General features: G+C 37.1%; 2 protein-coding genes, 3 long non-coding RNA genes, 1 other non-coding gene and 1 pseudogene across 11 annotated transcripts, besides 7 other annotated features; 3 read left to right on the top strand and 4 right to left on the bottom strand.

Annotated features, from left to right (window-relative positions):
* Window positions 1-13,634: 13,634 nt before the first annotated feature.
* On the bottom strand, window positions 13,635-92,588 carry LOC102723879 (uncharacterized). 2 transcript variants are annotated; one of them, XR_428991.3, is made up of 4 exons: window positions 92,463-92,588; window positions 35,712-35,783; window positions 33,455-33,546; window positions 13,635-13,926 (listed from the first exon to the last, which is right to left on the bottom strand). It is a non-coding gene; the product is annotated as an uncharacterized LOC102723879 (long non-coding RNA). The 2 variants fall into 2 exon arrangements; XR_001748077.2 differs by lacking the exons at window positions 13,635-13,926; window positions 33,455-33,546 and adding an exon at window positions 34,813-35,162.
* Window positions 33,218-34,417: an enhancer, noted in NCBI's record as "BRD4-independent group 4 enhancer chr11:104208910-104210109 (GRCh37/hg19 assembly coordinates)". NCBI's record gives its function as "activates an origin of replication core promoter dependent on BRD2, P300/CBP, MED14 and CDK7 cofactors, and independent of BRD4, by STARR-seq in HCT116 cells {active_cell/tissue: HCT116}" and the evidence as "EXISTENCE:reporter gene assay evidence [ECO:0000049][PMID:35650434]".
* RNA5SP348 (RNA, 5S ribosomal pseudogene 348) lies at window positions 119,984-120,020 on the bottom strand (annotated as a pseudogene).
* PDGFD (platelet derived growth factor D) lies at window positions 208,452-465,410 on the top strand. 2 transcript variants are annotated; one of them, NM_033135.4, is made up of 7 exons: window positions 208,452-208,795; window positions 372,362-372,548; window positions 376,354-376,534; window positions 424,875-424,937; window positions 428,949-429,147; window positions 445,473-445,687; window positions 462,780-465,410. In NM_033135.4, exons 1-7 carry the CDS (start codon window positions 208,672-208,674, stop codon window positions 462,903-462,905), a joined length of 1,095 nt encoding a protein of 364 aa, NP_149126.1. In that variant the 5' UTR covers window positions 208,452-208,671; the 3' UTR covers window positions 462,906-465,410. The 2 variants fall into 2 exon arrangements, with proteins under 2 accessions (NP_149126.1, NP_079484.1); NM_025208.5 differs by having other exon boundaries at window positions 372,344-372,548.
* Window positions 333,403-335,959, bottom strand: DDI1 (DDI proteasomal shuttling factor 1). The gene has a single exon (NM_001001711.3). The coding sequence runs from the start codon at window positions 335,774-335,776 to the stop codon at window positions 334,586-334,588; it is 1,191 nt and encodes a 396-aa protein (NP_001001711.1). The 5' UTR covers window positions 335,777-335,959; the 3' UTR covers window positions 333,403-334,585.
* Window positions 388,249-388,442: a silencer, noted in NCBI's record as "fragment chr11:103854885-103855078 (GRCh37/hg19 assembly coordinates)". NCBI's record gives its function as "represses an EF-1alpha promoter that drives an FKBP-Casp9 reporter gene in an ReSE screen in phorbol 12-myristate 13-acetate-treated (for megakaryocytic differentiation) K562 erythroleukemia cells {active_cell/tissue: K562(+PMA)}" and the evidence as "EXISTENCE:reporter gene assay evidence [ECO:0000049][PMID:32094911]".
* A 318-nt stretch (window positions 465,411-465,728) lies between the features above and the next one.
* PDGFDDN (PDGFD downstream neighbor) lies at window positions 465,729-511,291 on the top strand. 2 transcript variants are annotated; one of them, XR_947960.3, is made up of 4 exons: window positions 465,729-467,919; window positions 477,330-477,375; window positions 478,646-478,724; window positions 507,304-507,560. It is a non-coding gene; the product is annotated as a PDGFD downstream neighbor (long non-coding RNA). The 2 variants fall into 2 exon arrangements; XR_001748348.2 differs by lacking the exon at window positions 465,729-467,919 and adding an exon at window positions 509,929-511,291 and having other exon boundaries at window positions 472,187-478,724; window positions 507,304-507,797.
* Window positions 467,869-468,038: an enhancer, noted in NCBI's record as "active region_5456". NCBI's record gives its function as "activates an Ori minimal core promoter by ATAC-STARR-seq in GM12878 lymphoblastoid cells {active_cell/tissue: GM12878}" and the evidence as "EXISTENCE:reporter gene assay evidence [ECO:0000049][PMID:35858748]".
* Window positions 468,459-468,548: an enhancer, noted in NCBI's record as "active region_5455". NCBI's record gives its function as "activates an Ori minimal core promoter by ATAC-STARR-seq in GM12878 lymphoblastoid cells {active_cell/tissue: GM12878}" and the evidence as "EXISTENCE:reporter gene assay evidence [ECO:0000049][PMID:35858748]".
* Window positions 474,064-474,323: an enhancer, noted in NCBI's record as "active region_5454". NCBI's record gives its function as "activates an Ori minimal core promoter by ATAC-STARR-seq in GM12878 lymphoblastoid cells {active_cell/tissue: GM12878}" and the evidence as "EXISTENCE:reporter gene assay evidence [ECO:0000049][PMID:35858748]".
* Window positions 481,251-481,451: a silencer, noted in NCBI's record as "peak1441 fragment used in MPRA reporter construct". NCBI's record gives its function as "represses an SCP1 promoter by STARR-seq MPRAs in K562 erythroleukemia cells {active_cell/tissue: K562}" and the evidence as "EXISTENCE:reporter gene assay evidence [ECO:0000049][PMID:32103011]".
* Window positions 511,292-522,618: 11,327 nt separating the features above from the next.
* On the bottom strand, window positions 522,619-522,693 carry MIR4693 (microRNA 4693). The gene has a single exon (NR_039842.1). It is a non-coding gene; the product is annotated as a microRNA 4693 (primary transcript).
* Window positions 522,694-523,047: 354 nt separating this feature from the next.
* On the top strand, window positions 523,048-533,796 carry LOC102723862 (uncharacterized). Of its 3 annotated transcripts, XR_001748346.2 has the most exons (4): window positions 523,048-523,185; window positions 524,472-524,655; window positions 528,073-528,147; window positions 528,670-533,796. It is a non-coding gene; the product is annotated as an uncharacterized LOC102723862 (long non-coding RNA). The 3 variants fall into 3 exon arrangements; XR_001748345.2 differs by lacking the exon at window positions 528,073-528,147; XR_001748344.2 differs by having other exon boundaries at window positions 528,073-533,796.
* Window positions 561,531-561,731: a silencer, noted in NCBI's record as "peak1439 fragment used in MPRA reporter construct". NCBI's record gives its function as "represses an SCP1 promoter by STARR-seq MPRAs in K562 erythroleukemia cells {active_cell/tissue: K562}" and the evidence as "EXISTENCE:reporter gene assay evidence [ECO:0000049][PMID:32103011]".

Raw genomic sequence — 576,716 nt, 5'->3', positions numbered from 1 at the left:
TTTTCTGATGTGTTTCTCGTGTTCTTTCTATTTTATTCTCTGTTTCTATCTGAAGTGATGTTTTTTATTTTATATCTGCTTTCTTGTGTTCTACCATCTCATGTGGATTTGTGAATTGTAAATTAATTAATTAATCAATTAATTTGAGACAGTCTTACTCTGTTCCCCAGACTGGAATGTTGTGGCATGATCCCAGATTACTGCAGCCTCTGCCTACCAGGTTCAAGTAACTTTCATGCCTCAGCCTCCTGACTAGCTGGTATTACAGGCACACAGCCAGACACCCAGCTAATTTTTGTATTTTTAGCAGAGATGGGGTTTCACCATGTTGGCCAGGCTGGTTTCAAACTCCTGACCTCAAATGATCTGCCTGCCTCGGCCTCCGAAAGTGCTGGAATTACAGGCATGAGCTACCATGCCGGGCTGAGTTTATTCTGAAATAACAGTCATACTCTTGAGCATATCTTTATGAGTGGTAGGTATATTTATTGCTAGGTATACTCTTATTTTCTTGTTTTCTTATAATAATTTGTACAGAATTTAACCCTGATGCATTTTTGTTCATTTTTATATGGTACAGTTTTTTTCAAACTTTAGAAAAATGTGGGGTTTAGAGAAGCTTTTCTAACTTTATAGAACTTTTTTTTATGTAGTGTTTAGAAATGTGGGGACTTTGTGAGCATTCTAAACTCTGTTTCACTTCCATCTCCACTTTTGTTTTTTCTCCTTTTTTTTTTTTTGAACAGTTTCTCCTATCTCCTTTATCCCTAGCTTGCTAAATTTTGAAGCTGCTTCCAATAGTTTTTCCTGAGAGTTAGGGAAACCAAAGGAAAAAAAAGTCAGTTTTGAAGTTTCACAAAAGCTGTTAGACTTCCCTGTTCTCATCATGCCTTCTTACAGTCAGCCCCTTGCACTCTGTTGTTACTGGAGTGGGGAAGGTTCCTCCCAATACTTGCTGTTTTCAAATTAACCTGAAGCTCTTTCCAGATGTCACTGTTTTGGAATTCTCCTATTCTCAGGTCCATCAGCCTACTTGGTTGGTTTCCAGTTTTCTTCCATATAGATGTTAATAACATTCAGCCCTTTCGATTGAGAGCCTGCTTGGTTTTTGATACCTTGCCCCCTAGTTATATTGTGTATAATCTCTGTGGAGTTTTGGTTTTGTTAACTAGCCCCTCAGTCTGGAGATTTAAAGAGACTCCAAAGCTATGCTGCCACCACTGCCACTTTTTCAGAATTGATCAGCACTGGATCTTTACCTTATATACTCTTGCAATTCTTCTGGTAATTATTTTTTGTACCAGATCATCTACTAATGTTTGGTTGTGAATAATGTGATGTGATTATTTATTTTCCCATGCTAACAGGTAATAACTTAGGTCATAACCCCAAACATCAAGTTAAACAGAATTGACACTGTAGCATATGCAACATTAGATAGAAAATGGTTAAAATAGGGAAAACATTTCTTAAGAGCAGTTTAGTAGGAATTTAAATCTAAATTGTATTTTTAGAACATTTTTGCAAATGTAATTGGACATATACACAGAGATCGGTGAATTTTCAGCAGTGTTCAGAATAGATAAATATTAGAAGCAAGCTAAATGTTTATCAATAGGAGATTAGTGAAAGCATATCATGCAACCATTTAAAATGACTCCACATAGCTATACTCAATACTTAAGGGAAAAGTTCTGCAATTATTCTTTTCCAGACTTGTTAAAACACAAGGATATTTTATAGGAAATACGTATATATGCAGGTATTAGTCTGTTTTCATACTGCTATAAATAAATGCCCAAGAGTGAGAATTCATAAAAGAAAGAAGTTTAATTGACTCACAGTTCTGCATGGCTGAGGAGGCCTCAGGAAACTTGCAATCATTGCAGAGGAGGAAGCATGCCTTATATGGTGGTAGTCGAGAGCGTGAACAAGGAGGAACTGACACCTGTAAAACCATCAGATCTCATGAGATCTCACTCACTATCACAAGAACAACAGAAGGGGATCCACACCTGTGATCCAATCATCTCCCACCAGGTCCCTCCCTCCACACATAGGGATTATGGGGATTATAGTTCAATATAGGCAGTTCAATACAGTTCAATTTGGGCAGGGACACAGAGCCAAACCATATCGAAACAAATATATACATATACATATACATATACATATACATATACATATACATATACATATACATATACATATACATAGAAAGGTATCATTGACTTCTGGTGACGTAATTTCTATTGATAAAAAATATTTTTGTATGGCTTTATTTTTCTACATGATAGTGCATCACTTTTATATGCAAGAGAAGTATAAAGCTCCTTTCATTAGGAGGTGGGGAAGAAAAAGAGCATTGGAATTCAACAGATCTCATAACAAATACAATCATCTTCATTATTTGCAGGCTCCACATTTGCAAATTTGCCTACTTGCTGAAATTTATTTGTAACCTCAAAATCAATATGCACTTCACTTTTGCAATCACTCACAGGCATGAGCAGAGTGGTGAAAAATTTGAGTTCTCTGAACAGCATGTTTCCAGCTGAATTCAAACAAGGCAGCACTCTGCCTTCCTGTTTCATCTCTCATACTGTAAACATGTGTCCATTTTGTGGTCTATTTATGCCATGTTTTTTGCATTTCGTGCTTCTTGTTGATGACTTGGCTGCTTAAAACGGGCCCTGATTATAGTGCTGAAGTGCTATCTAGTGTTCCTCAGTGCGAGAAGACTGTCATGTGCCTTACGGAGAAAATAGATGTGTTAGATATGTTTTTTGCAGGCATAAATCATAGTGCCTGCTGTGAGTTCAATATTAATGAATCAAAAATATATATTAAATGAGGTATCTTTAACTAGAAACACACAAAACATAAGGTGATTGATCAATTGACAAAAACGTTAGAACCAGAAACCTAACCCTCTATTTCTTCTAGGAGCAATGGTTCTGTATTTGCTACTTCAGTGTTTATGAAGACTTTATGTGTAGTGCTCAGCCTTGTTTTGCCCCAGTTTTCAAATTTGAGATTTTAGATGTCTTTTTTGGATGACTTCAATATGTTCTTCAGAAATGCTTGCTATTTGCTTTGTTTGTCAACACTGGAAGGTTTGTGCATTTTATCTGTAATATTTTCTTAGAGAATGGGCTTTTATTTTAAAATATTTCCCATTGATGCTCAGGCTACAAAATCTCCTTGGGACAAAAGCATGATGTCATGTAAACCTTTCTTTATGTGACCTTCCAGTGTTAGCCATGCTTAAAATTTTACTTGGTTGAAACTGCTAAAGAAGAATGTCTGGTTAGGTACCTCATTTCCTTACGTAGGAAGCTGCATTGGTCAGATCCTGCTGCTATAACAAAATACCATAAATTGGACAGCTTATAAACAACATAAATTTATTTATTGTAGTTCTTGTGTCTGGAAAGTGCAAGATCAAGGTGCCCAAAGATTCATTGTCTGGAGAGAGCTTGCTTTCTGGTTCATAGATGGCAGCTTCTCTATATGTCCTCACGTGGAAAAAGGGGGTGAGGATCTCTGTAGAATCTCTTTTATAAGGGCACTAATCTCATTAGTGAAGGTTCCAGCCCCATGAACTAATACCTCCCATGGACCCCAGCTTTTAATACTATCATCACATTGGGGGTTAGCATTTCAAAATGTGAATTTGGGGGATGGGCTGTAGAAGCATTCAGACTACTGCACAGCATAAGACAAATATTATAAATGTTGCTTTTTAAATTTAGAAGTAGAGGAAATATGCTTGAGCTACTCAAGACCAATATAATAATAGTTCACAATTACATTATTTTGGGAAACAGTATCTGATTCATTTATTGTAGAATTTTGAAATGCTAAAAGCTAAAAAGTTATTAACTAAGCTATTAGGATTAGTATTAATTAGATATTTAGAGTGTAGTAACCTCTTTGGTAAGTTCTATGTGTTTCTAAAAGAGATATAGTACATAATTGTGATTACGCCAGATTTTTAAGCTTTGTCCTTGACATATGAGTGGGATTTAGATATTCAGATATGATCAAATAGGCATGCCAGATGAGGAAGAATCCACAGGAAAAGTCAAAAGAAGGAAAATAATCATGTTGTATGTTGGAAATAGTGAGATGTTCTACCTGACTAAAGCTGCATTTCATAGAATAATAGGAAATTATTAATGCACTTGAATATAGGATTCCAGAAATGTTTGTATCCTTGACACCTAATTGCTCAACAGTATCAGTTGAGTTAAAGTGATCTAAGAGATATGTTCATCCTAATCATTCATTTTGCAAAGAAGGAAACTTAAGCCTGGATAAGTCAGGTTACTTCTGCAAATCCCACTTGAAACAAATTGCACACACTCACCAATATCTCCTAATTCCTGTTCCAGTGCAATATCCAATACTAAAATGTTCCAGAAGGTATAAGTCATTTAATGTTCACCCACCCAAAATCCACTAGAGGCTTATTATAAAGATTCTGTTGAAGGCAATACAAACACAGAAAAACTGAAATCTCCTTAGAATACCTTGTAAAAAAGGAAGGGAACCATTTCAAATGAAGGGGATATGACTGATTTAGTCTTCCATAAAATCCATAGTACAAAGAGGCTGAGATTTTTTAAGACTATGGGTTCAGGCTCCAATAGCAGCTTTTCTCCAAAGGAAAACAGGTGAAACACCACAGCTCAACTAGTGTATGCTAAGTGGTGGGATGACTCGTCAAAGATGTCCAGATTTACTGAACATTTTCTGCCCTTAGAACAATATTGGTATTGGTAATGCCTATCAGTATCGAGGGGAAAGGTCATTCACTGTAAACCTTTACTTCCATGTCTTCTCAAGGAAATCAAAGTGTATCAATACAAAGTGGAAAATGCCCTTCCATCATCAGCTAATTGTTCTATACCCTTCCAGACATCCAACTCTTTCTAAACAGTGGAATGTGGCAAATGCAATAGTTTTCAGATCTTTGGCATGTTTACTGTGAGTGTTAAGCTGATCATCTGAATTTCTCATTTCACAACCATGTGTTTTGTTTTTTCAAAATGTAGAAAACAGGTTTTATAGTACCCATTTTTCTCAAGGTAAATCTCATGGTACTATTTTTATTTCAAATCAATATCTCCTTTACGTTTGTTGTATTACTATTGTTTGTTTATAGCTTTCCCTATTTTACCCTGACACCTATACTAAAAAGAATTAACCTGTGTGGCACACTGAAACCTGAAGCAAACTCCAGATTCCATTGCCTTCTAAATAGTTAATTCTGAGTTAAGTTTTGACCCTGTTGCTCTGATTTTACAGTATCCACAGTGCCTAGTACCAGTAGGTACTCAGAATATTTGAGGAACGAATTACTATCATGTCCTTAGACGTAAAGCACAAAGAATTCCTAGTAAAGGATGGAGCTGTAATTGCAAAGAGAAAAATAATAACAATGACATCTTTCATGTGTAGGTCACAAGAGAACTAGCTCGCTGTGTGCACTAAATATTTTTCTAGCTGTGTTTTTTATAGATTTTCCAGAGACCCCATCAGCCGGGAAAGCAGGTGTTTTACAGGTCCAAAGAAGTTCATAAACTGACTTAGAGTTGCATATTCAGTAAACAAGTGTTCAAACTCCTGACTTCAAGTCCATTGCTCTCTACAAGTCCACTATAACAGGCTACGCTCAATTGTTATGGGCGTCACAGACTGCAACAATTTGTTAAATACTTCAGGATTTTGTCTTTAACATAAATAATTGATATGAAATCTAGTAGCATTGGTATTTTGAGCATTTGACTGGTAACCTACTTGAGGAAGACAGTCATTGTGAGAGGTGACAACGTGCTAGCAACCCTCGCTCGCTCTCCTCGCTCTCAGGGCCTCCTCAGCCTCGGCGTCCGCTCTGGTCTCGCTTGAGCAGCCCTTCAGCCCGCCGCTGCGCTGTGGGCGCCCCTCTCTGGGGCTGGCCGAGGCCGGAGCCCGCTCCCTCTCCTCGCGGGGAGGTGCGGAGGGAGAGGCTCCTGCAGAAGCGGGGCCTGCGCGCGGCCGGAGCGCCAGCGCGGGTTCCGGGTGGGTGCGAGCTCCGCGGGCCCCGCACTGGGCGTGGCCTGCCGGAGCCTGCTGGGCTTGATCAGGGGATGAGCTCCCGCTGGGCTGCCTGACTGCCTGTGGCGAGTGCCAGTGAGAGGTGAAGCTGGCTGGGCTTCTGGGACGGGTGGGGACTTGAAGAACTTTTCCCTCTAGCTAAAGGATTGTAAAGGCACCAATCAGCACTCTGTCTAGCTAAAGGTTTGTAAACGCACCAATCAGGGCTCTGTGTGTAGCTAATCGGGTAGGGGACTTGGAGAACTTTTCTGTCTAGCTAAAGGATTGTAAATGCACCAATTAGTGCTCTGTGTCTAGCTAAAGGTTTGTAAAGGCACCAATCAGCACTGTCAAAACGGACCAATCAGCACTCTGTAAAACGGACCAATCAGCTCTCTGTAAAATGAGCCAATCAGCTCTCTGTAAAATGGACCAATCGGCAGGATGTGGGTGGGGCTAGATAAGGGAATAAAAGCAGCCCACCCAAGCTAGCAGCAGCAACCCGCTAGGGCCCTTTTCCATAGTGTGGGAGCTTTGATCTTTCACTCTTCACAGTAAATCTTGTTGCTGCTTGTTCTGTGGGTCTGGCAGCCTTTATGAGCTGTAAACACTCACCACTGAGGTCTGCAGCTTCACTCCTGAGGCCAGCAAGACCACAAACCGACTGGAGGAATGAACAACTCCAGATATGCCATCCTAAGACCTGTAACACTCACCGCGAAGGTCTGCAACTTCACTCCTGGAGTCAGCAAGACCACAAACCTACCAGAGGAAGAAACTCCAGACACACCTCAACATCTGAAGGAATGAACAACTTCAGATGCGCCGCTTTTAAGAACTATAATGCTCACCACGAAGGTCTGTTGCGTCATTCTTGAAGTCAGTGAGACCAAGAACCCACCAATTCCGGACACGTTGGAAGTTCTAAAAAGTTTTAATAGAAAGTATTAACAGATTTATCTAAATATGTGTCATGTGTCAAAAAAATTGTGACATATGTTAGTGGCTGTTTTTGTTTATGTCCCTCAAGAAGAAATCCCATCCACTGTGTACTTAAAATACGCAAATTTTCAGTTATAAAATTTTTAGTCAGACCACATGACACAGGAGGGCAATGTTATATAAAACACCTGCAGAGCAGACTAGCCTTCCTTGTTCCTTGTTATAGAAAATATACCTGCCAGAAACTAAAATAGCAGCTTAAATATGATAAATTCATAGAAAATTTTGAAAACCATGCAAGAACTCTCCTCTGTTTTTATTTTCCTAAACTTATAATCAGGCATCATATTTGTCTTGCTATTTCAGAGATGTACATCCTCTTCCAAAACTGCATAGGGGACAGATGCTCTGCAGTGAGCAAATATCAAGGAAATAATGAATTGGAAGTGACAAATGCCTTCAGCCAAAAGTCCAAAGGGAATCATCATCTTGAAATCATACATAGCAGAAGGAGCCAAGGAATGAATGAAATGGCAGAAGTGTCCCTGTTAATCCAAAAATTAAGCTCAGAGGTTGTGTTAGGCTAAGCTAATCGAACCAATCATGGTCTTTCATTTTGAATTAAAGCCTATTCATAAATAGAGGACATGCTGGAATATTCTCAACTGGATTAGGGGACACAAGACAGCTGAATCAGCAGCATGATCAAGAAATATTAGAGTAATGGGGATTTATTGAGCAAGGTAAGTAGATGTGGCTCTGTCTCTGTAAGACTTTACAAATGAGGACTGACAGCACTGATCTGGGAAAACTTGTCAAAAACAGAAGATTGATGGGGTGGCATTATGCTAAGAGCAGTTTAGACAGTACTGTGTGTAAATGGAGCTTCTACCTTCTGGAAACTTAGAATCCAAGAAATATAAAAAATAGAAAAAGGCAACAGTCATCATCATCATCACTTGTGCCATTTCTTGAGCTGTTTGATGGTGCTAAGTAATAGGGCAGGAGCTTTACATGCATTGTCTCCTTCAACCCTCACAACAGCTCTAAAAGTTTTCTTCTCCATTTTACCATTGGAGAATCCAAGGCTTAGCGATCTCTTGCTCTAGGTGTGTAGTCAATAATGGGTGGATTCAAAAAGATCTCACTTCAAAGCCTGTGAGGTATTCGTGTATGTTACTGCCTCCTGAATAAGTCACAAATATATTGGATTATTAATAAAAGAACAAAATTACTAATCCCAGACAGAACTGGATAGTGATAACAATGTGTTGCCTAAATCACAAAACAAGAAGAAAAAATCAGCCCATTTATTAATAAAATTGCTATTTATGATTGCACAGAGAGGGGGTATCTAGCATATGCATTGACCCTAATTATAATTGCTATTGTGTGAAAACACTGAATGTGTCTAAGTTGCTACTTTGAGAAATGTAAAATAAAAATGCAACTCTATTCTCTCTCAATGTCAGATACCAATGACTGCAGTGAACAAAATAGGTTTTAATATAATCAACCAGTGTTTAATAAATAATTAGGGATGTTAAGATAACCTTAACTAATGAATTTCCTATTAATGTCTCTTTACTTATTAAACCCCATAGCCTTTAGCCAGTAATAGAAATACCAAATCTAAATTAAGGGCAGGCATAACTTATTCAGACTTTTTCAAATGAATGTGTTATATACCCTCAAGAAGAATCTAGAAGTTTCTGAATACACACAAAGACAAAGCAGGAATTCTCAAATAATCATGAATGAAAAAAGGATAACAATTTTTCAGTCAAATCACCTAAATAAACTACACTGCTCTATAGAACAGTATACATTAGGGCCAGATCAATCTTTAAGAAGGAGAAGATGAGAATAGGAAATAGTAACACATATTTATTGTTTATTGCAGCTAACATTTTTTCATTGTAATTTCTCTTTTAAGACTGTTAGAGTAGGTAAAATTAGCTAATTTCATTAATGAAGAAATTGAGCCATAGAGGAGCTAAGTGATTTCGCAAAAATCAGAAAGTCATGAATGGTAGTCCTCATGTTGTAGTGTTTTTGTTTTTGTTTTTATTTAGAGTTTGATGCCTTAAAAGTGAGAGAGGAGGAGAAAGTTTAAGTAAACAGCTACTACAGTTCCATTTTTAGCCTGAATTGGACTGTCTTTCAGTTGAAATTATGGAAATTAAAAAGGGGAGTCAAAATGGGTAGATTTACTGGAGGGCTTCTGTTTGGGGCCAAATATTTCTATGACAGCCACATGAGGCTGCTGCCATTCCTTGCTCCATCACTGGTATTAGAGTAACATTTTGCACAAAAATTGGTTACTGTTTCCCCAGACTCCTGTATTTTTTTTTTCAAGTGCCAAAAGCCATTGTAGGAAAGAATTTAAAACTCTTTTTTAATAGAAATGAGTGGCCATCAGCCAAAAGTCTAAATGAAATTGTCATGTAGAAACTCTGAACAGCAGCATGAATACGCAGTCAAGTTTTATGCAGGGAACAAAAAGGGCTGATGGTGTAACATGGTCAATAAAATTAACAACAACACACATCCAGAGACCAAAAATGTTTCTCATCTGATCTATGCAATAATTTAAATGTACAGCATTCAACTATAAAAACTGAATCTATTTTCACTTAGGATGTAGAAAACTGCAAAAAATTTTCAATCAAAAAACAAGACAGATAACCTACAAAACCATAATTTTTTAGAGCATATCAGATAGTTCAGATCATAAGGCAACCAGGAAAACTGAGATCAATGAGTTGGTAAACCTCCTAGGAGAACAGGATACGTAAACTGTTACATCTTTGGCATAGCATGGAAGTAACTGGCCACCACAGAAGCAGCTGAGAAAAAAGGCTGAAATGTAAACACCTTCTTAAAGTCTTAATATAGAGTGCTTCTGGAGAAAAGGCAGGTAACTTTTCAACACCCTAGACATGCTGATTTCAAGAAGTTGTTTGGTACTGGAGGAGGAACAAGAAATTCTATCCTGACACAGCCATCTGCTGCTGGGGTTGGGGTAGGAAACTCCTTCTAGGTTATTGTCCTAAAACAAGGCGCATTTTTGCTGCAAATGGGGGAGAAACAGGACTCTCATTTACCCTAGTCTCCTGAGATACAAAGTTTAGGTTTGTTGCCCTTTAAGAGGAACAGGAAATTTGTTTACTTTCTGGACTCTAGGTTGAGTAGGAAGAGAGGTTACTTGCATTTGAGAAAGGGCAGAAATGCTTAAAAAATAAAAATAAAAAAAAGGCTGTCTCTACATTTCACATGAAAACTGCCCACTCAGGACTAAGGCAAGAAGAGAATAAACAAGAAGCATCTTTATCCTCACCATGAGACTTCAACTGATATGAAGCAAGAGCAATATATCACAGGGGAAGGGTGAGAACATGGCACAGGCATGAAGAATTCAATGAAACATAAAAGCAAAACAGGAACACTAGGAGAAGCTCTCCAGCATCCCACACCTCACGGTAAGCACAAGGTAAGCACTAAATCACCACTGGAGATATTTGAAGCCTGTGATGTGCTCAATTTGACAGTGAAAGCAATCACAAGGCCAAATATAGTTCAAATTACAGAAAATATTTACTCAATCTCTCAACATAAGTCTGGGAGAAGAAGAAACATGTGCTTTTCCAGGAAAAGATGGTATTGACTTCAGCCTCTATTATTTTTACATGCAGTGTCCAGCATTCAATTGAAAACCAGAAGACACAGGAAACACATGGAAAAAAAATGCCCCATCATCAAGAAGTAAAGTAGTCATTAAATCAGATGGTCCAAATGTTGAAATGGTCAGATAGGTAGTTTAAATAACTAAGGTTAATATGTTAAAGGATCTCGTGGAAAAGGTAAACAACGTGCACGAATATATAGAGGACTTCATCAGAGAGATGCAAACAAACAAACAAAAAAAGAAACAAATTGAATTATTAGACATGAAAACACAATATCAAAAGAAACCAATGTCTGTGATGTGATTATCCACAAACTGAACACATGAGAATAAAGAATTCACAAGCATTAAGATGGATCAGTAGGTATTATTCAAACTAACACCAAAAGAAAAAAAAAAAAGCAGACGAGAGTATCAGAGGCCTTGGGACAAGATCAGTCTAATATATGTATACTTGCCATAGAAAAGGAAGAAGCTCCAGATGGACACAATAAATATTTGAATAGATAACATCCTAACATTTCCAAATTTCATTTAAGGTAACACCAAAGATCCAAGTAGCTTAGATAATGCCAAGCAGGATAAATACAAAGAAAAACTAGGTGCATCATACTTAGACCGTTAAAAGAAAAAGAAAAACTATTGAAGGCAGAAGGAGTACAAAGAAATATTACATAAAGGAAATCAATGGTAAGAATTTTAGCTGACTTCTCATCAAAAAGCAATGAAATCAAGAAGTCAATGGAATGGCATCTTGGATGTGTTGAAATTTTGTAAAAAGAATATTAGTGTTCTACTAGTAAAAAATATCCTTCAAAAATCAACATGACATATAAACACCTACAGAAATATAAATACAAAATAAATTCATATCCAGCAAAGTCACAAGACAAGAAATGCTAAAAGAAATTCTCTAGGTTAAAGCAAAATGTAATCATAAAAAGTCCTTTTATTTTCAATCTGTTCATATCTATATAATTAATAGATGAGTCTTACTTAAAAAAAAAACTATGGTTGGATTGCACACATTTTTTATCCAGGTTAACAGTCTTTGCCTTTAAATTGAGACTTTATTTCAGTTATGTTTAACTGAAATATTGATATATTTGAAATAAAGCCTTGACTTTTAATTTCCATTATGCTATCTTCTTTTTGTTTGTGTTATTTTCATCCCTTTATGTAGATGAAGCATTTTTTTAACTTTTTATATTGAAATAATTACACATTTACAGGAGGCTGCAAAAATAGGACAGAGAGGTGACACATATCCTTTATGCAGATTCCCTCAATTTTTATTACATCTTACATTACTGTAGTACAACATCAAAACTCAGAAGTTAACATTAGTATGATGTAGGTATATATTTCTATGTCATTTACAGTTGTGTAATAATTACTACAATCAAAGATACAGAACCATTCCATCACCACAAAGATCTTCCTCATACTACTCCCTTAAAGTCACACTCATTTCTATCCCTTCTATTATCCCTAATCCTTGGTGGCTATTAATCTGTATTTTATGTATATTATTTTGTCATTTTTGAGAATGTAATATAAATAGCATATAACCTTTAGAAATTGGCTTTTTCACTCAGCCCAATACATTTAAGATCCATCCAAGTTGTTGTAGTTTATTCCTTTCTACTACTGAGTAGTATTCTATGGTATGAATATACCATATTTTATTTAATTATTCACACTTTGAATGATATCCAGATTGTTTTCAGTTTTGGGCGGTAACAAAGCTACTGTGAGCAATCATGTACAGGTTTTCGTGTGGATATAAGTTTTCATTCTCCTGGAATAAATGTAGTACAATTGCTGGGTTGTATAAGAGTATGTTTAATTTTTAATAAATTGATAAGCTGTATTACTTTACATTTGAACCTATAAAATATGAGAGATCCAGTTTATAAACATCTTCACTCAAATTTGCTAGTCACTACTTTTTAAGTTTTAGCTATTCTAATAGTTGTGTAATGATATCTCATAATGGACTTAATTTTTAATTCCCTATTGGTTAGTGATGTTGAACACCTTTTCATATGCTTATTGGTAATCTCTATATCCTCTTCAGTGAAATATCTTAACTTATTTTGTCCGTTTTCTAATTAGATATTTCTGTTTTTCCATTGTTGACTTTTGAGATGACTTTACTGTATAAAGGTCAAAAACAGGCAATATTGCTTAGAAATACATGTGGGTAGTAAAATTTTAAAATAATGCAAGGAAATGATTTTCATGCAATTCAGGATACTTGCTAATGCTAAAGGGGAGAGATAAAGTTGTGATGAGGATGGCGCAAGCAAAGGCTCCTTGGTTGCAATCAGGGTTCTCTTTCTTGACCTAGCTGTGCTTTTTCTTGACACTGGTATTGACTTTTTTATCACTGTTTGTTAAACTTATCCTCATGTTGTGTGCTCTTTCCTTTAATGTCTATTGTGAGTTACAGTATTTTTTTTAATAATAACAAAAAATACTAGGACTCTGGAGCATTTACTAATTATCAGACATTGTCCCAAATACTTTCTTGAATTCACTGTGCCATTTAAACCTACCATCCCTATCAGTGATCCCAAGAAGTAGCTACTATTATTATTCTATTTTATGGATAAAGAGGCTGAGGTTCAGAATGTCTAATTTCTTTGAGGTAGCATGGCCAGTAAATGTCATAACTCAAATAAGCAACTCCTCCTGTCTGACTCCAATGGTTACGTTCTTACTCATTATGCAAAAATAACCATTTTATTTATTAGAACAATAATAGCCAGTGTTTATTATTTCAGCTCTGATTGTTATTGAAGATTTGAAACATATAAAAATTGAGAAAATAACTCATTAATAGAAAGCCACAAAAGCTATGGTAATGCTATTTTTGAGATAGAATATTTTTATTTTAATAATTAGTGATTATATGAACTCTAGCTCTTACAATTAATTATACAGGAAAGTGATCATTCCACTACCCTATGTTGCATCTACTGAATGAATTAAGACACATATACATGCCATTTTCTATTATAGTAAAAATTAAATATCAGTTTCTTTTGTAACCACTTTACTCAGAATTGATGGCATGGGTATCATTAGATTTGAGAACCCCATGATGATGCCTATGGACAGTACAGCTCATTAGCAAAAAGTCTCTAACCAACCTCTAATAAACTATACTCCTGTTGATCTGTGGCTGCTTTGTTCTTCAGGCTTCTCTCCTAGGAATTTAGAAAGAGATATGTATCAGTTCATATTTATTAGCTCAATGACTATAGAACTCTGACTTGCTTCAGGCCATGCAGTAGTTATAGAAATACAGAGAAAAATGAAACTTTACTCCTACCTTCACGGCCTAGTGGAAGAACAGATTATTTAAGGTATATCCATAATGAAATGTGAGAAGTATGATGAACAAGCTGTGCACGGAGTGTTATAATAACCCAGACAACTCCTAACCCAGGCTTGAGATGCCATAGACATATTCCAAGGTAATGCTTATCATTTAAGTATAAATAACTTTATTAGTATGTGTATTTTTTGTGTAGAAGTTTTACAGATACAGCAAGAAAGGAAATTCCACATTGAGAAAAAAATATAAATAAAGATATGAAATTGAATGAAAATATGGAAAAAGCAAGTACCCAGTAACAAAACTACAGTAGTAGCCAGGGGCCAGATAGTGGAAGAACTTGTATTCCTTATTAAAGGCATTGGACTTAAACCAATTGCTATTTGATGGGATATTATTAATTAATTTATTTAATTTCAGGTTTAAAGAGATTTAGACTTTCCCTCCAAAACATGGGAGAATTTGTCTCTTTTGGAATATTTTGTATATGGATTTATCACAGAGTAGCATTTCATGAAATAGATGCACCACGATTTGTTATACATTTATCTGTTACTGGGCATTTGATTTATTTCCATATTTGGCTATTAGAAATAAAGCTACTCTTCCTAAAAATATGTTTGCATAAATTATATTGTTAAGTAATACAGAGGTTCAAAGTGAACAGAAATTCAGATTTGTAACCTCTATATAAAATTCAGATTATAGAAGAGGAAAAATGGCAAGTTTAAAACTTATAAAGTATAATAAAGTACATAATTATAATTAAATTTATTTATTAAACTGATATTGATCAAGACTAGTGTATGTCAAGTGCTGGGAGAGGTATTGGGTTTGCCATGGTGAATGAAATAGGCATGATCCAACTCTCATGGAGCTTATAGTTCAGTGTGAATAAATTCAAATATTGAAACAAAAAACAAAGCAAACGTCAAATGCTAAAACTTTTATTAAAGCTCCTCTGTCACGAATTAAGGTATCTCAATGGTTAGAACAGTGCATGGGTGTTTCCAAATATCTTTGAAATCCATCCCTCATTCTATTCATCTATCCTTACAATGCCTTACTCTAGGGACTCCTTATGTGGGAACTGCGTCTCTGATTTTACATTCAAAGATAAACTAGCAGATGGGACAATACTCCGTAATGCTGGAGCTACACACTAAAGAAATAAGACTTTTTATGTGGATTTACATTTATTTTGGAAATCAGAAAATTAGCAAGCATATTTGCAGAGTTATTTCATTTAAAAATTTACAAATGTATACTTTGAATTTCAGATAAAGGGGACTTTTTAAAGTAAGAAAATGTTTACATCGGACATAATTAATATGTAAATATATCAAATTTCTTAAACCAGTATACCATCAGTGAAGGCAAGTAGACTTGAAAATGACAAATTAATGATTAGCTATCATCAGGTTACTTTCTCTTTTTTAGGTATTAAGGGACAAGTTTTAGATATATAATCTGATTTTATGCACAAAACCCTATCAGGTAAATATTATCCCATATATGTTGCCAACAGGAAAGCTCAGGCTTAGTTTTGTACAAGGACACAACAGGTAAGTGATGGTGCTGGAATTTGAACCCAGTTTCAAAATGGTTCTCATTTCCTATTTTTATGCGTTAGTTTGCCTCTTATTCCTTCTTAGAAAGAGCAGATGATCTTTTTTTCAGATGTGTTTCTTCTAAGTAACTGGAAAGGACAAGTAATCTAAAACTATTATTTTTACATCTGGATATTATAATACGGAATTAGAAAGGGCCAAAGCCAGCATTAGAGAATATATGGCTTGCTCAGAATTTATTCATTTTAACATCTAGAGGAAAATGGAATAAAACCTTCCAGTGGCAACATTTAACTTCTGTGTTTCTACAAATTTGCATGCAAAGCATATTAATTATGCAATTATTCTAAAAAGCATGCATTAACAATTACTTGGTATCTTATAAAGGTTTGAAATGAAAATAAAAGCACCATAATAAACAAAAACATAAGAAACTTGGAGATTTTTATCATCATTATGAAAACAAAACCCTAAGTCACAGATGCATATTATTATTAAACCGTAAACTGAGTTTACAAAATTTCAAGTAGGCTAGAAATTTCTCTTATAACAACCTATAGCAAATAAGACAAACTTTAAATTCATGTCTTTACCTTTGGTTCCCACCCATCCAGGTGTCCATCAATAGAGCAAAGGGGTCATTCTGGAGAAAGCAAATGCTTCCCCCAGTCTTCAAGCAATGGTATAAGGGTTCTGCCCAGGAGAAGGCAGGCCATTAGGGCACAATTCCACAGCTCTATCTGAGGGGATGAACTTTATTTGGTACAGAGAGTGGAGAACTCCATGCTTAAAGGTTTTGTCCAAAACAATGAAGATCTCAGTGGTGAGCAAGTAAGAGAAGGCTGATAGCTCCATGATACAAGAAAAATGACGGAGTAGCCAGAAGTTTCATAGCAAGAACCAAGAAAAGAAACAGCTAAGAAGAGCCCTCCTGAGATCACCATCACTCTTTGGGTCAGGAAGTCTGTGTGCATGTACTAGGTTACCTCCATTCAGGAGAAATCAGAGCTGGATACAGGGATGAACTGCAAGCATTCCCCAGTCTACACACAGACCCATCAACACAGGGCGAACCGTCACTGGCACAAGCAGCTTAAACAAAACTGATAAATCACACTCATCCCTCACAGTCTGGAAGGCTATGTACATTTCCAAAGTAGTGTCCTCTCATGAATAAATAGAGAATCTCCCAACTAGTAATCATCAGTAACAGAAAGTGAGGCAAAAATACATAAACTCCCTGAAGTGTGCTAGGAAGCTTTAAAACAGACACACACACACACACACACACACACACACACACTCCTAACTTTTGACCAATATGTGGCATGCCCAGGGGCAAAACCTAGGTGGCCAGATGGAAACCTAAAACTGAGGGAAAACAAATCTGAACAAGATCATCATAAGCTACATATTGCTGTGGAAATAAACTGCATGATTAGCTCAGCCAAGTCACTGAACAAATAAGCAAATATCCAAGCAAACAGCAACCACAACAACTCTGGGGGTGGGGAAGGGGTTGAAAAATCAGGATCCAGAGATTCTACAGCATATCATTCAGTTTTCCACAAAAAATATATGAGCCATACAAAGAAACAGGAAACTATTATCTATACACAGAAAATAAGCAGGTAGTAGAAGTCGCCTTTGAAGGGACCCAAAGGATAAGCTTAGAAGATAAACGTGTGAAAGCAGCTATTATAAATATGTTTAAGGAACAAAGGAAACTATGGTTAAATACCTAAAGGAAGGTCTGATGACAATGTTTTATCACACAGAGAATACAAATAAACACATGTAGGCTGGGCGCGGTGGCTCACGCCTGTAATCCCAGCACTTTGGGAGGACGAGAGGGATGGATTGCCTGAGGTCAGGAGTTTGAGACCAGCCTGGCCAAAATGGTGAAACCCTGTCTCTATTAAAACTACAAAAATTAGCCAGGTGTGGTGGCGCATGCCTGTAGTCCCAGCTACTTGGGAGGCTGAGGCAGGAGAATCACTTGAACCCAGGAGACAGAGGTTGCAGTGAACCATTGCTCTTCAGCCTGGCGACAGAACAAGACTCTGTCTCCCGGCACCCCCTGCCAAAAAGACATGTAAATTATAAGAAAAACCCAAGTTGAAATGCTGGATCTGGAAGTATGATAACCCAAATGAAAATCTCACTAGAGAGGTTTGACAGCAGATTTGTGCTAGCAAAAGGTAGAACCAGTAAACCTGAAGACAGATCAATGGAAATTATGTACTAAGCATAGAAAGCATAAAGGATGAAGATATATGAACAGATACTCAAGAGAAATATGAGTTGCTATTAAGCTAACCCATATATGTGTAATGGGAGTATCAGAGAAGGACAGAGAATGAGAAAGGAACAGAAGAAATGCTTAAATAAGTGATGGTTAAAATTTCCCAAAGTTGATGAAAAACTTTGATCTGCACATGCAAGAAGCCAGAGGAACTCAAAGTAGGATAGACACAAGGAGATTCACAGACACTTCGTAGATGAAATGTTGATATCCAGAGATGAAGAGGAAATCTTAAAAGTAGCAAGAGAAAAAAAAATTACTCATCAAGTATAAAGGAACCCCAATAAGATAAGCAGCTGACCTCTAGCCAGAAAAAAAAATGTAGGCCAGAAGGCAGTGGAAGAACATACTCAAGATGCTTAAAGTAAAAACTGTCCACCAGAATCTTATACCCAGCAAAACTACCTTTCAAAAGTGAAAGCAAAATAATGACATTCCTAGATAAACAAAAACAGAGAATGTATTGGTAGCCCTTCTAATTTCCAAAAAATACTAATGAAAGTTCTTTAGGCTGAAAGCAATGACACTGAAAGTAACTTGAATCCACATGGAAAAAAAAAAAGAATACAAATAATGGTAATTTATGTAAGTAATTACAAAAATCAATATAAAGGAATATTTCTTCTTCCTATCTTATTTCAGAAGTCCAATGTGCTATCCATTGCATGACAGAGCCAGACCCTATCTTATTTTAAAAGGAATTGTGTAAAACAATATGTATGTACTTGTATTATTGGGCCTATAACAGATAGAAAAGTTATATACTTGATGGTAACAAAACAAAAGAGCTGGGTGGGAGCAAAACTTTTTTGGAAAAAGGAAATGGCACAAGATGATAATTATTATACACAAGCCAAAATTAAGAAAACTATAAATGGAAAATAAGGTTGATATAAAAAAAACTCTGTAAATATGGTCTTTCTCTATTTTTTCTCTGAGCTTTTTAAAAAGAGATTATATCAAATAAATAAATAACGTATCATTGATTAAATAACATACATATGTATAACAATATTAACATAAAAAAGAATTGCAGGAAGGGAGCAACATAGGATTAAACTTTTATTTTAATTGGAACTAAGGGAATGCAAAATCTGAAGCCAATTGTGATATTGTGAGACCTCTAGATCAACCACCTAGAAGTAACTAAAAAATATATAATTAAAAGTATCAAAAGAATAGATAGAAAATATTCATTTAATAGAGAATAAGAAAATGGAAGTGAAATAAAGAACAAAAACGAGATATGAAGAAAGCAAAGTAAAAGGCAGATGCAAATCCAGTAACATCAATAATGGCATCAAGAGCAAATGGACTAAACAATCTTCACATATGGGGATGATGATCATATTAGTTTAAAAATACAAAATCCAAAGTTTTTTTTTTTTGCCCGGCTAGAGTGCAGTGGCACAATCATGGCCCACTTTAACCTCAAACTCTTGGGATCAAGCAATGCAATCCTCCCATCCCAGCCTCCTGAGTAGCCAGAACTACAGGTGTGTACCACTAGGCCTGGCTACATTTTCTTTTAAATTTTTTATAGCGACAAGGTCTCACTATGTTGCCCAGGTTGGTCTTGAATGCCTGGCCTCAAATCATCATTCTGCCTTGGCCTCCCAAAGTGCTGGGATTTTAGTCATGAGCTACTGCACCTGGCTCAAAAATGCATTCTTAAGCCAATAATCCAATAATAAAAATTCTCTTATGTAATCTAGCTCTTCCCAAACGTGAATTATTCTGAGATGAGTAGGAAAATTAATTAAAACCAGTATTCCTTTAACTGAGATTTCTGTATCCATTTTACTGAAACTTCTACAGCCATGACACATTGAATTTATATTGTAACATATAAAGCAAACGTTGTGTCTATAAAACATGAAAAAATTATTGCAGGGGAGTTTTTTGTAACGTCAGCTTTAGTTTATGGCTAATAAGATCAGCTAAACAATGTTCTATTGTCTACACTTAACTGAGTAATTTTGGACTGAATGCTATAAAAAAAAGTTGGCAATTTGATTAATTGATTCACCTGACTTTGTGTAACCATAGCCTTTATAATTCCAAAATGCAGTAAAAACATTTTATTTGTGTTTCAGAATAGTCAACACTCGATGAAAAAATACATTCCTTAAAATTAACCTGTAAATATTTTGTCTAATTAGAAGCAATTTAAGAAGGATGATTCAAATATTTCCAAAAGAAGGTTAATATTGAATATTTTCCTTATCTTTAGAATTTTCACATTATTTCAAGTATGTACATTCAAGGTCCATTTAAGTGTTCTATTGTACAAGTTTGAGTTTCATGTAATGTCTGCACTTCCCTAAGCAAAATAACAATTTGAATACTATGGAAAGTACAGTCATGCATCATTGAATAAGGATACGTTCTGAGAAATACACAGTTGGGCGATTTCATCACTGTGTAAACATCATAGAGTGTTTTACACAATCCTAGATGTTATCTCCTACTACACACCTAGGCTATAAGGTATAGCCTATTCCTCCTAAACTACAAACCTGTACACCATGTTCTGTACTGGATACTACAGGCAATCGTAACACAGTGGTAAGTATTTGCGTATCTAAACTAGAAAAGGTACAGTAAAAACATGGTAATATAATCTTATGGGACCAATGTTTTCTACACAATCCATCATTAACTGAAACATTTTTATGCAGTGCATGAATCTATTTGAGATTTTTTATATTATTATACATATTTTATCCTAATATATGTTCATACAAAATTTCATTTAAATTTTACGATCATTGCATTCTCTGTGGTCAGAAATAATGGTATAGGCAAATGAATAATTCTTTGCTTTCTTATGTATATGCCTTTAATCATAGAAATGGTTTGGTTTTGATTACTTCAAAATTAATTCATTGTTTTCCTAGGTCACATCTTTATGTGAGTGAATGATGAGTGAGTAAATGAGCAAATAAATTCTTGTGTCCATTTTTTTTCCAGTAGGATCTAAACAGAAATGAAGCCTACCAAACACAGAAACATTTTTTATATGCATGTCACAGGGCTTTAATTTTGAACTTTGTTTTGAAATGAAAGAATTCCTATTACATGGAAATTATGTCAATACAAGTTTTTAAATATCATTAATAAGCACTTAATGTTGCTCTTAGATGAATTTTATGCATTTAGTAGTATGTATGATTCCTTGAGACAAAATGAAAAGATAGGTAATTCCCAGAAAGCACCCTAAAGCTGAAGCCATTACAAAACTACAGATTTCTTATTAAAAGGAATATGCATTATTTTGTAATTCAGTAAATATATATTGGTTACCTAAAATGCAGCATTATAGTAAAGGCTAATAATAAAACAATATAAAATATAGACATCACTCCAGTTCTCAGATACCTTACAGATTAATACATCACTAGATTAGAATCCGTAAGACTTTCAGAGATATGGATAGAAAACAAAATGACTTAGATTTTGGAAAGTATATCATAACATAAAAAAGTGTAATGCTTGATTCCTTCAATGTAATATCGTAATACACATTTATTATAAAGATGCTGATGTAGACCAAGTCATTTCTACCTCTTCTTATTAAAATCATTTGAGTCTATTTTACATTTTTTTGAAATCTCCTGTGATCTCAAATTTCAACCCTTGCAGACAAATTTGATTTTGTAAGTAATTAACAAACTGTAGAATTATAAGAATATTTTTAGCTATAATAGCAAAGTAAAGCATATTTAAGTTTGAATTGGTTGAAAGAAAAAAATTCTAACAATCCACAACTTCTGTCTCTTTCCAGAAAGAAGTTAACAGTATCCCTGATGCATTTACTCCACAGTCTCTACCTCAGTTTAGGAATTTTTGTTTTTTCTTCAGTTCATTGTCCTCTTCTAAAGTATAAGTTTCAGTGGTTTTATAAGTAAACTGCTTAATAATTGCTTAATCCTTCCATAGATCAGTTTCCTCATCTGTAAGATGTGGATCATAAATGTGCCCACATCACTAGGTTTTTGTTGGAATTAAATAAAAACTGTATATAAACCATTAAAATAGAGTGCCACCAGTTCAATCACAGGCTAATTCATATACTTTAGCTTTAAGAGTCCAGTTTTCCTCATACACTCAAAAAACTGTCTCTTATCATTGATTCTGTCTTCCACATAATGTGTTATCTTTCTCAAGATAATGATCTTTGTCAAGATAATTTTTATCAGGCTGCAGATATACCCTGCCAGGTGAAAAAAAATAATACTTCATGTCTGTTCTGAGATAACGATTCATTTCTCTGTGCCTTTCCATAGCAAAGTACTCACCACAGTAATTTTATCTCTGTTTCTTATTTCCCAGTGTTTTTCATTTTCCTCCAACTAAGTTTCTATTCTCACAACTAAGTAAAACTGTACAAATCCAAGTCATCTATAACTTCCACATTGTCAAACCCACGTGACTCTGTACATGCCTTTTCTAACTCTGTAAAGTACTTATGAACATCTGCGGTCCCTTTCCTTGGGTCTTCTAGTCAATCATCAGCAAGATCCCTTATATTCTCAGTCTCTTCTCTACAATTTCATTCATCTTAGTGGATTAATTCAACCCCATCTGTCACCTGATGGTTCTCCTTCCTTAGGGTCTCTCATATATTGACTGTTTGCTTTCCCACACCCCACATACCTCTGGTCCTCAGTTAGGGTAGGTTTCCCTTTGTTCTGGATTGGCATGGCCAAAGAATGCATCCTTTTACCCTTGAACCTGTAGATGGTTAAGGGTGCCCTTCTGTCCTCCCTAAATACTTCCAGTTTGAATCACCTGTCATGAGACTAACCCTCCTTAGTTGAGTCATCTACTGATCCTGGGGGCAACTGTCCCTCTTTTCTTGAAGATTTTACATCAAGATTCAATGTTATTTTCTACAATATAACTGTTATTTTATTTTTTTAATGATTTCACTGTGTACATAAAAAAATCCTTACAACACCATGGCTATTTTTCCTATGTGATACCAATTTCATTGAACAGAGCAGTTTTTGAAGAAGCATACTCTGGGAAGCTGTGGTCTGGAGCTTAGGAGAGGCTTTAGAAAGAAAATAATTTATATCTGGGCCTTAAAGATGAAAGTGAGATTTAGCAAAACAAAAGGGGATAAAGTGTAGGGAAATTGAAGGAGACAATGTGGCTGAGAAAATATATGTAAAAATTTCTTTCCTAAATAGACCTCAAAAGTATATTATTTCTCTACTTAAGTTGTCTTCCCTCCCCTCTCTGTACATGAAATTCCTTCACAACTTTTAGGGCTTGGAACAGAACTTAAGACTTTTGTACCAACATTCCCCAACCACCTTAACAAAAACCAAGCAGCCTGCATTTAAATTCTGACTGCGCTATCATCAGGATTATTTATTAAACACTTCTCATATGTGAACTTTTTTACATTTTTGTTTGTGCCTTCACATAACTTCCTCAGTGCGAAGAATATGCTGTGTTTGCCGAGGGAAGGAAGGATGATGTCTAACACATCTTTTATACCTCTCCTTTCAATAAAAGCTAATGTCAGGATAATGTATAAAGCAAATTTTAAAAGAAGTGGAATATCTTTATGAAAAACTTTTACAAATACATGTACATATATCATTGACAGTATGCTTCTCACAACAGTAGGCATAGAGTTTGTCATAGGTCACACAGAGTCACACAATCACAAGTGAAAGACACCTTCAAGTTATTCCCTTTCTTTGAGCAAATGAGAATACAGAGGCCAAGAGACAGTAAATGGTATATCCCTATTACAGAGCCACAAGTCTGGAACTGAAATTTAGGTCTTTTACTTCCTTAGTTATTATACTTTCTACTACACCATTCTGCTCCACAACCATTACAATAATCACTGGCATTATTATTATACCTTATTAAGGATATGTAAAACCAAATATGTTTTATTAGAACCCTCAAATCTATTCACATGAGTATAGACATCACTGTTGCTACTCATTTTACATTCTTTCCTGCTCACAAATTAATGGGTCCTTCAAGATGCATTGCCTTCCCTAAAACAGTGTTCACATTTTTCAGTGCTCACATCTGTTTGCTGGAAAATTCCAAACACTCATTAGGCAAATGATTGCTTGTATTAGTAAAAAAATTTACTGGAAGATATTATAATCCCAAGAATAAAATGAAGCCATGAGCAACACAGCTTGATGACCCAAGCTTTAGAAGCACTATAATTTCTCTGAAAATACAATTAGAGTTAGGCAATATGTAGCATGTTATTGCAATAAAAATAAATTAATAAGTTATGCCATAATTTCTTTTGTTCACATTATGTTTTTATTTTCTGTATGTTGTCCTAGGTTCTAAACTGCATTCTTTGAAAGAAACGGTGTTGTCACCTTGCTAATATCCTTGGACATTCAAATGCTGAACTAAAGCTGCTTTCATAGACACTTAGCTACCACCAATCCTGGGTCATATATTACTGATAACATTGATGAGGTTTATGGCTACATCTGGTAGATTTGCCACACATTTTGTAGTGCCTTTGCTGTGCACTCAGCATGTAACAAAGGTGAGAGACATTCTGTATTAGTCCGTTCTCATACTGCTAATAAAGACATATCCCAGACTGGGAATTTATAAAGGAAAGAGGTTTAATTGACTCACAGTTCTTCGGGGCTAGGGAGGCCTCAGGAAACTTACAATTATGGTGGAATCAGAAGCAAACACATGTTTCTCAGGGCGGGAGGAAGGGGAAGTGCCAAGCAAAGGAGAGAAGATCCCCTTAAAAAACCATCAGATCTATGAGAACTCACTCAGTCTCAGGAGAACAGCATGGGTGCAGTGGCCGCCATGATTCAATTACCTACCATTGGGTCCCTCTCATGACACATGGGGATTATGGGAACTACAAGATGAGGTCTGGTGGTGGGGACACAGACAAACCATATCACATTCTGTGCTCTGTAGTTGCTTACCAAGTGTCTTAGTCTGATTCTGCTGCTATAGCAAAAGGCCGTAAACTGGGCAGTTTATAAACAACAGAAATTTGTTTCACACAATTCTAGAGGTTGAGAAGGTCAAGATCAAGGCACCAGCAGGTTCAATGTCTGGTGAGCTCTGCTTTCTGGTTCATAGACAATGCCTTCCTTCTTGCTCTGTCCTCATTTGGTGGAAGAAACTAGCCAGCTCTTATAATATGGTGAGATTGCATAGGCAGTAATCCCGATCATGAGGGCTTCACCCTCACGATCTAATCACTTTCCAAAGATCTCACCTTCTAATACCATCACCTGGAAAGTTAAGATTTCAACTTATGCATTTAGGCCAGTGGGGAAACACAAACATTCATACCCTAGGATCGAGCTTATAATTATAGAAGTAAAATTCCCTTAACCTGACCTACACTTAACAAGCTAAGTCTCTTTTCTCTGAAAACATAACTATTGATGTTTGTAACATAGTGAAAAGATGTGGTTATTAACAGAAATCTTGCTCTTCAAATTGTGATCCAAGGATCTGCAGCAGCAGCCACAACTGAAAGCTTGTTAAAAATGCCGACGTTCAGGCCACAAATCTAGGCCTACTAAATCAGAATGTGAATTTTATCTCTTATGCACGTTAAAATTTGAGAAGCAATACTCTAGTATACCCAATCACTTCTGTTCTTTCTACCTGGGATATATGCTTACCACGTGTCAGTTGCATTTGTTCCTATATGCACAACTCTTTAAAATAGCCTGTGTGTTGTTGTAATGAAAAAATGATGACATGAATCCAGAAAGAAAGGTAGTTATCATTTTTATCATTTTCGCGTGCTAAGTTACATACTTTGCCAAGATTCCGTAAAAGTAAATCATGGCTATAATGGACATTGAATTAGTTAGGCAGAACAACTATTAATATTTAAAAAGGGTGGAAATTGTAAAAATCCAGAGTGATTCCGAATTTGGATCGCTTCATATGTGGCTTTAAGTCTCCACGTTAATTTAAATATATCAAAATAGGACATGCTAGATGTTGCAGAAAACACAGCGTAGAACTTGTTGATCTATGTAAAAACATTTGTGAACAAAGTGCATCTCTATGGTTTGAGTAAAAACAATAGATGGGGCCAGATCTCAGAGGCTCTTCAGGAAACAAACAGTCAAACATTATTCCAATCTTGCTTATATAATTTTGTATACAGAGATAAGTAAACTATTGCTAAGTGGGAATATGAAACTCAAGAAACATAGTATGGACTAATAGAAAGGGTATAAGTTCAGTTTTGTGTAATTCATTCATTCAACAAATATGTCCAGAAAATCTGCCAGACATAATAGTTGCTGAACATACAATGTGAACAAGACAGACATGATCTGTCTTCACAGAGGTTCCCTCTGGCAGGGAGATATAACCCTCTAAATTGCTTGCTTTTATGAAAGCTCAGGTTTCTCCTCCAGAGAGACAATCTTATCTACTTCATAGAGTTTTGCTGAAGGTTAAGTGGGATTATGTTGTATCTAGAAGTTCAATAAATCTAATCTCCCTCTTTACCTTTGTTCAATATATAATAGAAATCATTGGAGTTTCTTGAGCAGAGGACTTCCATGAATCAGAGGTTCTTTTAAGAAAATCAATTTAGCTTGTAGAACAATTAGTTTAGGTGGGAAGGAATGCATGGTGTTCTTTACTGGGGAGATATGAGAGACAATTTACAGTAAGAACTCACTTTTCCTGGCTGAGGAAGCTTCCCAGCTAACCTTTGGAGTTCCTCCTGAAGCACTAGCTTCTCTTTCCACTCCCACCAGCTCCACTTCTCCAATCACTTGAGTAGTTTTATTCTTGAGATGCAAGCAAAAAGCAAATAACCTCTCTGGAATATTTCTTGTTCCTAAAAAGCCATACATGTCATTTTTATGTGATTTTAGAGAAATATTTTTAAAATAAAATTATAGGAATATAGTCCAATAATTGGTAGCCACACCTTCTAAACAAAGCTTCCTGTTTCCCAGAAAATTTCTAACCCACATTAGTACTTAACGCATCCAATACTCTCAACGCCACTATCTCCCACCTTGCCCTCCACCACATGCTCCCATATCCTCTTATGATTCGCAGCTTTCTAGATTCTCTTCCATTTGGTCTCTCACCTACTTCTCATTTCTTCCCAAGGCTTCTTTTAATTCAACAAATTTTATTCAGTATTTGTAATAATCATTCCTGTTTTATAAATAGTTAATAGAAAGGGAAGATATTTGTATCAATTAAATCAAGTTCTCTATTTCTCTGCCATGATATATAAATTATAAAGACCTAAAATGTTTCTTTTGCCTTACAAATCTACTTCTCTTTTAAATATAGATTTGATAGCAGAGGGCACACCAATAAACACACAAGCACAAATGTAACATCACTTTAGAGACTTTATCTTCAAAATCATTACTAAATTTATTATGTTTTATAGAATTACATCTAAAACTTAGCTTGGCTGGGCACACTGGCTCATGCCTGTAATCCCAGCACTTTGGGATGCCAAGGCAGGAGGATTGCTTGAGTCCAGGAGCTCAAGACCAGTCTGGGCAGCATAGCCAGAATTTGTATTTACAAGTAACAAAAAAATTATCCAGGCATGGTGGCACACACCTGTGCTCCCAGCTACTCAGAAGACTGAGGTAAGAGGATCACTTGGGCCTGGGAGATCGAGGCTGCAGTGAGCCATGATTGTGCCATTACACTTCAGCCTGGGCAATAGAGTGAGGCCCCATCTCAAAAAAATTTTTTTAATAAGTAAAAACTTTTAAAAAAATAAAAATTAGTTTAATGTCATTCAGTTGGAAGAGTATGGGCTTTAGAGTGAGGAAGATGTAAATTGGAAACGATGCTCTGACACTTACCAGTTCTGCAATCTCAGGCACATTACCTAGTTACTGACCTTCACTTTCTTCATTTTCAAAGAAAGTTTTTCCAATAGTATAGACTTGTAATGAAAATTAGATGTAATACCTAAAATGCCATATAATAAATACAAAAGTGTGTGTTTTAGTTGAAAGGGAATGTTAATTATTTGCAAAAGGTTGAGTAGGACTTCTTTTCTGAAGACAATTAATTTTTGTCCATTGCATGGTATTCTGTTCTAGTATTTAAATTTGTGTAACTTACATATATATTGACCAAAGCTTTGCACTTGTTGCCAGAATCAATGAATTTTCCATGTATTAAGAAATACTTATTCTATCTGTACATAAAATGATTCAATGTGACCACTGATAAATTCTGCACATTTATACACAAAATACTGAAAACGTATTTTCTTTTCAAATTCTCACTGTTGTCCAATGATTTCGGAACTACTTCAGAATGATAACTTATGTGACAGTTCTGAGATTTTTAAGGAATTCATAAAATATATAATAAACCTTTGTGTCTCTCAAGTTTTTTTAATCCTAGAAAGACTGAGTTCAACTTATATCTGTGATTCAAAATGTCATGCTTACTTATGCTGTGCTTATAATTTTGTGAACCTTGAGACCACACTGCCCTCATACATTCTTTGAACACAGTCATTTCTTGAAACTTCCATTTTGTCTCAGGGTTCATCCAAGTAACTGCTTATTCTGTTCTCCCCTTTCAGAGAAGATTTTAATATTTCCCTCCAATTCTGAAGTGGTCAGAAGGACCAGAGAATGGATCAATTCAAAAGCAGCATTCTCCTAGGAGTATATTAATTATGATTAACAAGTCAAATTATATTGCTCCAGGTGCTGCACTGAAGAAGAAAAACAGTGCTCTAGGAGTGTGCCTGTCTGACAGGTGTGGATGTGACTCCAGTCCTAACAAGAATACAACAGGAACCAGGAAAGAAAATCACTTAAGTGGTAAAAAATACAGCAAAATTGCAATACCAGTGGCTACCACAGAGGTCTCTGAGAATTAAGTGTGTAATTTCAGGCACAGTATGGGTCCAACTAAACAACACTTACTTTTGTGATTGTATTGCTTCTTTTTAACTGTTAACCATTTAAAATCCTCATTTCTCCCCCTTTAATCTTAACATGTTTGGAGAAGAGAGAAAAGGTTAATTTGCATTTTTCCACACACGGTCAGGGACCCAGTACATTTCCACTGTGCCTCTCTACTTCTTCATTTATTCATGTTTTCTCCCTTTATTCATTTATAAAATATTTGAACACCTGTTAAATAGTTACCACTGTGCCTATTGCCATCTGCCACATCATAAAATAGAGACATTTTTCTCCAGTATATTGCCTGAACAGTAGCTAAATGACATAGTAGTTTCCTGAGAGGATAAGCCCATTGTCCACTTCACTTGTGAACACAAACCCAACTCCAGACAGAGTTTACCTTAGAGTGAATACAATCTAATGAATCCATAAGCAAATGTATTTGCTGGAGAGAACTTGTAATCTCTTATCCCAGAAAAGCCAGAAGCAATTGCTACATGGATGGGATTTGGCATAATGTTGTGCCAGAGGACACAGGAAATATTACTGCCTTAAAGTTTTCTGTAGACCCCAGGGTAGGTTTAATTTTGACAAGACTGCCCAAAAAGATAATGAAAGGTTTTTTCTACTTATATATTAAGTATTCAGATGGTTAGAATAATAAATATATCACAAATTATATATATACTACAGGTTATAAAATGACCATTTAATGACAATTTTTGCATTCGGTGGCAAATATAAAACACCTTTAAAGAATAGTAGTATTACTAAATGAGCTAAATGTCTACCATAAAGGCTTTGCGAAAATATTATACAAGGCCAGACCACTCTTACAAATAATTTAATCAATAAATATGATCAAAACCAACTAGTTCTGATTTAAATGATAACTTCATAACAATTATTTTCCAATTAAAAAATTTATAATTGAAATGAAGAATCAAATCTGCTCAAGTATAACACGAGTCCTTATGCTAAATAAAATTAACTTCATAAAACAAATCCCAAGCCATGACATTTTCTAGGATTTATTTAAGAAGTAATGCTAAACTCCCACTTGCTCCTGTATTTTTTTATTTTGTTATTAATACGGCTCAATTAAAACCTGTAGAAATTTTAAAATTAAACTCTACATTTGAGTCTGTACGTGTCACTTATTCATTCCTCACTTGATAGCAAATCATTCAAGTGAAAATACACCAGCAAAATCCTGAGCAATTTGAATGCAAATTAAATCAATACAATAACTTAGAAGAATTTGCCATTGTAAAGCATGCAAGTTCAGGCAGCTGCTCAGGATCCTTATTTTGTTTAGTTAATCTCTATTAGTATAACTATATTTAAGGCATTAATTGCAAACTCCATTTTTAAGTGTGATAAAGCCCAGAGCAATCAGAATTATAACCAAAAGGTGACTGTATTCAGGAAGCTAAAGAATAGATGCAGTTCCCATTCTAAACTAAGTCAAAATAACATACCTTGTCACATGAAAATCATAAAGTTAACTGCAGAAATCAATAAAAAAAGTTGCTTTCTCTTCCCATCATTTGTTCATACAACTAACAATGATTATGATTGTAGTTGAAAAAGTTATAGTGTAGATGTAAAATTTTTTTCAGAATATTCTGATGAATAATTCCAAAAGATAAGGTGTTACTCCATGAGTTTCTCTTTAGTTTCTGAGGTAAGCTTTCTCTACTATGAAAACGAACACCAACAAAGAAGCAGCACTGTAGTATCAAGTTCCAAACATGAGACAGGAATTAAAATGTGTTTTGAAGCCAATTTTAGTCACCTCCACATTTTAATATAAAACATTTTTAAAGAAAAGCAGTACAACTAAGTAAGTTACATGTTTACCGTAAAAGCTTTGGGAAAATATACAAACCCAGATCACTGTTGTAAATAATTTAATCAGTACATATTATTGAGCACTTGCATTTCACCAGGCTATTGGGCCAGGCAGGATTTGGGGGTACAGAGATGAATAAAGCATTCTGTAGTGTGGTGGGAGTGGGGCCCCTTATGTAAACAAAGACGAACTGCACAGTGTGGCTGGAGACCTATACAGGCATATATAATGTCTTGGGAACAAACAGGAGAAAGCTCCTAATTGTACCTAAAACAAGGTCAAGGCCCTCACAAAAGTGAAAAGACTTGAGCTGAGACAAGGAGAGAACAAGAAGACTCTCATACTTGCTTCAAAATTATAAAGACTCTGGATACATGGCAAAGCCTCCCAAAGCCCAGAGCCACCAGTGAGGGAGGAGTGACCTGAGAAAGGTTAGAGCATCTCAGTAAAGTTGAATTGGTCACCTATGCTGGTGACTGACTTACAAGTAGTCCAGGTGAAGCTGCATGATTTACCTGCAGGTTTAATCTACTGGTTAGAAATCTTTGGTGAACCCTCTGGTAATCTCCTAGACATGAGCAGCATGTCCATTTGCTATCAGCTTAACACATGGAAGAGTTGTTATTGTGCAGGTTCATATCCACTTAGCAGTGGGTTTGTACCTGGTAACAATCAAAATTAACAAAATGTGTCCTGGATTCCTATCTACCTCCCAACCTGTTGCTCCCAAGACATTACATATGCCTGTATAGGTCATCAGCCACACTGTGAAGTTATTCCCAACCTGGTTGGGAGATAGATAGGATTAATACTCTTTCTCTATGTGCCAATATTGCTCCTCAAACCATGCATTTTCCCTACTTCTGAATCACTATTTCTCCTTCCACTTCTCATGGCCTTAGCAATCCTGTAAAACTCCAGAAAGTGTGAAATAAAATGGTCCTTGCTATAGTTTTTATTTTTTTTTTCTCCGTGAGATTGCAGAAAAGAAAGACAAGTCATCAAAACCAAGGCCAGAGAACAAGTTAAAATGCTCTTGGAGAATTGACTTTCAGGACAGAGGAAATTAGATTTATTTGGCAAAACTGAGCCAAGGCAGGAGCCAAAGTCAGATGGATTAGGGTAATGAAAGCCAAAGACAGACAGTACTGATAGAAAGGAATTTAATCAGGAGAAAGAGCCCACGTGTGTGTAAGGTTGGATCTAGAGACTAAATCATGACCTTTTTAAAAGCAGAGAATCTGTCCCAATCTCCTCCTTAATACACAGAGGTAAGATACTGAGTTTTGAATGTATACAGTCATTCTAGTTTCTTCTGGCTATTCTAATAAACTGCTAATAGTGGATATTTTCCTTTGAAATAAATATATGTTCAAACCTCCTACATCATTTCAGTAATTTCTGGCACCAAGGTAAGCAGATGATGAAGAAAATTTTTGGTAAACAAGACTGCTTCTCTTCCTTAAAAATCACATCTATGATATAGGTATCCACGTCCATAGGTTGAGTAACCCAAGTCAGACACCCCTGTACTATTCAATCCATGTAGGTTGAGATGGGAGGGGTCAAGAGGAGAGTATGTAGTAAATGTGATACAATGTTAATTTAAAACCACACTAAATAAATTGATTTACTAATATAAGAACTAGAAATTCACATAAACCACATGAGAATTGTCTTTTCTCCTGGTTCTTTTTTCACCTGACCAAGGGCTGCTTTATTCCCTAAATGACACTCAGTTAATAATGAACATCAGAAGTTGTTTGAAAAAATGATCCTACTTACATAAATGATAAGCAAATTAATCTATTCAGCTGTATGATTCCACCTACATAAACTGCTGGCTCCAGATAAACAAAATACAAAATACAATCATCATCCCTTTGTGTCCGGAATTGGATCCTTCCGGTGGGTTCTTGGCCTCGCTGACTTCAAGAATGAAGCCATGGACCCTCGTGGTGAGTGTTACAGTTCAAGACGATGTGTCCCAGAGTTTGTTCCTTCAGATGTTCAGATGTGTCCCGCATTTCTTCCTTCCGGTGGGTTTGTGGTCTCGCTTGACTTCAGGAGTAAAGCCGCAGACCTTCGCAGTGAGTGTTACAGCTCTTAAAGGTGGCACATCTGGAGTTGTCTGTTCCTCCTGGTGGGTTCGTGGTCTGGCTGACTTCAGGAGTGAGGCCGCAGACCTTCACAGTGAGTGTTACAGCTCTTAAAGGTGGCGCCTCTGGAGTTGTCTGTTCCTCCCGGGTGGGTTTGTGGTCTCACTGACTTCAGTAATGAAGCTACAGACCCTAGCAGTGAGTGTTACAGCTCATAAAGGTAGTGCAGATCCAAAGAGTGAGCAGCAGCAAGATTTATTATGAAAAACGAAAGAACAAAACCGCCACACCCTGAAAGACTACCCAAGGGAGATGCGCTGCTGATTCAGGTGGCCAGCTTTTATTCCCTTATTTGGCCCCATCCACATCCTGCTGATTGGTCTGTTTTACAGAGCACTGATTGGTCTATTTTACAGAGTGCTGATTGGTCCGTTTTTACAGAGTGCTGATTGGTGTGTTTACAAACCTTTAGCTAGACACAGCACGCTGATTGGTGCATTTTTACAGAGTGCTAATTGGTGCATTTATAAATGTTTAGCTAGACACAGAGGGCTGATTGGTATGTTTACAATCCTTTAGCCAGACAAAAAAGTTCTCCAAGTTCCCCAGCGACCCAGAAGCCCAGCCGGGTTCACCTCTCACCTTTAATGTTTCATCTGATTGCATGTCCAAAATAATGTGTTCCTTTGAAACAACACATTTCAAGAGCAAGCAATAATCCAAAACTGTTATATCTGATAAAATCAAAACAGAAACAAAAAAGAACATCATTATTACTAGTCTACTCTGTAAATGTACTTTTCATTTTTATTTTATTTTTATTTATTTATTTATTTTTGAGACAGAGTCTTGCTCAGTTGCCCAGGCTGGAGTGCAATGGCATGATCTCAGCTCACTGCAACCTCCGCCTCCTGGGTTCATGCCATTCTCCTGCCTCAGCCTCCCGAGTAGCTAGGACTACAGACGCCTGCCACGATGCCCGGGTAATTTTTTTTTTTTTTTGTATTTTTAGTAGAGATGGGGTTTCACCAAGTTAGTCAGGATGGTCTCGATCTCCTGACCTCGTGGTCCACCCACCTCAGCCTCCCAAAGTGCTAGGATTACAGGTGTGAGCCACTGCACCCAGCCTGTACTTTTTTATTTAAACGAGGAATGCATGCACAACTTATATATCACAGAACATGCCCTGTGCAATAGCTTCAACTCCTGAAATATGCTCTCAACTCCTGAAATATGCTCTCTTTGGGTCCTTAGAAGTGGCTTATCAGAAAGTATTAGGATGAGAAATGGCACTTACCCACTAATATGTTAGTTTGGTTCAGACATAGTACATTTCAGGAGTTTAGACTTGTCCCAAACTCGATGAGAAAGGCAAGCCCTGGACAAGTCCTGTTGTACCTTCTTTCTATGTTACATCATAACCACAAACATTTTCACACACAATATTTTTACACAGAAAAAGATAAAAGTCAACATTTTAGAGTGCTTATTGTGTTTGTGGAAGGTAGAAAAGTATCACCATCAAATTGTACAGTTTTTTCTTTTTGGAAGTTATTACCTCAGCCCAGCAAAAATTTTACTTTCTCCCACCCAATTACTTCCCCAAGTCACTGCCAAACTCCTGGATACCACAGAAAGAAAGTCTTCCATTGCTCTGAACTGCAGAGCCAACCAAACAGGCCCTTCTTCTGTTTCCCCTCGATTCATATCTGATAATAGGTCATTTTACCCACTTGAAACTAATCAGGACCTTGAGCCAAATTATGACCTAGGAGGAAATCACAATGAAGATGGATACAAGGGGAGAAATAGGCAAGGGAGTCCCTTATAAACATTTAGGGCTAGCCTCATGGTAATCCACAGGAAGCCTGTCTGAAAAGCTGTGATTCCAGAACAATATCCCTGAGTGAAACAGAAGCAGATTTCTTCCCACTATGCCCGGTGTAATGAAGAAAAGTAAGACTTTAACAGCAGGACTTTCAAACAGTAGGTGCTTTTATTTCTTCATTGAGCTATGTTTCTACTCAGAACCTGTTAAAGAAGTTCTATTTTTTTCAGCACTCTGACCAAAAAAATGGGTTTTTTTACATTAAGCTCTCTGTGTCCCACCTTTTCCCAAAGTGATTCATTAAATTTACAAGATACATGGCATTTTGTGGAAATTTGTCATGGGACTGGCTGGTCTGTTCCTGAGTAGTAGGAGGTAAAGTGACACTACTAATACAAAGACAAGTCTGTCCAGGCAGAGAAGCCACCAAGGAGGGAGAGGCGGTTGGAGAAAGTCTACATTTCCAAGGGATACAGAGATTCTGGGTGACACCGGGTTATCCAAGGACAGCATGATTCATGACTGGCGGGGAAATAAAAATAGACATTGGGTCACAGATTTCTGCTTTTGTTCCTGAGTATGTAGGCATTAAATCAGATCATTCAATAATTACTATTCAGTCAAATAAGACTCAGCATCTCTAACTGATTCATTTTTTCTTTCTGTACCAGATAATTATTTCCTTCTCTACCTTTCTTTTGGATATAGGTTACGTGATAGTGTCCCCAATTTAATTACCTAAAGAACAGAAAAAATAAAACCCCCATTGAGAGCAAAATATGAAATAAAGTCTGCATTTAAAAACATCTAGGGATACACAGTACCAAAGCTTAATGTCTTCCAGCCCTGCACCATAATACAAAGATTCAGGTTTTGTGGGGCTGATTTTCCAGTTGCAGTGGAGTTTTAGAAAAAATAAATAAAATCACAAAAAATGAAGTATAAACATAAATGTACATTTAGAAAAGAAAATAAATTACTGATTTTTAAAAGCCAACAGATATATCATCATACATATTAGGAAATAACATAGTATTTGTATTAATTGCCTGATTACTTTTCATAATATACCTTTGTTTCTACAGTCTTCTGGCTGAATTCTCTTGATCTTCTCTTCATGTAGCAATGACATTGTAACATTTTCTACAGGGAAAGTAGAAAGATAATTCAGGGTTTTCTCTAGTTTGTTTTCAATTATTGATAATTTAGAAAGTTAATATGAAATTAAGGCTTACATGAGAGTAATTCAAAAGCATTTTAAGTTCCTTCTATGTTGTATTGAATTATACAATACGTAATCAAATTACTCTTACACTACATACATTGATTTATTGATGAGTATGTGTAGTTTTCTTACTAGAACTCTTGCTTCTTCAGATAATTTAAGTTTATTGATGGTGATTTGCATGCTCCCATTGACTAGAAGTACCAGATTTCATCAGAAAAAAAAAGTGTCAATGTGTCAAATATGCTAAGATGCAATTCAATGTGATTGAAAAAATAAAATTAGCAGATTCACATGAAGGTACACCAGATATTTAGAAAATTGCTACCAGTTTGTACCCTACAAACATAATTCTGAATTGTGTTTTAAAAACTGCCCATTAAAAAGCATGTTAAATTTATAATTTTAATACTTCTATGTCAAGTACATGACTCAAAGTAGAAAATTTTTAGTATTAGTAGTTGTCAATGAAAATTAAACTCTTCACTTATATTTTACACATCTGATGACTGGCAAAAATTTCCTTAGGCAGCTTCCAGCACACAAATGTTTAATCCTAGTTTGTCTCCCACTGCCTATAAACTTCTGGTACCGAGTGTCATGCAACATATTCATGTCCTGATACAGCGCCTGACCCTTCACTTTCTTGTGATGAAAACAGATGTAGCATCAGGGTGGAAGGTCTTCCTACAACAGAAAACCTATTAACAAATAGATTTACCATTTCTACTGGTCTTCATTTTTCGTATGTAGATGCAAATTTCCATCTGATATATTTTCTTTCTTCCTAAAGAATTTCTCTTAACATTTCTCATAGTGCAAATTTGCTGCTGCTATTACCTTTGGATCTCTGAAAATGTCTTTATTTTACCTTTATTTTTAAAAGATATGTTTACTGGATAAAAAGTTCTGGGTTGAGAGGGTTTTATTTCCCTCCCTCTTTCAGCATGAGTTCTAGTTTGTATTGTTCATACTCCACTTATATTTTACCCATTTGAGGATTGGGAGAATTTTCCATAGGCCAGCATCTGGAACATGTTTCAAAAACTTTTTTCCCTGCTGCCACCTCTACACTTCTGGTATGAGTGTTTATTATTATTCTTATTTGTATATATCTATACACTATGCAATGCCTTCTTGCTTCTAACTGCTTTTAGGATTTTCTCTTAGTCACTGGTTTAGAGTAATTTGTTAATGATGTCCTTCATTTTTCTTGTGCTCAGGCTTCTTTGCCCTACTGTGAAATTATACTGTGAATCAAATTTATAAATTATTTAGCTATTATTTCTTCATCTATTTTCTTCTGGGCTTATTCTTCACAGACTTCAGTGGTATACATTAGGCTGCTTGAGGTTGTCCTGCAGCTCAATGAGGTATTGTCCTTTTTTATTTTTTTCTGATTTTCTGTTTTAATTTGAATCATATCAGTTGTTAAGCCTTGACACTCACTAATCTGTTGACTGTTTTAAAAATCATCCAGGACTCTCTTTAACACATTCATGTTTTCTTCTAACTTCTTGAATAGCTGGAATATATTTATAATTGTTTTAATATGCCTGTCAACTAATTATTTTATCTGTGTTATTTCTTGATTTCCGTATTATTTACATATTTTTCTATCTTTTTGCATGCCTAGTATTTTTTAATTGGATGCCAGATATTATTAATTTTACCTTATTGGATCCTGAACAATTTCTGTATTTCTTTAAATATTCTTGAGTAGTTTTGTTATGGAATACAATTAAGTTATGTGGAAACCCTTTGATTTTTCAAGAATTTCTTTCAAAACTTGTTAGGCTAAACCACAACAGCCTTTATCCCAAGGCTAATTTTGCTGCATTACTGAGACCTTTTAATTACACTACTCAATGCCCTGTATGTTAAAAGTTTTTTTTGTTTGTTTTCACTTTGTGATGGGAACGCAAACTACTCCTGTCCTTGTGTGAGCTCCAGGGATTGTTCCACTTATTTTTCAGGTTGCTGTTTCTCAACCCTTGGGTGGTCACTACTCTTTATCTAACACTTGCTGATTGATACTCAGCTGAAGACTTTGCAGATCTCAAAGTCCTCTCCTACCTATGCAGCTCTTACCAATTCTCTTCCTATGTTCTCTCTGAGCTGTTTTCCACTCAGGCATAATGCTGACCTTTATTTGCATTATCCCTCCTTGTACAGCAGTCTGGAAACTCTCCCCAGTATTAACCTTGGTAATTGTAGTGCTTACCTTGTTTCTTTTCCTTCTATCAAGAATCATTATCCTGCCTGTTGTACAGTCTCTGAAAATTGTTGTTTGATATATTTTGTCTGGCTTATTATTTGGTTATGCCAGAAGGATAAGTCTGGTCTTTGTGATATGGTTTAGCCTTGCGTCCCCACCCAAATCTCATCTTGAATTGTAAACCCCATGTGTTGAGGGAGGAACCTGGTGGGAGGTGATTGGATCATGGGAGAGGTTTACCCCCTGCTGTTTTCATGATAGTGAGTTCTCATGAGATCTGGTGGTTTTATAATTGTTTGGCAAGTTCCTCCTTCACTCGCTTCTCTCTCCTGCCACCAGGGGGACCTGCCTGCTTCCACTTCCGCCATGATTGTTAGTTCCCAGAGGCCTCCTCAGCCATGCAGAACTGTGAGTCAACTAACCTCTTTCCTTTATAAATTAAGATACTATCCAGTCTGGGGAAGTATCTTTATAAACATGTGAGAATGGATGAATACACCTTGTAACTCTGTCATGGCCGGTAATAGAAGTCCATTAAGTATAACTTAATTAAATGTAGATATTCAGTATTAACCACATTAAAATACCTCAACTAAACCAAACCTGAGTGTATTCCAAATTCAGCTTCCAGTAGCTGGATCTCAATATGCTCACAGCCACTTCAAGGTGACCTGATGTTGACAAAGTATAACACAAAGGCAGTCAAGGTGGAAATACATTTTGGCACTTCCCTGATGGCTTCCAGGGAATTCTGATTTTCTTTTTTTAACCATCATCTTTTCCTTTGAGATGGAGTCTCACTCTGTCACCCAGGTTGGAGCGCAGTGGCACAATCTTGGCTCACTGCAACCTCTGCCTCCTGGGTTCCAATGATTCTTCTGTCTCAGCCTCCCGGGTAGCTGGGACTACAGGCACGCACCACCATGCCCAGCTAATTTTGTATTTTTAGTAGAGACGGGGTTTCACCATGTTGGCCAGGCTGGTCTCGAACTCCTGACCTCATGTGATCCACCTGCCTCAGCTTCCCAAAGTGCTGGGATTACAGGCATGAGCCACCGCACCTGGCCCATCATCTTTTATTTCTGTATGTGATGTGTATAAGTCTTGTACTGCCTGGAATTTTACAGCTAAAACATATATCTTAATGGGTTAACAGAACACAGAATTTTTACACATAGGTTATAAGAATCATTTTTTTCATAAATAAAGAAAGAGCAGCCACCTATATTTACCCTCCCTTGTCATCTTGATCAACATCCCAACCCTGGTCTAATTTTCAGCTACATCTTCTGAGAATATATTCACCCCTGTGGCGTAACTTCTATGGAACATTGTGACTGGAACCATTCCATAGCAGGTACCCCTTTTTTCTTTAAAATTTTTTTTCCTTTAAAAAGTGTTTCCTTTTTCTTTCATTTTCTTTAGTACTTGGAAGTTTACAACCACACCACAATTTAGTCAAAAGTAGAAAATTAGGCCAGGTGTAGTGGCTCACACCTATAATCCCAGCACTTTGAGAGGCCGAGGAGGAAGGCTCACTTGATTCCAGTAGTTTGAGAACAGCCTGGGCAACACAGTGAGACCCTATCTCTACAAAAAATATATTTTAAAAAATTAGCTGGGCATGATGGCACATGACTGTAGTCTCAGCCACTCGGGGGGCTGAAATGATGACACCACTGCATTTCAGCCTGGATGACAGAGCAAGATGTTGTCAAAAAAAAAAAAAAAAAGAGGTAGGCCATCAGTCATTAATTTTTTCAAGGACAGCTTCCAGTAGAAACAAAGATATATAACACACCCACCCCACGCCAACCCAACAATACTTATCCTTGAAGTATTTCAAGCCAACGAGTGAATAGTTCCACTACAAGGGCTTTGCATTTTCAGGGTATAAAATAAAGACCTACATGACTTCTTGTGTGTATTCCTAAGGAGGAGCAGAAGACAGTGTATCTGGATTTTAGAGGTAGCAGATAATAGAGGCAAGGCTCACATGGCTTTCTTGGGACCAGAAGTGGCATTCAACACTAAAATAAGTGAGTGTGAATTACTATAATTTTAGGAAATCAAGCATGCAACACATCTGGCCACACTTAAAGTGAGAGGATGGGCTCATCTACCCTGAAACAACTGGTCCCTGGGAGGGAAGCTTGACCAGCGGCAAAGCCGCACAACAATGGGCATGCATCATCTGTCAGCCTAGGGGGCGCTAGGCTTCAACAGCTCTCCTCTGCTCAAGGAAAGAGCCAGTAATGTGAACGTAGTTAGACCCTGGTTCTTCATAGTCTGAATAAGATTCTGAGTCCCTGAAGAAAAGGAGAAGACCCTCAAAAAGATAGTGCTGAATTTCCTGCTGCTGGAAAATGTGACCAGTTCTAGTAATACAGAAATAAATGTACTTCTGTGAAAAGTTAAGCTGCTCATTCTGTTACCATTTTATAATTAACATTGTCAATGAGATTCACCCAAAAGAATATCTTAATCAATTCTTAAATTTGGAAATTAATAAATACAAGTTTTATTCCAAATTCCACATATGGAGAAAATGCAGTATGCATGTTTTTTTGTTTGTTTTGCTTTTTAAAACTTTATTTCATTGTAACTATGCTTACAGAAATATACTCATATTGGCTAATAGAATGCAAGTTTAACTTATCCTACACAATTTGGACCAAAAACTTGATTTGAAAAAAAGGATTGCAATGTGTTTTTTTGTTTGTTTGTTTTTAATCTATTACAAATCCATAAAAGATCCTACATCAAATTCTGCTAAAGAAAGCAGCAAGAACTTTGAGAAATTTACCTTTGGTTTGCCTCAGACAAATAACATTTATTGCACTGCATAAGTTTATAAAATTGGGGCAACAAAACATTGTTGTAGAAGGGCGTGAACCCGGGAGGTGGAGATTGCAGTGAGTGGAGATCTTGCCACTGCGTTCCAGCCTGGGCAACAGAGCGAGACTCCATCTCAAAACAAAACAAAACAAAACAAAACAAAACAAAACAAAAACATTGTTGTAATATTTTTCAATGCCAGTTTAGAAAGTTCAATAACTAATGGATATGGAAGGGGCTGGGAGGGAGGCTATGTAAACATGCGAAATCGTAAAAGCTATTTGATTTAGTTAATATTGTATGTAGACTGTAAATCTACAAAAACCAGGATTCAGATAATCTCTTCAATCTCAATTGACACTATTTGTTCACTTCACCTGCTGAGGGCAACCAGAAAACTGGGCACATTAGCTATAAGTTTTTCTGACTTACATCAATAAATAAATAAATAAATAAGTAAATAATAAGTTTCTTCCTCAGCTTTTCAATGCAAGAATGAGAGTATACTACAGACAAGGTATTTTTTCCATTGTGAACATTCATAGGGTGACATGCAATGAAGTCTACTTGGGTTTTAATTTGTATCAACACTCATAGGCAAAATAGCCTCCAAAGTTAATGACCACATGACTTTAGGAGTGGCTCAAAAATAAAATGGCACTTCTTACAAGACGAGAGCAAAACATCCAGCCATAGTTATAAGCCTTATCAAAAAAATGCAGCCCCTTGTGAATTACACCTCAATAAAAAAGTAGCCCCAAAATAAGACACAGGTCTGAAAAAAGAAGAAAAATTATAACTTAAAGTATCTTGAAAACCAATGTGAATATAGGTTGGAAAGATAGTTAAGAGATTAATTTTCATAAGACTACTCAAGATAAAGGCTTGTAATGTAATCTAGTAGTTAAAGTTTATCACCGGTTACTAAACATCAGTTTACAAATAACATGTTCATTTTTTGTTCTTTTATCAAAAGGGAAAATTCTAGCTTTAATCCTATTGCACTTTTCTATAGATGTAATTTATCCATAAAAGGCATTACATATACATTACACGACATAATTAATAGTATGTATTAATATTCTAATACCACCCTGTTCCTCCTTAATAAAGGACTTGTGAAAGCCCTTAGGCAGTATAAATCAAACCTTAATTTACCCTAAATTATTCCTTAGTTTGGTTTAAAAACATTTATTCAGTGCTTACTATGTACAGGTACTATGCTTAACAGCATTATTACAAAGCTAAATAAGGTTTAATCTCTCTCCTCATGAAGTTACAGTCTATTCTTGTTTCATTTAAATAATTAATGCATGTAAAATATTTAGATATGCTTGGCTCATAATAAGTACTTAAGTATCTGTAGGCATTAGCAATGATAGCAGTCATAGTCATAATAGCAATAATGGTAATTGTATTGCATTGCTCAAGTTCTACTGATCTCTTCTTTGCTACTTTTGACCCAGCTGACTGCACTGGGATTGATGTCTTCCATTAGCCAGGGTTCAAAACAGTAACTGTAGATTTTTTCAATCTCCATCTAAAATGAATCAAAGCTTCTTTTAACTTTGATTATTTATTAATATTTGCCCTAAGATTTGTTTCTTTTGAAACATCCTTCAAAATATCTGCTTTTAATCACTCATTACCCTAGAAATGGATTCCTTTTACACATTCAGATCTCAACTACTTACTCAGTTTTATTATGTTATTCAAGTTTTTTTCTCATATTCATTTTCAATTTGGTAAGAATAATAAATTCCTGAATCTGGTCTGAGGAGAAAGAAATTCCTGAATTTCCCTCCTGAAGGAAACAGTAAAAAATACAATATAACTGAAACATGCGCCAATAGATTGCTGCAGCTTAAAGGTACTACAGTATTTAGCAAGTACTAGTAGTTTTGCTGTCTTTTCTTCCTGACACAAAAAACCAGAGCTCTGAGGCTTTCCTGATCACTAGGTCATGAATGTCTACAGTAGTCTAGTTTCTCTTTTTTTCTTCCAGCTCTTTCTCATTTTCTACTACATCCCTTGACTCTTGAGGATTTATGAGCTAAAGAAACCTGTAGCTCTTTCTTGACAGAGTTTTTTATTTGTAATTCTTCACTACTGTTCTGAGGCATAGAACAGTACACACTCAAGTTTCATTCCAGGACATCGGAACCTTCACACTGAAGCCCACCAGATGTTCTGTTGCCTTGGAGAGCTAGATCATGTTTCATATTTTTAAAGATCTTTTTTATCTTATGCCCACTGTTTCATATAGAGGCCTAAATATAATTTTTAAAAGGATAAACGGAAAGTCTTTTTCAAAATTCCTTAGTAAGTTAGAACCATTATTTATGAACCTTCAATGACCTAACACTGACTGATATTCAGAGACTAAAAAGTTGTATTACTTTAGCCAAAATCTAGCTATCCCTTATGATTTGAATCTGCATACTCCTGAATTTGGATAGAGTAAGCTTAGATTGTGAAAAAGACTGTATTTCCCCATGTGTTTACTCCTCTGTTTCAGAAAGCCAGATATAAAAATATTAAAAGTTCTTTTTCTCCAAAAGACCTTAAATAAAGAATATCTAAAATTCCCAGACTCTGAGATTAGATAGAAAGGGACGTTTTTATCTTTGTAGGGTGAGAAATCAGGAGAGAAGTAATCTAAATTTTCTACTCACTCTCTGATTTTCTAACATTATGTTCAGATGCTGATGTTAAAATTAAAGTTATAAATTGTAGCACAGCATGACCATTTGCCAAATGTAATATTTTTACTTAACCGAAAGGTAGATTTCAAGTTTCCTTTTAATCATACTTTCCCATGGGCATTAAAATATATGACTTGATTTACACAGCTTTGCAAAAATATCTGTTGGCATAATGGCGTAAATCTGCTGCTGTCAGAGTTGATAAGAGAATGCACCATCTCAAGAATGAGTAAATCTACTGATTGGGTTGAACATGCAGCCTGCAGATGTGAGATGTCATTGCACACCCAGGCGATGCTATTTTCTTTGTCTCATCACCAGCTGGCAAAAGATACTTGAACAACTGACAAGAGAGACAAACTGCAGGTGCTCTAGACAAAGAAATCTATCTTTGCATTTTTCCAAGAGTAACCATTAAGGAAGAATCTTCGTCAGATGATGAGATAGGTATAATTCAATGTACATTAATGAACATTTTGTCAAAAGAAAAAGAAAAAAACGCCTTTCTGCCATAGTGTCCTTTATACATATTCCTCTGCCCCACTCACATTGTCATTCATTTTACTATCAGGTTCATCTCATGGGAACACTGGTGTGTACATATCCTTCCTCACAGAACACTTCATGGAGACGGGGCTTCCTGGCTCTACCACCAAGCCCTGGCTGTGTTTCTGGCCTTAAGCCTACTCCTCATTCTCTACGTTTCATGCATCTCACTCACCAGATCCTATCTTCCCTCTCTCCAGCTTGCTCACCCCAACACATCTACACTATGTCTTTGACAAAGATCTAAAATCCATTAATGCTTCTCTTCTTTACTATCCCACATCCTGCTGTCCTCGTTTCTGCTCTTATCCAGCTTAGGTTCCTCTCTGTTCTGTTAAATTAACGTGGCAAACGCCCAACTTCTGGTTAAAGCCAACTCTCTATTTAATACATGTTTGCTCCAGGGCAGCAAACACATTGCAGAAAAACACATAATCATGCTGATTGGTCTCACTGCAAATATGAACCCTGCATGAGACTGGGTGCATACCAAATGGGCCTTTAGTCATCATGCTGGTTGTCCAGTCACTTTTTCACCCTCCAGATGACAACTAAATACCTTCTCAGGCTTCCAACCACTTTCTAAATCTCCTCCCTCAGCCTCACTCTCAGATGATAATCATGTTTGTTATTTTTCTGAGAAAATATTAACAATCAAAAGAGAAATCTAACAAGTTCCCCATAAACACATACCTACCACCACCATTTATAATTCCCCTGTATTTTCCCCTTCTCCTGTTGATAAGCACTACTCCATTTTCCAATCCAATGCCAAGTACCATATGTGTGCAATGGGTCTAAGACATCACTTCTCCCATAGTCAAGACGATCACTCCAATAATTCCACTCCTCTCTTCTGTGTATCCAATTTCTTATTCTCTCTCTATTGCATTATTCTCATCCATGTATGAACATACTGGTATTACTTCTATCTTGAAAATTAAAATTACACAGAAAACATATTTTTGACTTTGTTTTCCTGGTAGCAACCACTCCTCTTCCTGATTCCCATATACAGCAAATGAGAAGTATCCTTGAAAGAGAAGTGGGTATTGAATTCTACATTTCCTATCTTCTCATCCTCTTTTGGATCCATTCCAATTCTGTTATCATTATCTTACTCTACAAATCAGTTTTTATCTTAGTCATCGAAGATCTCCACATTGTCCAATCAATTAATCAAGTGACTATATTAATCATATTTAATCTCTGAGCAAGTTCTCAAATTTATAACTTCAGCCTGGATTTTCTGATTTTCAAACACATATACCCCAAATTTATTTGCCATCTTTACTTGAATATCTGAGAAGCAACTCATACTCTGTAGGTAAAAAACTGAAGTAGTGATTGCACAGTATCCTACTCCACTTTGCTCCTCCTCCCCCCGCCCCCCCCAACAAAAACCCTATTCTTTAAAGAGTCTTTTCCATCAGGATAAATGAAAATTGCATTTACAGATATTCAGGACAGAATCCTGAGTCCTTTATGACTTCTGTCTTTCTATTCTACACTGCATCTAATCCATTCATAAATCACATCTTCTCTATTTTCAAAGTATATTTACTTCTTACCACCTACACTACTAACACCCTGGTCTAACCCACCAATGATTTATCACTAAGATTATTACAATGGCCTCCTAACTAGTGCCTCTGCTTCCTTCCCTGCCTTCCTACAGTATATTTTATAAAGCAGTCAAATTACACACACAGTTTACTCAGTATTAAACCCAATGGCCTCACCATGACCTATGAAGTCTTATATTCTTTCCCCTCGCGACTTCTCTGACCTCCTATAAAACCACCCCCGCCTTACCTACACTGGACTTCTTACTTTTTCTTAAACTTTACACCCCTCTTCCCCAGGGCATTAGTACTTGAGGCCTTCTTTAACTTAGCACATCTTTCCTCAGCAATGCACATAGCCCACTTCCCCTCCTTCCTTCAGGCCTTGGCTCAAATATCACTTTATCGTAGTGGCCTTCCCTGATCATCCTATACAAAATAGCAACACCACCCCCTGAAGTCTGCCCCCTGGAACTTTCATTTCCTACTTAGTCCCCTTTATTCCATTTAATTATTCTTCCAAGTCATTATATGTATGCATAGGAGAGAGAGAGAGAGAGATTAGTATTTCTCTATTATCTATATCCACATAACAAATTATGTCAAAATTTACCATCTTAAAATAACAATTATCTCACAGTTTATATGGGTAGGAATGCAGGTGTTGCTTTCAGGGGTTCTCACAAGGCTGTAGTCAAAGTACTAGCCAGGGCTATAGTCATCTCAAGACTTACCTGGGAGGAGCCACTCCAAGCTCACTCACTTGACTGTTGGCTGACCTCAGGTTCACTGCCAGTTTAATGCCCCATGGATCTCTCTATAGGGCAGCTCCCCACATGGCGGGTGGCTTCCATCTCAGTGAGCAAGAAAGAGAGCAAGACACAGCAAGAAAGATGGAAGACACAGGCTTTGGGGCACCAGATTATTATTTTTTTTCCAGCCAAGTCACTTGGTCCTTATAAATGCAGTTTTTCTGAATTAGTATTAACTTGAATTTTGGTTTATTGTAGGCTCAAACCTTCCTATTTTTTTTAACTTCTATTTTAGGTTCGGGGTGCATGAGAAGGTTTGTTGCATGGGTGAACTCCTGTCACAGGGGTTTGTTGTGCAGGTTATTTCATCAACCAGGTATTAAGCCTACTACCCAATAGTTATCTTTTTTGCTCTTGTCCCTCCTCCCACTCTCCATCCTCAAGTGGACCCCAGTGTCTGCCGTTCCTTTCTTTATGTTCATGTGTTCTCATCATTTAGCTCCCTCTTATATGTGAAAACACGCAGTATTTGGTTTTCTGTTTCTGCATGAGTTTGCTAAGGATAATAGCTTCCAGTATCATCCATGTTCCCACAAAAGACATGGTCTCATTCTTTTTTATGGCTGCATAGTATTCTGTGGTGTATGTGTACCACATATTCTTTATCCAGTCTGTCATTTATGGGCATTTAGGTTGATTCCAGGTCTTTGCTACTGTGAGTAGTGCTGTAGTGAGCATTCTTGTGCATGTATCTTTATGGTAGAATGATTTATGTTCCTCTGGGTATATACCTAGTAATGGGATTGCTGAGTCAAATTGTAGTTCTCCTTTTTGCCCTTTGAGGAGTCGCCATACTGCCTTCCACAATGGTTGAATTAATTTACACTCTCACCAACAGTGTATAAGTGTTCCCTTTTTCACAACCTTGCCAGCATCTGTTATTTTTTGACTTCTTAATAATAGACATTCTGACTGGTGTGAGATGGCATCTCATGGTGGTTTTCATTTGCATTTCTCTAATGATAAGTGATAGTAAGCTTTATTCATATGCTTGATGGCCACATGTATGTCTCTTTTGAAAAGTGTCTGTTCACATCCCCTGCTCACTTTTTAATGGGGTTGTTTTTCTCTTGTAAATTTAAGTTCCTTATAGATGTTGGATGTAAGACCTCTGCCAGATGCATAGTTTGCAAATATTTTCTCCCATTTTGTAGGCTGTCTGTTTACTTTGTTGATAGTTTCTTTTGCTGTGCAGAAGCTCTTAAGTTTCATTACATCCCACTTGTCAATTTTTGCTTTTGTTGAGATTGCTTTTGTTGTCTTTGTCATGAAATCTTTGCCCATTCCTATGTCCAGGATGGTATTGATTAGGTTGCCTTCCAGGGTCTTTATAGTTCTGGTTTTACATTTAAGTCTTTAATCCATCTTGAGTTGATTTTTTGTATATGATTACCTAATTTCTAAAGTGGCATCCCATTATGTTTGCCATATTCTGTCATTAGAAGCAAATCACTAAGTCCCACCCACTCTCAATGGGGAGGGGATTCCAGGAGGTAAGAATCATTGGACACCATCTTTTAGGCTGCCTACCACTTCCTCCTACTAGCATATAAGCTTGATGGAGACAGAGACTTTATTGTGTTCACTTCCATATTCCAGAGCGTAGAACAATGCCTGACCACAGAGTAGTCACTCAATATTTATCTGTTAATCATATGAGCTAACATTTCTATCCCATTGCTTTCTTGCCTAGGACTCCTGTCCCCATTAAAATGAGAGGATGCTTTCTGTGGTGTATTAGATTTAGTATTTTATTCAGAATTAGACCTCCTAAGGAGAATTTTCTCTTTTCAACCTTAGCATGTTAAGGCTCTGTCTTCCATTCAGAGCTCATGTTAGATGGTACCACTGCTACCTCCACCTCCTCGATGCCCCTACTACCTTCTCCACCTTCTATGAACTCATGCAGTACCTGTGCTATATAGCCTCATGATCGCTTATCTGTATGTCTGATCTCCTACAAACCAATAACTCATTGAAACCAAATACCATGTGTTCAACAAATGTAAGTCCAGCCAAGTTGGAGCAGGGCCTGTTTATATAGAGTAGTCATAGAGTACCTGGCAGAGTACTTGCATACTGTAGGTACTTGACAAACATTAGTGGTAAATAAGTTGGTAGGTTTCACTTTTTTGCCATTCCTAGTTCTTTATAAATTTTTGGTAAATACTTGTTAACTAACTGAATTCAAGCCCTGAAATCATTTATAACCAATGAATGGCATGGCATGAGCCCCTGTTACATCTTTCAACTGAAAGGTTGGTCAGAGAGAAAGCGGGAAATATAGGGTGGAAGAAAGATCCAGACTAGAAATCATCTAACTTGGACAATACAAACCTTGGGCCTCAATTTTCCCGATTATGACCATGAGGAGGTGAGCAGGGTTGGTGTAAAATATGAGTTAATTTCCTTTAATGGTCTGAAACCTCAAGTCTTTAAAGGCGGGCTTATTTGGAGTGTCTCCTACTCAAAGCATCTGAAACTGCCTGGATTCACATTAGCCTTAAATTTCATCTTCAAGTTCCTAGGCACAGCAACAAGAAGGGCCCAAGCCAGACTAATCCAAGCTGCTCATTAAATACATCTACAGCAACAAATTACCCAAAGCCCCATGTTTTCACCCAGTATTGATTTATGTAGAAAAAGTAATCCAAGCTCTGGAGTCCTCCTAGTCATAGCAATTATTATTATTATTATTTTGTCAACAAGAACACCCCTTAGAGCAGAAAATTCAAGACTCTTCATGTAAGCCAGAAATACAGGAATGATTTTCCTAGTTCCATGAGATTTGCTAGAAGATGGCAGTAAAAGGTAGATGCTTGTGATTATATGGCAATAATTTGTATTAAATCAAGCCAAGGATTTTATGAAGATATAATATCCAGTCCTGTCACAGCTGCCATATTGTCATGGTGACCTAAACATAGCCAAAAATCATCAAAATTATCCACATATCATACATATTCCCTTGGCTCACCTACACTAGTACAACAAAGTTGCTGCCCATCACCCCCAGAGCTCCATAAGTCTTCTTTGCCTGCCTTGGTAAAGAAGAATCAACATCACACTCGGATTGGGGTCACCTCAGATTTGGTGTGAATCCAAATTTGCAATCCATCTAGCTTAGCACATGTGCTTCAGCAGCCTGGCAGAGAAAACACAATTGGAGTCGTGTTTTACTGTCTCACTGGATATAAGCAGATTACTTTCCAGGGGGAAAGTTTTCAGGCTATTTAGGACATTCAGATTGTAGTAAACATGTAATACTGGGCTCTGAATCAAACCGGAGTTAAAACAGACTTTTGAACATTATTCTAGTTCCCGTTAAAAGTTAAGCAGGTGAGTCTTGCACCTAAAATCATCATATGGCATTTTAGTATCTTCATGTTTCCAAGGTCAATAGGCAGCCCCTTATGGTGCCTTGGAGTGAGAGAGGGAGAGAAAGAGAGAGAGAGAGAGAGAGTGTGTGTGTGTGTGTATATCCTCACGTGTGCACACAGGCACACAGGCATGCATACCTTAAAACAGCAAGCTACATTTGCATCGAGGGATCCATCTGCTCCAACTACAATAAACAATCTACATAGGCTTAAAACATATGGATGGCAGGGTTGATGTGACTTAAGGGCAAAGCATTTGCCCAGAGTTCTGCATTCTTTGATCAACACATTTCAGAGCTTGCTTCATTGTCCTCAAGGGTCCACTCAGATCGTTTCCACTGGCAAGTCACAGAAGGAAATCCTTATGTAAATATTGATAGGATCCCATTGCCTTTCTGTTCACATGCTGTGCACTTTACCTGGATTTTCTGCTTGTTTGCTTGCTTGTTTTCTTAGTGCCTAGAATAGAGAAAATATATTCCAGAGTTCTGTTTTTGTTTTCTGGATGACCACCTACATCCTAGTGAGAGCCGTGGTCACGAAGGGGAATAATTATTTAAACTTCATCTGACTATGCTGGAATCCTTGTCCAATACCAAAGAAGCTCAAAGGAACTGCTTAGCACAAAGCTGTGATCTGCACAAGTCAGGCCACTATGTGAGGGCAGCCATTTGGGGAAATGAGAACTTTTATCTTTATAAAAGATTTTGAGTGTTTCTTCCTCTTGTCCTCAATTTGTGTTGCCCTTTTTTTAAAAAAATAAAAATTTTGGAATGCTACTTTACCTGTCTCCATGTTCCAACTCAGCCTTCTCCTATTTCTATTTGTCAGAACAAGGTCATTTATTAGGTAAGTAAGTATTAGAACTTACTTCATAGCACTAGTTACTTTTTACAGAAAACCTCAAGAAAGATAATTTAATAAATTCCTCTATTTATGAAGTTCAGGACCCATCAGGTCTGTGTGAAGAAGAGAATTCTGGGTGGCAACATAGTCTCTGAATTCTTTCTCTTAGACCACATCTCCCCAGAGATGAATGTATTATGTTTAAGACATGTTCTCTTTTTATGTATTAGATAAAATATATTTAAACCACCTTCTGGAGAATGTTTAGACTCTTGAAAAGTCACATATAGTGGTAATGGAAAAATAATTTCTAGAAATAATTAGTAGTACAAGAAATAGACAATTATAAAAATTATTTTTATTATCAATTTATTATTTATTATTGAATAAAAAGAGTAAATCAACATCTCCCTTTCCCAACTTTTTGGTGTAAGTAGAAAAAAAAAACCCACCAGAGTTGGATACACAGTTTAAGAGCTGAGTTATCCCTAGAAGAGATCTGAATAGATCAGAAAAACAGGCCTAGAGTTTTAAAACTCTGATTTTAAATGCCAGAGTCCTATCAAAAATAGTAAGTGGAATGCGACTGGTTCCTCACTTAAGATTTCATGACTTAAGGAAAAAGCAAAATCACCTTGACTCACTGTTAAACATGCTTGAACAGATTCATGCTAACCTGACCTTGTCTAGTTGGGTCTTTCCAGCCAAACCAAGCTATCTAAACTACAGCTAGAGTGCTCCAGAAGAAGAAATGAGCCATGGGGTAGAAAGCTTATCAGTTCTTGTCTTATGTTAATAATAATATATTTTATATGCAGCTGACATATGATGTAAATGTATGTATTTTGATATATTGCTAGAGTGATTAGTATGACAAAATGCAGAACTAATACCTAAGCAATCATCCCACAAATTGAAGACAGTGAAATATCCTTACAAATGTTAAGAATGGCTTCAAGAAAGACATAAATTACAATCCAGCATGTGCCACAAATATCACTTATTTGTTCTTAGAATGAGCCTTGGGTATGGGGGATAGGAATATTCTAGAAAAACTGTCTTATCTAATATTATTATTTATAAAATAATGAATGATCCATGGGGGCAGAGGTTTTGCCTGTTTTTTTCCCCCTTTTTTCTCTGCTAAATATGTAATGATGTATGTGTGGTGGTGCTTGATGGTAAAGTTCCTACACATGTAGGTTCTGAAGTGGACATAATAGGTCCTCCCACCTAGCTATTGACATGCTCTCCCTGCTCTTATTCTCACTCCACAACCAACCATCTAGCCCTCAACCAACACAAGTGGAATTTCTTTCAAAGTAAATTCATTCTACTACCTAGGAGCCCTTTATGACCCAGCCCTGCCTCCCACATGATTTCCCTCTGACCATCCCTCCACCCTCTATGGCAGCTGGCTGCACCAGCCCTCATTGTGATACTGAACAGAGCCATGTGCATTTTTGTCTTTGGGTCTCTGCACCAGCATTTCCCTCTGCTTGGAATGTTCTGCCTGATTCATGTGGTTGGCCTTCTGCTTATTCAAATCTCAAATAAATGTCTTTAAATAAACATAGGAACCATAGTAGCAGTCAACACTTTTACAGCATCTACCACATGCCTGGCACCATCCTAAATGCTTTACATACATGAACTCATTTAATATGTTTAGCAAACCTACAAGTAGATTGTCATCAACCACATTTTACAGATGAAGAAACTAAAGCACAGAGAGGCTAAGAAAACTGCCCAAGGTCAGACCCTATAAAGTAATGGAGATGATTTGACTTCATGTCTGAAGTCCATTATTTTAACCACTTCTCCATTCTGCCTCTCAGAAAATCACCACCCAGTTACCCTGTATCATATCATCCTATTTTAATATTCTTGATAGCACCTATTACTACCTGATAATTTTCATATCTATTATTTGTCTATATATCTATTTCTGTACTTTTTCATATTGTCTGTCTTCCTTTCCTAAACTGTAACTTCTCTGAGGGCAAGGTGCAGCTTTGGCTTGCTTAGTGCAGAGGATCTGGCTTCTAAAGCAGGGCCTGGCACGAAGGAAGCACCCACCAAACATTTGCTGAAGGATTAATTAGTGAACTAACTGCTGTGTGCCTGACTGCTTGTTGGCTCCAGGCTCCGGGGTGTTGAATTGAACCTGGCCATTCACCCCAGGGGGGTTCAGAGTCCTCATCCATTAGTTCACCTCCCTGGGACCAAGCCCGATGATTCACCCTGGCCCAGCTGATGAGAGATTGACATCAGAATGACAATTTATTAATTCACTGTGAAGAATGTTCCTGTCAGCCAGAAAGCACTTTCACCACCTGTTAGGGAAGCCTCGGTGGGAAAGCAAATTAAGATTAGAAGGTTGCTCAGCAAATATAAAACCAAAGCAAAGGGAATTTGAAGACTTCACAAGACATTTTAATCAAGCAAAGGTGGCTCGGCAAATCCCTCTTCCCAACCGCCAGGCAATTCTCACAAGTAGGCCAGATTGTTCACTCAACAGGCACTGGCATCCTTTCACAACGACTGTACATTCGCACTCCCCAACTCTCTAGAAATCTTCCTTCTCCCATTGATCTCAAGACTCCTTTGTATTTGCCTTTTCCTGTTCCTTCAGATCAGGAGAAGAAAATCATTTAAAATGTCCTTTCCAGGAGGCACCACCTTAGCCCTGTAAGGGTTCTTGCACTGTATCTTTTGTCTGGTGACCTCTTATGTGACTCGGTTGCAAAATGACTGAACTCAGAGTCTCAAGATATAATCTACTTGGCTCAGACTAGTTCATGAATTGGTTGTTTTGAGATAAGATTTCTATATCTGGTCTAATTTTTGATGTGGGGTCAGAGTGTAGAGGGAGACAAGGAGTTGTACAAACAAGTCAGCTGAGGGGAGAGAGGCAGTTTCTCTTGGGAAAGGATGTATGCAGGGAAACAATAATGACCATATCTAAGGCACAACTAAATATGCCTGCCTTAGTCTTAGATTGTGCAATTCGTTTCCACTGTCCACTTCCAAATAAAATACTGCCTTTGGATTTATTGTAACATTATGGCTTATACTTATAACTATTTATAGTGACAGTACAGCATAGTGAGCAAGAGGACATACTATGAAATAACACAGACTATATTTTATTTAACCCAATATTTACTATATTAATTTGCTAAGTCTCATTTCCCTCATAATTATAGCACCAACTTCACAAGCATTGTCATGAGTATTCAGTGAAATAATGCTCACGAAGTCCTTAGCACAGTGCCCGGCACTTATTAAACAGATGTAAAATATGAGATATTAATAATTATTATTATTTAGCTAATGACAAAAGGATTTGGCTATGTCTAAGTAGTACAAATGCTTCCAAATACAGAATAGTATAAAATGGTTCCTATAATTTGAAAGAAAAATAAGTTCTAAAAAGGATCTTATAGATAAAACGCCATTTAAATATAGCCAGGGTAGAGTCTCCTTGTAAATCTGCCTCCTACGCGATGAGAGATGTTGTCCATACCTCCAGCCAAGTGCGTTGCTAGCACACCAGGTGCCTGGACAATCACGTGCCAAGGTTAATTCAGAATCTCTTAGGAAATAAATAAAAATAAAATGTCTATAATCAATTATGACTAACAAACACTACAAATCCCTTCTGGGAAGTCGCAACGCGCATTACCATATTAAGGGTAGTAGAAAAAATCTCTTTAAAGAATCAGATTGAATTTGCTTTATTTACCTGTCTTATTTGACAACAAACAGAAGCCCTCCTATACACACCTATTTTTTCAATTTTATGTCTATTATCTCCCAAAAATAATATTTGGAGGATGTTTTATAAACATTGCTTTAGGGAGAGATTCTAGGGTATTTGGTCACTTTATTTCCACTTTCGAATATGTACAGAAACTGAAAAATTCCCCTACAGATGACCTGACAAATACAATGATTTCTGACTTTTAAATTTTACCTTCAACCTCAAGGCTATCACCATTGTAGTAAGTGGAATAATGACTCCTCTCCCACAACAAAAGATTTTCATGCAACAGTCACCAAAACCTGTGATTATGTTGCTTTACCTGGAAACGGAACTTTGCAGATATGATTAAGGATAAGGACTTTGGGAAGGGGAGATTATCCCAGATTATTTAGGTGGACCCTATCTAAGTACACGCAACCTTAAAAGTGAAGGACCTTTCCCAGCTGGAATGATTATAACTTGACCATGAAAGAATGATCAGAAAGATGCCACATAGCAAGGACTTGGCCTCCTTTGCTGGCCTGGTAGATGAAGGAAGGGGCCATGAGCCAAAGAATGCAGTACTTTTAGAAGGTGGAAACAGCCCTCTGCTTACAGCCAACAAGAACACGGAGACCTAGATCCTATTACTGCAAGGAACTGAATTCTGCCAATAAATGGAATTAGCAAAGAAACAGATCCTCCTCCAGGACCTATAGAAAGCAATGCAGCCTAAAGACACCTAAATTTTAGCCTAGTGAGACCTGCGTCAAACTTCATCTACGGAACTGTAAAATAACAAAGTTGGACTGTTTTATGCCTCTTAGTTTGTAATAATTTATTAGAGGAGAGACAGGAAATGAGTACAATCATCTTCACAAATAACAGTTTTGAGCACTTAATCTGTGCCAGACTCTTCTCTGTCTGCATGCATGCATGCATGTATCAGCCCATTCAATCCTCATAACTACCCAAAGAGGTAGATGCTATTAAAATCCCTATTTTTGGAGTAAAGACTGAAGCACAGAGAGATTAAGGAAGTTGCTCAGGGTCACGTCGTTACTAAGTGACAGAGCGGGAATTCAAATGCAGGCCAGATCTCTAGACTCCAGACTCTGATTCATGAGGAACACCTGCTCAGGGAGGCTCACATTCTAGAAAAAATTTAATAGTCTGGTCTTCCTCAGATATAATTGACTCTTTCACTAAAGTTAAGTTATAAATCTCTAATTTATCTCTATATTTAATTTAGACCCAAAATTTTCTGCTTTTCAGATGATGCAAATTATGAAACCAAACTGATCATGAATTGTACTAATTTTATTAGCCTAATTTTAATTTTACACACAAACAAATTCATGCATCCAATTAATCATAATCCCAGATCTTGGAGAAATATTCTTCACACTGTTTTAAAATTCTCATCTATTACTGGCAAAATACTGAACTCCTGAGTTTTCTACTTATATATGTCTCTATTTTTAACCCAGGTAACTTACTAATTAATTAAATGTGCGGCTGCTATATGCTCAGTATTTTGAGTAAAGTAAGGGGAATATAAAAGAAGTTTGTAAGGAATAGTCTTGACTCTCACACTCTATAAGGGTTTAAGAAGAAGAGACACACATCAGAATCAATTTTTGTAAAATTCTCGACTTAGAGAAATACCCCCACCACCATCCCAGGAACACGAACACTTGAATATTCAATACTTTAGAGTTGAACTAACTAGAATTCGATCCACTTATTACAATCTTTCCTGTATTTTTTTCTCTACATTTGAAGTAAGTTAAATAAATTTTCTATCAATCAAGACTGAAAGACAGAGATACAGTACATGGTTGAACACCTACACACAGAAATACACACACAGGCACATAATACAGCACATATATAGACTCCGCTTCTCCAACCTCACTTCACAAACATAGGCCCTCTCAACCCCTTCAGTAAGGGGTCAAAACCTATTTCAAACACTTTTAACACATGGGTCCTTCTAAACATCTAAGACGGCAAGTCCTGCAATGCCTTTTAAGATTGGCCCTTTGGCTGGGTGCAGTGGCTCCTGCCTGTAATCCCAGCACGTTGGGAGACCGAGGCAAGCGGATCACTTGAGGCCAGTAGTTCAGGACCAGCCTGGACAACATGGTGAAACCCTCATCTCTACTAAAAATGCAAAAATTTGCTGGGCATGGTGGTGTATGCCAGTAGTCCCAGCTACTTGCTACTGGGGAGGCTGAGGTAGGAGAATCACTTGAACCCAGGAGGCAGAGGTTTCAGTGAGCCGCGATGGTGCCACTGCACTTCCAGCTGGGCAACAGAGGGAGACTCCGGCTCAGAAAAAAAAAAAAAAAAAAAAAGACTGGCCCTTTGTAACCCTGAAAAACATCTTTAAATAAACATTGTAAAATGTCTCAGAAAAACATGAGGAAAACAGAATAACCCTGAAAAACATCTTTACATAAACATTGTAAAATGTCTCAGAAAAACATGAAGAGCAAGAGTAACACGGATGCCCACTGGGTTGTCTCTCTTTCCCTTTGAGAAGACAGCAGCCAAGAGTTCACCACGCTGGCAGAGTATCTAGTCTTTCTGTATTTCTTGCAGCTTCCCTCTCTTGAGCCATAGGTCTAAGTTTTCCCCTCCAGGCATCACCATCAACAGTTCCCCTCATGTGGAATTCTAATATACGAGAGTTAATTAACTAGAGACCTTCTCCACAGAGAGTTCAAGAGTAGGTGGAAAAGTCTATATTCCCAAGACTGAGCAGGTATAGGCAAAATTTATTTTCTAAAGGATTAAGATTTGCAATAAAGAAGAAAGAAAAATTAGTTTCTAACTAACGCAAACTTGTTTTGAATATCAAAACAGAAGACACATGAAGACTTGGGACCCTCATATAGGGAGTTCCTCTGAGGATACTTATTTGATTCCTAGTCTAGCTCCTCTAAATTCAAGTTCACATGCCATTTTCCTAATCCATTCAGGTCTTATGCAAAGTCTTTACCTCTGAGAAAAAATCTGTTTATCTCAGAGAAAAAAAATGCTTCTCTCCCTGTATACTTTCCTCTTTCCCTTAACAGATTACCAAAGTCTACATCTTACAAATTTGAGTCGCTTTCCAAGGCTTTGGCAGGGTGCACATTGATTTCTTACCACCCAAGCCCTGCAACGTAAGAGAAAGGTGGGGAAGAGGTGGTACAAAATAAGCCCTGCTTCTTGGTGTGATATGAAATGAGATGCCCCAGTCCAGATTCTCTCTTTGACATTTCCATAAGTGGGAACACTAAACTTGCTGGTTTCTTTAAATAATATTTTTTCTTCCCCTTTTCCTATTGACAGCCTGAAAACCCAGGTAGTTGGATGAAGAAAGGTGCTATTAGCCAGGTACCTGCAACTCCCTCATCTATTCTCCCACACCTCACCCTCTTTTCTTGAGTAGAATCATTGAGACACCATCGAGGTACTGTTAGGTAAAGTTATCTTCGTTTCATTCCTGCTCCATCCAAATATTTGGGATTCATAAATAGCTGTATTTTTATGTAAGTGAGAACTTAGAAAAATATTATCTAAATGATGATATTTGTTCAACTCAAATCTTTTTCCACCGAGGGTAAAGATCATAGCTTCTATTATGCAGACATGCCTTGTTCTCTCTTTGACAACTTTCCTCCAAATACTTTCTAATATCTGTTTATTGTTTCAAACTCTATTGCAGAATGGTAGCCAGTCCCACCTTTCTCTGGAATTAAGAGCCTTTTCAGTTGCTAGCTTTAACTTGCTTGCTTATGATTGGAGGCACAAGTTTAGCTCATGCTTGCAATAAACAATAAATAAAGGCCTGTTGTCATTATGAGAGGCAGCCTTCTAGTTGAACAAAACTATACATGAGAACCACACAAAGGCATTTGGAATCTTGGAAATCAGAATTCAAATGTCATGATCTCAGGATTATTTTCAAACTACCCTTTCTTGGCTCAGGAATAAAAACAGTGGTATGAAAGGTACAGGGTCAGGAGACACTGGCACCGATACACAAGATGGAACCCATGATAGTTATTCTGTATAGTATTTCCGTTTGAACTTGTTTCTTTAGAGTTAAATGTAGTATCTTTTCTTTCTAGGTAACATTAGGATACTTTTTTTTATCATTAACAAACCTATAAAAAGAAGACATACATTGTGTCTACAGAAAAATAGTCAAAAGCCAAGATCTGTAGCCTAATAGAAAGCTCCAGAACCTATAACTGAATATGCACCCTCTCAAAGGGGCTTGCTCCTTTCTCTACTCGAATTTCTGACATCCTTTTTACAGATGCATTGTGTTTTGTTTTCTGTATCTTTTTTTAACTGCCATCTATGTTTTATTTTTATTTATTTTTAGCTTTTAGGTTCAGGGGTATGTGTGAAGTTTTATTATATAAGTAAACTTGTGTCATGGGGGTTTGTTGCATAGATTATTTTATCACCCAGGTATTAAGCCTGCTACCCAGTAGTTATTTGTTCTGCTCTTCTCTCTTTTCCCACCTCCCACACTCAATGTCTGTTGTTCCCTTCTTTGTGTTCATGCATTCTCCTCATTCAGCTCCCACTTATAAAAGTGAGGACATGTGGTATTTGGTTTTCTGTTCCTGTATTAGTTTGCTAAGGATAATAGCCTCCAGCTCCATCCACGTTTTGGAAACAGACATAATCTCATTGTTTTTATGGCTGCATAGTATTCCATGTGTATTTGTACCACATTTTCTTTATCCAGTCTGTCATTGATGGACATTTATGTTGATTTCATGTCTTGCTATTGTGAATAGTGCTGCAATGAACATTCACATGCATGTGTCTTTATGGTAGAATGATGAGAGCTTCTTTTCATGTGCTTGTTGGCCATATGATGCATCGTTTTAAGAGCTCCTTCTTTCTTTTTTTTTCTTCAGGAACTCGTATTGGCTTATTTACAAAACAAACTCTAATCTAACTGTATATTGTGCTGTTAAAGGCAGCCAGTTGATTTATAAAATAAAACCTGAACAGATATTGCACAGAATCTTGATGGAGGGGTGACCCTTACTTCTATTTGGCACCATAAACTGTAATGGTGTTTCTCAACTTTTTTAATTTAGTTTTTCTCATGATTACTAAAGTATTTTTACAAATTATTTTTGTGTGTGATTGATTACACAGCAATTATTTTTGATAATTTTCTTACTAAATTATAATTTTTGGGCTACTTTTTAAAGAAATTCCTGGAAAAGATAGTAGTAATTTAAAGATAATGAATATTTTCCAGCTTTTAAATTTGCAACAATAATTTTAGATTTATAGAAGAGCTACAGAGGTAGTATAGAGAGTTTGAATGATGATGCAGGTGACCCTAATAATAACATCTTATATAACCACAGCACAATTGCCAAAACAAATTAACATTGGTACATTACTATGAGTTAAACTAGACTCTGGCTTTTACTGTTTTTTTCATTAATATTCTTCTTCCACTCTAGGATCTAATCCAGAATCCTCAATGTGATATAATCGTGCATCCTTTGTAATTCTCCCATCTGTGACAGTTTCTCAGTCTTTCTTTCTCATTCATAACCTTAAGACTTTTAAAGGAGTACTAGTTAATTATTTTGTAAAAGGCCCCTTATATTGGGTTTGTCTGATGTTCTCTTATAATTAGATTTAGGCTATGCGTTACTGTAAAAAATATCACAGAAGTGAAATACTTCTCTTAATGCAACTTCCTTTGTAGGTACAAGATGTTGGTATATCATATTCTGCTTATGTTAAACTTGATCACTTGGTTAAGGTAGTGTATGCCATATTTGTTCAATGTAAAGTTACTATATTTTACCTTATAATTAATAAATATTTATTTTGAGGAAAACATGATGGATCTATGCAAGTATATACTTTATCCTTACACTTTTGTATATGAATTTTAGCATCCATTTGTGGATCTTGCCTGCTGCAATAATTAGCATGATGTTCAAGTGAAGATTTTCTATTTCCTTTATTCTATCTACATTTATTAATTTTTTTCTGTGAGAAAAAATGTGTCTTCTTGCAATTCATTTATTTATTTACTTATTTTTATATTCATTTGGACTCAAGGATATTTATATTATTATCTGGGTTTTAATCCAAAAGTATTATTTATTTTATTGAACAAATTTTTTCAACTTTGGAAATTAGGCACTGCTTTTGTGCCCTTTCACCATATCCACATCTTTTTTTATGTTTTTGTTCAAGTATGGCCTCATATTCTTGCATCTGAAGACTCTCTCGAATTCTTTTAATTGCTTAGGTGTAGTTAATTTAGAGACATATTAGTTCGTTTATCCATTAACCAATTGAATGAGACCTTAGTTGTTCTGAATGGTACCTACTTATTTGGTGTTATGAAGAAAATTGCTATAAATATTTAAAATAGGTTTAATGCAAATCTGTATTAATTTCCCTTGGGTAAATACATACTGGTGGGACTACTGGGACATATGGTAGGTACATGTCTTAATTGTATAAGAAATTGTTAAGCTGTTTTCCAAAAAATACCCATTTGCTTTTTCTACTAGCAAAGGATGAGTATTTAAGTAGCTTCACATACTTGCTAGCACTTGAAATTGTAAAGTTTTTTTGCTCCATTTTTACTCATAATTAGCCATTTTGAAAGGTATATAGTGGAATCTCACTGTGATTCTAATTTTCAATTCCCTAGTGACTAATAATGCTGAGGACATTTTTATATAATTACTTGCCATTCATACAACTTATTTAGTAAAATGTCTATCTTTGCTCATTTGTATCATTATAATGTCGGTTTTATCATGAAAAATATTCCTTATATATTCTGGAAACAAATTCTTTGTGGAAAATATAATCTGTATATACCTCTGGCGCATCTTTTATTATCATCTTAATAGTGCCTTTAACAAAGCAAACATTTTTAGTTTCTATAAAGTCTAATTTATCAATGCTTTTAGCATTGTATCTAAAAACTTTCTCCACCCAACGTAGCACATTTTCCGCTGTTTTTTTTTTTTTCCTCACAAGTTTTACAGCTTAACATTTTACATTTAAGTCTAGGATCCATCGTGAGTTAATTTCTACGTAAGATGTGAAGTAGGGGACAAGGTTCATGTTTTTGCAAATAGAGGAATTGTTCCCGCACAATTTTTGAAAAGACGATCCTTTCTCTATTTAATTGCCTTGACAACTTTATCAAAAATAAATTGATCAGATTTGTGTAAGTCAATTTCCAAAACCTATGTACATTTCATTCACCTATATGTCTAATCTTTTCACCAATACAACAGTGTCTTAATTATGAGCCTTATAAAAAGGTTCAAAATCTGGTAGAATTGGTCCTGTAATTTTGTGGGGGTTTTTTCTCGTAACTATTTAAGCTATTCTACTACCTTTAACTTTCCATGTATGTTTTAGGTTCAGTTTATCATATTAACAAGAAAGCATGCTGGAATTTTGATTGAGATTGACTTGAATCTATTGATCAAATTTGGAAGAATTGATATCTTAAAACTATTGCCTACCAATCAAAAAACACATATATTTCCCATTATATAATTTTTAATTTCTTGCATCAGAGCTTTCTTTCAACATGTAGTTCTTGCACATATTTTGTTAAGTTTAAACCAAAATATTTCTGTTTAATAGTATTTTTAAAAATTTGAAATTCTAATTGTTCATCGGTATTTTGTATAAATATATTTGATTTTTTACATGTCAACCTTTCATCCTGAAACCTTGCTGAACTCTATTACTAGACATACGAACTTCTAATAGCTGCTGAATAACGTAAAGTGTCCCTCCATGCATTTCTTTAACTCTAAACTACAAATATTGTTATGTTGTATTTTCATTATTGTTGAAATATTTTTAAATTTTTTCCTTAAGACTTTCTATTAGACCATTTAATTACTTAGGAGTGCATGCTTAATTTCCAAATATTTGGAGATTTCCCAGATATTTTTCTGCTAAAAATTTCCAGTTTAATTCTCATATTGTTTGGGAACATACTTAGTATTATTTCTATTTTTTTAATATGTTAATTTGTGTTTTTTTATTTATTTATTTTTTTTATTTTATTTTTTTTTTTTAATTTTTTTTTTTTTTTGAGACGGAGTCTCGCTCTGTCGCCCAGGCTGGAGTGCAGTGGCGGGATCTCCGCTCACTGCAAGCTCCGCCTCCCGGGTTCACGCCATTCTCCTGCCTCAGCCTCCCAAGTAGCTGGGACTACAGGCGCCCGCCACTACGCCCGGCTAATTTTTTGTATTTTTAGTAGAGACGGGGTTTCACCGTTTTAGCCAGGATGGTCTCGATCTCCTGACCTCGTGATCCGCCCGCCTCGGCCTCCCAAAGTGCTGGGATTACAAGCGTGAGCCACCGCGCCCGGCCGTGTTTTTTTATTTTTATGGCCTACAAAATGGCCTATCTCAGTGAATCTTCCATGTGAAGAGCAGAATATGTATTCTGCTGTTGTTGGGTACAAAGTGTTCTTTAAATGTCAATTTGTTAAAGTGGTTGATCGTGTTGTTCAGATCTTCTATAACCTTACTGATTTTCATTCTCCTTAGTATATTGATTATTAATAGTAGGAGAAGAGTCTCTATACTTTTGGATTTGTTGATTCTCCTTTCCACTTTTTGCTTTGTGTATTTTGAAGCTCTGTTGTTCGGTTCATACACATTTAGGACTATTAAGCCTTCTTGGAGAACTGACACCTTCATTATCATGTATTATCCTTTTTTACCTCTGATAACATTTGTATTAGTCAGAGTTCTGTAGGAGGACAGAACTAACAAGATAGATGTATATATAAAGGAGAGTTTATTAAGGACTATTAACTCACATGATCACAAGGTGCCACAATAAGCTGTCTGCAAGCTGAGAAGCAAGGAAGCCAGTCTGAGTCACAAAGTTGAAGAACTTGGAGTCTGATGTTCCAGGGCAGGAAGCGTCCAATACAGGAGAAAGATGTAGGCTAGGAGGCTAAGCCAGTCTAGCCTTTTCACGTTTTTCTGCCTGCTTTGTATCCTGGCTGTGCTGGCAGCTGATTAGATGGTGCTTACCCAGAATAAGGGTGGGTCTGCCTTTCCCAGCCCACTAACTCAAATGCTAATCTCCTTTGGCAACACCCTCACAGACACACTTAGGATCAATACTTTGCATCCTTCAGTCCAATCAAGTTGACACTCAGTATTAACCATCACAAAATTCCTAGTTCAGAAGTCTTTGTCTGATATGACTATATGACTTTGGCTTTTATTGGTTAGTGGTTGCATGGTACATGTTTTTTATATCTTGTTACTTTTAACTTATATATGTATTTATATTTAAAGTGGACTTTGTATAGATAACACGTCACTGGGTCTTGCTTTCTGTTCAGTAACAGTCTCTGTTTTTAACTGAATGCTTAGATCATTCACAAGGTTAGCCTACACATCTTGCACATAATTTGTTAGATTATGCACATAATATGTTAGAATACTACACTGAAGTATTTCATTTGTTTTGCTGTTATTGTAAATGAAAGTTTTTTTAATTTGAAATTCCAATTGTTCTTACTGGTTTTGTATATACCATGTAAGGTAGTGCTCACAGATACTTTTTTTTTTCTTTCATTTTTATCAAGTTGTTCGGCCTATGACCTTAGATCTCTGGTGGATTTAAAAATACTCATGAATTTGTAGTTTCTTTTGCTTTCTTGTCTCTTAGGTTTTGCTTTTTTATTTGAAGGGTGAGTGTATTTATTTGCTAGAGCTGCCATACAAAATATCACAGACTGAGTGGCTTAAACAACCGAAATGTATTTTCTCACAAATCTGTAGGTGGGAACTCTAAGGTCTAGGTGTGGGCAGGCCTCTTTGGGGGCCTCTCTTGTTGGCTTGCAGATGGTGACCTTCTCCTTGTGTCCTTACGTGGCTTTTTCTCTGTGCGCTCACTTTTCTGGTATCTCTGGGCAGGCTCACTTTTCTGGTGGTCTCTCTATGCACCCAAATTTCTTCTTCTTATAAGACCAGTGAGACTGGATTAGGGCCCACCTGTACAAACTCATTTTAACTTAATCACATCTTTAAAGGCCTTATCTCCAAATCCAGTCACATTTTGAGGTAGTGGGGATGAGGAAATTAACATGTAAATTTGAGGAGGACTGAATTTAGCTTAAACCAGTAGGAATGAGCCTCCTTCCAGATTCTACATCTCTAAGCAAAAATTGAATGCAGATTATGAATTATTTTAATGTTCTTGACACAGGCAACCAAATTTCTATTTAAAAATTCTGTATGCATTTTACTTCCATTACCAGCATAAACCAGTGTCCACTTATCTTATTTCCTATCATCAAATATATATAACATTTGTGCGTTTTCATTTCATGTCCTTAGAAGTGAAGAAAAAAATCACTCAGAATGCTGAATATATTAGGTAGCTTAAAATAATTCAAGCCTGGTTCATGCATGTAAGTAAAAGAGAAAAAGAGACATTTTATAGTTTTATTACACTTATGGGAGTAAGCCAAATTATTTCCTTAGTCTCACTAGTTAAATACAGCACATTTTTATTGCAAAGAGAATGTTAATATTTTTATGGAGCAAATTTAGAAACAAATACCAATGGGACATGAAATACTCTGTGGCTTTTCTTACAAGATTCTACACTGAATTGGACAAAGATATCTCCTTTAGGTAGTAAACATAGTTCCAGAGACTGTTTTTTATCTTCATTTTTCAGAATAATTTGATTTATCACCAGTCACATTTAGAGAACCATTTAAGAAGACTTTATAACTTGATTAAATCTGATTGTATCCTCATTTATCCTTGTACTTGTACCAAGGCAATTCCAAATTTATCAGACAGGAGGTTAATCACAGTGACTCATGGCAGTTTGTGGGGCAGGGCAGGGGGCAATATCATACAGCCACTTTAGTTTAAATTTTCCATAAGTTAATTCAATCATGAAAGAGTTATAAAACTTCAGGAATCCACAAGAAAACATTGAGAACATTTGTATGTTCACTAGCAATTTGATTCAGCAAGAAATTGCCAGAGAGGGAGAGAGAGGGAGCGAGGAAGTGAGGGACTAGGGACGGAGGGAGGGAGGGAGAGAGAGAGAGAATGAAAAAGGGGAAAATAAACCAAAGAAGCCACAGATGCTAAATGAATGCTCATAATAAAAATGTTAGAGTTAGAGACACCCCCAACCCCCCACCCCACACACAAAAAGCCAGAAGAGAATTCTTTAGGTTGACAAGTTTGAGAGTGAAGGAGGGTAATTAGGGAATTTCTGAGAAATTGAGAAAGGAATGGATAATGAAAGGTTTCTAGAACTTTTACTAATAGTGGTTAATTAAATCTCCTCTGATATTCTACAGGCGACTTTTACTACAGCTTTCCACTACTATTCAATTATTTGTATTTGCTTGACTTGTATTTACTGAAGTATAGGTGCGAGCAGAAAGTAAACCATGAGGCTGTTTGATTTTAAACCAGTTATTGTATGCATATTATTACATTTTTATCTTCTTACATGATTTTCTTATTGTTTTATGGAAACAAACCATTCTGCAGCAACACCAATGTTGTAAACTTCTTGAGCAAAGGAATTGTAATCTCTTTAGTGTCTGGTATAAAATCAAGAACAAATAATATCTCCCTAAAATATACTATATTAAATTGAACCAGCCGCTGATTCAAAATTCTGGGATATCAGGTAGCCTCCCAGGCCATGTTTTAGGATCTTAAATTGTTACAGATTCGTTTAACTTTGTTTCCTGAAAATATAACCAAAATTATTTGAACCAAACAAGGGTCTTCTATGTTTTATCTTTATTATATAATTATGGGGTTATTTATTTTAAAAAAAACCCATGCAAACATGTGTTTATTACACGTGACTGCATTTGGTTGTTACCACATGTTGTGAAACAGGCTGAAGTTTGGAAGGTATTATTTCCATTTTACAGTAAGACAAATAAGGTTCTAAAAGCAACGTTACTTGTTACTAGTGACAGGGCATAGCTGGGTTAACACCCAGGTATTTGCACGCAAGCCTATTTATTCCTAAAGCAGCATACTGCTTAAGTTTTTAATAATAAATTATAATCACTCTAGCTTTTTTGAAATTAAGAATCTAATATAGAATAAAATGTTTTATTAATGCATATATTGGAAAACAGTTTTAGATAATTTGAAACAATAGGCTAACAATATATTAGACATTAAATTAACTTCATTTTCAACATCATACATATAAAAATTATTATGTAACTTATTTAATTAGCCCATTGAATGTTAGAATTTAGCCCCACTCTTAGCAAAAACTAATATATAAACATGTGCCCATGAATAGTGGTATTAAAAATAACCCAAAAACAAAATAGATTTCTGAGCAAAATCAAATTCTACCCAATAATTTTTAAAGAATTATTGATGTAAAGCTTATAAGTAATGTTTAGCCTTAGTTCAAAATTAATGTTTCCTGGTGAAAAGATTACAGCGTCAATAATCTAGGACAAGAAGATGATGGGAAAGAAGTTCTGCAACCAGCTCCCTTAAAAGACAGCTCAGAGTTCACCATCAATAAAAAATGAGCTCATTCTTCAGCAAGTACAGTTTCACAGTCACATGTTCTGGGCTCTCATTTGTTGCAAGATGTAAAAAATATTTTATTCCTTTATCCTGGGAGCTTCATTGTCATTTTCTTTTTCTGGTTTCTTTGACACAACTCTAAGCCCAAAAGAGAATTGCCATACACACACACAAAGCCTTCCTTCACTAGATCATCATTACCATCAGTTTTAACTGAAAATAAGGTTTAAGTTTAAAATATATACACTATTTTTTCAACTCCCCAGTAGAGTCTGTCAAGGTCAGAACTGGCCAAACATTACAGTGGCCTCATTGTCTAATTGATGCCTGCAGGAATCTTTGCACGAAGTGGATGAGGGGATAATCATTGGTTACAATTTATAATACTCCATGGTCATATTTTATTAGTTTAATGGGCCTTTTCCAGGGTTTTCTTGGGATTTCTATATTTAAAGAGAAGACAGAGAAAAAGAAAAAATAATGAAAAAAAGGAGAAGGAGGAGAGGAGAAGGGAAAAGAGAAAGGTATTTTTGGCTTCCCAAATATAATTCAATCTTTCAGGCCATCATAGGACTAGATTTTCTTAATTAATGTTAGAATAGATAGGAGCTACAGCAATACACTCAGGAAACTTCACTTTCTTATTGCTTATTTTGAGCTCTGCAGTGGAATTCGAGTTAATTCAAAATTCACACCTGGCTTTGTTTTCCACTGCACTTTCTTAGGCTGGACTATCAGAATAATTGCTTCTTTTCTCCACCTCAGGTTAATATTATAGATCTGTTTTAAGGTCCTAGAGAGAATCTGACAGAATGAGAAAGCAATTATACTCTACCCAATTTCATGTTCCCCAGCAAATAGGTGTCCTTATGAGCCTTAAAGCAGGAAAAAAAGAGAATGAAGAATTCGCATGACAACTTACAATCCCCAGTGGCAAACCACAAAGTGAGATTATTACACTGGAAAGAAAGCATAGGCTACTCTTGGGAACATAAACTTTTTACCACTTCTAAGTTCTGAGAATTCAGGAGTAACCTTCATGAACACCGCTGAGTGCCCTAATGGGAATTTTATTTGATGGGAATGCTTGGAAGCCACTATGAGACTCTGTCAAAAACAGACTGATTCACAGTAAGAGGAGGATGAAAACTTTGCAAATTGAAGAATATTTGTTTTCTTTTTGTCCTTGTTCTATACTCAGCCTCTTTTGGGCTAGAAGAGTGTCACAGGCAAGGGGTGCAAAGATAAGAAAGACTCACGTGCATTCCCCTCCCCGCCCCCAGTGTGCTGAAAGTCTAGTAAGGGAAACATCCAGATGGCAATATGATATGATATATGCTTTGGTAGGGCTAAACAGTGTGTTACAGGTACGCTAAGAGGGATATGTCAGAGCCATTGAGAGAAAAGAGAGGTTTCCAGGTGGAGTTTACACCTAAGCCAAGTCCTAATAATTCAATATATCAGGCAAATGAGGGAGAGAAGGGTGTTCCAGGCATAGGAGCAATAAGAAAAGCCAGAAATATGCAAGAGAACATGTATTTTCTTGAAGAACCATCATTTATTGCTTCCCTTTTAATTTTTTAAAGATAAAATAAAAGGACTTTTTCAGCAGGAGAGCCTATCAGATGTTAAAATCATCTTAAAGTTAACCCTGCACATTCTGAGAGACAGAAGGGTTTGATGGGGAGAACCTGAGTGAGGTGGCTAAGCCTGCTGATAATAATAATAGTAAACTGCAAGTAATAGCTTGCATGCAATGAGTGCTTACTCCACTGTTGTTCAAATGCCTGAGAAATATTAAAATGAGCTGCTGAAATGAGCTTCAGTATCACCAGAGCATAGAGACCAAGTGCATAGAGTGGTATGGGATGAGGTTGAAATGTAGTGAGGTGTCAGATCAAGCAGAAACTTTATCTCATGGACAATGTGAAGCCATTAAAGGGGAGGATGGATAGACTTTAACTTCCAAATGACTATGACTGTGTGAGGCCATTTGGGTCACGGGAGGATGACAACAGCATGACAAACGTTTACCGACAGTTTACTATGTGCTGGATAATAAGAATAATAACTACAACTAACTTGCTGAGTGTTACCTACATGCCAGGCACTATTACATGCCCATTATATATGTTATTCCATTTAATCTTTTTCAAACTCCTTATAAAGTATACTATAATTATTTGATTTTACAGAAGAGGAAACAGAGGCACAAATAGGCTCAGCAAATTGTCAAGGTCAGATCAATTGCCCAGTTGTGGAACCTGGATATAAACTTAGATTTTCTGACTTCTGAGTACCTGTTATTATTCTCCATTCTGGTTATGTTTTATTTTGTTAGTTTTTAAGATGGTTGAGGCTTGACTTACCCAAATAATAAGGAACAAGGAAGTAATGTGAATATGATGACCACACTGAAAAAAGACAAAGTATCAATAGTACAATATTGCCTAGAAATAAGGAAGCATGGGGCTGGGCGCGGTGGCTCACGCCTGTAATCCCAGCACTTTCGGAGGCCTAGGTGGGCAGATTACCTGAGGTCAGGAGTCGAGACCAGCCTGGCCAACATGGTGAAACCCTGTCTCTAATAAAAATACAAAAATTAGCCGGACATGGTGGCGGGCGCCTGTAATCCCAGCTACTTGGCATGCTGAGGCAGGAAAATCACTTGAACCTGGGAGGCAGAGGTTGCAGTGAGCTGAGATCAAGCCACTATACTCCAGCTGGGAGACAGAGTGAGACTCTGTCTAACTAACTAACTAACTAACTAAATAAATAAATAAATAAAATAAAATAAAATAAGGAAGCATGGTTTATAAGTAGAAGGACTAAAGATGGATAGTAAGAAGCAGTTGTGCCTGGGTTCACTGTGGAAGATTTGCAACTGATGGCTCCCATTTTTTAAGGAAAATGTATGCTGACAAATGGTCAGTGTTTGGAAGAAAGTTCTAGAGATTTTGCCGTTGCTGTAAAATGTGAAGGGTGATGACTAGAGCAACATCAACAATTTTTTTTTTTTTTTTTTTTTAAGATGCAGTCTCACTCTTGTCGCCCAGGCTGGAGTGCAATGATGTGATCTCGGCTCACTGCAGCCTCCCCCTCCCAGGTTTAAGTGATTCTCCTGCCTCAGCCTCCCGAGTAGCTGGGATTACGGGCACTTGCCACCATGCCTGGCTAATTTTTGTATTTTTAGTAGAGACGGGGTTTCACCATGTTACCCAGTATGGTCCCGAACTCCTGATCTCAGGTGATCTGCTTGCCTCAGCCTCCCAACATAAGCAATTTTTTTGCCAATGGTAAGAGCTTGTTTGCAGTTGAAGATGATAAATTTAGGAAAGGAGTAATATAGATAAAACAGCCCAATGTTCATGAAGGATAACTGCACACAGAAATCACGGTTGAAGACCTAAGGGGAAATGACATGAGTTAGGAAATGTGGGCATCTCAGACTGTGAGTTAGAAAAATTCCAGGAAAGGAATGTCTTTTTTTGATAAAGGAGCACCTTTTCTCTAGGTCAGCAGAATTCCATGTGAATTCCTGCACTGTCATTCTCTCCACCCAAAGTCCAGAGGGAAGGGAAGAATGAGTGCTGCTATTTTAGAAGATACATTAAGTTTTTCACTGTCAGAAATAAAAGGACAAGCTAGAAAATTAAGGCTTAAAAATATTACCCTGTAGTATTACAAATTCTAGTGGAAAAATGTGTTCCCAACGCACCTTGAAAATTAGATTATGCTTATTTTTTTCTTACTCAAAACAACCTTACCATAATTGAAAATATGTGCTATACCTGAGGATTAAATAAAATAAAGGACAATTAATTATTTAAAAATATAAAGCATTGCACAGTTATAAAGTGATTATCACTATTATGTTAAGTTCTATTGTCTCTTTCTCTTATTAAAACACAAATAGATTAACAATTCTGAACTTGTCTTTAATCCTTCACTCTTCTGAGGGAGGCTTAAAAAGTCTAGTGTATTTTGATCATAATTTTGTTAAAAAAACATGCTGTTTATTCATTAGAGTGGTTAATTTTATATCATCCATGATACTTGGAGTCTATGGTGAAAAATGAAAACTCTAATTTCATAGCATATTTAGAAAAGATAAATTTAATAAGCTCAAAACTCATTAATAGAACACAACTCATCATGACTGTTATGACTATATTGAACCCATCACTGTCTACATGGTATCTCAAATAGCAAAAATAGATTTTTTTCAAACTGTGAACCCACAGAACAGAGGCTTGCCTTTTACCTTTAAAAAGACCTAACCCTGTGTCTTCTTTTCACTGGTAGTAATAAAAGGAATATAATTAACTCATGATATTTTACATTGTTATCTGGTTGGAACATAAATTCTACTAACAAATAGAAAATAATTTCAAAATAAAAATATCAACTACAGTCATGTGTCACTTAATGATGGGGCTACATTCTGGTAAATGCATTATTAGATAATTAAATCATTGTGTTAACATCATAAAGTGTACTTACACAAACCTAGATGGTGTTGCCTACTACATACCTAGGCTACATGGTATAACCTATTGCTCCTAGGCAACCAACATAGACAGCATGTTACTGTACTGAATACTGTAGGTAATTGTAACATAATGGTAAGTATTCATGTATCTAACATAGAAAAGGTAAACTATAGTAATATGCTCGTATGGGACTACTGTCAAATATGCAGTTTGTCAGCAATGAAATGTCTTTATGCAACACATGACTGTATTATAGTGGGATGAATAATGCCAGGTCCCCCAAAAATATTAAATCCTAATGATCAGGACCTACAAAAATGATACCTTATATGGCAAAAGAAACTTTGTAGCTGTGATTAAGTATTTTGAGATGGGGAAGGGAGGTTAGTCTGGATTTTCTACGTTGGCCTAATGATATAATCACAAGGGATTTTTATAAAAAGGAGACAAAGTCAAAGGCAGGGAAGGCAAAATGAAAGTCGAAGTAATGGGAAAGAAGGAAAGAGATGTGAAGCTGCTATGTTGCTGGCTTTGAAGATGAAGGAAGGGACTGTGAGCCAAGGGATGTCGCTGGTCTCTAGAAGGTGGAAATGACAAGGCAATGGATTCTTTCCTAGGACCTCCAAGGGGAATCAGCCCTGCTAACACCACATCTTTAGACTAGTGAGAATAATTTTAAACTTCTAACCTTCAGAACTGTAATTAAATTTTAAAAAAGTAAATAAGTCTGCATTGCTATAAGCCACTAAGAATGTGATAATTTGTTAGAGCAACAATAGAAGACTAATACAACTACCCTTTCATGTTGTACTCACCATCCGTATTCAGATCTGGGAAAAAATACCTAGGATCTACTTGGAGGAAAGAATCTTCCTTCCTCAGAGGAGAATAGATGGACTAGTACACAACAGTGAAATAAATTTGAGTGCCATAGCCCCATGGTGGTGTGATATGTACAAAGGAGTATAACATAGCAGCGATGGTTATACAGGCTCCCAAGTACACTGATCTGATCTTTACAAATCATATGAATATATTAAATTATGGCATGTGTCCCAAAACTCTGGATATCTATTATGCATCAATAAAAAGAAGGGAGGAAAGGGAAAAAAGGAAAAACAGAAAAGTAGCCTCTTAAATACCCTCATGTATCCTCTTCTAAAGTCTTCTGAGACCAAATATATTATCAAACTTTAGATGACATTTTTTCATATTGTATGATTTTTATAAATTAACTTACATTAAAGCAAAGCTGATGCTAAGGCTTTAAGTCTCACTGGCATAGCCTCTGCCTCCCGCCACCTACCAGCCTTTCTGCCCCTTAACTTGATTATAAATGCCTTGGTCAAGTGTGCCTTGCCTAGCACACATCTGTAGTGCAGTGGAACTGATTTGGGTATTAAAAATTCGTTCACTGTGGAAGGCAGTGTGGTGATTCCTCAAGGATCTAGAACCAGAAATACCATTTGACCCAGCAATCCCTTTACTAGGTACATGCCCAAAAGATTATAAATCATTCTACTATAAAGTCACATGTACACGTATGTTTATTGCAGCACCGTTCACAATAGCAAAATCTTGGAACCAACCCAAATGCCCATCAATGATAGACTGGATTAAGAAAATGTGGCACATATACACTACGGAATGCTAAGCAGCCATAAAAAAGGATGAGTTCATGCCCTTTGCAGGGACATGGATGAAGCTGGAATCCATCAGTCTCAGCAAAGGAACACAGGAACAGAAAACCAAACACTGCATGTTCTCACTCATAAGTGGGAGTTGAACAATGAGAACACCTGGACACAAGGAGGGGAACATCACACACCGGAGTCTGTCAGTGGGTGGGGGACTAGGGGAGGGATGGCATTAGGAGAAATACCTAATGTAGATGACGGGTTGATAGGTGCAGCAAACCACCATCGCATGTGTATACCTATGTAACAAACCTGCACGTTCTGCACATGTACCCCAGAATTTAAAGTATAATTTAAAAAATCTGATATCAAGCCATAGCTCTATTGCTACCTTTGAACAATTGTATTGATTCATCTGAGTTTCACTTTCCATTATCTCCAGAACAAGAGTGATAATGCCTACTTCAGAGATATATAAAAATTAAATGAGTTTATAGGTGATTGAATAACATGTAATCATTGTACTTAACAACATAATAATGCAATTTACATAATGATATAAATTTATCCACCTTTCATGCATTACATTACATGTCATTCCATCATCATAACGCCTCTGAAATGTCACTAAACAAATTGGACTGCTTTCTCAACTTAGCAGTTAAATAAACTAAAGTTCAAATGAATACTTTGTTCGAGAGCTAATAAATTGCAAAGTCCGGACTTGAATTAATATCTTCTCATTCCAAATACTAGGATCTCTGCCACTCAGGGCTGAGATAGACCCTTTCTTCTCCAAATAGGAAGAAGAGCAGAAAATCTTTCTAAAATATAGCATGCTCTGTGATGTTACAACCACATTCATAAGTTGAGACTAACATACCAGATCTGCAGTCACCACCGTCCTGAACAGTGGACATTTCAGGGAGGAGCAGGGAAACAAATAGAACATGAGATATAGGATTAGAAGTGCCTAGCATCAAGCCTAGCATAATAAGGTTTCTGTGATGGAAGAAGCTCGATTCAACGTAGAAATAAATGAAGATGCGCCCCCTACAATGTATCTGTTCCATTGAAGCCCCTGCCCTGGAAAGCAGCTCACTGTCCTATTTCCACAACCATGTTTGCTTCCACAATATTTTTAGTACCTCTAGGTTTTAATTTGGAATGGATTTTTAATTTAGTTTAACTAGGTTTTGAACACCTAATTAATACTTCAAGCACTTCTGTTTGGATCAGAATAAAGATCCCTACTAATAATATTTAATGAATATTTATGTCAATATTTCAAAAACGAGCTAGCAGGTTTACATAAATATTTGAGATGGCATCATTATTTTAACAAATGTGAATGGAGGCTGAAGAAGTAATACTATTTCCCAGCAGGTAGTTCTATCTAATAATGTGGATGGTAAATAGAATCCATTTGGAAAAATAAGGTTTCATGCTCTTTCTAATACAATTTCCACTTTTTGCTACTTTATCAGAGATTGGAGCCACCTAAACAAAAAACAAATTGCACCATTCATCGGATCTTTCTCTTTACTGTTCTCTCTTTTTTTATTTTTATAGATGTACAGCAGGTATCAGGGTCAGACGTGCATTTTTAAAACACTTATTAAGATGGAAACTGGCTGCTTTTTGACCTGCCTAATGCCTAACAATGCTGTCATTATCATTACTATAATCAAAAAGATTTCTCATTATTTAATATTCAGACATCATTATACCAAGTTCCGGAAATAAGAAAAAATAAGGGACCTAGTTTTTATTTACGTCCTCTCAACTAGTGTATATTCTCCATGAGAGTGAGAACTGCGCTTTACTCATTTATGTGTCTATTTTCACATTCTTCTGTCAGATTCAGACTAATCACTCTGGATTTTTTTTCCAGGAACAGATCTACAAAATTAAAATGATAATTGTAATGACCTTCTGGCAGATATTCCACTAGTGCCCATCATTATCATTATAACGGTTGTTTATTGCCAGCATCTATTCATCAAGGTCAATGTTCATGATGGATAAGTTGTTAAATATTTTAAATATCACTTCAACCTACTTCAAAAAACAGTGTTGTAAAAATTCAGTGGTGTAATGCATGTAAAACACAGAAAAGTCTTAGTATATGTTAATGGCAATGATGGTGCAGATGATGGGGATGGCGATGATTAAGCTGAGAAAAATGAACATGAAAGGAGAAATTACTAATCAAGTATGTTAATAACTAGATGAATAAGACAGTAACATTTTAGAAATTTAGAAAAGAGAGAAATTTGTGGAAACTGTTCTGAACTAAGAAATACTTATGGCCAGGAAAGGTAGCTCATGCCTGTAATCCCAGTACCTTAGGAGGCTGAGGTGGGTGGATCACCTGAGGTCAGGAGCTCAAGACCAGCCTGGCCAACATGATGAAACCCAATCTCTACTAAAAACACAAAAATTAGCCGGGCATGATGGCGGGTGCCTGTAATCTCAGCTACTTGGTAGGCTAGGCATGAGAATCACTTGAACCCAGGAGGTAAAGGTTGCAGTGAGTCAAGATTGCACCAGTGCACTCCAGCCTGGGTGACAGAGCGAGACTCTGTCTCAACAACAACAACAACAACAAAACATATGTGAGGCCAGGCTCAGTGGCTCACACCTGTAATCCCAGCACTTTGGGAAGCCAAGGCAGGCAGATCACCTGGGGTCAGGAGTTCGAGACCAGCCTGGCCAACATGGTGAAACTCTGTCTCTACTAAAAACACAAAAAAATTAGCCGGGAGTGATGGCACATGTCTGTTGCCCAGCTACTTGGGAGGCTGAGGCAGCAGAATTGCTTGAATCCAAGAGGCAGAAGTTGCAGTGAGCTGCGCCTGCCACTACACTCCCGCCTGGGCGACAGAGCAAGACTCTGTCTCAAGAAAAGATAAATAAAATAAAATAAAATACATGTGTGAGATAAACTTCATTCAGGAATGAGTTCTAGCACTGTTGGCCATGAGTTCAATATTAATACATCAATAATATATGTATATGTATATATATATATACACACACACACACGGTAAAGTACCTTTAAACATAAACACACATAAAATTATATATTTATTATTTGATGAACATGTTATGACTAGAGGCTTGCAGGACCCTAATGTTGTATTTCCCCTAGGATCAATAGTTTAGTATTCACTAATTCAATGTTTGCAGTGAGTTTATAGGATATAACTACCACAAATAATGATAATGAGAATCAATAGATAGATAGGTACCTAGATAGATAGATAGATAGATAGATAGATAGATAGATAGATAGATAGATAGATTGATTAGGTAAGGACAGATAGATACATAGATAGCTACATACATAAATACATAGATAGATAGATAGATAGATAGATAGATAGATAGATAGATAGGACAGACAGACAGATGTGGAAAGATAGAGATATTGAGTGATTTTTCCAAAGCAATCTGGGAAGAGGAGAAGGGAAGAAGATGTGCACTGAGAGAAGAAATGCCTCAGATATATCCTGAGTCTGGAGTAAGACCTGGCTTAGAATCCTGGTTTATATGTCAGATAAGAAATGCTGTTTATAGAGAACGAGTACATATATGTCTTTTACTATTGTAGCTTCTGAAAACATCAGTTTCCTCATTGAACACGTATTTATATAATACTGAACAGTATTTATATAATACTGATGAAGATGCATACTATAAAATCAAATTATTAAGATAAAATTTAAACTGTTCCGAACTTCCCTAGAATATAAACTATTATCCTCAAGGTATTAGTAAGCATATAATTGAAGAAAGCCACACTTTTAAACCTGCATTTAGGATCACTTGGGAGAAGAGCTATGGTTGATTAATGCTGTCTGCCAGGAGCATCGTTACAGGAAGTAGGATGCTGGCTACAGTCTCCTGTGTGATTGCCTACTGACTAATGTAGATATTAAGTCGGTCCAAAAATAATTGCAAAACCACAATTACTTTTGCACCAACCTAATATATATACTTCTAATATTATGTCCTTTGATCATGTGTGGAGAGAATTACAAGTCATTTAGCTTTGGAAATACTAAAATTAATTTTAATCCAGAAGTTTTCCAACTATTAGTTTCCAACTTAAAGTGTGTTGACAACATGGGACCAGAACCCACCTGGGAAGCTGGCATAGCCTCCATATAGCAAACCAAATGATTATACAGACACAAGTAGGATTTACAAATTAAGCACAACGTAACAAGAAGGAGGAAAGTAGACATCTAGGGAGCTGCTGCTATGTGTCAATTTGACTGTTATTTCATTGTGCAGTTTTGGGAATCTGTGTTTATGAGGTGAGACCCCAAAGCAGCTGGCTGAGATATGGGACTAATTAGGCTAAGCAGTAGGAATGACAAAAACAAAATCAGTACCCAGGCCCCAGGCTCTGTTCTGAGCCTCTGGGAATAGTTCCTGTCCTAGCAGGGGACTTTTTTAGGGATCAGTAGTTACCTGGTCAAAGCTAAAAGGTGGAACAGAGGTAATTTTACCATGACACTAACTGAGCTTTTGCTTCAGGAACCCTCACTTTCATGATTTTTCTTTCAATGCCCTTGGAGAGCCCAAGCAAGGTGTTCACATTGTCATGTTGTTTAGTGAAATTTGCCAGAGTAAGATGTTTCTGCAGATGGGACCACTATCTCTTTGTAATGCCCCTTCCTCTTTATAAGTCACTCATATCCAATGGCTTTGGAGTAACTGTGAGTAATTTTGTAACCCTGCCAAAAGGAAGTTAAGTTAGGTATACATTTAATTAGGATTTAGTGAGAGGAGTATGCAGTTTTCAGTCTCTACCCTGAAGTGGTTCATAGCCGGATGTAGGTTTGGCTTCTTGAAATATTCTTATCATTGCAGGCCAGTGTATTTGAAATTCTGACACAAAGATAAATGGCCAGAGACTATATCTGAATAAATGTTTTTAAAACTTGACAATAATCCTAAATATGTATATTACTAATAAGCCATGAAGAAATAAATGTTTCCAAATGATTAATAATAAACACAGATTTCACTCAATTATGGAAAGACTGAATTCTCTATTATCTACAGAAATGGTATCACAATATTATTGTGAATAGTTATTCAAAAAATATAGAGCCAAATAATGTACAAAAAAAATTTGTTGTCAAAATTTCCTGTCAGGTAGTTAACTAGTATAACAATAATTTCATTAGACTTGAATTGTGTGGTTTGTGGCTTTTATCAGCTTTGTAAGCTTGTAATTTTGTATTTATTTTTCATGCTAAATATTTCATTCCATGCCTCAATAAGACAAAGGTAGGATGGGAGCAGGTTGCTTCTAGATCTGGCTGTAAATAAGCTTGGTCTGAGTGATCAATGAAACTTGCAGTGAATCTAGCTTCAAGGAGCTGGGAAATGTAGGAACAGGAGAAACAGAAAAAGAATAAAGCAGTGCCCGGCCAAGCAAACCAGAAGAAATATGCCTCAGGGTAATACTATTTGAGGCATTATTCAGGCATAATTAGAAGGCAATATGTCACTCCTCAATTTATTTATGCGTCTATTTAGTGGAAGAAAATGTTATTGCTTATAACTTTGTTTCCTAGTAAATTAGAGTCTTAGAACAATAGAAAGCATAACTTCTTAAAGATCAAATACTTCAAGAACTTTTTGAAATGAGTAAACTAAGGCCTACGACTTCAAATTAATATTCTGAGTTTGCTTAGGAGCAGAATGCACTATTTAACTGTTTTTTTTTAATGTGAATCTTCTACAAATTGATGTTTTATGAAAGCTGCCTGGGAAATGAATTTATACCAGTGAAAGCACTTCATATTAATCAAGGGACTCAAGACATAGCAAGAAAACAGTAGCATTTTATTTTTAAGTGGATGCAAAAAGCTTCCTAAGTCCCTCTCAGCATCAGATTACAAGAGAACATGATGTAATAGTCTGTACATATAATCTTTATCATGAGGAACTAAAGATGAGCTAAAACCCAAAGAAAGCCCTTAAAAAATTTCTACCTTAATTTTGAGGGATCAAAATAATTATATAATCAATGATTATATCAATTATTTTACAGATCTGCATTAACTTCAGTAAAGCAAAATGCTCACCCCATTTTCTTAAAGTCACTTAATATTTTACTTGGGTAGTAGCTACTCACAGGCATGAAATCTAATATTTCAATGTAAAATCTGGAAAATGTCTTTGTATTTTTGGCAAGGCTTCATAATTCAGGAATTAACTCATAGTTGTCAAGATATCACTGCTGCAATGGCCCAAATATTCAGATCAACCATTTTGTGGTTTTTCCCCTTTCATCCTAACAGTCTGACTGTGCCAGAAAATTGCACTCTTATTTATTGATTAAATTCTATGTACCAAGTACAGTGCTACATTTAATATTCACAATCTCATATAATTTCTTCCAGGTATTATTTTCTCAATTTTACAGGTGAGAACACAGCTTCATAAAGATTAAATAACCAGGCCAAGGTCACATAGACAATATCTATCAGGGCCAGGGTAGGGGATAAAGCTTGCTCTTTTCCAAAACCTACTTTGTATGGCAGCAGCAATGAAATGGCTACCTCTTTGTCCTCAAAGGGTGACTGAATGAAGAGGAGCTGGGCTTGAGCCTGAGTTAGGCTTCTCACTAGACATTAACATAGCCTCTTAGAGAATCACTGTGACTTTTGATAGAAAAAATATATATATAAGTTAACTGGAGCAGAGATAATCCTCATAACTAGACAAAAAATGACTAGACAAAAAATGACTATCAATTGAATCACATTCATGCAGATAACTTGATTTAAACATTCCCCATACAAGAGAACTGGCCATCTTGTGCAAGGTCAAAGACACTCTGTGAGAATGATTCCCAAAGCTAAATCTCTAATCCTGGTGTCTCTCCTAAATTTTAGAATCTTGTTGTTATACCTTTTTCTAGATATTTGCATCTAGATAGTCTATCTTTAAGAGAATATATTAATTCATATTTAAATGTATTCAGTTAATATTGTTTCAAGTCCTAGCCATAGAAACCTGTGTATGCCTCATTGTACTGGAAGGCTTGGGAATGTAAGCAAGCAAACAACCATAAATGTGATGTTCATGAAGATATTGAGCTCCTTAAAAATGGATCTTATCATGACTTTTCTATTTTTTGTTAGTAAAATATGCATGTATTCTTTGATACGGATTTTACATTTCACCGTCAAAGCAGACTTCCCTCTTGTAGCAGATTGCATTGTCTGAAGATGGCAGTGATGTAATCTTTCATTCTCTATGTTCTTTCATAATTTTGTCACACTCCTAGAGTCTAATTTCCCTCCCTTTGAATCAGGAAATGTTTGGGATTCACTTGTAATCAACAGAATGCAGCAAAAGTTACACTAGACAATATCTTAAGCTAGATTAGAAAGGTTGACACAGATTCCATTTTACTCACTAAAACCCTTTTTCTGGAGCCCTGAGCCATGATATAAACATTCAACTGCTCTGAAGCTGTCATTCTATGAAGTTGCCCAATCTACCCTGTACAGATAGACTACGTGCTGAATCCCTAAGGCCATAAGGAGAAAGGGAGTGAGAGAGAGAGGGAGAGAGAGAGGTCCAGCTGGTCCTGCTCCCCACAGTTCAGCTCCCACTACCTCCTGGCAGCAATCCGAGTAGATCCCAGCTAGAACCACCCAAGCAAGCCTTTCCAAATTCCCGATTCGCATAAACTATGAAAGATAATAAAATGATTTTTGTTTTGAGTCACTACATTTTGGGATAATATGTTATGCAACAATAGTAACCAGAACACCTGGTGATTGATTGCTGCTGATGCCCATTAGTTAGCCTTCATGTCTCCAGGCTCTCTCACTTCCAGTATACATACTACCCACCACCTACACTTATCCTGTCCATTTCCAGAAATTTTCCATGACTCAAATTATTGAAAAGTTAATAAGAGAACTCCTTATACTACCAATTTATGTCAATCCTAATCTGGATCTATCTTTTTTCCATTTCTTGTACACAGGCCTGCTAGAGACCCAAGTTGAAATAAAACTTTTGCCTTACACTTTGGAGACTTTCTCTTCAATGTGAATTTACCGGGGTGTTTCCTTTGTTCTAGGACAGTGTTCCTCCCATATCTTTTCCTACATATATACACATTCTACCCACCCATTCTGGTCCAGCTTGAATTTCACCTTTTAAACGAAAGCTTTTGTAATTCCTTCAAAAAGAAAGGATCCTCTCCAAAACTCGGCATATACATCTCTTTTTGTGCTGTCATATTTTCATGTAACTGTGCACACATTTCTTCTATCTGTGAAATTTTAAGCTCCTTGACATCAAAGTTTTCATATTTTTCCTTTTGACCTTTTTGAATCTGTATAGATTCAGATCTTCCCAAGTTTGAAATTCAGTTTATGTTTCTACAAAGAATACATTACTACAATATGTTCATTTATAATCTTTCCTGTTCCTAAATAGAATTGAGGCAGTTTTAAAAGATGCATGCAAGGTAATAAGATAAATATATTTAAAATAAGTACGTAACAAACCTGCACGTTGTGCACATGTACCCTAAAACTTAAAGTATAATAAAAAAAAGATTAATGTGTCAGGGTAACTTAAAATACTCTGGGAACAGGAAGTAAGCTACAAAACTTGGAGTAAACATCTTTAAAATTTTTAATTAATATAAATCATTATCAAAATTTATATATAGCTTTGCTAAGGGCAACAATTTCAAAACTTTAAGATTACTAGAATCTACCCTAAAAAAAAAATAAAAAAAATTAAGTAAGAAAATGAAGCAAAGGTCAATTAAGAATTTTAAGAATGTAAAATGGAAATACAGTAGGAAGAATTCCACAGTGGCTCCAAGATTGTCAGCCCCTGGAGTACATACCTTCTCCCATATGTGGCAGACTAACGCTGAAGGCGCTGCTCTGAAGGGACTTTTTTCTGGCATAATCAAAGCTCCTAACCAGCTGATTTAACTTGGGAAGATTATATTGGACAAGCCTGACCTAATCAGGTGATTCCTTAGAAGAAAAGAGAAAGATCAGATGCAGCAAAGATTCTCCTACTGGCTGAAATAGCAAACAACCATGTTGTGTAAACTGTCTACGAAGAGAACCATGTGCCAAAGGAACTCCAGGTGGCCTATAGAAGTTGAGGACCTCAGTCCTACAACCACGGGGAATAAATCCTGTGGACAACCTGAATGAGCTTGGAAGTGGATTCGTCCTCAGGAAAGCCTCCAGATGAGAATGCAGCCTGGCTGCCAGCTTCGTTACAGCTAGTGAGACCCTGAGCAGTAGAAACAGGTAAGCCATGTCTAGACTTATGACCCACAGAAACTATGAAATAATAAATGTGTGTCTGTCTAAGCCACTAAATGTGGTAATTTGTTACATGATGATAGATAACTACCATAGAAACCAAGAGTGAGATTAGTGCCCAAATATCATGCCATGAAGTCCCACCGAGGTAGGCCAGACAAATTTGGACCTAAGTTTCCAAAAGGCAATGTTAAGCGGGTGAGACAATTGAGATTTTAGACCCGGAAGGTTCGTGAAATTATTTTAGAACTATGGAAAATACTATTCTCATTTGCAGTTGCGGGGGTAAGAACCTGCTAGAGGTTTCCACACCCTAAGGATCTTTACCTTAGGATATCTCTCAAGACTCTACCTTCAGACTCCCCTCTCAGCCCCTTGCCCGTCCTCTGTCTCAGATTCTGTGCTTTGGATTTGGTCCCAGCTCTATAATTTTCCCCCATCCCTCTCTAACCCATTTCATCTTCACCTTTTAGTTCTCCCTAACTCCTAGGCCAGAGGCTTCATCTTCCATTGGGTACAGTATAGCTTTGCCTTGGTCAAAACTCAGCCCTCATTTTACGAGTCCCTGCCCAGATCTGCCCTCCCAGACAGCAAGGCTGGTATAGCTAAGGTCCCTGATTTGGCCCTTTTATTTCTTCCATAATAGGTATATCCTTTTCTGATAGCATACATTGTGTTAACATGAGAACAAAAATGACAATGCTGATTGAATTCAGTACCAATCTGTGCAGATGTTCAGACACTTCCCTATGGGGCTAGAGTTTTATAGTCAGGATCGAAAGGGTCCCTCCAGGCCTTGTCCTGGCCTTCATTTAAGCTGATTCTGCTTCATGTTGAATTGGATGGTCACTTTATGATGGAATCAAATGGCTTCTTTAAAAACTGAACAGGTGCTATATTACAAGCCAGCAGAAACCATTCCCATGAATTGTGGTAATAGGCAAGCTGCAATGTCACTCCAAAATCAGTAATATAACAAGGTTTGCAGAGAAATCAAGCTCTGCTTGTCCCCTAAAACTAGATGAAGTGGGAATAGGAAAAGGAAATTAGTCTGTACATTTTCTACTCCCATTAGTCTAGGGACTACCTCTATGCCCGGGAATAGATTGGACTTTAAGGTCAAAGTAGCCAATTAGTTGGTGTACTTTAGAACAATGTGCATTTATTGGAATATAAACATTGTTTACAAAGTTTTTCTTTTTCTATAGTCCCCATGGGCAGGAACTCCTAAAATAAGGGCTGAGTTTTGACCATTTTGGCAGAACCCAAATCAGAACATATTGCCATGAACAACATTTACATTTTGGCAACCGTTACACTCTTCTTACGCTATTATTTCTAATATAATTGTAAATGTCTGTTTTTATCTTTGTGAAGCAAGTTATTAGTGCCGACTCCTCATAGTCTTCCTGAGTTATTCCCACTCCTCTTCACGGGCAGCAAAGCCCCAGCTAGCTAAAAGTAATCAATTAGCATGTTTTATTTATTTAAATTCATAGCAGCATATAAATATGTATCACTGTGGTTGTAAGCCCTCAAGATGTAAAAGGAGTCAACAGTCCTGCCCACAATGAGCTTACAGTATAGTGGAGAGGACAACTAAAAATGCTAGTATGGCAAATGCTTTTAGTGCTGGTTCCCATTCCTGAATAAGTTACAACCACCTATGGAGCTTCTAAATAATATTCTTGCTCTGTTCCTACTCCTCAGAGTCTGTCTGGGGTGGAAGACAAACATTGGAAGTGTTTTAAAGTTCCCCAGAAGATTTTAATGCGTAGCCAAGGGCTGGAAACCACTACCTTAAAGGATACATTTGCCAGGTGCTCTAATAGTAAGCTACTAACGTTTCCTGTTGAAGATAAATAATATTGTTAGAACTTGAGTTTAAATTTAAAGGATGCATAAAGCTTCTCTAGGTAAGAAAGTGGGCAGAGGAGGTTTGGAAGGCTTTTGAAGCAGGGTTAGCCTGCAGGGTAAAATGTGGTTGATGCTAACTTCTTACTATCTCCCTAACATATCCGTGTATATTAATCTCCACTGCCTCCACCTGAATGCAGACCACCTTTCCTCTTTACCTTGCAAGAATCGACCAGTTTTCTACTTCATTTCTGCTTAAGCACTCTTTCCCTCTTTAAACCCATTGCTCCCACTATAGTGAAAAAGATTGTCTTATAACAGAAATCAGTTGCCTTCCTCTGATTCAGATCTTTCAGTGGCTTCATAATGATCCTAAAGTCCAAAATATTTAACCTAACAGATAAGACTCTATATAATTTAGCCCTGAACTTCCTCCAGCCTCACCTTAAGCTTCCTTTGCAGACTCAGTCTTGTTTATGCCAGCTTTGCTCCCGTCCCTGTGTAAACTAACCTTCCTCCTTTCCCATTGGCTTTGCAGAGATGATTACTCCTCTTAGCACACTATCCCAATGCTGCCTCTCAGTCCACCCTATGACCTAGAAAATTCTACTCATGCTTAGGTCTCAAATACCCCTTCCACATAGGTTTCCCCAATGTCTCTTCCAATTAAGTTGGGGGTTCTGGTTATACGTCTCCATGGCCAGCGCTCCTCTCCTTTTTAACCTGCATCTTCAGGAATCAGATGCATCTGTCTTGCCAGATTATAACCTTTGTGAGGACAGAGAGGATTAATTTCCAATTTCTTTGTGTATCATTAATCTTTTGTACAGTGCCTGGTACTTTGTAGATGATTGGCAAATAATAGTTGAATAAGTTGACTGAATGAATATCACACACTCAAAAAGGACAATCTAACCTACTTTACCTCTCCAATAGTTTGTATTTCCACATAGATTGAAATTTGGGCATGATATGTGGCTAGAATGTAGGATGAAGCTTTACCTATCCACACAGCTTTCTTCTTCTTCCTTTGCTTCCTCTTTCTCTCTTTTCTATTTGTTCTCGAGAGTTTAGCTTTTTGTACCAATATCTGCATTTAAGCAGAGGAACTAATAGATAATCTTTATTCACAAGAATATTATTTTAATATATTATTTCAATTATTAGAAAGGGAAGGAGAAGCTGAATATTTTATAGGTAGCTACAATATTCCTAGGGTGTACAGTTAATCATTTAATATTTATTCTTTCACAATAATTTTCCCATTTTTCAGATGAAGGAACTGAGACTATGAAAGATCATTACTTCCCCAAAGTCTCACAACTAATAATAGAACTACCAGAGTAATGACCAAGAACTACATAACTCCGCATCTCCTGCTTTGTCCACTACTCCATCAGATTTGTAACAAAGAGGTAAGTCATTTTCAATGCACCTTCAACCCACTCACATGAGCAGCAATCCGAGGTGTCTTAATTTTATATTGTTTCTTGCATGGTCGATTTCAGGGGTATGTAATATGTTTCTGTTAATTATATCTACAAGGAAAAAAGATTATGCACATTATCAATTCCTGTCTCTTGTCTCATAACCTTTTTAAAATTGCATTCATTCATCCATTCAATAAACGTCTGGTGCTGGAAATAAACCTTTGAATTGCTTTCAGAAAATTAATATTATTAATCATGAAGACATTTTCCTAAGATTTTGAATTTGGTTATACTTCATTTCTTTCTGAGCTTTGGAATTAAATTCCATTATGCAATACCTAGAATACAGTTGTGTAATTCTTGCATGTGGATAAAATGGAACAGACCAAGCCAGCATCTGGGCTGTGGGGAATGGAGAAGTAAGCTTAAAAAGTGTACCCTGATTCTCAAAGTAGATAAACTATACCAGACTACATCACAATGGTCATTATAGGCTAAGTGCAAACTCTTTTAATACTAGTCTAATTAAACCCATATGTTCCCAGATAGTAACACAGAAAAACTGATCTAACATTAATTCCGTGTACATCCACACATTTTAAAGACCATTGATTGTTCTAGCAACTCTGTAGTTTTCAAATCCAAACAATCACTGCCAAGACCAACCTAGGACTAATTCCAGTTGACCTCTTCCTTCTTTTTTCTCTTTCCTCACAAACCATATAAGTGAGTTTAATTATTAGTTAGTTCTTATGTTTATTGCCAAATTGTATTGCTTATTATATCTTACCATGACAAAGCTTTAACTAAAAAAGAAAGGCTACAAAGACAAATATCTTTGAAAGACAATAACTAACTAGACAATTCTTTCTAAAATTACTGTGTTCAACTGTTATTATCTAGGCTCAAACCAGAACAGGGTGTCACCTATGTGAATCTGCAGAAATTGCTCAAGCAAACAAAGTATTTCTTTAGGGTAGCTGTTGGCAACATAGCCAAAGAGCGAATCTTGATTTAGAAGAAATGGGGAATAAAAGTCAATTTTATAAAATTGATAACGTAGGTTAAAAGAAGCAATAGGAAGGGTAAAAAAATAAGAAATTAAAGGGGCTGGAAGTGCAAGATAAGTCAGGGAAAGTGGTTCAAGATATAAATTGTGAACAATTTGATTGCTTTAAAACTTCCTTTTGCACTTCTACTATTAGCCATGATGAAGTAACTGTTCCTCCGACTATAAACAATTATACTAACGGACCAAGTATATAAAGTAAATATTTTCAGATGTTTTACAGCATAGAGTGCAGAATGGTAATCTTAGAAAGAAGTGGGGGGAAAAGAAAATCAAAGTAAGTTCCATGATCGCTCCTGCTTTTTGTCTGGAACCACTTTCCACACTAATATCTATGGAAGGATAGTTTAAATATAATGTAGTGGTCTCATTGACCTCATACAACAGAAATGAGAGTTTTCGGATCTTGGAGGGCCTAGAATTTATGGGGCAGAGTACCAGAGAGAAGAGAGCTGTGTAGAAAATGAGTTGCGGGAATCTTCACAGGATGTCTCCTTGAGTTTTTAGTCAAACACTAAAATATACATCCTAAAAGAAAGACTTAAGAATAAGCAAAAAACAACTACCTGAAAAAGAACACAAAAGACAATATAAGATTCTACAAAAGTTTGCACAGATCAGGCAGATGTTTGTGTCCTAAACAGTCAGAAGAGGCTTTATTGAACAATCCAAGCATTTAGTAAAAACCACAAAAAGCACCGTTGGAAGAATGTCTAATTTAGACTTATGGCAAATCTGACCGTAGATCTATTCTATCACAGGTAAAAAAAATAGCCTCAGAAAGATTCAGTTTGTCTTCAAGTAAATTATCTGCCTATCTGATCTTAACATCCTTGTTTAAAAATCCAAAAATAGAAGTAAGGCAGCTTTTAAAAGATTTGTTGCAATATAGGAAGATAAGTGTATTTAAAATAAGTGAGAAAAAATTGGATATATACATATTAACTTTAATTTCTCACAGCATATAGAAAAAGTAATTTAAAATGGATCCTAGATCTAAATGTAAAACTTAAAATTATTAAAATTCTAGAATAAAATATAGGAGGAATCTTTGTGACCTTGGGTTAAACAAAGATTTCTTAACTATAACAGCAAAATCATTATCAGTAAGACAAAAACAATAGATAAATTATGGTTAATTAAAATTAGAAACTGCTATTCTTCAAAGACACTGCTAATAAGCAAGACATAGAACATATTCAAAAGTATCTGATATACAATGTGTATCTAGAATACATAAAACTCAAATAATTCAATACAAATAGGCAAAATGACAACCCTATGCTCACAAAGTTCATAATTTTGATAAAGTAGAACAATTCCTTGAAAGACACCAACTGCCAAAACTCTCACAAGAAGAAACAGACAATCCAAATAGCCCTATATATATTAAGTAGAGTCTATAGTATAACCTTTTGAAACAGAAAGCACCAACCCCAGATGGGTTCACTGTTGAATACTACCAAATATTTAAGGAAAAAAATGTGCTAATTCTCTACAATCTCAGAGATTTGAAGCAAAGGGGATAATTCTTAGTCCTATGAGAAATACTTCCTCATCATATGCAGCCAGCATTACTCAAACCTAAGCAAAGATATTACAAGAAAATGAAACTGCAAACTAATACCTCTCATAAACATAGATGCAAAACCCTTCAACAAAATATTAGCAAATGAAATCAAACAATCTTTGCAAAGAATTATACATGATGACCAAATGGGAATTATCCCAGTTATACAAGGCTAGTTCAACACCAGAAAGTCAATTATGTAATCCATCACATCAACAGCTCACAGAAGAAAAACTGCACGATCATGTCAAAGCATTTGAGACCATACAACACCCACTCATGATTTAAAAAAAAATAGAACTCAAGATAAACTAGGAATAAAACTAGGAATAAAAACCTCAACTTGATAAAGAATAGCTACAAAAACCTGCAGTAAAAATTATACATAATGATGAGAAATTTCACTTTCCCACTAAAATTAAGAATACGGAAAATGTCTCCTCTTACTAATGCTCTTCAAAATTGTTCTAGAAGGCATATCTAATACAAAAGGACAAGAAAGCAGAATAAAAGGTATACATATTGAGAAGGAAGAAACACTGATGATGAAAGAAATCAAATAACTACATTAACATAAAGCTATCCCATGTTCATGGGAAGGAAAGCTCAATACTGTCAAGATATCAGTTCTTATCAACATTATCTATATTTTCAATGAAATCCCAATCAAAATTTCAGCAAGTTATTATAATTTGTGGGTTTTGACAAACTAATTCTAAACTTTACGGAGAGACAAAAGATTGAGAATAGTCAGCACAATATTCAAGCAGAAGAATAAACATGGAGGATGACACTGCCTAACTTCATGTATTTAATTAACATGAGTACTATAGCCATTGTGAAAAACGATATGAAGGTTCTTCAAAAAACTAAAAGGAGAACTAGCATGTCATCCAGGAATTCCACTTCTGGGTGTATGTCCAAAGGAATTGAAATCATAATGTCAAAGGGCTATGTTTACTCCCATGTTCATTGTAGCATTATTCACAAGAGCCAAGATGTGGAATCAACCTAAATGTTTATAACAGATGAAATGATTTTAAAATGTGGTATATATACACACACAATGGAAATCTTTTCAATCTTGGAGAAAGAATGAAATATTGTCCTTTGAAACAACATGGATGAACCTGCTGGACAGTATGGTAAATGAAATAAGCCAAGCACAGAAAGACAAATACCTCATGATTTCACTTAAATTTAGAATCTAACAAAGTTGAACCAGTAGATGTAGAGAGCAGAATAATGGTTACCAGAGGATGGCAGGGGTAATGGAGGGAATAAGGAGGTGTTGGTCAAAGGGTACAAAGTTTCAGATTTACAGAGTAAGTAAGTTTTGAGATCTATTGATAGCAGGGTGGCTAAAGTCAATAACAATGTATTATATATTTCAAAATAGCAAAGAGTAAATTTCAAAATGTCTCATCAGAAAATGATATGTAAGCAAGGTGGTAGATATGTTAATTAACTTGACTTAATTATTCTACATTGCATACATTTATCAAAAAATCACATTGTATCTCATAAATGTATACAATTAAAATTTCTCAATTAAAACATTTAAAAAAGCTTTTTTAAAAAAATTAGTGTTTGCTAAGAATTAGGGGAAGGGAAGGATGAATAGGCAGAGCACAAAGGATTTTTGTAGTAGGGCAACTACTCTGTATGATACTATAATGGTGGATACATAGCATAAGTTTGTACAATCCCATATAGTGTACAACTCCAAGAGTGAACCCTAATATCAACTATGGACTTTGGTAATTATGATGTGTCAATTGTAATCTCATCAATTGTAAGAACGTACCACTCTGGTGGAGGATGTTGATAATGGAGGAGGCTGTGCATGTGTAGGGCAGATGATATGTGGGAACTGTGTACGTTTGCTGTGAATCTAAAATTGCTCTAAAAAGTAAGGTTCTTTAAAAAAAAACCAGCTGACTCATGCAGGGGCTAAACTCCCTCCCTCACAAAATGGGCAGAAGATGTGAATAAGCACTTCACCAAAAAGTCTAGAGAGGCTGCAAATAAGCAAAAGAAAAGATGCTCACCATCATCTGGGAAATGTAAATTCAAGCCATAAGCTAATACACCACCACACAACCATAATCCTGAGGCTAAAATGGAAAAGACTCCTCACACCAAGTGTCAACAAGGATGTAGAACATCAGTAATTCGCACATACTAGTTGGAAAATTAAGTTGTATAACCACTTCAGAAAACCATTTGGCATTTTCTTATCATCTTAAATATATATCTAGCATATTGATTTCATGTACCATGTGTTCTAGCCAGTCCACTTCAAGATCTTTATTCAAAATAAAAGCACATGCCCATTCAAAGACTTGTGTACATATTTTTATAACAGCTTTATTTGTCATAACCAAATACTGGAAACAACCCAAATATATATCCACAGGTGAATGGATAAATAAATTGCGGTATAACCATACATTGGAATACTATTCAGCAATAAAGGGAATCTATTGTTCATGCTACAATATGGATGATCTCAAAATAACTATAATGAGTAAGAGAAGCCAGACAAAAAGTAGTGCATTCTGTATAATAACATTGATATGAAATTCTAAAAAATGCAAAGTAATCTCAAATTACAGAAAATATATCACTATTTGCCTAGTGATTCAGGAGACATTAACTTTGAAATCGATGCATATTTTCATTGTTTTTATTTTAGTGAAGACTTACAGCTGTGCACATATTTAAAACTTAACCAAATTCAACATTTCTATTATCTGCATTGTATCATATGTTAACTGGACTTCAATAAAGCCATTAAAAATAAACCAAAAATAATGTGTTCTATAATATAAATAAATTAGAAATAAGAGTAATATATATAACTTTAAATAATAAATATTATTATCCAATTTAAAATATTGTTCTAATTTCCATCGTGATTTTTAAATTAACCCATGGAATTTTGAAGGCTTAAGTTTAATTCTTTAAAGTCAAGTTTAAAGAATTCCTTAAACTGAAGCCTTTAAAAATTTATTTAAACGTGACTTTAAAGAATTAAACTCAAGCCTTTGAAAATCCATGGGTTTATTTAAAGATCACCATGGAAATTAGAACAATATTTTAAATTGAATAATAATGAGTATACAACATATCCAAATCATTTGCAGCAATAGCAGTGCTTAGAAGAGAAGTTGTAGCATTATGCTTGTTATGAGTTGAGTTGCTTCCCCAACAGATTCACATGTTGACATACTAAACCTCAGTACTCAGGGTGCGACCTTATTTGAAAATAGGGCCCTGCAGATGTAATCAGTTAATAGATGTAACCAGTTAATAGACTGGAACAGATTGGGTTCTTGTTTATTATAACTGGTATTCTTATAATAAAAAGTGGAAATTTGGACACAGGCACATTCATAGGAAGAATGCCATGTGAACATGAAGAGACATTAGGGTGATACCGCTATGAAGTAAATAATGCCGTAGATTCCCAGCAAACTACTAGAAGCTAGGAGGGAGACAGAATAGACTTTAACTCAAAGCCCTCAGAAAAAAACTAACCCTGCCAGACCTCAAACTTCTAGCCTCCAGAACCAATTGTGACACAATAAGTTTCTGTTGTTTAACATACCTGCTTGTGAAATTTTGTTAGGGTAGGCCTAGTAAACTATTTAGTAGAATTCTTATTTTAGAAAAAAAGGAATTATATAAAAGGTTTAATATAAATCATCTAAGCTTCTGCTTTAAGAAGCTATAAAAAGAACAAATTTTATAAAACAGTAGGTAGAATAAAGGAGATAATAGAGATAATAGTGGCAATTAATTAACTAGAAAATTGGTAAACAATTGAGAAAATCAATGAAATCTACACAAATGAAATCAAACAAAATCTAGACTGAACAAATAAAGAAATAGAGAAATACCAATACACCAATAGAGAAATATACCTTACCCATGGCTTGTAATATCCAATATTATTCCAAAGTTAATTCCAAATCAATATGCAGACAAAGTAATTACAATAAAAATCTCAGCAAGTTTCTTTGTTTCAATATGGAAAAACAAACTGCCTAGAACAGCCACAACAGTCTGCAAAAGAAAAAAGAAAAAAAAAAGAGAATACCACATGATCTTACTTATATGTGGAATCTTAATTTTAAAAAGTTTGGGTATCATAGAAGCAGAGAGTAGAAGAGTGGTTACCACAGACTAGGAAGGGAGGAGAGAGGAGAGGATGGGGAAGGGTTGGTCAATGGGTACAAAGTTACAATCAAACAGGAAGAATAAGTTCTGGAATCCTATTGCACAATAGGATGACAGATAGTTAACAACAAGATATTGCACATTACAAGATAGATAAATGAGAGGCTTTTGAATGTTCTTTCCACCAAAAATAAAAAGATAAAGACATGAGGTGAGGATAGCTAACTACCATGACTTGATTATTGCACAACATATATGAATATATATGTAAATATATATGTACAACATATAAATATATATATACACAATGATCAAGATATATATATATATATATATATATATATATATATATATATATATATATATATAAAATTAGTCTGTTTTCACACTGCTGATAAAGACATATTCGAGACTGGGAAGAAAAAGAGGTATAATGGACTTAAAGTTCCACATGGCTGGGGAGGCCTCACGATCATGGCGGAAGACAAGGAGGAGCAAGTCACGTCTTACATGACTGGTGGCAGGCAAAGAGAGAGAGAGTTTGGTCAGGGAAACTCCAGTTTTTAAAACCATCAGATCTCAATACTCATTCACTGTCATGAGAACAGCGGAGGAAAGACCCACCGCCATAATTCAATCACCTTTCACTGGATTCCTCTCATGACAGGTGGGAATTGTGGGAGTTAGAATTCTAGGTGAGATTTGGGTGTGGACACAACCAAACCATATCATTCCACCCCTGGCCCCTCCCAAAGCTCAGGTCCTCACATTTTAAAACCATTCACGTCTTCCCAACAGTCCCCCAGAGTCTTAATTCATTTCAGCATTAACTCAAAAGTCTACAGTCCAATGTCTTATCTGAGACAAAGCAAGTCCTTTATACCTATGAAAGGATTTGCTTAAGATAGTCATGCTTCAGTAGGTATTTAGTAAATGAATGAATGAGAACTGAGGCAGTATGATTTGGAGGCTCTTTCCTCTTCTGAGACCATTGTATATGTATTACTAGATGAGGTAGATAGTTTTTCCATTCTGTTATTGGTTTTGTCCCTCTGATTTTTTTAACCAAATCATTCTTTTAAAAATTGAAATTCTTTGTTAAGCATTTTTAAAAAGAAATTTTAAATCCCATAGACTAAAAGAAGAATGTATATAAAAAATTATTTGTTAGGGAGTTTTTTTTCACCGTGATGGGCATGTTCATGTTGAAAATACTCCATGAATATGGAACTGCTTGCAGTTTTACACTACAGGGGAAAAACATTTTCTAGATTCCATAATTCTTTCACTAATATCTTCCAGTTAACATAACCTCCCACTTACCGTCTGTCCACATACTCTATTTCCAGTTTTTATCTCAAAGTACAGTTTGCTGATTTCTATTAAAATTCATAGATTCATAAACTGGTCCTGGGAGAAATCATTTGGTTCAACTGAAACCAAGCAGAGATGATGCCTACAAGACTGTGAAAGTCAAAATGGAAATAGGCTTGTGATCTGCTCGACCTTTGATACATTTGTGCCCTTCACCCAGACTAAATAACAGACCAGCTTCATTTCAAACTGAGATAAAATTTCCAAGCGTTGTGACTAATTATTTCATCCCAGTAAATTCTGATTGACAGGGTATATGTAATATATATTCACATATACTATGTATGTTGTGATTGATTAGAAAATGGAAAATTAATTAAAAACTATTTTCTAAATGTAGTTTTCCTACCCGAGAAAGTTTTTTTTAAATGGGTCATATAGGGGCCGGGCATGGTGACTCACATCAGTAATTCCAGCCCGTTGGGAGGCCGAGGTGGGCGGATCACGAAGTCAGGAGATCCTGGTTCATACGGTGAAACCCTGTCCTACTGAAAACACAAAAAATTAGCCGTGCATGGTGGCGGGCGCCTGTAGTCCCAGCTACTCCGGAGGCTGAGGCAGGAAAATGGCGTGAACCCAGGAGGCGGAGCTTGCAGTGAGCCGAGGTTGCACCACTGCACTCTAGCCTGGGCAACAGAGCGAGACTCTGTCTCAAATAAAAAAATAAAATAAAATAAAGTCATATAGATGGAAAAAAATTAATAAAAATTGTCTTTAATATAAAAAGTGTATGAACTATTAAGCTAGTCAATGTTTTTTTCCATAAATAGAAGTGAGCCCAAAAGGTAAAGTTAGTGGCTCAGATTTGTGTAAGAAGCTATTGGAAGAGCAAGATTTGAATCCTAGTTACCTTGGTCTCCTGGTTCTTTCAGGTATATACACATATCTCAATGAACTTTATTATATATTAATTTGTTTATGACCTTATAATTTCAAAACAAGTCATGGTCTTTTAGTCTATTTAAAATAAAATGAATAGAAATAGAGATATGATAAACTGTGTGCAAAGATAGGTTTCTATATCCCTGAAACATATCATCATACCACCTAATTTGCTTATAGTTTCAAACTCTTAAAAGTTCTATGAAATCTGATCTCACATTTCATCTCGTCAACAACCTTATAATATATTATCACATAACATATATGAAAGGATACATTGGATGGAATTTGCCAGCACAGCTGCTTCTATTGGGCCAGCAGAAGGAAGCACTGTGTCATTGGTTGTGGTGGTAGTTGGGGATGTAGGCAGTGGATGAGGGAGCTCTGTGCTTGGACCTGGTCTGTTGTCAACCTAAGCAATAACATAATTCTTCTGAACTTCCATCCTTCTCGTATGTTAAAAGCAGAAGATACTGATACCAATAATCTTACAGGGTTTTGGTAAAGATTAAATAAGTTACTACACGTAAAGAAATATGTAAACAAAACCTACCCTATAATATTTATCACATTTATTTTAGTACACTTAACATTTCCATTGATACAGAGAATATATTTTTTTATTAACAAGACTACTGATAAAAAAATTTAAAAACTAAAAATAATGTTGATTGAAAAAAAAGCTTTAGATAAGGGAATAAATAGCTAAACACATAGAAAGGAAATCATTTCCTTTAGTTCAGTATAATCCCTCTGGGCTCTGCATTTACCAGTTTTCCCCCACTAAGGGTTAAAATGACAAGGTAATCCACTAGCTCCCCTAACACATCCTATATTTCGTCTGCAGTGTTCCCTTGACTTGTCTGATTATAAGAATATAGATTGTTTTTTTCAGTGGACGTGAGGTACGGCCAGTGAACCTATATTTTTAACAAACTTTCCAGTTGTTATTTATAATCTAAAAAGTTTCAGAACACTGCCTGAAGCAACAAGCAAATCTAGATAGTTCCTCTGAGAGAGGAAAGCATAGCCATACACAGCTAACTCTAAGAGACAGGCAGCTTCCCATGCTGGAGTTTAAGATGTGAGATTCAAGTTCACAGCTGCCATCCTGCTGCTTTATCATTAGTATTTCCCAAGTTTCTGCTGCCCAATTAAAGATAGATCACCACATTGTCCCTTGAAAAGCAAAATAGCCAAATATCTGCATAGCTCTTAAACACTTTTTTAAAACTGAGATCATGAAAACATGTAAAAATATACAAGAGGTAGGTAACAAAAAGAAATGGATGCCCACTTAATACTGTTAATTTAAATAAGTGAAGAACCAGAAAATCCCTTAGTCACAATGGACGTCTCTTCTGTTGAATGATAACAAATGTCTTCTTCCTAAGATGACCTGGCAAGGGGGAGTGATGCCATCCCATCCAGGAAACTGTGATTGCGTAAGGCTAGGTTCCTGAAACAAGCTGAATCAAGCAGCATTTACCTTAGGTTTTTGACTGTGAGAGCAAGGAAAGTTGTTGTCAGTGTCTGCTGAAGGGAAAAATTAATAGATGTGAGTCTGGAACTCCCACTTGCCATATGTGGATGCCATTATACAGAGGGGGAAAAAAAAGGAATGTTTCAAGAGAGAGCAGAAGATAAGAAATTGAAGGAGAGTATCTTGGAGTTTTTTCCCACCCTCTTCCCATTCATATCCCAGACCTGGCTAAAGCTATAATTTTCCTGCATCTTTCTGGAGTGGGCAAAAAACAAAACAAAAACACTATGTCTTTTTCCCTAGTTATATATCTGTCATATGCAACTGGAAGGACACTGATTGGTACAATAAATTGTCACACATTTCAGATGTAAAAACAAGTAGCTCCTAAATAATCGCTCTCAGAATTTGGAACTTTTTCAACAACAAAAAAGGATTTTTAGGGGCAAAATAGAGTACTTTTTCACTAGTGATATCTCATGAATGCCAATTTCAGAAAAAATAAAATATTTTCTCTTAATTTGAAGAAATATAAAGTTGAAATTACTTGAGTAGCACCTATTGCTCTGACTGGCATTTTTCAATATTGCTACTGCACATGCATGCTATCGCAAACTCAGGTCAGTAATAAAAAAATTATTTGGAAGATGTTATATCCTGAAGAAAATGTCAGATCATTCTCATCTTTGTAATTTCATATATGCTTTTAATCTTCGACATGACTGCAAAAATATTTTCCATCCATAATCATTCAGGACAGCCTTTCTGAAGAGATATATTTTGTACAGAATTTAAAACAAAGCCCAGGGATTTTTTGTTCAGATGACCTGGGAATGCACATAGGATTCATACCAGGTTTTATCTTTATTTCAGGAAACGTTCATCATTTAAAGATATTTAGAAGTTTGCAAATGGGCTCTTCCTGAGTGAAAATTTTTGCTGCCTTGGAAGAAGTTTTTTCAATATAAAACTATTAAATAAAATTCAGTCTCTTAATTAAATTTGCTAAAAGGAACATATAAACAACATATGTCCATTGTGTTGGTCTACATAGTATCTATTAGAAAAAAAAAAGAAAGAAAAATGACATTAATCTTTCCTGTTTTTATGATCCATTTGCTACATTTTGAGACATGTCCTGTTATGTCTATTGTCTTAAACAGTCATCTTTGATTCTCCTATTTGTGATTGTTGGTAGAAAAAAGCATAGGAGTTTTTCTCATTACAGATAGGAATTAGGAGTTTCAACTCAAATCTGAGATATGCATTGTCTACATGGAAGAAGAAAAATGGAGAAAATACACAGGTTGTGGTTGGTTTATTATTATTTTTTCCTGATAAATTACTATGGCAGAAAGCAGGCACATAAAGAAACTCTGTATCATGAAGGTTTGCTTTGACCTTCAGCATTTACTATTCAAGAAGGGGCGCTAGAAGATATAGACACCTGCAACCAAGATATTACAAGCCATGGGAGCAGAGTTAGTTGGAACAAATGAAAAAACTTATTTGTAATACATTCAGTTCCCTGGAGAAATTTTAAGAATGCATAATATACAACATTAGCATCTAGAAATTCTTGGTGATGCATAGTTAGAGTTAACAAATAAATTAGTAAAAACCTAAAAATTAACTCTTCTCTAGGCTATTTCAAATAATGATAGTAAAATGAGCTTCCTTGAACACTACGTGGAACTCATCTATTGATTTTACTTTAAGTTAGGCTGAATTTAATATAAAGTTGTACTGAACAATAAGGCCTAATGATTTTCATGCACTTAAAATGTCCTAGGCAATAATCTCAGGGCTTAATTGGTATTAATTTATTTAATTCTCTAAACAACCTCATGAAGAAAATGGGGCATAGAGATTTAAGCAGCTTGGGCAATGTCATATAGCTAGTTGTAGTGTAGCACAACCAAGACAACAGCACAGCAATCTGGATTCGGAGCTCACGCTTGTTAATTTACTTATACCCACCTGGAAGAAAAAGATATAAGACCACTTAGGAAGACATATATAACACACAAAGATAATGTGAATTCAAGTAGATGAAATGTCAATTTCCAGTAACAATGGGCTAGACACTTTGTATTAAACTCTGACTGAGAGCAACTAGTAAAACTGGGGAAAAATTTTTAAATCATCAGTAGGAAGGCAGCAAAATGCCAATAATGTGGTGCACAATTATTTGGCCAGTATCTGAGGAAAAAAATAAGCTCAGAGATGTAAACTAACTATGAGTTTTGCCTTTTCTAGAAGGACTGCCTGAAACTCTGAGAGACTGACAGCCTTGAGCTCAGGACAGGAATTAGAGTCCATGGCATATCAAGTGTAGTGGGTATTGGAGAACATTATTGGTTAGAACCAGAAGGGTGGCACCCACAGACTAAGGGTGAAGTGAAAGGAGGCAGCCGGTTGAAATAATTAATTGGGAGGCCATTAAACAGAGGCAGCTCCAGTGCCCTGGTTTCCTGCATAAGCAAACTGAGATCCAACTCGGTATAAACAGTCACATTCTAGGTAAGCAAAACTTCATCTTAACCCATCAGAAACTGCCAACCAACCTCTAACTAGGAACTTTTTACTAGGATCATTCAAATAAAGTGTTTCAATAATTAAGTGGCAGGCCATTAGGCTAAGACAGCTCCTGTGCCATGGGTTCCACCACAAGCAAAGAAAAACTCAATTCGATGTAAACAGTAAAAGGAAACTGAAGCTTAACCAACCACAGTCAACTGGCCTTTAGTTATATAACTAGGAACTTTTCATTAGATCATACCCAAATAAGGAAAATGCCTCGCTGTAGCTAGTCAAGTAATTTCTTTACTTTGCTTCTGTGTTCAGCCTATCAGACCCTGCTGCTCATGCTGCTACAGCAGAGCTCTCTGAACCTCTTCTGGTTCTGAGTGCTGTCTGATTCATGAACTGTTCTTTGTTCAAATAAACTCTGCTAAATTTAATTTGCTTAAAATTTTTAAAGCTACTTTAACCAAAAAAATATTTTCTTTGCCTTGCTTTCACATTCACTTTATATAAGCTTTCTCATTGTGTCTCTTTGGTGGAGTTCTGAACTGTTTCCGGTCTGGAGCTGTTTGCAGAATATATAAAGAATTGTTACAACTCAGTAACTTTTAAGCAACTCAATTTAAAAATGAGGCAAAGATTTGAATAGATATTTCAACAAAGAAGATATTTAAATAACTAATAGGCTCGGCCCAGTGGCTCACGCCTGTAATCCCAGCACTTTGGGAGGCCAGGGCTGGCGGCTCACAAAGTCAAGAGATCGAGAAAATCCTGGCCAAAATGGTGAAACCCTGACTCTACTAAAAATACAAAACTTAGCTGGGCATGGTGGCGGGTGCCTGTAATCCCAGCTACTCAAAAGGCAGAGGCAGGAGAATCGCTTGAACCCAGGAGGTGGAGGTTGCAGTGAGCCAAGATCCTGTCAATGCACTCTGACCTGGCGACAGAGAGAGACTCCGTCTCAATCAATCAATCAATAAAAAACACATGCAAATTTGCTCAACACATAAAAACTTTTGCATTTACATTGACAGAAATGCATTTACATTGTATTTACATTGACAGAAATGCCACAATGACTTACCACTTTACACTCACTAAGGTGGATATAATAAAAAAGATAGTTGATAACAAGAGTTGGTGACGATGTGGAGAAATTAAGAGCCTTCATACATTACTGGTTAGAATGTAAAATGCTGTGACCCCTTCGGAAAACAGTCTGGCAGTTCCACAAAAGGTTAAAGATAAAATTACCATATGAGTCAACAATTTTGTGCCAGGAGAAATAAAAATATATGTTCACACAAAAACTGTACATGAATGGCAGAGCAGCATTATTTATAATAGCCAAAAGGCCAATGCAACACAATATCCAACAGATGAATGGGTAAACAAAATATGCAGTGGAATAGAAGTTTGCATACTAATATATGCTATAACATGGATGAATTTCTAAAAGCAGTTACAAAAGACCATACATATATTATCACATTTATATGAAATGGCCATGGTTATTGAATCTGTACGGAGAAAATAGATTAGGGCTGCATAGGCTTGGAGGTTGGGGAAAAAATTGAGAGTGAGAACTAAGGAGTATAAGGTTTCCTTGAGGATTAATAAAATGTTCTAAAATTAGATTATGATGATAGTCATATACTATATAAATATGCTAAATAAACATTGAATTGTACACTTTAAACGAAAACTTTAAGTCATGCAAATGATAATCTCAATTCAAAAAAAAGACGAAATTATACAACTGATAAGCTAAAATTAAATTTTTAATTGAAAATGTTCCACAAAGGAACATCAGGTCTTAATGGCTTTACTGGTGGTGAATTATACCCAATGTTTAAGGAAGAAATAATGTCAATCCTACCTAAATCCTTTCAGAAAACATAGGAAAAGAAATGTGGAAGCTAATCCTTTCAGTATTTCTTAGTGAAGGGTCCCAGCCTTCTGAGCAACAGAATTTGACAATGTACAAAGACTGAGAATACCTACTTTTGTTCCCCAGACATATTAGTTCTTCACATTTTGAAAGTATTAAACCCACAGAAAAGATTTACATTTCAGAGAGGAAAGAGGCACTGGGTTATTTGTTTACATTACAGAGAGCGGTAAACTTGGGACCTCCTTCTTATTCATTTCTCAGAGATTTGTTTACATTATGAAGATTCATTTTCTCTACTTTCTCTAGGTTTGTCTTGTGTCTTAGGAGACACAGGTGGTAACTGGGCTGTTTGTAGTCTATATAAATTCTCAGATTCATAATTTATGAGCTCTTCTCTTGTAGTGCAAATATTCCTTTTCTGTACATGCAGCCCCAATTATCTGTTGTAAATAATAGATTGGTCCTTATCCGGAAACCTCACTTTGCTTTCAGGACAGTATAAATATCTATAGATGTTAAATATTTACTGAGAATGCTTTCTGAATCATTTTGTGATGCAAGCATTACTCTGATACCAAAACAAAGACATTATAAGAAAACTACAGATCAATATCTTCCATTGAATAATGAACACAAACACAACAATTTTTTTAAATGTAAGATGATCATTTTCAACTATATATGACAAGAATGCACCATGAACAAATACTGTCTTTTCCAATAATGCAAGTTCATTTTAACCTTAAAAACTCAATGTACTTCAAGCCAGGTGCAGTGGCTCATGCCTGTAACCCTAGCACCTTGGGAGGCCGAGGCAGGTGGATTGCCTGAGGTCAGGAGTTTGAGACCAGCCTGGAAAGTATAGTGAAACCTCGTCTTTACTAAAAATACAAAAAATTAGCTGGGCGTGGTGGTGGGTGCCTGTAATCCCAGCTACTCAGGAGGCTGAGGCAAGAGAATGGCTTGAACCCGGGAGGCAGAGGTTGCAGTGAGCTGAGATTGTGCCATTGCACTCCAGCCTGGGCAACAAGCATGAAGCTCCATCTCAAAAAAAAAAAAAAAAAAAATCAATGTACTTTAGCATATTAGCTAAATAAAGCATAAAACACATACAATCATCTCAATAGGTGAACATTTGACAAAAATAAATTTGACAAAAATCAAGACATGCACATTAAAACTATAAAACATGACCAAGAGAAATGATTAAAGACAAGTAAATTGAGAGCTGTATTATATTCACGGATTGGAAGGCTCAGTACCATTAACATGTCAATTTTCCACATAACAATTCATAGATTGAACTCAATTACAATCAAGATACCAGCCATGTTGTCATAAAAACTGATAAGCTGATTGTAAAATGTATATAAACATGCAAAGAACATGGAATGGCCAAATAATTTTGACTAAGTCAAACAAAGTTAGGGAAGATACACTAACATATTTTAAGATTTACTAATCAAGACAGTGTGATATTAGCAAAAGAACAGGCATAAATATCAGTGCAATGCAATACAGAGGCCTATACTAATCACAGTTACAGGGTCAACTGATTTTTTAAAGATGCCAACGTATTTCAATAGTGAATGAACACTTTTTTTAAAACAAATTCTGCTAAACTAATTATTAATATGAAGAAAATAAGCCTCAAATCTTGTTTCACATCATATACCCAAAAACCAAACTGAAATACATCCTAGACCTAATGTACAAGCTGAAACTATGAAACTTCCAGACAACATATAGACAAAAATCTTTTGAACTTGAGATAGGAAACATTTTTATAGATAGCACATCAAATGTAGAAACCATAAGTTAAAAAAAAAGGCGAAAGAGACTTTTATCTTAATTTTATTTCTGTTTGAAGATACCTTTATGAAAAGGAAAAGCCAAGCCCCAATACAGAAAGTATTTGTAGTACATATTGACTGGAAGATGACAAAGACTCCAATTAAAATATTGGTAAAAATTCAGGCAGACACTTTACAAAAGAAGATAAAATATGAAGAGTCAGGACATGCAAAAGATATTCAATATCATTAGTCATTTGAGAAATCCAAATTAAAATTATGAGATACTACTACATGTTTAGTGGCTAAAATAACATAGTAAAGACTGATAATACTACACGGTAATAGGATGCAAAAGAACCAACACTCTCGTACGTCACTGCTGCGAAGGTAAAAGTGCACAACCCATTTGGAAAAATCTTTGACAGTTTATTATACATGTAAACATACACTGACCACACAGCCTATCCATTTCATTTCCATGCTATTATCTAACAGGAATGACAACTTATGTGCATGGGAAGATGGGCCTACTTGTAGAAACTTTATTCATAATAGCCAATAACTAGAAATATCCTAAATGTTCAACAACAGATGAATGAATTTTTGAACAAATTATAGTATATCCATAACATACGCCTCCAATAAAAGAATGAATTACTATATATGTAACACAATGAATGAATATAAAAAACACTATTTAAATGTTTTTCCATTTGTTTGTGTTATCTCTTATTTCCTTGAGCAGTGGATTCTAGTTCTTCTTAAAGAGGTCCTTCACATCCCTTGTAAGTTGTAATCCTAGGTATGTTATTCTTTTTGTAGAAATTGTGAATTGGAATTCACTCATGATTTGGCTCTCTGTTTGTCTATCATTGGTGTATAGCAATGCTTGTGATTTTGCACATTGATTTTGTATCCTGAGACTTTGCTGAAATTGTTTATCAGCTTAAGGAGATTTCGGGCTGAGACGATGGGGTTTTCTAAATATACAACCATGTCATCTGCAAACAGAGATAATTTGACTTTCTCTCTTCCTATTTGAATATCCTTCATTTCTTTCTCTTGCCTGATTGCCCTGGCCAGAACTCCCAATACTATGTTGAATAGGAGTGGTGAGAGAGTGCATCCCTGCCTTGTGCTGGTTTTCAAAGGGAATGCTTCCAGCTTTGGCCCATTCAGTAAGATATTGGCTGTGGGTTTGTCATAAATAGCTCTTCCTATATTTTAAGATATGTTCCATCAATACCTAGTTTATTGAGAGTTTTTTGCATGAAGTGGTGTTGAATTTTATCAAAGGACTTTTCTGCAACTATTGAGATAATCGTGTGGTTTTTTTCATTGGTCCTGTTTATGTAATGGATTATGTTTCTTGATTTGCGTATGTTGAACCAGCCTTGCATCCCAGGGATGGAGCCAACTTGATCGTGGTGGATAAGCTTTTTGATGTGCTGCTGGATTCGGTTTGCCAGTATTTTATTGAGGGTTTTCACATTGATGTTCATCAGGGATATTGGCCTGAAATTTTTTGTTGTCGTTGTGTCTCTGCCAGGTTTTGGTATGAGGATGATGCTGACATCATAAAATGAGTTACGGAGGATTCCCTCTTTTTTCTATTGTTTGCAATAGTTTCAGAAGGAATGGTACCAGCTCTTCTTCGTATCTCTGGCAGAATTTGGCTGTGAATCCGTCTGGTCCTGGGATTTTTTTTTTTTTTGATTGGTAGGCTATTAATTACTGCCGCAATTACAGAACTTGTTATTGGCATGGATAGGAAAACTCAATATCTTGAAAATGGCCATATTGCCCAAAGGGATTTATAGATTCAATGCTATCCTCATCAAGCTACCACTGACTTTCTTCACAGAATTAGAAAAAAACTACTTTAAATTTCATATGGAACCAGAAAAAAAGCCCATATAGCCAAGACAATCCTAAGCAAACAGAACAAAGCTGGAGGCATCCCGCTACCTGAATTCAAACTATACTACAAGCCTACAGTAACCAAAACAGCATGGTACTGGTACAAAAACAGATATATAGACCAATAGAACAGAACAGAGACTTCAGAAGTAATACTATACATCTACAGCCATCTGATCTTTGACAAACCTGAAAAAAACAAGCAATAGGGAAAGGATTCCCTACCTAATAAATGGTGGGAAAACTAGCTAGCCATATGCAGAAAGCTGAAACTGGACCCCTTCCTTACACCTTATACAAAAATTAACTCAAGATGAATTAAAGACTTAAACTAAGACCTAAAACCATAAAAACCCTAGAAGAAAACCTAGGCAATACCATGCAGGACATAGGCATGAGCAAAGACTTCATGACTAAAACACCAAAGGCAATGGCAACAAAAGCCAAAATCGATCAATGGGACCTAATTAAACTAAAGAGCTTCTGCATAGCAAAAGAAACTATCATCAGAGTGAACAGGCAACCTACAGAATGGGAGAAAATTTTTGAAATCTATCCATCTGACAGAGTGCTAATATACAGAATCTACAAGGAACTTAACAAATTCTCAAGAAAAAAACAACCCCATCAAAAAGTGGGTGAAGGATATGAACAGATACTTCTAAAATAAGACATTTATGTAGCCAAAAAACATGTGAAGAAAAGCTCATCATCACTGGTCATTAGAGCAATGCAAATCAAAACCACAACAAGATACCATCTCATGCCAGTTAGAATGGTGATTATTAAAAAGTCAGGAAACAACAGATGCTAGAGAGGATGTGGAGAAATAGGAATGCTTTTTCACTGTTGGTGGGAGTATAAATTAGTTCAACCATTGTGGAAGACAGTTCTAGATCCTCAAGGATCTAGAATGAGAAATACCATTTGACTCAGCAATCCCATTACTAGGAATATACCCAAAGGATTTTAAATCATTCTACTATAAAGATATATACACACGTATGTTTATTGCAGCACTATGCACAATAGCAAAGACTTGGAACCAACTCAAATGGCCATCAATGATAGACTGGATTAAGAAAATGTGGCACAGATACACCATGGAATACTATGCAGCCATAAAAAATGTTGAATTCATGTCCTTTGCAGGGACATGGATGAAGCTGGAAACCATAATTCTCAGCAAACTACATAGGAATAGAAAACCAAACACCACATGTTCTCACTCGTAAGTGGGAGTTGAACAATGAGAACACATGGACACAGGGAGGGGAACATCACACAACAGGTCCTGTCAGGGATCAGGGGCTAGGGGAGGGATAGCATTAAGAGAAATACCTAATGTAGATGACAGGTTGGTGGGTGCAGCAAACCACCATGGGACGTGTATACCTATGTAAGAAACCTGCATGTTCTGCACATGTATCCCAGAAGTTAAAGTATAATAATAATTTTAAAAAAACACTGTTTGAGCAAAAGAAGCCAGGAACAAAAGTTGACATAATATGTTACTCTATTTACATGAAACTCAATTTGAATTCTAGTCTACAGACTAGAAAAGCATATCAGTGGTCGTCTGGGTCCAGAAATTTGTGGTGGGGATAGAATGTAAAGGAGTACAAGAGAAAATCACATGATTGTAGGTGTGCCGCCTTATTTCTGGGTTATCTATTCTGTTTCATTGGTCTATGTGTCTGTTTTTGTACTAGTGCCATGCTGTTTTGGTTATTGTATCCCTGTAGTATAGTTTGAAGTCAAGTGGCATGATGCCTTCAGCTTTGCTTTTTTGCTTGGGATTTCCTTGGCTATTCGGTCTGCTTTTTTGTTCCATATGAATTTTAAAATAGTTTTTTTTGTAGTTCTGTGAAGACTCTAAATGGTAGTTTAATAGGAATTGCATTAAATATTTAAAGTGCTTTGGCCATTGTAGCCATTTTTATGATATTGATTCTTCCTATCCATGAGCATGGAATGTTTTTCCATTTGTTTGTGTTATCTCTGATTTCTTAGAGCAGTGTTTTGTACTTCTTATAGAGATCTTTCACTCTCTGCAGAGCTGTATTCCTATATATTTTATCATTTTTAAGGCAATTATGAATGGGATTACATTCCTGATTTAACTCTTGGCTTGCCTCTTGTTGGCATATTGGAATACTAATGATTTTTGCACAATGATTTTGTATCCTGAGACTTGGCTTAAGTTGTTTATAAGTTTAAGGAGTTTTTGGGCTGAGACTGCAGTTTTCTAAGTATCTGACAAAGGTCTAACATCCAGCATCTATAAGGAACTTAAATAAATTAACAAGAAAAAAACAATGCCATTAAAAATGGGCAAAGGACCTGAGAAGATACTTTCCAAAAGAAGACATACATGTGGCCAACAGTCATATGAAAAAAAGCTAAACATCACTGATTATTAGAGAAACACAAATCAAAATCACAATGAGATATCATCTCACACCAGTCAGAATGGCTATTAGTAAAAAGTCAAAAAATAACAGATGCTGGCGAGGTTGTGGAGAAAAAGGAATGCTTATACACTGTTGGTGGGAGTGTAAGTTAGTTCAATCACGTGGAAGATAGTGTGGTGATTCTTCAAAGATTTGGAACCAGAAATACCATTCAACCCAGCAATCTCATTACTGGGCATATATCCAAAGGGATATAAATCATTATATTATAAAGTCACATGCACACTTGTGCTCATTGCAGCACTATTCACAATAGCAGACATGGAATCAACCTCAGTGTCCATCAGTGATACACTAGATAAAGAAAATGTGGTACATATACTACATGAAATACTCTGCAGCCATAAAAACCAATGGGATAATGTCTTGCAGGTACATGAATGGAGCTGGTGGCCATTATCCTCAGCAAACTAACACAGAAACAGGAGAACAAATACCACATAGTCTTAGTTATAAGTGGGAGCTAAACAATGAGAATACATGGACACATAAAGGAAAACAAAACACACGGGGGCCTCTTGGAGGGTGAAGGTTGGAGGGTGGAGGGTGGGAGGAGGGAGAGGATCAGGAGAAATAACTAATGGGTACTAGGCTTAAACCCGGGGTGACGAAACAATCTGTGCATCAAACTCCCAAGACACAAGTTTACCTATATAGCACACGTGCACAGATACCCTTGAACTTAAAAGTGTTTTTTTCTTAAAGGAATACAAAAGAATTTTATGAGGTCATGTAAAGCTATAAATTGTGAAAAATGAGACTCTGAGAGCCTGGGTTGGTTTGAATAGAAATATATAATGGACACTGTATAAGAAACAAATGAGAATTTTGGAGCTGATTTGGGAGAACTGTTAATGAGAGAGGCAGGGAAGAAGGAAGAGTGTGGAGGGGAGGAATATGAGTTGCAAAACATAGGGAACGATTATGATCAAATTTGTCTAAGAGTTAAGTTGTTTGCCTTCCCGTGAGATAAAACTCCATCATGCCAAATTTTCATAAAGTCTAGGACATACAAATGGCTTGTATGAAATTCCATTCCATACCTGAATCCATGAGAAGCTAAAAGAAGGGAATTCTTTGGAAGTTAAAAACTACCGATGGTAGCAGTGCTGTAGAAACAGGTTCTTGAAGTGAAAATAACCAAGAGAATTTAAATCACTGGGAATTTAGAAAAAGAGGCATGAGAAAAATGGCAAGCCTGAGCTGTTCACTGGGTCACAGATTTACTTTCCACAGTAACCAGCATGGCATCTTGAACATCAGAGATACTCAAAAATATGTGCTGAATAAATTGATAAATTAAAAATGTGATGTCTATAGGGTTTAAAGCATTAAGCAAAATTTTTGCAACTGTCAAAAATATTCCTATTAATTCTTCATTGATTGCTCTCTATATCATATTGTGTTGAATTATTAATTTAAAATGTCTGCATTTTTTCCATTCTATGCAGCTTTGGTTTGTTTGAACAATTTATTCCTTCATTATATAATGCAGAACTGATTTAGTGAAAAATTGATTATCTACCTTTGGTGAGGTGGCATCCTTGTCATTCTCCTGCTTTCAGACATGAAGCTATACTCTTCTCTCAGTGTAAAAATGTCATGTTTAACATCAATACATTGCATGACAGATTATGGTAAGAAGTTAAGTCAGTGCTTATTTTAAGAGATCACAACCTTAAGGTTAATTGTGCATCTTGCATCTAATCTAATATCAATTTATCAATGGATAATTAGGAGCATGGGAAGGTGAAGAACTTTTGCTTTATAGTCCTTTTGAGCCAGGATGAAGGAAAAATAATTCCTCAGTTTCCCACAATCCCACACCCTGGAGATAGGGATTACAGCTCCAATTTTTAGTCAGTTAGATTAGTTGGTGATTTCAGATCACCACCCAATGAACTGATTCTTATTGGCATAAAAACTGAAAAAACAACTGGTAAATGTTGAGCAGTTAGGTGGGTAGATCTTGTAAAGCCACTGAGTGGTCAGGATTATTACATACAATTTTAGTAGCTTATTCTGACTTAAAAGAAGAACTTGATAATCAAAGTGCTTTTTAAAATTAGTATAGGTTTTAGGGAGTAGCTGATGCTGAGAACATGTGCACTTCAATTGAACAAGTTGTAATATAGAAAGAAGTGCTCGTTACTTTCATAGAAATAGGAATTTGTACTCATTTAGTAAAGAAGCTAAAAAGAAAAAGTGAAGCAGTGACTCCCGTTGAGAAATCAATGCTAGCAAACATTAATTCACACCTGTTAACTGGAGTGCATTGGCCTGGAGACAGCACCAGGTGTGCCTTTACTCACTGCTTGAAGTAATTGAAATAAATTGCTCTGTATCCTTAAGCACTTTGGGCTTAAATTGACCCATTGAAAATCATTTTATTTTTTCATTTTTTCCTTCATTTTGTAAAGTCTGCACATTTTCAGTAATAGAGTACTTTTCCACAAGATATTGAAATACGAGAACTGAACGGTTGCTTGTAGTATTTATGAAGCTATTTTGTTGAAAGAAAATCAAGTTGAACAACTAAATCTGTGTCTCCATAGGAGCTTATTTGATTATATCAGAGTCAGAATTCTAAATTGTGAGGCAATGAGAAAATTAATTTGCATTTATCTTCAGAGAAGTCTGACTTAATGCCGTAGAATCTGAGTAGTAAATATGATAGCTAAGAAATTAATTACTTGGTTCCTGGGAGACCGTTTTAACACTATTGTATAATACTGGAAGATATTCAATAATGTCTGTTAGTTTGAAATGGAGTAAAATATAACATAGCATTGGAATAGGGAAAAAAATGAGAGATTTAGAGATGGATCTAAAAGTAAAAGCAGTAAGAAAAATAAATGAATCAAAATTGAAGAGATGATTTAATATTTTATTACTGATTAAACACATCTTTTATTTTGGGCCCTATAGTAACTAAGTAGAAAAACAAATGTCCTTGCTACTATCACATCAATATTATTCTTGAGTATCCAAGTGGTGAATGTGTATAGATGAGTGGCTTTTAATATTTAATTCAGCCTGAAATACGTCATTTTGGTTAAATATGCTTTGGAACCCGGCTTATTCAGTTAAACCAGCCATGTTTCTAAAGGAAGATAATTGTTAAAATTTCATTTTACAGAAAAAAGTTAAAAATTACTATTTTGAGTTTGCTAAAATCTTATTCTATTCCTGTGTACTGTGTTTTAAAAGAAAACATATAAACTTTTGTAGATATACGTTATTTCCTTTGAATAACATTAATATCAATCCAAATTATATCAAAACAAGAGTCATGAACATTTGTCACACCAATTAAATACTAATTTATAGGGTCTTCATTCAAATGGTGATCTAGGCATTTAACATATCATTTCTTTTACATTTTCTGTTGAGTTATAATTGCAGAAAATGAAAAGTTATGAATATAATAGTGATTCTATATGTTATCTATATACACACTTTTAATGAATGATTTGCACAGATTTTTTATTATTTTCTTTTTGTCTAAGATATGTTTTGTTTATATATATAGGAATATAATTTCATGTCAGTTGAATCTACTAATAAAATTGAGATTTGTGCACTTTATTTCATTTTTCTAGTAATTTATTTTTATTGCATTTAACAAAAGCATCAGTTAGAGAGGGGCTGAAGAAGAACAAAATGGTCATTCATTACAGATCTTTGAGGAGCAATACTGTAATCTACTGAAATGTAGAACCACAAGTCAATAATAAAGAAGCAAACCACCTAATTAAAAAATGGGCAAAGGACTTGAACTGACATTTCTCTGAAAAATATATACAAATGGCAAATAAACACATAAAAACATGGTCAATATAACTAGTCATTAGGGAAATGCCAATCAAAATCACAATGATATACCAATCCACATCCATTAAAATGGCTGTCATTTAAAAAATGGAAATTAACAAATGTTGGCAAGAGTATGAAGCAATCACAACTCTTGTGCATTGTTCGTTGAAATGTAAAAGGACCCAGCCACTGTGGAAGTTAAACAGTTTGGCAGTTTCTCAAAAAAATTAAACATCGAATCACAATACCTGTCATAATTTCACTTTTAAGTATACTACATACTTAAAATAATTGAAAGCAGGGACTCAAACAGACACATGTACATCCATGTTCATAGAAGCATTATTCACAACAGCTAAAAGTTGTAAATAACAGAAACGTCTGTCAACAGATGAATGAATAAAATATTATGTATATACATTTGTTTGTTTTATATATATACATTTCATATATACAATGTATATATACATGTAAATGTATGAAATGGATTATTACCCAACCTTAAAAATAGATTAAATTCTAATCCATACACAATATGGATGAGCTTTGAAAACCTGGTAACCGAAATAAGCTGGAAACAAAAGGCAAACATTGTATGATTCCACTTAGAAATACCAAGAATAGACAAATTTATAAAAATGTAAAGTAGAATAGAATTTACCAGGAGCTGGAAAAAGGAGAGAATGGGGAATGATTGTTTAAATGAACAAATTTCCTATTTAAGATAATTAAAAGTTCTGGAAATGGGTAGTGGTAATGGTTGTACAACAACATGAATCTACTTAATGCCACCTAGCTGTATGCTGAGAATTGTTAAAAATGATCCATTTTGTGCTATATATATTTACCACATTGAAACAAAACTAAGAAGTTTTTAATAAATCATATATGTTTATGATTTCTTATTTTAAAGAAAAATTTTAAATAATAGAACAAACTTTGATCTCAATTAAATCGTATAAAAAGGCTTCTACATACAAATGCCACTACTGAAAACTACTGTGTCCAGAAGTCAAGGAAATGAGTAAGAATTCAGAGGAAATTCTGTTCAAAGACAAAAGAATAGCTCTAGTTGGAAAGTCCCTCAGGCTAGGGACCAAAACGTTACCAAAAAGTGATGTGCCATAAATTTGGTTAATAACTACCACTATGTTTTCAGATCTTTTTGATGGGTCTGATCCAGTTTCTTGCTCAAAATAAGCTAATCTATTATAATCAAATCTCCTGACTTCTTTTTGTTCAATTATTTCTTCCTGTGTTCTTACGAAACTTCATTTTATCTATTAATTTTGGACAGAACATTTTTGGGAGGGATGTTCTTAGGAAAGAAAATGGTCATGTTGTTTACTACCACTGATCCCTTTCTTATTAAAAAAAAACAAGAAAAAACTCTAATTTTGTTAGTAATAGCAGCACAGTCATCTGAAATCTCACATTCGTAGCCTCTCTTGTGTAGAGAAATATCTATGTGACACAGTCTAGCCAGTAAGATAGGTGGGAGGATTTCTGAGGAAACACAGTTTTCCTAATATAAGACCATCCCTTCCTCCTTGTGACTTTTCTATCTTTTCTCTAAATAGATGGTGGTAACAAGATTGGAAATAACTGCCATCTTGTTGTCATTAGGTGATCATGAGAATAAATCCACACACCAAAGAGAGCAGAAAAGAGAGACGGAGCCTGAAAAATGTTTGAAACTGCAGCACCAGTGCTCCAGGATTGCTACAGTGACCTTAAACTGCCTAACCCTGGACTTCTTGTTATAGGAGAAACAACAAAACTTATTTTATTAAGTCTCATAGTCAAAACTCCATAGCTTGTAGTTGAAATCAATCCTAAAGCAGTTTGGGATCCTTTAAATTACATTTTTAAATTCTACTAGAGTTGTGGCAGCTTTTAAAAAGTCCAACATAGATCAAGCAAAGGAATTGTAAAATAATGCCTCCGGTGAAAGGTCAAAGCAAAAATAATTCTCAAGACTTTAAAAATGCACTTAAAGGACTCAATAATTTTGTAAGATTCTCTTAAGGAAGATACGGTTAATAACACCAAAACAAACAAACAAATAAAAGGTGGACAAATAATGGTATTCATGGCAGGATGGGACAGGAAGATAAAATCTCTTGAATTACAAGTCACATGTGTCTGGCCAATAACACGCATGCAACAAAGGCACTGCCCTCTTTGTCTGTGTTGCTGGCCCTGCAACTCCTCCCATCTCTGAACACTCGAGATCTGATTAGAAGCCTTCATTATTGGCTTTCATTCAGTTTCCTTATCTGGGAAGCATCATCCAAATATTCCCAAGTGAAAAGGAAGACTCAAGTTGACAGTGGACACTAGTTCATGACAGCATGCCCGTATGATGAGTGATTTCCTAAAAAGAAAAATACAAAACAAAAAAAAAAACAGTGATGGAATATGCACTGGAATTCTCTTTGGAATATTGCCCACCACCTTTTCTCTGCTGTACAGGCCAATCTTTTACTACCTCCACAACAGAGACCCATTTAAGGAAACTGGAAACATGGACCAAAAGAAACTTATGCCACATTTTAATCGAGTAAATGTTACACACACACACACACACACACACACACACACACACAGAGAGAGAGAGAGAGAGAATGAATGAGAGTGAGAGAGCGCTCACTGGTCTAGGGTAAGTCCTTAGAACAGAGCTACCTCTAGTTAACCCATAGACTTTACTTTTACTCATAGAGTTAGCTAACAGGGCAAACTCCAGGAAACTCAAATATTTTAAACAATGCAATAGTTTACTCTGTTATCTATTCCCAACAATTAGTGTCACTATACTGACCTGAAGATAATTGGCTGTAATTTCATGTCTCCCATCATAATCAGGGATGTTTCTTTGATCTGTATAAAGGTATACTGTCAGTCATAATTCCAGGGCCACATCAAGTACCCCATAGGACACCATGTTCATCATGTTCAGAATGATTGGGAAGGAATTTTTGGTGTTTTCTCTAAATTATCTGAAGCCTGGATGATGAAGGACAAACTATATTGAGTAAAACACTGATTCATCGCTCTGCATCCACTGAGGTTGCATTTTCAAGCACTTTCAAGATATAATTAGCAATGAGTTTGCCCACGAGGCATTTTTTTCTTTAATTTCTGGCAAGTGTCCTCTGGGTAAGGTGACCATGCTATTACTTGAACTCAATTTCCTGATGAATGCCCTCTGCTGTAACGTTTCTGAGAATCAGACATCAGCTCATAAGGTGCCCAGCTACCTGGGGGGATAGTGGGATCTTTTGGACATACTGGATTATTTTACATTCGGAGCCACTCCCTCACTCTGTGTGTGTGTGTGTGTGTGTGTGTGTGTGTGTGTGTGTGTGTGTGTTTTCTTAGTTGAAAGGTTGAAAGAGCATGAGAAAAAGACAGAGAATGTTCTCCAAACAATCCAACTATTTAAAAAATAAAGTTGCCCAGGCGGACACAAACTGCTCTCCGGAGTCAGAAAAAAAAAAAAAAAGTGATTTGAGCACAAAGCTTACTTCTCCCTCTGCAGACAGCTCCTTTCTAAATCCAGTATTATATCTCCCACTGGAATTCTTGCATTAGCCATTTTCACATCAAAATATTTATTACCAAGCACCTTCTGTCCCTGAACATACCCGTATCACTCCTATCTTAAAAATATCTTCCTAGAAATTGCAAATGATGCAATATTTTGCTCTGTCCCCCTACATTTCATGCCCAGAATTATTAAAAGATCATGCTCTTCTCCCAGCCTTTGATTCCTCACCATCCAATTAAAACATAATCCCTTGCAGTCTGGTTTCCACCTCCACAATTGCTAAAACTGCATTTTCAAATATCAGGGAATGAAACAGCTGGTCCTATGTCTCAACACAAATCCCTCTCCTCCCTCATCTTCATTAACTTCGCACTGTCCATGCCTCCTACTCCAAGACTACTGATCTCGCTGTCCTTTCCAGCTCTGCTGCCCCCTCTGTATCTCTAAATATATTCATTCTCAAAGTTTGATGATTGCCCTTCTCCTCTTTTTTACAGTTTTCATTTGACAGTTTCACAGCCTATGGGGATTGTAGTCAATTCCTTCGTACTAAAGACTCCTAAATCCATTCCTCTAGCCTTACCCCTCCCCAAACCCCGGATAGACATTTTCAGCTCCCTGAAACAATCTCTACAACGGGTATTTCCAATGAAATGTGAGCAAAAATATCACATCAACTCCTCTCTCTCAGTCTCCTCCTCGGCTCCTCAAATAGATGTTTTTTGTTTTGTTTTGTTTTTTGACTTCTGGTTAATGAAGTTTAGTTTGCTCTTAATTATGCAGCTCAAAATATTGCAGGTAAATCTCAGGGATTTTGCTTCTCATGTGTCTATTGGAGGGTCTCTTCAGCCCCACTGTTACACACACATGCACACACACCCATCAGACCCCTCAACTCACACCTAGGGCACTCTCTCAATGCTCCAATATAGTGACACCATTACTTGATTGCCTTTCTGAAAGAGTAGATCTAGCCATGTTTGTACACCTGTTCACAAACTCCTCAATCCGTATTTTGACTCCAAGTCACCTATATGTCTTTGTCTTATCTTCCTGATACCTACTGTAAGTTTCAAATAAAGTGTACCAATTTCTATTCCTTGAATATGGCCTAGATATCTCTTCTTTAATCCCTTTGTTTAATTCTGTTTATTCTGCCTATAATTTTATCCAAACTCCACCTATCGGAGCGTATTCACCCATCAAGGTCCATCTCAAAGGCCATAAGCTCCCTGAAGCTTTTCCTGATTTCTGCACAGTCATTATGCCTTCTCTCAGCTCTCTGTGCCTTTTTGCTTCCACTATCTTAAGCATATTGGTATTTTTTTAATTTGTCACTTGTTTTTGTTTGACTTTCTTCAATCTACAAATAACTTTTCATAAATTGCCTCATCTTCATTTAGTGTAAAGGATATAGGAGTGGAGTCATGAAGAACTGTGTTTTAATATCTTCTTCCCCACCTAGTGGTTGTGTGAATAAGTTGAGATGAGAAAATCCTCCGTAAAGTGGAGCACCCAGATCAAATTCAGGTTTCATGGATCTTCATACAGTTCTGATTCCATCCCACCCCAATGCTACATCTCACTCCCTCTCCCTACTGCAGAGTCTATCACAGAAGCATGCAATACAATAGAAACCCACCGGAATTTAAAGTGAAAACAAAAATTGATTTCAATGTTGGAAAGCAGATACCTTAAATGAAGCTCTGTAAACATCCCTTTGCAGTTAGACAGGCTTGAGAACTTGGGATATGCTACTAGATAGTTTGTATAGTCTCCTTGTCCCATTTAAAATTCATTTTAAAATATATTTAAATATGAATATTGTTCAACCAAGACTACACTTTCTACACAGAGTCCTATCCCATTCCCATCTCCCGCTCACTCTGGTTTACACCCAACCTCCTTTAGCCATTTAAATTATCTGCAATGCCGCCAAAACTCCGTATAGGTTTTTAATCTTTGGTCTGTGTCTATATTTAAGGAAAAGAAAAAAATCAAGAAGAGTTCCAGAATACTAATTAAGTAAAATAAAATCTTCAATTAGTTAAAAAGAGAGAAATAAACAAGAATCACAGTTTCAAATAATTTTTCCATTCCTTAGAAGACAAAATTTGAGAACTCAAAAATATTAGTGTTCAAGCCTCAGTGGCCCCTTGTTCATAAAGAACTTTCTTTCTTCCTCATTTATACTCTAATAATGCTTTGTATGTCTCTTTAAGAGGAAAAAATATCACCTAACCTCTGAGCTTCAGTTTCCTTATCTATAAGTAATTTTAGTAATTTTACCTACCTTACTGGATTTTCAAGACTAAAGGAGATATGTAAATAAAATGCTTAGCATAATGGCTGACACATACTTGAAGGAGTTGTGTATTACTTAAAAGTCTACTTTTCTTGCTTTTCCAATAGACAACAAACTCCTTGAGCACAAAGTCTTTTTTATGAGCTTGTTATACTGCTCAGTACCTAGCACTGTCTCTTGCACATAATATGTTCTCCATGAACAGTTTTTTATTTATTAATTAACTCGTGGGGATGAGGAGGAAATAATACGTCAGAAATATGTAGAGAGTTTCTGAAAATTCATAGGCTAATTCCCAACCCCAGATATGATGGTTCAGTCAGTCTGGGTTAAAATTTGGACACATTTGTTAATGCAGATATTCCTCAGATGATAATTACAACTATCATTGTTTGAGAACTATTGGTCTAAGTCAACTGGTCTGATTCTCAAGCAAAACCATCTTTGATTCTAATCCATATATCTCTACTTCTTACCTCATTCCGTTCGTTTTTGGGTCTTTATACCATACCTCACTCTTAATTGGATTCTGCATGCAATGATCAAATAACCTGCTGTTCATTTACATTTGGATTATTGTTTGCACAGATTACACATTGGTGTATCACCTTTTGGATTGTTCTCTGCATGTTGGGTCCAATGATATATTTTTTTTATCTATAGTGTAGCATCCCTACCATAGTAAGTGCTCTTGGGGATGTAACTAATTACTTCTCACATTACTCCCTGGCAACACAACAAAATAACTTATGCCTAAGGATACATCCATGAGGCACACTTCTCCAAGAACAGCCAAGAGCATATTCTATTAAATCTCATTGAATATCAGAGATTAAAATTACTTTTTAAAAACTTATTGATGATTCCATGTAACCTAATTATTTCCTAAGAGTATTAACCAAGAGATAGAAGTTAAACAATGTTTAATATAAAGAAATATTTACAATATAAGTGAATTACCTACTGGGGTGGGGGGAATAGCATTCAGAACTCTGAAGAACAGGAAAGCAAGAAATAAAGGGAGCAGTCGCACCTCGAGGACCAAAGCAGAGTGTTCAATGAAGTCGCCAATCTGGAAGAGCCCAGACATTGTTGGAAAGGATGTAGGTGTAGGCCTTGGATGACAGGGACTTCTGTGGAGGTGCTGCGTGGTGGACCTCGCTGGAATCTATCCTCCCGGGTCTGAGAAGTCTTCCACTGGAAGGTGCCAGCCTGCCCTCCGGGAGTCAGCTAGTAATGAGCACACCCCAAACCAGGAAGAGCCCCTCTCTCCTCCAGTGTCCTTCCAGCGCCCTCTATTGGTGAAGCCGGACAATGAAGGGTGACTATGGAGCTGAGAGGCCTGGGCTGTTACTGATGCACTAAGCAACTGAAATTCCGAATGTACTTATGTACTTGCTTGAGATTAAAGACTGAGTTAGTGACAGAGCAGGGACAAAAACTGCTCCCAGTCCGAAAACCCTTTGCATTATATCATTGTGGTTAGATAATCCTGGAGTTGATTTTGAAGAAGAGAGGGGCTGGGAAACATTCCAGGAAGAGTGCCTCATATGTTCCAAGCTCTTACAATCTCAATATAGCCTTCATAATAGGTCTTATTCTTTTTTAACTCTTTGTTGTTGTATAGACAATGCAATTGAAACTCAGAGAAGTGAAGTCACTTGATGGTCATATAGGAAATATGTGACAGTCAGGATTTGCTCTCTGGTCTGACCTCAAAGTTCATAATCTTTTGATTATACTGCATTACAGAAAAAAGTGCACTAGACTGTGATGGGAAAAAACATTGAATTTATGTTTTTAGTTGTGACAGATTACTTTTGCACTTTAGTCATCCAGTTCAAATGAGTTAATTAGTTTTTCAGGTCTCTGAATGAGAGAAAACAACATCGCAGTCCACAAAGGCATGGCAAAGCAGTGTTAAAAATGTGGAAGCACATCAAATACAAAATCCATAGAATTATATGAAGAAATAGGTTTTTCAGCAAGTGAAGTATCTTAGTTTATCATGAACCAAATTGTCTAATTTGCATCTGTGACTTTTTTAAAACATTATAGCTCGCAGTGAATAATTAATTGATTTTAAGTCAGTTTGGTTCAGTTGGAGGCTACTCTAACTTAGCATGAATATAAAAATATACACATTTTAAATAATACATTTGCAAGAAATAACTGGTTCCAAAAACCTCTACCTAGTATTGAATAATTCTGGCAAGATACTTTGATATTGTTTTTTATTGAGACAGAAATTATTTCCAACATAGGTAAAAGAAAGTTTATGTGTTATTGGTCAAAAGCTGCCATTGAACTTATTGCTCTAAGTATTTTTTCATAATTTAAAATTGATAATGTAGGCATTGGTTATTTCAGTAAAATGGGTTATCAAAGGCTTAGTTTGACTAGAAGGTTAAAAGGAGCTAAAATCTAGAACTTGCTGTTAGTCGTATACCAAATGCTAAGCACTCCTTTGCAAATGCAGGGACCAGGTAGTAACCATAGTTTCCATTGTAAAGCCTGGACATAGACTGACAGCATCAAAACTTATCATTTGTATCATCTGTGAAGACAGCACCATCACAAAACTAAACCACATGGGTTTCAAATTACTTCAGCAAGGCACATGGTAGTAGTGGATTGTGTATCTTAAACTATCTCTGAGATTTACTTTACACATACATGTAAAGGACCTTGGCCTATTAAATAAGACTATTTCTTAAAATAGAGTGACAGTCCCAATTCTCTTCAAATTTCTGAGTACTCAAATACAAGAAGACAAAAATACACTCATGCTTTAAGGTACTGAAGATGCCTAGAATCCCATCAAGCTCTCAGTGAGGACCAGCTCTCATTGATTTCTCTCTCTTTCTCTGAATTCTCAAACTAAAATTACAGTACTTAAATTATGCAATTTTATATTGCTTGCTACAATTTATTTTGTCTCACCCATGCATTCAAAATCAGAACATAAAAGATAAAATACTTTTTAGTCTGTATATCCCTACAACTGTCTTGAACCCAGAGAAGGCTCTCAATAAATATCAGTAATGTGTCGTTTGCCTCTTTTAGGGGATGAGAGTATATGTGTACTCACAGACTACAATTATAAGTCACTATATGTGTTCATTCATTTATTTTATAACTCATATTAATTTATGGCACCTGCCCTAATGGAGCTGTATGCTGACAGATTATGGTAAGTGTGATGAAAAAGTCGAAGTTTCCCATCCAAGTACTAACCAGGCCCAACCCTGCTTAGCTTCCGAGATCAAACGAGATCGGGTGCAAGCCCGCATCGCCAAGTCAATCCTAAGCCAAAAGAACAAAGCTGGAGGCATCACACTACCTGACTTCAAACTATACTACAAGGCTACAGTAACCAAAACAGCATGGTACTGGTACCAAAACAGAGATATAGATCAATGGAACAGAACAGAGCCCTCAGAAATAACGCCGCATATCTACAACTATCTGATCTTTGACAAACCTGAGAAAAACAAGCAATGCGGAAAGGATTCCCTATTTAATAAATGGTGCTGGGAAAACTGGCTAGCCATATGTAGAAAGCTGAAACTGGATCCCTTCCTTACACCTTATACAAAAATCAATTCAAGATGGATTAAAGACTTAAACGTTAGACCTAAAACCATAAAAACCCTAGAAGAAAACCTAGGCATTACCATTCAGGACATAGGCATGGGCAAGGACTTCATGTCTAAAACACCAAAAGCAATGGCAACAAAAGCCAAAATTGACAAATGGGATCTAATTCAACTAAATAGCTTCTGCACAGCAAAAGAAACTACCATCAGAGTGAACAGGCAACCCACAAAATGGGAGAAAATCTTCGCAACCTACTCATCTGACAAAGGGCTAATATCCAGAATCTACAATGAACTCAAACAAATTTACAAGAAAAAAACAAACAACCCCATCAAAAAGTGGGTGAAGGGCATGAACATACACTTCTCAAAAGAAGACATTTATGCAGCCAAAAAACACATGAAAAAATGCTCACCATCGCTGGCCATCAGAGAAATGCAAATCAAAACCACAATGAGATATCATCTCACACCAGTTAGAATGGCAATCATTAAAAAGTCAGGAAACAACAGGTGCTGGAGAGGATGTGGAGAAATAGGAACACTTTTACACTATTGGTGAGGCTGTAAACTAGTTCAACCATTGTGGAAGTCAGTGTGGCGATTCCTCAGGGATCTAGAACTAGAAATACCATTTGACCCAGCCATCCCATTACTGGGTATATACCCAAAGGACTATAAATCATGCTGCTATAAAGACACATGCACACGTATGTTTATTGTGGCACTATTCACAATAGCAAAGACTTGGAACCAACCCAAATGTCCAACAATGATAGACTGGATTAAGAAAATGTGGCACATATACACCATGGAATACTATGCAGCCATAAAAAATGATGAGTTCGTGTCCTTTGTAGGGACATGGATGAAATTGGAAATCATCATTTTCAGTAAACTATCGCAAGAACAAAAAACCAAACACTGCATATTCTCACTCATAGGTGGGAATTGAACAATGAGAACACATGGACACAGGAAGGGGAACATCACACTCTGGGGACTGTTGTGGGGTGGAGGGAGGGTGGAGGGATAGCATTAGGAGATATACCTAATGCTAGATGACAAGTTAGTGGGTGCAGCACACCAGCATGGCACATGTAAACATATGTAACAAACCTGCACGTTATGCACATGTACCCTAAAACTTAAAGTATAATAATAAATAAAAAAAAAAAGAAAAAGTCGAAGTTAATGAGAGAAGGCTACTGGGGAAAGCCTTTTGGGATAGTGCCATTGGGAAAGCCCTCTAAGGGAGAAGACATTTGAACCCAAAGCTAAAGGAAGAGAATGAGCAAAGCAATCATGTAAAAAGCTAAGAGAAGAAAACTCCAGGAACAGGGAAGAGTGCAAAGGTCAGAAAGTAGATGAGCTTACCTAGCAAAACTTTTTTTAAAACGTAAATAAAAATACATAACTTGAAAAATCAAGGGAATCTTGGTGAACACAGATAATGTAAGTAATCTAGTCAGAAATAAATGGTTGATGTTTTACTTTTTCTCATATTATTTAAGATTGAAGTGCCAGGATACCCACAAAAATCTTCAGTAAAAATAATTATTTTGATCAAATATCATCTCATGTTCAATCTTTGCTATTTGCTTATAGTTGCTATGTTATGGATAGAATTCAGACATTCCTGATTTCAAGGATATTGTCATATATCCCTCATTTGTGTTTGGAGTATGTAGATTTCTTTAAGAGGAGGCATGTTTATTTTGAGTTAAATAAGTGAGTCATTTTAAGTGTGTCCCTCTTTAATAGATAGGTAATAGTCAACAAGCCTTTCTGAAGGACATAATGCATGCAAATGTTGTTACTAATTTATACCAACCATGTAATTTCAAATAAATGACACAAACAAAAAGAAATAAGACATTCCACCAGTCAAATCTTTTTCCTTATTTTATAGTCAATTTCTTGTTAGCTATAACTCAAAATACAGTTCCTAAAGGGCTTATAAACAAATTAAACTGTGCTTATCATTATTTAACTTGACTTTTTTTTAAAGCCTAATTGCATCATGTAAAAACAAATCAATTTTTCACTCTGCTCAAGTTAAATTAACTTTGCTTGACTGGTTATATTTTCAGAAAGGCAAAACAAAGTTGAAAATTGTTGCTGTGGTGATGAGAAAACCTCCTAATTTGTTTTGTCAGAGCTTTTACATTGTGTTAAAAGTAAGTATAGTAATTAGCCTTCATTTCTCTAGCAATTATTGCCAATTTCCTGTACAATTCCATTTCAATATCTGATGCTATAATAATGCCAATTTAAAAAATTAAATCTTAAAAATGGAAAATGAATTATCAAATATAGAATTCACGGTGAAGGAAATAAGGCCTCCATTAAATAATAAGTAGCTTTGTGCCCTTTGTCTAAAAATGCCTCAAAAATAACTGAGTTCATTCGAATTTATATTATCAGTATTAAATACAATAATGTTTCATAATAATCTACATAGAGCTTCTATATTCAATACTTTATTTCACCCACACAAGAATTCTGAAAGATAATTTGTATTGTTTTAATTTCACAGAAGTTAATATGAATAAACAAGATAAATACCCAGGTTCCTGTTTTTTATTGTTTTAGTTTTATTTTATTTTTAATTAAGAACTAATAATTATATTTATGTATGGAGTACAGTGTGTTGTTTTGATACACGTATACATTGCAAACTGATAAAATCAGGCTAATTAAAATATCTATCACCTCAAATACTTATAAATTGTTTGTGGTGAGAATATTTTAAATCCATTCTTTTAGCTCTTTTGAAATATAAAATATATTAAGTATAGTCACCGTGCTTTGCAATATATCACCAGAAGATATTCCTCCTGTCTAATGAAAACCGTCTCCATGGACCAATATCTTCTCTTTCCAGTCCACCCTACTCCACCCCACCCAGCCTCCAGTAACCACCATTCTGTTCTCTGCTTTTATGAGTTTTACTTTTTTAGATTCCGCCTAACTTAGGCTCTTTAACACATGTTCCTCCATGATCTTTTCCACATCCTTCAGTTACATTTTTATGAAGATGATCTTTCAAAAGTGTTGATCTGATAGAAGAATTTATTTTGAAAATCAAGATTCTCGCACATTATTTTATAACTGGTAAATAAACTAAATACAAAATTTAAGCTATATATAGAGAGAGATTTTAATTAAATCATCTAAAAACACTTACTGAGATTGGTACCGGGATATGGTATTAAAAGATATAATTCCTCTTCCCAACAATATAGTTTGCAGTAGAAACAATTAAATAAATAGTGGCATTACAGAGATAAAAGCAGTGATACTTGTATGCCAAGTTGTGGTAGAAACAAATAAATAGTTGCGGTAGAAACAATTAAATAAATAGTGGCATTACAGAGATAAATGCAGTGATACTTGTATGCCAAGACACTATAGGACTATTAATTAGGGTTGTCCAATTCAGGATCTGGGACAGATGTGATAACTTCTTCCTTAACAGGTTGATACTAAGGCACAATCTTGAATAACTTAGTAGTTATCCAAGTAGAGACAAGAAAAAGGAACTTCTGAAATGGTATCGGAAGAGTAAAAACAAAAAGGCATGCAATTTTGTAGTTTGTTGTCATGTCTAAATGTATTTGAAATGCCTGGAACATAAAACTCAAGAGAGGATTTGGCAGGAGCAGGGCAAGAGGCCATTGAGGCCAGGTCATTAGGTTCAATGCACTAGGCTGAGATTGTATCTTCTCGTCATCCCTAATGGGTTTGTTTATGATTAAACACCATATATTAGGGTGGTACAAAAGTAATTGTGGTTTTTGTCATAACTTTTAATAGTTTACGTATTTGAGAGTGACATTTTATTTTTAATTGGCTACTGATGTACTTTACAGAAGTATTGATTGTATGGATTTAATTTACAAAAGATTTATTTCTACATTGTACAATTCTAAACAACCAAGCAATTTAAAACAATGGAAGGAAAACCCTTCTCTACATTTTCATTTTGCAGTAGTAAATGTTAAGTTACATGTTCTTAATTTTTCCTACACGTGTGTTTGAGTGAAAGTCTGTATATGTATCTCTCTATCAATCATTAAAATAAATGGGATAATTCTTACTTTTGATATTACAAATTTTTTGACCTAATTTATTGTCAGTTTTTTGACCTATAAATTTTTATTTCAATTTGCTGTAATGTATCCAAAAAGTGGTGTAAGTTGCCTACTGCCACATTATTTTAAGCTCAGAGATAAGAAACACGGAAATGAGGTCAAGCATCTGAAAGACTGCTGTGCAAATCATTCACTTTCTTTTTATTTCAATTTTCTAATTTATTGTAGATGTTTTTCACTCTTTCTAGTTTCTTCTCTTTAAAGGGTGCTAGTGTTAGATTATGTGACTATATTATGAGGATTTGTTCAACCCCTAAAATAAACATTTTGATTGTTTCCACCATCGCTATTATAAAAGTATTTTAATAGACATCCACAAGCATTGATATACATCTGTGTGTGTAAGTTTTACATAGAGTAAATTCGTAGCTTTGGCAATGCCAAGTTAAAATTCCTACCCGTTTTCAGTTTCGATTGAAATATTGTCTAATTGCTCTCTAATTATTTGTGTGAATTTTCACTCTGTGATGTCATTTCAGATTACAAGTAAAACTGTTCCCATCTAGTTCTGTCCAAAGATCAATATGCCATAATAAATATAACAAGATGCCATTTTTATAGCACTTTTGTGCTTACAGATGTTTTTACACATATTAATAGTATATTATAATATTAGAGTCAAACAAAAATATCCTGAAAGATGAGAAAAATTATTTGTGGGCTTTTGTTTTTTTTGTTTAACAGAGAATAAAACTAACTCTTCTCAACTAAAGCCAAGCTCCAGCTATAAATTCCATAACACTACTTCCATCACGCTATCTCGAATACAAATGTAAATAGACACACTATGGGTTGTTCACATTTCTTCTGCTCTCTTTCAGTCCCACTGAAAAACTGTGGTGAATCATTGTTTAAAAGCAACTCTGTCCATATAGACCCTAAATGTTAATGTATTATGAAAGAATAAACTAGTTTTAAATATCAGCCTTTTGGAGATACAAAAAAATATTCTCATCTTGAAGCAGTAGTTATAAAACCTCATGCACCATTTTTTTAATTGAAAGATGACTATTTCTATTTGAATTTGAAGCAGTAGTTATAAAACTTCTTGAACTTTTTAAATTGAAAGATGACTATTTCTATTTGAATTTACTATTTATTAATATATGAGATGATTGGAGAGAAAGCTTTACAATAAATGTATTTAGCTAAAGCAATTTTTCTTTCAATTAGCTATAATGTATCTAAAAAGTAGTGTAAGTTTCCTACTGCCATGTTACTATAACCTCAGAGATAAGAAACATGGAAATGAGGTGAAGCATCGGAAAGACTGCCCTGCAAATGATTCATTTTCTTTCCGTGAATGAAGCCACAGAGTTGTCAATGAAAGTAGAGGTCAGACCTAGTAAGCAGTTAAAGGTGTGAAAGTGATAATAAGTTAATGTACCTGGCAATGGTGTCATTAAATCAAGTCAGAGTTGCCGTCCAAGCTACCAAGGAATTAAAGGATCTGAAGGATTTCTTCCAACAGTTTCCTGACTCTAATAGTTGGAGGTCAGTGAGGGAAATAAAGAAGTAGAGAGAGATCTGAAGGCAGAAAGAGGTGTTGAAAGTCTAGATTAGCAGTTCAAAGGAAACTCTCCAAGGATAAAAGCAGTTCAAAGAAAATTCTCCAAGGATAAAAGCAGTTCAAAGGAAATTCTCCAAGGATAAAACTCCACTCTCAGAGTAAAAATGGAAGAGTGGGTCAGGAATCACTCACAGGCCAGGAGAAGACTTTCAGTGCAGTTTTCTTAGTGTCTGAAACAAATAGAGGAAACTAGGGTGTGATACCAAAGGGAGCAAGGCAAGGACTGAACTCAAGAAACAATGCCGAGAGACTAGATACATGTCCAAAAATTCATATAAAGCATAGCAAGATTGATGCAAGTCTAGGTGCAGATGGGAAAGTGAGGAGATAGAACAGGAAGTCTTCTAAGAGTTGCCCTGGGAATAAGTCTGAATGTACTCAAATTGACTTACACAAACTGGGTCTCATTACTTGAAATTCAGATTACAGGTCTTGCCTTTGTTTTCCTAGAGCAAAATATCTCTAGAACATCTATAGGAGCCTTTGGGAAGGCCTCTAATCCTAGGAAGTTGAGATTGAAATTTAACACAATTCAGGATCCAATACATGAAAAGTAAGGATTAAAGGAAAAGCTTAATGTTAGGTATTAAACACATACTAGGTATATAAAACTTATAGTAGTTTTACACTATCAGATTGCATCTTTGTCTTTATTCTAAGGATCGGTTGTTTCTCACACTCTCTTTACTTTTTGAGTTTTCTAAATTTTCCACAAAGAACAATAAACATGCATAACTTTTGTAACAAGGATAGTTATAAATATTTTGAAATAAACTTTGTTGAGGTATAATGTCCATACAATAAAATGCAACAAATTTCTATGAACATCAATAAGTTTTGATGAGTTTATTGCACCCTTGTGACCACTACCACACTTCCAGTATAGAATAGTTGTATCAACCCCTAAAGTCCCCTAGTGTGTCTTCCAGAACAATAACCTTCCACCCTCGACTGCAAGCAACCACCAATTTACTTTTGTCACTAGTGATTAGACTGCCCTATTCTAGAGCTTTTAGATAAATGGAATCATACAACCTAACCATACGTATCCTTTTGTTTCTGTCTCTGTTTTGTTTTGTTTTGTTCTTTCTTTGTGCTCAATATAATGTTTGTAACGTTCATTCATATTGCAAGTAGAAGTAGTTCATTTCTTCTTATTGTTGGATAGTATTCCATTGAGTGAATAAGCCATAATATGTTTATCCAGTCACATGTCGATTGGCATTAGGATTATTCTCAATTTGATACAATTGAGAATGAAGCTGCTTTAAAAATTTATTTGCAAGTCTTTATGTGGACATGTTGTTTTAATAATTTCAGTCTTAAAAATACTAAAGACTGGAAATCTGTTATAATATATATGTATGTTTATAAGAAACTGATAAACTACTATCCCATTTTATATTCTCCTCAGCAGCATATGAGTATTGCAGTTGTAACACATGCTTGACAAACTTAGTATTTCAATATTATCAATGTTTACTATTCTTATGGGTGAGTAATGGTGTATTATTTTTGACAATTTTATTTAATGACTAATGATATTCGGCTTCTGTTCATGTGCTTATTATTCCTTTGTATATCTGATATTTTATTTTGCGATGTGTCTAAAAATCTTGCGTACCTTTCTTAAATTGCATTGTTTAAATATTAAGTTGCAACTTTAAAAAAAATATTATGGCTACAAGCTCTTTGTCACATACTACAAGTTTTTTCTTCCAGTGTGTGATTTGCCTTATTATTTTCGTAACAGTGCCTTTGGAAGAACAGAGGTTTTTAATTTTGAGGATGCCCAATTAATTTTCACATACAGACAGTGCTCTCATAATTCTGTGTAATAAATTTTTGCTAAATATGTCAAAGGAACAGAGAATTGTCAATCTCTGTTAGCAAAGTGATTTTCCTAAGTACATTCCTTCTTGCCACCAATGGAGAAATTCACAAAGGGATAGATCCTTCGGATTGGGTAGCTGTCTATGTATTCTCATTTTTTCAATGCAGTTCAAACTTGTTATTCCACCATAATTATTAATACTTTTTTAACTCTTTCAGGGATCCTGCTTTAAAGAGTAAAATATAGGTCACTACACAATCCTCCCCAGCTTTTTTGCCCTTGATATGTCTTGCAATGGTGCTATCATATCAAATATCCAAAATATGTTGAATAGCATCTAAAGATATGAACATGGATTTTTTTGGAGGGTAGACAGTCTTAACTTTTGCAATATGGAACAAAATATATAAAGGATAGCATGCATTTAATTTTAATGTTTTTTTAAAGGAGTGTATTGGAATATTCTGGGATACTTATCAGAGACTTTCTTGATGCTAATTTAAAGTCAGCCTAGCTATGTGTGTACTTGGAAGGATAAGAAAGAGAGAATTTGAAAAGACTGTGTGATAAGGTGAATAATGGCCCCAAAGATACCCAAGTCCTAATCCTGGGAAACTGTGAATGTTACTTATACAGCCACAGAGATTTTGCAGATGTGATTAAGTTAAGGATCTTGAGATGGGGGTATTATTATCAAGGAATATTTATGGCAATCCTTGATGTAATCACAGTGTGATAAAAGAAAGTCAGAAATTTGATTACAGGCAAGAAAGCAGGAGATGCAAGAAAGGTAGCCAGGGTTAGAGTGATGCCCGGAAAGGGTCCCAGGTCAAGGAATGTAGGTGGCCACCAGAAGCTAGAAAAGGTAAGGAAATGGATTGTCCCCTGGAGCCTCCAGAAGAAAGCAACCCTGTTGACACCTTGACTTTGGCCCATTGAAAGTGATCTTGGACTTCTGGCATCCAGAACCAAAAGATAATTAATTCGTGCTGTTTTAAGAAATGAAATTGGTGGCAATTTTTAGAGCAGTCATAGGAAAGAAATACACCACTTTCTTACTTGAAGTATATATTTTAAACATGTTATATCAACCAATTCTCACTGGAACTCTATGAAGTAAATGGGATTACTTCTTATTAATGAGGAGACAGATGTTCAGAAGTAAAAATGACACAGTTCATGAGCCTCAGCACTTATTATTTGTCACACCTTGGGCTTCAATAATAAAGAAAGGTGCAAAAAACACTGAAACCAAAAGGACTAGAAATATACCAGAAGTCAAAATCAAGCAGGCCTATTGTAAAATGCTTACACAGATATGAGATATAGTTCTAAAGCTCAATGTGTAGATGAGAACAAGCTTTGAGTGGGAACTATTAGGGACTTCTTTAATAAACAGTTTTGAAAGCAAGTGAACAGAAATGCATGATGTAATAATTAATAAAGATGCTTTGGCTAGAATGTATAATCACAGAATATCAGCCATTTACTTTTGAACAGGAAAGCTTCATTACTTTAGTTATAAACTTCTACCCAAAAAATACAGCATTTTGGATTATATAAGAATAATTGAATTTCAGAAGTGGGTCTTCTTCTATGTGAAGCTTTTATTAACATCAGCAGTAAAATTATGAGTTTTTTTGATAACAAAATTAAATGTGTCATGTATTGCATTTAGAACATAAAATCAACACATTTCCATAAAAAATATTTTAAATCATATTTGATACTTCAAATCGTGCCTGAAAATGTGTACAAGTTAAAAATATGAAGAAATTCTGACATATATGTGACAATCAGCTATCTTATTAATAGTCATGTCCTGTGTATATAACAGAATAACTGTAACTTCATAGCGTCAGGCACATGAAAGGAGGAAATTATTTACTGAAATACCAGGAAATTTGTGAGGCACCAAATAAACCTTTGGAGGTTTGACCCATAATGTTTCTAAAAGTAATATGTCATAAGTAGTAATGGAATTGATTTCCAATTATTGACAAGCCATTTACAAGAGGCAGCAAAATGTACTAATTGAAGGCATGAACGTGGAATCTTGTGTCCACTGTATATATGTGATGATGACTCTGGATGCATGTGGCACACAGCTTATGCCGCTGCAGATGGTAGCTCTGCCTGGTTCCTCATGAGCAAAGTAATGAAGCTCTCTGTCTCGGCTTCCTCTGCAAAATGGAGATAAAAATAACCCCTCTACCATGAGGTTGTAATTAAGAATAAATGACTTAGGTATGTGAGGCACTCAAAACACTACCTGGGACAGAGTAAGCACCGTGTGTTTCTATAAACATAGAAGTGCAGATATCTCTTTAATATAATGATTTTATTTTCTTTGGATATATACTCAGTAATCGTTTTTAATTATGGATTTCTCTAATACTCAAAATGAAAACTCACAAAATGTTAATTTACATATACCTGGAGTTACGCAACTATAATTTCTTTATGACACTTTCGGTATTTATGTGGTGGGGGTGAAAATGATTTGTTTTTCTTCTCTCCCAAGGGTGTAAGATGGAAAGACAGTATTCTTCATCTAGAAATTACACTCCCTTCTTCTTTTGTCTTTGAATGTCCACACCAGGCTCAGCTAGAGGTCAATGTGCTATCCATTGCACCACAAAGCCGTTACCTTTTGTCTTATCAACAGCAACTCTCTGCTTTAGGAAGATATTGTCAGATGAAATGAGTGTTTCAAATAAAATGAGCATGGTTCTTTTCACACCTAAATAACATATTTCCATACTAATCAAGACTACATAAATTCATTGGTCTGAGAATGAAATATGAGATTTGTAGAATTCAAATAAATATTCCTACAAAATGCTAAAAATGTTAATTTATTGAAGGTCATTTTCAAGGCACAGACTTTACTAAAACCAAAAGCTAATAACTTTAGGAATAAAATTATGACATAATATAATTGATGAATTGTTCACTTCTGTTGCTGAACTCAATCAAACATTTTTCTTTCAGATTGTAAGTCAGTAGTCTAATTTTCTCATGGAATATACCTCTTGCAGTCCAAAATCTATTTCCTGAAGGAATGAAGAAAAAGTCATATTAATACTATGAATGTATTATATGTGAAAATGCCTTTATAAGGAAGAGAAAATGTGAAACAGGAGAATACTCACAGAAATGAAAGGAATAGTTGAAGCTGTTTGGGCCCTACATTCCCAACTAACCAATCTCCTCTGATGCATGAATTTTGATATATGAGAGAAACAAGAAAGCCCACTTGGCATTTTACCTTCTGACTGGTACACATGGCATGCCCATTACTCTAAGCCTGCCATCCTTCACTAGCTTAATGATATATTGGCTCTAAGAGTAGAAAGTATATCATTTGAATGTTATAGCTTTGTCTCAGGAGCAAATACAGAGAATACCAAGAACACTTCAGCAGGCATTATTGTTTAAATTTTGGGCAACACATTTAAAAGGGCAAGCGAGATTACATTTAAGAACAATGTTAAGTATGCTCTAAGCAAAAATAAAATTTTCACTATAAATTCTTAAGGTACAAAATAGTCTGTTCATATTTGGGTCTTCTAAAAACTTTTCTAAGGAGAGTTTTTTAAAAAATGAATTCGAAAAAGGCACCACAATATTTACAGTTTTATGAATTTGCCACCGAAAACATCAGGTTTAAGTACCTTCTCAGTTGATTCAATTACAAAACCAAACATTTTTCTGTTTTGCTTTATTTCTAAAGAAACTACAGTACATACTATAAACCTTAATGAAAGGGCAAGAATTGGGAGTCCCCGGCCTCAACTAAAAATGAAGCATCAACAATATAAGCTGTCAACCCAATTTTCTACTGCAATCAGGGAAATGAAGAAAAAGATTCAGTAAATTAAGCTCTCCTAATCAAATTGCTAAAAATGTGTAGGTTTACTGAAACTCAAAGATGTTTGTCTGCCTTTTCAAAACACTAACAATCTAAATGTGGGATGCCAAAGGAATTGTATTAGTCAAGGTTCTCCTGAAAAATAGAACCAATAGGATATATATATATATAGCGTGTTTATGTATATATATACATGTGATATTTTTCCTTCTGTTTCTGGCTTCATATAACATAATGTCCTCCATACATACATATATACATATATATATATACACACACACACACATATATGAGAGAGAGAGAGGGGGAGAGAGAGAGAGAGAGGTTTGGGAGTTGGTTCACATGATTATGAATGATTATAGAGGCTGACAAGTTCTACAACAACAACAACAACAGTGTGAGACTCTACCAAGAAAAAAAAAAGAAAGAAAGAATAAAAGAGAAAGGAGAGAGAGAGAGGGAGATGGAAAATATCATCTGAAAGCTGGAGAACCAGAGAAGCTCATGGTGTAATTCAGTGTGAGTCAATGGCCTGAGAAGCTGAGGTAGGTGAAGGGATGCTGGTGTTAAGTCCGAGTCCAAAGGCCAAAAAACCAGGACCTCCAGAGCCTGAGGAGAGAAGACGGATGCTCCAGTTCAAGGGGAGTAAATTTGGCCTTCTTCCACCTTTTTGTTAGATTTAGGCCCTCAATGTATTGAATGGTGCTCACCCAATGTCATCACCATTGGAAGATGCCAGGTGAAAGTGATCTTTTTTATTCAGTATACTGATTCAAATGCTAATCTCTTCCAGGAATTCCTTCAAAGACGCACCCAGAAATAATGTTTACCACGTGTCTGGCCATCCCTTAGCCCAGTCAAGTTGACGTATAAGATTAACTATCACAAGAATTATACAATTTTTCTTTCTTATTGTTTTAAACATCATCAAAAATGAAAAAGAAATTATGGATAAGTCAAGGCACATTTTGAGTCACGCTAAATGCCTAATGTGTCTATGTTCAAGATCAAAATATTTTGATAAACTTTTCAAAATATAAAGGAGTCTAATAAACTTGGGATAAAATATATTTTATTCACTTTAATCCTTTGTCTTAGAAAAAAACTGCTTTCACAACAGAAAAAATAGATAAATTGAACTATATCAGAAAATGTTTTAATTATGCATCAAAAATTGGGCACACTATCAATAAAGTGAAGAGGCAACCCAGTGAATGGGAGAAAATATTTGTAAATCATATGTCTGCTAAGAGGTTAATATGCAGAATGTTTAAAGAAGTACTGGCGGGGCACGGTGGCTCATGCCTATAATCCTAGCACTTTGGGAGTCCAAGGCGGGCAGATTGCCTGTGCTCAGGAGTTAGAGACCAGCCTAGGCAACACGGTGAAAACCCATGTCTACTAAAATACAAAAGAAATTAGCCGGGCACGGTGGTGTGCGCCTGTAGTCCCAGCTACTCGGGAGGCTGAGGCAGGAGAATTGCTTGAACTCAGGGGGCGGAGGTTGCAGTGAGCCAAGATCACGCCAGTGCACTCTAGCCTGGGCAACAGAGTGAGACTCTGTCAAGAAAGAAAAAAAGAAAGAAATCGAGAGAGAGAGCGGAAGGAAAGAAGGAGGGAGAGAGGGGAGGAGGGAGGAAGGAAGGAAGGAAGGAAGGAAGGAAGGAAGGAAGGAAGGAAGGAAGTCCCACAACTTGATAACAAAGAAAAACCCCAACCACCTAATTAAAAATGGGCAAAGAACTTGAGTAAATATTATTCAAATAAAAAAGATATCAAAGGCCAAAAAGCACATGAAAAGGTGTTCAACATCACTAATCATTAGGAAAATGCAAATCAAAACCATAATGATATACTACTTCATACCCATTAGGATGGCTATTACAAAAAGAAAAAGAAAATACCCAGGTGTGGTAACACGACCTGTAGGCCCAGCTACTCAAGAGGCTAAGACAGGAGAATCACATGAGTTCAAGTCCAGGCTAAGCAATATAGAGAGATCTCATCTCTAAAATATATATATGGAGAGAAAATGATACATGTTGAGAAGAATGGGGAGAAATTAGAACACATGTGCACTGTCAGAAGAATATAAAGTAGTGTAGCCACTATGGAAAACAGTATAGAGTTTCCTCAATAAATTAAAATTCCTTGTTGGGGTTTATACCCAAAAGTGTTGAAAGCAAGGACTCAAACAGACATTTGTGCAACTGATGACAAAGTTAATGTGCACTAGTACTATAGATGCTCAAGAAGTCAAGACTATCAATAATGTTGATAGCAGCATTATTCACAATAGCCAAAAGGTAGAAGCAACTTAAATGTCCATCAACAGATGAACAGATAAATAAGATGCAGGAAATACATACAATGGAATATTATTCAGCCTTTAAAACAAATAAAATTTGGATACATTCTATTCATATAACAACATGGATAAAATTTCAAGACATCATGCTAAGTTAAATAGACCAGTCATGAAAGAACTAAGGCTGTAATATTCCATTTATATGTGGTACCTAGATTAGTCAAATTCATAGAAACAGAAAGTAGAATGGTGATTGCCTGGGACTGGGAAAGAGGGAAATTCAGTTATTCATAGATTTAGAGTTTCAGTTTTCCAAGATAAAAAAGTTCTAGAGACTTTTCATGGTGATGGTTGCACAATAATGTGAATGAAATCAATGCTACTGAACTGTAAATTTAAAAATAGTTAAAATTGTAAGCTTCATGCTTTATATATATAATATAATCACAGTTAAAATATATTCTGCATTCTTGCTTTAGTAATATGGCAGATTTTGTTGTTTGGATTAAATTTTCTTTTTAATCAACAAAAAGTGCTGAATTAAAAAAAATTCATATGAAAAACATCACAGAATTGATCTTACGTACATTTATTCTCTCGGTGAGAGGGTTACACACAGCCCTGCTGTCTTGATGATAGGCAAATTCATGTGACTCTATATGGGCAATAAAAGATGAACAGAAAGATGAGATAGGGATCTCACCTATCCCTCTTTAATAGGAATGCCAGTTTCCATATAGCATTTACTTGTTAAGTCTGCATATCAGAGTAAAGACGACTATAGTTTCACAGTTCCTGGCATATAATGTAAATGAGAAACAAGTTCGTACTGATGTAAAATAGGGATGTTTGTTTTATCTATTATTTTGAGATAAACTAGTAAAAGCTGACTTGATGGCCTCATTTGACACTGGGAGCAGAGTCCAAATGTCAGAGCCTGTTTTCAGTGTGAGATTTCTAATAAAATAACCTCTCCATTTAAATCTTGGACTCCCACAAGATGAACCCTCAATGTGAGGATAAGCCAGAAGCAAACTACCTGCCCCCAACTCCATCTCCTGCAAACCTCACCACTGAGCACAGCAAGACATCAAAAATGAAAATAAACAAATAAATAAAACCTATGTTACCTATCTGGATCCGAAAACCTTTTGGCTTATAAAGGTTCTAAATTGATACTACCTACTAGATGTCTAGCAGAAGCAAAAGCACATTATCTCTGGAGGAATCCACTTTGATTGTAAACCTGAAACAAACCAAAGTTAATATTAAAAGGAAAATGATAAACTCATAGTCAAAGTTAAGTAAACATACAAGAAAGAAGGATGCCATGCTCAACAACTGGAAGAAAGGAGAGACAGCAGAAACAGATTTGAAAGGTTTCAATACTAAAATGCAACAGGATCATATTAAAACAAAAAAGATTACTATGTAAAATATGCAAAAGATAAGCCCCAAAGTATGCACAGAAAATAAAAAATTATATCTTAAAAACTAATATGTATATATGTGTATGTGTGTGTATTCATTTCTGATCAAGATGGAGAAACAGGACTTAGATTTACAACACTGCATGAAATAACTAAAAAATGAAATAAAATATGTGGAATAATTCCACTCAAGACATTGGACATCATGTGAAGAATAATCTCTCTGGGTCAGGAAGCAAATGAGGTGAACCTTATGATAACTAGATTGTCCCCTTTAAGTGTTCAGATGAGTACTGTATATGTAATGAAAGTACCTGAGGTCTGAGACAGAACCATCCAAAAAATATAAATGACATATGCCTGAAAAACACAGAGCTGGATATAATGCTTTCTTCCAACAGAGTAGGAAATCTCATAATTCAGAGAACAGTTGCAATAGTAAAAAATGTCTCACCTCAGTAATAATACTAATAATAAGAATTAGCTCACGCCTGTAATCCCAGCACTTTGGGAGGCCAAGGCGGACGGATCACGAGGTCAGGAGATCGAGACCATCCCAGCTAAAACGGTGAAACCCCGTCTCTACTAAAAATACAAAAAATTAGCCGGGCATAGTGGCAGGCGCCTGTAGTCCCAGCTACTTGGGAGGCTGAGGCAGGAGAATGGCGTGAACCCGGGAGGCGGAGCTTGCAGTGAGCCGAGATCCCGCCACTGCACTCCAGCCTGGGCGACAGAGCGAGACTCCGTCTCAAAAAAAAAAAAAAAAAAAAAAAAAAAGAATTAGCCCTAGCCTAAGCACAGGTCTGGTCTTACCTAAGAAAGTTCAAAAGACAAAAAAACGAACAAAAAAACAAACAAACAAAAAACCTCTTTACAACCAATTTGACCATGTCCAGAAATAATATCTCGATAATATTTACAGGAGTGTAATAATTCTAGCACATAGCGAGGTAAAATTCATAACATCTAGCATTCAATAAAAATTACCAAGAAGACATATAAGTAAGAAAATACAGCCCACGATGAGGAGAAAAATAACAAGATTTAATTAGTAGACAAAGAGACTAAAACGATGACTACAACTGTATGTTTAATATTCAAAAAAGTAGAAGGAATATTACACATGTTAATCAAGACATGAAGGAATAAAAAGCCCCAAAGTAAACTTCTAGAGCTAAAGATAGAGTATCGGAAATGAAAAAATGCACTGGATGATATTAAAGGCAGGTTATAGATTGTGAAAGAAAAGATTAACGTATTTGAAAAGCTAACAATAGAAAGCACTCAAAAGAAAAACAGGGACTGAGAAAGACACATGAAAAAAAAAACAGAAAAGACTTTCATGAACTTTGGGACAACTTCAACTTACAGTTAGAATCCCTCAAGGCTGGGCAGTGTGTAGAAGTGGAAAAGATCAAAACATTAAATAAATAATAATCAAATATTTTCTAAATTTGAGGAAAATTATAAACGCATGGATCCATAAATCTTGACAAACCCTAGCCAAGAAATATAAAGAAAACAACACCAAGGCATATGCTAATCACATTGCTTAAAACCAGTGTTGAAGAGAACGTCTTAAAAGCAGCCAGGGGTAGAAGACGTTACATAGACAGGTGCAAAGATAAGGTTGAAAAGCAAACTTCTCATTCAAAGTAATGCAGCCTTGAAAACACTGAAACAATATTTTAAAGTATTAAAAAATTGTCAACCTAAAATTGTTTACAGTTTGAAATATCTTTCAAAATAAAAGCAAAATAAATGTTTAGACATATGAAAGTTGGAAATATTTATCACCAGCAGAAATTGATATCTGTTACAAAACCTCCTCAGGCAGAAAAAAAAATACTAAATAGAAATTTGAATTTTCACACCAGAAATGCTAACTGCATATGTAAATATGAATATTTTTTACTTAAATCTCTTGAAATATAATTTATTTTAAATCAAAATGATGACAATATATTGTGGAATTTGTAATACAATAAATATATACAATAAATGCTAAAGCAACCACTGAAAACACAGCAAAGAGTTGAACTCTAGTGATCCAAGAGAGGAAACAAGAAGAGGAAATAACATAAAGAGTAAATGGGACAAATGAAAAACAAATAATAAGATGATTTAAATACAATTATATAAATGATCATATTAATTGTAAATGGTATAAGCATCCTAATTAAAAGACAGAGATAGATTAAATTTAAAAAGCAATGAATTAATCTATGTTGGCTACAAGAAATCTATTTTAAATATAAAGGCACAAACATGTTAAAAAGCCTAAGGAAGGAAAAATACATCCCACGCTGATGTTAATAAACATAAAGAGCTGGTGGCTATATTAAGATCAAACAAAATAGATCTCACTGCAAACAATACTACTATGGATAAAGATTTTTACTTCAGAGTGATGAATGGGTCAATGAATTAAGAGGACATAACAATCCTAAATATTTATGCACCTAAAAACACAGCTTCAAAATATCTGAAGCATAAACTGATAGAAGTTTATATAATTGTGGATATGAACATATACACAATCATAAATAAAAATTTCAACTCATCTTTCTAAATAAATAATAAAACAAGTGGAGATAAAAATATGAGTGGAGATATAGAAGGTTTGAGCAACACTGTCAGTTAACTGGACCTCACTGATATTTATATAGCACTTCATCTAACAACAGCAGAATATACCTAAATTTATATAAATAAATATATAAATTGAACGTATTGTGGGTCAAAGCACAATTCTCAAGAAATCTGTAAAAAATAGAATCATACAGAATGTTTTATCTGACCATAATCAAGTTATATTAAAAATTAACAGAAGGTTCTCTTGAAAATTTCCAAATATTTTGATGCCAAATAACACACTACTAAATAAAGAAGAAATCAGAAGATAAGTTAGAAAGTATTTTGTACTTAATGAGCATAGCAATACAACATCTGAAATTTGTGGTATGTAGCTAAAGCAGTCTTGGAGGAAAAAAAATCTATAGCAATTAATACCTACGTTATAAAAGAAGAAAATTCTCAAATGAATGGCCTCAGCTTTTCACTTATGAAACTAAAAAATAAGAGAATAATAAACCTTGAGTAAGTCAAACAAAGAAAATAATGCAGCTCAAAGTAAAAATCTATAAAATAGGAAACAGAAAATTAACAGAAAAATCAATGAAGTTAAAAATGTTAACTTTCAGAAGATCAATAAAATTGATAAAGCTCTAGTCAAAAAAGAAGATACAAATTACTGAGGTCAAGAATGGAGTGAAAACTGATGGTAGTGCAAGGAAATATAGACATATACACAGTTATAATTGGATATTTCAATCCCACTTTCCCATAATTGATAGAACAGAGGAACAAAATCAGAAAGGATATAAGTGACATTATTACACTTTCCACAGGCTTTCAAAGAACAATTAGGGAATGTTATGAACAATGTGTTCCAATAAACTTGACAACTTGTATCAAATGCACACATTTCTTGGACAAAACTTATTAAAGAAGAAAAGGGTAACCTGAATAGCCTTATTAAAGAAATTGAATTTGTAGTTAATGATGTTCCTACAAAAACAAAACAAAAGAAAACAAATAAACAAAGCCCTTCAGGCCCAGAGATCTTCACTGCCAATTATATCAAGAATTTGAGTAAAAAATAATACCAACTTTTACAAACTTTCAGAAAAACAAAACAAAGGAATACTTTTCACCTAATTTTACAAGGCCAGTGTTACTCTGATACCAAAACCAGGCAAAAGCATTACAAGAAACTACAGACCAATATTTCCCATGAACACACATAAAAATGTTTTAAAATGTGAGCAAGTAGAATGTAACAGCATATTCAAAGACAATATGTCATGTTCTAGTAGAATTTATCCCAGAAATTCAAGATTGTTTTAACATTCGAAATGAATCAATGTAATTAATTATTAATGGACTGAAAAAAGAAAAACATACAATTATATTTATAGATTCAGAAGAATAATTGGAAAAACATCCAACATCAATCCTAATAAAAACTCTCAGAAAACTACAGATAGCTGGAAGCTGGAAACTTCCTCAATCGGATAAAGGGAATCTATAGAAATCAACAGCTAATATAATACTTAGTGGTAAAAGACCAGGTGCTTCCCTCCAAAAGTCAGGAACAAGGCAGCAATGTCCACTCTCTCTATTTCTATTCAACATTGTACTGGAGGTTCTTTTCAGTGCAAAAACATAACAAAGAGAAATAAAATGAATGGAGACTGGAAAAGAAGAAACAACATTTGCTATTCATAGATATGATTGTCTACTGGGAAAAACCTATGGAATCAACTGAAATGCTAATTGAACTAACAAATGAGTTGAGCAAGTTTGCATGATACAAAATCAATGTATAAAAATCAACTGTATTTCTATATTCTAGCAATGAACAATCCAAAATTAATATTAAAATATCTTTCACAATAGCATCAACCTTATGGAGCTAAATCTGATACAATGTGTATATGACCTGTACACTGAAAAACTACAATCCACAAATAATAATGAGAAAATTTTAACATATACTAGCAAATAAAAGTTGACAACCAAAATATCAATAAGGGTATAGATTTAAGTCACCCAATTAGTAAATGAGACTCCTCATGGTCATACATAGAACACTGCATTCAACAACTGCAGAACAGATTTTTTTTCAAACACATCTAGAACATTCGTAAAATGTATTAGTCCACATACTAGTCAATACGGCAAGTCTCAATACTTTTTTTATTATATTTGTGCTATTTGTAAATTTATGTTGTTATACAGGTATCACTATCATCCCACTGTGTTTTGTAATTAATACAATATTTTTTCCTAAAACAATATTTTTAAAGGAAAAAGCTTGATATTTTAGTATGTTTAGCTGCACACTTGCCACTCCCTGCTTTTTTAATAAGGGGTCTGACATCTTTATTATGCACCGGTCCCGCAAGATATATGGCCAGTCCTGCTCTCAGGGCTGTTTCTCAGCTGGCCTTAGGATTCACAATAGCCAAGACTTGGAACCAACCCAAATGTCCAGCAATGATAGACTGGATTAAGAAAATGTGGCACATATACACCATGGAATACCATAAAAAATGATGAGTTCATATCCTTTGTAGGAACATGGATGAAGCTGGAAACCATCATTCTCAGCAAACTATCGCAAGGACAAAAAACCAAACACCGCATGTTCTCATAGGTGGGAATTGAATAATGAGAACACTTGGACACAGGAAGGGGAACATCGCAAGTCTCAATACATTTAAAGGAATTGAAACTATTCAGAGGACCTACTCTGACCACAATATAATTAAGCTAGAAATTGAATAACAAGATTCTAACTAGAGAAACACCCAAATTATCTGTAGTCAAGGACATGCATTGGAAAATACATTGAAATAACAAAAACAAAAACATTACCTAACAATCATTATTATTTATTCTTCATCGATCTGTCTGTCCTGTGTTTCAACTTCTACTAGGCGGTGTTTTAGAACTTGCTTTTCCAAGAAAATCAAGAAAACAAGATGTGTGGAGCATAGTTACTTGAAGGTGCAATCTGCAGAAGAATAGTTCTTCCTGCTGCATACCTGCCCTTGTTCTGGTTCCTGTTCTATTTCTTACCCTGGATCTCTAGGCTCCTATGTAGTCTATGAACATCTTCATGTACTGCTGATAAATTTCTTTTTAAAATTAGCTACTGTTTGTTTTCGAGGCTTCACACCAAAGATGTCTAACTAACACAATGTATATGTCTTATTTGTACATCTAAGGATAGCAATTATTCTTGACAAGCCTTCCTCTCTTTGTTCTAATAACTCTGTCTCTGGTTACTAGTTTTTCTATTGTTGAATGAATTGCATCTATTTCATGATTTTTCCTTAAGTAATTAATTACTGAATCTTAGGATGCTCTATTCTTTAAAGGAGGAGTTATCTGTTTACTACAGATTGCCTCCAGTTAGTGTGTAGAAGGGTTAGAATTTGAAACCACACTGATGCCACTAGATCATCTTCCAGCCCTTAGGATTCCTCATTCTTCTCAGGGACAATGCTCACTTTTTCTCTGTGATGGTAAATCTCTCGACAGCCCATCATTTGACTCAAGCATAGTTGAGTGGTGGGGGATGGATGATTAGTTGGTAATATGGATAAATATATTAAAAGGCCAAATATTACTACCTTCTCTGAAATGAATTTTTCAAACTTACCCCTAGACCCTTCCTCTCCTTTGTATTCTTTGTCTCTGAACTTGGCTCACCCTCAAAACCTTCTCTGGCCTTTTTCAAGAATTCACTATCAAAATGTATGCTCTGTCAATCTCACACCATCTGCTTAGCCTTTCAGAAATTTCTCAAATATTATTGATGATCTGATTTACTTGTGCTTCCACATTAATATAGATTAATTATATTTTAAAGTACCTTCCCTGTCATTTCTAAGATAGCAAGGCAGTAGGTGCAAGTGTGCTCAGTCCACATACATGAATGATAGGTTGAAGCAATATCTAGGCCAAGAGTCGTAAGAGTCAATGAAATACTGGTCTGGAGAAATGCCTGAGATAGATGTAGAAATTTTGGTATTATAAACATGTAAATGGAAGTTAAACAATGGGAATGCATTTGAGAGATTATATAGAGTAGACAATGCTAGGTATTGAACTTAAACATTAATTTTTAATGTATGGCTAAAGGGAGGGAAAGAGTTGAAAATGTAAAAGAAACACACTAAGGAAGAGCACTTCTAGGAAACAGAGAAATTTTAAAACTTTCCTGTGCCTGTTAACTTCCAGATGATTTAATCCCACTTCAATATGTATCTATTAAAAGAGAAGTTTATTTATCTCCAATATTTATCATGTATCTGTAAACTAATTTTGGATTTTTTATTTTCAGGTAATAGGCCTATTTGCGTGGACCAGAACAACGTACTGTTTTATTGATTAGATGGTCAATAATGATGGTGGTAATCAATGGGCATGATGCTGGCAAATTCTTAGCATCTATTTTGACTAGTATTTCTAATTCGTTGCTCTCTACCTGCAGAATGCACTCAGCTGGAATATGAATTTTCAGAAGTGAGTAGTAAATCAGACTTGCATTTTATATGTAACATCGAAAGTATTTAAAATTTTAGCCCAGATTTTAAAAAGTTGTTCACGTTAGTTTTTACAAATGACCATGCTGGATTTTGCAGAACCACCATATATTACCAACATCTCTTCTGCTAACTTTGTTGGTAAAGTTGCATTTTGAGAAGCTCAGTACTGAACAACATATAAAAGCTCCCCATTATACACAGAGCACATCATGTGCATGAGTATTCAAAAGTGATTTGATTCAAAATATGAGAAGAGTGAAGCATAACAAATACTGGCATTGATTTGTTTATATTGGAGGCTACCTTGAGAGCTCACTGTGCCTAACCGCTACATTTTGTTGTTGATGCTCAGCTCACTAAGAAATCAGCAGCTCTCCTATACTTCATATTAGATTTCCTATGCTATATAGTTGTGACTTTAAACTTCTTCTGCCTTACATGAAAGACATTTATTAGTTGCCTATTGTATACTCAGCACTATGCAGATTCCTTGTGATACAGAAGTCAAACCTTTGTACTGACATTTGTTCTAAATCCACTTCTCTTTCCTCTCTGTTTCCAAGGCATACAAATCTAATTTTAAAAGTAATTCAGGCAAAAAAATTTTAAACGTAACTAGGGTAAAAATATTTCCATGACAACTTCCTTATCAGGATTTATGTGTGAATTACTCAGACAATAGTATCTATATCAAAATAAGTTTTAAATATAGAAAATTCCCAATATGCAAATGGACTTTTCTCAGGTTTATATACATGAATGTTATATTGACCTTGGAAGACCTTTCTCCATAGAAACAATGGTGCAAATAATAGTAACCCCTTAAGATTGTCTAACATGCTTCAGTTTCCAAAGTAGCTTCACAACTGTTTATTCACCCATCTTGGAAAGAACCCTTTAGGAGTTTATGTAGGTACTGTGGTTTCCTTATATCTGTGATCAAATCCAGGCTCAAAGATAATGTAACTTGTCCAGGGTAATGTGTGCAGGACAGTTCTCCAGGTAGCCTTGGACCAACCCAATTCTCCCATTCTTGCTTGTCGTTCTCCAGAATGACTGTAGAAAGTACTAAGAATAGCCGGGCACGGTGGCTCACCCCTGTAATCCCAGCACTTTGGGAAGCCGAGGCGGGCGGATCATGAGGTCAGGAGATCAAGACCATCCTGGCTAACACGCTGAAAACCCGTCTCTACTAAAAATACAAAAAATTAGCCGGGCGTGGTGGCGGGCGCCTGTAGTCCCAGCTACTCAGGAGGCTGAGGCAGGAGAATGGCGTGAACCTGGGAGGCGGAGCTTGCAGTGAGCCAAGATCGCACCACTGCACTCCAGCCTGGGCGACAGAGCGAGACTCCGTCTGAGAAAAAAAACAAAAGAAAGAAAGAAAGTACTAAGAACACAACATCCAAAGATAGGAAGAGACTGGCCAGCAAAGCCCTGGCTTCTGTTTGTTTTTCCCCTAGAAATAGGATGTTCGTCAGTGCTTTAGCCCAGCATGTCTTCTTCCCCTATAGTATAAAACCCAATGTAGGCATCTTTCCAGGGACCCTCAGCTGTGGTGCAAATGAGAAACACACAGTTGGGACTTCATCCATGCTGGTAAGCTTTTCTGAGGTTCGAGGGACCAGCTAGCAATGAATAGTAGGCTTCTATTGTTCCTTATTGGCAATCTGTAATTCATAAACCTGCTTCATGTAAATTCTTGCATTGGGTGTTCTATCTCACCATATTTGGATAAGTTGGTAGCCGGTGCAAAGGAGTGGCCCCATTTTGAAGCAGTAATAGGCAGCATTGAAGTTAGGCCTCGCGATTTTTGGCTGCTACAGCAATACTAATTCCACTACAATATGTTATATTATAAATATGATTAAGTTACTTAATATCTCCAAGGCTCTTTTAGCAAGTATTGAATATTTTCCTTGAAAGATGTAAGAAATTATTCTAATTCTGGTAACTAAATTAAACAAAACAAAACAGATCAAATAAGATGTTTGATATCTATTTCTAAAGAGAATGCTTAGAGAAGAGTATGCTGGATAGGATAAAGATGAGGAAAGTAATGATGATTTGCAGATTCTGTAGGGGTCTTCAGAGAATTTTCAAGGAATTTGTGAAATGGTAATATGGGAGTGTGGCTATATTTCCTTTATATGAATGTGACTTCTAAATATGAAGTTATTCTTTTATTTTCCTTATTATCAACATATATAAATTATAATGGTGACATATTTTATAAATCTAGAAGAGAGATGGAAAAAATAAGGGAACAAAATGGAGAGAGAATTTTTAAGGCTATTAGCTATTATGAAAGACTTGAAAGAGAAAGGCAGAAAAGAAATATGTTTTAAAAGGAGCTTGATGGTGTGAATTGAACTGAAATGTGAGGAAAGAAAATAATGATGAAAAGAGGGGATCATGAGGTGTGCAAGGTAACTGAGAAGATGAATAAAGAAGATATGGACCCCATTCTCTTCTTTTCTGGAAAGGCCTTGAAAAAACTCAGAAGACATATGTAGTAGCATGCAGGCCCTATGATGGCCCCAGTGATCTCCACCTTCTGCTTCTTGCCCTTATGTGATCTCCTTTCATTGAGTGTGGACTGGTTTTAGTGAGTTGTATTTAGTGAAAATAATGGGGCAGAGGGAAAGGGATGTCACTTGTGAGATTAGATTACAAAAAGTCTTTAGTTTCCATCTCTAGCACTTTCCCCTGATCTTTCATGGTGTGGGCAGTTCTTTCTCACGCATTCTCTCTCTCTCTGTCTCTCTCTTTCTCTCTCTCCCTTCCTCCCCCTCACTCCCCCCACCCCTGCCATCCACCCCACCTCACCTCTAATTTCCTCTTTCTTTCTCTCTGCCTTATTATTGCCTAGGGAAATCAAGCAGACATGTTGTGCTTGATCCTCTGTAGATGCCAACATTGCAGAAACTAAGGCCATAAGTCCAGCAGTCCACAAGAAATTGAATCCTTTGAATAATCATATAAGCATATCATTCAGTCCCAATTGACTCTTCAGATGACTGGACTCCTGGCCTGCATTACTATTCTAAATTGAAATTAATAGATAATAACCCATCTGCACAAAAAATTTCAAAAATTTATTAATGAAATGCTCTAATTATAAAGGAGAATAAAAGGGAATATTTTAATATAATGTAATATGATTTCAATATGTAAATATTCTTGCATAACTACACTTGAAGACAGATTGAAGCAGTCTAATGCTTGAATCTATTTGTGACTTCAAAATCAGACTGCTACAGTTGTTTTGCATTTTCAAATACCATACACAACATTTCTATTGTGATGTGATTTTGTGATTTTCCAAAATGACAAACAACTCTTGTTGCAATAAGACAAAACACCAATTTCCCTTCAAATATTGAGTAATGACAACTCTAGGATACAGTTATGGCAGCATATTGATTTTTTAAAAAATTTTATATGTAGGTTATTATTTATTAATTTCAGAATTGTAAAGCCGGCATAGAAAGTAATTATTATAAAAGAAGGGCACTAAGTCTAATAGGCTAGCCTAGAGAAAAATCTAAAATACAGAAAGAATGTTGAATCAACTTGGTGGGTGTTAAAGTATCAGCTCAGCAATTCAATATGAAAACATCAATATCTAACTGTATATAATTTAAGGAATTACTGGCCAGTAATCTATGTTTCTTCTTAACATAAACTTTGTAACCTTCACCTTGCAAGATATTGATTCCTTGTAATCTTTAACACAATAACCCCAATTATTGTTCTTCAACACCTTTCTGTATTACTCTGTCGTTAGTCAAGCTCTACTTCATTTAATAATACATTTTAATTCTGCTGTCTTTTTCTATATGTCAACCAGATGATTTATCAATCCAGATCCTTGCTAGAAAGAAGCTATATGACATTAATCCTTTAGAAATTCTGGAATATTTCTAATGTGCACCAAATATGAGCTGAGCATTAATTTTTTAATCATCTTTGAATAAGCAATGAGGAATATACTAGGATTAGAGTTGTCATAATGGGGTTGGTTTTGTTATAGTTGTATAAACTTCGGTGCTTTAATGTATTCATTGCTCTTCATTCAGTTTTTACTTTATAATTATTGATGGATTATGAATGTTACTATCTAGAGATGCTACACAATACAAAGCAGCAGAGCTATATAAATGTCTCCTGATAATCCAGTAGGCATTAGTGGATTAAGCAATTACTAAATACCATAACTAAAATGTAAGATGAACTTTTGCCTGTATTAGCAGGAGCAAAAAGGCAGGAAGGAAGGAGAAATGAAGGAAAATTAGGAAGAGAAAAAGATGTGGTATTTAATGCAAGGGCAATTGCTTTGAAAGCTTGATGACTCTGGTGGTTTTCAACTGGTCAATAGTGCTGAATAAGAAATACCCTAAGGTCATTTTCAGAAAAGCCTCCTAGTTTGCATTGCGTTGATATAAAACTCCATAACTCAAACCTGTAAAACTATACCCTGCGTTCAAAGGCAGAAAAAATCAAACCCATCCTTATTATGCACCGTTGACTTTCCGAGGTGCATAATAAGGAAATAACACCTTGCATTCTCTTTTGCTGTCAGGCTATGTTGGCTTGTCTGCAGCCCTTATGAAAGATAAAAATATTCAACTTGTCTTACCACCTTGTGCTAATGCTCCACATGCTCACAAGTCATTAAGATTTTATTTTCTTTCAGTTATCATCACAGTCAGTGTGGTATTCATGGAACTCTTTGTGTGATTTTCACACCTACTTATAGTTGTGAAACTGGTCACAGAATATGTCTCAACAGTTCATTTGCACATCCCTAGCTGAACCCCAATTTTAGCCTCCAAAGAAATTGTCATAAACTGTCCTCAGGATCTCACGCTATTCTTTCTCTTCCCAGTTTCAGCAAATGACTTGCTTTATTCATTTAAAAAACAGCAGCAACTGAATAGAAAGGTCCTCAACTTCCCTCCTCTACCTAAAAGTATAACTTTAGTTTTATCTATCTTTACCACCTTCCTTCCAATCTCAGTAAAGAAATAGTTTTACTCTGTTCTAAGGTTAAGCCTTCTCTATCTGTATAATCTTCAATTTATTCACCGTCTTCTGTAAAATTGTTTCTTAATTTTTTCTCACTCTAATTTATGCAATTTATCCCTCCCAGTTTCTTTTACTTCTTAGTCTACAAACACACACTCAAAATTCCCACCTACACACAAATTTCTTCACTCCAGCCTCCTCAAGCTACTCTTCTATCTCTACAATTTCCACCATTATTCATGTTTTAAAAAAATAGTAAGTCACTGTCTCCACTTAGTTTCTTCAATCCACTCAAATTTGTTTTGTTTTTTTTTTTGTTTCTAACAAAATTATTCCCAAACTTTACCATGCTCAATTAATTGCTTAACACTGTCATTCGCTAACACATTCTTCAGGTCTCATGCTTAGTATATGCTCAATAAAAATTTTATGGAATAAAGTAAAAATACTTGCAAATTTCTTGTTAAGCCAGTCAAAGATTTTGATAATCAGTCCCAAATATTTTTTCTAGTTCCATCTCTTGCTATTTCAAATGCTGTGTCTTCTATTTCAAATTGAGTATAGTCTGAGGTCTGAATCAGTCTTCACTGATTTGTTTTTGGAAGAATTTTCTTTTTCTTTTTGCCTATTAAGTCCTATGCAAAGGAATTAGAGAATAATAGCTAAGAACTTGGCATGAGATTTCACATCTCTTGAATTAAATTTTTACTGAGCAACGTATCATCTGTATTAATTGTCATTACCTACATATTTTTCAAGGATCATTTGAAATGTCCTCTATCATTATCACTACTAGGAGTGTGGAGGAGGAACACTCCTCTCTTAACGCTACCTAGAAACCCAGAAACTTTTGTCCCTCTTTGTCCTCATTAGATTGAAAATTTCTCTATGGCTAGAACTGTGTCCCACTGTTCTTGTTCTTCTCCCAACCTCTCCCATAGCCTCAAAGACAATACCTTCTATCTGAAAGTCACCGTGGTCTTCCTAAAGAGGGGCAAATTTGCCATTAGCCCTGTAAATGGAAGCTGGGAGAGATATCGGGAGATAGAGGTTGGTATGGCTCCCTCCAGTTTAAGAAAGACAAACAAAGAAAAAATGTAAGCCATTTCCTGAACAAAAAATCTTAATTTAGAAAATCAAAATTTTTCTTTAAACATATACTGTGATGGGTGAACTGTACCAAAATAAGTATATACCACCCTTGAGTGGGGAAGGATGGCATTAGCACCTTTTATCTGATGATGTAGTCAGAGTGTGAAGAAAGTCTAAAAATTCAAGTCTTCTACTCCAAGATGTTCACTGAAAAGCAAACTTGCGTACCTCTACAATACTTGGTTGCCACATCTCCTGACTTACACTGAGAAATAGGAGACAAGGAGATAAGGCAAAAATGAGTGAAGAGCCAGAGGGGTCGCTGAGTGAGGGGTGTTCATATAAGCAAGGAGATTGGTGGGTCAAACAGTCCATGGCATATAGTCACATATGACAATTTAAAAATGACAGTAGCTATTACTACCCTGGTAGTCTCTCAAGATAGTGATTGAGAGCTAGGGGACTGATCAAAGATGCAGTATATTTAAGAAGATGTGAATCAAATATCTAAGCAATCAGTCCAAATTGGCTTAATGTGAAGGTCTTTGGTACATACAATTAAAAGATTCAAGAGAGGAAACAAGGGAAGAACAAAGACCAAAATCTCAAAGTTGAGCTTGAGAAGTAGTGTCTACAGAATTACCCTAAGGTAACCAAACGGTAGCTGCCTTGACATTGTATGTGGTTCTTGTGGCTGGTGCCTGGGTTGTGTGAAGGAATTGACCTGTGCCTCTAAAATTAACTCCACCCAGCAAAACTATCCCCAGATTTTGTAGGAATTTCTACCTCAGAGTAGAAATGCATCGTTGTGTCTGAACTTCATCCTGGAATTTGCTTTAGTTTCTGGAAAAGAAAATAACTGGCAGAGCCTCAGTTTTGCTCTTTCGTGTATCTAATATTTAATTTAATACTTAAAATACTCCTCAAAGTAGAGAAATAAAGAAGGCAAAAATTATAGCTTTGGAAGGAGGAGGTATGAGTAAAGACAGTGAAGTTTGTCACTTTAATTTGAAGAATGGAAGCAGGGAATGTTTCTGGAAACAATAGGAACATAGCAAAAGAAATGGTTTGAATTGAGAGTTGGAGCCCTAGCAATGGCTAACAAAAGCTGGACACTCGTGAAGTATAAACAGAGGTTGAGGTGAGGTTCTACCTATGACACTGGAGGCCAGTAGTGAGCCGTGTCCTCCTGCAATCACATGCCAACATGACGTACGGTCTGGCAAGTTTTTGGTTGTGGTTGGGTTGTGTGCTATATCTCATCTGAGAGACCATTCAAATTGTTAAGCAAGTGGAAATGAGTGTTTAGGAGTTCTGGTTCTATGAGTAACACTGGACTTTGAATCCTGGATCTGCATTCTTTTGAGTGTAAGATATAAAAGAAGTTAAGAAGTATGATTTTGGAGAAATGTGTAACAGTGATGGATGGTACACATTAATTAACGTCTGGGAGCCAAGACACCCTAATGTTGGACCTTTCTAACTGAGCCAACTCAGAGAAGAGGAGAGTTCCTTCTGCTCATTCCTAAAGTGACTGTCATTTTCTGACCACTTCAGTAATATTATTAAATCTAAAGAGTTGAGTAGTCTCAGAGTAATTGAGGCCATAGGCAGCTTCACAGTCTTAGAAGGCTGAAGCCAACAGCATGAAACAGCTTTGACAATTTCATGATGGCTTGAAAGACATGACTTGAAGAATTTATAAACAATTGTCAAGGAAACAAAGTATTAGCAAACGAAAGTCCTATTAACTGCTTATTTGACTTTGTTTTTAATCAAAGTTGAAGAATATCTGAATTGCTTACATGATCAAGTTTAGTCTTTGTAATAACTCTATGAAGTATATAATATAGTCTCGATGGCATAGAAAATTAAGGATGAAAATAGTGAAAGAAACATACCCATAATCACAAAACTTGTAAAACAAGAGCAAGGTTTTAGACTGAACTTTTTTTTCTCTATGTCTGCCATTCTGTCTCTCACCTACTGTTGGGTTGATAGAGCTATCACATGCACATGAAGCTAAAAAAACTGCATTTCTTTGAAAATGTCCTTTTGCCCAGCCATTTCCTGAGCCTTCTCAGTCTTATCCAGCAAGCTGCATTGAGATATCTAACTCTGCTGCAATTTTCAGCAATTTGCATGTTCTATGACTGTTTGGTGAGATAGTCTGGAAGTCATGCCCAGATGACATCTCTGCTGTTTAACAGGAAATATTGTCTCTCTTTTAACTTTGTATGTCTTCAGCCAAATAGTTTTACTTCTCCAAATTTAACTGAACAACAAGGCAATCATTAGCTACAAAGATGCATGCTATCTAAACTTGTTTTGTTTTTGCTTCTGTTTTCTTAAATCAACCTAAAACAATTAATCTCTGTTGGACAATGCCTTTGCCCTTTGAAAATTTGCTCTTTCTTTCTTTTTTTTTTTTTTTTTTGAGATGGAGTCTCGCTCTGTCGCCCAGGCTGGAGTGCAGTGGCGCGATCTCGGCTCATTGCAAGCTCCACCTCCTGGGTTCACGCCATTCTCCTGCCTCAGCCTCCTGAGTAACTGGGACTACAGGCGCCCGCCACTACGCCCGGCTTATTTTTTTTGTTTTTTTGTATTTTTAGTAGAGACGGGTTTCAGTGTGTTAGCCAGGATGGTCTCCATCTCCTGACCTCGTGATCCGCCCGCCTCGGCCTCCCAAAGTGCTGGGATTACAGGTGTGAGCCTGTAATTCGGCCACACCCGGCCGAAAATTTGCTCTTTCTTAAGCATCACAATGGCTTAAAAAAGGGAATGATGTGTTGCCCCTGCTGCCCACCCAAAAATTTTAAAAAAAGCACTTTGGGTCCTTGATACGGTTTGGATTTGTGTCCCTACCCAAATCTCATGTCGAATTGTATTCCCCAGTGTTGGAAGAGGGGCCTGGGGGGAGGGGATTGGATCACTGGGGTGGACTTCCCTCTTGCTATTCTCATAAGAGTGAGTTCTCATGAGATCTGGTTGTTTAAAAGTGTGTAGCACCTCACCCTTCTCTTTCTTCCTCATTCTTTGGCCATGTAAGATGCGCCTGCTTCCCCTTCACCTTATGCCATAATTTTAAGTTTTCTGAGGCCTCCCCAGCCATCCTTCTGGTACAGCCTGTGGAACTATGAGTCAATTAAACCACTTATCTTTGTAAATCACCCAGTGTTTTAGTCAGGGTTCTCTAGAAGGACAGAACTAATAGGATAGATACATATACAAAAGGGAGTTCATTAGGAGAATTGACTCTCACAATCACGAAGTCCAATAGGCTGTCTGCAAGCTGAGGAGCCAGGAAGCCAGTCTGAGTTCCAAAACCACAAAAGGAGGGAAACCAATAGTGCAGCCTTCAGTTTGTGGCTGAAGGTCTGAGAGCCCCTGGCAAATCACTGGTATAAATGCAAGAGTCCAAAATCTGAAGAACCTGGAGTCTGATGTCCCAGGGCAGGAAACATCTAGCATGGGAGAAAGACGGAGTCCAGAAGACTTAGCCAGTCTAGTTTTCCACCTTCTTCTACCTGCTTTTATTCTGGCCATGCTGGCAGCTGATTAGATTGTACCCACTCAGATTAAGGGTGGGTTTGCCTTTCCCAGTACACTGACTAAAATGTTAATCTCTTTTGGCGACACCCTCAAAGACACACCCAGGAACAATACTGTGTATCCTTCAATCCAATCAAGTTGACAAGCAATATTAACCATCACAGCCAGTCTCTGGTAGTTCTTTATAGCAGCGTGAGAATAGACTAATGCAGCACTCATTCCAGATATCTCATTTTCCCCACAGTTCCCTACTTTGAGGTATGCTATGTAATCATCTTACTTGAGTAGCTAAATTGAGCCAGAAGCTCTTTCAGGCACATTTGGGTGGATGGTAGCATGCATTAGAAAAATATGCATGCCTCATAGTTAGACTTTATTTTGAATCCCAATCTTCACTCTTTATGGTAGTGTGACCTGAAGCAAGTCAAAACCTCTAGAAATTCCAGTTTCTTTATTTGTATAATGTCTCCTATGAGAGGGGCAGAGGAGATGGCCAAATAGAAGCTTCCACCAATTGTCTCCCCAACATGAACAACAAATTTGACAACTGTCTACACATAAAAGCACCTTCATAAGAACCAAAACAGCTGAGAAAATGTAGCCCCAGTTTTACCTTCATATTGCTGAAAAGGGCACTGAAGAGGGTAGGAAAAACAGTCTTGAATCACTGATATCACTTCTCCCCCATCTCCTGGCAGTGACTGGGTGGTATGAAAAGAGATTCTGAGGGTTTGGAGGAGGGAGAACACAATGCCTGTGGACTGTGCATTGAACTCAGGGCAGCCCTGTAACAGCGGAAAGAAAAACCTGGCTGAACTCGGCCAATGCCTGTCCACGAGGGAGCATTTAGACCAGCCACAGCCAAAGGGGAATGGCTCATCCCAGCAATCAGATCTTGAGCTTTGGCAAGCCTTGACACCATGAGCTAAAGTGCTCTGGAGTTGTAAATAAACTTGAAAGGGAGTCTAGGCTACAAGGACTGCAACTCATAGGCAAGCCCTAGAGCTGTACTCAGCTGGGAGCCAGTGGACTTGGCAAGCATATGACCTAATGAGACATCAGCTGGAGTTGCTAAAGGAGTGCCTGCACCACCCCTCCTCACACCCCAGTTAGTACAGTTCACAGCAATGAAAGCGACTCCTTCTTCTGCTTGAGGAGAGGAGAGAGAACAGTAAAGAGGACTTTGTCTTTCATCTTGGATACAAGCTCAGCCACAATAGCATAGAACACAGGGCAGAGTCACGAGGCCCCCATTCCAGGCCCCAGTTCCCAGACAACATTTCTAGACACACATGGGGTGAGAAGGAAACTCCTTGCCTTGAAGGGAAAGATCCAATCCTGGCAGAATTCATCACCTGCTGACTGAAGAGCCCATGGGCTCTGAATAATCAGCATTGATATCCCAATAATACCTTGTGGGCCTTCAGTGAGACTCTGAGACATACTGGCTTCAGGTGAGACCCAGCACAGTTCCAGATGTGGCTATGGGGCGAGATTCCTTCTGCTTTAGAAAAGCACAGGGAAAAGTAAAGGGGACTTTGTCTTGCACTTTAGGTACCAGTTCAGTCACAGTGGTGTAGAGAACCAAGTAGCCTCTTGGGGACCTGGATTTCAGGCCTCAACACTTGGAAGGCATTTCTGGACCTGCCTTGGGCCAAAGGGGGGCCCACTACCCTGAAGAATGTGTCCCAGGCCCAGCATTCTTCACTACAATCTAACTGAAGAACCCTCATGCCTATGTGAACTTCAGTGATAGCCTGACAGTACTCCCCAATGGCCTGTGGGGGTGTTGGCCCAGGGGATGGTTTCTCTGCTTGTGGGAAGGGGACAGAAGAGCAGGAAGGACTTTGTATTGTGGTTTGAGTGTTAGCTTAGCCAGAGTAGTATAGAATACTAGGTAGGTTTCTTAAGTTTTTGATTCCAGTCCCTCCCCCAGATGACATCTTTGCCCAGAGCCTGGGGGAAATCACCACCCTGAAGGGAAGAACATAAGCCTGGCTCGCTTCACCACCTGCTTATTGTAGAGCCCTAGGGCCATCAGTGAACATACATGGTAACCAGGTAGTGGTCACAGCAGGTCTTGGGTGAGAAATAGTGCTGTGCTGGGTTCAGGAATGACCCAGCACTGTCCCAGTGGTGGTGGCCACAGGGAGGTTTGTGTCACCCAATCCCTACTCCACGTGGCTCAGAACAGAGAGAGGGACTTCGTTTGGGAGAAAGTGAGGGAACAGAACAAGAGTTTCTGTCTGGTAATTCAAGAATTCTCCTAGATCTTAGCCAAAACCACCAAGACTCCTCTATGAGTCTTCATGAACCACGGACTTACTAAGGTTGAGGTTTCCCCTAATGCAGATATGGATTAGATCACAACATCCAAATACCTTCAAATACCTAAAGAGCCTTCAAAGAAATATGGGTACAAAAAGCCCATACTAAGAACAGTATAATAAATACCTAATTCCTCAAAGCTCAGAAGCTGATGAATATCCACAAGCAACAAGACCATCCGGGAAAACATGACTGATAAAACTATCTCAACAAGGCCTCAGCGACCAATCCTGGAGAAACAGAGATATGTGACCTTTCAGATGGAGAATTAAAATAGCTGTTTTGAGGAAACACAATGAAATTCAAGATAAGACAGAGAAGTAATTCAGAAATCTATCAAATAAATTTAACTAAGAGATTGAAATAATTAGAAAGGATTAAGCAGAAATTCTAGAGTGGAAATGCAATTGACATAATGAAGAATCCATTGAGTCTTTTAATAGCAGAATTGATCACACAGAAAAAAAGAGTTAGTGAGCTTGAAGACAGGCTATTTGAAAATACACAGTCAGAGAAGACAAAAGGAAAAAGAATAGAAAACAATGAAGCATGTCTACAAGATCTAGAAAACAGACTCAAAGGGGCAAATCTAAGAGTTATTGGCATTAAAGATGAGATGCATAAAGAAATAGGGGTAGAGAGTTTATTCAAAAAGATAGTAACAGAGAACTCTCCAACATAGAGAAAAATATTAATATTCAAGTACAAGAAGGTTATAGAACACAAAGCAGATTTAACCCAAATAAAACCACCTCAAGACATATAATAATTAAACTCACAAATGCCAAGGACAAAGAAAGAATCCTAAAAGCAGCAAGAAAATGGAAACAAATAACACAATGGAGCTCCAATACGTCTGGCAGTAGACTCTTCAGTGGAAATCTTACAGGCCAGGAGAAAGTGGCATGACATATGTAAAGTGCAGAAGGAAAACAAATTTACCCTAGCAGAGTATATCTGCCTAACATATCCTTTAAACATGAAGGGGACATAAAGACTTTCCAAGAAAAGCAAAAGCTGAGGGTTTTATCAACATCAGACCTATCTTACAAGTAATGCTAAAGAGAGTTATTCAATCTAAAATAAAAGATTGTTAATGAACAATAAAAAATCATCTGAAGGTACAAAACTCACTGGCAATAATAAATACAGAGACAAGCAGAATATTATAACACTGTAATGTGATATGTAAACTACTCATATCTTAAGTAGAAAGACAAAAAATGGACCAATCAAAAATAACTACAACAACTTTTTAAGATGTAGACAGTGCAAGAATATAGAAATAGAAACAACAAAAACTTAAAAAGCAGGAAAATGAAGTTAAGGTGTAGAAGTTTTATTAGTCTTCTTTTTGCTTGTTTGTTAGTTTGTTTAGGCAATCAGTGTTAAGTTGTCATCACTTCAAAATAATGGGTTATGAGATAGTATTTGCAAGCATCATGGTAAGCTCAAATAAAAAAATATAACAGATACACAAAAAATACAGAAAAAGAAATTAAAACATATCAACAGAGAATATCACCTTCATTATAAAGAAGACAGGATGAAAAGAAAGACCACAGAACAACCAGAAAACAAATAACAAAATGGCAGAAATAAATCCTTACTTATCTGTAATAACATTCAATGTAAATTGATTAATCTCTGTAATCAAAAGACACAGAGTGGCTGAATGGATTTAAAAACAACCCAATGATCTGTTGCCTACAAGATACACACTTCACCTATAAAGATATACATACTGAAAATAAAGGGATGCAAAAATATATTCCATGCCAATGGAAACCAAAAAAGAGCAGAAATAGCTATATTTATGTCAGATAAAATAGATTTCAAGACAAAAACTATAAGGAGAGACAAACAAGGTCAGTATATAATGATAAAGGGATCAATTCAGCAAGAGGATATAACAATGGTAAAAATATACATACCCAACACTTGAGCACCCAGATATATAAAACGAATGTTATTAGAGCTAAAGAAAGAGATAAACCTCAGTACAATAATAGGTGGAGACTTTGACATCCACTTTCAGCATTGGACAGGGCATCCAGACAGAAAATTAACAATGAAATATTGGACTTAATCTGGAGTATAGACCAAATGGACCTAATAGTTACTTACAGAACATTTCATCCAATGTCTGAAAACATACACATTTTTCTCCTTAGCACATGGATCATTCTCAAGGATAGAACATCTGTTAGGTCACAAAACAAGCCTTTAAATGCTCCAAAAAATTAAATAATATCAAGCATCTTCTCTGACCACAATGAAATAAAATTAGAAATCAATAACAAGAGAAATTTTGGAAATTATACAAACACATGAAAATTAAATGATATGCTCCTGAATGACCAGAGAGTCAATGAATAAGAAGTAAATTGAAAAATTTATTGAAACAAATGATAGGGGAACTACAACATATCAAAAGCTATGAAATACTATGAAAGCAGTACTAAGAGGAACGTTTATCACTAAAAGTTGCTACATCATAAGAAAAATTCTCAATAAAAAACCTAAAAAAGCATCTTAAAGAACTAGAAAAGCAAGAACAAACCAAATCCAAAATTAGGAGAAGAAAAGAAATAATAAAGATCAAAGCAGAAATGATTTCTATCAAGTATTTAAAGAAGAACTAATACCAATCCTTCTGAAATTATTCCAAAAAAGTAGAGGGGGAGGGAATACTTCCAAACTCACCTTACAAGGCCAGTATTACCTGATACCTAAACCAGAATAAGGCACATCAAAAAAAAAAAAAAAAAAGAAAGAAAGGAAAGCAAAGAAAACGACAGGCCAATATCACTGACAAATATTGATGCAAAAATCCTCAACAAAATATTAGCAAACTGAATTCATCAACATATTATAAAGATCTTTCATCATGACCAAATGGGATTTACTCCAAATGGCAAGGACAGTTCAACATACACAAATCAGCAATGTGGTATATCCTCTCAGCGATATAAAAGACAAAAAAAAAACATATTATCATTTCCACTGATGCTAAAGAAGCATTGGATGAAAGCCAACATCCCTTCACAATAAAAACCCTAAGAAAACTGGGTATATGCCTGTAGTCTCAGCACTTTGGGAGGCTGAAGTGAGAGGACTGCTTGAGCACAGGAGGTTGAGACCAGCCTGGGCAACATGGCAAGACCCAGTTTCTACCAAAAAATTAAAAATAAAAATAAATTAGCTGGACATGGTAGCCCGTGCCTGTGGTCTCAGCCACTCAGCAGTTGGAGGTGGCATGATCACCTGAGCGTGGAAGGTTGAGGCTGCAGTGAGCCATGACGAACCACTGCACTTGGGCCTGGCTGACAGAGAAAGATCCTGTCTCAAAATAACAAAAAATGAGTACAAAGGGAACATACCCCAGCATAATAAAAACCATATATGACAGACCTGAAGTTAGTATCAAAAGACTGGGGAAAACCTGAAAGCCTTTTCTGTAAGTTCTAGAACACAATAAGGATGCCCATTTTCACCACTGTTATTTAACAGAGTACTGGAAGTCCTAGATACAACAATCAGACAAGAGAAAGATATGAAGGGCATCCAAATTGGAAAGAAAGACATCAAGTTATTGTTGTTTACAGATAATATAATTTATATTTGGGAAAAACTAAAGACTCCACCAAAAAAACTATTAGAATTGATAAATGGATTCAATAAAATTGCAGGATATAAAATCAACATTCAAATAGATCCCATTTGTCTATTTTGGCTTTTGTAGCCATTGCTTTGGTGTTTTAGTCATGAAGTCTTTGCCCATGCCTATGCCCTAAATGGTATTGGCTAGGTTTTCTTCTAGGGTTTTTATGGTTTTAGGTCATACATTTATGTCTTTAATCCATCTAGAGTTAATTTTTGTATAAGGTGTAAGGAAGAGATCCAGTTTCAGCTTTCTGCATATGGCTAGCCAGTTTTCCCAGCACCATTTATTAAATAGGGAATCCTTTCCCCATTGCTTGTTTTTGTCAGGTTTGTCAAAGATCAGATGGTTGCAGATGTGTGGTGTTATTTCTGAGACCTCTGTTCTGTTCCATTGGTCTATATATCTGTTTTGGTACCAGTACCAAGCTGTTTTGGTTACTGTAGCCTTGTACTATAGTTTGAAGTCAGGTAGTGTGATGCCTCCAGCTTTGTTTTTCTTGCCCACGATTGTCTTGGTTTTGAGGGCTCATTTTTGGTTCCATATGTAATTTATAGTAGTTTTTTCCAATTCTGTGAAGAAAGTCAGTGGTAGCTTGATGGGGATAGCATTGAATCCATAAATTACTTTGGGCAGTATTGCCATTTTCATGATATTGATTCTTCCTATCCATGAGCATGGAATGTTCTTCCACTTGTTTGTGTCCTCTTTTATTTCCTTGAGTAGTAGTTTGTAGTTCTCCTTGAAGAGGTCCTTCACATCCCTTGTAAGTTGGTTTCCTATATATTTTATTCTCTTTGTAGCAATTGTGGATGGGAGTTCACTCATGATTTGGCTCTCTGTTTGTCTGGTATTGGCATATAGGAATGTTTGTGATTTTTGCACATTGATTTTGTATCCTGAGACTTTGCTGAAGTTGCTTATCAGCTTAAGGAGTTTTTGGGCTGAGACGATGGGGTTTTCTAAATATACAATCATGTCATCTGCAAACAGAGACAATTTGACTTCCTCTTTTCCTAATTGAATACCCTTTATTTCTTTCTCTTGCCTGATTGCCCTGGCCAAAACTTCCAATACTATGTTGAATAGGAGTGGTGAGAAACGGCATCCTTGTCTTGTACCTGTTTTCAAAGGGAATGCTTCCAATTTTTGCCCATTCAGTATGATATTGCCTGTGGGTTTGTCATAAATAGCTCTTATTATTTCAGATACATTCCATCAATACCTAGTTTACTGAGGTTTTAGCATGAAGGGCTGTTGAATTTTGTCAAAGGTCTTTTCTGCATCTATTGAGAAAATCATGTGGTTTTTGTTGTTGGTTCTGTTTATGTGATGGATTACATTTATTGATTTGCATATGTTGAACCAGCCTTGCATCCCAGGGATGAAGCCAACTTGATTGTGGTGGGTAAGTTTTGGACGTGCTGCTGGATTCAATTTGCCAGTGTTTCATTGAGGATTTTCGTGTTGATGTTCATCAGGGATATTGGCCTAAAATTTTCTTTTCTTTTTTTTTTTTTGTTTTTGAGACAGAGTCTCGCTCTGTCACCCAGGCTGGAGTGCAGTGGCGCGATTTCTGCTCACTGCAAGCTCCACCTCCCGGGTTCACGCCATTCTTCTTCCTCAGCCTCCCGAGTAGCTGGGACTACAGGCGCCCGCCACCATGCCCGGCTAATTTTTTTTTCTTTTTTGTATTTTTAGTAGAGACGGGGTTTTGCCATGTTAGCCAGGATGGCCTCGATCTCCTAACCTCGTAATCCACCCGCCTTGGCCTCCCAAAGTGCTGGGATTACAGGCGTGAGCCACCATGCCCGGCCTAAAATTTTCTTTTGTGTGTGTGTCTCTGCCAAGTTTTTGTATCAAGATGATGCTGTCCTCATAAAATGAGTTAGGAAGGATTCCCTCTTTTTCTATTAATTGGAATAGTTTCAGAGGAATGGTACCAGCTCCTCTTTGTACCTTTGGTAGAATTCAGCTCTGAATCCGTCTGGTCTTGGACATTTTTTGGTTGGTAGGCTATTAATTATTGCCTCAATTTCAGAACCTGTTATCGGTCTATTCAGAGATTCGACTTTTCTTCCTGGTTTAGTCTTGGGAGGGTGTATGTGTCCAGGAATTTATTCATTTCTTCTAGATTTTCTAGTTTATTTGCATAGAGATGTTTATAGTATTCTCTGATGGTAGTTTGTATTTCTGTGGGATCAGTGGTGACATCCCGTTTATCATTTTTTATTGCGTTTATTTGATTCTTGTCTCTTTTCTTCTTTATTAGTCTGGCTAGCAGTCTATCGATTTTCCTGATCTTTTCAAGAAACCAGCTCCCGGATTCGTTGATTTTTTGAAAGGTTTTTTTGTGTCTCTATCTCCTTCAGTTCTGCTCTGATCTTAGTTATTTCTTGTCTTCTGCTAGCTTTTGATTTGTTTGCTCTTACTTCTCTAGTTCTTTTAATTGCGATGTTAGGGTGTCAATTTTAGATCTTTCCTGCTTTCTCTTGTGGGCATTTAGTGCTATAAATTTCCCTCTACACATTACTTTAAATGTGTCCCAGAGATTCTGGTATGTTGTGTCTTTGTTCTCATTGATTTCAAAGAACATCTTTATTTCTGCCTTCATTTCGTTATGTACCCAGTAGTCATTCAGGAGCAGGTTGTTCAGTTTCCATGTAGTTGTGCAGTTTTGAGTGTAACACAAGAAGAGAAAATCAAACACTGCATGTTCTCACACATAAGTGGGAATTGAACAATGAGAACACATAGACACAGGGAGGGGATCATCACACACCAGGGCCTGTCAGGGGGCTCGGGGCTCGGGGAGGGATAGTATTAGGAGAAATACTTAGTGTAAATGACGAGTTGATGGTTGCAGCAAACCAACACAGCACATGTATACCTGTGTAACAAACCTGCACACTGTGCTCATGTACCCCAGAACTTAACATATAATAAAAAAGTCAACATTCAAAAATCAGTAGCATTTCTGTATCCAGCAATAGATATAGAACAAACTGAAAAAGAAATAAAAAAGTAATCCCATTTACAATAGCCAAAAATAAAATTAAATAGCTAGGAATCAACTCAACCAAAGAAGTGAAAGATCTCTATAATGATAACTATAAAGCACCGATGAAAGAAATTGAAGAGGACACACAAAAGTGGAGATACTTTATGTTCATGGATTGGAAGAATCAATATTATTAAAATGTCCATACCTCCCAAAGCAATCTACAGATTCAATGAAATCTCTATCAAAATACCAATGACATTCTTCACAGAAATAGAAAAAAAAATCCTAAATGTATATGGAACCACAAAAGACCCAGAATAGCCAAAGCTATCCTGAGCAAAAAGAACAAAACTGGAGGAAACACATTACCTGACTTCAAATTATACTATTGAGCTATAATAACCAAAACAGCATGGTACTGGAATAAAAACAGATACATAGACCAATGGAACAGAATAGAGAACCCAGTAACAAATCCACACACCTAGAGTGAACTCATTTTTGACAAAGTTTCCAAGAAAATACACTGACTAAAAGGTAGTCTCTTCAATAAATAATGGTGCTGGGAAAACTAGATATCCATATGCAGAAGGATGAAACTAGAGCCCTATCTCTTGCCATACACAAAAATCAAATTAAAATGGATTAAAGACATCTAAGACCTCAAACTACAAAACTACTATCAGAAAACGTCCTGGAAAATTTCCAGGACATTGGAGTAGGTAAAGATTTATTAAGTAATACCCCACAAGTTCAGGCATCAAAGTAAAAACAAACAAATGGGTTCCCATCAAGTTAAAAAGCTTCTGCACAGCAAAGGAAACAATCAACAAAGTGAAGAGACAACCGATAAAATAGGAGGAAATGATCACAAACTACTCATCTGACAAGGGATTAATAATTAGAACATATAAGGAGTTCAAACAACTCTATAGAAAAATATCTAATAATGTGATTAAAAATTGGCAAAACATCTGAGTAGACATTTATTAAAAGAAGGCATGCAAATGGCAAAACCGGTTTGTGAAAAAGTCCTCAACATCACACTGATCTTCAGAGAAAGGCAAATCAAAACTACAAAGAGATGTCATCTCACCCAAATTAAAATGGATTATATCCACAAGACAGGCAGTAACAAACACTGATGAGGATGTGGAGAAAGGAAACTCGTGGACACTGTTGGTGGGAATGGAAATTAGTACAACCACTATGGAGAACAGTTTGGAGGTTTCTCAGAAAAGTAAAAATAAAGCTATCATATGAACCAGCAGTCCCACTACTAGGTATATACCCCAAAGAAAGGAAATCAATATATTGAAAAGGTATCTGCACTCCCATGTTTGTTGTAGCACTATTCACAATAGCCAAGATTTGGAAGCAACCTAAGCATCCATCAATAGATGTATGGATAAAGAAAATGTGGTACTTATACACAGTGGAGTACTATTTAACCATAAAAAGAATGAGGTTCTGTCATTTGCAAAAACATGGATGGAACTGGAGGTCATTCTATTAAGTGAAATAAGCAAGACACATAAAAACAAACCTCACATGTTCTCACTTATTTATGGCAGCTAAAATTTAAAACAAATGAACTCAGGGATATAGAGAGTAGAAATATGGTTAGCAGAGACTGTGAAGGTTAGTGGGAGGGTTTGGAGGAGGTGGGGATGGTAAAAGGGTACCAAAAAATAGGAAAAATGGATAAGACCTAGTATTTGAGAACACAATAGGGTAAATGTATTCAATAATATTTTAATCATTCATTTTAAAATAACTAAAAGAACATAATTGGATTTTTTGTAACGCAAAAGATAAATGCTTGAGTTGATATATACCCCATTTACCCTGATGTTATGACACATTACATTTCTGTATCAAAATATCTCATGTGTCTCATAAATATATACAATGATTATATACCCACAGAAATTAAAAATTAAAAAAAACATTTTAAAGTTTAAAAAATTAAAAAATAGCCCCTACTACTAACATGAAATTCTAAAGACAAAATATTCTGTAGAGAAGGTAATGCATTAATTCGTATCATCTATTGACACCTTAATTAGAATCTCCAAACTTTTCTGGTTGGATAAATAAGCTGAAAGTTTTTTCCTAAACAATAAATCCCATTGTACATATTTTGAGAGAAGGGAGGGTAGAGAGAACTCTACTTTAGGGACATTGCTGAAGAACTGCTCTGTGAGGGGTGGGCTTTTGGAGGGGCCTTGAGCAGCAGAGAGGCATCATCAAGCCCCAGCAAGAGGTAAGGGGAGGGCCTAGCAGAAAACAAACAAACAAACAAACAAAAAAACAAGTGTCCTAAAAAGTGTAGAGAGGTATGGGTGAGTAGTAGTATTTTTTTCTGCTAAGGGCACAAAAAATGCTCTTTAGAATAATAGCAGGTTAAATATTAATGTGTTTACCCATTGTATATCTCCTGCAGTGGACCATAACCTACATGATTGACACAGTTTTCATTCACCTCTATGTCTTTCACATCTACCACAGACCTGGAACTTAGTAGGTACTTATTAAATATTTACTATATTAATAAATAAACAACAAGCTTCTATTAATTAGGCACTAATGAGTACCTAACTCTGTGTTAACCTGTGTATCCATAGTCCCATTTAATCTTTACAACTACCCTTTAATGCAGGCACTGTCTTTGTTTATAAACAAAGAAACTGAGGCAAAAGGAGTTTAAAACTTTTACCAAGGTCACATAGCTAATAAGCAAATAAATCAAGATTTAAACCCAGGTCTATCCAGCTCTAATCCATTCTTTTTCCATTATACCTTACTGAACAAATAGCTACATGATGCCTCCATAGCAGACATTACTGTTCATATCCCCCTCAGAATTCACCTCTAAAGGATGAAGCCTTCCTACTGCAATTACTTAAGGACTATTCCTATTTTTATGGCTGAGAGAGCATGCTTGGCTTGCATATAAGCCAGAAGTGCCAGAAAATTGTTGTCCTACAAACAGTCATCAAATCAATGACAGTCGGAGTGTTAGAGAAAAAAAAAATGCCAACTTTTTCATCGTTTGGTTGGGTAACCCTGAGGCATGGTCTGTCCTATCTCCCATAAGTCCTCAGTAGACTTGAGCCCAGTTGTCCACAGGGGCCACCCACTAGATAACATCCACTTTACTGACCTTGTGCCATTCTCTGATTTACTTGCCCACTACGCTTTTGGTACTTTCAGAAATCACCTTCCAAATAAACTACTTATACCCAAACCATTTTCTCAGGGTCTTCTTTTAGAGAACTGAAATTAAGACAGTCTCTCTCAGTGATCCCTGGGACTCCTCATGGTTTTAGCTCTGGAACAGGCTCTTGGGGACAGCTGAGCTTAGGTTACTGGGAATCAAAGAAATGAGAAAGGATTAATGACCTGGCACCACTCTGCCACACCTCATTGGGATATGCACATTTCTTTATCAGTCTCAGTCTGAATATATCCTCACTTATACACAAAGGCTTTTTAATACTTCGGGCGTTTTCAAGACCCATCCATGTCAGGATGCTTTAATAGTATCCAACGGGAGGCAAAGGTATAATTTCTCTTAAGGATTTTAAAATTCTATTTTGTAATAGTAATAAAATATGCTGAGAGAATATTTCTAAGAACTGACTGACTTTGAACACTGTCTGGCAATATGTAGAGCTTATAACGATCACCTAAAAATGCACTCTGTATCAATTCCTTTTGCTTATAGACTTCGCCACAAAATATGATATTTTTATTCACATTTACAACATTATTGAGGTTTCCAGAGTGTTTTATATTCAGCCATTTCATTAACATCTATCTTTCTTGAACTTTATTATTGATCCATAAGTAAGTAATTCTACCTTTCAGCAGAGTTTATAGATCAGCCAGAGAAATAAACTCAGGAGTATAATCAGGGTACATTCAGTTTAATTTTCTACTGAGGTTTGGGAAATTAAACCATACCCTATTAGTTCCATTTTCCCAACGAAATTTTTTTGAAGAAACTTGGTTGACAGACAACCAATGTTAAAATAGATTATCTAAGAACCAGACTGATGTAGAAGGAAATTTTAACATGAATAGGAAGAAAACAAATACAAGTGTGGGCTTGTGAGTAACCCGGGACAAGAACATTTAATCAGAGTGCAGTCGCAGATTTTCATTCCGTCAGAGCCACAAGTCTGCTTGCTCACCCCTGATTTCAGGGCCTGACTCAGTGCCAGGCCCAGAAGGGGTACTAAAGTATTTGTTAAACTAATTAATAAGTGACAAGAAAATGTGTGTGTGTGTGTGTGTTATTTAAAAACATTGGCCCATTTTTAAAGGTGTTCATGGTATACTAGAAAATGAGTGTGTTTTATTTAAAAACATGGGCCCATTTTTAAAGGCATCCATGGTAAAGCAGAAGCTCAGAGAGGAAAGAAACTCCGTTTGTTAATGTCAGGCTACTTATGTTTTATTTCTGCAAAGGTTTCAAGAAATAACATACCTCTCTTGTGAAAAGCAAATGTTTTCCCTAATTTCAGCAAAAGACTTTCATAAGGAAAAATAGCAATAAGTGGCCCAATCATCATTCAATGACTGCCCTTTAGATGAAGGCTAGCTCCCAGCACACTAAAAGGAATATCTCCAATAAAATTAAACTCAGGCTTCTGGAGCAATTGCCTTGAACCATTTTTCTTTACCCTATCCTTGCTTTTGTGCCCCATTCCTTCCTATTCGGCTTTTAATCTTCTTGAGTGTCTACTAAGTTCTGGAAGAGATTCACCTGAGATTTTTAATACCCATTAATGCACAAAATGCAGCCTAAATCAAAGAGCATGATACTCCAATTAAACAGAATGTATTAACTAATGAGGGGAAAAAACGATCTATGCCAGGTCATTTTGCTTCAGTGGTAGACTCTTAAGTTCTTTTAAGTTCTTGTGCTTTCTTGATGTGGAAATATTTAAGTGGATTTACCCTGTCCACAATAGTTTCACCTCAATAGAAAACTGTATCACTAGGGAACATTCTAATTTGTTTTATTATTATATTTTTCTATTTTTCAATACAGTTGTTCACAGTTATTTTGAATTTCTCCATGAACTTCAACAATAAATTATTCTCAGTATCTTTCCTGCTTTTGTAAAGCAGGAGAGACTGCTGTGAAGAAGTAGGACCTTTTTAAACCAAACCACCCAAACAAATGACACAGAGAAGTGTTGACATGAGCTCAGTGCTGAGTGCATAATACACATTTAATATATAATTTGAATTAAATTGAATTAATTTATTTGAAGTGCTGTCCTCTGGTTTTGCATTTTTCCTCACTTCTTTGACTTAAAAGATAATAACTTGTAGATTTCTATTCAGCCAAATAATTTATATATGCCTGTTCTTCCTGGAAAAAAAATGTTTTGACATTCTCTGCTACTTACATGGGCTCATTTTGCATATATGCCTTTTGATCATTTTTTTAAAGGAACACCATTTAGAAATAAATTTTCTCTTGTTTAATCCCAACACAAAGATTGTTAGAGCTTATGATCCAAATATAAACAATGGTAGAGTCTTTTGAATGTTTTATACCAGTTGTCCATTATTAAAGAGTTATGCAGCACTAAAAATAATTAGGATGCAAAATCAAAATAGCTTTGCATGCGTTATTGGTGTCTGGTATTTCTCATTGTTATTATGAGTAACACAGATGGAACAAACAATATTGTTGCTTTCATGCTAGCTATTTATTTATTTATTTATTATTATTTTGTTTTGAGACAGGGTCTCACTCTGTCTCCCAGACTAGATAGCAGTGGTGTGATCATAGCTCACTGAAGTTTAAATTTCCCCAGCTTAAGCTATCCTCCCACCTCAGCCTCCCTAGTAGCTGGGACCATAGAAATGAGTCACCATGCCTGGCTAATTGCTTTTTTTAAAAAATTATTTATTTATTTTTTTAATAGAGTCTGGGTCTCACTGTGTTGCCCAGGTTGGTCTCGAACTCCTGGGCTCAAGCAATCCTCCTGCCTTGGGCTCCCAAAGTGGTAAGATTATAGACATGAGCCACCGTGCCCAGCCTCATGCTATTTATTTTTATTCATGCATCTTATATTTTAGCTTGCTCCTTTCTAAGACCAAGGGATAACTATTAAGAGAGTAGAATATATTTCTCTGATGTATGGATTGATTACCACATCTAATAGTAATCAAATGTGATATGTAATTCCCATTTGCTAGAAGTTAAAATGCACAAATACCCTTCCATAGGCAATGTATATATAGAAAATATGAATCAAATTATTGTAAATACAGTGGTTCACCAATGTTTATGCTACAACTGCTGAGGATTTTCATGACCCTGACATGCCCCATTTCATTACGATAAAACTCAAACTAAATAATTTAACATAGGAAAGAATACAGAAGGAGGATCAGAAGGGAGAAGGAAGTAGTAGGTTAATATCTTTCCACTAGCCTGTAGTTCATTGCTGCTATTGTCGAGAGCTCTTCAAGGCAGACATTAGGGATCTTCTGATGTTATGCAAGGGCAACGTTTTGCCATCTTCTTCAAATTGGAGAGATGCTGGTCAGAAAAATAAAGCCATTATTAATGAATGAATAACTAGATTTTTCCTATTTAGTACATACCCAGAATTGTAGCACATTTTTCTACCGAAATCAATCTAATTTCTAGCCCATTGATGTTGAAATATATCTGATACTCATCTCTACCTCATTCACTCAGTTAGATGTCTCAGTAACGTTAGATGCCCAAAACATGTGCTGACTTTTCTCTTTTCTTGTCCATATTTTTCACTATATTTTAAACCCTGAGGCTCAAATCTGTGTCTTGTTCACTATTTTATCATTCTCTAAGATCTCTGAAGTTCTAAATTTCTATACTTCTAGAATGAATACATTTAAGATACCCTGTGTGTTCTTACAAAGAATAAAATGACAGAATTTTACCTGCATGAAGACCTAATAACCTGTGAATAACCTCATCCTAGAACTTATTGAGATGTTATCAAAGAATAATTATTTTATATTAAACATAGTATTGCATTAGCGATAGTCATAAAAATAATCAGACTTCAGTCCAAGTCATTACCTAAAAAATTTATCTACTTAAGTGGTCTTCAATTATCCTATTAGAAAATAACAGCATTTTGTGGTAACCCATTTATATCCTTAAACACATAATTTTTCCTATATTTAGGTATGGAATATGAATATGTTGGTATTATATATTCATTAATACTTTATTAAAATAATTTGGGGGTGTAAAATATTGTTTTCTAGGAATTAAAAACAAAACACTTTTACCAGGTCTTTATTTTCCTTCAGCCTTGAATTTCACATGAATTTTTAAATTATTTATTTATTTATTGTTTTGAGACAGGATCTCACTCTGTGGCCCAGGCTGGAGTACAGTGGCACCATCTAAGCTCACTGCAACCTCCACCTCCTGGGTTCAAGCTGTTCTCCTGCCTCAGCCTCCTGAGCAGCTGGGACTACAGGTGTGTACCACCATGCCCGGCTAATTTTTGAATTTTTCATGGAAACAGGGTTTCACCATGTTGGCCAGGTTGGTCTCAAACTCTTTACCTCAGGTGATCTGCCCACCTCAACCTCACAAGTTGCTGGGGTTACAGGCATGAGCCACCGCTCCCAGCCAAATTTCACATGAAATTAAGATTGACCTCACTGCACTCATACGTAAACAGTTGTTAGCTCAGTTAAATATAATTGCAGTGCAAACATGGGCCAGTATTTCCTTCATTAACTCTGAATTCCTCTTTCACACGGAAATACTGATGTCTTCATGATTATTCTAACTGCTCAGACTCTTAAAATATGTTCCCAAGGAAACATTTTATTTTTTCGTTTTCTATAACTTTTCTTTCCTTAACTGTATTGTCTCTAAAGCCACTTAAGCTTCTTCAGAAATTGATTGGAAATGGTAGAACCCTGACTGGGCTGTTTGAAATCAGTTTGCCACATAGAGCAATCTGATTGCATGATACCCAGCAGAGTGGAACCCGAGGAAATGGCAAAACAGAATTGCTCACCAAATGCCCTTCCTTTGCACACTGGCCCAGGATGCTCCATCCCAAGCCAAGGTCTTCCTCTTAGTATGATCACCATGACTTAGTCTCTTTTCCTCTTATAGCTCCTTATTAGTGTTCTCTGTAAGTATTGATCAGTCCTCTATTTGCAATACTGTTATTTTACGCTCAGAAAAGCAAAGTGCTAGTATCGTACAACCTCTTCCTTCATGGATCTATGGACTTGTTCCACCTGTCATTTGTCTAGGGGTCCACTGCTGTCATGTTTCTAGGTGTGTACAGTGGGCCCCTTCCCTCAGACCTCAGGTTTCACCTTGCTGAGATTGCTGTGTTCCAGAGCTTCATGCAATTGCTGCTGTGGAATTTTGCCAGAATATTGCACTTTGTACCCAACCAGGCCAGCAATTTGTTGATGAGATTTTAAACTTCTTCCCAATTGTCCATTGCCCTAAAGACTGTCTGTTTAATTCTGCTGCTCAAGAGATGCTGAATCCAGATAGAGCAGCTATGGCAGGTCATCAAAGTCTTGTTTCCATAAGGGAGGCTGGGCACCATTAGCACTAAACCTGAAGATGGACTGAGGCAAATGAGTGGAGCTTTGAATAGTGTTTTCAGTCTTATGAGACATGGCATAATGTCGTGGATCTGAGCATTGTCTTTTGATGGACCTAGATTTGGAGTCCAGTTTAATCTTTTGATAATTGTGTGACTAAGGCAAAGACATTTAATCTGCCTGAGGCTTAATGTTCTTCTTTGTAAAATGAAACAAATAGCAGTATTTACTTCACCTGGCTGAGATGAGGATTAAATATGTTAAGTCATGGATGTCAGGTTTGCTATAGAGTGCCTGGCACATAGAAAATACTGCGAAGGTAGCTATTATGATTACCTGGAGGTGAAACATGTTCCAGCTATAAGCTCTGTGTGGAATGCCGCACAATTACACCAATTCAGTGCTCCAGTTCACTGCTGCAGGTAGGGCTAACTATACAGTACAAAAGCAAATAGAAGACTGCCTTGTCTTAAAGGATAAATGCAATACTGAAGGACAGTCAAAAATGAAAAGAAGGGCAAGAATCCAAAATTGGAAAACAACTCACTGCAAGATAATTATTAGGTTATGGTAAGCAACTCAAAATGAAGCAAACCTAGACTTATCAATTGACAAGTTGGGAGAGATGGAGCAGGCTTTTCTTAATTCTGAACATATCGTGTTTTGGAGGATGGCCATTTTGTAATCACAGTCCGTTTTCTTGAAGTGCCAAACTTTCCAAGAGACTGTCATTCACCATGGACTTATTAATCAAGTAAAGGCACTGTGCCCGTGAGGAAAAACTGCATTTTGAGTAACACATTTTTGTTAGAGTTATACACAGTTACACTTTAATTCTGTGCTTTTTTACCTTCTTGCCTTTGCTCATGTAAGTGCTTTAGAAAGAAACATATTTTCACTTATTTTTGAATACACAATCTTTCACATGCTTCAGGGTCCATATACAATGTCTTGCCCTTCATGAAGTCCCTGGTTCCTTGCAATTCTCCAGTTGATGTAATCTCTCCCTTCTCTGTTCTCCCATAGCACTTAATCTGCTGGTGCCTTATGATACATAACACTTTTGACTTTATAGACCACTAATTCACATACTTGCTTTCACTCTGTCATCATGTCACTTGACCAGTCTTTTTTCCCCATGTTACATTCAATGCCAAGTCTCCAAACTCTTAGAAAAATGCTTTGAATACTGTAGAGGCTCAATAAATGTTTGTTGAATGCATGAATTTACTAGATTTCAGATCCTTTAGCTTCCATTTTCCATTAAGGAAGAGGTTATGCTAATTTTATCAATGGCAGGACCTACTACAATGTAGCACACAAAGTAGGTGATCAATAGATATTTCCTTGGTGAATAAATGGGTGGTACATTCAATGTCCCATAATGGGATTTCAGTTAAACAAAGCTTCATTTAGGTTTGGACAGAAGAACATGAAGCAGCTACATGACACATCTTGGCAGGCTTTTAAGAATTTGGAGGACCTGATGGAAGCACTGAAGTGCAAAAGTCACACAACAGCACTGAAATATAATGAAATGTGTAATAAAAATGCTTCTTTCTTAATTCAGCAACACTTTATTTTGCCCCACTGCTCATTAGGCATTTACTTCTTAATAAACTTTAATTTGTGTGCATATTAATTATGAAATTTTAAATGAAAGTGATTATTCAAAATCCTATTACATTTTATATGCTTTAAAATGCACTATAAAAGTTTACAAGTCAGTGGCTATCTCAGATTACATATGTGAGATGTTTGCAAGTCAGACAGAATTACATAAAGCTTTTGACACCTGGTCCTTCAAACATTTAAAAGCAATATATAGCATAACAAATGTGACATATATGTACAATAAAACTGTAATTTACTGTAGTGCTCTAAAAGTGACCTTGTCTCATTAACTGAATCATATGGGTAACTGGGAATTAAGTATATAATATGTTTTTTTCCTAGATTCATTGACTGTTACAATTATAACTTACTCTATCAAAAGCCACCTAACTCGTCCACTGACCTTCCACTCTTGCCCGTCTACCATCTATATTGCCTTGCAGTATCCAGTGATCCCTGTGAGATACAAGCAGATAAGGTTGCTTCCAAATACATTAGAGTTAAAATTTAAAGTTTTTATCATGGGGAACAACCACATGTGAGAACTATAACTGCAGGTTATGCTAAGTGGTTCTCAGCCTTTGCTGCCTATTGTAATTACCTAGGGAGCATCAAACCATTCTGATGCTTGGATCCCCCTCCCAGAGTTCCTGATTTAATTGGTCTGAGTTGGTGCCCATGCATGACCTGGGCATCTCCCAATAGCTCCCCAGGTGGTACTAATGTGCGGCCATGTTGAGAACCACTGTGCTAAAGAGTTTGGCTCTTAATCTGAGTGGAAATGAGTAACCACTCATGGGTTTTAAACAGCAAAGCAAAGCAAATTGACCCCTTATATAGAATTTTTATTGAAAAAAGGAAAAGTGACGAGCTCACCATATCATTTATTAATCCTCAAAATTTCAATCCCTTTTAATAAAGAATAGTATCTCATCTAGAATAGAAGCAACATTTGTGCCCCTATGTGGTTTAACTAAGTTATTTAATAAATATTTATCAATCATGACTACATCCATGTCACCAATACACAACAGCACTTTGCTAAGTACAAATTATTCATTCATTTATTCAGCAGCATTGGCTGTTTTTATTATATGCCAGGCACTATCCCAGGTGTAAAAGAGATGAAAATGAACAATCATATTTCTACTTCTCAAAGATGTTAACCCTTCATCAGGAGGACAGACAAATGCATGGTTAACTCAATGATAAAATTAAAAATTCTATAGAAGTGAAGATAAGGGAAAAGTAATCTGCTGTTAGGGGCAAGAAGAGGGTGAGCAATAGAAGCTTCAGAGTAGAAGTGCTATTTGCCTTAGTCCTTAAAAGATGGTTGTGTATTGACCAAGAAGAGATGAGAGAAAGAGTCTAATTTGAGGAAATGGCAATGCAAAGGCCTGGAGGAAGCATGAGAGGGCATGGTCTGCTGAAGATATGATGAAGAATTCAGGATATAGAGTGCAGGGTATGCGGGAAGGGATGGCACCTGATTAAAAAAAATAGGAAAGTAATTTCTATTATCTCAATCTCTTTGGAATTTTAATTTCTTTCACTAGTCTCTTGATATTTAGAGAAAGAAAACAGTTTCTGCATGGTAATATTTAAAATCTAGAAATTAAAATTTAAGAGTTAAGCTCTTTGAGTACAAAGTAGAATGACTCAGAGCAGCAGCTCAAATGCCAGCCTATGGCTTCTATTTCCCTATGGGTTAGCAGTAAATCCAGATGGCAGCACATGTAGATAAAAGTCATTTGCAATGTACATGAGGAACACCCAAAATACCAACCTGCCCTAATATACCCTGCATTGGCTTAAAATTCCTTTCTAATCTGGAGTCAATAGAATACTTCCTGTGAGCCAAATTTGGCCCAGTGCCTGTTTTGAAAATACAATTTCATGGGAACGCAGCCATTCTCATTCATTTACATATTGTCTATGGATGCTTTCATGCTACAATGGTAGAGTTGAATATCTGTGACAGAGACCATATGGGCTACAAACCTAAAATATTTACTCTCTGGTTCTTTATAGAAAAAAATTGCCAACCACTGATCTAGCATGTGAGTAGAGTTTTCCTCTATAAAGGCTCAATTTTTTAACCTGAGAGGGCTAACACATTAAGCCACTGTCACTGCTTAATATGTCAGCACACAATTTAGCATGGCTACTAAGAGCACAAGCTCTGCAGCCTTCTAGGTTGTAATCCCAGCTCTGCCACTTGCCAGTTGTGCAAGTAATTTAGGAACGTTCATAAATTTTGCTAAGCCCTAGAGAAGGCCACAGAACTCAGTTGTGAAGACCAACTATTGCACAACACCAGGGGCAAAATGCATTACATAGTCTATATGAATAATGACCATGAAATTATGCAACATGCAACCTTCGTGTCCCAATGTGGTTTACACATCTGTTAAGTAAAGCCAGTGATACCCTCTTTCTCATAGAAGGGTTAAAAAGAGCTAATTAGGTAATATGATAAAGCAATTATCACAGGGGCTAGCACAGATTATGCACTCAGTAAATAAAGTTACTGTGGCAGATTGCTACTTGTCTCCCAAAATTATATTCTTATTTTCTGATTTTCTAATGGAGTTTTAATTGAACACAAACCATCTGGTTAGAGTCTATATTTGCTAGTTTTCTTTACAGATGGGTGTGGCTACGTAATTAAATTTGGGAAAAATAATATGACTAGAAGGGAAAATACAACTTCCACATCAGCTATGACTAAAGATCACTCATTTATTCTGGAGTTTGTTTTTATCTCCTTCTCATGGAGTATGCCAGAAGATATAGCTGATAACTGACATTGACTGCACATGAAGACAACACCCTATGGAGATGAAGAATCAAAAAGATGGAATGAATCTGGGTCCATGAATGATCTCAGGAGGAGAACTTCCATGACAAACTACAAAACACACTTTTATATGAGAGAAAAATAAACACCCATCTTATTTAAGCCACAGTATTCTGACAGCTTTATTGATGCCAAATTGACATACAATAACCTAGATGTATTTAAACTGTAAAATTTATCATGTTTTGACTTAGGTATATGCCTATGAAAACATCACCATAATCACAATAATGAATATATTCACGATCCCTAAAAGCTTCCTTGTACCCCTTGGGAATCACATCCTTCTGTCTCTCCTCTTAGCCCCCAATCACCAGACAGCTACTATATTGTTTAATATAGTCTTTTGGTCAGAGTACCTTACCTTCCTTTAAATGAATGCATTCTTCGTAATTACCGTGAGTTTACTGTTGCTTATGGAAATTTTTTACAAATGGTCCAGATGATGGGTATGTTTTTAATGTGTGGGGAGGGTGGGAGGAGAAACACATGAAATGTGAGGCCCAAAATAGATTAAAGCAGTGTTTTGGGGTGAGTGGCTTAAACCATCAGGAGCAGCTACTTGCTTGATTGTAATAATTGAGGGCAAGGCCAATGTCTCATTCCTCTCTGAATCCCTGGCACCTATAACAGCCTCCTACCTTCAGTGGGCACTCAACGCATGCCAAATGGGTGAATGGAGGAAGGTACCATAGCATGAAAAGAGAGGGGAAAAAAGTCAGCAATTAAAGTTATTTCATAATTATTCACTGAGCTTGACATGACTGTCAATGCATTAGGAGACCAAGATCAACAGCAGATTTTAGACAATTTTACTTTAAAGCAACTGAAGCAACAAAGACGTTTAGGTAAAGCAATTTTGAGGAAAACATCTTTGATCTTCCAAAATACTTGGCAAAGGAGAACAAAAGTAAGAAAATACTCAATGTTATAAAATCCCTCAAGAGAAAACATTTTTATTTGACATTTATGAGTTATCTCTGGTTATATCTTTTTCAACTCCTGATCTAAGCCCAAGAGCAAATAACAAAACAGAATGAGAAAGAATGAGCAGAATGTGTACTATGCCAAAGTAGAGGGAAAGGGCGAGAAAGTGGATGAACAGAATAGGAACTGCAAAAAAGAAAAACAAAAACAAAACCTCACCAACCTGATCCACAGTGAGCCTAGACCCCTGTAATTTATTTTTCCTTTGGATGCTTGTTATGAGCTCAATGTGCATTTACTCATCACTCAACCAACCAGGAAGTATGCTAGAAATTGGAGGTAAAATGGTAAATATGGCAACTATCAATGCCAATCTTAATAGGAGAAGATAGTCGTGTAAACACATACATAAAAGTTACAAATAAAGGAACCACACATTCCAATTTTCTCAGGACAATTCCAATTTAAACTTATGGGATTAATGTAATTTTTGCTAGCATACTTTCACTTTCTAAAGTGCCCCAGGTTGGATGATAAATATGGTGTTATGATAGAAATCTTAATGGGAGTTCAAAGAACAAAGAAGTTAAGTCTACCTGAAGATGTCAGGAAATATTTCACATGGAGGAAATATTTAAAATGAATACAAAATTTAGGTAGATATGATCTACGAAAGTAAGGGCAGAGCTGGGCACTCCAGGCAGAGGGAGCAATGTGGGCTGAGTTTCAGGTTCGTGATCAAGCATAGAACTTTCAGAGGAAAAAAATAGGCTGGTAAAGACAGAGAAGGCTTATAGAGAATGGAAAATATTTTGCATTAAAATTTATAAACAGTGGAAGAGAATAGATTAAGAATGCATACAATATTTCTGAGAATACAGGTAAGTTGGTGACCACAGCTTACTAATAGGGTCCACTCTTCCAACTGATGATTAATGTAATGACATCTATGAGATCAGGCATAGGAACAAGACATGGCTGGTGATATTGATTCAACTTTTTGTAAAATGATGTAACTAAAGGAGAATGGACAAAATGTTGAATACGTGTAGTGGCAAGAGATCTTTTAATATAATAAAGTATTTCTTCCAAGTCATGTAAACAGGGAAGTGGAATCAAGCTGCATGGGGGAAAGAAGTGTAGGAAAAAATAAAAAGAATAAGAAACAAAATGATTAGATTAATGGATCTCAAATTATATTGAGCATAAGAATCACCTACTCTGTTCATTAAAAATAATAAACTGGTGTTTCACTCCTAGAATTCTGATGTAGAAAATCTGGTATGAGTTGCAAGAATCATCTCTAAGGAATAGGTTTGGTTGAAGTGAAGAATAGGGGTCCAGAGAGTCTTCAAATTCACTACAAATAAATTTTCTATGCTTTGAAAATATGCTTTCATCAACTACTTTTCTTACTGGAAGAGATTTGGTTCATTTTTTTTAATTTCTTCCTTTTCTCAATCACTTGCTCATTCAAAAACATAGATTCCAAAGTGCTGAATTCACTCACTGTCCTTAGCAAGTTGCTTAATTCATTTCTGTATTAATCACCTGTAAAATGGGGATAAAAATGCCTATGTTGTAGGGATGTTGCATCTGTAAAATGCAACATTTTTTCATCTATAAAATGGAGATCTGTTTTTTTTTTTTTTTTTTAAATTTATTTTTTTATTGATAATTCTTGGGTGTTTCTCACAGAGGGGGATTTGGCAGGGTCATGGGACAATAGTGGAGGGAAGGTCAGCAGATAAACAAGTGAACAAAGGTCTCTGGTTTTCCTAGGCAGAGGACCCTGCGGCCTTCCGCAGTGTTTGTGTCCCTGATTACTTGAGATTAGGGATTGGTGATGACTCTTAAGGAGCATGCTGCCTTCAAGCATCTGTTTAACAAAGCACATCTTGCACCGCCCTTAATCCATTTAACCCTGAGTGGACACAGCACATGTTTCAGAGAGCACAGGGTTGGGGGTAAGGTCACAGATCAACAGGATCCCAAGGCAGAAGAATTTTTCTTAGTGCAGAACAAAATGAAAAGTCTCCCATGTCTACTTCTTTCTACACAGACACGGCAACCATCCGATTTCTCAATCTTTTCCCCACCTTTCCCGCCTTTCTATTCCACAAAGCCGCCATTGTCATCCTGGCCCGTTCTCAATGAGCTGTTGGGCACACCTCCCAGACCGGGTGGTGGCCGGGCAGAGGGGCTCCTCACTTCCCAGTAGGGGCGGCCGGGCAGAGGCGCCCCTCACCTCCCGGACGGGGCGGCTGGCCGGGCAGGGGGCTGACCCCCCCACCTCCCTCCCGGTCGGGGCGGCTGGCCGGGCAGAGGGGCTCCTCACTTCCCAGTAGGGGCGGCCGGGCAGAGGCGCCCCTCACCTCCCGGACGGGGCGGCTGGCCAGGCGGGGGGGCTGACCCCCCCCACCTCCCTCCCGGACGGGGCGGCTGGCCGGGCAGAGGGGCTCCTCACTTCCCAGTAGGGGCGGCCGGGCAGAGGCGCCCCTCACCTCCCGGACGGGGCGGCTGGCCGGGCGGGGGGCTGACCCCCCCACCTCCCTCCCGGACCGGGCGGCTGGCCGGGTGGGGGGGCTGACCCCCCCATCTCCCTCCCGGACGGGGTGGCTGGCCGGGCTGAGGGGCTCCTCACTTCCCAGTAGGGGCGGCCGGGCAGAGGCGCCCCTCACCTCCCGGACGGGGCGGCTGGCCGGGCGGGGGGCTGACCCCCCCACCTCCCTCCCGGACCGGGCGGCTGGCCGGGTGCGGGGGCTGACCCCCCCATCTCCCTCCCGGACGGGGTGGCTGCCGGGCGGAGACGCTCCTCACTTCCCAGATGGGGTGGCTGCCGGGCGGAGAGGCTCCTCACTTCTCAGACGGGGCAGCTGCCGGGCGGAGGGGCTCCTCACTTCTCAGACGGGGTGGTTGCCAGGCAGAGGGTCTCCTCACTTCTCAGATAGGGCGGCCGGGCAGAGACGCTCCTCACCTCCCAGACGGGGTCTCGGCCGGGCAGAGGCGCTCCTCACATCCCAGATGGGGCGGCGGGGCAGAGGTGCTCCCCACATCTCAGACGATGGGCGGCCGGGCAGAGACGCTCCTCACTTCCTAGATGTGATGGCGGCTGGGAAGAGGCGCTCCTCACTTCCTAGATGGGATGGCGGCCGGGCGGAGACGCTCCTCACTTTCCAGTCTGGGCAGCCAGGCAGAGGGGCTCCTCACATCCCAGACGATGGGTGGCCAGGCAGAGACACTCCTCACTTCCCAGACGGGGTGGCGGCCGGGCAGAGGCTGCAATCTCGGCACTTTGGGAGGCCAAGGCAGGCGGCTGGGAGGTGTAGGTTGTAGTGAGCTGAGATCACGCCACTGCACTCCAGCCTGGGCACCATTGAGCACTGAGTGAACGAGACTCCGTCTGCAATCCCGGCACCTCGGGAGGCCAAGGCTGGCGGATCACTCGCGGTTAGGGGCTGGAGACCGCCTGGCCAACACAGCGAAACCCCGGGAGATCTGTTTTATCATCTGTAAAACGGGAATAAAAATGCCTGTGTTTTAGGGATGTTGCATTTAATTATATAATACATGCAAGGGACCTGAGATAGAAACTGAAATATAACAGTCACTTGAAAAATAATACTGGTTATTTTTGTTCATTGTGTGTTATCTTACTACAAATCAATCCTTGTAAGACTCCAGAAGAAAGCTCTTCAAATGGATTTAATCATAGGGGCCTCTAAGTACCTGGGGAAGACTCCAGATGATCACAGATCCTTCAGATACCCAGTAAGAATGGGAAAGAACAGGTGATTTAAGTCCTTACAGATAATTCTACAATTGTAAGGAGAGCAAAATGCTAAACTCACAGTGACCTAGATTAGTGTAGAATCATATACTATTTACATTGGAAGGTTTATAAGAGGTTATCTAGTCCAAATATATTATTTATTTATTAGGAAACTGATATGAAAGAAGGTTATATATTTTACCCCAAGTTACAGAGAAAATGGTAGAAATTAACCTAGTGTCTAGAAGTTTGTATTGTCAAGTCAGAGGTGTTTCTACTGCTCCTGTCCCTTTGATTGTTACTTATATATTCACTCATTTCTTTCTTTCAATAAAAAATTATGAATTTTATTGCATAACTAATATGTGTCAGACATTATTTAAGATATTATAAACTAATATCTAATCTTAAACATCTAATACTTTAGCTAATAATCTAATAATAATAGCTACATTTGTTGAGATTTTATAATACGTGAAATACTATTTTAAAGGCTTTGCCTTTGTTAACTCATTAGTCTCCACAATTCTATGAGGTTATTTGTTGCCTCCATTTTGCAGATAAGGAAACTGAAGCACAGAGAAATTAAATAACTTTCCCAGGATTATATGGCTGCAAAGTGGTAAAACTGGGATGAATCCTATCTTGCACTCATAATTATTATATTGTACTTACCTCTCAGAGAAGGGAAACAAGCAACAAAGTAGACAAGCAAATAATAAAATTAATACAAATGACAATGCTATAATTGAAATAGCATAACATTCAAAGATAATAGTGAAGAGAATGATTAGAATCTATTCTGATGCTAGTGGGGAATTTCTCTTCATTGCAACGTAAGACCAAAGGGACTGGAAGCAGCTAAATAAAGAGGCCAGGAATAATGTTCACACTCATGTGAGAAGGCTCAGGTGTGTAAGAGCTTGGCATGTTCATGAAAAGAAATGGAAGCCAGTGTGACTAGAGTTTGAGAGCAAAGAAAAGAACAAAAAAGGAGAGAAAGGCGGGTCCAGATGTTGCAATGTCCTGGGCTACATTAAAACATTTCAATTTCATTAAAAGAAGGGAAGACACTGAAGCATTTTTCTGAGACCATGATTTCTATGCTTTTTACATCTTCAGTCTTTTTCATCCTTGTGCAACATACATGTTAGATAGTGAATAAAAGTTAGAGTCAAATGGACTGTTTTTAACATTACCAATAGAGAAGGCATTTTTCACTTAATTGGGTCTTTATTGTTACACAGGGGGCACATGCCATGCAGAAATAATAAAGAGTAATATAGAGGTAAGCTAAACAGGTCCAGAATTGTGTCAGGTTTCTGCCAATAAAAATGTTGTTCTACCATTCACATCACCACCTCACATTTTTGAATAACTAACAATGATGCTATTTAAAATCAAAAGGTCAGCCATAGGTCCATACTTTTGGAAATCCCTAGCCTAAATGAAATAAAACATTCATCTATAATTTTTTTCTCAGCCCATACATTCCCTGTTTATTTTACAGAAATGAAGCTTTTCTGCTTTTAAGAGAAATATACTCTCGGCCAGGCACAATAGCTCACACTTATAATCCCAATACTTTGAGAGAATTAGGCAAGAAGATAGCTTGAGTCCAGGAGTTGGAGACCAGCCTTGGCAACAAAGCAAGACCATACCTCTATTTTTGTTAAAAAAAAAAAAAAAAAAAGAGGGAGAGAAATACACTATAGAAAAAAATGTATTTCTTCAGTAATCCATCTCAAGCAAATAATATATGCTAGGGCAAAACAAAAATAGATTCACCTCTGACATACAGAATTATTGAAAGCAGAAGAGAGATGAAATGGAAGGAAAATGTTTCCAGAATTCCTTTCTTGCTTTTAATAGAATAAAACATAAGTAACAGTATCAGACCAGAACAGAGTCTGGGAGTGGGATGAAGAAGGATAAAAATGAAAAATTTGACTCTTCAAGCTTTACTTCCAAGGTGGCCAACAAGTCATGCAAAGGAAGCTATGAGACCCTGATAGGAGTAGAAGAATATAGCTCCTGTTGCCTTCTTGTACCTTACAGAGGAGCATCCCAAGCTGAATGGCTATGGCAGCCATCACAGAGTGGAGAGCCACCATGCTAAAGCCACATGAAATCCTGAGCTCTCAGCCCTATACACCCCCAAGTCACAATAGCACCAGAAACATTTTTTAAAGAATATGTAAGACCACATTTTTTTGGTTTCAGCGAGTCTTGTTGCCATTGGCTGAATATTTAAGTTATGAGTCAAATTTTTTGCTCTGCTGGGATTAGGGCAACCTCTCTTTCTCTAGGTCCTCCCTGCAAAATCTAGGAGTTTTACTTATGTCCATCTACGCGCTTTCCATGGCCAGCCAGGCATAGCCACCCCAGTAACCCAACCCAAGTTAAAACAGTGAAAAGTTACTAACACCTGGCACTGTATTTTCTATTGCTTATGGAAGTAATACTTTGAACTGATAAGTAAAAGCATGAAGTGTGAATTTGCATTTGCCAAGTCCCATATCCTGAATTACATTTTTAAATATACCACTTAATGCATCTCAAAATATAGGGAAAGAAATAGCGTTAGGACAGAGTTGTTATAGCATCTCGTACTAGCTAGAAAAAAATGCTAGCTGAAAAGTGTTCTCACAATCATTTTATAAGAATGTCTGACCAATTTCAGAAATGAAGCCATGTTTCTATGGAAACAAGATTAAATCTATGCTAACTAACCAAAGCACTGTGTCACACTTACCTGATCTCACTGACCTGGCAAGGAACACTTGCCTTTGAGAGCACAAAGTGCTAGATTAGAGGAGACATCATCCTTTCCTTCTTTTTCTTTCTTTCTTTCTTTCTTTCTTTCTTTCTTTCTTTCTTTCTTTCTTTCTTTCTTTCTTTCTTTCCTTCCTTCCTTCCTTTCTTTCTTTCTTTCTTTCTTTCTTTCTTTCTTTCTTTCTTTCTTTCTTTTTCTTTCTCTCTCTTTCTTTCCTTCCTTCCTTCCTTCCTTCTTGTTAGATGTTCTTTTTCTTGTAGAACAATGTGAGAACAATTGCATTAGCTTTGGAAAGTGAACTCAAGCTATATATTTTAAATCCCTTCTGTTGAACAACACAAGATTAAATGCTACAATAAATGAGTTTACAGTAAGACATGAATTTAATTGTAGTGTTAGTTCCTTCTAGTGATTTTAAGATAACTGGTCATCCATTATAGATGATCTCCATACAAAAGCATTGGAATTGGACTAGACAGATAGTCTCCTTCACCATTGTTCCTCTTTCTACATCCTGAAAGGGAGTGAGAGTATTTAATATTTCAGTAGTGCTTTATAGTTTACAAAGTGCTTACATACACACTAAATTATTTGACACAACATTTTAAAAACACAGAAACAGGCTTAGAATGGTTAACTGACTTGTTCAACAGCATCCCTGCTAACAAGTTAAAAGACAAAGCTCAAATCTAGAGGTTATTTCTACAATCCCAATTATGGGTCTCCAGCTACATGTATGACATGGAAGAATGCTCCGTGCATTCTATGGCCTGAGTGCAGACTGCCAAACTTTAATGAATACAGTCCCTGGCATTATTTTCTCATAGTAATGATAATACACCTTATCAAATAAATATTTAATCTCATACTGCATGGAATGTCTTCACATAATGTATTTATCCATCAATGCATGTAACATATATCATCATGTTTTTCCAAACTAACATGCATATGAAAAAGTTTTATCTAATTTTTTTGTGTGCTGACATTTATTGATCTAAGAATTATGTTATTTGTAAATCTCAGCAACTGCTGTGATGTCATATACCCAACTCAGCATCATTCTCAAAGCAAACTTGGGGAAAATGTAGTTTATCACTCCTTCCAAAACTGTGTTTATGGATATATATTAGCCTATATCATCAATGGCTATATGAAATAGAACATGAATTTAATGTATGTTTTCTATTATGAAATGGAATGTAAAGAAATGGCATAGTTGCCATAGATGCACTTTTGGGTGCATAAGTTTAAAAATTTTTAGAAATGCCATTCATTCCCTGTTGTTACCTTATGTTTCTGAAATAGTCCCAGCCTATTGTATCAGCTGAGCAGAAATTATACCAAATATCCTCACCACGTCTCCTCCATCTCCCTTCACTCCATCCCCTACCCTAAGTATTTCTGCTGCAGCTGATTGGGTAAACAATAAGTAGTTCTGATCTACAAAGATTAGCTCTATTCTATAGCTTGTGAGACTGAACTTACAAGATGAGGTGAACCAATCAGACTGTCACTTAGCAATATGAACCATGTAATAACATGGAAAGAGATCTAGTCAATGATGAGCACTTTCTCTGAAAAGTTTATAGAACTGGTCTATCGAGGCAGTGAAAAAGCCCCAAGCCTTTGAAGTTATACAAGATAAGAATCTCACAGAGAAGTAGTTGTGAGATAGATGAGCAGAGAGCTGAAAACCAGGCAAAAGCAGGATATTGAAGTCCTTTGCCTTCAAGAGACAAGCAGCCTCTGTCCTTCACTTCCCAGGTCCTGGAATCTACCTTAGGGAGGCCTGACCTCATTTCACTCCTGATCTTGAATAGATATGAAGCTCTCCATTGACTCCTTACAATAAGTTTCCCTTTTCAGGAGTAAGCTTGAATGAGCCACTGTTTCTTGCAACTGAAAAAAAAAATTCTAACTAGAACAGGAATGATTACCTTATATTTTAGTAGCTGAGTGTTCCTGTGTGTGTGTGTTGATGGGGGTACCCTCAGGTTATCTATTACATCTATAAAAACATAGAACAAACAGTTTTGAATTTTTATTAAAAGTTCATCAGAATTTCAAAGGAGGAGAGAGAGACATTCAGAAAGAAAGTAGGAGAGGCCTTTGATGGTCTATTAGAATATAATGATCAGCAATTTATATGATATCAAAAAATGACAATCATGCCATCTATATATACAATAATAAAGAAACACAATGCTCTAAAATTGCTATGGTTTGAATGTTTTTGTCTCCTCCAAAACTCATGTAGAAACTTGATCACCAATGGATCAGTATTGGGAGGTGGGTGCCTTGAATGCTGCATCTTGCAAGGGGAGGAATCCTGTTCTTCACATGGCAGAAGAGTAGCAGGAAGTGAATTTTAAAGGCTTTTTAAAATAGTGGCATTAATGTATTCAAAAAAGCAGAGCCCTCATATACCAAACACCTCCCCATCAGGCCCCACTGTTAGTATGCATGCTGAGCTTACAAACAGGTAGAAAGCAGCACCAAATCTGAATAAGAACCTAAATGACGACAAATAAATAATATCAACATGAGCAAGAAAACTGGACTGAAGGTTTTAGATTTCAAATAAAAATCCTCAAAATTTTCCTTCTATAAAGCTATTTGTGGAAGAATGGTTATCTGGGAGTTGCTCAGAGGAAGGTATTTATATTTATACCAGGAATCATTTCATAAATTTTAGGACTCTTCTTATATTTGGCACTTCTAGTGCTATCAATTCCACTCTTCACCTTCACAATTGTCATGAATGAATCACTTTACCCAGTAGTGGCCATACTGAAGAGTTCTTAGTTATATCAGCTCAGAATGAAATGAAGAAATGTCTGAGAGCCATTCACCTGTTAAAAAGACAAATTCTGTTAAGAAATGCCTTGATCAACTGTGGTTGTAATTGTTATTTACTGGGACCTTAATGGCAAGAAGTATTTCATACATTTCCCAATGACAGTCTTCTCACACGTGCTTTCACTGGCTATTTGTTGATTATGCAACCCAGAATCCATTCATCACAATTTCTCTCTGCTTTTAAAGAAATTTTAGGAAATAGAATGAAATCACAGGAAAAAAGCTTGTCAAAATATTTTCCCAATACACTTTTGATAATCAATATAGATACTGTGTACTTAATATTTTTATAATTTATAATGGATTTTGAACTTATCAAAAGCATGACACATGGTAGTATTACTAACCCCCAAAAGATGCATTTGTTTTTATGATTTGATATGGAACAAACGTCTCTAAAATAAACAGCAATTGCCAAGCTTCATGCTTAGCAACTTAATAGTAAACTCTGAAAGACCACAGAATTACCTCAGGGTAAAATATCAGTGCTGCTTATGCAAAATACAGACATGGAAGTCTATTAGAAAGCATTATGAGGTGCACAGCTTTGAAGCTAATACATTTTTTTCTCTCCACTGAGAAACTACAATTTTAAAGATGAAGCTTGTAGTTTGGAGGCCCTGAGTTAGACATAAATAATTTATATTCATCTAAGTTGAATGCCCGACTCTACCATGCTAAGTGCTACAATTATCAGGACCAGACAAGTGCTTCATTTTCATTTTCTTGGGTAATTTTTTTTTTGTGGGTGAATCTATCTGTAGATATTTCTGCATGATTGCTTACAATAGGCTTGCTCATTCTCCACTTAAATTTGCTAAAAGAAGTCAGCTTAATTATTTTGCTATAAGGAAATTTATATTAGTAATGAATTGTGTTAGTGTGTTTTATGATTGTTTTATCCTTAGTAGACTGCAGGGAGGATACATCAGGTCATAAGGAAATTCTATTTTCCATAGTTAAGTACCTTTAGTTCCCTTGGTCCATCTCATACTCAATGATAATTGTATTTGCCTGACCACTAGAACATTTCTTTTGAGAAGAAATATTAGCATAACAAAATTGTTTTGAGGGAAACAGCATGGCAATAGATGCACAGCAAAAGTCAAAGATTCTACTTTTCAGATTAAAACTTTGTGAGACCTGAATGTTGCTTTCTAATATTCCTCATTTGGAGCTACATTTCTCCTTTTGTCAAACATAAAATAGTATGAAAAATTTGCAGAAGGAAAAATTACTACATCTAGCAGTTATTTTTTTCCCTCGGTATTTCTTACTTACATATTCAGAGGAATTCTTTTGTCCTTCAATGGCATCCAATTGTCCAAAAGGGGGTAGGGAAATAATTTTGCTAGAACACCATAGTCTCTCAGGTTTTGAAAGCATTTAGACTACATAGTGGAGGCATAATTTTTAGGATACTGAGAGCAAATCCAGGAACGACTACACCTTTAATTTCTTTATTGTTAGCTTCAGGTGCAAAGGGCTGATGAACTCACATTTGACAGTTCATGATACTAACACCACCTTCTTTGGAAGTCTTTTTGTGTTTTTATTTTATTTTAATGCCTTCTATATTTTCTATGTTTATTTCATAATGTCCCCAGTTCCCCACAGGAAGTGGAGAAGAATAATCAAACATTTAAACCCTTAAACTTCTGAAGATCTTGAATCTGTGAAGGGGAAAATGTAGGGAAAGAGAGGGAGGATAATTACTTAAGAGGAAAAAGAATCATCTAATTAACCAAGTTTTAATTTATGGAAGATTTTTGATATGTGATTATAATAGCTACCACTTAAAATTTATCTGCCATGTATTATCTGCTATCATTTCACACTATTCATGGCAAAAAAAAAACTCATAGTCATCCTCGATTTATCTTTCTTTTAACTCTCATGTACATTTTAATGGCAATAGCTTCAAAACATATTCCTGCCTCTGTTCAGTGTTTCTAGTCCCCACTGCTACTCTCCTGCTCCAAAACAATATTTCCTTTCACATGGACTGTAGGAGCAGTCTCCTTTCTCATTTCTCTGTTTCCATACTTAAAATATACTTGTAATATATTGGCCTTTTCCTTCCAACCAGTCTTTGTTTGACTGTTGCCTCTTTCTGGGAAACCCTTTTGATTGTCAATTGTTTTATTCCTTTACATCACTCAGTTCTCAGCTCAAGAATCATCTCCTTGAAGATAATTTTTAATACCACTCTATGGAAAATAGCCTGTCTTTATTTGTTTGGGCTGCTATCACTAAATATCATACACTGGGTAGCTTATAAACTACAAAAATGTATTTATCACAGTTCTGAAATTTAAATTCCAGAATCTAAAATTCATGATTAAGGCACCAACAGATTCAGTGCCTGTTGAAGGAGCATTTCCTGGTTCACAGAAGGTAACTTCTCACTGTGTCCTCACATAGTGGAAGGGGCAAGGGATCATCGTCCAACCTCTTTTATGAGGGCACTAATCCCTTATAAAAGAGCCTAAACACCTCCAAAGGCCCCATCTTACTAGTAACACACTGGGGCTTAGGATTTCAAGATATGAATTTTGAGGGAGGGGGGCACGCAAACATACACACAATAGCATAACCCTACTCTACCCCAAGGCTTTCTCCAGTTTATTATTTGGTTTATTTTTAAATTGTTAATTGCTAATGGAAAGTTTCTTATTTATTCATTTATTTGCTTATTTTGCTTATATCTCTCCTTTCCCTAATCCCTAATAGAAAGTAAACTCCATGAAAGACATGAATGTTGTTTGTTGTTTTTGGAACTCTCTCCCAAATACACAATATGACCACCAGTGGTCACGTTATAGATAACTAATGAATACTTGCTAAATGAATAAAAACACCAGGTGTATTATTAGGTGATATACATCTATTCAAGGAGTAAGTATACCATAATGTCATAATTCCTTTTTTCTAGTTTAGGAAACTGAAAGCTGGGAGAGATTAGATAATTTGCTCAAGATCGCATGAGTAATAAAGTGCATCCATGATTTAAATCCTCATTTGTTCTGATTCCAAAGCCCTTGGCCTTTTTATTGAGTCCTGAATTTCTAAAGGTGACTTCATTTAATTGGCACAACATCCCTATGCAGTATCATCCTCTCCATTTTTTATAGACAAGAAAGCTTAGGCTCAGAGCAATCAATTTTTTTTTACCCCAAGTCACAGGTGGATTATGCTAGCATCAGAATTAGAAATCCACGTTATCTGACTTAATCACATGCTCTTCTATCTATCATGCCATCTCATCTTTCCTGTCACAGAACTAAAGTAAAAGCATTATATTATAAAACTTTAAGAACAAAATCTATTAAAGGTAAGCTATTAAAGGTGCTTATCTTTGTACTTACCTTTAAACAGGTATTAGGCATTAAATGTCTGCATTTGATATGCAGTACAAATGTTGATAACTGCCCTCTAAAAACCTCATCATCACCTCTTTATAAAACAAGTGGTGCTGTAATAGATCTTTTAGGGCAGTCCATGTTTGCAGGGTTACAGTTTCAGTCGTCTAGTTGGTGTGCCCACCCAGATTTGAACTTGGCAATAAAATCAGCATTTGGTTATAATTTTGTGGCATAGACTATTACCACTGGATGAAACACATGTTTTCCTCTTCATGGGTACACAGTTGGAAGACTAACATCATTTGTTGGCTCTATCTCATTATGTGTGGCCAGACTGAATTCCAGAATATGGAATATGAGAGGAAGTGGTAAGCACCTCTTCAAAGACTGGTCCAGGAAAACCTTCAGAGATCATTTTCCTTCCGACTGGATGAAATGGAAATGATCCCCCAGGTCACCTTGGAAGTGTCCATAAACCTGTACTCCAACACAGCACGGAGTAAGGCATCCTGCCAACCTGTTCTCTGGAGTAATACTGTGAGCTGAGAAAGAAATAGACCACTCAAGTCTGTTCTGCTACAATTTCTACAATGAATTAACTCATACAAGGTTGCTAAACAGGGGAATGATTTAGAATAATGTAGAGTGGTGTGCCTTTGTATCTGATATTTCCCAGCACATTAATGTTTTATGCCACAAATTAACAGCAGCAGAGCACCAACTCTCCTGATACAGCTTAACAGGATGAGTCATGGATGAATACAGAATTGTAACTTCCCATTCACTTCAGGTTTGTTCTGAGTTTGGTCACTTGCTCTGCATCACAAACTTTGGGTGGTCTTCTCTGGTGGCTGTGGTTGCAATAACTCTGAAAATCAATCATTCTTTGTACCCTTTCCATCAGGCTTATTCTACTACTTTTTCAAAAAGGTAGCTTCCAAGTAATTCTTACTTATTAGGAATTTAATGTGTATTTTCCAAGAGACTTTATTTTCTAGAGCAGTTTTAGATTCACAGCAAAATTGAGCAGAGAGTACAGAAACTTCTTATATACAACCTGACTTCACATCTGTATACGCGTCCCAACTATTGATACTCCCTATCACAGTGGCACGTTTGTTACAATCTATGAAGCTGCATTGACACATCATCATCACTCAAAGTTCATAGTTTGCATTAGGGTTCTGTCTTGGGTTCACTTTGTGGCTTTTGGCAAACATATAATGACATGTTTCAAACCTTATAGTATCATACAGAATAATTTCACTACCACAAAAATCCTCTGTTCTCTGCCTATTCATCCATCTTGCCCCTGTAACACCCAGAAATCACTGATATTTCTACTGTTTATTCCAGAGTTCTGCCTTCTCCAGAATGTCATATAGTTGGAAACATGTCTTTTTCAATGTATTAGTATTTTTTTCTTGTTTTTTAGTGTTCTGGTTACAAAATTCCACAGATTAGGAGGGGTCTGTCCCAATTCTGTTTTTTTCCCCAGTGGTCTTATTATTTTTAATGTGCAATTTTATAGAATGGGTTTTTATAATAGATATGTTTAGTCTTTACGAAAACACCTTAATTGAGTTTGAGCCATTATACATCTTTACATCTCAATGTTTCAAGAGTTAGCTTAAGCTAGTTTATACAGATCATTAACTAAAACCACTTTTACCCAAAGAATAAGGAAATTTTGAAGCAGTATTATTAGAAGCAGTGTAGCATAGTAGTTGTATGACCTTGAACAAGTCTCTAAATCTTCATTACTGTATCTGTCAAATAGATGTAAGAGGTTTCTTAAGTATTCAACAAAACAAGCTGTGAAATACACCTGGCTCAGTGTTGGTACACAGTAGTCACTCAACATTTCTACCGCAGTTTTTATCAGTGGCATTGAGATACTAGAATTCTGCCACTTCCTAGCTGGACAGCCTTAGGAATGTTTCTAACCTCTTAAAGTATCAGTTTCTTCATTTGTAACATAGAATTAATATTTTCATTGTTCCTGGGAGAACTAAGGGAGATACTACATGCGAAACTATTGACATGTACTGGATCACATTTAAGTCGAAAAAAAAATGGTATCCAAACACTGTTGTAGAAACAGTACCCACATTTTAAAAAATAGGTTTTCAGTGCTTTTTGAGTTACATCTTATAGATAACAACTGTCCTTGCATACATATCAGAATGGTTCCAGGGATAATCAATGAGAAGAAAGTGAGTCTGTAATCAGGGATAGACATGCCAAGCTTCAGAAAAAGAAACTTTTCAACTATAGTATTGTCCCCTAATTTACTCAGGGACATGTGCAGAGTAAATAACTCTAAGTTGGTAAATAATTTATTAAAATTATTTCTGGATTTTATTGTATTCAGTTTAAAGAACAGAGATAAGACAAATGACATACATCAAAATAAATCCCAGAATTTGAACATCAAAATAAATCCCAGAATTTGAGAATTAAGCAATAAAAACAAAGCAACTTGAAGAAACAACATGTGAATATTGATCAGTTATTGGTCTGCAGAAAGACTTTTTGAACATAATATTGTAGAAGAGAACCATAAAATAAAGTTGAACAAACATGACTTGCTGAAAATTTTAAACTTTTACTCAAATATTTCATTTCCTGTTCATCCCCCTAAAAGACAAACAACTGACTAATTCAATTAGGAAAAATATGGGTAGTATATATAGTAGCCAAAAATAAATAAGATTAATGGTGTTATTCTACTGGAATCTTTTCGATAAGAAAAAGAGAGATATCCAAATAAAAAGACTGGTAAAGGTGAAATTCAGATAATTCACTGCACAAATATTAAGCACCCAGTATATGCTAGATGGCATTCTAAGTGGTGAGAGTTAATACTGAAATAAATAAGATAGTCGTGTCCCCTCCTTTCAGGAAGCTTCTATTCTCATGAGGAGACAATTAAAAAAGCAAACAGGAGGAAATTACATAAATAAATTATATAATCTTAGGTGACAAACAAATGTTATGGGAAAGTAGGGGAGGTGGTTATAGAATAATGGAAGAAGAGGCTATTTAGGATGAGGAAGCCATATAGAAAGATTCTCTGAGGAGGCAGCATTTGGACAGAACAGAATGGAATGTGAAAGTGAGCCTTGCTAAGATTTGAAAGCAAGGATACATGACAGGTAGAGAAAAACCAACAGCATGATCAAGATCCTGAGGTGAAACCAAAGTTAGCATAGCCTAGGAACAGCAAGAACCATGTGGCTGGAGTAGAGTAATGTCAGAAAGATGGTTGGAAAGGAAGAAGGACCTGATCATATAGGGCTAGAAGGCAACGAGGCAATACATATATTTTTAAAATGACCTCACCTCATAAATAATAACATACATGCAGATTAAAAACATAATGAGAAATCATTTTACCTATTAAAATGGCAAGGATTGAATGATAACGCATATTGTTGGAAAGAATGAGTGACTGATATTTTCAAATCTCCTAGTAGAAATGAAAATGGGAACCACATTACTGGGGAGCAATTTGATAACTGCATCTAGAGGTTTAACACATATTTATATTTGACCATGGAATTTCAATTCTGGAAATTTATGTTGACAAAATTGAATAAATGTAGATATGTACACAGATATTCATATGTCCATACATTATCACTGAAAATAATACAACATTAAAATAAATGAAATGTACAATCATAGATTATGGCATTAGCATGGTACCACAACAATAAAGAACGATAAGCAGCAATAAAATGATGCTTTCACAGAATTTTTAATGAGACACAAAATACCCAAGATAATATGTTGAGGGATAAAAAGCAGGATATAAAAAACACAACCTTCATTTTATTTTAAAAACAATGAAAAAAATCAAGCAAGTAAGAACATTAGAATGGAAGTAATGATAATTACTGGAATGAAAAATTGTGTGTGATTTTAACTTTCCTCTTTTATATGCTCTGTGCTTTCCAATTTTTGTCCGATGATATTGTATCTGTTTTATAATCAGAAAAACACACAAATGTTGTTAAGAGAAGAAAGTTTACATCCAAAAACTTACTGCTTTAAAATATATACAATATGTATAATGGGTTATACTCACATTGATTTGTATGTTCAGCTTGTTTGACTGTAGACAGAATTAAGGTAAGAAAGATGCAGTAGTTCTCTGAATGTAGTTTTGAAAAAATCATCACAGTTTTCTAACATCATTTCAATAATTATGGATTGTTACATTGGGTAAGGACTATAGAGAGCACTTAGTCAAAATACTTTGTTTTATGGATAAGGAAACTGAGACCTAAGAAAGATATGTGGTCTGCCAAGAACCCAACAATGAGTCTATGGTGAGAAATGGACTACAACTTCTTTTCTTTCTTCTCAGCCGATTTGCCAGTATTACAGAACACCTCCTCCAACCAAACAGCAACATGACCTACATTCTGAGTAAAAGGGATATGTCAGAAGAAGAATAAATGACTGGGAGAAACTTCTAGTGTGTAGGAAGAAATTGGCCCCTAGTGAAGGAGAAATGAGAATAGCAAAAAGACCATCAATTAGCAATCTGACCATCTTTGGACAGAACTAAGTGCCAAGATGAAAGAAAAAAAGAAAAGAATCATTAAGAGTCGAGACATGCAGGCTAGAGGAGCAGCCCCACAGAGCATCTAGTTTTATGTGAACAAATTCAACCAGAGCATGTACTTGCAGGGGCATAACATTTAGATTAGTGTAAAAGTATTTGCACTTTTGGCAAAAACCTCACTAACCTAATAGAAACCATTTATTCATTGGATAAAGAGTACTCAGTGATCTAGAACCTAGAGTGGTAGAGGTCAGATAAGATGTTACAGGTGTTAAGGTGGAGAAAGTGCATCACTAAGGATATTGCATTTCTAATTTCCCACTGGTTTTGTATACTGAAATTCCTTGTGCAACCATAGGCTGTTTTTGTACCTTACAAATCTTTAGATTGATAGTTTACCATCATTATTTCCGCTATCAATCTAAAAATCTTTGATAGTTCATCATCATTATCATTAGGCTTCATAGATATTTCCTACATGCTTGATATATTAGTTTCTCAGTGATATAACACATAGAATTGTAATGCGAGATCTATAGTACAATTTAGCAATTCTAGTATTAACACTGAATTCCAAGGCAGTTTGGATGGTACAATGAAGAAAAACATAGAAACTACCATTTAATATAGAAAATTTAATCTTATCACTTACTTACCTTGGACAAATTAGCTTCAGCTTCTTCATCTATGAAACAGGGAATAACATCCACCTAATAGAATTGAGGGGATAAAATGAGATAGGGACAGCATTTGAAATAAGAAGGTACAAGGTAAATATTAAAGACTCTGTATTCCTTACTTCTGAATGTGTACATTGCTTCCCTCATTTATCCCTTCCATTCTTTCCAAATGTAGTTAGAGTTCATTGAACTAGAACCCACTTATGGTTTTAATGTCCCTTCTGCAGAGCTGCAGTTTCATGTACCTTCAGTACTTGTTGACCAACTGTACACAGTGGAGATCTCTCACAACCTAAAGATGAAGGTGAAAGCTCATGCTGATGTGAGAACAACTGAAATTGCCCATGAAGCATTGGAATGGATTTCCACAAGCCTGACATGAAATCCTACCATAGATTTCTGCAGCTCTCAGTTCTAGATCAGAATTGTGTGTATGTGTATGTGTGGTCTGGTTACATAAAGAAAGGGGGATTCTTTTTGACATGCAAACTCACTGAATCAGTGGAATAATGAGCAATGTAATGATGGGTCCTACTGCACTTATTGACTAAGTGTGCCTTAGAGGCAGAGGCAAACCCACGGGAAGCCTTGCAAATTTCAATTTTCCATTCCTCCCCCACTGAGCATGCAAGTGAAATGGAAAAATAAATGTCAATTTGAGCTTTCTAATATATTTGGGGGAAAGGGAAATTAAGTTTGAGTGTAAAGTAATTCATTCCTTTTCTGCATGGCTATAATCTAATCATTTATTTGATGAAAATACAGATGATGAGAGTGGGAACCACAAACTGCTGACCCTATTCCATGTTTACAACCTGCAGTTACACACTTACGTTATCACTCGTTTATTCTTAGAAATCTATTTCCCTGTTTTACTTTTTTTTAAACATTAGTCATGTACATAAGAATCACCTGTGGAGCTTTCTAAATATACAAATTCCTGGGTCTGTCATAAACAACTGTGATTCAGGAATCTGCATGTTTTAACAAACATCTCAATTGCTTCTGATACAAATGGCCAGGACTAGGACATTTTGAGAAAACACTACAGGTGTCCTGTTTTTTTCTTTCTTGCTACTTCTTTCTAGTGAAGACTTCATCCAAGTTTGTCATCTTTCTCTTTATTGTTTTCCACTGAAAATATACTTTAATTTTCTTCAATTTGTAAAATGATCTCAGCTACATGTCTCAGCTATCTCTTTCCTCTGGCATTTCACTTTTCTTATTCACATGGTTAATATGAAACATCTTCACTTGGCTTTCAGAACACATACTTCCCTGCTTTTCCTCTCACGTTTCAGGCCATTTCTTCACCATAGGCTCTGTTGGTTGCTGTTGATCTCCTTCAGACTCTCCATGTTAATATGCACAGGGCTCTGTCCTTGTATATTTTCTCTTTTCTGTCAAAAATCACTTTCTAAGTGATGTTCTCTGTCTCATGACCTGTATATCCAACTGCCTTCTTGACATCTCCACATGGATGTCTAAAAGGCATTTCAAACTTTTCAGGCAACAAACTGTGAACCTGATAACCCTCTAAACCTAATTCTCCTTCAGTCTCCTCCATCCTTCCAGTTGTTTAGACCAAGATCCTTAGAATTATCTTTACCTTCCCTTTTTCTTATAGACTGTATCCAATACATTAAGAAATTCTAGTGACTGCACTTACAATTTTATTTATAATCCGAACCCATTTTATGTGTCCCAACTCTGCCACTCAGTTCCAAGTCATTACCATTTCTCACATGCATGATTTAAAGCTTCTACACTGATCATCTTCCTTGCTCTCATCCTCCCTTTCTGAGCTATGCTTGTTGAAGTAGCTGTTAAAATAAAAGAACATGTCACTCCTCAAAACCCAATGACTTCTCATCTCATTCAGAGCAAAACTCAAAGTCCGCAGCACGTGCCTCAATGTCCTACAATAATCTAACCACTAGTTGCCTCTCTATCATCCTGCTACTGCCCCACTTATTCCTTCTGCTGTAGCCACACTGATCTCCTCACCGTTCCTGGAACATGGTGGAATACTCCCACCACAGGGCCTTTGCAAATGCATTTTCCTCTGCCCATAATGTTCTTCTCTCAGATATTGGCATGGCTTACTCCTCCACATCCTTCAGCTTTTACTTAAAAGTCACTCTCGGGGAACATTTTTCTGGCCAACCTGTCTAAAATCTTAACATGCCCTTCCCCACCCTTAGCTATTAGCACTTCATAATTCATAATCCCTTCTCTGCTTCATTTTTTTAGCCTTAGCCCTTATTTTAACTGCCAGATATTCTACCTTTGTCGCCCGTATTTGAATGCTAGTTCCATAGGTGTTTTGTTTGATACTGTATCCCTAGCATCTAGAAGAGTACCTGACACATAGCAGGCATTCAAGACATGCTAGTTATTTAATGAGTGTATTTTTAATTCCTGGGGTCCCGCAATCCTCTCAATTTACTTCTAATATTTTCTGCAGTTATCTCCTTCACATTTTCCAACCTCTTTTTTTGCTCACATGAACATGTGTCAGTTTTATGTGACCAAATAAAGTGTTCTGTTTTTACCTTAATATTGTATTTACTGTTACTCAGGAGGTTGAGGCAGGAGAATCGCTTGAACCCAGGAGGAGGAGGTTGCGGTGAACCAAGATTGTGCCATGATTGCACTCCAGCCTGGGCAACAAGAGCAAAACTCTGTCTCAAAAAAAAAATGTATTTACTGTTAACAACTTTTACTATTAAAATGGTAGCCTTCACTTTTTTTAGTGCTTCCTGTGTGACAATTACACTCACAACCAACCTCTAATATAATGTTATTTCCCCATTTTATAGATTAGGAAAGTTATCTTTGAATAAGCTACCTGAGGTCATGTTTAGTGACCATCTTTTGGTTCTGCTTGGTTTGTCCCCAAAGCTGACAAGCTTCATCCATCAATCATGTTCTGCCCTATTATACCAATACCATACCACATGCAATTAATTGCTGCATCTTTGAAACACTTTCATATCCTAATTATGACACATTGTCCTCCCAACATTTACTTCATATGCATCCACCTTTGTTCTTTCATTTAATAGTAGTATCATAAAACCCATCTTGTATTTGCACTTCTCTTAACACTTTGTCGATAAGACTTTATTTACATAGTTTTTATGTCATTTGACTTCAAAAATCTCTCCCTCTCTTTCTCTTGCTTTATATATTTCCCTCCCCTAGATCTCTCAACAGTTAAACAAACATAAAATTTCAATCCCACTTAAAAAATGTGTCATATAAGCTAATGTTAATACTTATAGCCAATGTCAGCATAAAATTTGGATAACTCATTGTTTCAAATGAATTTTTGGCTCATTAATCTGGTGAGGTTATTTGCATAGTGAAAAAAGGGATTCACATATGTGCCAAGAATTTCCCCATAATTTTTTGTTGGGTACATGTATTTATTAGAATGATACAATAGAGGTAAAATTTTAAGGACAGGCAAATTTTAAAGGACACTGACATCTGCTTTTTTTTTTTTTTTTTTTTTTAGATGGAGTCTTGCTCTGTCGTCCAGGCTGGAGTGCAGTGATGCGATCTTGGTTCACTGCAACCTCCGCCTCTCAGGTACAAACGATTCTCCTGTCTCAGCCTCTCGAGTAGCTGGGATTCCAGTCACGCGCCACCACGCCCGGCTAATTTTTGTATTTTTAGTAGAGATGGTGTTAGGCTGTGTTGGCCAGGCTGGTCTTGAACTCCTGACCTCAGGTGATCTGCCCACCTCGGCCTCCCAAAGCTGGGATTACACGTGTGAGCCACCGTGCCCAGCCTCTGCATTTTTAATATGATATCTTTCTCCCATTTTTAATCATAAAGACTAAAGATAAGCTACCTGACATTAACAGAAAAAACCGACAGAAAAGTGAAAAAATCATGATAATTTAATATTTTACAAATTAATCATTTTCTTCTTACTGAGATTGAGTGCAGAAGTGGCTCATGAGGAGGTAGTAGCACCTCCACATAACAAAATTCTAATCCTCAATAAATATTATAATGCTCATGATTCTCAAAATAAATGTCCTTCCTTCATAATTCATCAACAAATCTTGTGAGGTTATGTTCTGTAAATCTCTACTTTCTTTAGAGGCAGCTTGAGCTTCACAGTGTTCTCTCTGCATTTTTATTAGAAAAGAGGGGAGGGAGAGAGACTGGATTATGAAGGCATTTATGCTAATTCATTACCTTCCCTACAGATGAAGATAGATTTTATAGTCATATTTCACTGAAGTATAACTTCCTTAATATATGGTAGGATTCTTATTTTTAATCACTCCCTATGAAAAGAAAAAAAGGTTAAAGCTGCTGATTTATAAAAGAGAAAAATGTATAATAAATTAAAAGGAATATATATTCTTGAGTTTATAATTTTTTATGCTATGGAATAGCAAATCTAGTGAACTATAACACAACCAACAACCAGTGATGAGGAAGAACAAAAGAAATGAAAAATATGCAGGCAGCTTCAGTCAATGAATACTCCAACGTAGACAAAAATCTCATCACAGATGTTATAAAAGTCATGCATCAGATTTTCAACCAACAGCTGATCAGATAATTTCCAATTCTTACAGCAATAATTCTTTAATGTATTTTTCTCAACTTTATTTTTCTCACTATCATCACTAGCATGTGTCAACCAACATACTGAAAAAAAATCAATTAGATTACAAGTGGTTAAGGCAAAGTATATTTTAGTCACTTTATAAACATCTTTCAATCTGTTCAAGTTTTTTATGACTTCATTAGTTTGAAAACACATCTATCTCATAGAAAATAAAAACTATTGAGTATAAATAGGTTATTGAATTCCTTTGAGAAATATGATACAAGTATAGATATTTTAGAAGTCTAGCATCCATTAGGCAATTAAAATGGTTTTACATAGTTAACATGCAGTCTTAAGATATGTCATTAGTTTGTGTACCCCTGAGAAAGAAAAAGAAGCTTTCAAACTAGTCAAAGGTTTGTTATCTTTAGAAATGTTGTGCTTATTCAAAGAAGTCTTTCATATTTATTTATATGTACTTTTAAAAAATCACCCTTATGCATAAATAAAAATGAAAATATGATACGGTTTGGCTCTGTGTTCCCACTCAAATCTCACCTTGAATTGTAATAATCCCCACATGTCAGGGGAGGGAACTACAGTGGAAGGTAATATAATCATGGGGGCAGGTTTTTCCCAGGTTGTTCTCCTGATAGTGAATAAGTCTCACAAGATCTGATGGTTTTATAAAGGGGAGTTCCCCTGAACATGCTCTCTTGCCTGCCGCCATGTAAAGCATGACTTTGCTCCTCATTCACCTTCCGCCATGACTGTGAGGCCTCCAAGCCATGTGGAACTGTGAATCAATTCAACCTCTTTCCTTTATAAATTACCCAGCCTCAGGTATGTCTTTATTAGCAATGTGAGGACAGACTAATGCAATATATTGGCTTAAGTATTAGTGAAACTTCTTCTCATTCAGAATCTAACTCTCCTGAATCATGTTTGGGTTGAGAATCATTGAATTCCATGTTTTTCCATATAATGTTATTTTCCGGTCCATTGAAAGTGTTGATAATGCTGTACAGCATTTATTTTTAAAATGCTCCACTATTATCTTTGAAGTTTTCTCCTTATCCATTAACAATCATCCCGTCTGTTTTGATACGTGGGCTTTCTTTATCATACCTGAGGCATCAAGTGATGTTAACTATGTTATGACTGCCACTTGGCCAAAAGGGTTTGACAGATGCAATCAACTATAAAATTTACACTGATTTCAGAGCTGTTTACAATTAGAAAACAACTGCATCTTAGAATTGATTATATATGGCATACTATTTGCCAAATACACTCGAGACAATTTCTATACAAAAAGTTTATTTTTACATGTAGTCCACATTATCTTGTAGTGTTTCAGTATTCTCACCTCCCTCGCTTTTCTGGTAGTCTTCTTAAATATAAGGTTTAGTTTTTCAGTGCACCCCTCCAAATACTGGCCATAGAATTCTATTTACAAATGAGTCCAAATTGGATGTCTTTCTAATTCATAATTTCTGAAGTTAATGTCTAATATATTGGGGAAATGTTGAATTAAGCAAAGTTAGCAGGATTCTTTAATACAACTTTCTCAGATTCTTTAATATATTGATGTACATTGTGATGGTTGAACAGTGGCAAATTATGTAGCAATTCTGAAAATTATTTGTCATACAAACTTTTTAAACACGATATGTTAAGAGACTTGTGTTTTGAGGAACATCTTTTTGAAAACGACTTTTACAGTTTTGAAAAAGACTTTTACATATATTTTACACATGATTTCTTTTTAATTTCTTGTGTTTGCGCTATGGCATTCTAAATTTCTGGAAACTTAGAGTCAAATAAAATTTCAATACAGGTAATTCCATATTTATACAGGATTAACAGAAAAAGAGATGGTCATAATGTTAATTTTTAAGACAATGAAATAACATGTAAGAACAAACATATTTGCCCTTGATTATACAGTGTAGTTACTACATTTCTATCACATACATTTGTTGGTGTTGTGAAATGACCTAAACCAATGTGACCATGAGGCAAATGCTAGGCTTTGGGGGTAAATATTGGTAATTTCTGACAGTCAAGGTAGATTATGGCTAAATGTTCTCTCTCCCAAAACTTTACTACCAGTTGTTACATTACAATGAGAGCACATATGCCACACATATAAATATTATTAGTAAACAAGGATAAAAGAATCAATGGTTCTTACAGCTGCTCTGGCACCTGGGAGCAAGTTTAAGTCTGCTTAGGCACTTGAACCAGCACCTGGCATGATAGGTTCATGGTGAGGTGAACATGGTGGTATCCTGGCAGTAGGACCAGGTGGCTTTCTAAGTGGGTTGAGAGACAAGGTATTCTGTGAAGTGAGGGATACAGGTCCAACTGGGCTCCACACCAAGGGCATCCAACTGTTGACTGTGTTGATTCCTATACCTCATGCAGCCAATAGCAGCAAGCTTGACTTCTTACCAACCACATATATTAACACCATTCATTACACTGATGAACAATCACATCTAGTATTGCTTATATAAATTAACAGTCATCTTGTATATATTTAGATAAAGATATATGAAGTACTAAGCACTCAACTCCTAGAGTGTTGATTTTGAACCAAGTTTTTTTTTTAACACATTTTATATTGGATCTAACTTATACACACACACATCTATGTCACATTCTTAACATTCAAGTATTTTTAAAGTGAATGTCCATTTTGACAATGTAAAACTTTGCCATATTAAACAGAATACAGCCAAAGGAATTTTAAATGTATGGTAATTTGGCACAATGATTACAGGTTTCAATTAGTAGAAAATTCTATAAATATCCATGAGTCCAAAAGAGATATATGAGGCTGTTTATAAGATACACACACACACACACACACACACACACGTATATATAGATGTAACTGTTTACATGCCATATATATATCTATATCTATATATAATACAAGGATGTTTTAAGCCTTAAATAATCCTCAAATTACCATGTTGAATTTTTGGTTCCTCTTTTTTTCTGCATTTAAAAAAAATCCTCCCTTACTCTAAATTCTCCCTTATTATTCTTTATGCTCCACCCTCTAGTTTACTACTTACTGGAGAAACCAGCTATTAAAGTTGATTAAAATTATGTACAAAATGACAAAGCTGACTCTGAATTAGGGCTTAAAGGTTTTCCACAGAATGAAGTATACAGACTTTCCACAATGATCTTTGGAACATCTAGTTTGGCTGCTCAGAAAATGCTCCTCAGTTTTGCTATAGTCCTTTGGATTGCTGAATAAGTTATTTTCGAGACAATATTTTTAAAATTATACCAGATTTCATCAGACTTAGTTTTTTCATTTTTCTGTAGTTACGTTAAATCTCAAAAATCGTACAACTTTCCTGAGATTTTTAAAATCAATATTCTGTTAGAAAAACAATTATAACTTTACTGCATTAGGTAAAATTATACTTACTGTTATAACACTGTTGAAGATGTTGGCCATATTAACAGAATAATAATTCATATATTTTTCTATTCTCAATATAAAATCATCCTTGTATATGCTGCGGACCATATTAAGAATGTTGCCAGGCTGTAATAAATTCTTACTACACTTCTAATAACTAAAACGCTTGAAAAGAATCTGAAATAGAACTACTCCAAATTCCCGGTTGTATTGTATATGATATGATTATTGTTCAAAAACTAAATCTTGGGGAGATACGGTTATAGAATCACAAAATCCTACAATTGGCAAAAACTTTTATGGCCTTCCAAAACTTCCCCTCAATAAACGTACTTCATTTTCAAAACTCCTGATATTTATGCCATTCCCAATGTAATGCTTTTAATAGTTAAAGAATATCCTCTGTCTTAAGACACAATTTATTTCATTGTTAAACTGCTCAATTCGTTTTTTTATAGAGTCTATTAATTTGAATATGTCTTCTAATAAATCCCTTCCATTAGTTCCATATACATTATAGAGGAGGAACAGTTTATTTATTCTTCCATATGATAGATCTTCATATTTTCAAGTATTTAAAGATAATTTCTATGTCTCTTTGTACCCGTTACCCCCACCCCAAATCTCCTACTCCCACTCATCTCAAACCTCTATCTTCATAGTTCGTAAGATATGGTTTCCACATAGATAATTCACTATTCTTATAGCTTTAACGTATGTATATTAGTGTTTCTACATCTTTCTTTCTGTAGGGCACCTAAACATATTTAAAAGATGAGCCATTTAAGAAACTATAGTTTAAGAAACTAAGACAGAAATTTTACCCTCATTACTTTGAAATAATCTGCTTCTTTTCTATGGTTTTCCACATCCTTTCTTTGTTATTTTTAATTGTTTTCTACTTTGTCCAGTCCTTTCTTGAGATCTCATCTCATTGATTGTTCCACATGAAATCATAAGCTTGCTTATTTCTTTCATTCTTTCTGAGAGGTTTAGCGTTTCCTGCCTCCGAAATGGCCAAAAAACCAGTTCGAATTGGAGGTGGCTCTTCATAGCTTTGAAACTGCTCTATGCTCAAACATAAAAAGTATAATCATGAAACTTATGTCGTGATCTTTCAAAGATACCACATTATTTTACACTTCAGGGTTATTTTAATTAGTCAATCAGTATGTGATGCTGAAAAATACTCAGAAGATTATGCTGATGTGACTAGTCAATGTTGTCTAGTCTTGATCAGAATCTCCCTTTTGGGGCAAGTTTAAAATTTTCAAATGAGAGACTTTCACAGTCTACTCAGGAAACAAATTGTTCGTGGCACACACACACATACACACACACACACACACCTCACAGAGTAATTAGAGTTGGTATGAAATGATGTAATTTATTTCTATCACAAGTTAGCTTATTAAAAGTAAACTGCATTATTCATTTGACACAACACATTCAATATTATTTTTCTCTTCCATAGTGCAATTTGTTTTGTTTTCATAGACTGGATATAAGGAGGGAAGTACTGAATGATAACAAAGACTTTAGAACACAAAAGATGGCCTCAACCCCAATCAATTAAAAGCAATTTTTTATGAAGGAAAATACATATCAGAAGAGTAAAATTAGTGGTAGAGAAAAAAGAATCAGATAATTATTAAAGTTTAAATATTCCCTCAAGTTTTAAATATTATCTTACAAATAAGACAATAAATTCAACATTGGCTCCACTCCAAAGGAGAATAAGTGTGTAATGTAGAATTTCAAGGGACATAAATATAAGAAAAGATTTTCTTTATAGAATTAAAATTCTCACACATAGAAAGGAACATCTAAAGACTCAAAAAACAATTTCTTGCTTAAAAAACAGCAAAGTAAGAGGAGAACTTGAAGTGTGAGAGTAACTGGATATAAGCCAATCTCATAAAGAGTGCAGAATTCTAAAGGAGACTGGCAGACATCCCAGATCAATTAAGGAAGAAATCCTGCAGAATAGGCACATATCCATCTTTGAAACTTTAAGTTTAGATAATGCAGCTCAAAGATGGGTAAATGGAAATAAAAAATGCAACTAAGCTGAAGAAAAATTATAGATATACAGATTTTTTTTCATGCCAAACTTATAACTAAGTAACTCATCCTGTTAAACTGAATTACTAATTAATTCCATGAAGTGAAGGAAAACTAATGCTTGACAGAACAGATTATCTGACTGACAAATTGGACCTATTTCTTGTCAAAAGGTCAACCTGATAGCCTCAACTACAACCAATATTTAATGATTAAATCTAGAAGTTACTGCTCAAAATGTGTCAGCACTGTAACTGGATAAATTGTATTTAACATTGCTATATAGGATGCTAGAAATATGTGGTGGTTGTATATATACATTAATGAAATATACTATGTATATAAGCCACAGAGAGTAATATAAAGTGAAAACACCTGGACTTATGATTGTATTGACATGCCCTATGGTACTGTTCTTCAAGTTAAGACTCGGAAATAGAAATAGGCCTGCATTTGAGTCTATCAAGCAGGAAGAAACATCACTACTAATTGTCTTGTATTTTTATGGTAGACATTTAGTGTGTGCCACTAAAATTACAGTTTTAAAGAAAAATATCTAATAATAAGAAACTCAGTGTCATGGCCTGTTGAGGAAAGGCAATACTCAGGTCATGGATTTCTTCACCAATAATTAGGAAGAGTCAATTAATGCTGCTTTGAAATAAATAATAAGTTTCAGTACCCCCAAAAGACTTAATTTCAGAGTCATTTTCTGCCTCTTTACACACAGAGAATGTAATGCTTTTAAGAAAAGATCTTACAAAGTATTTTAGAACTGTTTTATGATTAATAATAATAATAAAAGGACAAATGTGATACATGTCGCAAAAAAAGTCAGTTAAAACACAAAAGAGTTTTACAAAAGGGTAACTTTGTTCATAGAAAAGCATTGGGTGGCTTGGATAAGGGTATGCTACTTACAGATGACTCAATGTAGTTTAATAATGTATTTTACACATGCTTGTTACAAAACATTCTGTAACTATGCTGTTATTGTAGGCTGTTAAAGTCATTTGGCACTATTGAGAAAAATTAACATAGTTTGTCATTTTATGAATATTTAATTTCATTCTTTAGCACCCAGTATATTTATACATTATCTTCTTTAATGTTGAAAATAAGCAAAATTTAATCCAGATCTTCCTAGCCAAATCATTGGTCAAAATCATTTTACTAATTATCTTAAATCATCAATGTTGTCTTTTTTCTAAACTTACATCATAATTTTAATCAACTGTATTTCATTTATTTAGTTAATTCTGCCACAAAAAAGTTCTCATCTAGATTTTTATACATTTGAATAATTGATTCTTTAAAAGAAAATACAAGCTTGAAAGCAAAAGTAACTATTAATATTAGATGGAAAACTAACATTTTGGCTTCATTTAGGTATATATTAGTTAATAACATTTCAAAACATCACCTTATTAAAATTTGTAGAAACATTTAATTCTCATATATAACCAAACTTTCTAACAACTATTTGAAATGTACTTGAGCATGACAAGCTACACGTTTATCACATGGTAAAAAATTATGAGTGAAATCAAGATTTATATAAAACAAAATAGTCAGAATTCTGAAAGAATTATTGAAGGTGATCTAGCATAACACTCCCATTTTACAAGGAGGTATTAAAGTCCCATGAAAGTTCAATATTTACTAAGCTCAACAGTCTACTGGTAGAGCAAAAATTAGAATGTCATTTCATAGTGCTTTGTTCTCTCTGAGATCTAGTGAGTGCAGGATGAACAACAGAGGAATGTCCTTTTTGAATGGAGTAGCCGTCAAAAAATAACTACTATTGTCAAAATAAAGTTACAAGTTAAAGACTGGTAGAAGTTTAGTTAAAAAAATAGCACTGGGGTGAGCCACTTGCAGAGATGAGAAGACTACAAACATCATGCCACATTTCATTTCTTTTCCACTGGGGCTTTCATTGAGTAGTGAAACAAGCCAAGGATATTTGAAAATGTAATGGAAAACACTACTCTTGTGTCCTATTAATGAAATGAAAACAGCACATGATAAAAACAGTGTCACATACTAATCTACTCTTTATCAAGTCCTCATTACCAGAATATTTGTTCGAAATAAATGCCATTATACACGGACCTATTAAAAGTTGATCTCATGTTTTTAAAAATTCTTCTACGCAATAGATTTACTTTTGTTTTAGTTATATGAATGTCATTGAACAATGGCTAAATATAGAATAATTGACTTATGTTAGTCTGAATAGTAATAAATATTTATAAATCTGACTTCATTTTGTTGGCTCATGTTCTTCTAACTGACCTATAAGCATTCAAAATGTAGTGGTAAATTCACTATTTTGGTGAGTCTGAGATACATGTAAAAAATAAATTGAAACAATCTTCTATCTTTGTACCAGACCTTTCTCACTAAAAGAATATTTTTATTAAATAATATTCTGTGTACAATGATACCTCAGTTGATATGATCAAACTAATTAGTAAGAATTAATTATTAGATATTTTAAAACCAGGTCCAGAATAATTGGTTGGGTTCAGGTGCCTAATTTGTGTTTTATTGTTGATTTTGGATATTTACTGACATTAAAGATCAAGAACATGTTGATTATATGTGATATCCCTTACTATTCTTACCTAAAATATTTGAAATTATGAATTCACAATGCCTTGGGAGCTCAAAGTATTAGTATCTTGGAAAACACTACATTGAATATTTAAAATTCATTATTTTATATAAGATATTAAGACACAATTTTAGCATTTTGATACTTGTAATAAGTCAGTATCTTGATACATGTCATAATTACATAATTATAAGTCATTTGCAAATTTTCTCCGTTTTTCTATAGTCTCATATCAGAAGCTAAGTATGAAATTGAATGAGCATTTCCAACCACTTCTAAAAAACGATATCACATATTTCAATTAGTCCCTACTCCTATCCCATCTATCTCTACCCCTTTTCACTTATTAACACAGTTACATACTTACTTGTTTATGTTCCCTTTCCTCTATTATAATGTAAACTCAAAGAGATTAGGAACTTTATTTCTTGTTCACAATTTAATCCCCAAGATTTTTAGACCAGGGCATAACACAAGGGGAAAAACTAATGCTTAATTAATACCTGTTGAATGAATAAATGATCCTTAGTGTCTCTCCCAGGGTTTCACTATATCCTGAAACAATGTAATTAGATCTTTTTTTCCAGGGGCTTTCAAACTTTTTTGATCATGCCCCAAAGAAATAACTATTATATTGTAGTGTTCGTGTATCTGAAACAAAATATTCATAAAACAATATTATTATCTCCAATGAACCCTGATAATTAAATTTCTAAACTATTGTATTCCAATCCATTTATTTAAACAATTATTCTGGTATTGAAGTTGATTTCATGGCCCACAAACCTAAATTTTGTAAAATACCATTTTAAGCCAAAAAGCCAATAGAGATGAAACATGTTGATCTTTGACTATGTTGAAGGGACACATGAACCCTCGTCCTTGTTGGATGGTATAATAACTTGACAAGGCTACCTTTTCCAGAACTTCCTGCCCTTCTCAGCCACTTAAAGTTCCCTATGTATGGATATCACTTACCATATGCCAGACTTTCAGGAGCTGGAAGGCCTGAAAAAGACTGAAAATTTTCTCTTCTAGATCTCATCAGCGGAAAATTGAGAAATCATATAAATTTGGATTTGGATTCAGCTACAAACAAAACAATATGCTAAACATTTTTTCACATCATTCTCACCACAACCATACAAATTAACAATTGCTACTCTTGCAAATAAATAAACTGAGTTTCGAAAGATCAGATGATTTGCTCAAGGGGACAAAGCCAGTGAGCAGCGAGTCTGGACTCATTCCTTTTCCAAATACAGTCCCCTCCCATGGGCAGACAGACACACGATGTAAACCAGAGGCAGCCCCTTTCAACTGCTGAGCTTCCAGACGCAGAGTAGGGAGAATCCCAAAAGCCTCAACGACCCATGCCTCTTCCTATGGACTGTGAAGGCAAGTGAGCACAGTGTTCTGCAACTTCTTCCCCTTGCTCAGTCTGTTCCTGCTCAACCCCACTCTGTCCTGTTGCCCTTTCCTGTGGAAGGGCTGGAGCTAGTGCATATAAAAACGCTCGTGAAGACTTCTTGCCCTTATTGTACACTGCACCACATGGCCCATCACGTCTACAGCCCTGTGTGATAGGTGGTTCATCTTGCTGCACCCTAGAAAAGGCATTTTGGTGTCCAATACTCTCTGGTACCAGGATGCCCTGACTCATCCTGGAGTTCGCGAAAAGTGAAAGCTACGCCATCCCTCCATCAGTCTCGACCTTTTCTCGGGCATTTTTGATAGATGGAGGGACTCAAGAGTAGCTTTCTCTGGGTGATATACTTTTATTTTTATTTTATTCCCTGAAAAGGTACCCTTGACTCACCCAAAGGTCACACTGATGGGAGCTCAAAGAAAAGCTCGGAATTAAGCTCCTTTGTGATTGTATTTTTTCACTATAAACAGTGAAATTTTAACTAAGTAGAGTCTCATTTTGGTTATTGTAAAATAAACACTCCCAACTCCAGTCCCTGTCCCCACATCCCACCACCATCAAGGCGGAGAGCTGTGGCTTGTGGGTGGATGTGCCAGTCACCTCTGAAGAAGTGCTGGGATTCTACCCTCTCCCACTTCCTCCTGGCGAGTTTGTTTCCTGAGCCCTTACAGGTCCAACCAGGAGGGTAAAGCCCAGGGCGGTGGGAAGAGTCCCGGCCGGCGATTAAACTGGGCATGCTCAGTGGCAGAGCAGGTTTAGGCCCGGCCTGGGAAACTGGGGAGCTGAGGTGCTCGCGCCGCCGCTCTGAGCCCGAGTGCGCGCCTCTCAGGGGCCGCGGCCGGGGCTGGAGAACGCTGCTGCTCCGCTCGCCTGCCCCGCTAGATTCGGCGCTGCCCGCCCCCTGCAGCCTGTGCTGCAGCTGCCGGCCACCGGAGGGGGCGAACAAACAAACGTCAACCTGTTGTTTGTCCCGTCACCATTTATCAGCTCAGCACCACAAGGAAGTGCGGCACCCACACGCGCTCGGAAAGTTCAGCATGCAGGAAGTTTGGGGAGAGCTCGGCGATTAGCACAGCGACCCGGGCCAGCGCAGGGCGAGCGCAGGCGGCGAGAGCGCAGGGCGGCGCGGCGTCGGTCCCGGGAGCAGAACCCGGCTTTTTCTTGGAGCGACGCTGTCTCTAGTCGCTGATCCCAAATGCACCGGCTCATCTTTGTCTACACTCTAATCTGCGCAAACTTTTGCAGCTGTCGGGACACTTCTGCAACCCCGCAGAGCGCATCCATCAAAGCTTTGCGCAACGCCAACCTCAGGCGAGATGGTAAGAGACTCATTTTATTTTTTAACTGAAAAAAAAATCATGTTTGCTATTGTTATTGTTCTTTCTATGTTTTTCCCCTTTCTTTTTGAATCTTGAATGTGAACTCGGGCTGAATGCATTGTTTGGGGAGGGAGGTCTCCTGCCTGTATCCAGTCCTGAGAGAGCTCCATTTCCGGAATGGGACTGAGAGGTGTGGGACGCGTGCTGATGGGGATAGGATAAGCCAGGTGGCTCACCTTGCTGCACCCTAGAGAAGTCATTTTGGTGTCCAAGCCTCTGGTACCAGGATGCGGTGCCTCATCCCGGAGTTGGCGAAAGTTGCAAGCTGCGCCGCCCCTTGGTCAGACTCAACCTTTCTTAGGCAATTTTGATAGGTGGAAGGAGTCAAGAGTAGCTTTCCCTGGGTGATAGACGTTTATTTAAATTTTATTTATTTATTTATTTATTTTTACGAGTGAGAGGAGAAATCGTGCGTTTCAATCTAGCAGTTATATCTGGAACAGTGACAATTTACTATTTATTTTCGGGAAATGGCAGTGTGCAGCCTATTGCCCTTTAGGTCCCCTAAGTGACTTTCCTATTGAAGTTCACCCTGACTCAGAAGCTCAGAGTGTAGGAGACCAAGGCTTCTGGGGTTTCATCAGTACCACAGGGGCACCAGGCTTCTGCTGCTAGTTTCCTTGCAGAAGCGGCTTCCAATTATCTACAAGGAGCACAGCTCCTGAAACAGCTGTCCTAAGCAAGGTCCCAAGCCAGCTTGTTTGTTTTCCTTTACTCTAGAGGACACCTGGGTCACTGGTTCCAGAGACCCTAAGCTGAGTTTATTTACTTTCTGGGGCCTCCACCTAAAACTGTAGCTGATGTTCCCAGCAAATTTTAGCTGTTCTGCCATGTACCTGAACTGACCCATAGGCTTTTGGATCTTGTTTTTTCCTACATCAGTATCTTTCTCTCCTGCTTGCTTAAAGTACTAACACATCTCCCAAGGAGACCATCAAGCAATTGTTGATGGCTTCACAGTTTCAGCTGACAGTATTTGACTGTCTTGGTAAATTCCTATTAGCCATCTTATCAGTTTCTTTCTTGGTATGTCCTTAATTTGGAATTTACTAAATGACTTTTGGACTTTGCAGGGAAACCAAAATTTCATTATGTTATCTGATGATGAGTAGACTATGGATATCAGTGTACTCGTCACCTGAAGTGGTGTAGATTTGTAGCAGGGGAAGCCACAGAGTCATCTTACTTTTTCATAGCGTTTTTATGTAAAAGATTCCAGCCGTGCATTTTTGGTAACTCTCTGTCTTAGTTAAAAGCACGTAATTTATTTATTTATTTATTTTTTTACTACACTTAAGGATTAGGCCCAACACCAAACTGTGTGGTTTTTTGTCTTTACTCTTTAATGTTTCCACTAGGGACAGATCTTGTAGGTTTGTTATTAGTTGCACTTTATATGTCCTTTTAGCTACATAGAGTAAAATTCCACTTGTAATTTGCATGACTTCATAGCCATAATTTTGTAATCCTCACCCTCCCAAGTATCAGTTACAAGAAGTCAAGGACAGAAAATGAAAAGCATGTAACCATTGCCCATTAACCCAAGATTCTGACTAAAACCAAGTTATGTAGCTCAGCAGGTTTTTTTTTTTTTGAAAGAGAATAATCTCATTTTAGTTTCCATTGTTAAAACTCTATACATCTCCATACATCTGTTCAGTCTATATGGGAAATGCTATGTTTCATGAAAGCTTTAAAAACTACCCTGGATTTCTCATTTCTTCATATTTCAGTTAAAACTGTTTTGCAGTTACTTTAACAGTACACACACACACACACACACACACACACACTCTCTTTGATTAGTTCTGATTGCTCAATACTTTCCTCAATGTCAATGTCATCTTACAAGCAAGACTAGGAAGGAGAAAAACGTAGTTACACATTAAAATTTGTTTTATATAGAGTAAAAAATGTTAATATTCATAATGGATTGTTAGTTTAGAAAATTTTCAAATGGCAGCTTTTTCCTAAATGAGCATGCATTCTTCAAGTGGGGCAATATTGTCCCCAATGGGGTGCAATTAGATCTTAGAGGGTGAACACAATCTTAGATATTGCAACGGTCTGTGTTCCTTCAAAGGGCTAGCAGATATAAATAGATATACATTTCTGTGGTATTACCATTCACAAGGAGGGAGAGTGATCAGAAAAGAAGTCTAAAAAGAGTCTTTAAGGGATGGAGGTTAGCAATAGTGAAAAAATGGTTGAGAAACATTGGCATAGAGTTTTGGTGAAAGAGTAAGAATAATGGGGCTATGAAAAATTCTAGACAACACTTGGGAAATCTTAATGGCCATAGCTGACAGAGAGAAAGTATAACTTATTAAATTAAAACCTTGTTCTGATTCCAGACATTGTCAACCTGCTCTCCCAAATTTTTCTAATGACTCATTGAAGACGACAATATTCTTGCTCATTTGACTATCAGATTAAGACATGATAAAAGCTTGAGGAGGACATGAACATGGAATATAATCAGGAGAAAAATAGAAAATGAAAGTTTCTAAACATTAATTTAGGGTCTTTAGAAGACCTGGCTCTCAGATTGCAAATTATAGGAAATCACAACAAAAAATTAGAAGTGACCTTTGAATAGGAGTTTTAGAAACCATTACCTGATGATAGACATACTTGAAGGCTTTTCATTTGTTCCTGCTGGACTTGTTAGTTGCTGCTTAATGTTGGGATGAAGAAAGGAGCAAAAAAGCCGGGTGTCCTGTTCAGGGCATGAGGTGTGTTTTATCCTGTCCAGCCTAATACAGTAAAACCCCACAACTTCTTGATATACTATGCCTAATAGCTCCAGATACCTGGAGTAGCTAAGAAATGATGTGGAAATACATAATGTTAGGGTTGTCGAATGATAGTCTGCTTCTACCCATTATAAGAAGCTGATCTGCTGCTGTGTCCTGGCCTTCCGGAACTCTCCATCATAGGGTATTCTTGTTCTGAAGGTATATCTGCAGAGCCTTTCTACCTGTAGAATGGCTAAATGTGGCCCAATGAAGGAGGGTAGTTGAATTTGTTGCCCGTCTCCAGGAGAACATGAGGCTCTATAACTAAGAAAGATTAAACTATAATAATTTACAGTACTTAATAGAATGTTTACATTTCCTTATATCGTATTTATTATTCTCGCTCAAACTGATTTACTTTTGATACCCATTTCTGCCTCTAGTCACAAAGAAAATCTTAATTTAGCAGTAGCATCTATGTATTCTAATTTTAGTGCCTACACAGTTGGTGCTTTTGTAATAATAACTGGCCAAAACTAAGTGTTGCTCAGTGTGCAGATTAAGAAGTGTAAAGGTAGCAATTAACTGCAATATTACTTACTTATTTTAAAATCTAACTAGATGGAACTTCCTGCCTAGGGGCTTTAGAATACAGATGCATTCTTCATTTCATTTTCTTGACCTTTTGTTGCGTGTAGAAAGTACAGGTGTTGGTGGTAAACAATTCTGAAATTAGTTCTCTTTGGTTAGTATAATAGTATTGAATCATCTGTTACATTATCATTATCTAGTGATAGGCCTGCAGTTCTAGTAATTGTGCTGCCTTAGATTTTAAAGTAGTGAAGCTTGTTTCTTAATGTGGTTTCTATTGTCATCGTTGATGATAGCACACTGACTTAAGTACAAAGATCAGAGCTTAAAGGGAAGGCAACACAACAGAGAACAATGTCAATAAATTATTTTTAAAGAGTCTGAAAGCAAAGAATCTCTTCTGTGTATTTTTTGTTCAGCTCTAAGGATATTAAAGTCTATAATCTTGTAAAGCATAGTGGTGATTACATATTTTAAATGTAACCTGGCATTGACTTGCCACCATGGATAATATCATTTTATAGAAACTTTTTTAAAGAGCAGGGTTTAGCCAGGTGTCTGTGTACTATGTAGTGGAGGATGCTACTAGGTTGTGAGTGACATTAATGACCATAATGAGTTTATTAAATGACAGTGATTTTTGCTACAGGATTTTCCCTTTCAGTGAATGAAAGCAAAACTGTATTGTTTCAGAACAAAAGAGTCAAACAATGGAGCCCAGCCCACAGAGTCACTGATCTCTAATAATAAGCATAGTTATTATTACTAGTAATATAAACTAGTAATAAGCATAAGCTTGATGTCACGCAGAACTCTGAGCATATGTGGTCTCACAGCCCTATCACTCTAAGAGTCTAGAAGGATATGCATATTTCTGTCTCTGTCCTTAAGAGCTGAGTCATAATGTAAATTATCTTCCTTCTGGAAATTACTCTTGAACTTTCTATGTTGAAGTCAGGTTAGTGTAAAAAGGCAGTTCTGGAACACCTTAATAAAATCCTTCCCTTTATTAAAATAGGAAAATCTTTTAGATGGATGAACCAGGTGTAGAATGTGTCTACCTCATCTGCGCCATGCCATTCAGGGAATACATTGATCTTTCTAAAAGGATTAAGATGACTTGAGAGTGAAGGTGAGTTAGTGTCTGAGCTACCTAGCCTCTTTCAAGGCTCTCTCTTTTCAGATCATTCTTTACTTGATCTTAACTGCCTTCTAAAGATGAAAGGTAGCAGACAAATAGTTTTTTTTTTTTTTTTTTTTTGAGATGGAGTCTGCCTCTTGTCACCCAGGCTAGCGTGCAGTGGCATGATCTCGGCTCACTGCAACCTCCGCCTCCCAGGTTCAAGCGATTCTCCTGCCTCAGCCTCCCGAGTAGCTGGGACTACAGGCGCCTACCACCGCCTCGGGCTAATTTTTGTAATTTTAGTGGAGACGGGGTTTCACCATCTTGGTAAGGCTGGTCTTGAACTCCTGACCTCGTGATCCACCCGCCTCGGTCTCCCAAAGTGCTGGGATTACAGGCTTGAGCCACCGCGCCCTGCCAAATAGTTCTTTATCATAACTTCTACTGCTAACCCCTGCTATAACTATTATTCATGTATTCAATGAAGGCTGAAGTGCTGTGGCGAGATCTCGGCTAACTGAAAGCTCCACCTCCCGGTTCACGCCATTCTCCTTCCTGAGCCTCCTGAGTAGCTGGGACCACAGGCGCCTGCCACCATGACCGGTTAATTTTTTTGTGTTTTTAGTAGAGACGGGGTTTCACCGTGTTAGCCAGGATGGTCTTGATCTCCTGACCTCGTGATCCGCTGGCCTCGGTCTCCCAAAGTGCTGGGATTACAGGCGTAAGCCAGTGCGCCCGGCCTTCGGTGATTATTTCTAACATCCCTAATGCCTCCTGTATATTGTGCTAAGTAACTGAGCATCTGGCACAATATGAATGAAACACACATGGTTCCTGACCTCTTGGAATGTATTGCCTAGTGGACAATATAGACAAACAATTGTCAGTTCCATTGTATTGTACATATCTTTCAGATGCATTCTGGAGAGTACCAGGATTCTCCAGAAGTGCCTTGGAGGTCAGTGCACAGCTACCAAGGAGGCTGAACACGTGTAGCTTCAGCTTCTCCACCCCTTCTTCAACAGAATAGCTCCACATGTATTATCACACTTCTTCTTCACATATGTGTGTTCATCATAAGAGTTTTACTTGAGAAAATGTATTTTGCAATTTAAGTGTGAAGTTCTAAAGAGTGTGATATGCGCTTTAATGGAGGAAATGCACTTGAGAGATAGGAATACACAAAGAGCACCTAATATAGACTTGAGGAATTGGGAAAGGCTTCCTAGAGGAAGTGGTGTCTGAACTGAGGCTGAAGTGTGTGCTGCTTTGCCTGTAAATGTAAGGCAAACATGATTTGAAGCCTTATGTGTTAGGACTCTTTAAAAAGAGTGTCATTTTATTATTTAGTTTTAACTGACAAATAAAGATTGTATAAATTTATCCTGTAGAGCATGTTGTTTTGAAATATCTATGCAGTATCCAATGACTGAATCAAGCTAATGACCATATGCATTACCTCATATATTTATCATATTTTTGTGATGATAACACTTAACACTTAAAGTCTGCTTCCTTATCAATTTTCAAGAAGACAATACATTGTGATTATTATAGTAATCATATTGTATATATTAGGATTCTTCATTTTTAAAATGTTAAAATCCAGCATGCCTTCTCCGGACTGAAGGAGTTCAGGGATGATTACTGGGTGGAAGCTGTGAGCAGGGGTTGACCGTGCTGCCTTGATTCTGGACAAGTCATTTCAGACATTGGGTGCAGTGAGAGGGAGAAGGGGGATAGAACAGCACTTGCCAAGATTTCCAGGTGTGAATATAGGTAAACAAGTGTCCACCAGTGAAAGGCATGGGGAGTAATGTTAAGGGAGCTTGGCCATTATGCTGAGAGCTGTGGTAAGCCATTGAAAGGTGTAATTTAGACAGAGACGTGGCCCATTCTGTGTTTGACTGCTGGGTGGAGTGTTCCTGAATAGTCCGCAAGGCCGAGGCTGTGATCAGGGCCAGTCTTCCTATATCCCTGCTGCCTGTGGCACATGAATACAGATGGAATCATTTCATTTTTAATATGATAGTGGGGGACATGAATGACTTTCTTAAACCCAAATCCCCAAATCCTTGGTGCCCTCATGATATCCCTGAGGTACCCCCCTCGCCCTGGTTGTCGCTCTGCGCTCAGCACAGCAGATATTATTTTGTAACTGTATCTGAGGTCTCAATAAGGTAATGTGAATTATGCAGGTAACCTGTCTAGTGTTTGACAACACTTTAAGTTTTTTCAAATAGCTACATTTCAGAATTAATGCAATTTAAAAGGGAGCATTTTTACACTTCTATGTGAGGGATGGTTTCAGCAAAAAGCTACAGGGGGTAATATATAGTATTACAGCAAAAAGGAAAGAATCCAAGACCAGAGGTGCAGCAGAAATGTTCTGCCTCCTCATACAGTATTTCAGAACCAAATGTAAATCAAAACTAAAGGCGGAAGCCCACAGGACAGCAAAGGGCACAAGTACACATACAGGAAGAAATAGTTTCTTCTGATGAGCCTTTTTTCTAGAGCAAGAATAAAGCATGCTTTGTTTCTTATAACTGTTGATAATGCACATGATAATATGTCTTTTCCTTCATCTTCCCTCTGGTATGCTGACATCTCTATATTAGCTTTAATATTGACAGATTAATACTGTGTGTTTTTTTGATTTGTGGGGTGTGCAGTTTAGTGGTTTTTATACAATTAGGAGGTGGAGAGGTCTGTGGAAGCATCATAGCCCAGGCATGGGAGCTGTCTTTCATTATGAGAAGTCATCTTTTCTCAGATTTTAGATTTTTTCCTTGAGCACTTTTTTGTAGAGTGTGTTCATGAAGACAGTTTTGGATGCAGTGCTTTGTCTATAAAAGTAAGCCAAACACGATTTGAAGCCTTATATGTTAGGATTCATTTTTAAAATTTTATTTTATTTTATTTTATCTATTTTTTGAGACAGAGTCTTGCTGTAGCTCCCAAGCTGGAGTTCAGTGGCATAATCAAGGCTTACTGCAGCTTCAACCTCCTGTGCTCACGCAATCCCACCACCTCACCCTTCCACAAGTAGCTGGGACGGCAGGCACATGCCACCATGCCTGGTCATATCTTATTATTAATTTATTTTTAATTGACAAATAAAAATTGTATATATATATCATGTACAACATGTTTTGAAATATGTATACAGTGTTGACTAAATCAAACTAATTAACATGCATTACCTCACATACTTACCTTTTTTGTGTGATGATAACTCTTAAAATCTACTGTTAGCAATTTTCAAGAATATAGTACATTGTTATTAACTGCAGTCCCTATGTTGTATATATTAGGATCCTGAATATTTAAGATTTGAAATGTAGCATGCCTTCTTTGGACTGAAGAGCTCAGAGATGTTGCTGGGTGTGAGCTGTGAAGCAGGGGTTGAATGTGCTGTGTTGGTTCTGAAAAAGTCTTTTCAGACCCAATCTGAGAAGATGCTGATAAGTCCTGCATTTCATTGAAACATTTAATAAGCAATGTAGCAACCACCTGCTTTTACAAAATGTAGCTGTTTAGCAGACTCAGCTGTGGAAAATGCAACCAAATGAACTAACCAATATGCAACAAATCCACTTAAAAGCTAAAATCAGTGTCACAGAATGTGTAAATGAGTTCATAAGGATCGTATGGTAGACACTAAAAGCCCATTTGTCTTTACTTTCCATATAATTACATCACCCTGGTTTATGTGGTTCTCATATCCACAGCAGAAGAGGAGTAGGGTATTAGAATAGATAAGAGAACTGGTTTGAGTTATTCACACTATTAGCACTGAGAAATGACAGCTAGTAGTTTTCCTGCCTCCTCTTATATTTCCAGGTCTTGAAAAGCATTCATGAGACCTAAGCAAGCCCAGCTGGCTGAGGCTTCTTATTAAATAAGGTGAAAATAGCTCCAATCTGTCTCCGTATATTGCCGGGGAATAACTATATTATAGCCCAGTAAAGTTATTGATTTTAAAAATAATGACCTTGAGCCATAAAGGAAAGTTCAGATTATATGTCTGATAGGTTTACCAGGTTCATAAACTGTAAATGGTATTGCCTTAAGTATGTATGTATTTCAACCAGAAATTGACAGCATTTACTACAGAAACCTTGAAGAAAATAATGGTTGTAGCCTGGATGACAATAAAGTATTATTATCATTCTTCTACTGATAACTGATAGATTTGTGTTAGTCAAGAGGGAGGTGAACAGGGATTTTATTGGCGCTTTGGATTAGACTCTGTTGGGTTCAGAATCCTTAATAACTTGGATGAAAACATAGAAAACACATCTATCAAACTTGCATATTTTCACTGCAAAGAATAGTTAATAGCTTGGAGCAGATGCAGAGGTTGGCAGACTTTTTTTGTAAAGGGCCAAATAGTAAATATTGTAGACTTTTCAGGCCATATGGTCTCTGTTACAACTACTCAACTCTACCATTATAGCATAAAAGCAGCCATAGAAACTGCAAAGTTAGACTCTGTTCTGGTCAGTCTGTGTCTGAATATGTTGTGCTCTTGGTACCTCTTTTTTGCACAATTCCACCTTTTTATAATTCCTTTAACCTAATTCCATAGCGTTTACTACTCTTCTATCTTTAAACTTTTCCTTCTTGTTGGCTCCATTCCCTCAGCCAACAGGTATGTTCTAGTTTCTTTGCACTGTCCCACAATACGCAAAAGTTGTTTTACTGTTTCTCTTCACTTTACCATCACAACTCAATGTCTCTTCCTCCTCTCCTCCCCTGTACCCATTGTGATTTGAAATCATCCCCACTGCTCCACGGAAACGCTCTGGGTGAAGTCACTGTGATTTATTGTTTCTTCAGGGATTAGCCCTTCTCTTCTTGAAGAATTCTCTTCCTTTGCCTTGACGCTGCCCATCGTTTGTCTTAACTACTCCTAAATGACAAATTTCAAATGGTGATAGAAATAAAGCCAAAACTAACGCAGGACACGTTTTAGGTTATTTGAAGAAGCAATATTAGAGAAAGCCTTAAAAAGCATGTTTTGTGTTTTACTCTTTCTCTGTTACCATGATGAATGATGAAGAAAGAAGGAAAAATTTTAGAATGTAATGGGGGATGGTGTTAATAGGAAAAGAAAGAACATTCAAAGATAAAACCAGTGTCATATTGTACCCTATCAATTTATACAACTATTAACATAACATTTTTGAGGATAAAACATATTTTTAAAATAAAGGGGTATTTATCACTATAAAATATGACATTGAACACATACATAGGTTTGTTTCCCTTATATTGTTGGATACCCTTTGTTTATTGTTTCCTCGACTGTCTCCTTGGCTGGGTCTTCCTGTCTGCCCTATAAATACTGGCACATTTTCTAGGGTTCAGACCTCAGATTTCTCTTCTCACTTTTCTCACTGCTTCTCTCTGGAGGATCGATCTTTATCTAGTGTCAATTGGTACTTGTGTGCAAATGACCCCCAAAAATATATTTTTAGCTTCTACCTTGTTACTGAGCCTTACCTGTCTTTTTATTTTGCTATTTGAGGTATACAATGAGTAATCACACTGGTAATTAAACTCTCCAACTCAGTAAATAATCATGTGAAGTAATTAGTTTGTAACATATTGGGTTATTCATCCAATGGTGAATTCCTTAATCATATTAATCCTTTTTGTTTTTGTTCTTCCAGACACATCACAATTGTTTTTGAATGAACTGTTGAGTCAATGTAAAGATCCTATATCACATTTTAGATAGAGGAATTGCACCACTCTGTGTAGCCTTCCCTGACTCCCAACCCTCCTCAGTTAAATTTTGCTACTCCTTTATTTATCCTGTATTTCTATCATAAGCCCTGCAATGTTACTCATTTATTTACATATCTGACATCTGCAGATATAGATTTACTAACTGTATTTAATACAGCTGAACATCCTCACTGTCCATTTCATTGGCTGGCACATTGGAGAAGCTCAATGAGGTCTGATGAATCTGTAAATCATCCAGTGAGTGTCCTTTTTAATGACAGATCTTTAGGCCACATGAGCCCTCTCACTGTCAGATTTTAAGCAAATGAGAGAGAGAGAGTGTTTAAATTCAGAATCTGGAGTGGCTGTCAGGTTTCTGCTTTAATTGTGTGGGTGGTTGCTGTATTGTTGAACAAGATAGGAAGTAACACAGGAAGAGCAGATAAGAGAAGGTCATAAAGATAGAAACTTAATTTGTGAACACTTTAAGCTTTAGGAGCTTGTGCAACATTGATGTGGAGAAACCTAGAGGCAGGAAGGTAAGATAGAAACATATTTGCCTGAAATGCATGCACAGTGAACTTGAAGTAAATGACTATATATTATAAAGTTTTTAAAATAATTAACATTTATGATTATGGGTGCATGATAATGTCTGATATTTCCTAAGTGCTTTTAACGTGGTTAAGTGCTTTAATATCTATTATGAACAGTGGTGTGAGTGAAGAATAGGTTATATGTTTCCAAAAGACTTTGTTGAAAACCCCAAATTACATATACTTTTAGACTGCCACCTTGGACATAGCATATTTTGGGTTAATTTTGGAGAATTATCAGTGAAATATGGAGAATTTTCAATTGTCTTTTAAAAAAAGCCAAACCAAAAACAAAAACAAAAAACACTAACCAGATAACACTGACTAGAATGAATCCTTTTTGTCATACCTTTCCAATATTAGTATTTGAGTACATTTACATAAAATTCCTGCTACTTAATAAAAGGGTTCAAAAAAGAGGTAAAAATAAATTAAGGATGAGGAAACAAGTCTTAAGAGTCAGTCTAGAAGATAGATGATAGAACACTAACAAAAAATTAATGCATCTTTGGTTTATAAATTTATAGAGAAATATGTTTACACTACATGTTATTTTACTGATGATAAAATAAGAATTGCTACTGAACAGGATATAAAAGTACATTTGCTGTAATAGAAATTTCATCAACAAAGTTTCTAAATATGTAATTAAAGGATTTGTAAACATTTGTTAATTAAAAAACAAGCTAGAATGAAGTGAGAGCAACTTGGAATTTAAGTACAGTATATGTTGGGATTATTTAAATACATCAGGAAGAACCACTGTGGCCTTATAGTTTTTATTCTTTAGTTTACTACTTTTCACCAAACCCAACTACAAAAAACATAACCACTTGTTAAGCAGAGACTACATGCAGTGCTCTGGATGAGGCACCATGGAGCAGAAATAGTCAAACCTAAGGCACAGTCTCTGCTCTGTTAAAACTTAACTTTGGCTGAAGAGAGAAAACACATATGTGAATAAACATAGGGCAAGGCAGTGCCATGTGAGTGCCACCGTTATGTGACCTGGGATTTTTTTTTTTTAAGATTCTCAACTTCGAGATTCCGTCTTGATGATCAAACTATAGCCACAAATTATCTATCCTAATATTTGGTTCAATAGAAAAAAATCTGTATTGGTCGAGTTGCTGTTGAGCACAATATTATTTGAAAATGAAAGGCCAACCCCTTATAATTAAGTTATTAAAACTTGAGCAGAAAAGCAACTTTTAATTTTAGGACCAGAAGTCTTACTTTCTTGATTGTTTTCTTTTGTGTGTTCGAATTTTAGGATACGTATTTCTGAACATAAAAGCAAATTTGTAGACTCAGTTACCCAGTATGCCTTAATTTTTTAATGTGTGATGTGCGAAATAATTATTTGACCACTGGATGGCAGTAAACAAAGACAACTTTGAGCATGATGTATTATTTTCCCTCTCTCTTTGTTGGGAATGTAAATTAAACTAACGAAGTCTCATATTTTCCACATACATTTTTTGAAAAATCTAAGAACAATGGGAACCTATCATTAATATACAACAATTCTATTCTGTATTATATCAATAAATTTTAAATATACTTAAAATATGTTGAAATAATTCAGATAACTGTTTTACTACTTTGTACTATTTACGCATCCAGCTTGCATGCGTGTGTAAAGTTCATGAAAATCCAATTTAGAAATATTGATTGATTGAAAATAATTTTTTGAACAAAATATGGATACAGGACCAGTTAGTTGGCCACTCTGACTTGCAGGACATTCCTAAAGATAAGAAAGAAGGAAAAGAGAAAAAGAAAGAAAAGAAAGGGAGAGTAAGAGGAGAAGAGAGAGAGAGAGCGAGCTTTCTATCAGTGTGGTAAACAGTAATCAATGATGGGTGTGCAACAGCTACATCATTGCTGCACATATAAAAATTGGGATGTATTCATCCAACTTTAATAAAAATTGCAAAATGTTATATAAAATGACCATTTTTAATTAATGCTTCAGATTAGAAAATCGTGTGTTGGGGTTTGTCCTATGGCTGAATAATGACCCCAATGGTATCATGTCCTAATTCTGGAAACTTTAAATGTTACTTTATATGCAAGAGACTTTGCAGATATGATTTACTTAAGGATCTTGAGATGGGAGATTTTCCTGAATTATTTGGGTAGGCCCTAAATGCAGTCACAAGTGTCCTTATAAGAGAGATGCCGAGGGAGATTTGACAAAGGCAGAAGAGATGGCTATGTGACCACAGAGGCAGAGATTTGAGTAATGCATCCACAAGCCAAGGAATGCCAGCAGCAAACAGGAGCTGGAAGAGGAAAGGTATGGGCTTTTCCCTGGAGCCTCCAGAGGGAGTATGGCCCTGCCAACACCTTAATTTGGGTCCATTGAAATTGAGTTCAGACTTCCAGTCTCCAGAACTGTAAGATAATAATGTGTGTTGTTTTAAGCCTGTAAATTTGGTGCAATTTGTTACAGCCGCTACAGGAAACTAATAGAGGGTCTTTGATATAAATAAGGAATAGTTGAACTGCATAGTTTGTTCAGCCCAGTTTCCCAACCATTATAAAGTTCATTGGCCAGTAAATCTATATTGACAGTTTAATGGTGCATTTAAATCTCTGCTTCTGAGAATTTCTTAGACTGGCCTCACTTCTGCCCTAATTCCGTGTCCGAAAGATTGAGATTTTTGGCTTGAAATCTTATGGACTTTTCAGATAAGATTAAATTGAGGATGATAAGGGCAGTGTCCTATTTCATTATATTATAAAATTATTCTTTAAAATTTTCATTAACCTCATGTGTCATTTATTCATTTGTTGGCTCATATGTTTTTTCATTTTTAATTCCATAAAAATTTGTTGCAAGTCCGCTGCATATCTGCTCCTATACAAGGTTCTGAGGTCAAAGTGTTGAAAGTGATGTGATAATTACATGATGATAGCTGCCATTCACAGAGCACTTACTAGTCTCAGCATTACATTAGGTATGTTGATGTCATGTGATATATGTAAGTACAATGACCACAGTATATATTAAGTGATGGGAACAGAAGATATATACAGCAGGTCCTAGAATAAAGTCATTTTTTCACCATCATTTCATTGTAACATTGATGAGAAAAAAAAAATCAATTTCCGGCCAGGGCCACTGTCCAGTGTGAAGTTTATGGGTTTTCTCTGGATACTCCGGCTGGGTCCTGCCTTGTGCCCTGAGCTACTGGAATATACTATGGCCACCTGAGACCCTGGAACTGGAATAAACGGGTTGAAATTGGGATGAATAAATGAATGCATATTATTGTAAAATACAAATTCATCAAGTGTAAAATAATCATACAAGTGCACTACAACAAATGGAGCAGGAGGGAAGCACTCCATGAGCCTGCCATATTTGTTCTTGTTTGAGCTGTGTGATGGTAGGGGCTGCTCCTTCCAATGTTCACTTTGCAAACATTTATTCCTTGACTTAACCTACCACTACTAACACTGCCATCATTCACTGATTCACCGAACTTGGGTATATAATTATCTCACTTGTTTTTATTCATTTTCTTCTTGAATGTATGTATAGCTCACATTTATTTCAGTGTTGAATATTAGAACTGTTTTGGTCTTTATTTAGAAGTTTGGTGATGTTTTTGTGACCAGAATTACGCCACAGGAATTTAATTCTTGTTTATACCAACTAACCTATAATAAAGTTGGTTTCTCTATACATCCTTTCACTTAAAGTTGCAATTTCCAATAACCTATAGATGACATTAAGTGAGAACTTACTGTACCTAGATGAGGTATTTGCAAATTTTAAGATTGCTGGAAATTTGGAGTTTAGGACAGACTCAGAGAATTCTAGGTGAATTTCTGAGCCCAAGGTTCTTAGCTGAAATTGAACCAAACTCTTGCCACTTTAAACCATCATTGTCCAAAAGACATGTAATATAAGACAATGTTATTTAAAGATTTTTAGTAACCACATAAAAAAGTAAAAATAAATACATGAAGTTATTTTGGTACATATACACCATGGAATGCTATGGAGCCATAAAAAAACAAGATCATGTCCTTTGCAGAGACGTGGGTAAAGCTGGAGGCCATTATCCTTAGCAAACTAACAGAAACAGAAAACCAAATACAATATGTTCTTACTTATAAGTGTAAGCTAAGTTATGAGAACACATGGACACGTATTGGGGAACAACACACACTGGGGCCTTTCAGAGGATGAAGGGTGGGAGGAGGGAGAGGATCAGGAAAAATAAATAATGGGTACAAGGCTTAATACGTAGGTAATGAAATAATCTGTACAACAAACCCCCATGACACAAGTTTACCTGTGTAACAAACCTGAACTTGTACCCCTGAGCTTAAAATAAAAGTTAAAAATGTAATAATATATTTTATTTAACTCATTATGTATGTAAATATTTCAATGTTTCATTTTTTTAATTATTGCAATTTCTTTTAAATTTTTATAATACTAAATCTTCAAAATCTTATATGAATTTTATACTTACAATACATCCTATTTCAGAGTAGTCACATTTCAAAGCTTTGATAGCCACATGTGGCTAATTGTTGCCAATTTGGACAGTATAGCTCTAGGATGTTAAGATCATTTATTTGGAACAACACATATTATCATTGGTCTATTTCCAACATAAAAAATTAATTTATGAGAGCTGTTTTTGTATCTCATCGTTTCAGTGTGTTGAAATCGACTGAGTCACTTTTTAAGGAGCTGAATAACTCAGCATGGGCAAGTTTTATGTGTTTTATATTTTATTATTATATCAACACTGGTACAGTTGATGTTGCTAGTTATTTTCATGTATTCTGTTAAAAAAACTTATAGTCATCTAATAAACTAACAGTAAACCATGCTACTCAGTTTTTATGCCAGGTGCAAAATTTCTGATGTTTGAAAAGTTTCTAATAAAAACAGCAGCTGGCACTTCATTTCTCTGCCATGAATGGGAAAAACTGTGTTTAATCAGCATTGATACTTCTTTTCATTTATGAGTTAATTTGCATTAGGCAATGATAATATTCTCATTTATCACTTCACCATTTTTTAAAATTACTCTTTCTGGCTGATTTTAAAAGATTTGTGAATAAGAGAACCCCGCCATATGTTTGGAGGATTTAACCTATTATTTGTATTTGTAATGTGTATTTGATACAGATTTTGTATCAGGTCTGTATTTTGTCTAATTTGTATTTGTATTATTTTGTATAATCTGTATTTGATACAGATTTTTACTATGTCACCCATATCTCCTTGGAGTTAGTGGCCTTAGATTTGGAGCCATTGGACAGCATATATTTGGAGCATGACTTTTTAGGACAATAAAATATTATGAAAACTCCTTTTGCATTAAAAAATTTCAGTCCTGCCACTGACTATGTGGCCTAGAATTTAAATGTGATTAATAAAAAATATTACAGCAATATAAATCATTCTTACTTTTGTTAAATGAGTATCTCTACCAAGCTATTGGTGGATCATTGTTGACATGACCATTAATTTGCATATAATTTGATCAAGAAAATATATTCTATCAAGTAAAATGGCTTGTAAGGGTATCCTATGTTTCCTTACCTGACTTTGGAAATACCTTATTGGATTGTGTTCCCATGACAGGCTCATATATAATGATGCCCTGTAAAACTTTCATTGCTGCAAAATTTATTTCTTCTATTTGTGGAGAACTCGACCTAAGTTGTCCATTTTGATATCTTATGCTGTGAAAAACCAAGCACAGTGTACTTAGTTTTCAAAACAAGCACACAAGATTGGAAAGGCTTGTTCTAAGCAAGAAACAACTTCGCAAGATCAGAATCTCTTCAACAACCTTATATGTGTCAAGTCACAGTGTGACTCTGGTGTTATTGAAAACATTTTATTCAGAGGGCACTTTTCATTTTTCAACAAAGAAGTGGTTTTTAAAACAACTATTTTTTTTTTTTTTTTTAGTATGCCCCGGTGCCTGGTGTGTACCAAGCTCACTTATTTCTACCTGAAATTATATCATTTATTTTCATTTGTTTATGTTCTGTCTTCCTTCAAGAATATAAGCTCTGTAAGGATAAAGATTTTGTCTGTTTTATTCCCTACTGTATCCTTTTTTATGTCTCTTTTATTCCCCTCTGGCTCCTGGAATAGTACCTGATATATAGAGGTACTCAGTAAATATTTGCAGAATGATTGAATGAACTCCAGCCAAGTACAATTCAGATGAAGCTCCAACTCATAGCAGGAGGAAAACGTCTGGGTAGCAGATGGGGACTAACTTTGATGCTAATGAGGCTTACGCTTCAGGCCCATCCCCTTGATTGGCCCCTTTCAAGGTCCTGTTGCCTAATTTTATATGCATAACTTGATGTTCTTTATCTTAAGAGGGCATCCCACATCATACAAGTGTTAGACTACAAAAATCTGGATCATTCCCTGGAATTGAGATCCCTATCTTGACATATGAGGTTTGCTCTGAAGAAATGTGGAAACAAGTGAAACTATCAGATGAAAAATTTAGTGCAGCGGGAGCTCCAGTACCCTAAGAGCAGGATTAACCACATTGTCTAGTCTAATATGAAACATCCTGACTGATGTCCATGGCAATTGTGTTGCTTTTGTGTTACTTCCCTGGAACACACTTCTTTTCTCACCATTGAGATATATATATTCCAAAGGTGTGTTGTATTTGTTCCCAAACGTATGTCTTCCAGTCCTACATGTTAATGTAATTACATAATTTAATTAAATGTTGTGTGACACAGCCAAACATGAATACAAAAAAGAGAGTTGTGTCTGTAAATAGTTAATTCAGTGTTTGTCGAAACTTTAATGGTGAGTGCTCAAAAATAAAGTTGTGGAGTTTATTAGTTTGCTTGGGCTGCCATACCAAAATGCCACAGACTGAATGTCTTAAATAACAGACTTTATTTCTCATAGTCCTGGAGGCTGGAAGGTCCAAATTCAAGGTGTTGGCAAATTTGATTTCTGGTGAGACTTCTCTTCCTGGCTGATAGATGGTCGCCATCTTACTGTGTCTTCACATGTTCTTTCCTCCTTGCGTATGTGGAAGGAAAGAGATCTCTGGTATATCTTCATCTTCTTAAAAGAACACGTGTCCTATACTATTAGAGCCCTATCCCTGTGATCTCATTTAGCCTTAATTATCTCTCTGAAGGCCCTATTTCTAAATACAAGCACACTCGGGGGTCAGGACTTCAACAGATACATTTTGGGAAGATACACTTCAGTTCATTACAGTTTGATATAAGTGAGAAAACTGAACTATTTCACAAAGAATGAAAATAAAATAAGTCTAAAAGGCCTAAAGAGCTCCCTATATAAATTGCTTCACATATATCTTTAAGGTTTTCTCTACTTTCAAGAAAGATAAATTGGAAATTATAGATAAATTATGGATGTAACTTATGCAAGAATGATTACAAAATTTTATCAGTATGAGACATACTTAAAGACTTGCAGTTCATCAGAAATTGGCTATAGAAATGCATATTTACATGTGTTAAACTTAAATAAAAATCTAAAACCCTACATTAACTGGCATAATCAATCCAGTACTGTTTCAACTATGTCACATAATAGGCTTTCAAATGTGTGTAAGTAAACAAATAATGTATTAAAGAGATGCATGTATTGCATGACGTAACATAGCATTCGGTTTATACCAACACTGGTTAATGACATTCATTAATTTGAAAAGAAAATCTAGCCTGATGAGAGACATATGGAATAATGATTAAGGGTAACAAGACCTCAGCTGAAATCCAGCCCCTACCACTTGCTCGCTATGTATTTGTAGGGATTACTCAACCCCTCTCAGTACTCAGAGATTAAATAACAATAACAATAACACCACTTATTATAAAGTAAATGTGAATATTAAATAGTTATTTAGCACAATATCAGGGAAATGGCACTGAATAAATGGTAAGGCAAGCAGGGTATTTTCACTTTTCCACATTTTTTCAGAGTATACTTTAAATAGTAAAAGTTGTATCTTACTACAAGTAGTAGTAACACCTGTGTCTACAATATGTTAATACAGTGATTTCACTAAATTTTAGCTCTGGAAGGCTTCTTAGAGGTAGGTTAGGCCATCTTCTTGCTTTATGGTTGACAAAACCATGGCAGAGAAAGGTGCAGTAACTTCCCTGAAGTCATACAGTGGATCACTGGCAGGGTCAGGATTTAAATAAAAATTTCTGATCTATCATCTGCTGCTTTTTACAAAGTATTGCAGATACCTTTTGTCTATTTTTAGGTAAGACAATTGCCAGCTTCAGTAAGATTGGTGATAAAGAGTTAAAATGGCTTCATCAACATTGAATTGGTTGTATCATAAATCTGCTTGCTTTTTCTCTGCCAAGTTGTGTTCAGTTTGGCCTTTTTGTTTGTTTGTTTTGTTTTGTTGGGTTTTTTTTTTTTTTTTTTTTTGGTGACGGAGTTTTGCTCTTATTGCCCAGGCTAAAGTGCAGTGGCGCAATCTCAGCTCACTGCAACTTCTGCCGCCTGGGTTCAAGCGATTCTCCTGCCTCAGCCTCCCGAGTAGCTGGGATTACAGGCGTGTGCCACCGTGCCTGGCTAATTTTTGTATTTTTAGTAAGACAGGGTTTCACCATGTTGACCAAGCTAGTCTCTAACTCCTAACCTCAAGTGACCCACCCACTTCGGCCTCTGGACTTTTTAAATGGTAAATATAATGGCTGTAATTGTTTCAGCATTTGGAATAAAAAATGTTGATAAGAATTGAGATTCTGAGGTTTTTCCTTTTCTTGTTGTTGCTTTTTATTTTATTTATAGTCTTAACCTCCAGTGTTCCACTTGATGGAGTACCTTCAAGTCACAGTTGTAGATCAAGCAAGTTTTCAGCCTGTTCACTGGAGGTTTGACTTTTTAGCAATCTGCTGCCTATAAAAACATGAATCTAAATAAAGTTGGAAGCCAAGATGAGATGACATCCATTCCTGACTTGCCAATCGAAGCTTTCTTTAATGTCTAAAAGCAATATGTATGCAAATAACAAACCAGTTTTAAGAAAAAGGATAGAAATTTAAGCTGCCTTAAATAATCTTAACTGCGTTTGAAAAGTAGACAAATTGGTTTTATAATATAACTAAGGAAAAGAGATGTAAATCCTTTCCTGGTTTTTAAGCAGTGCTTTGGAAGTGAGTTTCACTTGATTCATCTGTATTTTACTGAATACTCACTATATGCCAGGCACTTTGGCAGCTAGATGTATACTAGTAAAACGCATGATTCTCCACCCTAATGTAGCCATTTGGTCCAGAGACTCTCAAGGCTAGTAGATTATATGCACCAGAGTAAGTGTTGTGAGAACAGGGCCATACGAGCACCTAGGTGGTGCTTCTATCCCAGAACTGGGGAAGGACTAAGGCTTCCCCAAAGAGCTTGGGTTACCCTAAAATATAAATGGTACCTCCAAGGATGCTTAAACCAGACCTTCGGCTGCCAGGTTTTATGTTGTCATGGAGGCCAAAATCCAATAAGAATTCCAAGAAGTAAAGAGTTTCTGCTTTACTCTGCAAGCATTTGCTCAAGATCCCTTTCTAATTTTTTTGATCCCCTCTAGCATATTCAGAAATGAGTAGGCTGGACATAGATATTAGACAGCAGTTTTATTATAAATCTTACTACCTAATCAATGATTTTCTAAAGCAGGCCCAGCAGACAGTTTCTTATAGAGAGGTCTTCCTTATGCTAAAGAGGAAGTTATGCCTTCCTATTAAAATTAAACAAACAAAAAACATTTAAAAACACAGCAGACCTTTTAAGATCGCATGCTCAATAAAGAAAATTTTTTCATACAGAATATTAACGACAATATCCTATTGTTATGTTCTGAAAATACACACTGTAAGGAAAACCTGCATAGCTCCCTAAAAATAACCAGGCCTCCATTTTTCAGTGAGCTGTGGGAGCAGTACCATAGAGTACATCTCAGAGGCATGGTGCTTTCAGAGAGCAGCTCTGTTCCCTGGAGCATTCCCTGTAGTTACAGGAATGATTTACTCGCCTCACTCAGACACCCTGAATGCAGGCGGCTTTGAAACCTTCGCGGACATGCACTACCACAGCCTACATCATTGCCCCTGGAGGCATCGTAACATTTAATCCCACAGAGGGCTTTGGCCATATCAGAATGAACAGTCTGCATTTTCGAGAAGATTTTAGCACAGCAACATCACTTCCTGGAAACCCTCTCCCTTGTTCTAATCACAAAGAAATTATTAGGGCCTTCGGTTTTTCTATAGCACAGTCAATCACATCTCCAATTCTCATTTAGCCAAATCAAGAATTTGGAAACTTAGAGATAAGAGAACTCAGAGAAGACTTGTAATAAAATCATTGGTTTACTTGTTAAATATTATTGAGCATCTGTTGTTAGTAAGGCAGTATGCTAGGTAGATAAGGTGGAAATTTTAAAAAATCTATTAGATCATCTCTAATAGATATGTGTACATATACTATATATATACACACACACATTCCTGTACATATATATGTTAAATATTATGTATCCAGGCATTTGTATTTGTGTGTGAGTATATGTTATATAAATATGTGTGTATATATGTACACCACGCACACATATTCATATAAACATATATTTACTTTTATAAATACATGTTTGTGTGTGTATATGTATAAATACACACACACATATTTATATAGCATATATTCACACATGAATACATATACCCAGATTCATGATAATATTTAACATATGTATGTACAGGCATGCAAACATGTACACACATATGTTCAGGTGTATTGTTTGTTATGTGTATTATAAGGATGTGTATGTGATATATATGTATGTATTATCATTAATATGGCAGTATTAATATGGTAAGTGTGAAAACAAGATGCTGAAATAATTCCATTAGGGAACTTCACCAACCCCAAGACAATAAGGCATCCTTTGGTGCAATTGGAAATGGAATTCAAGCCAGGCTATAAAGATGGTATATTAGTTTCTTTGAGTTCTGGATTAAATTGCACAACTGTGGTGGCTTAATACAACAGAAATTTATTTTCTTAAATTTCTGAAGATAAAAATGTCGAAATAGGGGTATCAGTAAGGCCACACACCTTCTGGAGGGCGTAGGGGAGGCCTGTTACCTGCTCTTGGCTGCGGACATTCTTTGGCTGCATCACTCCAGTTTCTGCCTTCATGGTCACATTGCCTTCTCCTCTTTTGTGTGTGTTAAATGCTCCCTAGCTTCACTCATATAGGGACATGTGAGATTGCATTTAGGGCTCACATGGATAATACATAAGCTCTTCCTCACAAGACCTTGAACTCAGCCACATTTTTTTTGGTTCAGTGCAGTGGCATGTGCCTGTGGTCTCAGATACTCAGGAGGCTGAGGCAAGAGGATTTCTTGAGCTAAGGAGTTCAAATTTACAGTGAGCTAATAAGTGGAAACTTAGAGATAAGAGAACTCACTTAAGAGATTTCACCACTGCACTCCTGCCTGGGTGACAGGGCAAGATCCTGACTCTAAAAAAAAAAAAAAATTAAATTAAATCTCTGTATCGTTCCAATTTTAGTATATGTGCTGCCGAAGCAAGCACAAAAAAAATTAAATCTCATCTTTTGCCATCTAAGATATGTTCACAAGTTCTAGAGATTAGAATGTAGACATCTTTTTTTGTGGAGTATGGGTACCGTTCAACCTACAACAAATGAAAACCTTTTAAAAAGCTGAATCTGGGGAGTATATTACAGGTTTTTTAACTACGTTGGTTTTAGTTTCTTAGAAACTAGGCTAAACAGAAATGTAAGGCAGGAAAGAGAAGGCATGTTAGGTAGCAGACTAGGAGACCTGTCATCAGTGAGCACCGTAAATTGTGTTTGGAGAAGAAGAGAGATAGAAGCTAGCAAAGATAGGATGGTCCAGACCATGTAGGCCCTTTGCTGCTGGGCAGCAACATTAAATGAATTGGAGAACCAGTGAAAATCAGATAGCAAATCTATTAACATAGCCAAGGTAAGACCTCACAAAAGCTTACATATAGCTATTAGCTGTGAGAGTAGATAGCAAGGGAGATATTTCAGCAGTAAAATTGATAAACAATTGACTGGCTTTATATCCTAATGAAGAAAAGTCTAAATGTGTGGATAACTAGGAAAAGGTTAGGACATTAGCAATAGGGAGATAGTAAAATAGAAATGATTGTTGTGTTTGGATATGTTGCTTCAGTTGCCAGGATAATGTTCAGGGGGGGATATAGTTAGAAATGTCTAGTTGGTCTTTGGGGAGAGTTTGGCATTGGAGTGATCTACATTGAAGGGTGAGGTTCCCAGAGGGAGAAAGAGAAGGGGAAAAAGAAAATCTCTCTTTTCCTGAAGGAAAGTTGGGGGACTCTTTCCATTAGAGGTTAGGTGAAAGAAAAAAAGAACATTCCTGTTTCCCTGTGTTTAAAAGAGTGCACCTTTTGAACATGTTTTAACAGAGGATTGTTGATGGCCACAGAGGATTGTTGGATTTACGGGTTTTTCATGCACTAAGTAATTGCATGTGAGCTCAATCTCTTTAACTTGTCTCTGCTGGAATGTTTATGTGTGAATCTGCTGTTTCTTTGCATTTTGTGCTAAAGTAATTTTTCTTTAATTAGGACCTTATTAAAGCAACATGGTTATATTTGCTCTTTGTTTTATGGTAATGACTGATCAACAAAATGCTAATTGGCATTATAATTTTGTGCTATATTTGTTCTGATATTCAAATGGTTTAATTAGGATTTAATTTGCACACTTGCCTGAATAGTTCTCTATACTGGTATTTCCTTTGGTTTTTCTCGTTCAGACAGACAAGTTATTTATTTATTTATTTATTTTTTTTTTTTTGAGACGGAGTCTCGCTCTGTCGCCCAGGCCAGACTGCGGACTGCAGTGGCGCAATCTCGGCTCACTGCAAGCTCCACTTCCTGGGTTCACGCCATTCTCCTGCCTCAGCCTCCCGAGTAGCTGGGACTACAGGCGCCCGCCACCGCGCCCGGCTAATTTTTTGTATTTTTTTTTTTTTTTTTTTTTTTTTTTTAGTAGAGACGGGGTTTCACCTTGTTAGCCAGGATGGTCTCGATCTCCTGACCTCATGATCCACCCGCCTCGGCCTCCCAAAGTGCTGGGATTACAGGCGTGAGCCACCGCGCCCGGCCGTTATTTATTAAGACATGACAAGAACCCAAGGTGTTGTCACTGTCTGCAGTGTTAATGCTGGTTTCTAGGGAAGAGTTTTCTTTATGAATCAGGGAAATATGCAGTTGATTCCAATGATGTTGTGAGTAAAGTCTTTGTTGTTTAAAGTAAAAAATCACTGGGTTACCCTGCATCTACTTGAAAGCAGTAGCTACTACACGTAACTTTTGTGTTAGTCTTTAGTCTTTAGTGTTTGTGATCGGATTGTTGTCCCAGAAGCCTATTTCTAGTTCAGTTTGGATCCATGTAAGCCTGTTCTTTCACCGTTTATCAGATAGTTAATTTGTACTGGGGCAGTTAGTGCTCAGCTTTTCCCATTAACTGTCTGTTATCTTTACTCATTTTACTTTTCAGCTGTTTCATTAGAAGTTATATCCCCGGCAGCCTCCATGTATTATGCTCTGAGGAAGCTCTCAGGATGCTGAGAGGATGCAGTGTGAAGCATCAGATTCCTGCATTAGGAATCAGTTGTTCTACAATTCCTTACCAGCTTTCTTACTCCATAATGCCTCTGAGTTATCTGTAAATTGGAAATAATACAATTCTACATTATTGCTAGATCAGATAAATGAATTATCAAATGGGAAGATGTGTGTGTAAAAGGACTCTGAAAAAATTCAAAGCACCATAAACCGTATAATATTTACTGTACCCAGCCAGGCATGGTGGCGCATGCCTGTAATCCCAGTACTTTGGGATTCTGAGGCAGGCGGATCACCTGAGGTCAGGAGTTCGAGACCAGCTTGGCCAACATGACCAAAACCCGTCTCTACTAAAAATACAAAAATTAGCTGGACGTGGTGACTTGTGCCTGTAGTCCCATCTTCTGGGGAGACTGAGGCAGGAGAGTTGCGTGAACCTGGGAGGTGGAGGTTTCAGTGAACCAAGATCATGCCTCTGCACTCCAGCCTGGGCAACAGAATGAGACTCCATCTCAAAAAAAATGAGACTCCATACTGTACCCTATGTTTAATACTGTAAGTATAAAGTCATTTTATTTGGAGTTGATATATTTGGACCACAAAGAAGGGAAGTCAGATGAACTGAAGATGTGCATCTGAAACCATATCATGTTTATTAATCACCTGGGGATCCTGTTAAAATGCAGACACCTGCAGAGTCAGGCCATCCAAGATGGGCCTGAGATTGTGCATCTAACAGCTCCCAGGTTGTGTCCATGCTACAGGTTTGTGGACCACCGTTTTAAAGAGCTTGTGCTTTGCTATAATACACATAGGGCTAGGAGGAAACATAAGCCTTTATTTAACTGAATGGAGAATCATACATTTTCAAAACTGGGAAACAAAATTAATCTAACCAGGGAGGTTGCTGTTTAATGAGCTATATAGTGAAATCTTTTGTGATGCCAATTTTTGTCTAGAATAACTGCTTTGTAAATGTGGATTTCCTCTTTGGGTTTTCATAAAAGTGAGTTTTTTAATGTAAAAAAATTAATGTATAATTTAGAATGTGTTGTCATTTTTTCTCTATTTAATAAGTATGTAATTTAGGGAGAATATTTATCATTTCATTCCTTTGTTTAATTCATAGAATTATTACAGCACATTAGCTATCACAACTTATGGATTTACATCATTTGTTTATAATAAAAAAGTGTTCAGAAAATATTCGTCTTCATAACATAGGTCAAGTTATGGGGTGCAAGTGTTGGCTAAAAGTGGAGGATACAAGATGAGCAGGTATGTTTTCTGCTTTCAATAACTCATTTTCTGCTGCAGAGATAGCCTTGTAAGCAAGCAATGGAAAACTCTGACATTTCTCTGCAAAGCTACTGCATTACATATAAGGGTGTGTCTGGGAGGGTACCAGGTGCCTGTCAGCAAAAGTTGCAAAAACAGCTTGATCTGGGTATTAAGTGGGCCTGTTGGGAAAGGCAGGAGTGTCAAATGTCGGACAGAACTCCAGACAGAGAAATCCAGATATCCAGTAGGTTAGAATGTAAAAAAAAAAAAAAAAAAAAAAAAAAGTGGTGATCTATATCACTATAGAATAATTTTAGATACAATGGAAGTTTATAATCATCAGATAATTTGTTATGTGCAAGTCAAATGCCACTATCAGTCTCTTCAATAGGGTGGTCTGTGGCAAAGTGAGATCTATCAACTCGACCGTAACATTGTAAAGTATGGAATACTAAAGAGACTCAGTACTTTTTGGATCACTGTAAAATTTACCAAATATCTTTTACATTTTTTATTCTAGAAACAATACGATAAATTTTCTATTCGTAGGCATACTTGTGATTTCAGCTTTGGTCAATATATCCCAGTTCCCATGAAGGTTTTTTGTGTGCCAGTCATTCTACTTTATTCCATTTTTTTTTTTCTGTTTAAGTCTCTGTTTCTCATAGATTGAATGTATGTTGATAAGCTCCGGAAGAGCAAGGATTGAATCTCTCTTGTTTATGCTCATCAGGAGATGCCATAACATTTTATTTATTTAGGATACAGCTCTGTATTGGCCCATATCAAACAAAGGATCTTCTTTTGTTACTGAAATTCTAAACAACAGAAAGATTTAAAAATGGACTTATTATTGACAATACTGTTAGTATTATTCAGGCCATGTGGTATCACAAACCTAGTGTTCAGTAGACCCAAGCTTGGGAAATACTGGTTTTGTGGAACAAACAATGGACCAGGAAGGAGGGGCTCTGGATTGTTTCCTGAGCACAGTCACTGATAAGCCATTTCACCTCCAGCTTATTTTTTCCATGTACAAAATGAGGACATTGGACTAGTTACATTCTAAAGACCCTTCTAGCTCTAAAATCCTATGATGTATGATAGTAAAATGTGACTGTAAAATGTTCAAGGGAGTTGACCCAAATGTTTGATTATTTCTTAAAAGCATCTAGTCTAGCAGACAGGACAAATTCTTCATAAAATATAAAAGTGATGACAGATTGGTATGGTGCAAGGCGATCATGCCTGGTAGAGTGTGTTGACTTAGATTTAGTATGGAATAATCATGCTTTCCATGTTATTTACTATTGGAAAGGTGTATTTGTGAAAAGTTACATCCAAGCTAAATCTCATTCACACTTCATTGATGTTGTAATTTATAAAATGTTTATTTTTCCAGAGCAATACGTGCGTATAGTTAGAAAAATCAAGCAGAAATCCCTCAGGATTTGTAATATTGAAGAGTGGTCCTTCTAATCTGTTTTTATGCACAAGTCCCAATCCCCAGAAGAGTTTCACTTATTTTCTTTAATTGGCATTTGTTTTGTTATTTCTTGGCATATACTATTGTTTTTAGATTTGTCAACTTTAGACATTACTTATTATCTTTTTACACTGGGAGATGAGGATTGCTGGGTTTTTTGAGGAAAGGAAGGTAAACACTCTTGTTCAATCTGTCATGTTTAACTGGAAGCCTGTGAATGTGATTTTAGAAATACTTTGTTTCTTTAGAATGTTTATAGGACAGTAGCTAGAGCATTCAGTCATATATAGCCTTGACTCTCTTGCCTGTCTAGTCTCTAAGGATTAAGTCATAGACACAATATTATGTCTTTTCCTGTGTACAAGCAAGCTGAGTGGTGCCCAATGGCCTCCTTTTTCAGATTTCAAAGCTGGGGTTTACAGAGTTGCCCCTGTGTGGAATCCCTGTGCTAGGAATGCTCCTCTCTCCCTCCTCATCCCATCTCACCTGTTCCCTGGAGGTCCCTCCTTTCTCCTTCCAGACTCCAATCCGATGTCATCTTCTTTGAGAATCCTTCCCAGGCTTCCAGAGAGTTAATGGTTCCACTTCTGTCTTTCCAAAGCTCTTGGAGCTGGTGTGTAATATATTTTATCATTAGCTCTCCACCCATTCCTAGACCTCTCTCATGAGCTCAGACCCTTACATTCAGTCCCCTTATAGACACCTCAGCTCATAGCTGTCTTTCAGGCATCTCAGATTCATTAAGTGCAGGACCAAACCCATCCCAGTGTTTTCTAAAGTAGCTTTGACTTTGGCACTCTATCTTGGTGAATGGCACCCATATGAACTGAGATTTCCCACCCTCCGTTATCCTCTAATCCACCATCCTCCACACTGCAAGGAGTAGGTAGAAATTTGATCAGATACCTTCTCTTCTTAAAATTCTTCAATACCACCAAATAGCCTTCTGAGTAATGCTGATGATCTGACTTCTTCAACCCCTCCAAGCCTCATTTCACCCAGTCTTTCCACAAACTTATACCTTAAGCTTCTGGCGTGCTAAGTCACATAGAATTTATGGAAAATAGCATGTTCTCTTATTTCTGGAATTTCATACATATTGCACCATTTTGGACTACTCTCTTCTCCCTGCCACACAAACAGTCAATTCTATCTGTTAGTTCCTCCTCATCTTTCACCATCTCATCTTGAAAGCCTTTCTATGTTCCCTTAGTATTGAGATAGGTGCCCCTGCATTTGGCTGCCCCAGGCCTTTTGGCTTACTTTCCACATAACAGCCAATACCAGGTGCTGTAATAGCCACTGAAAGGGTAACCACTATCTATTTAGAACTTATTTTGTGCCAGAAACTGTGTTAAATGTTAAATGTTAAATGTTATTATATTAACACCATCTAAGTGTGATTGTCTATTTAATATAACAGATATCTTAGTCAGTTTGCCTGCCTTCCACCCATGGTTATTCTCAGAGGGACTAACTGTAGCCCCTACTGAGAGGGCAGTGGATGCCCTGCTCCTCCCCACTGGCCTCAGGGCACTGGACAAGGGCAGACACATGACTCAGCCTTGGTTAGCCAGATTTCCTGTGATAAGTAGCTGGAATTTGAACTCGGAGAGTCAGTGAGGTAGGAAGTCATGAAAGCTAAGCTGAGAATAGCTACATTCCAGTTTGTGCCTTCAGAAGGAAGAGGCAGTCAGAAAGGAGACTGCAGATGTGCAGCCCAGGGTTTTTCAGGAGGGTAGACCTCTGCTTCAGAGTTTGAGGTGTAGGCTTCAGCCCCTCCTGAGACCTGAATAAACATACTGCCTCAACTTCCAGGAGACATCTTCGTGTTCTTAACTGAAATACTGACTTTGCACTTCTTGAAGATACAGTGTGTGTAGGATCTCAGAGCTTAGCACATGACCTGACACATTGGAAGTGCTTAATAAATAAATGAATGAGTGAGTGCATGAGTGGATGAATCAGTCTGTCCTATGGACTGGGTACCACCATCTGATGCTCAAAGCCAGGTAAGACTCTTCATACCCAGTTGTTTCTGAAGCTGTATGACTTGAATTAATTAAGCTTTTTTTTTGAGGTTTATTCTCCCAGTTTGGAATTCCATTTTGTATATGTGATCAATTTTCTAATCCAACACAATAATTTCCTTTAATAGTATACTTAGGATATTTTAACTGTGATTAATGGGAAGTACTTTTCTAGAGACACTTAGCAGCTGGAAAAAATTAAGGCTAGTGTTTAATGTGAGTATTCCATTAATACTGCTGAGTTTTCAGCAGTTATGTGGTATATAGTACTCCAAAGATGGCATTGCACTTGTGTGAGTATACATTTATATCTGTGTTTGTGACCCCTAAATATTTGGTAATATACACACAGCTGGGTTCATACTTGAAAAGGGTGATGGAAATATAACTTTTCAAAAATATAGTTTATATTTTCATGCTTCCTACTTTATTATTGGCTGATAGGAATGATTAATGCTACTAAAATGCATGTAGTTGTGAGATTCATTCAGAGAAACAAGGAGATTGCACAAGTGTCTGTCTTGACATGGGTCCATATCAGCAATTAAGAGATGTTCTTTCTGTTGGCTGCTAGGTATCTTCTTTTTTACCATATCATGTCCCTGGTAAATGATATGCATGAACCCTGTATACAGAATACACCAGGACTCAGGGCTCTGCCACATAATAGCACGTTACAGAGCCTCTTCGAGCCTCAGTTTTCTTGTTATTGTTTTAATTGATAGACTGGAACTTATAAAATACTCTTGCCCTCACGAGCCTTGTCTATTACATTATATGACACATAGCAGCATTTCAGTAAACGTTAGTGACTGTTATTTGTTTAATTCAAGGAGAACTAGTTGCTGTGAATTAAAAATTGGATGGCACAGTGAAACATGTCAATAAGATCCTAAGGGAGGATAGTATTTGCAGAGAACTAGAGCATTTGTCACATACTGCCATACTTGAATATGGAGGGGCATCTTCATCTCTTGTGCTAGACAACTCCAAGTGTGTAAATATGGCTGGATATCTTCATTGTATTCTCCTTAGTTTAGAAGCTGGAAATATAATGAGAGCTTTAAAACTCTGCTTGTCACTGTAACTTTTTAAAAACAGCCCAAAAGATGTTCAGCTACAGAAGTTCCCACAGCATTTAAAAACTGCTTTAACTTATAAAAATCATGCCAAACTCTTCTTGATGAAAATTGTTCCTAATTTTAAATTTGTTATTTGTGATTTCTAAAGACTCAGTATATTAATCGAAAGTAGGAAAGATGACATTGTTGCATGCCATTTTATTGGATGCTGGCAGTCATTTAATCTTCCACTTGTTTAACAAATATTTGAGTACCAAAGTACTGTGCTACTTACCATAGGAAGTTAATATTCATTTAATCCTCATAACTAATTCTAGCCTATGAGGTGTAACAGAAGTGACATTGGTCAACTCTGGCCTGAGGCAGTTAAGAGTCAGTATGCCTCTTCCTGTGACAACCTTACAGTTCAAATGATGAAGAGGGTCTCTGATTTTTATGTAAGCAAGAAACACACTTTGAGTTAAACTGCTGAGATATCAAGATTATTTTGTTACTGCAGCATAACCTATCCTATCCTAACTAATACAGTCACTGCACAATATATTTTGCAGTCAAATTGTTCATTTGTTATATTCTCAGAACATTATGAAAAGGTGGGTTTAGTATTAAGGAGGTTGATTTATTTTGAAAAATCAACTAATTGTACTCATAATCTCCATTTCCTGTCCCACAGTGAATTCTGGGTTAGATGAGAAAAGGATAATGGTATTAATGAGAACATCAATATTCAGCATAAATAATTATGTGAAATAATGATATAAAGATGTATATTATCTGTAGTATCTAGCTCATTAGTCTACTTCCTTTCTAGAATGGCTTTATAAGCCTCTCTTACTCATGTTATGGAGCATGAAGAACACAAGTAACTTGAAAAGATAATGCAAGTAGTAGATGCCAGGAAGAAATCACTGTGAAAGAAGAGCCCCCACTTAAAGAGGTTGCAAAAAAGTTTACAGGAAACCCAAAGAGAGGTCATTAAGAATTTTGTTTCCAACTATAGAGAAGTAGGTAATTATCTTGTTACATCTCTGTACAGAGCAGAAAAAAAAGAAAAAATAATTTTTATAGTAATATCTGGAATTCATATAGGTATGCACATGTCAAGGCTGTGCTACTTGTGCAAATTTTTAAAAATATGCAAGGTTTCAGGTGACTTTTATTAGAACTTTTATCTATTCAGTATAGTTTTACCTAGATAAGTATAAGGAGGTAACTTAAAGAGAGAGTATCAAGGAAAACAATGAGAAACTGACCTTGGAATGAGTGATATGAATTTCATACAATTAAATAAAAAGAGAGAGTTTTATCTAACACTATCTGAATTTCTGATACTTACCTGTTTTTTGGCATGCTCACCATGTCAGAAGGTACGTAAATCTCAAGATTTCCTGAGCCTGAAGGGGATAGTGTTTTTTTTGTTTTGTTTTGTTTTGTTTTGTTTTTTAACAGATCTTCTCTGAACATACATCCAAAGATTCATCTGGTGCCACTTGTCAGTTTTATCTCTTCTTTACCAGACTTCTGCAAATGAGAATTTCAGCCTAGAGATTATCTTATCGAAAGGTAGATAGATCACCAAGCATCCCCTTTTTTTTTTTTTTTTTTTTTTTTTTACAGTTCATTGCCATTTAGGATACTTAAAGGAAAACTCTGGGACAGTGTCTCTGTCTAAGGAGATTAGATAGCATTTCTTCTCATTGGTGGCAGCAAATCTTCAAGGTACAATTGCTAGACCAGAAATGCCACTCTTTGTAAGTTGACAGAGACATTGCATCCTGAATGGTAAAGCACCGGATTTAAGAGAGAACACTTATCATTCTTTTAATGAATACGTTTTGGAATACTTATTATGGTGTAGACTCTAAGGATATGTAGGCAAAGTCTCTCTTCTCATAGATCTTCTATTTTAGTGATGGAGGAGCTATGGGGGAAATAGTAAACAAATAAAAAGTTAGCTTATTTAACTGATACTAAGATACACATTTGTTTTTCACATTTTAGAAATTTTGAAGTCAGATGCTGGTAACAATTAATGATGTCTTTCTCACCACTGGCAAGGCAGCAGGAGTATTGTAGCTGTCATTTCCAAACTTCAAAGAGGGCCATATTGTTGCCATTTCAGTTAAGTTACATGCACTATTAGTATTACACAAGTCTGATTGCCATTTAAAATATTTTGAAAAGATTGCACTTTGATTTGACATTAAAACAAGAAGTTATTGTTGCTGCAGAAAGGACAGAAACAGAGCAGTGAGACCTAAATTTGATATTTACAAAACTAATATTGTTTTGAAGGAAAGACTGACTACAACTTCATGTTTTATTGCAAAACAATGAACAATATATTTTCTTATTTATGTTTGTACAAGGTGACATATGATAAAAATCATTGTCTACATAAATCCAAAAGAGCACTTATAATTAAGTGTATAATCAGAATTCAAAATGATAAGCAAATATTGTGTCAGTTTAATTGGCAGCATTTAGCTTTCTTAGAATACACAAGATAATGTGCATCTTATAATTGATGGCCTTTTTGATTCAATGAAATATAATTAATAAACCAAAAGTATCAGAAGGTTAGAAGGTCTGTAAAAAGAATAAAACATGATGAAGTGATAGGTAATAGCTGTAGCCAGGGGAGGGGAGGAACTTTAGACAGGTGGTCTAAGAAGGTCTCTCTGAGGATGTTGGAGCCAAAGCTTGAATGACAAAAATGAGCCATGCTCTAAGAAGGGTATTCAAGAAGAAGAGCAAAGTCAAAGTCCTTGAAGGTGAACACACATGGTTTATTCGAACAGAAAGAAGGCTAGTATAGTTGAGTATAGGGAAGACTGATGTAAGGACATTTCATCTTCTGTTGTGTCTTAGCAGCCAGAGGCATTAATTTATGTTGCTCAGATACTGCCCTTTCCAGAGCTAATATCTCTCTAGCCATTTGGAGAAAAGTGGGTTAATCTCTTGCCCACCTGGAGTTATTTCTGCTGCTTCTGTGCACCACTGTCAGCACTGCTGCAGCCACTGTTCATTCACTTTGAGGCACATCACCACCTAGAGAACCAAACATCTCATTACAATGTCCCTGCTCTTCCTTGGGGCCAGTGCCTCCTGAACGCCTCATCTCACAAGAAACTGTGGTTGCATTAGACTTCACTTGAAGTTTTGGTAGAGAAAAGGGGGGGATTACAAATGACCTTAGAATGTAGAGGGTTATTCTGCCTCATCATATACCCCTTGTATTCTTCCATCTGCTTGAATTTCTGCAGATTGCAGCCTCCTATTGTGCTACTTGGCCCTTAGTTCTTTCTCTCCACTTTCTTATTCTCTATCTTTCATGCTCTGTCAACCCCCTTTAATTCCCTATGCTGAGTGGTTTACCTATTTCTTTCTTGTTAGCTCCTTTTTTTTTTTTTTCAGAGGTCTTGTTGCCCAGGTTGGAGTGCATTGGTGCAATCTTGGCTCACTGCACCCTCTGCCTCCTTGGTTCAACCGATTCTCCTGCCTCAGCCTTCCAAGTAGCTGGGATTACAGGCATGCGCCACCATGCCTGGCTAATTTTTTTGTATTTAATAGAAGCACGGTTTCACCATGTTGGCCAGGCTAGTCTTGAACTCCTGACCTCAGGTGATCCACCCACCTCAGCCTCCCAAAGTGCTGGGATTACAGGCGTGAGCCACTGCACCCAGCCTGTTATCTCCTTTTAACTCTTGACTTCGTGTTTCACGCTCTACCTCCAAAACACTGATTACAGTATTTAACTTGAAGTTTCTTCTTTAGGAGGATCTCAGGTGGCAACTTCTAAGATGGCAATTTTTGCACCCTGCTGCTTTAAGGAAGCATCTGATGCTGGTGCACAATGCTCCCTGCAACCATTATAGCAAGGTGGTATACTACGATGTTTTCCTTCTCCTCTGTGTTACAAATGAAAAAGAGAACCTGCTCCTGGAGACATGACTGGAAAAGCATGTATTTATTTCTGTGTGTCTGCTCATGATTCAAGATGATCACAGGAGGAAACGTTGCAGGTTAAGGGAAAGTTGACAAGAAGTGCTGTTAAATCTTTATGCGGCTGTTATGTGTCAGTGCTTCCTCATCATTAAACCACTCTCCAGGGTGCCTAAATAGCTGCCACACAGTGCTACCTGCAAAGATAAAAAAGGTTGAAGTTGCTGAAAGGAAAAAAGAAAAAAAAAAAAGATGATGACAGTGACAGAGTGGGATGTTAGTTCCTGGGTAAATATAAAGCTCCAGTTTGAGGCAGAGCTCTGTATTATGCTCTGTCAGGTTCCTTACAATTTGCTGTGTCTCTTATATTTTTAAAATTCTATGTGCGTTTCCAGTTTATTTCAAAATGTTCAATATATAACTGCAGAACATGTGCGATGTTTACTATAAGGCCGGTGGTCACAGCCTTAATTTGGAAACTCTGCTCTATCACTGGATGTACGGAGTTTGCATTTCTAGGTCACCATGAGGATAATTTAATTTCTGAATTCAATATTGTAATTAAGAATTATGAGCAGCAATAATAATGGTAACAGCAAAAATAACAATCACTGCCATTTATTGGGCATTTTTATGTGTTGGACAATGCCAAGAACTTCATGTGCATTATCAATGTGCATTATTTCATTTAATCCTCACAGTAAATCTTCCAGGTAGGTATGATTCTTGCCCTCATTTTAAAGGTCAATAAGTTGACACTTATTGAGGTAAAATAAATTTCCCAAGTAAGAGGCCAGAATTCCAAACCAGAGTTTTCTCATTCCAGAACCAATTCTATACTGCTTCTTCTGAATCAGTATTTTTTATAGCGAATATATTTTATTCATTGTTTTTGACAGACTTGCAAAGGAAAGCAGAAATACACACGCAATCATGCATGGAGCCATCTATTTGTGCCAGCCTTTTTATGTGTCTAGAGGGTCTCAGCTGGGGATGCCACTGTAGTCTAGAGATGTTTGAAAGCAAAATCGGTGTTTTGTTTGCTGTGATGAATGGAGGGTACCACTAGCATTTAGTAGAGATGAACCAAGGAGTAGGTGGAGCTGTGTTTGGGCACAAATTTCAAAGTATACTATGCAGCATTTTTGATAGATTAATCAATTTTTATGCACACCAGCTTTTAATCTTTCATTTTTCTTATTCAAGGTGGCATATCCTTTACTAAGGTATGACTCACCTATTCCACATTTTTTTCAATGGGCACAGGTAATGTCCCTTTATACTCGTCTCTCCTTCTCAGGTGGTCCAGGGTAGATTTAACACTTAATCAGATGTAGTAGACAGAAACTGGGGCTGGGTGGGTGGGGAAGCTGGGATGCTGCAGAGCTTTAACAGCAGCCCTGTGTGTTGCCATGTTTGTGCTAATTCTTCTGGATTAGTTCCTGATCATGACTCATTGACCCATGGGAATTCCTATGACCCAAGCTGGGCCAATCACTTTCTCCTCAGTATTTGTAACAGGAATGGAGAGAGGCAAAGAGATGAAATGTATTAGAACACTAAATACCAATACTAACGCTAATAGCTAAATAACTAAATGGCAGTGCTGTCAGCTAAGAGAAGTTCCATACATTTCTGTGCTGATGTTCTCAGAGATGCCCTGGGTGTTACCTTACTTATCATTCATCTTAGCATTGGTTGGTTGTTCCTATTCATCTTTATTTTTTGAGCTTTGTGTCCTTCACACACACACATGCACACACACACACGTATTCATACCACTGTTTAGCACATACATAAACACACATTTTGAATAAGTCGTAATAATTTTCATTGCTTGCAAAACCAACAAATGAAACCTTGGCTTGTATGCATTGAATCAGGACTGGATGTGATGGTAAAGGCTATTCTTTGCAGTTACCTCTGCATAGATAGTTTAAAATGTAATACATGTGTGATGTTAATGCTTGTTCAAACCAGGTTCGAATCCAGATTTCCCCACAGCACAATTCCCTTCAAAAAGTGAATCTGGCTTCATCACTTTTTCCCCTTGTGTCTATAATAGTGGTTTTCTGACTTGTTGCATATTAGAATCACCTGGAAACTTTCAAAACTCTCTAAGTCCTGATCACACCTCCTACTAATTATAATAATCAGAAGGTCGATGGGTGGGATCTAGGCATCAACATCTCAAAAGATGTCCAGGCAATTCCAATGTGCAGCAAAATGTGGGAATCATTCACTGAAAAGACAACTGGCTTCATTGCCTGGCCTCCAGCTCCCACTTCAGCCTCAAATCTTGCCACTTCCTACCTCACACTTTAAGTTCTTATTTGATGTTTTTCTACCTTTGTTTAGTTTTTCTCTTTGAAGAGCTCTTTTTGTGGAGTAAAACAGGAAAAAGCCGAGCTAGTGTGGGTATGGGCACGGGATTCGTGCTGCTAGAGGGCCTTGTATCCCTGAAGGTCTTTCTGAACTCCCCTTCTACCCTCAAAAAACTTCATAGAGGAGAGGTTAAAACTCTGCTGCTGTATCACCAAGGCTTCCTGTGCAGTTGTGAGAGCTCATGTAATTTTTTACTCTGAGGGTATCATCGCTTGTAAAGGATTTTTTTTTCTAAATTGGAGTGCTTTCCATCTATTCCTGTATTAACTATTTTTACTTGCATTGAGGTATATGCTGCTATATAGGAAAGAAAGGGGCAAAGTTGTAAATGATGCTTGAGGATGAGCACATCTCTCAACCTCTGCTAGCAGAGAACTGTACAATGATTGATGTGAGCATGTCAGTTATATAGCACCTGTCACATTATGTAGATATGCTCTACATATATGTTCCTCTCTTACTAGACCTTAATCTCCTTAAGAACAGAAATAGCATCCTAATTATGTTTATTTCTTTAGCGTCTAGCATAATGCCTAGCACATAGTAAGTCATCAACAAAGATTGTTTTTCTCCTTAAAAACTGTTAAAACAATTGGAATTTGTTTGGGTGTAAAAAGACCCGATGAATAGTGTATATCTTCCCCACCTTGTACAAACAAAAGGACAAGATAAACTGGTAAAACTGATACTGATGATGTCTTTTAGAAGTGAGGTTTCTTACTGCTTATGGGGTCCCAGTATTAGATCCTAGCCCTGTTGGACTGGAGGAGGGCGTCCCTGTGTCCTGCTCCACTGAAATCCAGGCAGGGAGGAGCACAGGAGAGTTTGTGCCTCCAGCTTACAGGCTGCTCTGTCCCAAGTGCAAGGGCAGTAAGGACTATGCATGGCCAGATTTTTATTCCAAATTCATTGCGTGTAGACTAAGTTTCTCTTTTGTGGGAATGAGTAAAGGAGCAGTGATAGGCTAAGGATATGAGGCTAGTGGAGTTCTCTCCACATGAAAGGAAATGTCAGGAGTGGCAGGAAAGGATTTCCCCTCTCCTTCCCCGCTACTGTGACCACATTGGTTGCTCTGCATTGCTGCAACCTTAACCTAAGAGCTGTGCTCTTTATTGCATGATATGTATGAGGTTACAAATGCTTGTTCTATGTAACGATGTCACTGTTATTCTAGTTTTCTGAATTGAATATCTGGTACCATAAATGTGCAGTGACACCATTACTGTTGGTCATAGTATGAACAACTTTATCCATTGCCTACCTTCAGCATCAGGAGTGGTCATGCCGTGCATTTGCTAATAAAATTATAGGAAGTTTGATATTTTGCAAATAAAGTTATGAGGATATTTTGTCCTCTAAAAAAGTCATTGGTAAATACACAGTAAAGTAATAGCATGTAATTTGATTCCTAAAATGTTCCCAGTAGTGGGACATTCTGGAGAGCCTATAAACAAGAAACATCTTGGGATAGTGTCATGTGGTTTTATTTGAACCTAGGTCTGAGTACATATAATACATAACTGCTATTTTCAAGTAAATATGTCCCTGACAATTTTCATATGAACCGTTTAAAAATCTGAAATTGAAATCTCTCACAAGCATTTTCGTTAAGGTAGAAATTCTCTCAGTATGATGTAGTAATAATAATAATAAACAGAAATAGACAGAAAAAAGGTGCATGAGTCCTTTTTTTAATTATTTGAAGCCCTTTATATGTATTGTTTCTTTTGATCCACAAACCAACCCTTTGAAATATATATTTAGCCCTATTATCAGATAAAGATACTTAAATTTAGAGAGGTTAAGTAATATACTCAAGGTCAAATAGCTGGTAAGCAGGAAATTCAGACTCCAGAGCATGTGCTGCTTGACCTCTGAGCCATGCTGTGAAGGAGACACATTTTCTAACCATCAGTGAGGCTCATTACTAACATATTACTTTCATATCAGTCTTTCTCTTCCATTATGACTTAATGCAATAAGCTACTAAGTGTCGGCTATTCCTGAAACTTAACAAGAGTGCCCAAGGGAGAAGTTGAAATTCTTTAGTCAACACAAAAAGCTTAATTATAAAGATGGGCATTATCAGAGTCCTCCTTTGTTGTAGCAGTTTTAACAGTAAAAGGAGATAATTCTGAATATTATTGTCTGTGACTCACCTGACGTAAAAGAAATACTAGCTAAATGATCATTTTTTTTATATTCTTCTTGAATAGTCACAAAAGTTATTTTACTGACTTGTCTGGACTCTTTAAATTTCTTTATCTTAAATCTTTTAATAATTTCTGTGAACAGGGAAGCCTGCATGTGGAGTGCAGCTTTGCTGGAGAAGGAAACCCTCATTTTTTTAGTGCCTTTAGGAAACAGTAGGGTTTAGACTAGAGGCAATATTTTAAAAAGCTCATTAAATTATTAAAACAATCACATTTGCTTGTCAAAACTTTGCTTCACCATAAACTAGTAAAAAGCATCTAAACTTTTTCTAGACACTTGGATAAGGAAAATAAGTTTTATGAATCCATCCTGAAAAAATGAGAAATGAATGTGAACATGACTAATTTAATGAATATCAGCATTTATAATATTTACACGTGGTGAAGATGAGGGCCTTAAATGTCTGTTCGTTTTGTACTTTACAGGAATATCTTCTGAGACCACTCTAATGGAAGTTGATACAGGACTTCCAGTAAAAGGGAATTCACCACCATATTATACAGCCCGTTCACAGTTAGTGGCTCAATATTAAGAAAGTCCTTTTATGCCTTAAATGGAGTATACCTCCTAGAAATGCCCACGAATTGCTCTGACTTTTATTTCTACAGTGCATATGCAGCCTTTCCTCCCTCTTATCTGGCTTGGTAAATTTAAAGTCACTTTTCTTCAGAATTCTGTTTAGGACCTTTCTCTTTCCACTCTGTACATTTTCTTAGGGGTGATCTCATTTGTACTCATCCTTGCAATTACCATCTGTATGTTATTGATTGTTCCTCCTCAGCTGGACTTTTACATCGATATCTCACTGCTTATTAGACATCTCACTTCCATATTTCACCAATATCATATATATTTCTTCATATATATAAACTCAGTATGACCAAAAATAATCACTTTTTCCTGTTAAATGTGCTCTTCCTTCTGTGTTTCATACCTTTGTGAATTAACTACAGAAGTACTGAGATAGTTGGGCCTTTGCCAGTTAGAAGCAAGTTTTTTATTATTTTCCTCAATTAGCTAGAGTCAGCACCCAATGACTACAACAGATACTAAAACAGAAAAAAGAAGTAAGTGGTATTAAAGAAATTTAAAATCCCATGAAGAATATAACACAAAGGAATACAGGTATGTCCAGAACAAAGGACATTTGAAAAATCTTTCAAAGTCTGCATTAAAATTGTAAGCCTTGCTAACAAGTAATTTATTTTTCCTTTGAATTCATGAATTCAGAATAAAGGCAAAAGAATGCCACTTTAAACATATTTAATTGGCTAAACTCATGGCTTCAGGATATTATTGACTCATCGTTTACTATGTTTAAAAATTGATCAAATACTTATTAATAATAGATGCCTGTACTCATTATTTAACATTCAGTAGGCAACTATAGTTTTTGTCTTCATAGACTAATAAAGCAGTGGTGTGAGAAATTAACTAGATATTTCAAGAACTTTTTCCTTGAATTGTCTAGACAATTGCCCTGCTACGCTGTTTGCTTTTCATATGCAAACCAGGAAATAGAATGTATTATTTTCTTTTTTAAAGGCTCTGTTATAGAAAAAAAAGAAAAATGACATTATTGTTTAAAAGCAGCTTCCTGGCTAATAATAAAGACCTAAGCATTACTTCCCAATTATCAAATAACTTCTGTTATGGTCGAAGCTTTTAAAATGCTATGCTGCTGGTCTCTTATTTTAATTTTGTGTTTGCTGTTGGTTTTGATTTTTTTGAAACAGAAGTGGATTATTTCTCAGATAGGATACTATATTTTCACTACCATGGAAATTCCTAGGAAAACATTCTTTCTTTAAAAGGAGAGGAAAAACAAACTCCCCAGTGGTTTTAATTCTTGGGATTAACATTAGTAGGGACAAAAATGTAAATACAGCTGTGTGTAGTGAATAGGAGATCCAGGGTCCTCCATCAATAATCCTCGTCCTTACATGTCTAGGACCTAGTAATTTTTTTTTTCTGATATAAAATTTCTTTCTATCTATCTTTTTGTTTCCTATTCCCTTTATACATAGAGAGTCATCAGGATCAACACAAGTTGTACAAATCCAAAACTGGTAGTCCAAAAACTGAAGTTAAAGGCATGTGTATTTTCCTTTCACAAGACTTTTGATTACCTGAAGAAAATTTAAAAAAAAATTGTTTGTATTATAAGTTGTATTTTCAGTATTACATAATGAAGTGGCCTCATTGTCTGGGGTTATACCCGAGGTTCCTTTTCTCATGGTCTAGGAAGTTAAGGACATGGACACATAAAGAGTGAGGTTAAGAGCAGAAGTTTAATAGGTGAAAGAAAGAGGATAGCTCTCTGCTGGAGAGAGGGGTCCCAGAGAAATGGGTTGCTGGTTCTGCTGTGAAATGCAAGGGGGTTTATAGATGCCTGGTGAGGAGGCAGTGTCTGATTTGCATAGGGTTCAAAAGATTGGTTGGACCAGGTGTGCCATTTGCATAAGTTGCATAAAGAAAAGCTGGTTAGGACTAAGTGTGCCATTTGCACAAATTTCTGGCCTCCCCAACCCTAATCTTTTATTATGCAGATGAGTTCTCTGCCTGACCTGCACCATGTTGCTTATTCCTTTACTATAACAAAAAAAAAGAGGAAAAATGGAGCCTTCATGTTAGATATGTCTGGCCCCAAGGTAGCCCTTTTCTGTTGGCACAGCTGCCAGCATTCCCCTGTGCAAGCTTCCAGCTTGCTTGTCTATGTTTACAGTTTGATTTTTCAGGCTGCTCTTTGTTAGAAAAAAATAATTTCTTGGGGCTGCTTTTTGTTAAAAGGGAAACTCTGCTAAGGACTCTTTTACCCTCACTATCTGCCTAAATAATTGCTTTCTACCTCTTGTATCAATAAGACCAGTATAAAAACACTTGGATATCCCTAGGTTTGCTACTATATTATCATCAGATGTGTCTAATTTCATGGGTATCAGTTTCAACTATGAAATTAGATAATATTCCTCCAAAAAGGATTTTTTGAAGAATGAAATGAATAATGTATGTGAAAAATCTAGATTAATATTTGGTACATATTTGGAGCTCAAAATAAGTTTGAAATGATTATGAGTCTCACGTTTCTCATCCATAAAATAATGAAACTGTATCAGTGCTACTCCAGGTATAATTTGCAAACCAGTGATGCACCGTAAACTAACTGGTCCTTAATGAATTAAGTACAGAAATTGAGAGTGTGTACACACATTTTACACAATTTGCAAGATTAACTTTATGTCTATTTAATCTAAAAATTAAAAACTGGAACTTGTATTCTTGTAGGTTTTTCTTTTTTATTATTTCATTTTGTAGTAATTCATTTTTTACTATGTTCCACAAAATTGTTGGACTATAGTACGTTGAAAATTTAGAAAGAAAAAGCTGATTTTTCACTAACTAAAAGGTAGTTTAGTATCACTGGACCAGTTGACCTCTATGATATTCTTTCTAGTTCTAAATGTCTGTAATTCTGGATAAACGATACACTTCTTTTTTTCTGAGCACGGTGAAATGTATTCACAGCAAATACAGATGTTCTTAGTGAAAATTACTTCACGAATTAAAATTCCAAATATGTACCCCTTAATATTTATTCACAGTGACACCTGGATTAGAAAGGACATTATAGGTGTCTGAAGAAAAGAATAATGTGTCTCCATTGTTGATAATCAAATTAAACTTTCAATTTGTTCTTTAAAATCTAATTCGTTTGGATTCAAAGATCTGTTTTTAATGAAAAGCAGTGGGAGACTACAAAACAGTGGTGACATGTGCTGTCACTCTGTATCTTCAATTGCTTTTGTTGGATTAAATAGGAAATCATTTACTTCTCAGAAACACTGCTTCCTGTCATTTAAATGTCCTGCCATGGGAGGTCAGGTTAGTCAATGCAGTTTTATTGTGGGCCTGCTACGTAAAAGACTCTGTTTTACATTTGAGCTGTGGAGGAGAACAAAGCCAAATATTAATTATTGCATTCAAAGGACTTCTGATCTACTTTGGGAGTAGGGCATGTACAAAGGGGGAAAAAATCACAGTAGTAGGCTCCTTGTGACAGGATAGTGGGAAAAAAATCACAATAGTTGGCTCCTTGTGACAGGATAGTGGGAAAAACCTAAGGAGTTCAGAAGTACCATTTCAAGAGGAATGGAGGGCCCCCTGCAGGGATGACTCTTTACTGAGAGAAATAATTAATAAAGAAACAGAATGGGAAGATATTGTGCCATATGGAGAGAAGAATACCATCAAATTCTCGAGATAGTAAACATACACAAAATGATCTTTGCAGATAGTTTGATGGCTGCCAAGGTTTGTTGGGGAAATATTAAAAGATAATATTGAATAACAAAAAGGATAAATGATCGAAGGCCGTTGGTGCCAGGTCAAGAATTTGAACTTATGCTATTCTGTAATAGGGTCACACTAAAGATTTTTAAACTAGGAATGACAATTTTAAACTAGGAATTTAAGTAGGATTAACTAGGAATTTTAAACTAGGATTTTAAACTAAGAATGACAAATAAAAATATACTTTTTGGAAATGTTAATCCAGTGGCATGGTAAACAAAAATTAGACTGAAAGGATAATTGGAAACCAGATAGATGCCAATTGCAACAATTTAGCCATCAAGTAATGAAAGCCTTTGATTGGGATGATGATAGTGGCAATGTAAGGGGCAATGCTATACCTTCTGAAAAAATAATCAATGCAATTTAAGGATGGCTTTGGAAGAAAAACTGAAAGAAAGTGCTATAAGTCAGCCTTGACTTTCCACAACTAGAAAAGAAATGGTCTGAAAAATCATAGGACATATATATGTTCCAGTTCTCAGAAGGAATTTTTATATATAATAGATAATATTAATATATTAATTTAATTAATAATTATGATACTATGTAATATAAATATATAATAACTTATATATTATATAATTTAATTATATAATATATAATAATTGCTTATATATTATATAATTATGTACTATATAATAATTGATTATATATATAATATAATTATATAATATATAATAATTGATTATATAGTACATAATTATTTATATTATATATAATATATAATTTCTTATATATTATATTTTATCATATATTATATATAAATATATAATATATATTTCTATTATATTTATATATTATATTATAATATTAATAGATATTATATATTATATATCGATATATATATCGATATATAATTATATATATCTATTAATATATTATATATTAATATAATACATAATATATTATATTAATATATTATATATTATATCAATATATTATATTAATATATTATATATTATATCAATATATTATATTATATATTATATCAATATATTATATTAATATATTATATATTATATCAATATATTATATTATATATTATATCAATATATTATATATTATATCAATATATTATATCAATATATTATATATTATATCAATATATTATATTATATATTATATCATATTATATATTATATCAATATATTATATCAATATATTATATATTATATCAATATATTATATATTATATCAATATATTATATCAATATATTATATATTATATCAATATATTATATTAATATATTATATATTATATCAATATATTATATTAATATATTATATATTATATCAATATATTATATTAATATATTATATATTATATCAATATATTATATTAATATATTATATGTTATATCAATATATTATATTAATATATTATATATTATATCAATATATTATATTAATATATTATATATTATATCAATATATTATATATTATACCAATATATTATATTAATATATCAATATATTATATATTATATCGATATATTATATAATATATTATATTATTTTATTATATTAATAAATTATATTATTTTATTATATTGTTTTATTATGATATATTATTATAATATATATTATAATAATATATTATGTATATAATATACTTAATATTATACATAATAATATATATGTATATTAATATATAATATATTATAATATATAATATATTATATATTAATATTTATAATATATAATATATTATATATTAATATTTATAATATATAATATATTATATATTAATATTTATAATATATACTATATAATAATATATATTAATATATTAATAACATAATAATATATAAATTAAGGAGATGGTGAGGAGGTGAGTATAGCATTAAATACTATACCATAGCAAGTTAGCAATGGGATATCAATGATTAGACACTTGCTTACTAAAATGAAGAGCAAGGCAAGGATGTCCCCTCTCACTACTCCTTTTTAACATGGGACTGGAAGTCCTGGCTAATGCCATTGGACAAGAAAATGAAACAAAATTGTACTGATTGGGAAGTGTCTAAGTTTAGGTTACAAGATAACATAAACTGAATGACTTAAACAATAGTTAGTTATTTCTCACAGCTGTATGCTGGGAAGTCGAAGATGAACTTGCTAGGTTGATTAGGTTTCTTGTGAGAGTCCACTTTCTGGTTTGTAGATGGCCATCTTCTCATTGTATCCTCACATAGCCTAGAGTAGAGAGGAGAAGCAAGCTCCCTTGTGTCTCTTCTTATAAGGGGACTAATTCCATTCATGAGGGCTCCACTCTCATGATCTAATTACCTCTCAAAGACTCCATCTACAAATGCCATTATACTGAGGATTAGGCTTCATAATCCAACTTGGAAGGGGCACAAACATTCAGTCCATAGCAGGAAGAAATACAATTTTCTTTGTTCACAGATGACATGATTATCTATGTAGAAAATCTGAAAGAATGGACAAAAACACTCTTGGAATTAATAAATGGTTATAGTAAGGTTGTAGGATACAATCTTAATATACAAAATTTAGTCACTTTACAATAAACCAGCAATGAACAAGTGGAACTTAAAACTAAAAATATTCTCTTTGCTTAGTCTTGCTTTGGCTCTGCAGGCTCTTTTTTGGTTCCATATGAATTTTAGGATTGTTTTTTCTACTTCTGTGAAGAATGATGGTGGTATTTTGATGAGAATTGTGTTGAATTTGTAGATTGCTTTTGGCAATATGGCCATTTTCACAGTATTGATTGTACGCATCCATGAACATGGGATGTGTTTCCATTTGTTTGTGTCATCTATAGTTTCTTTTAGCAGTGTTTTGTGGTTTTCCTTGTAGAGGTCTTTCATCTCCTTGGTTAGATATATTCCTAAGTATTCTATTTATTTTGCAGTTATTTTAAAAGGGGTTGAGTTCTTGATTTGGTTCTCTGCTTGGTCGCTTTTTGGTGTATAGAAGAGCTACTAATTTGTGTACATTAATTTTGTGTCTGGAAACTTTGCTGAATTATTTTATCAGTTCTAGGAACTTTCTGGAGGAATCTTTATGGTTTTCTACATAAGCAATCATATCATCAGCAAACAGTGACAGTTCAACTTCCTCTTTACCAATTTGAATGCCCTTTATTTCTTTCTCTTGTCTGATTGCTGTGGCTAGGACTTCCAGTACTATGTTGAAGAGAAGTGGTGAGGGTGGGCATCCTTGTCTTGTTCCAGTTCTCAGAGGGAATGCTTTCAACTTTTCTTCATTCAGTATTGTTTTGACTGTGGGTTTGTCATAAATAGCATTTATTACATTGAGGTATGTCCCTTGTATGTCGATTTTGCTGAGAGTTTTAATCATAAAGGGATGGTGGATTTTGTCAAATGCTTTTTCTCTGTCTATTGAGATGATCATTTGATTTTTGTTTTTAATTCTGTTTATGTGGTGTATCACATTGATTGACTTGCATATGTTAAACCATCCCTGCATCCCTGGTATGAAACCTACTTGATCCTCATGGATTATTATATTGGTCCGTTTGCACACTGCTAATAAAGACATACTCGAGACTGGGAAGAAAAAGAGGTTTAATTGAACTTACAGCTCCACATGGCTGGGGAGGCCTCAGAATCATGGAGGGTGGTGAAAGGCACTTCTTACATGGCAGCAGCAAGAGAAAATGAGGAAGAAACAAAAGCAGAAACCCCTGATAAACCCATCAGATCTTGTGAGACTTATTCACTATCATGAAAATGCCACGGGAAAGACCGGCCCCTATGATTCAATTACCTCCCCCTGGGTCCCTCCCACAATGCATGGGAATTCTAGAAGTTGAGATTTGGGTGGGGCCACAGCCAAACTATATCAGTGATCTTTTTGATGTGTTGTCTGATTTAGTTAACTAGTATTTTGTTAAGGATTTTTGCATCTATGTTCATCAGGGATATTGGTCTGTAGTTTTCTTTTTTTGTTATGTCCTTTCTTGGTTTTGGTATTAGGGTAATACTGGCTTCATAGAATGACTTAGGGAGGATTTCCTCTTTCTCTGTCTTGTGGAATAGTGTCAATCAAATTTGGAGGCATCACATTACGTGATTTCAAACTATACTATAAAGCCATAGTCACCAAAACAGCGTGGTACTGGTATAAAAATAGGCACATAGACCAATGGAACAGAATAGAGAACCCAGAAATAAACCCAAATACTTACAGTCAACTGATCTTCGACAAAGCAAACAAAAGCATAAGGTGGAAAAGGACACCCTATTCAACAAATTGTTCTGAGATAATTGGCAGGCCACATGTGGTAGAATAAAACTGGATTCTTATCTCTCACTTTATACAAAAATAAACTCAGAATGTATCAAGGGCTTAAATCTAAGACCTGAAACTATAAAAATTCTAGAAGATAACATTGGAAAACCCTTCTAGATGTTGGCTTAGCCAAGATTTCATGTCCAAGAACCCAAAAGCAATTGCAATAAAAACAAAGATAAGTAGCTGGGACTTAATTAAACTAAAGAGCATGACAAAAGGAACAGTCAGCAGAGCAAGCAGACAACCCACAGAGTGAGAGAAAACCTTCACAATCTATACATCTGACATAGGACTAATATCCAGAATCTACAACAAACTCAAACAAATTAGCAAGAAAAAAAACCAACAATCCCATCAAAAAGTGGGCTAAGGACATGAATAGACAGTTCTCAAAAGAAGATATACAAATGGCCAACAAACAAATGAAAAAATGCTCAACATCACTAATGATCAGGGAAATGCAAATAAAAACCACAGTGTGATACCAGCTTACTACCACAAGAATGGGCATAATAAAAAAATCAAAAATAATAGGTGTTGGTGTGGATGCGGTGGACAGGGAACACTTCTACACTGCTAGTGGGAATGTAAACCACTACAACCACTGTGGAAAACAGTGTGGAGGTTTCTTAAAGAACTAAAAGTAGAACTACCATTTGATCCAGCAATCCCACTACTGGGTATCTACACAAAGGAAAAGAAGTCATTATATGAAAAAGATGCTTGCGCACACATGTTTATACCAGCACAATTAGCAATTGCAAAATCATGTAACAAACCCAAATGTCCATCAATTATATATAGTATATAAATTAATGCTATTACTTATTAATAATATTAATTCATTCCTTTTTATAGATGAGTATTCCATCATATATGTGTATATTTATATACACATATATGACTATATATAGTAGTATTCCATCATATATAGTCATATATATATGTATATACATACATATATATATATATGATAGAATGCTACTCATCCATAATAAGGAATGAATTAATGGCATTCATGGTGAGCTGGATGAGATTGGAGACTATTACTCTAAGTGAAGTTACTCAGGAATGGAAAAGCAAACATTGTATGTAATCACTCATAAGTGGGAGCTAAGCTATGATGATGTAAAGCATAAGAATGACACAGTGGACTTTGGGGTCTCAGGGAAGAGGGTGGGGAGGGGGTGTGGGATAAAAGACTACAAATTAGGTGCAGTGTATACTGCTCGGGTGAGGGGAACACCAATATCTCACAAATCACCACTAAAGAACTTACTCATTTAACCAAACACCACCTATTCCCCAACAACCTATGGAAATAAAAAATTTGAAAAAACAAAAAAAAAAACCTAAAAATGTTATGATTTAAATTAGCACTTCCCAAAATGAAATACTTAAGTATACATCTAATGAAATATGTACGGGGTCTATATGAGGAAAACAACAAAACTCTGATGAAAGAAATCAAAGAACTTAATAAATGGAGAGATATTCTATGGTCATGTATAGGAAGATTCAATATTGTCAATATATTAGTTCTTTCCAACTTGATTCATAGATTCAAGTGGTAATCCCAATCAAAATCCCAACAAGTTATTTTTGGACATCAGCAAACTGATTCTAAAGTTTATATGGAGAGATAAATGACCGTGAAGAGATAATACAATATTAAAGGATGTGAAAACAAAGTTGGAGGACTGACACTACCCAACTTAAAGACTACCTATAAAACTATAGTAATCAAGATGGTGTGGTATTGTTAAAACAATATACCAATAGATCAGTGGAACGGAATAGAGAGCACAGAAATAGACCCATATAATTATAGTCAAGTGATTTATAACAGATCAAAGACAACCTAATGGAGAGAAGAGAGTCTTTTCTATACATGGTGCTAGAACAAGTAGGCATCCACATGCAGAAAAAAAAATGAATCTACACAGAGACTTCACACCTTTCACAAAAATTAACTCAAAATGGATCACAGACCTAAATGTAAAATGCAAAATTCTAAAATTCCTAGAAGATAATATAGGAGAAAATCTAGATGACCTCAGATGTGGCAATGACTTTTTAGATGTAATACCAAAGGCATGATCTTAGAAAGAATTAATAAGCTATACTTTATTAAAATTAAAAATTTTCTACTTTGTAAAAGACACCATAAAGAGAATGCAAAGACAAATCACACACTGGGAGAAGATATTTGTAAAATATCTATCTGTTAAAGCACTGTTATTAAAATATGCAAAGAACTCTTAACACTCAAAAATAAGAAAACAAATTAAAAGTTGGGCCAAAACCTTAACAGACACCTCACCAAAGAAGATATACAGATGGAAAATAAGCATATGAAATCATGTCATCAAGGAAATTCAGATTAAAACAGAAGTGAGATACCGCTACATACCTATTAGAATGGCCAAAATCCAGAGCAGTGATAACACCAAATGCTGACAAGAATGTGGAGCAACAGGAACTTTCATTATAGCTGGTAGGAATGCAACATGATACAGCCACATTGGAAGATCGTTTTTCTTATAAGACTAAGCATACTCTTATCATATGATCTAGCAGTCCTGCTCAGTGGTATTTACTCTAAAGAGTTGAAAGCTTATGTTCATTAAAAAAAAAAAAACACTGCAGTTGGATGTTTATAGCAGCTATGTTCATAATTGCCAAAACTTGGAAGCAACCAAGATATCCTTGTGTACATAGGTGAATGGATAAATGAACTGTGCTATCCAAACAATGGAATATTATTCAGTGCTGAAAAGAAATGAGCTGTTTTCACTGTCCACCCTCCTATTCTGAGTTATTTTTCACATTACATGCATCACTCTGTTATTCTGTTATTAGACTATATGTTTTTTGTTTGCCTCCCCTCCCCCATCCTTGCCAATGCAGAGTAAGCTCTCTGTAGGTAGGAGCTTCGATTTGGACATGGCAACATCCTCAGTGCCCACTATACTGTCTAGCTAAAAAGAGGTGTTCAATCATGTGTTTTCTTAATTATTAAAAATGAATTGATAGTACCTTCTAGATTTCTGAGGAAGTTATGTAATCTTTGGTATAGGCAATTTTCTCCATGAAGTACATTTTTCGAATGGCCTCTTCTAAAAAATATCAATGCCAGCCCAATGTTCTGACTTAATAATATCCTCTTTTGGTATTGTAGGTCTTATTCTTTTTTTTAACTTTTAAGTTCAGGAGTACATGTGCAGGTTTATTACATAGGTAAACATGTATCATGGAGGTTTGCTGTACAGATTATTTTTTACCCAGGTATTAAACCTAGTACCCATTGGTTATTTTCCCTGATCTTCTCCCTTCTCCCACCCTTCCACCCTCTACCCTCAGAAAAGCCCCAGTGTGTGTTTTTCTGCATGTGTGTCCATGTATTCTCATCATTTAGCTCCTACTTATAAATAAGACCATGTGTTATTTGTTTTCCTGTTCCTGTGTTAGTTTGCTAAGGATAATGGTCTCCAGTTCCATTCAGGTGCCTGCAAAGGACATGATCTCATTCTTTTTTATGGCTGGATAGTATTCCATGTCATATATGTACCATATTTTCTTTATGCAGTCTATCATCGATGGGCATTTAGGTTGATTCCATGTCTTTACCATTGTGAATAGTGCTACAGTGAACATTTGCATGCATGTGTCTTTATAACAGAAGAATCTATATTCCTTTGGGTATATACCTAGTAATGGGATTGCTTGGTCAAATGGTATTTCTGTCTTGATGTCTTTGAGGAGCTGCCACACTTCCACAATGGTTGAACTAATTTACACTCCCACCAACAGTGAATAAGCATTTCTTTTAAACTCACAAGAAAACTAACAACCCCATTCAAAAGTGGGCAAAGGACATGAATAGACACTTTTTAAAAGAAGGCATACATGCAACCAACAAGCATGAAAAAAAAAGCTCAACATTACTGATCATTAGAGAAATGCAAGTCAAAACCACAATGAAATACCATCCCACACCAATCAGAATGGCTATTATTAAAAAGTAAAAAAAATACAGGCCCTATTCTTAAGTTTTAAAAACACATTGTTGATTTAATCTTACTATTTCTGCATACATTTTCTTTAATTAATTGAATTAGGAAATATAATAAGTATCTTTGCATTTATAATTTTAGTAAATGACAGCCATCATGCAAGTGACAAAATTGTCTGGAAAGAAAACACATTGGTTTTACGTTCTTATTTGAGACTGAAGTATAATAAGCAGGATACTGCCAGTAAAATCCTCTTTCTGAAGACCTGAAATTTGCAGATGTATATTTCTCTAGCAAGCAATACAGGTTACAAGCTACTTTTTGAAGCAGGCATAGATGCAGTAATAGTAGATGTTTAAATATCTGACCTGTTTTACCGTGACTTATAACCGTGCTTAATTTTATAATTCCCACTTAATTATGAATTCTACATTTCAAGAAGTCATTTATTTACTCTACTTAGACTCCTAAAATGGATAATTTATCTAAAGTATGGAAGAAACATGTGCCTAAAATTTGCCTCTTCCTTGTCATCTTCAGCATTACTTTATTTTTTCCTAGTTTGAGTTTCTGTTAATGAAATATTGCCTAAGTTGTCCAGAACCTAAAATGGTATAGAATGGGGTTTACTTGTTCATAGAAAAATAATCAATACAGGGCCAGGCATGGTGGCTCACACCTGTAATCTCAGCACTTTGGGAAGCCAAGGCAGAAGGATTGCTTGAGCCTAGGAGTTCAAGACCAGTCTGAGCAACATGGCAGGACCCTGTCCCTACAGAAAAAATTTACCTAGGCATGGTGGCATGCAGCTGTAATCCCAGCTTCTCTGGAGGCTGAGTTGGGAGGATCACTTGAGCCTCGGGGAGGTGGAGGTTGCAGTGAGCCGTGATCACACCCACAACACCCTAGCCTGGGTGACCAGAGTGAAATCTAAAAAAAAAAAAAAAAAAAAGAATTAATAATTAATACACAGATCATATAAGATAGATTTGTTCCTAATGCTATTCAGGTGTAGATTTTAGTTTCTTCTGAATGGAAATTTTAAGAATTGGATAAGCGTAGGTAATAAACTATGAGTCTGTTAGGACTCATTGCTGTTTGTGTAGTTATAATCAGTGTTATTGTTATATTAATAAATACCTAAAATTCTTTTACTTTTACATAATAACCACTGTCAGAACATTTTCTTCCTGTAGAATTTTACTCAATAAACAAAAGCAATATATTTCTAGAATTGAAACTGTTTGCACTAGGACAAAAAAACATTTTTGGTAACATATGTAATGATTAAAGAGGATTTTTTTAGTTTTTATTCCTTCTATTCCAGTTGCCTTCAAAATATTTTATCCTGAGATTTCAGTTATTTTTGAACTCTTTCCTAGAACTCTTATAATCTCCTTGAGAAGGAGGGACAAAAATGCAAATAGACCCAACACTTAACCTCCTAGGTGCTGCCATCACCAAGCCACGGTCAGAGCTCAGTAACATCATTGCAGTGAATTTTAAAAAGTAGCAGATAAGGGGATTGGAGAAAAGACACAGCGTGGAGGATTTCTTTCACAGTTTCCTATGCCCGTACAAACCACAACCAAACTACTGTGTGGTCTTTTTAATTTTTAAGCATTCCTAAGTTTCTTGTCTCTATGTATGTAGTATGTAGTATGTAGTATGACCTGTGTAAGTTTCTTTTTTTTGTTGTTTTTTTTTTTGAGGAGAAAGCAGTTTTATTTCATATATTTTAGTAAAAACATATAAAATAGTATTAAGAAACAGAAATGCCTCATATTACTGGCATTTTTTCGGAGGTCTGAGATAACTACTACTCACAGTCTTTCGAATTCAAATTGGGTTGGATACAGTTCAAGTAATTTTTTTTTTAAATCTCAATTCTTTAATTTAATTTTTAAAAATTTTTAAACCATCAATTGCATTTTTATTTGTACAAATAATGTATAGAAAGAGCCTCATTGGCAGCACTTCTAACAATTCAAAGTGAGAATCAACTTCCCCAGCTTTCTAATCCTACTTTCTTGCTCAGAGGTTACCAAATCTCAGTTTAGGAAAATCTCCATACTTTCTTCTTTGTGTTTATGAAAACATGTATTTTATATGTAAGTGAATCATCTTATCTTGGTTCATAATGCTTTATTTTTAATTAAATTGATAGCTAACACTTATAATATTCCTGAGATTTTTTTTCTAAGCATTCAATATGGTTAGCTCATTTGATAATGTGATAGGAGCTGTTATTATGCCACTCTTACCAATGAGAAAGTTAAGGCCAGGAAAAATAAATGACCTGCTCAAGGTGATGAGAGGTGCACTGAGCACAGAATACCAGGCAGTCTGGATCCAGAGCACACTCTATTAACCTCTGCACTCTGCTATATTGAAAATAAGGCCACACCAAATGGACTACTTTGCAACATTCTTTTTTTTTTAACTTAATGATGTATCTTAGATAGTTCTCCGTGGCTTTCTATATAACCATAACTCATTAATTTTAATTATTAGCTAATAGTTCACAGCATGGACTATTCTAATTTATTTTGACATTGTCATGTGTATGGACATTAGGGGATTCCAGTCTTTCATTATTACAAATTGCAACAAATATTCTTGTATATTCTTTGTGCAAATGTTGCAGTATCTTTAACAGATACACCTAGAAGTAAAATGATGAGATAAAGCCTACGTACAATATTAAAATTTAATAGATGTTGCTAAATTTTGATCCAAAAAGACTTTTTTTTAGCATACATCAATAGCATTTATTGATGGGAAAGTATGGTCCAAGGGTCACATCATCTCATTTGATCACTTCAGTAACCCGATGAAGTATCTATTATTGTGCCTAACTTATGGATGAAGAGACTGAGGCTTAGAAAAGTAAAGAAACATCTCGAATAACACAGCAAGTGGGTGTCTGACACAGGGCTCAAGCCTGATTTTTCTAAACTTTCACTTGTGTTCTTTGTACTACATGATGTTAGTTATGCATTCTTTTTTTTTTAATTATACTTTAAGTTCTAGGGTGCATGTGCATATCGTGCAGGTTTGTTACATATGTATACATGTGCCATGTTGGTGTGCTGCACCCATTAATTCATCATTTACATTAGGTATGTCTCCTAATGCTATCCCTCCCCCCTCCCTCCACCCCACAACAGGCCCCGATGTGTGATGTCCCCCTTCCTGTGTCCACGTGTTCTCATTGTTCAATTCCCACCTATGAGTGAGAACATGCGGTGTTTGCTTTTTTGTTCTTGCAATAGTTTGCTGAGAATGATGGTTTCCAGCTTCATCCATGTCCCTACAAAGGACATGAACTCATCCTTTCTTATAGCTGCATAGTATTCCATGGTGTATATGTGCCACATTTTCTTAATCCAGTCTATCGTCGATGGACATTTGGGTTGGTTCCAAGTCTTTGCTGTTGTGAATAGTGCCACAATAAACACACGTGTGCATGTGCCTTTATAGCAGCATGATTTATAATCCTTTGGGTATATACCCAGTAATGGAATGGCTGGGTCAAATGGTATTTCTAGTTCTAGATCCTTGAGGAATCGCCACACTGTCTTCTACAGTGGTTGAACTAGTTTACAGTCTCACCAACAGTGTAAAAGTGTTCCTATTTCTCCACATCCTCTCCAGCACCTGTTGTTTCCTGACTTTTTAATGATTGCCATTCTAACTGGCGTGAGATGGTATCTCATTGTGGTTTTGATTTGCATTTCTCTGATAGCCAGTGATGATGAGCATTTTTTCATGTGTCTTTTGGCTGCATAAATGTCTTCTTTTGAGAAGGGTCTGTTCATATCCTTTGCCCACTTTTTGATGGAGTTTTTTTTTTCTTATAAATTTGTTTGAGTTCTTTGTAGATACTGGATATTAGCCTTTTGTCAGATGAGTAGATTGCAAAAATGTTTTCCCATTCTGTAGGTTGCGTATTCACTCTGATGGTAGTTTCTTTAGTGCAGAAGCTCTTTAGTTTAATTAGATCCCATTTGTCAATTTTGGCTTTTGTTGCCATTGCTTTTGGTGTCTTATCTTAAGCACCAAGACCTCTTTCTTTGAATTACCTGCCCTGGACATTGTAATGAAAACTATTTGAAGGGGTCTTTTAAAATGAGTGAATGATTTAAAAGCCTTGTTGATTGCAAACTTGCAATCATCTGCAATCTCTGTAAGTCCATTTAATATTTCTATCTTATTTATTTATTTATTTTTCAGCCTAGGCAAAGCATTATGTATGTAGCTGATGATACGGACATGTTTCTCTTAGTTAAATTAATGATGGTAGTAATTATGTTAGCAATAGCAATGACATTAATAATAATATTATATGGAGCTTACTATGTGACAGCAACTGAACTGAGCATTAGAAATGTATTCTGTCACTGAACCCTCACAAATAATAAAATCATTCCCATTTTGTATGTGAAGAAACTGAGGCAAAAAGAGGTTGAATTACTTGCCAAAAGTCACACAGCTCTAAGTCTTACTCCAGAGTTCTTTACTCCACTAGTAGTGAATTTTGTTATTGGTGAAAAACAGTGTCATATTCTCCCTAAAATTCACAGGACTTCATCTCTACTATGGAATTTTAGTTTACATTGACTTTTGTATTCATTTACTGTTTTTAATAAATATTAATATCACAAATTTACCAGCTTAAAACAACACATTTATTATCTCACAGATTTGGTGACTCAGAAATCCAGGCACAGTTTAGGGGGTCTTCTACTCAAATTCTGATGAAGGTGTCAGCAGGAGCTGCCACCATCTGTGGCTTGAAGTCCTCTTCTAAGCGCACTGTTTGTTGGATTCAGTTCTTTGTGGTTACAGGATGAGGTCCTCAGCTCTCAGAGGTCATCCAGCATCGCGTGCCGTATAACCTCCTCTCTAACATGGCAGTTTGCTTCTTTAAGACTAACAAGAGAGTATCCTTGATGCTTCTTGTTTATTACCTATAGATCGACCCTCTTTTAAAGGGCACATGTGATTCGGTCTCTTTGGGGATAATCTCCCTTCTGATGAACTCAAACTCAATTGATTAGGGACTTTAATTACATCACAATGTTTTTTAACCTTTGTCACATTTTATATTCTAATCATGGAAGTGGTCTCATCTTCAGAGTCCTGCCTACATTCAGAAGAGGGCATTGGCCGGGCGTGGTAGCTCACGCCTCTAATCCCAGCACTTTGGGAGCCTGAGGCAGAAGGATCACTTGAGGTCAGGAGTTTAAGACCAGCCTGGGCAACATGGTGAAACCCCCATCTCTACTAAAAACACAAAAATTAGCCAGGCGTGGTGGCACACACCTGTAGTCCCAGCTACTTGCGAGGCTAAGGTGGGCAAATTGCTTGAACTCGGGAAGCAGAGGTTGCAATGAGCCGAGATCATGCCACGGCACTCCAACCTGGGCAACAGAGTGAGATTCTGACTTGAAAAAAAAAAAAAAGGCATCATACAAAGGCGTGGGTCACTGAGGATCATATGGAATTCTGGCCACCGTAATTTCTAATGAGGAGGACTTGCTTCATCTCTACTGCTAGTCTTCAAGTTTTCTAAAGGCCTGGAATTAATAGTCTTTGTTTAGCTTCCTGTATACAACAAAGTTCCTTGCACAGAATGGGCAATCTGTGTTTTCTGAATAATTGAATGAATGTGGACTTTTTGTCTTTGTGCGTCAGTTCCAGCATCTCACCCAAGATGGTTTTGGCATAGGATCAGTGTTAATATCAATGATGCCTATTTTTAGAAACACAAACAGAAGTTTTTGCTATCACTGGAAGTTATGCTGATGCACAGGTAGTAATCTTGTCTCTGAAAAAATTAACTATGTCTTATGGTATTAGTTTGGCTATACTTCTTTGTGGTTGTTATCATTCCTCAGAGCTAAAAAAATGTGAACATATGCTATCAATTAGTGGGTTCATGAGGAATTTTGCAAACAAATACTGCCAGAGTGCTGAAAATTGGAATTACCTCATCTTGTTTACAACTATCGTGCGTGGAGGTTTGAGATTACATAGTTTATTAATTATGGTTAGAATTCTTTTAAGTCATCTACCAATGATTTACTCTGCTCCTCAGTTCAGAAATATAAGTTTCTAATATATGTATTACCTAAACTCCCTGTGGTGCTGGTTTAATTTTTTTAAATGAAGATTTAACAATACTTCTAAAGTAACTCTTTTGTAAACACTATGCTTATTTGGACAACTACACATGCCATTCTGGATTTCTTTGTAGACCTGTCTCAAATGCAAGTGTTTTTTCTTCATAATTCATGATAATACTAATATCTACTTATATATAACACTTAGAAGTTTACTTTTCTTTTGGAGAAGTATGTAGTCTTTTCCAGCAAAACTTTCAAAAAAAGTTTTCCAGCAAAACTTTCAAAAATTTCCAGGAATTATTTTACATGGCAGTTTTTGTACTTCTTCCATTTTTATTGTCAGTTTCCTTTATCTCCATGAGACATTATTTTCCTACTGTCATTTTGGAAATTATGGCTTTCACAGCTGAATTATATGAGCCATCACCTCTATACAGAATATTACTAACTCCACACCGAGAAAAATGTCACGTAAAGCTGAATAAGCGTTTGGAAAATATGAAAGCATATACAACCAGGTGGTTTAAATAATTGGAGATACAAATATCCTTTTTTCTTTTAGTCTTATGTGAGTTAGATAAATAACTGACCAAATGCTTTTTCTTACCCATGTAAACATGGTTTATTTTTTTTTCTCCATAGTTTGCTCTCAACTTTAATGCCTTCATCTAAGTGAGGTGACTTTATCTAGCAGGCATTTTATTTGTGCCTGCGACTTGGTTAGTTCATGTAATTTGAGAACACTAGTTGTTAACAAAACATGATACAATGAACTGTGTGTACTATAATAAAGACTGGAATTTTGGGGCATAATTTTAGCTCTTCCCTCCTTCTTGCTCAGCTACAAATGGAGCAGAAGATTCCAATCAGAGACCTGAGGTCAAAACCATACCAGCTGTTACCTCTGTGTGATCCTGGGCAAGTTACTGTCTGGGTGATCTTCATCTGTCTCCTCATTCTGTGAAATGATAATCACGGATCCCCCATTAATGGGGTTACTTATATGAGTAATGTCTGTAAAATGCTTAACACAGTGGCACATACGTTTCACATAAATGTTACCTATTTGCATTTCATTTCATCTTTTATGATGCTGGTATACATGGTGAGCAACAAGAACAAAGTCCTTATTGGTGAAAAATAAGAGTTCTCCTATGTAGCGTTCCCATAGATATATGTAAATTTGCATATGGTATCAGTGTTTGAGGTAACAAACAGCTGTTTCACAAGGTAGTTGTGAATATTACCACCTGTTTCTGGTGATAGGTAGTATTCAGAGACTTAGAATCTTCTTCAGAGAAGTTTCTGTGTACAATCATGAATCACTCAACAATGGGGATACATTGTCAGAAATATAGGCATTTTCTTGGTGAGAATATTAGGTGGTTTCGTCATTGTGTGAACATAATAGAATTTACTCACACAAACTTAGATGGTGCAGCCTACTACATGCCTAAGCTATAGATGGTTTGTAGCTTTGGTCCTAGGCTACAAACCTGTACAGCATGTTATTCTACTAAATACTGTGGGCAGTCGTAACACAATGTTATGTATTTGTGTATCTAAACATAGGAGAGGTATAATAAAAATATATTGTAAAAGATATACAGTGGTTACCCCTGTATTAGACACTTAGCATGAGCAGAGTTTGCAGGACTGGAAGTTGCCCTGGGTGTCAGTAAGTGAGTGGTAAGTGAAAGTGAAGGTCTAGAACATTACTGTACACTATATAGACTTTATAAACACTGTACACTTAGCCTATACTAAATTTATAAAAATATTTTTACTTCGATAACAAATCAAAATTAGCTGATGCTAACTTTTTGTCATCTTTTAAACTTTTTGACCCTTTTGCAATAACTCAAAATAGCTTAAAACACAAACACATTATACAGATGTACAAAAATATTTCCTTTTTTAGATCCGCATTCTATATGCTTTATTTCTATTTTTAAATTTTTCTTTCATTTTTATTTATTTTTTGTTAAAAACTAAGACACAATTGAACATATTAGCTTAGGCCTGCACAGGGTCAGGATCATCAATATTCAGTGTCTTCCACCTCTGCATCTTGTTGCACTGGAAGGTCTTTGGGGCCCTAACACTCATAGAGCTGTCATCTCCGTATCTTCTTCTGGAATACCCCTTGAAGGACCTGCCTAAGGCTGTTTTACAGTTAACTTTAAAAAAAATATAAGTAGAAGGAATACACTCTAAAATAATGATAATATAGTAAATAAGTAAACCAGTTACATAGTCATTTATAATTATTATCAAGTACTATGTAATGCACCCCATTGTATGTGCTATACTTTTTTTATGACTGGCAGTAGAGTAAGTTTGCTTACACCAGCTTCACCACAAACATGTAAGTAATGCATTGCACTATGATGTTAGGATGGCTGCAGTATCTTTAGGCAATAGGATATTTTCAGCTCCAATATAATTTGATGGGGCCACAATCCTGTATGACATCCATCCTTGACCAAATGGTTGTTATGCAGTTTATGACTGTATATGTGTGCATGTAATATTTTCACAATATTGGGTAGATCCTTCCATATATATTTAGATATAAGCATATATTCATATATATATATATATATATATATATATATATACACACACACACACATAATTGTCTGTTTTTATTTGAATATTTTGCTCATTGAGAAGGGGAAAGAAATATGTTCAGGTGAAAGATTTAGGTATAAGTGGATACACACAAATAGGGTTATAATGGACATACAGAGGAGACTGAGGAAAAAACATACAAGAGATTTTGGTTATACTTATAAAAATAAAAAGGTAACATTTAGATAGCCCTTGTAGTAAGCCAGAACTCACCTCAGTACTTCACGTATTAATTCATTTAATCATCATAAAACTACTCTATGAGGTGGAAATTATGAATATTGCCACTTTACAAATGGGGAAAACTAAGTCACAGAAATGGTAAGTGACTTGTTTGTGGCCATGTGACCAATATATGGGGGAATAGGGATTTGAAGCTTTGTAGTGTAGGGTACATGTGCACAACGTGCAGGTTTGTTACATATGTATACATGTGCCTTGTTGGTGTGCTGCCCCCATTAACTCGTCATTTAACATTAGGTATATCTCCTAATGCTATCCCTCCCCTCTCCCCCCAGCCCACAACAGGCCCTAGTGTGTGATGTTCCCCTTCCTGTGTCCATGTGTTCTCATTGTTCATTTCTCACCTATGACTGAGAACACGCGGTGTTTGGTTTTTTGTCCTTGCAGTAGTTTGCTGAGAATGATGGTTTCCAGCTTCATCCATGTCCCTACAAAGGACATGAAATCATCCTTTTTTATGGCTGCATAGTATTCCACGGCGTATATGTGCCACATTTTCTTAATCCAGTCTATCACTGATGGACATTTGGGTTGGTTCCAAGTCTTTGCTGTTGTGAATAGTGCTGCAATAAACATACGTGTGCATGTGTCTTTATAGCAGCATGATTTATAATCCTTTGAGTATATATCCAGTAATGGAATGGCTGGGTCAAATGGTATTTCTAGTTCTAGATCCTTGAGGAATGGCCAAACTGACTTCCACAATGGTTGAACTAGTTTACAGTCCCACCAACAGTGTAAAAGTGTTCCTATTTCTCCACATCCTCTCCAGCACCTGTTGTTTCCTGACTTTTTAATGATCGCCATTCTAACTGGTGTGAGATGGTATCTCATTGTGGTTTTGATTTGCATTTCTCTGATGACCAGTGATGATGAGCATATTTTCATGTGTTTTTTGGCTGCATAAATGTCTTCTTTTGAGAAGTGTCTGTTCATATCCTTTGCCCACTTTTTGATGGGGTTCTTTGTTTTTTTCTTGTAAATTTGTTTGAGTTCATTGTAGATTCTGGATATTAGCCCTTTGTCAGATGAGTAGATTGCAAAAATGTTTTCCCATTCTGTAGGTTGCCTGTTCTCTCTTATGGTAGTTTCTTTTGCCGTGCAGAAGCTTTTTAGTTTAATTAGATCCCATTTGTCAATTTTGGCTTTTGTTGCCATTGCTTTTGGTGTTTTAGACATGAAGTCCTTGCCCATGCCTATGTCCTGAATGGTATTGCCTAGGTTTTCTTCTAGGGTTTTTATGGTTTTAGGTCTAACATGTAAGTCTTTAATCCATCTTGAATTAATTTTTGTATAAGGTGTAAGGAAGGGATCCAGTTTCAGCTTTCTACATATGGCTAGCCAGTTTTCCCAGGACCATTTATTAAATAGGAAATCCTTTCCCCATTTCTTGTTTTTGTCAGGTTTGTCAAAGATCAGATAGTTGTAGATATGCGGCATTATTTCTGGGGGCTCTGTTCTGTTCCATTGGTCTATATCTCTTTGTTGGTACCAGTACCATGCTGTTTTGGTTACTGTAGCCTTGTAGTATAGTTTGAAGTCAGGTAGCATGCTGCCTCCAGCTTTGTTCTTTTGGCTTAGGATTGACTTGGCGATGAGGGCTCTTTTTTGGTTCCATATGAACTTTAAAGTAGTTTTTTCCAATTCTGTGAAGAAAGTCATTGGTAGCTTGATGGGGATGGCATTGAATCTGTAAATTACCTTGGGCAGTATGACCATTTTCACGATATTGATTCTTCCATTTGTTCATATCCTCTTTTATTTCATTGAGCAGTGGTTTGTAGTTCCCCTTGAAGAGGTCCTTCATGTCCCTTGTAAGTTGGATTCCTAGGTATTTTATTCTCTTTGAAGCAATTGTCAATGGAAGTTCACTCATGATTTGGCTCTCTGTGTGTCTATTATTGGTGTGTAAAAATGCTTGTGATTTTTGCACATTGATTTTGCATCCTGAGACTTTCCTGAGGTTGCCTATCAGCTTGAGGAGATTTTGGGCTGAGACAATGGGGTTTTCTAGATATACAATCATGTCATCTGCAAACAGGGACAATTTGACTTCCTCTTTTCCTAATTGAATACCCTTTATTTCCTTCTCCTGCCGGATTGCCCTGGCCAGAACTTCCAACACTATGTTGAATAGGAGTGGTGCGAGAGGGCATCCCTGTCTTGTGCCAGTTTTCAAAGGGAATGCTTCCAGTTTTTGCCCATTCAGTATGATATTGGCTGTGGGTTTGTCATAAATAGCTCTTATTATTTTGAGATACATCCCATCGATACCTAATTTATTGAGAGTTTTTAGCATGAAGGGTTGTAAAATTTTGTCAAAGGCCTTTTCTGCATGTATTGAGATAATCATGTGGTTTTTGTCGTTGGTTGTGTTTATATGCTGGGTAATGTTTATTGATTTGCGTTATGTTGAACCAGTCTTGCATCCCAGGGATGAAGCCCACTTGATCATGGTGGATAAGCTTTTTGTTGTGCTGCTGGATTCGGTTTGCCAGTATTTTATTGAGGATTTTTGCATCGATGTTCATCAGGGATATTGGTCTAAAATTCTCTTTTTTTTGTTGTGTCTCTGCCAGGCTTTGGTATCAGGATGATGCTGGCCTCATATAATGAGTTAGGGAGGATTCCCTCTTTTTCTTTTGATTGGAATGGTACCAGCTGCTCCTTGTACCTCTGGTAGAATTCAGCTGTGAATCCATCTGGTCCTGGACTTTTTTTGGTTGGTAAGCTATTAATTATTGCCTCAATTTCAGAGCCTGTTATTGTTCTATTCAGAGATTCAACTTCTTCCTGGTTTAGTCTTGGGAGGGTGTATGTATCGAGTAATTTATCCATTTCTTCTAGATTTTCTAGTTTATTTGCGTAGACGTGTTTATAGTGTTCTCTGATGGTAGTTTGTATTTCTGTGGGATTGGTGGTGATATCCCCTTTATCATTTTTTATTGCGTCTATTTGATTCTTCTTCAGGGCATCCACATTTCAATGACCAGAGGTGTGTAGGCTGCCTCTGGCAAAGGTTCAATGACCAGAGGTGTGTGGGCTGCCTCTGGCAAAGGGACAGTGCTCCTGAGGATTCAAGTGGTGGAAATGCTTAAGGGAAAAGATTAACCCTTCCATTCCTTCTTGTTAGGCATCATGCATGTAGTCGACTTTTGCATTAAAAAAAATTGCTCTTCATTAGTTGTGAACATGTATTTTCTGGCTTCTCTTTATGTTCCAATTTGTGGATTGAGAGGTATTAATGAACTAGTGTGGTATTCAAAATATACCCATTAGCATTTTGCAGATTAAAGCAATCCGTGTTATTCTTAAAAATGCATGTACGAGCTTAGACGTAACATGCATGAAGGGTGATATCTACGTTAGCAATTGGATAAATATTAAATACTAGAATTGCAAATAGTTTCATTTTTTAATAATTATAAAGATTTAATTTGATTTAACCAAAATTTCAGAATAGTAAATGAAGCAATTTAAGTTATTTTCAAGGCAGGAAGATGAGATATATTCCATTTTTTGGTTTGATTTATTATTATTATTATTATTATTATTATTATTATTATTATTGTTTTTGAAACAGTTTTCACTCTGTCGCCCAGGCTGCAGTGTAGTGGTGCAATCTGGGCTCACTGCCACCTCTGCCTCCTAGGATAAAGTGATTCTCCCACCTTAGCCTCCAGAGTAGCTAGGACTACAGGCATGTGCCACCACACCTGGCTAATTTTTTGTAGAGACAGCATTTCACCATGTTGCCCAGGCTGGTCTAGTACTACTGGGCTCAAACGATCCGCCTGCCTTGTCCTCCCAAAATGCTGGGATTACAAGTGTGAACCACCTCACCCAACAGGAAAATGTTCATATTTCATCATAACAGTAATTTAGTAATTTATTGGGAAAAACTAGAAATTATTTAGGATAGATATCTAAACTTTGAAACTTTTATTGTGAAGGACAAATTTTTAGAGCACTGCATAACTAAAACACAATGCTGGTCCTTCCTACTGTCAAGACTGCCTGGATTCAAATTTTGGCTCTGCTGATGATTAGCTGGGTAGTGATTGCTCAAATTAATTGAGCTCCTTCTCAGTCTCTTCTGTGAAATAAACATACTAACACATTCGCCTCCTAGTGTTATCATGAGAACTGGCTCTGAGAAAGCAGTCAGTGAATGTTAGATATTATTCTTTTATTTCATTGTTAGTGTCTTCCTGCTGCTTTAACTAAGAAAGTGATTTTTAAAACCTGCTCAATGTATATAAGAAGTTTCACCTACCGTCTCAAAGATAAGGCAAGGATCTCCCTGAACAGAGTTTGTATTTTTTGTGGCTTGCCCAGTTCTGTATAACATTGTGCATTTTTCTTCCTTTTTGTATTTAGCGAATACAAATAAGAAAAACAGAAGAGGCTAGATGTAGTGACTCACACTTTGGGAGACCGAGGTGGTAATATCACTTAAGCCAAGAAATTTGAGACCAGCCTGTGCAACATAGCTAGACCCCATCCCTACAAAAAAATTAAAAATTAAAAATTAGCTGGGCATGGCAGCACATACCTGTGGTCCAAGCTACTCAGGAGGCTGAGGCAGGAGGATCTCTTGAGGCTGGGAGGTTGAGGCTGCATGCATTGTGCCATAATTGCAGCACTGCTGTATGGCCTGGGTGACAGAGGGAGACCCTGTCTCAAAAAAAAAAAAAAAGAGAAACAGAAGGAAAATATTTCCCCTCTCTATATATGATTTGAAACCTCTTAGCCTGCTTTGGATTAGCAAATACTTCTTATGGGAGCAACTACAAATGTAAAGTAAAGCAAACATCCCCCTTACCACAGACACCTTGTATTTCTCTTCCTCTTCTTACTTTTGCTTTCATCTATTCTGGAAAGCCCAGGTTTCTTGGCATCTTACAGAGCCTCAAGCCCAGCAAATAGGTAGGGGGGTTGAACCAGGGTAGCTGTGGTGTCTAATCTTTGCTTTTCTCTCACCAAATAAATGCCTCGCCCTGAGTCATACACATAGTAGGCACCAGGTGGATACTTTCATATTTGTTACAAGTTCAAACAAATTATATGATTGAAATGGACTGTTTTCATGTAGAAGTTGAGAACCCATCTCAACAATTATTGAAATGTTTTCAGGCAAAGTACTATTTGTTGTGGCATTTCACGGAGGAAATCCTCTTTTCTAATTATTGAAAGTGATTTTTATTCAAAGTATTCAGGGCTTTTGGAGAGGACAGTTGCAGTTTTCCTCTTAAGGTAATAGAACAACCATTTTAAGTATCTGAAATTTGCCGTAGAATTAAAATTTAGACCCCACTAAAAATGATTTGTGCTTAAGGGAAGCAGTATAGTTGGCGTTTAAAGTGAAAACAGGATTCAGACTGACAGGACATGTCGAAGCCCATTTGTTAAGTAGTTGGACAGATTAATTATTACCACTAAGCCTCCATTTCTTCATATGTAAAAGGAGGATAACAGCTGCATCTTCTTCATAGAGTTGGTGCGGGGATTGTTAGAAAAATCTGTGTAAAGCACTTAGCACAACTGCAGAAGGCAATTCATATACTACAAATATAAGTTATTATTATCTCTTAAAGTGTCAATATAATCTCTGTATAACATTAGCATCTGGGAACCATTTGAGGGCTGGATCCTAACCACTTACGGAGCACCTCATGTATGTCAGGCATTGTTCTAGATGCTCATGTTCTTTTATCAGCAACCCCAACTGGTAGGTGCTATTATTTCCTTGTCTCAGATGAACTTTAAGAACAGAGGAATATAAAGGTTCAGTTTCTAGTTAGTATGAAAATGCTCATATCTGACTACTGCATTGTAAAGGATTGGAAATCCTTGTATATGTGACAAATCATGTTTCTTGGAAAAAATAAAATTTTCTTTGTAATTTCTGTGGTCTAAAATCTATCGATATATGAACACCCTAATAAATGTCCCAATACATATGAAGTGTTTGGTAGAGTGCATGGCCTGCTATTCTTATTACTTGATTTTGAAAGCATGTGAGTTTATCATGTTAGCACTGCGCAAAATAGCAACTGCCCTGTTGAGTGTGCAGCTCTTGCTAAGGTCTGGGGATTCATGCAGAGGTCTGGGGCAAACCTCTTGACCTCGTTTACTCTCTCTTTCAACAGTCGTAGAGTGATAATGTCCAGAAGTACTATAAGGCCTGACTTGTTGAAGAATAAAACTATTTAGTATGAAAAGCTGTGTTGAGATAAGAGGTAATAAATAGTGACCTCACTTAAGTGAATTTGTGATTATTCAAGCCCTAACCATATAATCCATCTCCTTGTAACCAGTCTGGCCACATCACTACTCCTTAGCACAACTTCAGTTTTATACCCTTTGAAGAAGGAGCTTTACACCATTGGATAAAATTGTACCATTGATATCTTCTTTCAAATTTACATTCTACACCAGTCCTTTATACAGTTGTGTGCCTAGTTACAAATAATACCCTGATTTGTTGTCCAAGTTATCAAATATTGACCACTTATGAGGCAACTTAGTCAGTTATTCCAGAAACCCCTATGTAATAAGACACCTGTAACAGAGATACTCTTAGAATGATTGTATGTATACTACATAATGAATGAAAGAACCTGTAAATCTTCTGTGCATCCTCTGTCACTCTGAGTGCCTTGTGTTTAGTGAAGTCTAAAAATGTTTGCTGAATGAAGAAAGGGAATTTGGGGATTACTAATAATTCTAATTTGTTCGTTGTCTTTCTTCCTTCTAGGATGAAATCAAGAGTTGAATAAAATATACCATACACAGCTCTTATTTTGCATTAATACTTGGCTTTAAATTATACAGTGAATGCCATGCTCCCTATTTGCTGTTTTTTTTCCAGCATTCCTGATATTTTGAACAATACCTAAATAATTGTTAGCCATGTTGTGATAGCTATACATAAGAGAGCTACTTTTTTGTAGTTTTTTTTTGCAGGAAAAATAAAACAGCTATTGGACATATGGATCCTTGAATAATTCCTTTGAGAAAAATAAAATTGCAGCTCATAAACTTCAATTGATATTTTTAGATTAAAATTAATATCTTTCAATGAAGACATTGCAGAAAATTTTACTGTAATAATAACAGGAGATTCAGAACTTAATACCAGATTCTCCAAGTGCCTAAGTAATTCCCTTGGGAATATGTTTAGGCACATCTGCAGATTGTATTAATTCTTTCTTGCCACTGGGGGAGTATTGAATGAGTTATTGTTTCAAAGTACAGGCTGTGGAATAATCTGCTTCAGAACTAATAGAGCTAACTCACATTTTTATCTCCTCATATATCAGTAAGAGGGATTTCATTTCTAGTGTGAAATATATAAAGAGATAAATAGGATATTAGAGTTTGTAGGATGCATCCTTCTCAGGATTGGAGCTGTATATTTGGCCTTTCCAAACACTAACAGTAACGGAGATTTCATGCGCAAGTGTTCATTACAGAGATGATAGACTTTTCTATGGAGCATGTTTTATAGACTAAATCTTAAAGGAAAATGGTAAGAATACTTCTTACATATTGAATGTGCTTCATCTCCAAAAAATAAGTCTCTTTCCTTTCCCTCCCTCCTTCTTCTTCTCTCATTTTCTTTTTACCATTTTTTTGTCTCTAAGACAGTAAGGACTGTGTGACAGGAAACTGATTTTATGAGGAGAATTTTAGGTGTGGATGGCAGGGTCTTTTGGTGACTGAAAGCAGGAGCTTGTTAGTCTCCCTCCAGCCTCCTACTTATGGAACCCAGATTAGGGTTGAGAGAGCTGCCTACTTCAGTGGAATGAGTGGTTTTCAATAATCAAAATATTGTTTATTTATTAAGTTATATGTAATTCTTAGGTGTATTGTGTGCACTGTGCTAAGTGCTGCGTATACAGTATTGAAAAAAAAACGTCAAACTCTTTCCATTATGGAGATTATAGTTTAGTTGGGTGACACTAAAGAGTGAAGAGAGAACAAACAAACAAACAAATAAATATATTTCAATAAGGGAAGAATACTGGGGATTCTAATTGAGGTTTGGTAGGTGATCAGAGAAGGAATCTGAGATATAGTATTTAAACTGAGATCTGAAGGGTAAGTGGAGGTGAATAAGGTAAGAGAGAAGGGAAGATACGTCCATATACAGGCACCTACCAGGAAAAAAAAGTTTAGGCAGAAAAGATCTTGATGCCTTTGAGTAACTGGAAGGAGACCAGTGTGATTGCTACGTCGTGAACTGGAAGCAGGGTTGGAAACCTAGCAGGGGTCACATCATGCAAAGTTTTGTGGGCATTTTTATGAGTTTTTGCTTTGAACTGAGTTGAAAGACATCAAGGCTTTTAAAAAAGAGAGGATCAAGACCTGATACATGTCTTAAGAATTTTACTTGGCAATGTGGGTTGGAGGAAGAAAAAGTGCATGGGGAAACTAGCTTGGAGACTGTTGTATTTGTCAATGAATGGGATGATGTCATGGCTAACATTTTGGCAGGGCAGTTGGAGAAAAAACTGACTATGTGTGTTTGTATATACGTGTATAGTTATAGATAACAGAATGAATGGAACTTGTCAAATGATTAGATGAAGGGTACTTCAAGATTGAGCACTAATTTTTTTTGTCCTGGGCAGCTGGGTAGATAATAATACTATTTTCTGAAAAGGAAGACAAACTTTGAGGATGGAGGTGGGGAGTTTGATTTTAGAAAAGTGAAGTTTGAGATGCTTGCATCTCAAGTAGGTTTTTGGATATATGATTTTGATGCTCAGATATACATTTTGGCATTTTGAGGCATATAAATTATATTTTATGGATGAGAAGACCTGTGGAGACTTGTATGCAAAGAGGAAAGAAGAGGTGGGGTTGGGGGCAAGATTGGTCCCCAAGGAATTCCAACTTTGAGGATCGAGTTAGAGGAGGAAGGGCCAGCAGCTGTTGCTGAAGGAGGGTAGGAGGAGGCCAGGAAAGGCTTCAGGAAAATCAAGAAGATGTGCTGATACGATGGCCACGAAAGCTAGGGTATCAAGATAGAGAGGTGGCTATTGTGCCAAGCACTGCTGAGAGGGCTGGTTTAAGAGGCAAAGCATGTTCAATCAGATGGAACAACACAAAGATTGTTTAAGGTTTAAGATAAGAGAAGTTGGTGGAGTGGCGGAGGCTGAAGCAAGAGTAGAGTGAGGTGAAGAATGAATGTGGAATGATAAGGCAGGCAGCACATGTAAGCAAGTCTTTAAAGACTTTTTTCTCTGAAAAGGAATTGAGATATTGGGCAATAGCTGGAGAAGGTTGTGAGGTTAAGAGGAATTTTTTTTAATGATTGGAGATACTAGATCAGAAAGAGAGAGGATGAACAGAAATTCAAAGACCTTGCAAAGCCAAAGAGTGGGATTCAGAAGCATGCGAGGGAATGGCCTTTGTTAGGAAAGGAGAAGGAGAAGGTGGGTGGAGCCCATGACATTCTGTGTTTTGGAGATGTTATTTGAAGAGGGAGTTAAAGCCTCATAGATTCTGTTTTCTCAGTAAAGAGAAACTTAGAGTCATTGGCTAAAAGTGAGGGAGTGAGGGAGTGAGGGGGTTTGAAAAGTATGAGGGAGGAAAGAGCAAACTTAGAAGGAAACTGTGGGAAGTGTACACATTTGAGAACTATTCCACAGAACTTTGATAAATCAAACCAATAAAGGAAGAGAAGTTCTGTTTGAAGGCAAGCGAGGAGGAGCAGAAGTTTGCCCACTCAGTTTTCTCTGTACTGTAGGGGTAGGCCTAGAGGAACCCCTTGGCTCCAAGGTATTCAATCTGAAAACACGTAGCTGGGGAAAATGTGTCTTTTCAATAGAGACAGAGCACTCAATTGGTGTGATAGTGTGTGTGTATGTGTGTGCGTGTGTGTGTGTGTGCACTGACCCTTCCAGAGCTGCCCCATGTAGGATGATTCAAATCTCCCATCACCTCCCCCCATCACTTTTCTCTAGAATTTGATCAGTAAAATGTAACTTTTCATCTTGAAACCATCCAGAATTCCCAGTGAAAAATCAAATTCTCCTAGAAGGGCTGCTAGCTTGTGAAACTTAAAATCATTTAGGTTTCAGCTAGTTGAAAACAAGATGAATGCCTGCACCCAGGAGCTGGGGGACCACAAAGTGGTGAAAAGAGTCACTCAGCGAGTGGGAAAAGAACCATGCAAACTCTAGCTGCTTTATAATTTTGTAGTAGATTCTATTTGCTTTTTCTAAGCTATTGTTTAATGTCACAGGAAAATCTTCGACCTGGCATGTTCTCAGCCCCCCTATGGAGTGACTCATTCTTTACTTGGATCAATCATAAAAATATGAGATGGAATAAGCATGCAGGACAAATGTTGAAAATCCCAAGATGATCATATTCTATTTTCTTCTGGGTAATCACTACTGATTTTCTTCTGTTTATGTAAGTCCATCACATTGACTCCTATGTCAGATAAGCCAACATCATTTGTGCACCTTTTTTAAAAGAGGCTTTATATTTCTCAAAATTATGATAATTACTTATCCATGTGCCCATGATATGACTCTATTAATATATAATAGTTTCTTTCAAGAAGATCAGAATTAGTCCTGATTTTTTTCTGGAGGCATGTTTTAATTTCCTTTGGCAGAGATGTCTAGTAATCTGTGAGAAAAGCTGTTGTCAGAATATCGTTTCAGTTGATTTTAACATTGTAAAAGCAGTGGGTCATATTTGCAGTCTGTTTTGCTATTGTTGTATGTAGAGATTTGAGATAGCGCAGAGGGTGAGGGAGTAGGTCCTCGGTTGTTCTGCTGGGTGCGATCACAGACACGTTTCTTTTGTCTTCTGTAAAATAAGAATAATAAAATTACCTCTTCCATGAATTTCTTCTGAGGATTTAATGAGTTAATAAGCCCAGAACACATAGCTGTTCCCTGGTAAGCAGTAATCATAAGCCAATTTAGGCATATAAAGAAGCTACAGAACAAATTGGGAGACCACATGATGTAGTTGAAAAATCCTTGCCTTTGGAGTCAGATATCCACAGGTTCAGATTTTGGCACTGATATACACTAGCTATGTGATCTTAGGAACATCACCTTGCTCTCTGAGCCATGGCTTAGGGGCCTTTTTTTCTCAAAGCTTTAGTTTCTTCATCTTTAAACTAGAAATAGTCACCCTCACTTCATAGGGCTGATGTAACAATTACGTGGGATCATGTGTAGAAAATGTATAGAAAGGCACACGTATGAGGTTTGTTTAACATTTGCTGGGGGTGTTTATATAATGTCAGCTTCTCCTTTATTGCCAGCCAGATTTGTTTCTATTCTGATAGATATGACTGTAGTTATTTCTGACAGCTTACTCAATCCTCATGGTCTGTTACACTTACAAGTCCCTGAACATTAGATCATTTTTGCAATGAGGTGTAGATTTTGGAACAAGTCAAAATCAAGATTATAAAGCCATTAGTTATATAATGGCTATTATAATTATTTATTATAGGAACAATGTAGGCTCTGTTCTAAAAGTACATAAAACCTAATTCCTAAGGAGTAAGTCTTCGCTTAGGCCTCATTGAAGGGCATAGTTAAGGAACCTTTGCAGCAAGCTGTGAAAACTGACTCATTAAAGACAGCTTGTCAGCCTTTCCCTGCAAATACTCAGTGCCATATCTAAGAACACTGTTGCTGCAGTTAATACAATGTAAATCAATTTTTGAATATATACCCCAGAGGCTCTTAGCTCAGTCACATTGGGTAAAGTGTTTCCTGATCCAGTAGCTCTATCTGGTTAATGCAGAAGTAGAGAGAAGGGCTGCAGGACTGAAATGTATTGAACGAAGGGGGCATACCTTCCTTAAATACAAATTAGGGACCTTATAGTATCTGTCCCATAAAATAAAAGAAAAAAAATTCCTGATTCTGTAATATTAAACATTTCTTTTTTTTAAGAAAGGAAAACCAATTACTAACATGATTTTAATGTTTAAATATGTCCAACAGAAAAGCCATTTGTGAAACTATTTCTATAGTATGCCTATACGCATGTAAGCAAGCATGGTTTTAGCCAAATACTGTCAGAGACTCTATTTTAATTTACCATGCTTCCTCTTAGACCTAAGGCATCAGCTGTGTAGCTGTGTAAATCACACTGTTTTAGCTGGCTTAGAGGCCCTTGGGAATGCTTTAGGATTTCAGTGTTAGACTCGGTAGTTTGCATGGGGGGGCTTTTGAGAAACGAGTTTGCAGGCCAAGTTGCTACATCTGTTTTAGAGCTATAGTAGAAACTTCATCACAGGCACCGTGACTACTGCAGGATCTGTGGGAACTTCTCCTGGAAAAGACCCAGGAGATCAATAATGTGGCACATTCCAGGCAGAATTGAGGGAAGGCACTTAGCTGCTGGACCTGCCTCAGATGTGAGACACAAAAAGAAAGAGTAATTTATTCCATTTTGCTATTTCTCTATTGCAGTAAAATGTTTCTTAAAAATTATATTTTCAAAAATTATTGCCTGTTTCTTTTCAAATAATGGCATATTTTTCCACAGTGCCTTGTTCTGCTGTACATTTTTTTTTTTTTTTTGAGACAGGGTCTCACTCTGTCACTCAGGCTGGAATGCAGTGGTGTGATGTCGGCTCACTGCAACCTCCACCTCCTGGGTACAAGTGATTCTCCTGCCTCAGCCTCCTGAGTAGCTGGGACTACAGGCACCCACCACCGCACCTGGCTGATTTTTGTATTTTTTTTTTTTTTGGTAGAGACAGGGTATCACTGTGTTGGTCAGGCTGGTCTTGAACTCCTGGCCTCAAGTGATCTGCCTGCCTCAGCCTTCCAAGTTGCTGGGATCATAGGCATGAGCCACTGTGCCCGCCTCTACATCCATTTTTAACATTTACCAAGCACTAAAAGAGATCTTATATATGCTGAATTTTTGTTGGAAGTTTTGTATAGGCTTGGAATAAACAAATCCAAATGTTAAAATTGGAAAATCTATTTCTGTAAGATTCATAGCTTTTTATTGTGGTTGCTGTCATAATATGATTCTAAGAAAACTGTTTTGAGAAAAAAAAGAGAAAATACAATTAATATTTCTTTTCTATCTTTCATTGCTGTCTTTTGAGGAAGAGAGGTCACTGTAATCACTCTTATAAAAATTATGTTATAGATTTGATTGATAGGGACAATAGCTCCTAATTGTTGATCTCCATTAATTGATAGGGGTAGGAGAGAGTTGTATGTTCTACTCTATACTATTTTGATTTGAGGCAAGGGAACTGGCTCTCAAATCTCTTTATCTAGGGAGCAATGGTCAACCAATAGAATCTATACAATTTGTGCTTCCTTAAGTATGTTATCAATAAGTAGTGTTCAATTTGTTGTGACTAATTGATTATGTTTGACATGTAGCTTGGAGGCTTTTATTTAAAGCAGTCTTTTGGTAAATTTTTTCTTAATGTTAAGAAGGCTGCATCTTGTGATAGAAAATGCATACGATTTCAAGTCTGGGTGCTTTTCTTGGCTGACCAACCATAGACACTTGGCAATACTCACTTCCTCATCCTGTAAAGTGGATATCATAACTTTCCATGAGGGCTGATCAAGATCAATTGATATAATTCTTGTATTAGCGTTGGTAAACTCTAAATTCTAGCCCATACAGTTAAAGTACTATATGCTATTATTTTATTCTTACAATTAATTTTTTCCTATGTATAAACTTGGAATTTTCAACATCAAACCTACATGAAAAAAAACAACAGTGTAATCCTTTGTAAATAGCAAATGAAGCCTGTGTGGTCACCTGTTAATTGCTCTTAGCACTGTTATTTTTAAGGATTCAGCACTGGTAATACAGTAACTGCCTCCTCCTAGGGGTTCAAGCTCTGTGTGCTCCTCAGAAGAGAGAAGATACACTCTAGATTCTTCTTTTTCCTAATTCATGTGGTTCTAAATTCAGTATAAATTAATTCTCTGACTACCAAAGGAACCCTGATATTTATCACCTATCCAAATTGTTTCAATATTTCAGGATCCAGTTCAAAACCTATTCTCCTCATGAAATACTCTCTGATGACTCTGAAGTTCATTGACTGCTTCATGTTTAAAGACAGTGTCTGATTCATAATTTACCAGTTTACCACTTACGATTCATATGTTTATCACTTTCTAATTAGGCAATTTGTCTCATCTTTCTAACTTTAGCTTTTGGAAGTCCTTAAAGGTGAAAGCAGTATAATTCTTTTGTTTTCCTTCTCAATGGATTTTTTCCCGTAGTTTTTTTTTTCCCCCATCCCACTTTGTTGTTCATGCTTATGTGGAGGAGCTAATGGACAGGTGCACCATTAGAACCTCCCTGGGTATAGAGGGAAGAATTTTGGATCAGTGAGTTCTAAGAGTGCTTACCCAGCTGAGAACATAATCTGGCTGTTCTGATATCTCATAGCCTAAAGAATCCACGAGTCTGATCTAGTTGACCTTTGTTGGTTCAGAAGATCTTTGCCTTCTTCTTCACTGTTCCTTGTGAGTCCTTCCAAAGTTACCTGCCTTGCTGGAGCCATCTGCCTTCCCAGGAGGTATCTGTTACTCAGGCAAAGTTCCTCCCAAGTTGTAATAGCCAGACAAGAAGTCTAAACTCAAGAATTTTAATTTTGGTATGTCATGTTTAAAAAGTATGGTATCTCTTATATTCCAGGAAGCTTTTATGTTGTGTGTTTATGTTTCCATCAATTTAACCTTTGTGTTATTCTAGGTAATGAAGATTCTCAGAATGAAGGGATGAATTGAGTGCTTAAAAGCAAATTGTTAAGCACTCAATAAAAAAGTGATGTATTGAGCTCCACAGGGTATGTATAGACATTTGGTTTACATAATTCTCACCTCTGGAGACCTTTCAGTAAGGCAGAATAAACAGATAAACTTGTAATTATTTGTTTAACTATAATTGTGAGTCAGTAAAATTGTGTGTATGTGTGCATTTTAACTAAGAATATACTCAGCAACCACCATACACAAGGGCTTGTGCTAGTGCAGGTGGCACAGAGAGAAACCAGACATAAACCCTGCATTAAAGGAACTCACTATAGTCATTTGTGTATAGTCAAGAAACTATTTATTAGTGTGATGTAATTGAAGTATTGAAGAAAACTGATTAATTCTAAGGAAGACAGAGAAGACTTCACCAAGAATATAAAGCCTTCAGCTTCCTTCAAATGGAAAAGTATGATTTCACTGATCAAGTGCAAGGTGTGAAAGGTCATGGCTTATTTAGGGAATAATAAGATGTTCAGTATGACTGGCCACAGAGTATGTTAAAAGTCACATCATGGGACATTATTACAAACTAGTCTAGGCCTCTCTGCCAGTTATGCCAAATGAAAATGCTCTAGGCCTTTTTAAAACAAGTAATTAACACTTATCTGCTTGCGGCACAGCACCAAGGCATGAACCAAAGGCTTCAACAGAAGTGGTTTCTTCATGTTTGAGGGAAAATATTGCAGAAATTGTTCTGGGCATCCTGAACCTAAAATCTTTCCGAATAGTTGTTTAGGGAAATGTAAGGAATTGGCTTGCAAACAGTAATCTGTGGGACATTCGCTTGACTTTAGATTTTGTGTGATCGTAAGAAGATAATTTAGAAATAGATTTTGTTTTTTAGACATGTCAGATATACTGAAAAGATGAATAAAAAATAGGACTGGTTGGGCACGGTGGCTCAGTTGCTCATGCCTGTAATCCCAGCACTTTGGGAGACTGAGGCGGGTGGATCATGAGGCCAGGAGATTGAGACCAGCCTGACCAACATGGTGAAGCCCTGTCTCTACTAAAACTACAAAAATTAGGCAGGCGTGGTGGCAGGTGCCTGTAATCCCAGCTACTCGGAAGGCTGAGGCAGGAGGCCGAGGCAGGAGAATCACTTGAACCTGGGAGGTGGAGGTTGCAGTAAGCTGAGATTGCACCACTGCACTTCAGCCTAGTTGACAAGAGCAAGACTCTGTCTCAAAAAAAAAAAAAAAAATTAGCCAGTTGTGGTGGCCTGCACCTGTAGTCCTAGCTACTCGGGAGGCTGAGGCAGGGGAATCACTTCTTGAACCTGGGAGGCAGAGGTTGCAGGGAGCTGAGATTGCGCCACTGCACTCCAGCCTGGCAACAGAGCTAGACTCTGTCAAAAAAAAAAAAAAAAAAAAAAAAAGACTAAGAGCCTAGGTACAAGAGGGAACTGTTCTTTCTTTCAATCAATTGAGTTATGGACAGTGCATTGTAAGCTAAAGACCACTGATTCTAACGATGTTTATAATTTATTCTTGAAAGACGTAGACTCTAATTTTCCTGCAGCTTGGAATCTGTAATAAGGACATTATTTGGCACACAGGGGACACTGATTATCTGTTGCTGATACTGAGCCATCTCTATTTACATCAGAGTTTAAACATTTGCCTCGGTTTTCACTTCAGTAAAATAATTTTGTTTATGTATTATGCTCTAAGGGAATTGAGCAAGATGAGGACCTGGGAAAAAAGTATTGTGACAATGTTTGGGTGATACGTTTATCTAAAGTTAATATCCTTTGGTCTGAACCGGGTGATATTGAGACTATGTTTATTTCTAACTAAGGTAGCAGCAACATGGAGAGGAAAAATGGAATCATTAAACATTTGTACATTCCTGGTTATAAAACTGCCTTTAAAATCTATACTTAGTGCTAATCTGTTTTTAGGCTATATTGGAATAGAGAAGAAATGTAGTCTCTTAAATATAAGATATCATTGATTATAAGATGTACCATCAATTTAATAGCAGCTTTGGAAGAAGCTGGGGAAAAAAAACTTGTATGTCCCATTAAATGCACACACTTTCTTCTTTTTTGCAAAATTCATCCTAAAACATGCTGTTCCTCCAGGCTTTTTACATAGACGAGTGAGTGCTCAGGTAGAAAATATGTAAATTAGCCCAGTTTTCCCTCTTTCCTTCTCATCTCCCACATCTTCTTCAATCAGCAAGACTTATAGACTCTACTCACTAAAGATGTACTACATCATTGCTGTTTTTGCTGCTACTCCTCTAGTCCAAACCACCACAGTCTCTTGCCAGGGGAGACCTCTTTTGCTGTCACTAGCCACCTTAGATATTCATTACACACATAGAAGTCAGAGGCGCGATCTTTCAAAAGGTAGTAAAGGCATGTCACTTTCGGCTTAAAATTCCACAGTGGGCTTCCTTCCCCTTAAAATCCAACCTCTTTATCGTCCAAACCCCTAACTCAGTGAATCGCAGTGACACAAGAATTCCTGGGAGTCCTTGAGAACTTTATCATGGTCCAATAGATCTAAACACTTTTCATCATAATATAAAGACTTTATTGACTTTTTCTCTCTCACTCTCCCATGTGTGCGCAGAGGGCTTTCCTAGAGATAATGCAACATGCACTATCCCAACACATTGAATGCAGAAGGAGATATGAGAACCAGAAGTTTTCTATTAAGCTGGACATTGAAAAGATGTGCAAAAATGTAAAACAATGCCCCTCTTTTTACCTTCTTTCATTTTGAAAATATCAGTATTTTTCATAAAATTATGTTATTTCTATTAACATGCAATGGGTTTGTTATTGCTATTTCTAAGTGAATAAATAAGTAAATACATGCCTTTGTTTGAATTTCTAACGTGGAAAATGTCTATATAATACATTTAAACAGAAGCGACTTGGAGTCATCAATATTTAGGAGTGTAAAGGGAACAGAAATGTCGTTCAGTGAATGAATGGGTAAACAAACTGGTACATTCATACCTGGGATTCTGCTCAGCAATTCAAGAGGAATAACTATTAATCCACCAGCAACTTGGATAGACCTCAAGGACGTTTAGCTGAGGGGAGATAAAAAGCAGCCTACTTATATAACAATATAGCATTCATATAACATTTTCAAAGTGAGAAAATTATAGAGAACCCATCAGTGGTTACCAGAGGTTAAAATTGGATGAAAGGTATGGCTATTAAAATATAACACAAGGGGGTTTCTTTGTGGTGACAGAATAGTGCTGTAACAATGGTGATGGGGTGACACAATTCTACACATGTGATAAAATTTAATATATATAAAAAAAGTACAAACTGATAAAATCTGAATAAGGTCTGTATCTAAGTTGTATTGTACCAAAATTAATTTTTTTTGTTTTGAAATATACTATGGTTATGTAAGATATTATCATTGGGGGAAGTTGGGGTAAGGGCACACTATATATATTTTTATTTTTATTTATTTATATGTGATATATGTATATGTAATTCATATATATGATAAATATATACATTGTATTACATGTTTTATATTCATTATATATTTTTATATATTATATTTTAAAATATATACATTACATATATTTTATATTTATATTTTATAATACTTATAAAATATATATTTTATATTATTTTATGTATAATTTTATAATTAATATATAAACTATAATATATTACATATATCTGTATTATATATGTATACTTTATTAATTATAAAATTATACACTATATAATTATTTTATCATAATTTATATAATTACAAAATTTGGTTGTATATTATATATTATATATGTATATTTATATATATATAATTTAATTTTTAAAAAAAGAGTGTGTAAAGATCCTAGAGAACAAAATGCTTGAGAAATGTTGCCCCACATAAATCTACCACCTGCATGCCTTTCAGGCTTTTCTTCCCTCTGCTAATTACATTTCCACTGCACTTTTCTCTCTTCTGTTTCTTCAACATACTGAGCTCAGGCCATTTATACCAGCCCTTTCTTCTTCCTGGAAATATTGTCCCCAGATCTCTTTAAGGCTGATTCTGTCCCATCATGTCATCTCAGTTTCAGCAGCATTTCCTTCAGGAGCTTTCCTGACCATGCAGGATGAAGCAGTTTCCTGGTCATGCTCTATGTTCTCTACTGTTTGGTTTTCACCCTAACACTTCCCACCAGCTAATATTTCTTGTTTCTCTATTTGTGAGTTACCTGTGAGCTAGGCTGGGAGTTCCATAAGTGCAGGCATCTTCTCTGTCCATTCACTGTGGTTCCCCAATGCATAGAAGCATACTTGAGATGTTGCAAGAGCTGAATCCACATTTGTTGAGCAAATGCACTAATCCGTACATATTGTTCCTCAACATCACATCAAAGTGCGTGGTAACTCACAGGCAACTTTAAATCTATAAAGGAGTTGGTCAATCAGTTTACAGTTACTTGGCTGCTTTTCATAACCTGTACATGGGATTTTAAACTTTTTAGCACCTTCAGTATTGACAATATACTTTTGTATTGTTTATAATGTGATATTCAAATTTAACTGGGTGTTCTGTCTATCTGGCAATGCTGCCTAGAAGACACCAGATTATTTTACACTCATTCTTCTCAAAATGGGATGCACCGACTTGCCAGTGTGGAAATATATCAGCAAATACATTAAGTTTAGAACATTATGATGCATCTTCCTTCACTATCAGTGTTCTGCTAGAAGTCTGAGGATACATTTTAAGATTTTTTTCAGTCTTCCAAGATTATCATGGGCTAATTAGATCAAGATAATCCAGTTTATTTTTGTATTGGGACAATAGAATTTTTTTGTTGGTCGTTTTAAAAGTTTAGAGAATAGAGACATTTTCTGTGCAATTAGTAATGGGAACATTTGATACTTTTGTGTTGTGAAGAAATCTAGTGATACTAGCACTAGCTATAGAGTAATCAGTGGTCCAAAAAGGAATAAAAAATACTGAAGACTTCCTCCTATTGTGGAATGTGTCATTTCTTATGATGTCCTCAGAAAACTTCACAGAGTTTTAAATGTTTTTGTCACTTATAAGCCGGGTTCTTTAAACTTTATATTAAAAATATTGCTCCCACATATCATTTTAGCTTTTTCCCACCTTTGGGCGGATCAAAGTTTTGTTTGTAAGCCACCATCTACTGTTTTTTCCACTTCTCCCTGCAGTTAGTTAGAAAATGACCAAGATTCTGAGATGTATTTGTAATATTTATTGCATTCTATATATAACTTTAAACAATTTCATGGATTTAAATTTTATTTTCTACTAGCAACAAAATGAAACCAATGTGTTATGAAACCAATGCATTATGTGTGTGGTTTATAGCAACCTAAAATATATGGGGTCATGACTAACAAAAAGAAGATTTTGAAGATTTTCGCAGTAAACCTGACATTAAGGAAGATGGTGACCGTACTTTGGCCACAGCTAGTATAGTGGTGGTAAGAGACAGGATAGGATGTTCTTAAAACTTATTTGTGGCCACAAGTAGGGGCTCATGCCTGTAATCCCAGCAGTTTGGGAGACCAAGGAGGGAGGATCACTTTAAGACAGGAGTTGGAGACTAGCCTGGACCCTGTCTCTACAAAAATTTAAAATATTAGCCGGGTGTAGTGGTGTGCATCTGTAGCCCTAGCTACTTGGGATGCTGAGGCAAAAAGATTGCTTGAGCCCAGAAGTTCAAGGCTGCAGTGAGTTATGATCACACCACTGCACTCCAGCCTGGGCAACAGAGCAAGACCACATCACTAAAAACAAAACAAAAAAAAACAAATTTATTTATGTGTTTTAATTAACTATGGTCATGATACAAGTAAGCCTAAGCCTTAGTCTTTTGAAGTAATCTTTGAAATGAGTGAACTAAAAATCCAGTCATGCAAATTTTGAACACAATTTGCAAAAATTTTTGCCAACTATAAAGAAAAAAATCATGACTATAACCTATATAGTGGAAAAATACAACCAAACTTAGAAAATGGTATCTTTCTTGTAGCTTTCTTCAAGGCCAATTTCAAAGTGACCTTTGAAAGTGAGGTTCACATAATGGAAGAAAATTTGATGAAACCCATGGGAAATAATGAAATTCTTCTGCATCAAGAAGGAGTAGCCACTCAGAGCGAAAGGCACCCTTATCTAATACCATCAGAAAATATACACCTAAGCAACTTGTTGAGAGCTTGAGTTCTTGCCCATATATCTATATGACTTGGGTGATGTCAAAGTTATCACTTTAATGGACTTTGTTTTTCATATATATATATGTATGTATGTATATGGACATCAACAAAAATATAGTAAACTTCATATTGCCTGTTGACAAGCAACTGGGAAGAAATTGGCAATAACTGGCACCTCTATAAAGAACAAAACTTTGGGAGCTCAATCTCCTACACCAAGTCCATTATTTATTAAAAATCTCCTGCTTTAAATAATTTAGCCAGAATTCTCTCAGTATTTTCTATGGGATGATTAAAAATACAAATGTTTTATAAAATCAGCTGGTTCAGATACCTATCATTTTAGACAAATGTTTTGTGAATTGCAAGAGGAGTTCAAAAACTTATTCTATGAATATAGATGTTGGAGCAAGAAAGAGGGTTAAAATGCTTAAACGTGGTTTTGAATTATTGTTTTTCCATAAAATGGAAAATACTGGATATCATGTCAAAGGCAATGACCTGGAAAAATGGCTGATCTTATTGTTCTCATAAACTTGGTTTATTTTGCAGATTTTTCATAGCTGAATATTCTTATCAACAGCTGTAATTGCAGAATTGAACTGTTTTTGACTGTTTATATCAAATTACTATAATAAATACAAAGTTATATAGTTTGATGAAGACAGTTGATCATAGAGACTATGTGGCTCTTAGCTCATTTAGAGTTGATAGACATTATGGGTTTCTTGGTGAAAGAAAAATAGCTTTTGATGACTTATTTTTCAAGACATTAAAAAACAAACTGAAAGATGATTCAGAAAATATTTCAGTTTGTAACATAAAATAAGCAACTTCACCTCTTACCAAGAAGATTAACAACCCATTTTCTATCAATAAGAGCCTGAAAATGCAACTCTATCAGCTTCTTTTTAGGATTATGCATAAATCTTTTCAGGTATTGCCTTGAGATATTTCATAAAAAAGTAAGAAATAATTTACTGTATCAGTATCCCCTTCATATTATTTATCTATTGCATATAACAAAATACCCTAAACGTTAGTAGCTTAAGAAAACTAGACTCTCATTTGGTATTTACTGAAAGAAGTTAAAAAAAAACAAAAATAAACATATATAATCTCTTAGTTTTTGTAGGTCAGGAATGTAGGATGGCTTAGCTGGACAGTTCTGACTCTACTAATTGTTTTATGAAATAGCAGTTAAGATGTCAGCTAGAGCTGCAGTTGTCCACAGATTTAACTGAAGCTGGAGGATCTGTTTCCACATTTACTCAGTCATATAGCTGGCAGGATGGTACTGATTATTGACTGGAGGCCTCTGTTTTTCCCCATATGGTCTTCTCCTCAGGGTTGCTTGAGTGTCCTCATGACATGGCAGCTGGTTTCCAACCAGAGCGAGCAATTCATGAGGCTAGGGTGGAAACTGCAATGTCTTTTATGGCATATTCTCAGAAGTCACACACTTTCAACTTATTCACTATTCATTGAAGGTTACCATACATGTTACCAAAAGTTTACCAAACAGGTTATACAGGTTACCAAAGCATAAGGGTGCTACACAACAGAAGTAAGCAAGGATCATGATGGCGGCACACAATGGATGGTGGCTCCTCCAACATACGCCAGAGTATATGCATAAAATATTGTGATACCAATATGGAAGGAATAAATGTTCCAGCACTGAAACTGATATGCAGCGAATGTCAAATCTCTCCAATTCAGCCCAGTTGTCAGACATTTTAGACCCTGTGCTGGTATATTTTGCATATTAACCAAAATGAAACCATAATCTATTTGTTTTCTAGAAAGAATCATATGATATTTAAAGTACTTGAATTTCTGGTCTCTAGTCGAAATCTGATATTGGTTGATACTACTAGGAGGTTTTATTTTTTTTCTTAGCATCATTTATTTACTGTTGATAATCACATATATTATAACATATTATTCACCTGTTGGGATTAATGAAAGACTGCAGTGTTAAAAGACCAAAGAGATAATGAATTACAGTCTTTGAAAGTTCTGCCTTTAGATCAGGGCAGTGCTAACAACAGATTTTAATGACTCAGACATAAAAAGCCCTCTTTTTTCTCTCTGTAGAGGACACACTGTACCAATCCTCTTTTCACTTCATTTAGTCCCAGTTAGTGTAGAATTAGTGGGGAAGACTAAGAGTAACTCATAGGGATTTTCAGCCACATTGGTATGCATAGACAATAATACCGTCAGCACCATTATCTTTTAATTCAAAGAGCATGGCATAGAATTCAGAGCATGTACAAAACGTATAAATTTATAGAGTTTCATTGCTCTGCTCAGAAATGTAAGTTTATAGTATGCATAAATGCCATTAAATCATATTTTCAGCCTTCTTTATATCTTTACCATTAATAATTCATTCATGGATGTGGTTTTATATATATATATCTATGCAAAGATTAATTTTTCACCTATTCTGTATCACTATAGATGTATTGGTAAAACTAGACAGAACATTTGTAAAAGGCATTGCCAATAGAGATTGAAAGTAGCTCTGGCCAGGCGCGGTGGCTCACGCCTATAATCCCAGCACTTTGGGAGGCTGAGGCAGGTGGATAATGAGGTCGGGAGTTTGAGACCAGCCTGACCAACATAGTGAAACCCCATCTCTACTAAAAATACAAAAAATTAGCTGAGCGTGGCGGCAGGCACCTGTAATTCCAGCTACTTGGGAGGCTGAGGCAGGAGAATCACTTGAACCCGGGAGCCGGAGGTTGCAGTGAGCCGAGATCTTACCACTGCACTCCAGTCCAGGCAACAGTGTGAGACTCTGTCTCGAAAAAGAAAAAGAAAGAAAAGAAAAGAAAAGAAATTGGCCCTTAGTCTAGAATTAGCATATGTGTTAAAAAAATTCAGGGTAAGAACCTGATAATTTTAAAAGGGAGGTGGAGAGGAGGCTTATTGCATTTTCATAAGTCTTTCTTGAGTAAATACTATCACCTACATGTTGTGGTGAGGTGATTAAGATACTGTGACAGACTCTTTTTTTTACCTGCCTTGGTAGTGGAGCCTGAATCATTCAGAGTAGCTAACATGTCTACTTTGTTTGAATTCACCAAATATGTTTTTCTCAGATTTTCAAATCTGTTTCTGATATTGTCAGAATTGACAAAAATTAAATCACTCTGCTAATGTGAAAATAACAATTTAACCAGTTATATTTTAAAGCAATATTCACAGTAGACCTTAAGATGCATCACAAGGAAAACTACATTTGTTAACCTACCCAATTGCTAAGTGGAGGCTTTCTTTAATACAGGTAAGCCTACACAATGTTAAATCTTGCATATATTTAGGATACATATATAAAGTATATAAAGTAAATAAATAATATGGTATAATCTTTCTTCCCTCATTGGTAAATAGCTGAATGCCTAAACATTAAATACTTTATAGAATGAGAATAATTACTATAAAGACCATTTTAGGTAAAAATATAACTAACATTAAAATGAGATCATATTTTGATATACCACTTCCAAAATTAACAGGAATTTCATACTGACTGGCTGAAATTAATGTACTCATAAGCATTTTTGGATGAGATTTTATTGGATTTTTCAGGTTAAGGAACTAAATCACATGAAACACATAATAAATTATCCGAAAAAATATAAGGAGGCAAATATGGGTGAGCCCCTATGAGATATAACGTGTCATTAAAAGAAAGCCTGAATCAAGGAAAGAGGGAGAGAGTGGTAGGGTAAGGGAGTCAGTAAGAAAGAGGAAGTAGGGGAAACTGTCAGATAAGACGTAGCCTGCAGTAGAAAAGGATAAATCTGAGAAGATGGTAGCTAGTGGCTGGTTTCCTTAGACATAGTGTTGATGGGTGTATATAGAGACCCTGTCCAGCATGCCTCAAAAACAGTAGGGAAGCACTCATGGAAGATGTCCATGTAACCAGCCTGAGTTAATGCCGCTGTTGTATGGTGCACATGTGACATGCATTTAATGGAGAAGTTTCCCATTACACAACCCTTAACCCACCCAACAGCCATGGATCCAAAGAAGTGTTTTATGGACTGGCTGATGAGTGCAGACCTGTGGTCAATAGAGGACACTGAGAATGAGGCATTTGAGAGACAATGGCAAGGTCTGAGGTGCACAGTGGCAGATGCAAACCTACATCAAAGGCCGCTGAGGACCAGTGGCATAACCAGCATATTTCCTGTGCCCAGTGCTCTGAGACAAGAGCGGACTTGGGACATGTCTGGAGAGACCATAGGGCAGCATGGATCACGCCCTAGCTCACCTGCTGAGGTCTGTACATTTTCCCCTTCAGATGATTTTTTGAAGGAGAAGGGAAAGGGTGAAAAAAATAGCAACACAAAACTATTGTTGGAGAATCTGAAGTTTGAATTAATTGAATATTTACCTATAATAGATTGATTAGAACAAAATAACATTCTCACCCAAAACACTAAAATATGTTTAATTTACAAGATAGTTTTTTTTTTCTGTGCTATGCTTTGGGATGGAGGATCATGAGGAAATCTAGATCAGTTACAGAGAAGTAAAAATGCTACAATATTTTGCACAACTTTGCATACCTGAAGTAAAATTTTCTTCCTCTGTACATGTTTAATGCTAATTCTCTTTTGGACTTCTGTACAGGGATATTCTGCAGCCATATCAAAAACCTGCACTGAGCATTGAACTCATTTTCTTTTATGTACTTCACAAATCCCCATTTACCTCTCCCTGTCCCCACTTATCCTGCTGTTCTTTTTGAGGAGAGATGACACCACCAGTTGCCCAAGCCAATGTCCTTCTAACTCTTATTTCCTTAACTCCTAAACATCTTTCTCTTCCAGAATTTGCTCTCTATTTCTACTTACACTGCTGCCTTACATCCTTCCTTCTTCATCTCTACCCTGGTTGACCTTAGTATCTTCTTGACCTCCCTGTCTCCAGGCTTGTCACCAGTCATGTCGTCTACAGAGGTATTGTGAGTGCTTTTTCACATTGAGATCTACCCTTGTCTTTTTCCTTTCTTAAAAATTTTTCTCCAGCAATCCACTGTGTAGAGAATGCAGGTGACACTGAACAGTGTGTGGATTAGGGGAACCAAACCCTCGTGCACTCAGAAATCAATGTATAACTTTTGACTCCCCCAAAACTCAACTACTAGTAGCCTCCTATTGACTGGAATCCTTACTGATATTATAAACAGTCAATTAACACATATATTGTATGTTATATGTATTGTATATTGTATTTTTACTGTAAAGTCAGCTAGAGAAGAGAAAATGTTATTAAGAATTCCATAATGAAGAGAAAATATATTTACTATTGTTAAGTAGAAGTGGATCATAATAAAGGTCTTCATCCTCCTCATCCTCACGTTGAATATGCTGAGGAAGGAGAAGGAGAGAGAAGAAAGAGAAGGGCTTGGTCTTGCTGTCTTAAGGGTGGCAGAGACAGAGAAAATCCATGTGTAAGTGGACTGGTGTACTTCAAACCTATGTTGTTCAAGGGTCAATTGTAGTCCAAATACCTTAACATGTTTTAACTAGCCTTTCAGAACGAATGTGTCACAGTTACTGGATGTGAGCCTCCTTGGATTGATTTTTTTTTCAAAGCTTCCTGGGAGATTCAGGTATGATTCAAGGTTCAGAAAGCTGAGTTAGATAGGTCACAATAAGTTTATATTGTTTTTAAAAGATAAATTAGAACTGAAATTACAAAATTAGAAAATTCTCATGTGAAACTTGCAAACCCTGAGACCTGCCCCTGCAACAAGTGTAGAAACACTACTCTGTCCTCTAATGAAAGACATTTGAAGGTGCATAAACTAAAGAGTGATATGGTCACATTAGATAATAATAATACTACTAATAATAAACAACCCTGGGGACAGTTTTAATGGTAGATGCTGCATTAGTTCATTTCCATACTGCTATAAAGAACTGCCCAAGACTGGGTAATTTATAAAGGAAAGAGGTTTAATTAACTAACAGTTCAGCAAGGCTGGGGAGGCTTCAGGAAACATAATCATGGTGGAATGTGAGGGGGAAAAAAGGAACCTTCTTCACAAGGCAGCAGGAAGGAGAAGTGCTGAGCAATAGGGAAAGAGCCCCTTATAAATCTGTCAGATCTCTTGAGAATTCACTCACTATTATAAGAATAACATGGGAGGAACCAGCCCCATGATTCTGTTACCTCCACCTGGTCTCTTCCTTGACAGGTAGGGATTACAGAGATCATGGGTATTACAATTCAAGATGAGATTTGGGTGGAGACACAAAGCCTAACCGTATCAGATACATAGAGTGCAGAGCTAATAAGAGGAAGTTCCATTAAGAGGCCTTTGCAATAATTCCGGTGTTCAGCGCTACTTATATAAAGACAGATAAGGCCTGGGGAAATCATTCTGGAGCTTGTCTAGGAAAGGAGAGACAATCACAATACCTGGCAGTGAGCATGGGAGAGACAGATACCAGGGGTAATGGCAGCGCTGGTGAGAGAGACAGGTTGCAGATAACTAGGAGGTATCTACCAAGGTTATTAAGGTATAAAAATTAGCTGGGCGGCATGGTGGGTCACACCTGTAGTCCTAACTACTTGGGGTTGAGGTAGGAGGATTGCTTGATCCCAGGAGTTCAAGGTTGCAGTGAGCCATGATCATGCCACTGCACTCCAGTCTGGGTGACCGAGCAAGACCCCAACTCTAAAATAAACTTAAAAAATTTAAAAACTAGCAAAATTATGCCATCACCAAAGTACAGTCTCTATTAGCTAACAACTGATATGAAAGAGAAAATGTGTACCTCACACTTAGTGTAGATTTAAGAAAAAAAAAAAACACTGAGAAATTCAAATGGCAAATTCAAATATACTTCCTGTATTTTGCCAAAGGCTTCTGCTTATACAGCCAAATACAGCTAATGGTTCATTAAGGCAGTGAGGTTTGCAAATTCATCAATAACATGCTTCATTTAATTATTTGTGTGTGAGAAAAAAATAGCTAAGATATATGGACTCTTTTAAGAGAGCAAATTATAGTCCCCACCTGTGACCAGTGAACATTTGTATCTTAGCCTATTTTCAAGCTGCATTTTCATGTTATGGCATTACAGAATAATGACCCTGGATCATTAGGAAAAAGTTTGATGGCAGTCAGTATATGTTGCATATTGTAACACATTTCTCAGCTTTCTTACTTAGCAAAGCATTATTTTACTTCCTTTTAGTCTATGTATGGAACTGCTTTTGCTTAGTTGTTTATTTTAAATTATTTAGTTATTTATCTAATTAAATAATTTATAAACCTGTCACACAAAACAAAATCTAGTTTTACGGTGACTTTTGTTTCACCACATAATTTCCCCATCTACCTACTTGCTCCCTCCCAGGCAATCAGCACCTGAATTCTCATGCTCACAATTGCTTTCCTTTCCTTTTTGAAGAATTTTGTTGCAAACTGTGTGTATAAAATGGGTATCACACTGTGGATAATCTCTCTGGACTTACTTTTTCACTGAGTGTGATTTTGCTAAGATTCATCCATAGAGTTGCTGGTTGCAGTGTGTTCATATTGGCTGCTATGAATACACTGCATTATACTTTTCCACTCTGCTTTCATTGGTTGTGTGTGCCTGAGCCAGTACCACACTGCTTCCTAATGAGCCTTGATGCCTGCTTTTCTTCACAGATGTTTTTGGTTCCTATTCATTCATTTAAATTTGAAAATCACATTTTCTAGTTCCAATTTTAAAAAGCTCTGTTGGAAATAGCACAACATTTTAGATATCTTGGCACCCAGAAACATTTAAGATGTTCCAACTTAAAGAAAATTCTAGGCACTTGTATCACTTGCCCATTGCCACAATACTACTGCAAAACAAACTACCTCAAAGTGTATAGTGTAAAGGCTTAAAACAGCAACGATGTACTGTTCTCGCAAGTTCATGGGCCAGCTGGGTGCTTCTACTAATCTGTGCTGGCTTTACTGTTCTCAGCTGGCTCAGGCAAGTGTCTGTGGCCACTGGATGGGTTGCCTGGGATTGGTTGGTCTAGAATCTACTCATCCTGCATTACTCAGCTTATCGTCTAAGCAGACTATCCCCAGGCTTATTGTCATGGTGAAAAAAGAGGAAGTAGAAATGGGCAAGCATTTTTTCATGCCTCTGCTATATCAAGTTTGCCATTGCTCCACTGGCAAAGCAGAAGTCACTGGAAAATAGGTGTACTAAAAGAAAGTGTGGTTACAGAGAGGTTTTAAAAATTACAGTCACGCATGCAATCTGCCAGACAGTTTTTACCAAGTACTAGTTCTAATTTACCTTGTGAATATGTCAATTAAAAATAACTCGTTTGCAAAGAGCTTTACTCACATTCTGGAGATAAACAAAACAGAAAAATATGCAGTCCTCAGCAATGTAACTGCAAACTCGCCAATGTAATCAATGATGTTTTGATTCACATCTGCAGGTAACAGTACCTAATGATTAGAATGATTTCAGCCAAAAGTGTATGAGCATTTATGTCTAAAGTAACACCCAGTTTAGAGGTGTGCTTTGTAATCCCTGATGGAGTAATACAAAACCTTCAGTAGAGTCATTAAGGAATGACACCAATTATTGTAAAATATCTCAGGAAAATGTATGAGGACAAACTTTATTTACACACAAAAAGTTGTTTTTTCTTACAGCCTTACAATATCCTGTGTCTTACTTCTTCTCATAAGAAATTGAGTTACAAATTAGTCTAGAAATTGTCATTTCTGTCCTAGAAAATTCCAAATATGCTTGCCTTAAAGGAGAGTTTCTTGTTTTAACCTTTAAATAAAATAAGAAATAATACCATGAAGACTGTCTGCTGGTATTCTTCAGTTTGATCATATGTACAAAACTTAACTGAAATCCTATTTATTTATGTAGCATTTTTAAATTGCAATTATTACAGCCATTTACCATTTACAGGCACTTGCATTGTTTGTTTAAGCTGCAATACTCAGGATAGGTCTAGAAAATTGGTAGCATGAACTATCTTCAATTGCAGCTTATATAGTTGAATCTTTTTTTATGCTAATTTTGGAGGATAAAACTAATCCTGGATTATAAGATAATCACATTATATCATCTAGTTATGCTTCTCCAAACATGATTTTAGATGTAGAATGTACAAATGTTTGTAAAAGCCAATGTTGTGATTTTTCTATACATATTTATTCCTTGATTTGAGAAGAAGGTTGGAACTTTAAAGAAAAGATAAGGAATTAATATACTTTTAGATTTTCATGTATTATCCAGCTTGTGGGCAAAATATCAAGTGAATTTCAAAGATGTTTCACTATTAGACATTTATATACATTATGTCATCTAAACCCACACATTTCTGAAAGAGCAAATGTGTATGTCTAACTTCCAGAGATTCTGAAAAAGCTTCTGACAAATTTAACACCCATTTCAGGAAAACGAAACTCAAAATAGAAATTAGTGGGAACTCCATATTATAAAATATATGTACACTACATTAGTAAAACCAGAATTTTACTTAATGGGGAAATACTAGAAATATTTTCATTAATACCAGAAACAAGTCAAGACTGCCTATTATATCTGTTAACTTTCAACATTGTACTAGAGGTTTCCTTTAATGTAATTTGAAAAGAAATTGATTTGGAAGCATAAGAACTTGAAGTAAAACTATTTCTATATGTAGATGATACGATTGTATACCCGAAAAACCTTACAGAAGCAATGATAAAACTAACTCAAATAATACATGAATTTAATTTAAAAAATGGAGTATAGAATTACCATAAAATAATATCTTATTATACACAATACCTAGACAGTATAATAACAGAAACACTCCATTTGTAATAGCAGAAAAATAAAATCTACAGGAAAAAATTTAACAAAGAATGTGCAAAATTTATTTGTGGAAAAAGTAATACACTACTGAAACACATAGAGTAGTTTTAAATAAATGAAAAGACATACCTTGTTTTGAGATAGGATACTCAAAGTCAGATGTCAGTTCACACTAAATTAATTCATCAGTTTTTGTATTTTATAAATGTAAAGAATCTCCAAAATTAATACTAAACATAGTTAATGAAACTAAACGTGGTATTGCACTTCATATGGAAAAATAAGCATGCAGGAATAAAGAACAAAACCCAAAAACCTAAATAGAATAATATGCAAAAGAGGACTATCCCTGCCAGACATTAAAATATATTATAAAGCCTCTGTAATTAAAACTGTGGCACAGACACATGAATATATAAATAGACTAGTGGAATAGAATAGAAAGTCTAGAAATAGACTCAGTACACGTGGAATATATGATAAAGGTGGCATCTCAAATCACTAGAGTGAAGATGAATCTTTTTAATAAATGAAGTTGAAACCACCGGACAAAGTAAAAAATAAATTAAGCTATATAATACTAGATAAAAGCATAGGTGACTTCCTTATTAATCTGAATTTGTATGGAAAGGTTTCATAACTACAACTCAAAATCAGATTTAATAAATGGAAAAACTGAAAAATTTTATTGCCTAAATGTAAAAATGTTTTAATGCCTGCATGTGAAAAAGCAATTTAAATAAAGTCAAAGGACCACTGACAAAAAACAACTAGGAGAAAATACTTACAATATTTATAATAGACAAAGGGATACTTTTACTTACATATGAAGAATGTTTAAAAATTGAAGGAGAAAAGATTTTTAAAAGCCTGAGAAAAATATGGCCAACAAGCATAAACAATTTATATATAACACACACACACACACACACGCACTCAAATATAAATATACCCATATTATATATATATATACACACATGCACACACAAATATATATACACACAAAGAAATATAATACATATACACATATATTTACAATATTGACATTTATTTCTTAAACATAAGTAAACATATTCAACTTAACTGATGAAAAGAAAAATTTAAGTTAAAGTTATTATGACATACCATTTTTACATATTGGTGTAATGTTTATGCAAGACAAAAATGTTATTAAAAATCTGATGCACAATATTGTGCTTATAGTTAGTAGTACTATACACTTAAAATTTATGTAAGTGGGTAGATCTCATATTATGCTGGGATTTAACATTATATATATTAAAATAATATGTATATTGTTTACATCACACTCCCCTAGTGAGGCAGTGAGGGAGCAGGCATTTTCATGCATTGCTGGTAGAAATATTCATTGGTACAACTTATAGAGGGGAATTTTGTAATATCTGACCTTTATACATAGGCATTTACCTTTTTACACCGCAGTCTGTTTGTCAGAAATTTATTCTGAACATGCAACTCCAACAGTAATGAAAATGTATATGCATAAGGTATTCATTTCAACATTGTTTGTAATTCTATAACATTGGCAAGATCTAAAATGTCCACATATGAAAGAGTGGTTGAATAAACTATGACATGTCCATAGAGTTCTGTTCACCTGTAAAAGGAAAGAATAAGGATAAAGCCTATGAACTGATGGGGAGTGATTTTCAGAATATATTGTTAGCTAAAAAAAATGAAGGTGCAAAAGAGTATCTGTCATATTATTTTACAAATGAGGAGCATGATTTTACCAGAGGGAAAAGAAGGAGCTAGCTCAAATAATTTTGAACATATTTCCCCTTAGTCTAATGACAAAAAGAACTTTAAACACATATTGAACTCCTGTATTATTTTAGAGGCTTGGGTCAGCAATTCTGAAACTATTCTTTATGTGATTGAGCAAATATATCTCTATTTTTTTAGAATAACAGGAGGTGGGTTTCTCAGTTTTGGAAGACATAGTTACAAATACAGAAAGAAAAAAGTTAGAATGAACCCTGTGCTGTTGGATTTGTATTAGATGTATCAGTGTGAACTAATGCGTTGAAATATAGATAGCTAGATACAATCTGTTCCCTACCTCTGTTCTCTGAACATGACACTGTAATAGGAATTAACACACTTAGTACCCAGGTTGTGGGTTCTAAATACCGTTCTCTGATAAAATGACCAAAAAGCTTCTTGGAGAAATTGCTGATTCCAGGGCTGGGGCAAGGAAAGTCCAAGATTATTTTGTGTGCTAAAAGATGAAGAGAAATTATGTGTTCCATATTGCAAGGATATCTTCAAAGAATGATGGGGACATGTCAAAAGAACATGAAGTCCAACATGTAGGGGCTTCCACCGGCCAAATCTGGGAGAATATCAACAATTATGATACTGGAGGATAAAGTTAGAATCCATAAGCCCATACTGGGAAAGGTCTTGTTTCAGGAGAAAGCCATCTGATAAATGTAGACGGAATGATGGAATTATAAAAGCATAATTTTTTTTTCTTTTGAGACGGAGTCTCGCTCTGTCACCCAGGCTGGAGTGCAGTGGCACGAGCTAGACTCACTGCAAGCTCCGCCTCCCGGGTTCACGCCATTCTCCTGCCTCAGCCTCCTGAGTAGCTGGGACTACAGGCACCGGCCAACACGCCCAGCTAATTTTTTGTATTTTTAGTAGAGACGGGGTTTCACCGTGTTAGCCAGGATGGTCTCGATCTCCTGACCTCGTGATCCGCTGGCCTCGAACTCCCAAAGTGCTGGGATTACAGGCATGAACCACTGTGCCCGGCCAGCATCATTTTTTAGCCATCATATTAATAATTGATTCAGACAAGAAACATTCATGAATGCTAAAAGAAATGTGTGAAAGTTTAAGAAGTGTATACTCACATGGTCTCACAATATCTTTTAACAAGATATTTATGAATTACCAAAGGTCAAATAATTTTAGTGGAAAAATATGGAAGATACCACTTTAACCAAATAGTCAAAATAACCTTGCCATTTGTGAGTCTAATAGACAATATGTGACTGCTGAAAATAATGTGTTAAAAAGCACACAACAGTACTTCTGTGGTATTCCTGCCAAAAGTGTACATACTGAATCTAATTATGAAGAAACATCAGACAAACCTAAATTGATGATTATTCTAGAAAATAATTGACCTGTGCTCTTCAAAGGTGTCCGTGTCGTGAAAGAGAAAGACTCAGAAACGCTTTCAGATTAAAAGAGCCTGAAGAGAAATGACATTGCATCTTGTGAATACAATGCTTGATCATGGATTTTTGTTTGCTCTTATAGACATTATTGGGAAAACTTAGACACGGAATAAGGTTTGTAACATTGTAACATCTGTAGATTAGGTAACAGTATTTTATCATAATCAATTTCCTGATTTTAATGATTGCATCCATGGTGTGCAAAAGAATTGCTTGCTTTTAGAAAATGCACACTGAAATATTTAGGGGTAAGGGGATATCATGTCTGCAACTTACACTGAAATAATTCAGAAAAAATACACACGCAGACACACACACAGAGGCATATGTGAGAAAGGGAGAGAGAAGAATAAAAATAAATGTCATAAAATGTTAAAATCTTGATAAAGAGTATTCATAAATTCTTTTCACTATTCTTTCAATTTTAAAATTACATCCAAATATGTTATAAAGTAATAGATCCACAAATATAAATAGATATTTTCTCATTGCTCATTAACATCTTTAATGAATTAATCAGTATTGGTCAATTCCAATTTAATACCTTATGAAATGAAGAAACTATATAATTGCTGTGATAGCTCTTTCTGATTATGTAGCAATTATGTAATTTATATTTGTGATTAAAAGAAATGTCACAAAATTTCATTGTGTACAACAATATTTAATTGGCTGAACACAATGAAATCTTGAGACATCTCTTTTAATCACAAATTACAAAAGCTACATGAAGAGAGGTAGTCACAGCAAAAGAAGAGAATAATCATCAATGTTTGATTGTAACTTGAATGGAAATACATTCCCTCATTTGGGGTCATGTATGTGCCTGCTTCCTCCTGCAGTATTCAAGAAACAAAGGAATTTGGTGGTTTTTTATGAGAACTTTGGAGCCAGACATATTTGGGTTCAAATCCTGATGCTGTACTTAAACTCTGTAATGGAGACATCGATTTCCACCATATAAGGTGTGGGTATGGTTTAACAAGATAACCTAAGGAAGCACAGGGTTGCCATTATTATTACTGAATAGAAAGGTGATATAGCCAAAACAGCTACTTTCTGATCTCTTATGTTAAAAACAATTACATGGGAAAGAAACGTACTCTTTAATGTGTTAACATTTCAAGTGTGTGATAACACTCTATTCCTTTTCACTTAACTGAAATTTTCGCTGCAATTTCACATATATAATTCTTTCTTCCCTGCAGTCTTATTAGCATTATTCCCATGGAACAACCAAAGAAATAAAGCAAAAGTGTTTTAATTAACTCAGGTTTAATACATTTTTCTTATCTGCCATTGCTACAAATACTAGATGAGCATAACTGCTCTATGTACTCAGAATCTTTTAGTTGATCAAAGAAAGCAGTCTGCAGGAAATTCAAGACTAGAAATTCATTTAGTTCTCATTAGACCGTGGGCATGAGCAGATGCCATTTATCTTCCCAAATATCTTTAAATTTATCTTTTTCTGCCTGAATCTAATATTTTTTGGAATTATCCTGGCTTGAGAAGGGAAATGATGCACTTGGCTGACCTCCTTGTTTTCTTCCAGTCTTGTTATCTTACTAATGGAAGATCAAGAGATTCTTTATGATATGTTTGCTGATACTTTGGATAGAAAGGTACATATGTGTGAGAAATTATGTGTGTGTTTTATTTGATTGAATTCTAATAGAAAGATTTTCAAATTTGAAGTAACTTTCCTTCTTTCTTAATATATAGGAAACAAGAAAAATTGCTCACTTCTATTTTAAAAAATTGTTCGGTATATTTTTAACTGTTTAATGCTGTCAGAATAATTTTTCAATCCATTAATAAAGATTTAGCAGTTATCTACTGTTTGAAAAGAAATGAGTTTCAAACTATAATTGGGAAATACCTCAAGGTCTTGTTTGATCCTCCCTCAAAAAATATTTGTCACACTCCCAAGTATGTCCACATACAGAAATGGCTGCTTTAGTCTCTAGACAGATGTTTGAAACTATGTGTACAATCATGGGAACTGACATGCCACTAATATACACATTTTATTTTAGTCCCAATACATTTATATATTCAGCAAATGTTATGGGGAGAAAACTAAAAGAATGACAAAGTGTTGAGATGAGACTGGTCATCTTCGTATAACAGTCAGCTTTCGTCACCAGCACCTAACACAGTGCTTGGACCATATTTGGTCCACAATAACTATTAGAAGAATTGAAATATATGACTTAGGGTGGAAGAGCAAGTATTTGGAGATGTACAAAGCAAATTCTCCTAGAATTTGGTTGTATAAGTACTTTTGGTTAAAGTCTTCAAGAGAAAATAATATTGAAGCTAATTTTCAAAGGCCGAGTGTGATTTGATCGTATGAACTATGCCAGTGCCAGCTGGGATCAATCAGTGATGCCAATAGGGCCAAGAGTTTTAAACAGTGACACCAGGGAATTTTATGTCACTACCATCTAAGATATGTTTAAGAATATTATTGAAATAGCCTCAACATTACTTTATAAATTCTTAAAATTATAACAGGTATTAAATTATATAAATTATAATAGGTTATGCTTTCTTTATATAGTCTTACCTCTGGGTGTTAGGTCAAGGAATTTATTCCCTACTGTATAAAAGGATATTTCTCATTACTTGTCTGAAAGCTTTTATGACAGTGTTGTGTCATCTCACTTGGGGATTTTACCGAGTTCCCACTTTTCAGATTTTACAGTAATGAAGCCAGACCAGGGTAAACCCCTGAAAGAAATACATTGTTAGCACTTCTTTATCCACTGAAATACCTGATCATTTCTGAACTCTACGGATATATATGACAAAACATTCCATCCAAATTAATTCAACTGAGTGATTTTTCAGTATTTTTAAAATTTATTTTTATGTCTTTGTTATAGAGCCCCAGAATAATAATTTTTGGTGATTTTAACAAATCATGGCTTATGATTCCAGTCAGCATATATCAAAAGCTCTGGAAGATGACGGAGGTATGGCATTCCTCCACAAAAGCTGGTGATTTCCCTCCATTTTTACTATGCCCTGATGCTGCTGCTGCTTTATGTTTCAACAATAAACATACTTTCAACTTTATATCTTGTCAGTATGTGACAATTTGTATATATGACACCAATTTTTCCAAATAAAAATTAAAATATTTTAGTTAATCAACCAGATATTTGATCTAGAATGATTGGAACCATCCAGGTAATTGTATTTCTACCCTGCATTCACTAGCCAGAGCAATTTATTTTCCTCATGCCATCAGTATTTTAAAAATAATGCTAGAGATCCCTTAGAACGGACTAGAAAATGTATTCAGCATTTTAGCAAAGTTTTGCTGTAGCATACATACAAGGGATAATATTCAGAGAAGTAAATACTGTGTTTTCAAACGATTCAAGGGCAGTTTTTCACAGCACCTTGATGAAGGTGGAACAAAGATTACACAAACATTAGAAATGACATTACCCAAAGGTTGAATTTTGAATATTTATTATCATTTTTGAATTTGATGAAGTACTGAATAGCAATGCGGAATTTTCTATTGCCAGTTAATTTTTTGACAGTTTTTTAAAAGCCAATTCTATTTTAAGAAGTTTTATATTCCATTCTTATTTTATTTATATTTATTTGCCAGTAACTGTTAGGTCAATTCTTTATATGAAGTAAATGTTTATAAGTAGTTTAAAATCCCATGCTCCCTAATGAAAAAATTTTTAAGACTAAAATTTTTCAAGAAAATCCAAACCTTTAGTAAGGCATGTGGTTAGAGTGATAGTTTGTTGAAGCTGAATGACTTAAAGAAATGTATATTTGAAGTCTAGAATAGAATAGAAATAGTAGTTATATTAGGGTTCTCTAAAGGGACAGAAATAATAGGATAGATGTATATATAAAGGGGCATTTATTAAGGAGTATTAAGTCACAGGATCACAAAGTGAGGTCCTACAATAGGCTGTCTGGAAGCTGAGGAGCAAGGCCAGACTGAGTCCCAAAGCTGAAGAACTTGGAGTCTGATGTTTGAGGGCAGAAAGCATCCAGCACAGGAGAAAGATGTAGGCTTGGAGGCTAAGCCAGTTGATTCTCTCAACGTTCTTCTGCCTCCTTTTATTCTGGCCATGCTGACAGCTGATTACATTGTGCTTACCCAGATTGAGGGTGGGTCTGCCTTTCCCAGTCCACTGACTCAAATGTTAATCTCCTTTGGCAACACCCTCACAGATACACCCAGGAACAATGCTTTGTATCCTTCAATTCCATCAAGTTGACACTCAATATTAACCATCACAGTAGTCTGGTGACTGTATTTTTGTATTAACTATGTATTGTTAATTTGCAGCATAAACATTTATATATTGCCTCAGTTAGAAGGCAAAATCAGAATATGCAATATAAAAGGAGACATTTATGGAATTAAATGTGAAAGTAGAGTATGACCAAAACATAGCCATTGTTCCAGAGACCTGTCTTTATTTAGAGTGATGTGCCCTCTTCTTCTTTGGTCTCCCTTCCTTCCTCCTTTTCACTTCTCTTTTATTATTTTTTTGCCAGTTTTACTTTATAAACACAATATTCTAAATTCATCACAATCCAAAATGCTTTCTTGGAAATGAAACCCCAGTTATGAAATATGATTTGACTGTCATCTATGTACTGAGTTCACCTTTTGAACATTTTAACTGATTCCGTCTCCGCCTGAGCAAGGGTATTATGAATGCATCTGCCTGCCTCACGGAAAGGATAGTTATGTAATTGTTCCCATGTGCTTCTGAAGTGCATTTGGCATCTGTATAAAGAATACTTTGGAAATACAATTTATATAGAATGTTTATCAGCACTTCCACTGGATTTCCTTGTAAGCCCAGTCGATGTATATATCACATGGGGTGATTTAATAGATAAGCCCAACCCATCAACACAGTCAGTTTTAGGTGATGGCTATGAAGTGTTTATGCTCAATGAGAAAGAACACATTGTAAAGGCAACAGTATTTTATTTTCTACTGTATAAACACATTGTAAAATCAGCAGTGAAGGTTATATTTTTGGACGCTCTGAATGTATTTGTATTTACATCACTGACATCTTGTGGAAAATCACAGAGTCAGGGTCTGCATGGAGTAGGTTCAGAGTGAAGGCTTTGAAGCCTGATGGACTCCACCACTTACCATAAAACCTGAACGAGTTACTTCTGTTTTCTGAAACCTCTCCCTTCTTCCGTTGGCTTTCCAGTGGTCCTGTACTCTCCTTCTCTGCTGATATGGTTTGGCTCTGTGTCCCCACCCAAATCTCATCTCAAATTGTAATCTCCATATGTCAGGGGAGGTACCTGATGGGAGGTGACTGGATCATGAGGGCAGAGTTCCCCACACTGTTCTCATGATAGTGAGTGAGTTCTCACAAGATCTGATGGTTTAAAAGTGTGGCACCTCCCCCATCATTCTCTCTCCCGTGCTGCCATGTAACATGTGCCTTGCTTCCCCTTTACCTTCTGTCATGATTGTAAGTTTCCTGAGGCCTCCCCAGCCATGTGGCACTGTGGTCAACTAAACCTCTTTTCTTTATAAATTACCCAGTTTCCGGTAGTTCTTTATAGCAGTGTGAAAACGGACTAATACATCCCCTTGAGGTATACACCTACTGCTTTCAGGTAACATAATTTTTGATGGTGCTGGATTTAGTGATTTTAAAAATCCACTCTGATTTTAAAGTTCAGAAGTCTATGATTTAATGATGTTCCCAGGATAACCTAATTATTGCAGAACCCAGATTAATTCCTCTTCTGCTTGTTTATCAAAGTAAATTCTCTCTCTCTCTCTCTCTCTCCTCTCTCTCTCACACACACACACGTCTAAAACAGCATCATAGAAGGTAAGATGAATCAGTAAAGGACTCTTATAGAGATTTCCTGTTTTACCTTAATGTTGATGATGATATTGGTATGTATTGCCTGAGTATGTGTATTTGTAGAAAGGCGTCAAAATCTTTTGCTTTAGTAGAAAACTACCTTCCTTACCTCAAAAGCCTGTCCTCATTCTGTACTATTTAGCAGCATAATTGAATTCATGTCTCCCAGTTCTTTCCAAAGCTTGGAGCTTGGGGCAATTGCCCTAGTTTACTGGATCTGAGGAGAAGCTCTTCAGTGTTTATATAACTCAAAACTGTGGAGGTTCAAAATTAGAGGATTTTTTGTTTTATTTTATTGTGGTTCAGAGAAGATAGAGGTTCACAACGTTTCACAGGAATACATGGGAGATAAAATTAATAGCACTGACAGTTACTCTATATTTGTATCTCTAGAGAAGGCTGCATATCTGATCATCAAATTCATTAGCATATCTGTTGTGGAAAATGGTGATTAATCTGATTAAAGGCATTTTTGTTTTCTTCCCTTAACATGAATTTTCAAACATCCCTGTTTGTCGCCAGGAAGTAGCTTTGAATTTACTTATTTTTAACTGCAGCAATTCAGACAATGTTTGTAGTAGCATAATAATGTATTCTCTTTGTATGTCAGTTCTCATTTGGTTACTACTGCAATAAACTCAAGATTTAAGTGGATGAATAAATATATTGAATTAATATAAGTAATTATTCCTAACGTATTCTGAGGTATTGAGCTGCCATTTGGATATTTTTGCAGCCTAACAAAAAAACTTGTAATTCAAAACTTAAATGGGCCATTTTATATCAGATTGATAGCACCAGTTATGCAGTTTCACATACTTCGAGTTCAGAAAAGTCTTTTTATTAGACGGAGTCAAGGAAGAAAGATAGGAAGAGCCAGATCTTACGACATGCAGAGAAAGAACAGATGGAGGAATTTGCCTTTTCTGTGGCCAAGAACAGGGTTGAGAAATATCCCAGGAAGAACTTGCCCAAGGTTGTAACTGGAATGCTGGTTGAAGGTATCTGTTTCTGTGTGACAGAGAGAAACACTGGGTGCTGTCTGGGAACCAGGTGATGTTCACTGTTGCAGATGGAGTCAGAAGTTGCTACCCTTTATCTCCTATTGCAAACAAAATGTCATTGAAAAGCTGTCCCTTCTTCTCCCCTCCCACTCAGAAAAGCTTAGGCTTGACTAGAGGGGATGGTGTCTCAATTATGAAACATTCCACGAAACGTGAGAAAAACGAGAATAGAAACTAGAGGCATAGACAAGCCAAAAGTATGCTAAGATAGCAGAGGTCAGTACCTACTTGAACTTCTTCGAGTTGTAACCACTTGAAATGGCAAAAGCACCAGAAACGGCCAGGCATGGTGGCTCAAGCCTGTAATCTCAACATTTTGGGAGGCCAAGGCGGGCGGATCACTTGAGGCCAGGCGTTCAAGACCAGCTTAGCCAACATGGCCAAGCCCCGTCTCTACTAAAAATAAAAAAATTAGTCAGGCATGGTGGCATGCACCTATAATCCCAGCCACTCAGGAGGCTGAGGCAGGCATGGCTTGAACCTAGGAGGCCGAGGTTGCAGTGAGCTGAGATCACGCCACTGCACTCCAGCCTGGATAATAGAGAGAGACTGTCTCAAAGAAACAGAAAACAAACAAAAAACAGAAAGAAAAACACTGAATTTGCAATGTATCAAACATACACACACTGTATTTCATTGGATGAATATATCACATTTTGTTTATCCATTCATCTGTTAATGGAACAGATTTTTGATCGCTTTTAAAATTAGGGCATCTGTTAAGTCTTTTTTGCCCGCTCCCTCCCGATTTAGATGGGTGTTCAAATATATTTCTCTGAATACTGGCATATCATTGGTTATATGGGTTGCAAAATCTACTCTTACTCTGTGACTAGCTTTTTCAGTACATGTTTTGGTGTCTTTTAAAGAACAGACATTCTTAATTGATACAGTTTTAACACTTTTTTTTTTCCTTTTTGACTAGCATTTTAATGTCATGGCTAAGAATTATTTTCTTACTTAGTGTCATAAAGATATACTCTGTTATTTTCTATAAACTATACAGTTTACCTTTCATATTTTGACCCATTATTTAGCTGTAAAAAGGAATGAAGTTCTGATATGTGCTTCAACATGTATAAACCTTGAAAACATTATAAGTGAAATGAGCCAGACACCATGCAAATTCATAGACGGAGAAAGTAGATTAGAGGTTACCAGGGCCTGTGGGAAGGAGGAAATGGGGAGGTTTTGCTTAGTGGTTGTAGAGTTTCTGTTTGAAGTGATGAAAAATTAGAAATAGTTGGTGATGATGGTTGCACAACATTGTAAATGTAATTAATACCACTGAGTTGTACACTTAAAGTGGTTAAAATGGCAAATTTTGTGATGTATATTTTACTCCAGTTTTTTAAAAATAATAGTGAACTATACAAAAACATTTGAATTGTACTTTAAATGAATGAGTTATGTGGTATTTCAATAAAGCTGTTAAAAAATACACGCACAGAAGCACCATATGGGAGACGTACCTCCTGAAACAGGGTTGGCACATCATAGGTTTGTTCATTCATTTAGTAAAAAGATATCAAGCATTTTTCACTCTGCTACTAAGCTGGACAAACAGAAGTATACACAGGAATGTCTCCTAATGAGCCAGACAGAATTCCCCTTGGCTACAAACTTATGCAGAATTTAACAATGGGCACTATAATTAAATCTGAATTAGCAACCCAGGGGCAGCCTTTCAACCCTTCCCAACCCCTGCACTGAGAGAAAACAGTGATACCCTCTATGCTTATCCCACCCAGATGTGTACCCAGGCCCAGTATAAATAGGACTGTACTCCTCCAGGCCTCTGGGCCAGCTACCTGGTCCAGAGAAGCATGCTCACCTTGTCCAAGACAGTGGAAAAGCCTAGCCCAGGAAAGAGGAAGCCACATGAGTCAGACATTACACCCAAGCATATGTGGACACCTGGAACCTCTCTGAGTTGCTGATCTGGACAAAACCTAGATCTAGAAGTGAAGATGCCAAGACACTGTCAAAATGTAATTCATAACACAGTGGATCTGTACAATCCTTTGCTGCTGTAATAGTGAATGTTTCTGATGTAACCCCCATTAGTCGGTCTTTTGAGATGACACAATGCCCTTATCAAACAGAAACAAATGGCAAACAAGCAAAATCAAATTAGGAGTTAGTGTATTGTCCTTCAAATACCATTTCATTCTGATGTTTCTCCTCAGGCTATCACCCATTTAGGCCAATCCCTTGCAGAAGCTAAATCTCCCATACAGTGAAATGACAACTGATATTCAAAATGATTTGTTTTCAAAGCAAAATTGTGTTTAAGCCTTCTAGGTGTTAGCCAGTTTGCTAGAGGTTAGGAAAATCAAGATATATAAGCTAAGATCCTGTTCTCATTTTAGTAGAAGAGACAAATAAATGTCAGAGGGGTACTATCTTGGAAACGGATTAGTTGACCTGAAATGCAGGGAAGAAATTGGTGAATCAACAACAGCAGAGTCTTCAGGGAGGAAGGCTGTTCAAGCAGTTTTGAAGGATTAGTTGTTCCTTAGGCAGACAAGACCTCAGAAGAGAGAGAAGAAAAAGGCACCTGAGAAATGCTTAAAAGTGGGAGTTTTTATAATGTAAATTGGAAAAGGTCAATAAATTAATTAGAGTTGGATTTGAATTAACTGATCTTAAAATAATAACAATACTGTAACAATCTAGTGCTAAATATTTATGGAAAATGTTCACTTGGGGGAGAGAGGGATGTTACATTTGTAAAAAGATACTTTGTATTTAGTTTATCAAAATAATGGATGATAAAGATATAAAGATATTTAAGAATCATGTCCTAATGAAATTGCTGACAGTTATTAAGAAAAAGGCTTTTTATTTTTAAGTAAAAGTTACATATGAAGATTGTATTTATTTAGGAATGTTTACGATTTATATTTGCTTAGGAATGTCAGACATTTTGAAGAACACACAACTTCAAAAACACAAATAGTATTTTACAGCCACTGTGAAACTCCCTAGCTCCAAATACTCTTTTTTGCCATTGAAATTTGTTTAGATGGATTTATTGAAGTATAATGTACACAGAGTCAAATTCACCATTTTCAGTTGTACAGGTTGAGTTTTGACAATTATGAACAGTTGTGTCACCACCACCACAATCAAGATCTGTAATATTTTTGTCACCTGAAAATGGCCCATGTCCCATGGTGCTTCCCTGTAGTTGATCCCCTCCCCTATCCTCATGCTCTGGCAATACTGAGCTGTTTTCTGCCCTTGTAGTTTTGCATTTTTGTGAGTATCATATAATGGAATCATGCAGTATACAGCCTTGTGTGTCTCGCTTCTTTCACTTAGCATAATGCTTTACATATTCGTTCACGTTGTTGAATGTATCCATAGTCCACTCATTTTTATTGTGAGAGGTTTTCCATCATATGAAACTCCTGTAATTTGGTTTATTCATTCAATGGGCATTTGCTCATTTAAATTTTTCTGGTTTTTAGTTATTACGGATAAAGCTACCATGAACTATGAACATGTGAGTATAGCTCTGTGTTGTTATTTCCTTGGCATAAATACCTATGAGTGTGGTAAGTGTATGTTTAACTTTATATGGATCTTCCAAACTATTTTCCAAAGTGGCTGATCCTTTGTGCATTCCCATCAACAATACATGAGAGTTCCAGATCTTTACCAGCATTCTCTGTTGCCTGTTGTCCTCGTTGTTGCTGTGTAATTTTAGTCTTTTTAGTGGATGTGTTTTGATATATCATTATGGGTTTGATTTGCTTTTTCCTAATGACTAATGATGCTGAGCATCTTTTTATGTGCTCATGTGCCATTCAAACCTCTTCTTCAGTGACCTATCTCTTCATATCTTTTGCCCATGTTGTATTGAGTTATTTTTCTTCTTATCGGTGAATGTATAACGTGTTTTAAATACATATTTCGACATTTATCATGTACGTGTTTTGCAAATAATTTCTCCCACTCAGAGGTTTAACTTTTCAGTTTCTTAAAGTGTTTATCCAAGAGTTTTTAATTTTAATGAAGTCCAGTTTATCAATTTGTTTTCTTTTATGGTTCATGCTTTTTGTGTTCTAATAAATTGCTGACTAATCTTTGTCACAATTTTTTTATGTTTTCTTTTAGAAATATTACAGGCTTCACATTTAGGTCTATGATCTGTTTTGAGTTAATTATTTTGGATGGTGCAAGGTAACAGCCCAAGTTCTTTTGTTTTTTGCTTATGGATTCTCTGTTGTTCTAGCACAATTTATTGAAAACTAATCTTTCCGCATTAAATTATTTTGACATCTTTATTGCAAATCAATTGACCCTATATGTATGGGTCTCTTTCCGGACTCTATTGTGTTCTATGGATGTATATGGCTATCTTTATGATAATATCAAATTATCTTTATTACTGTAGCTTTGTAATAAGTCTTGAAATCAGGTATTATGAGACTTCCATTTTGTTTTACTTTTTCTAAATTGTTTTAGCTATTTCTGGACTTTTTTAAAATTTCAACTTTTATTTTAGATTCAGGGGGTACATGTGCAGGTATATTACCTGGGTGTACTGCATGATGCTGAGGTTTGGGTTATGAATGATCCCATTGCCCAGGTACTGAGCCTAGTGCCGGGTGGTCAGTTTTTCAACCCTTTCTCTCCTCCCTCTCTCCTCTCTAGTAGTCCTCATTTTCTGTCTTTGGCTTCTTTGTGTCCATGAGTATCCAGTGTTTAGCTCCCACTTCTAAGTGAGGGCATGTGGTATTTGTTTTTCTGTTCCTGTGTTAATTTGCTTAGACGAATGGTCTGGCCCTTTGTTTTTTGTATAAATTATGATATCAGACTGTGGATTTTTTCAAAACCAAAAAGTCCTGCTGGGTTTTCATTGAGATTATTTTAATTCTATACATCAAATTATGGGAGATTGACATTATAGCAATATTGGGTTTTTCAGTTTAATATTCTTTAATTTTTCTTATCAATGTTGTGTAGTTTTCTACCTTCAGGTCTCCCACATATTTTGTCAAACTCATTCTTAAGAACCTTGTGGGGTGTTTATTTTTTGTAGGGGGAGGGGACGAAGTCTTGCTGTGTCGCCAGGCTGGCATGCAGTGGCTCGATCTGGGCTCACTGCAATCTCCGCCTCCTAGGTTCAAGCGATTCCCCTGCCTCAGCCTCCCGAGTAGCTGGGACTGCAGGCATGCACCACTATGCCTGGCTAATTTTTTGTATTTTAGTAGACACGGGGTTTCACCATGTTGACCAGGATGGTCTCGAGCTCCTAACCTCCTGATACTCCTGCCTCGGCCTCCCAAAGTGCTGGGACTACAGGTGTGAGCCACCATGCCCAGCCGGTTTTTTTATGATATTGGAAATGTTTACATTTAATTTCCAAGGGTTCACTGCTAGTATATAAAAAAATGCAGTTTATTTTTGTATGAAATAATTGCTTTAAATGTTTTATTAAAATATAAATATGAAAATAATTGTCTTAAAATGTAATTTTTGATAACAAGCTATCTTAGAAGCAACTGTTGGTAGGGTTGTGTTGTTTTGGAGGCTCTGAGGCAGAATCTGTTCCTTGCCTCTCTCCCAGCTTCTAACTCTCAGGAATCCTTGGTGTTCCTTGACTTGGGGCTCCATTGCTCTAATCTCTGCTTCTATCCTCACATGGCCTTCTCCGTTGTGTCTCTGTGTCCCAAATCACTGTCTCCTTTCTCTTATAATAGCACCAGTCCCCAGATTTAGGGCCCACCCTAAATCCAGAATTATCTCATCCTAAGATTTAAAATTTAATTACATTTGCAGAAACCCCATTTCCAAATAGGGTCCCATCCACAGTTATCGGGGTTAAGACTTGACCGTATTTTTGTTTTGGAAGGGACACTATTCAATCCACTACAAATGTCTAGATAGAAATTAACTGTGAAAATAAAGACATTGCTCCATATTAAGTATTATATCATTGTTCAATGTAAAGAATATAAAAAAGACACAACTTGGACATGTGATGTATTTGTGTTTATAGATAATCTGACATACATAGGGATTATTCTGTCCCTCTTTTCCGTTTCTACATTTTTAGAAAACTTTACTGTTTGTTAAATTTTATATAACTTAAAACAGCTATAGGTTTTGGGGTAAGAGGATTTTTAGCAATTTTATATCATATTAGAAACTTAACTTTGAGGTAGGGGTGAATATTCTGGCTCTGATTATTGATTTTTGTTTTTTATTAGGCCTGTTATTTTAAAAGGAAAAAAATACTTAAATCAGAAATAGAAAGTACCCTCAGTGTTTTATTTCTGTTCTTGTTTTTTGTTTTTCTCCTTATATGAAGGAAGCACATCTAAATGAGGAGAGTGGGGTAGCAAAATACCATTTCTATGGCAACGGTTCCATTATGCTTGTACTTCAGTAGTAATTTCTATAGCACATTAGATCACTATAGTTGGCACCTTCAAAGCACTCAAACTGGGGAAATAACACATCAATATCTATTATGTCACTTCAGCACAAATTCTGGGAAGGTATCTCCAAGTAAAAAATATTTTAAACTGGTCACCTTAATAGTGTGTTTTAGGTTTTTAAAATAATAGAGTTATGATTTATTTAAACTTTTTCTTAATCTTCAAACAATTACTTCTTTTTACTATGACTGCTAAAGAATGATAATTACCTTACTGATCCAACTAAGTGCCAGACACTGATTTACTGCTTCAATGTATTCTTTCCATTCCTGTAACACACCTGGGTTATCATTACTATTAGTTTTATTTTCAGATCCTGGAGCCAAAGTTACCAAGAAGTTAAGAGCGCTTTAATCATTTACCCCTTCAACAAATATTTATTAAGCCAGCCACTTTTCTAAGTATCAAACATACAACAATGAAAAACACTGAGTGAGAAACTGGTAGGGCCAGAGATTCAAACTCACATCCGTGTGACCCCAAATAAGGAACACATCTGCGCTCCTTCCAATAAATACTTGCTGACTGTTTGCCAAACTATTAATTCCTTATAAATACTTTATTTGACATGAACTGGCGTTTTGTAGTACAGTGGAGCAGCATGACCTTGTCCCTGCCAAGGAATTTGCTTTTGAACATACATGACATTTGTGTAAAAGCCATTGGTAGGAACCAAGGACATTTTGTTTTAAAACATTAACATTAAAATAAATAAACTTCTGTATGCCAGATGCTACTTGCATAATGTGTTCTAAGTGATCAGTATTGTTTTTCTTAGCTTAAAGGTAAGACATTAGGCTTGGAAAGGTTAAGGTAATTGCTCCGCCTGAGGCTGGTTCCCTCCACCTGTGCTTGGTTTGTATCTCCTCCTCTCCGAGGCTGATTACCCTGGCACCATTACTGTCTCCCCTATCTCTAGCCTGTTTCCTTTTACAAGTGGCTTCTTTTTGGCATTTCAACTTGCTTAAGTATCTCTCATCTAAAAACTAGCCAACGTTTTCCCTTTACCCTTCTATTCCCCTTCAGCTCTGAAGCAAAACAATTTGAAAGCATTTTCTACGTTTGCTGTCATTACTTTCTCCTCTCCTATCTATTCCCCACCATCTTCATTTGTTTTCTCCCCTTCTACTCAAATTGCACTTTCCAAAGGCTTTGCCGACGTGATGCTAAAAATGGTATCTCATCACCCATGTGATGATTTTTATTTCTGATATGATTGAACATTATTTCACATTTCTTACCCATTTCCCACATATGTGTTTTTGTTGCTTGTTCCAGTATTTTGCCTATTTTCTTATTGAGGTTGCCTTATTTCTTTTACATTGTCGTATATTTAGGGAGGAAATAGACTATTTCATCACTCTTTGAGCAACATAGATCAGAATTAAGAAGTTAATACACAATCACTGATAAAGGTCAGCAGGGTGTGTCTGGATGAGGACATTGAGTAGCCAAACTATGAAGGATATTGTGCAAATATGCAATTGTCATTTTACCAAAGCTTTATTTCCCAGCAATGTGGAGCTTTTCGCTTCCTTTGCAGAAATCGCTTCCCAGTAGTCAAAATCCAGTTATGAAATAAACATGTAATCCAGTTATGCCAGTGTTTGTTGCTGCAGTATTTGGTATAAAAGTCTCTGGAGACTGACTTGTGTGCCTCATGGTGTTGTGCTGGAATGGTGGACGCTGTGGGCTTCCAGCAAGTTTATCTTGGGAAAAAATGACATGCCTCTTTGTTTGCTGGCCTCTTTTGTTCTTTCTATATGTCATGAATCTTCTACCTTCATAAATGTCTCTGTTCTTCCACTTGCTACACTATAAATGTCTCTTATCTCTGTTTTGTGGCAAAGTACCATCATAACCAACACTGGCCTGAAATTCGGAAGACTCAGTAGTTTGGGTCATTGTTCCATCCAATTTTATAGATTCATCAAATTTTACAGAGAGCATGTGTTATTTTGTGTCTCAGCACTGTATCTGGTTTGATTTCTCTGTGTTTGTAATATCCTGCCCAGTTGAATATATGCGCTTCTTGTTCTGAACCCTCTGTAACAAACTATGTTCCAAATAGTTGATTTGCCCCCTCCCAATTTATTTTTATGTGAATGCAATTTGGTTTTATATATGACTGCAATTACATTAAAGAATATAAATAGTTTATCTGCAATTTATAGTTATTACAGCTAATTAACACATTTTCATAGAAGCAATAACCCAATCTGAAGCATTTTAGTAAGAAGCTAAATATATTCTAGAAGCTGTTTGTGAAACTATTAATTTCTGCAGGAATTAATTGCCATCTCACTTGAACTGAGTAAGTAATATAACTGCAGTTTTAAAAATACACATTTATGAAAAGATACACACATGCAAAGGGTTAAATTTCAGTTATTTTGCATGGTGCCTTTTGCCCAACTATCTAAAACACAAGAAAGAACAAAATAATATCTCCTTGGAGAAAAATTTATACATTGTAAAAGGACTCTCAGCTTCTTAGTATTCTCTCTAAAAACTCTTGTGATATAAAAAGGACCTTTTTTCCCCTCCCCCAAGGTATCATTAGGAAATCAAGTTAGATCACTAACCCACTTCAGTTGAATAGACTGAGGTTCTTCAGAGGAGTTCACCATTCCAATTTTCATAATAAGAAAGTATTTGTTCAATTAAATCATGAGCATATAAACTGAATAATTAGAAAACTTTGGGTTAAAATTACAGGATGAAAAGTCACTGTTACCACCAATATTCTACTGAAAAAACTACTTTACTGTGTCTCGGACAGTGAATAAAAATGTAGAAATTCTGTACTAGACAGAATAAAAATCCTACAGAGTCTTTCTGATAATGAACCATGAGAGAGGGAAAGAAGTTACATTGGAGATACAAATTTTAAAAGGAAGAAGGAAAATCTTCTCTGACTTTTTTCTATAGCCTACTCAGGAAATGTTATGCAAAAGCAACCAGTTCCACAAGCCCTGGGGTGGATGAGGGTATCAGTTTAGAAACAGGTTGGTGATAACTCTGGGAATCAATGAAATTAACACTAGAACAGAAACAACTACCTCTGCTCATGTCAGCCATACAACATTAGCCCCAATTGGAGAGAAGCAAACACACGCCAAAAAATACCCCTACAGTCTTCTTTATGCTTATCGCAATTCATTAAACACTTACTGAGCACCTTCCCTGGTAGCTAGCATGCCAGGGAACCCCAAACCTTCCAGCTCATCAATAATTAATAAATATTTACTATATCTCATTAGTGAATATCTAAATGTCACTTAAAAGTAAAGAAAAGGCTAACAGTAACATTTTTCATTTCATAAAGCCTTCCCAGTAGTAAAATTAATAAAATAAGCTTTTTACTGCTCTTCTTTTTTAAAGAGTTTTATTAATCAGGATAGTTGAGGTTTTGCTGGATTTCTACTGGGTTTTACTTATTGTTTTCACTCAGAACTGGCATGAATGTCCTTGTCATACTTTAAAGTTAACATTGCAGTTTAAAAGCATGTTGGCTTCAGCCATCAAAAGGAGTAAAGTACTGATACATGCTACAATATGGATAAGTCTTGAAGACATTATATTAATTGAAGAAGCCAAACACAGAAGGTCATGTGTTGTATGGCTCGGCTTAAATAAAATACCCAGAGTACCTAAATCTACAGAGACAAAACACAGACTGTTGGTTGCCAGGGGCAAGGAGGAACGGGGAATGTGGAGCAATTGCATAAGGTGTATAGGGTTTCCCTTTGGAGTGATGAAAATGTTTTGGAACTAGATGGAAATAGTGGTTGCAAAACGTTGTGAATGTGTTAACTGCCGCTGAATCATTCACTTTTAAATGGTTGATTTTATGTTATATAAATTTAACCTCAATTAAAAAAATTGTACCATAATTTTTTTTTATTTTTTAAGTCAAAAAAAGCACAGTGGTTAATTGTATATGTTTTCTGTATTTGTTTACATTTTATAGATGAAACAGTAGTGTTTATAATATCTGGCCAGCATTTTATTCAATAAATGTCAGTGAAAAAACTATTTGAGATCTGTGTAATTACTGATTTTTTTTTTTTCATTCAGGAATCACCATGCTATTAGAGATTTTCACCTAGGCTTTTACCCATCTGTCTGTATTATCTCACTATACAATCACCTACCTTAAATTTTAAATCTTCCCAGGGACCTCTGTATTCATTTATATTTAAGTAATTCTGGGATGTTGGAAGCTTGCAGTTGGTATGACCCCCGTAGTGGAATCATTCTGGAATATGTTTACATGCTGGTCTTCATCTTACACATCATTAATGAAGGTGTCAACTAGAAAGGTCACTAGCAGCAATGCCTACAGCACCCCACTGATCATCTGAGTGGAATTTGATATATTGCCTTTGATAATTGCCCTGTCCTTGTCAACTAATTTTCAGTTCATGTTGGGGTCCTTGTGGTCAATACCATTAAAATTAATTTTTCTCGTTTTATGGTAGTGAGATGCTACCTAATTCCATGCAGGCGAAACCTAGGTACCAAACTTTCTTTGCTACTATTGAGTGTTATCGCTGACAGCATTTATGTTTAATTGCTATGATAGTTAATGACAATGGTTTTCATCATAATGGAGGGCATTTTTTTTTCCTGTATCACCTTGTGCTGCCTGTTTCTTTTCTTGGCTATAATCTATAAACTGTTTTGCTGCTCATTAGTACCTCTAAGGCCTGAGGAAATAACAAGGGCAAACTCAACTTCTGTTCATTTTGCCTGGCTAGCAGCCTGTAATCAGTCTAGGAGGCAAGAGTGAGGATTGATAGTATTGAGTTAAATGGATGTATGGTTTATCCATCAGTGTAAGAGCTAGCTTCCATGATATGGACAATTAAGATTACAATCAGTCTTGGAGTTGAGAGGACTCTTGGAGTGATCCTCTGCCTCTGTGTTTCTCAACAGGAGTATGTGCTGCTGGAGATGGGGGAGGGACAGTTATTTGTCTTGCAAGACCCTTCCGTACACTAAAGGACATTGAGTACCCCAGACCTGCAGTACTGAATGCTGATATTTGCCAGGACATCCCAAAGTGCCCCACACATTTCTGGGTGTTTCCGAGTGGAGCAGACCCACACGTTATCACTTTACTTGATGAGCAAACTGAGGTCCAGAAAGGTTTGGTGCCTTGCCCAAGGGTGTATGTCCAGGAAGTGGCAAAACTGGTATTAGAACCAAAATTATCTTATCTGGTCCAGTGCTGCTTCTATCAGCAAAGCTCTTTTCATTTAAATGTTTTAGAGTAGAATCTCAAGCGGGCCCTCGGGACTGGCCTGAAATTCAACTACCTTTTCCTACTTGATTTACTTGTTTGTTTCATACTTTCTCCTTCCTCCTCAATCCTCTATCACTCCCTACTTCCCTTCACTTCTTTTATTCTTATTTCACTGAGAAAATAGAGCAGAACAGTCTGGTCTTCACACCGTCAGTCTTGCAGTGTACCTGCATTTACACCCACGTGCGCTGTCTTCCTTCCTATTACAAGTAATGAACTCTTCCTGCTCCTGCCGAGAGCCCAGTTCCTCCCTCATAGACAAGAACTGTGCTGTATGAATTACTCTTTGTTCTCTCTTGCTTTTTCAGACTCTCCCTCCCACTGGACATATAACGTATAACCCATACTGAACTACCCATATATGTCCTATCAACATATAACCATACCGAACTACCTTCATAGTAAAAGGTGTTCTCTCATGGCCCCTACCTCTATTGTTATGATGTTTCTCTGCTTCCCTGAAAGAATTCTCTCCTGAGAGAGTTGTTAGTTGCTCTCCCACCTCCTCCAATCCAATTGGCTCCTCAACCCCCTTCTAACCAGGTTTTCTTTCTTCACCATCCTCACAGAGTCACTCTTGTCGAAGTTACCAACAACCTCCTCCTTGCCAAATCCATCAATTCTCAGACCTCATCCTAAACTCCCAGCCAGATTTGACAGGGTGACCCCCCTGTTCTTCATGAAACATTTTATTAATTTGGCCTTCCAGGCATGATTTTCTTTATTTCCCTCTCACCTCATTGGTTTATCTTTCTTGGGCTTCTTTGTAGGCTCCTCCTCCTCTGCTGAGCCTGAGATATGAACCTCTCAGGAGCCTAATTCTTAGCCCTTCTATTTTTAACAATACAACCAGAAAACAAAACAAAACAAAACAAAAAAAAGCTTAAAAAAAAATCAAATGTCTTTCCTTTGCTTAAAAACCCCTAAAAGCCATAACACTTAGAATGAAATTCAAACCCCTTATTTAGAACTACAAAGCCTTACGTAATCTAGCCCTTCTAGATTACTCTTTCAGCCACCCTAACCATTCTCTTTGTCGTTCGTCCTTGAACACTCTTAGTTTCTTCCTGCTTTAAGTCTTTGCTCTTTCTTCCTGAAATGTGCTTTACCCAGATTTTCTCAAAAGTTCTCCTTTTTCATCATCCAGGTTCTTCCTCAAATATCTCTTCCTCACAGAAACCTTCCCTGACCCTGTTGTCTAAACTACTATATCCCCGTTCCATTGCCCCATGTTCCTGAACAGTGCTTTATCCTTATTCATAGAAGATATCTGTCCCTGAAATGATATATTTATTTATTTGCTGTTAATGAGAGGTAATATGATAGAGTGATTTAACACATAGATTCTAGTTCCGTGAGTCCTGGATGCAGCCACTGACTAGCTCTGTGACCTTGACAAGACACAACCTCTGTGTTCCTCAGTGTCCTAATCTTTACAGTGGAGATGTTGTTTAATTCTTACAGGTTTTTTGTTGTAAAGTGAATTAACATATATAACATGCTTAGAATAAATGACTCACTTGGCAAGTGATAGCACATTATATTATTTTAAATGTTGTTTGAAACTTTCATTGGAAATAAGCTTCAAGAAGATGACTAGTGTGTCATTCTTGTGTACCACTATTTTTCTAATTCCGGAAGCAGTGCCAGATGCATTGTATAACTCTCAGTGTCTATTTTTTGAATGAGAAAATGAATGGCATACCACGAATTGGACTTATGTCTCAGCATACTCTCAATTTGTACTTGTGACTTAAAAACAAGATAGCTTTGGGAATGGCCTGTATCAGTAGCAAAGGTTAGTCTGTCAGGAAAAAGAGGTGACTTAGAATATTTGTAAAATAAAACAACCCCATCTGCTCTAGCTGTCCATAGGGTTTTGGTAATCTTTCAATTAGGTTGGTTTCTGTTAAGACATTTTCATTCACATGGAGAGAGAATAAGAAGATACAGAATGTTTGAGGTGAACTAGGAGACACAACACTAATAAGTTAAAAGAAGTAGCTTTGTTCATTCAAGAAAGAAGAGAGTAGAAAAATAAATGAATGGCAGAATCAGAACTGGGGCTTGAATGTTTCGCTCTATCTAGTTGCTTCTATAATCATTTAAGTATTGTTGCAAAAATTATTTCTCAGTATTTTCTATTTGGAATTGAATTTTCATTTCTACTTAGCTGGCTGGATTTGTCTGGGTCAGTATGTCACCCTCAAAATGAAGACATGGTCTCCTCGTTGAGAGCTTTTGAATGCCTGTGCTTTTTAGAGTATAAGAAAAGTTAATAAAATGCAGTCAAATATAATATAGAAAAATGCTTCTATGAGAGAAATAAAGCTTGTCATTGATGAGATGTTAAATATGGCATCCAGGAATCTCTATAGTTCTCTCAAAAGTGTGCACTAGATTATTCATTTGTATTTTGGGAGACTGAAATAGTCAGTGGCTTTTTCATCACTATCAAAGATATAGCAGATTTACATTAGCTATGTACTATAATCATTTGGCCAACTATGAATGAATGTAATGCATTTAATATGACCAGTCACCTTCTCCCATTCTCCATGGTGGCTCGACTAAAGGATGCTGAATCAAGAACTTATTCTCAGAACTTGATGTAAGATGTTAACACATCTATTTTGTTGGCTGCCACATGTTTTAGACCTTCATAAAACCATGGAAAGTTATAGTGGAGTGGAAATTTGAAACTTCCACAATTGCCACAACCTAAAATATGTTTATAATTTTTTCAAAAGTAGAAAGAATTTAAAAGCATATTCTCAGTAGTCTTACTTTGGAGTTTTTCCTTATTTTTTTAAAAAATAATGTAACCTGCAAACAACCCCATCAAAAAGTGGGCAAAGGATATGAACAGACGCTTATTAAAAGAAGGTGTTTATGCAGCCAACAAACATGAAAAAAAGCGCATCATCACTGGTCATTAGAGAAATGCAAATCAAAACCACAATGAGTTACCATCTCATGCCAGTTAGAATGGCAATCATTAAAAAGTCAGGAAACCACAGATGCTGGAGAGGATGTGGAGAAATAGGAATGCATTTACACTGTTGGTGGGAGTGTAAGTTAGTTCAACTATTGTGGAAGACAGTGTGGCGATTCTTCAAGGATCTAGAACCAGAAATACCATTTGACCTAGTAATCCCATTACTGGGTATATACCCAAAGAATTATAAATTATTCTAGTATAAAGATACATGCACACGTATGTTTATTGCAGCACTGTTCACAATGGCAAAAACTTGGAACCAACCCAAATGCCCATCAATGATAGACTGGACGAAGAAAATGTGGCAAACATATACCATGGAATACTATGCAGCCATAAAAAAGGATGAGTTCATGTCCTCTGCAGGGACATGGATGAAGCTGGAAACCATCATTCTTAGCAAACTATCACAGGAACAGAAAACCAAGCACCTCATGTTCTCACTCATAAGTGGGAGATGAACAATGAGAACATGTAGACACAGGGAGGGGAACATCATACACTGGAGCCTGTCGGGGGTGGAGGGCTAGGGGAGGGATAGCATTAGGATAAATACCTAATGTAGATGACAGGTTGATGGGTGCAGCAAACCACCATAGCATGCGTATACCTGTGTAACAAACCTTCACGTTCTAAACATGTATCCCAGAACTTAAAGTATAATAATAAAAAAATAATAATAATTTAACCTGAATCACTGAGAGTAGATACTGTGGGAAGATTTTTGTATTTTTTATACAACTTAAACAGATTTGTTATTGAATACTTACTGAAAAAGAGCAAGCACTGTTTCCTGTATTAATGAAGACATTTGCAAACCAGATACTTCGGAGTCATTATGCAGTGAGGCTTTGACAGTGGAGGCCTTGCCATATGGAGACATAAACTCATATGGCTATGGAATATCAATGAAATTGTTTTCTGTCAATTATTGTTTTGGAGTACAAGTGATGGCAGTTAGCAATGTGTGAACAGAGAATATCATTGTTTCTGTTTTATTCTAACTACCCATCTGTTGCTTTAACGTTATGCAGTCATTTCTGATAGAATGAGGCCTGTAGCATTGGCTCTTACATATATAATTTTTCTTAATATCATTTAATTCTGAACTCTTGATGAGATGCACCAGAAGTAAAGTTATTAAAGAGTGAATTGAAGAACTGGTTGGTTCAACAGGTAACAAAAGATGCCTTGTATCTGCTTCTGATGTCCAATTGATGTCATCAACTTCTTTGTGCTCCTTTCCCTTAATTCTGTCAGATATACCCTTGTTTTATTTACCTTTCAGAGGCAATTGTAAAGTTCTCACTTTGCCATTTTACTTTCCTTCACATTATTTTGTACACTGGATGTTAGTGGCGGATCTTTTTCTTTAGTGCCTGCTCAGGCTTCTGCTTCCATGGCAACATAACAATCTGGTAATATCTTCCTCTGCTTGCCCCCCAGTTTCTGGACTCTTTACAGTTCCTATCATAGAATCACTAGCCCTCCATGTTTCTTCCCCTCCTCAACCAGTCACTCAGCAAACCTTTTTCTAGGCATCTTGTCCTGTTCGTAAGCACATTTCTTTATCAAAAACCTGCTTGTCTTTTACCTCACCCCTTTTTGCAGTCCTACCTTACATTCTGTTCATTGCGTCTTGACCTTCAATAGCTCCATGAAAACTTGAAATAAATGTGAAACTAACATCATTATTTGTGTTTCTTCTGAAGTTTCTATTCCTTTGTTCAAATATTCTCTTAAAAAACTCAAAACCTAGGATTTGCTTTCAGACTTAAATTCAGTCTATCACTATCCTTACCTATTAGTATAAAAATGGTAAAATGTTGTTTCATCTATGCTTTTCCAGGATAACCCAAGTTCATAGATAACTTAAATATTTATTTTGAGTATCCCATGCTCTCATTTTCTGATGTCAGTTTGTACTCACTTTTTTTTGTTGCATAAACATGTACCATTTCTAAGGAGACTTGAAAATTAAAGCAGTTTGATCAATTTCAGCTGTAGTATGAATCTTCTTGAAAAAATTTGTAGGATTATTTAATTAAATCATTTTAGTATTTTTAATGTGAGTTTCTTATCATTTTTAAGATACTTAACTTTCCAGTCCAGAAATATCTTATAAATGAGTTTAAATAAGGTAATATCTCCTATATAAAGAGAATAGGACATTCTACTTTCAACACTTAGACATATACTGATCATTGATCATTCAGGCCTATTTTCAGCTTGTTTAGAAGTGCACAACATGCTCATGAGCACAAAATTAAAAATCCGCTTCTAACACTAGTATGGTGACCAGCCATTCTGGTTTGCCCCAGGAATGTAGGGATACTGGGATACAAGAATATCAGGTGTTTGTTTGTTTGTTTGTTTGTTTTTAGACAGAGTCTCCCTCTGTCGCCGAGGCTGGAGTGCAGTGGTGCGATCTCGGCTCACTGCAAGCTCCGCCCCCCGGGTTCGAGCCATTCTCCTGCCTCAGCCTCCGGACTACCTGGGACTACAGGCACCCGCCACCAAGCCCAGCTAATTTTTTGTATTTTTAGTAGAGATGGGGTTTCACCATTTTAGCCAGGATGGTCTCCATCTTCTGACCTCGTGATCCGTTCACCTTGGCCTCCCAAAGTGCTGGGATTACAGGGGTGAGCCACCACGCCCGGCCAAGAATATCAGTTTTAAAACCAGGACAGTCCCAGGCAAACTGGGATGAGATGGCACTGCAGACACTTGGTATATTGCCCTTGGAGTGGAACCACTGGCAACTTTGCCAGATTAAAAGCATTTTAATGGTTTATTTGTAGATAGCTTACATGTACATTTATACATGCAAATATTGATTAAATTGTCAACCCATAGCATATTTATTCTAATTATTGAAAATATTCTAAATATTTAAAATATTCTTACTGTCCATATATGATTTACTTTTACCTTTTTTTATATAGCTAAGTCAAGGTTAAAAAATGCCACTTTTTTTCTACGTTGGCTTATTAATAACATGTGATACTTTGTCCATTTATTCATGTATGTTATCTATATTTATTAATCAGATGCTGTCCTTCACATAAAGCACTAAGGCAACCATATTCCTTTATTTTACTAGCTCTAAAGATACTAGCACTAAACTTATGATCGTTAGACTAAAGGTACAATTATTAATAAGATTATGACTACTTCAGAAAATCTTAGCACTTACTGGATTTTTGGTAGTAATTTTAGGTTCCATTCTCGGTTTTATAAATGCCCAAGCATTTCTATAACTGCTCTCTGGTTGGTATCTCATTGTCTTTGAGAATTCCTGTTCTGTTATTCCCTGGAATTAAAGTATGTGACAAATGCTTCATCCAATCGACTCATTGTTGGTAGTCAATTCCTTGTGACTATTTCGCTGGTTGTTCGCCTATTGTGTAAGCCCCAAATCCTTTTCATTAACTTTATAAGAGAAGTATTTGTTTACAATTGCTGATAAGGTTTAGATATTTTTCCTCTCCAAATCTCATGTTGAAATGTGATTCACAATGTTGGAGATGGGGCCTAGTGGGAGGTGTTTGGGTCATGGGGGCAGATGCCTTGTGAATGGCTCAGTGTGCTCCCCGCAGTACTGAGTCCCCTATGCAAGATCTGCTTGTTAAAAAGAATCTATGACCTCCCCCATGGCTCTCTTGCTGCCTCTCTCACCATATGACATGTCTGCTCCCTCTTTGTCTTCCACCATAAGTGAAAGCTTCCCGAGGCTCTCACCAGAAGCAGATGCTGGTGTCATGCTTCTTGTACAGTAAGCAGAACCATGAGCCAAATAAACTTCTTTACTTTAAAAATTACCCAGCCACAGGTATTCCTTTATAGCCACACAATATGAACTAGTACAATTGTCAAACTGTACTCCAGGATTAAGCCCCTAATAGTAGCGAGTTGAACACAGTGCCACTGTGGGTCAAGGCAGAAACAGACCACAAGCTTCACCTTGAAGTTTAGCCTAAGAATCGGCCATATGCTTACTCTAGGTTGATAAGCTGAGTCATCAGAAAGGGACTTTGGAAGACTTATCTTCTAGGCGGTGATAAATCCTCAGATATGCCTGGGAGCTGCAGCTCTCAACACCAGTTTAGCACCAGAAGTTGGTGGCTGCGTGAAGAAATCCATCACCTAAAATGGTCCTGACATGCAGCAGGTGGTCAATAAAATTCTGGTGAATAGATCCTTCCTTGTTGTATTTAGTGTCTCAAATGGGGAGCAGGAACCATTCCCTCTACTCCATATTCTATATTTTGTGATTCAGTACTGAGTTAAACATTATTTTTAAATATTTTACTCTGCTTTTTTTCTAGTTCCTCTAACTGAACTTTTAAGTTCTTTAAAGGTTAATGCTATAATTTAAATTTCTTCATCTCTCTGCATGATATTGGCCAATGACATAACTTTTGAAAAAATACATTAAATTTTTAGTGACATGTATGAATGCAAAACACTAATACTTTTTGACTGATAGACTAATTGAATCCTTAGACATGACAGAAGTTTGAAAGGCAGAATATGTGAATTAATGTAATTTTAAATTAATTTTCCTCTGCATCTTAACGGATCTTTATAGTAAAGCCCTGATAAAGTAAGGTTTCAAAATGGTGATTGATGGTGTAGGGTAAGAATTTAATGGATTTAAGTAGTTGCTTACCTGGAATATGCTTATTTGGTAATTGTCTGCTTTATTTGGACAAGGCATCAATACATTGATTAACGGTAGAAAAATATACCCATAAAAAATACCCCTGCGTGAAGCATAGCCCACATTGCCTCCTAGGGACTTTAACATAAGAGGAAATTATCTGGTAATTTGTATAGTGATGCTCTAAAAATGATCCTTACTTATTTGAAATATAGAAAAACTGGATTTATAAAAGTCTTTCTCAATAAGAAAAAGCAATCAGAAAACATTCATTGCTGTAGTAAGAGACAAAGCCACTCCAGGTACACCCATCTCAACAGCCTGTTAACTGGGCACTCTGAGGAAGGCACAGAAAGCACAGCAAGACTGCAAGCTCCATTTTTTTCTGATAACAGATCCTTAGAAATTCAAAGATTCTAACAGATGGACCCAGGTGTGGAAAGAAGCTGGGATTCAAAAGCAAGTTTAATTGTGGCTTTACCTTGAAAATATTTTTATTTTTAGATAATTTGCCAGTGATAAAAATTGTGGAATGGTAGCTAGTCTATAATCATAGCCCAGTTCCCACCATATAAATCGGTACCTAAGACAGAATCAGTTAAAATCAACCCAGACTTGCATTGTTTTGTTTGTTTTCCTTCTTTCTCTACCCATCTTTATGTTTGCTCCTCTTCTTTGTTTTCCAGGCTTTTGCAAGTTCAAAGAATAACTAGGAATGTTGGCACTGATTAATATAATTGCATACAATTTCCTAGTGAGAATCCCAGATCACTCTCATCACTTAAGTGCTTATGGAATCTTGGATGTCAGAAAATGGCCCTTTTATAACTGGCATTCTGAAAGAAGCACAATGTTCTCTTAACTAAAATTACAACAGTTAATACCTGCAGTGAAGATGAATTTATACCTGCAAACATCGATTTATCTTTTTCTTTTTGCAGAACAGATTTCCCCCTAGAAACAAGAAAATTTTTATGACCCAATATTTTAAGAAAGAGGTTAAGATTATATGTTCTGCTTATCTCAAACAACATCCATCTTCTGGTTTAACTGCAGCAGAATCTGTTGCTGGTAATCTTGAAATACATGGCTATCACACTAGTGATTTTCTTGTAGGTAAGATGGTTATTTAAGTGAGCATTAAGTGAAGCCAAGGATTTTTTAAATGGCCTGAGACAGGAAAGGTCTATTTCATCATGTGGCCTACTTTATCCTCATTTTTAGTAGGAAAAAAAAACAGAAAATGATAATTTGTTTATCCATTTTCACGTAGTAAATTTCCAAAAGTAGATATTTATAAGTTGTATATTAGTAACCTGAAATTTAAGAGGAGGATTTTTGTTGCAGCATCAGTGATGAACATTTTAGACACATTAAAAGTACATTTACTGGCTTGCTTCTTATTTTAAAAATAATCCCCATTACAAAATGTATTCTTTTGTACCAACATATTATTAATTTCATGTCCATTCCTTTTGCTCTTAGTTGGTTACAAGTCTGTCTTCTACCCCCACAAGGTACTAATCACCTTGAGGTCTGAAACTATAACCTACTCATTTCTCTATGTATAAAAATCTGTCTGGGAGCTTATTTAATGTGCATTCAATAAATAATTGTTGTATATATTCTGAGTCCTGCCTACTCTGTTGTCATTTCTACTGGCATAATTTTGGTAGTTTCCACATAATAAAATTTTGTAAGAATTTTGCAGTTTTTGACCTAGCATTAAAATATGTCAGATAAAGAAGTTGCAAAGGAACTTGGCATTTGAAATCAAAAAGCTCTGAATAGAGCAATCTGGTCAGTCCATGTTTTGTAAATTGTGTTTCAGAATATCTTGGTGGGATACATAAAATATAATTTTAAAAAGTAAGACTAAGAAATGATAAAACATATCCTATTATTTCATTTCAAGAATCCTTTTTGTTTCAGTTATATAATGATGTATAGAGAGATAGAAATACATATCTGTGTTTGTGTGTGTATAGTGTGTAAAATTGGGTCACAATGTAAAATGTAGTTTGTTGTCAAAAAAAATTTAAAATCACTGAACTTTGAATATTTGAATGTTTCTAATAATTCTGAGCCTCAAATTTTCCATCTGCAAAATGGGCTTAAAAATAATTATTTTTAAGTTTATCCTGAGGATTAAGGGCAGTAATATGCAAAGTACCTTGCATAGTGCCTGATTGATGTAGAAGACAAGCAAAAGATGTAGCCTTTTACCAAAACTAATCCATTTAAAATTTAATTGATTAGGACCTTTTTAAGTATACACAGAATTACATGAAGACATTAATGAAACTAACTTTTCAAACACTTTTCAATTTGAAAGACGATTTTTAAAAGTTAATCAATAAAGGCATTGCTTAATTAATTCATTTTGTTTAATGATTTTTCTTTGAAGTCATTGCTTTTCAATTCAGTATAGATGATTTTAATTTATTCATTCATTCACTCAAATCATGTTTTTAGGATTTGGAATATGGCCAAAGAAACGTGAAATTTTTAGGAGAATCCAAATTTGTCCTATGAGGAACAGTTAAAGAATCTGGTGAAAACCTACTGAAGTCTAAAAATGAATATGTGGGCTGATACTCATTTCATATATTAAAAAGTTTATCTCATGCCAGAAAGATTAAATGTGGTCTTGGCAGAAGGAAGAATGAAGACCAACTTACTGGAAGTTATGGGACAGTAGATTTCAGCTCAAAATAAGAAACAAATAATTATACCTGAGATTTGTCTCAAAACATTATAGCTACCTCAGAAGGGGTGTTCCTCTGAGAAGGTAGGGTGGGTATGGTCAGATTTGGTATCATGTGAACTGTCTTTTATCTTAAAAATTCTGTGGCTAACTTTAAAGGGTCAGACACCCTGAGGAGTCCCATGTGATATATGCAAATAAGACCTTTTTTTCATAAATGAACCTTAAAATTGAATTCAGAAGATGCTGAGGACTTTGCATATTTTTGTCAGTGAGATAATCCATGAATTTATCAGGGCAATTTAAATTTATTCATAAGCATTTTGCTTATCCCTGACTTTACTCTGAATGTCTTTTTTTGTTAATTGCATTTGTTTTGAGTTCTTAATTACAAACAAAAGTAGGAAAGAAATCTGTTCATTTGATCATTTTTAGTAGTTCTACTGGGTATAAAACTTTGTGCAAATGTAGACCAGACTGGGAAATGTGAGCATGGGAACACCTATAGAGAAGAAAAATGGGAGGTGAACTGATGGTGGCTAGAAAGGAAGAGGTGACTCTCTTTAGAAAGGTTGATTAGTATTACCAAGAAGCAAAACAAAAAGTATATGGAGATTATAAGGGAGAGTTATTTTTTTCTGTATCCTTTGGGAATGCTTTATGTGGCTTTATATCTTGTCGGGAAAATAGAATAACTTAAAGGATATCCCAGATCCTTTAAGATAATGAGGTTTTAGTGCTTGAAAAGTGACCCCTCCCAGGAAAAAAAAAATTATTAGGTGAGGAATCTCAGTTGTAAAGTAGGTGAACTAATTTGTCTAAGTAATTAAGTGTAATCAAAACATACACATCTTGATTTTGAATCCGCTGTTTTAATACTAGTTTTGATAAATTATTGTCCTGAAACATTTCCCCTGCATCTGATGGCCTCAGGAAGCTGAAACTTTTCTCTCAGGTGCTTTAGCCATGGGTTGTAATTAAGTCTAGGATCTTCCATTACCCACTGTCAGTTGTAATAAACACTAACATTGTCAGAATGGATAATTCTGAATGAGGCCTTAGAGATCTTCTCATTCAAAAGTTTTCAAATGTTATTTTAACAGTGAAAACCTTTGTTCAAACAATACTGATGTAGCAGCAGCTTAATGTATAAAGCAGATTTTTACTTTGAAAAAGAGAGAGAGATGATCTAGTTGCAATGACTATTAGAGAACCTGGACCACTGCCTGTCCCCACCTCTCATTCCCACCACTGTACAACTTGACTCCCAAGAAGTACCATAATTTCTTTTTTAAAAAATCTAATTTATTGCCTTTGTTTTATAGCCAGAGTTTCTTTGAATGCAGGAGAAATAGAAAATTAATGTAGCATCCTTGGAGATAAATCCACTTTCTCAAATATGGCAAAAATAGTCTTTAGCTGTGGATTGCAGGGTGACTGCAGGGGATCCAGGGGAAGGGAAGGTGTAAATATGAGGAAATTGGTCTTTATGCTGCCCCAAACAGACATGTATAAGTATTAGTTAACATCATAGTGTAACTGACCTACCATTTCTAATACCCTTCCCAAAGAAAACAAAACCTGTGAAAATGGGCATATTTCTCTCAGTAGAAAGAATTATTAGTGCTGATGTGAAATAGTTTTATGTGGATGCCTTGTAAGGTCTGCAGCCATAGCATTTTTCCAGGGAATTCTGCAAAATAGCAATGATTTGGATAAGCCACCTGTAATCTGATAGGATAGTGTCTCTAAAGGAAGAAGCTGGTTTTCTTTTTCATGGATTATCTGGAAATCAGCTGGAGCCTCCAGAGCCTTCCCAGGATGCCTTTCAGTGATCTCTGGACAAGGGAAATGGAAGAGGGACCAAGACCAAGGAATCAGGATTGACGTTAGTTACCCATCTGAGAACGTAGTCCCAAGGCCAGGTTTAGTTGTTACTGATGTTTTTTAATGATTACATTGCCAGTAAGCTCTTAACTTATAATTGCCGGGGACCTGAGGCTCCCTCAAGGTGGTAACATATTTATAACGTGCTTTAATGCTCTTTTCGTCCTGAATCCATGACTGAATGTGTAATTTCCTTGTCCGAAGACTCATCTTGCCCACTTACCATCCTAGAGCATAAGGGCAACTCTCCCTCAGGAAGAAAATAAGTCTGCGTGCCAGTGGTGCCGATGACCAGCACATTTTTCTTCAAATCGATGGAACATTGATGTCTCCGGAGCATATCTAGGCCTAGAAGCATATCCATGGGTTGATCCTCAAGTATGGAGAAAGAGCACTGTAAGAAATCACCTTCAATTTGAATCTGAGCTAGATGAACACGGCCAATAATTCTCTGTGTGCCCACTCCTTTAGCAACCCCAGCCCACCGTCGGTCCACCAGCCTCATGATGTTACATCGCTCGGCACAAGCCTGGCTCATAATGGTCATCTGGGCGCCCGAGTCAACAAAAGCCTTCAAAGGATGCCCATTCACTTTGCAGTTAATGTAGAGCATCGTCACTTGTCCAAAACTCTCGGGGGCCTCTTCTATCGCTATATTCATGTTTTCTTCAATGTTTTGCTGCCGGATTTCCTCTTCTATTTTGGCCTGAGCTTCCCGATCCAGTGGGTCGGCTGTGTAGAGACGAAGCCTCTCTTGCTCTCTCAAGGCCTTTTCCCTTTGCTGCTCCATCAGCACCTGAGAAAAGGTCTCAAGGCTTCCGCTGAGCAGGGCTTCCGCCAAGGGAGGGTTGCGTTCCTTGAGCAGGGACAGATCGTGGGGGTTGGAGAGCAGCATGCTGCGGATCAGGGCGGGGCTGCCCAGACCTTGCAGGCCGGCCACCTTCTCTCCTGACGCCAAGCCCTGTGACCGCTGGGCAGCGGGTGTGCGCTGCTGCTGCTGTCCAGGGTGCTGTGGACGGGAGCTGGACGTCCCAGGCACCGCAATGCCACTGAAGTCTACACGAGGCTGGTTCGGGGCACGCCCTGGAGCCCGAGGTCCCACATTGTCCTTCTGCAGTAAAACCACGATATCGCCATCTTTGAGGCCGTAGGAGCCCAGGGAACAGTGGTCCTCGATGAGGAGTCGCTCCATGTGGATGATCTGGATCTCTTCGACGGGGACTCTGGACTCCGCTTCGCAGAGGACCTTGAAGTTTCGGAGCTCAAAGTCGGGGCTGACCTGGAGAGAGAAGGTGACCTCGGAGAGGTCCCTCCGCACGCAGTACACGGTGATCAGCATGGCGGGGGCCCGGGCGGGCCGGGCTAGCAGAGGGCATGGGCGGCTCACTGGCGGGCTGGGGCGGGCCTGCGTCGTTGGTGCCGCTGCTCCTCAGGACTTGGTAGGTAGGGACCGTCCGGGCTCATTCACCTCTCAGAGAGGCGCGGACACTCATCTGTCTGGGGGCTGTCTCCCAGCCTCAGTGCCTGCTGTGTGGCCAGGTGGAGCCTTGAGGTAGCACGTTGTGTTCCAAAGTCCATTTCTAAGTGTGCTGTTTGGAACCTAGAATGCCTACTCCCATGGATACACGATGGCTCAAAGCTGTCAGGTTTCAAGGCCAGCCCTTCAAAGCCTATTTAACACATGATATGAAAGAAATGATTTCAACACATTTTTTTTTGAGACAGGATCTTATCCTGTCACCCAGGCTGGAGTACAGTGGCATAATCACAGCTCACTGTAGCCTCGACCTCGTAGGCTCAAGCAGTCCTCCTCTCTCAGCCTCCTGAAAAGCTGGAACTACAGGCACAGTCTACCATGCCCGGCTAATTGTTGTATTTTTTTTTAATAGATTTGGGGTCTCACTGTGTTGTCCGGGCTGGCCTCCAACTCCTGGGCTCAAGCAATCCCCCACACTTCGGCCTCCCAAAGTGCTGGAATTACAGGTGTGAGCCACCATGCCTAGTTTTTCAACACTTTCTAAACAGCATATTATCATTTGTTTTGTTCATTTTAGAGTTGTATTCTTTGTACTTTTGTTTTTTCCCCAAACAGTAAGGATTTGTTTCTTACATGGCAAGTACCATTCTATGTGCATAGTAGGAAAGTCAGATTTGGAGCCTGCCCTTGAGGAGCTCACATTTCTGGAAAGGGATAGACAGGTGAATGGGTAATCACAATACTAAAGGCAAAATCTTTTACAAAGACATGTTCAGGGTACTGCCTTTAGTATCACCAACAGAACAGAGGATATTTTCCTAAGGAGGAGACAAGCTGGATGTTGAAGGATGAGCATCTTCCAGGTGCAAAGTGGTCTCACTCCAAAGGAAAGCAGTTTCATGTTACAAAAGCAGGAATTTATGGCAAGGGCTGTTATTTCTAGAGAAAGATGAGACATTTTGTGCAATAAAAAAATTGTACATGACTTTGAATACCAGGATATGAAGCTGGAAAAAAATTAGTTGAGCCAATTGATGAAGTCATATGTGAATCTACGGAGTTTAAATATTAAATATTATCAATTAGCAAGAATTCCTCCTCCAAAAAAAAAAAAAAAAAAAAAGAAAAAGAAGTAAGGAAGGAAAGGAAAGGGAAAAGATTTGAAGCAGGTGTTTGTGATTTTTTTTTTTAAATTGACTTAAGGAAGAGGCTTCTTGCAACACATGGAGGACATAATGTGGCAGGAGGGCCAGTCAGGAGGCTTTTCCAGTGGTTCAAAGAGGGAGCTGTTGCTAGAGTGTGGAAAGTCAGGAGGCCCAAAGCCAAAGCAGTAGAGAATAAACATGTTTCTTGAGTAAAATGGACAGAGTGTGCATACCCCTTGGAGGTGGGGAGTGTAAAAAAGTGGAATGTGTGGATAACACAGAGGGTCTCTAAAATGGGATATAGGGTAGATGGGCCATTGCCTTGAAGGGGAATGAATGAATGAGTGAGATGAACCTTTGAGGTGACCCATTTGACATCAGTTCTGTAGGAAAATTCATTAAGGATGCCACCCTAGAGGCCAATATGCCTCTCTCTGACATTTGGGCACAGCCACCTTCTCCCTACTCTCCCCCACCCCCACTTACACACACACACATACAAGGCTGTCATGGTGAAAAGTCCTTCAAGGCAAATGATGATTGGGTAGAAATCCTTGCATGCCAGTTATTTTTCTCTATGTTTAATAAAGTGTTTTGCTGCCTGGCGCGGTGGCTCATGCCTGTAATCCCAGCAGTTTGGGAGGCCAGGGTGGGCGGATCAAGAGGTCAGGAGATCGAGACCATCCTGGCTAACATGGTGAAACCCTGTCTCTACTAAAAATACAAAAAATTAGCCAGGCGTTGTGGTGGGCGCCTGTAGTCCCAGCTACTCGGGAGGCTGAGGCAGGAGAATGGCATGAACCTTGGAGGTGGAGCTTGCAGTAAGCCGAGATTGCGCCAGTGCACTCCAGCCTGGGTGACAGAGCGAGACTCCATCTCAAAAAAAAAAAAAAAGTGTTTTGCACTGTGCAGAGCTCATGTTTCCCTGGCTTGGTACTCCCAGGTGTACCTACTTATGAACCAAGATAGTCGATATCCTCTGCCTAGTTTCACCCCCTTCTTTGAAGGGTTGTTAGAAGGCCTGCACTGTTACACCATTATTCCATTATGGAGAGAAGGAAGTCACATCAGCCTAAATAATTATTTTTTGGCTCCTGTTTCTCATGTATTTGTCTCAGATGGAAGACTATGTCTCGCTCACTGCTCTAATTATCATAATGTTTCTATACTCATATTTGCTTATATTAGAAATGTTGACTGAACGCCCAGTGTATGTGAAGCATGTGCTAAGTTCTAGGGAAACAGACGTGAATAATGTTAAATATAGGCTGTATTCTTAAAGGAGCTCACAGTCTAAATTAGAGCACATGCACACACACAAATTGAAGGGTAAAAAATACCACAGTAGTGGTATTCAGGAGAAATTAATAATATCTGAAGAAGAGATGAAGAAGATGGTGAGGGATGTTGGGGAGAGAAGACATCCTGAAAGAACTGGGTTTAGAAAGATGACAAGGAGTCAGCCATGCAGGGTGCGCCAGAGTGGAGACACAAAGGTGAGAAGGAAGATGACCTGACTTAGAGCTTTCAACTGGAAAGACAGTGTTTCATCATATAAGGATTATTTTTTAATTTTAAGAAAAAAAATCTAGCATTGTAATTTTCACCATTTTTACAGATGAATGAATGACCCTTTGACTCAATAATATTATGTTATGGTTCTTTGCACCCTGACAAGTTTATCAGAGATTACTAGTGCTTTCCCCTGAGTTTGGAAACAATTATCATGTGAGATGTCACATGCAAACTACTCTGCTAAAGAACAGATTGAGAAACCAGTAAGACTTTAATTCAGTTTTCCTTTATCTTTTTTCCCCAAATAGCTTTGTACAATTTGTTCTTAAAACCATAGCGAGGAGGATTATACTGGGGCTTTTGTTTTTTTTAATAGCAAATGAAATTATTTTTGTAGAATAAGCTTCCTTTTGTTTTTCATAAAGCAAAAATTGTGAGTTCACATGAAAAGAAACTAACATCTTTTTTTCTATACCATTGCCTTCATACTGAACATATTTAAATTCTATGTGATGTGTTTTATTATCTCACTGTAATTTTTTTACTTTGGGTGGCACTTTACATTTATTTGTTTTTCAGCATTTTACCTTTTACTGAGAACAGACACTGGAAAGCAAAAAGCCTCAAGGTCTGGCCAATGAGCTGTCATCATTTCATTGGTCACAGGATGTCAGGGTTGGCAGGGATCCCTTGGATTCCATAGTCCAGCCACCCATCCACCCCTTATATCTGTTGCAAAACAGCCTGGAATCTGTAAAGGTAAACACAGCCTCCTGTGTTTAGTACTTCTGTGTATACATCATTTGATTCTTTCATTTTACCCAGCATGATTTGTGATTCAAATACCATATGTATAATTGTCCCAACTCAGAATTTTAAATGAAAACCTCTTCTGACTGTATAATGAACTTGGAGGTAATTGGAAATATATATATATATAAAATATATTACACACACACACACACACACACACACCCCTAAACATAAACTGTTGTTATACCGTAAATCCCTATCATGTAGTCTGTTGAGAAATGGGTTATCTGAATTATTGAGGTATGTAAATCTAAGTAACTGAGGTTATCAAAACTTTTCTTGAGGAATTCTTTGTGAAGTATACTCCCTTACTTTTCTCCCTTAGTAAGTACAATATAAGAATATAATTAAATTTTTTTTGATAAGTGAGATTCCTGCAGAGTCTCCAGGCTATCACTCAGAAATCAATTCTAATTGTATGGCCTAAATGCCCAGAAAACAGAAGAGATGGTACTGATTTCATACTAACCAAGTAAATAACCCCAAAGTTATTTTTTTAATAAATCCACAATACCTTTTGTAATTTGCCTCTTTCTAAAAATGTAGCAAAAAAAAAAAAGAAAAAAATCCACATAACTGATGGTTTCAGTTATGATAGTCAGTTGATGTTTAAACTACTATCTCTTGCTGTACTAAGCAAAATAATTGTCTTTTTAGTGAAAAAAAATAGAATACCTACATAAATGTCACTATGTAACATATACAGTAATTAAACTATGTTAAATAAATACATTTGCTTGCTACATTGGGATTTCTTCCTTTAAGTATGTGCTTGTATTACCTTTAACGTGTAATCAAGACTTATTAAGAGAGTTAAATCATAACTTGAGATTTTCAGTGCAATTTAGAAAAGATGCAGAATTTTAAAAGCTGTACCCTTAGGTTAAATAACTAATGTTTTCATAATTCTTTTATTTGCTTTACAGTAATACAATAAATTGTGCCAGAACAGTCATGAGCAAATAACATGTATTTCTTTGGATAGTTATTTATTTATTTATTTATTCATTATTTTTGTTGTTGTTGTTGTATATATCTGTGTTTATTTCTTTTTAATTTATTTTAAGTTCTAGGGTACATGTGCAGGATGTGCAGGTTTGTTTCATGGGTAAACATGTGCCATGGTGGTTTGCATCACCTATCAACACATCACCTAGGTATTAAGCCCAGCATGCATTAACTATTTTTCCTCATGCTCTCCCCTGCCCTTGCCCTCTCCCGACAGACCCCAGTGAGTGTTGTTTCCCTCCCTGTGTCCATGTGTTCTCATTGTTCAGCTCCCACTTATAAATGAGAACATGAGACGTTTGGCTTTCTGTTCCTGTATGAGTTTGCTGAGGATAATGGCTTCCATATTCATCCATGTCCCTGCAAAGGACATGATCTCATTCTTTTTTATGGCTGCATAGTATTTCATGATGTATATGTACCACATTTCCTTTATCCAGTCTATCATTGTTGGGCATTTGGGTTGACTCCATGTCTTTGTTATTGTGAATAGTGCTGCAATGAACATACATGTGCATATATCTTTATAATAGAATGATTTACATTTCTTGGGGCATATACTTAGTAATGAGATTTCTGGGTCAAATGGTATTTCTGGTTCTGGATCCTTGAGGAATCGCCACATTGCCTTCCACAATGGTTGAACTAATTTAAAGTCCCACCAACAGTGTAAAAGCATTCCTATTTCTCAACAACCTCACCAGCATCTGTTGTTTCCTTGACTTTTCAAAAATCACCATTCTGACTGGTATTAGATTGTATCTCATTATGGTTTTGTGTTGCATTTCTTTAATGATCAGTGATGCTTGAGCTTTTTTAAATATGTTTTTTGGTCGCATGCATATCTTCTTTTGAGAAGTGTCTGTTCATGTCCTTTGCCCACTTTTTAATGGGGTTGTTTGTTTTTTCTTGTAAAGGTGTTTAAGTTCCTTTTAGATCCTGGATATTAGACCTTTGTCAGATGTTTAGACTGCACAATTTCTCTCCCATTCTATAGGTTGTCTATTCACTCTGTTGATAGTTTATTTTTCTGTGCAGAAGCTCTTTAGCTTAATTAGATCCCATTTGCCAATTTTTGCTTTTGTTGCAATTGCTTTTGGAGATTTCATCATAAAATATTTGTCCATGCCCATGTCCCAAATAGTATTGCCTAGATTTTCTTCTAGGGTTTTGATCGTTTTGCGTATTACATTTAAGGCTTTAATCCATCATGAGTTAATTTTCATATAAGATGTAATATAAATTAATGAGTTATGAGAAATGTGTAAATAAAATGTTGTGGTTGCTTAGAGGAGGAGGTAGAGGTTATTTGTTTGGGATAAGGTGGGGTGCAGGGAGTGAATGGGACTGTCCAGAATACTCACTAGAGGAAGTGTCACTGAAGTGGGCCTGGAAGAATGATTTGGTAAATTTAACCATGATTATAGTGTACCTGTCTGGGTTCCAAAGAGCTATCCTTTCCTTGATGTATCATACCACTTGCTTGACCTCTTTCTCTTCACATGAATGTACATTTTTCTGTTCATATTTTTTCCTGGTGGATCTATAACCAAATGGATGCATTAAGATGGTAGGATTGGTATAGGAAAGGAATAGTAGTCTGAGCTTCTCAAAAAGTGGTTGTCCCATCCTAACATTTCTTCACACTGACAAAAAATAACGAATGCTGTGTTTCTTTTTGGTAGTGAAGAGGTAGTCTTTATTTCATGAGGACAAGCCTGTGCAGTGCCCTGAGTTGAAATCTGAGTGGCCTTCTTCTCAATTCACCTTCATCTGCTTTAGAGTTCGTGAAGATTTCTTCAAGACTTTGGCATTTCATTGCCCTTCAGCCTGGCCTTTATTATTCTCCAGCCTATTAAGATATTTTATTGGAAACTAGGTGGATGTTGTCTGCGTCAGGGATCTCCAAAATTATTTATGGGTGGTTTAATGTGAATGTATATACAGGTTGAGTTTCCCTTATCTGAAATGCATGAGACCAGAAATGTTTGAAATTTCAGAGTTTTTTGAAGTTTTGGAATATTCGCTTATACATAATGAGATGTCTTTAAAATGGGACCTAAGTATAAACACGAAATGTATGTATGTTACAAATGCACCTTATTCACATAGACTGAAGGTAATTTTATACGATAATTTTGTGCATAAAACAAAGTTTTAACTTACATTTTGACTAAGACCCGTCTCGTGAGGTCAGGTGTGGAATTTTCCACTTGTGTCATCATGTTGGAGCTCAAAACGTTTAAGATTTTTGAGCTTTTTGGACGTCAGATTTATGGTTTAGGGATGTTCGGCCTGTAATTAGTGGATATCATAGTTTATGAATTTGTTGATGGTACTAAACACTTATCTATCATACAATAAAAATTCTCAAAATGACCACTTTTCATGTTATCCACATACACTCACCTCTGTGACATGAGACTCTTAACCTTAGTGTACAGAGTAATAGCATGCAGTCCACCCAAACAGGAAAGATCTAGCCACTGGCCAAGACACCTCAACAGGTATTTATATGGCACATCACTTCATTTATGGTGACATTTTGGGTCAGTCTTTGTAGAATGAAATTTGTTAGCTTCCAAATAGGACAGAGTATATTGAGAGATTCCAAAGAAATTTTAAAAAATGTACCATAACAACATGGTCATTTAGATATTTTATGAATTATGTACATGATAGGTAATGTTTCCACAACTGTCTTATAAAAGACAAAACTTCAGATTGTTGTTTATGTAGCTTTCTCTATTCTAAACAGCAGCTGAGTTAATTGATTACCATAGTAATTAGCATGGCTAAAGCCCATCTGTCTATAGAATTTAATTGTATTCCAGCCATGAAAATGAAAAACAAAGACTGATCAACAAAAGCTTCACTTTTAAAAATAACAAATAAAAGATAAATCAACTCACCTATTTTTCTCAGAAAAATTAAATTTAGCAGCCTGTATAGAAGAATTCCTTCTTACACCATCCCAATGGTATCTAGTCCATAGCATATTCTATTTTATTTTTTAAATGGTTTGGGAACATTAATGTCTCTGCAGGTTGTCTCTCTATTCTGAAAGATGTGGCACTCCCATGCTCATGCTCTGTTCCATTACACTTATGAATATTCTATCTCACTCAGCTCATAAAATGTGCTTAACTGCTGATATGCTCTTGTTTACTTATGTATTGATAAAATATTTCAGTGCTGCTTATTCACAGAAGTCGTTGGAGGCCTCCAGAGGACAGGAACTAATCAGAGTAACTACGTACTCTAACTTTCAAAATCAGGGAACCAATTTATGATGCTGAAGAGAAAGAAGATAGTATCATTGATTTTTTTTTCCTTTACAAACTTTAAATGAAATAGAACTGAAATCTCTCAGGCAACTCTAAAAAAACTGTTTTTGTCTTTTATTTTTCTGCATTTTTTTTTTACTTCAAAACAACTTAAAACACTATTAACTGTGAACAAAGACTTGGTTTTATTTCATGTTCTTACTGCAGTGTTTTTTTATCTAGAATGCAGGGTTGTGGTGGCCCCTTCATGCCAGTGGTTAAGAGACAAGAAACCCAGTGTTCCAAGGATAACTTGTAAATTACTGTTTACACAAATGAAATATACTGGCATTCAACTGACATAAAAAAATGAAGCCCCACTGTAGTTGACGTTTCTGATATTAAAATTGGGCTCTGAGACCATTTCTTCATAGAAAATTTAAAGCAAACAGGATCATCAGCTCCTCAATATGCAGCAAGCCAGCCTGAAAAAAAAAAAAGCAAAAACAAAAACAGAAAAGAGGACAAATTCAACTAAGAGCCATAATTTGTGTTCGTAGGGATGGATATAGCAAATTTATCTAGCAGTTAGCCTCAGGTCTGTACCTTCTCTGTATTAGTGTTAGGTAAGATCACCCCTTTATGATATTGGATTTTTTAAACTAAAATAACTAGGATTATCCTAAATACAAGTTGCCTTCCTAAGAAAAAGGAATCCATGCTATGCTTTTTTTTTTTTTTTTTTTCTTTGACGGAGTCTCGCTCTGTTGCCCAGGCTGGAGTGCAGTGGTACGGTCTCGGCTCACTACAAGCTCCGCCTCCCAGGTTCACGCCATTCTCCTGCCTCAGTCTCCAGAGTAGCTGGGACTACAGGCGCCTGTCACCATGCCCGGCTAATTTTTTGTATTTTTAGTAGAGACGGAGTTTCACTGTGTTAGCCAGGATGGTCTCGATCTCCTGACCTCTTGATCCTCCTGCCTCGTTCTCCCAAAGTGCTGAGATTACAAGCGTGAGCCACCGCGCCCGGCCTATGCTTTTTAATCTAATAGGCTCTAAGCTATAACTTCTTACCAAGAAGGCCAGGAGATCTGTTCTTTGAAAATATCAATTCAATCTGCCCTTGTGACCAAAAAGAGTCAACAAAATACAGGCATCTGCAAAAAACTATCAAAATTTAATCAATGTATGTTATTCTATTTTTTTATAAAAGGACAGTATTCTATATCTGCAGTTCTGGAAAAATAGTCACATAAACACACACAAGAACTGGATAAGATGCAGGTCAGTGACGTAGAAAGCCTGTTGTGGCTTTGAAGTAACAAAAGTAGAGCTTAAGTGCCCTGGATTTGTCACTTTTTATCTGAATGTCCTTGGACAAAGCATTAATTTATCCGAGCCTCATTATCCTCTTATGTAAAATGGGGATGATGACAATAATCTCTTTTCCATAGGATTTTGGTGTGGACTTAACGGATAATTTGAATTTGTCTTGTAAATAGAAAAGCACTCTACCAAAGTATGTCATTTTTTCCTCGTAGGAGTGAAAACAATAATTAATAACCTGGAAAAGTCAGACAAGAGGATGGAATTTATAAATGCTAAATAACACATGTAGATTAATTTTTAACTCCTTATTGACTAGAACCAGGTGCTGTCAGAACTGTCACAGCTGCCTTCAACCTTGCATTCATTCCAGGATGCCGCAGAATGTTCATAACAATCTTGATCACCAAATCTGTTTCAACACCAGGGAGTAACTTTCAAAGGTTGAATAAATACATCCTTTCATTGCATATGATTGTATCATGTTCTTGAATGTCATTTTTAACCATAGCAGTCTGCAAAGTGTTCTTGGAGGTTAAAGAAAGTAGATGACAAGGTCTTTGTTCATAAGGTGCTTATAGAATTGTTAAGCAGACACAACACAATGAAAAGACAATCTGTTCATCTAATTAATAGTGAAAAAGTGTAGCATATTAAGTCAGGTTAATATGGCTTACCTTGTGTGCAACAAAACTGTTGAACTTGACATCAAGAATATAAGTATGGTCTTTCCAATAAGTTAGTATTTGGAATTACTGTTGGGTAAGTTTATTTGTTGGATGGAACAATGAAAGAGTCTCAGTCCACAGGACACTTCCTTCAAAGGTTTTTTTAAAAAACCAAATCCCCAAAACAAATTACAGAGTTAAGGAGATCAAACATTTCACAGTGAATGCCCAGAGTCATTTGGACTGGACATTGTAACCATGAGGCCATAAGGTTTTCAAACCTAGGGGACTGCTCTAGACAAATGATAGCAGGCATCCAAATGTTCCTTTAAAAACTGGAATTTTTTAAAATGGGATTTTGACAGAGGTCATTGATCTGTGTCATGGGATAACAGGTGAATTATCTCAAAGCAGGTGCTTCAAACTTTTTTAGTGGTGTGCATCATGGTTTAAAAAATGTTTTTTGGTCACACTCAATATTTGTATATTTATAAACTATATGTCATATTGTATAACATAAGATATAAAATGGATGGAAATTATAAATGGGTTAGTTGATAAATATACAAATTAAATGTCCAGTATTTTCTTCTACTCACCAATAGATCTTAAGGTGCAAAAACCTCACTTCTGAAACTATTAGTAGACAATTAATTCCCTGTTGCTTTGAGTGAATGGCCAAGGGTCAGGCTTTCTTTCCAGAAGGCATGGATTAGGATCAAAATAGGAAGGCAAGGAAAGCATAGTCTGAGAAGAATGAAGAGAAAACACACATATGGGCACTTTCATGGGCAGAGACTAGCCTCTCCTGATACAGTATTCATCAGGTGGAGGTCAGGAGAAGATAGTGTTACAGCCATGGCTGCAGAGTTGGGATCAACAGCAGCAATGGCAGGAGCGGCAGGAACACAGCCCTTCCTACCCTAGCTTCCACCCTTCCTGTCCCAGTACAGAGTGCAGAAACACAAAGACCATCTGAGGGCCTTTGTAGAGAGCCCATGTGGTGCCTAACAGATATGTGGGTGCACAAGAGAAAAGGTCAAAATAAGGACAGCAGGTTTAGAAAGATGCTACCTTTGCTTCCTAGAGGCTGGAAGCTCATCAGTTCTTTAGACAGGCAGGTGAGTGAGCAAACAGCACTGTGGTTCTGTGATGCTTGTTCTTTTGAAGCAGACACTGTTGCTGCCCTGCCTCATCTCCCTGTGCTCATGTTTGTGTTCCTACAAATGCTGACACCTTCCGCTTTCCAGTGCCCTTGGGTCTTAGTTTCTCTGCCCTTGGGAGATTTGCTTAGGCCACCTCAGTGAGGAAATGCTGAGGCTTTCATACCCCTAGGGGAAACTCTGGGGTCTTATTCTGGTCTCAGTTTATCCACTTTCTCACATGTACTTCCTGGGATGACCTCTCAAATAAAGACTGCCTGTATCTACATCCTTGTCTCAATGTCACCTTCTGGGGAGAAACAAACCAGAACTGTATTTGGCAGGCGTGGGAGGGTTTTATATTTTATCCATTGTATCCATTGTGTTGTGTTTGTTTTTCTCAAGTAATTTTTTCTAGAGTGTCAAACAATTCATGTAGATTTGACGGAAAGCTAGACACAGTGGATTTGCACCCCATACCATCTGGTCAAAATCTTGATGCCTGGGTCAAGGTTCCATTTTGGTGTGTAGCTTTTATTAATTCTGCATGTCCTATAACAGTGTTCTCAACTGTTGCTCTAAATTGGCTGATTCAGATTTCAAAGTGCCTGTCAATAGATCTCAAACTTTTATGCAGTTGGTAATTACAATATGTAATAAAATGTAATAGGCTGACAGCTTGGCATAAGCCCTAAGGGCATGGGCTTTGGATGTGCCAAGGTTTGAGTCTCCACTTTGACACTTTTAGTTCTGTGCAAAAGTTTCTTTACATTTAAGAGAAGGATCTCAATGTTGGTATCCTGTTGACTCCTGAAAAATACACATAGCATTGAGTTGGGGGTTATTCTAAAGTATCAATCACTTATGATATTCAGTTAAATTGAGCAATATAGCTTGGGAGGACATGCTTCATATTCTTCCCACAACTTCTTGAGATCCATTCTTCAATAGAGATTATACAGATTTGACACTTACATGTGCAAATAGGTCATTTGTATGCACATTTTTGACAGAGACCTATGTATCTATCTCATTGCTTTGACAGTACAGTCATGCACCACTTAATGACAGGGATACTTTTGAGAAATGCATCTTTAGGTGATTTCATCATTGTGTGAACATCATAGAGTGGACTTAGCCAAACCTACATAACCTACAACGCTGTATGGTATAGCCCTTGGCTTCTAGGCTTCAAACCTGTACAACGTGTTACTGTACTGAATACTGTAGGTAACTGAAACACAATTGTATTGTGTATCTAAACCTAAGTACAGTAAAAATACAATGTTATGATCTTATGGGACTACTGTCTTACATACAATTTGTCATTGAGGGAAACATTATGTGTTATGTGATTGTATTAGCAAACATTAGAGATACACCAGCTTAAGTATCAGTTATTTATATGCAGTTCAGTCAACTCACTGTGGTTCCTTGAAGAAAATTCATGTACTCTGACCATTTATTTTACATGTGGAATGTCTACAGCAGCATGATTACTGATGAATAAAGCTGATCTCTTTTTTTTTGCATGGTACCTTCATATTCAAATGTATCCTTAAAGCCTATACTTGGAGATATTAATCCTTTTGATTTACCTATTTTATCTTAATTTATAACCCGAGATAAAAACTTATTTTCGATACTCAATGCCAAGTTATACATTTTATGAGACCTTTTCATTTACCAGAGTCCCAAAGGAAAGCACCTCTTCAGTCATGTGACATTTTTTCCTGAGAGCTTTCGTTAATGTTACATGTATGGCATATGTTTAAGTTTATAAGAGGCTGCCTAAAGAAAAGCTGTTGGGGAAATGCTTGGCATCATATTAATGCAAGTCAGTATGTTCCAAGTTTGTCCACCTTTTTTTCTTATATTAGCAATGTTTGCATATTAAAATATGGCTAATGAATGATACAAGTACATGTTGTGGTCATTTTGCTCTGAATTAGACTTTTAGGTATAACAGGGAAATTGGTCCTAGAAGAAGTTCTTCAGTAAATGCATAAGCTGTGATAGACTTCTTGCCAACCTGTAAAATTCCATCTGATAGTTGGTAGCTATAATAGTTCATCATTGGAAGAAAAATGCTGAGCAAATCTCCAGATCATGTTTACTTAATCTTTATTCTATGGCTACATAATGTGTTTCATGAAAAAGTTATGTGACATTTCTTAACAGTAGATTGTGTTTACATGATAGTAACACTGGACAGTATGAAAAATTGTACAATTTACTAAGAATGGATCGATAGTGCGCTTTTATATACTAAAGCCAGAACCATGGATATAAATAATAAACATCTTTTTTTTTCTCTTCTACTCAAAATCAGCACTTCTTAAATCTTACCCAGTAGGAAGGAACATTTCTGGAATGATTATATAAACCTGTCTTTGGTGGATTGAGTGAAATGGCAGATACCTCACCTTAATTGCAAAAGGGCCATTAAAGCTTGTGATATCAAGAGCTCCTGTAAAGCCAGGATGGCTGACATTCTATTAGAAATGCATTAGAGCAAAGAAGTTTGTAGTTCAGAAAGATGTAAGTAAAATACTGTTCAGACGGCGTTTTCTGTTGCTTACCTTGCAGCTGTTATTTATTAGATATTCTGGTTATTTAATTATATGTTTTTTGAGGAGATACTCAAGGTCATAGTTATAGCAGATTTTTAATTATATACAAAGCTATAAAAAGTGGAACATTTCACCCTGGGGAGCCCCCCAAAATGACTGTAACCACTTTATTAAGTGAGCTACCACAGAGTTTGGCTATGGTTACTAAATCAAAGGTTTGTGTATATGTTTTGTTCCTTGGGCAGTCATTGTTTCCATAGTTTTCATTTTTCACTATCTAGAAGTGCAAACAATAAACCTTTCAGGAAAAAAAACAAATTTTATATTTTTTATAGTTACTACCTACATAGTGTTCAGGAAACTTTACCAGCAAAAATAGCCTATAAACTTAGAGTGTGTGTGTCTATGTGTGTGTATATACATATATATCTATGTACACACACACACTAAATTTTGTATGAATATACACATATATATGTACACACACATTATATGTTTATAGTGTGTGTATATATATTGAGATATACATATATAATATTTTCTAAATATTTGTTAAGGTTCAAATATATATACTAAATTTTGGCTTAGCATAGTAAAAACAAACTGAGACAAAATACTGTATCACTTTTATTTTTGTAAATTGTAAGGTCAGTTTTTTTCCTTTCCCCTATAGGTTGCAGTCAGGTATTTTGGAAATTGACCTTAGGAAATTGGAGGGGGGTAAAATCTATTCTTTATTTGTGCTGCAGGTTTTATATGTTACTGTAATGTCATACTTCCAAACAATAATTACAAAAGCATTATCCTATAAGAAGTCCTATTTGTCCAGTCAATGCACAGAGTCTACGTAAATTAATGCAGTTGTCTCTTTAAGGCTGTTGAGTCCAACTATTAATCTTGAACAGTATCCCAGTGGAATGCATTATGTTAGAACTTGAAGGAAGAACACGAAGGATTGTAGATCAATTGAGTCCACAGTGTGAAATACAAACTCTACTTTTACTTTATCATAACTATTTTAAGAAAGCAAACTGAAGAGTAGATCCCAATATATTTTAGCCTGCTGGCATTCTATTATTAGGTTAAAATCCCTACTCTTTCGTGAATAATTAAAATTTCTACTCTATTCCAGTTTGAAACATTCTTCTTTCATTAACGAAGTACTGGTCTTTGTGCTTATGTTCTCTTTTTGTCCTTTGCTACATTAACTGGGGTAGAAAATAAGGAAGAATGGTTGTTTCCTTGTATCAGAGTCCTGATGGGATTCTTAGTACTTGTGAAATTAATGGGTTTTTACCACCTGCCTGAATGTGCTACTCATAAACTTGGCCATTAATACTCCTTCCTCTATGCCTGTACCCAAGGTGTTAGTATTCCCCCACCAATGCTATCCATCTCAGCAGCCCTCTTCCACCCAAGCTTTGGAAGGTGCTGTTCTAATGTGAATTGGTTAGCTATCAGCATAATAAGCTGTATAACCACCATCCCAAAACTCAGTGGCTTAAAACAGAAATCATTTATTCTCTCTTGTGTTTGAGATCAAGTCGAGTTTGACAGGCCTACACTAGGATTGGATGGTGCTGGCTCCCAGAGTCAGGTTGGATATCGATCTGCTCTATTTGTTTTTTATCTTTGGCATAACAAGCTACCCAATACATGTGCTTCTCATGGCAGCAGCAGAAGCATAAGCGGGTCTAGTAGAAACAGTGGATGACTCCTAAGGCTTAGAATCACAATTAGTACCCAACACTTCTTTCTGCCTGCATTCTGTTGTCTCAGTCAATTCACATTCCCAGCCTCAGTATCAATGGGGCAGGAAAATAAAGTGGTTGACATTAGAGGGAGTACTACAAAGTCACATGACAAAGAATGTGGAAACTATAGAAAGATGAAGAACTCGAACAATAATGCAATCTATCATATCATACACTTAAAATTGGCCTCTTTTCTCTCTCAAAACAATGCTGTGTAAGGCAGCTCTAGAATAATTCTCTGACTAATAAGACTAGTTATTCAGTAGGTCATTCTGAAGATAATCAATCCATTCCTAGTTTTCCGTAGACCACTGCAGCTCAGATGGGATCCATGGACTAGCTACCATTGCATGAACCCTTTGCTTTTGATCCACAAAAAGATAAAGCACTTATACCAAATGTAGATTAATTATGACCCCAGGTACATTACTCAGTTTGCTGAAATTGTTTTTATGGAGCAAGAAATTGTCAATGAAGGAAGCAGTATGTTTTGATTTTCAACTTGGCCCAAGGTATTCTTCATACAGCAGACAGGCACTTTGAGTAGCATTATCTAAGAGCTTGTCTAGAAAAATGTATTCCTTAATCCAAGATTTTGTTTCTTTCACTAACTATAGATTATACACATTTTCAGAACTGAAGTTAAAACATAATGAATTTGATACTTTTATATTAGCATTATAGTTCCTTTCTGTTTGAAACTATTCAAACAGAATTCTTGACCAGTAGCATAGGTCTATGCAGGGAATAATGTAATATTAGGATAGATATGAAATTTGGCAATTATGTAAATGCATAAGAAAAATGAAGTATAAAATGTCTGTTTTCTAAGCCCAGTACTCCCAAAATATAGTCATTGCCTTAAATAGAAAAGTATGTTTTCCACTGCCTCTTCTATCATATTCTAAAAACATTTATTATGTCCCTTAATGTGTACAAGTTACCTATTTAAAATGCATATGTGATGTAATAAAAATATATTGCTATTATTGATATTTATATGGTTTGTCATACATATTATCTCATTCTTATGGGATTGAAACATATCTTCCATTTTTTACTTACATTTAGAACCTATCAATAAATCATTTGTAATAGCTTTGGGAAAGATTAAATGGATAGAATCAGGTCATACTTTGTGGAGTTTATATTTTCAGTATTACGTCCACAGTCACAGTCATCTCAAACTTATTAGAAAAAAAAATTAATGAAATAGCTGCAGGGCCTAACATTTCTAGAAATAGTGTCAAGGAAGTCCAAATTTAAAATACAGCATTAAGTATATGTCTCCATCTCTACATTTTATTACATATGTTGCTTCTACTCTCTGAAGCAATAAATCGGCCTAGGAAACTGCCTCTCCATCTTTTGAACTCCTAAAATGTTTGCTGCCTAGAAATTTGTTTGGTGTTTATTTACTCATTGGTGTTATTTTTTCTGTGCATCTGTTTAGCTTAATGACATTTGTAGACTGTTTTACATTTAGTAAAACATTTCCATATTTTTTTATTTTTGGTGCTTATCGCAGCCCCATGGAGATGTTAATGTTATCACTATTTTGTAGATGAAGGAAGTGACATGTAGATTAGGTGATTTTTTTCCCGAAGACACACAACTAGAAAGTAGTAGGGAACACTCCAAACACATTTTTATTTTTAAAAGTTCATTTATGTCAGCCCTTCTATAATAGACACAGAAAATATAACGTTTGTGCAGCCATTTATCTCCCTTCCATGCTCAGGACAGAAACTAATAATTATACATGATAATCTTTCCCCCAGATCATATCTACAGCCTCAGAGAACTTTTCAACACAATATTTCAGAAAGAATCTTAACATTTTTGGAGTTGGCGCTCAGAATTAAATGTTTGATTTTCCAGCTATATATCTCACTTTGTTAGATTTATGTCTTTTGTCTCCCTGGCCGTATCGTGTCTGCCATTGTACTTTGCACAAAATAATACATGCTAAATAAATATGTTAATAGTTTTTGGTTAAATGTGTAAAAGTAATAATGTGGCAGAATTTAGTTGACTAGAGGAATAGTTTTTTTCTTTTATTATCCTTGAATAATTTATTTCTCAGACATTAATGGGCCTCATTTGTGCCAATAAAATGGCACATATTAAATTTTCTGTCACAATGCTTGACCCAAAGAATGCATTTTATACATTTGAGATTCAAGGATGAATTTATTCAGCGAACATTTATTGAGCCTTTACTCTATGCCAACTCTGTGCTAGGTGCTGGACATACAGTATTGAACAAGATAAATATAATCCTTAGCCTTTCAAAGCTCATTGTTTGCTAGAAGAACCAGATATGAAACAATAAAATCCACACATATAATACAAAGTGGAGTGTGTGTTTTTAAGGAAAAGAGTTGTCTGCAATGATAGAAATGATGCCCAATAAAAGAAGAGTTTTCCTGGTGAGGAGATAGAGGGTGAGCATTCTTTGCAGAGGACACCCTCTGCATTCTAAGGAGGTCCCAAGGCAGGGAAGTGCTTGGAGCCGAGGAGGACATGCCAGGCCATTGTGGCTGAAGACAAGGATCAAGGAGCAGAGCCATAGCTCTTTCCCTAAAGAACTAAAAAGTCCAGTAAGGAAAGAGGCACAAATCCGCAACAGCATTAATACTACACAATATGTTAAATGAGAAAAAGAATCAAAACAGTTTGTGAAAGAGAGGCAGGGTTAGAAATGCTTAACAGATGAAGAAGTGGTAAACCACACTTGGGGCATGAGAGGGAGGCAGAAAAGGACATGTATGAGTGCCAGGAGCACAGTGACTGGTGCAAACCTTGCTGGCCAGGGCTCCTCCCTGAAGAAAAGGGCCATCTGGGGACCACCTGGATTGCAACTAACAGAGAAGGGGATATATGAGTTGGGCAGATTCCCCAAAAGACATCTTCCTATACAGAAGCAATCTAACAAGATCACATGTCATGGGTTCGACTGCAGGGTTTGTGAATTCTGACTTCGAAACTGCAGATGAACCCACTCAGTTAACGAATGGACAATGGCAGACATGATAGGGCCAGGGAGACAGAAGACATAAATCTAACGAAGTGAGATATACAGATGGAAAATCAAACATATTTAATTCTGAACTCCAAGTCCAAAAATGTTAACTTCTTCAGTTCTGTTTACTGATATGTAAGTGCACAGAAGCATCTTGCCTCAAGAATATTGAGTTTCATTCATTTGTTCAATAAATATTAATTGAAATCCTCCTATTACTTCTCATTAGATTCAGATACAACACTGAATGAGTCCCAGTCTTTATTTTCCAGAAGCTTTTAGTCTGGGAAATGGGGTGTGTGTGGAGGGGGGTGGGGTGCAATTGGGGGACAATGTAAAGGGTGAGTTTTACAGGTGGAATCAATAAAATGGCACATGTTAAATTTTCTGTTACAATGCTTGACCCAAAGAATGTTCTTTCCCTTCCTCCATTCCCATTTATCATAGCATAAGGTACTGTATTTTTTTAATCTGAAAATCTCTGTCTTGTGAGAACCACAGTAGTCACTGTAGTAGATTTTCAAATCTTTCTGGAGATATAAATGGCAGTTATGGTACTTTACAAAACAGCCACTCTAGCAGATGCCAAGGATCTTATCGATGGTGCTCTTAAAAATTAAACATCGCGTACTTACTTTCTCCAAGTCTCTAATGTGTATACATATACAAGGCTTTAGGTCTCCCTCACAAAAGTTAGCACCCTAGCATATGTAGTAAGATAAAGACATAAGCAATGTCCCTTGACTGAGTCTTTTAAGGCATATGTCACACACCCACAAATAATCCCACAGGTAGAGGAAAAGATCAAGACTCCTACATCTCTGTTATTATTTGTTGAACGGTTTCGTGTTTAGGCATTGGAATTTATGAGGATTACTAATTGGAAATACCATATTTTCTGTAATGGAGATGGATGTTGGATCGGGCAGAACAGTGATGAAGAATATGTTGAGTGTTAGACTGGAAATTTGAACTGGAGAAAGTAGATAGAGACTAAAACATGGGCTGTGACTCATTCTGCAATGGATAGAGGTTTAATCTTCCTATCTGATGTCCTGGTGTTTGTTTGCATATACTGGATAATTTAAAAAAAAACAAAAAAAACGGAAAAACACCCAAGGAATGTTAATAGATCTAAGTAAAGAGGGTACCTTAGTCCGCTCAAGCTGCCATAATAAAATACCGCACACCAGGTGGCTTAAGCAACAGAAATTTATTTCTCACATTTCTACAGGCTGGGAAGTTCAAAATCAGGACACCAGCACATTGGGTGTCTGGTAAAGCCTGTTACCTGATGTATAGATGGCACCTTCTCTCTATGTCCTCACATGGTAGACAGTTTAGGAATCTCTCTGGAGCCTGTTTTATAAATCCGTAATCTCATTCATGAGGGCTCTGCCTTGTGATCTAATCACTCCCAAAAGGCCTCACCTCCTAATACCATCACCTCGAGGGTTAGAATTTCAACATGTGAATTTGGAGGGGACACAAACATTCAGACTATAGCAGAGAAATATTTCATGGCTGAAAAAGTCAGAGATTTCTTCCCAAAACCTGCTTCAAGGTGACCAACATTTCTTAAATAGTGCTACATGGCAAATTGTGGAAAAAAAGATTTTTCTGCCAATCCCACCTTTACACCAAACAGATTATAACCACCTTGTTCAGAGCAACAACCGTGTAGTATTAATGTTTTCATTCGAACAGTGGCCATGGTGCCCTTTCCGTGTTAAAGTAGCATTCGTACACTCAGGAAATATCGGTTGAATGCATATTTCAAGGGCCTTTTAAAGCTTGATATAAACACAGACATACCCAGTAGTTGCTAATTACTGCTCATTGTTTGCCACTCCAACTTCTCTCTTGCCCCTTATTTCTTACTTTTACCCTGATGGGTGGACATGGGCCTCAGCTCGGGGAGAACTTTGTGTGGGTCCAAGCCAGTCTTGGTAAGTCTGTTCCCCTTGCCATGACTGGCATAGGCCTGAGAATATGCCCAGATTCTGCCCAGTGAGACAGAGGGAAAGCTTGCTTGGGGATTTGAGAAAGGCTCCGCTTTCTTAAAAAGATATTTAGAAATATGTCAAGAAAGGCCTTTTCTTTGGCCTTGAATCCAACCCTGCGAGGGAGAGATAGCTGAAACTGCTGTCACATTTTAAGGAGAGCAGCCAACACATTCAGGATGGCAGAACAGAAAGGTGGAAAAACCCATGACTACCATGCAAAGCCATGAATTAATCAAACCTGAAAGTATCTACCTCCTGACTTCCTGTGAGAGATGACACCTTTTCCTTATTGTCTCAGTCAATTTTAGTTTGGTCATCTGTAAAATTTGCAGCCAAAATTAGCTTTTATAAGACCAGCAGATTCATTAAGCATGTGATACTGTGCAAATAAAAAGACCTCTGCCTATGTGTAAAATTTCAGAGGGATTCATTCAACAAGTAGATTTTGAGAGCTTACTACTATTTAAAATTTATTAATTGTGAGAATGTGTTTCTGTTGGGGTTTTGGACTCTGTAGCACAAACATGAAATTGATAGTAAAAACCAGCTGTCATTCAATGTTGTTTCCACGTGAGCTCTTTATATGCATGAAGGGACTGTCTGTGTCTCTGTTTTTAACCAAAAATGAAAATAGAAATGGAAAATGGGTGAATGGCTAAATTGGACAACCATGCAAAACTCTCACATGATATTGTAACTTTGTGAAATATGCCATTCTGGAGTTCAGTGCATACTAATACTCTAGTGCTTTTTAATTTATTCAGTTTTCAACTTATTAAAACCCATTTCATTCAGTACATAGTTACTAGATCTAATGTAAAGACATATGTAGGCTAGAAAATCATGCTTTTGAATGTACTGTTTTCTTTAAGGATAAAGTTAAATAGATGATTTTCCTATGTGCACATTTGCTTTAAAATCATTTTTTGTATTCCAGATGCAAAGGTAATGCTGTGTTTATTTTTCTTTTTTCTTCTGAAATACCAAGAAAGATGACCTGTAGTTCTTCTTGCCTCTAAAATTGGTCTTTTTTCTCAGATTAATTTAAAATGTAGCTTCGTTCACACCTGAGACCCCTTGAGAATAAACAAAATCTGCATTTCTTTTTCAAGCAGTACCCTGTCAATCTAAGAAGAAAAGAGAATCTTGTTTCAATTGCTGGCTTCTCATAGCATGTCATTTGTAGCAATCTCACAGAAGATTACTAACTCTAGCTAAATTTGAAACTTAGATTTTTATTGAGTGTGCTTCAGAATAAAATCTAGTAAGATTTAAAAGCAAGTATTCTTGGTTTATGAATTAATTTTTTTAAGTAGCACATTAAGAGTTTGGAGGAAGCGATTCACCAGCAATATCTTTGAAGCCTTCAAATGACGGGAATAGTAAGTTCTATCTTTTCCTTTGCAAAAATAACAGCAACAGAGGAATTGAGAACTTGACCATTCTGCCTAGTGGGATCATACTTAGGATGAAAGCATGAATTTATTCACCATCTAAATGCAGCTCCTAATTCCCAACAGGCACTCTGTAAAATCTCAATAAATGCTGATAGAGTGAGGAATTACTTTGGGTCTTGTCCCAGAATATAACTTCAAATTTCTTTTCTGCTGATCATGTGAGAGACTATTTGATTATTATTAATATATGGGCTCCCAGGGAAGCCAGACAGATGCCAGTATATTGTTAGTCATTTTTTCCATAAAGCTCACCAATTTTGTAGCATAAACCACAGTAGACCTCGAAGATGCCTATTTGGCTTCACAAATTGGTTGCTTTTAGCAATGTAGGCACACACAATCCCATCTTTCTCAGGATGTATTAAATGCTAGTATGTATTATTCTTTATTAAAGGCTACTTCTAACTCATCTGAAAAAAAGATTCTAGATTACCGTAGGAGGTCCCACAAGAAAGCATGTTTATCTTTTGTTTGTTTGTTTGTTTGTCTGTTTGGAGAGAGGATCTCACTCTGTCATTCAAGCTAGAGTGCAGTGGTGTAGTCATAGCTCACTATAGCCTCAAACTCCTGAGCTTAAGCAGTCCTCCAGCCTCAGCTCCCCAAGTCACTGGTACTGCAGGTGCATGCCACCACACCCAGCTAATCTTTTTATTTTTAGTAGACATGGGGTCTCTCTGTGTTGCCCAGGCTAGTCTCGAACTCCTAGCCTAAGCTATCCTCCTGCCTTGGCCTCCCAAATATGCTGGGATTGCAGGCATAAGCAGACCAGTACAGGTCTTGTGGAATAGGCATGAAGGAAGCAAAAATGTAGAGAAACAGACATAGAATATTATTCAGTAGCTATATAAAGGGATGGCAAAAATGTTTCTGTCTCTATGTTTCTGGGCCCATGCGAGACATTGTTAATTTGTCATTTCCATTTTTTCTATTTAACATAGACACAGGCTCAGAATCCTTCTTAAGATGAATACTGGAGGTTACTGTCACTATCCTAATTTATCTACTGAATAAAACCTAGTTGCTATCTCTAGAAAGATAATGAATTCTGACAAAGATCAAGACCACTTACTCAAATGTATTTTTTGGTAGCTCAGCACCATTTTTCTTCCTCTGTAGTCATCAAATCTTTATGAATCTTCTGCTTGGAGATACATTTCTATCCTGACCATCTATTTTGCCACAATTGCAATGATTTATAATAATAACAATGAGATGTTATTCAGTGTATGGTTAGATCATGCTACCTATTGAAAAACAAAAAGACAAGTCAAGCCTGATGCTTTTATATATGGGAAGTAAGTATGCCATTGAAGTAGTCACTACTAAACTGTTCATCAGTTTGCAGTTCTTCTTTACTTTTCCAGGCATCCACTCTATTGGAAGTTAGGTCTGGCTAAGACAGAAGAGTTCCCTGGACCCCTTCACAGGACTTGCAACAGTCCTGTATGGCTCACTGACTGGCTGCTGCACTCAAACCCCTTGCAGGACAGGGAGCATGCAGGCGAGCGGGTGCCAGGCTGGGTTGAGTGCTTTTGGGCTCCAGCCACACAGTAGCATCTAGGGGTGTGTTACAATTAATGCTCTTTTAGTAGTTGCCATCCACGGATGGCTAAGCGTTAACCAGCTCAGTGGAGAGTCAGGATGACAGCCTTTTATACCCTGCCCTCTTGGTACCTGGGTTCTTGTCTGGTATGCAGGAGGAATCAGGTCACACAGACTTGAAGGATGGTGAATGTGGAGGTTTTATTGAGTGATGGAGCTGGCTCTCAGCAGGATGGGGAGCAGGAAAAGAGATGGATTGGGAAGATAATCTTCCCCTGGAGTTCTGCTGTCCCAGGCCAAGCTCCTCTCCACATTCAGACACTTCAACATTCAGACACTTGTTTTTTCTCCTTCTCTGCCATACTGCTCTGCTCCTCTGCCAGCGGAGTTTGGGGTTTTTATGGGTACAGGGTGGGGGACATAGTGGGCCAGGGTGGTTTCAGAAAGAGCAACATTTGGGTATGAAAACAGGGTTGTGAAGTTCTCATTTAGGGCCGCAGGCCCAGGCTTGAGGGTGAGGCCTTTGCAGGGGAAACGTGCTCTTCTACCCAGTATTTCCCTGCCTCTTGTCCATAACATGGCCATGTGGTTTTCTTAGGCCATTCTTCATCTCCTGGTTTCCCCTGCATAGCTCTAAATATTACAGTACTAAAAGTTCATTTTCCCAGATTTCGGAGTGAGAAAACATGAAGTGGAGCCCCACCAACCCAAAGTGGACATGTAGCATGAACAAAAAATAAACTTTAAAACCACTAAGATTTAGGCTAGTATAATCTGTCCTTTCCTAACTAATGCTACTCCACTGGAGTCACGTTAGGGAAGAGTCCATGGAGGAGACACAGTAGTCTACACAAAGATATTTGAAGAGATTTGTTAGCATGAGCTTTAACAAGAAAACAAAAAGCTTGTTTCATTCTAAAACACCATCCGTTGTATGACCTAGCATTGACTTAGTAATAGCTTTGGGGGAGAATAAAAGGTCTGCATTAAAAGCACACAGTATTCTTTTTAATAAAATGATAATAGCATGCATTTATCCAGAAAAGTATAATGTCTTTTATTATCTCAAAGTCCAAATCCAAGCCTTTTTTACATTGAATCACAGAAGTCTTTTAAATCACTTCGGTAATTCAGTATTCATACATAGCTTCAAAGTAACATGACCTTTTTCAGAACCAGTGTGTGTTATTATGATTTGATCAACAGTGCACTTTTAGGACTCCAGATAATTCCGAGAAATATCAAAGAATGCTAGGAATTCATCTGAATTTTCATTAATTGTATCATTTTCTGCTTATGTGGGTTAGGTATCACTAGATGTTAAGTAATTCTCTTGAAAGCCTCCAACTTTTGATAGGTAGCTATTTATCATCATCATAATGCGGGAATCATTTGCATTAATCTTTCATAGGTTTACTAATTATTTGGCCTATTCTGAGACATTTCATAATTTCTACTGCTTTTAATTGCATTTTCTGAGAGAGGCAGGAAATTTATTTCCTTGAGCATCAGTGACAAATCAAAATACAATTTTTACTTTAATACATCTTCCCAGCTTTGGTCCCATAAAGCACTTGAATATTTTTTTTTACCAGAGAATATGGATGTGATATTATTTCTTCATTTTTTTAGTATATTTACATTTTCATTTCTTTTTCCATACTCATTTATCTTCACAAACACTTTTAAAATTTTGATACTGCATCATAGTACAACCTTTATAAATGTTTTACAAGTGACAGCTATCCAAATACATTATAATTCATCCATATATTATGCTACCAAAGATAATATTTGAAGTTGAAATCAGATGAACAGTTATCTCCTACTCATGACTAAATTTATGCTTACAAAATCTATGAAAACTCTGTCCCAACTTGCTCCTCTTCCTGACAGCTGGACAGTTACATTTAACAGTAATCATAAGATAGTTCCCTATTTTAAAATGTTAACATGCGAAGAAATTACTTTGGAATGCAATGACTTTGGTATTGAAAAGTGATTTAATCCGTAAATAGCACTGAAGCCATACAATTTAATAAAAATTTATTTTAAGTATAATTATAAATATACATAATGTGTTCATTATGTGATATGTAACTAATGTACATATTAAATATAGTCATAAGTTTATATACATCACAAGTGATAAACCAAACTAACTCTCAGCTTTCTCCTGGGAATTTGTGAGCCCTTTAGTCAGAAGTGACTAAGAAAATGCTTTCATCTTTGTCTGTACAGACTAGCACTTTAAGCATTAGGATATTTTACGATCATTGCCTCTGATCCACACTGTTCAATTCCACATCAACTTTATTGGGTTGGTTACTTCTTAAAGTTACTCTGAGAAAATCCTCATTATTGACAATATTTATAAAAATATTGGTTTTTCTATAACAAATGTTCTCTAGAAAAAATGCTAAATCTTGTTACTCCTGGGTATGACTTTTCTATTTTCCCTCTTATCTTTCTGTGTTTCTGAGCTATGTTGGCAGTGGTTAAAGCAGATATTTTTGTCATTGTGGTTGTCTTATTATTTTCTGGGTGTTAAGTTAGTATTATGGAAAGGATCTCTCTATTCAGGAGCCTTAGATACTGTAATACTTTCTACCATGCCATTCAACATTTCCCTTCACCCTCACAGTTCTGAATTTTATTATTTCATTTTTTTCACATTCTTTACATGTAAGTGGCAATATCGCAACACAAACAGACTACCATAGAAGAAAAGAGAATTATCAGAGAATTAATTAATATGAATGTGATAAAATCTACCATGGTTATTTTGGGTCAATCTTTATCCAGATTCAAATATTCTAAAAATTAGACCAAAAGTCATTTCAGAAAGTTAAATTATTTCCATTTTAATATTTTACCATCATTTCTGTAATTACCTATAAAATACAAGCTATTTTGAAGGAAAGAATATGATCGCTCACTAATGTACAATAACAAAACAAATTTTTGTACATTAAAAGTTCTAGTGAGGTGAAGAATAATAATTATGAATATAATACTTTGGGCATTATTACACTCCTGTGAGTGTTTCTGGCAAGTATTCAAGAGGACTTTATGGTACTTTTTCATTTATTCTTTTTTGGTGGACTCAGATTCTTGAAGAAGAATAATTTTGAGTTCAGGGAATAATCAAGTGATTACAAAAAAACATTGTCTCCAAATTGTTACTGTGAGCATGGCTGTTTATGTAACATTAACATCTTTGTTTGTGCCAAAAAGAGCTCTAATGTTTAAAAAAAAAAAAAGATATGTAACTGGCAAACAACCATCTCCTTCCCCAAATCTTTATAAACAGAAAAGTTTTGTATTACTACTGAGATCTTAGAAAAATCTCTGCTGGAGAATTCTAAATAAATGTCTGATGTTTAATCAGCTTTGCTCTTGAGTTTCTTAATGGCAGGCCATAGACTGAGCACAGGTGGATGTTGTTTTTGGAAAGCTAATGTGAGCTATTGGAAGACTAATTCTCACTAGGAACATGTGTTAACCAAAAATTCCTTAGTGAAGACCGTCCTATTAATAGTCCCAGGAGGACTTCAGCTCATTGATTGCAAGCTTCAGTGCGTTAGCAAACACTAGGGGGAAAAAGCTGAAAAAGCTTCCGTGCTGATTTTTAAACTAACATTGTTAGAGTCTAATTTTCACCTTTATCAGTTCACATGGTGAGACTCCAACCCTGTACTTTTTAAGTTAGGAGATAATTTATGGAAAATTATCTAATTAAATTCAATTTAATCCAAGTTGCATATTTTAGGGTCTGTTGTACAAATTGACCTATTCATTTTTAAGTTAGGACTTCCTGCCCTAGTCTCTTTTCTATCTTCCATCTCTTTCATTTCTTTTTTGCTGCTTCAACAAAACACCGCACATTGTCTCATCAATTAAGGTACTGTTTTGCATCTTAGGACACTTTACTGTGTTTTGATTCTTTGAGGAAGAGTGCAGAAATTACTTGAGGTCATTGAGTAGTAATGATAATAATAATAATAATAATAATAATGCATTTGCAAGACACAGGACTGATTTTGATTCATTTTGCTGAGCTTGCCACTCTAAATTAAATGGTTGCATAGGATGAGAACCTATGGAATCTAGTCAGTCACCGATTTTGTATATTGCTTAATAAATCCAAGAGCAGCCCCCATATATAACAGCAAACTATTTTACTTTTGTTACAGCATTTTTCTTCTTTTCTTTCAGAGTCACAACTTCTTAAAGTATGGTAGGGCCTGGCTCTGGTGCTACTGGTAGGTTGTGAAATGGAAATAGGACAGAGTAAGTAGTCATTTCAGAATTAATATATAAACCAGATGTTAAGCAGGATCATTTAAATGCATCTCTTCCAAAAATAATCCCTTAATGTTCATGCTAAATGTGTTCTCACAAATATAGGGCCCTTGGCTACATTAATATGAATTTCTTAGAAGTGAAATATTTGGGGCATTTTACAATTTTATTTCTGATAAAATTGCCTTTTATTTGTTATCTTTAAATGTCTTTCAGGTTTGTATTAATAATTTGCATTATTATTATAATATGCATATATAATATGTACTATTTGTAGTTAACCATTCATCCATGTATGTTTTTTAAAAATATATTTTGAGTGCCTCATATGCCCAGACTGGCAATATACTGGGGTTACATTGATTAACAAGACATAGTCCTTTGCCTCAGGAGTTTAATTTTCTCCAATATGATTTATTTTTTACTTTCCTTTGAAACTTTAAAGAAATTATACAGCACTTTTGAGTATCTTCAGTTTTTATCTCTTCTACCTAGATAGACTCAGAAAGAAGTCTTTACTTAGTTTTAAAGGGAGCAAAAGATAGAATACATTGTTTCTACATTAAAACATTTATTTTAATTCCTTCGTAATGTTTTCAACACAAATTAGTGTGCTAAGTGGATAATTATGTGCCTGGGACACTTTTCTAGTTGAAAAGAAATAGAGATTTTTCCAAACAATATGTGTTTGAACAACTTGTATTCTTATTTCAGATGATGGCATACAACTATATATAATATCTATTATATCTAATGCTAATATAATAAAATGTTACATATAGTTAGCAAAAGTGTTTGACCACTTACCCATTGAAGATTTGAGATTTGAGATTTTATTTTCCGAGCATTGTTTAATCTTATCTATTACCCATAGTCCAACCACTGGTATTTCTGTCCCCTTGGAAGAAAACTATTGAGGTGTCATGTCATTTTGTACCTGAAAGGAATCTGCCACATTATTCAGCCCCCTAATGTATCAGGTTGAGAAACAGAAGCCAGAGGGATGACATGGTGTGAATAATGCTGCTGTTTGTAATATAGGGGAAGAGTTACTAGGACTTGAAAGAGGTAGAGCTGACTTTAAGACTCAGCTCTTAAATATGGAAAGCTTCCATTCTTTGGGCTTGCAACAAATCACTTCTCTCTGTTGCTTTTGTTACCTGTTAAAGTAACAACAAAACAATTATTATAAAAAACAGAATGAAAGTATAATATTTGCTTCCTATTTTGTCAACTTATTTCTATGATGGACTTGCAAAATGGGTGTTTATAAACTATACTGCATCCCACACAAATTTAGGTTACTGTGGTTGTTTAGCAACAGAAGTGGGACTATATAGTTTACATATCATTCAACTACATTCTGGGCAAACATTACTGCTATGACATATTATAGGATCATGAAACAGCACTTTTATTAATGATATTTTGTTAAAAAGATCTTTTTGTAAGTTTGGAATTTCCTGATTCTTGATTGCTTTTGGCTTGTAGCTGAAAAGGGTTTGTCACTATCAGTCATGCTATTGGTTCCTGGCTGTCTTATGGGGACAAGAGAAAAAGGGCATGTCTGTAGTGTTCCACTGAGTTTGTGTGAGATGGCACAGCCTGCAACTATATCACTGTTTGATCAAATATTTTAATTTTTACTTCAACAACTATTTTCCTTTTGCATCTTATGTTGTCATGTATAATATTATGATATGAGAAGAAAAACATTACCATTATTCATAGTTTCATTTCTCCTTAAGCATTATTATATATGATGATGGATTATCACATACATTTATTGGGGCCAGGGGTGACTTCTTCATGAATGGGGAAAGCTGGATAAGGGGTGAGACTGTCAAAGGCAGTCAAAGACACCAAGGTGTGTAGCCTCTTGCTCTAGTCATTGTATACTGGAAATGACATCCTAGAGGAGGTTCCAAGGTCGGAAATAGAAAAGTGAGCCCAAGACAGTAAAACGGGATACTTCCCTGATCCCCCGCATAGGACTTGCGACAGGCATGTGGCTCCTCTTGTTTAGCTGTCATGCACACTCAAACCCCTTACAGGAGGGGGAGCACGCAGATGAGACCCCTGGGGTCCACTCCCATAGCAACATCCAGGAGTGGGTATCTGCAACTCCCAAAGCCCAAATGGGCACGTGATACAGTGTGCACTTTTAGCCTTGCTGTCCACAGACAGCTTAAGTATTAACCAGCTCCATGCCCTCTTGGTACCCAGGTCCTTGTCTGGCATCCAGGAAGAATCAGGTTCCACATGGACTTGAAGGATGAATGTGGGGGTTTTATTGAATGGTGGAGGCGGCTCTCACCAGGATGGATAGGGAGCTGGAAGGGGGATGGAGTGGGAATATACTCTTCCCTGGAGTTTGGCTGTCCAGCAGCAGGTCTCCTCTCTAGCCGCCCCCAGCTGAACTCCTCTTGATATTCAGATGCTCCTTCTCTTCTCTCTGCCACGCTGTTCGTCCATTCTTCTGCACTTCTGTTCGTCTCCTCCTCATCTGCTTCTGGAGCCTGGGGTCTGGAGTTATTATGGGTACAGGATAGGGTGGCATGGCAGACCCAAAGGCAACTTTTGGGAACAAAAACAGGAATGCCTGTTCCCATTTAGGGCTGTGGATTTCCAGGCTTGAGAGTGGGGCCTTTGCCGGGGAACTACCCTCTTCTACCCAGTATTTCTCTGACTCCTGTCCATATCAACAGGTTGTCAGTCAAGGACACAAAATGAAAAACCAGACTTGAGTTACAGAGTCAAAGCAAAGAGGTGGCAGGAAAGTAGGAATAAGAAGCAAAATAGAAATCATGATATGGTCAGTGGTTCTCAAACCTTAGGGTGCATCAGAATCACCTTGGAGACTTATTAATATGTATAGTGCTTGGTTCCGTGCCCAGCATTTCTGCTTCTGTAGGTCTGGAGTAGGACCTGAGAATTTACATTCCTAACAGACTCCTAGGTGATGTTAATAATGATGCTCTGGGGACCACATATAGCAAACCATTGGTCTAGATGGATTTCAGGGATAAGTAATAGTGCCTACAGTGACTTTCATGAGCTCCTGGGGTACTTGGTTGGGTGAGCTGAGTTTGCTGAACAATTGGGAATAAAATAGACAATTATATAACATTTTGGCTTTTTAAAAATTTTAATTGCCTTTTTTAAGTCAAATGCGTACCTCAGAGTTTATGAGGATGTGAACATCTTTCTGTGTTAAAATGCAAAATAAAACTATGTCATTGTTATATAAACATACATAAAAATTATTTCCTCTCTGTGAAAAGTGATTGTTTTCCTATTTTTGTAGTTTAACAGCTAGTACAGTGCTCTGGTTAAGCATGTGTGCTCTGAAAGTAGTAGACTGCCTAAGGTCATATCTTGATTCCACCACAAGCTTTGTGCCTGAGGTCACAAGTTTCTTAAATTTTCAGAACTTCCTTTGTAAAGTGGGGATAATACCAATGGCATGGGGTTGTTGTGAGGATTAAATGAAGTAATGGCTTTAAACCACTTATTGGAGTACCTGGCAATAGTTGCTCCAGAAATGTTAGCTGTTATTGGAACACCAAAGTAAATACCTTTGTTTAGGAATGTGACTTTGTGTATAATACTTTGGTACTTATCTCGGGTTTAACCTGAGAGGTTGTTCTTTGTATCTATAATTCATTACAACTCTTCTGCTAAGAATAGCCCTGAGTTGGCATTAAGTTAAATTATATGTAAACAGTGTGACTTAGAAGTGGATTACACAATTACCCGTAGCAAAGAATCTAAAATTGCCTCAAGCAGATTTCAGACTAAGAAGGAAGAACACTTTCTATAGTACAGTGGTTAGAAGCATCTACTCTGGAACCAGATAGCCTGGTTTGTATTCTAACTCTACCTTTCACTAGCTCTGTGACCTTGAGCAAGATACTAGACCTCTCTCTTCCCCAGAATTTTCATCTGTCAAATGGTGGTAATGACTTGGGCACAGTGGCTCACGCCTGTAATCCCAGCACTTTAGGAGGCCAAGGTGGGCAGATCACTTGAGGTCAGGCGTTCAAGACCAGCCTGGCCAACATGGTGAAGCCCTGTCTCTATTAAAAATACAAAAATTAGCTGGGCATGGTGGTGCGTGCCTATAATCCCAGCTACTCGGGAGGCTGAGGCAGGAGACTTGCTTGAACCCGGGAGGCGGAGGTTGCAGTGTGCCAAGATCATACCACTGCACTCCAGCCTGGGTGACATAATGAGACACTGTCTCAAAAAAAAAAAAAAAAAAAAAAAAGGTGGTAATAATACCTATCTCAAAGTCGTTATAAATATATATGGACATGCATACACACACAAGAGATCATCTGTATAAAGTGATTAGACCCTACAAATGAAGTATGCAAATTGCTTAGAACAATGCCAGGCACAAAATAAGCATAATTAGCAGTGTTTGCTGTTGTGCATATTTTGTTTGTTCAGGTGTATTTTTTGGCAGAATTTTTTAAGGAAAAATAAATCTGAAATATTGTTATTTTTCCCCTGTAGTTCAAAATACTGCAGCATAGGTCTCTGACAAATTTGTGAAATTGAAAACGAATATAGTCATCCCTCAGTATTAATGAGGTATTGATTCCAGAACCCCTTCCCGCTCCACATACCACAAGGATACCAAAACCCATTATATAAAATGATGTACTGTTTGCATATAATCTATGCACATCCTCTTCTATATTTTGAAATCACCTCTAGAAACAGTATAAATGCTATGTAAACAGTTGTTATACTGTATTGTTTAGGGAATAATGCCAAGAAAAAAAGTCTGTATGTGTTCAGCACAGACACAAGCATCCTGTTTTTAATAAATATTTTCAATTTGATGTTGATGAATCCATGAATGTGGAACCCATGGATATGGAGGGCTGACTGTACTGTCTTAATCAAACTACATAAGAAGGAAAGCCCCTCTCCCCACCCCTTCTACAGGTTCATAAAAATGTAATTGGCATTCATTTATAACCAGAGTTAATACCTTTAAGACAGTGTAGACTTTAATGATGTTTTAGAAAAAAGAGTCCCCTTTTATACTTAGAAAAGTTCTAAAAGTGTACTTTGAAAGGATATCATTGACTTTGTTATTACCAAGTTCTGTGGTCTTTTCTCCGTCTATTGTCCCCTGGTCTTGTTTTGCATGTGACTTTATTGACCACTCTGTCCTTGAAATTGTCCCTTTTCTGGGCAGCCTGACTTACACACAGCTTCCTTCCCAGCCATTGCTCCAGGTGGGCACTCCTTCTGTCATCTGCCACTCCCAGGGCATGTCTGCCAGCACCAAGCTTCACCTTCCCTTCTCAGGACACTTCTTGAGAGGGATCACTGATTCCCAAGGCCTCCTCTCCCCTCTCTAAGCTGAGGCCTTGTGTCTAATCTGTTCTCTCAGCTAGCTCTGTAACCCCAAAGCCTGCTAAGTTTCCACTTGAATTACTCATCACCACTTCAAAACCAAACTTACATTCCTCTAAAAATGTTTCCCCTGGCAGCATCCTTGAGTATCAATAATACCACACTGAGCCCAGGCTCTAGGCTTAGCATGCTGCTGCTACCTCTAACCAATACTTTTACATTCCTTTCTATTTTTCCCCCAAAGTGGCATCACTGCCACCTGCCCTTCCAGAATAGGACCTTGTTACCCTCACCTCTAGTTCCTAGGAGACCTTGATGCTCCAGGCATTTTCCCTCCAGTTTGTCTACTGTATCACCAACAGGCTAATCTTCCTTTTAACAAACTATTCACCCACACCAGGGCTGATCTGTTTGTACCCATATCAAGTGGAGATATTTCTGCCTGGCTTTCAAATATTTCCATAGTTCCTTTAAAGCTTCTAGCCTCTTATGTCTCACTTGGGCTCTGTTCTGGGCAGGCCTCTTGCAAGGATCATATGTACACATTCTCCACATTAGCCCTTGCTGCTCACCTGGCCTTTGAGCAACCACAGCATTTACACTCAGCACTTAATATTCCCTTTTGCCTGTTTACATTTGTGCAGTATGCATCAACTTTTTTTTCCAAGTGTACGAAGACAAGAACCATTCTTTAAACATTTTTAAATTCTATCCAGATCTAACATAGCATCTGAAACTGTAAAGAAAGAATATATAATACCCATGAAAAAGACCAAAGAGAAAATGTGATGCTCAATTCACTTATACAAATGAGGAATCTGAATACCTGAGATAGATATTTTAAAATTTAATAGTAATATATTTAGACTCATGGTTACCTTCTATTCATGGCAAATGATGGCTGCTTGCCATTTACATTATTGGCATAAAGTTTTATTTTAGAATAAATTTGCTTTTGATTAAAATATTAATTTAGAGAGAAACTAATAAATAATTAATAGCACTAGAGGCACAAAAATGTGGCAAAAATTGTAAGGGTAATACTCAAGTGATAGAAGTCTTGAAAATACTATAATACAATATGGTTAATCTATGCTTAATACATAATTGTTGACTGACTAATAGCTCAAATCAGTCAACCTAGAAAACAGTGTTCAGACCTGTGTTAGTCATTTTTCACACTGTTATAAAGAACTACCTGAGACTGGGTAATTTATTAAGAACAGAGGTTTAATTGGCTCACAGTTCCATATGGCATAGGAGCCCTTGGGAAACTTACAATCATAGCAGAAGGTGAAGGGGAAGCAAGGCACCTTTTACATGGCAGCAGGAGGCAGGGGTTGCAGGGGACCGCCACACTTTTAAGCCATCAGATTTCATGAGAACTCACTCATTATCACGAGAACAGCATGGGGGAACCACCCCATGATCTAGTCATCTCCCACCAGGTCCCTCCCCTGACATGTGAGGATTACAATTAGAGATGAGATTTGGGTGGGGACACAGAGCCAAACCATATCAAGACCCATTGCCTAAAAGCCCCTTATGACAAAATGAGCAGACACCAGTTTTCGCAGCTGATCTTTAAGCATAAGATCAAGGGAAGGGAAAAGACTCAACGAGCAGAAATGATTTTCGTCTCCTAGGAAGTTGTCTGCTTGCTGTCCTTGTTGGAAGTGCTGCCATGACTGCAGGCCACTGCCTTCATCTGGAGGCAGGGAGTGGGGACATCCCTCAACTACCCGTTGCTTTTCCTACGACTCTGTCTCCCACACAAAGTCTAGCTGAACAAGCTGCAACACATTAACATTAAATGAGTCCAAAAAAAGTTTAAATTCCCATATGCAAAATCACTTGCAAAAGAGACTTTTGTACTTCACATGCCAATTCTTATCCTCTTTGTCTTATTTTTGGAAGCTCTAACAGCCACCCTCAGAAACCCTACCTTACAGTGGTTTCCACCAGCAAGCATAGCTTCCCTGACCAGGCTCACTGAATTATAGTCCTCAAAGTAAACTCTCTGCAGGATAACATAAATAGACTGTGGCTGGAGGTCTGTTTATGGTGGGGCCTAAAAAGCCAAAATCCAAAATGCAATGAACTCTGAATATTGAGAGAGATGAAAAGGGGATCCACTGTATGATGCAATTCTGATGAAAACTACCGGGAGTTAGGCCAAATTCCACAGGTTAAAATTACAAGCACCACAATATGGTACTCACTTCAGACATCAGCTGCAAGTTTGGGGGACCCCAGCTCACTTGCACTTCTGACCAATTGGTTATAAATTTGGGAGTCCCTATAAACCCCCAGGTTTGATATTTGCTAGAACAACTCACAGAAATCAGAAAAGCACTGTACTTAAAATTAAAGTCCTCCTATAAAGGATATAAATTAGGACCAGCTAAATAAAGAAGCACATAGGGTAAGGTCTGAGAGGGTCTCAAGCATGAAGCTTCTGTGTCCTCGGGACACATCAGCCTGCTAGTACATCAATGTGTATCCCCACCTGGGAAACTCACCCAAGTCTTGGTGTCTAGAGTTTTCACTGGAGTTTCATTATGCAGTCATGATTGATGGAATCATTATCAACATGAGTGGACTCAATCTTCAATCCGTCTTTCATCCCCAGAGGTTGGGAGAGAGATCAGGTTGAATGTCATAATGGCTCCAAACCCTAACCCTTAATCACATGGTTGGTCTATCTGGCATGGCCGACCCCCATCCTAAAGTTATCTGTGGGCCCACAGTGAGTCACTTCATTAGCATAAATTCAGACGTGGTCCCGGGGGCCATATCATGAATAACAAAAATATTTCTATGACGTGAGAAATTCCAAGGGTTTGGAAACTCTCTTCCAAGAACCCAGTACAAAAACCAGATAAATTCTTTTTATCTGGCTAACAGCATAGAGAAAATACAGTAAGAATTGGACCTATTTTAACTCATAGAAAACCCAAGACACAAAATTATGATTTTTCGTGGTGGAAGGATGGATGAAATTATTTGCTGATTCTAATCCATACTAAATGAACTGAAGTTCTGAGATTGTTGTTAGTCTTTGCTTGTCAAGAATGATATTAAGAGAACTCCCAAAGTACAAAGTTAGACAGACATCAAGGGTGGATTTGTGAAGAATTTAGGGAGGTGGGGGATACTAGAAGAAAGATGTGTTGTTTGTTTAATAGAAGGCAGAAGGTTACCCATCGGAGAATATCAATTGAATACAAAATAAAGGGTCATTAAACATCACTAGAGTCTTTTCTTTTGTTTTTCACTCATTCATTCACTCAGCAGTCTTTATTGAGTATCTCAGATGCTAGTCACTGGACATAGATTGCTACGCCATCAGTGTGAGAAAAAAAGTTTGTTTATTTGCATTTAGACTTAATGTTTTTAGGCAAAATAAAGAAGTGTTTTGAAGTATGATGTGTTGTAAACTGTTCTCTTTTTTTGACTTTCCTGTAATTGGAGCAACATACTAATTTCTACAAGTTGTGACTACTAACAGAGAGCAATCACCTCACAGACTTGTACCGAAGAGATGAGACCATCCAGGTGAAAGGAAACGGCTACGTGCAGAGTCCTAGATTCCCGAACAGCTACCCCAGGAACCTGCTCCTGACATGGCGGCTTCACTCTCAGGAGAATACACGGATACAGCTAGTGTTTGACAATCAGTTTGGATTAGAGGAAGCAGAAAATGATATCTGTAGGTAAGTTGGGAAAAAAATTTTTACGGTACTATTTCAAGGTGAAAAAAGAAAAAGATGAATTTAAAGCATCGTATCAAACATTCCTTTTGAGCCTTTTAAATGGACCCAACATGTGTCGCTTCTTTTTCAAAAAGCCTAAAGACCCTAACAGACAAGATAGCGTAGACTGCTGAGGCAGAGAGCCGAATAACCTGGCAGTACTCACAGAAACTCACTTGTGCAACTGTCAGGACTGTGTGACCTCCAAAGAAGGGTGAAATCTGGAGGTCCTCTCCTTTTCCAGGCACAGAGCAGCATTTATGCACAGGTATCCAGCATCCCAGGTTACGGGCAGCTGCATCATGTGTGGTCAAAGCCTGCCATGGGCTTAGGGAGCATAAACCCCTGCCCGGCTCCCGCTGACCCAGGCCTTCCTACCCATAATGAATTACGCCAGCACTGGGAGATGATGGTTGGGGAAGCTATCAGGGCCTGACCCCGAATTCATAGTGTTAAGGCCTCAGATACGGGTGGGAAGGAAGAGAAAGCTCACCCCAGATTCCCTGTGCTCCTCAGAAGGGTCTGTTTCTTGCAGTTTCTGGGTCACAAGTAGAAGATGAAAGCTGTGTCTGATAATCTTCTCTCTTCTTAGCATATTTATCAAAGAAAGCCTGGACTGTTGTTCTTTGAATGTCCGCTCACAGCATTTTACTCGCTTAATTAGCATGTATAAGACTTGAGGAAGATTTTTTTTTTCTTTTTTGTACTTTACTGCACACACTTGTTCTGCATTGCCAATGAACTACTGAACTGCTAAATCCTTTCAGCGGGTTTATTTTCCTTTGAATAATAAAAAGAGGGGCCTCAAATTTGGTTGTCCTCTGTTGCATGTTTATTATGCTGACAGCTTTTATTATGTTGCTATTTTGCTGAGAATAACAGCACTGACTATTACTTTCTAGGACCATAGAGGGTAATGTATGCCAGAAAGCAGAGATGAATACATTAAGGAAGAGCCAGTTAATATTTACAAAGAGAATAAACTAATGCTGATCTTGCGTCTTTTCCATCTCAAAAAAAAAGAACTAATATTCTGTGCCTAAAAAATCATGGGAAAAAGACGCTATTAAAAGATTATTAAAGGTGATGATGTGGAGGGTACCATGATCTGTTTCTGCCCATAGAACACTTCCAATACCAAATCTGTGAGGTGAGGGTTTTTTCCCACAGCAGTTAATCCTCCAACACCAGCTTGTTTTGTCCTATTCAATTCAATTCAGACACTACCTGGAATCAGTGTCAGATCCCACAAGTTAAGGCTCAGTCCCACAAGACTGCCTCCATGTTCTATGTCAGTTGCAGCTTCCAAGCCTCTCCTACTTCTGATCAACCAGCTGTAAATAGGGGTTCCATAACCCTCTTCTTGGGTTGAATAATTTGCCAGAACAGCTCACAAAACTCAAGGAAACAGTTTCCTTGCTATTACCAGTTTATTATAGAGGATGCAACTGAGGAACAGCCAAGTGAAAGAGATACATAGGCAAGATGTATGGAAAGAGTGCTTTCTCTGGGTTTGCAACCTTCGAAACACCTGGATGTATTCACCAGCCTAGAAGAGTATTGATGGAAGTCTCATTGTGAAGGCACGATTAATTAAATCATTGGTGATTGAACTCCATCTCCAGGCCCTCTCCCTCCCCAGAGGTCTAGGGGTGGAGCCAAAATTTACAACTCTCTAATCATGTCTTGTTCTTTCTGGTGATGAGCCTCCATTCTGAAGCTACCTCGGGGCCTCCCAACAGGTACTTCCAAAAGGCAATGAATTTATTCATTAGGATAAATTCTGGTATGGTTGGAAGGGGGCTTATTATGAATAAAAAAAGATGCTCCTCTAACCCCAGCACTCAGAAATTCCAAGAGTTTTAGGAGCCTGTGCCAGGAACAAAGACCAAATATATATATTTCTTATTATTACAATATCACAGAAGGGAAGCCAGGTCTCCACTACTGAGCTGGAGTTTTGATCCTAGCAGTGAGTCCTTTTGACATCCTGGCCTTGAAATTAAGGGAGGAACAGTGAGGATGGTTTCCTTTCTGAACCATTAATCAAATCTAGTTGCTCCTCAAAATTTATGGAAGGAAGTAGAAGTATAGCAGGTAGAAAAGAGGAGAGAAAGACGGGAAAGAGACAGACCAGAGACTTGTCTCAGAACCCTCCCTAAGAGATAAAACAGCCCTCTCTTGACTTCAGGTTCAGAGTTAAAGTTACAATGATGTGTTCTTTAAACAAAAGTGACCTATGGTGTTATTAAAAGTTTCAATTATAGTCATGCTTTGTGCAGTAAATATGATTTACATGTATTGTATACAAAATGAAATGGAATTGATTTCCTACCATCTGTTCCAAAGCCTCCTTGATGTTTACATTGTAATATTTTGTTGCTTGCATAATGATACTTTGTTAGTGCTTTTTACCTTCCAAGCACCATATAAACATTAAGTGATTAATTTACACAGCACCCAAGAGATATGGAGCTGGTAAAATTATATAAGCCTTCTTATTTTATCCATAAGGAAACTGAGGCAACGGACATAAGGGCCTTGTAAATCACTGTTAGAGAAATTTAGTCACAATATCATTATTTTTTACTTTCTTTTTACATTACCTTGCCCAATCCAGTAGAGCTCTGAGGTGCATGAGTAAGACCAGGAAGGCCATATTGGTTTCTCTATGTATTCAGAAATAATGTTTCTTATGATGATTCCTTCTGATGATTGTAACAGAAAACTGTAATATGGATGTGAGATTTCTGCCACTGTTCACCCTGAATGCCCATCATTTGCCTGTGACCTCAGCATCTGAAGTCACTGTGGAAAAGTAGATTGTAGGAGCGAGATACTGATGACCAAAACTGAAAGAAATAGTTCAGCTTATCAAGTAGAAGGTTCCAACATCTTAGGGAGCTGAAAATAGAATAAGTGCTCCCTAGAAGATGTAAACTATGTTACTGAGGATCTCCTACTATGTGATAGAATGATGGAACACTCTGGAGGTGCTTTGAAGACCAAATGCCCACAAGGATAACTAAAGCAGCTTTTGCTGTCTTCTTGAATCCCAGGATTCTAGTTTCTCCGACCAATGCCAGAGGTGAACTTATGGTCTTAAGCTCATTCACACCCTGGTTTAACCAGCTCAGATTTTTCCAATATTGGTTAGCACACATCTCTCCTTAAAGTTACATGCTTTCCTTCATGATAAGTTTCATATTTTATGACGTGATCATTCCAAAAGATCGTTTCCAAAAAGAGAATATAGCAAGTCGTGTGTATTCATTTATTTTCTGTAATGGCATTACTGATTTTGTAAGCTATATAGATATAGGTCATTTACTTTCTCAAGAAAGCACCGAATGCAGTAAATTAATTCAGAGTGGGTATTTGTTTTAAAAACTTTATATAGTTAATATTTGGGCCTATAACTAGAGTTACATCTCCTAAAATATGCCAGCAATTACAGATATTAGTTTTTCCAAGAAAACTTTCTAAAACCAGATGCTCAGAAAGTGACCCATTTTGATTATTGAAGATTTAGGAACAGTCATGACTAAATGTATGTAAAGGTTTTCTCAGAATAGATTACTGAAGCTTGAATTTGCAAACCTAATCCAAAAACCAGTTTTCCTTTTAACATTTCTGTACATTATAATTTTCATTTCAGATTGTGGTCATGACAAATCATATATGCTAGTTTTAATTTCTCAGTGAAAGTATGAATTTCAAAATCTACTTTAATCAAAACTTGTTCATTATGTCCAATTGATTCTAGGTATGATTTTGTGGAAGTTGAAGATATATCCGAAACCAGTACCATTATTAGAGGACGATGGTGTGGACACAAGGAAGTTCCTCCAAGGATAAAATCAAGAACGAACCAAATTAAAATCACATTCAAGTCCGATGACTACTTTGTGGCTAAACCTGGATTCAAGATTTATTATTCTTTGCTGGTGAGTACTTAACCACTTTATGATTAAAAGCAGACACTGGTTTCATGAAGTGTAGAGATCAATTTTCTATGATCAAATTCAGTGAGGGTGAGTGAACTTTATTAGTTCCTTATAACATGGTTTGTTCCTACCTTATGGTCAAAATGTTAAAATCCTTCTTAGTAAGAAATACCATTTTGGATCTATTAAGTCAACCTTTGTGCCATGCATTTTGAAAGAGATCATAGTACATAGAAAAAGGGAAATCTTTAAGGTAAAGCTGATACTAAATTGCCTTTTGATTCAACTGATGCAAGGTAAACATACAGCCAAATAGAAGGTATGTGAGAGTTAAACAGGTTTTCAGAATTAAAGCTAAAGAAAATAATTTCCTCTTTTAGTTTGAAAATTTGTGTATAAGTTCTATCACAGAAGAAAGTCCTGATGATTATAATTTCAATTATGACCCAGATTTGGGAAGGGTCTGTGTTATAATCATAGAGCCTCAGGGCTCATAAGCATCTGCAAAATCAAAAGGTCCAATAGAGGACCCAAGAGTATGAATCCTGTTTGCTACACTCATGCTTATTTGTAGCCTTTTCTCTACTTAAACACCTCAGCAGCCATTCTCAACTGTAAATGGTTCTGACTGATAGAAAATGTTCAACCTTATAATGAGCCAAAATCTACATTGTAGTTAATTTTAGTCGTTGGGTCACACACAGTCATGGGTCACACACAATCTTTACTCATTCATACATTAATAAAACAATAGTAAGTTCCTGTTCTTTGTCAGGCACTCTGGTAGATGTAGTAGATACAAAGGTAAGCAGAACAGACAGGGTCCTTGAACCGTCTGGAGCTTAAAGTCGGGTAGAGATGCCAAAAACTAAAAAGCAGCAACAGGCCAGGTGTGGTGGCTCATGCCTGTAATCCCAACACTTTGGGAAGCTGAGTTGGGAGGATCTCTTGAAGCCAGGAACTCGAGACCAGCCTGGGCAACAAAGCAAGACCCTATCTCTACAAAAAAAATTTAAAAATTTGCTTGGTTTAGTGGTGTGTGCTTACAGTCCCAGCTACTGGGGAAGCTGAGGCAGGAGAATTGTTGAGCCCAGGAGTTTGAAGCTACAGTGAACCATGACTACACTACTGCAGTCTAGCCTGGGTAACAAAGCAAGACCCTGTCTCAAAAAAAAAAAAAAAAGGAATAGCAACAACTGAGAATGATGCATAACAAGACACAATAACTGAGTGCTGTACGTTAGGCCCACAGAGACATTTGGATAATTTTGTCTATACATTAACATAAATATCCCAGAATCCTTCAGTTGTTTGTAGCATATTGCCTTTTAGGATCAATTTTCACTTTCTTTCGGTTTGTCTCTGTCCCTTTACCAAGTGTGAATGCCAAAATAGAACACAGTACTATAAATGGCATCAATTTATTTTTTTATTTTTTATCTTAAGAATTAAAGTTTCAGAAAAGAAAAAAAAACTTGCTTTTTAAAAAATCTAATTGGTTTTCTTTGCATTATGGTGAATTATTAAACACTAAGTGAATTCTACATCAGAACATTGTAAATGAAAAAATAACATGCGGTAACACTGGTTCCAGTTTTAATGTGAAAATAATCCATCAAGCATGATTTACATTATTGCAAACTCATGCAGTTCTGCTAAGTATTAAAATTGAAGTGTGAACCTTTGGTTTCTACATTTATTTGCCTTTTAATGTGTTCAGTGATGCATCTGTTCTCAATTATTCATGGATGGAGCAGGCTTGGCATGTGAGAATGGTGATGGATAGGCTTAGAGAAGAATTATTTTTTGCCTTAAAATACCAAGCACTATTAGTGCTAATGTTTTGTTATGAGTAAGCTGAATGTTCCATAAGTCAGTTGGAAACACCATAACTACAACATAATGTCTTTAAGGCAAAATAACCACTTTTGTAAAAAGCAGTAGGAATACAGTTTTAAGGGAGAATGGATACTTTTGTTTGATGTGTTTTGGGTTATGGTGCAGTCTCATAACTCATTTCTTGGTCAATTTTAAGTGGAATATTGGGCTGCCTCTATAGTTTGGATGTAAACTGTTTGGCATCACTCTCCTGGCTTATTTACCTCCACCAGTATATTCAATTTTGTGTTTTTTTTTTGAAATGATGATATTACAACATTCTTGTGTATTTTTCTACTGGTCTGTTGGTCTGTGTCCATTGAGAATAGCTACAGACTCTTTTGCCTCCTAATAGGCTTCTGGCCTTAAATATGGCCCACTAAAGCCAAAGTATTTTGACAAACAAATTTTAAGAGATAGAATGAGCTTAACCTCCAGGTATGTAGAGACTCTAGATCATGTGGCTTTTTGACAAAACTCTTCTGTTTGATTCTTGGCTCAGCAGGGATAGATCACATATGGTTTGACCACTGTACTGGGAAGATCACTTTATTCATGTTTAAATTTTACTTGGAGAGGCTTTAAAGCAGGGTTTATAAACTTAAGAGACCAGGCTTGAAACTGGAAGTAGGCCAGGTGTAAATTAATAGGGAGATAGTGGGATTAAAAATGGCAATCCCTCTTCAAGTGTGTTTAAATAATAAATTTTAGAATGCTAAACACATTTAGGAGCTAGAGTCAGCTGTTTTGCAACCCCTACTTTAAGGAATACTAGATGCAAGAAAAATATGAGCCTTAAGATTAGTTCGTGGCCGAGTGTGGTGGCTAAGGCCTATAATCCCAGCATTTTGGGAGGCCGAGGCAGGAGGACCCCTTGAGCCCAGAAGTTTAAGTCCAGCCTGGGCAACATAGTGGGACCCTGTCTCTACAAAAAGTGAAAAACAAAACAAAACAAAACAGGCATGATGGCACATGCCTGTAACCTCACCTACTCCAGAGGCTGAAGCTGGAGGACTGTGTGAGCCCAGAAGGTCAAGGCTGCAGTGAGCAGTGATGCCACCACTGCACTCCTGCCTGTGTCAGAGTGAGACCCTGTCTAAAAACAAACAAACAAACAAACAAACAAACAAAAACAGCACACGAGAAGTCAAGGTGCTCTTGGAAAATGAAGAGTAGCTGTTAGGATAGATCATAGGTCAAGTTCACCTCCCTTCTCATATCTACCTCTCTACCTGCATACCTCCCATGGAACATCTCTGCTCTTCCTGCCTCAGTGACTCTCCAGGTGTACCTGGACATTTCCTAAAGCTACAAGTAGTAGGTATCCAGGACTGCAAGAGCCTATTACACTGGAATCACATCTACATGGTTCATGCTCATAATGTTTTTGGAAAAGTGCAATGTACATTTTTAGTCGGTTTTTTACTCTAGCAAACTGTGGAGACTAATGGATAACATCAAGATAACTTATTTTTGGTTGGGATTGATGCTTATATCACAGTTTTTGATGTGTGGAATTCAACCTTCTACCTTCTTTTAGCACCTGTCACAGTGCCCACCCAGGGCATGGCAGCATAGCCATATGGGACCAGTGCCTTACCATAAAGCATACCTTAGATTGAAGGCAGGATTCACCCATTAGGAATGGTGCAATATTAAACAGCTTTCTTATCCTTTGCTTTTACATCTTTTAAATGGGAGTAATAATTGGAATTGGTATAAAATTTTAAAATGATAATTACTTAGCACAATGCATAGGATGTATTAAGTGTTCAATAAATGATGACAATAATTCTACCTTTTACCATCACAAATTATGTATATATCTGTCTCCTCCAGATACACGCTTATCTGCTTGTTGAAGTTGGGATGTGTATCTCATTCCTATGCATAATTCTATACAGTGCCTTATACATGGCTAGACCGTGTGTTTGTTGAAATGACCCTTTCTTGGGAAAATATGATTCATAAAATTTGCCTCATTTCATTTTATTGCTCTCCTGTTCAGCCTTCTTTTCTGATTCTACCCCATTAAAGATAACAGATACCTTCAGAAAGCATAATTAAGCAGAATGGATAATGTTGTCAAATATTTGGTAGCGAGATATGATTATCTAAATAAATTAGGATCTCCTGCCACAAATCTACTTTGCTGGAGAACAAATGAATGGTTGGATGGTTAGGAATCTTTCTGAGAAGACTACTGAGTAGATTATTGGAAAGGTATTCAATTACAAGGCTCCCCCCGGTAGATGGTGTACAGAGAACTGAACAAACAAGGGTATGAATTTCAGCTCTGCTGCATACTGACTAATGGCTCAGTTTCATCGTCTGTAAAATGGTGATAATACTGCATGACATTAGGTTGTTTTGAGGATTAAATTAGATAACTTTTATAAACCACTTTGCCTGGAACTTATTAATTACTCAACTGTCTGAGGCTATTATTGTTATTATTATCACTGGCCATATTATTAATATATCAGGTAACAGACAATCCTGTATAAATAGCCCACTTGCGTGTGTGTCTGTGTTAATGTGAGGTACATTTTTTAAAATTCAAAAATAAAAAGTCAAGTCATTTGAAAGCTTGGAAAGCTACTCAAAAACTTTCTTCTTTTATTAATAAAATCTACTTTATTTTATACATTGAAATTTGCTAATACCCATTATAACACTTTCTAAAATAAAAAACCTATTTTGTCATATCAGTTGCTTAGCTGTGTATATCTCTGTAGTTAATTAAAGTGATGCCGTTATTTCCATTGGGAATAAAACTCAAATGAAGAATGGTTTTACATAAAAATGATTATTTAAAATAGAAAAAGAAGAAAAGGAAGAAGATGGAGAAGGGAGGAGGAGAAGGAAGAGAGGAGGAGAACAGCCCAGGGGTTGAAAAAGATAAGATTATCAATTATAATAACTTTTGCAGACTCTAATTATGCTCACCTAAAATTTACCAGTTGGTAAAACAAAAGCAATATTATCAACAGCAAAATAAAGGTGAGCATCATCCTCCTAAGCTGAATTTTTTTTTTTTTCTTTTTTGAGTTGGAGTCTCTTTCTGTCGCCTAGGCTGGAGTGCAGTGGTGCAATCTCGGCTCACTGCAAGCTCCGTCTCCTGGGTTCCTGCCATTCTCCTGCCTCAGCCTCCTGAGTAGCTGGGACTACAGGCACCCGCCACCATGCTCGGCTAATTTTTTGTATTTTTAGTAGAGACGGGGTTTCACCATGTTAGCCAGGATGGTCTCGACCTCCTGACCTCTTGATCCGCCCGCCTCAGCCTCCCAAAGTGCTAGGATTACAGGTGTGAACCACCGCGCCTGGCCCTAAGCTGAATTCTTAAACAAAGCTAGAGAGTAAAGGACCATTGACCTTCGGAATTGACTATTCGGAACACCCATGGTATTTTAGGCACTTCAGCCAGGACTATATATATATAGCCAAGGACTGTCAGAGTGAGGACAGTAATCCCTACAGCAGATTCTGTTTACCTCAGTTTCTTTCCCTCAAATATATCCCACTGGAGATTTCAGAGCTGCAAGAGCTGCAATATAGTTTCATAAATGCCTACTGTAAGCCAGACAAGGCATGTCCAGTGCCCTGGAGATACAGCAGTGAGGAAGACAGGCAGAACCTCTGCTGTCAGGAATACTCATAGCAGTGGGAGGAAATAGATCATAAGCATGTAAGCAGCGAAGTACATGCATACATAGAAACATTCAAACCTCAATAAAGGCAGATAAAAGAAAATAGTGTGTTGGAGAGTGACTAGTATGGAGCCCATTCCAGCTAGGGAGTCAAGGATGATCTGTGGATGTAAAATTTCAATGGAGACCTGAAATATTAGGAAGCAATGACGCAAAGCTATGGAAGAAGAGTGCACTAAGCAAAAGGAGAGCAATTGCTAAGACCCTAAAATAGAAAAGAGAAGGCACCTTTCCCTTGGAGTGATGATTTTCTTGGTGCCTTAGCATTCAGGCTGCTGAAAGGAAGCAAAGACAAGAGAGGGAAGCAACCCAGTAGGTCACTCCTCTCTCAGTCAAAGATGAGGAAGGTTTCTTATCTTTATCTCAGACCATCCTACTGAGGATATCTCTCAAGTCTTTCAGCACTTAGATGGGATAAGGTAGCTAAAACCAGAGGGTTAGCTAAGGTGAGATGCTACAAAAGTATCAATAAGACACTAAACAAAGATAATCCAAAGGGTTAGATACTATTATTTATCTTTTTATTATTATTATTCTATAGTATATTAATCATTATTATCATCATCAGAACTGTCCTACCAAATTATAATTTCTATGGGGAAGGAAACTTGTATGTTTTATCATAGTGCATGGCACATAAAAGGTGCTCAATAAAAAGTCTGTTCAAAAATGCATTGAAACACATGCATGACTAGAAAGAGCCAAACAATATTATAATGGGACTTCATTTCACCTCACTTTCTGTGTCCTCCCATTCCTTCTTGCCTACCTGTTCCTCTTCTGCTTCCCAACCCTGAAGAGCCCAATTTTCCCTTTATTCCCCTCACCCATTACCATTTGCTTATGGACCCAGCCATATCCTTTGTCAAATTTTCCTTTGCTTCAGGATTATATTAAATTTCATTCTTCACTGTCCCATGAACTCTATTAAAGTTTTCATTATGTACTGCAATTAGGATCTGTCTGTCTGGACACAAAGCAAGCCAGGGATGTGGTCAGGAGGATAGCAGAGCAAGAGGGACAAATGTATGTACCAGAACCCCTGGGTGAATGCTGCTGTCCTGGGCTGGAAAGCCTAGGCCGCAGAGAAAATGAAGGCACTTCCATGGATACTGGTTGAAGCACACATTCTTTAAGAACAGATTCTTGCTGTTGCAGGATATTATAGGCAGGGTTATATAGGTGTTCTTATTCACTATTTCACAAATATTCTAAAATTTCACCAATTACAGAGATCATTTTGATGAACTAGTGTTCTCTTTGGGAAGGTTATGTTAATCAAATTGTATTCCTAAAACCTAAATACAGTACATATGAGAACTTTGATAGAGTTCATAGGACAGGGAAGAATATGATAAAACAGACAAGGTTCCTGCCCTTATAGAAATTATAATTTGGTGGGACAGTCCTGATGATGATAATAATATGTTAAATATACTAAAATAATAATAATAAGATGAATAATAGTATCTAACCTTTTTTGATTACTTTGAGGATTTCACATATGAGGCATTGTATGTGAAGTATTTAATACAATGCCTGACATGTCGTAAATATTCCGTTACTACTAAGTCTTGCATGAATGCATCTCCATGAAGCATGGATTAGGGAAAATATAGAATTTAAAGCTGCATTATCTTAGAGATCTAATGCTTATGCTAATCCTGTTATTTTACAAGTGATTCAATAAACACAGGTTAGGTAACTTTACAAATGAGTCAGTGAAAACACAGAGGTTAGGAGCATGCCTGTGGTCACAGAGCTCATACATATGTGCTGCTATCCCTGAGATATGAAAGCTGTGGACCCACTCCACAGAAAAGTAAATATATCCGAAGTTGTGCGTAAAGTTGCAGGGAGGCCCCTGAATCTCATCCATAACATCCTCTGTATCCACGGGCGCGGTTAAGTACCCCACACTTGCTGCCTTTGTGTGTTATCTGACTTTGAGAATGTTTTGCATGTTGACTAGTCCTGACACAAGCAGTGTTTGAAATAATACTTTACTGCTGTAATTTTCTTCATAAACCCTGGTTGCTGATCATATGAGCAGATGACTCCCCGATGTGCTGAGTAAACACATTTCCAGCTTGAGAGGGATGCTGTGTAATGACACTTGGAAAGTTCAGTATCCTGTTTATCTAGTATCTAATTATATGGGCATGCAACAAGTAAACTTTTATCCTTGAAAACCAGAAAAAATGTAGTGATTTTTAGATAAATGTGCCTCTTTATATGCATATAACCTTTCCTGTATATCTGTGGTCTTTGGTGTACTAATATTTTGATAGATTAAGAAAATGAGGAAAACGAAGTAGGAAAAAGCTATTCAAGCTATTTTAGAAAATGGCTTGCATATTTAAGATATGTCAAAAACAAAGCAGTGTTACTTAGTGATGAAGTGAAACCTTGGTATTAAAAAAATGTCTCCACCTATCGTTCACTTATAAATTCAACAAATATGTCTGAAGACTTACTGTGGATAATAAGAAAATGATAGTCCTGAGGGAGAGAAAGGTACACAATTATAAGGCAGGGAGAATTGCAGTGATAAAATGTGCATGGAGTATTTGGGGCACACAAGAAAGACAGGCATTTAACCTCACAAAGGAGCGAATTGCTGGGCTGTGTCAGGGAGGCAACAGCATCCCGGGAAGAGGGCGTTGCCTGCATAAAGGCCTGAAAAAGCAGGCATTTCAGAGTATCCTGATGAGTTAATTCAGAGTGTTGCAGGTTAATGGTGCTAATCACTTACTAGCCTTTCTTTATTTTAGCTACTAGGCAAAAGATACAAGAAGCCAAAAGGACTCAAAAGTAGCAGTTTCATTAATGTGAGTCCAAGAAATACTAAAGCTTAAGTCTTTCTAGTAAAACTAGAATGGAGAACTTGGGTGGAATGAAAAGCCACAGGGTAAGTGTACAACAACTATGATGCAAATTCAGACTCAAGGATGCTTGGGAGGGCTCAAGGTTGATAAACAAACATGGGTACACTTACACAGTCTTCCTACTGCATGGAAGATCACAAGTCTGGTTACAAATGGTCATAAACAGTCACAATTAGGTGGGATAGCCAGCAAGGAGGTACATTGTGCTTAGCAGGTGGACTCAGGAAGAAGAGGAGAGCCTAGACCTTTCCCGGTGATTGATCCTAGAAGCAGCAACCCAAAAGAGAAATGGGGTGGGAAAGGAAGGAGGATGGAAGAAGTTTTAACCAGCTGACGGGTTCACCTTACCCGCTGCTTTGACAGAGCCAATTTATTAAGACAGGGGAATTGTAATAGAGAAAGAGCTTAATTCACACAGAGCCAGCTGTATGGAAGACCAGAGATTTATTATTACTCAAATCAGTCTCTGCAAAAACTCAAGGATTGGAGTTTTTAAGGATAATTTGTTTGGGGTGGGGGGGGGTTGGAAAGTGGGGAGTGCTGATTGGTCAGGATGGAGATGAAATTATAGGGAGTTGAAGCTCTCCTCTTGTGCTCAGTCAGTTCCTGGTTGCGGACCACGAGGCCAGATGAACCAGTTTATTGATCTGAGTGGTGCCAGCTGATCCATCCAGTGCAGGTTCTGCAAAATATCTTAAGCACTGATCTTAGATTTTAGAATAGTGATGTTATCCCGAGGAGCAATTTGGGAGGTTGAGAATCTTGCAGCCTCCAGCTGCATGACTCCTAAACCATAATTTCTAATCTTGTGGCTAATTTCTTAGTCCTGTAAAGACAGTTTAGTCCCCAGTCAGGAAGGGGGTTTGTTTTGAGAAAGAGCTGTTACCGTCTTTGTTTCCTAGTTAAACTAAAAACTAAGCTCCTCCCAAAGTTAGTTTGGCCTACACTCAGGAATGAATCAGGACAGCTTGGAGGTTAAAAGCAAGATGGAGTCGGTTAGGTCAGATCTCTTTCACCATCATAATTTTCTCAGTTATAATCTTTGCAAAGGCGCTTTCCAAGTGATGAAAGGAAAAATACTTGTTGATGTCTCCATATCTGTGGGCTGGGGCAGTAATATGGAAAGAAGAGTTCCCCCCTACAAAAGAGCAAGGGGCTGTGTGCCCATAAAGGGTGGGAGCCCACAGTGAGTTTTATGTTTTAAGTTTTTCAATCAGGTATCTTTGGTAACGGTCCTTTGGAACTCTGTTCTACTCTTGTACTCACTCTGGCTCTAAGGAGACCTAGCTGACCTGCTCTATTTGCTGTAAGATTCAGCCATTCTAACTGGGAAGTTAAAGATCCCATGAACTTCAGAGACCCGTCTCCTCTCCTAGGTGAATGAAGGAATTAGAAATCAATCAAAGAGACAGGACTCATCCAGCCTTGAAAACAACTGTCCTAAATGTTCCCTTTATCAGTGGAAATGTGACAGATTAAGGCTAACCTCCACTCAAGATTGTGCCTTTCACCTGAGAGCAAATTGAGCTACGGATTCAAAGTGAATCTTTTCTTATTTTGCAATTGAAAATTGGAGCCAGACAGGCAAAACATTAAAAAGAAAAATTGAAAAGTCATGGAGCCACCTCTGTGAAAGAGAGATACATGAATAAATAATCAAGTAATCATTGCTTCTTGGCTGGGCCCGGCTAATCACTTCCTGATTGGTCTCCCTCCCTCCTGTCTCCCCCATCTCCAATCTGTGCTGCACCTGGCTACCTGCTAATGTAGAGCTGTGATCATATTTTCCAGTTGAAAAATTGTGACTGACCCCCAGTTTTCTACGGAAATATGTCCAGATACTTCACTCTGATACTGAGAGTCTTCCATGTTCTGACCACAGCCTAACATTCTAGTTTCAATTCTCCCTTTTCCTTACACATATTCTTTAGTCCAGACAAACAGAACTATTCCCTGATAACCTAGTCACCTCAGGATTCCTCATCTCTCATTCCTGGCTGTTACATTTCTCATGTATATTTCCTTAAGAATTCAAGCCCTCTTCTCCCTGTCAAAGTCATATTCGTGTCAAAAATATCACTAGCCCTTGGGCAGGCACAGTAGCTCACACCTGTAATCCCAGCACTTTGGGAGGCTGATGCAGGAGGATTACTTGAGGCCAGGAGTTCAAGACCAACTAGTCATATATAGTGAGACCCCCATCTCTTCAAAAAACTTGACAATAATTTAGGCATGGTGGTGCACGCCTGTAGTCCCAGCTACTTGGGCAGCTGAGGTAAGAGGATCACTTGAGCCCAAGTTTGAGGTTACAATGAGCTATGATTTCACCACTGGACTGCAGCCTTGGTGATAAGGCAAGACCTTGTCTCAAAAAATATGTGTGTGTATTAATATATATTATATATTAAATAAATTAATATATTATATATTAAATAAATTAATATATTATATATTAAATAAATTAATATATTATATATTAAATAAATTAATATATAATATATTAAATAAATATAACTATTAAATAAATTAATATATATTAAACAAATATAACTATATCAAATAAATTAATATATATTACATAAATATAACATATTAAATTAATATGTTATATATTAAATAAATATAACTATATTAAATAAATTAATATGTTATATATTAAATAAATATAAATATATTAAATAAATTAATATATTATATAGTAAATAAATATAACTATATTAGATAAATTAATGTATTATATATTAAATAAATTAATATATTATATATTAAATAAATATAAATATATTAAATATAATTATTTAATATATTTAACTAGTTTTTAGCACCTCAGCCACATGAACTTCCTCTCCATCAAGTACTCAAGTTACTGTTTTTTTAAATCAACATTATGGCTATTCAAGGAATAAAGTACATCTATACAACATGTATTTGATTTATGTAGAAATGTAAACAAAAAGTAAACACCCATAGGTCCCATCACTTAAACACAACTACTATGAATATTTTGGCACATTTCTTTTTTTTAACTTTTATGTTCAGGGGCACATGTGCAGGTTTGTTACATAGGCAAAATTGTGTCATGGGGGTTTGTTGTACAGATTATTTAATCACCCAGGTATTAAGCCTAGTACCCATTAGTTATTTTTCCTTATCCTCTCCCTTCTCCACCACTCCACCCTTTGAAAGGCCCCAGTGTGTCTTGTTCCCCTGTATGTGTCCATGTATTCTCATCATTTAGTTCCCACTTTCAAGTGAGAACATGCTGTATTTGGTTTTCTGATCCTGCATTAGTTTGCTGAGGATAATGGCCTCCAGGTCCATCCATGTCCCTGCAAAGGATGTGGTGTCATTCTTTTTTATGGCTGCATTGTATTCCATAGTGTATATATACCACATTTTGTTTATCCAATCTAACATTGATGACCATATGTCTTGATTCCGTGTATTTGCTATTGTAAATAGTGCTGCAATGAACATATGCATGCATATGTCTTTATAATAGAATGATTTATATTCCTTTGGGTATATACCCAATAATGGATTGCTGAGTTGAGTGGGATTAATATTTCTGTCTTTAGGCCATTGAGGAGTCACCACACTGTCTTCTGCCATGGCTGAACTGATTTACACTTCCACCGACAGTGTATAAGCATTCGTTTTTCTCCACGACCTTGCCAGCATCTGTTATTTTTTTACTTTTTACTAATAACCATTCTGACTGGTGTAAGATGGTATCTCATTGTGGCTTTAATTTGCATCTCTCTAATGATCGGTTTTTTCATGTGATTGTCGGCCACATGTATGTCTTCTTTTGAAAAGTGTCTGTTCACGTCCTTTGCCCACTTTTTTATGGGGTTATTTTTTTCTTGTAAATTTATCTAAGTTCCTTATAGAGTCTGGATATTAGACTTTTGTCAGATGCATAGTTTGCAAAAATTTTCTCCCATTCTGTAGGTTGTCTGTTTACTCTGCTGATAGTTTCTTTTGCTGTGCAGAAGCTCTTTAGTTTTATTAAATCCCATTTGCCAATGTTTGCATTTGTTGCAGTTGTTTTTGGCATATTTATCATGAAATCTTTGCCCATGCCCATGTCCTGAATGGTATTGCCTAAGTTGTCTTCAGGATTTTTTTAGTTTTAAGTTTTATATTTTAGTCATTAATCCATCGTGAGTTAATTTTTGTATATGGTGTAAGAAAGAGGTCCAGTTTCAATCTTCTGCATATGGCTAGCCAGTTCTCACAGCACCATTTACTGAATAGAGAATCCTTTCCCCATTGCCTATTTTTGTCAGGTTTGTCAAAGATCAGATAGTTGTAGGTGAGTGGTCTTATTTTGTGGTTCTCTATTCTATTCCATTGGTCTAGGTATCTGTTTTTGTACCAGTGCCACACTGTTTTGGTTACTGTAACCCTGTAAGTATAGTTTGAAGTCAGGTTGTGTGATGCCTCCAGCTTTGTCATTTTTGCTTAGGATTGTCTTGGCTGTTTGGGGTCTTTTTTGATTCCACGTGAATTTTAAAATAGTTTTTTTCTAATTCTGTGAAGAATGTCAGTGGTAATTTAATGGGAATAGCATTGAATCTATAAATTTCTTTGGGCAGTATGGCCATTTTCATGATACTGCTTCTCTCTATCCATGAGCATGGAATGTTTTTCCATTTGTTTGTGTCATCTCTAATTTCTTTGAGCAGAGTTTGTAGTTCTCCTTGTAGGGATCTTTCACCTTCCCACTTAGTTGTATTGCTAAGTATGTTTTATTCTTTTTGTGGCAATTGTGAATGGGAATTTGTTCCTGATTTGGCTCTCAGCTTGCCTGTTGTTGGTGTCTAAGAATGCTAGTGATTTTTGCACATTGATTTTGTGTCTTGAGACTTTCTTGAAGGTGTTTATCAATGTAAAAAGCTTTTGGGCTGAGATGATGGGGTTTTCTAGATATAGGATCATGTTATCTGCAAACAGGGATAATCTGACTTTCTCTCTTCCTATTCGGATGCCCTTTATTTCTTTCTCTTTCCTGATTGCCCTGGCCAGAATTTCAATACTATATTGAATCGGAGTGATGAGAGAGGGCATCCTTGTCTTGTGCTGCTTTTCAAAGTACATTTCTTTCCAGTCTTTTTAATCCATAAAAACCCACATACATGCCTCACTATCTCTACTAGAGCAAAAGCTCCTTGTAGGTAGGGAGTGGCTCACACCTGCAGCGTCTATTACTGTGCATTGCGCTCAGCAGGCCTCAAAATATTTAACTGGGCTGAACCAACAAGCATTCATTGAATACCTAAGATGTGTCTGATATTTTGGAGTAAAAGCAAAAAAATCTATCCCCAATGACATATTAAGTGACAGTATATAAAGAGACCATCATTTATGTCTATAGTAATCTGAAAGACTTGCTGTCTCCTACTCCGATGTTGCAATCATACCAGCATACCAAGGGCCCTTAGCTGCTTTGTTCCAGGGCCTACTGGGCATTGGAGGAATGGGGGTGAGGATTGGGTTCAGAGTAGGATCAAGGTTGGAGGGGAATTGTAAGGGTCAAATGTTAGGGAAACTGTGGAATAGAAATGAAGCATATAACCAGGTATTCTGATTCTGAAGTCAGTCTCTGCAACATTTTAAACTCTAAGAGGCATATAGTTGCACCAATACTAGCCTGACCTTACATGAGACTGTGTAACTGTAACACCATAGCAGGCAAGATTTGGGTCTTCTGTTGATGAGACTGCTGAGCTGGCCTTCCTCATGGACAGCAGCAGCAGCCTTAAAAGACTTAGGGCTTCTTAATAATTGTCACAGGTCTCTGGAATCCAGATAGTCTCATTCTAGCAGATATTAACTAAGGCCTCAAGAGCTTTCCAGGTTTTCAAACACTCCAAAACCATTCATTTGATTTTTTTGTTTTTTAGCTTTTATGTAAAGAGTACAGGATATATGAATCAGAAACACTCAAATTCAAATCTGTGTATTATCTATGAGATCTAGAGTGTCAATTAAACTGTCTAAGCTGCTGTTTCATCATTTGTAAAATGGGAAGGATTCATCTGCATTATAAAGCTGCTTGAAGATTATCTTTAAAATATACGGGTTTGGTACACAGTCTGTGTACAACAGATACAGCTGTTATTATTACTATTACCATTAAATGTCTTCGGAGGGTGTCTTAGTCCCTTTTCTATTGCTATAAATGAGTACTTGAGACTGGGTAATTTTTTTAAAAAAGAAATTTATTTCTTACAGTTTTGGAGGCCAGGAAACTCCAAGGTCTAGGGGCAGTATATGGTGAGGGTCTTCTAGGCCTTCTTGCTGGTATGGATTCTCTGCAGAGTCCCAAGATGGCATAGAGCATTACACGGTAAGGGAGTTTGCAAGAAAGAGCCAACCTGACTTTTTGTAACAGGCACACTTCTATGATAACTAACCCACTCCCATGCTAACCCATTAATCCATTAACCCATTAATCCATTAACCAGTAAATGAATTAATCACTTATAGGCCCCACCTCTCAATATTGTTACATTGGGGATTACGTTCCAACATGAGTTTTGGAGAGGACAGTCATTCGAAACATAGCAGAGGGTTAGAATCAAAATAAGCATTTTCCTTAGTCAATTCAGGCTATTATAACAAAGTACCTTAGACTTCGTGGCTTATAGGCAACAGAAATTTATTTCTCATGGTACTGGAGGCTGAGAGTCTGAGATCAAGGTGCCAGCATGGTAGGGTTTTGGTGAGGGCTCTCTTGTGGGTTGTAGATTGCCAAATTCTTCTTGTAGCTTCACGTGACATATGATGGAAAGAGGATGAAAGCTCTCTGGGGTTGCTTTCATAAGGTTGCTAATCCCATTCCTACATCCTAAGGCCCTACCTCTACATACTGTGATATTGGGCATTTAAATTTCAAGGTATCAATTTTGGGGGGGACACAAATATTCAGTCCACAACAGTATTCAAGGTCCTTTAAGAGGCCTTGGCACAAGAAAAACACTAGAGAATCCCATAAAGTAAGAGAATACCTAGTGCAGTGAGATTCCACTTCCCAGTTCGACACCCACAACCCTGGCAGTGTTGGCAGGACAAGAAGCCAAAAACTGTAACTAGCTGTATTCAGCAATGACACATTAGATGTACCTTTCTTGGTCAGTCCCTTTTGAATTACTCATGAAAATAGCTGAAATATACCTTTGACATTAAAATTCCAACCTTAATAGTAAATTTGGACTTGAAGTTTCTTGATGTCACTACTACAGAAAGGCCTTCATTTCTCATAGAATTCTGCAAAACATAATGTATTCCTTTGGCTCAAACACAAGCCAAGTGTCTAAAATGCATAGCTATTCAAGGCCAGAAGCACTCCGTATGATTTTCTGGCATTTTCTTTTTTCCTGAAATGCTAAAAACAGATTTTTTAAAGAAAAAGACAATAAAACCCCTACTATTTTAATCTCTGTACTATCTCTGTAACAGATAAAAAAGAAATATGAATAACTAATACAAAATTATTTCATTTAGCCATAGGAGATAACCTAGATAGGGAAGTGGATTTTAATTAGTTAAAAAATATATAAATACGCATACAAAGTCTTAACTAAGAAAGCATTTATGAAGGAAAATCAGTGTTATAAAGGCAGAGCTCTAATTTAAGATTGCGGGCCAGTGCCTAATTTTGATTTGAAGTTACAATTAGTTAGAATAAACAATTGCAAATGATTCCATTTTCTTCTGAACCTTTTGTAAGAGCATCCCTTGTGTAACAAAAAAATGTATATATGCTATTTTCAATATAAAAATAGAATGGTTATTTCTCAGCCAGCTATAGGCAGAATGGCAAAGCAGATCTTATGTTTTGTGGCCTGTTTTCTCTTAGAATTATCTACAAACCTGACTCACCCCATCTCTGTGTTCCATCCTTACCAAATGCCCAAAAGTTATTTCCTCACAAATCACAACAACTAGCAAATCTTTCTTGTAGACCAGGCTGAAAGCTAATTTTCTAATGAATTATGTAACTCATTCTTTCTACAAACATTTCTTTGCCTCTCAATCGCCATGGCAGGTCCCAACGAAAGACCTAGGGATACAAATAAAATGTGAAACCTCCCTGCCAGATAGTTGCCTGAGTCAATTGTGGTAAGATCAGTGATAGCTGAAATACAACTGAGGGTTTGTAGGATGGGAGAAGAGAGAAAATAAATTCTGTCCAAGGGAAAGAGAAGCTGATCTGGAAATGATTCACATAGGAAGAAAGCTGACCCAAGGAAGGAGTGGGGAATCATTAATCTAAGTAGAGGGAACAAAGTGAGTTACCGACTGGTAACAGTTTAAAGCCTTATCCTTCCCAAATTATTTGCTTTTAAAAGCAACAGAACCTAAAGCTAAAGGAAAGAAAGAAATTTGGCCAAAGACTTCAGGCTTTAGCTATAGAGTATAATTTAGACTGCAGAAAGAAAGTACCACAATTCCAGGAAAATGACCAATGGTTTGCATTAGAATTTTCTTTTAAACATACATGTCCAGAACTGATGCCTGACTCAGTGAATCAGTATCTCATGGGGAAAGCATCTGCAAAGCTCCATTTATAAAGCTCCTGAGCTGATTCTGATGTGCTGCCTTGTTAAGAATTATTTCTCTTAATATGAATCCTTAATGTATGAAGCAGAGCCCCAGGATTCATCCCCTTCTCTGACAATACCATCCCCAAGTTCACGTTTGCTACTCATTTTACCATTTTAATAGCATTGAGCTCACTGTACCTGTTTTACAGGATTTATGTTTTTTCACTAGACTGGAAACACTTCAAAGACAATGACGTCACTTAGTACAGGGGTACAAGACAGTTAGTATATCTTTCTAAAAGAATTAAATTTTCAGTTCAGCTATATTTTGCCAAATCTACAAACATTTCTAAAACACTTTGTATGTTACAAGCATGCCATAGGATTAAATGAGATCACATATGGGAAAGCACTTTCTAAAATGTAAGTGACTCACATGGTCTTGAGGTATTGTAACAAACTACTGGGAGCTTCTTAATTCCATTAAAAAAAACTCAGTAGGCTGGAGTGTTTCTCTCAATTCACACTTGCATATCAATATAAACATATTTAAGTCCCATAAAAAGAGACATCTTAATTAATTTGTTTTCATAATTCCATACTACCCTTCAAACAAACAGCATTCTAGCTTACATGTTTCGTTAGTTAATTTTCTGTGTGGGGACATTAGGAGAGAAAGAGTACCCAGGTGGCCATTTTGAAAGACAATGTTCATGTTTTGAAATGTTCATAAAAAAAGAAAACAGCCCTGCAACCTTAAGAACACCATCCCTATCGATTGTCCATTTTCTTCCCTCAGCAAACTGGGTTTCATTCTGAAGATATCATTGTTCCTATTATAAATTAAGAGAAAATCCCTTCAATTTTGCTATTGAAAAATGTTTGTTTACACAGAAAAGAAACCAACAACGACACTACTGGTGCCTGTTTTCCCAGCTGTTAGCAATGGAAATGATACTCTTTATGATGATGGAGCCGGATGATGAAGCTGCAGCAATCTCATATCCTAATCTCTCCTGTGCTGTGTGGTTGTGCAAGTTTGTTTTCTGAGCACTTATTACACAGTATATCAGCCTTCTTTAACCCTTTTCTAACAATTCTATAATCTCTACTTTACTGGTTCCTCACCACATTTCAGTTTGTATGACAACAACCTCATCTTATCATTTGGACTGCTGGCCTTAGCAACCATATTTCTAAAGAAAAAGCATCTCTGTACATATTAGATCCCATTACCCTCAAATACATAATAAGTGGCAAGTGTCCCCCATCCCCACTCCTTTTATGGGTGAAAAATGGTCATCCTAGACACACATGGTATGTTTTAATCAAAATATAATCAAAACAAAGAAACATATGCATTACTTCATCTATCTTTTTATACTAATATATTATCACTGTCAAGAGGGATTTCGAGTGGCTGATTCAACAAATAATTACGGGGACCTATTTTATGCTTGGTACTGGGGGGATTCAAGGAATCTAGCTCAGTTTTTAAAGAAGAGTTAAACCAATACTAAATGCATGAACAGTTGATCATGGTGGACAAGCTTTTTGACGTACTGCTGGATTTGGTTTGCCAGTATTTTATTGAGGATTTTTGCATCGATGTTCATCAGGGATATTGGCCTGAAATTTTCTTTTTTTATTGTGTCTCTGCCAGGTTTTGGTATCAGGATGATGCTGGTCTCATAAAATGAGTTAGGGAGGAGTCCCTCTTTTTCAATTGTTTGGGATAGTTTCAGAAGGAATGGTACCAGCTCCTCTTTGTACCTCTGGTAGAATTTTACTGTGAATCCATCTGGTCCTGGGCTTTTTCTTGGTTGGTAGGCTATTAATTACTGCCTCAATTTCAGAACTTGTTATTGGTCTATTCAGGGATTTGACTTCTTCCTGGTTTAGTCTCAGGAGGGTGTATGTCTAGAAATCTATCCATTTCTTCTAAATTTTTCTAGTTTATTTGCGTAGAGGTGTTTTTAGTGTTCTCTGATGGTAGTTTGTATTTCTGTGGGATCAGTGGTGATATCCCATTTATCATTTTCTATTCTGTTTATTTGATTCTTCTCTCTTTTCTTCTTTATTATTCTGACTAGTGGTCTATCTATTTTGTTAATCTTTTCAAAAATACAGCTCCTGGCTTCATCCCTGGGATGCAAGGCTGGTTCAACTTACTCAAATCAATAAACATAATCCATGACATAAACAGAACCAATGACAAAAAACCACATGATTTTCTCAATAGATGCCGAAAAGGCCTTTGATAAAATTCAGCCCATCATGCTAAAAACTCTCAATAAACTATCTTAATAGTTTATTGAGATAAACTATTCAGTAGAACGTATCTCAATAATAAGAGCTATTTATGAGAAACCCATAGCCAATATCGTACTGAACTGGCAAAAGCTGGAAGCATTCCATTTGAAAACTGGCACAAGACAAGGATGCCCTCTCTTACCACTCCTGTTCAACATACTATTGGAAGTTCTGGCCAGGGCAATCAGGCAAGAGAAAGAAATAAAGGGTATTCAGATAGGAAGAGAGAAAGTCAAATTGTCTCTGTTTGCAGATGACATGATTGTATATTTAGAAAACCCCATCGTCTCAGCCCAAAAACTCCTGAAGCTGATAAGCAACTTCAGCAAAGTCTCAGGATACAAAATCAATGTGCAAAAATCACAAACATTCCTATACACCAATAATAAACAAAGAGCCAAATCATGAGTGAACTCCCATTCACAATCGCTACAAAGAGAAAAAAATACCTAGGAATACAACTTACTATTGACAATAGCCACTATTGACAATAGCAACTTACAACGGATGTGAAGGACCTCTTCCAGGACAACTACAAACCACTGCTTAAGGAAATAAGAGAAGACACAAACAGATGGAAAAACATTCCATATTCATGGATAGGAAGAGTCAATATCATGAAAATGGCCATAATGCCCAAAGCAATTTATAACTTCAATGCTATTCCCATCAAGCTATCATTGACTTTCTTCACAGAACTAGAAAAAAACTACTTTAAATTTCATATGGAACCAAAAAAGAGCCCATATAGCCAAGACAATCCTAAGCAAAAAGAACAAAGCTGGAGGCATCATGCTACCTGGCTTCAAACTATACTACAAGGCTAGAGTAACCAAAACAGCATGATACTGGTATTAAAACAGATATATAGACCAACGGAACAGAACAGAGGCCCCAGAAAAAACACCACACCTCTACAACAATCTGATCTTCGACAAACCTGACAAAAACAAGCAATGGGGAAAGGATTCCCTATTTAATAAATGGTGCTGGGAAAAGTGGCTAGTCATATGCAGAAAAAAAGAAACTGGACCCCTTCCATATACCTTATACAAAATTAACTCAAGATGGGTTAAAGACTTAAACATAAACCTAAAACCTAAAACCTAAAACCTAGAAGAAAACCTAGGCAATACCATTCAGGACATGGGCATGGGCAAAGACTTCATGACTAAAACACCAAAAGCAATGGCAACAAAAGCCAAAATTGACAAATGGGATCTAATTAAACTAAAGAGCTTCTGCACAGCAAAAGAAACTATCATCAGAGTGAACAGGCAACCTACAGAATGGGAGAAAAATTTTGCAATTTATCCATCTAACAAAGGTCTAATGTCCAGAATCTACAAGGAACTTAAACAAATTTACAAGGAAAAAAACAAACAACCCCATCAAAAAGTGGGCAATGATATGAACAGACACTTCTCAAATGAAGACATTTATGTGGCCAACAAACATATGAAAAAAAGCTCATCATCATTGGTTATTAGAGAAATGCAAAGCAAAACCACAGTGACATACCACCTCATGCTAGTTAGAATGGTGATTGCTAAAAAGTCAGGAAACATGCTGGAGAGGATGTGGAGAAATAGGAATGCTTTTCCACTGTTGGTGGGAGTGTAAATTAGTTCAACCAATGTGGAAGACAGTGTGGCGATTCCTCAAGGGTCTAGAACCAGAAATGCCACTTGACCTAGGAATCCCATTACTGGGTATATACCCAAAGAATTATAAATCATTTTACTATAAAGACACATGCACATGTATGTGTATTTCAGCACTATGGACAATAGAAAAGACATGGAACCAACCCAAATGCCCATCAATGATAGACTGGATAAAGATAATGTGGCAAATATACACCATGGAGTACTATGCAGCCATAAAAATTAATGTGTTCATGTCTTTTGCAGCAACATGGATGAAGCTGGAAACCATCATTCTCAGCAAACTAACACAAGAACAGAAAACCAAACACCGCATGTTCTCACTCATAAGTGGGAGTTCTCATTCATAAGTTGGAGAACAGTGAGAACACATGGACATAGGGAGAGGAACATCACACACCAGGGCCTGTGAGGAGGTGGGGGGCAAGGGGAGGGAGAGCATTAGGACAAATACCTAATGCACGCGGGGCTTAAAACCTAGATGATGAGTTGATGGGTGCAACAAACCACCATGGCACGTGTATACCTATGAAACAAACCTGCACATTCTGCACATGTATCCTAGAACTTAAAATATAATTATAAATAAATAAATAAAAGTGTGAACAGCTAAGGATGGGACAAGGGCTATGATTGAAGTACAGGAAGGTGCTATAGAGTAGCTCTTAGGGTTGGACAGAATTTGCTTCATAGGAGGTGACTGCACATGGGGAGAAGGGAGAGCTGCTTCACAGGAGTTTGATGCTCCACCAATGTTAGTCCCCATCCCATCTTGATGAAGTTTGGGCAGTAGAAGAAAACTTGGGAATGAAGGTATAGGCATTGTCTCTTCTCTTCCCATTGGAAGAAGTACTGAGATTTTTTTCTTCATTAATGAGCAACTCCTTTGTTGCCTCTCTAACTCCTTAATATCTTCCCCTATGAGCCCTTTTTCCTCTTTCTTCTTCTAGTGGTCTGGATATGACCACCATAATTTCTTTTCTACACAGTAAACAAGAATCTCCTTCTCCTTTGTCTCTCTGCCTGCAGGATTGTAATTCAGCTCCTCTTCCCCACAGCAGCCTAAGAGATATTTCTAAGGCTCCATCCAAACTGCTGCCATTCTTCTGCTTAAAACCCTTCAGTAACTCTCTATTCCCTATGATAAAACCCCAAAACTAGCATGGCACCAGGATATTTTGTGGTTTGTTCCTCTCTGCTCCTTAGCGCTCTCTCTCTTACCCCAGCCCATGTTTTACTCTGTCTCCAGACACCCTGAGCATAACATATTTCTAATATTATGTGGGGCATGTTCATAGGCTCTGCAAATTAATGTCACTTCCTTTGCTTAGAGGAGTCTCCATGATGGTTCTGGAATTTAAATTCAGCCTCTGCTGCTTACTCAGCGTAGAGCCATCAGCCAGGCCCTTCAGCTATCCAAGCCTGAGTTTTCTCATAGTTAAACCTCAATAAAGAATGAATTGCAGAGACCTTATCAGGACTGGAAATAACGTATCCTAGCACAAAGGCTGGTACATCATAGGTGTGCAGGATTATCAACTACTTCTGATCCTTCCAAACTCCAAGCATTACCTCTTAAGTTGGGGCTTCTTCTAATCCTTCAATTAAAAGTGACCACTTTTCTCACGCCTGTATTCCCAGCACTTTGGGAGGCCAAGACGGGCAGATCTTGAGGTCGGGAGATCGAGACCATCCCGGCTAACACGGTGAAACCTCGTCTCTACTAAAAATACAAAAAAAAAAAAAAATTGGCCGGGCATGGTGGCAGGCGCCTGTGGTCCCAGTTACTTGGGAGGCTGAGGCAGGAAAATGTTGTGAACCCGGGAGGTGGAGCTTGCAGTGAGCCAAGATCGTGCCACTGCACTGCAGCCTGGGTGACAGAGTGAGACTCCATCTCAAAAAAAAAAAAAAAAAAGTGACCACTTTCTTCTTCGTTATATCATTAATGCCTTCTTATACTATGCATCTTTTGACACTCACTTGTTTACATGTTAGTCTACCCCTAAAATTCCACAAGAGCAAGGTTCCTGTATTACTCATTTCTGTATTGTTAGACCCTGGTGAAGTTCCTTGCACATAGTTGACACTCACAGTATATGTATTGATGAAATGAATGAATTACTGTTTTACTGGACTTTCTGAGAAGTTTCTTATGCTATTGGCCAGTTCATTGAAACTAGACAGACAAAAACTGGAAATAACCTATAGAATTCTCCATACAATATTCCCATGTTGCAGTTGAGAACGTTGTAGCCTGTAAAATGAGTTCTACTCACGTTTGTGCTGCTAGAAAGTGAAATTCCAGGTAAATGTTTTTCTTATTAGTATTAGCAGTATGGACATTTGCACCTCCCATCATTAGCTCAGAGAAGTAAGTGTGAACCTATCATTAATATATTCTCAATAGGAGGAACAGTGTGTCTCATCTGGGGGACACTATGCATCAGCCTCTCTATGTTTCTTGTTGAAGCTCACAAAACTGAGCTTCAAAATCTTACTCTGTAATGTCACGAAGCCAGGATAGTGACTGGCTAACGTTTCCAGCAACCAACACCAGCCCAACTTTCTTGCAGCTGCCTTCTCCATAGAATGCTGGAGATGAAAAAGAGGAAGAATAAAAAGGAGAATGAGACAGGTAGCTCTTCTTACCCTGTGCCACCTTGCTCTAGCAGTGGTTCTCAGCCAGGGGTGGTTTGGCATACCCCGCAACCCCCAAGATATTGGGCAATATCTGGAAACAGTTTTGGTTGTCACAATGTGGGGGTAAGGATGGATGTGCTACTGGCATCTGGTGGGCGGAGGACAGGAATGCTGGTGAATATTCTACAATACACAGGCCACCCATCCCCAACTCTAGCAAATACTTATTCAACCCGAAGTGTAAATAATGCTGAGTTTGAGAAAACCTCCTCTAAGCGATTTGTACACATTTTACCATTCAGAGTTACCCTGGTGATTTTCTGGAACATTTTAAGAGACAGAGGTTTGAAGAGAATTAGGAGCAACAGGACCTATTAGGACTTAAACAACAAGGAGGGAAGGGTCAGGATTATGTAATGTAAGAGAAAGTTAAGGGAAATTTGCACAAACCAAAACCTCCCTTCACCATTTTCTTCTATAATCCTCCCTCAGGATTCACTGTAAGGATGCTTTATGCTGTGTAATCATGTGGTGAGTATTCCCGAAGTGGGCAATTTGAAATTGATATAATTAACAAAGTACCTGAGGATGTAGTCAATGTTACAACTGAAGTGTTCTTCGCTGATATAATAATTGTGAAATAAGAAACGGCTTTACAGTGGGAGAACTTATTAAGTTCAAATGGATCTTATACGTGAGATGGAATAAACAACATAATGTCCTAGGTTCTTGTTTTGTGGCAATCGTTTGAAATCTATAATAAATTTGCTAAGTGTTTTATTTTATGAGATGTAAGTATATATACCACATAGACTAAATAATTAGTAGCTCTTTTCAATGTACAGAAAATCTCAGATAGTTCTTCTCTGTATACACATTGCTGTTAATCCATTTCTCACAAATTATCATGTAAGAGAAAATTTAGTATTAATAAATGTCCGTAAGCAAAAAAAGTGGTTTTCAATAAAATATGGAGAAATTACATATTTATGAGTGGTTAAAAGAGAAGACTTCTAATATGAGATTTATAGCAATAAATATGAAAGTTTCTGTTCACTCATCAGCTTTCAAGGGCTGATAGTTTAGGATTGGATGTATACATTTCAAAATACATTGTAAAATGCATTAAAATACTAACTGCTTTTATTGCTTTTTCTTAGAGCCATTACCTATAGCAAGCCCAGAACATTAACTACAAATGTGATTTTCATAAAATATATTCCAGGCAAATAGAAAGATAAAAAAACTAAATGACTTTTAGAAAAATAAAAGCAAAACATGATTGAAAGAATAAACATAAAGTCAAAGTTATGACACATATATTCACAGTGGAAGACAGATACTCATTTAAAACACATGACTCTCCTAAAAGCAGAAGTGGAAAGCTCAAGTGAATCATTCATTATACTCTCTGTCACAGCAATGGGGTAGATTTCTTTCCAGAGGTATATCTTTGAATACTTTGTCCACTCTTGTGTGAAATAACTTACAGGATGGCTTTTCCACTGCTTCCATTGTGAGGCCATTCTACAATTTAATAGATATTACTATTGGGAAAACTTTGTAGATACAGAGCCTACATATTCTCTTCTCTTATTCAATTTCATGCCCTGACTTCTAGTTATGCCCCCAGGGAGCATCATAAACAATTCTTTCCCTTCATGGCGATGCATTTTGAATTCTTGGAAATTTGTGTCATATACCCCTAAGTCACTCTCTGAAAAATGTTATATGTACTGTACATCAAGTACTTAATTCCTTAGTCAATGAACAATATATTTAGTTTTTATAATCTTGCCTCTTAAGTCATTTTCCCAGCCTCTTAATCAATCAGCTTTTCTCTAAGCTCCCTCAAGTTTGTCAACATCTTATATTAAAGTACTTGCAAAATGATTTGGTAATCTGATTTCTGTCTTATCAATGCACTGGACAGATCCACGATTGATTCCTAGGCTGTAGCACTCTTATTGGCACCTTTGAAGTATCTTAACAGTTGCCTCATAGTTTTTTATCACTTGCTATATTTCATAGAAGAACTTTCTCGTTCGAAATTTCAGGTAAAGCAGTTACATTTCTAGATTCAGTGATAACAAAGAAGTCATGGCAACTTTTTATTAAAACTTATTTACTCCCTATTGTATGTGATATGCTGTAATAGCCACCTTGCATCAATTATTGATATTTAGAGAATTTTTTTCACTAATTTATATGTTCTCTCAACTCAAAGAGGATGTATATCTAATGTAATACCATCATTTCCATAGAAAGGATGTCTAAAATACTCCACTAAATCTGCCCTAACCAGGGCCCTATACTTGTACATTGCACAAGTTATTAAAGTTACTGAAGGACCTTTGCCAGGTAAATAATTTAACCCCTCTCTTAAATGTATAGTGTGTATAATTAGCACAGACATCTCTGTGTCTTTCAAGTTGATTAGGCATGGAGATCTATGGTAGGGAAACTCTGTATTGTTTTAAATTTCTAAGTCTTTATTTTTAAATATGAGTATTTTCTGTCTTCTAAGATGACCTTTTGTTTTCTCACAAAAATTTTAGTATTCTCCAGGTCCAGAATTAATGTTATTATAAAAACCACTGTTTTTATTTTGTTTTCATTGTCTGGGTATTTTATTGCTACTAGAATCTGTATTTTTCATCCCTAAATTAAGCCAAATATGGGTAGTGAATAAATTTTAAAAGACAAGAACTCTGTTAGCAGAGTCAAATGCATGAAAATCATTGCAATATCTTGAATTTTAATATTAAAAGCCCCTGAAGGAGTAGCTCTAACATATCACAGGACAAAAATATAGAGAAGATATTATTTTCACACAGCCCTAAAATAAATAAGTTGCCTGATACCCAGGACTTTTTAACATTCATGTTAAGGGTGATACCTCAACCACTTCCAGGAAAAAAAAAAAAAAAAAAAAAAAACCAGGCTTGGTGTAAAACTAAATAGTAACTTCTCTCTTTCTGCCAAGGAAGTAGTTTTATAGAACCTTGAGTTGTCACACACTTAGAAATGTATAAGAATAGAAATAATAGTAACCCTTAAGCCAACATTTCACTTTAAGCCACCTATATGAATAAAGATGGTTTTAAAAAGAGGTGAGTTCACCACCTGAAAATATGGTATTTGAATATAGTAATTAAATTTCTAGCTAATAATAGATCTTCATTAAGAATTTGAGAATGTGTCACAACATGCCCTAGGAGCTCATTCATTCTTTATCAAGAGCCCAATATTTACCAGGCACTATACTGGCAGCTGCGTAAGCATGAAAGTTGATGAAAAAGTATACTGTGAAAGTCTCTGTATACTGTGGAGACACAGAGAAGGGAGCATCTACATCAGACCTAAAGATATTTCTCAAAGGATGTGGTTTCATTTGTGTTCTAAATGATGAAGTGGAATTAGATAAATGGGAAAGAGTTGGGAGAACTTTCCATGCAAAGAGAATAGCCTATGCAAATTTAAGAGAGCTGACAAAGCATAAAGTAATTCTGAAAGCCTGGAGAAACATGAGCCACTGGCTGGAAATGATGTTGGAGAGGAATACAGGAGCCAGATCATGAGGGTTTTACGTGCTTATCAAAGGGTTGCAAAACTCTGAAAGATGTGGGGCTTGGAAGTTACATGGGTAGTATAATGCTGTATGTTTCGATTTTGCTTTTGAAGACCAATATGGCAGGCCAATGGAAGGCGACTACAGCTCTGCAAGAATTGAGAAAGACTGTTTATTTAGGAGGCTGTCATAGCAATCCAAAAGAGACATGACGAACCCTTGAATTGAAGCATAGACTAGAAGATATGGCTTTGAAGGATTAAGAAATTATAACCTGAAGGATTTAGAGATTAATTTGGGAATATTTTACTTTGATATTCAGGTGTAGGATATGCACAATTCGGTGAAGAGAGTAAGGTATTTTTCTGTGAAAGGGAACACAGGACGACGATGAGTAGGTTTTATGGAAAATTTGATAATAATACTTTGGACCTGTTGAGTTTAAGGAGCTTATCAGACGTCCCGTAGGAGATGGCCAGAGGGAATTTGGGAAAACGATCTGATCTCAGTAAAGATTTCTTGACCTGGGATATGGAGACAGACATCATTCATGTATAAATTATTGCTGAAGCCAGAAAAGTCAGTGAGTTTACTCAGGTGCCAAGTATTGAGTAACAGAGTGCTGGGAAATGCTGACAATTCGAGAAGACATTAAAAGAAGGCACTCAAGAGAAGACATAGAGAGATAAAAGGAGAACACCAGAGCATAATATTACAGAAGCCAAGGGAGAGGGGCATTAAGGAGGGAGTCATCAACAATGTTAACGCAAGAAAGACGTCACGTAAAACAGAGGCTAGAAGTTGCGTTGGCTTTGGCAATTCAGAGGCTATTACAAATATTAGTAAGAGTCTTTACATCACAGTGGTGGAGCAAGAACCAGGCTGCCATGGGATGAAGAGTAATCAAAATTGCAGTAAGCAACAATTACAAACTGTTTCAAGAAGCTTGAGTGTAAAGGGTCAAGGATTTAAATAATTGATACCTAGAGAGAAGGTTAGAATCAAGGAAATATTTTAAGATGGTAGAGACAAACAGTTTTAAAGAGATTGCAAGGGACAAACAAGAAGAGAATAAAGATATGGGTGGAAGAAAGGCAACACAGTTTATTGGGTTTGTAATTTTTCTCCTGCAGAAATCCAGATGGAGGAGTCCAGATGTTGATGACTTGATTGTTCTAGAGAAGGGGTTTTGAAGGGTGAATGCCACTGAACAGCCAGGTGGCAAGGGAGTATTAATAAGAGAAGCCAAAGTGATGAATTTGGGGGCCTCTAAGATCAATAGAAGGCTGATAACTTGTGGGAATATAGAGGGGTGAAGTCTGGAGGGCTCAGTGAGATCGAAGAGAGAGATATTAGCAAGAGAGATACACAACGATATGGAGAGCAGAGTCACAGAATGCATTTTGCATCTAAGACTTCAGATTAAGAGGGAGTTGCAGAAGTTGGGGTACATAAGAAGGGTTATTTGAGTTCAAAGATTCAAAGGGCTGCAAACCAAGGACACTGACATTATCCAGAATGATGGTAACAAGGGGTGGAGACAAATATAGGAACCCAGTTGACATGGTCCTTAGTGAATGTGGGGAAATGACCAGGACTTCAGGAAAGGAAGCAATATACAGAGTGAAAACAGGGAATAATAGTTGAGTGGCCTGAGTTTGAGAGGAAGTATCTGTGTATGAGTTTACCTTTATATGCCTACAATATCTTTTAACGAACATGTAAGGAACCAATAATGTTGATTGCCTCTGAGTGGCATCCCTTTCATAGCTTTTATATTTGGGGTTATATGAAAGTATTAGACTAAAAATATCAATGGTTTGAAAGTGCTTGAATGAAGCCAGAAGAGAGGCACCCCGCCCTCACTTTTCCTCAGCCTAGCCGGGTTTTCAGAGTGTGAGCTCTCATTTGGTAGGCCTCAGGGGAAGCACTGTTTTCTGGGGAGAATAAAGCTTTGGTTACAGGAGAGAAGAGTGAGTGGTCAGTGAAAGCATCAAGGGTTATCAGGATTGTGCCTGCAGCGATTCAGGGGTCTGTCTAGAAGGCATCACAAAGCAATAGCCTCTTGGAAGTGATATTGTGCCCATGGTGCCCCATTTTAAAATTAATCTACTTAATAGATTTTGGGCTGAAAACAACCAATGTCAGAAATCCAATTTAAAGTTTCCTTTTTATTTTTGAAGAGAATATGGAGTCCAGGCTAAAACAGCTCCCAAAAGCAATATTCTTTACCGTTTACAATAAATCATCAGCTTTCGATCCCATCAGTAAACTAAGAAGTTGGCAGAGGATAATGCAGCGCTCTCTTGAGAGCAGAGATTCTTGTTACCTTATATTCTTATCTTCTATAAAAGTTTATGGTGCTTTTTGTTGTTGTTGCTCTTAAAAAGATAGTATCTTCCTCTCTCCACACAGGACTATTGGGGATGTTTTTCTTTTATTTATCTTGATGAAATCTAATATATGCATTGGCTGAATAACAACTGTAGAAATTGACTGTCATTTTTGAGGAGAAATGAGAAAATATGAATGGAGCCACAGAAAGTATCAGTAAAGCAAATAGCTAGCTTTCTTAACCCAGCATTATCTGACACTGTGATTAAATGCAGTATTCTTGTGTTTTGAACAGTCCTTCTTCCCTCTTCCTCCACCCACATTCTGTCCTCCATAACTAATCAGGAAACATCTGAAACATACTGGGAATAGAGTGACTCTAATTAGATGTTTTTTGCCTGACCCAAATAGTTTTTGGCTTTTATATATTAAATGTTATTACACAGTTCTCTCCCCACAACATAAGGAGTTATGAAATAAGTCTCCTTTTCCTTGTCCTATTTGGAAATAGGTAAATGGCAAAGGCAGGGGCCCCCAGTGCCGTCAACTTGCTGAATCTGGGCCTGGAAGAGAAAGCCCTAGACCAGGGACATGTGCCACCACTGCTTCCTCGCTCATCTGCTTCATGGAAGAGGCTTTTCTTTCCCACAACCTGGATATCAAGAGGCTGTCGAAGTGTCAGGGTTTTCCATTTTGCTCAGTGCAGGTGTTCCTGTTGTTGAGGAGGCCTCCTCTAAACCTGTCAGTCAGAATGATAGGACCTCTCAAGGGCAATGAATTGCACATTCAGATCAAGTCTACCATGGTCAGTATGTGAATGTGATAGACGTTGTGAGCTGGACCATGAACTCTACCCAACCCCAACCCTCTGCTGCCCTTGCCTTGAGTACTGTGCTCTTTTCTACATGTAAACAAGAGCTTTGAATATCAATTGTATTCTTTCTACCCATACATATCCTGTTAACATAGCAGTGCACACGATATTGTGCAGAACTTTGCATCTAATTCAAATGTCAAGGGGGAATTTTTACAGCTGCTGGATTTACTTTAAAATAGAGCTTTGGCAGCTGAAAATAAAGATACAGCACCTGGCTGACCACTTTTGATGATGATAAACAATTGTTGCATTTTGTACAACTATTAACGAGATGACCTCTAACGTCTTCTCTCACTTAAGTCCCTTAACATCTTCTCTAAATGAATCCATTATGTAAAAGGAAAGATCCTATGGTTAGGTAGTATATGTTTACTGTAGCTTCAAAATAGTACTTGAAAAGATGGCTATTGAAGAGCCGTCTTAACTGATAAGTTTCCCCTGGCTTCTCACGTCAAATGCAGAGAGAGCAGAGTGAATGTTGTTCAGTGGCTGTATATCAAGGTCTACATATCATTTCACATAAAATAAAAAGTTTTCCTTTTCAGAGGATTTATTTTAAATGTCAAGAGTGTTTCTTGAGGGAACCTATACTCATGCTATTGATCTTATGTTGAAAGAAGAATTACTGTTTATCAAATACATCTAGTATGTGATTACCCTTTCCCCACTCCACTACCTTGTGGACTACTTCCATCTTTTTAAAATATAAATATCACCTGAAATGATACTGACTGGAATATTATGAAAAGTTTAACCTGTACTTCAACTATCTAATAGCTCAGAGCACAAATATTTTGATGCCTTTTGAAGTAGCACTTGGATTCAAAGTAAATGAGTACCTTACTCCTACCTGGACCAGTAGTACTACTGTTTATTCTGTCTTCTGTGTGGACCTCACCTGCTCCCTGTGCACCTCACAGAGGACAGCACCTCAGCCCTCCCAAATGATCCATTGTCTCTGGAACCAAAGTGGTTTTCCTTTTATTAGGGTTGGATAGAGATTAGAAGGGTGCCACAGGGTAGGTAGGGCAGTGTTCACATTTTGCCACTAGGGGATATGGGAAGGAAAAGAAAATGTGTGACCAAGAAAAGGACCTGCTTTTCTTAAAGCATATGTTAGAGTGCACAAAATCTGGACTAAGGCAGGAGACATGGGATCTAGTCCTGGCTCTCTCATGAGTTAGAAGCAGCCTCATTGGAAAATGGCTCTGGACACTGATTTCTGAAATAGCAATAGTTTGCTAGGTTATGCTGCATTAACAACCCTGAAATGTCAGTGACTTATAGAAACAAAGGTCTGTTTCTCATTCATGTTACATATCAGCTGCTAATCACCTGTAGCTGAGCCGCATGTAGCTTCTTCAGTTGGAAATCCAGGCTGAAGAATCAGTTCCCTTCTGGGACAAGCTATTATTATAACAGAGAAAAAAAAGAGCAATGATAGTACATACAATATGTTTTAAAGCTTCTGGTCAAATGTGACATTGATCACTTCTACTTACATTGTGTTGGTCAAAGCAAATCACATGACCAAGCCTGCCATCATGGGAGCAAGAAGTAAACCCCTCCCAGAGGGAGGGCACTAGGGAGAAGCTCTAGAAGGCTAAATGTCATAGAGATGGGCGACACAGTACCTCTAAGTTGAAAGCATTGGTAAATGATTTGTAAAGTGTCTTATAGCCCCCAAATTACAAATTTTAATTCATGAGTTAGAAACAGCAGTAATTAATTGGGATGTAGAAATATTTTACCGAGAGATAGGAGGCTGGATAAAAGATGACTCAGTCCAAGAACAAGCTAAATTCCTGCATAAATTAGCTAGCATATGCATAGATTGTTTTTATCTTTAAATTTCTTTATTTCTAAAGAAAGGTCTTGTCCTCTTAAGATGTTTTATTTGACATTTTGAAGACTATATTAAATAAAACAGTACTTTAGATATATAGATGGTAATTTACAGCCAGTAAAGTACTGTTATATATGCCTGTTCCCATTTCACATGCCAAATCGGCTGTTTGGTTTGTTTCCCATGTATGCCCAATGCCTAAAACAGTACTAGCAATGGGTAGGCACTCAATACTTTGCTGGGGATGATGAGGAACTACTTTTGTACGAACGATATCGTAGATAATTATGGGGTGGTGAAGGACTGTTTGCCATTTCCTTTTTCCCCAGGGAAAAAAACTCGAGAAGAAATTACACATTCTTTTATCTAATGATGATAGAAATGACCAGCCAGGAAACCTGAAAAATCTCCTCTTTGAGAAGACCCAAACTATTTTATCTAATGTATCTGTGCCTATACCCAGCTCATATAGTGATAGGGAGAGTGAAATGAGATAGGAGGTGTTAAAGCTTTCAGAAAATTTCAAAATCTTAGTGCACATTCTAGGTGATAGTACATTAGGCCATTGTAAGTTTGATGCACCAACCAACATTTTTTCCAAGGAAAAAATGTGAAAATGTGTGAAGGCTAAGGACTTTCTATGTGACAGGCACTTTTCTAATAGCTTTACAGGTAGCACGAAGTGTTTAATCTTCAAAACAGCCCCCTGATGTAGGAATTATTTCAATTTTCAGATAAGAATATTGAGGTACAGAGAAATTAAGTAATTGGTACAAGATCTCTAGCTGGTAAGTGGAGAAGTTGGAATTTGCATGCAGAGTCTGACTCTAGAATTTGTAACAGGTGATTTCCATCTCTGTGGAGGTATTAATATAGCCATCTTTCAAATAAAAAAAATAATATGTTAGAAAGATTGTACTCATTTTGGAAAGAATGTAATGAATGTCTACCTGAGCCAGATAGTTTCATGTGAATTATCTAATTTACTCCTCAAACTAACCCTATGGAGGAAAGAAGATATTTTTCCCAGTTTACAATCAGGAATCTAAAGCATAGAGGCTTTACCTTGCCTAAGGTCACACAGTCGGTGTTCCATATGTAATTCAATTGAGTGCTCTGTCTCCAACATCAGTTTTTAAAAATGTTTTCACATGGTGATTATCAAATCTTTTCTACCATCCAAAACAGTGCAGGATATTTCATATTAGCAAGATAAGTAGCAAAAGAGTTTCTCAACTTGCCTCCTCTTCATTTACAGGCATGGAGTTTGCTTTTATTTTGTTTGTACTCAGAGATCCTTTGATGAAAGCCATCCAGGGCCATTTGTATTCAAGCATCTTTATGATCCCTGCTGGGTTTAGACATAGCTTTTAGTAATTCCTCCAAATCAATTCCTGCTGACCAACCTCAAGGGTCATCATAAAGTACTTAAGGGATTCTCATCTATTGAATCCTCTGATCAGGAAAACATTCTAACTCTTCTTTGAAAAAGAAAGGTAATTTTGTACCCTGCTGAGGGATAAGATAGGACTAAATTGTATTTGAGTGGAAAATGTTATTATCATTTGAGGGGTTTGATTACCAAAATAAGGAATGACTCCTAATTCTAAGATTGCCTTAAAGTATTATGGACATTTCAAAAAGTTTTTCCAAACCAACGGCACCGAATTCCTTGTCTTCAATTTTTTTCCACCACCCTCATTTCCCTGAATAGCTATCTGTTGTTTCTTGTTGGTTTCCTAGGAACCCCATTATGTTACTTAAGTTCACTGAATTCCAGATTATAAAAAAATGTTCTTTGTATTTTTCATATGCACTGAAAAGGAGACATGTGAGCAGAGGAGGTGAAGATGTGGCTATATTAACAACCAGTTTCCTACAACTTAGTGTAATGCAGTACAGTATGTCAAGAGACCTGGGCTGCAGGCACTAATTGGCAAGTGACGCTGACACTTAACCCTTTGGGGCTGTTTCCTGTATGTAGGAAAAGGGTGATCAGGATGACAGCTCTGTGAGAGCAGTGACGTTGAAGTTCTTTTTGTTTCTTTTTCTCCAGTACCTTGAACTGTGTAGTCAGTAGTAGTGGAAGCCATAAATACCTGTTGAACAAATGATTAAATGAATCGCTGAATAGATGATTAAGAAAAAATCCCAAGTGTGGTCTTCAGGATCCTCTGATTTGTCTTGTACCTTCTTTGTCAGTCTAATTTCCTGTCTGTTACTTTGGGCACATGACATACTCACAGATCCCAGATGATGCCAGTCTCTGCCTTAGTGCATGCTTTCTCCTTCACCTGCCTGCTTCCCTATCAAAATCCTTAATTATCATACAAAAGTCAATTCCAAGGCCACTTCTTCTGAGACCTTCCTCCAGCCTTCCTAAATGTACTTAAATCATTCTTTCTCCTGTAGAACTATGGGGCTTTGCTTATGGCCCCAGTAGAGCATTTATTTCTATAGATTGGATTATTCATTTATTCATTCTACAAATATTTATTAACATCTGCTATGTAACAGCCAATATGCTATGACTTTACATTACTCATCTCATTTGAATCTCACAGCAATTCAATGACTAGTCATTCTTCCATTGCAACACTATTTATTGAATGTAAAAGGTTAACAGGCCCTGTTGTAGGTACTTGGTGGGAGAGCAATGAGAAAGTTAGAAAACATTTCCACCCTTAAGGAGCTTACACCCTAATGGAGAGACACAAACCTGGAAACAAGTACAGAAATAAGTGAATAAGATGCTATGGATTGAATGTGAGGGTTTTCCCTAAACTCATCTGTTGAAATCCTAATCTCCACTCTGTTGGTATTGACAAGTGGGGCCTTTGGGAGGTAAATAAGACATGAAGGTGGAGCCATCTTGATGTGATTAGTGCCCTTGTAAGAAGAGACATGAGAGAAAAGATCTCTCTCTCTCTCTACCATGTGTGGGCACAGCAAGAAGACATCCATTTGCAAACCTGAGCCCAACCATGTCAGCACTCCGGTCTTGGACTTCCCATCCTCTAGAACTGTCAGAAATAAAGTTCTGTTCTTTACAAGTTACATATCCTATGGGAATTTGTTCTAGCTGCTCCAACTGACTAAGACACAAGATAATTCGAGATAATGGTAAGCCATTAAAAAACTTAAAGTTGCTGATACAAAAAGGAATGACAAGAGTAGGACATTAGAATTAATCTAGACAACACATTTCTTAAGGTCAATTTTGCTTCCTGTGCATCCATGCATTAGCCAACACCTTGCTCAATGACTTACATACTTTGGTCATTCAAAAATCTCAGTCAAATAGTGAATAAAACTTTGAACTCAGTAGTCTATGAGATCCCTTGCAACTTCCAAACTGGTAAGAATAAAAAATAAATACATAAGTAAATAACAGTTTAAAGTGTAAGTGTGAGGCATGAGGCCTGCCAAAAAAAATCCATGTCCAAAGAATATCTCAGCTAATCCTTGGGCGTGGGCAATAACCTAGTCAGCTCTGAATTTTCCCAGTCCAGTAGAGGAGAAGCAATAGTTCACCCAATCCCTATTTTTCCTTTCACTCTGGAATGCAGTTTATCCTTTTTTTGGCACCAAAAATACCTTTGTAATTGTATTTGGTTTGGATGAATATGGCAGTAAATTTGCATTCTCTAAGTACACAGATGTAACGGTACAAAAAATTATAGCAAGATGCAAAGAAGAACCAATCTGGGATTAAAATTTTGCTGTGCAAAGCCTAGTGTTTTCACTCATAAAACTGCTGATGAATATTGCTAGTGTAATAACTGGTCAAAGTAAAAGATGTTCCTGTTAACTGATGATAACCAAAAGTAAAAAGGAATTTTTAATGCCCATACGCATGAACTAATAGAAATTAAATTGCAGGATCTCTCATTTAATTACCATTTATCCTATTCCAAAATGATCCTCCCAGCCTGGAGGAGAAGACTTCAAGTTGTTTACTTGGAGGGATGAAGTCCTATGGACTGAGTCAGGCAGTTGCCCCCAGGAGGTCTCTTTCACTGATGTTAACCATGGTGTTTGGCAACAGTATTTTTTCTCTTTGTAAAGTTTTATCAGCTCTGTCATAAATTCTTAGGAATTTATGAAAACCTGTACTTAGCACAGTCTGAAACTCACGACCTGTGTGCTTGGCACTCAGTTCCAACAAGTTCACCTAATGGGCCCAGATAGCAAGCCTGCTTTGGAGATCCAAAATGTGCCAGCTGCCTTAGTTAGTTGCTAGTTGAGTGGGGAGTGGAAAGAGGAAGTACAAAGTCAAGAATATACGAATCTCCCCTTTTGTGAGAAGAGTAATTTGCAAGGGTATGAGTCCTATGCTTTTGTTTCAGACTTTACATTAACCATCTCTCTAGTTTAACCACATAAATGACTCTGGAAATCCCCTTAGAAAGAAGTCAGGTCAAGAAAAAGGTACTTTGAATTACTTGTTTTCATTTACATAGCTGTATAGTAGTAACATGACTCTTAAATATTTTATATTCAGTATGGCCCATAGTGCCAAATGATAATTATGATGGGTGGCAGCTCTGATGAATGAACACTGGTCCAGTGTAAGGATAAGGATGAATGTGTAGAGGGAAAAGGTGTCACAACGCAAAGTCACCTCACTAGGAAATACCCATATTTTTAAAAAGAATGGACAGCTTTTTTAATACTTTACAACTGACACTCCTGATTCTCTTAGAAAATGTTCCCGTTTACATTATAATCCCATCACTTGCTGAGTAACATTTCATGAGTGCTCTTTTTCATGGAACCGTACCAGCTGTGTTGACTGTGGCTTTGGCTTTTAGACTTCAAATGGTATTTTCTCCCTAAAGTCAGATCTTAGGAGTTTTAATTAGTAATGGAATAATTTGAGTTTTTAGAGATAATGATTTTAGCTAAGGGATTTTGGTGACATGGCCTTAATCTTCATACTGTTTGTAATTCCCATTTTCTCTAATTACTGGTTTTAATAATGTAACTAGCTTTTGGCCACCATGAAGAAAATCTATTTATATAACGTCAGTCAAGTACAGAGAAATTTAGCAGTTATTGGGAGTGTGAATTTCAGCACAGAGGCGTGAAATGGTTTGTTGAATTCTGAGCATGAAACAGTATTTCCTCTCTTAACCACAATAATAAAAACAAACCAAACAAACAAAAAAGAGTGCTTACTATGTACCAGGCACTGTGCTTGCAAGAAAATGAAAATATGAATCAGGTCAGTATTTCTTCATTTCAAACTTGTAATTTTCCTAAGGTGCAGGAATAATTTCCTAAGTCATTCATTTTAGCTTGGTATAAACAATCTTTAAGATTAGCTTAGCAATATCAAAAGTACAATCTTTAATAAATTTCAGACCACTGGTGAATTGAATCAGATGTTCTCTTTGAAATGCATTTAAGGAATTTATGAAAACCTGAACTTAGCACAAATCAAGAAGATTCGTTTATTTTATAAAAAGGATTATTTATAAAAGAAAAGAGGAATTATTCAACAAAGATGAAAGAGTACAGAGACTCAGCCACGGTTTCAGGTATCTGTGGCACTTCCTTAATAATAGGGCTTGCATCCTGTCTTTCTGCTTCCTCATCTTTTAAAGCTACTGTAGAAATGATGAATGAGATAATTTATGGAAAGTATTTCATATAGTCACCGGCATAAAATCTGTGCTCCATAAGTGGCAGGCGTTACTGCAAAATAATTAATCACAGAGTTTTTTTTTTTAATGCTAAACAACTAGTCACAAAATTTAAATCTGAACCTAGCTCTTCGGCAACAGATTGTAGAAATACTGTAGTATTTCTCTAGGTGTAAATTAAATGTTCACTTACCAAACACCATGGAGGTTGGTGAACCAACACCATACACCAAACACCATGGTATGACCAAACACCATGGAAGCTATTAACAAAGTAGTATTTTGCAATTTGCAACTTTCTGTGCAGCCCCTTGGTATGCGGCACCCCTCTCTCTATCTGCAAACACGCTGATCCTCTCTAGTTCTTGAATATCATTCTCATGACCCCTTTTAAATCAATGACCCCCTTCTCTTCTCAGCTTGCTGGACTGGGATTTGCTCTAATCTTTACTTACTATATCGAGAACAAATTCCCAAACTAGCCAGTTTTCCCAGCACCATTTATTAAATAGGGAATCCTTTCACCATTGCTTGTTTTTCTCAGGTTTGTCAAAGATCAGATAGTTGTAGATATGCGGCATTATTTCTGAGGGCTCTGTTCTGTTCCATTGATCTATATCTCTGTTTTGGTACCTGTACCATGCTGCTTTGGTTACTGTAGCCTTGTAGTATAGTTTGAAGTCAGGTAGCGTGATGCCTCCAGCTTTGTTCTTTTGGCTTAGGATTGACTTGGCGATGCGGGCTCTTTTTTGATTCCACATGAACTTTAAAGTAGTTTTTTCCAATTCTGTGAAGAAAGTCATTGGTAGCTTGATGGGGATGGCATTGAATCTATAAATTACCTTGGGCAGTATGGCCATTTTCACGATATTGATTCAACTGGATCCCTTCCTTACACCTTATACAGAAATTAATTCAAGATAGATTAAAGACTTAAACGTTAGACCTAAAACCATAAAAACCCTAGAAGAAAACCTAGGCATTACCATTCAGGACATAGGCATGGGCAAGGACTTCATGTCTAAAACACCAAAAGCAATGGCAACAAAAGCCAAAATTGACAAATGGGATCTAATTAAACTAAAGAGCTTCTGCACAGCAAAAGAAACTACCATCAGAGTGAACAGGCAAACTATAAAATGGGAGAAAATTTTTGCAACCTACTCATCTGACAAAGGGATAATATCCAGAATCTACAATGAACTCAAACAAATTTACAAGAAAAAAACAACCCCATCAAAAAGTGGGTGAAGGATATGAACAGACACTTCTCAAAAGAAGACATCTATGCAGCCAAAAGACACATGAAAAAATGTTCACCATCACTGGCCATCAGAGAAATGCAAATCAAAACCACAATGAGATACCATCTCACGCCAGTTAGAATGGCAATCATTAAAAAGTCAGGAAACAACAGGTGCTGGAGAGGATGTGGAGAAATAGGAATACTTTTACACTGTTGGTGGGAATGTAAACTAGTTCAACCATTGTGGAAGTCAGTGTGGCGATTCCTCAGGGATCTAGAACTAGAAATACCATTTGACCCAGCCATCCCATTACTGGATATATACCCAAAGGACTATAAATCGTGCTGCTATAAAGACACATGCACACGTATGTTTATTGTGGTACTATTCACAATAGCAAAGACTTGGAACCAACCCAAATGTCCTTATGTGATAGACTGGATTAAGAAAATGTGGCACATATACACCATGGAATACTATGCAGCCATAAAAATGATGAGTTCATGTCCTTTGTAGGGACATGGATGAAATTGGAAATCATCATTCTCAGTAATCTATCGCAAAGACAAAAAACCAAACACCGCCTGTTCTCACTCATAGATGGGAATTGAACAATGAGAACACATGGACACAGGAAGGGGAACATCACGCTCTGGGGACTGTTGTGGGGTGGGGGGAGAGGGGAGGGATAGCATTAGGAGATATACCTAATGCTAAATGACGAGTTAATGGGTGCAGCACACCAGCATGGCACATGTATACATATGTAACTAACCTGCACATTGTCCACATGTACCTTAAAACTTAAAAAAAAAAAAAAAAATTCCCAAACTAAGTTCAGTCTGAAGAAATCAGAAACTAACAAGTATAAAAATTTCCTTTTCTCATAATGTAGGAAGAAAAATGAACTTTTAAAAATATCTTGACACTAGCACCAAGATTACGTGGATGATTGATTAATGAATCCTAGCAGTTCTAAATTAAAACATTGTACTTGATTGTCAATAATGATAAATGAAAATGTTATAAAATTAACTCTTAAATCAGTGAAAATCTGTGTGTCTTATCTATATTTCTTATTAAAATTTATTTATTTAATTAAAGATATTTTTACTATAACAGAAAGCTCCTATCCAGGGCTTCTTGTAACTCTAAGAAACATATATTATTAAATTTCACAGGCAAATTCTCTAACTTTGAGAGATATTCTTTGATTCTTGTTAATTATTGATTCTTAGACTCTTGATATCCTTGTATTAAATATTCTTGCCAATAAAATCTGGCCTCCTGCCAAGACCTTTACCATATTATGTGTAGAAGAGCTAGTTTGATGATGAGTCTGTAAAGAAAGTATACTTGTTAAGTTTTGGTTGGGCTACAGAGTTTTATTGATTCTAAGGGTTTTTAATTTTTGCTTTATTCTATTCCTGTAGACGTTAAGACATTAGTGTAATATCATTTCCACAAACATTGTTGGGTCTGCATGCCAGAAAATCAGGTACTGAAGCATCAAAAGCCTTTATTCAAAAGGATCTCCCTGTAGAGTAATCCCAGGACACAGGCCTCCAAGTTTGGCTTTATTTGGATTTCCCTCAGTGGGTCATGAACAGAGCAGAGTGTCATGAACAAACTTAGAATTTGTTGAAAGAATGGATGTTGATCATGTGTTTGTTCATTACTGTTTTTTTTTTTTTTTTTTTTTTTTTTTTTTTTTTTTTTTTTTTTTTGAGACGGAGTCTCGCTCTGTCGCCCAGGCTGGAGTGCAGTGGCGGGATCTCGGCTCACTGCAAGCTCCGCCTCCCGGGTTCACGCCATTCTCCTGCCTCAGCCTCCCAAGTAGCTGGGACTACAGGCGCCCGCCACTACGCCCGGCTAATTTTTTGTATTTTTAGTAGAGACGGGGTTTCACCGTTTTAGCCGGGATGGTCTCGATCTCCTGACCTCGTGATCCGCCCGCCTCGGCCTCCCAAAGTGCTGGGATTACAGGCGTGAGCCACCGCGCCCGGCCTCATTACTGTTTTATGAATCTTAACAAACCCCTTTGTCTTTCTTTTGAATGCTTAGAGGTGTTTCTTTTGAAATTCAAAAGCATTAAGCATTTAGAAATTCAAAAGCTCTAAGCATTAACTCAATCAAGAAGCACAGATACAATTAGGAGAGGGATTTCTTTATTTTCTGCCTCTGAGAAGTGAATATAAAGCAGCAAATAGAATAAAATTTTTCAGAATGACAGAAAATACACTGACAAATGTCTTTTAAAACTTTCCCCAAATAAGTCATCCTTAGTAAGTTAAAGATTGTTTTATTTGAAAGCTTTTTAAAAACTCCCAAGTAACTGCATATGTTTTAAGTGCTGGTGAAACACATCCCTCTAGCCATGAATAGTTTATGGCTTATCTACTCAAATAAAGCATAATCACCTAGGATAAAAATGAACAGCCACCCTCCGTGAGATCCAGGAACAGGTGGTACAACTAATCATCCCAAATGTTTGAAGTATTGGTCTGTGAACAGCTGTCTGCAAAGACTTAAAGGACAAGAGTCTCTAGCTCCACGTGGTATCAAGGGACAGGAGAGGGATTTCTTTGGACATCCATTGCTGGTGCTCAGTACGTGGTTGAATATGTGCAGGCTTGCTCTGCTGAATGAATGAGTGGATTGTTTGTTAGCTTGTAATATATCAACTGTCCTCTCTGGCATGGGCCCAAGATATCCAATGGTAAGGAATCTGAAAAGAAAGTTTCTCTGGAGAAACCCTTTCTGAAAATGGAAATTCCCACTCATATCTTATTCTTTAATAGCAAGGATTGTTGTTGACAACATTTATTACCTGTAATGTTATTATAGCCCCAGCTATATTTGCTTTCAGCCATATAGCACAATTCAGTGGGTAAATTGTTCTCAAATTGAGCCTGACAAATGCCTGACTGACCCTGAGCTGATGGTTCATTGCATGTTTTCATAGCTGCTTTTAAAGACATTAAAAGTTTGTGTTGTGTTAGCCATGTTTTAGTAGAGCCAAATGTGACCATGCTAGAACGCTTTGTAGTCCAGTCTTTGAACAATTCTCTTTTAGCAATTGGTGAGAAACGTATCTACAAGAACACTTTTATTTCCTACCAGGGAATACATGGGTGACACCATTCAATAAATGATATCATAAATGTTGAATAATTCCTCTTTTCATTTATAAAGAATCCTCTTTATGAGATAAATAAACCTTCTTGATTTGTGCTAAGTACAGATAAATGATTTGTGATCATTTACCCCTAAAGTCTTGTCTGTCATATTAATATGTAATATGTGTACACACATCCAGTCCATTTTTTCTTTTCCATTGTAGTTTTAGAAATTTACTGTTTTACTAAAACTAGATGTTTACTATGACATTTTAAAACATGTGTACAAAAAGAAGAAAATAAGAATATGTCAGTGCTAACCAATATCAACATTTTGTGAATACTTTTTCAGTCCTGCTTCATTCATATATCTGTACATTTTTTTCTAGCAATATTGTATGATATGGAACATACTCTTGTATAAGCTTTTGATTTATGAGTTCATTTTATTTTAAGGATGTTAACTGTTTACCTGTTATATCTGTTACAAGTGTGTTTACTAGCTTGTCCTTATGGTTTTACTTTTGTTTTTGATCTCTTTTAGATTTATATAACATTTTGTATATATACATTTTGTATGTATACATTTTGTATATATACATCTTGTATGTACACATCTTGTATATATACAAAATGTTATATAAGGTGTATCGATTTTTATGCTTTCTGACTTTAGCATTTATGCTTAGAAATATCTCTTCCACACTACACTTACATAAATATTTATCTGTGTTTTCATGTAGCACTTTAAGATTTTATTTGTACACATCTCCCTAACTTTCGAGTCTGTAACACTTTTCTCATAGAAACCAAACTGTGCATCCTAAACTATTTAGAAAGTGAAGATTTGAGAATCATATCTATGTTCCAAAGCTTAATAGTAAAATGCAGAGAATGAGGGAGCTTTGTTTCAAAATGCCAAATGATTAGTTTCACTGCCAAAATATAATTATGAACTATTTTAATGTGAGGAGTTAAGCTGAGGATAAATTATTTTAATGGTATAAATTAATTTTATTAATTAAGGCAATGCAGATTGAGATGTTTATAATTATACAATGATATATAACATTATTTGGTGGGTTGGAAAGAGCATGTAACTAAGAGATGCACAATAGCTAATTGGGTCCTAGTCCTAACTGTAGTCATAATTAGTTGGGAGATGCTGGACAACTCATTTGGCTCTCTGAACTTCAGTTTGCTCATATCAGACCCCCAGATGGTCTCTATAAGGTACAGTAAGGTACACACAGCATCACAGTGCTAGATTCCCTACATGGACTATAGGACCAAAGTAACTAAAACATCAGCTCCTTTATTTTAGGATGGAAGATACTACAGTTCAGGAGCAGGAGGTGAGGAAGTCAAAAGCTGTGTACCAGCCTCTAGGAGCTAGTAGAGAGTTATCTCCTCTTAGAATAATAAGACATTGCTTGAAAAGCACTTATGTAAGTTTTCTATACCAAAGAACAGAAATGTTTTCTTTGTAAACTAAACTGTTAATATAATTTTAAATGATTATTCACTGTTTGTTCTATTTTAGCATTTCTTAAAGTAACGGTAAGGGCACTGTTCTGCTGAGAGCACCCACAAAAAGGAGTTTGTTTTGCATTTGTCTGGAGGTTGAAAATCAAGCAGTCTGCTCAGGATAATATTAAGGGTATATAACAAATAGTATGGCATAGGGACCAACCAGTCAGAATGGACACTGGCTGTAAACTACTGGCTTGCTACTAGCAAGTAGCAGCTGATCATTATCCTTATGTATACACTGGGAGCCAGAGAAATTGGAATATATACTAAAAACTCAGCTAGAAACTTGGAATAGAGTAAAGAACAAATAAACAGCATCTTTGCCATTCCGGAGTGTGATTTCACTTGAGGAAAGAGACAATCAACAATAAAACAAACATAAAATTATTTCAGATAACCATAAATGCTTTAAAGAAAATTAAGCAGGTTAAGTAGATAGAGTGACCAAGAGTGGGAGTATTTTAAATAGAATGCTCAAAGATGTTAGATATTTGAGCAGAGAACTAAATGATGAGGAGCCAGCCATTGGAGCGTTTGGGGAAAGTGCATCCAGGCAGGGAACAGCAGTGAATTAAACCTGAGGGGAGAAGAGGCTTGTCGTGTTATTTGCAGGACTGAAAGAAGGCCAGTGTAGCAGGAGTGGAGGTAGTGGGAAAGGTAGGTTATCAAATCAGAGGACACCAGAGGAAAGAAGTTCATAGAGGCAAATGGTAGTCAGATCTTATTTTGCCAAATTCTAAGAGCAATGGAAAGCTATTGGAAGGTTTTAAGCAGACGACAGAAGTGATTTGATTTACCATTAAAAGAGATAATTCTGACCCTAGGGGAAGAGCTAACAGGCAGTTGGGAAACTTGCTGGTTTCTAAGTGGACTTAGGAGGTTATGGCGGAAGAGATGAGAAATAATCATATTGTGGATTTAGCAGGTGAATCCTCCCTATTGCCAAGATTCTCCTTTCAGGGCTAAAACCTTGGAGGTTCGGTGTTTTATTTTTATAAGGGATGTCATTCCTTTTTATAAGCTTAATTTAAATATGTCATCTATAAGTAATGGTAAACTTCTGAAGTAACACAAAAGTTGGTTTCTTTTCAGTGTCTAACATTTGTATTGCTAAGAGAAGATAAAGTTATGTTTTATCTGGGACTTAATGAAATCTTTTATCATTTGCTCTTATTAAAATTTCAAACTGGAATCCTGTAGCCCAGACAGTGAAGAAGCTAAAAGTTCTTGTGTAACATTTGTTTAGGGGCTTGTGCACCAAAGTCCCTTTCTGCTTAAAAAAATCTTAGCAAAATATTTTTACCATGTGTCTATGCAAGGAAATGAACTGAAATCACAGAATTTACTAAGGATAGATATGAAATCTAAATAACTAAGGCTACTTCAAAGGGTGTCCTCATAGAACCACCCACCAGCACTCAGCTTCAACTATATGCGTTTCCTGCTCTGTTGATTCCCCTTTTGGAAACTGTTTCATCGTTTTTCTCCCCATACACACATTATCCAAGGCAGCTGTAACACTGTGGAAGGTCACCAACCACACAGTTTCTACTTAGAAATGAGCTTTGGTGGCCTTAGCTTTGCCAGAAAATGGGTACATGATACAGAACACATCATCTATCTCTCTAAGCATTCATTTTCTTATTTATTTATTTATTTATTTATTTTTTCTTTTGAGACAGAGTTTCGCTCTTGTTGCCAAGGCTGGAGTGCAATGGTGCAATCTTGGCCCACTGCAACCTCCGCCTCCCAGGTTTAAAAATTCTCCTGCCTCAGCCTCCTGAGTAACTGGGATTACAGGTACATGCCACCACACCTGGCTAATTTTTTTTTTTTTTTTTTTTGTATTATTAGTAGAGATGAGTTTTCACCATGTTGGCCAGGCTGGTCTTGAACTCCTGACCTCAAGTGATCCACCTGCCTTGGCCTCCCAAAGTGCTGGGATTACAAGCGTGAGCCACCACTCCTGGCCAGTTTCCTTATTGTTTAAATAAGGAGATTGGACTAGATAATTCTAAAACTATTTCCAGTTCCAAGATTTTAAAACTGTCCCTCTTCTGATTTTAACACATGGTCAACATAACCCTTTACTTTGTTGAATTGCATTTTTGTGTTGATACTTCCCAAATCTATATCTCAAGGTCACATGTGGTCCATTCTCTCTCATGCGGTCCATTCTCATGTAGCAAACTTCCCCCCGAACATCTCCATCTGTACATAGTGTAGGCTTCTCAAACGCACTATGCCCAACATGACTCATAGTTTCCCCAGTAAGTTGTTTATTTTTCTGTATACTTTCCTCACCTTGTCTAAGCATTGCTTTCCCTTTGAGTCTTCTACCCGCGTTTTCTGCAAGAAGCAACTATTTATCTTCCAAGACTCTACTAACAAATCAGCTTCCTATGTGAAATTTTTTCAAGCCCACTTTCTCCCCAGGTACAACCACCTATTACTACCTTCCATGGCATGCTGAGTAGACTGGTATCAGAGCACCCACATGCGTTTACTGCACGTGTTTATTTGTGTGTTTACGTTTCGAATTCCTTGAGGGTAGGGATAGTTTTTATTTCCTCATGATCCTACCCACAGCTCAGAAAGTATTAATAGCAGGTGATTAACAAATATTGAATGAACAAGGGAAAATGAAAATTCTGTAATGTGAGGATTGCTCCTGTCATTACCATACCTGGCATATGTCCTCCACCAATAGTCTCATCAAGGAATGGAGAAGCCACTGGCTCTCTGGCTTCTTGCCTAGTCTTATGTGCTCACCGACTTATGAAGACTCATATAAATGCCAGCCTTCATTTGATTATACACATCTTCCCGCTGTGGGAATTCAGTGTCCTTTTAGTGTCTATTCTGTTTTGCAGAGTGCAGATACCACATTTCCTGCTTCTTTTCTATCTTCCCTAGGATTAAGATTAGAATAACGAGGCCGGGCCCAGTGGCTCATGCCTGTAATCCCAGCACTTTGGGGGGCCGAGGTGGGTAGATCACCTGAGGTCAATAGTTCAAGACCAGTCTGGCCAACATGGTGAAACTCCATCTCTACTAAAAATACAAAAATTAGCTGGGTGTGGTGGTGCACACCTGTAATCTCAGCTACTAGGAAGGCTGAGGCAGGAGAATTGCTTGAACCTGGGAGGCAGAGGTTGCAGTAAGCCAAGATCACGCCACTGCACACCAGCCTGGGTGACAGAGTGAGACTCGGTCTCAAAAAAAAAAAAAAAAAAAAAAAAAGTGACTAAAATAATGATGTCTAGTCGGTTTCTTTCTTTCTTTCTTTTTTTACTTTAAGTTCTGGGATACATGGTGGTTTGTTGCACCTATCAACCCATCATCTAGTCAGTTTCTAATATTTGTTCATTTTTTGAACCCCGCATTTGACTCGGTTCTCTCTCAGTAATCAGCTGAAATTTTATTAAACACAGGAAATTTATATATAAACCAGCCTCATCATAACCAATTAACAAATGTACTTCCAGCTCCTCAAAATGTTAATGAAATTTACACCTGATACTAAGCTCTCATTCAGTAGGTATACTTGGATAAATAAGCTGTCAGACTAGAGTGGCTGAACATTTCTCAGCATCCTCTCAAAACACCTCCCACTCCTCGGTAAGGCTGGAAAATATTTGCTAAAGTGATTTATTTTAGCAAGGTCAGAAAGCCATCTGTGGATTGTAAAAATGACAGAATTAGTTTTCCTTCCCTTAATGTTTTTTAAACTTCCTGGTGCTGTAGTAATTAACATGGAGGTCACATACAAATGGGAGACAAGTTTGCCTTTTAAGAGAAGTTTTTTCTGTGTGATCTATTGCTATCACACATCCACTAAGGCTTATCTGAGATAACTAATGTTTTCAAGTCTGCCCTTGACCTTCCTTCCCCAAATGGGCAGTACTTAGTCACTACCAGTCATTTTCTTCCCCTGCCATCCTTCCTTATATTTGTTGATATAGTCAGGAACAACCCCTTGGAAGTTAGTGTATCGTTGAAAAGATCACCAATATTTTGGACCAGGTCAGCAGGCAAGATTGAACATAATGCGTAACCTAGTTTAAACCAACTATATGTCAATAATGATAATTATTATTATTCTTTATCAAACACTTTATTCAGTGCCATTGGTAATTACATAATTAATGCATTTAATTCTTAAAACAGCCCTATAATGTAAGGATTCCATACTAGCTGAGGAAAGGAAGGACTGGAGGGGTTGTCAGTTGTCTGTGGTCACACAGCCAGTAGATGGCCAAGTTAAAATTTGCATTCCTTCCTGTGCCTTTTCCATTTCACCAGTACTTACAAGAAAATGTCCATGTCTTAAATGAGAAGGGTTCTTGAGGAGATGTGCTTAAGACAAATGGTGACCTGTTCAGCAGGAATATAGCCCTATGTCTGTTGTCACTTAGTTGGAAAAAGATTCAGAAGGCTGAGATGTTGAAACTGTGCACATAATGAATTGAACAGAGGTTTGACTGACTCACAGATGTTTCTTTGCCTTCCAGGAAGATTTCCAACCCGCAGCAGCTTCAGAGACCAACTGGGAATCTGTCACAAGCTCTATTTCAGTAAGTAATTTATTACTCTGTTGCCAGCAAAAGAAACGGATGGAACAGCTAAGGTCAACCCCAAAAGGACTTCACCTGCATTAAGGACCTGTGGCTTGATCAAAAGCTAGATCTCAAACAGGATGTGTTTCTCCATTTCATTCAGGTTACAATGGATTATGTCAGAAACCCTTTTCCCTGTCTGTCAGAAATGTTTCCAGGAACTGCCAGTATAGCATGGTAGGAACTCACACTAGGTAATAACTTAAATATTTTTCATTTTCAGAGCAGAGCATTCCAATTAAAGGTCTGTCCAAACATATCAAACATATCAAACTAGTTCATGGCCCACACTCAAGTGGGGAATTTCAAAATAGCTTTCGAATATTCCTGGGGAAGACGTTAACCTTTGCATTTTCAAGGGTCTTTTCAGACTTGAAAAATCCCAATGTTTACAGTAAGATAATAAGTGCAAATCAGGCATGTATTCTATTTTACTTGGATATAAAACATAACTCACCCTGAAGCTGTAAAATGGTTCATGCTCCAGTTTTTCTCTAAACTTAGTCATTTCTCAGTATTCAGTCTCCTTATCTACTTTGCACAGAAAGAACAGACCTTGTTTTCACCAATCCTATGTGTGGCACTTATGTAGCAATAAAATACAAGATAATAAATGCAGTTGTTTACTAAAAGGTCAAGAACATAGAGAAAGCTTGCCCATGGTTCTGAGTAGGTCCGTGTGGCTGAGTCAGAGTTGTTGTTTTTTTTCCTAAAATTGGTATGTTATCTTTTGCTCTCTGGAGGATTTTTTAAAAACTCTTTCATATGGCAGGATTCCCTCCACTATGAATTATGTGGCTATTTAATTCACCTGGTATGGATGCTGGACTAGAACCTCATCTGATCAAAAGATTGGAGAGATCTTTGACAGTGATAATAAGTGTTTTGTGTGCTTTCAACAGTCCAGAATACATGCTCTGAACCTAACTTGGTGTAGGCAATCATTATCAATTAGATGAAAGTCAACACAAGGCAGATATGCTGAAGAGGTGCTCAGGCTAAGCAGGAGGGTCACAGTAGAGGCTGATAACTCAAGGCAGACACCAGCAGTTTTTGCAACCTTGACTGAGGGTCATGGGATGCTGCAGCTTCTCAGGCACCTTCGACATGATAGCTCAGGGTTGTCTAATGATTCTTGCTCCAACCACAGAATTACAAGCCTTAAAGGACCTTCAACAAATTAAGAATAACCCAGGTCCTTTAAAAGAGAGGCATTGTCTCATCCTTTTGGAGTATCTGGGGAAGTTCCCTGGGTCCAAATCCACTGCAAAAGCTTCTCGTTTGAGTTTCAAGTCTAGGTGCTGCTTAACTCTCTTGTAAGACCAAGCTAGTTTCTTTACTCAGCACTCCATTGTTCAAGAACTTTCTGGAGCAGGAGCAGGGGTCATTGGACCTACCATTGACTTCTGTTTAAACCATACTTTGTTTTTGTTGAAAGTGGTTTTGCATTTCCAGAGCATTTCTTTTTTACAAATTGTTATCATTTTAAATTAATGCAGTTAACTTCAGAATTGATTTTTATAAATACGTGACAAAAGCTGAATGAAATCATATTTACTGTTCAGCTGAAGGAGACACATTAAATTAGTTCTTTTTCTCAAAAATAGTTTTAAAATATTTACCTCAGAAACCAAAATGTTCTTGTAGTCTTATTAGGTCACCTCATCATTCATAAATATTTCCTCAGCTGTCGTTGTTGTTTCTGTCAACTGCCCTAAATCAAAACTTGAAAACAGCAGTAAAGCTCATACATAGGGACATGTTTGCATTTTACCTATGGTTTGGATTGACTCTTCAGCCTCATGTTAGAAGAGATTAAATTTCCCCCTCCCTTCTAAGGGACTGAGAGTTCCCCACAGCTTTCTCTGAGAGAGATGTCTGTGTACACACTACATTCTAGGCACTGCTGGGAGCCACCCTGGAGAACTCCATGCAGCCACTTTCCCCAGAGCTGTCACAAGAAGCTTTCACTGGCGTGGGAATGACTTGATCGGTGTCCCTGTTTTTATTTCAAAAATGAGGGAAGCATTTTAATTTCAAAGATTTTTTATGTGCTGCCATGCTTCTAATTTCGTCAGCTCATTTTGAGTTTTGTGGTTCTTAGAACCACACTATTGTGACACAAGGCTGCTTGTAAACCATCTGGTGCATGTTAGCCAGATAGACTGTAGATTATCCGACAATACAAGTTAATGGCGATTTGGAATTATAGTCCTGAATTATAAGTCTTCCACCTCTAGCATGTGACCTCAAGAGAGATGTGAAAGACAGAAATGATGTGTGTCAGTCAGGGTTCAGCTCGTATCAAGCAGACACACACAGACACAGACACCCACACACAGTCACGTAGATTAAAGGGACAACCTATCAGAAACAGAAGGAACAAATATGGCTGCACCCAGATGAGAGCTATATAATATCAACAATATGACTGTAGAGGACATCTTTAACATGGCTTGAACTGTGATTAAATCTCTGGATTCTTCCGTAATGTATGACAAAGACCGTGCCTCCAGATAAATGATCATTATTACCTGGATACACCTGAACAGAATACAGAGTGGACTCATAAGGTAATGAATGTAGCATGGCAGGAAAGGTTTGTTCAGAACTTATTTTAACAAGGATGACTGAAAATTAGATGTATGGTTTCTTGTAAAAGAAAAAAAAAATGGAGCTGGCCTGACACATTCATCGGTCTATTTCACCCTCTCACCCAACTCCCTTGACTCCCTTTTCCCTACAGGGAATATTTGAAAACTGCTCCTGAGTTATACCAATGGTAGATTAATGCTTTAAAGCCTCTTACTTGTGTGAAGAGGGACTGTTACTCTGAGAGCAGATGATCATCAAATCACTTAGCAACCTTTGGACCTTGATTGGTTAAAGAGAGACAACATTGCCTGAGAGTAAGGTTATAAATTGTGGGCTTGGCTGTCTGGGACTCAATAGCACATAATTTTTCTTGATTAGATACTACAGTCAAATCTTAGGAAAGCAAGTTTTCATTAATTCCTATTTTCCCTTAGTGATAGGAGATATTTGCCTTTGGGGAATCTTATTTGTTTGGTAGTTTCTTTAAAGACATTTAAAAATCATTTGAGGCTGTATGCTCTCTATTTCCTTGTTAATGGGTCATGAATTTTAACAGAGATGTTTGAATCATGGCTCATTTACCTCTAGATTGTACAAGGGTTAGTGAAGTAAGTGCTTGGAAACCTCATGTGCCATGTATTCCATGGCAAAATACATAATCCTTTCCAGGCTTTCAATGATGTTGTGTTTCTCATTTAAAGAGTCTTCCTGAGAAGTTTTAATGGCAACTGGGATCACTAGCAAACTATAGCACTTTAAAAAAATATGTTCCCCATGTGAATCCTCTCCTTTTAAGTCAAGAGAGCCAATTTCATGGCTAATTATCTTTGTTGACAGTAAATAAGTTGGTGAAAGTGCTAAATTTTATGAAAATGTCTCCAGAGTAGATTCGTACATTGCTCACACATCATCTGCAATGCCAGGTGACCTGTAAAGGGGGAATGTGGAACTTAACAGTGGGAGAGTGGAATTAATTATCAAAACTAATGTGGAAGGAGTTTGAAATTTTGATTCCCACTATTATTTGTTGTTATGTGGATGATTTGGGACCATGAACCAAGAAACTGGATAACTTAATTTTATATATTTCTATCTCGTTCTATATTTTTAGATGATTACACTTAAGATAAACTGGAAGTTTTCTGATCTACTTGGATTTGATTTACAAAAAAGCGAATGTTATCTTTTTAGTAATTAATTGATTTTTATCCAAGAATATGGCAAGACAATACCATGTTGTTTTTACATAGCATTCAAACGTATGATGTCTTATACTCAGAAGCCTGTTTATGTTCCTTCCGTATAGTTGAATGACTGTTGTATTTCACAGCAATGGACTTATTCTGAGTACACTGAGCTGTATGTCACTCTTAGGGGGTATCCTATAACTCTCCATCAGTAACGGATCCCACTCTGATTGCGGATGCTCTGGACAAAAAAATTGCAGAATTTGATACAGTGGAAGATCTGCTCAAGTACTTCAATCCAGAGTCATGGCAAGAAGATCTTGAGAATATGTATCTGGACACCCCTCGGTATCGAGGCAGGTCATACCATGACCGGAAGTCAAAAGGTAAGAGACAGACACTTGTACATTCTTCATAAGCACATAGAAATCTTAACAGTACAAGCTGAGTATCCCTTATCCAAAGTATTTGAAACCAGAAGTCTTTTGGATTTTGGATGCTTTTTGGATTTTGGAACATTTACATTTATACTTGCTGGCTCAGTATCCCTAATCCAAAAATCTGAACTCCAAAATGTTCCAGTGAGCATTCCCTTTGAGAATCATGTTGGTGCTCAAAAAGTTTTGGATTTTGGATCATTTCAGAGTTTAGATTTTTGGACTAGGGACATAACCTGTAATAATGAGTAAGGATTAGCAGTACAATATATTTAACTCACTTAGATCAGGTGGTTACTATCAGTCCATTGTCATGTTTCACAGCACTTTCAAATGAAGTTCTGCATTTTGCCCAAACTGTGTTTTTTTTGCATCAGACTAAGAAGGGTTTGGTCCCGTGAAAGATATATAGGTCATAGTTTGGAGCTGGATGAGATCTTATAAAAATTATCTGAACCAGCTTCTTATTTTTTGGCAAGCAAGGCATTATTAGCCCCAATTTTACAGTGGAGACAGACAAGTCAGAGGAAGTAAGTAATTTGCCAATGTCTGTGTGGTTAGTTAGCAATGAAGAAGAATGAGGATCCTGGTCTCTTGCCTACAAGAACAGTGCTTGTGTAATTGATAGTTTTGCCTCTCTGATAGGTGTGAAGATTGGTTTAGTCCAGGGATGTCAGTGTTGGCAGGAGAGAACCCTGTTAAAGCAACAGCCAAAACTTTGTTGGAAAATTTCAATTCTACCTTCTAGATCTGATATCTGCTTGGTGCCTGGGTGGTTTATGTGCTCGAGATATAAATGTCTCAAGGCAGAGGAAAAGAAGGTCTGGAATAGTTTGGAGATGTGTGAGAGCACATATTCAATTAGAAACTTCAGGAAAGTACAATAAGGGGAGAACCGAGAGGAACATTAAGGCAGAGAGAACATCATGAGTTAAAACAATGCTTAAACTAAAAAAATAAATATCCAGGTCTTACATCTGAGTGATATGATCTTAGGATGAGAATGTTTATTGGCATGTAAAACTCCAATTAATAAAGATATGAAATATAGTTGCCTCTTATTGAATAAAACAGTTACTTCTAGTCTGTTATGTCCTTTCCTTATTTGATAAGGTTTGTTATAATTGAAATGTTCCCTAAAAGGTCTCGAAAGGCTGGTTTGCATTGTAGATATAAAGGTATTTCACCAAGATACAGCTTGTTTCCTGCACTTTGAAATATTAAGAATACTTTTAAGAACTGTGAACCTGGGCTGCTTTAGCACAACCATTTATAACATTTGGGACAAAATGACTAATTAGTTAACTCCTGCCTGGGCCTTCTGCTTATGGCTTAGCTAAGAGGGGGACAAGAAAGTCACTGGTGGCCCTGGTGTTATGGAGATATGCCATGTGCAGATCACTATAGCCCTGAATCTCTCCAGGGCACAGATTGGATTCAATTTAAAGAAAAAATTGCTTTTCTGTAAGACATTGCTGTGTTTGGATCTCTACTAGGTCAACTTAAAAGAAAGTAAAATATGCACATATTTTGAAAACCCCAGAGGAAATTTTATATAAAAATAGTATTGGACAAACGAGCAATAAAAGCTGACTCTGTCTTCAGCAATTCAAGGGACAGCCCTTCTTGGCATCTTTTTTTCTGGAAATATTAAAATTTTGAAATCACCTAAATCCATTACTTTTTTTCCCCCTAGAAATTGTGTTGAGTTGGAGGCAGGAGGCCTGGATTCAAATTCTAACCCTGCCACTTACAAGTTTTGTGATTTTTTTTTTAGCAGGCACCCTGATCTCAGTTTTCTTATTGGCAATGTGTGTGCAATAACACCTACTTCTGGGGACTGCTTCTGGTGCCATCAAGAGCACCTGACACTTGATACGTGTTCAAAAATTGTTAGCTAGCTATAATGACTTAGAATTCTGAAATATGTTTGCATTACTTCCTTGGTGAAGCCTACCTTGTCCCTTATTCTGTGATGTAGTCCCTGTGATGTCTACCCACCCCCTAACCTGGTAAAGTTAGGAGCACTTAAGACACCACCTCATTTTGTATGTCCTACTGCTGCACTGTTATTGTACTGTTGTGTTTCCTCTAAGAGGATCTGGGATCCCAGCACCTCCTATGGTTCTCCACTCTGGCTGAATATTTAATACCTGAGGGAGCTTTGAAAAACTTCAGATGCCTAGTCCCACCCCAGATACATTGACTCAGAATCTCAATGGGGTGAGACTGGGATATATATTGATATTATTTATGGTTCCTAGGAGAGTGATCCTTAGAGACAGCCAGTGTCAAGAAACACTACTTTAGAGATTGTTCATCCTGTATCTGCAGTACTTGGAACAGTCTCTGACATATTTTAGATGCTCAATTAATGTTTGTGGGATGGAATATATTACTAATCCAGTGTTAGCCTATTTCTAAAGTTTATAGAAACCACCCCATAGACTGGAGAGGGTAGCTTTATTAAAAATGTCTTTGGTTACCGAAATAACCTTGCAAGAGCATTCAAGGTGACATACTACTTGATGTTTGTGACAAAGTAAACATCGTCTCTCTCCCCTGCTGGCTTAGGTTGCATTTCTTAATCTCTTGTTTAAAATGGCCCTAAGGCATTTTTGTACCATTTAATTTAACCCTGGCAAGTCACCACTGTCTCTGCTCTTGTATAAATGTGCTGATTTAATTATTTATCATTCCATTGATGCTGAATCACCTGCATGTATCACAAAAACAAGGGAAGTCAGGTTTAATATTTCAGCTGGTATTTTCTGCTTTGAGAACTTAAAAATACAAATTCATGGCTTGTATGCCAATGTATGAGGAGGGGAGCAGTGAATAAACAGTGAAAACAGGAAAATAGCGATGGATAATGGAAGTCCATTAGGTGTCAAATAAAACTTTGCCTTTTCAGGATCTCCAAAAAGTCTCCTTCTATCAGTATAATAATTTCTTAATGATGTTGTGCAGAAGCAAGCTCATCATTTATGAATATCTTTTGAGCATCCATTCTTCTGATTTGTCCAGACAGATGGAAAGTGGTATTTTTCATGATTGCAAAGAGCAGGATTCTAAGATGACATTTGAATGTGAATATACAAAACACAGAGTTTTATGAACTCTGAAATAGAATGCAGACACACTGAGTAAAGAACTTATAATGAATCAGGAATATTTAAAATATGAAGGTTCATATTTTACAATTAAATGATGTGTTTTGCTTCTTTTTATTTAGTAGAAGGGAGGTGAGGTGGTAAGTGAGCTTTTTGTTCTCTTCAAGAAGAGTTGAAAATGGCGAATGCAAAAGAACAGTAAAGTTTTGGTGAGGAAAGAGAGAGAGAGGAAACAGATAAAATTACCAAGTATTGAAACCAGGATGTCAACGCAATAATGTCTACATTTTTAAAATTCACAAGTAATAGATAAGCTCAAACTTGTCTGTAAAAGCTTCTGGAGTGAAGATAATATAACAAGTTAATATATTCAACTTTCAGTTTCCTAGGGGGTAATGGAGAAAAGGGTAGCGTATATAATTGAAATCTGTAGATAACTGTAGTTTCAAACCTAATTTTTGCCAGTAGTTTCAGCCTCATGCTTTTAACCTCAAAGCTGCCCAGAAGTTAATTTTTTAAAAATCAGTATTTTAAGTTCAAATTGCATTTACTTTTTATGGTAGATATACTAATAATGAGTATCGGAAGTGTGCATAAAATTAAGTGAAATTATATGGGTGTTCTTTCTGTAAGCTACATAAATACTCCTTAAATTGCTGCATTACCACTGCAGTTTAACTAAAACTAAACTACAATTCATTGAAAACATATGCCTCCAGGGCAATCAGGCAGGAGAAGGAAATAAAGGGTATTCAATTAGGAAAAGAGGAAGTCAAATTGTCCCTGTTTGCAGATGACATGATTGTATATCTAGAAAACCCCATCATCTCAGCCCAAAATCTCCTCAAGCTGATAAGCAATTTCAGCAAAGTCTCAGGATACAAAATCAATGTACAAAAATCACAAGCATTCCTATACACCAATAACAGACAAACAGAGAGCCAAATCACGAGTGAACTCCCATTCACAATTGCTTCAAAGAGAATAAAATACCTAGGAATCCAACTTACAAGGGACATGAAGGACCTCTTCAAGGAGAACTACAAACCACTGCTCAATGAAATAAAAGAGGATACAAAGAAATGGAAGAACATTCCATGCTCATGGGTAGGAATAATCAATATCGTGAAAATGGCCATACTGCCCAAGGTAATTTATAGATTCAATGCCATCCCCATCAAGCTACCAATTACTTTCTTCACAGAATTGGAAAAAACTACTTTAAAGTTCATGTGGAACCAAAAAAGAGCCCACATCGCCAAGTCAATCCTAAGCCAAAAGAACAAAGCTGGAGGCATCATGCTACCTGACTTCAAACTACACTACAAGGCTACAGTAACCAAAACAACATGGTACTGGTACCAAAACAGAGATATCAACCAATGGAACAGAACAGAGCCCTCAGAAATAATGCCGCATATCTACAACTATCTGATCTTTGACAAACCTGAGAAAAACAAGCAATGGGGAAAGGATTCCCTATTTAATAAATGGTGCTGAGAAAACTGGCTAGCCCTATGTAGAAAGCTGAAACTGGATCCCTTCCTTACACCTTATACAAAAATTAATTCAAGATGGATTAAAGACTTAAATGTTAGACCTAAAACCATAAAATCCCTAGAAGAAAACCCAGGCAATACCATTCAGGACATAGGCATGGGCAAGGACTTCATGTCTAAAACACCAAAAGCAATGGCAACAAAAGCCAAAATTGACAAATGGGATCTAATTAAACTAAAGAGCTTCTGCACAGCAAAAGAAACTACCATCAGAGTGAACAGGCAACTTACAGAATGGGAGAAAATTTTTGCAACCTACTCATTTGACAAAGGGCTAATATCCAGAATCTACAATGAACTCAAACAAATTTACAAGAAAAAAACAAAGAACCCCATCAAAAAGTGGGTGAAGGATATGAACAGACACTTCTCAAAAGAAGGCATTTATGCAGCCAAAAAACACATGAAAAAATACTCATCATCACTGGCCATCAGAGAAATGCAAATCAAAACCACAATGAGATACCATCTCACACCAGTTAGAATGGCAATCATTAAAAAGTCAGGAAACAACAGGTGCTGGAGAGAATGTGGAGAAATAGGAACACTTTTACACTGTTGGTGGGACTGTGAACTAGTTCAACCATTGTGGAAGTCAGTGTGGTGATTCCTCAGGGATCTAGAACTAGAAATACCATTTGACCCAGCCATCCCATTACTGGGTATATACCCAAAGGATTATAAATCATGCTGCTATAAAGACACAAGCACATGTATGTTTATAGCAGCACTATTCACAATAGCAAAGACTTGGAACCAACCTAAATGTCCAACAACGATAGACTGGATTAAGAAAATGTGGCACATATACACCATGGAATACTATGCAGCCATAAAAAATGATGAGTTCGTGTCCTTTGTAGGGACATGGATGAAGCTGGAAACCATCATTCTCAGCAAACTATCACAAGGACAAAAAACCAAACACCGCATGTTCTCACTCATAGGTGGGAATTGAACAATGAGAACACATGGACACAGGAAGGGGAACATCACACACTGAGGACTGTTGTGGGGTGGGGGGAGGGGGGAGGGATAGCATTAGGAGATATACCTAATGTTAAATGACGAGTTAATGGGTGCAGCACACCAACATGGCACATGTATACATATGTAACAAACCTGCACATTGTGCATATGTACTCTAAAACTTAAAGTATAATAATCATAAAATTAAAAAAACAAAACAAAACAGAAAAAACATATACCTATGAATTTAAGGACAATGTATATTTATTCAAGTTCATAGCATAAAATTCAACATTTCTAAATTAAGAAATGATCAGCCCTGACTGGACATTAACGGAGAGGTGATTTATGGAGATAAACAATATAAGTAAGATCTGTTCTTTTTCTTATTCCAGGAGAACTTGACTTTCTAGAATGATAGTGTGTTCACCAAAGAAAAATCCAGGACATAATGGCAAGGAGGGAAACCTGTTTTCAAAGCTTGTGTTTTGATTAAAATATGAACAAAATTATTGGGGTGTTCCAAATTAATAGTTTTAAATTAATAATTAAAATATATTGTTCTCCAAAAAGTAATCATTTTTAGATACACATGCTAAAATTCAAATCCACTCCTCTTTTAAAAAGTGTTTTAGACTCGACACAGTGGCTCACTGCTGTGATCCCAACACTTTGGGAGGCCGAGGTAGGCAGATCGCTTGAGCCCAGGAGTGAGAGACCAGCCTGGGCAACATGGTGAGAACCTGTCTCTACAAAAAATACAAAAGTTAGCCACGCGTGAAGCATATACCTGTAGTTCCAGCTACTCAGGAGGCTGAGGTGGGAGGATCACTTGAGCCCGGGTAGTTCAAGGCTACCATGGGCTGTGACTGCACCACTGCACTCCAGCCTGGTCAACAGAGTGAAGACCCTGCTTTAAAAAAAAAAAACAAAAAACAAACAAACAAAAAAACAGTATTTTAATATTGAGTGCAGTAAACATCTTGATACTAAATTAGTTCCAAATGATGACGTTTGAAATATGTGATTTTTACAGACTCTAAATGGTTAGATGTTACAACTGTGGAACAGTTACCAACCCATTTCCAAGGATCTAATACCAATTCTATTATTTTCTCCATGACATTTTCCTCTAAAATCTAAAACATTTGACTCTAATTTGCAAATTATTTACAGGTAAATAACTAGCATAAGAAACTGAGAAATAAATGAAATAAATGTTTTATATCAGTATGTTTTCATTCGTTCTGAGTTCTCTTAAGTCAGAATAGGTTCTTTAAAAAAATTTTATCATTTATTGCTGTTTCTTTGTCATGCCACTGCATGCTAAACAGGAGGACACAAGTTTTGATTTTTCAAAAATGATTTCAAATGTAGGAAATTATTCAGAGAGCATTAACATATGAACATATTTTAGAAACTGAGTGCTTGCAATTTTCTCTGTCTGCCTATTTGATACTTGGGTTAAGAATTTGCCAAAAGCTGTTGGCCGACACCAGTGATGAGTCAGATCAGTCAGTCTTCAGATATCTGTAACTACATCTCTGTAAATTAAGGAGGTACTGGTGACATCAGTAGATAATAGACATTAATAATAACTTGTGTTGCTTATTAATATTACATTATTGTTAATAATAGTTTCTATTATTGAAAGATGGTTAGCTTCATTGAGTTTCCTGAACCATGTGGTATATTTGGTACCTTTACCAAGTGAAAGTTTTATTTATCAATATTAAAATTGTTTGGCATAAATTTAATAGAAATAGAGCAAAAGAAAGAAGGACGTTGCAATGGAAAGAGCATGGACTTGAGAGTCAAACTAACTTGTAATAAAATTCTAACTCAAATCCTAAAATCAGTAGCAGTGGCCTTGGAGAAGTCACTTACAGACCCCTGATTCTCTATTTTCTTCTCTTTGTAAAATGGCTCTAATTATAAGCACTTTGCAAATTTGTGTTAGGATTAGGTAATGAAAGAGTATCTAACACCCTCAATAAATGATAGCTACTGTTATTATTTGAATTGCTTGCAAAACTCTGCACAGAACCAAGATATTTCTATTAATTGCTCTGCTGTCTTCCCTATAAGGCTCTAAGATAACCATCAGTAATCTGGAGAGCCTCACAGATAGTATTTGGCAAATATTGTCTTATTTAATTATCTGTATAATCAGTGTACTCATTAAAAGTTTTCAAAATTATCTCCAAGTACTAAACTTTTCTGATACTATTTATCCAGAAATTTTCTGACACTATTTTGCTTATTGGATGTTTTTTCTGCTAAGCTTTTCTTTTAGAGACTTTTGCCACTGTTTATGACTCATATGATTTGTAAGTATCTAGCTGCCTCACTTACTCTGTTTGCCAGCAAGCATTCATAAAAACCATATTGTTGTTTATCATATTGTGTGTGTCTATGAGGGCACACACATGAAATATTTTAAGAAAATCTCAGCAGTGGGACAACTTTCAGTTGTTTTTCCTCCTGGTGCCTGTGCCACCTCTGCTTTCATCCTAGACGCAGTTGTCCGTCTTTGTGGATATCCTAACCCCACCCTCATTATCAAAGTTATTCCCCTCATCTAGGCATGTCATTCAAATGCAAATCAATAGGAAAAATCCAGTTGACAGTGGAAAGCCATAGGTAACTTTTAGCGTCGGATGAACAAATGTGCATTTTCCACTGCAATTACTCTTGTTAAAGAGAAATGTGTGTTCCTTGTGTTTGCTGTGCTAATTTTTTTCTGTGAAGCATTGGAAAATTATTATGGGATTGTTTTCCTTTATGCCCCACTAGACTTAAGGAGACACTACACTGCTCCTAGAGCATATATGCTTGTAGGCCCTGCTGGTGCTGAGAGATCCAACTCACTGAGTGTCTTTACTTGCTAATATAGTTATGCATTGTGTCCCCACCCAAATCTCATCTTGAATTGCAATCCCCATAATCCCCATAATCCCCACATGTCAAGGGAGAAACAAGATGGAGATAATTGAATCATGGGGATGGTTTTCCCCATGCTATTCTTGTGATAGTGAGTGAGTGGCACAAGATCTGATGATTTTATAAAGGGCAGTTCCCCTACACTTGCACACATGCTCTCCCTCCTGCCACCATGTAAGACGTGCCTTTGCTTCTCCTTCGCCTTCTGCCATGATTGTAAGTTTCCTTAGGCCTCCCAGGCAATGCATAACTGTGAGGCCATTAAACCTCTTTTCTTTATAAACTACCCAGTCTTGGGTGTTTCTTTATCTCAGTATGAGAATGGACTAATACACTTGCAAAGGATAGTGTTACGTCTGATGTAATCAAACTGAAGACACCTGATCATTGGCTTTTTGTATTTAGTTCAAGGTGGGCATGGCCTTCTATTCCTTAGTAATCACCAATTACAGAATCTCAGCTCCTTCTAGTTTTAGGTGCTTCTGATTTAAACTTCCTTCTTTGATCTGTGTTACTCACTTCAGTAATAATGTGGGCATACCTACTGAGAGGTAGGATTTAGACCTGTGCTTCAAACACTCAAAACTCATTTAATCTTAACAAGTTCCTTGGCAGGAGCTACTGTGATTCCCATTTTGCATAGTAAAAGAAAAAAATTCAGAAAGTTTCTGTGAGAGCTAGAAAATAGAGAATCATGACATGAACTTGGCCTTGTTGGCTGCAAAGCTCATGCTGTGAGCAACTCAATGGTGTTTAAAGCTCAGGGATTCATAGTCTAGTAAATGAGAACAAGAAATTTTAAGACCTTCATCTCCTAACTTGTTTTTTAAAAAATTTTTCATTTCATAGATATGCTTTATACATCACCCCAGGTCATGAATTCCCAGGGTTCAGAGAATGGCTTTATGATGGTGTTACTGCTTTCATGGCTAATTCAGTGCCTTCCAGATATTCATTCAGTCATCCATTGATTTTCCAGTACATATGTGCTGAATATCTACTTACGTCCAGTGGCTTTAGGCAAGTCACTTAAGTCCTCTGCAACTCAGTTTCTACATCCATCCAATGGGAATTGTAATATCTAAGATGAGGGTTTGCTGTGAGAATTAAATGAAATTTGATTTTGTGAAAGCATCTCACAAAGTGCTGGATACATAGTAGTTGCTCAGTAAGTTTGCATTCACTCGTTGCTTCACAATGCTTCTAAACCTTGAAAATCAGGAATTGTCTGATTAAGAATCTTTTGCTGTGATTTAGGTTAATTTGTGTAAAAACAAGTGGTAAATGTTTTTATTCTTTAGATGTTAAACCCACATGTGGAGTCACAAAATTCAGTGTCTTTCATAATTTTAAGTTAAAGTATCCTGATAGTCCCTCATTAAAACTTATAAAATAATTGTCCTTTCCAGATTTATTTGCACTTCTGCATTGGGATTGAAATGTGAAAACAGTTTTCATAATTATGTGCTGATTTATAGAAGAGGGATTCTGAAAATCACAGTGAGGTTGTAATATTCATAAGGATGAAGACTCCTGGTGAACTTATGAACCTTGAGAAAGGCTGAGAGCCCCTGGTTGTTTAACAAAAATAATACAATTATTCCTATAGTCCCCTCACCTCCCACCCCACCCCAAAGCATCATAAACCTGGTGCTGCAACATTAAAGGGAAATGTTTAGCACTTTTCATAACAGATTATGGCACTGTCTCCCATTTGACAAAGGCAATGTTCCTTAGCACCTTGATGTTTGCATCTGAGAACCAGTCTTCTCAAGACCATGCTCTACCATGTGTGCCACTCCTATATTTCACAGATCTTGGTGCCAGTCATCTCATGCATCTTGGTTCATCCTTGGCAGAGATGGTTCTAAATCCTAGTTTCTTAATTCTAACCTAACACTTTCGCACTACACCACATCCTAGACTAGTCTTGAGATAAGATCCAAACATTCAACATATAAAGTATTAATAATACTCTATGCATTCCTGAAAGATAGTTGGAATTGTTTCACCTTTGTGATAAAAAATTAAACTGAAAAAATCCATGGTTTATCTGATTCATTCAGGTAGTAATTATTGAGTGTCTATTTCTTGCAAAGGGAATCTGGCACAAAGACGATGTTGTGCTTCCTTCAGCAGCACCTTGCTCCTAATCGTTGAAGTCAAATGGTTTTAGAAGTGAGCTTGAATGAGCTGCATTTGGTCCTTACATTAGGGACAAAGTACTAGAAGAGAAGGGATAAAAAGATGATTAGCTCTCTACCTCCAACAACTTTTTTAGTTCAATAGAAGAGAAGCACCTGAATATGGATGCTTCTTAACTTTTGATGGGTTTACATCCCAATAAACACATTGTAATTGGAAAATATAGTTAAGTCAAACCACATTCAATACACATAGCCTACTGAACTTCGTAGCTAAGCCTAGCCTACCTTAAACATGTTCAGAACGCATATATCAGCCTATAGTTGGTCAGTATTATCTACCACAAAGCCTATTTTATAATAGAGGTTTAATAGCTCATATAATTTATTGAATACTTTACTGAAAGTGAAAAACAGAATGGTTTTATGGGTGCTCACCATTAACATACACAGCTGAAAGCACCATCAAAAAGTAAAAAAAAAAAAACTCATGTTGAACCATTGTAAGTTGGACTATCTGCAAAGAAAACAAAACAAGGTCTATGAAGTAAATGCTATAATAGAGGGCAGAAAAAGTGTGGTGAGTACATAGAGAAGGAGTCATAGGAGATGTAGAGTGAATATGCCTTTTGACTTGAGCTCTAGAAGATTAAAATAATATAGCAAGCTGAGATGCCAGAGAAAGCAAAACAGAAGAACAAGAGCATGGTTTTCAAAAACATCATGGCCCTACTTTGAGTGCTCATTCTCCACATGCCATCACCATGTGGTAAATATGCACTAGTATGTAGGCTGCTGCTGCATGCCTGCTAAGAGTTTATAAAGAACTTTAGCATTATAAAGGCTAGACCTTGTAACAACAATAAAATGATTACTGGTGCCAACATGGTGAAACTCTATCTCTAATGAAAATACAAAAATTAGCTGGGCATGTGGCACACACCTGTAGTCCCAGCTACTCAGAAGGCTGAGGCGGGAGAATTGCTTAAACCTGGGAGGCGGAAGTTATGGTGAGCTGAAATCATGCCACTGCACTCCAGCCTGGGCAGCAGAGCAAGACTCTGTCTCAAAAAAAGAAAAGAAAAGAAAAGAAAAAGATTACTGACTGTCTTCAAGGACATGCAGCAGTTTAATTGGATTCTCTGACAGTCTGTGGATGATCAAGAGAAAAAAGCATGTGATTCTACTATCAGAATAAAGATTGATGAATGGCCAGCACAGTGAAAGCCAACTGATAACTTAATGTTTAGAGACTGACTCAAGGAAACCATCCTCTTGTTGACCAAAACAAGCAGTAAATTATTGTGCATGTGGAGAACAAAGGTGCTTTCCCATGTTCAAAGTGAGGAGATTATTTTGTTTCATAATGAATTTTTGTATTCACAAAAACAGACTTACCTTTACATACCTTGATTTTGACCCAGTAAGGCACATTTTGGACTTCTGTCCACCAGAACAGGTAACTTGTATAAAATAATAAATATGTTTCACTTTAATAAGGAATAGATTTTTAAATTTTTATCTTAAGCTGATCACCACCCATGTTGTGCTTGCCAAGTATGTGAAATATTATATTGGTTTTATCTGTCCTACAGAAACTAGAATCTTTAGGATCCTGGCATTTGTTCCCACTGAGGACAAATCATTGCTATCAATCCATTCAGCTCCTAGATGAGGCAAGAAAGGGTTCAAGGAGAAATGAGGACAAAAGGAAGAGTGTGCATTGGCCAAAGTCCACTCGGTTCAGATAAAAGGACGAAATGTTTTATCACAATACCAAAGACAAAAGTAGACTCTGAATAGCTGCCTGGTTTATTAGTCAGAACTGAATAGGTGGATGAGGATACACAGCTGCTCGTGCTTGGGTATGTGTATTAATGACATTGTGAAAATGACAGGTTAGTGCCTATGGGTGCACCTAGGAAGCCAGGTCATTTGCACAGCAAGTGGTCCTCTGGTGGGAAGACTTCAGCATCGCTTGTGGAAGCTGCTCTCTGAACCCTCCTTCAAATCTTTACACTGGGCTCATAATGTACAAAAGGCATGAAGAGGCCTGGATTCAAACTCTGGCTCTACCACTGACTGGTTGTATGGCTGTGGACAAGTTTTTTTTTTTTTTTTCTTAACTTTTGAAAGGCTCAGTTTCCTCAACTGCAAAAGTAAGAGTAATGATTGTATGTAATTCATAGCATTTATGAGTATTTCATGCACTCATGATGAACACAGCACTTAGTAGTCTAGATGGCCAGGATCAAAAAGAACAGGTTGACTCTCCTTCCTCCCACACCTAATATTAGAAACTATAAAAGGGTGTGCATTCACATCCCCATTCTAGAGCTCAGATCCCAGCATTCTTATTACATCTCAAAGCACCTCTGTGATTAGGCTGCACCTAGAGGCAGGGCTGCAGAAGGAAAAGTGCGCCCCTGTGCACTGTGCAGCACCCCACACTTTACCAGTATGTCCAAAGGAAGTTTTTGAGGACAGGGGAGCCTTCCCAGCCTTTCCAGAAAACTGCCTGTATGAGGCCCAAAAAACTTAATTGATGTCAAAGAGCTTTGATAAAGCAAAACTAAAATTCAGAATGACAGAAAAAGAGGGATTATTCCATGATGTAGACTGGGATGAAATAAGGGACGTTAGTTGAAATTAGCGGGCCCTTGAATTAAATTTGGAACACCCTTGATGCTCTGAATGTTCAGCTATGGAGACTGATGCAGGAACAGAAAGGGCAGCCCCTCTCTCTCGGTTGACACCACTTGGCCTGTCTCCCTCCCAGAAGTCTCACTCTAGAATTCTCCTTCTAACCCAAGCACCAGAAACCTTAATTGCTGCTCAGCCTCTGTCTGGCTCCCTGCTCTGCTGCACTGGCTTATCAGTCTTCTTTGACTGGAAACTCAATATCCCCTGCAGAAAGTCTGCAATCACGCTTTGAAGTTATTTGCATCCAGTCAGAACAACCTTTCAGTTCTAATTCTAAATTGAGTGCCTCGGTGATTTCAATCGCCTGATATGTAGGGCAGGTGGATTCTACAGCAGTCACACTGGGTCACAGTTCTTAGTGACATTAGTGAATTGATGCATAAAACTGACAGAATTGTGAATCTCCTCATGGTGAGTAAGAAATGAAAGTAACCAATGCTAGTCAAAGAGTTATACAATGTGAGGAGTTTGGTTTCAAATAGAATGAGGCTTACATGCCTTCTCCTGGTTTGTGGAGGGCACTTTGGAGTTTATTGGAATTCCTATAGGGAAGGCATGCTGTACTTTGGCTTGGGTGTCTTCTGAAGATAAGGATGTGGCCATTCACCACCCAACCCTGGTTCAACATCAGACAGGAAAGTCCAGTACAGCCCTCATAACACTGGTCTTCTTCCTTCAACTAATGGCTTACTGACCATCCCTCTATTCTGCTTAAAGTGACAGAGACTATGGAGCAAAAGGGGGAAAGGCTTCAATTCCAGTTTTACCATTTACTGTTAACTCTTAGCAAATAATACTCACTTGAAATGGGTGGGGAACAACTAAATGTAGTCATATCTGTAAGGTTATGACATAGTTCAGCAGAGGGCTGAACGAAAGCAGAGACTCAGTGTTGCCGCTTGCGTCCTGTCCCTCTCTGCCTTCTCACACATCACGATCCCTTCCTGCTAATTGTACCTCTTTAGTCCTCCGTGTTAGACAAATATCTTCCCATTATCACAAGCAGCAGATTTGGCCCTCTGCATCAGCCCTGTTCACAAGCCCAGGAATGCACAGGCCAGCATCAGTATTTATCTCAAGGTGACACTTGTAATGGATGATTGCTGCACTTCTTAATCCATTTATGTAATCCTTTCTGCTTTGCTTGCAGTTATTTTCAGGGCTTTAGCAGCAATAAAATGGTTCCTTTCCCAAGACAGAGTTCATTCAATTTAAATCTGGATTGATTATAGCTAAAGTTATGACATGTCTTTACAAAGGAAGAAAAAAACAGCAATAAATTATGCACAGTGATTATTTGGCATTTATTTAGTTCCCACAGTATCCTGGGCTCAGCGTATGACAATTGGGGATAAATCCCTGCCCTTGAGAATCAAAGCACAGTTGTAGATATAAAAAGACAAACAGGGATGCGGTTAGTGGACTCATGGTCCACACTTGTTCCTGCAATTTTCCTTAGATGCATTCTACTGACACTGTCCTTGACTTTTGACCTCTGCTCCCAAAGGCTTTTTTTCTTCCTTCTCCTTAAGCAGTTTCAGTTTAAGCCTAAGACATTTACCAGGGCTAGAGTTTAGAATGAACATGGTGATAACTGCCTAACATTCATGGGATTCCTTCTGTGGTGGCCTGGTGCACACAAGGGCGTGCATTGGGAAAGGGTGGTGGGTTCTGTGCAGACAAAAGGACTTGCTTCTAACTGTGTTCTTGTGAGAAGATACTCATGTATGTATGCACCAATAAGAGGATTTGGCTGCCAAATGGATGGATAATTGGATGGACTTGGAGAACACGAAATCAAATCTAATTTATGTAACACAATAATGCGAATTGAATTCAAGTAAATATTTATGACTTAGCTTTGAAAATATTGTGGTGCTTTTAGTTCATAGAAGTCCCACTGACCATATCCCTTGATAATCATTTATATAATGTCCAAAGAAGAAAACATAAAGAGGGAGAAAGACGTAGTATATTTTTAAATTTTGTCCATTTGACTTTAAAGGAAAAGAATGTGAGAGGGGGAGATTCAGATGAATCAAGATTAGTAAGAATAGCTGGCATTGAGTGCCAGGCACGTTACATTCAATTCTTCAAATGATTACATGTTATAGATGAGGAAGCAGAAGTTCAGAGCCATTAAATAACTTTCCAACTAAAAGGAAACATAGCCATGATGTGATTGAAGGCAGTTGTAACTTTACTGCGGCTCCAAAGCACTTAACCACTATGCTATACTGCCATCTAGGACCCAGTGCACAAATATGCACCATATTCACACACAAAAAAATCATTTTCTCTAACATGTTGATTAACTTTGAAGTTAAAAATAAAACTAAAACCCTTTTCTTTATTACATTTATGTGTGAAATTTCACTGCCAGGTAAATATAATACAGTGGTTGTCTCTAATGTGTCCTAGATATAATTTAAATTATATTTAAGTGATGGCTTAGAGTCAGGATTTATTTAGAATGAAGAAGCAGTTTATTTTGTCTTTTTGAAGATAAAGGCAATTATTTTAATTTGCCAAATGTTTCATTTTCTTTCCTCTGAACTTTTTTTGCATAAAAAAGATGCAAGGAAATTTGAACCAAGACATGAATTTTAGCCAAGGTTTTTGTTTTGTTTTGTTTTTGTTGTTATTTTCAAAGGGTAGATGGGATCAAGAGAGAAATTAGGTCTTTTACTTTAGGTTCCCAGTAATTGAGAGCCTGAGGATGGATTTAATCCCAGGATTAAAGTTGTCCTCACAGAATCTTCCCACTCTATTCCCCAAAACACATGCTGAGCAATTGTGCTTACTGTTGTGTTTGCTTACACAGTGCATGTATTTGCTTACAGTTGACCTGGATAGGCTCAATGATGATGCCAAGCGTTACAGTTGCACTCCCAGGAATTACTCGGTCAATATAAGAGAAGAGCTGAAGTTGGCCAATGTGGTCTTCTTTCCACGTTGCCTCCTCGTGCAGCGCTGTGGAGGAAATTGTGGCTGTGGAACTGTCAACTGGAGGTCCTGCACATGCAATTCAGGGAAAACCGTGAAAAAGTATCATGAGGTATGTCATTCTTAGATTTCTTGTTGCAATGCTTAATCTATAGGATTCAGGAAGACAGGGCCATTGCATACAGTTGTTCAGGTTGTTCACTGCACAAGGGCACCCAGCCAGGGTTTGATTAGGAGCAGAAATTCTACCCACACTAGGTTTGCCAAGCCAAGTGTCCTGATGACAGGTTAATCCTATCCTGACGAAGGCACTGTTTTTTCTAATTTGAACAATACACCATGTGGATCAACATCAACATTGTTAGAATATATAATCAAATATGTGATACAGTAATTTCAGAGCTTGACCTACTTGCAGAAAGACAGAAAAAAAGAGAAATATGATGTTATTCATTTACAGGATATGACGGCACAATCTCATAAGCAAAACCTTAATTCAATTATATCATTTAATAAATTTGGCACAATAAAGATAGCAAAATATAAATTGTCAAAGATCTTTTTATTTTCTAAATATGAAGTATGTTTCAACCGGAAATGCTCAGTTTATTTTAACTATTATTAAGTGCTACTCAGGGAATCAGCTCTTGGATTATGCAAAAATAGACAAAAGTAAAAGAATATAGGAGGAACAAAAACTTAAAGAGCACAATAACCTTAATAATAGTAACAATGGCATTTATTGCTTGACAAAAACTATTGTAAGTAATCATTAGCTCATTTAGCACCCCATCAACAATATTGTAAAAATGTCACTATTTTTATTCTTTTTTTATAGGTGAGTAAACTGAGCCCTAAGAGGATCAGTAAGTTGGCCAGCATGGCCTGGTCAGTAAATCACAGAGCCAGGACTCCAACTCCAATCCACTGGTTCCAGGGTCTATGGTTTTTCTTATCACTAGTAATATATAGCACTTTATTGAGCATAAAAGATAGGCCGGGCGCAGTGGCTCACGCCTGTAATCCTAGCACTTTGGGAGGCCGAGGTGGGTGGATCACCTGAGGTCAGGAGTTCAAGAACAGCGTGGCCAACATGGCAAAACCCCGTCTCTACTAAAAATACAAAAATTAGCCAGGCGTGATGGCAGGCACCTGTAATCCCAGCTACTCAGGAGGCTGAGGCGGGAGAATCACTTGAACCCGGGAGGCGGAGGTTGCAGTGAGCTGAGATCGCGCCATTGCACTCCAGCCTGGGTAAAAGAAACTCCATCTCAAAAAAAAAATTACATATATATATATATATATATGTGTGTGTGTGTCTGTGTATATATATATATATATATACACAGACACACACACATAGAGAGAGAGAGAGAGAGTAGACTGAAGAGGAGTTAGAGCTCTTCCGTGACATAGGCAGCAGCTCTAATTACTTTATTATTGTGGAAACACATGCAAGTCACTAAAGTTTTGACTCAGTTTTCACATATTTAAATAGGACTGAAAAATTAATATATCAGATAACCCCTTCCAGAGTTGCTCTGAGGGTCAAATAAAATAATGCATATGAAATATATTTTGCAAGATGTTAAACATCATGCAGAAATATGTTTTAAAATATAAACTAAAATATGAAGCAAACATCATTGTTAGGAATTACTGTTTGAGTTGCTCTCCATCAGTGTCCACAGCAATCCCATTACTGGGTATATACCCAAATGATTATAGATCATTCTGCTATAAAGACACATGCACACATATGTTTATTGCAGCACTATTCACAATAGCAAAGACTTGGAACCAACCCAAATGCCCATCAGTGATAGACTGGATAAAGAAAATGTGGCACATATACACCATGGAATACTTTGCAGCCTTAAAAAAGGATGAGTTCACGTCCTTTGCAGAGACACGGATGAAGCTAGAAACCATCATTCTCAGCAAACTAACACAGGAACAGAAAACCAACCACCACATGTTCTCACTCATAAGTGAGAGTTGAACACAGGGACACAGGGAAGGGAACATCACACACTGGGGGCTGTCGGTGGGTTGGGGGTTGGGGGAGGGATAGCATTAGGAGAAATACCTAATGTAGGTGATGGGTTAAAGGGTGCAGCAAACCACCATGGCACGTGTATACCTACGTAACAAACCTGCACGTTCTGCACAAGTATCCCACAACTTAAAGTATAATAATAATTTTTAAAAAGTGTCCACCACAACAAAGGAATAGGTAGTTCTCTCTAAACAAAATCTCCAGCTTTGTAAAACTGTTTTTTGGAGGCTTTTGTGGTGGTGGTGGTGTTTTGGTTTTGATTTCTATTCTGAAAACAACACAAAAATCGTAGTAAGTTAGGAGGTAACTTCTGGATTAAGCAAAAATGAGTATGTAATAATTGATATTTTCAACTTGGAAAATGTAGGAAATTGTTCCACCATGACCATACTTACTTCAGACAGGGAAACACTATTTTAGCCCTACATGGAACATATTTTCTTAAGTCATAAGAATTGCTTGATCCACCCCACTGTTTTCAAAGGAAAAAAAATGTTCTCATATCTAGAGAATGCTATCATCTATGTTCATTGTGTTTTATTTTTGTATGAACTGATGAACTCTAGATTGGATGTTGTCCTTCACTTCTAAGAACCTGAATTTTATAACCTTTAATCATACCCCAAGGATAAATGCAGAATGCAGTAATCAGGTTATAGTTAAAATAATCTAGGAAGTGACAAGGTCTCTACCTAGTAGTAACTGTGAGGAAGAACATTCAAGGTCAGGACTTTGATGTATTTGTGGAGTGCTTTATTTTTATCTTGACTCTATGCTCAGATAGAATTTTTAGCTTGATTTAAAAAATTACTTATTGTGGGAAGAGCAGAGTGAACCATAGACCCCCAAAGACCCTTGCCTCCCAGCCAGTTAGTTTTGAAGAACACTGAAGGCCTGGCTACCCTCCTCCTCTTAGTTCCTTTCTTATCTCTCTACACAATAACCATTACTTGCAAATTTCTGTTCTCAGTTAATGTGTAGAGGGGAAAACTCTTGATCTCTTTGTTCAGTCGCATGAGTGGATTTGAAACATTGGCATCCTTTGAAACTGTATCTAAAGCATCTCTTTAAGACATGTGTCCTAATATTTTTACTTCTAGAACTCTGCAAAGCTCTATAAAATCACTCTGTCAAGTGCTGGATGAAAGGAAAAATAAACATCCATCACCAGCCAGTAACTGCTTACCTGGAACAAACACTCCTGTCATATGCCCCTGAGACTCCTGAAATACCTTTGAGATGTGTCACAATTATCACTGTCAAGTGCCCTGTGGGAAACAGCAAAAGGCTTATTCCATTTCCAGAAGTGGGGGTTGCTTGAGCCTAGTCTCATTAGGGAAAAATTCTAGTCCTTTATTCTGAATTCTGTGTCTGTATTCTTACCTCTGAGAAATGAGAAACCAGTTTCCCCAGCTCATGGTTGCAACTGATGAGATGTGAAATGAGTTTCTGTGAAAGATGAGCACCCTTAAGGGGGTAATGAGACCTTGTCACATAACAGGCTTGTGTGATTCTCCACAAATATTTCAGTGCTCAACCTTAAGGAATTTAAATCTGGGAAACTGGAAAGCTTCTAACGAAGCTAATATTGCTTTTTTCACAGGTCATATTAGTTGTCCTGTAGGGTTTTGAGCGGTTTTCACTGTGCAGTAAAATGTGACTGTCTTTATTATTTCTTGCTCTCAAAAGTTTGTAGGTACCCTGTTGAAGTATTTTTCCTCTTTCTAAACAATCATTCTATGCTTCTTGGAATATACTAGATATAGAGTAGGAAAAATACCTTTTCTTCCACCCTTCCTAGGTTCATGGCTGAGGCCACTATAACAAAAGACAGAATAACAAAGGAAAAGTGTACTCATTTATTGAATATGTTTTACGTGACACAGAGGCCTTGGTAAGGAAGACCCAAAAAAGTGGTTCAACCTGATAATTTTTTACAGTAAGTTTGATAAAGTGTGGATAGTTGTGGAGAAATATGATAGGGCAGAGTATGATCTAATGGTAATAAACTGGGGAAAATTAGCAAGGCCTGTTTGTTCAGATTCTTATTTGTTCTACCTTTGTCTTTGGAGATAAGGATTCTTAGGCCAGGAGCAGTGGCTCATGCCTGTAATCTCAGCACTTTGAGAGGCCAAGGTGGGATGATCCCTTGAGGCTATGAGTTCAAGATCAACCGGGTCAACATAGCGAGACCCCCCCATCTCTAAAAAAAAAATAAATAAATAATAAAAAAAAGGAATTATTTTTAAGTAGCCAAGTGTGGAGGATGTGTCTGTGGTCTGAGCTACTTGGGAGGCTGAGGCAGGAGAATTGCTTGAGCCCAGGAGTTCAAGGTTGCAGCAGAACATGATCATGCAACTGCACTCTAGCCTGGGTGACAGAGTAAGACCACATCTCAAACAAAAAGGCGGGGGGGAATTCTTCTTTCTTCTGGGTATAACAGGGGCACCTCTCGCATGAGGGTCTTATGACTTGCTACATGGGAAGGTCAGAAAATCCTAGGTTTTATGACTTCCTTCAGGATGGAGGGTGAGGGGAAGGTCAGAGTGATCTTTCTGCTTTTCTTGTTTTCTCAAATTCCTTCAGCTTAAAACATTTGGGAGTACAGTGTCCTGAACCCCATCATAGAATATAAAAGATAATTTGGGTAGTGATTTTTGTTAAAGGGAGGATTCCAGAAAAACGTATTGTGTAGACAATTAGAAGAAACTATTATTTCAGTTCTCTTCTCTTGATAGTGTATAATGAAGGAAGAGGATATTTCCTAAAAGTATAGTGACCTATTAAATTATTACTCAACTGTTTTTCATGATTTGGTGCCCTGGCTGTATCCATTTAGTCAACAGCCAAAAACATAGGAAGCATCAAAGAGATAAAGATAGATGTTAATTTCCTCTGTTCTTCCTCTCATAATTTTCTCAGGATGCTTGACCTAACCACCTGCACTGTCTAATAGATCTTCCTGTAGTGATAGGAATAACCTATATTTGCAATGTTCCATATGGTAGTCACTAGCAACATGTGGCTGTTGGGCACTTGAAATGTGTGTAGCACAAATAGAAACTAAATTTTTAATTTTATTTAGTTTTAACTAATTGAAATTTAAATTACCACACAAGGCCGTGACTACCTTGTTGAATGGCACAAGCCTATACCTATCTCTGATTCTGGCACATTTATAGCATCTAGAATCACTTAGACATCTAGACAAAATGAAAAAAAAATGACTTCTTCTTGTTCTAAGGTAGAATTTTGTATTAAACATTTGCATTTTATCACAGTTTAAGAGTTAGGAGATGTATTAATAAATTGGTACAGATTATCCTCAATGATGGTTAGATTTAGATTTTTTTTTTTTTTACTTTTCAGTGGGTTTATGGGGGGGTATTAATGCATTTTCAACTTAAAATATTTTTAACCTCCAATGGGTTTATCAGGATATAGCCCCATCATAAGTCAACGAGCATCTGTATTTATACATGAAATATGAGGTTAGAGTAATACACTGTTGACCTTCAGATTTGAGGTAAAAGAATAGTACTTTGTTTTTACATGTTTGAAACGTCTGTTATTGAAAAAAAAGTACCTAAATTTTCAAATTGAGACCAAAGAAACAGAAAATAAATTTCGCGCAAGGAGTTTTCCTTCTCTAGCAATAGGGAGGGAGTTTTTGGGTCATGATTATACCTAACCATAATAAAAGTCAAGAAAATCTCTTTTCTGTTATTTTTTTGGAAACCTCATAGCTAGAACTTGTGGAGTCTCTCTGCCTCTTGTCCTTTCTCCACCTTTAAGTGAAGCCTCATGGTCTGTGATGTTTTCCTACCAAGAGAGGGCAATAGAGCAGAAAACTTGCAGGACTAGAAAAGATGTGGGTTCTGGTTCCAGCTTTGCCACATGGAGGGGCAACTGAGGACCAGCCACTTAAAACTTCCCAGGGCCTCAGGTTTCCTCACTTAATCCCCATAATAACCTACAATTTTGAGTTCCCAGGCAAACCTGAAATTACATCATATTCATTATCTGTTGTTACACTTTATCCTGCCCCCAAAATCTTAATGAAATTGTGTAAGGAATAAAAACAAATTGGTGGTTGAAATGCTAGGTAAATGCAAAAAGAATAAAGATATGATCCAGAACAGTAAATGTTTATAGACTGCTTATAAAAAAGTTAATTCACTCATCTTGACAATGGCAATGATAACACATGTGCTTCTTACCACCTGGGGATACTGGGTGAATGAAGGCATCTGAAGACTATAAAGTACAAGACAGATGTGGGTGGAATTAGATGAGAGCCTGGTCTGGCTTTCTCAGTTCTGATTACATTTCTTCCCTGATGACTCACTTACAAGTTAGTGAACTCCTTGTTTAAGTATTACAAACTGCACACCTTCTCCCTTCTCAATCTAGCTTCACATCAGGCCTTCCTGCCAAAGCGGCAAACTTGCCACATGGGGCAAGGTACTCCCCAAGCAGACAAGGCCCATCTGTGTCATGAGTGATACCCAATGCTAATGCCATGCTCTGAAATGTAGTGCCCACCCAGGCTTTCCATTATGTTTTCTGCAATTGGTAGGCTGAACATGTAGTCAATAATCCTCTAAGGTGCTGTCAAAATCATTTAACTATTTAGTTCTGTAAAGTTAAAACTGCAACTGAGTACACCTCATAGTAACCCTAGAGTCTCACAGAACGCATCTATTTGAAGTAAATATGCACAGATATCATGATTGCATTTTCAAAATTCATGAGCATGTTATAAACTCCCACTATAACCCAGCTTTTTGTCACCTTCAAGCTTAACTTCTTAATATAACACTGTTGAGCTGTTTGTCATTTATGTCTTTTTAACTGAGTACTGTGTCTTGGGACTTGATATCAGTCCTTCTGTTACAATGCCAGCCACTGCTGTGATTATTGCCTGCAGGTTGAGTAATTACTCAGGGAGGAAATAATATGTTATCCCTTCTCAAGATATTTTTGCTTGTAGTCACTTAGGTTTCAGAATAATTCACTAGCATCCCTTAAAAATATTGACTCTGTGTACATTTTTTATAAAGGCTATAAGCATGAAAGAGATCAAAAGAGAAGCTTTTTTTTTTCCTTGAGAAACTGTGTGTGCTGAAAACAGCCTGGTTTAGAAGTTAGGAAGAGACCGGGCGCAGTGGCTCATGCCTGTAATCCCAGCATTTTGGGAGGCTGAGGCAGGCAGATCACCTGAGGTCAGGAGTTCAAGACCAGCCTGGCCAACGTGGGGAAACCCCATCTCTACTAAAAATACAAAAATTAGCCAGGCGTGGTGGCACGTGCCTGTAGTCCCAGCTACTTGGGAGGCTGAGGCAGGAGAATCACTTGAACCCGGGAGGTGGAGGTTGCAGTGACCCGGGATCACACCATTGCACTCTAGCCTGGGCAAGAAGACTGAAACTCCATCTCAAAAAAAAAAAAAAAAAAAAAAAGGAAGAATCTTAAACTCTTAATGATTTGGGTTTATATAATGCATTTGTCCTGAAATACGTACTTGTGTTCCTAAGTCAGCCATTAATTTGAGAACTGTTACAAGGCCTTAACAGCCTTTTTTTATATTCTCAATAAACAAGAACCAGACTCAGCAGATAGCTTTTCTGCCTGGTATTGTTTTATTAGTGTAAATAGCTTTATGGTGAAGATTTATTCAGACGTTTATTGGCAACAAGGTGAGTAACTGTAGTTAAATATCTTTTGTGATGAGGTAATTTGCAAAACTGAGCATCTTTGATTTTGTATGGTGGTATGAAACCCACCAATTGGCTCAGTCACACTCCATTTAGTAGACGTCAAGTTTCCCTGGCTTTGTGTGGTTTTCCAGAGTGGAGAGGAGTCAAGATCCCCATTTGCACCCATAGGTGTTAAGAAATGCTGGTTGCCCGCCAGTGGATTTGTTATTTCTGGTTGTGTGCTTCCAGCTGTGAATCATAGCTCAGAAAATAAGAAAGTGTTGTGTGAGGGTACCTATTAACAAGTGCCCTTCAGCTCCTATAATTAATTCAGTGTTCCTTCCCTTTAAAGGTGACCAGATAACCTATAACCGCCAGTTTGCTTTCTCAGATAAAGGCTTTTCATTTTTCTACATGCCCTCAAATCAGCCTTGCTTTCTTCCTTCTTTCAATGCTGTGTACCTGAACCTAAGACTATTACATGATCTGAAAGCTTTGAACATCAGTGCTGTGATCATCCAGTAAGGCAGTCCAATTTCCACTTTGTTCAAATAGTGCTCTCCTGTCTTGTCTGGGAAAAGGTGTCTGCCAATTCATTTTTCTCTTCTTATCAGCAAAACACATATATACCGTGCTCACGTTGCTTAATATAAAACACAGAGAAAATCCCTGAACAATCAGAAGACCAGTTAGAAAAACTGCCCAGGCTCTTGCTCTTATCCCAAAGCACACACTTTTGTTTGCCGTCAAATGAGAAAGCAAATCGACAAAGCTCTGATTTTACAGGTGCCAGTCATCACAAATTATTAGGCCTTGATAACAGTCTTCTTTAAACAAGGAATATTTATCATATGCTCAGCTTCTTAGAAATAATTTCCCTCTCCTGCATCCCCTAGTTCTCAAATCTCTTTTACAGGCCAGATAGTCTTGGAAAATAGCAATTAATTCATCTTGGAGAAATTCTTGGCAAAGCTATGGGAGTCCAAACCCCAACCCCTTCCAAGGTACCTATTGTAAGTGCAATAGAATTGCAGGAGATGATAATAGAATCAACTATCAAAACTGGCCTTTGGACTAGCTTTACCAATATCAAAATTTCTGACACTTTGTCTCCCTAAAGAACTTTCTTAGGGTATTCCTTCCTCCACCCCCTGCCAACTTTGTACTGACAAGTCTTTTGAAGTTTTTCTACAAACAGATCTCCATCTTCCATTCTGCATCAGCAGAGTGCCCTAACTTGATTGAACATTAAACAAATGCAGTGATTTATTCCCTGCCTCACTGGACCGTCTATGGAACAGCATGGCAAAATTCTAAATGAAAGGAATGTGCAGACCGTGATGCATGAGTGCAGGGGACTCCAGGCATCTAACTTTCACCTAGGACAAAAGTTCAAGCAAAGCATCACAGGTCTCCCTGCCGGTTCACATGGGGAGCCAGACACACCCTTGAGACATAAAAGGAAATTGAAGGCATGTTAGAGAGGCCTCAAGTCAGAATATGCTAGGAGCTTAAATGTCCTGATCCCAGGTCCTGGTCCCAGGTCCAAGTCAGGGGAAGACCCTGGACAAGGTACTTATCCTCCTTTAGAATCTCAGTATAAAGTGGGCATAATGATACCTTTTCCACCATGTGAAAGATTTGTCTGAGGGTAAAAAGAAAAAAAAAAATAGTGCCTGTGCAAATTATTCAAAAACTGTAAAATGCTATAGAATTGTTTAATGGTGCCATGACCAAGTTTAGAATCTAAAAGGAAAATGGGACAAAATCAAAAATAAAGGCTAACCGGGATCTAAGAACATAAAGTAAATAATATATTAATCTGACTATGTATATTAGAAAACAAGAATGGAATTTTACCAAGTATATGTCTATGTAATAGCTAATATTTCACTAAATGAAGGCCACTGCAGGGAAGAAGGGTTGGCTTCTATTTAACTACTAATTTAAGAAATTATGTTTAAACTTATGAATTTAAAAATTAATGATATACTTATTGATTTAAGAAATGCTGTATTGATACACAGGTATTAATATACAAAGATTTTAGTGGAACCTGATTTGTTTTAAATGGTAAAGGATATTATATGTTAACAAATATATAAAAACATAAAACACATTTTACTTATTTATGGCCACTAATGACCTTCATCAGGGCAACATGTTGTGTGTTTTTTTTTTAATACTTTAAGTTGTGGGGTACATGTGCAGAATGTGCAGGTTTGTTACATAGGTATACATGTGCCATGGTGGCTTGCTGCACCCATCAACCCGTCATCTACATTAGGTATTTCTCCTAATGCTATCCCTTCCCTAGTCCCGCACCCACAAACAGGACCTGGTGTGTGATGTTCCCCTCCCTGTGTCCATGTCTTCTCATTGTTCAACTCCCACTTACAAGTGAGAACATGTGGTGTTGGGTTTTCTGTTCTTGTGTTAGTTTGCTGAGAATGATGGTTTCCAGCTTCATCCATATCTCTGCAAAGGACATGAACTCATCCTTTTTATGGCTGCATAGTATTTCATGGTGTATATGTGCCATGTTTTCTTTATCCAGTCTATCACTGATGGACATTTGGGTTGGTTCCAAGTCTTTGCTATTGTGATCAGTGCTGCAATAAACATATGTGTGCATGTGTCTTTATAATAGAATGATTTATATTCCTTTGGGTATATACTCAGTAATGGGATTGCTGGGTCAAATGATATTTCTGGTTCTAGATCCTTAAGGAATCTCCACACTGTCTTCCACAATGGTTGAACTAATTTACATTCCCACCAACAGTGGAAAAGTGTTCCTATTTCTCCACATCCTCTCCAGCATTTGTTGTTTCCTGACTTTTTAGTGATCACCATTCTAACTAGCATGAGATGGTATGTCACTGTGGTTTTGTTTTGCATTTCTCTAACGACCAATGATGATGAGGTTTTTTTCATATGTTTGTTGGCTGCATAAATGTCTTCTTTTGAGAAGTGTCTGCTCATATCCTTTGCCCATATTTTGACGGGGTTGTTTTTTTCTTGTAAATTTGTTTAAGTTCTTCGTAGATTCTGGATATTAGCCTTTGTCAGATCGATAGATTGCAAAAATTTTCTCCCATTCTGTAGGTTGCTTGTTCACTCTGATGACAGTTTTTTTTTGCTGTGCAGAAGCTCTATAGTTTAATCAGATCCCACTTGTCTATTTTGGCTTTTGTTGCCATTGCTTTTGGTGTTTTAGTCATGAAGTCTTTGCCCATGTCCATATCCTGAATGGTATTGCCTAGGTTTTCTTCTGGGTTTTTATGGTTTTATGTCTTATATTTAAGTCTTTAATTCATCTTGAGTTAACTTTTGTATAAGGTGTAAGGAAGGGATCCAGTTTCAGCTTTCTGCATATGGCTAGCCAGTTTTTCCAACACCATTTATTAAATAGGGAATCCTTTTTCCATTGCTTGTTTTTGTCAGGTTTGTCAAAGATCAGATGGATGTAGATTGCAGTGTAATTTCTGAGGTCTCTGTTCTGTTCCATTGGTCTATATATCTGTTTTGGTACCAGTACCATGCAGTTTTGGTTACTGTAGCCTTATAGTATAGTTTTAAGTCAGGTAGCATGATACCTCCAGCTTTGTTCTTTTTGCTTAAGATTGTCTTGGCTCTGTGGGCTCTTTTTTTGGTTCCATATGAAATTTAAAGTTGTTTTTTCCAATTCTGTGAAGAAAGTCAATGGTAGCTTGATGGGGGTAGCACTGAATCTATAATTTACTTTGGGCAGTATGGCCATTTTCATGATTCTTACTATCTGTGAGCATGGAATGTTTTTCCATTTGTTTGTGTCCTCTCTTATTTCCTTGATCAGTGGTTTGTAGTTCTCCTTGAAGAGTTCCTACGTGTCCCTTGTAAGTTGTATTCCTAGGTATTTTATTCTCTTTGTAGCAATTGTGAATGAGAGTTCACTCATGATTTGGCTCTCTGTTTGTCTATTATTGGCGTATAAGAATGCTTGTGATTTTTGCACATTGATTTTGTGTCCTGAGACTTTGCTGAAGTTGCTTATCAGCTTAAGGAGTTTTTGGCCTGAGACGATGGGGTTTTCTAAATATACAAACATGTCATCTGCAAACAGAGACAATATGACTTCCTCTCTTTCTATTTGAATACCCTTTATTTCTTTCTATTGCCTGATTGCCCTGGCCAGAACTTCCAATAGTATCTTGAATAGGAGTGGTGAGAGAGGGCATCCTTGTCTTGTGCCAGTTCTCAAAGGGAATGCTTCCAGTTTTTGCCCATTCAGTATGATATTGGCTGTGGGTTTGTATAAATAGCTCTTATTATTTTGAGATACATTCCATCGATACCTAGTTTACTGAGAATTTTTAGCATGAAGGGCTGTTGAATTTTGACAAAGGCCTTTTCTGCATCTATTGAGATAATCATGTGGTTTTTGTCATTGGTTCTGTTTATGTGATGGCCTACATTTATTGATTTGCATATTTTGAACCAGCCTTGCATCCCAGGGATGACGCCAACTTGATCATGGTAGATAAGCTTTTTGATGTGCTGCTGGATTTGGTTTGCCAGTATTTTATTGAGGATTTTCACATCAATGTTCATCAGGGATATGGGCCTGAAATTTCCTCTTTTTGTTGTGTCACTGCTAGGTTTTGGTATCAGGATGATGCTGGCCTCGTAAAATGAGTTAGGGAGGATTCCCATTTTCTATTTTTTGGAATAGTTTCAGAAGGAATAGTACCAGCTTCTCTTTGTACCTCTGGTAGAATTTGGCTGTGAATCCGTCTGGTCCTGGACTTTTTTTGGTTGGTAGGCTATCAATTACTGCTTCAATTTTAGAACTTGTTACTGGTATATTCAGGGATTTGACTTCTTCCTGGTTTAGTCTTGAGAGGGTGTATGTGTTTTGGGAGCCAAAAAGGCCAAAGGGATCATGACCAACTCAGCATTCCACTGGAGGCTACTTGATCAAACAGCAAACTGTTTATCGTGAATACAGAATGTGGGCAAACTTACTTCTGTGCCTGCCCTAGAAGGTTTGCTGAGGGCCATCACTCCCTGGCACTGGCTCCTTGAGGTTATCTACTGGGACATCTAGAGCCTATTGTTTGAGGAATGCAGTCTTGCAGGCCTACTCTGGACCTAACAGCTGACCTCTTCTTCCAACTCACCCTCTCGCTATCTCTTTTGCCTAATAAATACAGAGGGTGGTGTAAAGCTCAGGGCCCTTGTCCATTAGAGGCAAGTTGCCCCCTGACCCCTACTTCCAAACATACTCTTTTGTCTTTGTCTTTTATTTCTGCATTCACCCCCTTTTGTTCTGTCCCCCAAGGTCCATACAGGCTACATATGTGTCCAGGAATTTATCCATTTCTTCTAGATTTTCTAGTTTATTTGCATAGAGGTGTTTATAATATTCTCTGATAATAGTTTGTATTTCTGTGGGATCGGTGGTGATATCCCCTTTATCATTTTTTATTGCATCTCTTTGATTCTTCTCTCTTTTCTTCTTTATTAGTCTGTCTAGTGGTCTATTTTGCTGATCTTTTCAAAAAACCAGCTCCTGGATTCATTGATTTATTTGAAGGGCTTTTTGTGTCTCTATCTCCTTCAGTTCTGCTCTGATCTTAGTTATTTCTTGTCTTCTGCTAGCTTTTGAATTTGTTTGCTCTTTCTTCTCTAGTTCTTTTAATTGTGATGTTAAGGTGTCTATTTTAGATATTTCCTGCTTTCTCTTGTAGGCATCTAGTGCTATAAATTTCCCTCTACACACTGCTTTAAATATGCCCCAGAGATTCTGGTACATTGTGTCTTTGTTCTCATTGGTTTCAAAGAACATCTTTATTTTTGCCTTCATTTTGTTATTTACCCAGTAGTCATTCAGGAGCAGGTTGTTCAGTTTCCATGTAGTTGTGTGATTTTGAGTGAGTTTCTTAATTCTGAGTTCTAAATAGATTGCACTGTAGTCTGAGAGACTGTTTGTTAGGATTTCTGTTCTTTTGCATTTGCTGAGGAGTGTTTTACTTAAAATTACATGGTCAATTTTAAAATAGGTGTAATGTGATGCTGAGAAGAGTGTATATTCTGTTGATTTGGGGTGGGGAGTTCTGTAGATATCTATTAGGTCCGCTTGGTCCAGAGCTCAGTTCAACTCCTGGATATCCTTGTTAATTTTCTGTCTCATTGATCTGCCTAATATTGGCAGTGGGGTGTTAAAGTGTCTATTTATTATTTAGACTCCCACTATTATTGTGTGGGAGTCAAAGTCTCTTTGTAGGTCTCTAAGAACTTGCTTTATGAATCTGGGTGCTCCTGTATTGGGTGCATGTATATTTAGGATAGTTAGCTCTTCTTGTTCCATTGATGCCTTTACCATTATGTAATGGCCTTCTTTGTCTCTTTTGATCTTTGTTGGTTTAAAGTCTGTTTTATCAGAGACTAGGATTGCAACCCCTGCTTTTTTTTTTTGTTTTCCATTTACTTGGTAAATCTTCCTCCATCCCTTTATTTTGAGCCTATGTGTGTCTTTTCATGTGAGATGGGCCTCCTGAATACAGCACACTGATGGGTCTTGACTCTTTATCCAATTTGCCAGTCTGTGTCTTTTAATTGGGGAATTTAGCCCATTTACATTTAAGGTTAATATTATTATGTGTGAATTTGATCCTGCCATTATGACACTAGCTGGTTATTTTGCCCGTTAGTTGATGCACTTTCTTCATAGCATCAATGGTCTTTACAATTTGGGATGTTTTTGCAGTGGCTGGTACCAGTTGTTCCTTTCCATGTTGGTGCTTCCTTCAGGAGCTCTTGTAAGGCAGGCCTGGTGGTGACAAAAATCTGTCAGCATTTGCTTCTCTGTAGAGGATTTTATTTCTCCTTCACTTAGGAAGCTTGGTTTGGCTGGATATGAAATTCTGGGTTGAAAATTATTTTCTTTAAGAATGTGGAATATTGGCCCTCACTCTCTTCTGGCTTGTAGGGTTTCTGCCGGGAGATCCGCTGTTAGTCTGATTGGCTTCCCTTTGTGGGTAACCCAACCTTTCTCTCTGGCTGCCCTTAACATTTTTTCCTTCATTTCAACCTTGGTGAATCTGAAGATTATGTGTCTTGGGATTGTTCTTCTCGAGGAGTATCTTTATGGTGTTCTCCATATTTCCTGAATTTGAATGTTGGCCTGCCCTGATAGATGGGGAAATTCTCCTGGATAATACCCTGAAGAGTGTTTTCCAACTTGATTCCATTCTCCCCATCACTTTGGGGGACACCAATCAAATGTAGATTTGGTCTTTTCACATAGTCCCATAATTCTTGGAGGCTTTGTTTGTTTCTTTTCACTCTTTTTTCTGTAATCTTGTCTTCTCACTTTCTTTTATTAATTTGATCTTCAATCACTGATATCCTTTCTTCTGCTTGATCGATTTGGCTATTGAAGCTTGTGTATGCTTCATGAAGTTCTTGTCTTGCGTTTTTCAGCTCCATCAGGTCATTTATGTTCTTCTCTACACTGATTATTCTAGTTAGCAATTCATCTAACCTTTTTTCAAGGTTCTTAGCTTCCTTGCATTGGGTTAGAACATGCTCCTTTAGCTCGGAGGAGTTTGTTATTACCCACCTTCTGAAGCCTACTTCTGTCAATTCCTCAAACTCATTCTCCATCTGGTTTTGTTCCCTTGCTGGCGAGGAGTTGTGATCCTTTGGTTGAGAAGAGGAGTTCTGGTTTTTGGAATTTTCAGTGTTTCTGCACTGGTTTTTCCCCATCTTTTTGGTTTTATTTACCTTTGGTCTTTGATGTTGTTGACCTTCAGATGGGGTCTCTGAGTGGATGTCCTTTTTGTTAATGTTGATACTATTCCTTTCTGTTTGTTACTTTTCCTTCTAACAGTCAGGCCGCTCTGCTGCAGGTCTGCTGGAGTTTGCTGGAGGTCCACTCCAGACCCTGTCTCCTGTATGAAATGTCTATTGGCCCCTAATGGGAGATGTCTCCCAGTCAGGATACATGGGGGTCAGGGACCCACTTGAGGAGGCAGCCTGTCCCTTATCAGAGCTCAAATGCTGTGCTGGGAGATCCGCTGCTCTCTTCAGAGCCTCCAGGCAGGAATGTTTAAGTCTGAGAAGCTGCACCCACAGCCACCCCTTCCCCCAGGTTCTCTGTCCCAGGGAGATGGGGGTTTTATCTATAAGTCCCTGACTGGGGCTGCTGCCTTTCTTTCAGAGATGACCTGCCCAAAAAGGAGGAATCTAGAGAGGCAGTTTGGCCACAGCGGCCTTGCTGAGCTGCGGTGGGCTCCGCCCCATTCAAACTTCCCAGTAGCTTTGTTTACACTTTGAGGGTAAAACCGCCTCGCCTACTCAAGCCTCAGCAATGGCAGACGCCCCTCCCCTCACCAAGCTCAAGCATCCCAGGTCAATCTCAGACTGCTGTGCTGGCAGGAGAATTTCAAGCCAGTGGATCTTAGCTAGCTGGGCTCCATGGGGGTGGGACCCACTGAGCCAGACCACTTGGATCCCTGGAGTGAATGGTTCTGTCTTGCTGGCATTCCAGGCGCCACTGGGGTATGAAAAATAAACTGCTGCGGCTAGCTCGGTGTCTGTCCAAATGGCCGCCCAGTTTTGTGCTTGAAACCCAGGGCCCTGGTGGCATAGGCACTGGGGGAAATCTCCTGGTCTGCCAGTTGCAAAGACTATGGGAAAAGTGCAGTATCTGGACTAGAGTGCACCATTCCTCCTGGTACAGTCTCTCATGGCTTCCCTTGGCTGGGGGAAGGAGATCCCCCACCCCCTTGCACTTCGCGGCTGAGGGGACACCCCACCCTGCTTCAGCTCACCTTCCGTGGGCTGCACCCAATGTCTAACCAGTCCCAGTGAGATGAACTGGGTACCTCAGTTGGGAATGGAGAAATCACCCGCCTTCTGCATTGATCTCGCTGGGAACTGCAGACCAGAGCTGTTCCTGTTCGGCCATCTTGCCAGCAACTCCAGGGCAACATGTTTTACTTCAACCAAAGATTTAGATATACCAGCATATTTTATTCATGGTTGTATTCATTTTCCTCTCCATGCTAATAATATGCTCAAGTATTGTATTCATCTATAACACATGCCTTGGTCAGAAGGATCTTTACGATAATATTTGGAACAGTACTTGGCCCAAAGCAGGCCCTTAGAAAGCTATTAATAAATACCTGCTAAGACACATGAAATCATCTGGGTACTTCAGGTAAGTTATGCTGGGCATTACTCTGGGATCAATTGATTCCTCCACTTCAGGGAGTCAATTATTTGAAAAATGTGTACATTCTAATAGCAACGTGTGCATTCTAATAGCAAGCCCATAGCTTCTGTTGGGTTCTCAAAGGGCTAAGAACTAGTTGTCAAAAAGGTAATAAGTAGGTGGCATCTGACTGAGTTGAACTCCAAAGGCTTTCTAACAGGAGATGTGCTTCTTGTCCTAGGTATTACAGTTTGAGCCTGGCCACATCAAGAGGAGGGGTAGAGCTAAGACCATGGCTCTAGTTGACATCCAGTTGGATCACCATGAACGATGTGATTGTATCTGCAGCTCAAGACCACCTCGATAAGAGAATGTGCACATCCTTACATTAAGCCTGAAAGAACCTTTAGTTTAAGGAGGGTGAGATAAGAGACCCTTTTCCTACCAGCAACCAAACTTACTACTAGCCTGCAATGCAATGAACACAAGTGGTTGCTGAGTCTCAGCCTTGCTTTGTTAATGCCATGGCAAGTAGAAAGGTATATCATCAACTTCTATACCTAAGAATATAGGATTGCATTTAATAATAGTGTTTGAGGTTATATATGCACAAACACACACAGAAATATATTCATGTCTATGTGTATATAGATCAAATGTTTTTTTTGGTATATATAACCAGGTACACCAGAGCTTACATATGTTTGAGTTAGACTCTTAAAATCCTTTGCCAAAATAAGGGATGGTCAAATATATGAAACATGTCTTTAGAAAATTTAGGAGATAAATTTATTTTTAAATTTTGAAACACAAAACAATTTTGAATCTTGCTCTCTTAAAGAAAGCATCTTGTATATTAAAAATCAAAAGATGAGGCTTTCTTACATATACATCTTAGTTGATTATTAAAAAAGGAAAAATATGGTTTCCAGAGAAAAGGCCAATACCTAAGCATTTTTTCCATGAGAAGCACTGCATACTTACCTATGTGGACTATAATAACCTGTCTCCAAAACCATGCCATAATAATATAAGTGCTTTAGAAATTAAATCATTGTGTTTTTTATGCATTTTGCTGAGGCATGCTTATTCATTTAACACCTATCTCAAAAACTTACTTAGAAGGTTTTTTATTATAGTCCTACAAAAGACAATGTATAAGCTGTAACAGAATTTTGAATTGTTTTTCTTTGCAAAACCCCTCCACAAAAGCAAATCCTTTCAAGAATGGCATGGGCATTCTGTATGAACCTTTCCAGATGGTGTTCAGTGAAAGATGTGGGTAGTTGAGAACTTAAAAAGTGAACATTGAAACATCGACGTAACTGGAAATTAGGTGGGATATTTGATAGGATCCATATCTAATAATGGATTCGAACTCTCCAAACTACACCAATTAATTTAATGTATCTTGCTTTTGTGTTCCCGTCTTTTTGAAATATAGACATGGATTTATAATGGCATTTTATATTTGGCAGGCCATCATAGATTATTTACAACCTAAAAGCTTTTGTGTATCAAAAAAATCACATTTTATTAATGTAAATTTCTAATCGTATACTTGCTCACTGTTCTGATTTCCTGTTTCTGAACCAAGTAAAATCAGTCCTAGAGGCTATGGTTCTTAATCTATGGAGCTTGCTTTAAGAAGCCAGTTGTCAATTGTGGTAACACAAGTTTGGCCCTGCTGTCCTACTGTTTAATAGAAAACTGTTTTACATTGGTTAATGGTATTTAGAGTAATTTTTTCTCTCTGCCTCCTTTGTGTCTGTTTTAAAGGAGACTAACTCCAGGAGTAGGAAATGATTCATCATCCTCCAAAGCAAGAGGCTTAAGAGAGAAACACCGAAATTCAGATAGCTCAGGGACTGCTAACAGAGAACTACATTTTTCTTATTGCCTTGAAAGTTAAAAGGAAAGCAGATTTCTTCAGTGACTTTGTGGTCCTACTAACTACAACCAGTTTGGGTGACAGGGCTGGTAAAGTCCCAGTGTTAGATGAGTGACCTAAATATACTTAGATTTCTAAGTATGGTGCTCTCAGGTCCAAGTTCAACTATTCTTAAGCAGTGCAATTCTTCCCAGTTATTTGAGATGAAAGATCTCTGCTTATTGAAGATGTACCTTCTAAAACTTTCCTAAAAGTGTCTGATGTTTTTACTCAAGAGGGGAGTGGTAAAATTAAATACTCTATTGTTCAATTCTCTAAAATCCCAGAACACAATCAGAAATAGCTCAGGCAGACACTAATAATTAAGAACGCTCTTCCTCTTCATAACTGCTTTGCAAGTTTCCTGTGAAAACATCAGTTTCCTGTACCAAAGTCAAAATGAACGTTACATCACTCTAACCTGAACAGCTCACAATGTAGCTGTAAATATAAAAAATGAGAGTGTTCTACCCAGTTTTCAATAAACCTTCCAGGCTGCAATAACCAGCAAGGTTTTCAGTTAAAGCCCTATCTGCACTTTTTATTTATTAGCTGAAATGTAAGCAGGCATATTCACTCACTTTTCTTTGCCTTTCCTGAGAGTTTTATTAAAACTTCTCCCTTGGTTACCTGTTATCTTTTGCACTTCTAACATGTAGCCAATAAATCTATTTGATAGCCATCAAAGGAATAAAAAGCTGGCCGTACAAATTACATTTCAAAACAAACCCTAATAAATCCACATTTCCGCATGGCTCATTCACCTGGAATAATGCCTTTTATTGAATATGTTCTTATAGGGCAAAACACTTTCATAAGTAGAGTTTTTTATGTTTTTTGTCATATCGGTAACATGCAGCTTTTTCCTCTCATAGCATTTTCTATAGCGAATGTAATATGCCTCTTATCTTCATGAAAAATAAATATTGCTTTTGAACAAAACTACTCCATTATTTAGTACTCAATTGCAGTTTTAAAAGGTGTACACTGCTAAAAAAGAAAAAAAAAAAGAAAAGAAAACTTCCAGCTGGACGCGGGGGCTCAAGCCTGTAATCCTAGCACTTGGGGAGGCCGAGGGGGTGGATCACACGGAGATCGAGACCATCCTGGTCAACATGGCGAAACCCTGTCTCTACTAAAAATACAAAAATGAGCCAGGTGTGGTGGTGGGCGCCTTTAGTCCCAGCTACTCAGGAGATTGAGGCAGGAGAATCACTTGAACCGGGAGGCAGAGGTTGCAGTAAGCCGAGATCACGCCACTGCACTCCAGCCTGGGCTGCAGAACAAGACTCCTTTCAAAAAAAAAAAAAAGGAAAACTTTTTTTCACAAATGCATCAAACTGTTTGGAATGACAAGATTGAGTGATTTCTGAAGGCTTCATTTTATAATGCCCGAAAGAACAACACTTTGTTCCCCAATTACAGGCTTCTGTTCTGTCTTTGTCCTGCAGCTGCACAGTGGGGCAAGACTTGGGTTTGGTTTTGTTGCTGCTTTGTTGCTTCTTCATTTGACTGTTTCCCCATGAGTCTTATAATGAATTATGTTCTCCTCTGACATTGTTCCTCACCTAAGAAAATCCACAGCTGTCTCTTCCTTGAGGCCTGAAGTCAACAACATTACAACCTCATTTCCCTTTTATCCACCTCCTTTTCCCATCTGGGTGGACACCCCAGCCAACTAGTGATTCAGTGTTATCAGTTCAGACAGACCAGTTTAGGAGCTACACTCCTATATCATTTGCTTTGTAATTTGTGAAGAGGCACATAGCATAAAGAGAGCTCTTCTAGCTGCAATGCACATGCAAGAATTTTTGCTTTTGATTATAGCCTAATCTTTATATCATCCTGCTGGAGACAAAATAGCAGCTGCAGTGTTGAATGAAACTCTGCCATTTTAGTGGTTTTAGGTCATTTGGGGAATGGGAGTAAAGACCTGTATTCTGTGGCAAGAATTAATTTTACCATCAGAAATACTAGCTAGTGTGTGAGCATGGGAGAGGGATGGGGACAGGGTCGAATAATTCTGTGCCTAATAGCTAATTCAAGTAACTGGGGTTTTTAGGTAAAAAGTCATAATAGTAATATATATATGTATATATATGTGAATATATGTGTATATATGTATGTATATATGTTGCATTTTAATACAAAGACATTAAGAATTTTATTTCATTTCCTGAAATGTTCACATGTCCAGTTTTATTCTGAGAATAACTCAACAGATGTCTAAATTGTTGATACTCTCCTAGGTTCCTCATAGAATATTAAATTAAAATTCAATAGATTAGTATTCATGCCTGAAGTCCTAGGAAATATAATTTTGTTTATTGGCAGCCCTAGTCAAACATGCTAGAAGACAGAATATTTATAATTCACTGGTTTTATTGACATTCACTCAAATTCTGTTGTTTTTAAAGATCAAGTTAAAGACTACACAGACCTTCAAAACTTAGCATAGCACAACTGGGATATCTCTCAAATAAAATAGGCATCAACAAGGGATAAGCAACTAACCACTTAATGTAAGACTTTATGCTTGCTTTTCCAGTTATATTTCTGAATTTTGCAAACTAATTTGTGTCCTTTTTTTGAATAAATTTCATTTCTATAGAGATGTCTAAAAATTATTTAGCAGACTACATTAAAAGAGAGTGGAGCTAACTTCTTAACATAGGTTAATATACTCAGTGCAACAAGCTGTGGACCAAGAAATCTTCATTTTCTAGCAAAATCATTTGACTTTGTGATTATTTTAAACTGTTTATACTTATTGCCAGGTTTAGTGACCAGAAACCAAATGTTAAAATCATTCTTGGATTCAATTTACATTTTAAATAATACCTACAATACAAGTTCCCTTTTAAGAACTAAGGTCTCTAACCTGTTTCTGGTTGAGGTCATAGTATAAATTTCTCCTCTTCAGGCCTTCTAGTGTCTTTCTAGACTTTCCTTTCTCCCTGTGTCTCCCACAGGCTTCCTTTCTCACCTGCCTCTACTTGTCAGTCTTCAAATCAGAGAAAATCAGGATCAATATCTGCTTTGGGAAAGACAGGAGATAGATCAGTCGAGGAGATCAACTGCATGGTTACCCAAGTGAGCAATTAATAGGGTAAAATTCCCAACTGCTTTAAGAAATCACTGCTTTTTGAGAGTCAAACACATCAGGTGCATATTTTTCAGTACTGTCCACTTTGGTGCAAACTTCAGGATATGGTGGTAGATATTTGTTGACTTCTGTCAATAGAAATTTAGCCACAGTCAATATGGGGAAAATTGACTAAATTACATGTTTCATTCATTCATTCAACAGCAAATACATTAAAGCCCGCTATGTATCAGACATGCTTTGAGGCTTGAAACACAAGATTCACAACAGAGGATAAAACTAGAGAAAGATATTCTAGGTAAGATCAACAGGAAGAACAAAGGTCTCCCAGCAAAAATGCATAAGGTAAGTGTGGGCAGTTCAGAAAATATAAAGTGATCGAAAGGAAAGAAAAGGAAACTGTAGGCAAATGAATTTAGTCTTTTACATTTAGTAAAGGAAGCTCCATGAGGACCTCTGAGCACAGTGGGGGCTGTATGTGTCATAGAGCACCAGACAGAAAGTTAGAAGGTCTTGGTTGTAGTGACTAGCCTGCCACTTTCTAAACCTATGTTTCCTCATTTACACACTCAGATATGTAAGATGTTCTGGAGGTGTCTTCCGGCAGAACAATTCTGCAATTCTGCATTTTCGAAAATGGGTCTACAGAAAGAGTAGGGATTGGGCTATGAGTTATGAGGCTCCTTGAAGTTCTAGGGGTGAGACAATAAGGATAAAGCGAGACTTCAGAGACAGGAAGGGAAGTTTGCCCCTGTGGTTGTTCAGGCTGTGCACTACAAATCTCTAGGGGTTGCTATTTGCATGAACTAAGATGACAAGACAGGTTAAGAGGTTTCAAAGTTCTTTGTGGTTGGATGGGCTGGAGGTGCAGGCTTGGAGATCTCCTGTAGGAAGAAGTCATGTGAGTTCAAGAGAATTCTTGTGGGAAAACCAGGGAGGCAGGAAGGAGGGGTGAATTTTGCAAGCATGTCTCCAAGAAGAGGAGCCAGGTCTTGTAACATTGAAAGGGAGTCATTCTCAGGGTCAAAGCTGAAACCATAAGAAGATACACAGAACCTGAAAGACCTCCATAACCATTAAGAGGGAAGAAGACTAGTTTCTAAAGCTCATAAAAATGTGTTCTGAAAAGGTATTAAGTACTGACTGAGGGCTAAAGGTCCAGCCCTGTGCTAAATACAGCAGATTCACAGGAAAATAAAACAAACGTATTTCCTGCCTTTATCAAGCTAGAGAAGACATTACATGAGGCTAGAGAAGACTAGACACTAAACAAATAATTACATATGTAACCCAATACATTTGTGAAAAGCAAAAGCATAATGTGTGATGACAGTAAAAGGTGGAATCCAGATCAGAGGACAAGGAAGGGTTCTGTGAGAAGATGACATTAGAGCAGGAACAGAAAGTTGAATAAATGTTAGAAGCAAAGTGAAAGGAGAGTGTGACATTAAATGGTAGCAATAAAAATGAAAAAAAATCTAGCTATATTAAAGAAATAGTTTGAATCTTTAATTTATCAGAGTTGGGGATATATTAGACTGAGGCAAAAGAAGATAGAAGATAGCAAGGATTTTTCCAAGGCTTCTGGCATAACAAACTGTGCAGATAGAGGTGCCATTTATTGAGATGGGGGACATGCAAAGAGAAGGAGATTTAGGATAGATTAAGAATTCAGTGTGAGGTATTAATTCCAAGTGACATTTGATATATCCAATTGGAGATATTAAGTAGGCAGTTAGGTCTGTGGGTCTGGAGCTAAGAAGAAGGGTCTGAGACAGATGTAAATTTAGAAGTCAGCAATATACAGTGGTATTACAAAACACAGGAACAGTCCAGATACTTAGGGGAGGGTGAAAACTGAAAGGGGAAGAATCACAGGGCAATTGTGAGAATATAAAAATGTTCTAAGTGCCAGAGGAAGAAATTGTTGCAAAGAGTCTGGGTCAGTTTTATCGACTATGGCAGAGAAGGTATGAGAAACACCTACAGATTTATCTGCTCAGAAATACTCCTTTCTTTTATTTTTATTTTTATTATACTTTAAGTTTTAGGGTACATGTGCACAACGTGCAGGTTTGTTACATACGTATACATGTGCCATGTTGGTGTGCTGCACCCATTAACTCATCATTAACATTAGGTATATCTCCTAATGCTATCCCTCCCCCCTTCCCCCACCCCACAACAGGCCCCAGTGTGTGATGTTCCCCTTCCTGTGTCCATGTGTTCTCACTGTTCAATTCCCACCTATGAGTGAGAACATGCGGTGTTTGATGTTTTGTCCTTGCGATAGTTTGCTGAGAATGATGGTTTCCAGCTTCATCCATGTCCCTACAAAGGACATGAACTCATCATTTTTTATGGCTGCATAGTATTCCATGGTGTATATGTGCCACATTTTCTTAATCCAGTCCATCATTGTTGGACATTCAGGTTGGTTCCAAGTCTTTGCTATTGTGAATAGTGCCGCAATAGACATACATGTGGATGTGTCTTTATAGCAGCATGATTTATAATCTTTTGGGTATATACCCAGTAATGGGATGGCTGGGTCAAATGGTAAGAAATACTCCTTTCTAACCCTAATCTCTTTTCTGAGAGATTCCTCTTCATCTATAGCAGTATTGTCCAATAGAACTTCTTGCGATGATGGAGATGTTCTATATCTGTTCTAAGAGAGCAGCTAATAGCCACACTTGGCTGCTGAGCACTGGAAGCATGACCAGTGTGGCTGAAGATTTTTAAATTTTATTTAATTTTACTTAATATTTAAATATAAATTGCCACATGTGACAAGTGGCTACTGTATTAGGCTATGCAGTTGTAGATTTAATTATCACCCAGAGTTGTAGCCAGAATACTACACACTTCACAGTACCACACACACGTTCTAGTCACAGCCAGGGGCACCTGACTCAAGCTTTCTCAGGATGTATGGGCCTGAGGAGAGATTCAGACAGTCTCCTTGGTTATTTGGATGGTAGGATGTGAAAATCAATGGCTATTGGCAGCCATACTCTCTGCCATGTAGACTAAATATCTAGAGAAAGTTAAACTATAAAGGAAAAGAAGGAAGAAAGACACAAACACACAGAAAGTCCTGAGGGAGTCCCTCCTTCTCATTAGTTCTGATGTCTGGCCAAACCCGTCTCTGGTTCTCTGAGAATGTCATATGGTGGAAATGTGAGTCAGATGATAAGATATTTGGAGGGAGGAATTGTGATTACATGAAAATGCTGAGTGAAAACCACTATCTCAAGGAGTTGATAGGTGAGTGAAAAGAGAACTGCAGTTAGCCCTTTATATCCACAGGTTCCACATCTATAGATTCAACCAACAGCAGATGAAAGATATTTGGAAACATGAAAAATATAATACAACTATAAAAATAATAAAAACTGGCCAAGTTCAGTGGCTCACACCTGTAATCCCAACAATTTGGGAGGCCAAGGCAGGCGGATCACTTGAGGTCAGAAGTTTGAGACCAGCCTGGCCAACATGGTGAAACCCTGTCTCTACTAAAAACACAAAAATTAGGCATGGTGGTGCACTCCTGTAGCCCCTGCTACTCAGGAGGGCGAGGCACGAGAATCTCTTGAACCAGGAAGCAGAGGCTGCAGTGAGCAAGATTGCTCCACTGCACTACAGCCTGGGTGACAGAGCAAGACTCCATCTCAAAAATAAATAAAATAATTAATTAATTTAATTAAATAATAATTAAAACAGCACAGTATAACAACTATTTACATGGTATTTATATTGTGCTAGGTGTTATAAGTAATCCAGAGATGATTTAAATCGTATGGGAGGATGTGCATAGGTTATAGTAAACACTGCGCCATTTTAGATAAGGGACTTGAGCATCCCCAGATTTTGGTATCCTCAGGGGTCCTGAAACGAATCCCCTGTGGATATCAAGGGACAACTGTACATTAAATTATTGTTGTCTGTGGCACTTGTGTTCTATGAAGTTGCCAGATTCACTGAATTAGCAAATACTGTTTTCACTGCTGCTCAGAGAAATCCTGGCTTAGGGTTGTGCAAGCCTCTGGTCACATTTTCATCAACTTTCAGACGGTCCACCAGTCTACTTGGTTATTGTGTGCTTCTGGTTAAGAATTCTTTATTTAATATATATTGTTGATTCATTAAAATTGAACTCATGGCCAACAGCATTATAACCCATGCCTGAACCAAGCTTACCTAACACATATTTTTTTCCATAAGGTACTTCACAGCCTTATTGCATTTAGGAACACCAAAGAGCACTTCAGAACTATGCTTGGGAGCCATTTTAAATGGCAAAATCTTCAACAAAAAGCACAAAAGTGTTAAAAACATGGCAGTAAATCAACTGTGAAAAGGACACTCGTTTACAGTATGAGAGCTGAAACAAGAAGGCAGTGTCACCTTGTCCTTCCTCAGCTGGGAACATGAGTAACTCAATTTTACTCATGCTGCTGATAAAGACATACCTGAGACTGGGCAATTTACAAAAGAAAGAGGTGTATTGGATTTACAATTCCACGTGGCTGGGGAGGCCTCACAATCATGGAGGAAGGCATGGAGGAGCAAGTCACATCTTATGTGGATGGCAGCAGGCAAAGAGAGTTTGTGCAGGGAAACTCCCGATTTTAAAACCATCATATCTCATGAGACCCATTAACTATCACTAGAACAGCACAGGAAGGACCTGCCCCATGAATCAGTCATCTCCCACCAGGTCCCTCCCTCAACACGTGGGAATTATGGGAGCTACAAGATGAGGTTTTGGTGGGGACACAGAGCCAAACCATATCAGCTCATGTCTTCAAATGACTACGAGAAACCACGCACATGGATTTGGGGGATACACATAAATTTTGAGTAGGTAAATATGCAAATACAGAAGGTGTGAATAATGGAAATGGACTGTAATAGTAGTGCCCATTTTACAATGTGCCAGGAATTTTTCTGAAGCTCACATATATTTAATTTTCATAATAACCCTCTAATACATGACTTTTATGAAAATGAAATACATTAATATATACTAAAGCTTTTTTTTTTTTTTTTTGAGACGGAGTCTCACTCTGTCGCCCAGGCTGGAGTTCAGTTGTGCGATCTTGGCTCACTGCAAGCTCCACCTTGCGGGTTCACGCCATTCTCCTGCCTCAGCCTCCCAAGTAGCTGGGACTACAGGTGCAGGCCACCATGCCCAGCTAATTTTTTGTATTTTTAGTAGAGATGGGGTTTCACCATGTTAGCCAGGAAGGTCTTGATCTCCTGACCTCGTGATCTGCCTGCCTCAGCCTCCCAAAGTGCTGGGATAGTAAAGCTTTTTATTAGAAACAATGTAATGATATTTATTGTGCTTCATAAGTATAAAAAAATGAAGACAGAGATTTCTCCAAAGTAAGTCAATAGGTAGTAAACTCCAGATAACTCCTCTGTAACCCACATCCTTAATCATATTATAATACCATCTGTGTAAGCCATTGCATAGGAGGCAGAACTAAAGAATTTGCTCTAAGAAGCCTTCTCATCTACAGGGCAGTTCCAAGCATGGACCCTGAGGTCATCATTGAACATTCTGGTCAAGCTTTATTCATTTAATTGACAGAAATTGGGCATCTACTACGTTGTAAGCATAATTCTAGGCACTAGGGACAAAGAACAAGATAATGAACAGCACGATGTTTTTGCCTTCATAAAATTTGCATCAAGATAGACACAGGAAATAAACACATATATAATTTCATATAATGATAAGGGCGGTAAGAGAAACAAAGCAAGTTAGAAGAGCAAAGGAAGTGTTACTGACCCTCCCAGGAGGTTATTGGATCCTAATGGGTTCTTTCCCTGCCCAGTGTCATTTGTGCCAATAGAACCAGACCAGGTTAAGTAAAGCAGAACAGAAACTTTACTCGTGATCAAAGAATGATGAAGGGGAGGGGAGCTCGTGCTCAAAGCACCATCTCCCTGGAAGTCAAGTAGAGGGAGATTTAAAGGGCTCCCAGGACAGGTAGGTGGAGACTGGGGCAGGGATTCCTGGAAAAACGTGGGCTCTTCCAGGAGGGAAAAGAGTGTGTGCAGTCATGTCTTTTTGTTTGCACCCAGCACCTTTTGTGCCTAACAAGGTACATTTCTCCCTGCTGGGTGGAGATTTTAGTATGGTAATGAAGCAAGAAATGAGTTCAGTGCACCTATGCAAGAGTTCAAGTCAAGGCAGCACTTCTGCACTTAGTTGGTCTTGTGGCTAACTCGCAGTTTCTGGCATTCTGCTTTCTTATCTGTAAGCAAGCACAGCTGCAAGCACAAGTTAGTTTCACAGGTTTTGGGGTCTCCTGAGAGCATCTAGACCATGCTATGGTAATAGGTGACAGAAGGCCTCTCTGAGGAGGCAACATTTTTGCTGAGACCTAAAGGAAGTGAGGAAACTATAGGCAGAAATATCTTGAAGAAGAGCACTCCAGGCAAAAGGAACAGCAAGTGCAAAGGCCCCGAATTCGAAACAAGCTTCGGATAGTGTGAGGAACAGCAAGACGGCTAGGGTGGAAGGGGCAAGGAACTCAGTGAAAGACAAAAAGTGAAAGAATTAGGCAGTGCCAGTTCATATGGGATCTTAGCAGTCATGGTAAGGAGTTTGGATTCTAAATGTGTCAGTAAGTCCTTAGAGAGTTTTGAGCAGGGAAAATAAGTCATATGACAAGTTGGTACAAGATCCCTGGTGTAGAGAATGGCCTGCAGGAGAGCAAGAGTAAAAGCTGAGACACCATTTATAGGCTCAGGAGGGAGAGCAGGGTTCATCTGAGAGTCAGCAGTGGAGGAAGTGAGAAGCAGGTAGTTTCAGAACATATTTGAAAAGCAAAGCTTTAAATGTGGAGTGTGAGGGAAAGAGAGGAATCAGGAACGTCTCCATGGATCTGGGCCAGACTCCTAGGTGATTGATTGTTGGAGTCTTTTGCTAATTGGGAAGACAGTGATAGGAAAAGAGTTGAGGAACAGGAGAATCCATAGTTTTCTTCAGACTTTCACTGTGTTTTACTAAATCCTAGGTTCTAGGGTTGGGTTTTTTCTTAAAGAAAAAAAAAAAGAGTTAATTTCTGGGTCTCCTGGGAAAGATTGCCCTTGACACATAGGAATAAATAACTTTGGGTATTAACTGAAACCCCCATTTAAACCTTATCTGAACACTAAATATAATCTTGTTCATTACATAAATAAAAACTGAAGGCTTATGTTACAATTTGCCTGTCCCTATATACACACATGTACAAACATGGCTAAATGAAGACACTTGACAGTTACAGAAAACCCTGACAAGGAACGGTAAACAAATTAGCTTTGCTGAGAAATACAGCTTGCACTCATCCAAAGCCTGCAATGAAAAAAAGTCCAGACGAAATCAGCAAGTATATTAGTTAAAAAAAAAAAAGAAGAAGAAACAAACAAAAAAAGGAAATATTTTGGTCAACTATTTACCCCAAAATGGATTCAAAAACAAACTAAAAATAATTCTCTAAATTCCAATACCTCAAGTTCACCACATTAGTTTCTACAAGAACCAAACTCATTTCCTGTTTTATCCATAGGAGGAAACATTTTTTTCTCCTGCAGACATTTTAGTGGAATATATGAGCCTTTGCACAAGACTGAGACTCATATGATTTTCCTCTCTGTTCTCGTAGAAATTAAAAACAGACTGAAAGCCACAGGGCCGTGACTATTATAGGTCTAAATCAGATCTTAAAATAGAGTAAAGGAAGTGAAGCAAGGCTTAATAATCAGCATAATGCAACATAATATTTAGTGTTTTAATAGGACATCTCTGTTCATTAATGCATTCAACAATTATTTTTGAGACCCCATTATGTTTCAGGCACTGTACAAGGTGCTCAGCACACACCAATGAATAAACCCATCTCACTTCTTGCCTGTGTAGTACTTATAGTGTAACACTGATAGTAATAAAACATTTATCTGAAACAACTTTCAGAGCCGCCAAGACCAGAACCTCTGCACTCCCCTTAGAACAGATTTCTCAAGCTCAGAGCTGTTGACATTTTGGACTGGAAAAGTCTTTGTTGTGGGGCTGTCCTGTGCATTACAGGATGTTTAGCAGCATCCTTGGCCTTCACTTACTAGATGCCAGTAGCACTCTTTCCCCCTCATTAGTGACAATCAAAAAATGTCTCCCTACATTGCCAAATATCCCCTGGGGAGAAAAATTCGTACCTATGTGAGAACCACTGACTTTAGAGGATGGTGAAAGCAATAAAATTCTGTCTTTTTCTGAGATCTCCTCATTCATTCCAGAAAGGTGCCTTTGCCAAATGAGAAGTTCTAGGTTAATGTGGAGGGACCAGCCAGTCCGAATAGGCTGAATTGGATTTAGAAGGCATCAGAATCAACTTTCAAAATATAAAGGCAATAACTGTTTCCGATGAGAAAAATACCAATTTTCAGGGTATTCATTTATTCAACGAAAATGTTACTAAATGCCTACTCCTCTATGTGCCAGGCACAATTATAGGTGCTGTGGATAGTGAACAAAACACAACAGAATTCCAGTCTTTGTGTAGCTTATAGTGACAGAAGGCATACAAGTAAGTAAAATGTCTATAGTATGTGAGAAGGAAATATTTTTAGGATATGGATAAATAAAAGCAGGGAAAGGGGATCAGTAGAGGAGGATAATTCAATTTTTGTAAGGTGGTCATCTAAAATAAAAGCCCCAAAAGACATAAGGTGAAAGTCATGCAAATATCTTTATTTAAAAAAAGAGAGAGTGTTCCAAGCAGAGGGAGCAGTAAGTGCAAAAGCCCTGAGGTAGAAGCTTGCTTGGTAAAGGGCTGGAATGATGTGAGCTAGATTGAATGGTAGGAGATAAAGTTAGGCAGTTAATGGGAGACATATTTTATTGAAACTTTTAGGCCATTGTAAGGACTTTGATTTTTCACCACAAAAGATTTCAAGGGGTGGTCAACAAATATTTTCAGTTGTCCTTCCATGCATATAGAGGATTATATTTTCCTGCACCCTTAAAGTTAGGTGTGACTATGTGTGAGAGACTGGGTTAGTGCTCCAATTCTTCCACCCTTTCTTTGCTTTCACACCCTTGCCTGGCCTCACTATAGACAGAATATAGTTCTCTGACTCTTGGTTGTAGTTTTGGCCATGGGGCTTGCTTTGGACAACAGGATATAAGTACACATGATGCATGCAAGGGTTTGAGATATGCTTGCCCAGTGGGGCTTTCTCTCTTGAATTTCTGCCACCACCCCCAAAAAAACATGTCTTGGCTAGCTTGTTGAATCTAGGAGAAAGATGAGAAACATGGTGAGCAGAGCTGCCCCAGAGGACATGCAGCTTCAAGCAGACCACCTAGTCTAGCCCAGTCTAAATCACTTGACCCCCAGCCAGCCTGGAGAGGCATGACAAACAAATGCTTATTGTTGCATGCACTGATATTTTGTGGTGGTTTGTTGCACAGCACGGTACCTCACTTTAGCCATTAAAATGAGAGTGGAAGTGAGATGTGTCAAGTCTGGGTGGGAGTAAAATCTTTAAGAGTCACTGCATATTGCCTAGTCCCCTTCTCCCTATTACAGAGAGGATGGAAGTACATGTCAAGGCAGAGCCTCTACTACCCTAGTTCGCTGAGTGACTGTGTTTAGCAGAGCCCTTCATTACCCACACTAAACATATTGCCTGAGAAAGAAAGAAAAAATCTGTGGTGTTAGCTAACGTTGTTTCTATTTTTGATACTGCAGCATAATGTTGTTTGACTGATACATGAAATCTCCATATGATTTTGAGGTAAGGAATGACATGATTTGTCTCATATGTAAACGACTTTGGCTATGTTGAGAATAGACTGAAGTGGGTAGGGGCAGAGGCTAGGAGACAAACTGGAAGGTGGTTATTGCAACAGTAATGCTGTCAAGAGATGATAGTGGCTGGGAACACTGTAGTAGCAGCAGGGAAGGTAACAAGTGACCAAATCCTAGACATATTTTTAAAAATAGAACTGCCAAATTTTGTTTACGGATAGGCAGGATGGGAGAGACAGGATGGAATCAAAGATGACTCTAAGGTTTTGGGGTTGAGAGAAGTTTGATAGAGTTGCCTTTAATTAAAATGGAGACTATTGTGGCAGGACAAGGTTTGGCTATAGGGGGAGATCTGGAGCTTAATTTTGGACGTGGTAAGTTAGAGGTGCCTATTAACCATGTGTGTAGAAAAGTCAAGTCAACAGTTGGATTTACCAGTCCAGGGTATGGAGATGTGATTTGAAAGTTTGTTGGTATATAAGAGATTGCATTTAAAGCCAAGCGATTGGAGGAAATCACAAAGGGAGTGAGAGTAGACAGAAAAGAGGCTCAAAGATTGAGCCCTGGGGCATCTTTCATTAAGAGGTCAGAGACCTTGAACCTAGGAGGCGGAGGCTGCAGTGAGCCGAGATGGCGCCACTGCACTCCAGCCCAGCGACAGAGCGAGACTCCGTCTCAAAAAAAAAAAAGAAGGTCGGAGAATAGCAAGAAACCAGCAGGAGCAGCCAGTGAGGTTGCAGAAAACTGATTTATGTGAGGTTGTGCTAAAGTGTCATGCATTTGCCTGGCCAGGTGCTTTCTTCAGCGTTTTCCACCTGGCTGTCTCCAAGAAGGCTGATCTTAATGAAACTGATTTCCATTCCGTCCATTGTCTGCTTGGGTTTGGCCAGTGGGAAGGAGCCCCAATAGAAGATTAGAAAGAAAGGAATGAGATTAAATCAGTGGCTCTTTAAAATCACCTGCAAGGGTTGTTAAAGTACTAAGCCCCACCCCCAGTTTCTGATTCTTATCTAATTATTGGATAAGACTTGTGGATTTGCATTTCTAACAAGGTCTCAGGTGATGTTGCTGGTCTGGAGGCAACATTTTGAGAACTATTAGGTTAGGGAATGTATTCACGATTCCTTCCCTGTACAATTGCCTCAGCCTGGTTGTGACCAGAAAGCCACTGCTCCTCCCCAGTTGTCCTGCAGTGTATGACTCTGTTTCCTCTGGAATTTCAGAGGAATTTTTTTCCTGCCCTCATCTTTTCAAAGGTGGTGAAAGTTCTATTCCTGATGGCCCCAAATTCCTGCCCTATCACCTGTTCTTCCTCTACGCCACACTTGCGCCTTGGTAAGTTGTCTCTTTGTAAATAGACTCTCCTTGAACTATCTTAATTTGACTGAGCTATCTGTGTCACTGATATAGAAGTCCTGAAAATAAATAGACATTTTTAAAAAGCACATTTGGCCATTTAGAAATAACTGTTGGATTCAGCATGGAGAGGTCATTAGTACAATACTGCAGACAAAAGCTGTTGGGGTTCATTTGAGAAGCAATAGTAGGATGTATATATATATCTGTAAATTATCCCTGTTCCCATAAAAATCCTAAGTAATGTGTCAAACAATGACTCTGAGACCCTGAGTCATCCATGGTACAATTTGCTAAACATTTAACCAGATACTAAAGACATCTACGTGGCGTCCTTCATCCTGTTCTTCTCCTAACATCAAATGAGTTAGAAAATCTTATAAATCAATGTATTGCAGTGGCTCACAAACTTTAGAATAAGAATCACCTGGAAGGCTTGTTAAATCAGTGTGTTTGGCTCCAGCCCTGGAGATCTGATTCAGTAGGTCTCCAATTTGCAGGTCTCACAAGTTCACAGGTGATGCTAATGTTACTGTTCATGGGATCACACTGAAAATCACTGATCTAAAAGAGGTATTTTCCTATCTTACCTTTCCTTTCTATCACTAGCCAGTACAGAGCCTCATAACATTTACCCAAATTGCCACCACATTCTTCCAATTCATCTCCCTGCTTTTAGCTTTTCCCCTCTCCCTTCCTAATCAGCCCCCTACAAGCCTGCCTAAGAGACCTTTCTGAGATACACAATGTATTATATTATTTCCTTGCTTACAAGACAAGGATCCTTGTCCATGGTCTTTAGCATAACCTTCCACTCTCACCTTTCACTATTTCCCATTCTTACCATACTCCATGCATGCTGAATTATTCATAGGTCCCTGAATACAATTATGCCTCACACATGGCATTTTCCTATCTCTGGAAGGTCCTTCATTCCTGCGGGTCTCACCCTCCCTTAGTTTTCGGGCCGTGTGGACGCCTCTCCTCTGGGATGCCCTTGCATAAACTGCAGGTCACATAGCCCAGACTCTGTGGCCCACTCATTGCAATGGTGAGTCATCCTTCCTGACTCCTGGGTGGCCAAGTCTCTTGGGTCTGTGTCTCTAGTGTTCAGTACTGATTCACAGGACAGCAAGCCCTCAACCACTATTTGTTGAATAATGAATAAAGGGTTCTGTATTATGTCATAAAATCGGGCATTGTAGTAAGAATTTCAATAAAGTTTGAAACACAAACCATTTTCTAGTTAACCCGCAATTAACTGGAAAATTCAATGAACCATAACAATATATTGGTCTCTGATTAATTAATATTTCAGTGAGCTAGTAATGACATAGGAGTCGTAAAAATTAAAGAGGGGTGGATAAACCCAGCTCATATCCTTAGACTTTGGAAATTCTCAGTAATGTGCTGTCAAATATTAATATAGATATATTGCCTTCAGGATTCAATTTGACTAAATCCATAAATTTTGTGACACAATTCCTGCCTTTTTTTTTCCTTTTCATGTTGCAAGGACTTTTATTGGGAGAATTAAATAAAAACAAACTGTTAACTAACCATACTTTATGAAGTTTATAAACTCATCAAAAAATTCCTGACTCTACCTAAGTATATGTAATTAACCACATCTCAATAAATGACAACCCCATTGCAATATTTAACAACTTTCAGAAGTTAAGTTCTCACTAGTTGTTTTGTGGTGGAACTGGTCTTGGAAGTGAAGGACACTGAATGTTTTCCTCTTATTGAACAAAATCACCTACAATGAAGGCATGAATCAACTAGTCTAATGTTAGACAAGAAGTAAAACCCAGAGTGGGCCCAGAGGCACAGGGGGTGCATGTTCTGGTCCTGTGTGCAGTTCCCTTCCTCAGTACATACCCTCGACATGTGGCTATTGTACATCTTTGTTCTCCAGACGTGTCTTAAAATTCATAAGGTGAATCCATTGCCTAAACATGTACCTTGATTGTAATTTTATGTCAGAACTGGGAGGCACAAAAGTCAGAGAGCTTCTGAAAAATCCTGTGCCAGGGACTTCATGAAGCAATAGATCTGAAAGTCAGAAAATGGAACTCTCAAGACATAAGAATAAGATGAGTAGGAGAAATCAAGCCTCAGGAATCCAGTGGCTTATGTGCTAGAGTTCATCATCTGGTTTTCTTTTAAACGTATCCATATCCCTTTGCATGTGTGTGTGTGTGTGTGTGTGTGTCTGCATGTGTGTGTGATCTCTGGCTTCACAGGCCAACAGTGGGTCTCATCCTCTACTTGGAAAAGTTAGTAAGGTAAAGGTTCGAAGTCATCTTTAAAAAATGGAAGAACAACATTGAATGCTGAAGTTGTTTATTTGTCCAACAAAACGTGGTGTCAAACATCTTATGAGAACTACTAGGTTTAAGGAGTTTCAAAATTATTTTGAGTCCTTTAATCATTTTTCCTACCTGCTATGTGATTCATCACCATTTCAAAGAAGCTCCCTCTTCAAAACTCATCTTGTATGAACAGTTGCAATTTTTCTGTGAGATAGCACTCACCATTTCAAGGAAAAGAAGCAAGTCACCTTTTGCTAAAGCACAAAGCAAGGTTATCTCTCCAGATAGAATATATTCTTAGGAATATTGTGTCTCTGTATTACTGATGAAATGCAGATGTGTTAAGCTGTCAGTATTTTCATAGTCAACCAATCTTTCTTTAATGAAGATAGCTTAAAATGCTTATGAAAGAGTAAAAATTCAATCGTTGACATTATATATTTATTTGGAATAATTCCACAAATGACCAGGACCAAGCATTTAATTTGTAGCAAGGCTAATGGTTGTGTTAAAGTTTGTCTGAGAAGAGACAATGGCTAGAGACCAAGGGTGTGGGGGAGTTGGCAACTTATCAAGGTTGTATTGTCAGGGGTCTAGTTGTCATGTCTGGAAACTATTGTTGGTAAAAAGTGTGTTTGTATTACTTCTGTTAAAAATGGGCTTACGAGAAACAAAAATTGATGATTAAGTAAAATGTAGCTTCATTGAATGTAAATTATGTTATGTAAGGTAGGTATTGTCAATATAATTTAATAACATGTATGTTTTTGGTCAGTTGAAATCTTGGGTGTATATATTGGATGGTAATATTGAGGACAGTATGGAAGGGAGAATAGTAGGAGCTCTGAGGAAAGGGAATGAAACAGGGAACTGAGTGAGGAGTATGGTTCCCAGGTAGAAGAGGCCAGTCCGGGAAAACTGCCCTGTGATGACTGTTTGTGTTCCTCCAAATTTCACATGTTAAAGTTCTAATCCCCAGTGTGATCATATTTGAAAGTGGGCCCTTTGAGAGGTGATTAGGTCATGATTATGGAGCCCTCATGAATGGGATACATGCCCTTATGTCTTAGTCATTTTGATTTGCTATAATAATAGTACCATAGACTGGGTGACTTAAAAGAAATTTATTTCTCACAATTCTAGTTCTGGAAGCTGGAAAGTCCAAGATTAAGGTACCAATTTAGTTCCTGGTAGGAGGCTTCTTTCTGATTTACAGATAAATGCCTTCTTGCTGTTTCCTCACATGGCAAAAATAGAGATTATCTCTTCCTTGTCTCTCCTTATAAGGGCACTAATCCCATTTATGAGAGCCCCACCCTCGTGACCTAATTACCTCCAAAAGGCCCCACCTCCTAATACCATCACATTGAGTATTGGGCTTCAACATATGAATTTGGGGGAGACACAGTCATTCAGTCCATGACACCTTATAAGAGACATGAGAAAGATGATCTCTCCCCCTCTGCCATGTGAGGACACAGCAAAGAAGCATCCTTCTACCAACTAGGACAAGAGCCCTCACTAGACACCAAATCAACTAGCACATTCATCATGGACTTCCCAGTCTCCAGAACCATGAGAAATAAATGTTTCCTGTTTAAGTCACCCAATTGATGGTATTCTGTTATAGTAGCCAAAACTGACTAAGACATGCCCCAAGTCAGGCTTTGGACAGCAACACTTCTGTTTATGTGGCCAAATAGGAATCCAGGGCTCTCATAGACTGAAAGAAATCATCTTACTTTCTATAGACTGAAGATGGTAAAATGTGTGAGAAGAATACTACAGACTAAACAAAACAAAAACTTATTTTGGAGGGGTTGGGATGGAAGAAAGGATGTAGGAGAGCCTCAATGCTGCCTTTAAACTGAGCAGGGCTAACAAGTACTATATGACACCTGTCATTTACCAGATTTCCCTCTGATGACTTTTCCAACCTGCCCACAAATCTTAGTCAGAGTAAATAGATGTTGGTAAAAACAGTGAACACAACTAGAAATGTGGAAAAGGAAAAACACATTCCTATCCCTGCTGGCCCCATCCCAGGGAACTAGAGGCATGCAGTTTTTAAGAAACAAGGAAAATTTATCCCATTTCCCCAACAGTATAGATTGACAGCCCCAAGATCTCCACAATAGTGCTTTTTCGTTTAAGGCACCTGAAAGAAGACATTGCAGTACATACCTCTGTGAACAGGAGCCAAAAGCATTCAAGACTAGTAATTCTCACCATGGTTCCAAGCAATAAAAGCTAACATGTATTGAGTATGTGCTAGGAGCTAAGTACTTCATATCATCAATTCATTTAACCTTAATACAAACCTTATTATTTTACTGTGCCCATTTTAAAGATGAGGAAAATAGGAAACAAAAATTTTAAGTCACAAAACTAAAAAAACTCAAAGCTAGAAACCCAGGATGTCTGGTTTCAGGGTGTACTCCTCTAACTACTGTGCTAGACTATGGCGTAGGTCTTTGAGAAGAGGTCATTCCTCTGGTATCTGTTGCTTGCTTGGGGAATATGTAGAATTAGATTTAATACAGTAGAATGCAGACCAAAACTGAGAGTCATGAATGATGTTCATGCAGCCACAGTTTGTGCTCTTGTTCTGATGTGTAGTCTGGCTCACACACAATACTCCATTTCATGTCTTCCAATGTCCAGCTGAATGTCACTAACTCACAAAGTCTTCTTTGTCCTCTCTGCCCTCACCTTCTGGATTGATCTTTCATTTGTGCTGTCATAGCATTCTCTAAAAACCTTTACTTCCTACAGCATTCATGACATGGCATCCTTAGTATCCATTCACTTATGTGACTCACTGTGCTCTGTTCCTTCTAAGGTAGAGATCTTATCTTTCTTATCTTTGAATTCCTGATGCCTAATACAGTGTGTGACAAATAATAGGTTCCTAAGCAACTGCATTAATTAAGCAATCAATTAAATGCCCTAAAAATCCTTGTCTGTCTTGGCACTTGAGTCACTAGGATTGTATTTCACTAACTGGACACTTTATCTAGATGTCCATAAGAAGAATAAACGCAGGGGAATTTTTTCTTTCCTACCTGGAAGTTGGAGGACAAAAAGGCACAACTTATTTCAACTATGATAATGTGATTCACCACTGATCGTGACTGCTTGTAACTAATGTCTTTATTTGCTGCTGGAGTATAAGCTCTCTGAAGGTAGAAGTCTCAATTTTTTCTTGGTCAATGCTGTGTCTCAAGGCCTGAGGCAGTGACTGGCACACCTTGTGTGGAGTGCAGAATAACTCTTAACTAAGAGTCAGAGACCTAGGTTTACATCTTGACCCTGCTTCCAACTTTCCACAAAACCTTGAGAAAACCTTACTCATTCTGGCCTCAGTTTTCTTCCCTTCAAAGTAACAGTCAAGATCAAGAAAATTGTACTTTTCATTTTTTTTGAAGATGTAGACATTGCATGGCTCTAAAGCTATACATTCATGAAGCAGGTGGTTGTGGTGGAATGGTCAAAAATACTCCCTGGTCACTGAGCAATGACCATTGTCAGTGAGATGTAGCCCCTGCTGATTGTACTGTCACTCCAGCTGTCTTTGGAGGTAAATATTAACAGTATACTCATTGGAGAGCAGAGCTGGTGGCAGTAACTGGCTTAGGATTACACAGATGATGGTGACCCATTGACAGGGGAACACTTTAAATTAGATTATCTGTAGAGACCTTTCCAGTTCTCAATATCTCTGAATCTATAATGTATGCAACTGAAATGAGAGATAAAAACAGATTGGAGGTAACTAGAATCCAACCACTGAAATGTTACTTCAAATGGTGATGAGTGAATATGATGCTATTTCTACTTGTTCCAAACTCTCATTTTTCATTTGAAGTCACTCTAAGCTTGGGACAAAGGGAAAAATCCCTACTTCTCTTGTTTGTCTATCATAGATACAATTTACACAAAACTCGAAAAGTACAGGGACACCTGAGCCTTTTCTTTTATTCTGCCTAAAACTTCAAGCTCAGAAAGGCTGAGGCTGGAAAAGCATTCTGGGATTGATATGCAAATGAGAACACCAGGCTTCACACTTGGCAGCTTCATATTCCTGTGAAGTGGAATTTTTTTGCTTTGAAAGCAGTGTTGAAAGATTGCAAGAGGTGTATGTGTGATGTCAACTATTTGTATTCCACTCATGTTTTCTGAAAAGACTCAGGTCTTGAAGACCCGTAACGTGTAGAATAACCATAGCCAAAATTTTCATCAGCTTCATTTCCAGCTGCTCAGCGGTGCAGCTGATATGCAACCTCTGAATGCAGCAGCAGTCATTGAGTTCCTTCCACAGAGCGCTGGAGATAAAACAGCTGCAATGCTCTCCCACTTCTCACACTCCCAGGAGAGGGGAAAGCCATAGAGAAGTGACAAACCAGTCACGAGCTAGTGAACACTAACACACAGCTGCAAATTCTGCAGCCTAAGCAGCATCTGGTGCTATCTTTCATAAGGAGATTGTTGTTTTCATAAACTGAATACTGTTCTCTGAGCATCATGGATAGAAATGTAGGTAAGAAATTTTCGGATAGTGCTTTATTTAGGGCATATTTCCTTAAGTCCCCATACTTTGTAAATATAGTACAAAACCTAAAATATACAACTGCTTTGGAAAAAAGGCAGGTTCAAGTGATAATAGAGAAATATAACTGTAGCCAGGGTCATTATAAAATTTTAATTTGTGTATTAACTGTAGGAAGCTTTGAGATGCCTATTTGTGTTCCAGGCAGCCAATGTGTACATATTTCTTGCAACCTGTGGGGAGCAGGTGAAAAGGAATGTGGTACTTTGCTGCATCTGACCACAGATGCTAAAGAGGTGAAGGACTCTCTACTACCATACCAGGGCACAGCATCCTGGTGATGAGGGGCCAGTCTAGAGTGTTATAACATGTGGCATAATGTAGGCTTGATTTTCTAAAGAAATTATGGAGGCTTAGGAGAATTTCATTATTTTAAAGCTGTATGGTACTGCAGCTCTCCCTGAGAACTCCTTGGAGACACTGCTTTTGAGAGCATAAGACTGCAGTCTAATTGCAAATGGGTCTATTTGTTGAGGAGAGACCTTCTAGGACCAGATGGTAAATGTGAATATTGGGAACTATTTTGAAATGTAAGTGAGCCCTGGGGCTGTGATGGAACAGCCAGTAGGAGAGGGTAGCAAGAGCCATTCAAGGAGACAAGTTTAAGATATTAGTGGGTATCCAAGGTGATAAAGAACACTTCCAGAACATCCAGACCCCATCTGCCTAAGGGATTTCCAGAGAGAGCTCCACGCCAAGAGGATCCCATTCTTAAAGGGAAGATGCATACCCACTCTTCTTGATCAGGAGCACTCTGGAGGAGGGGAGCAGTTCTGCTACCAGAAAAAGGAAGATAGTGACCAGGAGGGCTGGAGATCCAAGAACTTTAGGAAGTGGTAAGGGATGTGAATAACAGCCCCATGAAATTCATCGAGGGGGAGGGGTTGAAGAAGTTGATGAATATCAGAAAGATTTGGAGGTAGACTAATGAGTCCTTTTTATGTTGTTGAAGTAGATATTTTAAAACAGATGAGACTTTAGAAGGTGTTTCAATAATTGTTGATGAATCCTATGCTTGCTCTCATCTAATCATACACACACAAACATTATTTGACAATGACAAGCACGAGGTCTGGACATAGTCATTTGCTTCCCCCAACCAGTGTAAACTGCTACCCAAAGTAATTTATTCCTATGAACAAAGCCCGAACAAGGTTTAACACAGACCTGCACTGGGAAAACCTTACTCGTGACCAGGAGTATGCATCAGTCAATGAATTAAAGTATCGTGGTCTCTTACTATTTGCCAAATACAGAAGTTAATATGTCGAGTACACAGAACTGCTCTTGAAGCCTTTATAATTTTGTTGGTATAGATCAGTGACTCTCAACACTGGTTCTACATGAGAATCACCTAAGTCATTTTGAAAAACACAGTATTTGTCCCAGAAATTCTGATTGAATTAGTTCAGTGAAGGGCCTATATATCTGTATTTGTGAAGTTCCTCAGGAAATTCTGGCATGCAGCTCTGTTTGAAAACCATTGACATAGTTCATCTCCTAATTAGTCTCTCACTCTACAATTTCCTCCGTACTCTGCCATCAGAGGATTTTTCTCTTCAAATCACACCAAAGTTCCGTGTTTAAAATCTTTAATAGCTTCCTACCACATGGCAAAATAAATTTAAATTCTAACCTGGCATTCAAGGACCTTAGAAATGTACTCCCAATCTAGCTTTTCAGTTTTGTATTTTATCATATTCCATGAAGCTATAGAATTCAACTTAATAAATCAGTTCTTGCAAACAGCATGAGCTTCTTGATGCCTCAGCAATTGTTCCACACTCTTCTTCTGAAGTGCCCTTCTTCTACTTCAGTCGTTGGCAAAGCACAATCATCTTCCAAGTCTCCGCTGTAACATCAATTTCCCCAACCTTTCAGCAATGTAATGACTGCATTGTCTCTGCTCCCTTAATGCCATGTATATACCAAAATCAATCTTGTATTGGATCATATGACAGAAGCGATGCTAAATGGTCAGCACATTCTGTTTTATCATTTTTTTTTTCTGGACACACAAGAAGAGTATAGTTTCTACCTTCCTTTATTGCTATGTTAGGGTTGTGTACTGTCTTCTGTCCAATAGAGTGTAAATGGAAGGGATGAAAGCTATCCCCAAACATAGCCCTTGAGAATATCCCTGTGTATCTCCTATTCTTTCTTCCCTTACTGTGAAATCCTGAGATCAGTTATAAATTCCTTATGTTTAGGGACTGTGCCTTAGTCATCTTTGCATTTTTAGGAACCAGTAAACTGTCTAATTCATATAGCAGATGCTCAATGAACATTTATTAATTGATGCCAATATCTAGTAAAAGAAAAATAACTGCAATTAGGAGTTTATAAACAAAGCTGAAAGCTGATTACTGCTGGCAAGGCAGGACACAGGCCAATAAACAGAGAATGCAATAGACCAAAAAACAGAAAACTGTATCAAAAAGGTCAGTGTATCCTTTGGGAATATAGCTGGCATACTGAAGAGGTCAACATGGCATTTGTCTTCAGAGCAAGCTAACAGGCTATGGAATAGTTTTATAATAATGGTCATGATTGACAATATAATTCCTTGCATATGCTTAGTGTAATATACTGTATGTTTTCAAAATATGTTACCTATTATCTAATTTGATCTAGAAAACAATACAGATAGTTGGAGCAGGTATTATGATATCTATTTCAGGTAATGAAATTGAAGTACAATGAGATTAAGTACTTGCTAGAGGTCACATCTTAAGTAGTGGCTAAGTTAGACCTTAGTTTTCCTAATGAGAAACCCAAAGCCCTTCCCCCTGGGCAGTAGGCTGTCTGCTTCTATACACTACCTTATGACTTGGACCTGTCATCTCTCTGTCATCCATGTGCTACATGGCGTTTTCAGTCATCAACAGTAAAAGCTTAGAAAGATATTCACCAGCAGCTGCTTCAGTTTTACTGATTAAATTCCTAAGCCTCTTACTGTTTTTGCAATGGCCCTCACCTCTGAGGTTAGTGGAAATGGCCAGGTTGACAGAGAACTAGGGAATCCAGACTGAAAAAGAACTCTGAACAGCAGGCATAGTGCAAGACAATAAATAGTTGTAGCTTCAAGGACTTACTGGCATAGGACAATAAGAAACAAAGGATTTTATTTATATGAGAGTTTTTGTAAGCCTATAAAACAAAGAGGCTAAGTTGAAAATTCCATGAGGCTAGATTTACCATGTAGAAGACTGGCCTGGTCAGCATCTCCAGCAGCCAATGGGAGAAGGTGAGATCATGTTAAGGATGAATGAGACAAGGTTACGGGTTCACTACCTTCATCTCACATATGATCTTAGAGACAGGGCCCACTTCATGAGGATGAAGAATTCTGGTCAACCCAGGAACCTAACGGAGGAGCAGCTCAAGCCTATCCTTTGACTAGGGCAGTATATTTCATTTGAAGAGACTGCCCAACATTAGCAAAATCAGCAGAGTTGTCTTCAGCTAGGGTGCTGCAACATGCATATTTGCATTCCAAGTGATTATTTTTGTTCTTTCCTCTCTGGGGCTGCCTGTACTTTGGTTTAGTACCTAATACATTAAACATTGAAAAATATTACAATAGTGAGGCTGCCTGCCTGTAAAAACTGCCTGGTCTTCAAATTCTTCTACAATTTATTAGGTAAAGCAGCATTGTAATAATAACATTAGTTATTATGTACTACAATATTACTATGTATTACAATATTACTATGTACCAACTAAATTGTATTTAATATCTACCACTTGCAAGTTGGATATTATCTCCATATGATATATGAAAGAGCATAAGCATCCAAAAAGGAGCTAAGTTCACCCAGTAGGAAAGGGAATGTTTCAAAGCCCCTATTCTTTCAAGAGAAGAAAACAACATAGAAAGATAGGAAGAGAGCAAAGATGGGAGATTTTGTGCAATTCTAAGCACCTGATGCGACAGACTTCATTTACATTATACCAGATCCTCCCCAGATGCTTCTTGAGTCTCCAGCTTCTTTTTGAGCCTTTTTCTCTTCTGCCTTGAGCTCTAACTGAGGGACCCTCCAGTCTCTGATCTTATCCTTCTCAAGATTCATGGAATAGGAGCAGAAGTTCAGGGCCTGGGTCCCATGTCTTTGTCCCATAGAGCTGAGGCTAGGTCTTGTGCTATTCAAGGCTTAGGGATTTTATCTGTCCAATTCACCTACACCACAGGTTGGAAAGGCCGTTGTGGGCTGGCCCGAGACTTGAATACCATGGTTTACATCGTTTCTATGGGGAAATAGTTCCAAATTCCAAAGAAGGGACTTACAGGTAAATTTTTGGGAAATCCCCATTTATAAATTCAAGACAACTTATATAGATATGACAAGACTATACATTTCTTTCTACCTTAATGAAAATTTAAGGGGATGATCACTACATGAATTAGGAAATTGAAAAGATTTCAGAGTTAGGAAATTGAAAGATTTCATGGGCTTTCATTGCTCATGTGAGGGTAATGTGCTTTCTCTAAGACCTACAAAATAGTGAAATTATTAAAGAGTTTTATTACAGGCAACATTTCCATAAACTACTGTCTCCTTAACTAGCACTTTTTTATGGAGGCTAATTGGGGGAGCCTTCAGTTCTTTTTTCTAGCTGTAAATGAAGAAAATTTGTGCAAATATTCCTATCACGCCAGACCACACAGGAAATACTCCTGTGGGCTTGGCCCTGAGTGCTCTGCCATGCTGTACAAGCGGTGGCAATGGGAGGTCCCTGATGCACTCAAGTGCCTGATGGAGCAAAGGTGGAGAAATGGGGAAAAGAGGGAGACACCTGTGAGGGTCTGATTTCTGAACTGCAAGGGCGACACTATTAAACTTAATCATGTGCTTATTGAGTACCTGCTACGTAAGCTATTCTGTGCACTGGAAAAAGTAGCAGCCAAGTCTCTGTGCAGTATGAAAAGTAGAAAGAGCTTGCCATTTCTGACAATGAATTTATACTTTAAAATGAATGTGAATCTGCTCTTCTCAAGGCCTGTGTCGTATCTTATGTGACTTTCATAATGTGAACATTTTCCTGAGCTGAATGATGCTTGTTATTTAAAGTCACATTTTTTTTTGGTACAACATGTGTCCTCAACTCATGCCAACTATTTCATCTAGTTTCCAATTAAAAAAAAAAACAGGAGAAACTTCCATGTCAAACTTGTTGAGGGAGGGATTATGTGTCAGTCCAACATTTTCTAAGAAATGTTCTGCATAGTTTCCACCTTACATGTTGTCTTTAAACCCTAACTCCTGTTTCAAATGTGACTCTGCCTGGTTTAAGGATTGGATTCATAAGCCAAATCTCAATTCAGACATTTCCTAATTGAGCTATCAGGAATCATACATAGAAATTAAAATTCTGTCTTCTTTTTTCTTTTTTGCTCTTGTGGGCTTATGTTGCATTGTCATGTTTTGCTATGGTTTGCAATCATTTCTGTCTTTGTGTTGGAGACAACAAGCACACAACTGCCTGGAACATAAGAGATTCCAACACCCAGGTTAGAAGACAGTGTGGGATCCTTCAGGTCAGAAGTAAGGCAAGGGTAAGTGAGTCTAGTCAGATTCACGTTTTTGGAGCAGTGAGACTATGGTAGAGGAAAATGTGGAAGGCAATCAGCAAAGCATGACTGAGTGACGTGAAGACAGAGAATTGATTTTAGGTTTTAACAATGCATCTGAGCAAGTAGAAATGTGATGCCAAAATGGGCAATGGGTTTACCGTAAGACTTTGAGATGAGGAGTGAAATGAGAATGGTGTTCAACCAAGCAACAAGTTTCTATGAAGCATGAACCAAGTGATAACAGCAGCAGCAAAAGGTCATGTAGAATTTATAATCTAGTGGTATCGAATGAGGCTTCCATACTACATCCAAACTTGTAAACCAGAGGATCTGAAAAAAGAGCTGAACAATGCAGTAAGGAGCATAATAGAATAGGTAATTATGGAGGGAGACTGACTGGCTGGTATATGGAAGTAAATTAAGATAGGGAGAGAGTGAATGCCAGATGCTCTATGCAAGTGAGGTAAAAAGAACTTAAGATGGTGCTTTTTAGAAAAGAAGAAAAGGAGCAAGTAGACTGAAACATAGGATATAAAGTATAATTATTTAAAGAAAAATTGGACATGGGAAAAAGGAGAAAGAAAATTTTAAAAGACTCAGTATGAGTGAGCCTCATGCAACACAGTGAAATCTATGTCATGAGAAAAGGAGCAGGTTGTAGGAATGCAGGAAGTGGGGCCTAGCTGATCATTGGTCCACATTATCTCAAGTAACGTCAAGGTGTCCATGTACAGTGAGAATCTGTTAGCAAGAAGCACCTTGGGAAAAATCAACAGTGACACCAAGTAATCTGTATACAGCCTTCTGTGCAGATAGTAAGTGCTTCCAGAGTTCAGAGTAAGAAAATGTCATTGGGGTCAGGAAAATCATTTTTAAAAGTTCTAGAAAGATGTGGGATAAGGTTTGGCTTAAAAATGAGTATAATTTTAATAGGTAGAAAGGAGTTGGAAAAACATTTCCAAATTATAGGAGAAATTATAAGAACAATGGTCCAGAAGTGGCAAAAGACATGAACTGTCCATGATGATTGGCAAAGTTGTATAACAGACCAGCTTTTCAGGTGAAAAGTTTCTAAGAAGGAGGAGAGAAATACGGGGTTACTTGGATACTTTGTGTTATGTACTGAATGTTTATGTACCCCAAAATTTATATATTGAAGCATTAAAACCATTGTGGCTATATTTGGAGATTGGGCCACTAAGAAAGTAATTCAGTTTAAATGAGGTCATAAAGGCAGTTCTGTGATCCCATAGGTTTAATGTCTTTATAAGAAGAGACACCAGAGAGCTCTCTTTCATGCACTCTCTTCTCTCTCTCTCTCTCTCTCTCTCTCTCTCTCTCTCTCTCTCTCTCCATGTAAGCACTGAGAGAGGGCCATGTGAGTACACAGTAAAAAGGTAACTGTAACCCAAGGGGAGAACCCTTACCAGGCACTAACCCTGCTGCCAACTTGATTTTGGACTTCTCAGCATCCAGAAAAGTGAGAAAATAAATGTATGTTGTTTAAGCCACCCAGTATGTGATATTTTGTTATAGCAGCCCAATCAGACTTACATAGACTTTGGCATCAGGTTATATTAATGGCAGACATAGGAATTTGGTAATGGGCGACCCATTGGAGACTTGAGAGGGGTGTGAAATAGTGAACGTTTTGTTGGAGAAGGCCCACAAGGAAGTCAGGTGGAAGGAACATGATGTAATGGAATGGCAAACAGTAAAATGTGGCATCTACAGACCCAAATTCAAATTCTGACCTGCCAAGTGTTAAGTATGTAACTTTGAGTGTCCTATGCAATTCACCTTTCTGGGCCTTAGCAACATTATCCATTAAATGGACATATAATATGCACCTCTCAGGATGTGGGAAAAAAATGCCTGGCACAAAGCAGGCCTGCAATGATCAGTTGATGAATGAATTGGAGGAAAAGTCTTGAAGTAGGGATTCTTTAAGAAAGTTATCTCAATAATCTAGGTGAAATTCTGTGTTTTATTTCTCCCAGGGAGAAAGGAAAAATAGAGATAGATGAGACAGAAAAGGAAAGAAAATGACAGAAATTGGCAATCTATTAGACTAAATAAAGGAAATACGGAGATGGAGACCCAGCTGATTATAAGTGTCCTGTTGGGATGCTATTGTCTATTGTCAGAATTCAGCATGTGTAACACAGTGGGAATATGTTGAATTTAGCCTTAGGCTGAATTCATGGCAGATATGTGAGAAACTTGAAATAGCATAATTTTCCATATTTCTAAGTTCAGTTTAACCTCTGTTATCATATTTTTTAAAAATGACAGCCCTTTCGTTTGACTTTCCTACCATCAGTGTTTTGGATTCCATCATTCTTTCTCCTAAATTGGCCAGGAGAGGAGCTGAGAGCAGAGCAGAGAGATAAATTTATCCAAGACTGGTAGAAGTCCTTTTATACTAGCTTCTGAAGAAAAGGAACTGCAATTGTTTTGTAACCTTTGGTAACAGTTGCTCTGCCCTCTGGGAACCAAGATTGATTTCCACATCAGCTAGGTGGAAGCCAATTGCCCAAGAGCTGAGATTGATGGTCTATCAAAATGCAACAGCTTTCCTGGAGAGAGTTCTGTGTCAGAGAATCACAGGTGCTGATAAAATTGTTACTTTTCTCCTGCCCCTAAGGTGACAATGAGAAGGTGTTCTTTTGTGCACATTGTAAGGTAATAATGAATTTTAGTATTCATATAGTAGCTTCCTGACAAAGGGTTCATAGCATTTATTAACAGTGTCCTCTTGGTCCAAACCCTCTCTAAGACTCTGACAAAAGTAATGATCCTCTCTGTCCTTTGAGGATTAAGAGGCACATCCAAAAACCTTGCAGAGAGGCAATGAGTAGGTTGTATTGTCAACAACATATTGACCATTCTTAATTCGTTTATGTTAAGTCTGAAATAACTATGATATCACAGTTTGAAGAGTGTCCTGAAGTTCACAGATTACATTCACATATATCGTCTTAGAGTTAAGAGTTGGGGTTTGGTACCCAAATTCTATTACTGACTCCATCTGTCTCTGGGACAGAGGATGGTGTCTCCATCCTAACCTGTAGAGCTGGCCACACAAGAAACAATTGCCAAATGGAAAGCAAAATAACATTAATAAAATCTGTGCTGGAGCACATGATCTCAGGATGTCTGAGGAGAAATTCTCATTTCTCCTCCCCTGAATTTAAGATAGTCACGTTTGAAGAGCATATCCTGTCCAGTTTTAGAGACGAGAAGTGAGAGTGGAGATAGCTCTACTTGGGTCCTCCCAGAAAAGTAATAGACAAGTTTGGATTTTCTTTATGGCATTTAACAAAATTTTATGTGAATTTGCATCATGAGTCGACTTAAAATATAACAAACTTTAATTTCTGTGAACTGCAACAGCATTTTGACTTCGTGTAATGGCACATCTCTTTGGGCTTAGAAATATGATCCATTAGCTCCTTCTTCATAGCCTTGTAAGGGATGGAGCTGGGAAAAGGCAGAGCTTGGCCTGGGAACTAATATGACTATGGAGTAGGGTGATCAGAAAGAAAAACTATAGTGCCCTAAGGAATGAAATAAACAAAAATAGTTTAATCAAGCCAACATCAACATCAAGAGTTCTAATCTGGCATAGTTCCAGGCCAGGTACCAGGCATACAGTGAGGCAGGTTGCAACATGGAGACTCTCATGACCCCCCTTGGCTTAGAGCAGAATTCAGCCTGGTGGGGAGGGACCTAGAGAGAGTTAGGTCATGAATTAAGGCCCAGAGTAAGAGGATGTGGCTTAGGGAAGAGCTCCAGTCCCAAGGAAAAAAATCTGGAGTGTCCATCAGCAAACTAAGGCCCAAGCAACAACTGGGTGACTGTGGTAGATAGGGATGAGGGAAAACTCAACTTGGTCAGTAAACATGCACTGAGGGCTCCACCTAGGGACACTGGCAGCAAGACCAACTCCAGTGGTGAGTCCAAGGCTTCAGATTTGTACTTAGACCAGATGAGCTCTGGAACTCTATAGGTGAAGACAGGAAAACAGATCTGTTCATCATGCATTGTACACAATTACTGGTATGTATGTGGGCTGGGGGTTCCCATTAGAGCCTAAGCTGTGTTCCCCAATGGAATTCAAAAACATCTGGTCATTTTGGAAGAAATGGTGAAAAAAGACCATCAGAAATGTATTTGCATCAGGAGCCAACAAACCTGAGAGCAAACTCATTCTATCAAAAGAAAATCAGGGCCAGGTACAGTGGCTCAAACCTGTAATCCCAGCACTTTGGGAGGCCGAGGTGGGAGGATCACTTGAGCTCAGGAGTTCAAGATCAGCCTGGGCAACATGGCAAAACCCCATCTCTACTAAAAATACAAAAATTAGCTGGGTGTGGTGGTGGGTGCCTGTAATCCCAGCTACTTGGGAGGCTGAGGCAGGAGGATCACTTGAGCCTGGGACATTGAGGCTGCAGTGAGCTGAGATCACACCACTGCACTCCAGCCTGGGCAACAGAGCAAGACCCTGTCTCAACAAACGAACAAACAAAAAAAAAAAAAAAGAAAGAGAAATACAGAAAATAGGAATATTTGCTCAGATTTGCTTCCCATCCTGTCATTCTTAGGACTTATGACTGAGGGGACAGGTTCTGAGTAAAAATGTCAAAGCAAGGCTTTTTGTAAGACATTGAAGCAAATGAAACACTGGTTTTTATCATTTTAATGGAAGAACATGCAAATATGGAGAGGAAAATCTATGAGCCTATGATGCCTTCTGTCTCTAGAGAATACTGCCACTCACTTGCACCCCACATGACCGACCGTGGTATATGAGCAAAAGTTCTGCCCATGGACAAAGCCAATTGATGGTGAGCCCAGCCTGCCTTCTTACTTTCCTTCATTCATTTCATGCTCTGCTGCCAGAGTTACCTTTCTAGAACACTGCTTCTCAAAGTATGGTCTCCAAAACATCTGCATAAGACTCATTAGGTGCTGGTAAAAAAATCTGTTCAATGGACCTCAATGGGCCCTGTAGAATAGTAAAATTTAGGTGAACATCCTGAGAATTGGCATTTTCATAAACTATTCTTGTGTGTTCTCAAGTTTGAGAACCATTATTTTAGAACTTAGTTTTTCCACCATGTCATTTTAATGCTTAAATACTTTAAATGGGTTTCAGTTGTCTGTAAAACAAATTCTAACTGGTGAAAACAGCCTTCTAGGTAGCTCATAAACAGGTGTGCCAGGCAGCCTTTCGGGCCTCCTTTTCCCCAGGCCTGTGGGCTGCTCTGCTCAGCTGCACTGAGAAAGTGCCTCTTCCTGGAGCACACGCTCTTGGTCAGGCCTTGGTGGGTTGGTGGCTGCTTCTGACAGAAGTTTTTGTGCATATTTTGTTTCCTTAGAGAAAAGCCTTGCCCCACTTCCTCCTACTTCTTAAAGACTAAAACTCATATATTGCCTCTCTATGGGTTTTCTTAACCACCCAAGCAAAATTAGTCATTATTTTCCCTCATTGTTATGATTAACTTTATATGTCAACTTGGTGAGGCTAAGGTACCTAGGTGTTTGGTCAAATACTAGTCTAGATGTTGCTGTGAAGGTATTTGTGAATGTAATTAACATTTACAATATTTAAGTAAAGCAGATTACTCTCCTTAGTGTGAGCGGTCCTCCTACAATCAGTTGAAGGCCTTAAGAGCAAAGACTGGGGAGGCCAAGGCGGGCGGATCACCTGAGGTCGGGAGTTCCAGACCAGCCTGACCAACATGGAGAAACCCCGTCTCTACTAAAAATGCAAAATTAGCCAGGCATGGTGATGCATGTCTGTAATCCCAGCTACTCGGGAGGCTGAGGCAGGAGAACCACTTGAACCCCAGGGGCGGAGGTTGCAGTGAGCCGAGATCGTGCCATTTCATTCCAGCCTGGGCAACAAGAGCGAACCTCCGTCTCAGCAGGGGGGGTGGGGAGAAGCAAAGACTGAGGTTTCCTGAAAAAGAAGGTATTCTGCCTCAAGACTGCAGCATAGAAATCCTGCCTGAGTTACCAGTCTGCTAGTCCGCCCTACAAGTTTCAGATTTACTAGCCCCAAAACCAGGGGCTGATTCCTTAAAATCCCTCTTTCTCTCTCTCTCTCTCTCTCTCTCTCTCTGTGTGTGTGTGTGTGTGTGTGTGTGTACATATATATCCTACTGGTTCTGTGCCCTCTCTTTCACCTGGAAGGAGAGTTCAACTGTGCCAGAGGCTTCAGAGTATTGGTTTTCAGTGTTCCACAGAAAAGCATCTCTTGAACAAGGTGAACTTCATTTCAGAGTATTGTCATTGCTCCCTCTCTGCCTCATAAATACAGGCTGACAGATTGAACTTACCTTTGATTGCGAAGTCAAAGTGGTAACTTTCTATTTAACCTTTTGTTTGGAATGTGGATCATTTCAGAATGAAAGGTCTGTACTTCCCAAGTGGCATTTTAATCAGAGGGTGATTGTGAAGTGAATGTGAATTTCATTCTTCTGTTGAGAATCCTTTAACCAGCTGCTGTGCACAATAATATCTTATACCTGATAGTACTGTATATTGTATGAGGACCTTTTATATACAGTAGTAAGAGCTCAGTAAATGTTAGCTACTCTTCTTCTTTAATCCTGACAGCAAACCTGGAGTTGGTTATTGATGTCAAATTGCAAAGGCAGCTCAGAGAGGTTAAGGGGTATATAAAGGTCACACAGCTAGTAATTCAAGGTTATAGGTATAGTCATGCTTTGCTTAGTGACAGGAGTACCTTCTGATAAATGCATAGTTAGGTGATTTTGTTGTGGTGCAAACATCATAGCATGCACTTACAGAGCCTGGAGGATATTGCCTATGGCACGTCTGGGCTATATGGCATAGCCTATGGCTCCTAGGCTACAAACCTGTGCAGATTGCTACTGTACTGAATCCTGTAGGCAATTGTAGCACAGTAGTATTTGTAAACCTAAACACTTAAAAGATACAATAAAAATATAGTATAAATGATAAAAATGGTATACCTATACAGGGCATGTACAGTGCTGTCAGGACTAGAAGTTGCTCTAGGTGAGTGAGTGAGTGACTGGTGAGGGAATGTGAAGGCCGAGGACATTGCTGTATACTACCACAGACTTGATTTTATTTATTTATTTATTTATTTTTAAGGTTTCAGAGATTTTAACTAACACAAATGACTGTGCCTAGCCTTTAAATCTATCCAAGGCAAATGGAGTGAAAGCTTTCTAATTATTTGGTGCTTCATCTGGCAGTGATGTCAGAAAAACAGGAGCCTCCCTCCTACATCATCCAACTGACTTCCTTTAGCTCCTTGTTCTCTTCGATCCCAGAATTCTCACATGGGTTCATTTCTGCCAGTAGTCACTCTGTCCATAGTTGTAGTGCACATAGTACCTAAGGGAAAACATTAGAAAAATGAGAGCTTCTTTCGAGGGAAAAAAAAAAAAAAACACTAGCTTTGTTTCTGTATTGCTGAGGGTACTAGCATTGATGTGAATTTTCTGATTTTTTCTTTTAGAAATTTAGAAAATAACTTAGTCAAACAATATTTTAGAAGTTAGAGTGGCAGACTTTTTCTGTTTAGAGCTCATGTCCCATAGGGGGAAATGTCTTTTGAGAATTATATGCAATTAAATAAAGAAATTGAATAAGTTATGTGCATATAAATGCTATATGCTTACATGGCATTAAATTTATTAAAAATGTCTTTCTTTAATAATAAATTAACCTTAGCTTACTGTAACATTTTACTGTTTCAAGTTTTTAATTTTATAATTTTTTTACTCTTTTGTAATAATAGCTTTAAACACAAATACATTTTACAGCTGTACAAAATATTTTCTTTCTCTATATCCTTATTATATAAGCTTTTATGTTTTTTTTTCTTTTTCTTTTTTAAATTTTTTTGTTGTAAACTAAGATACAAACACACACATGAGCCTAGGCATACACAGGGTCAGGATCATCAATATCACTATTTTCCATCTCCACATTTTGTCACACTGGAAGGTCTTCAGGGGGCAGTAACATGCATGGAGCTGTCATCTCCTGTGACTAGAATACTTTCTTCTGTAATATCTTTTGAAAGACATGGCTAAGACTGCTTTACAGTTAACTTTGTTTTTAATAAATGGAAGGAACACACTCTAAAACGGCAAGAAAAAGCATAAGATAGTAAATACATAAACCAGTAATATAGTCATATATTATCATTATCAAGTACATGTACTGTACATAATTGTATGTGCTATATTTTCTTTTTTCTTTTTGTGGGGGATAGAGATAGAGTCTCGGTATGTTGACCAAGCTGGTGTCAAACTCCTGACTCATGTGATCCTCCTGATTCCACCTCCCAAAGTGCTAAGATTACACCACCATGCCCAGCCTATACTTTTATGTGACTGGCAGCGCAGTAGGTTTGTTTACACCAACATCACCACAAACACATGAGTGATGCATTGTGCAATAGCATTATGATGGATATTATGTAGTCACTAGGCTATAGGAATTTTTCAGGTCTATTATAATTATACGGAATCATCATTGTATATGCAGTTTATCATTGACTGAAATGGCCTTATGCATGTATGTATAATGTATATGTGTGTGTATATAATAGTAGCCACTGCTTATTATTAGGTGCTCTTTACATGCCAAACATTTACTAACAGTCTTACATGCATTATTTCTTTTAATTATTGCAACAACCTCATGAAATAAGTACTATAATTAGTCCCATTTTGCACCTGCAGAAATTAATGCTAAAAGAAGGTAAGTGGCTGAAAGTTATACAACTAGTAAAATGATAGGGCGAGATTTTAACACCAGCTCCATCTGCATCCAGAGCCCACAGCCTTAGCTGCTACCCTCTATGGCTTTTGTACCTACAAAGTATTCGTGTGTACATGCACGTGAATATTTGTATGTGCACATTGCATGTTTCTGTGTTTCAAAAAGCAATAAAACAGCTCACGCAGTTACTAAGAAGGAAAGCCAGAAGTTGAATTAAGACTTTGTACTCTTCTTCACACCGTGGCTGCCTTCTGGAGTGCTTGTGGCTACCGTTTTAACCCACAGGCTTTTTTTTTTTTTTTTTTTTTTTTAATCAACACTAGTTTTCAGTTAGCTCTGATGATCAGTGCCAGGAAGAACATGGGTCACTGAAATCCAAAAATAATCCCTGAAACATATTTTATGCAATTTCCTGTGTTAAAATCTCCTGCCAGAGCTGTTAAACATAGTCTTGGAGATGAGATGTGTCCAGGTTGACCTCATTTTCCTTCCCTGTCCTTCCTGGGATGGAGACTCAAACCAATGCTCAAATGACCAAGGCTGGGAAACAGGAGGGAAGGCTGAGGGGAAGATGTTGGTGGAAAAAACTTTAATGACATACATGAGGGATTGAATAACTGAGGATTTGGGGGCTCCATTATATAAATTCTTAAAAGTCTAAGAGCAGGAATGAGAGGGATGAAAGGAGAAGGCATGAATGCGTGGCAGGGGCATTTAATTGATCCAGAATGGGATTTTGCACTTTATGTACATTTGATGCATGTTTGGTGAATAGATGACTGATTGATTGGCTGAATGAAGGATTAGAAATTGTTTAAACTCAACTGATCTTTCACACATATAGCATACCTTAACTTAAAGGAACAAGACCTGGAATCTTTATCTCTCAGTCACCCAAAAAGGGGTATCATGAACAGGAACTGTTTGAGGAACCTCTGTCAATTTTTGACAGTCTACCATCTAATCCCTCAGTCCTATTAGCACCTGATATCTCAGTAATCCCATGTTATGTGCAGCCTTTGAGTGAACAAGTAATCTTCTCACCAAGAAAAGGAATCTTAAGTTCAACCAATCTGACTCACTCTCCTACAACTGTGAATGGCATGAGGGTCTCACCACTGGTAGAGGTCAGTAGCAGTGCAACACCCTGTGTGTCCTACATTGTCTTTCTTGAACTGTCTGCTGCCAACTTCCAGAGCATCTTTAGCACATACACTTTCTTGGAGCTTTCAGTCCTTCGGCCAGTTTGCAGCCCTGACCCTGACCAGTCGACCCCCTTGCCATGGCCCTTTCAATGTAGGCAACATGCATCCCAGGCCTCAGGTTGCCTTGCCCGTGAGTGAGCTTGCACTCAACTCCTGTCTGCCCAGCCCCACCAACAGCCTTAGCCAGACCCACCCCAGAGGCTGTCTTCTGCTTGCCTAGTACAGTAGTCCCCACCCTTGGCTTCATCTGTGTTTCCACTTTCCAGGAATTCAGTGCTCAACTGTGTTCTGAAAACATTAAATGGAAAGTTCCAGAAATAATTCATAAATTTTAAATCACATGCTGTTCTGAGAAGTGTGATGAAATCTTGTGCTGTCCTGCTCTGTCCCACCCGGGACATGAATCACTCCTTTTTCCAGCATGTCCACGCTGTACACGCCACCCGCCTTTCGTTGCTTAGGAGCCATCTCAGTTATTAGATCAACTGTCTCAGTATTGCAGTGCTTGTGTTCTAGCCACCCTTATTTTACTTAGATGGGCCCAGAGCACAAATGTCATGTTACTAGCAATTCAGATATGCCAAAGGGAAGCAGTAAAATGCTTCCTTTTTTTGAAAAAGTGAAAGTTCTCAACTTGATAAGAAATAAAAAAATTATAGGTTGTAGTGTTACAATGGCCCCAGGGTACAAAAGTAGTGTTACTAGCAATTCAGATGTGCCAAAGAGAAGCAGTAAAATGCTTCCTTTGTATGAAAAAGTGAAAGTTCTCAACTTGATAAGAGATGAGAAAAAATTATAGGTTGAGGTTGCTAAGATGTATGGTAAGAACAAATCTTCTATTCATGAAATTGGGAAGAAGGAAAAAGAAACTCATGCTAGTTGCTATCCCACCTCAAACTGCAAAAGTTATAGCTACAGTGCATGTTAAGTACTAAATTACCAAGGAAAAGGCATTAAATCTGTGAGTGGAAAACATGAACAGAAACATGTTTGGATTGACAGCAGTCAGGTCTGGTACTACCTTCTGTTTCGGGTATCCACTGGGTGTCTTGGAAAGTATGCCCTGTAGACATGGGGTGACTGCTATACTGGAGTGGCTCAGAGATCTTCTCCAACAAATGAATTGAAACTGTACCTCAAAAGAGGTCTAAATCTCAGCTTAGGGAGGGGGCTTCCCTTCCAAATTTTGTCTTCTTCAGGTACTCTCCCTCAGACCTAGGGTATTCTTTAGAGTTCTTTTTATGTATTTATAGCGTCTCATAGTTACTCCTCTGTTATAGTGAATAATCCTCTATATTAAACTTTTCCTGTATGATTACTGTCTCCTAACTGAAAGTCAACTGATAAAGAATTGGTAGTGGAACTAGTTTCACAAAGATGGGATTCAGAAATTGTCAAGATATTACTTCCAAGATGAAAGAAGAGTTGATTCACTCCATGTCACCTACCATAAAAAAGAGGCATTTTGTTTGGTAGGCCTTCTTGTATTGTTTAGATCATGCACATGGGTTGAAGTGCAGGGCTGAGCTCCTTGACTATGGGGAATAGGATACTAGGAATCCATGGTATAAAGTGATATAGTAACTAATCAAGCTGTAACTTGTGGTTTACTGTGACGAAGAGCCAACTGAAACAAGCACCATAGGATCCAAAGTGGTTGCTGCACTTTACTTTTATGGCTAATGATGACTACAAGGACTATGATTTGAGATTGATTTTTTAAATGCACTTGAGTACTTACAAAAAAGAAAATGACATGCTCAGATTCTTCAACTTTTAGCTTAAGTGACTATCTGAGAACTAGAGAACTTCCGTGACAGCTTTGAAAGGATTTCCTTTTTCTTGTAGCCACAGTGCTAATATTGCTGAAAATAAAAAGCAACCATTTAGTTGCATGGACTGCTGAATTCCAAAAGTTAAATCCACAGTCTTGTCAAGTTTCCCAATGTGAAGTTGAAGACATTGATTAGAAAATGATGAAATCCTTAAACTTAGAATGTCGGCATCTGGTTGGATCCAGAGAAAGCTGAAAATTGGGAATTCCCATGTGATTTTGAGTCTTCCTTATCTAGAGAATTAGGTTCCTCTTTGTTGCCTACCTTGCTTGGAAATCCTGTGATAACCTCACCTGGGGCAAGAGCCTTGAAAATGGATGCTCATTTCTCTCAAGACTTACCATAACCACACTTTGTCGCCACTAGACCCATAACTAGGGTGAAATTTCACCATGCTCCAAGGGGCCGGGACACACTATAACTCATGACATTGTAGCTTACAAACCAAAAGAATTGCAAGACTTTGCTACTGCATATGTAAAGAAACTCAGGGAACATGCTCAGGAGTGAATTCTAAAGGTGTTAGACCAAGTGGCAGCACTTAGCCTGAAAGGGAAGGTGGTAATATTTATCATAATAGATATCAGAGAGGTACCAATAATCAAAATGCTTGGACACACAAGAATATCTGTCAGTAGGTTAACTGATCATGGTTTCCAGGGAATTAAATAGATACATAGCCTACTAAAGTGTTTCTTGACTGATCAAATAAACTCTAAATCTAGAGCAAAAAACTTGAGTCCCCACATTGAAGAGTCATGGCCTCTCCCTGAGTTTCCAGACCTTAGTCAATTCACAGACTCAGCAGCCCTTAATTGAAGGGGTGTAAACAGAATCCTGTGGCCACTAATTAGAGTGAGAATGTGCTGGAGAGAAGGAAATACTCAAACCTTTGGGGGAAATTATTGGATAGTCATCTGAATTAATGACAATTCCTGGGGACCCAAAATGCCAGTATGGCCTGATAGTCAAAGTGGGGCTTACAGTGATCAAATAATAAATAGTATCACAACTGGCTCAGTTTGTACCCACATTGGCTCTCTGACCATAGGGTGAGGGTGATTATGTCAGGACTAAATGAAAGCCCCTGGAACATTTCTTCACTATCAAGATAGTAAACTACAAGCAATATCTCATCCCTAGAAAAATTGCCAAGATTAATGCTACTATCAAAGATTTAAATATAGCAGAGGTGGTGATACCTATCACATCCCCATTTATCTCACCAATTAAGCCTCTAATAAAGTCAGGTCGATCTTGGAGAATGACCAGAGACTATTGTTAACTTAATCAGATGGTGGCTGTAATTGCTGCTGCTATTCTAGATATATTATCTTTTCTAGAACAAATCAACATTAATTCTGGCACTTGGTATGCAGCTATTGATCTGAATAATGCTTTTTTATGCAACCAATTTGTAAGGAACACTCGATGACCTTTGCTTTTACCTGGGAGGACAATCAGTATTCTCTTACAATCCTGCATCGGGGTTCCATCAGTTCTTCTCTAAGGGTTATTGTAGCCTGCAGAGACCATGGCTATCTTATTCCATAAAATATCATACTTGTCCACTATATCAATGACATTATGCTCATTAGATCTGATTAGCAAGTACTCTAGATACTTTAGTATGACATATGCAAAATAAAGGGTAGGAGATAAACTCCACAACATACAAGTGTTTGAAACCTCGGTGAAGTTTCTGATGGTTCATTGGTTTGCAGCATGTCAAGATATTACTTCCAAGATGAAAGAAGAGCTGATTCACTCCACGTCACCTACGATGAAAAAGAAGCACTTTGTTTAGTAAGCCTTCTGGTATTTGGAAGGCAAGTTATACCACATTTCAGTGTGCTACTTCAACTCATACTCAGAGTCACCTGTAAGGTTGCCACTTTCAAGTAGGGACCATAGCAAGAGAAGCAAGTTTAGGCTGCAGTACAAGGCAAGCTACTACTTGGTCCTTATGATCCAACAAGTCCAATGATACTTGAAGTGACCGTGACAAATGGGGATGCTGTTTGGAGCTTCTAGTAGGAGAAAAACAACAGATATTTCTAAGACTTGAGAGCACATCTCTGCTCTCTCCTTCAAATAACTTTTCTCCTTTCAAAAAACAAACAAACAAACAAACAAAAACAGCTTCTGACTTGTTGTTGGGCCTTGGTAGAAACTGAATGCCTAAACATGAGATATTAATTGACCATGGAATCCAAGCTTATCCTTATAAACTGGGTATTGTTTGCCATATGTATTCATAAGAGTAGATGTCATCAGCAACAATCTATCATGAAACTAAAATGGCGTACAAAAGACTGAGCTCAGGCAGGTCTTAAAAGTAAGAGTAAGCAAACTGGTCACACTAATTTAACACCAACTCTTGTTGCATTGCCTTCTGTATTTCGATCAATGCCTATGGCCTCTGGAAATATTTTTTATTATCCAATTTACTGAGGAAGAAGAATGTCAAGCCAGATGGGTCTGTAAGATATGATGGTACTAACAAAAAGAGGACAGCTGCATCACTATAGCCTCACCTAGGCATGGCTCAGAAGGGTGGTGCTGAAGGAGAATCTCCTTGTCACAATGGGCAGTACTTTGAGTAGTACATTTGGTTGCCTGCTATGCTTGGAGTGAAAGACGGGCCAAATTGTAAATGCACACTAACTCTTGGGCAGTTGCTAAGTTTGGCTAGATGGTCAGGGATTTAAAAAGAAACAGGATTGGAAAGTTGGTGACAAGAGGTCTAGGAAAGAACTATGTCAATGGACCTCTCATAATGGCACAGACAGGAGATATTTGTGTTTTGTGTGAAACCAAACAAAGGGCATCCACTGTAGAAGCTCTTAAGAATGATGTGGATAAAATGGCATGCTCTAATGATATTCATTAACCTCTTTCTAGTCATACTAGCTCTTGTTCAATGGGACAATAAAATAGCCATAGTGGCAAGGCCAGAGGGACTAAACAACATAGATTTCTCCTTACTAAGACTAACCTGCTTAATGCTACTGACTAATTTGCCAATAGCAAAGACCAAAATTGAGCTCCTAATACGGCACCATTCCCCAGGGTAACCATCCAGCAAACTGATGGCAGGTTGATTACATTTGATCTTTTATATCATAAACGGCACAAAATTACATATGGTCTGTAATTGATTTCTCTACACGTAATGCTTCTGTTAGTATCATCACCCATAGGCTTAGAGAAAGCTTTATCTACTGTCAAGGAATTCTGCGTAGCACTGAGTCTGATGAAGGAACTCATTTCGCAGCAAAGTAAGTGCAGCAATGGACTTACATCTATGGCATAACTGATTTTCCTACATATCACATCACCTGGAAGCAACTGGGCTCACTGAAATGTTGAATTGCTTATGTACAACTCAATTACTAAACAGGTTGAGAAACAACACCCTAAAATTATAATATTTTGTGTATAGGATGCAGTATGTTCTTCAAATCACAGACCAGTGTATGATACTGTTTCCCCCATAGCCACAATGCATGGCTCCAGGATTCAAGGTGTAAGGGTGCCTCTTCTCACTATGATTGCTTAATAACTCACTCACAGAATTTTTGCTCTATGAGTTTAGAGGTCTTTGTATCCAAGGAGGTAAGATTTCCACTGGGAGACACAATGGTATTTCTACTGAATTGGAAGATGAGACTTTCACACGGCCATTTTGGGCTCCTTATGCCACTTGAACAAACAAGGAAAAAAGAAATTACTCTACTTGTTGGAGTTACTGATCCAGAATACCAAGAGGAAATTGAGTTACTGCTGCACAGCAAGGACAAAGGAGATTTTGTTTGGAACACAGTGGACTCTTCGGAGTGCCTCTTTATACTTCCATATTCAATTTAAAAAAAAGTTAATGAAAACTACAGCAACAAAAAAAAAGGGCAGGTTAATTGACAACTTAGATCCCTTGGAAATTAACATTTCGGTCACTCCACCAGGTAAATAACTCCAACTAGCTGAGATTCTGGCTGAGATGGGGAAATATAAAAGTGGTATTGAAAGAAGGACTAATTAAATATCAACCAAATCCTGTAACCAATTAAAGTAATAAGAACTGTAGTAATTTTGTGTTTTATCTTTACTTGTTATATGCATTCATTTGTATGCTAATCATTTTATTCTCTCTTCTTTACCCATTTGTTTTCATTTTACTTGCAAGCTGTTGTGGGTTAACTTTAAATTTTACTCTTTAGGTAACAGAACATTCAATGGGACTACAGTGAAATTTGGGAGTCATTGACATAGCCAGCAATGGATACAATGACTGTTGGAACTATATACATCTCCTTACTGTTGGGAAAAGTGAGAATTCCTCACCAGCAAGAAGGATAGTTGTATCTTATAAGGGTGGAAATACAGAGTTATTTACTTGTTGTATGAAAGTTGAAATGTGTGTAAAAGGGTGTATGGAATCTGAGTTGTCAAAAGAATAAACAATGACATTAATTTATTGCTTATCTCATAATCGATTATGCATTATCTCCTGTGTAATAATGGAGCCAGTCCTCCAGATATTTCTCCTTCACAGTGAGCATTATGATATAAGCTTTATCAGTAGAGGGTGTGGAGGGATATTGCTTCTGGGGTGCTGCTGTGTTGTAGTCTTCCTGCTCCTACCACAGCGCTTCCAGAAGTAGACATGGAAAAAATCCAGTGGTGCTCCACTGCAGCTGCTTGTCCAGAGCTTGTAGGTCCTTGCAAGCCCACATTCCTTACCCTAGCCTAGTGGCCACCTCACTGTGGCCCTCTCCACAGTCACCACATGCTCTATGTTTTACAGCACCCTGCTAGGAAGTGATCTCTCAGTACCCTAATTCAGTATTCTAATGCACACTGCTTAGAGTATCTTCTGGGACCTTCTGAGAAATTGATCTGACTGGAGAGTTTTCCAGCTTTACTAATAAATCCACTCTAGAATGTTCTTTTTTCTGAGCCTTTTGTTCACTTATTCTATAGTCATATGGCCATATCGATTCTGGCATTTTCACTTCACTTAGTGTGTGCCATCACTCTTTCTAAGCTTTCAAGAGCCACTCTAACCACTGTTAGCACCACCTCTAAGGGCCTTTCTAGGGTGTTAAGTCCTTTAATACTATAGGAGAGTACACTCATATCAATAAACTCTCTCTTATCCAACCCTATATTCCATCTCGCTTGACCTACAACCCTCAAGATCTAGTTCTCTACAATATTTCCAGTTCCTGCCAGGAAGTACTGGTCAAATTCTACAGCCCCTTCAACGTATAGTCTTATCTTCCCCTAGCAGGCCCAACACATGGCCCAATGGACTTTGCTGGGATTTGACCCTTCCTTTTTATTGGTCTGGTTTCCAGGAAAGCATAACTGAAGCTTATCTTGTATAGCATCTACCTAATTGGAGGCCTCTGCATTATCTTTAAATAAAGAAGGGGCCACTATCTTCTAACAAGTGTGAGTGGGTCATTTCTATATGTCCAGTGCACTCAGGAGAATCTGAGAGTTCAAGGTTCTCAAATGCATCTACCTATACCTATCCCTATCCCATTTTGCAGTGTCTCACTCTTTCCCTAGTAGAACTTGGGCCTAGAAAGCCGGCTGTGTTAGAGAATTTAATCTTCTCTTAAGTTCCACTACTAAGTGGATCTAAAGCCTGAGCCTGATCTTGAGTCTGATCTTCCAGCCACAGGAGATACCTTAAGTACCGCCAAAGAGTTATCTCATGCCTGCACATTTCGTCATGAATTGATGACTTACCACCCAGAGCCTGTTATTATATCTCTTCAATGAGTCATTGGTACTCAGCATCAACCACCCAATCCCATGGTTCTTATGGGTGTCATTTCCTTCACATGTCTCTAGCACTATAAAAATTGCATCAGCCAGTTCATTTTCTTCCACCAAAATTTTGTTCAAGTTCGCCACCAGTGAGAGTTTTAACTACACTGCCACAGCATCCCTGGGGCCATTTGTTCTCCATCCCATCCCCACTAGTGATGAGATCCTCATTGCCAGCCAGCCAATGAATGATCTGTCTCCAGAAGCCCATTTAGAGGCTGCTTACTAGAACCACTTCTGATAGTTACATTGGTTCTCTGGCGAGAGATACCAAATGAATAGTGTTGGGGTGAAGGAGTGGGCTCTCAGAGATATAATTTAAAGGAAGAGAGGAGGGCAGGATTGGGTAAAAGAGAAACTGATTTATAACTGAGGCCTCAGCTAATCCTATGGAGAATTTTGGAGCTGAAATGTCCTTCGCTGTGTCTCAAATTGAGTCCCAAGGAGGCTGGGCCTTTTTCTCCCTACCTCAGCATACTGGCTGTGAGCCACCTTTGCCAGGGGGTGTAACTTTGGGCAAGGCCAATCCCAGAGACTGAGGGTGAATCCAATGAGGAATGCAGCTGTGAGCCATCAATAGCTGATAGTCCCAGAAGTCAGGGACTGGGTGAATGAGATCTAAAGAGGAGATCTTGGGGGAGCACCACAGTATTTACTACGCCACCAGCTGGTGAGCCAGATCCTACTAACATGCGCCTAGCCTGGATCAGAATTCATTCCAGAACAGGCCAGTAGGTTTAACGTCTTCAGTGCCTGCAAAGGAGATTAGCTGGGTATAGAAGGGACTGACCACTTGCCTCTATTCCAAAATAAAAACTTATTGAAAAGGAGTCATTTTAGTTCATTTAATTAAATTACCATTTTTATGGGCATGGCTTTTATATTCTTCCCTTTGTTCCTGCAGTTTGGAATGAAAGAGGAATGAAAAGAAGGAGGGAAGTTCGTTGGTTTATTGAGCACTCGGGTGTCAGGCCTTAACCCTTGGCAACTCTGCCCTTTTGCAGATGAAACTGAAGGTGGAGACAAGCACCAGGCTTGCAGTGTGAATTACTTCCCTCTTGTCACAATTTGGTGATTAATCAGCCGTGACTGCAGAATAAAATGGAAAGTAACTACGGGTAAACATGACACTCACATTAAATCAAGTTAGTTCATCCTGATTAACATGGCTTCCCTCGGAAATAAATAAATTAGTAGTCATCTCTGGTTTAAATTGCGTTCAAAAGAAAGGAGGGCTGAGGGATGCTACAGCCACTCTGGAAATTATTGCTTACATCCCTGAAACAGAAAAAATATCTTTTGACCCTGCAATTCTACCCTGACCATCCACAGCAGAGGGCAAGCTGAAGTTTGTTTACAGCTGAGGCGTGAGTCCTCCCAACCCACATTCAGAATGACTGTCCTGCTGGTCTGCAGAATCCAAGGTGATACGAAGCTGACTGCTCTGAATGTCTGTTCTCTCTTCCTGATGTGAATGGCTCCCTACAGGGCGGGGGTGCAGTGAGTGAAGCACTCATCTCTGGTGCTAAATTTAAGTGGTCACCAAAACACTCAGGAATCCTGACAAATATTTTTGAAAGTCAAAAGTAAGGCAAAAAAAAAGATATGATGAACAAGATATCTAAACTTTAAATAAAGACAAAATCAATTTATTGATTTTAACTTTTGCCTTAAGTTCCAACCTAGTTCATTACTGCACTGCTGAAGGGGAAGAGTATAATTTCAAGGTATTGGCTTAAATGGACTTTCTATCTTAAGTTATGGCCTCTAGGGCAATGGTTCTACAACTTTAGTGTACACCAGAGTCACCTGGAAAGCTTGTGAAAAGACAAGAGCTCAACCCCAAATCTAGAATTTTGATTTATTGAAAATGAGATGGGGCCTAAGAATTTGCATTGCTAACAAGTTCTAGGCAATAAGGCTGTTGCTGATGCAGTGCTATGGTCTGAATGTTGGTGCCCCTCCACATTCATATGTTGAAACCTAACCCCCAACAATAGTTTTAAGACATGGGGCCTTTAGGAGGTGCTTAAGTCAGTAGGGCAGAGACCTCGTGAATGGGATTGGTGCTCTTATAAAAGAAGTTGAAGGAAGCTGCCTTGCCCCTTCTGATGTGTGAAGACTCAGAACGAAGTACCATCTGTGAAGCAGAGAGTGAGCCTCCACCAGACACTGAATCTGTTGGTATCCTGATCTTGAACTTTCCAGCTTCCAGAACTGTGAGAAATTAAGTTTCTATTTTTTATAAATGACCCAGTCTAAGGTATTTTGTTATAGCAGCCCAAACAGACTAAGACATGCAGGAGCCACAACTTAAGAACCACTGTAGAGACAGCTGTATAAATAGTTAGCCAGTAAATCCCAAAGTAGGAGCTCAATTAAAAAAAAAAATATGGCCGGGCGCGGTAGCTCACGCCTGTAATCCCAGCACTTTGGGAGGCCAAGGCGGGCGGATCATGAGGTCAGGAGATTGAGACCACCCTGGATAACACGGTGAAACCCCGTCTCTACTAAAAATACAAAAAAAATTAGCTGGGCATGGTGGTGTACACCTGTAGTCCCAGCTACTCAGGAAGCTGAGGCAGGAGAATGGCGTGAACCCGAGAGGCAGAACTTGCAGTGAGCAGAGATCGCCCACTGCACTCCTGCCTGGGTGACAGAGCGAGACTCTGTCTCAAAACAAAACAAAACAAAAAACAAAAGAAAAACAGTTTCTGATAAGCTGAGTGAGTAAATGAAATGCATAATGCCAAGATCAGCTAGGAAGTGTATTTATTCTGAGTGGGACATCGAAAGTGAATTTCTGATCCCTCGTCTTCTTAAGAAGAACTTTCTTATTCACACTGAATGGGCTCATCTCTCTACTGCCCAATGCAGTACAAGGTGACATATTTTAGACAGCCTTGGAAGAACAGGGGTAGGCAGAGAGAACTCTGATCCCTACCCTGGTGCTCTAGGGTAAGGCAGAACCATGACAGAGGTTTGAATTGCAGTTTGATGCCAGAGGCCTTTATTCTTTAGAGCTCCCTTCCACTCATCCCTGCCTTTCGTGACATCTTTTACCCACGTGCTCTTCAGTCCTTTCCTACACTGACACCACTCAGAACTGGCTACCACCCAGACCTGGCTACACTCAGGGAAGTGGCCTCTTAGGCTACACTCAGAGAAAAGATTGGGGTAGAGATGGCAGAGCAGATATAGAGGAGACAACAATTCACTTCATGTCAGGAAAAAGGACATTTCAAAACCTAACCATGGGTTAAGTACTCAATTTCCAGGCTCTATGAAGGTGTCATTGCTACTAATTGAAAACTCACTCTTTACACTTTATTGACAGTCTTTTTTGAATCACATCAGGCAGGGGACTCGGAAAGGGGTTATTTACAGTGACATACAGTTTAAGTAACGTTCTTTTGATTTAGGCTGACAGTCCATGATTTTAAGACATGGTTTGTTGCAATTTAAAAATCTAAATAATTGTTTCAGTTGCGTAGAAAGGTCAAATCATAAATCTGGAAACATGAGAAAATATTAGCATTCATTGCTATTCTAAAATTTTTATTCTTCCTACTTATATGGATACTTGCAAATCAACTAGGCTGTGGGTTTATGTAGTTACCATTCCCATTACAATAACGCAGGGGATGACTATAATGTAGTCATCCTGAAAATAAAGCAAAAAAAAGCACGCTATCAGAAAGAAATAGATTCAAAGGAAGCCAGCAATAGTAGAGAAAAATACTCAGCTATTTCCCCCTTATCTCTTCTTCAAACCTCTCATTTCTAGGAAGGAGAAAAATCATGACTCCTATGATTCTATGTTGTTCTTTCGGCCTGAAGAGTCCCAGAAGGAAAGAAAAGAATAGGGAGTTGTAAGATTTTATATATATATATACACACACACACACACACACACACACACACACACGATTTTAAGATATGACATTATATATGATTTTAAACTATATACACACATATACATATATATTTTGTATATACATATGTATATATGTACATATGTGTATATATAAATGGATATATGTTTAGCTAATTGTTTATTACTGGACTTGTTCCACAATAGGCTGGAAGTATTAGTGAGGATGCTAATTTGACATAAATGCAGAGGTTCAGCCAGAGATTGTAACCAGTAAGCTGAAAGTGATTGGAAATTCAGAGGGACCTCTTTTCTCCATATTGGATCTCTGTTCTTTGTTGGACATCTGCTTAATACTTCTATATTTGCTGATCAGCTTACATAAAAGAAGGTTGATGTACCAGCACTTCCAAGGTTATTAATTGTGTCACAAGAAATAGTCTAGACTGAGACTGTGGTAGCTTCATTCCAATTCTCTGTTATGGAGGAGTGCACTCTGATTGGCTCAGTTTGCTGCAGGTGTTCAATCAACAGCAGTTGGATGGGGAGTCATGTTGTATTCACCTAGCTGCCTGGGAGTTCTGCTTAGGTGGGATGATTTCTAGATAAAGTGAGCAATTCTCAGCCCTTGGGCTGAAAGAACACCCCCAAATTATCCCTTACACTGAATAAACACTTGGCAAGAATGTGGAAATCAAGCATCAGATATGATTTTCAACCAAACAGCCTTCCAGGTCTCCTCTAATGCCATAATTCCACAATTGACAAGAAAAGATGAAGAGAATCCGAGAGGAGTGGCAGCACTGGATTGTGCCTACCTTAGTGACATTTGGAAGATTAATTAGACATTTTAGTAAGAGCTTTGAAGATGAAAAGGGCTGAAAACAGCATTAAGTCTTTACTACCAAGTCCTGGGAAAGTAGGTTAGGAGATGAATTAGCATCAAGGCTGTAATGTTGTAATGACATTCACTGAAAAATTGACTACACTGTGTTTTACAGGATATCTTTCACCTCAAAGAAGACTTATATGAGGCCCAAGAAACTGGAGTTTAGAAAGGAGAAGAAGCTAAGATTTTAGGTTTACCAAATAACCTTAAGATCCATTCATTATACTCATTTCAACATATAATCAATCTTTCACAGATTGGGGGTTTGAACCTGGATCAATTCCTGTAGATGATCTTTTCCTCCTTCCTCATTTTACAGATTACAGACTTAAAGCCTAGAGAGGTAATAGCATAACTGGTCCTATTATTTGGGTCTCCTAATTCCCATTTCAGTCACAGAAAGCAGAGAATATTTCTCTACGTGGTGTGATTTGTGATTTGGGAGATTCTGGGAAGCCTTTTCTCAGCAACTTGAAAATATTTTCTGTACTAGCCTATTACGCTAGGAACCACACCAATTCTAATTCTTAATATTCTATTAAGCACTGCTTCTACAGATGTTCCTCTTTTAAGAAGAAAGCATTGCAAAAGCAGGTAATAAATTAATTTGGTAGTCCATTATTATGTTTATTGGAATAACAAAGGAAATAGATTTAGGAATCCAATAAATAAGGGACTGAATTTCAGTTCTACCACTAACCAGCTGTGGGACTTTTTGCAGGTTTTTTCAATCTGGGAGTGCCAGGTTTACCATTTGAAAAAATGGGGAAAATAGCAGTATCAATTTCATAGGGTAGATAGGATTAAACAAAATAATGCATTAAAGCCAAACTTAGCCCCATAATAAGCACTGAGTAAATAACATGTAAATGGTAAGCACTGATTAAATAGTAGGTACTATCATCATCATCCTCTTTTTCTACCACAAATTTTATTGAAGCAATTTCTTCTCAGTGGAGGGATAAACTTGCAGTAACAGGAGAAGGAAAGTAAGTACAGGAAGGGAGATTTGGAATACCAAAAGAGAAACATTTCATACTTCCTAGTTTATAAGATAATCGGTCTGGCTTATGTTAACCAAATCAAAACTCTCATAAGCACCCATGGATTAAACAAAAACAAAAAGAAAAGCAAAAATTAAAAAAAAGAAAACTTGTAAATTTATTTAATTTCCTTATAGACTCTGGATATGAGACCTCTGTCAGAAGGATAGCTTGCAAAAAATTTCTCCCATTCTGTAGGTTGTCTGTTTACTCTGATGATAGTTTCTTTTGCTATGCAGAAGTTGTTTCATTTAATTAGATCCCATTTGTCAATTTTTGCTTTTGTTGTAATTGCTTTTGATGTTTTTGTCATGAAATTTTTGCCCATGCCTATGTCCTGAATGGTGTTGTCTAGATTTTCTTCTGGGGTTTTTATAGTTTTAGGTTTTACATTTAGATCTTTAATCCATCTTTAGTTAATTTTTGTATAAGATGTAAAAAAGGGGTCCAGTTCCGATTTTCTGCATATGGCTAGCTGGTTCTCCCAGCACAATATATTAAATAGGAATCCTTTCCCCATTGCTTGTTTTTGTCAGGTTTGTCAAAGATCAGATAGTTGTAGATGTGAGGTCTTATGTCTGAGGTCTCTATTCTGTTCCATTGGTTTATGTGTCTGTTTTTGTACTAGTACCATGCTGTTTTGGTTACTGTAGCTTTGTAGCATAGTTTGAAGTCAGGTAGCGTGATACCTCCAGATTTGTTCTTTTTGCTTAGGATTGTTTTGGCTATACAGACTCTTTTTTATTCCCTATGAACTTTAAAAAAAAAACCATACGAACTTTAAAATAGTTTTTTCTACTTCTGTGAAGAATGTCAATGGTAGTTTGATGGGAATAGCATTGAATCTGTAAATTACTTTGGGCAGTATGGCCATTTTCATGGTATTGATTCTTCCTATCCATGAGCATGGAATATTTTTCCATTTGTTTGTGTCCTCTCTTATTTCCTTGAGCAGTGGTTTGCAATTCTCCTTGATGAGGTCCTTCGCTTCCCTTGTTAGCTGTATTCCTAGGTATTTTATTCTCTTTATAGCAATTGCGAATGGGAGTTCATTTATGATTTAGCTCTTTGCTTGTCTGTTGTTAGTGTATAGAAATGCTTGAGATTTTTGCACTTTGATTTTATTTTCTGAGACTTTGCTGAAGTTGCTTATTAGCTTAAGAAGGTTTTGGGCTGAGATGATAGAGTTTTCTAGATATAGGATCATGTCATCTGCAAACAAAGGCAATTTGACTTCCTTACTTCCTATTTGAATACCCTTTATTTTTTTCTCGTGCCTGATTGCCCTGGCCAGAACTTCCAATACTATGTTGAGTAGGAGTGGTGAGAGAGGGCATCTTTGTCCTGTGCCGTTTTTCAAAGGGAATGCTTCCAGTTTTTGCCCATTCACTATAATATTGGCTTTGGGTTTGTCATAAATGGCAAAATAATAAATTTTGAGGTATGTTCCTTCAATACCTAGTTTATTGAGAGTTTTTAACATGAGAGGATGTTGAATTTTATTGAAGGCCTTTTCTGCATCTATTGAGATAAACATGTGGTTTTTGTCTTTAGTTCTGTTTATGTAATAAATTACATTTATTGATTTGCATATGTTGAACCAATCTTGCATCCTGAGGATGAAACCGACTTGATTGTGGTGGATAAGCTTTTTGATGTGCTGCTGGATGCGATTTCCCGGTGTTTTATTGAGGATTTTTGCATCGATGTTCATCAGGGATATTGGCCTGGGGTTTTCTTTTTTTGTTGTATCACTGTCAGGTTTTGGTATTAGGATGATGCTGGCCTCATAAAATGAGTTAGGGAATTGTCCCTCCTTTTCTACAGTTGGGAATAGTTTCAGAAGAACTGTTACCAGCTCCTCTTTGTACTTCTGGTGGAATTTACCTGTAAATCCCTCTGGTCCTGAACATTTTTGGGTGGTAGGCTATTCATTACTACCTTGACTTCAGAACTCATTATTGGTCTATTCAAGGATTCAGCTTCTTCCCGGTTCAGTCTTGGGAGGGCGTATGTGTTCAGGAATTTACCCATTTCTTTTAGATTTTCTAGTATATTTGTGTAGAGCTGTTTATAGTATTCTCAAATGGTTGTCTATATTTCTGTGGGGTCAGTGGTTATATCCCCTTTATCTTTTTTTATTGTGTCTCTGTGATTTCTCACTATTTTCTTCTTTATTAGTCTAGCTAGAAGTCTATTTTATTAATTTTTTTCAAAAAAAACAGCTCCTGGATTCATAGATTTTTTGAAGGAATTTTTAATCAATATCTCCTTTAGTTCAGCTCAGATCTTGGTTATTTCCTGTCTTCTGCTAGCTTTGGGGTTTGTTTGCTCTTGGTTCTCTAGTCATTTTAGTTGTGACGTTAAGATGTTAATTTGAGATCTTTCTAGCTTTTTGATGTGGGCATTTAATGCTCTAAATTTCCCTATTAATACTGCTTTAGCTGCATCCCAGAGATTCTGGTATGTTGCCCCATTAAAAAGTGGGGCAGGCTGGGTGCAGTGGCTCACGCCTGTAATCCCAACACTTTGGGAGGCCGAGGTGGGTGGATCATGAGGTCACGAGATCGAGACCATCCTGGCTAGCACAGTGAAACCCCATCTCTACTAAAAATACAAAAAATTAGCCGGGTGTGGTGGCAGACGCCTGTAGTCCCAGCTATTCAGGAGGCTGAGGCAGGAGAATGGCATGAACCCGGGAGGCGGAGCTTGCAGTGAGCTGAGATTGTGCCACTGCACTCCAGCCTGGGCAACAGAGTGAGACTCTGTCTCAAAAAAAAAAAAAAAAAAAAAAAAATTGGGGCAAAAGACCTGCACAGACACTTCTCAAAAGAAGACATTTATATGGCCAACACACATATGAAAGAAAGCTCAACATCACTTATCATTAGATAAATGCAAATTAAAGCCACAGTGAGATACCATCTCATGCCAGTCATAATGGCAATTATTAAAAAGTCAAGAAAAAACAGATGCTGACAAAGCTGCAGAGAGATAGGTATGCTTTTACACCATTGGTGGGAATGTAAATTAGTTCAACCACTGTGTAAGACAGTGTGGTGACACCTCAAAGACCTAGAACCAGAAATATCATTTGACCCAAGAATACCATTACTGGGTATATACCCAAAGAAATATAAGTCATTCTATTATAAAGATACATGCATGTATATGTTCATTGCAGCACTATTCACAATAGAAAAGACATGGAATCAACCCAAATTCCCATCAATGATAGACTTGATAAAGAAAATGTGTTACATATACACCATGTGATACTATGCAGCCATAAAAAGGAAAAAGATTATGTCCTTTGCAGGGATATGGATGGAGCTGGAAATCATTATCCTCAGCAAACTAATTCAGGAACAGAAAACCAAACACCACATGTTCTTGCTTATAAGTGGGAGCTGAACAATAAGAACACATGGACACAGGGAGGGGAACAATACACACTGGGGCCTGTTGAAGGGGGTTGGGGGAGGGAGAGCATCAGGAAAAATAGCTTGTGTGTAATGGGAGACCATAAGTGGTGTCTACGGAAGGGGATGTCATGTTTAAGAAGGATAATCTTGGCAAAGGAAATTTACTTTTATGAATTTCATTCATAAAAGGGCATGTTTAATTTACTCTATAGAAGCCAAAATGCTTTGTCAGGCAGCTACTCTAAGATGAGATAGTCAAGTGGTTGGAACCTCCAGTAGAGAAAACCTTTACCCATGTATCATGTCATCAATGAAACTTAAGTTTTACATTAGGCGAACCTGTGGCGCGGTGAAAAGTATACTGGTCTAAGAGGAGGAATCTGAGTTGAAGTCCTAGCTCTGCTATTTATTCCCTATGTAACTGGGATTAAGTCACTTAAACTTTCTGGGTCTCAGATTTCTTAGCTATAAAATGAAGATAAAACTTGTCCTATAACACTTAGCTATTGTGTGTAAATGAAATAATCATGTGAATATACTTGAAAAGTGGTACATAAATGAAGATGTGTGTATATGCTCTGATTTCTAGCTCATTATCAGATAAATCACATAGCCCCTCATTTGGTTTTCCAAGGATCCTCTGGTCAACAAAAGGTTTGCTGAGAGATAAAGACTAATTCCTTCCTTTGTAAAATTTACAAAATTGTCCCAAAGCGTTTCTTAGCAAAAAGAGATGGTAGTTAGTTCACTATTCACTGTAAATTCTCTTGATTTCTATAGAGTGGCCATATTTTACCCATTTTTCCTTCTATTCCTTTCACCTTGGAATCTTCTATAATACCGAGGATTGTTCTAACCACGTGACTCAAATAGGATCTGCTATAAGGACTGAACAGGTGATTGTATGTGACAAAAACTAGGTATCAAAATTGTTCTCTGCAGTATGTCAAATTTGAACCAAGGAGCAGGAGTTCCTTCCTTTAGATGACATTTGCTGTTGCTGGAGCATTATGAAAATAGTGGTCTACAATAGATAAAATGCAGCCAACATACAGAGCGAATCAAATGCAGTTGATGGAAAAAGCTTCTGCAGTGGTGCCTAGAACCACACGTGACTAAAGCCATATTCATCTTCCCTTTCCTGTGATTTGATTTACAAACGTATACGTTCTTCTAGCCTTAATCTCACTGATGTCAATTTCCACCATTTACAAATTTTAAAAAAGTCCATCACACATTATGAGTTGTATTTTATTTTAGTGGACACTTACTTGCTGTTGTATTTTGAGCAAGTATGGTAATTTTAAAACATGGCCCCAAAATATTTTGACATTCCTTTCATCAAAAGATAGCTTTTATGTCCCTTTCCCTGAAGTCTTGGTGGGCTTCTAATTACTTCAACCGATAGAGTATGGAGGAAGCGATGCTGTGTAATTCCTGATGCTGCTCAGAAGGGTCAGGTCATTTCTACTTGATCTTGTGCAACACTTTATCTGGAGAGGCTGTCCATCATATAAGAAGTAGGGCTATCTTAAGACCACCATGCTATAGAGGCTACATGTAGGTATTCTGGTCAACAGTCCCCTGAGAGGTCCCAGTTGACAGCCAGTCACATCTGCCAGTCATTAAGTGAACCATCTTGAAAGTCCAGCCCAGTCTAGACTTCCAAGGACTGAAGACCCAGTGGCTACTACCAACAAATTGACTATGAGTGAGAACTGCAAGTTCTTTTCCTGACCAAATACTCTGGGTGACATAGAAAAAAGAAAAACAAAGTTCTTTAAAATCCCTAAGTTTGGAGGCAAATTCTTATGCAGAGTGACAAGTTACTTAAAAGCTTTGAGGATTTTGGAGATCATCTATAAAATTGAGGTAACATTCCTCTTTAGAGTCAATTTAAGAAATTAATGAGATGGAACCTGAAAGGTACCTCACAGTGTATCTCTCTGTCACGGACTCTCAATAAATATCCCTCTCCTTACCTTCCTCCCAGTGAGATTATCTAAATAAAAGGGATTTTATAGACTGTAGGAAGTTTTTCCAATATTTATTATTGTCTTCCTGGACCCATTGTCCAAAAAATATATTCCCAGAAAACCCAGTCAGTCACTGGTCTGAGGCATACTCAGAAGCTTTCTCTTATTGTTGGATCATTTATCCATAGCCTTTCTTCAGTGTCCACAAGTTCTTAGTGACCATCATGTTTACACTAATGTTCCATTTCTTTCTTCTGTAGGGAGTACTTAAAGACAGAGATGATGTTTTGCAAAATAATCATTTAGTTCTATAAGTAGATCAACAAGTCATAAATGCTTGTTGAAGTTCAAGGGTAGATATTTGAATTTTCCATGGTAGGAGTAAATCATGTACCTCATTAGAATCAAGAACATGGTTGTTTTGTTCCCTACATGCTGTCTTCTTGTTCTACCAGTTTATGATAATTTTGTTTTGTTTTGTTTGTTTTTGTGTAAAGTGATGTCAAAAGAAGCTATCATGATTTCTCTTTGCTATCAAGTTAAAAGGAGAAGGGTTCAAGGCTTCTGATGAGAAAATCACATCAGCCAGAGAAACTGACAGTAATCGGAACAACTCCTTTCTCAAGTAAAAAAAGCCTTAGATTTTAAAAAGAAAAAGAAATGAGAAAGAATGTATGTAAGTAGACAAAGATAATGAAACCTTTCTCAGCTGTCTCTAACTCATGGACACGTCAAGAAATTAAGAGACATTTCATGATGAGCTGGAGTATTAGGACTATATTTGCTGAATTTATTTTTTCATGGTTCAATGATGAAACAGTAAATTCCACAAATAGATTTCAAGTTTGGTCAAGCATTTTGGCTTTTGAACATTAATCTCCTGAGCAGTGAGCTCTGTACATGCCTGGGAAGGTTCAACACAACAATGACATGTGACAGCCAAACATCCAAGCACTGAGCAATTTAGATTCTCATATCACCAAATGGGATTTTGTGGGTGGAGGAGAAGGAAGGACCCGAAGTTATTTTGCTGTTATTCTGTTACAGCTCTTTCTTCTCTGTGTTGATGCTGCCAAAAGCTATGCTGGCAGCACACTGGATTTTCAGTGTTTATATTAACTCGTCTTAATCAAGGAATCCTGACTTAACCTTATTCTTTCTCACAGACACAGTTCAATGCTGCAATGGAGCCTGTGGTGAGCACTGATTCAATAGGTGGTTTGCCTCCTTAGACGCAGAATCACAGGACTAGAAGGAGTGAAAACAACACTTTATCTCTACATTGGCTTCAGGGAGGACAGTGCCCAAACCACCTCAAGTACAGAATAATTTACTCTCATTTAGAAGATCTCCAGACAGAGCTCGAATGGCTCCCTTGGCAACAAATTTTAGTTTTAACAATCTTTGTAGCTTTATCCTTCCCTCCAGATAATGCCATAACTGTGTACTCTAGATTAAACGTTTTCTCCTTTTCTGCCCACAGTGCTTTTGAAGCCAAACATGATTTCACATATAGTGTTGGGTCATCATTAAGTCACCTTTCAGAAGTCCCTCTAAATTAAGGAGTCCTCATCCTTTCCTTAAATTTTTCATGTGTCCTGACCTATGAGAATCTGTTATACGCATGTTTAATTTCTATGGAATACCTCATCATACAACTTGAAATTCTGATTGACTAGTGGTTTTTTTCCTGCATAAGTGCTACTTCATCTATGCCTCAGTAACAAACAACAACAATCACTTAATGGAAATGGTGGCAGGCAGAATTCTAAGATAGCTGCCAGATTCCTGCCGCCCCTGGTGTGCATTCCTTGATAATCACTCTCCTTTGAGTGCAGGCAGACCTGTGTGTATGATACCACTGCTATGATTACATTGCTCATCAGGCGACTGTGAGCTAGCCAAAATGGAGAATATTCTGGTGGGTCTGACCTAGCCAGGTGAGCCCGTTTCTGAGTCATAGAGATTGAAAGTGTGAGAGGGATTTGATGTGAGGGGGAATTCTCTGTTGCTGGTTTTGAGTATAAAAGGGGCCATATAATAAAGACTTGAGAGTGGTCACTAGTTGCTGAGATCCATCCCTAATTGAAGCTAGCAAGAAACACTTCTACCAACAACTTGAAGGAATTTGGAAAAGAATCCTTCCCTAGTCAAGTCTCTAGAGGGGAATGCAGCTAACTGACACCTTGATTTCAGCCTCGTGAGACCCTGAACAGAGATATCAACCACTCAGTTGCCTGGACCTCTGACAGAAATGAAAGATAATAAATGTCTGTTGTTTTAAGCCACTAAGTTTATGGAAATTTGTTACACAGCAATGGAAAACCAATATAGGCCCCTATCCATGAGTTACATTGTAGTAAACACCTTTCCTACATTATAGATATCTCATCTAACTCCTACAGCAACCCTTGAGGTAATCACTGTGTCCATTGTCAGAGCAAGAAAACTGAAGCTCGGCTTCATAAACAGAAGCAGCAAGGATTGATTCCTTAAATACTGTGAATTCCACTCTCACTTTATTTGAATTTGTGACAGTGAAATTCACAGTATTCTTTAAACATTTTACCCCCAAGCGATGCTCTTTCCTCTGAATTGCTTTGCCTGTCCTAATAATTTTATTTATACAGGCTGATGCTGGTGACTTGGGAATAGTATTTTTATCCAAACCATTTGGCTTCTTATAGGTATGAGCCACTGAGGGAGCTATTTTTTATTTAATTGTGCTTTGGAAAAATCAAACGTAGCCTTGAGTTTTAAAATTATTAAGCTTACACTTTTTCACAAAATAGAAATGGAGTAATATAGCTCTGTCCTTCCGTTTTTTAAAGCCAAAAAATGTAAGAATGGAATGTACTGGCTCACTGCTCCCACGGTGTCCTTACCAGCACAACTTACCCCATCCCTCCCTAGCCCACTCTTGAGGATACTTTCTTGCCACTGTCAGGCTTACTCCTGCCTCCTAGACTGAGGAAAGAAAAGCCTCCTGGTTTGGAGCTCATAATCAAGTCAGCCTTGCTGCAGGGCTCATTTTAAGCCAGTATCCTGGACCAGGTGAGTCTTTTTATTCATCTCTGCTTTGTATCCAAGTTCCATTTATCAGGTTACTAACTGGCCCCATCATGCATTCCTTCAGTAATTACTTTATTTTTAGCACTGCCAAGAAAGCAAGTCTTTTCCTACAAAAACACAGGATTTCCAGTGGGGTTAAATAAATGTGCCTATGTTCTCACTTGAGACAGCAAAAAGGGAAGGAGCGAAAATTGTGGAAAGAATTGAAGACAGAGGGTAGAGGGTAGGGTGCCAAGTGTGGGGGAAAACTGAATTATGAATATTAAGGAAAAATGAAAAATAATATTAAACTGAAATGGAGAGAAATAATATAAGTGAGAATAGAAAAACATAAAACAACCTTCCCCAAAACAAAGGATAAAGAAAAAAGAATTCAGGGGAAGCTGTAAATATCTAAGACATAGCAGCAAGGGCCTGGGAATACTTATAGTGTTTGAAGTTCTGAGCTTTATTTCGCTGCAGTGAGGATCTTAAAGATGCTTAAACATATGAATAAGCAACAAAGTAATGTGACCGTTCAGCTACAGGAAAGGGGTCCCAATCCAGGATCCAGACCCCAAGAGAAGGTTCTTGGATCTCTCACAAGAAAGAGTTCAGGGCGAGTCCATAGAGTAAAGTGAAAGCAAGTTTCTTAAGAAAGTAAAGAAATAAAAGAATGGCTACTCCATAGACTGCATCCACGACGGCTGCTGGTTGCCCATTTTTATGGTTATTTCTTGATGATATGCTAAACAAGGGATGGATTATTGATGCCCTCCCTTTTTAGGCCATATAGGGTAACTTGCCATGGCATTTGTAAACTGTCATGACGCTGGTGGGAGTGTAGCAGTGAGGACGACCAGAGGACACTTTCATTGCCATCTTGGTTTTGGTGGGTTTTAGCCATCTCCTTTACTGCAATCTGTTTTATCAGCAAGGTCTTTATGACCTTTATCTTGTGCCGACCTCCTATCTCATCCTGTGACTTAGAATGCCTTAACCATCTGGGAATGCAACCCAGTAGGTTTCAACCATATTTAACCAGCTTCTATTCAAGATGGAGTTGCTCTGGTTCAAACGCCTCTGACAGTTTTCAGAGATTATTGTCAATTCAGGAGTCAAATCATTAGAGACTTTACAAAAAATCAGATGAGGGTAATAAAACTTATGATAATATAATATTGACATTTTAACACTAGGTATAAATATTGTTCTAAGCATTTTAACTAATTTAATCCTGAAAAAAAAAGTCCTCTATAGTTATTACTATTTTTATGCCTATTTTACAGATAAGGAAGCTGAAGCTTTGAGAATTTAATTTGCTCAAGGGGAGGCCAGGACAAGAAATAATGAAGAGTCCGATGTGGCAGGAATGTAGGAAACAAGTCAATGATGGAAGATAAATATGGAGACGTGATGAAGGCAAAATTCTGAAGGGTCTTAGAGCCCATTATAAGACGTTTGGTTTTTATGGTTAGTGAGAAGGAAAACCATTGGGGGTGGTTGGGCAGAAGAGTAATATGACTTGACTTATATTAAAAAAATAATTTGGTGGCTAGGTTGAGAATATATGTAAGCAGGAGTGGGGTTGGGGGTGAGTGGCTGGGGCTGTTTATATCAAGGGTGGATCCAGGCAGACCAGGCAGGAAGGCATTGCAATAATCCAAGCAAAGGGAGAGGGTGTCTTGGTCACTAAACTGATGCCAGATATGAATTAGCTATACTAGAAGATAGTGAGAGATGGTACATAAAATCATACACATTTATTGCAACTGTATGTATTCCTTAATTACAATTTACTACATATAGACTAATCTAGATGAGCGCTTTCTAGGTACTCTTTAGTAAATTCATAGTCAACTCATAATAATGAATATGGTGGTCATTTTTTACAAAGCAACTTCCTGTGCATTACTTTGAAAACAATCCAATAAGGTATATGTGGCAAATACTACTCCTGCAATTTAACATGAAAAAAACAGACTTGGTGAACTTAGAGCTTGGCTTACCAGTATAATATCAACTATACGTCCTTTCTCCACTGAACTCAACTTCCTAACTAAGCTTGTGCCAAGGGGCATTTCAAGATAAAAATGAAAAAAGAGGCTACATCTTCCAGGATAAAGACTTTGGTCTGAAAGTAACATGTGCATTAAAAGTTCAACTTTGATAAAAGTTACAAATCACTATACAGAAGACCTATTAAATGAAATAGACCCCAAATAAACACAACAAAGGCTTTTCTTTTGTAAGATGATTTTAAGTTAAAATACTGAAGAACCTTTTGAGAAAGTGCTCAGAACATTTCCTCTGCTCACTGCAGCTGCAAGAATCAGCACAAACATCCACATCCTATTAGCTTTGATTTCCAACTCATGGAAACCCAACCTGTCGGTTTTTCTCTTTTTTCCCAATACATAGTGACATTAACTCAGCCTTTTCTTCAGAAGTCTTCTTTTCTTGGCTGTTAAATAGATTATCACCTCTCTCATGACAAGGCCAAGAATCAGGTGAGGCACTCATCTTGAGCACAAAATTTAAGGGGGAAAAACTCAATGATCAAGACAATATTTTAATGTGATTTTTAAAAAACCAAAATCCATAGAAGAATATCACAGGCTAGGCGTGCTTGCTCCTGCCTGTAATCCCAGCACTTTGGGAGGCTGAGGTGGGCGGATCACTTTAGGTCAGGAGTTCAAGACCAGCCTGGCCAACACGGCAAAACCCCCATATTTAATAAATATACAAAAATTAGCTGGGTGTGGTGGCATGCACCTGTAATCCCAGCTACTCGGGAGGCTGAGGCAGTAGAATGGCTTGAACCTGAGAGGCGGAGCTTGCAGTGAGCTGAAATCAGGTCACTGCACTCCAGCCTGGGCAACAGAGTGAAAGTGTGTCAAGAAAGAAAGAAAGAAAGAAGGAAGGAAGGAAGGAAAGAAAGAAAGGGAAAGAGAAAGAAAGAAGAAAGAAAGAGAAAGAAAAAGGAAGAAAGAAGAAAGAAAGAGAAAGAAAAAGAAAGAAAGAGAAAGAAAAAAGAAAGAAGGAAAGAAAGAGAGAGAGGGAGGGAAGGAGGGAAGGAGGGAGGGAGGAAGGAAGGGAGGAAGGGAGGGAGGGCGGAAGGAAGGAAGGGAGGAAGGAGTCACAATTTTAAAGACAGTGTCAGTGTTACTGAATAACCTTTTGCCTCAAGTTCCAATAGGGCTGAGTACAACACTGGAAAGTGATATTTCCTTCTGATGTTTTATGTTTCAATATTCTTTCTGCATGTATATTCAGTAGACGCTATAGGTAGTTTATCTCAGGTGAGGCTGAAATATAAAGAGAATAAGAATGGAGATAGGGCAAATCTTGTGTCTTACAGAATATATTGGCCACTCCATGTTTTTCCTTTAATATGTTACAATTCTCTAAAGCATCACAAAATGAAACCTGTCATCATCTTAATCTCTGTTACACAGAGCAAACACCAAGCAGGCATGACCACGCCCTCCCTACACTGGTAGTTGAGATGCTGCAATGCAGCATATTAAAAAATAGTGCTGACTTGTATGGCACCACTTTGCTTATGCTCTGAATGCTGGAAGTAAATGCTGACTATCTGGAGATAATAATAATATGACTTTTGAATAAGCAAGGCACAAACAGCAATTATACAGTTAACACAAGCTATGACTGTCAAGCAATTGTTATGCTTAGCACAATTGCTTGAACCATTAATTAGAGTACAGCATTTCCTCTTGAGATAATGCTGATTAAAATGTACATACACTCTTCTGGAAGATAACTTCAGGGTTGACGTGAAAACAGCAAAGACAGATTTCAAATAAATACCTTTGCAACAAAGGTATTTTGTACAGAGGGGAATGCTTGTCTCCCTGCCCTGTTGAGAGCTGATTATCACAGGGTCATTTTGTGGTTGGCTGGGCAAGTTTTCCAGAAAGATAAAAGAGATGAAGAATGAGGATAGGAGTCAACTAAATTCTTAGCAGCTAACAAACAATTTTCTTTGGAGTTGACTTTCTCTTTAATCTTTTGTAATTGCAGATACATAATTCAATGTGCTTTTATAAAATATACATGCCATTTTCCCTGTAAACAGGTATGAGAGCTGACCTCAGCAATTAGCAAAATCCTCATACACACTGATTTAACCGACCCAGTGTGCATCCAGAAACCACTGCAGCATGAGTTTGCGGGGACTTTGGGGTCTTTAAATACTCATTAAACATTACAACTAGCTAGGACTCTTTTGGGGGACCAATGGAGGCGCTTTGCTGAGCTGCTCCCTGATGTTGTAAAATGCAAAAAGTGAGTAAGCAGTCACAGTGCACCCTGCTTCCTTATAGTATAGGGCCTCGCCCTTCAAACTGTCATCTGAGGACCAGCAGTATCAACATCCCCACAGAGCTTGTTAGAACTGCAGACTTGCAGGCCCTACTCTAGATCTATTGCATCACAATTTGCATTTTAACTAGATCTCCATGTAATTATTATGCACATTATAGTTCAAGAAGTACTGGCCTAAGAACATTTTGCTCACAAATCTGGGCTTAGAAAGCCATCCTTGTGACTGGAGGAAAATATCGAAAGAGTGACATGATCTGAAACTGGAAACAAATGCAAAGCAGGTGTGAGCCATTAGAAATGCAGCAGCCCTTCAGCTCGGCAAGGAGATTACAAGGCTGTATAGTTAATGGGTAGGTAACTTAGTAAATAGGAGACTTTGTTGTAGATAAAATCATTGTTAGGTATTTGGAAATTATGAGGAATAATATATATAATGCCCTAGGGGTGAGTAGGGGTGATTGCTGGAAGTCTCTTACAGACTGAGCAGGTAAGAAGAAGAAAGGAGAAGAAACCTTCTTCTGGTTTTTGTGTTTGTGGCTGCAGACTATGCCGTGCAAGACTTGGTAAACTGGTCCCTACCGCAGAGGATTTTATACAGAGCACGCTAGTGGCTCACAGGTAGTGTCTTATTGAATGTTGAATTTCCACACTTTTGACTGCATGAATCAGTAAATACTTGGGTTTATTTTGCCACATAGAGGTCTACATTGGTTTGATACAAGTAAATAGCAATAATGATAAGAGTCACTGCCATTAATGGAGTGTCTCCTTGATACCAGACACTGTCTCAGATAACTTGAATTAACTCTTTAAACCCACATGGCCCTGGTCCTGAAAGGTGGTATTATTCATTTTTATAGATGAGGAAACTGAGACACAGGCAACACTACTTCAACATTGGCCCCAAACCATTTTTATTTGCCCTGAGTAATTTGCTAGTTCTCCTCTTTCAGTATGCCAGTCTTCTCTATCCATTGGTCTATAGTTGGTTGCAATTCGTCTTTGTCACCTGTTCCTGACACTGACCAATTACTGACCATATCTCCCTATTCTCTGCCATGTGATAACCTTTGGTTCTCCCAAATAAACTCTTTCCTTATCTCTACTCTATTGAAACCAACCACCCCTCTCTCCACACAGAATATTTCACTGATTGCCTTGCCCGCTTCTCAAAGGCCCACTTCTCTGTGGAATGATGCAGTTGCTAAGAAGAGCTGTTAATGTCATGACCTCAATGAATAAAAAAGACTTCCTTTTCTCCATGCCCACTCAAGTAAAAGGCTTCTCTCTGAACTCCTGCTAATTTTTCATCAGCAAAGGTGCACAGCCTTTTGGAAGTGAAATGATTACTAGTGAAGAAAAAGAAAGAACCTAACACTTATTTTACAGTAAGTAGCAAGTTGATCTCCATTAGGGTCAACCCTCTGGGGTGCTCTGGCCCTTCCCTTTATGTTCTGAGACAGATACATCCCTGAGAAAATTCTAGTCTCTTCTAATCCTGGAATAATTTAGGGAAGCAAGTCTTGAACTTCTTCCATCAAAGCCCAAGAAGTAACCATAAAAGATGTCTTAAGGGTTCTAGAAACACATCACCAAGGGGATTGGATAAAAATGTGAAATTTGTTTAAAACCTGAAATGTTCACTTTTAAAAAGCATGCAAATTGTGACTACCCTTCCACAATGTATTTGTTTTACTGCAAAAATAATTTAAATGTCTTTCAGATTAAATTATGAAAATATTTACCTCCAAATTTTGGCATGAAGTTAAAACTCCTGGATAATGTGCTATGTTTATTCTGTGGGTTTTTATATCCCTGGCACACTGCCATGTATCTTGCCGAATAGCCAAATATTAGGATATTATACTACCCTGATGATTTTGCTAAATAATTATTATGCCAAACAAGACAGTAATTCAAAGAAGGACAAGTGTCTGAACTCTTGTTCTTTCAGAAAGCTTAAGAGTAGTAGTGAGTGCATCTGCTGCGTGACTCCTGCAATCTCAGCATCTGTTTCTAGTTAGAGAGCCAGTGAGTAAATTGAATCAGGGTCACTGAAGCAGGTGTTCTTGGTGAATTGCAGAGCCTCCCAGTGACCACTCTTCAGACAAAACTTCTTATAATAGCTTCCTTCCCTGAATCTTTTGCGAAACATCAAATCACAAAGAGATCTTATTGTGAGTATTACCTAAAATTTTTTCCTGTCTTATGTAGCAAAGAGGGAAGTCACTGAGTCAGCTTAGATATGTGTATGTGTTCTAAAAAAAATGAATGTATCCATGTGACTTTTTTTTCTTTTTTTTTTTTTTTTGAGATGGAGTTTTGCTCTGTCACCCAGGCTGGAGTGCAGTGGCGTGATCTCTGCTCACTGCAACCTCCACCTCCTGGGTTCAAGTGATTCTCCTGCCTCAGCTTCCCGAGTAGCCTGCCACCACACGTGGTTAATTTTGTATTTTTAGTAGAAATGGGTTTTCACCATGTTAGCCAGGCTCGTCTCAAATTTCTAACCTTCAGTGATCTGCCTACCTTGGCCTCCCAAAGAGCTGGGATTACAGGAATGAGCCACCGCACCTGGCCCCATGTGACTTTAATATTTTACTGCATATCTTCCTCGGCAAATAACTAAATCCTGTCATGTGGGAGGGAGTTTGGAAATAGTGCTTAGGAACCACCCACTATCTCATTTGTGAAGTCCGTTGCCACTTGCGGGGGGCGCCAGGCAATGACATCAACAGACTTATCTGGTTATGTCTTTGAGCCTTGGATCCTTGTAATTGTTTTGCTTGATAAAGCTATCTTTTGTTATAAAAGACTTTGCCAAAAAAAAGTCTTTGGCTTAAGGCATTTAAATAATGCAAGCTTCAAAGTTAGTGAACAGATTATGAAAAATGTCTGAATAGTAATTTGGAAGGCAATTTGCACATATATTTCTATCTGGAAGAATAATAGTTTGTAAACGAAATACATCTTAGGCCATAATTATAAGTGTCAGAACATGAAAGGATTGGTGAATTGGAGAAACAGAAATTAAAAATAAAACTTAAAAAAATAAGTCAGAATATCATAATGGTACAAAATAAATGAGACAATAGAAACATAGACATTTCCCTAATTCATAATGTAGTTATTTGTTCTGGAGATTTGTTCATTATTGTAAAAACTAGCTACATTTAATCGTTTTAATTGTTGTTATGAAAATACTTTGCTTCATTTATTTTAAATATATCCTACTAAAAAAAGAGTATATATAAAAACACATGTACAATTTAGAACATAACGTTAAAACAAACACTTACGTATTTTCCAACCAGCAAAAGGAAAAGAACCTTAATGGTGATCTTGTGTATTTGTGTCCAGATGCGTTTTTCTCCCTTTACCTGGGGTAACAATCATTGCATATTTTGTGTTTATCAATTCTTTCCTTTAGAAATGCTTATCCATTTGTGTATTTATGCCTAAACAATAGATGGTTTCATTTCGCTTGTTTTGAGCTTTATTATATTTGTTTGTAGTCACCATGGATGTAACCTTTTTCCACGCAAAATTAGCTTTCTAAGAATCATCCATGTTGGTGGATATAGCTCTGTGATATTCCATCATGTGATACTGCAAGTTATAACTCTAGTTATATATCTATTTTCCAATCAATGAATATTTACATTGATCCAAATTTTCATTATTATGCACAGTCTGGCAAGGAAGACTCATATATGACTCCTGGTACATGGGTACAAGGATTCTATAGGCTATATACCTAATCGTGGAATTGTTGAGTCTCAGAGTATTCAAATGTTCAACTTGACACATTATCATGAAACTGTTCTCCAGAGTGGCTTTCCAATTTACTCTTCCACCAAAAATGTGTTCCTATTGATCTACATCTTCTCTAGAACATCTTATTTTAGGTAATTTAATTTTTTCATTGTTATGAAATGGTATCTCACTGTCTTATGCATTTCTCTGGTTAATAATGAGATTGGTCATAAATTCATATGTTCATTGTGAAATGTCTATTCTTTTGTTGCCCATTTCATCTATTGGGATGGCTATCTTCTAACCGATTTTACATAGTTCTAGTGGTTGTTTATGCATTCTGGAAACCGGTTCTTTATTAATCATAGGTGTGGCATTATGGTTCACATTGTTACTCTCTTGCTATACTGTGATGAACAGAAGTTTTTCATTTTCATGAAGTAGACTTATCAACATTTTCTTATGTTTTAGATGTTTATTTAGAAACCCTTCTCTACAAACATTCTAATATTTTCTTTTAAAAGTTTTGAAGTTTTGACTTTTACATTTAAATTATTAATCAAATTAGAATTATCTTCCATATACATGTGAGTCCTCAATTCTTGCTCCATTAAACAATTTATCCTTCCTCGCATCAGTATCTTCCCACCTTAATTGCTATTGGATTATAATAACTCTTGATATTTGGTGTGCCAAATTCCCCCAACATATTAATCCTTTCGGATATTCTATTCTCAGCCCTTTATTTTTCCATATGAAACTCAGAATCATGAAGTTTATTTAAAATTCTGCTAGGATTTTGATAAAAATTTCCATAAAAAACTTTTCAGTTTGACATTGTTAGGACTGAGTTTTCTTATCCATGAATGTGAAATATCTGTGTTATTTTATCTGCAAAATAAAGATAAAGAAATATCTTTATTATTGTTTAATGTTTTTATGAAAAGTTCATGATTTTTTATCTAGAGGTATCACACATCTTTTTTTAGATATATTCTAGGATACTTTTTAGTTTTGTTGCTTTTGTAAGTGTTGTCATGTTGGGAGTCTCTGAGAACCTCCTCAAGCTTGATGACCCACTAGAAGGACTCTCAGGACTTAGAAGTGGTTATATTGATGGTCACAGTTTATTATAACAAAAAGACACAGATAACAATAAACAAAGAGAAAAGGCACATGGGGTGAAGTTCAGGAGAAATAAGGCACAAGCCTTCAGGTATTCCCCTCCCAGGAGTAAATATGCTAACTGAAGCACACAAAAAAAGAAAAGATAAATGCAAAAAAGAGCATAAAATATATATGACATAGTTTTAAAAATGTGTAACATGCATGTAATTGAAGTATCAGAAAGAATGGAGACAAGGAATAGGGGAAGAAGGAATATTTGAAGAGATAATAACCAAAAACTTTCTAAAACTAACCCACAAAATCAAGAAATTCTGAAGAAACTAGAAAAGATACATGCAAAATAAATCCCATTTTGGCTCATAGTGAACTCCTGAAAGCCAAGGACAAGGACCAATTACTTAAAGCACCCAAAAAAAAACAACATTGCTTTCATAATAGCAATAAAAGACTAATAACTGAATTTTCTACACAAATGATGGAAGCTGGAAGATATAAAGATCATAAGGATATATTCTATTCCTGGAATTGATGTGCCTTGGTCATAATGTCTTTTTTAAAATACAAAGTTGTAATCAGGTTTCTAAATAGTTTAAGATTTTTGCATCTAATTGTTTGGAAAGTTCCCCCTTTTTTATACTCATATCTGCATTAGCTATCAAGGCTAAAAATGACTGCTTTAAAAGAGTTAAGGAAAGTTTCCTCTTTGTTATACCTATGAAAAAGTTTATATACAATTAAAATTTGATGATAACATTTGTTATATTTTCTTATAGAACTATTTGTATTTGGTGTTCTATTTATGAGGAGGCTTTTAAAATATTGATTTGACTTCTTTAGTAGTTGTAGGGCACTGAAGTTTTCTGGTACTCTAACTGCAGCCCACGTAACTTATCTTATATTCTCATTATCATTTAGTTCTAAGTATTTTTTTACTTTCTATTATAAAGTATTCTTTGACCTAGGAGGTATTTAGAAGTTTGCTTTTAAACTGTCAAATGTATGAAATTGTCTTAATTTTCCTTTTATTACTAATAGCTACATTATTTTCCTTCTTGTGAGAGAAGGTAGTCTGTGGTACTTTTGGAAATATTTAAAGACTTTTTGGCCTAGTATGTGATAAATTTGTGAAAATGTTCCTTGCATGTCAAAAAGAATTATCCAGAATTATCCAATAATTGGATAAATGTTCTTAATATGTTTATTAGGACATTCATGTTCATTGTGTTTACAATTTCTATAACATTGCTAGTTTTGATCTGCTTTTCATGTCAATACCTGAGATAGGTCTGTTTAAATTTCTTACTATAATGGTAGATTTGTTACAATTTCATTGTAGCCTGTACATTTTTGCTTTATATATGCTGAATAAATGTTAATATGTGCCCATATAAGCTTAAACATTATAATTACTTTATCTTCCTGGAAAATTGTAATTTTCATCAATATGTGCTCACCCCCTTTTTATCTGGTAACTATTTTGACCTTGAAGTCTATGACCAGCAAGAGAAGCTTTCCTTAGCTTAGGGTTTCCAGTTGTCTTCATTTATTTTGTGCTGCTATAACAGGATAGCACAGAATGTATAATTTTTTAAACAATTATTTTAGATTCAGTGGTATATGTGCAGGTATGTTATATAGGTAAATTGTGTGACACAGGGGTTTGCTAAATACATTATTTCATCACCCATTTAATAAGCATAGTACCTGATAACTAGTTTCTTTACCTCCTCTCTCTTCCCACCATACATCCTCAAGCAGGCCCAGGTGTCTGTTGTTCCCCTGTTTGTGTCCATGTGTGCTCAATGTTTAACTCCCACTTATAACTCAGAACATGAAGTACTTTATTGTCTCTTCCTCTGTTAGTTCACATAGAATAATGGCCTCCAGATCCATCCATGCAGCCGCAAAGGACATGATCTCATTCTTTTTCTCTGCCTGTGTAGTATTCCATGGTGTATATGTACCACATTTTCTGTATCCAGTCTACCATTGACGGGCATTTAGGTTGATTCCATGTCTTTGCTCTTATGAGTAGTGCTATGATGAACATATACATATGTGTGTCCTTATGGTATTAACAGAATGATTTATATTCCTTTGGGTATATACCCAATAATGGGATTTCCGGGTGGAAGAGTAATTCTGTTTTAAGCTCTCTGGAAAACTGCTACCCTACTTTCCACAGTGGCTGAACTAGTTTATATTCCCACTATCAGTGTATAAGCATGCCTTTTTCTACACAATCTTGCCAGCATCTGGGTTTTTTTTTTTTTGACTTTTTAATAATAACCATTCTGGCTGGTGTGAGATTGTATCTCATTTTGGTTTTGATTTCCATTTCTGTGATAAATGATGTTGAACATTTTTTTATGCTTATTGGCCATGTATATATCTTCTTTTGAAAATGTTTGTTCATGTCCTTTGCCCACTTTTTTTTTATTATTTAAGTTTTAGGGTACATGTGCACAATGTGCAGGTTAGTTACATATGTATACGTGTGCCATGCTGGTGCACTGCACCCACTAACTCGTCATCTAGCATTAGGTATATCTCCTTTGCCCACTTTTCAGTGGGATTTTTTGTTTTTGCTTCTTCATTTGTTTAAGTTCCTTATAGATGCTGGATATTAGACCTTTGTAGAATATATGGTTTGCAAATATTTTCTTCCATTCTGTAGGTTGTCTGTTTACTCTGTTAATAGTTTCCTTTGCTTGCAGAAGCTTTTTAGTTTAATTAGGTCCTATTTGTCAATTTTTGGTTTTGTTGCAATTTGTTTTGTCATCTTTGTCATGAAATCTTTGCCAGGACCTCTATCCAGAATGGTATCTCCTGGATTATCTTCCAGGGTTTATATAGTTTTGAGTTTTACATTTAAGTCTTTAATCCATCTTGAGTTGATTTTTATATATGGTGTAACAAAGAGGTCCAGTTTTAGTCTCTGCATATGGTTAGCCAGTTATCCCAGCACCATCTATTGAATAGTCTAATATGGTTAGGCTTTGTGTCCCCACCCAAATCTCATTTTGAATTGTAATCCTCATAATCCCCACATGTCAAGGGAGAGACCTGGTGGGAAGTGATTAGATTATGGGGGTGGTGTCCCCCATGCTGTTCTCATGATAGCAAGTGAGTTCTCATGAGATCTGATGGTTTTATAAGTGTCTGACAGTTCCTCCTTCACACACTCGCTCTCTTGCCTGCTGCCATGTAAGATGTGCCTCTTCCCTTTCCACCATGATTGTAAATTTCCTGATACCTCCCCAGCGATGAGGAACTGTGAGTCAGTTAAACCTACTTTTTAAATAAATTATGCAGTCTTGGGTATGTCTTTATAGCAGTGTGAAAATGAACTAATACAGAGTCTTTTCTCCATTACTTGTTTTGTCAACTTTGTCGAACATCAGATAGTTGTGACATTATTTGTGGATCTGTGAAGATGAGGGGTGTGGCATTATTTGTGGACTCTGTATTCTATTTCATTGGTCTGTGTATTTGCTTTTGTACCAGTACCATGCTATTTCTATTACTGTACTCCTGTGGTACAGTAATACCTTCTGTACTCCTGTGGTACAGATTGAAGTCAGGTAATGTGATGCCTCCTGCTTTGTTCTTTTTGGTTAGGATTGCCTTTGATATTCAGGCTCTTTTTTGGTTCCATATGAATTTTAAAAGAGTTTTTTCTTTTCTTTTTTGTTTTCTTTTTTTTTTTTTTTTTTTTTTTGAGACAGAGTCTTGCTCTGTCACCCAGGCTGGAGTGCAGTGGCGTGATCTCGGCTCACTGCAAGCTCCGCCTCATGGATTCACGCCATTCTGCTGCCTCAGCCTCCCGAGTAGCTGGGACTACAGGCACCCACCATCACGCCCGGCTGATTTATTTTTTTTAGTAGAGACAAGGTTTCACTGTGTTAGCCAGGATGGTCTTGATCTCCTGATTTCGTGATCTGCCCGCCTCAGCCTCCCAAAGTAAAAGAGTTTTTTCTATTTCTGTGAAGAGTGTCATTGGTAGTTTGACAGGAAGAGCATCAAAGCTATGAATTTCTTTGTTCAGTATGGCCATTTTAACAATATTGATTCTTCCTATCCTTATGAGCATGGAATGTTTTTCCATTTGTTGGTGTCTTCTCTGATTTCTTTGAGAAGTGATTTGCAATTCTTGTTATACAGATCCTTTTGCCTCCTACTTAGCTGTATTCCTAGGTATTTTATTTTATTTGTGGCTATTGTGAATGGGATTGTGTTCTTGATTTGGCTCTCAGCTTGGATATTGTTGGTGTATTGAAATGCTACTGATTTTTGTGCATTGATTTTGTATCCTGAAACTTTGCTGAAGTTGTTTATCAGATTACGGAGCTTTTTGGCAGAGACCATGGGGTTTTTTAGGTATAAAATCATATTTTCTGCAAACAGAAATAGTTTCACTTCCTCTCGTCCTATTTGGATGCCTTTTTTATTTCTTCTCTTGCCTGAAGTTGTTTATCAGGTCAAGGAACTTTTGGGCAGAGACCACAGGGTTTTCTATGCGACTCATACTGTCTGCAAACGGGGATATTTTGACTTCCTCTCTTTCTATTTGGATGCCTTTTTAAATTTCTTCTCTTGCCTGATTGCCAGGACTTGTAGTACTATATTGAATAGGAGTGGTGAGAAAGCCATCTTGTCTTGTTCAGGTTCTCAAGGGAAATGCTTCCAGCTTTTGTTTATTCAGTATCATCATGTTGTCTGTAGGTATGTCATAGATGGATCTTATTATTTTGAGGTGTGTTCCTAGGATGGCTACTTTGTTGAGGGATTTTTAACATGAAGGAATTTTGAATATTATCAAAAGCCTTTTATGCATCTATTGAGATGATCCAGTGTGTTTTGCTTTAGTTCTGTTTAGATGATGAATCACATTTATCAATTTATTTATGTTGAACCAAACTTGCATCCCAGGGATAAAGCCTACTTGTTGATCATAGTACATTAGCTGCTGGATTCAGAATGCTAGTATTTTATTGTGGATTTTTGCCATTATCTTCATCAGAAATATTGGCCTGAAGTTTTATTTTTATTTTTTGTATTTCTGCCAGGTTTGGGTATCAGGATGATGCTGACCTCATAGAATGAGCTCAGGACCAGTCCCTCCTCAATTTTTTGGAATAGCTTCTGTAGGAATGGTACCAGCTCTTCTTTGTACATGGGGTAGAATTTGGCTATGAATACATCTGATCCTGGGCTTTTTCTGGTTGGTAGGGGTTTTTTTAATATCTAATTAAATTTTAAAACTCATTGTTGGTCTGTTTAGTTTCCATTTTTTCCTGATTTAATATTGAGAGGTTGTATGTTTCCAGGAATTTATCCATTTCTTTTAGGATTTCTAGTTTGTGTGCACAGAGGTGTTCATAGTAGTCTATGGGTTTTTTTTTTTTTTTTTGTATTTCTGTGGGGTTAGTGGTCATGTCCCATTTGTCATTTCTGATTGTGTTTATTTGGACATTCCCTCTTTTTTTCTTTATTAGTCTTGACAGTGGTTTATCATTGTTACCTATGCTTTCAAAGAACAAGCTCCTGAATTTGTTGATGTTTTGTATGTTTTTTTTTTTTTTTTATCTCAACTTCATTCAGTTCAGCTCTGATTTGGGTTATTTCTTGTCTTCTGCTGGCTTTGGGGTTGGTTTGCTCTTGTTTATTTTTCTTTAGTTACTCTAGGTGTAATGTTAGGTTGTTAATTTAATATTTTTCTAAATTTTTGATGTAGGCTTTTAGTCCTATAAACTTTCCTCTTAACATTGCTTTAGCTGTGTCTGAGAGAATCTGGTATGTTTTAGCTTTGTTCTAATTTGTTTCAAAAACTTCTTGACTTTTGCCTTAATGTCATCATTTACCCAAATGTCATTCAGAAGCTGGTCGTTTAATTTTCATATCACTTTATGGTTTTGAGCAATCTTCTTAGTATTGATTTCGATTTCTGGGGGGGGCTGTGGTCCAGGAGTGTAGTTGGTATAATTATGGACTTTGTGAACATGCTGACAATTGTATTATAACCAACTGTGTGGCTAATTTTAGAGTGTGTGCCATGTGCAGATGAGAAGAATGTATATTCTGTTGTTTTGAGGTGGAGAGTGCTGTAGATATCCTTTAGGCTCATTTGGTCAAGTGTTGAGGTCAGGTCCTGAATATCTTTGTCAGTTTTCTACTTTGACGATCTTTCTAATACATTCAGTAGGATGTTAAGTCTCCCACTGTTATTGTGTGGCCATCTAAGTCTCTGTGTAAGTCCTTGAAAATTTGATTTATGAATCTGGGTGCTTCTGTTTTGGGTGCATATATATTAAGGATAGTTAGGTCTTCTTGTTGAATTGAGCCCTTTACCATTATGAAACGCTGTTCTTTTTTTTATTGCTGTTGGTTTAAAGTCTGTTTTGTTTGAAATTAGAATAGCAACTCCTGCTTTTTTCTGTTTTCTATTTCTTTGGTAGGATTTTTCTATCCCTTTACTTTGAGCATATGGGTGTCATTGTATGAGAGATGATTCTCTTGAAGACAGCGTGCAGTTGAGTCTTGCCTCTTTATCCAACTTGCCACTCTGTGCCTTTTAACTGCAGCATTTAGCCCATTTGTCTTCAAGGTTAATGTTGATATGTGCAAATTTGATCCTGTCACCATGTTGTTAGCTGGTTATTTAGCAGGCTTAATTGTGTGATTGCTTTACAGTGGCAATGGTCTATATACTTAAGTGTGTTTATGTGGTGGCTGGTAATGGTCTTTACTTTCCATATTTAGCATTCCCTTTTGTAAGGCAGGTCTGGTGGTAACAAATTCCCTTAGCATTTGTTTATCTGGAAAGAATCTTATTTCTCCTTTGCTTATAAAGCTTAGTTTAGATGGATATAAAATTCTTGGTTGAAATTTTTTTTTTCTTATAGAATGCTGAATATGGGTCCTTGATTTCTTCTGGCTTGTAGGATTTCTGCTGAAAAGTTTGCTGTTAGCTGATAGGATTCCCTTTTTAAGTGATGTGCCTCTTCTGTCTAGATGGCTTTAATATTTTTTTCTTTTATTTTGACCTTGGAGAGTCTGATGACTATGTCTCTTGGGGATGTTCGTATTGTATAGTATCTTGCAGAAGTTCTCTGCATTTTCTGAACTTGAATCTTGGTCTCACTAGCGAGGTTGGGGAAATTTTTGTGGACAAGATCCTCAAATATGTTTTCCACGTTGCTTGGTTTCTGTCCCTCTCTTTCAGGGATGCTGATGAGTCATAGATTTGGTCTCTTTACATAATCCCATATTGCTTAGAGGTTTTGTTTATTCTTCTTTCTTTTCTTTCTTTTTTTGTCATACTGAATTACTTTGCAAAACTAGTGTTTGAGCTCTGAGATTCTTTCCTCAACTTGGTCAATTCTGCTATTGGTACTTGCAATTATATTATAAAATTCTTGAAATGAGAGTTTTAGCTCTACCAGATCAGTTTCATTCTTTCTTAAAACAGCCATTTTATCTTTTATCTCCTATATCATTTCATTGTATCCCTTAGACTGGGTTTCAGCTTTCTCCTTTATGTCAATGATCTTTATTTCTATTCATCTTCTGAATTATATTTCTGTCATTTCAGCCATTTTAGCCTGGTTAAGAACCATTGCTGGGGAACTATTGCGGTGTTTGGAGGTAAGAAGACATTCTGGCTTTTCAAGTTGCCAGAGTGCTTGCCCTAGGTCTTTCTTACCTGTGTGTGCAGATGTTCCTTCAATCTTTGAAGTTACTGTCCTTTGGATGAGGTTCCTTGCTTTTGTCTTCTTTGATACCCTTGGAAGTTTGATTGTCGTAGAAGGTGGGCTTGGTCAACTGAGTTGATGTCTGAAAGATTTTAGGAGACCAAAGCTCAGCTCAGCACTCCTGGTCTGCATTCTTTAACACAGGGCCTGGTACCAGGACCCTGGTTTTGTTCTCTTGTCCCTTGAGGTTTGGAACCAGCTGTGCTGGATGGGCTGAGATATTCCTGGTCCACTGGCCACAGCACTCTGATGGGTGCTACTGGCCAGAGTGCTTCACTGGGGTGGTGGCATCAGGATCCTTGCTCACTTTTGCATGCCAGCAACCATGGCAGTGTGGCAGGGTGCACATACATTGGCTGGGGTGGGGTAAACCAGTGGAAACAGGGCTGTGGCATTCCTGCACATTCTCATGCCAGCACTGGGGCACAGTCAGGGGCAGGTTTGCTGGTGTCTGTATTTGCACTCACACTGGCAGCAGCAGTGCAGTGGGGGTACTGGTGGGCATGGGGATTACTGGCCTCCATGTGCACATTCATGGTGGTCACAGCACGGGGTTGGGCAAGGTTACTGGTGTTCATGTGTGTGTTTACAATGGTGGTGGTGTCATCATGGGGGGAGCAGAGCCACTGGCATCTATGCACTTATTCACTCTGGTGGCAATGGCTTCAGGGGATGGGGGCAAGATTGATGGCATCTGTCTGTGTGTTCATGCTGGCATTGGCAGTGTGGCTGGGTGCCCGCGTGCCAGAATAGGTGTTTGGGGTGGCAACAGGTTGAACTCACACCAGCAGAAGTGGCACAGCAGGGTAATCATGCACATACTCCCTGGCATAGGACAAAGGTGAGGCTCACCCACGTGCAGGCATGCCAGCAAAGCAGTAGGGGGTTGGCCATGGGTGAGTACATGCCAGCAAAGCAGCATAGGAAAGATTGGGAGAGGGTGTGAGTGAGTCACTGCATGTCAGCTGGGACCAATCTGCTGGAGCTCTTAGATGGTCAGTTGTGGTCTGCAGGTAAAGAAGCTATGATGAGGGCCCCTGTGAAGCACCCTGGTTGGGCATCTAAGGCTGTCCCGCCAGTGGGCATGGCCAGGTCTGGGGCCCTAGGAGAGGCCAGTGGACAGGGGTGTGCTCAGATTGGACTGGTCCCGTCTCAAAGCCAAGACCACCCTACTCTCTCCAGGTTCAGCAGTCCCCCAATATCTAAAGTCTCCTAGAGGAATCTGGCAGGCCTTGGGTGAAGGGTATCCCTGGCTGTGCCCCACTAGAGATATTCCTGCACCAAACCCATGCAGTCTTGGGTCCTGCTCCTCCTACTTCTCTAAGCAGCTCTTCCTGCCAACTTAAGTGTCCATAGGTGTTGTGGAGTTTTCTGTTGCCCAGAGGTACATGGTGAGATCAGGCTACTCCTCACCTGTCCACCTCACCTTTTCCCCAGGAGTTCCTGGGAACCAAGAAAAAGTCCTGATGGTAGGTAGCCTGGTGCAGGGTTGTCAGCTTCCTCTCCCTTCAGCTCACATCTTCATCCTTCCTCCATTCATTTTCAATGTGGATAACTTACAATGAACAGAAATTTATTTGGCTCATGATTCTGGAGGCTGGGAAGTCCAAGGGCATGGCAGTGGCATTGGCATCTTCTCAGCATCTAGTGAGGGCCTTCTTACTGTATCATGTCACAGCAGAAGGCAGAAGGTGGAAGGGTAGAAGAGCATGCAAGAGAGAGACAGAAATGGAGTCAAACTCCTTCTTTTATCAAGAACTCACTCCTGCAATAACTAACCTACTTACATGTTAATGGCATTAATCCATTAATGAGGGCAGAACCCTCACAACCTAAAAGCTCCCATCTCTCAACACTGTTGCATTGGAGGCTAAATTCCCAGCCCATAAACTTTCAGGAACACATTCAAATCATAGCATTTCACCCTTTGCCCCTCAAATGTATGTTCTTCTCATATGTGAAATATATTAATTCCATCCCAATAGCCCCAATAAAGTCATAAGTTGTTCCAACATCAACTGTAAAGTCCAAAGTCCAGATTCTCATCAAAATCAGATTGAGTGAGACTCAAGGCATGATCTATGCTGAGGCAAATTCCCCTCCAGCTATGAGCACATGAAACCAAAACAAGTACATGCTTCCAAAATACAGTGAGATAGACAAAAGATAGACATTCCCATTCCAAAAGGATGAAACAGGCAAAAAGAAAGAAGTAGCTGGTCGCAAGTAAGTCCAAAATCCAAGAGTGAAAACAGTAATAAATGTTAAGATTCCAGTATAATCTCTTTTGACTCCATGTCTCACCTCCTAGGCACACTGGGGCAGGGACTAGATACCCAGTGCCTCAGGGAGCCCTGCTCCTTTGGCTTTGCTGGGCTCAGTTCACCCAGCAGCTCTCACAGGTCTCATGCCTACAGCTTTCCCAGACTGGAATTGCATGCAGGTGGCTCAACAGTTCTGAGGTCTTGCGGGGGCTGCCCCACTCCCATGGCCCTGCTAGACATTACCTATAGGCACTCTCTGCAGGGGCTTCTCTCCTGTGGCCTTGCTGGGCACTGCCCTAGTAGCAGCTTACTGTGGTGGCTCTGTTCCTGTGACAAGTTTCTGCCTGGGCCCCTGGCTGTTCAATACATCCTTTGAAATCCAGTGGAGGTCACCATGGCCTCACAGCTCGTGCACTCTGTCTGCAGACTTGACGTGCACTGGAGCATCATGTGGATGCCGCCAAAGCTTACTGTTTGCACCCTTTGGAGCTGTGGCATGAGATGCACCTGGCATGCTTGAGCTATGGCTGGGACAGCCAAGGAGCACTGCACTGGGATGCAGAAAGCAGAGTCTTGAGGTGGCCCCAGGCAGCAAATACTGAGGTCCCATGTGTACTTCTCTGAAAACCTTGCTCTCAAGGACCTAGCTTGCCTTGATCACTGAAATGTCTTTGGGGTAATTTTCTCCATTGTCTTGATTAATACAGCCTGGATTTATTCTATCCATATTAATCTCTTTACCAAATGGTCACTTGGGCACACCCTTTGTATTTGCCCCTTAACATACTTTTTTATTCTGTACATGACCAAGCTGAAAGCTTTCCAAATCTTTCTGTTCTGCTTTGCTTTTAATTATAAATTTCTCTGTTAAATAATTTCTCTTTTCTCTTATGTTACTGTAGTGGCCAAAAGAAGCCATGTAGCACCTTGAATGCTTTGCTGCTTTGATACTTATTCTGCCAGATATCTTAGTTCATTCCTCTTAAGTTCTGCCATCCACAAAGTCCTGGAACCTGGACACAATTCTGCCAAGTTTTTTGCAACTGTATAATAAAGATGGCCTTTATTCCAGATTTCACTCCCTTGTTCCTCAGTTCCGTCTGAGAACTTATCAAAATAGCTTTCAGTTTCCATATTTCTACCAACATTTTGATCACAACCACTTAAGTAATCCCTACAAAGGTTTAGGCTCTCGCTACAGCTCTTTTCTCCTTCTGGGCCCTCACTAGAATTGCTCTTAATGTTCCGTGGCAATATAAGCTTTTTCTTTCCTGAGTGTACAGAATTTTCCAGCTTCTACCTATCACCCAGTTCCAAAGCCACTTGCACATTTTCAAGTGTTTGTTCCAGCAATAGCCTCACTTCTCAACACTAATTTTTTTAGTGTGTTTTGTGCTGCTATAACAGAATATTTGAGACTGGATAACTTATAATGAACAGAAATTTATTTGACACATGGTTCTAACTTTAAGGGGCTGCATTTGGTGAGGGCCTTTGTGCTGTGTCATCACATGGTGAAAGGAGGAAGGAGAAAAGAGCTGCAGATAGGGAGAGGAAGCAGGGCAAACTCATCCTTTTATCGGGAACCCACTCCCGTGATAACTGATCCACTCCTGAATAATAGCATTAATCTATTAATTAGAGCAAAGCCCTTATGTCCTAACTACCTCTTAAAGGCCTCACCTCTCTACACTATTGCATTGGGGATTAAGTTTCCAACACATGAACTTTAGGAGACACATCCAACCTCTTACCCTTGTGTGTGTTTTTTTCACCTTTTCTGTGCTCTTCTGATTTAGATGTGCTTTTTAGAAAGAGCACATGGTAAGACGTAGTTTCTTTTGTCCAGCCTAACCAAGTTTTATCGTTCACCTGGAGAATTTATTACATTTTATTTATAAATACAGATTTTTAAAAAATTCATAGATGTCCTTATATTTGTGCTTATTAACCTTTTAAAAATATTTTCAGGAATTTTTCCTTTCTTGTTCTTTTGGTATTATTGAGCTGTTTGTTTGCTTTACCTCCTTAATTATGTATAGTTTGAGTATTACTCTATTTCTCTGTCTTAATGTTTATGCTAAAATATTTAGACAAATTTTTTTTTTTTGAGACAGGATCTTGCTCTATTGCCCAGGGTGGAATGCAGTGGTGCGATTTCAGGTCACTCTGCCTCCTGGGCTCAAGCGATCCACTCATATCAGCCTCCCGAGCAGCTGAGACTACAGGCATGTGTTACCATGCCTGGCTAACTTTTCGTACTTTTTTTTTTTTTTTTTTTTTTTTATAGAGACAGAATCTCACCATGTTGCCCAGGCTGGTCTCAAACTCCTGGACTCAAGTGATCCATCTGCCTTGGCCTCCCAAAGTGCTGGGATTACAGGCATGAGCCACTGTACCTGGTCTTTAAATGCACATTTAATTTTACAAGCTCTAAAGTTAATCAATACTTTTATGCTCCTCCTGTACACAAAAACGACCTTAGATTGCTTTAACTTCTATTATTCTCCTTCTACCTTGAATATTATTGTTATCTAATATTTTAGTTATGTTTTAGTTTTATCTCTGCAAAGCAAACGTTATTACTATTATTTTTGCACAGTTCACGTTTGTTTTGATTTAGCACATACTTGCCTTTTTATACTCCCTCCTCCTTTTTTAAAAATCTCAGACCTTGCTTGTGGACTTTCCCACCCACACAAACGTTCACATCTGCACAAATAACACTACTATCTTCCTTTAAAATTCAGTGGACTGTTGAACCCTTTGAAAGCCCATATGTAGGTCACACATTAAGAGCTCCTGACCTAACTAAAACTATCTTTAATATCATGATTTTTGGCATCTTACATATAAAGGATAGACTTTTTTGTCCACAAAGCTGTCGTCTGTAGAAATGGCCAATGAAAAATTCAGTGGGTGGATCAAATTGTTGCTCCACAGCACTGGCCCCTCCAAAGGAGATTTTCTGTCTGGGAAGACCCACCAACAGAACATTGGACACGACCACAGGGCAGGATAAGTCCTAAATGATTCCTCTGCACTGCCAGGAGCTGTTCTTTCCCATTCCTGCCCTTGGCCATTGGCAGCACTTGAATATCAGTTTGAAACAAAGTTAATGATTTCTGAGTTTCAGTTATACAACTTAAACATGATCTTGTGGATACAAACTTGTAGGACTAGGGAGGCAGCCTCTAGCTATAAGCAGCCTCTTGTTTTTTGCTTATTAGATTATTCAAGCTGTCCTGTGTCTTGCTAGAATGTTGGAGTTCATGGCCCATGCCTAAATCTTGATCAGCAGAAGCTACATGCAAAAAGATACTATATAAACATTAATGGAAAACAGGGAAGTTCAGTATCCTAAGAGAACACTCACATGCACCAAATGGCTACAGAATATTTTTCCAAAGCAAGAACAGCCTTGCACCTAACCTTATAACTGAGACAAACAGGATAAAGAACATGGGAGGAAGCTTCAAGAAGCAAACACAAGATATTGTATTGTACAAGAAATCTTTGGGAGTCCCAAAGATTTTTATGTATTTATTTGTTTATGCTCAAGCCACTAAAGTACTTACCTGAGTATGAAGATCTTGATTCTATTAGCACTTCTGATGATAGCAGAGTAGTGGACAGGGGGCAGCTTTGTGGTGTTCTGGTGATGATTGTACAGTGTCTTGGTATTAGTCATGAGGTGTGCCGAAAAAAAACTATAGATTTTGGAATCACATTAGCCTAGGTTCAAATGCTGGTTCTAATACTTCTTGGCTTTGCAAATGCTAGTGATTGCTTTAGCCTCTCTCAGCCTCGGCTTCCCAATTTGTCAGTGGGGAACAAACATATCTACCATGCAGACTTGTGAGGATTAGCTATAATGAAAGCAAAGGACTTTCAACCCCTACTCTATGGCAACTTCTCAGTAAAAGGTAGCAATTGTCATTATGTAACACTCATCCCATTAATAACTATTGCTTCATAATTTTCAGATTTATAAAAATTGTTTTTTACTTCCTCCACTCACCTCATAAATGGGCTGTAAAGGTAATTGTAGATGTATAAATGAGCTTGAGCACTTTGGTGAAATTTCAGACAATTCCTTTTAACAGAGTTCTTTAAGAATCCAGACAAAAACATGAAAATTCAAGTTCGTTACTAATAGATGAGTGGTTATTTTTAAATAATAATTTATTTCACTCAAACTTTAAAATACTACCAAATTTGACTATTTCTTTGATAATTTTTCCTCATATTTTGACATATATGGTATCTAGCTCTCCTCACAGCATTTTCAGTCCAAGTCCATAACTGGAAAAATGAAACACCTAAGGGAAGAATCTTATGAAATAATTGGCATCTTTTACATTTTGAGACTCTGTATTTGACTGTATCAGGGAATTACCTGCACTCCATGCTTTTCCTCGCTTCTGCTCGCAGCAGTTCTGAAGGGCTTAGGCTGAAGTCCATGTCCCTCTGTACAATTGCTATCCTTTTGCTGCAGGTATGTGCCCTGCTATCTAAGGTTTTGTGTTTGCATTTCCTCTCAGTTGAGTGCTCCAACCTATTCCCTTCAGCTGTTATGGTCAGGCTTAGTTTCTGAGATCAAATGAAAGGGACATTCTAGCCAAATAAATTCTATCCTGACCTTTCTACTCTTTACCCTGGTGCATATAGCTAGGAAATTCTAAAACCTTATAATTCCTATCATCCTTCCTCTTCAAGGCTGAGAACACAGCCAATTCTAACTAGCCAGCAGTCTGCCTCCTGTTCCCCTCAACCACTCCCTGACCTGTTCTCCTTCTGCAGAGACAAAGACATCTCTTACAGAAGGCACACCCAGCTTCAAATCATACTACCTCAAATTTTACTTTCAAAGTAGAATAAAATAAAATAAAAATAAAGAGAAAAAGAACCCAAGCTTATTTTTCTCTACCTTTCTATCATGTTTATTGATAAAACCAAGAAATGGGATCTAAAACCTAACAGACATTCAATAAATATTTATTATATGAATAAATAAACAGTGTAAGGTATGGGATGAAGTAAATTTTCTAAACCCTGACCATGATGGGTTCTGCGCAATGGCTAGTTTCGCATCCATTCCAACAACATTCTGTGGCGTCTTTCCAAATTGTAGAGGCTGGAAAGCTGAAAGCTGCATATCTCAGATTTCCCTGCTGCTGGTGTTCTAGATCTGGTTAAGGTTCTACCAACTTGATGCACTTGTATGAGATTTGGATTTGAAACTGAATTGAGTGGGGAGAGGAGCAGAGCATAAGGCATTCATTCTGTTGTAAATTGTGAGAAACAGTGCAAACTGGTTAGTGATTTCCTAATGTGATGGCTTGCTGAAAGCTCAGGTGGAAGCTTCCCTACCACTGGTAGAAATTCCTGGACTCTCAGGGTAGAGCTTTCTTCCACAACCTTTCCAGTGATTTTGTAAGTCACTCAACACATGATAATATCTCTATTTGGAAATAAACTGTTGTCTTCAGCCTAACTCTGCTCTAGCAGACACATCAAAGTTTATGACCTCTTTGATCTCCTTTTATTATTTAATCCCAATTTAAAATTTTTCTTGTGTAATATTATCTGGAACTTTTTTATTGTATTGGACTTAGAAAAATAAACACTTGGATATTTCCATTCACTCAGCCAATTTTTGTAATCAATATTTCTCCAGAGTCCAATAGACTCTTGGTACAACAAATAACACCTTGACATGAATACATGTATTTCATTATTTCACTATTCCAACCTGCTTGATGTAGAACTTTGAACCTCCTCCCCCTGCCATCCAAATCGAAACTTTCTCTAGTTTCTTTGTCTGTATTGTAAATCCACAGATGTTTCCTCTACCTGGTCATAAACAATTTTTTTGTGTTTTTCTAGTATGCAGTTTTTACTGATAGCCTCTGTCTTCCATGCTACTTGAGAATAACATCTATCATATGACTACTGCTTTCTACATGAGAATACTGATTCCTGACAAGGCAGGGGTTTCATGCACTTCCACAGCCAAAAGTTCAACTGACTGTACAATGCTGTATGATCCCTTGGTTATCACACTGTCTGAACAATACTGCTCCAAGAATAAAAGGAAGAATACATGTATTAGTTCGTTCTCATGCTGCAATGAAGAAATACCCAAGGCTGGGGAATTTATAAAGACAAGAGATTTCATTAACTCACAATTCCACTGTGCTGTGAGGGCTGCAGGAGACTTGCAATAATGAAAGAAGGCAAAAGAGAAGCAGGCACTTTCTTCACAGGGTGGCAGGACAGAGTGAGTGTAGCAGGGGAAATGCCAGTTATAAAACCATCAGATTTCTTGAGACTCACTCATTATCACAAGAACAGCATGGGGGAAACCACCCCATGATACAGTTACCTCCACCTGGTCCCACCCTTGACACGTGAGGATCATGGGGAGTATAATTCAAGGTGAGATTTGGGTAGGGACACAGAGCCAAACTATATTAATACCCTTCTTCCATAATCTATCACATGATTTGCAACCAAAGCGAAATGACTTATGCCCAAATCTCAGTATAATCAGAAAACGGCTCCCTTCACTGTATAAGGCTGAAATTTATGCATGATGTTTAGCGGGTGATACGGTTTGTCTGTTTCCCCACCCAAATCTCACATTGTAGCTCCCATAATTCCTATGTGTCATGGGAAGTACCCGGTGGGAGGTAACTGAATCATGAAGGCGGGTCTGTCCTGTGCTGTTCTCATGATAATGAATACGTCTCATGAGATCTGATAGTTTTATAAAGGGAGTTCCCTTGCACATCTCTCTCTCTTTGCTCTTCCTTTGCCTACCACCATGATTGTGAGGCCTCCCCAGCCATGTGGAACTCTGAGTCAATTAAACCCCTTTCCTTTATAAATTACCCAGTCTTGGGTATGTATTTATTAGCAGTGTGAGAATGGAGTAATACAGCAGGGGAGTATATATCAGTTATGTTCTGGTGCCTTCTACCTTCTCTACTCCCAGGCTTGTGCCACAACCTATTCTACAGCCAAAAATAAAGCCCTTGAGACACAATTAAATATTATTTCAGGCCCATTCCTCATTCATAAACTCCAGCAAACAACAGGTCCTGAACACCAACTAAAATCACCACTACTCATTTTTTTGAACATCCGTTCTGTGCTAGATGCCAGTGATCCTAAGGTGACTCCTATGTGGTCCCTGCCCTTAAGAAGTTCATCGTCTAGTGGAGATCAGTTACAGAGGCCACCTTCAAGGTGTGGCATCCTGTATACTGGAATCAGGAAAAACCTAACATTCAAAGAGCACTTTTTAGATTTGATCCCTAAACAAAACCAAACAAAATTAAGAAGTTCCTTTATTATTACATATGAAGTAAGGATATCTCAGAGAGAAACATCCTTTTTTGATGCCAAACATTAAAAAAAAAATGAAATGTAAGTCTACCTTCTAAAGCAAAGGGTTAGACCATCTGAGATAACACAGAAAATTGGTCTGTTTGTTCAGATGCTTAAGAATCAGAGGCGTTCTGCAAATTCAAGCTTTCATAATAATTTGAAGGACACAAATAATCATGAGGCAGAGCCAAAGCAGAGAGAAGTTCAGGACTGCCCATGCAGCTTCCCAGGGCCTCTCTTACTACAGACAGATGCACTTTGGTTCAGGTTACTTTATCTTGTATATGGAGACATATTACTTACATGGAAAGGTATTGTTTTGGTCATGAAAAATCTCCATTTAATGTTTAAATCATTATTTGGCTTACACGATATTTTCTGGAGAACTATGCCTCATAAATCCATGGATTCCAGCTTTGTTTGTTTGTTTTCTGTAAATAATCCTAGAAAGATCAGATATATCTTGCTGAAAGCTTTCTATTAATGATGAGTCCCCTGAAAGCAGATATCATTGTTTTCTAAGAAGTCTATCCACTGGGGAACCTTTTTTTTTTCCCAAAAACATCTCCCCAAACCCACCATAAAGGGAGAGAAAAAATTGGAAGCCTGATTCTTAAACATCTTCTTCCCACCACATATAGGACTTCCAAATCTAGGTGGCCAAAGACAGGTTCTGCTAGCACCAGTACATCACCCATCACCTACCTCCAGCATATAGAACAGGAAGTTAAGCATCATTGTGGCTGTTGCAGAAGATTGGGTGGTAGCAGGGAAGAAAGAGAGAGAGGTTGGATTATTATATTTTTACCCCTCTCCATGAGGAAGAGAGATGCTTTCCTTTTCTCACAAGTCAAGAGAATGGAACTCCAAAGAATCACTTAGTGTACATGCGTTCCCTGGAGTTTAAAGATAGAAGGATATGTTGCTCATGCTAAAACATGTCTAAAAATAAGAGGACTTCTAGAGTTCACATAGAGGGAGCAGAGGATATAGAAAGAGGGAGCTATACTCCCTCTATATTAAAATGATCTGGTTTTAAACAAAATTTGTTGGTATCTAAATATGGCTCGAAGTGCTATGGGGACATTCTTATATTTTATTCAGAGAAAAGAGGAGCCTACTGAGTGATTCAAATCAAAAGCTGTGAAAAATAATATACATGTTCTCTGCTTGCATCTGAAGGAAGTTTAGATTATCAAATAATAAATGTGTTAGACATGCACACCCAAATATCACTGCTTCACTAGTATGTATATTCAAGGTATGTGTGTGTGCATGTGTGTGTAACTGTGTATACATCTGTGTGAGGATATAAATGTCCTTATTCTCTCCACTTGGTGTTAGTGGGAATTAATCAATAATCCACATCATGCATGAGAAACTATATAGTCCAAAGACAAGAAGGAGCTTGGGAGAGGAACACTGTAATTTATTTTCCACTTATGAGAAAATGATTCCTTAAATGAGAAAATAAAGTGAGCATTGATTAAAAGTAAATGCTGGATAATTTGAGTTTTAATTGTGGAAAACTTAACAGAGCTCAATAAGCATTAAGACCCTTCATGACACAGGAGCATTATGGGTAAGGAAGAGCAGAAGGGATTCAGGCTGAAGATGATTTACCCGAAATCCTCAATAATCTTCAATGGAAATAAAATCCATGTTTTTTTTTTAACCATAAAAATGTGCTTCAAACAGATCTACAAATACTTTCATTTCATGCAAGCTTGATTAAAATGTTCATGTTTATATTTGTAAGTTGTTGGGTTTCTTTGTTTTTTGAAGAGCTTAGATTCCCTTATCCCATAAGATTCAACTATCGGGCTGGGTTCCAAGATGGCCAAATAGGAACAGCTCCAGTTTACAGCTCCCAGCATGAGCGATGCAGAAGACAGGGGATTTCTGCATTTCCAACTGAGGTACCAGGTTCATCTCACTGGGACTTGTCGGACAGTGGGTGCAGGACAGTGGATGTAGCCCACTGAGCATGTGCCAAAGCAGGGCAAGGCATCGCCTCACCCAGGAAGTGCAGGGGTCAGGGAATTCCCTTTCCTAGCCAAGGGAAGCTGTGACAGACGGCACCTGGAAAATTAGGTCACTGCCATCCTAATGCTGCACTTTTCCAATGGTCTTAGCAAACGGCACACCAGGAGATTATATCCCCTGCATGGCTCAGAGGGTCCCACTCCAACGGAGCCTCGCTCATTGCTAGCACAGCAGTCTGAGATTGAACTGCAAGGTGGCAGCGAGACTGGGGGTGGGGTGCCTGCCATTGCTGAGGCTTGAGTAGGTAAACAAAGCCGCCGGGAAGCTCGAACTGGGTGGAGCCCACCACAGCTCAAGGAGGCCTGCCTGCCTCTGTAGACTCCACTTCTGGGGGCAGAGCATAGCCAAACAAAAGGCAGCAGAAACCTCTGCAGACTTAAATGTCCCTGTCTGACAGTTTTGAAGAGAGTAGTGGTTCTCCCAGCATGCAGCTGGAGATCTGAGAATGGACAGACTGCCTCCTCAAGTGGGTCCCTGACCCCTGAGTAGCCTAACTGGGAGGCAGCCCCCAGTAGGGGCAGAGTGACACCTCACACGGCCAGGTACCCCTGTGAGACAAAGCTTCCAGAGGAAGGATCAGGCAGCAACATTTGCTGTTTAGCAATATTCGCTCTTCCGCAGCCTCCGCTGCTGATACCCAAGCAACCAGGGTCTGGAGTGTACCTCCAGCAAACTCCAAAAGATGTGCAGCTGAGGGTCTTTACTGTTAGAAGGAAAACTAACAAACAGAAAGGACATCCACACCAAAACCCCATCTGTACGTCACAATCATCAAAGACCAAAGGTAGATAAAATCACAAAGATGGGGAAAAAACAGAGCAGAAAAGCTGAAAATTCTAAAAATCAGAGCACCTCTGCCCCTCCAAAGGAATGCAGCTCCTCGCCAGCAACAGAACAAAGCTGGACAGAGAATGACTTTGATGAGTTGAGAGAAGTAGGCTTCAGATGATCAGACTTCTCCAAGGTAAAGGAGGAAGTTCTAACCCATCACAAAGAAGCTAAAAACCTTGAAAAAAGATTAGGTGAATGGCTCACTAGAATAACCAGTGTAGAGAAGTCCTTAAATGACCTGATGGAGCTGAAAAGCATGGCATGAGAACTACGTGATGAATGCACAAGCTTCAGTAGCCAATTTGATCAACTGGAAGAAAGTGTATCAGTGATTGAATATCAAATGAATGAAGTGAGAAGAGAAGTTTAGAGAAAAAAGAGTAAAAAGAAATGAACAAAGCATCCAAGAAATATGGGACTATGTGAAAAGACCAAATCTCCGTCTGATTGGTGTACCTGAAAGTGACAGGGAGAATGCAACCAAGTTGGAAAACACACTGCAGGATGTTATCCAGGAGAACTTCCTCAACCTAGCAAAGCAGGCCAACATTCACATTCAGGAAATACAGAGAATGGCACAAAGATATTCCTCGAGAAGAGCAACTCCAAGACAAGAATTGTCAGATTCACCAAAGTTGAAATGAAGGAAAAATGTTAAAGGCAGCCAGAGAGAAAGGTCGAGTTACCCACAAAGGAAAGCCAATCAGACTAACAGGGGATCTCTCAGCAGAAACTCTACAAGCCACAAGAGAGTGGGGGCCGATCTTCCACATTCTTAAAGAAAAGAATTTTTAATCCAGAATTTCATATCCAGCCAAACTAAGCTTCATAAGTGAAGGAGAAATAAAATTCTTTACAGACGAGCAAATGCTGAGAGATTTTGTCACCACCAGGCCTGCCCTACTAGAGCTTCTGAAGGAAGCACTCAACATGGAAAGGAACAACCAGTACCAGCCACTGCAAAAACATGCCAAATTGTAAACCCTATCAATGCTAGGAAGAAACTGCATCAACTAATGAGCAAAATAACCAGCTAACATCATAATGACAAGATCAAATTCACACATAACAATATTAACCTTAAATGTAAGTGGGCTAAATGCTCCAGTTAAAAGACACAGACTGGCAAATTGGATAAAGACTCAAGACCCATCAGTGTGCTGTATTCAGGAGACCCACCTCACGTGCAGAGACACACATTGGCTCAAAATAAAGGGATGGAGGAAGATCTATCAAGCAAATGGAAAACAAAAAAAGGCAGGGGTTGCAATCCTAGTCTCTGATAAAACAGACTTTAAAACAACAAAGATCAAAAGAGACAAAGAAGGCCATTACATAATGGTAAAGGGATCAATTCAACAAGAGGAGCTAACTATCCTAAATATTTATGCACCCAATACAGGAGCACCCAGATTAATAAAGCAAGTTCTGAGAGACCTACAAAGAGACATAGACTCCCACACAATAATAATGGGAGACTTTTACACCCCACTGTCAACATTAGACAGACCAACAAGACAGAAAGTTAACAAGGATATCCAGGAATTGAACTCAGCTCTGCACCAAGCAGACATAATAGACATCTACAGAATTCTCCACCCCAAATCAACAGAATATACATTCTTTACAGCACCACACCACACCTATTCCAAAATTGACCACATAGTTGGAAGTAAAGCACTCCTCAGCAAATGTAAAAGAACAGAAATTATAACAAACTGTCTCTCAGACCACAGTGCAATCAAACTAGAACTCAGGATTAAGAAACTCACTCAAAACCACTCAACTACATGGAAACTGAACAACCTGCTCCTGAATGACTACTGGGTAAATAATGAAATGAAGGCAGAAATGAAGATGTTCTTTGAAACCAATGAGAACAAAGACACAACATACCAGAATCTCTGGGACACATTTAAAGCCATGTGCAGAGGGAAATTTATAGCACTAAATGCCCACAAGAGAAAGCAGGGAAGATCTAAAATTGAAACTCTAACTTCACAATTAAAAGAACTAGAGAAGCAAGAGCAAACACATTCAAAAGCTAGCAGAAGGCAAGAAATAACTAAGATCAGAGCAGAACTGAAGGAGATAGAGACACAAAAAACCCTTCAAAAAAATCAATGAATCCAGGAGCCGGTTTTTTGAAAAGATCAACAAAATAGATAGACCACTAGCAAGACTAATAAAGAAGAAAAGAGAGAAGAATCAAATAGACGCAATAAAAAATGATAAAGGGGATATCACCACCGATCCCACAGAAATGCAAACTACCATCAGAGAATACTATAAACACCTCTATGCAAATAAACTAGAAAATCTAGAAGAAATGGATAAATTCCTTGACACATACACCCTCCCAAGACTAAACCAGGAAGAAGTTGAATCTCTGAATAGACCAATAACAGGCTCTGAAATTGAGGTAATAATTAATAGCTTACCATCCAAAAAAAGTCCAGGACCAGACGGATTCACAGCTGAATTCTACCAGAGGTACAAGGAGGAGCTGGTACCATTCCTTCTGAAACTATTCCAATCAACAGAAAAAGAGGGAATCCTCCCTAACTCATTTTATGAGGCCAGCATCATCCAGATACCAAAGCCTGGCAGAGGCACAACAAAAAAAAGAGAATGTTAGACCAATATCCCTGATAAGCATCAATGCAAAAATCCTCAATAAAATAGTGGCAAATCGAATCCAGCAGCACATAAAAAGCTTATCCACCACTGTTAAATCTGCTTCATCCCTGGGATGCAAGGCTGGTTCAACATATGAAAATCAATAAATGTAATCCAGCATATAAACACAACCAAAGACAAAAACCACATGATTATCTCAATAGATGCAGAAAAGGCCTTTGACAAAATTCAACAGCTCTTCATGCTAAAAACTCTCAATAAATTAGGTATTGATGGGATGTATCTCAAAATAATAAGAGCTATTTATTACAAACCCACAGCCAATATCATACTGAATGGGCAAAAACTGGAAGCATTCCCTTAGAAAACTGGCAGGAGGCAGGGATGCCCTCTCTCACCACTCCTATTCAACATAGTGTTGGAAGTTCTGGCCAGGGCAATCAGGCAGAAGAAAGAAATCAAGGGTATTCAATTAGGAAAAGAGGAAGTCAAATTGTCCCTGTTTGCAGTGACATGAATGTATATTTAAAAAACCCCATTGTCTCAGCCCAAAATCTCCTTAAGCTGATAAGCAACTTCAGCAAAGTCTCAGGATACAAAATCAACGTGCAAAAATCACAAGCATTCCTATACACCAATAACAGACAAACAGAGAGCCAAATCATGAGTGAACTCCCGTTCACAATTGCTTCAAAGAGAATAAAATACCTAGGAATCCAACTAACAAGGGATGTGAAGGACCTCTTCAAGGAGAACTACAAACCACTGCTCAACGAAATAAAAGAGGACACAAACAAATGGAAGAACATTCCATGCTCATGGATAGGAAGAATTAATATCGTGAAAATGGCCATACTGCCCAAGGTAATTTATAGATTCAATGTCATCCCCATCAAGCTACCAATGACTTTCTTCACAGAATTGGAAAAAACTGCTTTAAAGTTCATGTGGAACTGAAAAAGAGCCTGCATTGCCAAGTCAATCCTAAGCCAAAAGAACAAATCTGGAGGCATCACGCTACCTGACTTCAAACTATACTACAAGGCTACAGTAACCAAAACAGCATGGTACTGGTACCAAAACAGAGATATCAACCAATGGAACAGAACAGAGCCCTCAGAAATAATACCACACATCTACAACCAACTGATCTTTGACAAACCTGAGAAAAACAAGCAATGGGGAAAGGATTCCCTATTTAATAAATGGTGCTGGGAAAACTGGCTAGCCATATGTAGAAAGCTGAAACTGGATCCCTTTCTTACATCTTGTACAAAAATTAATTCGAGATGGATTAAAGATTTAAATTGTAGACCTAAAACCATAAAAACCCTAGAAGAAAACCTAGGCAATATCATTCAGGACATAGGCATGGGCAGGGACTTCACGTCTAAAACACCAAACACAATGGCAACAAAAGCCAAAATTGACAAATGGGATCTAATTAAACTAAAGAGCTTCTGCACAGCAAAAGATACTAACATCAGAGTAAACAGGCAACCGACAGAATGGGAGAAAATGTTTGCAATCTACTCATCTGACAAAAGGCTAATATCCAGAATCTACAAAGAACTCAAACAAATTTACAAGAAAAAACAAACAACCCCATCAAAAAGTGGGTGAAGGATATGAACAGACACTTCTCAAAAGAGGACATTTATGCAGCTCACAGACACATGAAAAAATGCTCATCATCACTGGCCATCAGAGAAATGCAAATCAAAACCACAATGAGATACCATCTCACACCAGTTAGAATGGTGATCATTAAAAAGTCAGGAAACAGCAGGTGCTGGAGAGGATGTGGAGAAATAGGAACACTTTTACACGTTGATGGGACTGTAAACTAGTTCAACCATTGTAGAAGACAGTGTGGCAATTCCTCAGGGATCTAGAACTAGAAATACCATTTGACCCAGCCATCCCATTACTGGGTATATACCCAAAGGATTATAAATCATGCTGCTATAAAGACACATGCACACATATGTTTATTGCGGCACTATTCACAATAGCAAAGACTTGGAACCAACCCAAATGTCCTTATGTGATAGACTGGATTAAGAAAATGTGGCACATACACACCATGGAATACTATGCAGCCATAAGAAAGGATGAGTTCATGTCCTTTGTAGGGACGTGGATGAAGCTGGAAACCATCATTCTCAGCAAACTATTGCAAGGACAAAAAACCAAACATCACATGTTCTCACTCATAGGTGGGAATTGAACAATGAGAACACCTGGACACAGGAAGGGGAACATCACACACCAGGGCCTGTCGTGGGGTGGAGGGAGGGAGGAGGGATATCATTAGGAGATATACCTAATGTAAATGACGAGTTAATGGGTGCAGCACACCAACATGGCACATGTATACATATGTAACAAACCTGCACGTTGTGCACATGTACCCTAGAACTTAAAGTAAAAAAAAAAAAAAAAAAAATTCACCTATCAGCATAAAGGTACCTCTCCCTGAAACAGACTCCTGTCACCTCCATTTCACTGTCAGACTTTCTGTGACTGCTCAGAGAATTCCAACATAAAATAATTTTCTTCTGCAAGAAGACCCTAGAAAAATCTATTTACAGAGTAACAAGAAAAGTTCTAATTAATTCTGCAGAAATTGACCAAAGAACCAAGCCCAAGTGACAGAAATAAAAATGTCTTTCTATGTCTCAAAATGGATAACTGATAAAGAGCTGATAGATCTTGATGTAGAACACTTTCATTTAGGTTTATCTGCAAGACCCTATTGATGTCAATAATGACTAGTAAGCCAGGGAAGCAAATCCTACAGATTTAGATACTGCTGATTTACTTTCTTCAAAACAACACAGGATAGAAAGATAAACTATAAAAGTGCATAAATTTAAGGAAAATACTTTCAATCCAATATACTATAAGAAAAATCAGAAAGAAAAGAGAGAAAGGATTTAATGTTTTCTGTTTCTTTTTATCTGGTCATCCTTCTCTCATAAAATGGAATTTCATTTTTAATATATTGAATAGGAGGTAAATAATTATGTAATTTACTATTAGTTTCCTAGCTTCTCAGATTACTTTTGTAATAATACCTTTTAATCATAAAAATTCATAAAATAGGCATTCCATTGCAGAAACTTTCATAAAGGCTTATCATCTGATAATCATTTAAATATGCATTCTTATATTGAAACTATGCAAACAACAACCAAAAAGCTATTGTGCAACGCAGAATTTATGGTTTTTGATTAACGGGTAAGCAAATGTAGCTGAAGCAGATTATAATATGAAATCACATATTGGCTGAACAGATGTTTAAATAGAGGTAACATCTGAAGTTCTCTACTTATCATTCACAACTGAAATCTAACAACATAAAAAAGTCTCCAGAGAAAAATCACTTTTTTGAATGTTGTGATCTCTATGTCCATCATATACATAGGAGTTTTTCTTTAAAGAAAGTGGAAAATGTTTAAATGAGCTGTTAAACAGAGAGATAATGTTTTAATGAAGTAGGACATTGGCTAGATGAAGACCATCCAACAGGTCTATGTTAAAATCCATTTTTGGATCTTCCTCTGCTTGGATTCCTTTATTTGCTGATGGCATTGCCTTCAACCCAGCTACTCTCCCCAGAATGGTGTTCATGCTTTTCAAGTGCTTTATTGACCCTAATAGGGAAACACTAGATTTTTCTCTCTTATTCAAATATGCTTTAATCCTTGTAGCTTGTTCTCTTCCAAAAAAGTTTGCACAAATGTTGAATGTTTCAGAATACATCAGAGTTCTGGTGTTTGTAAAAGTGAAAATGTGAGATGTAGGTAAAAAGAGCAGCAAGGTTAAAGTTATTTTGCCTTCCCTAAAGCATTGCATATGAACTGGATTACAACAAATAATTATTTGCTGTGTAGAAGAGAAGACATAAAAACAGTAGGAATGAACATCACCCCTCTAATTGGATGAACCCTGTAGTACATACACTGTACACATAGGCAAACATTTGCTAAATACCCATGCTTATATGTCTATCTGTGCGTATACATATATGCATGTGTCATATGGGTCTCACAGAACTGATAACCTCAGGTTTTATTCAATGGTTATTAAATATTTGCTTGTCAAAGTTTCCTGGTGCTGCAGCAATCAGACCTTTTCCATTCTACATTGCTTAAAAAACTCTAGGCCAGGACTATGATTATAGAATTCACGTGTATGAGTAGTAAAGAGTTAATACTCCCAAGGAGAGAGCACTCATTCCCTCTTTTCATGTTTATTTCTTGAGTGCTCACTGTGTGCCAGATATTAATGGAGACGCTGAATAGGCCAACATGAAGAAGATATGCAAGTCTGCAGAGAGGACACCAGCAGCCTGATTGAAATTATAATAACTAGGCACTGAGTCACCACAGAGGGAGTCAGCCCCCTGCTGACCCCATAAGAAAACATCAAACTAAAAGTTACAGCAGATTAAAATAGCAGGACTAAAATACTTTTCTAATCATCCTTGATTAGAGAATGTTGAGCAATCTGTGCATGAAGAGCAATCCGTGGTCAAACCCAAGTTTGTTCTTGTATATTCATAATTAGTTGTAATGTTTATTTAACTGTTTGGTAAATTCAGTTCATATACCAGTGTGATGAAGTTATCTCCAAGATAACTCTTTTTTGTCCTAAACCTTAAGGAAAGAATATCATGAGGGTTTTGGTTTTAATACAAATATTTAAATGCACGTGGCTCTAATAATAACTGTTATGACTCTCATGCGTAACCAGAAACGGACCACCTTTGACTGGGTCTACATTTACCCTGAGTATTGGTAGAGAGGAAAGAGGTTAACCTATTGGCTTCCTAAAAAAGGGTGGTCATAAAATGAGTCAATGCCTAATAGAGGAGATCAATAAAGTGCTGGTGTGGATGGTGATAATAACAGTTTACAGATGCTCTGAAGCCCATGAGTCATCATCATCAATTTAGCTCCACATGTGTGTAGGCAGAAAATAGGATTCAGACAGGCCTCTAAGGGAAAGATCTATCATATTGATCGAGTGCAGCAGGCAGAAAGATGGGCTTTCAGGTCTCATGTCTGACACTGTTATGATGCAGTAAAGGGCGATCAATAGAGACCTCCCATCTGACTGGACTGCCCGTTTATGGGAACATGGCCTGGCATTATGACTTCCTTCCCTGCACTTTAGTCTGATGCTCAGCATGCAGTCACCTGCAGCCAGTCCAACCTGCAGGGTGGGTTTCAGCTTGCCTCAAGGCCACCCTCCTACTTTGTGCTTTATGCTGATATGTAGCACCTGCTTTGTTCTTTGAGCTTGAGTTTCTCAAGTTTGTCAGCAAATTTAATTCCCATTTCTTGTAGAAATGAGGCTCTACCCTTAGTGTCTGTTATTCCTATTTCCGGCCTGGGCTTTGAAACCTGACTTCTGAACTCCAGTCAGCCATCTGGGTTTCTGCTCAAAGACTATCATGTATGTCTCCCTACATGCACTTCTAAATGTCTCCTATGTGAATTTTCCATCACTAAGTTCTTGTCACTGGTTTGAGGACTACTGTTGCTTCAAGTTGGAATACAGATGCTAATTGCTTACCTCGTATCACTTGCATTTTAGGGCTGTTCTCACCAGATGCTGAATTCTGTGTAGCAATCTAGATGGCTGCTCAGCTTCTGAAAATAGATTGTTTCTCCTTTTGCACCCTTCTGTCTTCCCAAAACTGATGTAGTTAACTGGGCCAAACCTAGTCCTATCATAAAATATGGTAAGAGCTGTAAAAGATACAAACTGATCCTTGGCTTTAAGAAGGACCATTAATAACAGCCACTTCAATTTAATATAATCATTAATTCAATGAATATCTTTCATTGGCCACTGCAAACTAAGTGTTGGAGTCAGAGCAAGAACAACAACAAAAAAGAGACAATATTCTCATTATCATGGAATTTTCCTTTTTTAGGCATTCATGTGTGCATACATGCATGTGTATGTGTTGTTGCTGCTGTCAGAAATAGCGGGCAGACAATAAAAACCAGTATCAGGTTATAAACAGCTCGGTGTAGAGAATTTAAAGGAGTGAAATGATAGAACTAGTTTAAATTGGGCCATTGGGAAGCCTCTGTGGAGGTGACATTTGAATTGGAAACAGAGATAAAAGAGCCAACCACTGTATGATCAGACAGAACATGTTTCCAGAAGGGGGAAAAGCTGGGCAAAGGCCCAAAACCAGAAATAAGCCTGAATATCTGAGACCCAGGCAGATGCTCAGTGTGGCTGGAGATAATGGGCAGAAAAGAATTGATTGGAATGAAGCTAGCAACGTTGGCGAAGCCAGATCTTACGTGGCTTTGTGAACCATAATAAGTAGTTTGAGTTTAATTTAAATACAGTGGGAGAATATCTGTGGGTTTTAAGGAGAGGAGTAACCTGATCTGAGTTATATTTGAAAAATGAACACAGTGCTTCTGGGCAGATAGTGGATTTATGTGGAAGGCCAGAGAGGCAGCTGGGAGACTTGTTAGGAGGCTCTCAGAGTAGTTAAACAAGAGGAGTCGTGGTTTGGAGTGGGCTATGTAAGTGCAAATGGAGAAAAGTAGAGGTAGAATCTGCAGGACGTGCAGAAGAATTTGATGTGGGAGAATGAGTCTTCGATTTGATATGAGCAAAAGAGCTGATGGTGGTGCCATATTCTGAGTATGAGGAAGACTGAAGGGAAAAGCAGATTTGAAGGAGAAAAGTTGAACATGATGTTCAGGGCTGTGAAAGTTTGAGTTGCCTGTTAGATATAATGTAAATGACAGGTAAGCTATAGAGAGTATGAATCTGAAGCGCTAGGGTTGGAGATGGAGAACTGGGAGCCATCAGCATAGCAATGGTATTTACAGGCTTGGTAGTGGAGGAGGTCACAGAGGAGAGTGTGGATAGAGACGGGAAGGCGCCAGGAGAGACTCCCTGAAGAAGTCCAATATCTTCAAGCCTAGAATAGGAAAAGGAGCCAGAAAGGAGGCTGAGAAGTAGCCAGAAATTTTAAGAGAAATCCACTTAATAAGACTTTACCCTGTGTGAGGTCATACGCCAGCCTTCTATACAGGTTAACCACTTTAATCTTCACTTCAAATTCCAGAACTCTTTAGAAAGTGAAGTCTGGCATTGGGCTGTCTCTGCTAGAACCCAAGCATCCCCACTTGCTAGTGTATGACTGTGAGCACGTTCATTAACCTCCCTGTGACTCAGTTTCCTCATCTATAAAATGGGGTTATAAATATCTACCTCATAAGCTTGAGGGTTGGATTAAATGAACTAACATACATAAAGTCCCCAGAACAGTCTCTGGCACGTAGTGAGCACACCAATAAATGTGATCTAGCAGTTGCTAAATAGCTATTATTATCTGAATCTTATACTCAGATGGGGCTTGGAGAAGTTTATTTTCAGGTATAGCGCATGGTAGAGCTAGGGTTGAAACAACTTTGTTTGATCCCAAAGGATGTAGTATTTCTACTTTCCCTGTATTTAGACCCTTTACAATAAGAATAAATTGACTTATGACCAAGCCATCATTTTTGCCGGCCATAGTATCACAGCATAGAAAACCAATATATCATTTCAGATATGCATTTCAACCTTCATTCTCTCCAAGGAAATATTTTTATAAGAGATACTGACTGTTAGCCAAAGTCCCTAGATTTACTTTCTGTCTTGTCTGTAGAGTGGCTAAGGAAACTTTTCCACCCCCTAAAAGGGTAGTCAGAGTTAAACTGAGGCAAAAATGTCCACATAACTAACAACCAAATAATCAGTCCTCATGTAAATATATAACATGTTGATTATTATTGTAAATGTCAAAAATATTTTTAAAAGCAGATTTTATTAATAATCACTATTTAGACTAAATGAGGGAATCAGTCTTAACAAAGTAATATTTTTAAAGGAAACCTAGTTCTATTAATTTCAATTAAATAAAGCAACTCAAGTTAGGCTAATTAAGTGTTGTCAAGCAAAGGAGTTGGGAAGCTACTTCAATAAATAGAGAAGAATGATTTGTATTTAACATATTGGTTGTTTATCCATTAATTGGTGTTTTAAATTGTTTGAAGGCAATTTGTTCTTTTCAGTAAATTAAATGTTCCTCTATGCAAGTATTAGGCTATTTTATTGGCAACTTTTTTATAAAGCAAAGTTAGCTTCAGCTTAATCTCTTAGCAAATTAATGAAGGTTTTTTCCTTTAAGAGATTCTAAAGCTACTGGTGTTACAATTAGGTTCTATTACTAATTTTTAAAGAAGAGAAGAATTTCTCTGTTCATAATTCCAATATCCAATTACAATAAATTATGCAAAAAGACTGTTGCTACTTTGGAAGAAACTGTGAGGAACATCTGCCACCCTAAGCGCCAAGAGGTCTGACTATGATATAACATCTTAGGGTTCAATTTCATTTGAAAGTCTTAATTCTGTCTAAGTATACCACTGTGCATTACACTGTGTGTAATGTCAGAATTAAGACTTTAAATGTTAGAAGGAAGGAAGAGAAGGAGGAAAGGAGGGATAGAAGGAAGACAGAATCTCCATGATTAGAGTTTGGTTTGGAAGCCTAGTTTCTTTCTGAAAAAGGTCAATCACCATGGACTGGCTCAACCCTGAAAAGTTTCCAAAGTTAGGCTGATGTGCTCTGTTGAAATTCACCCAAGAATTGTACACCTTATTGCTGAGAAGTCACACCAGATGTCCTGTCCAAGGACTAATAACGCTTATTCCTGTAGGCTACATCCATATGTGAGGAAACAGAAGAGAGCATTTCAGAGCTAGTTAGTCAACTTTAAGTTATGCTCAGTGCACTGTATCGGGAATACAAAAGCATTTTCCAGATGGCATCATAAAGTTAGTTCATTTTTGCAAAGCACCATCTCATTTTTGAGAAATAGCCGCTTGTTTTTCATTCCCCTTGGTTGTTTCAGAATTGCTTTTTCTTGCCATAAATGCAATACTTAAACTAGAGGGCTGGTTAGAATATTTGCTGTATATTATAAAAACTGCCTAACAGACTATGAGTGTTCAAATATGAATTGACAAGGAGATTGATAATACATGGTCTTAACCACTGGCCAGGCCATCAAGGAGACAAAGAGCCAGATGGATATTGGGATTCTACTTTCACTGTTAATGATATAACCTTGGGTAATTCACTTAATTACACTGTGTTTCAGTGTCTACATATGCATGAGAGCTATTCTAACTCTCAGAAATTCCTTTGTGAGTCATCTAAGAACCACCTATTATTTGAGTTGTTTCTCTACCTACTTATCTATGTGAACTCTCTACTGTAGCCAAATTATCCCACTCACTTTCTTCCAAATACTCTGTATGCAACTCCAAATTTGTGTCCTTCATCAAGCTCTTTTCTTGGCCTAGAATGCTCTTTCTCTTCTCTGTCTAGCCAAATCCTGCCGTCTTTTGAGGCATCAATCAACTGTCCTTCTCAGTAAGGATATTCATGTATCTGTGCTACTCTATAAAGGGATTTACACATGTAATCACATTTAGTCATTAGAACAGCTTTATAAAGTAACTATTATTGTGCTCATTTTACAGAAGAGAGTATGGTACTTGAATAAAATGCTATACTGTCCCAAGGTCCAAAGGCGCCGTCAGGACTTAGATTAGAGCTCAGATTTCTTGGTTGCTGAAACCTGAATTCCTTCCACTACTCCACTCAGTCTCCTAGGGATATTTTCGTGTCATTTGTTGCAATTATTGTTATTATTGTTATTTTATACTCTTTTAATGCAAAGGCTCATGTCTCCTTACAGAAATAGTAAATGCCTTGAAAAAAGGAATACTATCTTTGTATTTCCTACACCAGAATGTAAACTCCACAGGGGCTGAGAATTTGACTTGGTTATTCACTGCTCCTACTTCAGTATGTAGAACAGTCCCAGACATAGTAGACACACAATAAATACTTACTGAATAAATTTCACTATGTCTCTTATGGCATCTGGGTTTGCATATAAACATTCCCAATAAATACTTGTTCTTCTGGCACAATAAGATTGTCCCCTCATAAAGATTTCTAGATTAAAATCTTCTTAGATATAAAAAAAAACACTTTTTCTTTATAGCTTTCCACGTCTGTTGTCCCTCTTCTGCTACTAATCTTGTCTTCTCAACCATGACTATTGTCAAATCATTCACCGAATATTTACATTACTCTTGGTTTTTCATGCTGACACCAAACATTGTCACATTTGACTCTAAATAATACAGAATGAGAATCACATCCTGAGTATTTATCCTCAATAAAAATCTGCTTACTAGATATTATTTATTGAGCAGTAATTATTTCCACACTAAGCACTTCATTTATATTAATTCTTATATAAGGACAAATATTCTGAACCCCATTTTACAAGTTAGAAAAATGATGCTCAGAGAAATTAAGCAACTTGCTGAGGACCACATAGATAATAAAATGATGAGCTAGAATTAAAGCCGGGGCTTCAAACCACTGAATTCTACTACATCCAAGTGGCTTGTGATGTTCCGGGAGAAGAGGCTAATATCCTTGCCAGCTGGCATGGCCAAATTAGACAAGTCCTGACAGTCAAGTCAGATATTGTGAATTATGAGACTGCATTTTTGAGGGCTGACTATTGGGAAAACTTCAGAATTATCAATGGCCCCACAAATATCAATTGTTTCTGTTCGTTTTCTTGACTTAATCTCAAAATTATTAAACATTCAACTAAAATTCCAGTTCCAAGTGATGCTATTTAGTTAGTGAGAATAGCTTCTATTCATTAGTGGAAGAAAGTCATTAATATGTAACATTATTATCTCTAACTTTACCCTAGTAAAGGCCAGTTGGTATTTATTAACATTTGGAATACAGATATTTTGCTAAGCTTACTTAACAAGACTGCATCAGTTAATGTTGACGTTAGTTTCGGTTTGGCACTGAGTCACAGCTCTTTGTTATTTCAAGGAGTAAGAATAAGTGAACTAGTAGTGTTTCAGTGAATATTAAAATGTGAAAAGCAAAACACAGTGAAAAACATGACTTCTAAGTATTTGCAATAACTCATAGTTTTTTTTTATAATTTTGGAGATGGTGAGAGTCTAGTTGTCCTTCTGTCTTCTAAAATAAACTGTATTTGGAACTTTGGCTTAAGCCTATTTTTAATTCATTTTGGTAAGTACTACTACAAGCTTTATCAGTACAAGTGCCTTTCAAAACACAACATAATCAGACAAACAGAATGTTATAGGTTGCAAATAAAAGAATTTAGATACTGTTTCTTTCTGTGCTACCTACCATATCCAACACTGGATAAATTGCTCAGAAAACAAATGTTAGTGTATTCAGCTTTAAGTCAAGGTTAATGCATAACTCAAAGAATTTTAAAGGGATCTATAAACCCACAAAGTGCTTAGAATTCTTTCAATCAAATCACATTGTAAACATTGGGTAAAGGACTGAGAGACTGTCATATGCTACTATTTTCTGTATTTTGACTTCTGTGTATATGGTAATAGGTGCACAGCAAGCAGTGAATTTAATTCATAATACCTGTTATGTAGTTCAATCCCAGAAAATAGAGGGAAAAAACTGGAGTGTAGCTTAGGAAATAGTATTGTTGTTGAGGCTCTTAGGAAACAGTATTATTGTTGAGGCTCTGTTGTGATATTAGGAAATCAGTAGCCTTTCACACACTCGAGCAAGGAAGCTGACTGTTAGTGTAGGACTCCAAAGTCTCTTGATCTACAGGCTTTAAATCATTGCTTAGGAAAAAAAAATAAACAATATATTCTTGTACTAGCAAATCAGGAATTAATGATAAATTATTTAGATGACTGCAAATTGCCTGTGGTTTTCACCTTGAGTATATGCACTACAAGCAGATGACTGGGTTTTTGTTGTTGTTGTTGTTGTTGTTTCTGAGACGGAGTCTTGCTCTGTCACCCAGGCTGGAGTGCAGTGGCGCGATCTCGGCTCACTGCAACCTCTGCCTCCCAGGTTCAAGCAATTCTCTTGCCCCACCCTCCCAAGTAGCTGGGATTACAGGCATGTGCCACCACGCCTGGCTAATTTTTGTATTTTTACTAGAGACGGGGTTTCACCATATTGGCCAGGCTGATTTCAAATTCCTGACCTCGTGATCTTCCCGCCTCGGCCTCCCAAAGTGCTGAGATTAGAGGCATGAGCCTGAGCCACCGTGCCCGGCCCAGGTGATTGTTTTCAGAGGATGTTTGGAGTTCTTTATTAGCAGACAGGATGCATTCATTAAGTATTCACTAAACGTGTATTGAACACCTACTATGTGTTCAGCTCTGTAGAGAGTGCTGAGATGAGTCATATATGGTCCCTACCTTTAAGGAACTCATCATCTAATGGAAGAGAGAGATATATCGACTGCCAACTGCAGGATGCATCCCAATATCATTCTTTCTCAGAGAGACCACACACGGAAGAAATAATGTGGGAAACATGGAAATATACTCAAAAGTCAGACAGAAGGAGGGTTATAGAATTAAAACCTATTAAATAATAATAACATTTAGAAAATACAGAATTGGATATATGGGAATCTTGTTGCAGAAGGAGGGGAAGCAAAGAGTTGGACTGAGGTTAGAGATAATGAGGGAACATGATGTGGCCAATGAGAGAAGCAGGGAGAGTTGTGGAGGAGAAAGTGTAGTGTAGTTGTGGAGGAGAAAGTGTAGTGGGGAGAAAGTGTACTAGACAAAGCAGGCCTCCGCTCCTGAAAGAAGCCAGTGACAGCAGAACACAGAGTCTCCCACCCATATGAACCTCTGGGAGAGCCAGCAGAAACCTCAATCTTTTCCCCAAGGGGTCACAGGACGAGTGGCTACAGGAAAGGCCATGGCCAATGCTTATAGCCTTGCTTACTCTTCCTCATTTTGCCTTCATATGGCCTTGATCTGGCCTATCTAGTGGGGTGATACGTGACAGAAATACCACAAAAAACATGAAATGTATCCTCTGTTTGCTTTAATCCTACAACAGTCTCTGCACTTAGCTAAGAGACATAAGGATGACTTTGTCCCATGGTGGAGTGGCGAGGATACTCCAAACTCCAAAACTGTATATTCTTAATTGTAAGTTCAAAAGCTTTGATCTAAGTGGGAGTTATAAGGATTTGGAATAAAATATTACAGAAGCTGGTTACTTCCTCTTCCTACCAATGCTATAATGTTTTAGTTTGAGTCTGCTGCTGGGATAGGGAGGAGTTATTTAATCTGGCTGAGTTTAAATTTTAAATGACTGAGAAAACACTGAGTAGTGTATCACCCTAGAGAAGTCTGCAGAAATAGAATTCAAGGTAGAAATTAAGTCCAATTTTAGAAAAACAGAGAGAGCAACATTTTTGCGCACAAGAATTTGTGAGTTGGGAAAGTTGCCTCCCCCAAACCTACTTTCATAATTTATAAAGATATTTCCTTTTAAACTAACTTCTGGGGATTTGTGTGTGAAAAAAATTACTGCATTATAGGTGTTAAAAAGTGCTTTAGGAGCCCTGTATGATTTGACTTGAACTTTTCTTTCTATAAATTCTTATTTGCTAAAGCTTAAAGGCCCTCACCAGAGTTATTTTTCTTTGGCTTTGTAATAATTTGCATCTGAATCTTGATTCCTTGCCCTGTGAAACACCGTGATTTGGGGAATTAATGGTGTTCTGAATAATATATTTAGGATGCCCAGGTAGGCTTAAATAGGAATCCTATCTGGATAGTCACACTGGGTTCTCTCCAGGAGGTAGGCATACCTGGGAACTCTTGAGAAGGGTGGACCAACTGTCTGTTTCCATGGGGAATTATCTACATCAACACTCCTGAGAAAGAACTTATCCTAAAGGAAAAGAATACAGATTAACAAGATGTCTCTCTGGACTCACGTCTGAGTCACAAGATTAGGGACTGCAATCAAGAGTGGAAAAAATCTTGAAGAATTGACTCACTAAAGCTTCCGTCAGACATTGACAGCTCAATGGAGCATTGCTTTGCAGCCCCTGTAATGGTAATCATATGAAAGCATTTGCCCCACCCCAGGGTGACCGTGGGAACCTGGAGAAGTTAAGAAATGAATGTAATAGACTGAACTGCAAGCTGTGGCAGTCTGGGTCTGGAAGGAGAAGAAGCTGTAGAAGATATTTTCCTTCAGTAGCTTCTCCACAGCCATGGTGGGAGATGGCAGAAACAGCCAGCATCACTTCTGGGAGGTGGACCACAGAAGAGAAAAAGAAACAACAGACCCAATAGGGTAGGTAAAGGATGCCCTCCTTCACTCAGGAGAAACAGTTCTTTCCTTCTCAGTCTCCTCTGAGAGGAATTTGAAGAGATAGAGTTGGGGGTTGAGAATAGGCTGGAGTGGCTATAGAGTGAGTGGGGACAAAGTCAAGGAACTTCTGTGTGTGTGTGTGTGTGTGTGTGTGTGTGTGTGTGTGTGTGTTTGCATGTCTGTTTATTGTCACTGTAAATCTATTGTTTACCCCTAAGATCTGGCCTGGTTAAACAACAACAACAAAGGTCTGCTTCAGTTTTTGGGAGGACCTTCTAAGTAGATTTCTGAATTAGGCCTCTCTTCAATTGTCTGGGGTCCCTTTCACATGAAGACTTTTCTGAAGTGGTCCTAACTCCATCACTTAAAGTGCTGTTCTAGCTTACAGGTCCACCAACGGAGGACCTAGATGGTTAGTTGTGATTTCTGAGGGGAGTGGTGGTGGTCATTATTGTCATTTTCCAGATGATGGGTAATCAATGTAGACAAAGGCTCTCCCTGGCAAAGTGACAAGAGTATAAGGAATCAGGAGGTGTTAATTAGCCTTTCGTGGCTCAGCTTCTTCATCTGTGAAACTGAGGTGATTCTTACAGTGTAGTGTGCAACAGAATCATCTGCAGAACTAAAAACAAAAAGAGCAGCTACTTGAGCTTCATAAATACCAAGTTAGAATAACTGCAGGTGAATTTCAAAAGAGCTCCATAGGCATGTCCACCCCACTGGTTAAGGACCACTGAACCATATTTTTCTCCAGGTTCCCTTTCACCTTTGAAATGCTATTGTTCCTCATAAATTTGTATATAATGTTTGTGGAAGATTAAATAGGCACAGTACATATTAAAATTTGTGAGACTTTTAACTTTTTTTAAATAGAAATTTATCCCAAAGAAATTAGGTAATGCACACAAACATGTGTAGTCCAGAATAATTATTCTTGATTATGAAAGCAAACCATTGAGACAACACCAACAATTAACAATAAGATCTTATTTATGAGATAAATTGTGGTATATCCCTAAAACAAGTTACAATTAGTCAATGAAAATTTAATTTTAAGAGACTAATTAATGATATGGAAAATGTTCATAATATATTTGTAAAATAAAAGCAAATTAAAAAATATATGCAAGTGTGGTTGTATATGGTTATAAGTGTGTGAAAATTTATGCTGAATGAAAGATGCTAGACACAAAAGAGTATACATGGTGTGACTCCACTTATGTAAAACTCTAAAAATGACAAATCCAATCTATAGTGGAAAAAAGAACAGTGGTTGCCTGAAACAAAGTAGACATTAGAACTGGACACAAGGCAACTTTTCGAAGTGATGGGAATGCTTTTTATTTTGGTCCTGATGGTGGTTACATGGGCATATAATTTGAAAACTTAAAGTGGGTACATTGTATGGTCTGAAAATTATTCTTCAATTAAAAATATATTTTCTTTCAACTATGTAAAAATGAATATCTAGAAAATTTTTTTGTATAAATACCTAAATTCTAAGCTGCTAAAACAAGTAAACTACTGAAACAAAATGAGGTGAACACTATTCCTTCCATTTTTTACAACTATATGTGCCTGTGCTTTTAAAAAAATACTGGACATATGTAAATATAAATACAAATGGTGGTTATTATGTTTGATGGTGGAATTAGAATTTTTATTATACTTTTCTATGGCTTTTTTTCAAAATTTCTAAAATGAACATGTTATAATTTTTACTAGAAGAAAATAATCATTTTTAAATGTCTGTTTAGAAGATGTTAAGCTGAACACAAAAGCACTGGAAGAACAGATGAACCAAGAGTTTCATTGTTAAGTTATTCTTATCTCTAATAAAATGTGACCTTTATTAAAAAGAAAAAAAAAAACCAGCAGCAGCAATAACAACGTGGGCGAAAAGTGACCGGGTGGGAATGTGCACTGGAGTTATTGAGGGAGCCAAATACACATTCAAAGCTCGTGGGCATGTGGGAATGTCTGTTTCCTTTCATTGAGATGGGCGGAATCTTGGCCAGTTGTAGCAGAATCTCTGGCCTATTTTTGTTCAAGAACTAAGGCCTGTTGCCTTCCCCAGCTGGCGCCCCCCTGTTGTCAGCCCACTGTACTCCAACGTTTCCTGGGTCTGTACAGAGCACAGGTCTGTACATCTCATAGCACAGGTCTGTAAATCCTACACCACAGCCAACTGTTCACAGTGCCCTGGGCAATGGGGAAAAAAAGAAAAGAAAAGAAACACCAGCACTAACCAAGGGACATGCCAGAGATAAAGGAAATGACACAGGCAGTTGCTCTGGAATAAATAAGCAGAGGGGAAAAATGTGGCTGGGAACCTCAACAAGGATGCAGGAGAGGAAGTAAACAAGCAAACAAAGCTCAAGGCTGAGATGTCCTGGAACAAAAGCCCAGCACCTAGGGGAGGATAAAAATCTCACCAGGACCACAGGAAATAGAGAACTTCCTTGGTAGAATCAACTTGACAAATATCCTACAGAGCCATCGATTGTGAAGTCCTGGTCAGCTCTCTGGGTCTGTTCGCTCCTGAAGAATGGGGTGGCTTAAATCCAGGTGGCTGCTTAACAGGATAAACTCAGAAGTGTCCAGACCTAGATGCCAAGTCTAGCACTCCCAGTTGTGATGTAGGGGGTACAATTCTCATAGAATACAAAGAAAGGTGTCCCCCTGGGGTGGCATACATGCTAAGGGTCACTTCCTAAACCTCATCCATAAAATGAGGTTAATCATACCTGCCTCAGATTCTGTAGTACAGGTCAATGACATGATTATGGATTACCCAGTTTCTCCGGGGCCCACTAACTTCTCGTCTAATTGAGATTGCAGTAATAGTTTTGTTGTCTTTTTCCCCTTCCTGTTAGGCTTTGTTAGGAGAATACTCAAGTCTGCTTACACTTAAATTTTTGGAGATTTTTCTAATGACTTAACGCTTTAGAATTTTATTTACTCTTCCCTCCTTTCCTAGAATCCAGACACGGCCTCATCAGATAAGACTAGAAACAGCTCCAGGTCAAAGACAACTCCTCTGTAGTTAGAATTATCACTTCCCTTCAGCCCCGATACTTGATTATCAGATCAAAACTCTGGTGTCCGACTCATCTTTCCTTAGAAGGAGTTCTTGGCTAAGAAACTTCTCAGCCTCTCATGTAAATGGGTTTCTGTTGGACACAAATTTTGGCTATAGGTGCAAGTTTGTTGAACAGTGCCTGCCTATTTCATACTAAGCTCTCAGGAAAAGGAAAAGTAGATCTCACTGTCCACTTGGAAATGATGGTCATGTGAATGAAAGACCAGGGTGAATGCTCTCTTCCCACAGACCAATCATCTTTTCAGATGTTTGAACCTACAAGGATCCTGAGAGATTTTAAGGGATGAGGGACTAAAAGAAAAGGATGCATTTTGTTTTTGTTTAGGTTTTTTTTTCAACACTTAGTTAATAGTCAAATAGGGGCTCTCAGATTTCTTAGCATATTTCAACTATTTCCACCCAGAACTAGCCTCTAGTTAAAATACGTTATTAAGCACTGATTTTATGGGAAGAGAATACTTAGAAAGTTTAAATTATTTTTAAATTATGGTTCTTAACAAACCCAGTAAGGAGGCATGCACTTAAACCTATTGGGAGGTAATATAGGTAAAAATCTAACATTTTATTGCTCCCCAATTAACTTTGAGAATAATACCCCATCTTACATAATCATCTAATTTTCAAATTGCAGAGATATCCAGCTGTGTCCAGTCCCTGTAAAGTCCCTCCAGCCCAGTACTGTGAGTTCCCGAAGAGCAGCCATGAGATTGTTCAGGTTATGGCTCTGCCCATCCCAATGTCCAGCCCAAAGCAAGTGTTCAATAAATGCCATTATTCAATCATCCCTGCTTCTTTTGCGGAGCTTGGAAGTGAGTATGTTGGATGGGGCAGGGATAGCCTTTCCCAGATGTCTCTGCCTGCTCCAGAGAAGCCTAATATAGAGAGAAATCCAAGATACTTTCAAAAGGGCAAAGAGTTGTAAAATCTTTAGATGTGCAGAGCTGCAGAAAATCTGAATTACTTCTGGCTGTAATATAAGGTAAAATAACAATTGTCATGCAATGTCAACGAAGTAGAAAAATGGCCAGAAATGGAGAAAAATAAGGTTCACATGCAAGGGCCAGAGGCATTCAAAGAAGTGATGCAAAATACTGCAATTTACACAGAAGAAGAGTTTAGAATTGACAGTCATGAGATGGAAAGATTGGTCCAACACGAATTCTAAAAGGATGTAGAATTCTTAGTCATCTCAAGATGGCAGTCAGTAACATGCTGCTGCTGCTGTTTTTTTAAATGTAATATGACACTCACCTATATTTACAGGATCAGTGACCCCAGAAGAAATGCTTCCAATGCACTTAGAAATAATTATATATTTATTGAAGGCTCGCATTCTGTTTGTGGATGAGCATCTAAGCAAAGTGAGAAAGAGCTGTCCAGTCGCAAACACACACACACACACACACACACACACACACACACACACACACACAGATACAGATTTAGAACAACAAATCTAAGACTAGAACTGATAGGGAGTTTCTATTGTTCTGCCCAGGAAAGTGATGGCTGAGAGATGATTTAATATGTTTCTCCAGTCTATAAAGGGTCACTATCTGGTGGTTTATGACCATCTGTTCTTTACTTTCCCCAAGGATGGAAAGGAGGAAATGAGCTTAAACTTTAAGAAAATAAATTTAGGCTAGACCAAAGGGACTGCCAGACTGAGGTCTGTGTAATGTTGCAAACCCGTGGTTGTGGCATTTCCTCCTCTGACCTCAACTGGGACAGACAGATATTTACCCATCTGGATGAATTCTACATAGTCCAGCTGTGATAAATCCTTGAATCTTCTCAGACTTTTAAAAATGACTGAATGTCACTTTGATATAACTTATTCCATTCTGCCTTAAAGCTTTGATTTTGCTGGAAATCCTTTTCTATATCCTGAGTAAAGAGTTATCTGTTGATGCTACTGACCCACCAGTAATGGTAATGAACTGTTCATTGATGTACTGCTAAGATGTGAGCTCATTCATTCACATCTTTTTGCCCTGTTGCCCGAATATCATACAGTGCTGATTCTACAATAAAATTGAAAGCATCCTCTTGCTGGAATCTTTCCATACCTTGAGGCCTGAATAAAACCCAAAGGTCTTAGCAGAGAGTACTAGGCTTTCTGCGAGCTGGCTCAGTTTATCTGCTGACATTCATGTCCTGCCTTTCTTCCTCGCTCAGGTAACAGATATGTAGGGCCATCACTTCCAAGTATACATGGCACCTCACCACCCTATGCCTTTTCAAATGCATTCCCTCTCCTCAGAATTCTGTTACCTCCCTTGCCCATGTGGTAGACTAGAAATTTTTTAGTTCTTCACTCAAATGTTTCAGCATTTCTGAAAGGTTTTCTGTCTTTCCTGGGGAAACATACATGTTCCTTCTCCCATAAAACCACAGTTCCTTGAGTACTTATGCATCCACAGAGAATTTAACATGTCTTATTGTGGCCTTGAAGTATGTCTTTCCATGAAGCTATAGTAGACTTGAAAGCAAAAATAGAGATCATTTTTCATCTCCTATAGCCAGTTACCCAATAAATATTTCCATCAATGACAGAGTTAATATACTCTGAAGTGTCTTTCTTGCCTCTCTGCTCCTGCTCTGTTGGTGAGTTTACCTGCCAAACTCTACTGCCCAACTCCTCCCCTGCCCAATATTATATAGAAATCTGAAATAATAAGAAGAATGAATAAATGAATGGTATGTAAACTATTGTAAAATTGCTCTCTAGCATTAAAAGTAGCAAATTGTTACCATAGGTAAAAACTAAACTTTTAGCCATAGTAACAGAAAAAATACCTTGATGATTGCTTTAATTCTATTTCTATTTGTAGATTTTCTATTTGATGATTGCTTTACTTTTATTTCTATTTGGTTCTAGTTCAAAACTAATTAATGGTTTACATTACATAGTATGTTTGGATTAATAGTGTTAACAAATGAATATCTGCTGATGATAGAAACTGGTATGTACATTTGTAATGTTTTCCTGCCCTTTGTTGACATAACTGATAGCCCAGCTTCACCCAACTCTCTATATATACTCAAACATAATAATCTTCTGTGGAAACTAAAAGATGTGTATTAGTACCAGTGAAGCAGCCCTTTCTGAAGCGCTTTTTGGAAGCAAAGAGAAAAGTGACTCCATTCAGTAAAATAAAAATAAAATGTTCAATGCTACCTCTATTTTAATTCAACTTACTTTAATTACATCAGTATGCAATCTCCATTATATAGAACTCTCAGTCCTGGATGCCTGGGAAAATATAATGGCAAATTTATAAGAAGCTTGCAATCTAGAATGAAGGAGAAGACATCCACACAAATAAGTGTAATAAGATGGAATTTACAATTGGAGAGGAATTGAGAGAGTGTGGCAGGGGTCCAGTGGAGGATAGGCAGAGGTTTCATGGAGGGCCTGGCCTTTAAAACTGGTTTCTGAGGCTGGAATCGATTTCCACAGGAGAAGTTGGGCAGTGGAGTTCGGCAGGTTAATTCACACACAGAGCAGGGGCAAAGAGGACAAGAAAGACACAGGAGAGTATGTTTTTAGGAAAGCCAGGATTGCAGTCTGACAGATGGCTAGGGTACGTATAGTTCAGCCTGAAGAAAAGATAAGCTAGAGTATTGATCAGGAGGATGAGGACCATGTGCTTAACTCTGTCACTGATGGAGAGATGCTGAAGGTATTGATTAGGAGAGTGTTCAGCAGCATGTGGATGTCCTGAAATAGGAGAAAAGATGTTGAAGATACTGCTTACTGCAACCTTTGGGAGAGGCAACAAGCACCTAGATGGTAGGAGGGAGTGGTGGGAATGATAATGAGGAAATCAAGTCAAGGTGTTTTGTAAAGAAAACATGTCATCTGCAGGATTTGGCAACTGATTGGATAAAATGTGAAAAAGAACGAAGAGTAAGAACCAAGAAGAATCTGAGGTTTCTATCTGGATTCTAGGGAGAAAGGTGCCACAAATTAAACAGCAT

Source organism: Homo sapiens, chromosome 11, assembly GCF_000001405.40.
Source record: "Homo sapiens chromosome 11, GRCh38.p14 Primary Assembly".
NCBI lineage: Eukaryota > Metazoa > Chordata > Mammalia > Primates > Hominidae > Homo > Homo sapiens.
This window is presented reverse-complemented; position numbering and strand designations above follow the sequence as displayed.

What these genes read in the sequence shown, in the direction of transcription:
- PDGFD (NM_025208.5), top strand. Translation starts at nt 208,672, where the DNA reads ATGCACCGGCTCATCTTTGTCTACACTCTAATCTGCGCAAACTTTTGC. An exon ending in GCAGAAAATGATATCTGTAG is followed by an intron (nt 372,549 to 376,353) that starts GTAAGTTGGGAA and finishes AATTGATTCTAG; the next exon opens with GTATGATTTTGTGGAAGTTG. An exon ending in AGATTTATTATTCTTTGCTG is followed by an intron (nt 376,535 to 424,874) that starts GTGAGTACTTAA and finishes TTTGCCTTCCAG; the next exon opens with GAAGATTTCCAACCCGCAGC.
- DDI1 (NM_001001711.3), bottom strand. Translation starts at nt 335,776, where the DNA reads ATGCTGATCACCGTGTACTGCGTGCGGAGGGACCTCTCCGAGGTCACC.